Genomic DNA, 477,551 nt, shown 5'->3' on the forward strand with positions numbered 1-477,551 from the left:
CAGCTGTGGACTGCATGCTAAACTGCTTCGCTCCATCAGGATTTTAGTATTAATTATTGAGATTTCCAAAAAGGTTTTTGACAACGTCCTGTAGGAGAGCTGCTAAAGAAGTTACGTTGGCTTGGGGAGAAATGCAAAGTATTGTCATGGATCCAGGGGCCAGGAGACAGGAAGCAAAGCATAGGATTAAAAGATCAGTTTTCTTCCTGGCAAAAGCTTAATAGCAGGTGCCTAAGGGATCATACCAGGTGGTGTTTAATATATACATTTATTTATGAATAATCTGGAGAGGGGACGGGGTGAATAGTGAGGTAGAAAAATTTGCAGATGACACAGTTATTTAAGTTAGTCCGGACCATAGTAGATGAATGCAAAGTAATGCAAATTTGAAAGGAAAAACTGAAACAACTCATATACTTTACAGAGTTCTACGTTAACTTTATCAACTCAGGAAAGGGACCTGCGAGTCATTGTAGACAGCTGAATGGAGACCACTGTTCAATGGGCAGCTGTGGTCAGAAAATCAAAATGAGATGCTAGACTGTATAAGGAACGGAGAATATTATAATGCCTTTATTTAAATCAATGGCGCTGCCTCATCTGTATACCATGTGCACCACTGGTTACCCCATGTCCAAAAGGATATTGTAGACCTGGAAGGGATTCAGAGAAGGGCAACAAAAATGAAGAGAGATTGAAAAGGTTGGGATTGTTACCTTAGAAAGAAGAAGAATAAGAGGGGACATGATAAAATTATGTGAATGATCTAGATAAGGGAGGTCAGGCTCTTCAATTCTCCCTCATAGCACAAGAACTCTAAGTGGATATTCAATGAAATTAAAAGGTGGAAAAACCAAACTTAGTTAAAGGTAATACTTCAATACAATGTGTAATTAGACTGTGGAACTCACTGCCACGGGAAGTCTGTCAGACCTAGAATTTAATGGGATTCAAAAAAGGATTAGATATTTATATGAATATCAAGAATATCCAGAGTTATCTGGATATTTTTTTCTATCTCCAGAGATAGAAAAAAAATTGTGGCGGGGATATTAAATCTTGCTCTTTAGGATTTATGCCAGTCTCTAACTATTAAAGATTAAGATAAAACCTAATGAGGAGGACAGATTATCCCATAACTGCTTACTAGGGGGCGGTTCTCAAACCTTCCTGGTTCCGACCATTGTCAGAGACAGGTTATTGACTAGATGGACCTTGGTCTAACCAAGTTTGGCAGTTCCTGTGTTCCTAATTTATTAATGCATATGGCTGATGTCGTCATACAGATATCTTTAGAAAAAATAATATTTAATTATCGCTTCACTTCCCTGTCCCTCGGTTCCCTCTCTGAAAAATGGGATTTAGTACTTGCATAACTGAGTAATGTGCTTTGAAATCCATAGATGAAAAGGACCTATATTTATGCAAAATACTGTTATAGCACTGCAATATTTAACAAAGCACAAGCACTGCAGGAATTGGGATAATGGTATGTATAAAAGGCTGGTCATGTTTACCTAGATCGCTCCCTCCTTGATAATGCTGACAAATGTTAAGTGGGTTCTGCTGGCTCATTTCCCCACCTGGATTTAAGGGAGGTGGGAGAAGCCCTTTAAAGATCGAGGATTCAGGGAGTGGGCTGAGTAATCCTAAGAGAGGAACCCTAGGAGAAGCCAACCCTGGGGAAAAGGTCTGAACTGCAGTTTATGTTGTATCCGTTTTCATTTCTTTGTTCATAAAGCTAAGTGCCTGAAAGGGTGTGATTATAGATTCTGCACAGTTCATGTGGACTGTGTTTGGAAGCAGATTAGGAGCGACACCTGCTCAGAGCATGCTAATCATATTTAGCATTCAGGACTTTCCACTTTCAAATTGTGGCTGAAGGCACACTTCAAAAGCTGTTTCACATCCGTAACATCTGCGAGGAAAAGGTATCTTCTAGCTGCAGTTGTGCTAATATTCAGAAGTCTGGGCAATACTGTATTCCCTACTGTGCCTGGAGATCCACTGACATGGCTCCCAGGGTGTATAAAGAACTGCCCCAAGACAAACTTTTTTTTTTAACAGGAGTTGAACCCATGCAGAATCGGACCCACTCTACCGGGTTTGTTTTTCCCACAGTTAATGAGCCGCATGTGAACAAGCAGGTACCAGGCCTTCAGGTGCAGAGAACAGCTACTGGGATGATCAGGGGAATGGAAAGCCGCTCTTACAAGAGGCAACTAAAAGTGCTTGGCTTTTTTAGCCTAGCAAAACAAAGGCTGGGACCGGATTTGATTGCTCGCTATAAACACATGGAGGGTAAACACCAGGGAGGGAAAAGAACCATTTAAACTAAAGGACAATGTTTGCAGGAGAACAAATGGGGCTAAACTGTGAGTAAATTTAGGCTGGAAATTAGAAGAAGTTTTCTTACCATCAGAGGAGGGAGGTTCTGGAACAGCCTCCTAGTAGGAGGAGTGGGGGCAAACAATCTAACTAGTTTTATGATTGCTCTTGATAAGTTTATGAACAGGTTTATATGATGACTGCCTGTGATACCAGGGCCTGACCTAGGGGCTCCCTTCCAGTCCTACGGTCTTATATTCAATGACAGGAGATGTGCTTGCTGCTTCTGCCTTGTCGCATGGCATATGTTTGTTTCTTTACCCAGTAACAAATCATGAATGTATCTATTTTTGCTCGGTTGTGCTCATTTCCAATGGTGAAAGAGCAGCAATGATTTTGAGGAAGTGGCTGTCACCTTGCTAAACTTTCTCCAAAGACCAAAGTCTCCTAGTGCCGGGGTTCTCTGATTTTTTTTTTTCACTGCTGGTGACCCCAAAACTGGAGGCAGGGCCTGGTCCTCTACTCACTGACTCTGGTGTAAATCGGGAGTTAACTCCACCAGAGCCATGCTGGGGGAAAGCCCTTATAAGTGAAGGAAGATTTAGGCCTGCAATAGCCGGGGATCCAGCCAGAAGTAAGAGGCTTCTTATTGACCAAGTCAGAATCATTCCCCCTGGTCCTTACTGTTTCCCAACCAACCCCTGAAAGATCTGGGTTCCAGTGATTGTGGCAGCAACAGAGGTATGCCTTCATGAGCACAGCCCTACACGTGCACATGCTTGTAGGAAGTGCTTGAGCCTCTACAAACAACCACTCCTGGCGTGAAACTCAGGCTGCTTCCATCCCAAGATGCACCTTGACGTCAGATCCCCCAGGGCTGAGAAACGATGCTCTAGCTCCTCACGTGTGGAAAGTACATTAATACAAAGGAACTGGGGGTGGGGGGGATTTTCAACTGAGAGGCAATGAATGGGCCTTTTGCCACGTGCTTTTGAAAATCCCACCCACTATCTTTTTCCCACTAATAGCTGAGAGTTGGACTTTCCAAAGCACTCAACATTAATCTGACTGTGTTCCCATTGAAGACAACCACGGAAGGCCAACCCTGGGCACTTTGGAAGACCCTATGTAGCAAGAGAGCTGTCCTTTTCCATTCCAACTGAACGAGCTTTGATTGCCAAGTATTTCACTAGCTGTGGATTGTGTTAGATCTACTGTGTATTACTGTTATTGTTGTTGTTGTTTCCTATGCTACAATTCCTTATTGTTTCTGCCAAGATGTTTTCTTTCATAACATTCCCACAAACCGTTACAAAGTATTTTAAGCTCAAAGTTTCAATAACTGTATAACTTTTTTTTTAATTCATCCTTCCTTTTTGCAAAATGTATAGCAGTTTTGTACACACAGAAAAAGGGGGAAGGGGGGAAATCCATTGACAGTGTCTCATTTAAACTCTGATTAGGACATTTTTCTATGTCATCTAATACAGAATGCAACAGACGAAAAAGACATGAACAAGAAATGATTTATTCTTGTTTTAGCTCTCATTAAGAGTTATACAGATTGAGATGTCGGGGACATGTTGCATTCTTTTTACGCCAGCGTCTATGGAGCATGGGTAGAGGTTAGAAAAATTGCAGTTATAAAAAGATCATTTTCTTTGCTATCTGAAGGATCAATTGTATTAGTCAGTGCTTCTCACCCTTGTGATCATACACCTAACTTAAGCTGTGAAGGTGTTTTCTGGGGATTTCGAGATGTTTTACAGAATATAAGATTCCTTGCTTCTTAAAAAAATGTTTTTAGCCCTTGACTTGCAAAGGAATAGTGCTGGATGTAAACAGATGAAGTAATTCAGTGTAGTGAATGCAAAGCCATGGATAATGTACACGAAAGGAAAAGTATTTAAAGAAGCATACTGAGAACTGTCCATATTCCTCAATGGTTTGTGCGAACAGGCAAAGCCCCATCCCCTTTGTGATTGGTGGACTTGCTCTTGTATCCAGAGGCACTTGGCCTATACAGAAGTTTAATTATACCTGTTTCGGTGTGGCTGATCTAACGGGTTTAGCAGACCTTGTTAGGGTTTTTTATTACTTCATTAAAAAATATGTATTTAAAGATACGACCTTACTGCACAGGTACTCCCGCAGTGAAATTAATTAACAGACAGCCTTTTGTTGTGACTTGTTTGGACACAAAATTACACTGCGTATCAAACAGCACACAAGTCAATCTTTATGGAGACAAGAGTACAGTATATAGAGATAATATGACAAATAAAGTCCAGCGCCAGTGCTTGGCAGACTTGCTGAAGCTGTGCATCGCAACGCAACCAAGCGCTCTAGAACGTGCTGAATTTTAAGCATGTGAGATGTCCAAGTGGAAGACGATGAAGTGATTGGGAGTAACTGAGGGGTAACGTACATGGGGAGGTTTTTTGTGGTATATGTTTGTGCACAGAAGCTTTTGTAAAATAGCTAATCTAAAGTGCATCCACAGTCTGGCTTTAACCTACTTCCTTCTGGAACGTTGCATCCACACGGCACTGAGGGATTTTTTTAAATAAGCCAAGTGCTCAGCGTTCTTGGTCAGTAGCCCATGGTGCATTGTCCTGCTACTGGGTTCTATGCATGCTGGGGGTTTTCTCACAGTGCATTGTGGGATACCTTCCAGCAGCCACTGGAATTCTGGGACTTGGGGTCAGCTAGCATCTTCCCACGTTCCAAGCTTCTTTCAGCCGGCATGCTGGTAGCACTGCTGTACACTGTGATTAATACGCAGAGGCTGCTGCACTTCTATTTGCAGTCATATAGCCAGATGGCTTTAGGCCAGTGTTCTTCATTGCAAGGCCTGGGAGCCAGTGGCAGCTCCCATCGATCCTAAGAGTGGGTCCCTGACTGGTTGTTTATATTCCAGTTTATTTTATTTTTAATATTACCGAGGCTATCAAACTCCGCCTTCTTTACACGTCACGTTGGCCACATGGTACGATGTGTGCCAATAAGTACATCTAAATATAGCCGTTGTATAATAACAGTAATATTACCATAGCTGTGCCTCCCAGCTGTTTTGGGCTGAGGAGGAGGAAATTGAACAGCTAGTGATGGATGAACTTTTCCTGGAGCAGCTTCACCCAATGGAAGCATCACCCAATGGAGCATCACTCAATGGAGCATCATTTCTGGGCTTGGGAAAATGGTGGGATGGAACCATGACCATGAGCAAGGGTAGTGATGTAGAAATGGGTGGTAGAATTTCAGGGCCACTTTCCTAGAGATCTGTGCAGAGCTGTGATAGCCGGGACGGAACACCCGCATGAGATTTCCCCTTAGCGTAGAGAAGCATGTGGCCATTGCCATCAGGAAGCTGGGCCACCCGCTGGTAGATCAACTGTCAGAGCCGCTGTCAAGGCGGTGTGTGCCACTATAAAGAGGGTGCTGATTCCTTAGATCATAAAGCTTAGCAATGCACAGGAGGGTAAGGATGGAGCCCGTGTTCCTAGTCTTTGTCCCACACCCCAGGCCTCAGATTTCATCAACGAGTATTTCTCCATGGTGCACCAAAGCCTGCTTGATCGCCTTGGCAGTTTCACTAATATTGATGGGAGTGGTCTGGAAACGCCATGATGCCAGGATCTCTAGAAACTTAGATGTGTTTTCTGCAATGAGAGAGGAAACATTTGCTCGCAGAACTAATATGGACATTAACAGCATTGTGATTCCCTGTCTCTCTGGGAGACCCAGCTTGGGCATCCCTGGAACCTTTTGCTGGATACTGGTATAGGAGAAAGAACCAGTTAAACTCTACCCTGAGTAGCTGCAGAGTGGCAACAGTATGTGTGTCTGAAGAGGCTGAAATGTGTCATGTCAGGACCAGAGTACCCAATATCTGCCTCGTGTTATAACTGCTTGCTATATTTTGCAAGGCCGAACATAAAGAGCTTGCGATTTGCCGCTTAAATTGCCTGCATCTCACACTGGAGGAACCAATTGTTGATGCTTTTGTTTATAATTATTATTAAAGCAGCCCCAAATACCACAGAAATGGGCACTAGGTGGAAATATAGAATAATAGAGATGTAGGACAGGAAGGGACCTCAAAAGTCATCTAGTCCAGCCCCCTGTGCTGACAGGTACTTCCTAAAAACCAACACGGAAAGGGATTCCACAACCTACCTTGGTAACCTGTGTGACACTGGCAGACCAGGTGCCAGCTCATGCCAAGGCCCCTAGATCTCACTGACAAATGCACAGCTGGAAACCAACCTGACTCACCGGTGTGTTAGTATTGTTAAAACAGGGGTTAGAGTTATAGAGATGTGTTTAGGGTTCGGACTCTGTGAAACGCTTGTGAGTTGCTGCATGTGTTAATCTCACCTATAATATCTGTATCCCATGTTACAAGGTCATTTTTAAGTCTTTGCTCTGTACCTATCAAAGTGTTTGATGTGAAACTGGAAACCCTCCAGTCAGGAGAGAAGCATTGCCAAGTGTGAGATACTAGTTTACCACAAGAGGTACAACAGGCCCCTAGACATCAGACAAACCACAGTGGAACATCAGGGACAAAAGATTGTGTTGATTGTTCTCCCCCACACACACACACACCTGTGAAGAGGTGATGTGCACAACGCCTTGTCCCATCACAGTTTGAACTCTGGGGGAAGAAAATAAAAATTCCTGACCAGAAGGATCATGGAGCACTTGCTTACTGCAGCAGCTTCTATTACCTTTTGAAACCACAACGGTAGCTGATTTGTGTGTGTAAATTTACCTGCTTTAACCTTGTAAATAACTTTCATTTCTTTTTTCTTAGTGAATACATCTTGAGTTGGTTTATTACAGGATTGGCTACAAGCGTTGTCTTTGGTAAGAGATCTCGGGTACAACTGACCTGGGGTAAGTGACTGGTCCTTTGGGACTAGGAGTGAGCTCAATAAGGTTGTGATTTTTGGTGTAAGGGACCATCTATCACAAAGGCAGGCTTGTCTGGGTGACAGGCCAGACCAGAGTACCAAGGGGACTGTCTGTCACTCTGTGTTAAGGCTGTTATAGTGCTTGAGGAGTTGATACTTGGTTGGTGAAATCGAATTATAGAGCACACCACAAGGTTGGGGTTTGTGCCTGGTTTGTAACAGTCTGACCTGAGCTCGGCGTACTCATTCATCAGCCCCTCCAGCCAGCCGGACAACATGTTCCAGTGCTTAACTCCCCTTAGCGTTAGAAAGTTTTTCCTGACATCTAAACTAATTCTCTCTTGCAGCAGATTGAGATCATTACCTCTTGTCCTCCCTTCGGTGGAGATGGAAAGCCATTGATCACCATCCTCTTTATAGGAGCCCTTAAAATATCTGATAATAGACTTGTGATCAGGTCTCCCCTCAGACTTCTTTCCTTGAGGCTAAACATGCCCTTTTTAACCTTTCCTCATAGATCAGATTTTCTAAAGGTTTCATCCTTTTTGTTACTCTCCTCTGGACTCTCACCGGTTTGGCCACGTCCTTCCTAAAGCCTAGCACCCACTTTATATGGAAAAATAAATCGGCATTTCAGATCACCAGTGCTTTATGCTGAATCCCACCCTCCCCGCCGTGTATCATAACAGGCCTGCTGAACAGATAATATAGCAGAGAAAGACCCTTTAATACGTGAGGTGCCGCGCCCCAATCGAGAAGCCGATGAGAACGTGAAAATTAAGTAATCTAGCCAGCAAAAATACTGCAGATGAGTTTATATTTTAGGTGATCTCTCCGATCAAGCAGAACTAATCCTGGGCTGTCCCCACCTTTGAGCTGCACATATTGTTATCTTGCACTTCTCTAGCGTGCTTCCTGTCTTCACCTTGTTTAAGTGGTATTGTCAAAGACAGCCCACAAATGTTCCCCAAGAGGGTAATGTTTTTTCTCTCACTGCCATGGCATTATAAAGAATTGAAACATATTTCTAGAATGTTTCCTTGCTCCTTGGGCGCTAACTTTAACAGCTACAATTAAAGGCCAGACATTCTAGCAACACTTAATCGTGTCAACTAACACCTTAGTCCCAGTAACCCTCACTGAAGTTCATTCTGAGTAAGCATAAGGGTATCAGAATGGGGCGCTAAGTGAAACTGAGTTAATTAGTCTGCACGGTAGGAGGTGGTTTTGGTTTTTTAGCTAAAAAGCATTTCTGTTTAAATGCAGTTTCTTCTGCATCACGTCATGGTTGAAAGGTCCAAAATAGACCATGACGAATGTACCAAAATGCCTCCAATTGCTGCCTGAGAGCTTTGATTTGTACCAGAGGGGCAGCCGTGTTAGTCTGTATACAGCAAAAACAACGAGAGTTCTGTAGCACTCTAAAGACTAACCAATTCAATAGGCATAAGCTTTCGTGAGCTTCAGCTCACTTCCTCAGATGCAGTGATTTGTACCAGTGGCTTTAGAAAGGCGGGGGGGGGGGAGGCTGTCAAATGGTCTGAAAGCACACCCCGAAAATGGAAAACCGCCTTTAAATTCCATTTTGAAAGGGTCATTTCTTGTTTTGTACTCCCCTCGTGACTGGGTGGGAGGCTGGGGGAGGTTTTCAGAGAGGAACATTTTCATTAAGGAACAAAAATGCTCTTTTCACACAGCCCTTTTCTCACTGACAAAACCTGAGGGAAGAGACACACAGAGAACAGGGAGGGTGTGAGAAAGGGCTGTTTCTGAATAACATGTTTTCCTTGCGATGCCAGTGCCTATTTCTGATGACCGTCAGCGGTCAATTCTGACTCCATTGACAAAACTCACATTGACTTCAGTGAGGTCAAGATTTCGCCCGTTTCTCACGTGGCCCAGGGATTTCCTGTTGCGTGGTCAGCGGCGTTGTAGGAGACCACGGCATCCACTATTTGCCTTGAATTACTCAAATGGCTGATTCTTTGAAGCAAATGTGACTGCAGCATGGTGGTACTACACTAGACGAGTCTTTGCAGATGTACTGGCTTCTAGATACTGCTGAGAAATACACAATGGATGCCTTTCACAGCCAATTGGAAGCCCAGAATTCAAATGTGGGTGTCTAAAATTAGATCCCGCACCTCCATTTGAGCCTTCAAAGACGGGCACTTTAACACCTAAAGTGGGCTTTAATGCACCTAAATTAGCAGTTAGGGGAGTGATTTTAAAATGCACCTAGTCAAGGGCAGCACCCAATTCTCACTGAAAGCCAATGGCAGTCGAGGGCCTAAATCCCTTAAGTGCTTTTTAAAAAAATCACACCCTGGAATGGGCGGTCCGACCTTTTCAGCGCCGTGGGCGGGATGCTAGCTTCGGGGCACGCCACATACAGAAATACGGGCAGTAAAAAATGGCACCCTCTGTGTGGCGTGACCTCGCACAATACAAAATGGAACCCTCCATGCAGAGCGAGCTTGCATGGAGGACGCCATTTTGTAGAGTAGTTCTGCTGGGGGCGGAGGGGAGCAGATGCATTCGGGGGCTGGTGGAATTCTTCCGTGGCCGGCATCCCGCCTGCAGGGTGCCCGTTGCACCAATAGTGCACAGAAATGAAGTGATTTGCCCAAAGTCACACAGCAAGTCTGCAGAGCTGGGAATAGTTTCCCGGTCTTCCGAGTCAACACAGAGTACCCTAGCCACTAGATCACACTGCCTCCCCAATAGCTTCTGTTATCTGCTTTGCAATTCATTGAATTTAACTAACTCTGTGTCTTCATCTTTGAGCTGGCTCCAAAGCCTTCTAAAGTCAATGGGAATCTTTCCATTGCCTTCACTTGGCTTTAGATCAGGCTTTCTTTTTAGATCAGAGCTAGTTCTTGAAGTCAATGGGAGTTTTGATTGATTGAGGACTGACTTCAAGGATGTAATGCCTAGTATCCAGGCTTATTCAGAGAAAACAGGCATCGGATCATTTCATGCAGCCTTTGCAATAGAGTTCTTCACATTTCATAATTGCATTTTTGCAAAGCTTATTCTTGAGTAACTCTACTTTGTTGAAAAATTGCACCATAAACAGTCAATGAGGAAGGAAATAAATAATTGTTAATAAATGTCTAAACTGCTGGGTTTCTGCAAAGATCTGATTTAATGAAAACAATTCAAATGCATGGTAGCAGGATTAATTAATACTTTGTCATTTCTTAGGACTGTTGTCCAGTTTCTTCACTGTGCAAGGCTAAGCAGAGCTCCCATCAGTCATTCTGAGGGGAACCTGGAAAATATGCTCCTCAGAGAGGTAAAGAATGAGAAACTAGAAAATGATGGTGTCTAAAGTTTACTAGAAGCTCATAAAGTAGAGTGATAAACTCAGGAGGGCGTGTTGCCAACTCGTGATTTTTATCTCAAGTCTCACAGAAGCTGGTGTCTTTCCTAAATCCCCAGATCTCAGGCCTGGTCTACATTTAGGGGGGTAATTGGCTTCTATAAAAGAAAAAGCCCCGAATATCTGAATTCTCAAAATTTGTCATGAAACTGAAATCTTGTTTTCTGGCCAGCCTCACTTGAAACTCACCTGATTTCTGGACTTTGTGACATCTGAAGTTCATCTGAAAGTTTGTCAAAGTTTGAAACAGTTTAGAGTCAATCTAGGCTGGGTTTCGAGCAACCCTCCTTCCTCTCGTCAGGACAAGATTTACAGTATTGCTTGAAATCACATGAAATGAGGTTGGTCTGAACTGAAACCAGGCACAATCACACTCTTTCAACTGATGAGTTTTTGGACCCCAAACTCTAGGTAGAACTTGGGAATCAACCATTTTAGTAGCTTTCATGTGTGTGCATCTCCCACCTCGTGTGTTGGAAGCACTGAGGTTTGTGCAGATCTAGACATAAGTGGAAAGGCACTCGGACAAGTAGGACAGGTTGGGGTAAACTTGAATACCAGCAGTGATCTGGTCACTTAAAGCTCTAACAGTCAGGTACATTTTTCTCTTAATCCATTTCTGGTTTATTAGCCTATTACCCACCACCTCCAGTCCTGATTTTTCACACTTGCTGTCTGGTCACCCTATCTACACTACAGCTTTTGTCGACAAAACAGTGGAGGTGTGCGCACTGAAATCCCACCGATGCAACTCCCTTGCAATGCCGACATCATAAAACCACCTCGGCAAGAGGCTTATGTCCATGCAGGTAGGGTGACACAGTGTCAGTGTAGACTCTGTTGGCAGAGCCATGAAATTGACAAGAAAGCGGGGCAGCTAAAGCCCAGCTGCGCCCCGCTCCCCTGGAGGGCTGGGTGACTGGACCCCGCTACCAGTGGGGAAAGGGGAGGCCTAGGAACCTGTGGGGCAGCCGGGCTCCCAGAAGGGACTAAGGAGCTGCCAGCGGAGCTGAGAGACCAGGCTCCAGGTTCCCCACACTGCCACTCTTAGGTCAGTGGAAGCGTTGAGGATGCGCACCACTGGCCAAGGAGGGCAGTGTGGATGTCAGCCAATGCGGTAATTAATGCAGTGGCTGCAAGTCAACCTAACATAGGTCAACTTATCTTTGTAGTGTAGACGTAGCCTCAGTCACGTGAGTCCATGAGAATTTCAGCTTCCATTTAACAGTGAGTATATTTCTTTTTAGCCATCCTGGTTGCAGAAAAAAGCTGGAAAACATGAACCCTACAGGCTTAAAGCCTACACAGGCTCCAAGTTTATTATTTCTTTTTAAATCTCATGATTTTTAAGCCAATCTTGTGTTTGGGTGGTCTGACTATAAATTTTGGCTGCCTAGGGTGGCCAATGCAGTCAGATCTCTTGTGGCTTTGCTTGAGACTTTTCTATACTGTATCAAATGTACGTATATTTGTACTGAATCCAACCATATGTAGAGGTGGACAAACAAGTAAAGTTCCTGTGCTAATACTTGTTGTGACTACTTCTTTCGTGCAGTGATTGACCAATGCCTAGCCATATGCGGCAGCTTCCCAACCTGTGGACAGTAGATTAACAGATAAAGGTGATAAGACTAATGAATGGAAAAGCTAAAATGGAAAGACAGCCGTTAAATTCTGCTCTCAGTTCCACCAGTGCAAAACCCCTTTACCTAGAGTGTAACCTTTGCTGAGAGAGAACCGGTTTCTCTAGTTCTCGGGCTGACCTTTGTTTCCAAAGTTCAGAAGTTTTTTCTTCAACTCGTGTTTATTATGCAAAGAAACCAACAAACACAAGCTTGCATCAGCATAAATAAAGGGCTTTTTTTTTTTTTTTTAATTATTATTGCGCAGCTCAGCAGAAAACCTTATTGCTTTGCTCCTTGCCTGAAGAAATAAAAAACCTCAAGGGTATAAAGAATACAGAAGAAAAACAGATAACCCTTGTTTTATAGTTGTTGTTTTTCTATTATGGCAGCTGTTTTAACTGATTTGGGCCATTTGGTGCGTCTTTGTGCCTTGCAATTTTCACTAATGAGATAAATCACAAATCACTTTCAAATATCAGGTCTAATTTCTAGAGTTTAACTCCATTGAAGGAAACAGAGTTAAATGGTTAGGAAAGTGGTGTAATGAGATGGCAAACCAGTCCCAATGTCAGGATTAAATCTGAATTTATAGGGCCCAATTCACTGGTAGATTCAGGTGATGCGAAAGCAGCTATAAATCAGGGTAAGCCTCATTTATGGTACATCCCAGTGAATCTGGCCCCAACCATATGGGCTGATGGGAGAAGAACTCACACAATCAAACCAGACACACCCAGAACCTCTGACATCCTGAGTGCCATCATAATACAGTAGGATTCTTCTGGAGGTCCATCTAGCTAGGGTGCACCTTCCTGAAGGTGATGCCATGGGGTTTGCCTCTTCTGTGACATCTTTCAGACTTTGTGCTTTCAGGGATCAACAACAGGGTTACTGTACAAATGAGCAGCCAGCCAGGATGGGGTCATTTTAATGTTCCTCTTTTCCTAAGCCAAACTTGTTTCATCCTCCTCACTTTCTAAATTCCATTTATACAAGGTTGGTGTGTAAAATCAGCACCTACTGTACTTATCGTTGAAACCAAATTCTCAGTGAGCTGTTGGCTGAGGGACCAGGAATCTATTGGGCTATTTGGGGACCCAGAACTAGGGATAAAGGGAAAGATTTAGAGAAAGGGAAAGTGCATCAAATTAAGGTTTTTGTGAGAGGTCCCAGCTCAGTCAGTCAAATGTAAGAGGCTCTTGTAAGCATCCGAACTTCTGAGTGCTTGTCCAAACTGCAAGCACATTTTGAGAGGTTTGCCCGTTGCTATTAGATAGCATCCTAAAGCTCTCCATTGAGTGGTACAGTTCCCGTTTCTCTGACTGTGAAGAGAGCTGTGCATTTAAGCTGTTTGAATATGAGTTTTGTCAGTCTCAAATGCTTTCTTTCTTTCTCACGGCCAGTGAATTAACTGAGCATGAGAAAATGGGAGACAGCAGAACCCTAATCACTGTGGACCTGATCCTGTGAAATGCTGAGTACCTGCGAGAGAGGCTTTGAAATCAGTCAGAACTGAAAGTGCATGGGTCCTGACAAGAAGCTCCTTGCACAATTGTCCCCTAAGCCCTGAAGAAGAGAATACATCCCAACAAATGTTTTACATTGATATTTCATCTTCTCCTCTCCAAAGATCCCACACTGCTTCCCCAACTATCGACCCCCAGTGACACTGAAATGCAGCTACTTCTGGGGTGGAGGGTGGCAACCAACCAGTGCGTAGCACACTGGATACAAGTGGAGGGAAAGGAAATTTCAATCAAAGCTATCAAGGAACCAATTCTTTATATAAAGGCCTGTGGGATTTGTAATGGTAAAGCAGAACCTTTGCTTAACTGGTCATTGTCACATGTACATCCATTTTTTGAGTTGTCAGGCACGATCCTCCAGTCTGCTAAGGCCACATTGCTTCATATACACTGAGGGACCAGTGGAATAAGTTAGAGCTGCCTCCGTGCAACCCTGGCTTGCACCAGGGCCCCTCAGCTTTGAGTCGGGGATCCACAATAGCTAGGTGGTTCAAGACGACATTCTGTGTTTTTGAGTTATGCTCATGTGCTGAGGTCTGTGCCCTACCCTTGGCAGTTTTCAGTGTGTCGTGCATGTTCCTGGTTCTCTTCCTGCATTCTAAAGGGCATCCTGTTTTGGAGGGAAGTCCTACAGCTTGAGTTATACAGGAGGTCAGGTTACCTCACCCCAGTGGTCCCTTCTGGCCTGGGAATCTCTCAGTCACAACCAGTTCCCTGCAGCCGTCTCTCTGCATTCCATCCCAGGGAGCCCAGATGAAGAGGGGAGCAAAGCTTGTTGTGCCTAGTTGTACAAACAGGCAATTATTTGGGGGGGTGAGAAATTAGCGAGGAATTTTATTGCAAGCTGATTTTTCAGGACTTGGGAGGCTTCACTGCAAGCAATAAATTCCACTGAGGCCACTGTAGATTTATGCTTCATTAATGGACCCGAGTGTCTCAGCGTTGTGGACACTACAGGAGACGAATAATAAATAACAACAAAGTGAAAGTGGCCTGGTGCACATGGTAAATGGATTAGCTAGTCAGAGCAGATATAAATCTGAACTCGTTTTTCCAGGTGTCCCTTTAAAATTGATTCTGGATATTTATCGTATATGTATATTTGGAGCCTTTAAATCAGAAACTCGGAGTATTGCAAATAGGACAAAGCCTTCTTGGAGATCTTGAATAATACTCCCAATAACCATGAGGCAAGATTCTTGACTTCAAAGAAACTAGGCCGGTTAATACCAGGCGGGGATCTGGCCCAGTGGAATTTTAACCCTTAAAATGCTGGGATTTTCCTCCTTACCAGCTAAACAACTGTTTTGGATGTCATGAGTATGTAAGCATCATATCTGACATCTCCAAAGGGTCAACGTTCTGTTGAAAGATGTTGGCTTATGTGTTATATTTGAAGTCTGATACCACTCCTAAAGCCCGGCCTTGCGTGCAATGGGAATTTTGTCTGCACGGGGACCACAGGGTCTGTTCCCAAGTCCCTATAATTTGGATTAAATTTCTCCTTGTGCTTGGAGCTCTTTTGAAACATGAATAGTTTCCCTGTTTTTAACCACTCTCCATGTTACCAGCTGCTCTCAGCACAGGAGACCCTCCTTAACCAAATGGAAACTGGTTTCACACAGAGTGCGGTGGGGAATTATTTTTACCAAAGTCCATCTGCAAAAGGGACAGGGTGGCCAATGGTGGGACAACTCCCATGTGGTTTATACAGCTGCGTTGAGCGTAGCAACACAGCAGGGAGGCATTCAGATGTTGCCTGGGCTTTCATATCGCAGGGAGTGGAAATGTGGAAGTGACTATTAAATATTGGGGTTGGGGACGCTTAAATAAAGAAAGGAGGGGACATCCAGAATGTCACTTTGGTTCACAGCTGGGAACCTGGTGTCCTCAGCCAAAAGCGGCCTACTCGAAGCTACCACACGAGGTGGAGCCTGTGAAACTATTAAGCAACAGTTTCCATTCATGTGCACAGCCCCATCTGGGCAGGCTGCTGAACAGATCGGAGTTGGCGGGGGTTCTCCGTGAGGACGTCGATGCTGTAGCACATGTGCATCCTTCCCCACAGCACCTGTGCCGGTTTCTGACCAGCGGTGCCACAGAAACCTCAGTATTGGTGTTGCAATGACTTGGCCCCAGCCACACTGCAGAGCAGGCAGGAGAAGATGCAAGCACCCGAAGTCAGTGGAGTCAGAGGCCTGTCCAGGCTCCAGCAAGGGTCAGGGATGCGGAGGTAGCGCTAGTCCCGGGCTCCACCAATCGTTCGCTCATTCAGCTTTGGATGGTGGAGGAGTGGGCGCTTTTTGACACAACACTGAAGCAAATACGCTCCTGCACGCTTCCTCTTTCTCTGAATAAATGTTTTTTTAAACACCAGGACTTTTACTTTTTAATGCCTTTTTAGGTGCCTCTTGTTACTTTTGGATGGGATTTGGGAAGTGGCCACAGGTTTGCAGCTTTCAACTTCATTTTTTCACTTTTTAAACTATTGCGAGATGACTAATTCCCTAACCAGCCCAATCACATTATCTTGCCACTGGAAATACCCACTATCAGATTAGATGATTATTTATCATACAGTCACCCCTGGCAGCCCCAGCTCAGACCCATCAGGCTAGGTGCAAACTGTGAGAGACAGTCCAAGCCCCAAAAATTTTACCTTCTAAATCGACAAGGGTTGCAAGAGGGCAACAGGCACAGAGAGGGGACGTCTACCCTAATTGTAATCCCAGTCATGGGAAAGTCGATAACAATTTTATGAAATGGTCCAATAACCTCTAATAATAAATGTGCATGGAAAAGGTGCAAAAGGGAGACAGAAAGGATTGAATTTTTCCAAACCGAAAGGCCTCCTGATAGAACTGTGTTAAGATCATGCTCGGTAAACAAAGGAAGTGTGGGACCAGCAATCAATGGACCAACGCTGGCATGTTGGAAATCAGAGCTAAGCAGAGAACAAAATAATAAGCAGATGGGCCATTCCACCTCTCGCTCCATTTGGGTCCTCAGAATGAGACGTGGGAGCAGACTAGGTGCTGACTGAAAACCTCTGCCGGCTGGGAGATGGGTGGACCAAAAGAAGCAAGCTTCACCCCCATGGCTGCCAGGCCCATGGTCTCCTGGGACTCCAGGATCCACCATAGCACCATCGGGCCTTCATTGTGATCATGAGAGATGTCCTGACCAGAGCAGGCCAGCTGACATTGCAAACTCCACTGGCCTTACCTAAATCCAGAATAGCATTTGGGATCTGAGACTGTCACACACACAAGCGCGCCCCTTGTGTCTTTTTTCTTCTCCACCTTATTTCTTCTCTACCCAATCCCTCTCCTTTTTCCCTCTGTTTAGTAACAGTTTGGTTTAACAATCCAAGACTATATATTCAGCAACACTGCTGTCAGCCTGTGACCAAAGAGGCTGCTAAAAGCAATGCCCTGGTACAACACTGCCAAGTCTCAGAGGGGCTAAAAAGACCAAGTGCTAGGGCTGTATCTTTCCAGCAGTGAGACTCTGAGTGAGAATCAGCACCAGAGACAGAAGCTGCATTTTCTATCTTTGCTGTTCTCTCCTTTCACCTTTGAGTGTGTTTGTCCTGGTCATCTCGGAAACGGAATCAGCCTTTAACAACAGCTTCATCCCGTCTCAACTAACCTCTCCTCCTTTCACCAAAAGGACAGTTATTACCATCTCCAATATCATCTAAAAGACTGCTAAATAAGGGGGGTTTCTTTATAAAATACTCTGGCCAGTAAAAGAGAGAGAGAGCACTGGGTGTTCTTGAAATGAAAGCCTGATCAAATACTTTACATTGCAAATGTTTTAACTGTTTTTACTTCTTTTCTGGGCCTTTAATAAAAGGGTTAAAAGAGATTTTAAATGGTGCATTTGCCACTGCACTAAGCGGGTGAGGTTTCTGTACACTAATCCCCGACCCTTGTTTAAAACTGTGTAACGTTAGACAGTTATATTAACACCTTGAATGCATTTATTCCACCTAAATTAGCACATCAGAAGTGACTTGCCGCGGGTGAGACTAGAAATGAGGCCTCCTGACTATCAGTCTAGCATCCTGCCTCTGGGACCCCACCGTTTCTCCGTTATGAGTCATGATATTTTATATATATGTGTGTGTTTGCACTGTCCTAAAGCCACAGACTCCTTTCCCATCTTCATTCCAACCCCACTTCTTCTGTGAGGTGCACAGACACTAATCCAGGACAGCTTTGTCGTCACCATCCCCGAGCAGTCAGCAGCCTCTGGGCGATTTTGTCTATTGGATTGTCAGTTCTTTGGGGAATGGCCCATGCCTTTATTTGTGCCTTGTGCAGAACCAGTTTCAACCAGTGTTCCTTTTAAATGTTTCTCTTTTCAATCTCTGAATTTTGAGCTAGCTGGTGAGTGGTCATAGCGATATAGCTTGGGGCGAAGGGATGGCGTATAGCACGGCGTATAGCACAGCATACAGCAAATCAAGGCAAGGACAGAGGCTACTGACATTAAGCAGGCTTGACGGATGTTTTTCTGTCTGGTTGTTAACCATAAACAGAAACCTACTCAAAGTAACAGCCCATGAGGAAGTGCGCAGCAGAAGGAGACAACAAGTCCAAAAACCTAATGCAGAGCCCAGCAACGTGAGCAGCACCTCAAAATGTCACCCTAGATCACTGGCCTGGGTCTCAAGCATCTTGGGGTCTAGCCTGGTTTCTGTTTTGTGCACTTGGGCAAGTCACTTCACTTCTCTGGGTCCCTTTTCTCTTCCCACCATTTGTCTTGGCTATTTAGACCAGTGGCTCTCAATATTTCCAGACCACTGTACGCCTTTCAGGCGTCTGATTTGTCTTGTGTACCCCAAGTTTCACCCTCACTTAACCACTTGCTCACAAAATCAGACATAAAAACACAAAAGTGTCCCCGCACGCTAGCACTGAATACTTGCTGACTTTCTCATTTTTAACCACATAACTATAAAATAAATCGATTGGGATATAACTATTGCACTGACATTTCAGTGCATAACATATAGAGCAGCATAAACAAGTCATTGTCCATGTGAAATTTGAGTTTGTAGTGACTTCGCTAGTGCTTTTTACGCAGCCTGTTGTAAAACTAGGCAAATATCTAGATGAGTTGATGCACCCTCTGGAAGACCTCTGCATATCCCCAGGGGACGTGTACCCTTGGTTGAGAACCACTGACTTAGACAATAAGCTCTTCGAAGCAGAGTCTGCCTCTCACTATGTGTTTGTACCACACCCAGCACAGTGGGCCTTTGAACTCAACTTGGACCTTTAGGTGCTTTCCAACTACAAATACCCAGTGATGGTAAACTGGTGACCTCCCCGAACATGGGCAGAAGAAAGAAAGCACCGCCACCCCCTTTCATCTAAGCCCCATTCCCACAATGTCAAAATGGAAGTGTGGACCCTGTAGGTATTTAAAGAGAAACTCGGTGACAACACTCCAGGGTTCTCTGAGCGAGACCCTGTGTCTGGCTCCATCCAGCACGTTAACGTTGTTATTATTAAATAAGAACATTTCTTTGAAATCTGAGCCCTCTTGCTTCCTCAAAAAGAAAACTCAAGAAGACAGAATTAACCGTTAGCAGACTATCGAATGAGAGTATCCAGAGTAGCTAGCAAGCAAAACAACTCTACTTATTGAATCAGTCTCCAAAAAAGTTAGTGCCTGCGACACAAATGTCTCTTGCCCATTGCATCCCACCCATTGGGAATATGGACACAATAGACCAGTGATACTCAGATCTCAGGGGTTCAGGAGTGAAATTCGTCATCAACATTACCCAAAAGAGTCACACTCGTGTGAATTCCTTGTTTCATTTGCTGTTTATATATTTAATTATTCTCACAGCAAAATGACTGGCCACCTATACTACAACTGATTAATAACATGGTCAAAGCATCCTGATTGGTTAGTAACTTGGACTGGTTAATAATTAAATCACACATTCTTTTCATATCATGTGCTGCAAAGAGGAGACACATTAAAGCGCCACCTGCAGCTCCCGATCCTCGGTCTGAGTATCGCTGCAATAGACTCTCCACTGGTGACACAGGCCTCCTCACCCTACCCCGCCCTTTGTGATATATCATAAGAGGACAGCTTCTCCTGCTTCACTCAGCTGCACCATTGCGTTGGGGGAGCTAGGGCCAGAGTGTGCCACCAAGACGCAGACCTTAGTGGGGGCGTAGGGGAGCTGCACCTTCCGAGAGGGAGTTCCACCCTTTAGGAGGGGGCCGCCCTGCAGCTGACCAGTTCTGGTGGCTGGTCTGCAGGTTGATGGGCCATTTCCCAGCCCTTTTAGAGAGACTAGAGCCCAGGACACCACTAGCCCGGCACAGATTACAAGGTTAGGGCTACAAGAGGAGCCAGTCCCAGCCCAGGGAGCACCAGGGGTATGGCCTTCGACCATCCTCCTCTTGTGCAACCATCTAGGGATGGCCACAATCTGGTTGTTATTGTGTAATAACATGTTGTGATATATCACGAGGCGTATAAAACAATATCCCTGCAATAACACACACTCCTGGGCCATGATTTTTGTTCCCCTTGTGCCCTGGTACATCCAGAGTTTCAGGAGATAATGTATGTGCCTCCCAATTGAAAGGGTCTGGATTATAAATAAATGAAACGAACATGGTTCTGTTCAAAATTAGCACAAGAGAGACAATGTGTACAGAGTGTAAGACTTGGTTTCCTGTCTGTTTGTCAGAGCTCCTCACAAGCTTCCTCTGCACAACAAACAAAGACCCTGAGGCGGAAAGGGTAAGAACCAAAATCGAATGTGCACGTCTGGGTTGCATAATCTAGCACTGCTGCACCAGCATCTAGGGTGTAAGGAGCCAGCCATGCGCGTGTGCTTTTTTACCCCGTCTAAGTTACATTACATTAAAACACAAGAACCGGGGGCTCTGGTTTAAATCAGAGATTTGTCTTTTTCTCTGCACTGATGATCTTCATGAACTAGTTCTTTTGATCCATGAACAGGTCGTTGATTTCTCAGCCAAAACCTTCCCACGCTGGCTCATCTGTGTTAACAGCAAAAGCTTCTAGAACATAGTTTAGTTTAAATTGGAAAGTTAAATCCTGCCCAGTACTGCCTTCTTTATGAGCTGGAAATTCCAGCTGGCCCCAGCCAGTCCATAGCCAAGTCCACATTCCAGCCAGACCTGTGGGAAGAGTAGAGCTAAAGCTGAGAATGATGATGCAGCATTGTTCTTGTGGTATTTCTGGCCCAGGCAGAAGTAGGAAGTACCAGAAATCTCATGAGAGATCCTGTCCTTGTGAGATTTCCAGCTGTTTTGCAAACCCCAGAGGTTTGGATACGTGTCTGAACTTTTCAGTACTTATCCATATCAAAGATGCTTATGGCTGGAGAGTCACTCATCTCTAACCCCAGTTCTGCTTCATATCACCCAGTACTATTCTAGATGCAGGATCCTTAGCAGGGAATAGGACAAGATTTGAACTTTGAAAGTGTTTGAGAAGTAAAAAGCCAATGCATCTGCATCACCCTGGTCACTTTCCTCCAACTGAAAGTTAATGAAACATGAAGTCTCACAGAACACCTACGTGTCTAGCATTATAATGACATGACACAAATAAGTAATAATAAGATCTCTTTTGTGGGCAAATTCTGTATGGCAGTGAAGCCAGAACCACCTACAATCCTTGTCACTTGTCCAGTGTTGAAGTGCTCTCTAGGGAACTAATACCGGTCCTTGAAGGGTTGAATGCCTATGTTAGTTGTAGATCAAGAGTATTCCTATTGGATAGAAAGTTCTGCAGAGGATTTCTGATCACTGAACAGGGAGAACTACGTAACCGACTATAAACGTGGATTACAGCCGGCTGGAAAGTGACCATTCTTATTCATGGGAAATTTCAAAAAACTGAAATTGAAAATGTTTGGGGTTTTGAAAACCAAAAGTGTCTGTTTTATTTTTGAAAACCAAAACCCAACAAATTTTCAGCTTTTGATTAAAAAAAAAAAAAAAAAAGGTTTTCGAAAACTGCAAAAAAAAATGTACCATAATAATTAATCTGTTTAAAAATGTAGTTTAAAAAAAATGAAATGTTTTCAGTTTATTTTTCATTCAAATATTTGAATGAAGTAAAAATCTGCCCCATAAAAATTGTTTAAATATATGGCAATTTACATTAAAAATAAAAGGTTATGTCACAGAATTTTCAACCTGCTCTAGTGAGTATTAAGAAAACATCACTGTAATACAAGACACTAGGGATCTGTCTTTTTCATAATACAATACAGCACAACTGTATCCATGATCCCAAAATGCTGACTAGTCAGCTGACGGGCCTATACATCCTCATGGCACTTTAAAGTCTCCCTTTTAGCTCTCATTTGCTTCCAGCTCTCTCATCAATGCAAACCAGAATATTTTGCATTTTGATTGATTTATGGGCTTTGAAAATAAATTATTTCCTCTCAGTCCTATTTTGTGCCGATTGCTTCTAAGCCCTCCAACAGAGAAAAGATTTAAAGAATACACACAGTTAGACACTAAGCACTTTCGCCCTGATTCACCAAAGCACTTAAGCACATGCTTAACTTTAAGCCCATGTGCTGTCCCTCTGACTTCAGTGGGACCATTCTTGTGGGCAAAGTTGAGCGCATGCTTAAGTGCTTTGCTGAATAGGGGACAGAGTACTCCAGATTGTGCAGGGTGGACTCCCGATTGCTTCTATCTAATTCCACTGATGTAGGTGCAGGCTACAACTTGCTTTGTGTGAACTCTTTGGCAATCAGCCACCTCCAGGGGGAAACATAATACATCTTCTAATTCCTTCCCTGTTTGATTTCACGTAACCAGCCAGCAACAGCCTGCTGTTTCTGACTGCTTCAGAGAAGAGGAGTGCCTCGGCCAAATGGAGTCTTCATTGTTGACTATTCTACGGCTGCTAAGAGAGAGACAGATTCTGTCTCGCCTGTACTCAGGTGTGCAGTGGAGGCATATAGAGCCTCTGCGTGCGCGCACACACATCCACACGCCCCATTGCAGGGCTCACATAAAGGTCAGGCAGAACTACAACCCATTCTGTTAGGTGAACAGAGGAACTGCCCCATCCCTGATCCTCTGAAAACTCCAGAAGGGATGGGTGGAAGTGAGACGGTGAATCTGCCCACCCCTATGGACTGGCTAGCAGAGTTTTCCAGCTGCGTGCCGAGGAATGCCCAATCTCTGGGCTGCGCTGAACCTTTCTGCCTGCCGTGGCCAGCTGCCCAGTGCTGTCACCAGTTGTGTGTGGAGAAAATGAGCCAGACAAGTGGCAGCCCCGACAATACCGGAAAATCCCATCTTGCTGCACCGTTTAAAGCGCACACACAACACAGTGCTAAGAGAATTGGTTAGCAAAGGATTCAGAGAGACGAGTTGACTTCCTGAGCTAAAAGCTCACAGCTGTTTCCTTGTCCTCACGTGACTTAGCCTTTAGCACCTGTACATGCAAGTTAAAGTAAACATATACACAGTAATGCCTCAGTGGAGATAATCTGGTTGTATAAGTGTGCCACAATATGAAATAACAGGGGAATGTATGTCTGAAGAGTCGTGGTCTACTGTTTAGACTCCTTTGTTTGAATAAAGGTAACCACAGAGGAGTTACCTCATTTTCTTCAGGCACTTAGTGTGGAGGAATGCTTTATGCTACAAGGCCCCATGTACACGACAAGCTTCAAGCAACGCGCAGCAAACATGAGCTTTGGATCACCCTGAGACCTGACATGAAAACAGCTCACACCCTACAGCTCAATCTATGAAAACTGAAATGTGGCCAGAGGGGAGTTTTCAGTAGGATGGAATGAACATCCTGAAAGTAATTCACATTGTCCGATGCCTCAGTTTCACTTCTGATGCAGCTAATTTACAATAATGAAAGGGAGAGGAAATATCAGGTTTCTGCAAGGAAATTCGGGGCTCAAACTAAAGGACATCACTACCCCCCAAATGAGAAAATTAAGGGATAGGTGTTAGTTCAGGCTGTATTCAATAGTGAATTCAAATTACACTAAGCGTCACATTGCAGAAGCATCCAAAACATCTAGTAATCATTCTATTTTATTTGTCAATTGGCTTTCACCATAATACATAATGAAACAAGCAATTAAATAGTAGAACTTAGGAGAAGACAGCAGTGGCAATGCACATTACTTCATTCCTCACATATTGCAAATTCCAAGTTTAAAGTAAAGTCTTGCTTCTCCTCAACAAGAACTGTGGACTTTGTGAAAGAGTTGTGTATCCTTCAGGCCTGATGAATTTCAGAAGGAAGAAGCATTCATGGAGCAGAACAGTAATTCAATTAGTCATAAATAGAGCTGAATGAATAAGTTATTCAGTGAATTCTCCTCTTTTTCTGTTTGCAGAATATCTACAAATAGCTATCAGTTTTCTGGAATGTATTAATTATTCAATGGAATTTGTTTTACTCTATGGCTGTGTATTTTAAATTCCAAATCTGAAATTCAGCTGTCCCTTAAAACTGATTAGTCAGACAAATCACATGCTGCTGTTTCTGCTTCCTGATTCGATAAGTAAGAAACCAAGTTTCTAGGGTGAATGCCCCAGGAAAGCAAACTTGAAATTCACTTTCCACAAACTGTGCTACTACAATTCAAATGCACAAGGGCTGACACAAACATGTGTAAACACAGCCTTAGTGATTTCATTTTAGAATTCAAGTGAAAAATTGCAGAAATGCTTTCCTAGGTAGGCTCAACTTTTGTCATAAATAATCCATCCCAACTTGGCTTTCTGCTGTGCAACAGCACGTCTTCCTGTCTCTCACAGATGGAGAAACAGCATGTGCAACTGCTTTCACAGGTGGGCTAGACAAGCACAGTATGGTGAGATTTCAGAGCTAACACCTGCAGGTTTGAGAATTTAACTCTGCAAATTGGGGCAGGCGTCCAGGGGCATTGAGATGCAATCATGCTTTTAAAAAGCTCACAAAGGAGCTTGATACCAAAAATCAAAGGGCAAAACTGATCTCATTGTAGTCAATAGCTTAGATTAGCAAAATGCAGAGGCATTAGGTGCTAATTCAAAAATGACAGGACAAATTTTACACAGGTTTACTTACAAGATCAGATCATATTTGGGATGGGTCAATGCATCTGGTATTTCAGCACAAAAGGAAAATTCTCAAAGCATTTTGAGGAAGTGCATCAGGGTTTCAGCATGAAAAATATCTTCTCAGAATCTTAGCAGTGGCTTCTGATGTCTTACTCCCTGAAATTGATGAGATGCGTGTCAGTTTCAATGAGACCACTCACCAAATAAGGTACTACTGAATATGACTAAAAGTGGCAAAATCAGACCCTAAACAATGGGCTTGACATATCAGTTTGAATATGATAGGCTGCAGGAATAAGCAGCTGGAGAGAAGACCCAGGTTATAGAAAGAAGATGATGCAGTGACTCAGTTCATTTCATTAAAACTTGATTGACATCACAAGCTCTACAAGAGATTCAGACTCTTCAGGTATCTCAGACACTTCTGACGTTGTGGGGGGATGGGATTATCTGTTGCTATGTTGCTTTTTGACATCTAACTGCCCTCTTTTTTTAATGCAGTGCCACACGAATTATTTGAAATAGCCAAACCTGGCGATTGGGGTCAGATCCAAATGCCCTTAAGGTCAATAGAAAGGCTGTCATTGACTTCAGTGGGAATTAGATCCATAACTAATAGATTTTTGCAAGAGTCTCACATGTATGGACAACAGCAATCAGGCAGCTGAGTAGAGAGCCATGAGATTTTCAATATCAAATGAGCAATTGCATAGCCTGGTTCTCCATTACTCTTCACTTCATGTACCAATTTGTAACAATGCAAAGTAGGTGAAGAATGCTTCCATTCTGATTTTGTTGCATTTTACACTCACGTTGCACTGCTGTAAATAACTCAAGGAAGGGCGCAGCAAGGGGGAACAAGCCCACAATTCAATATATTGGTATAACAGATTAGAACGGTCAAAGGCTAATGTTGCAGAAAATAAAGTAATACACAGGAGATTAGATTTCCTTGTAAATACTGATATACAGTCTCAGGAGAAAATCATGTCTAGCCACCATAGTCTTTGGCTCAGAAAGGAGATATCAATCTTCTTATCTCAGATTATGGGATGGGCTAACCTTTAACAAATAAGGCTATCGTCTATGATGGGTTCACATACATACCATCATATGCAATCAGACTGTACATCCACGTCGGCATGATTTACAACAAACTTCAGTTGGCGTGTCCTTTCCTACGTGATGTTCGATAAGGCTTTAAATTAAAAGTTACAGAAACACACTCAAGAGTCATAAAAGAGAAAACAAACATAACTATTAATTACAATCCTGATCCTTTAATACTTGGTCTTGTCCTGAAAGGAGAGTCTGTTTGACAGAAACTCAGTGTTAGTCAATGGAATTAACTCTGAAGGGAACAAGGAATTTTAAGGGCCAGGCGGTAACTCTTTTATTACCAGCACCTTCAACTTTTTAGATTTAATAAGGAAAGTATGATGTTGGTATGTTAAATAGCAAGAGAAAGACTGTTATATGCTTGCTCATGTTGAATTCAATTATTATTATTACTAATCATCATCATCATTAGAACCCCACAACATTTTGATTAAAAATTTTGAACAATAGGAAATTAACAGACCCACATTAAATGGATTAAAAACTGGCTAATAGATCTCAAAATGTAATTGTGAACAGTGAATCATCATCAAGCAGGTCTGTTTCCAGTAGGGTCCCGCAGGGGTCAGTTCTTGCCTCTGTGCTGATGTTTTTATCAATTTAATGTATTTAATGTCTTTATCAATGACTTGGAAGAAAACATAAAATCATCACTGATAAAGATGACACAAAAATTGGGGGAGTGATAAATAATGAAGAGGACAGGTTACTGATTCAGAGCAATCTAGATTGCTTGTGCTAAACTGGGTGCAAGAAAATGTGCGTTTTAATATGGCTACATCTAGGAACAAAGAATACAGGTCATACTAATAGGATGGGGGGACAGTAACCTGGCAAGGAGTGATTCTGAAAAAAAAATTGTGGGTTGTGGTGGACATGAGCTCCCAGTGTGATGCTGTGGCCAATAGGGCTCATGCAATCCTGGGATGATTATGAGATCATTGCTGGAATACTGTGTCCAGTTCTGGTGCCCACAATTCAAGAAGGATGTTGATAAATTGGAAAGGGTTCAGAGCAGAGCCACGTGAATGATTAAAGGATCAGAAGAGATTTCTTATAGTTACGGTTTTAGACTCAAAGAGTTCAAACTATTTATTTTAACAATGAGAAGGTTAAGGGGTGTCTCGGTTACAGTCTATAAGTATCTACATGGGGAAAAAATATTTAATAATGGGTTCTTCAGCCTAGTAGAGAAAGGTATGACACAATCCAATGGCTGGAAATTAAAGATAGACAAATTCAGACTGCAAATAAAGTGTAAATTTTTAACAGTGAGAGTAATTACCCATTAGAACAACTTACCAAGGGTTGTGGGGGATTCTCCATCGCTGACAATTTTTAAATCAGGACTGGATGTTTTTCTGAAAGATCTGACCTAGGAATTATTTTGGGGATGGTGCTATATGTTGTTTCATGCAGGAGGTCAGATTAGATGATCGCAATGGTCCCTTCTGGCCTTGGGATCTTTGAATCACCTTGATCATAGCATCTAGGAGCCACAGTCATGGATCTGGACTCCATTGCGCTTGGTGCTGGACAAACACAGATCAAGAAGACCCTTCCCAAGGAGTTTACACTCTACCAGCCAGCTCCACAAACAGTCCTATTGAACTCAGTGGCACCATTTGGAAGGCATGGCGACACCCAACATGAATACATGGTGAGAATCTGGTTTTTAAACTTCAGCGTGTTTAAACACACTTCATCCTTATAAGCATCATTTTCAATAAACAGTTACTGTATCAAGGTTTGCACTTGCTTTCATTGTTGCCAATGGCCAGACCCTTTTTGACCCCCTCCCCCCCCACCCTTAATATGCAGAAATTCTCACTGTTAACCTATATTTAAAATAAGCTTTTGAAAATAATTAGACTGAATAAAACTCAGAGTAATCACAGCACATTTGAACGTATTCATCGCAAAACGTTAGCCAGGGTTTCATTCCACCTCCTTACAGGTCTTAGCCCTCCAGACCCAGATCCTCAAAGCTATTTTAGGTGCCTTACTTTCATTGATTTCAATGGGATTTAGGCACCTTTGAGGATCTGGGCATCATCGTCATCAAACACATATTGTCTATTAAGGACTGTTGCACCAGCCAGAGTGACCACAGTTGGTGGCGTTGCATCAGGCATCGTGGAGTGAAGTTCCCGGTGACTCCACTGATCACTGGGGCAGCCCATGGGCAGCACTAGGTAGAGTCAGGGCATTTACCCTTTCATGTGTCAATGGAGAGTTTGAGAGCAAGGCGTGCTAGGATGTTTTTCCCCATCCTGGTAACACGGCCGAAGGGTATGCAACATCGGAGGCCAAATGTGAGCGCAAGACCCAGAACCTGGGACTGAAGAAAAACATTGCAACAAAGCCCAGAGCTACTAATAAAAAGAATTTGTTTCCTGATTTGGTATTTCTGAGTGATTTACCATAAAGGTGAGATGATTTCAGGGCTGGGCAAGGTAGAAGCCTGCAAATCAGCTGTGCAAAGGACACGTCCTGAAGTCAGTGGGCGTTCCATGTGCTGAAGGCTTGCAGAGTGAGGCCCATTGCCTGAAATTCACCCCTGTGCAAAGATCCAACACAAGGTCTAGGCAGCATTTACATTCTCAAAACAGAATTGAAGTGGAACGTGAGCGGCACCTCGGCCTTGTGGCTGGCCCTCTGCAAAGGGGTGAATTTTACCTATGGAGGTGAAAATGAAGGACAGCTGAGAACTATGTTCCTTGTCATACTTTAATCAGAGCAACTGGAGATGAAAAATCCTCCTCAAATCCCTTACAGCCCACGTAAGGTCTTCCCCCCCAACACATTTTCGAGTGCTTCGTCTAGTCTTGTTTTAAATGTCCCAAGCAATGGACCTGCCACCACTTCTGCTCTGTTTGCTTCTCAGACACCTATTTCCCCATAACGATTGTTCTGACACGCATTTCATCGCAAGGAGGTTACAGACGGAGCCACTGCATTACAGTAACGCCTAGCAATGGGAAGTTGTTTTCTGAATTGTTTCTGATAACTTTGCAAGTCTAAGGCCACGTCTACACTGCAGACCTTACCGCGGCACCGCAGTAAAATCTCCTGCGTAGCTGCTCTATGCCGACAGGAGAGAGCTCTTTTGTCGGCATAAATAAAAACCTCCAACGAGCAACGGTAGCTATGTTGGTGAAAGCGCCTCCAGCCGACATAGCGCTGTCCACACTGGCGCTTTTGTCAATGAAACTATCGGTCAAGGGGGGTGTTTTTTTTCACATCAATGACCAACAAAAACTTTGCTGCCACAAGTGCTAGTGTAGACTTGTCTTAAGACTCTAAGAACATAGGTTAAGCTTCTCCAAAGGGCCATGCGGTCTAGATTGCGGTTTATTTTCTGAGCAACAGCACTCTAATCCGGGCCAATGTTCAGATGTTTCTCCTGTGGGAGCTGCAAACCGTGACTTTAACTGCCCAGCGTGGCAACCTGTAAAGCCCCTTCTTTTCTCACAACCCACGGCGAGGTTATAATTATATCAGAATTTCCAGTCTCTTGTAGAGACTGAGAATTTCCCACATCCACCCTGAATAGTGTGTGTCTCCGACCAGGCACAAAGGGTTTATTTTCCCCTTCTCTTTGGTATTCTACTAGCCTGCAGTTTTCACGTCTCACCTTCACAAAGAGGATGAGATTCGGTATCGCAGTTTGCGGCGGCTGAAAAAGAGGAACTGAGATAGAACTGCACGTATAGGTCTTTTTTTAAAAATGCACAGGAGTTTGTGAGATTCCTCCCCTCCCCGCACAACCAGTGCCATGACCTTCTCGCCGTCCCATCCGTTATCACTTGTCACAGTCATCCTCTCCCCACACCTGTCTTTTCTTCCCATATCCTCATTCTCCTCCTTCGCCCTCCAGTACCACCTTCCCCCCACGCCCATCGCCTTTGCTTCACCATACTCACCACTATTTCACCCCATCTCCCAGTCCTTCCCATCACCTCTTTTTCTCCCTATCATCAGCATCTCCTGCTTTTGCCCCAAGTATCACCATCAGCCTCCTCTCCCGTGACATCCCTTCTGGGGTTTCCTCCATCATTTATAGGAGGCAGGGTGAATTGTTTAAAAAAAAAACAACCTTTTTTTGGAAATCAAAATGGAATTGAACCAGATGCATCATTATGTCCTTCCTTCTTCACCCTAAAAATGACCACATTAGTGATGCCTTTACAAAATTATACAGACCCCTAAGTGCACTAGGCCTTTCTCAACTCTAGCTTCTCTGATGCTTTGTTTTCCTTGGGAAGCAGAGATAGAATAACCTGGAGGCCTTCTCTGCAAGCTGCATAAACATTCATGAGCCAGATCTATCTTGAGAGAAGTGGTTATTTCTAAAGAGAAATACAGAACAGAAAGGCCCCAAGGATGGAATCACGTCGTGTTTCAGAACCTCTGTGCGGCTTCCACATGCACCCCAGGAGCTCTCCAGTTTCCTGTAGTAAATCAGTGAAATGTCAAGTTTGATTTGGGATTGATTGTGCCATAGAAGCAATACTGTGCAAAAATGGGGAAGATTTGCTTTGCTAGGAGCATTACCATGGCCTGCAAACGACTCCTGGAGCCACGTGTTCACTGGGGCAATCTAGGCTACGGCTCTGATCCAAAGCCCAGTGAAATCAGCAGGAAGACTCCCGGTGCCTGCAGGGGGCTCTGAATCAGGCCCCAAATGAAATGTGTGCAGCAAGACACGTCTGCTGGACTCGGGCCGCCTGAAGCTCTGCCAGAGACTTCCTTCACCTCTCTCTGCAGCCCCAGGGGCATTCTGAATGAAACCCCCGTCTGTGCGAGGGTTCTCAAGTGTCCCTTTCCCATGTCTCCACCCAAGGTGCTCCTTCTTGTCAACAGGCCTTTTCAGATCCATCCTCCTGCTCGAGAGATTTAATCAGAGGAGCACCTGACCCCTCAGGGGCCTAGGAGGGAAAGATTACAAAGGGCTTTGGAGAGCGCACGAGACGTGTAAAGAGAAGTGACGTCGGGTCATAGCGTAAGGGCATCAGGACCCTCTATCAAAATCCTTCTGCGCACCTCAGTTTAACAAGCCGAGAAGGCTGACTCGGTGACGCTTTGGATTATGCCAACGTGTAAATATTAGTGAGTTGGCCGCTCCTTTTTAGCCACAGAAAGTGCAAGTGTTTCCTCTGATCTCAGCTGCACGGTCTGGCATAGGGGGAGAGGCAGGAGCTCGCTCTAGGAGGCAAGGTCCAGGCCAGTTCAGGGCATTACAGGTCAAAACAGTGTTGGTTTCCTGTACAGCTCCAAGATACGAACTCATAGATCATTAACAACCTACATCCGTGGCCCCTTGTTTGGCCCCTTGTTTAATCTAAAAGCCAGATACAATTGCTAATTACAGGGAGCCAGTTAGTTACAGTATTTGAGTCCATGGGGTGCTGTTTAGTGAGTGACGTTTAAAGGAAAACAGAGCTACGCTCTCCAGCTGGGATACTGGAACTGCCCGGCCTGCCTCTCTCCCTTTCCAAACAAAAACAGGACCCTGAGGGCATCTGCTTGGCAGAGAGAGCCGCCATCTCTCGTGTCACTAGACTCTGAGTTTGGTGTAAACAGGAAAGGTCCCTTCTAGAGTTATACATCTATATCATTAGCTGATATAATGCAACCTGGCCTCACCATCTGCCACGCTTCAGTATCTAGCTACATTATATGCATGGTAAAGCTGCCGGGCTCACAGTTTAGCTAGGCAATGTTTAAAGCTGCAGTTCAAACCAACAGTTGAATGAGCCCCAGGGTTTGTGTCATTGCATCAGTGGCTTCCCCCCTCTTTTACTGGTTTTATTTCAATAAAAAAGGGATTAAGGCCTGGCAGGCAAATCTCTCAGTCCTCACTCAGACAAAACTCCCATCCATGTCCGTGGATCAGCAGCAAAATCAAAAGTCATACTACACCACCAAGCAAAAGTTCTCATTGAAAGGAATGAGGCAATCTGCTTGCAAATCAAAGCCGTAGTACAGCCTTCAGTTATTAGGCTGTTCCTCTCAATCCTGAAATCATTTGCTTTTGTCATCAGCCCTTACATGGTTCATGTGCGTTACATTCACAGTGAGGATCTTCCAAACTCTTTTGAATTTCTATTTGTGTTGGTATAATCTATTTTCAGGCAGCAAGAAAGAATATTAAGTTATGAAGTTGTTCCCTTTTTTCATGCCATTTATTCCATGTTCTTTAAGGATCTCTCCTTATGTTGGCCTTAAACACACTATTTTTCCTTGTTACCTGTCATTGGTCCAGCCATTTGACTCAGCCAAGGAAGTTCTTGCTAACTATAAACCAGACCCAGACTACCAATATCCTAAAGTGTAGCGGGTTCCCATTGTAACTGACATAGAAAGGCTACTCCTGTATAAATTGACATGTTGTGTCCTTTTCACCTTGATGCATCAGTTTATTTATGTCATTACAAATAGCTTATAAAAAAAAACAACCAAAGATTCAAATCAGGACACCCTGTCTGGACAACCACAATATGTGGAGAAAATTCAGATCTGGACCGTAAGTTCACAGACTTTCCCATCCCAAATAAAAGTGAAGTCTAATGAAGCAAAATAATAATTAAAGCTGTATTTCCTTTCATTCATGTGTATCTTCGCATCTGTGGTTTGGGCGGGGTCTATTTTCATGTTAGGGGTTAAACAGGGTGAAAATGTCGTAAACCAGAAATGGATTAAGAGAAAAAATGTACCTGGCATTATTGTCAGAGATTTAAATGATCAGCTCGCTGATGGTATTCAAGTTTACTCCAACCTGTCCTACTTGTCCGAGTGCCTTTCCTCTTACGTCTAGATCTGAGTTTGTGGCCTGAAAACTCATCAATAATCAGTAGAAAGAGTGTGATTGTGTCTAGTTTCAGCTCAGAAAATGTGATTTCATGCAATAACTACACATTTTGTTTTAACGAGAGGAAGGAGGGTTGCTTGAATCCCAGCCCAGATTGACACTGTACTGTTTCAAACGTTGACAAACTTTCAGATGAACCTCAGGTTTGAGATGTCAGGTGAGTTTTAAGGAGGGCTGGCCGGAAAACAAGAATTCTGCTTCGCAACAAACTTTGAAGTTTCAAAATTAGTTTTCGATCTGATGGCAGGGGGGAAGAGGGGAGGAATGAGACCTTTTGTGCATGACAGAGAGAGCCCTACACAGAGTAGCCAATAGCCTGGTGTTTAGAGCACTCACTCACTGTCTGATGGGGGAAATCCGTGTTCAAGTCCATGACACAAATGCGGCAGCGAAAGTACTTAAAATACAGTTTTAAGTGGCTTCATGTCCCACGACGAAGGATTTTCAGAGTTCTGATTGCCACCTGCTACATTCTGGCAGGTGGTCGTGTGCCAGGTGAGGTGAGCATTCAGGAAACCTTTTCTAAAAATCCCCTCCCAAAAATGTCAGGGCTCTAAGCTGTCCAGGAAGGAGCAAGAAATCACCTTACAGCCCCATTGTCTAACACTATATCGGACCAACCTAAGATAGCTAACCGACCAAACTAGCAGGCCACACCAGAACACCCCAGAACTCTGAGAAAGTTCAGATCTGGACCCAAACCTTAGGTCTTGGACCCTTTTCTGTTTTGAACTACCTCCCATTCAGGTCTCCCTGACTCATTGACGTTTCCTTGACTTTTCAATCTTTACAATCTTTAAATAAGACATGGAACAGCCAGGATTCCTGAGCAAACAGGCTCCTCCATCCCTCCCTCAGTTGCTCTCTTTTTCATTTTCAGACAGACAGGGAGGAGAAAATCTCTGAGGTCTCCTGCAGTGGTTGGACATGAGGAAGAGGGGGCATCCACAGTGAGCTTCCCATATTACAACACCAGGACAGGAAGAAACCAGAGATTCTCTTCATGGACAGGCTGTCACACTGAAATGGTGCATTGAGCAATCAAACCAGTTGGAAACCCTGTATCTAGAAATAAAAAGTGACTGTTTGTTTTATAATGCAGAGGGGCTGCAGGAGGCCAAACCAAAGGCAAGAGGTTTAGAGGAAGCAGATGTAGCTGGTTTATTTCATACTCCTGAGCAGTTCAACTGCAAGTTTGGGTTGGGCTATTTATTCGTACAAGGTGATGGCTAGCCATCTCTCGCTATACAATCCTCTGCAGCCGAGGCAAAGATACTGGTCTTCAGAGCGTTGTCGAACTTTACACAGCTACAGACAATAGAGGTGGGTCCACACCAAACACCCTTAAATGTTGAAGGCTTTTCTTGGTTGGACCCCTTTCTCCATAACAAGAGGAACCAAATCCCAGGATCTGAATGTTCCCAAAATTTGGGGCAGCCTGGATCTGGATCTAAGCTTTGCTGCTTAGCCCTGACTTACAAGTCCTCCCTACATCCACCCGCCCACACCCACGCTATTCAAATGAGCCCATTTCCTCTTCCTCAGACGGATTAATTATCTCGGGACAGCTCCTCGTGCAGCGTCATGTCACTAAAGCATCAGGGAGGTGCAGCGTTTGGGATGCTGGTGGCCATTTCAGAAGCTGGCTTCTAGCCCGAAAGCAGTACGGGACAGCCCATTTGGGCCTTACCATAGGCCAGGTCATTGGAAACGTTGGAGCAATACATAAAGCTAATTAAATAGTGGGCCTGGAATGATACTGACGGGCCAATCCCGCTCCTTTCCTTCCAAAACACATGCCTCTCGAGGGCTTTGGGATCCTAGCCCTTACATATATCAGTCCTAGAGTCCCTTAAGAACCCCAATCACACGCCGAGTCTGAGCGGGCTGGGTGGTGTGGTTGCAGTGTTATATCGGGTACAAGGTCCCCTCTGTTTCATGCCCAAACCCGCCCTTTCATTGTGAGGCTCTTAAGAAAGGGTTGACAGGCAGCTCATCCTGCCAACAGGGTGTACTGGCAAACCCACGGCTCCCCTAGCCCTCAGGGAGACTCAAACAGCCCTCCCAGGGAAAAGATCAAGCCCAACTCCAGGAAAGCCCAGGTTCTTCTCCTTTCAGTAGACGGAGCCTTTCTGGCTCTTAGCTATTGCCTGCTCTGCTGGGAGACGTAACAGCTCCTTATGTAGCCCCTTCCCTCCATGCTAGGACATCTAAAGGATGTGAGTCTGTTCCCTCCCTTCACTTCAGGGGATTTTAACCCCCTTTCTGCCAGGATTATTGCAGGGGCCCCAGACCATGAAGCTCTACGAAGAGAATGTCCTTTGTTCACACGGGCAGGGATGGTCCCAGGAGAGTCAGGGAGAAGCGGTTCTTTGGCTGGGTCTCCCCCAGACCTGATGTTTTCAGACCTATCTGGTGTTCAGCTGCACAGCGGCTCTGGCTAGAGGCACCGGCGGTGAGCAGCTAATTCCCAGGTGACGCTGATTGCTTCATACGAACAAGTTTAAACTTGGGGGATGGGGGGGGGGGCAGATATTTGTGGAGTGACAAGCTCGTGGGTCTCAAGTAGCATCAACAGCTAAATTCTGAACTCAGGGCCATTTGCACTGCCGCTGAGTGGAGGCAGCAGAACGAATGCCGCCTGCATTGCCGAGACCGACTGGAGCATTGTGTTCTGCTTACAACCCCTCGGCTGGTGCAGGGTGAGGGTCCGTCCTGGGATGTGTCAACGGAGGAGAAGAATAAATGCAGGGCATCAAAGCTTTCGCTTCAGTGGGCCCCGAGGGACGAACCCACGTGAGCAGAAACCAACAAAAGTGTTTGACTAGCTACCTGCAGCCCCAGACCACTGTTTCGAGCAGCTGTGCTGTGTCTGTCCTTATGCTTAAGTGAACCACTGCGGGTTGGTTAAAGTGCAAAACATGGAGGCAGGTGGCTCTGGCAATGACATTTTGCATTTGGGCAAGTCACTTATCTTCGCTGGGCCCTGCTTTTCTCAGCTGTAGAATGGAAATACCACTGAGCGCCCCCCCCCCAGGACTGCTGCGTGGCTTAATAAGCATTTGTGATGCCTTGTGCGATCGTCAGAGGGCAAGTGCTAAGGGATTCTTTAGTGTTATGTGCATGTCTAGCTTTCATTATGGGAAGGCAGTGTTGCCTAGTGGATAGAACACTGGACTGGGACTTGGGAGATTTGAGGGCTAATCACAGCTCTGCCACTGGCATGTTTGGTGACTTTTGGCAACTCATGTCACCGCCTGCTGTGGCAAGAGGAAGCCCTTGGAAGATACAAAAAGGGGTTTCAAACAAGCACACAACAGTGGTTTCTGCAGAAGGATTTGTTCCAGGCCATCTGTGACAACCACAAGTGATGGTTGCACCTGTGACCCATCATTCGTTTCACAAGTGCACATGTATTGCTCCATTTCACACAGCTAACCCAGACCTGGTGCCACATGGCCTCCTTCCCACCTCCTTGCTGCATGGAAGCACGGGGGGAAAGGCAAACAGGGGCCAAGGCAATGTGAAAACTGAATGACTCTTCTTTAAAGTCGAAAGAAGCATGAGTGAGCATCAGCCCTCTTTGATGGAACACTACCGTTCACTGGGGCATTAGCTCTTTGCAACACATTTATTTTGGATACAACGCCAAGAGAGAGGATGAAGATTATTCTTGGCTTCTTTCATCCCCTAGCAGCCTGATTTAGAAGGCAGCTAAATCACGCTGTGTGCAAGCACACCGATCTGGTCCACCAAACAAACCCGATTAAGTTTGGTGGAATCTCCGCTGGCTTCGGATTGTGCCCCAGAGCAGAAACTGAACAAAGTCCTTAAGGAGGAGCGGGGCAACTGAGGAAAGCTGGGCTGACAGCTGGCTTTGGAAATCACCGTACCAAATACACCAGCTTGACTTTCTCATCACCTTCCCAACCAAGTAGAATACACACACACACCCCTTAACCAGAGACCAGACAGCCGAGACCAGTCGCTCATGGGACTGGAACCAGCGAGAACACATTAGTGGTGTTGGGAGGTGCAGAGTCTCAGGCAGGCCTTGTGACAGAGGGCCATTTCCTCCACTATCCTGGATAAACCTCATGGAATTAAGACAAACCTTATCAAATTAAGTGTAATACCTTTGGGGGGTCCATTATATTAAAAAGACGATTGGTTATGGGCTAGTGTAGGATTATATGTAATTCCTCTAGAAGCTGTGACTCATACAAACCTTGGGGAAACGGTAGGGTTGTCAAAGAACTGTTTGGGACAATACATGTGACGTGAATTTCCTAGACGGTGGGGAGGCCTTTTGAACCTAAGCCCTGGGGAGAAAACCCCCTTGTCTTCTGCTGACAGAAACACCAGATCAAAACCCACCTGAACTGTATGACGGCTGGACTAAACTTGTTATGGGTGAGGCTGGTATGAACCTGTGATCACCCCTTTGCGGGTTTGAAGGGTTGATCACCTGCGTGTAGGTTCTCTTACTGTTTTTAACTGGTCTGCCCCTGTAGAAAGCCGCACTTCCCTTCACAAACATGTGCACACTGTGTTTGTACAGCGCCTAGTGCAATTGCATCCTGCTTCATGGCTAGGACTCGAAGGCACGGACTGTAACACAAATAAGAATTGACTTGTGCACATTAAGAAAAGTGTGCATGTACCAATCAAGGGCAAAACTCAGGGGCTGCCTTTGAACTGGTTGGTCCTTAAACTAGAATCCCTGCCACGAAATGTAGTCTTAATGACTCTCCTGTATCACAGCAGGAAACTGCAACTGGAAATGGATATCTCCTCTGACTCGCATGGGCTGAGAGGAGAAAGTGAGGCTGAAATCACTTCAATGCGAGCTGCCAGGGCCCAGCTCACAAGGTCAGTTCCTTAGAATGATGGGTGTCAGAGCACCCACGCGATTGGCTGAGAGAGCAAATCCCTCTCCGTGCTTAACCCCACAAGAATGCAAGAGTCAGCATCCGAAGGGAAAACGAATCCCAGTAACTTGTTGGTACCACATTCTTTCTGACATTGAAGAATGGAGATAAAGAGAGACAAAATATAGCACTTTATTTGCAAGATACAAAATTAAAAACAGGCATCAAATAAATACTCAGCCTAGCAGACAGAGACACAGTACTGGTTGGGGCTTTCCGTTAATCTGTTGTAAGGCACACAAGCCCCCGTCCTTAAAAATTCACATTCCTTAGTTGCATATGCACAGAAAGCATGATGATACGTGTTAGTCTGGATCTAGGGCTGCCAATCTGGGTTGGACGTATTCCTGGAGGTCTCATCACATGATACCATCTTTAATTAAAGATTAATCTTTAATTTCTGGAGATTCCAGGGCAATCCTGGAGGGCTGGCAACTCTAACACACACTTTAGCAGGCATCCACAACTTGCACACATGTTGGATGTCAGGCACATGAATTTTGGAGGTTAAAGTCAACTAAACATTAATATTTTACTACAAACTTAAACATACTTTCCATTTACATATATAAAAACTCATCTCTTTGGCAGAAAATTAAAATGATAGTTTCCTATATTCAATATTTACAAACATGTGGAAGTTTATTTCCAAACTGCAAAATACTTCAATATACAAAAAAAACCCAACACTTAGTCGCTAAAGCAAATAAGAAGTTACTTTAGGAGTCCATCATTTGGAAGCTAAAGGATATTTGCTCTAAAAAGTTTATGTTGTCTTTTTACCATCAATGGTATCGCAAATTCTGTTTGGAAGTCAGTGGGACAACCTGATCACTGGAGACATTCCAGTTTGAGCATTTAAAAAAAAACAAAAAAAACCAAAAAAAAACTTTCACAACATTTAGTTCTTTCCAAAATGATGTTTTCAGGAAAGAGGATGAAACGCCAACGACAAATTCTCAGCAGCTATAAATCATCATAGCTCCATTGACTACGACTGAGCTGAGGATCTGCTCCTCAGTGTTTTCACTGCCAGATGGGTCACAGACACTTAGAAAAGCTGATCTGTGACAGCCTCAATATATTATACTAGCATTATTGGTCTGTCTAGTCACTCTCCCTAACATTCAAGAATCTTTCCTCATCTACTTGCTGTCGGTACGAGATGAAGACAAGGAATAGTACAAACGGCTTGCCCCCTCCCCTGTACAAAAGCCATCGAGATCAGTAAATGTTCCTTTTCTCAAAAATGAAAAATTTAATTGCTGTGTTTATTTGAAACAATAAAAAAGATGCTCATGGCTGTTCTAGATTGTAAATCAGAATGTTTTCCACAGGGGAATTCAGCGTGCTGGGCCCCAAAAGGGTCTAATTTAACCCTACCATTAGTTGTTTTAAAAAGCACTCAGACCGTGATCTGCTGATTTTCTCTAAACAGAGGTCTTTGGTGTGTCCCGCAGATATCTTGGAAGATCCTGAACATTTGGTCATGCTGGGTCTCATCAGCAACTGGAAGCATCGGGCCACTGCTGTATGTCTTTCTTGAATCTTCCACCATCTGTCTAACCCACAGCTGCTCAACCTATGATAGCAGGAAAGACCACCAAGATGGTTAAATAAGCTGAGAACACTTATAATATACATCTTTCTCCAACTCCCCATAACCACCACCACCTAAACTTCACTGAACGCTCGAGTGGGGGGATACCAGATCCTGTCAGTACAGAACATCAGCTATTGCAAGGAAGAGAAAGGTCTAAATGCACAAAAAGATGTTGATTGGGTAGGAAAAACCTCCTTCAAGACAGGAATTGGGACAAGAGGGGAAGGGATGGTTTTGTGGTTAAGGCACTGGTCTTGGATTCAGTTTCTATGTGATTTTGAAGAAGTCACTAACTCTCTCTTTGCCTGATTTGTCCTCTTTTGTCTAGTTAGACTGTAAATTCTTCAGGGCAGGGAATGTCTCTATACGTACAGTGCCGAGCACAATGGGGCCCTAATTTCAATTGGAAGGGGCTGCAGAGAGCCGTTTAAAATGCGTGGGGGTCGGGGCCACAGATTTGCACCCCCCACCTGGCCCTCCTCTTCCCTTCTCAGATGCCCTACCTCACAAGCAGCCTGCTCCATGAGCCCCTACACCCCCCTCCAAATCTATGTGAGTGGTGCACAGGATCAGTTTGGCCTGGCAGCCCCTCCATCATGACAGAGGGGTGACCGAGCCAAATTTGAGTGAGTGGTGTTGCAAACTAGCACGTGGGGTCACAGCACCACTCAGGCTTGGCCCAGCTAAAAACTGGTCAGGCCGTGGCCCAAATGGCCCCCTCCTGCTTCATGACTGATGTCGACTGGAGATTCTAGGCTATGCTATAAATAAAATGGTGAGTATATTTGGATGTCATCAACAAAAGGAAGCAAAGATGCTTCTAACTTAAAGACTTCGTGATCCTGCGTTTTTTTTTTTTCTGTTTGTTTTTTTTTTACAGTCTTTGAACAAAGCCATTCTGGGTATAATAAACTAGTCTTCCTATTGGTTTCTAATTTAGCAGAGCTTTTTCCCATTCACTTCTTCCATATTTCTTTTTAAATGCAAACTATCTATTACTCTCAAGTTCATTCACCCCTTATGCTTGCTTCCCCTAATCCTGCTGGTGACAACACAACTAGTTGCAGTGAATTATTTGTCAGTTTCCTAGAAGGGAGAGGTAGGAGACCAGAAGGAGATTACATAGCGGAGGAGGAGGGTACATAGCTAAAGTATTTAGCAAATGACAATGCAAAGCACAGGGAAAAAAACAGAGAAGGGAAGGGGAGAAAATATATTTCTTCCTAATTTAGGGCCAGATTTTTAAAACAGAGCCTGTGTACAATTTTGTGCTTAATTTGCTCATATAATTAATGTGCTTACATGGGCCAGTTGGGGATTTGTGCGTGCAAAGGAATAAAATGAAGTGGCAGCCTGGGCAAATACCTGTTTTACACATGCAATGGAGGTACCTATGTATACAAGCTAGGTATGCAAATTGCAGGCAGAGCTGTGCTTCTGAGGTTGGAAACATCTGGCTCTGAATGTTAAGAGACAGAAACCACAGTCTGAGGGCTGCATTTCTGAGTTGTAGGAGAGTGAAAGGGAAGCTAAAGCAACGGTTGTATCTCATGAATGTGCTTTACCTGTACAAGGATTAATTTACAGCGTGAAATGTCCATGTCTGGAAACTCTTCGCCAAAGCACAGCAGAGTTCTGCTCTCAGGGAAACGGCCTTGGCTACAGTAGTATTGTTGCAGCTCTAAGAGGAGAAAACCAGATGGTTGGAAAGGATGGAGACAACCCACTGCAGTGAGAGATTTGCTCACACAGCTGCAGCAGGTGGCTTATTCACCTGCAGTGAGACTTGTGTACCCACACACATCAGCAATGAGTGTTGTAACAGACAAGTGCCTGCAGACAGCACTGCATACACACTCAGCAAAAGGTATTTAGGTTTTACAGAGAGAGAAAATTCAAGGTTTGGGGGCTTTTTAAATCCCCATGCAGCGGATCCTTGTTAAAGACCTGCACACGTCACACTGTGCTGAGACGCAGACTAAATTAATCTCTGATTAAATAGCTGAGGCACCCGGCCAGTCTAGGCACCAGCTGCACTGGTTTTGTAGCCATTTAGACTCAGAAGAGTCAAGCGACTGAGTTCAGAGCCCTCCGCCTCTTTGAGTTTGGCAATGAGCTCATCCCATCCCTCTAAAGCGACCCCCTCAGGAGACCGATGGAGCTGCAAGTTCTCCCCTCTGGCTGGAAAGAAGGTTGGTTTGATCTAGAGATTTCACGAGAGGACTAAGGAGGAATGACTAAAGGTCCTATCTTCCCACCTCCAGGAACTCAACAGGTGCTCCTTGTAGCCTGAGGAGGGAGAGTCAGGCCCTGCATTGAAAGGCATTAACTCAGATTCAGCATCACATGCAGTGCAGTCAGGAATGTTATTTGAGGGCTCTTTAGATTTATTTTTTTGGTAATCTATCCATCATGCCCACGCTTGATGTAAAACCCTGCAGTGTGGTTTTTATAGAATATCTCCAAACACCACAGCTCACAAGAGAGAAACCACAGTATTTGGTAGGAAGGATACTGCAGTAGGTATCTGTATACGTGTCGGTAAGGACGTACAGATTACGTGAGCGCTTTGGGGGTCAACTCGAGATATTCTGGGCCAGATCCTCAGCTGGCTCAAATCAGCACAGATTCATTGACTTCAAGAATAGAAAGGATGGCCCAGAGGCAGGCCACTCCTGTGGGACTTGAGAGCTGGGCTGACTTCCCTGCTCTGCCACAGGTTTCTGGTACGACCTTGGGCAAGTCACTTAGCCTCTCTGTGCCTCAATTCCCCACTGCCCCACCTCACATGGGCGCGACGAGGATAAATATGCTAAAGATTGCAAAGAGCTCAATGTTAACAGAAGACCATGGAAGTACCTTAAAAACAATGGACCTTCACTGGAGCCGATATACCCCAGCTAAGGATCTAACCCTACCAGTACAGGAAGATGTAGACCCATCCTAAATCAACATGGCTCTATCCCCGTGCCAGTGCCCAGAGGAAAATAAGGGGGGCAGAAAAGAGGGTGGCTCGACAGAGGTGGATATGTTCTACAAACCTCGGATAAACTGGTTGCTGTCGAATATTTTGACCACCTCATCCCGGTCCAGCTTGTTGGGCCTGTCCTTGTACAGGGTATTGTTGCCGCTCCAGAAGACTCTCCCCTGGCACAGCCTCTTGATGAAGATACCATGTTTGTTGCTGTGCAGCAGAACCCCCCGTTCTAGGTGCCCAAAGAGCTTCTTGGTGATCTGCTTCTGGCGGTCATTCTGGATGGCGTCAGCAGAAGGAAATTGCACGTGCTCCAGGCTGTCCGGGCTATACGACTTGTCACAGTGGGTGGGAGGGCGGCTTAGGGAAATTCGACAGCCTTCGTGGTAAGAGGTAGTGGTTTGGCCAACCAGCTTCCCTCCGTAATAGAAACTGATCACCATCTGGGAGTACGCTGCAGAGAGACAAGGCCCAATCAGAGGGTGCAGCGTTGCCCATCGCGGCAGGGAAAACCATTCAGTTGCACAAGGGAGCAAAGCTGTGCGTCTGGCTCGCTAGCAGTGAATGCAAAGCGTCAGTCTCACAGCTCTCTGGGGCCAGACCCAGCGGGATATTTACGGGCCGCGCTGCAGTCCTCGCTCACGTGAGCAGACCTCGCTCAGCGAGCCGTGTCTGTAATGGGACTGGTCCTAGGAGGAAGGACTCCAGTCGTTTCCTCCCTTACCCACTCAGACTTTCCATTGGCGACGTTTATTTTTGGCAGGATATTTCTGAATTCAGCAAGTTCTCTGGCACGCAACGTTTTACCCTCCCAGTCCTCCGGAGTCCCACGGACCTATCTGAAGCTGACAAGCCTAACCAGTTAGATTTAGGGCAGAACATGCCAGCGGGATGGTTTGCAAACGGGCTTACACAGATCAGCTGGGCGTGTCCTGATCGCACACACCAGGGTCCTTCTACCGTCTCACTGGGAACGGGAGGATCAGGCAGCTGCATAATTCACACAGTAGCTGCCCTGGGGCAGATTCCAATACCCTTGAATACTCCCTACTCCATCAAAATGCCCATTGAAGCCAACAGCATGACTCGGGTAAATGCTCACCCGTGAGAGCGACGGGTTTAATGACTGGCCCTTTGAAACTTCCCCCCACCCCACCCCCAACTACAGATTTCATTACCTAGGGAACAATCTTCCTACAGAAGCCTTCGTCCAGGCAGATTGCATTGCTCCTGCCCGTATCGAAGCAAATGTAAAAGAGCCGGCTCCCGCGACAGCCATTTTATGCTGCCACGCAGAGGGGCGGGGAGGGCAGCCCCTGCAGGCCTGGGATCCTTCCACCAACAAACTTTCTGCCCTTAAAGTGCCTTTTAGACTTTGCCCCTCGTTAGCTAACCGTATTGCCCTACGTGTTTGCATCTGCTACCTCTGCTGAGAGAGGCCCTTTCACCCGGGCTCCTGTTTGTTAGCTAAACATCCTGCTAGGTCTCCGTCACACACCTGCACCCGTGCAGGGCAGATTTGCTGTGGGTAAGCCATCTGCATGCTGGATTTGCAACCAAGAGCCACGTGCACAGGTGTGCCTGACAGGGACGGCACAGGAGGCTTAATGCCACCTTTATATTCCCTTTCCCAATCTGGCTACGATCCGGCCAGCTTTTGGAATATCTTCAACACCCCAAGAGGGCTGGAAGGACTGGCACAGAGCCGGTTATGCCAGCCTCATGCCATTTGGGGACTTCTCTATGTCCAGGGAATCCCCAGTTGGCCCCTTAAGCCAATGTTACATGTTCCTGCAGCCGTGCAAGTGCATCATCTTACTGGGCAAGATCTAGCCGCCTCCCGGACGCACGAATCTCTGCTACTCTAACTGTGCTTAGAAACTTCAATCCCTTTGACTGGGTGCTGAGAATGGAACAGTGGCTTACGTGGCAGAGTGTTTCCAAGCAATTAAGCCCTAAGCTGCCATTTATGGTGGCTCTGCCATTTTTAATGATCATGTTACGTGTGTGTGTGTGTGTGGGTGTGTGGGTGTGTGGGGCAGGGAAGCTGGGCACCGCCCGGGAGCGCCACATGGCAGGCGTCTTACAAAATACTGACTGAAGGCCCGGCATGTAACAGAGCAAGGGAGCACGCAGTGGAATGGGATTTACTGTACCTGAATGAAGCGGTTCATAGCCGGGGTACCCATTCATCAGGGTCAGAGCTGCCAGGGGAGAAGTAGTAAAGTTATATATTTGTTTGTACAGTTTTGACACAAGCCCCTAGTAAAATCCGACAACATTCTTAATTAACTTGTTCCTCAAAAAAAAAAATCCTCCCCAAACCTCAAACATATAGGCAGCTATTCAGAGATCACCAATATTTAGTCTTTGCTATCTTGCATGTGTCCTCAAGGGATTACTAGACACTCTGTTCTATAAGTACTGGCCATGGGGTTAGTTTCTTACCGGGGCTAGATTGCTGCATCCACCACTCTGGTATCGGAGGGTTTCTACAACTCTCCTGAGGAGGGGAAGGGCTTCTCTTTATTATACCAAGGTAATCATCCACACCGGGGGACTGAGGAAGACAAAAAAGCCTAATGATCATCCAGGCGACAAAACTGAGCCAAGCAGATTTCAGGCAGGCAATCAACATCATGTCAAGGGCAACAAACGTCCTATTGCAACAAGTCGTTTTCTATATTGCTCACCAGCCCCTAAACTGAATAGCAAAAACAAACATGATCGGGCAGCAGGGACACTTTGATGTTGGGTGGGCCTTGGATTTCAGGGGCACGCTGAGAGCAGAATTTGGCCTTCTCCTCGAATGCCACCATTGTGGAAGTGCCTGGAAGCAACTGAGCAGAATTTGGCCCAACAATTTTACATCACAAGAAAGGGAAACAAGAGCTGCAAAACTCTGACCCTCTGGTGAACCTCTTATTGAACTGTATGCAAACCCGAGATGCATTGATATGATCAGCAACTGCCGCTGCAGGTCCCTGCAGTGGGTCACATGAACGAATGTAACTAACATAGCTGTAAAACATGCGGATTTGGGTTTTTTTTGCAACAGTGATATCAAAATCTACTTCCCCCAGCCATAGGATTCTATCATTACAAAAATGCAATATACAATTTCATGGAGAAACATCACCATCAACAGCCCTTCTAACCAAAGAGAGAGCTCTTTGCTGCAGCATTTAGTTACCTCTTTTATTAGATCATCTATTGCAGAAGGACTGCAGTCCATGTCAGTGGCTTCATTCAAGCTGCCTCCATTTGTAGCAACCGCTTTGCCTGGAGAAAAAAAAAAATACAAGGATTCAATGCCCAACCATACATAGCTTCAAACCATGTGCAATGATCTAACAAGGAACCAGACCACACAGAATACAAGAGAGGGCCATGGGATGTGGGTGACTTGCTTCTGGGAAATTTTTCCCTTTGTTAAAATAAAGAACCTTAGAATCCTTCATAGATCTTACCTTTCATTGCCATGTATGGGGAATTCACTTGGCAATGTACCACTCTAAAGCCAACCTGTCCCTTCACAACTGTGCAACCCCTTTGGGCCTGCCGCTAGTCCTGGCTAAGGCACCATTCCCAGTGAAATCAGTGGGCGTTTTGCCAGAGCAAAGACTGCAGGATAAAGGCCAGGAGGTTGCATGGGTGTGAAGAAGATTAAATTCAGAAGAGAGCCACGCTTCTGCTGCAGCTGGGAACAATTTTTCTAACCTGGCTAAAGGAAATGGAGATTTTGTTTTTCTCTTCCAAAGCACAGCTCTACATTATTGAGGGGAACATGTAAAGCAATTTGCATGATGCTTATAACAAGGGTACAGAAATATAAAGCCTTCTGGGTGAATGAAGTTTACAGAGACCAAGATGCTAAAGGCAGATTTCCTGACAACCAGATTTTGCATGCTTAAAAAAAAAAAAAAAAAAAAAGGCAGCACAAACAAAACCACAAATAAAAATAAACTTAGCACAGCTCACACCAGACCGGACATCAGAGCAACAAATGTTCTCTGCCAAGCCCCTGTTACTACAATTCCTGCTTTTACAAGAGGGTTTGTTCTGTTGCCAGAGCATCTGTACAGACTAAAGCAGCTGTACCTTTAGGGTTGGAGGGGGCACCAGGACTGAAAGTAAGGCCAAACCCTCAACTAAAACCGTCAGCAGGACAGACTTTGGGGCTGATTCTGATCACACTGCAGTCCTATCCTGGAAGAACTCCAGTGACTTCAGTGGGGTCAGTTTAGGTTTATACTATTGTAAGTGGGAGCAGGATCAGACCCTCTGACAGAGAAGTATGCCATGGAGTATTATCAGCTAATGTTAGAGTTGTGTGGGTTTTTATTCGCTGGGAATCACCTCTCCCACTCAGACAGCTGTGGGATTGGGCCCTGGTGTGGAGAGTGAATTCCAAACTTTCCCAAGCAGAGTTTTCCCCAGATCCTTCCAGCAGGGGGAAGGGTGTTTGCTCTCTTTCTTCCAGGGAAAAGGGACAAGATCTTGAGATGCATTGGAAGCCCGTGCCAGCCAGGTGGAGGTCCTGTGCCTCTGAAATGGTTTTGGACCATCTCCCCAGCCCATTGCCTCCTGCCAGGCTTTCCTTTGCTAAGAGGCTGCCTCAGAATCCTCCCTGGAAGGGATTCCACAGTTCACCTGGCTACAGAAAAGTGAATGCAGCTTAAAGCTACATCAATTTTCTCATGGATTCCCTAAGTGGCTTTCAGGATGAAAGGATGCACGATCCCCGGGCCTCTCCTCTCCCAACCCCCAGATCTCCCATATCGGCTTTCTGCCTGCCTCTCCCCCACCATGGATCCCTGCCCCACAACTCTGGGGAAGTGTGGGACAGTGCCATGGCAGTGGCGGTCTTCCCCACCAGATCAAGACAGCTCTCCAGGCACAGATCTAGGGGGTACAGTCTGACCCAGTGGAATCACCTGGATGCACAAGTCAAAGTGGGATGGGTCCCAGGAAATGCAATTCGGTATCTGAATACATGTCAAAGCTGGCATAAGTCCCCTTCCATTTTTTCCTTTGCTTTAATAACCAGACACAATCTCTCTTCCGCTATAAACCCCTCCGACACCCGATGCCCAGGAGGTAGGTGGCCGTGGAACGAATCACTTAATTTATCAGGACCCTTACATTTCTGCTCTTCCTCGGGGACAATCCTGTAAACTTTGTACGGCTCAGAGATGTCCAGCTGGGACCTGTCCGTCACCTCCTCGAAGTCTGGGCTCTTGTTCAGAGCACAGCGTAGCCTCGTCTTCCAAGTGGCTGGCTCAGCCTTGTCGCCTTCTTTAAATTTCCCTTTGAAAACTGCCCAAGCCTAAAACAAAACAGAAAAGCTCCACTGAGCTGCAGAACCTGCTTTATAATTAGGGCTTTTGCTTCTCAGGGTTTATAAATTTCATTTTTTGGGGTTTATTTTTTAGCAATTTTTGAATTTTTATGTAGATGGCAAAAAAAATCGAGGGGATTTGGGGCTCTCTGTGTGCGCCGTAACGAGTGATCTCTTGGTAATGTTCCCAAGTGGGGCTGGAACGTAGTGTCATAGCAAACAGCACTACATTAAAGCGCACGAGGGAACCTTTAGTGAGCACCCGCAGGGTCTCCACAGACCAATCAACGCCCAGTGTGTTAGTGCGCTTTGGAAATCATGGCCCCCTAGTCCGTCCTGCTGCTCTGTGGAGACAAGCCCTTAGATCCAAGTAACCACTTCCGGTGATTATTGGAGAAATGCCAATTTCATTGTCTTTTTATCGGTTAAAAGCTAAAATCGGCAGCCCCATTTATAATGTCAGGGCCAAATCTCACATTTGCTCCTCAAGGTCATTTCCTGATGTCCTTACTCACGGAAACTCCCAGTGACACCACGGATCTAAACACCTACCAGAGGTGCTTACCTGGCCCCGTCACTGTGGTGTCTGAGCTCCTCACAATCTTTACTGGATTTATTCAAAGTTGTGACACTGCTGGTAGGTACAGAAGGGCTATTATCCCCTTTTCACCAATGGGAAACTGAGGCACAAAGCTACTTGGCCAAGGTCATTCAAACTGTATGTCAGAGATAGGAATTTAACCTTCATCTCCCAGGTCAGTGTCCTAACTACTGTACCAGCCTTCACACTGAAACACAAAGTGCCTGATTCTCCAGGGCATTGCAGCTTCTGCAGTCATCATTTAAACCCATGTAAAATGCTTTCAGATCGGAGCTCTCCATTCATTTATCCCAGTAGTGTTTTACAGTTTCTTTGCCCAGGTGGAAATGACTTCTGAAGGCGCAGGGCACGGGAGAACCTGGCCCGTAAGATCAGTGCACTTGTGAGTTAGATCCTACAAAGAGGAAGCTGCAAGAGGTTTCGATCAAGTTTGCAAAAAAAAAAACAAAAAAAAAAAAACACAACAAACCTCTTGCATCAAAACCTGACAACAAGCCTAGATGGGAGACTACTGCATGCAAATACCCTGCATGGGGTCATCATGTCCATGACATGAAATTCTTTTCTTTGGAGAATTTTGCACGAATTGTGACTTACACTATTCGCCACAGTCCAAAATTAGCTTTATAAGTACCCTCATCATGATGCGAAGGTGAGTGAGGGATGTGGCGAGAGCCTTCCAGCTCTGCACTTTCTTCTTTTTGTTGGTGTGTCCCAACCCTATACTATTCTAAACAACCTTCTGTGTACTCAACAATTCTCTTGTTCGTAGCAGGCTGGATTTCCAAAAAATACATTTACGATTAACACAACTGTGCTCAGCTCAGGCATAATAGCAGGCATGGAGTGTTTTTAATATTGCTTTTGCATAGCAGATACTCAGTGGTGCTTTCATTCTTGGAAATCATGTCCCCAATATTAAGTTCTTTGAAAAAGCTCTCTCTCAAGGCAGCATTTGAGTGCTGGCATGATTGCTTCAGTGTCCTTGCAGGGGAGGCAGCATTGCCTAGTTGATATAGCACAGACCTGACACTCTGGAGACCTGGATTCTATTCTCTGCTTGGCCACCAGCCTGCTGAGTGACCTTGGACATGTCACAAACCTGCTCTGTGCCTCAGTTTCCCCACCTGTAAAATGGGGGAAATTATACTGACTTCCTTTGTAAAGCACCTCGAGATTGACTGACGAAAAGCACTACATAAGAGCTAGGTATTTTTATTATGATTACAGTCTAGTGAAAATTCATATATAGGGACATTTGAAAAATGGTGTCCCGCAATACAATGTGCACATATTGATTTGGGAAGCAATATTAAATTAGCAGGCTTGATCCCTTTGGAGCACTTTTAGTGGACCATGAAAATCCTTCTTTAGCCCCTGAGAGACTGGACTGAAATCAATGGGACCTTTCACAGTGAGTAAAGCTATGCATGGGCATAAGCGTTTGCAGCATGGGGGCGGTAGCCTTGTTTATAAATAAATGTCTGTGGTAACTACTCATAAAAAAAAAAAAACCAGGAAAAGACCAGTTAATACCACCAATATAATCCAAATTCAATATCTCAGCCTTCTGGAGTGAAACACGTTTTAAACTCAGAGCTATAAACGCCTGAAAAGTTGGAGACGCTAACTCACTGGATCAAATTCCACACCCGATACCTCTGCAGCCTCAATGCAGTCAACAGGGCTACACCGGTATGTCTGAGCCAGATCTGACCAACAGCCCATAGTACAGTAGTTTTAGCGGGAGCCCAGAGAGTTGTGGGTGACTTCATCTCTATACAGAAGCGGATCTTCATCAACCCCCAATTTTCCAAATTGTTTTTGGAAGGAAAATATTAGACCAGCCCTATCAACAAGGGCTGTTGGGGCTCAGCATCTTTTAGGAACAGGATGTTGAGTAGGAGAGGTGTTATTAATGCCCAATTTGCTTTAATTTAAAAGGAGGATGGCAGGTCAGGGCAATTCACCAGCAAAAAATAAGTAAATAAATCATGCAAGGAGGGAAATCTGTTATACAGCTGAAAAGAAGGGCAGGCTAAGCACTTTCTGCAAAGTCAGTGGGAATCAAGGGTACTCGGCAATTTACCAGAAGCAATCAGCAGCGTAGAGAATCAGAGCCAGGGCAATGTTGCTCAAGCAGGAAGGGGATGTGCATTGTTTGCAATGACAGACAGTCACACTGCCTGGGCAGTGTCAAGAAAAGAAATTTACCGTCTTTTCTACCTTAAATATAGAAGCGTCTACCTCCTGGTTGTAATCCTGCTTCCCAGCATGTTTCCAGGGGATGCGGAACATGCTTTTCTCTTCGTTTTCCCAGATCAGGCCTGGGTACATCCCGCTATCAATCTGTTCGATCAGCCACTGCCGGAGCCGTCTGCCCCCGTTCCTGTCACACATCCTGTAAGTGAAATTTGCAGTGGATCTGTTAAATCCCTCCAAGCAGTCACACTCCTGCCACATACGGAAATCAAGGGTTCCAATTCAAAGAGCTCTTCGGTACAGTGCATAGAAATCAGGAGCCGGCAGCAACCAAAGGGGGGTTGGACTGTATGCACCATTGGCCAGGGATGCCTTTATTTTCTGTGTCTTTTACATGGTCAGCACTTAACAGATAATATACAGAGATGGCAAAATGTCCTAATCATGGTGTACATATAACCAATGTCAAAATATTAAAATGCGCTCAATACTCCGTGACAGAGAGCCCATTGTAAATTACTATTGATGGCAGTAATTTGCACTGTTATAGTAATTACCATTCAAGGATCTCAAAGCACACTATTATTATCTCCATTTTATAGATCAAGAAACTGAGACACAGAGAAAGATTAAGTGACTTGCCCCAGGAGGAGGAGTCAGTCAGGACTAAAACCAAGAACGCCCCAGCTCTCACCGCTAGAGCGTGCTGCCCACTATTCACACTGTGGATTGAAACCGGATTTCAAGGCTCTTTGGGGCAAGGACTATCTTTTTGTTCTGTGTTTGTCCAGCGCCTAGCACAATAGGGTTTTGGTCCAGGACAGAGCTCCTAAACGCTACCATAATACACCTAATAAATAAGGAAAAGAGCACAATTTAGATGTAAAGAACCAAAATTCTGCTTTCAGTTACACTGTATAAATGCACAGTAACTCCACTGATTTCAGTGGAGAGAAAGTTTTGTAGCCAAGAGCAGAATCCGGCCTAAAGTAGCTTGAACTGCAGTCTGCAGGGCCCATACGCATCTGTTGGTAAAAGGAGAGGGAGGAGGAGGACCCGAAGAAATGAATAAAATAGACTTTTCATAGAATTAACATGTTTAGGTAAAGCCTCTGACGTGTTCAATACTCCCATAGCACTGATCCCCTTGGCAAATAGCTTCCTTTATCGCCTGTCTAGAGCATTCCTCCGCAACTCCTCTGTACCCGCTCACAATCACTTCTTCACGTAATATGCATATTGCGGCAGATCTTGCCAAATGCAACAAAAAGGCTGCTTTGGACAAAACCCATCTTCTTTGTAATTCAGCTGCGAGTCACAAGAACAACAACAGCTGGAAATCCCCCTGATAGCTGGACAGATGTGCCTCCGCTCTCAGCTAAACATTTGTCTTGCCAACATTTCAGTGCTATAGACTATTTCCCTGTGTTAATTTTTATGTGAAAAATTCCTCACCCAGTGCGGGATGCCTGTCTGACAGCAGGCTAATAAAGATGATGAAAGCGATCTGATTAACTGATTGAAACTCCCAGGAGCACTATTGGAAAAAACCCTCATTTGAATAAGTATAGTTGTAGTAACAAGAAACAAAAAACGCACGGTAGTACCTGGTTCCCTTTGATTATTACAATTTCACCTCTCAACCTTTTACAGCGAAGGCCAGAACCTAAGCTGGTGTAAACTGATGCAACTCCATTGACTTAAATGGAGCGATGTCTGAAGATCTTACAATTTATCTGATGTATTCATCACGTCCGGAACTAGGGACTATGGGCCAGATACTGCCATCACTTATACCAGTGAAGTTCCAGGGATGTTAATGGAGTCATTCCTGATTTTCACTGGTGGGAGAGGAGAAGAAAGTCCGCCGGATTTGTATTTAGTGAATTGATACGCTCTAATGGTTAGCATTTCTTGGAATATGTGTCCCTATCCTTGCTCCTCACCCAAACACCATTACCTGTCACTGGCACTTAGACTGAGCAAAGAATGCAAGGACTGGGCCATTAGCACATCTACAAATGAACTAAAGTAAAATGAAGTTAGCATGTCAGAGAATCATCTAATTATAGTGCATTCAGCATCACTATAGTTAGAAACCAAGAATTTCCCCTAGTCACTGGGCCTCTCATTATAGTTCAGCAGTTTTAATATACATCATGTTGAAAGAGACCGAGTTCTCCATCTCAATGTAATTTTATTTCATTTTGGTTTTAAGTCCGTTTGGCTATATTTTAGGGCCCCATCGTCACTCAGACAATTAGCCCCATTGATTTCAATGAGCTAACTCATGTGAGCAAGTCCTGCAGGATCAGTGTCTTTGTTGCAAGAGAATACGTGGGTAAATTATTTGAATTTCCACAGCTGTTTTTGCAGAACACAAAATAGAAAAAAAAAAAGGATAATTTTAAATAATGACGCAAGCCGGTCATTGGCATGACCTGCCATTTGCAAAGCACCTTTATGCACACAGCCAATTAAGTTTAACAAGAACTGTGTTCCATAGTACCCACCACGGAAGTCAACAGAAATTGTGCATGCCCATCCCAGGGAAAATCTGTCCCCACATCATGCATGGATAACCTACATTCCAAACATGGATTTCAACTGGGTTTTATGGACCAGGCCCAAGCGGTTCCTCTGAGTGATAAGTTATTCCACTGGCCAATTTCTCACTCTCAGGACACCACGCAGAAATTCAGGTAACAGATTCAGAACCATGACTCTGTCAACAGCAGAGTGGTCATAATTTTACAACTGCCTGCAATTGACCACGAAGGACCAACATACTTAAGGAATCACAATATTCCAACCCGTGTTAGAAAGTAGGTTCAAAGGACCTGAGTCTGCAGAAGAATGCGTTAGGGAATGGATTATCCAAACCAACATTTGCATTGCCTGACTGGTTCTTTTTGGCGATGTCATTTTGTGCAACATCTCCCAGAGTGGGAGGTCCCTGGGGCTTCAATACTAGAAATAAATATGTAAAGCGAATAATCCCAAACCTTAGTCTAATTTCCCCCACCCACCAGGCTTCCTGATTTTGACTGCTCGTTTTTTCCAGTTGTTTAAAGGTGTTTTTATCCTGTGACATAAATTAGCATCCCATTTTCTTTTTCAAGAGGAGCTGTAAATCATGATTTAGAGATTTCCGGGATGCTACCAGCATTTTCCTCCCTGGCCTTCATGCCAGAGATGGAAGCAGCCTTAAGAGAAGCACAGGGGCCCAAGCGACTGGTCAGTTTTCAACATTTCTTCCTTCCCCTTTTAGAAGTAATGTCATTTTCCAAAAAAAAAATGGCATTTTTTCGTTCCCCTCCCATCTCCTATTCTGCAGCAGGCCCTAAATGGTTTAATCGTTACAAAGCCCATGGCAAAGCCCAAGACCACCTAAATTATGGTTTGTGGGCTCAGTCCTCTGAAAAAGGATCCATGGTAACATTAAAGACAAGCAATGTAAACAGTCAGCAAGATCACATGTACACACACACACACACACACACACACACCTCTTCTGTCTCTGAACTACTTTCACTGGTACTGGGATATTTAGGCAAATTCGTCTATTTGAAAATAAACTGTTAATGCTTCAAACTGTCTTTTGTCACTTTTTAACAGAGACCCATGCAGCAAGGTGCATTTTGGGGCCACTGGTGAACTCACACCAATTGACTTTTTGCCTAATTAAACTAATGCTAAAGGTCCAATTTAGTCAACACCCTCAGGGTGATATTCTGCCACAGGGAACACCTCTTCTCTCATTCATCCCATTGTTCATAAGTGTTGTCTTTCGTGTTATTGCAGATTCCCTGCCACCTTGGCTTGACTTCCCCACCACGCAATGTCACACAAACCCTGAATGGCGGATATTTTGGGCTTACATGATGCAACAGTTAGATGGAATTTAACAGAACGGGGCTGGTGGCTTGCAAGTCACATGCTGACTGGAGATCCCTTGCAAAATGTAGAGGCAATGAAGCTAGTTGAAGACAGAGTGCACCCCTGACACAGGAATGGCTTTCCTTTTTGTACATTCAGCCCAAACCTTTAACATTACTCTGTCTTTATTACCCCAGAGCCCCGGCCACCAGACCTATTACCTCTCTGAGGGCTCATTCTTTAATATGGCTTTGGGGCATGCAATAACAACAGGGCTCTGTCAGCACTGCTTGCTCACTATTTATTCAGTCCAGATTTCTATTAAAGTTAGCCAGAGCTCTGTCTAATTAAAGGGTTGACAAGAAGTGCTGAATAGACCCTATAATCTGTGTCTAGCCTAAACGTTCCTCTTCCTATTTTGTGCTCAGGTGGGATTCTTAATAGTACAGTTAGAACAAGAAGACTTTATTGTACCGTTTAGGCAACAAGAGACAATAGGATCAAAAGACCATAAGAACGGCCACACTGGGTGAGACCAATGGTCCATCCAGCCCAGTATCCTGTCTTCTGACAATGGCCAGTGCCAAGTGCTTCAGAGGGAATGAACAGCACAGGGCAATTGTCAAGGTATCCATCCCCTGTCCTCCAGTCCCAGCTTCTGGAAGTCAGAGGTTTAGGGACACCCAGAGCCTGGGGTTGCACCCCTGATCATTTTGCCTCATAGCCACTGATGGATCCCTTCACTAGGCAATATCGTAGGACTGCACACATCCCTCCAAAGCAGTTACAAAGTATCAGGTACCTTCACAGCTTGTGTGTATTGTGCCCAACACGCTTTTTTTTTTCCCCCTAAACAAAGCCTTAAGGTGGGAGCTTGGAATTTTGGAAGAGGGGGAAAACTTTCCAAGATCCCCGCTGCGCCATTGTTTCATGAAACCACACAAGCGGTAGTACTGCTGGTATTAATGCAGGAGGATGTGGTGTGTCATTTTTGTCAGGTTCTTGTTTTACTTTAATAGAGAGCTTTAGGTATGTTGCTTTTCCTCCAGCCCCTACTTTAGTACGCCGGCTATGGGCAAAGCCTCTTAACTTGCCACTCAAACTAGCAAAATGCTTCCCCAGACACGAGTTTGAGTGTGTTTCAGCCAGGGGTAGTGCAGATTACCTTATTTAAACATAAAAGAGAACATATATGGAAAATCTCTGCGACTATCCCTGGCCACAGCATCACTGAGGAATCATTGGTTTGTTTCTTGGCAGCACGGGGGCGATTGTTTTTGGTGAATTACGGTACCAGGACAGGCATTGCACTCCACATTCCGGGTCATTTCTGATTCCTGGCTGGAGTGAACTCCATGCTTTCATTTCAGGTTAGGTCAAACTGCAGTGGCACGAGGCAGGGGGGAGTCCAGCGCGAGGCAGAAACGTGCCACCTCCAAAGTTCAAATCTCACCTGCAAAAAGGAAGCTGTGGTTGCAAAGAAATAAAAAGCTCCTCAAATCAATGCCGCAGCGGGCCCAGTTACATTTGCAAAAGCAAACGTTCGCCAATGGCTTTAAAAGGAAGAGAGGCAAGGAAGGCTCGTGCTAACGCACCTGCTCGGGGTCTGCCTTCCAACCACCCTGCCAGCTGCGGAACACTCTGCTCGGAGAAGGAAGGGGTGAGATGCAAATACCTGTCAGCGGTCTGCAGAATCGGCGGGCGCCCCAGGAGCTGTTCACGGCTGGCTGCTGTTGCTGGCTGGCTGGCTGGCTGGCTGGCTCGCTCGCTCTGCGCCCCGCGCCGCTCGCAGGTCCGAGAAGGTGAAAACAGACGCACTGCCCCCGCCCCTTCCCTGCATTTATTAAACAGCAGGGGGAGGGTCTGCGCCATCCCGCCTCCGCCAGGGCTGGCAGCCAATGGACAGCGGCGGAAAGCCTTCAGCTAGTCAATGGGAAAAGGACAGAATCGAGCGCTTTCTGCTAAGCGCTTTCTTTTCCGAGAAATCACCGGGGGCAGCGCGCTGCGCTAGGCGCGTGCCCGGCGCTGCCGCTTGTCCTGGCCTGGATCGACGTTCCATTCCCGGGTCAACGTTCTGTCCCCGGGTCAACGTTCCATCCCCCTTGGAACTCGCACGGGTCAACGTTCCATCCCCCCCCCGGGAGCCCGCCCGGGTCAACGTTCCATCCTCCCCGAGAGCTCGCTCGGGTCAACGTTCCATCCTCCCCGGGAGCTCGCCCCTGCCCCGCCCCACGGAGCGCAGGGTGCCGATGCCGAGCTGCAGCCAGCATGGTCCTACCCTCCCCTTCCCATCAGGATCCTTCCCCTCTCCCCCTGGCCGCTAGGGATCCCAGCCTGCCCGTCGTTCCCAGTCCTTTTCCCGGAGGTGTCACGCTGATCCCTCCCTTTGCAAGGCTGCCTGAGAACAGGAAGGGTGAGGGGGGCAGCGGCTGGGGCGGTTGGTTTCTGATTCTGCAACGCTGCTCAGTCTCCTGCAGCCGAGTGAGGGGGCTGGAGCTCGGGAGGGGATTTCTCGTCGAAACCCAAGCTTTGCTGGAATCTGCCCCCGCTTTGCATTATGACTGGGGATTTCCTGGAGCGGGTCCAGACCCAGTGTGTCTCTGTGGCGCCCTGGACAGCAGGTTGGCTCTCCGGCGCTCTCTCTGTCCCCCTTTGAATTACAGCTCAGCTGCACCGTTAACTTAGCACCTCAAATTTGCTGACTCCAGTTCAAACAATGAGATGGGAAAGATAGGACACCCAGAGCCATCAGCGAGGCAGGTTAACATGGCGGAAGGGAAATTAGACTGTAAATTGGCTGATTTAAAACACAGACGTTTCTTCTGGTTAGCTCCAGCAGCAGCACTGGGACAATTTTTTCTCCAGAATGCAACAACAGCTCAAGAGAAAAGATCCGAAGCTCCACTATGTGAATCCTTTGAAATTGAAGCCAGACAAATCCCACAGGGATATTCTGTAGCAAGTGATCCTGCACTGACTGGAGAATGGACTGCACATGAACCAATACATCCCTAATTTCCAGGATTTATAGGCACTATTAAAATGCTACATTTGTACAGCATGTCCCAGGGAATTCCAAAGATGTACAACCTCCAGAGCATTGATTATAATCAGTGGACTATAAGGCCTCAATCTTGGATATCTTTTCACCAGCTTTATTGTCTTTCCTGTAGGTACTGCACCACTGGCACATATAAATAAAATATAATTCTAAGAGATCATCAGCAAGTAAAATAAATATATGCAGTATGCGTAAAATAGCCTTATACGCAGGTGGGTGGATAATGTAGATAGCTAAATCTGGAAGTGTAGCTTGCTATTGGTGGATACTTTGGAAACACTAGAATTGCTTGCTGGTTATAAAGTATATTTGGAAAGAAAGAAAGTATTGATCTTGTAAAACCAAGATTCACTAGATCCAGTTTCTTTTAGATAATCTGAAGAGTTTAATAACAGTGATACTCAGACCACAGTGATTCAGGAGCCAAATTAGTGATCAACATTACCCGAAAGCATCACGGTCATGTGAATTCATTGTTTCATTTACTATAGTACTATTCATATTTTAACAATATGAGAAGGGAAATATTTTGTTTTATATAGATAGATATAATGCAAGTTGATAACTTAATAGGTTAATAACATAGCAAAAGCATTCTGATTGGTTAATAACTTAGATTGGTTAATAGTGTTTTAATATCATGTGCAGCAAAGAGCCCCAGGAGAGACACATTAAAGAGCCACTTGGACTGGTCTATATAACATTTAGGGATTAAGGATCCAATTCTATGAAGTCACTAGAAACTGAGGGTACTCAGCACTGCACAGGACGCCATCACCCTATATCTGAAAAGGATTCTCAGGAATTAGATGACCTGAAATCCAAACTTGTGATTTCTGATTTGGAAAAATAAATTAAGCCTGGAAAATGTCATTTTGTGAATGACTGTTTTGCCAGTGTCTCTCCTTTTGGTCTCCATTCCACGTGTAGAGCTGAACAGAAAATTCTTTATCAAAGTGAACAGCCTTTCCATGTTTTATCTGGAATAAAAATGTGCCAGGATGTTTTGCATGTAGATTAGTTGTGGTAACAGAGACAAGAGGACTTCTGCTTCCTGATTTTAGACATTTGTTTTTTGGGCTGCCAAATTAAATATAGAGACATAAGGTGGATGAGGTAATATCTTTTTGATCAATTTCTGTTGGTGAGAGGAGAGCTTTCAAGCCACACAGAGCTCTTCTTCAGGTCTGGGAAAGAAACTCCCAGCATCACAGCACAATGCATGGTGGGACAGATTTTTTAGCATAGGTCGTGAGCACGTTATAAGGGAACATTCAAGATAGAGTGGCTGGTTAACTCCTCTGCAGTCATAGGACAAAAAGAGGAGGCTGATACACTGCATACAGATTATATGCATGCTTTTTGGAAGAAGAAATATGTGTACATCTCATTGTGGCTAACCCTTAGAGATGACATCGCCACCCACAAGGGGAGTGTATGGAGCTACCCACATAAACAATATAATAAAAATTAGGACTTACGTTCCAGAACCACGGTTGTAATTTATGACTTAAATCACAACCTTACTCTTTAAAGTGTCTTTAAATACCCACACATGAAGGATGATCCATGTCCTCTGGGAAATTTGGGGAGTAACTATAAAAAAAAATCTTAGGGGTCAGATTCAGCTATGTGGATTATTATTAATTTAGTGGGAAAGTATTTGTTCACTTGGGGCCTGATCCTGGAAACACACTCACAAGTAGTCCCTTTGCCTTCCTTGGGAGATGAGATGTTCAACAACTCGTACAAAAGGCAAACCACCATCACTCAGGTCTGTACGTACTTTGCAAACATAAAAAAGTATAAATAGACTTTTCTTTTTCCAAAACAGCGACAACCTTTTGTTACCTTGTAAAATGAGCTTTATTTTACCAAATCTACCTGTCTGTCTTTCCCACGTCCAACACAGCAAGACGCTGAGCCTCTGGAATCATGACGAAATCCAATCCTGCTGTATGCTGAAGGAATTCCATTGAAGCCAGTGACCTGTTTCTGCTGTCGTGATCTCATGTACTCCCATGGAAATCAGCAATAACTCCTCTGAAGTCAGTGGGGTTGCATATATAACAAAGCCATGTAAGTGAGATCAGAAACGGGCCCGAAGGAGTTGCATTGGTGCATGTCAAGACTGAATTTGGGCGCAAAGCATTAGTGAGCTTTTCAGCTTGCCATATGAACAATTCACCATTCAAATCATCCCTAAGCAATAGAGAACTTCCATAGATCACTGTAAATTTTTCTTACTAATAACAGAACTTTATTATTATTTATATGACAGTGGCATCTAGGAGTCCCAGTCCCATTGTGCTAGCTGGTGTACAAACAGACTAGAAGACAGTCCTCTCCCCAAAGAACTTACAATCTAAAACACAAGACAAACAGAAATAGACCCACAATTCAATTCTGTTCCCCACAATTCAATTCTGTTCCCACCCTGGTGTAAATCAGGAGTAACCCCACTGAACTCAATGGAATTACATAAGCACAAAACCCGGGATAGGCCAGATCAGAATCAGGCACTTTATACTGTTGTGGGGACCTAACTGAGGCAGTAATAAGTGAACGGTGAGTCTAGGAAGAAGTTACAGAGCTACTGACTATCAAACAATAACCGCCCTGAAAGTTCTTTGGAGATTTTTCAAAATCTCATTCCGCATATTTCCTTTCCGGTAACACTTGCTCAGATCGCCCGATTACATATTAACATTCTGAAGCTTATTATGTCTGAAACCAAAATGCATTTACTCAGGAAATACTCCACGGCATTCCCATCAGTAGTTGGCAACGGCCATACAAAACTAGCTAAACAAGTTTCTGTGCAAACGGAACTGCCATATATTTCTTTTAAGGGAGCTCTTTCCGCATGTGAAAATAACCTACCAGTGCTGGACCTTTATTTTTATATTGTGTGACTTCCAAATGTGCAACAGACACCACACAAAGAATACAGTTAATAAATGTACAGAAATAAAATACAGGGGTGGCAATTTGGGGAATCTGACGATGGACAATTTGTGAATTCTGGCTGATGTTATGAAAATTGCTAAATGGTGGAATACCTCGGCGGATGTGGAGTCAACCTGTTGCTGCTAGGACTGTGTGTCATATGCAACATAATGACCCCGAAACATGGTGAGCACCCTCGATGCCCATTGAAGTAAATGGAAGTACACAAGCACCTCACTGGATCAGTCCCACAGATTTTGATTTTCAGAAGTGCTGAAGCATCCACAGCTACCGTAAACTTCAACAGAGCTGTGGATGCTCAGCGCTTCTGAAATTCAGGCACATAATCTTCATTCTGAAAATTGCCAGGCCACAGCCTGCATCCAATGCTCCTTGTATATATAGTAACACCTCTGACTGCACCCAGATTAGCGAGAGATGGGGTGGGCAAGGTAATCTCTTTTACTGGACCCGAGCTCCGTGTAGCATGAAAGCGTGTCTCTTCCCACCAACAGAAGTGGGTCCAACAAAAGAGATTGCCTCACCCACTTTTCCTCTCTCATATCCCGGGATCAACACTGCTACAACAACACTGCACACATCAGTGTAGAGAGGTACTCCAGGCTGCTTTGCTTTGGAAAATCTTTGCTAGAAAGAACTATTAGATCCAGTAACTATATTGGGTAAAACACCCCCCCATCTCCTGAGCGTGCGCACACAAGCATATTTCCCTACTCATAGGTGGTAAAATTCTGATTCATGACCCGTTCAGCATACTGGACCCTGACAGATGAGTAGATAAGGCTTGGACTGACTTAGTTAGTGTCCTTCTACCTAGGCAAAAAAGCAATGTGTATACATGAGAAATTGTGCAGGATATTGTTTGTTGTTGGACACAGTGCAATCTGAGAACCTGGGTTTCTGCGGGGTTAGAAGTACTCCCCTCGACTCTTTGCATGTGACAGTGGTTTTTTTTAAATGTGAGACAGTCGTTTCATTACATGATAACCGCTTGGATATCCTTTGTAACTTGTGACATTGACCCCATAAGTCAAATCGGTAAGTCTAGGGAGAAGGTAAGTCTCACGGTAAGTCTAGGGAGAAGGAAGTGTATTCTGAATCACACAACCTGCAACTCGCAATAGTTTGGAACTTCTGACCATTCCTTTATCAAAAGAGTTCAGTGATACAGACGCATACAAATGTCTAAAATGGCAATGGTTCAGCAGTTTGCTTCAGGCTTGCCCGTGGGAGTTTGTAACACCTATTGCACATGTAATCTCTGCTTATCACATATCTACTATAACTTCCTATTAATACCAGAGAAACCGACTCTCTTCTCTTTTCCTATACACAAGCTCCATTGTCCGCTTCCTAAAATGTTAACCAAGTTACTAGATGCAATGCCTATGAGATTGTTTGACTTCCTCTCAATCCATTTAATTAAGAGCATTTAGGATGGTTAATTGTTAAGGGTGCTTTCCCAGCTACAGCATGCTGCAGGTTTTGTTTTTGGTGTTTTCAGCTTGCATTCAGGCTCCCATTTTGAATACTAGAAAGACAAGAAGAAGATAAAGGGTCTTTTTCCTGCTTTAAGGGGAAGAAAAACTCCACCAATTTCTTCTCCAAAATCTTAATTTGTATGAGAAAAAATGATATGGCTCTTTTGAAATAATTTGATTTTGATTGTGGGTCTCTGAAAGGATACGCACAGCGTGACATCAGGCAATAAAGCCTATGTCCCCCATTCATCCCCAGACTCCGTTGACATCGGTGAAGTTATGCCAGGAATTAATTAGGCCATAGCAAAGGTGAAGAACAGGAATCCCCAATGCATAATGACTCTCATTTTTATTCTAATGTTGATCTATGAAGTCATCTACCATTTTGTCACACTCGGAACATTCCAGCGCCCAAAACCAACAATAAACTGAACTATTAGAAATATTTTGAACAACTTTGTGCCTAAAAATAGATTGCAGATAACAGATCATTCTGAGAAGCCAAGCAGGCTATTTACAGTACTTTTTTTAGTCAAAGACAAAAGTCAATCTTATAGATTTTAAATATTTTGGATGCTATGACAGTGAGGGTCCTATAAATTCTTGGGCAGATGGATGGATGGAAATTATCTCTGGGTTTTAAATCAATACATAAAACAAGTAGTTTGTCTTTATCGGTGAAACAGAACAACTAATAAACAAGGGCCGATTATATTTTAGAGCAAGGTTTCTATAAAATATCCCAAGCCATTTTTCCCTTAATCTTATTTAGGATCATAATCATTGAGGGACATTTCATGCTTGCTCCTGCAGCTCTTACTCAGAAAAACTCTGAGGCTGCAATTCAGGAAAGGTCTTTGCCCATGCCAAATTTCAAACACACGAGTTAGTCCATTTAAGTCACTGGGAGTGCTCGACTGCTTAAAGCTAGTCACTTCCTTAAGTATCTTGCTGAATGATTGACTGGAGGGTCAGGTCCCCTCAGGCTGAATACAATCACTGTTCTCTACCGGATTTTTAAAAGTTTTTAATAACATTGGGCCTGATTCTCATTTCCACTAAACCCACTTCACACCACCCTGGCAGTGTAAAAGGAACCTTTCAAGTGGCTGAGAACCAACTAAAATCGCACCCCCTTTACTACTTTTAATGTCATTTTAAAGCCCCTTTGCACTGCCAGAGCTGTGCAAAGGGGTCTTGGTGCACATGAGAACCTGGCCCTACCTGTGTGTAAAAAAACAAACAAACAAATCAGTGAACTGAGTTGCTGGCACTGGGCTGACAACTTCTGCCAGCTACACACTCTGTTTAGCCACACACCAAAAGCCGCACAGCCAGCGACACTGCAATCTTCTCCGACTCTACCCCCAGAAATGTCGCTTTATCTTTCTCTTGCTCAGCAACTTCTTGTTTGCGTGAACTGGCTGCTTTGAGACCAATCTTGTTTAACTGTCAGACAAGACAGGCAAATGATAACGCCTCGATCTCTTCCTAGGCTCCACCCGGTTAAAAGCACAGACATCCCACGCTGTTACTTTTTACACTGTCATCGTTATACAACTGCGGTCAAAACATTCAACAACCTCCATACAAATATATCAGCGGTGGGGGGAGATGGGGCAAGAAGCTGATGGAGCTACGCCAAGATATGCCAGTTGAGAATGTGCTGTTAAGCCTTCATCGTAGACTGGATTTGATGTTGGCCTATGTGATCAAATTCTCAGCATTACAGTTATTAAAAAAATTTAAAAAAGCACAGTTCAGAAAGGATTTTGCACAGTTCATGTATCGGGCACAAGTGAAAGACCCATGACGAGGAATTTTTAGAGTGGGTCTGAGCCACAGGTCTGAAGGGGGGAAAACCCAGGAGAGAAAGGACTTCTTTGGGGTGGTCCAGTGAGGAGAGATACGAGGGAACTGATCATCACAAGAAAATGTAGTCTGGACAAGAGGAAAAGACTCCTACCATAAACTCCACCAGTAGTCACATCCCCCAGGGCAATGAGTTATGCAACCCTTACATATGCTGGTTAGCATTTACTCACGGGAGCAAACTCATTGGAGCCAAGCAATTGTGCAATCCAGCCCTAAGTAAGCAGTGGAAGCCCGTTGCTTGAGTCGTTTAAAACAGGGCTGCACCAAGCAACAGGGAATGTGCATTCGCAAAGGCAGGGTGAGTGGAAAAGATGGGCTAATGGGCCTTTTCTAGCTCCAGTTTCTGTGACTCTGGGGCATATGTGTGAGAGGCATGGGACTGATTACTGAAGAAAGCAACAGCAGTGTGTTTGCAACTATCCTGCCATTGCAGGAGGTGGATTTTAGAGAGCTTTCTTTCCCTAACACCAAACTGGCTCTCTGCACTCCAAGCTTCCTTCTTGTGAGATGGGCAGATGCCTCATCAGGCTCTGATCGGCACCTCTGTAGTGTAAGGTCAATCTTAGAAGAGAAGTGACCATGACTAGAACAGGGAGTGAAGTCTGTCTATCTGCTGTGCTGTGCGTGGCATAAAATGGAGAGCAGCACTGAACAGGAGCTGTGTCTGATTTGAGAGATCCTGGCCCAAAATTCAGTCGACTCCAAGGTTGTATTGGCCCTCCATGTCCAACAACTGAAAAGATAATGGTATTTATCACACCTGTAATAACAGGAAAACCAGAGGCCAAGGTGATGAAGTCCCAGCAGGCAGAAAGACCTCTTAGGAAGGAGTTTCAAAAGTTATCACACATCCTCTTACTGAAACATGATGGCTGGTTGTTTTCTAACACCCTGATGGCAAGCTGTGGGCCAAATCTACTGGGGGAGTAAATAGCTGCAACTCTTGACTTCAGTGGATTGATGCCTGATTACCCCAGCAGTGAATTTGGCTCTGTCTGTAGCTGACAGCATGCCTTTCATTCCAGTGCAGCCCTACAACAAAGCAAAGTTGGATCATAAAGCTAAAGATCTGCCGAGCAGAGAACTCACCCTTCGTGTGCGCAACAGTGCTAGAAGTTTCACGGTAAAAGGTTTAGTCCAGCTCAGTAACGTTAATAAATTCGCTTCCATAGGCTCTTCCATCAGAGGGTATCAAAGCACCTTCACAGACATTAATTAGTGAAGCTACTTGACACTCGGGTACACGCGAGGTTTAACAGATGGTTACACTGAGGCACAGAGAGATCAAGTGATTTGCCTGGATTCACATTTTGAGTCAGTAGCAAAGCTGGGGTAGAACCCAGGAGTCCTGATTGCAATCCAGCTCTAACCACTAGATAACATTGCTTGACATAGCATATTTTAGAAGTTAGCATTCAATTTGCTTTCCACCCTAGCCATAAACATCAAAGTTATTCTTCATCAAAAGATGAGCGCAGTGCAGAATCTATCCTCATTGTGGAGTTAGCTGTCCTTTTTTTAATCAGTTCATCCATCTGTTGCTCCTGGTACCATAGGCATTGTAGGGAAGGGGGTAATTCGGTGGTGGGGAGTTGATCCAGCGATTCTCCCTTCTTCCAAGCTGCTGTTCTCTCTGTTTCCCCTCCTGCTCAGTGATTAAGCGCTGCAGCTCTTCTTGGTCATGAAACGGGTTCTTGCCATACTCTCGTCGAACCCAAGCCCGGTACTGCCAAGAGAAAATTAAAATGAGCTGTGAAGGCCATTGATAAGGTGCAAAATGCCTCTGCTTAACTTTAGCCCTACACCAGAAACCTACACCAGATAAAGATCCAGATACAACAGGCAATCAGAATGATTGGGCAGCAGAAGGAAACCATGACTTGTTCCAATGCACGCTGCAAGTGCAATTATAATGAATCTTTGCTTTCCATGACATTCTGGGGGGAAAAAGATTATAGGAGGACTTCACACTATGGTGGCTGGATGTCCATCATCCTACAGCATTTAAAGGGCCCAATGTGCAGAATTTTGCACATACCATTGTGCACCTAATTTGTGTCTGCAACTGCTGAATTTACTTGTGCAAGCTACTAACTGCACACACAAATAGCTAGACACAAAACTGGACATAGGCACCTGCAGTTATCCAGTGTGTGCACACAGCAATGGTGATGGCACTTGCTCGTTAGGTGTGCAATTACATATGCACTTTTGGACATGCACAACTGTGGAAATCAGGCCCACCGTGATTAGATACTAAACGTGTAATTAAGTTAATGAGGGAAGCCATAACCCTTTTTCTTTTCTTCTGTAGCATCCTTCATACAAACTGGTGTAAAACTAAAAGCAAAAACTTGCTTTTTACTGCAAGGTGCCCAAAATACTTTAAGTACTTTAAGCAATAATGAACAATGGACAGCCTGTGATATAAATTGTAGAGAACAATGGTGCAAAACCTTTGCTTGGGGAATAAATTAAAGCCTTCATTCCCAAGGCCATATGCAGCAGGAAACATAAAGAAGAAGAGAGATGTTGTCAGATGAGAGGTGAAAAAAGATTATGAGTAGACAAGGTGGTAAGGATACAGGGAGGCTACAACAAGCTGTTGGAGCTGCAGGGGAGAAGGTTCTTAAGCCAACAGTGGTTCCATTAAGAGCAGATTGGATTTTTCCACCTCTCAGAGGCTGTTTCCTGTATTTGCAAGCCCGTTAAGAGAAATTCCACCTCTAAAGAGAAGCGACACCCTCTTTTACTAGCACCGTATGCTGGACAAAGAGTGGCAAGAGAAATGCTTCCAAGTTCCAGTGAATCGTGTGACATACAGCTTGGTAAACAGAATGGTGCCACTGTTGGAAAATGTAACACTCGCTCGCATGCTTGCTGCCTCTTTGTCATGAATGACAGTGCAACGGGGTTATTTACTCCTTGTTGCCTAGACGTTATCCTTGTTCCTAGTGCAGCTGAATTACGATAAACAAACACTTCACATTTTTATTTGACGATGACTCCCGGAATAACGGGCGTCACTGCAGTACGTCACCAACACAAGTCAGTTCTTGCCCATCCTTCTATCAGATTTTGTAGCACATTCTTCCGTCTGATTTCTCATCAGTGTCTCCAGGCCCTGCTAATGTCTAGCTGGGTTTAAGGTCAGTGGGGTGTGGGCTGAGATTGTGGGGTTGTCTGAAAGTGAAACAGTGCTAATATGAATCTTCATGAGACACACACACACACCATCTCCCTTCCCAGCGTGCTGCCGCATGAAGCAGGAAGAGCCTTATCCTCTGGGAGTTATCCCTGGGGGTACAGATAGAAGGAGGAGGCCAGCTGCACGGTCAGCAAACTTATGGTCAACTGTCCATTAAGGGGGTTTCTTGCCCCTTCCTCTGAAATAGCTGGTGCTGGCCACTGCCATAGACAGGATAATGGACTAGATGGAGCATTTTGGTCTGACAAGTATGGCTATTCCTATGTTCCCCACATACTCTCTGAAACGCCTCATGCTAACTTGATTGTAACCTGTTCGGGGTAGGTACTGTCTCTTTGCACAGGGCCCTAGCCTCTAGATGTTACCATGGTACAAATAATCATCCTACATCAAGCCTTTTAGTTGATGCCGCAAAAAACGTGGGGTCACGACTGGGAGCGCCTGGGAAGGGACGTGGCCGTGACTGGGTCTTGGTCTCAAGTGTGGGGCACAATAAGAAAAAATGTGAGAGCCACTCCTTTGCAGCCTTTCTCAGCCTGTGACTAGGGGAATCCCTTGCTAGGTGTCCCCTCTCTTCTCTGTAGCAGCAGACGTTGTCCCACGCTGAGCCATGCCTGGTAGCACTAGCGTTTCAGTGGGTGGTGACTTCCACTGAAATCCGGGGGCTTTCCAGTGGGGATTTCTGCCATTCCAGTTTTAATCACTTACCAGGCCCAAAGGCGACAGAACTCACTGTATCGAACGTGCACTCGGTGCCTTGAATCAGGAAGACATTCAACATTTTGTGAAGGGTGGAGACATGACTATATTGGCCATCGGCCAAAAGGCCAGGCCTGATTTCCTTGCTAGAAAACAACTGGGGGGGAACTGGCATCTCAAAATGCAGCCGAGCAGGATATCCTGCATGCTTATTCAGTGCAAAGAGAACACTGCCCTGAAACAGTATGGACCTCAGTCCCCTCTTTGCACTGGTAGAACCCCGTTGGCTGCCCTTCAGTTACTCCTGATTTACCCCACTCTGAGGGTAGAATCAGGCTTGGTGTCCTTGTCACAAGCTTTTCTGCACAGAGGTTTCCATGGGTCCTGGTGAAACTAGATCTTGGAAAGAGTCTGCTATGCATCCCGTTCAGATCAGGTCACCAAGGGTTTGCACTCCACGTGACTCATCCCACAGCGGCAATCTGCGCTGCTCACTAAAAGACGGGTTGCTGGATGGGCCACTGACGGACTGGAGAGGGCGCTAGGACAGTGCATTGCAAGGCGACTTGCATTATCGGCTTGCACAGTTGCTTCCTGCCAAGAGGAAATGCCCAGAAAGAAATTCACTTGCCATCCCTGCCTTAAACTGAGCTCTGAAAGAATGTCGGGATTAACCCTTTGATGGCCTAATCCTGTGAGATGCTGAGCCCCCGTTGCTCCCATTGGCTAGGACTGGAGAGGGAGGGGGCTCAGCACCGCCCAGGCCGGTGCCTGGGTTTGCAGAGCAGGTCGCTGCTGGGCGTACCCAGCTGTTCTTGGCACCGAGGCGTTGTGCATGTTACAGTCCCTGGTCTCTCAATGTACAGAGCGGCTCATTGTCCCGAGGAACCTTTCCAGTCACTGCTCCTGGGAAGATAATCCAGGACGGGGAGAGGGTGCACCACCAGCCTGCTGCAGCCAGACAGCCCCACATTTCCACTCCCTGCCTAGCCCCTCGGCTGTCTCTGATCTCCCGAAAGGGGCAAGTGAGAACCAGCTATCAAGAGCCAGCCTGCATAGCTGACAATTGTATGGGCTGCCAAGTGTTTGTTTAACCTGGCACAGGGGTGGACCTCCTGAGGTCCCTTCCAAGTCTAATATCCCATGATGAAGTGCAATTCTTCCAGCATGGGCCAAGCTGCCCTTCACATCTCACAGCTGGCCCTTGATTCAGGACCACATTTATCCCATCACTTGAGGCAGCTGGGTCTGTCCCACTGAACACGGGATGAGAGGCATGACCCAGGGCATCTGCCAGAATAAAAGACTCCTATCCAGGGGTATTCTCGGGTCTGGGGTTCCCGGGGCCAGTGGGAGCTCAGCTGTATCATGCAGCTTTGTGGCAGGGAAGGGAAATCAATGGATTTACAAATACTTCCTGTGCACGCTGGTGCATAGATCAACATCAGTACCTGTCTGGGAACAGGCCACTCCTCTGTTATTGCAGTCAGAAGATAAGGCAGCATGTGTCTAAAGGATATGGGGGCCCACAGGATGAGAGGCAGCATGGTGCAGTGAGTAGGACGTTAGACCAGGAGTAGTTCTACATCACAAAATCAAGGTGTGATTGCAGCATGGGTGGTCATACGCATGTCAGCTCTTACCTAGCTGGTACGAGGAACAGTAACAGCAAAGATCCAGCAGCACGGGCTCCACACTTGCCATTGTCAATGAGTCAACAGTGTGCCCTTATTGACAAGAAGGCGAACGGCTTATTGGGCTGCATTAGTAGGAGCATTGCCGGCAGATCGAGCGCGGTGATTATTCCCCTCTATTCGGCTCTGGTGAGGCCACATCTGGAGTAGTCTGCCCAGTTTGGGGTCTTCCACTACAGAAAGGATGTGAACAAACTGGAAAGAGTCCAGTGGAGGGCAACAAAAATGACTGGGGTTTGCACACATGGCTTGTTGAGCAGAGATTGAGGGAACTGGGCTTGTTTAGTCGGCAGAACAGAAGAGTGAAAAGGGATTTGATTGTAGTCTTTAACTACCTGAAAGGGGGTTCCAGGGAGGACGGAGCTAGGCTGTTCTCAGTGGTGGCAGATGACAGAACTAGGAGCAATGGTCTCAGGTTGCAGTGGGGGAGGTCTAGGTTGGATATTAGGAAAAACTTTGTCACTAGGAGGGTGGTGAAGCACTGGAATGGGTTACCTAGGGAGGTGGGGGAATCTCCATCCTTAGAGGTTTTTAAGGTGCAGCTTGACAAAGCCCTGGCTGGGATGATTTAGTTGGGGTTGGTCCTGCTTTGAGCAGGGGGTTGGACTAGATGACTTCCTGAGGTCCCTTCCAACCCTAAATTCTATGATTCTATGATCTTCTTACAGGCATGTGATTCACTGAGATTCTCACCATTCTTTTTTAAAACACTTCTAGCCAAAATGTGACCCGAGTGTGAGCAAAGGACTCAGAAAGCCAGAGGCAAAGAACAAGCATGCAAAATGGATTTTTTTTTTTTTTTTTTTTAAATCCCATGATTTTTGGGGTGGGGCTGCCCCATGATTTTTTAACACTGGGGATTTAGTTCAGTGGAACCTGCCTGACAGCAGTGTCCAAACGGCCCTCTCTGCTGCGCTGCCTGCCTGATGTCCGGGCCAGCGCTGTTCACAGAGGGGGAAGCCCCACAGGGAATCTCCAGGGCATGGTATATTTTGTAATTTGTTTGACATTTTTCTGGAGAAGTTTCTGCAGGCTGGTGACTGTCAGGCTGCTGCTTATCATGTGACACAGCAGCCCCTTCCAGCTGGAGTTTGCTCAGAAAGCCTGACCTCGCCCATAAGAACAACAGGCCCGGAAAGGAAATAACAAGGCACCAGTCCACACATAGCCCAGGACTCAATGAGACATTCTGAGCTGTGTCACACACTGGCTCCTTTGGATGAGAGAAAAAAATCCCCTCCAGAGACCCTGGGGCTCGGAATGGAACAGATGATGCCTGAGTTACAACCTGTCACAAAACTAAGGACCGCTCCGTGGAGCATCTTGGTGATGCTGGCATGGGACGTTTTGCCTATGTGGGTGGGGAGGCGGGTGGAATAGCTCCGGGGGCACTGAGGGGGGCAGGGTTGGAAGAGACGTTTATTAAACACTCCAAGAGGTGCCCCATGCACTGCTGCCTGCAGGTGCTAGCAGGTGTCCAAGGAGGGGCAACACTGGTTACCCGATCCCCACCCTTTTCTGCCCTGTCCTGACTCCTTTGGGGGTAAAGCACCACTGCCAGCATTGGCCAACTTCGCCCTTCTTTGCACCGAGCTGGCTGCATATCCTCACCCTCTGCTTCTCAGGAGCTCAAAGGGGTTCCAGAAGCAGAAGAACTATGCAGATGTCATCGTCTTTACCCAGGACATCCCATGTTCTGACTTCTAGGATTTGTTTAGCTTAATCTTAGCCTAGCCCCAAAAGACCCTTCTCTTTAACTGGACACATCCGGGCTCAGCCGGTGATTGTGCTTTCCTTATGCCTGATCCTCTGCTTTGTTCACTGGCGGTCAGGTTTCTTAATTAAAATTTGTGTGTGTCCTTTTGGTGCTTCCGAAAATGGGAGACTTGCTTGCAAATGAAGCCATGCGTAGATCTACACATGATCCAAGCTTCCAAAGCAGCACACTTCTGCCTTGCAGTAACCTGCTCAAGCACTCACCAGCAATTTGTTGCTCTCCAGAAGGTTTAGTGTCTTCCCTGGGATTATCACTCATCATCCATCCTGGAATACCCACCAGTGTCTCGTGTTTCACCGGCCAGTCTCACAAACAATTACAGAACCAAATTTTCACCCAGTCTTTAATGCACCTGCAAAATTTGCAGACACTTTTTTTTTTTGCATGCATGCATGCATAAAACAAACAAAATCCTCAGGCAACAAGCAGCAGGTTCAACCCTCAACCTGCGCAAGCATTTGGCATTTGCATGATCAGTTACCTATTTTATGCATGCAAAACAGATGTGCCTGCAAATGTTGCTGACACAGACAAAGGGCCCTCTGAAAATTTGGCCCCAATGGTTCCTGATTTATTTTGGATGCCGAGACATAATGACATTGCAGCTTAATATCACCACACAACATGCAACCACCAGCGCACCACACCAGTAAAATGGGAACGTCTGAGTGTCATGGGCTACGATCGCTTTGTCCCATGGGTAAGTGCAAGCCCACGAGCAAGGAGAGGAAGGACGTACCTCCCTGAGCAGAGTCATCTCGTACTCCTGCAGCTGCTGCTGGAAGCCAAAGTTGGGGCTAACGTAGGAGCGGACGACCTTGGTGGCAGCCAGACACTCCTCCCAGCTGAGGTCAGTCACAGTCATGAGGTAAGCCACCAGGATGGTGGTGCTGCGGGACACGCCAGCCAGGCTGTCATAGCAGGAGGATTGGAAAAAAAAGAAAAGCGCGTGGAGCCATGGTGCACTCAGATGGGAGAGCCCCAGGCACGCCCACGGGAGGAGCAGCCCCAATTCAGCGGCCTGGCTAGAAGAACGTGGGGTGCATAAATCCACTCTGTGAAAGAGACGAAGTGCGTGCAGAAATCTGGTCCCCCTGCTTCAGGGGAGCCTCTTTCGAGCGTGTTTTTCCTATCGAGAGCCCTCCTTAGTCCAGTGGATAGGAAACTGCACGCGACCTGGTTCCCAGCTCTACTACTGACCTGCTGGGGGACCTTGGGCAAGATGCTTCCATCCTCTGAGCATCTCTTTCCCCTCCCACCACTAAACTGTCTTGTCTATTTAGATTGCAAGCTCTTCAAGGCAGGGCCTGTCTCTCCCCTGTGTGAGTGTGCAGCACCTGGCACAAGGGGGCCCTGATCTCATTGGGGCCTTTGGGTGCCACCGTAGCATTAACGGACCTTTTGATAACAAAGAAAAACACAGGGACCACAAGCAAATGGGGCAATTTCCAACAACACTGACCAATGAATGAGGCAGCCTCCCCCACGGAGCCGGCATTCATGAATGAACTTGATGCTGTCCTTAAAATGCTGTATCCTAGGCGAGAAAGCAAACAGCGAGATTAGGCAGGGGTCACCCAAGTTTATCAAGCATGTCGTTCCGGCTCAGACCGTTTCCAGAGAAACTGCACCGTCCTGACTCTCCGGACAAGTCACTGAGCGATTCTTAGGGCAGGAGACATTTCACCAGTAGCAATTTCTTTATCTTGTCGAGGGAGGGGTCACAATACCCTCACAGAGACTAGGAACGTAAGTGGGAAGATCTAGGTGGCGACTGGCAGGGGACCAAGAGCCTCATTAGTAGATCTGCAGAGTGAAAAATATAGGGAAAGAGCTGATCTCCATGTGGACGGAAGGAAGTGACCTGTGTCAAGATCTCTTGGGATTTCCTCCTTGGCATGCTGCAAAGAGATGCAGAGCCATGCCCTACATAGAACCTGCACGGCCTCTTTGGGGAGGAGGTTGAGGCCAGGGTGTGTCAGCCAGGCGACCTCTCAGACGTCCACGCTGCTGTGTCTGCTACAGAAACCTGCTCCACAAAACACGTGCCGGTTCCAGCAGCAGAGAGGGGAGTTCGTCTCAAAGGAGAGAGCCGTACGAGGCCAGCTTCCTCCTCGGTGTAACTTCATGGCCTTTGGAGGAGTTACACTATTGATCGGTTGCTCCAGGGAGGAATTTGGCCCCGTAACGCCATCTGAATGCCAACTCCATCTAGGTCCCCATAGATCCAAAAGTGACAGAGGGGTCCAAGGGAGCGAAGAAGGGGGCCCATTCAGGAACAGGGCTTTGTCACGGGATCATGCTGCTCCCCTGTAGTTTCCTCATACCTGTGGGTCGCTGAGCCCTCCCTATGTCCAGGTGCCTGCTTTAGATGTTTCCCTTCCTTCTCCCAGGCACCAGAAAGGGAACGGGATTCCCCCATGGGACCCAGGGCCGGCTCCTTTCTACAGGGAGGTGCAATAAAGAGAGCTGCCACGTGGCGTGCTGGGGCATGGAAGATGCTGCTTTTACCGATTCGTTTTGAAGCACGGCCCTGCTTGACCTGGCGAGTTAGCACAGGCCAGGGGAGCGCTGCTGCCAGCAATAATAAAAAGACTGCATCTGGATAGCCGGTTCGGTACCCAAAGCGATGCTGGAGACTCCCCACAACACTGCCTGGGAGAGGTGTCAAATTAACGCCTTTGTGCCATTGGGAAACGGAGACATAGAGGGCTCCACATTAGTTAGCCCCCCAGCACATCAGGGTTAGAACCCGGACTCTCTGGCTCAATACACTGGCCCATAGTCCTCCCCTAAGGAAGGATGGTTTTGGGGACGAGACACTGGATTGGAACTCCAGTCCCCAGCTCAACCAAGGCCTTCCTGAGTGACCTCAGCCAAGTTGCTTCACCTCTCTGTACCTCAGTTTCCCCATCTGTAAAATGGGAGATAACGATACTGACCTTCTCCATAAAGCGCTTTGAGATGCGCTGATGACAGGTGCTAGAGAAGAGCTAGGTATTATTATTATTATGAGGAAAGATTAAAAAACGGAGCATGTTTAGTCTTGAGAAAAGAAGACGGAGGAGGGGGACCTGATAACAGTCTTCAGATATGTTAAAGGCTGTTATAGAGAAGACGGGGATCACTTGTTCTCCACGTCCACTGAAGGTAGGACAAGAAGTCATTGGCTTAACCTGCAGCAAGTGGAACTGAACTAAGATATTAGGAACAGCTTTCTAATGATCAGGGGTGGGTAACGCTCTGGAACAGGCTTCCTAGGGAGGTTGTGGAATCTCCGTCGTTGGAGGTTTTTAAGAACAGGTTGGACAAACCCCTGTCAGGGGTGGTCTAGGTTTACTTGGTCCTGCCTCCGCTCAGGGGGTTGGACTTGATGACCTCTCAAGGTCCCTTCCAGCCCGACATTTCTAGGATTCTATGACTTCTCTGATTGTCTGTACGATGGGGATAATCCTGGTTCCTTCCTCCCACCTCGTCTATTTCGACTGGCAGGGACCGTTCCTTACAGAGCTCAGCTCTCAGTTGGAGAATACAGGGGTTTCCCTAATACACGTGATAACAACAACTCCATGCAAGCCAGTGATCTGTTACAAGATGTAAAGGAGGGGTGTTACGTTGATGCAGATAATAAACATCCCTCCATGCCCTTCGTCATGGTCAGTAGGTGCCGATATAAATGTCGCTCTGCTAAATCCCATCAAAGACAAAGGGCATTTCAAGAATAATGACAGGGCACAAACCTTTGTGCTCCTCCTCCTAAATCAGTGTTTACAGTCTCTGTTTCCTCGTTATTAGCTGGCCCAGATGCTGCCGCTTAGCCAAGGAAGTGATGGCTGAATTCTGAAGACATTTTTTCCCCATTAAAAGAACAAAGCAGCCATTTTCAATCCAAAAGGGGGGCGATAACTTTGGGGTGATGATAGGTCAGGGGAGAAACAGCAGAGAAAGCTCACGCCAGGGTGAGCAGGTGTGCAGAGGTGAAGGGGTCCAGATTAGCTGTTCATTTCTATACCCCTTGCTCTCCCTGCCGAATTCTTTGGGATCAGTTCAGATCTGGTGTGGGTGGGTGCAACTCTGAAGGCAGGGAGGCACCTTTGGGTGACTTGGATGGACGCTGGAAAGGCGTTTGGTCCAGGCTTGCTTGGAAGCCATAGGGCTGGGCCAGGACAACAGCCAGGGGAAGATGTTGGGGAGATCCTGGAGGATTCCTGCCCTCTGCACAGATACACTGGGCCAGATTCTGGCTTCAGTTATACCTGGACTAACGCTATGAATGTCAATAGAGTTACCCCAGACTTACGCCAGCGTGTGCCAGAGATCAGAATCCGATCTCTTCTCTGTGCTGTACCATCTCAGCCCTCCTTGGCTCTGCAGAGCTCCTTGCTACATGTGAACCATTAACAAAAGATCTAAGAAAAACAAAGCAAGCCTAGGTTTGGCAACCAGCCAGTCTGGCATGAGGCCACTTCCAGCCAAGGAGACATTAACCCTTTGCGTGTGTGGCAGCAGAATGCTTCCTTTGTCACCACCCAAGTGAATTAGTGATCTATTAAATAAGTCCAACATTTCTCCTGGAACAGGACCCTTGGAGCATAGATAAGGGCTATTGTTATTGTGGGAACAAAGTTAAGCCATCAGGACCGCCTTTCCTTCTTTCCCTCCCTTCTCTCACCACACTTGCTTTCTCAGACACCATCCTGACTTCCTCAGCCTTCTCATAATAAGGGTGGGGATGTTCTCCCACAGCCTTCCTGATTTCTCAGAAATTAAGACAAGATTAGATGGATTGCCCGAAGACACAGCGGAGCAGTTCCCCAGCAATCAGGAGGGTGGCTTTTCTCTGCAGAACGCCCGACTCATTCTACACTGGTACTGGAGAGCTTCCTGTGTGACGGCAGGCGTGGGCGTCCGGACTGCTGGGTTCTAATCCTGGCTCGGGGGATGTGACCAATCTTTTCCAGCTCTAACTTCTCTGCTAAGAAGGGATGCTGCTGCCCACCTGCTGGGAGAACGCAGTTCAGACACCGTGTAAGACACCAGCCGAAGACAATGTTTGAAATGACAGCAGATGCTTTAGTTGCACAAAGCTGAGAGAGAGACTGCTCTCTGCTAAAGGTTTTTATACCACGCTCATCACCGTGGTACCTGAGCGTCTTCCAGCAGTGCATTAAGCAACGTGTCTACACACCTGTCCCATGTTACTTTTTCTCTCATCTTCTCCCCAGAGGGAGAAGTGTGTGCTGTGAAGTGTCTTGTTTTGGTTGGGTTTGTTTTAATACAAATATACCTATTTCTGTGTGTTTACATTAGAGAAGGCTGCTCAAAGAAATGTGCCTGGCATTTGAATGGAAAGTGGTGAGATTTGGGATGGTCCTGGAAGAGTTCATTCCAGTCTCGGGCCGCCCCCGGAGAAAGGACATCTCTGCACAGAGGAGCTTTCCCCCTATTGCTGAGAGCTCCATTGTGCTTGAGGAGCATAGGCGTGCGCAGCACATTTCATTAGGGTGTGCACCCAGGGAATTTTCATTAGGGTGTGCACCCAGCGGTGTCAAACTCAATTCCACCGGCGGGCCACATTTGAATTACACGCCGGCGGAATTCTCTCCGCGTCCTCATCTCCGCCGCGAAATATCGCGAGGAACGATATTCCGGCAGCAGATCACGGCGTGTTCCCATCCGCCACAAAATCTCGCCGCTCCTTCTTCCTCCTGTCTTGCCGTCCGCCGGAAAATCTCTCACGCCCTCCACTCTTTCAGCGGAAGATGGAGCCGCGGGACGCATCAAAAAGGGCCGTATGTTTGACACCCCTGCATTAGGGTGTGCCTGGGCCATAGCAGTCAAACATGGTCTTGGAGCATGTCCTAGAGCTTTAGATGGTCTTGTTAGACACCCTGGGTGCAGGCCATGGAGCACTTTGAAGATAAGGACCAGGACTTTGCAATTGGTTTGAAATGGGAAGAGAAACCAATGCAGAGAAAGGAGAGTTGGCTTTGATGTGCTCAAAGCCCTAATCCTATGGGGTTTATAACAGGCTCTTCCAGCCTCTCTCGCAGCGAAGGCAGTCAGCTCTTTAGCACACTTTCTTTCTTTCTTTCTCTGGACTGAGATGCAGATGCAGGCTGGTTAAAAGTGAGCTGCAAACGTCCCGAGTCCCACTGGGCTTGTAACAAAAGCTTATCCCCATGCAGATTTCCAGTCCCCTTCTTGACTCGTGGCAGGTAGAGTCTTTCTGCTTTTCGGAACATAGGAGTAGCCGCATCAGATCAAACTGCTGGTCCATCTGCTGTGGCATCCTCCTGCCAGGAATGGCCAATTCTTGATGCATCAGGCGTGGGGGAGAAAAAAACCCCAACATCCTATAATGCATCTGGCCAGTTGGGCAGTGCTATATTTTGTAGAGAATACCCATAATGCATCTGGCCAGTGCTATATTTTGTAAAGAATACCCATAATGCATCTAGCTAGTTGGGCAAGACTGTACGTGAGAGACAAGTGTCCTTAACACCCGCACCGACAAATAGCGAGTAATCTGCAGCATGAGGTTTATCAGCTTTACAATAATAAGGCTTTGCATTTTATAACACTAAGGAGATATAGTGGGTAAGAAAAAACATGGCAGTGGCTTGGTGTTTAACTATGTCCCATGAACCAGCTGGTAGAGCATTCCTTGGAATTTAACCCCTTGTTCACTAGAGCTAACCCTTGTAGCTAAATCTCCCAATCCCCATTCAGCAGCTGGGTAAACTAAAAGGCAAAAAGTTTAAGTGTGTTTTCCTTTAGAGTCGGCAACAAGGTCTAGGAATAGGAATAGGTCTCCTGACTCCAGTCCCTTGCTCTAGTCACTGGACCCTGGCACAGATAGATATGTTAAAATGCCTCCAGGGACCGTGAATTTCTTAGACTGATGAAACACAGTGAGCCAAATCCAGAAATTCTCAATCAGTTTTTACATAGGCAGGCCTCTCCTCCGCTGTCTTACAATCCTATCCAACATCAGACGGAAGAGGCAATGAAGGAGAAGAGAGAAGGATACAGCTTGCAAGAAAAGGCATTCAACAACTTCCAAAAGACTTCTGGATGGTCGAGGGTTGAAACAACGCAGCTGCACTAGATTGCTGAAGTGCTGCATGTGGTCAGCCCACCAGCAGGAATGTGGGAACTGGACACTTAAGGAGGACCGTGAGAGATGACCCAGAGGGTTTGAGTTTGAGCGTTACAGAAGAACATTCAAAATTAGCTGGATCACCAAAGCTAGGAATGATGAGGTGAGGAGAAGTATGAATTTTTAAAGAGCCCAATTACTTGAGACCCTAGGAAGTCAATCACATCTTTCTGTAGACTCGCTGATTGCAGAGTGACCTGACTGCACCACTCAGGCTGAGGCAAGGCAAACCAGGAAGAGGGAGAAAGAGAGCCAGCTACGTTGGAAACATCACCAGACAGACTGGTATCCAAAGGAGAGTGGAAGTTTTATAACTCTGCTGCAACTGCGAAAGATGGATTGTGGTGGTGGACAACGTCCATACTGGATGTGTCACTTGAAGAAGAACAATCCCATCCAGGGACCCATTGCTTTCATGTTATGGGAAAGAGACAAACGGAGAGACATGTCCATTTTCACTCTGTCCTTCACCATTCTGAAGTCCTCAATCAGTTCCTCTCTAGCGCCTCTTGACTTGCTATGTAGTTCTCCCCTTGCTTTCTCTCATATAGAAATGAATTGACGGCTTTGTAAATTATCATCAACTGTCAGATCTTCTCTTTCATTTCCATCCCAGACACCTTTGTGTTCCTGACACAACCCTTAGATAACCCCCCATTTTCTCCACATCCCCCTAAACATCCCACCTGTCACAGCCATTCACCACCATCCTTCCAGCCAAAGGCGACTCAGAAAGTTTCCCTTTGGAGCTGACATTTTAATCAGCCATGAGAGGGAACTGAGGGCTTGTCTACACTTACCTTGGAGATTCAGTGGCAGTAGACAGGAGTTAAGCAAACTACACAAAAAAACTTGCAAAACTCCCGTTGACTTCTGTGCTTCTGTTCTGCGCGCCGTCTTCACTGCACTGCGCCGATGGGAACCGCGTTCCTGTTGATACAGTGCTACGACACTTGTGAAGGTGGTCTTAATATGTCAATTTCTGGATTGATTGAGTGGGTCTTCACTGACCACTCAGTCGATCCAGAGAAGTCGATCTGACGGCGGCTATGGCAACTTTCAAGTCATTTACAGAGTGTCCTGGGAGATTGAAGTGCTCTCCAACTGGTTTATGGATGTTTCTATTTTTTATGTCTGATTTGTGTCCATTTACTCTTTTGCGTAGTGACAGTCCGGTTTGGCCAATGTACAAGGCAGAGGGGCATTGCTGGCACATGATGGCATATATTACATTAGTAGATGTGCAGGTGAATGAGCTCTTTATGGCGTGGCTGATGTGGTTAGGACCTGTGATGCTGTCACTAGAGTTGATGTGTGAGCAGAACTGGCAACGAGGTTTGTTGTAGGGGTATGTTCCTGGGTTAGTGTTCTTCTTGTCTGGTGTACGGTTGCTGGTGAATATTTGCTTCAGGTTGGGTGGCTGTCTATAAGCAAGGAGAGAGAACTAAGCTTGTTTAGTCTGCAGAAGAGAAGAATGAGGTGGGATTTGATAGCAGCCTTTAACTACCTGAAAGGGGGTTCCAGGGAGGATGGAGCTGGGCTGTTCTCAGTGGTAGTAGATGACAGATCTAGAAGCAATGGTCTCAAGGTGCAGTGGGGGAGGTCTAGGTGGGATATTAGGAAAAGCTTTTTCCCTAGGAGGGTGGTGAAGCACTGGAATGGGTTACCTAGGGAGGGGGTGGAATCTCCATCTTAGAGGTTTTTAAGGTGTGGCTTGACAAAGCCCTGGTTGGGTTGATTTAGTTGGGGTTGGTCCTGCTTTGAACAGGAGGCTGGACTAGATGACCTCCTGAGGTCCCTTCCAACCCTAATCTTCTATGATTCTATGAATCATGGCCATCCCATGGAGCACAGATTCCTTCTTGACATGCAGGTCATTATGAGATGCCACAGTCTCCTCTCTTAGAAATCCTTTGTAAGTTCACCCGCATTGTGAAATCTATGGTATAAAGCAATGGACTGAAAATAGTTCCTTGAACAACTCTTCCTTCCTGTAGTCATTTTGTGTAGACGTCACAAATGCAAAAAAAAAAAAAAATGAGAAAAAAAATTCTGATCTTGCTGAGGAAGGGTTTTCTTGTAAAGTTGCTCTTTCCATTCAGTGGGAATATGAGCAAGCAGAATTACTAGGCTGGGTCATGGCTCTTTCTCCGAAAGAAGCACTTTCCAATGAAATACTAGCACCTCTCCAAATACCCAGGGACAAAGCTTCCAAAGCGGCCTCTGAACGTGCGCACACACACTTCTGGGCACTCAGAGCTTCAGGTGTGCACGTGCAAGTGGCATTTCTACATGGGAAATGGGCTAGTGAGATGATGTCGGACTGGTGTCAGGGGGCAACTCGATACTATTTGTACATGGAAATCTGAGCGTTGGAGCACCCAAAGGTAGGGGTGTCCCAGAACAGAAGGGTTGCAATTTAGATGTTGTGGAGAGGCCACTTTGATGGTACCACACCAAAGGTTGACCAATGTGCTCAGGAGGCCTAGGGAAGAGAAGTCACAACCCCCATCTCCAAACACACAGCCCTCTGGCCGCAGCTGGGTTTTGTGGCCCGTGAAATCCACAAGTGAGGGGTCACCATCATGGATGGCCCTGAATTTAACAAGGATCCAGTAGGCTCTGGCGTGCACTGATGGACCCGGGAGAGAGAAAATCCACTGCACCCCCCACAAGACACAAACACACACACACTCCATCCCGGCCATGGGGGCGGGAGGAGCGGAAGAAAGCAGGATGAGAAGGAGCGAAGCAAGATAGAAGGGATTTGTGGGTGGGGAGAGGATGAGGAAAGGAGAGAGTCCCCCTCCTAAAGACGGGCCTGCACGGTGGCGGAGAGAATTAAACAGAGACCCGTGACCTGGTCTCATGGAGTCCAACCCACTACAGGGCAGCAGCAGCCACAACCTACAACCCCCAGCCACACCGCAAGGCAGCAAAGGCAGCCGCGGCAAGGTACACGGGCTTCTTTGTCGCCTGCAGAAAATCACTCCTCCGCTCCGTCCCCCAGGGGTTATAACGCCACAGCAATTCCTAGAAGCCGGGCTCCAGAGTGGCTGGAGGTCCCCTAGGCTCCCTCCCTTCAGGGGACGCCGCACAAGAGCATTCCCAGCGTTGCAGCACAAGGGAGGAGCTGTAACCAGCTCTGCCCCCAGCCCCGTATGTTACGTGGGAAGAGGGATCTGCAGTGTGGAAGCAGCTGCATGAACCGCAGGCCATGGGGGAAGTCTGCTAAATCTGCCAGGCCGGCTGAGGACAATCATGCTGCGTACAGAAGCAGTAGCACCTCAGCAAAACTTAATATTGCAGAGTACAGCACAGTGTGCCAAGGTGACAGGATTCTTGAAAGAGCCCCAACTGTACATGCAAATATACATAGACGCAGAGATCACCATGCCTAGCTCTACCATTTCTTCAGTAGATCTCAGAGCACTTTGCAAAAGAGGTCAGTATCATCATTCCCATTTTACAGATGGGGAAACTGAGGCACGGAGAGGGGCAATGTCTTGCCCAAAGTCATGTGCCGGAGCCAGGAATGGAAGCCAGTCCAGTGGTCTACCCCCTCCACCACTGCCTCTCATTGTAGCTATCTGTGTATATACACACACACAAATAGACCTGGTCAACATGTATGTGTACAACAATGGTTGTATGAAGAGTCCAATAAAAGATATTACTTTATCCACTTTGTCTCTCAGGTGTCCAAGGGGGTATTTTCTTTTTCTAAAATGACCTTTTTTCAGAAACAACATTTTTGACAAAAAGATTGTCTACTTGGTCAGAATTTGCGGGAGGGGAGGAATTGTGTAAAATGTTGTGAATGTTGTGCCTTTTTTCAATGTTTCTTTTAGAGTTGATATTGAAAACGTCATCAAAATGCTCATAGACACTTTTATGTTCAAAGTTTTGACAAGCATTTCAATAATGTTTCCAGGGAAAGTTTGGAGGGGGAAATGGGGGAGAAATGGCAATTAAAAATATAAGCAAATGAAAAATGGATCCATTTAAAATCCTTTGAAACAAAATCAACTTTGAAATCTTGAGGGAAACGAGTTGGCCCTTTTTTTTAACTAGTTCTGCACACACTCATATATACATATACATCTGTATGTATGAATATATGCGTACATGTGTGTCAAATCTAGAAATGTTATTAACAGCCAGGCTGTCTTTAAGTTCAGCAGCGATCTGAAGATTGTCCAAGCAAGGAATGCATGATCATTAGAATTTGAACTGTCATTCATTGGAAATTGACAAGTTGCTGCCTATGTGGGTTAAAACCTTGGAAAGAACTTACAGGTTTTGACTGTATGAATCTGAGGCTGATATACAGAGATAGGTCATGTCCTGAAACAGAAGGAAAGAGACAACATTAAAATGACTTCCACAAGCTTATAACCAGAAATCTCCGCCCTCTCTCCCCCTCACTGACTGTTCCTGCAGCCTCTGTGTGACGTTGGTAAACCAGGTACCAACTCAGTAGGCATCAGCTGAGCACTGACCAATTCATAGCTGAAAACAGACTAGCTCACCTGAATGTTAATATTGTTCAAGATAGGTGTTAGACTTGTAAGGATGTGTTTAGACTCTATAAAATGCTTGTACATTGCTGCATGCATTAATCCTACTTATCATGGCTATATTCCATGCTACAAAGTAAAATATAAGTTTGTTTTATAATGGTAAAAATGCCAGACTCAGATGGGATGAGGGGCTCCCCCCTCCCATCCAGAAGGACGATCAAAATTAAGTGGGCCATCGTAGGTCAAAAGCTTTGCTGATTGCCCCATCCAGCCACGGGGAATTACCAGCAGAAGGCCTCATCCCATTCGTTTGAATGCTGGAAGAGGGAAATAAAGATAGCTGGCACAAAGCTTTGTCATCGCTTTGCTATTTGGACTCTTACAAGGGCTGGAGCTAAGAAACAAAAAGCAGAGATCCGCAGGGTCAACCTGGGTTAGCCCTGAGAAGGCATTCAGTGCTGTCAGATTACTACATCTCTGTCTTCTTTTGGGACCATCCACTGCAACTCATTTGTGCCTATATGTTGCCTGCTTTAACCTGTGAATAACTCTTATATCTTTTTCCTAGTTAATAAACTCTTACCTAGTTTACTATTGGATTGGCTACCAGTGTTGTCTCTGGGGTGAGATCTAAGGTACAAATTGAGCTGGGGTGAATGACTGGTCTCTTGAGACTGGGAGCAACCTGAATATCTTGTTGGGTTTTGGTGTCAGTGACCGTTTATCACTAAGTCCAGCTTGCCTGGGTGGCAAGATAGAACGGCAAGCCCAAAGGGACTGTCTGTAGCGCCATGGTAAGACTGTTACAGTGAGCCAGGAGAGCACATTCGTTAGCAGGTGGGTGAAACCTAATTACAGAACATACCGCCAGTTTGGGGTGTCCTCTCTGAGGCTGGCACTCACGGTCATGAGTATGAGCGGCGGGTGTAAGAGGCTTCGGGAGGCTTAGCCTCCCCAAATAGCTGCCAGAAGAAGCGCCCTCCCGCTTCTCCCCCCCTCCCCCCATTCCGACTCTCCCCGCCCCCCACTTCCTGCAGGAGCAAGCAATGTTGATTTTCCTGGCACCATCAAGTTTGTGGATCCTGGATGATTGTATAACATGCTTTGCAGACAACACCAGAGCGGTGAAAGGAGTTATTATTTATTTAGGGTAGTTCCCACTGTGTGCCAGGCACTCTCCAAGCACTTAGTAAGAGCTGTCCTTGGCCAAGTGGTTCCCACCCAGCTAACAGCATCTGTGTTTAAAACATAGGGTGGAATCCTGGCCCCAGGGAATCAAATGGGAATTTTGCCATTAACATCGACGTGCCCAGGATTTCAGCCATTGTACCTGCTTAACAAAGAATCATTCTAGCTAGCCCAGTTCTGCTCCCAGAGAGAAGGGGCTTGTTCTTCTTACCTTGATCAAGTTTCCTGTGGAGAGTACTGAAAATAAAGCGAAACAGGCATGTTGCAGCCGGTGTACGAGCTCCGGCACGCTCTGATTCCCATGGTAAAGCTACTGGAAGCATATGGGACTCTCAGAATCCCATATTGAGAAATTACCTGCGGGCCCTGGTTACAACACAGTTTTCCTTGACCCAGTTGCAACATGGTTCTGTCTTGACTTGCAGACAGGACTTTACCCGAGTGCTGAGACCACGCAGAAACTGAGATTTTGGCACAATTCAGAAACGTGGTTAGAACACAGACAGCTCCCACCTCTTCCTCAACATGGAATCATGTTGCATTAAAGCTGGGCGAGAAAGTGTTGTAATTAGTTCACCTACCATGGAGCTAGTTGTCATGGAAATGGGGCCTCACCTGGCTTAGGGAGATGGCGTGTAAACATGCACACAGGAAATCGCTCTCGTCAGGGCATTATTCCTTTTTCTAGGTATCTGTATATATGCAACAACCAGGCCTGCTGCACTGTGTGTGTGGAAGGGAGGGGGGAAGAAGTTTAAATTTACTTCTTTTCTTTAAAACAATGCTTCCTAGATCCTCCCGGTGCTGCACTAAAATTAGAAAGTGGAGTTTTTATAAGGCCACACAGCGAAGTGGATGGGAACCCTGCCAGCCAGAATTTGAGTATCTAAACAGCAGCTTGCTGCATAACCCAAGCGCTTCTCAAGTCTCCTTCAATCTTCTTGCTGTGTGTCTGATCAACTGCGCCGGGCCTTTAAATAAAAACAAGAAGAGCTAGATCCAAAGTCAAACTGACGTCAGTGGAAAGGTTTGCACGGGCTTCAAGTGCGCTTTGGATGTGGCCCTAGGGGAACATATTGTTAGGTAGCAGCTCGGAGCCGTAGGCATGGAGCGGGACGCCCCAGTGTGCTACAAACACTCCAGGATGGAACAGCTGGAACAGGGATTCCCAGAACTTAAGGGGCCACTGTGCTCATCTAGTCAGACCTCCTGTGCAACAGGGGCCACAGCGCCGCCCCAGCATCTGCCAGAGACGGTGCGCACACGGCCCCTCTAGTCACGGGGACCTCGTCTTACTACATGGGACGAGACCATCTTCGCGTGTCAGGTTTTTAAACGGCACGAGCCAAGCGGAGGTGCACCGCCCAGCCCTCCACCTGCGGCCCTCAGCGCCCAGCCAGGATGACCTCCGTCTCTTGGGCAGCCCTGCGTGTGTCTCAAGCTACGCTGCAGAGAGACAGGGCTGGTCGTCAGAGCCGGCGCCCGGGACTGTAGGTCATTCTCCGCCTTTTCCTGAGACTCTCCTCGCTTCCTAGCGGGTGTGAGTCCGGCCGGCCCCGGGACTCAGCTCAGAGAGGATTTGGGGACTTGTGGAAGAAACTCAAGCCTTGAGCCTCCTGTTCTGCCTCTCCTGGCTGTGGTGGTGAAATAGTTCACACGCCGGCAGCCAAGCTCTGCAGGGACGGGAATCCCCTGCCTGGCACGGTTCCCACACTGAGTCCAGGTCCATGGGATTTCCAACAAACCAGCGGTTAAGCCTGCCCACAGGAACCCATGTCCCGTGGTGGCGCCTGCTAGAAGCCAGAATTCCCACTGCCCTGTCACACAGAGTCCCTGGGAGCCGACGGGCCGGAAGCGCTGGCAGCCCTTAGGTTGCAAGGGGGCAGGCGGGGCTGGTTGAGAAGGTAGACGGTTCATTGCCCCAGCTCCACTCACAGCCCCATGCAAACCCCAGCTGGGGGATGGACACTCCCCAAGGTTTGGTGCCTCTCCAGGGCCATGACTCAGACAGGCCACGGGGATCTGAGACCCACGTCTCCCATTGACAAAGAGCAGGGCAGAGCCCCCGCCCCGCACGCTACTGAAAGCAGGGTAGGAAATAGGGTCCAGGCTCAAGGACAGGCCGGGGCTGAGTGGCCGGCTACCAGGAGCTGCTGAAGGGCCAGGGAGCCGTTCTGCCTGGGCAGTTATGGAGAGGTTTCCCCTGGGACCCACCGCGCATCTCACCCTGCCCCCCAGCAGCCTGCATGGCTTTCTCAGCCTTCTCTCTCATATGTAGGCTGGCCAAGGGGCTGCGCGGCATCTGAGCATGTGCCGTGACTGGGGCAAGCACCTGGCCCTTACTCTCACCCCTCCTGCTCTCCCAGCGGCCTGGCGAGAGCTTCAGTGCGTCACTGCAGCGTGGGGCTTTAAACGGGCTGGCCAGGACTGTCCCCATCACCTGGGACGCATAGGATCTCCTGACCACAGCAAGCAGCGCTGCCGCGGGGAGCTCCCCTCCACTGGTGTCGTTCCGACTAGGAAAGGGTGGGTCTGTCTTAGTCGTCCTGAAGGGCTAATCCACAGACGAGGATAAAAGTCTACTACTGCTGCCAGCTAATAGACTCCGAGATCTTCGGCAAGGATGCGCATCTCCTCCACGTGAGCTCATCTCACCTGTGCTTCTAATACCCTGGGGAAGACCCTCTCCCTGCGTGATGGCTGGAAAGACCCAGCCTGTGGTTTGAGGAATCAGGTGGATCGGTGAAAATGGGGGGCTAGAGCATCGGGCTAGAGCAAGGCCTGATGGGGGGGAATTGCTGCGCAGTCTCCCACTGACACGGACCCTCAAGTAGGCCACTTTTGTGTGGTGAGCCCGGCCAACGCCGAGCTCGCTGTGTCCTCCTGTCTCCAGGCGTCCACTGAATCCGAACGGAGAGCTCTTCGCTGCGGCAACCTCGGCTTTGGCCCAACAAACTTGTCAGTCGGGAGGAGGTGCAGGGGCCTCTGGGTGGGAAACAGAGCTTTTCACCATCAGGTCGTCAGCAGAGACCTGGCCCAGGCGCTAGGTGAAAGGAATTTAGTGGTTCTCCCACCCTCACGGGCGTTCTTCACTGAGCAGCCACGGATCAAACGAGTTACAGGCTGAACTACTCACCTCGTACCGGCCAAGATGGCCCCTGCAGCGCTAGGGAAGCTTGCTGTGTCCTGACCTGTGCTGCTACAGGTGGGGATTATGAAAGCCGTGTCTTTGGCCAGGATCCATTGGTGGATTCAGGCCAAAGAACCACGAGACAGTCCTGCCCTGGGGAGTCTCTCTCTCTCTCTGCCTGAGCATCCGTCAGGAACTCTGCTCAGCTTGGCCTTGTTATGGGAAATACCATGTTCCGGATCCACCTCGCAGATTGTAAGATGCGGGAAGCTGCTCAGGGATCTCCTTGCCACCTCCTCTACCGGCCCCCTGGGGTGAAATAGGTCTGTTTCTCCTCTCTAAATAGTTATGCTGTGTCCAGCACCTTGGTATCTGGGTGTCATCAGAGCTATTGCTTCCCCAGGCTGGCTGACGCCTTTCAAAGCTTCTCAGTTTCCCTGCGCACCCGCAGTAAAATCCCATTTTTGGAAGAACTCGCAGAGCAACCGGAAAGAGGAGGCTGGGTGTGATGCATGCTGATGCAGCAGCCTGGAGCCCTGCCCTTCCATAAACCCTCTGCATAGCGTGAGAATTCGCCTCCCGCACCTTCTAGAGACTCCAAATGACTTTGGGGAAAGGGGGTCTGGTGGTTTCCTCATCTGTGCACCCCACCAAACCACGGCCTGCTCTGACACGGACTGGCAGCCTCTGCCGAAGGAAACTGAGGTGCATTGGCACAGCGGGTCATGGGGAGAAGCCCAGGCTTCACCTAGGAGGGGGGCTGTGAGCGAGAAGTGGCCTAGCAGAATAGCAGGGGACGCAGGAGGAGAGTAGAGGGGGATAGCGTCGCACAGCTGGGCTGGGAGCAACCCTGGAATAACACACGGTGCTGCAGCTTGCCCGACACCTGCCAGCCTCACGCCCGAGCACCCCGTCCTGCAACAAACTAAGCAGTCAAAGATGCATTGGCTAAGACATGCTGCTTTCCAGCAGCCAGAGAAGCCGCACAGCAAACAGCCGCGACCCAGCACGGCCCAGCTCCTCCGTGAGCTCTTGCCAGCAGGTCTCCGCTTCCCACGCACACACACCCCGGGATTAACTGCTGCTCCGCTAGCCGTTTCCTCTTCCCTGCTGGAGACGGGTCCCCCCAGCCCGAGGAGGGAAGAAGACAGCGCCTGCTGCCTGCATGGGAACAGCTCTGGGGTTTGCGGTTCCCTGCCTCGCTCTGTGATTGACACATTGCTCAACCCACCATGTCTTTCCGGTTCCCCTTTTCCTCCGGCCCCACGTGCTAGAACGTGTCGTAAGCCCTCGCTGTGGCTTGCCACCCATCTGGCGCGGCCAGGCTGCAGCAGGGACGGCTCCCAAGCAGTGGCTGTTTCCCCTGCCGTTTCCACATCTTTGATTTTACCCCGCAAATTACTCAATGGCCCTTAACGAGGAAAATGCCCCTGCTGTTATTTCTCTTTGTCATTCTCCAGTGCTGCTGCGACAGTCCCAGGCTCCACAGTTACCACACACTGGCCACCCAGAACGTCACAGCCCGCAGCAAGGATCAAACCGAGAAGCTGGTGCTTCCAAAGCACAGGCCTCTGCCACGGGAGCTGCTCTCACGGCCATCAAACCGCCCCCAGCAGGATGCCCTCAGAGCCTTCGCCCTCCCTGGAAGAGTTTCCCCATTAACAGAAGATGTCATTTCACTAGCGATGCGGATGGCCAGAATAGCGGCTGAACTCCGCAGGTTACTGTCCACGCCCACGGGGTTAGCAGAAGGTCCTGCCCCCAGGGTGTGCTATGGACTGAGCCCACCCTTTGCCCCAGAGGAGTTGGAAGATGAACAGTATCATGGCCCAGCAGAGACGCAGCACGGTCCAGTGGGTAGCACACTGGACTGGGCCTCCAGAGACCTGGAGTCTCTTAGCTCTGCTACTAACCTGCTGGGTGACCTTGGGCAAGTCGCTGCCCATCTCCGTGCCTCAGTTTCCCCTCCCACCCTTCATCCGGCTTGTCTGTTTTGCCCTGCAAGCTCTTCTTGGCAGCGACTGTCTCTGGCTAAGCGTGTGTACCGCACCTAGCACCAGGGGGCCCTGATCTCGCTCCAGGGAGCGACTCTAATAGAAATCATTACTAATCATAACAGCAGCAGGTGCGGAGGGCGTGACCAGCAGACAGGGGAGTGGGGAGCACAATCACAGAGGGCCAGGAAGCTGCGGAAATCGAGAGGCACAAGAGATGTATGGATTTATCTAGTCAGCTAAATGCATCCCCAACCAGCAGAACCATTGTCCCCCTGAAGCTGCACTCACGGGTACAAATTTCACACATGTGCTTTCCTCTCCTAGGGGGCAGTAGTGCGCTTACACAATAGCTGACCCTGCAGACAGGCCTGAGGCTATGGGGCTGGCCAAGTGGGATCTGGTTTTCCCCCGGGGGGTTATTTTTCCACTGTGCAATTCCACCCTCACCTTGCTCACACCAGGAGTCACATCACTCCCTTAGCCCGGGAAAGGAGGGCGAGCAACCTTTCTATTCCCACAGGTCCCTGAGATTTCGCCCCACGCCCAGCACCAGGCCCCACAGCTGAATCCCATGAATACCGAGGGGAGTTCTGGGGTCTGGAATGTGAGTTTGCACATGCAGGTGTGTGCACACAAACACACACAGCGCTGCAGGTAAAACCTAGGGGCTTGATTAGAGAGGCCAGGCTTGGCCTTCCACGGGGCGGAGGATGGAGAATTCCTGGTGTCCTTCACACCTTTGTTAGAACGAGCCCAAGCGGCTGCTTCTGAGCACCCCCCGTGCTCACTTGGAGCTGGGCCTTTCTGTTCTGGCTCACCGGGGAAAGAGCTCCACTCCCAGGGACAACAATTCCCGCGTGCTGCACTGGGTGGAGCAGGAAATGAGATCCTTCTGTTCCCCCTGCTCTAACGAAGCAAATTGTGTAACTGTCTGGAAAGTGACTCCGATCGCTGCCTCACCCTCCCACTTCATCCCCGAAGCTGGAACCGCTCCAGCCGCTCCTCCGCGATTCCGACTGCAGGAGCGGCTCTGGCACTTGGCAGAGAAATTTACCGAGCGGGAGAAAACCGGGGTGAAGGAACCTCAAGCAGACGGGCTACCCCGAATCCACAGGCCAACAGAACTGGACACGTCACTCGCAGAACCAGGCGCGTCGGCGTGCCCATCTTCCCATTTGGGCCAGGCGCAGCTGAGTGTCGCTTCCTTCCTTCTTCCTCCTCCTGCTACGCTGCGGCTCGTAAGAACGCTGGTTGCGTCTAGTTATAGGCCCGTCGGCCGCCAGGTGAACTACAGGAAAACTCCCCTGAAACGGGAGCAGGCGGCACATCCTCCCAGCGGGCCGGCCACCTGTCACCCAAAGGACCTGATCCCATCCAAGCGAACGGCAAACGCCCAATGGGGCAGGATCGAGCCTGTGTCTGTGAAATCTCCGAGGAAGATGCTAAGAGGGGAGGTGACAGGATAATGAAGGGACGGGCCAGGAAGGTTTGGCTGTTCCTAGGGAAGTCCCTTCGTACTAGGTACGCGGGACTCTGCCCAGAGGGACGCCCGTCATGCGGGTGCTCAGAACACCCTGGACTTTATGGCCGCAGGCAGGTAGTTTGCAGACTGGCCTGGAAAACCCAGCACTGGCCTTCTCGAGGGCACCGCCAGGAGTTCGCCCTTCCTGGGGGGAGGCGGGAAGGGGGTTGGAAGCAGGGCTGTTAGAATCGGGCCCGATCCTGAAGGTTCGCTTCAGTTCGATTGCTCTCCCGACACACGCTCCCTGGTGCGCACTGATTCTCACGGGTGAGTTCACTGCTGGTGCGAGCGTGCACCATGTGCACTATGGGAGGAGGGCCCAGCCCAGCCCTCAGTGTTTGCTGGGGGAAGGGGACGGGGAGGGTGAGGCTGGCCGCCCCTCTCCCAGCTCCCCTCCCCTGTTCGTGGCTGCCAGGTGAGCCACGCACCCGGCACCTGCTCCCACCCATCCCCCTCTCTGTTACGAACCTGAGCCCAATGCGGCTGCCAGCACAGAAGTGCCCCAGGTGGTCCCGGGCCGCACCAATCTGACCCCACTTGGAGCAAGTGGCAGAAACACAAGGCCGGAGCTGACAAAGGCCGGGATGCAAGAGGGCGAGGAGCTTCTGTGTGTGTGTGACAAGCTATTTGCACACACGCTGGGACCTCAAAGGAGGAACGTTCAAGTCCCCCACCAAGGGCTGCAGTGGCGCCCTCCTGCGTGTCTGGCTCCTTCAAGCCCGCAAGGATCCGTGTGACACTGCACAGGGCTGGGGTTCCCTCTAGCGGCCCAGACTATGCCTGGCACCTCTGCTTTGTCCAACAATCCTGGGCATCCTGCAGCGGCCGAGCCTTTCCTCCAGGGACCCCCAGGCACGTCAGGGATATTAGCGAACTGAGCTGCACAGCCCCTGCTCCAGGAAGCATTGCCATCCCCATCTGAGAGCAGCAATGCTCACATTTCCCTCCCATCTCCCCAGGCTGCAGCTGCGGACGCGCTCACCTCCAGCACCGGCCTCGCGTTGTTGTGCACAGACAAGATGTGGGTGACCCCGTGCTTTGTCAAATTGTCTCCGTCCTCAGAATCTGCAATTAGAAAGAGCCTCATAAGCACCCAACCCTCCCGTTCAAAGCAAGCAGCAGTATTCGTTTGCAGCAGCAACCACATCGTGGGCTTTCGGAGTACCGGTTTAGTATACGCTAGGTCCTTCGGATTACAGTGACTGCATTCTGCGCTAGGAGGGGCAGGAAGTTAACAATCCCATAGGTCTGCCCATCTCTAATAGCTCTGATCTTAGCAGAAATGAGAGCAGGTCATAAACTGGGTTCTCTCCCTTGCCCCCGGCCCCCATGGCAAATTTTAAAAAAATAATGACATCTGGTTGGGTTGGGTTTTCATGGAACTTTTCAGTGGAAAATGTTGACGTCGTCAAAAAAAAAAATAATTTGGCCAAAAATGGTCCAAACTCCAAAATTGCGCCGTTTTCAGCTAGATTTCCCCCCCACCCATTTGGGGCTTTTGATTTTCCAACAAAAAAACCTGAAACGTTTCTGAAGAGAAGAGACGCTTGCAGGAAAATTTTACCACAGCCAAAAATCCAATTTTCCATCCAGAGAAAAGTTTGGGTGGAAAAAATTGCATCAGCCCGATGAGAAACAAACCGGTTTACTAGCGCCGGTGTGGGCTCCCGGATATTTTGGGAATGGGCTCGTTCAATCCGATCCCGGAATCTCTACGGCCTTACCAGCGGGCAAGGTTTCCAAACAGCGCTCGTGGCTTTGTGCGCTCTCATAGTTAAGCAGAAGCAGCGTTTGAGACGGGCCGAATCCGACGGTTAGCCTTTCCCAGCCCTTTGAAGGCTGCGGGTGTAGATGCATCTCCTCCTCCAGCCTTATGTGGCTTAGTTTCACTCCGGACCATGCCAGGCGTCTCAGCCTTGAGATCATACCTCCACCCGCAGCACTGGTGAAGCTGAGGAAGGGGGACATCTTGTGGCCAGCTGGAAAACTGAAAAGTCTGGAGTGCTCTTACGATTTCGATTCTCCTCCGGGGCTGGGCCCCCCACGGCATGGTACAAAGACGCGCAGAGGTGTGCGCAGCCTATAGGGATGACAGCCCGTTCTCCTCTTTAAAGGCAGTCACTAATTCAGCATCAGGGACCCTATGCTTAGCCTGTACGGAGACAAAGTGCTCCCTCTAGTGGCTACACCATGCGTCCCAGATCCTGCACGGCCTCAGACAGCGTCACCTGCATCTGGGGTGTTCTGCATAACCACCACACACTTTCCAAACCCCGTCACCGTCTGCTCTTCGGTTCCTTCTGCCTGTCTCCTTCAGGCGTTCCTCGCGCTGGCTAAGGGCTAAACCCGCCAGCAGCACTGCAGGGCGATGGCTCCAAGCTCAGGAGGGCGCAGGGCTAGGAGAACAGCTCCAAAGCCTTTCTAGTCTATAGGGTTACGTCTATACTGCATCTGGGAGCAGGCCTCCCAGCCTGGCTCCACAGACGTGCGGGCGGCAGGGCTCAGAGGAGCACGCTAAAAATAGCTGGGGAGCTGCCGCCGCAGCTGGGGCACTCAGACCTGGTGGGGATGGCTGGCCTTGAGAGTTTCCGTTAGCAGCCTGGGGCAAGTCATGTGATCTCACTGTGCCTCAGTTCTCCAGCTGTACGATGGGGTTACCAACACTGCCCTCCCTCCCAGGATAAATACATTAATGGTTGTGAGGTGCCCAGACACTGGACTATTGGGCGCCGTGGAAGTAGAATAAATAGGCCCCATAGAGGGCATGTGATCCTCTGCACAGCAATGTTTCATGGCAGAGCTAATGGCAGTTCTGAAAGGTTCATCTAGTAATTAACTATCCCTGCTCACCCGACCCTCCTGAGGGACACACTAAAATCAGGTCAGATCCATCATCTGGAAAAGTGTCCTGGTGCACCTCAGCCCCTTCCCACAGCACAGCTGGAAGGACAGGCTGGGCGACGATACGCAAATGAAAACGTCAGGCAGCCTGCCTCTCTGCTAGAATCCCACCGGTCTGACGCCAGGAGCTGGTAACCCGGAGGGTGGGTTTCCTTAGGTCAGATCTGCAATCACGGGCACATTCTCCACGATGCCAGTTCTCATCTGCTCAGGGTGCCAGCCCGGTAAATTCCACTTGGCTCCCGTCTCCACGCCAAACGCACAGACGTACGGCAGCGCTAGCGTCGTCCGAAGAGCCTCAGCTCTGAAGTTCATTTTCTTCTTTACTTTTCTCCCTCCTCCTGCCTCTTCCCTTTACTCCCTGCCCCCTGAAAGCCAGGCGGGAAAAACATCCTGGCCCAGCAGAAGGAGAATGATGGGCAGAACATCCTGGCACCACCGCCTAGAGAGCAGCTAACAGGCCAGCTTTAAAAGGACAGCAGCTTCCACACTGCACGGACGCTGCCCAGAGCCGGCTCCCAGCTTACAGAGGGCAAAAGCTCCCAGCCGGTTGGAAAGCACTGCTAAGACGGTCTAGCCGTTGGCCCAGCCGGGATTTCCCAGTAAATACAACCATGTGGGCTCCAACTGGCCATCTCCGGAGCCAGCCACGCGCCAGTCTCCTCAGCGCAGCGAATGGGTCCCTCCCCTTAGCGCCAGAACCGCTCGCCGCTTCTCCCACGCGGGCCTGGGGCAAGGGACCGTGCGGTGTCTAGCCCGGCATGAGGCCGTGGGTCCTCCAGGGAGCAGATTCTCTGCGGCACAACCACAGGGACCCTGCCTGCAGGTCCCTTGTCGACCATCAGGTGTGTTTGCGTGTGTGTGGTGGGGGGGATACAGCCTCTGGCTTCTAAGGGCCCAGTCCTGTGTAGGCGCTAAGACGCTTCAGCTCACAATGAAATCAGTGGGAGCTGAGGGTGCTCAGCACCATGCAGGAGGCACTCCGTACCCGACAGGATCAGACCCTGGGACTCTTTCCTCAGTGGGGGCAGGGATCGCGCCGTCAGTACAACGCTGAGTGCACGGACAGTGCTCGCTCAGCAGCACGTGGTGAGCAATCCACCGTGCGTGGGAGAGGGAATGAGCCAAAAGACACTTACCCCGGATGTTTCCCAGGTAGAGGCCCTCAACAACCTGAGAAGAGACAGAGAAAGGAGAGGCTTCAGAGGGGTCTCAGTGTAAGGAATCCTGCTGCTGGAGCAGCTGAATTGCAGGGTTATAATAAACAGAACGATGATGACATTAAACCTCGTGGCCCCGATGTCACTCAGCCTGACACCAGTCCTGGGGCGGGACTTTAAAAAGTGGACCCCACCCCTTGCTACCGTCCTCCCTTCTTAGCCGTGCAGCCAAACCTCATGCTTGGGGGGAGACGCATGACTGTCTGCCGTGGGCCCCAGCAACAGCACTGGGTCATTCTGTCCAAGATGCAAAGTCAAATACGCTCCTGGCCCCAAACGGTTTAACAGCCTGACAGAGGCTGAGGTTACGGCAGTGGCCAAGATGTGATGGGGTGCTCACCCCCACGCTAGCCTGGAAAAGGTTCGTGTGGCTCAGAAGGGGTTACATTAGGCTTGCTCAACAATCCCTGATTGAGGATGGAGCCTGGCTGGGAGGGAGCCGGGCGGGAAATGGTATAGGAGACTGAAGCGTGGAAGCCTGCAGTCACTCTCTGGGCTTAAGGAGGAAGGAAGGAGAAACCCCGGGGGAGAGCAGAAGCCCTGGGATGCTGGCCCTAAGGTAGGGCGCACCCAGAAGAGCTGTGGATAAGGACGTGTGATAGAGACGAAGTAGGAAGCAGTCTAGGGAAATAGCAGCAAGGTCTGGCACGGAGCCGACTTTGGCTGCTGATTGTAGGGTCCCTGGGCTGGAACCGGGAGTAGTGGGCAGGCCCGGGTTCCCCTACTAACCACAGCTGAAGTGGCATAGCCTGGAAGTGGAAGACTGCTGGGATCAATACCCGGCGAGCCAGTCCTGTGAGGTTTCTATGCCCAGGAAGGGGAACACTATAATGACCTGGCCATAGGGCCAAGTCCCGAACAGGGAGCATCCTGATTCTCAGAGAGGAAGCACTGCAACGCCTAGAGCGTGAGGGTCTCAGCGCGCAGGAGGGAAGGGAGAGCTGGTCCCCAGATGCAGCCCCAAGGAGGTGCCGCAGCTGTGAGAAGTGGACCCCCTGACATAGAGAAGAGGGAATAATTGATTTTTTTGTTTGTTTCATTCCCTCCTTTCCCAGCACATGCTTCCTTCTCTCTTAAGCCCTGATCCAGCAAACACGCACGTGCTTAACTTTAAGTCTGAGATTTGTCCCCTGGCAAGAATTCAGTGGGAATGATCAGGATTCGAGTTAAGCACATGCATAAGTGCTCGTAGGATCAGGCCCTTGGGTTGCGAACTCTCTGGAGAAATTATAAAAGAATTAAGAACTCTCTTAATTAATAAACAACCAACCTGCTTTAGGCGGTAGGACTTTCTAGAGGTATCAGACTGGGTGTCTTGCCAGCAATGGAGAAAGGCAGAGCTCGGTTAAACTCAGGCCTTTGAAGTGAACACATTTAGTTTGCCGGCTTACATTTGAACACGTGGGTGTTGCACTAAGCGGAACGTTAGTGCGGGGCAAGAGCCTTGGCGCCGGACAGTCTCCGTTTGTCCGCAGAACAGGTAGGCTATGGTCTACGGCAGGACCAGCTCCCCCCTGCTGCCAAATCAATGCGGCTCCACCTTTAGGGCTTCAAAGGCAGACCCGCAGTAATGCCTTTCAGCCATCAACAACCAGGCAACTAGGGCAGAAGTGAAAGGTTCCCGTACCCAGTGACCAGGACTGTCCGGTCCCCTAACATCCTCCCCCTATGACGCCACCGGAAGAGGGCAACACAGCTCATCCGACCAGCCCGGGTCTCCAATGGGGAATGTGGCCCGAAGGCCAAACCAGATCACCCGACCCGCTGCCGAGCTCCAGGCGCACGTCAAGTTGCCCAGCAGCCAAAACACAAGCAGCACCTGCTGTGAACTTTCAATAGATGCGGCTTGACTTTAAACAACGATGAGCCAGGGCTGTGCCAAGAGGCGTTGGGACTTTGTTTTCTGTGTCCATAGCAACAACCGCTTGCAAACAGCTTTAAGCGCCGGCTCCGGGGATGTGTCTGGGCTTGGGAAGAGATGGAAAGGCACAGGACTATTTTTAATACTTTCTAATTCAAAGCAAACAGCTTCTGTTGCTGCTGCTCTGCTGTTGGTTACAAAGAGGAGAGGAGATTGCTACGACTGTTTGCCGAGCACAATAACCTTCCATGGCACTTGTCAGAGGTTAGACAAACCATCTGGTCCCCAAGAAGGTTGCTTTGCACCATGCTCCGTGATGCTGGAACTCTTCAAGCTGGTTCGACAGGCTGCAAAAGGCTTCTCCTGGTGGAGAGAAATCCCCAGATGGCTGAGAGGGAACGTAACTGATCCTATGTCACCCCCACCCCCCAGCATGGATTAGGGCAGCAGTTTCCAAGTGGTGGGTCGTGACCACAAGTAGGGTCGCACAACGGTGGCCTCCTTGCGGCGTGACCTTGCACGTACAGGGCGTGTGAGGTCACATGGCAGGGAGGACACCATTTTTAAATGGCAATTTCCACGCTGTCTGGGGTAGTGGGAAACAACACATCTGAAAATGGGGTCACGCAGGGACAATGTTTGGGAACCGCTGGTTTAGGGGCGGGCATGCCAGGAAGGAAGCGGCTGGGTCAGAGTGCTCCTGCACTCCAGTGATGTCCAGCTCTGGAACAGCCCATTGTAGGAATTTAGGGCAACCCTGGACCCCATCAGCCTAGGGACCAGGAAGGCACAAAGCTGCCTTTGCCCCCACCTCTCTTCGGCCGTGGTGAGTGGCACACTGCTACTAGCACTCCGACATTAGGGTGACTGGGGGGAATCCATCAGAAGAGGAAGACAAATGGATAGGGGCCAGCGCACAGCCCCTGGCCCCAGGAGCATACAGTCTGAATGAGACAAACAGAGACCATGGGAATGGACAGAGAGAGGTGTCTGCGGTGGGCGGCTGAGGCAGGGCAGGAGAGGAAGAGCAGAAGTCTAGTGGCGGAAAGGAAGGTAAACGGAGCAGGTTTGGAGGGCGGCACTGCAGTAGGAGAGCATGGCCTCACGGTGCACAGGTTTGTGGAGCAGCGTGCAAAGCCCAGAGGTGGAAGTGGCAGGCGGAGAGTGCACAGGGCAGGAGAGGGGACACGATAGGAGATGGGACAGAGGCAGCTCTGCTCCTCTAGCATATCACCCGAAAGGCAAAGGACGGAGGAGCAGTTACCAAGGACCACTTGGCGCAGAGGATTGGAGCTGGGCTACCAGCCCGATGGTGTATGATCAGTGACTGACCCTGTCTAGAGTCAGTCTGGGAATGATTTTGGCTATGCGGCTGCTGCAGCTCGCAGGCCATCCGAGGACTGAACTCTGTGCCCTTCTAAGGAGCTAAGAGAGAGGAGGGAAGAAAAGAAACCAGGCATCGAGGGCTGCGTTGCTCCTGGTAGAATAGCCAAGCCAGCAGCCGTGCATCAGCAGGGGCCGGCCCTTTTGCCTGCTGACTAGCCCCTGGGACTCTTGCATGACTGAGCACTGGAGGGAGCTACAGAGGAAAGCTCTAGTTACCAAGCTCTGCTTATGCATCCCACAGCCTGAGAAAGCACTGAGAATGCCCTTGGATTGTGCTCACGCCAGGACTGGGCCCCAGAGGCATGCGACCCTCCTTACGGGGCTTAGGGTGCTTGTTTGGTAACCACTGTGCTGGGTCTGCGAGTTCCCTTAGGACGCGCAGGTCACCCCGTCTGCTGCAGGGCTCCTCACATACAGCCTCTTCAGGATCTGGCCTTCGTGGGTAAACATTTCCCTGCGGTCCTTGCAAAGGGCTGCTCTGAAGCCTGTACTATCTAGGCTCACGACCTTCAAAGGAAACAGCAGGGGGCTCGCCCTCTCACCATTTTCTCCCAAGTCTTGCGAAGTTTAGCGCTCCTCGTAAAACTCCAATGCCCGGGAGAAGAATCTCTCTGTCTTCACTTTAAAAACAAACAATAAGTTGCTCCCCCACCCTGTGGGTGCAGAGAAAAGCAGGAAGCCAGTGCGCCTGAACAGCTCAAAAGCCAGAAGCAAATGAAAAGGAACCCTACTTTTTTTTTTAAATCTCAGGTTTTAAGCCAATCATCATGATTTTGCGGGGGGCTGGACTCACGGTATTTGACCATTTGGGTCTGGCAAGACTGGCTCCCTTTCCCTACCTCAGATAAGTGTCCTACAGCGGCCTCACCTCAGACACCCAGAATGCCCTGAAAGCTCTTGCTTTGATTCCAGTCGCCCCCACCCTGACCCCTTGAAGCACCATGAAATCTGGCCCTGGCTTTGATGGGTGGTGGGAACAGCTGCAAAGGGCCAGGAGGCAGGGCTGTAGTAGAGAAATAAGGAGTTAGTATATAGTATTTGCAGAGTCCTTTAAGATCCTATGAAGAGCTGGCTGAAATTGTTTGTCTCGAGCAAAGCATAAAAGGATTGGTATTTATATCACACCAGCTTGCAGAACTTCTTGGGTGTGTGAATGTGTGCGAGAATGTGACTGCCCTTTGATATTCTGACATTTACAATAAACATAGCGTATTGCCTTGTCTCCCTGAATAAGATCCTGCTAGTCTTTTCTTCTACAAGTATAACAATGTCCTATGGATAACGCATACCTACTCTCCTTTCTGGGAGACAAAGGAGTGTGTTAGCAGAGCACTGGATCTGCCCTGGTAGCAAAGCCCCAAATACTCAACTCTGAACATCCCCAAAGTTTGGAAGTTTTCAGTTCTGGCGCCATAAGACATAGGCCCCAGTCATGAAAGGGTGCCCCCTGCAGAGCTCTTACTGCAGGAGCAGGTCCATAGTTTGTCAGACCCAGGGCAATTTTGAAATCCAGGCTGTCTTTGGAGAAGTTCTCATAAAACAGTGTCCCAGCCTTTCTTGCAGGGGAGCCAGCCATCCTGTTTGTGAAATTGCTATTCTACCACAATGCAGCAGCATGAGGACAGCCTGACAAGAGTCTGCTGATCTGGCGTCTGGTTTAGTTCCAGAATCTAATTTTAAATTAGAAAAGTCATGCCTCTCCTGGTTATTTAGGGACAGGAACAGTAATCGATCCTTCCACTGCCTGCACTAGAGTCCAGCTGCCTAACACACACACCATCAAAATCTTTTTTACTCCAGCAACAAGAAATGAGTGTCCAGACCCAGTCTAACATTAATATTTTTTTCCCAACAGCTTTATCATTCCTTTCCAGAAAATTATTTATTTGTATTGTAGTAACACCTAGGAGCTCCAGTCATGGATCAAGACTCCATCATGCAAGGTGCTGTACAAACACAGAGCAAAAAGACAGTCCTTACCCCAAGGAACTTACTGTTTAAGTATAAGCAACCCAAAGATCATTGCTTGTTTAAAAAATGATATTTTAAAACCTCTTTTCTTTTCTCAGGAAAAGCTACTGTAAGCCTCTAAGCTGTGAGAATCAGAGAGGACATAGAAGGAAAAGACTTATTAGATCACTTCTAGGGCATCCCCTCTTTCCTGCTGGCCAGTGCAGGGCTCCTCTGGGCTGGACAGGAGTAAGAGATTCTTAATAAGCCTCAAATGTAACAGCTGCAGCTTTGATATGCATGTACCTTGCTCATTCCAGTCCCCATGACAGCTCTTTCACAAGGTAAAGGGCGCAGGTTCCCTCTCAGTAACCAGGATGAGCTGCAAAACAAAACAGGACAGTGAGATCTGCCTCCTCCGTAAGCTGTGTGCAGCTGCCAAGAGGAGGGAACGGGAAGCATGCACGAAGCAGGAGTTTGCAGAGCCCTAGCAAATTCAGCTCACCTACCAACCGCAGCAGCTCTGTGTAGGTCTCGGCTTCTCAGTGGGACGAGGGAGCACTGAGCACTACAGCTGGTGCAGGGCAGAGTGGGACTAAGGAAGGTTCCCAGGATGTGTGGCTCAGGTTTCTCTTCCGGATTCCCTGTCCCTTTGGGGACTCTCCCACGCACACAGGCTCTGAGGAAGCTTTTGGAGTTGTAATTTGCTCATCTCCCTGCAACTCCCACTGGGCCCCTTTCCCCCTACTTTGCAAGTCCAGTCCTTGATCTCACCCGAGTGTGTGCACAAGCAGCTGCTGCTGCAAAGGAAGGTGTTCAAAAGCTCTCCGTGGTGGTGCAGAAACGTAGCCCAGGCAGAGGATTTTAGTGAGCTGCTGTCTGTGCTCGCGCAGGGCCAAAGCAGCAGCAGCAAACACTTCCTTTGCTGATGCAGATTTCCAGGACATTCAGCCAGACATCTAGTGCCCTCCTGCAGTTGGCTATTTATCCCCCCTGCTGCTGCAGCCTGTCCCTATCGCCTGACAGTCTTGTCTCCCTCCCTTCCCTTTATTTTCTCTTCACCATCTGCTCCGATCATCTATCTGTTCGCAGCTCTCTCCCAAGTGCTTCACAGCACAGCAGAGCTCGCTCACCTGGTGGGCAGTATTCTGCTGGGGTGCTGTCTGGAGTAGAAACTCTACAGAACTTCTTCATTTCTCTCTCTTTGGAGGGCATTATCACTTCTGCTACTGTCAGACACATCTTCACAGCTACAAAGATCAACATACTTTTCAAGATCCATGGCTCCTCCTATGCATGCCTATTGCAACATGTGGTGTACCCCTCCAGTGCACTAAATGCCCCAAGAGTAACTAGGTTTTGGATGAAACCAGACAACCACCACATGCTCAAATAAACTCTCACAGTAAAATAAGACAAAAAACACCACATTCCCGTGGGTGAACGCTTTTCACAAAGCGATCACTGTGTCTGACCTATCAGTCCTCATCTTCAAAGGAAAGCTCATAACATCATCAAAAGATGAGCCTGGGAGCTTAAATTCATAACTTTGTTAGACATGGATTTGAGAGAGACACTGGATTTATGGCTTATTACAACAATTAGGGTTAGAACCAGAGACTTAACCGTAACCCTGGGTTATTAATTATTATAACAGCCCTCCCTGTCTTCCTTTTCTCCCTATGACTGGAGGTTTATTTAGGAACCACTTCACCTTGAATGGTCCCTTGAAATACCTGTTAACTGCTTCTGCTAAACAATTGGTTCCACATTGTATTTAGCTGCAACACTTTGATTAAGATTCCCAGACCTGAAGAGCTCTGTGTAAGATGGAAAGCTGGTTTTTCTCAGCAACAGAAGTTGGTCTAATAAAAGATATTACCTCACCCACCTTGTTTCTCTAAGGTCAGTAGAGTTACCCCTGATTATACTGGTCTGAGAGCAGAACGAGAGCAAAATTCTGCCATTTGCATCATGTAAATTCAGAATCACTTCATTAAATCAGTGGAATTACTCCAGATTTACAGAGAAATGCGATTAGAATTTGGCCCACGGTATTTAAATGACTTTTTTGCAGTGGAGGGAGATGTTCAAGTAATTGAGCATTTAGTGGGGACAAGGGGGAAAGAAGGTGTTAAACCAATCTAACATTCCCTCCAAGGAGACTGAAATAAACACTCTTCTGGAGAGGCGCAAGATTACTTTTTACTTCGAAAGAATCAGCTTTAAAAACGGCTATGTACAGTAGCCACCAAAGATCAGCTTTAATAGCACACCCTAGAGGCCCTTTGCACTAGGAAAAGCAAAACAATTGCAGTTCAGCATAGTAGTTAAAACCTTGCGATCTAATACCTACCCTCCAGCATTTGATGGAATTTCTGCATTATCCCTAAATCCCCATCTTCAAAAACTAACTGCATTATCTGGAAGCAATAAAATGGTAGAGGAGAGACCTAATTCTAGTTCCCAAAACAGATGGGGAAATTTAGACTGAAAAAAAAAATATTGAACTAACATGACCCACAAAAGGTAGCAACATTGGTTCACAGGATGATACTTACAAGTGCTTTGAACTTCATGGTCATCTTTCTCTTCCAAGCTTAGAGACAGAGGCAACAGAATTTTGCGGTCAGTTTTACTGCTAACATGTTGAATATGCTAAACAGACCATACTGCGCTCACCTTTTAACATAAATTCCATTGGTCTGAGGCAGCCCAGTGTACATAGATGGAGATATTTCAACGTGCACAAGAGTTTGATACACAACTTCCCTTGAATGTCAATGGGAGACAGGCATCTGCCTGCCTTGGAAAATCTCCCCCTCAGTGTTATTCTAAATGCATGCTGACAGGTTCATTTCCTGAAGCAAAGATTGACCGCTTGACCTTTGGTAGGTTAGATACTGGATACTGGCATAAAGGACGAGAAATGTAGGTTTTTTTCCTGGCCATCCTCACCACAGCATTGGAGTGCCAAACATGTGACTGGCTTTAGACTCAGGACAGGCACCTGCGAGGGAGGAGTAGCATTGTCTCCTATTTTGAAGGCAGGGAAACTGACACAGGAAGTTAAAACCTACACTTCAACGCCATCTGATTTGGGGTCAGAGTGCCCAGCTTTAGACACACAGGGCCTCATTTTCAGAATTGTTGAACTGCTGCTCACTAGGAACTGTGAGCACTCAGCACCTCTGGGGAACAAGCCTAATTTTTGAGTACCATGCTTGAATATGCACAAACTGAGAGACCGCTTTTAAACATTTTGGCCTAATGACTTGTCCACAGAAAGTCTATGGCACAGGTCACTGTTCGGACAGGTGTCGCCCTAGGAAAAATCCAGCAGCTACAGGATGTAGGAAATGACCCCAAAGGGTGGCACACTCCACAACACCATCAGTACTGACCAAATATTGTGACATTATGAGGCACTGGTCAGGCACCTGTCATCATCCCCCGTGCAGCTGGATGTGCCGTCTTTATGTCTAAATTACATCACACGATGCCATTGCTGCAGGAGAAAGGGTGTTCAGATGGAAGGTGTTCAGACCAAGTTTAGGTAAATACAAGGGGATTTTAGGTAAACAAAACATCATTCCTATTGTTGGAGGCCCAGTGCAATTTGAGTTGCCAGACTACTGTCCTACAGGTATAGCTTCAGTTGCTTGCTTGGCTATTCTGACGCTTGTAGCATGACATCTTCTGGTTGGCAAAAATAAATAGGACTACTACGTAACCTTGCAGATGTCTCAGTTTCTGCACACCACGGCACATAAGACGAAACACACAACATGTATGCTTGCAGCTGCACATAGATAACAGTGATGGGAACAAGAAGTTATGCTTGAACATCAGGGGGTACAATTTTTATTGCCAAGGGGTATATTTTTATACCGCCCCTCCTATTACCAAATATTGTTTTGACGACCCCATTTATCATGGTAAAAATAAAATGTAGTCAAGGGTAAAAACCCAATGTAGGTAATTAGCATATATAAGAAGTAAAAAGGTAATTAAGTAAAAGCTGTTAAAGTATGAAATGTCACTACTTAGACAAAGGGGCACGCTCCATCAACACCTGACTCTGCAGGAGGTCCTGCTGGTCGGACTGACTCCCTGGCGGGGCCACTAAAGAAAGCCGATCCCGTATGCAGCCTTCTGAGTAACTGCTTGGCTCCCCAAGCTTAGTAAGTATAATATTGTAGTTAATTTTAGGCTTTGTATATCTATAGAAAACCTTGCACATTAAACCTTATTGATCTGCAAATAGGGCATACCGTGTCTCACTGGTATTCACACTAATCACTAAGCATCCAGTATCAACACCTATTAGGCAAGCTATTACTCATTTCTAAAAACTGTAGTGCTGCTGACGTTCCTCCGGCGATGAAGTGATCCATCTATATAGTCTCTCATCCAAGAGGGTGACAAACTGTAAATAGTAAATGTGTACCTTGAAATATAGTCATTGCCACATGCTGGATGTTTCTCTCCTCCCTCCAGTACATTTTGTTCATTTGCATTTAAAAAAAATAGACTAGTCAGGCTCAATCACAGATGAACTAGTGGCCTCTCCTCCTCCTACTTTATTATAAACCTCCCAGGCCCTCCAGTATAGGTGTGGAACTGACCCTAGGTCAGAATGAAAATGGAGGTCAGAAGCCAGATTGTGAAAATTCTCAGCCAAGGTTTCTTTTAAAAGAGGTGAGGAATGAAGTTAGATTGAAATCTGTCAAACTACTTTGTTCTGCACACTGAAATTCTGGCTGTGGGATGAAGATATATTCCACAGCAGCTTTCCTGGAAGCTGTGCTCTGCTTGTACTGCATGCAGTTCAGATCTTTATGTAGCCATACTGACTTCTGGCTGTGCAGCAGGAACACTTTAGATACATATTCTTCGGACTGTTTCTGCTAAAGCCTTGGCACAAGAATTCCAAATGCTACGTGCTAATGAAAGATAAATCACCACTTAGTAGGACTTCCAGCTCCAATGGCTCAGATAAAAGCACTTGGTACACAGCAGCATGAAACGTCACTATTTCAGTAAAATGCAACTCATTAGAAGTGACTGACTGTGAGATCATGTACTGGAGCTTTTCTGAACTGCATTTTTAATTTTGGTGTTATTCTCCGATAAAATAAGACTCCCTAAATTAAAAGTAATGGAAACAGGTGTTTCATTCCCTTTTACTGAACCTGTAGTGCTGTACTATCAATCCACGAAATACAGTAGTACTTAGAAAGACTTTGCCCCTTAGTAAATTGCACTAATCATTACAGCCTACATAACTGAAAGCATTGAAGATCAATACAACTTTCAAGTAAACCATTTATTAGCATTTATATTTGAGTGGAGAGTTTTTTTCCAGTACATAAGCAGTGAGTTCACATGTACGTGATGGAATCATTTAAAATTCAAGTGGACAGCAGGTCCAGCGATCCCAGGAGTGATTTCACTTCTTCCATTCGTTCTTCTCGTAGTCCCATTTGGACGAGATGCCCTCGATTGGGTTAACTCTCATATCCAGCATTCTCTTGGTCTGCATAGCCACCCATTCGTCAGATAAAGTGTGAGGAACAGGACCAAGAACTGCAATTCAGAATTCAGTAGGGATCTTATTGTGATACAAGGATGTCCGATACAAGCACTTTTATCAAATAAATTGTTTCATGAAATCAACTCAAAGCTGATGATGCACATTAAAACACCCACCCAGTTAGTAATTCCCAACAAATCTAGTTAGTTTGCTGCATGAATCCTAAATGTCCTGTCACTGATTTGTTGATTGGCAGGGATGCTGTGAGAAGAGGCAGCCTTCTCCTCTAACTCACCTGGTTAGCAGTTGTTAGTGCAGAAGGAGATGCTAGAGGAATCCTGCTGACTCTCTGTTACAGGTAGCTCATTTAACTGCGCCCTGTGACAGAGGGGAGAATGGCTGTCTTTGAGAGAAAGGGTCTGGACTGCACAGTCCTAAATGAGAGGAACCCTAGGAGCTGCCAAACATGTTGAGAAGGTTCTTATTTTCCTTGTAAATGAAGCCAGATGCTCAGAAGGGGGTGAGAGTTTTGATTCTATAGGGTTGTGACTCTGTTTTGGAGCAGGAAGGGAAAGTTATGTGATCACTGCTACACAAATATGGATTCCCCAAGCACATCTGATTAAGATTCCTGGATGATTAAGCTATTTACCTGCTTAAAACGCGTGGGAAAGAACCTTGCAGAAACTAGCATGGCTTAAGGTTTCAGCTGTCCTGAATCTTCACAGGGTGACACAGTGGCTATCAATATCATGCAAGATTTGCAGTTCTCGGCAGTTTATGGTAGGGAAATCTTTTTTATATTGAAAGCTGAGACAAGCTAGCGTTTAAGAATTAAGGTCATCCTTACATGTTGCTCACTTACCATATGTCTTCTGCCAAAGGATCATTAAGCCAGCAATGCCAACGAAGAAGCACGCACCACCAATAATAGTCTTCCACTCGTTTGATCGCCTGTTCATTTCAGCAAAAGTCTTGTTGAATTTGATGTGATACACTGAAAAGGAGAAAGCGTCAATCTTTTTTTACTGCATTATTTGTGAGCTACACGAAAGACTGCTTCACTGAGGTTTAACAACATAGCAAATGGCTCCCGAGATTGCACAGAAACTACAGTACATTTGTTTTGAGTCTATTATGTTCTGGGATTTTTTGTAATCACTTAATTTCTCCACAAGTTTATAGCTAGTGGAACTCAACTGTGCCATATCTATTTTAATCCCGCTTTTCAAACAGTTCATAAAACTGTGTGAATCACTCAGGTTGGCACAGCAGTGGCCGAAATCCTTGTGCACACGTGCTGGGGAACATACAGAGAGACACTAATTTGCAGAGCTAGTTCTAAATTGCATGGATGTTATAACAGCTTTTCAGTTCCGTACCATCTTCCACACAAAGATCTCAAGGTTCTTTACAAACATTAAGCTTTTCATTACACCTTTGAGTTAAGATACTCTTTTTAGCCCCACTTTTTAAATGGGAAAACCAAGGCACTAAAGTGATTGTATCACCTTGCCCAAGGTTTCTCAGTGTCTGACAGAAGCAGGAATAAAACCCAAATCTCCTGACTCCCTGCATGGTTCTTTTGTTTGAATAGGAATGGCCTTGTAGCTAATCTGGTGGCTGAATTATATTTGAGGTTTTTTAAAAGGCTATTTCTACTCTGTTTTGTCAGTGTTTAAGGTAGCTTAAAAAATATAATTTAAAATGCTTACTGAATATGTAGAGAAGCTTCAGAAAGACAAACACATTACCCCTTACAATGCTGAAGCGACTAAGACACAAGACATTGGCAAAGAGCATTGGGAACCCTCACTAGATAGTTCAGTACAGCAGACTGGTATAAAGATGCAGTTTTACCAGAAACTCTAGATGCATCTGTGTCCAAGTCCGAGTTTTAGCCAATAATGTTAAGGTTCATTTAATACTTTATTGATCAACTAAAAGTATGCAAATATTTCAGTTCTGTGCAGTATACCTTGCAATTAATATGATCAGCTGCTGTTAGCAACAAGTAAAAACAAACCATTCTTATACTTACAGCAGTTCCCCATCACAGAATAAAGAATCATAGAATCTAATTGAGCTTTTCTTATGACATAAGCGGGGGAGCTGGGAGGTGCTAATGTACTCCATTATCCAGTGTGAAACTTGAGTTTCACCAGTTTCCCTCTCCTTCAGCCAACAACTTAACTCTGCAAAATGGGTGTAAAGTAAAAGCTTGCGGAGAAGGGGGGGTGAGGAGGAGGAGAGGAGAGAAGCAGGAGGTTCTAAAGCTCTAACAAGAGCAAGAGGATTCTCAGAAAGCCAGAGTAAGCAGTAGGTCAATGTACACAGCCTGATGTTCTTGACTACAGTACAGACCCTAAGCGCATTACAACTTAAGTTGGGAATCATAAATGAGCAATTATTTCAGAGGTCTTAAGAACAGCTCTCAGTTGGCTGAAGCAGCTGGACACCCAGAAGTGAAGGAGAGAACTTGCAGGGTGATTCTGAGGTAACCCCCAAGACACGGAATCCATACCTTTTGCTAACATAATTACCTTTATACAAACTTTATCATGAGGTCTTTATCAATGAGTTTAGGCATCAATGTGTATCACAGTGGGTAAAAAAAAAAAAAAAAAAAAAGCAAGCCTTTGAGAGTAGGACACGGAGGGCTTTTGCACAGAGGAGTTCCAATGACTTCAACAGGGCTCCACACTGACCCAAGAGACTCTACCCACATAGACTCATTTGCAGGATCAAGACTTAAGACTAGAGAGAGTTGGAGATTCTCTTCTTGGCTCATCTGTTTCCCTGAGAGATGTCCATCAATACTGCATGCATAACAGACCTGGAAGATGTCCATCAGTACTGAATGCATAACAGATCAAATTACAATCATACAGCTGTGGATAATGTGTTTTATTTTTTCAATGCCCTGAATACCTACATCCAACCTTCTCATCAATGGAGAGGGCACTCCATGATGCCTTTTCCTTTTCTTTCAGGGTTTTCTGCTCAGCAGAGAGATTCTTTACATACTCCTTTTCAGGCAGGGGAATGTCACGACGATCAAAGTAACCTCCAATAGTGAACTCTTCCACTTTTGCAACACCTGCTTATGAGATTTTAAAAAAAAAGTAAAATGTACATATGTGCAGAAGCCAAAAATACCAGGAGATCAAAACTGAACTTTTAAGGTTAAAAAATGCCAAGTAAGAAGTTTTAATGGGGAAAAAAATGCTTGTCTGATTTTTAAAATTACTGTTACAAGAAAACATCTAAAATTACTAGAACTGAACGATTAAAAACAGTAATTCTTTACTCACTTTGTGTACTTTGTGTGTGTATCACAGCAATAAAGGAGAGACTTTTTTAATTCCCATCAGTAAACATTTTCAGACTACAAAAATTGGCAGTCTCAGAGGAACTTGTAATACCTGAAACTACTTTCAACTATTTTTTCCCCTCCCAAAATTTTATTCTATTTCAAGTTGACAATCTTCCTTTAAAATATTTAGAAAGCCCTCAAGTTATATTTTCCTACGCAATTTTGTCCAATTATCCTATCTAGGTTCTTATTAATCCAATATCCCTATAGGACTACTGTAGTTCTAGGATGCCATCTACTGGTGATGACACAGATGACCAACTAAACGTTCTTGCTACCGGACTAGTCAAGCCTGGTCTACACTAGCAAATCAGGTCAGTTTAACTGTAAGTCAGGGGTGTGAAAAATCCACATCCCTGAGTGGCGTTGTTAAGACTACCCAAGTCCCTGTGTACAGCGTGCTAGGTTGACAGAAGAATTGTGGTGCAGCTGTGTCGCTGTAGTGTTTTAAGTATAGATATGCCTTAAAGCAGTGTCTCTCACTACTCCTTGATTCGGTTTTCACTACGTTGTTTCCAGTCACAGCTTGATATTTGCATAATATCCCATCCTTTCCAAACACACTTAAGTTTGAAATGCCCAGCCTATGCTGGGTCAAGAAATAATATACTTATAGTACCAAATTACTGAAAAAAATTATTCCCAAATAAGCGTGCTGCTAACAAACCACGTTTGGCTCTTATAGAAATTGCTGTTATAGCAGAGACAGGTCTGAGCTTAGAACAATTGCAGACTTCAGTGTACTTTTATCTGTCTTTTAGAGAAATTTCATATTGCTCGGCTCTTAAGAACATTGATAGAGGATAAACTGTATTTTTAATGATCATTGTTACAAAAATTCTTTAAATGCAATTTTGGGATCCTCTTGTGTAGTATTTCCAAATATTTTGTTTAAACAAACAAACAAACAAACAAAAACAGTTTCTTCTGTTAAGAGGACTTCCCAGTCTTTGCTATTTGTACAAGTGATTAGCTTGGGTTTTATACAAGCTTGTTTTTTGAAGATTTAAAGCTACTCATACTTGGTGATATAAGAAGAGGTGGATAAAATGTTGTTACTTTTGCTTTCATACCTGAAATTAAACAATACCTACCATGTTCTCTCATGCAGATGGAGGTGGAAATGGCTCGCTTGCCAATTTGGCTCAATGCCCTAGAAGCCAACATTCTAAAGAGGAGAAACCAGATGTCAAATTTACAGATACAATTGGAAGAATGCTATCCTTCATCAACTAGAATATAACGATGCACTTGAAGACTGATGCGGTTTTTTCCAGGCTTCTTCTCCTAAGAAATCACATCACTGCCAAAACCTCATCAACTTTTCCATGACCTTTCAACAAACCGGAGCTCAGGGCAGAAGGGGTGGTAATAAGGAAACAGATTTCAGATGCAATCTTGGAATGGGAAATTACAAATAATTAAGATTATTTCAATAGTAGTGAAAGATCCTGCACCAAGGGTTAAGGTGAGTCATTACAAGGTCTACTAGAAACAGAGAAACTAGATTTTGATTGACACTAAAACATGCATAAGAAAAAAGTACAATGTTCTCATTGTGAAGATGAGTATTTAATATATTTTGCTCGTGTTACTAAAACCACTTTAAGTTACTAAAGCTAAAATAATTTTTTTAGTTTATTTTTCTCTCTACTTTTCATTCCTCAGCTTAAGTAATGACACGAGAACTGTTAGTGCAAAGTAAAAATCCCCTGTAAGCAAGGCTGAAACTATCAAGATGCTGCTGTTTGGGATGTTTCGACTCTTTTGGCAAATTTATGTTTTCTTGAAAATTTTGAGGAGAACTGACAAGTCAACAAGATCAATACATTTAGAAAAATCCTAGACTCCTTATTCAGTGCTTCCCAAGGAGTCCCAAATAATATATAGTTAAAGGCATTGGTCCAGGCCAGATTTCTCAGTCTCTTCACATAGCGAGCCCTTATCAAAAGTTAATTTTCACAACCCCTTACGTTTACTATAAAAGAGTAAACTACACAGCCATTATAATATGCCTGTATAATTTGTGTGTGTTACAAGAGGTTGACGGAATACTCGACCTTGAAAAGTAAGAGTGTGTGGGGAGCGGAAGAGCGAGACTGTCTTTGTATTAAACGGTTATAACATTTTCAGTGCCTTCCAACACCTGCCCCGCTTTCCCCCCCCAGACACACGTGCCAGGGGTCTGCAACCCACTGATCTGGGATGAAGCAAACATGCTCTGCCTGACGGTGACTTTAATCAATTACCATCTCCCTGCCCGGCAGGGACATTGCCAGCAAAAACCCAGGCTTCCCAAATGGGCCGAGACGATGGTGCTGGCAGCGCCGACAGGCCGAGGAGCCAGCAGAACCGCTCCGGCCCAGCCCAGCCCGGCTCTCTCGGCAGCAGGGGCGGTTTGCATGTTGTAGCCGGCCTTCAGTTAGTCAATCCCCGCTCCGCCGCCGGGGCCTCGACGAGGGCGGGCTTCCCGGCTCCATCTCCCACCGCCTCCCTGCAGCCCGCACAGCCGGGCCGAGCCCGGGCTGTGACCGACCGACCGACCGACCGACGGGGCTGGGCGGAGACGCCCGCGAGGGAAGCAGCGGGAAGCGGAGGCCGCAGGGGCCTGTGAGGCGGCGCCAGGCGGGTGCAGCGCAGCCAAGGACACAGACACGGGGGGGGGGGGGTCACGGGGCACCTGGGATGAGAAGGGGGGCCCGTCTGCCCCCTACATGGCCCACAGCCCCCCAACAACCGCAGCGAGCCCCCCGGCGGACAGCGCTCCCCCCTACCCGCTATGTCCCTCCCCCACCGGCATAGCCCCGGGCCGGGCCCCCGCCCCCTCTTCACGGAGCCTGAGCCGCCCCCGGGCCGCTCTCACCCGCCACCGCCAGTGACCTGCCGACCGTCCTCTACGCTTCTACTCGTCTGCGCTGCGAGGGGGGAGGGGGTGGGAGGACGACGGAGAGAGAGAGAGAGAGAGAGAGAGAGAGAGAGGCGACGAGGCGGAACCGGAAACGCTCCCGCGCACGGCCCGGCGGGATACAGGCGGTCGGCGAGAAATAGAGAGCCGAGACAGCCCGCCCCGCGGTGCAGGCTGGGACGTCGGCGGACTCCTCCCCCCCTCCCTCTTCACACCGCCCCGGCGGTGCTTGACGGCTGCGTGGGGGACGCTTTACGGCAGCCTGTGGCCGGAGGTGAGGTGGTGAGGGACGAGGCTGAGTGACTGAGGCGTCGCGTGCGGACGGACGGACGGACGGACTGAGGCGGGAGCCGGCGTCTCAGGGGCCGCCCGGAGGCGCCTCACGCGGCCCGGCGGGGAATCCCCAGCGTCCCCCGCCCCCGCCTATGGTGCCCCCCCGCGCGCCGTGAGGCGAGGCGGCTCAGGCGGGCGGAGCAGGGGGCCGGCCCCCGCGGCGGAGCAGGGCGCCCCAGGATGAAGCTGACCACGCAGGCCTACTGCAAGATGGTGCTGCACGGAGCCAAGTACCCGCACTGCGCCGTCAACGGGCTGCTGGTGGCCGAGAAGCAGCCCACCCCGCCCCGCAAGGACCAGCAGCCCCACGCCCTCTTCGTGGACTGCATCCCCCTCTTCCACGGCACCCTGGCCCTGGCCCCCATGCTGGAGGTGGCGCTGACGCTGGTAAGGCGCGAGAGGAGCACTGGGCCCCGTCGTCAGCGCCTTCCGGGAGCGCTAGGCAGGTGGGGAAACTGAGGCACCGGCTTCAGTGATGTCCCCCCCCACCCCGCCCCGAGGTTGCACGTCTCAGACCAGGGAGGAGGGCTAGGGAGAGAGCCCAGCCGTGGAGAGACTCCCAGGGACGAAGCTGAAAGGGGAAAGAGTCGCAGGTGCACACACACACACAGGCTGGTAGAGAAAGAAACAACTTTACTTCAGAGGCTCACGGAGGGGCCCAAAAAAAAAGGGGGGGGGAATCCTGAGAGGCGCATAATGGTGGAGAGAGAGATGCAGACTTTCCCTCCCAGACGAGCTTGTAGATGGTGCCGTGGAGAAGCCGGGGTTCATGCAGACACAGGCTCTGACATAAGACACTTCTTTCCACTCCGCTGAAGTTCAGACCTTCCATCCTCAACTGGTGGTAGCGAGAATAGAAGCAATAGTGCCAACAGGGTTTGGGTGTTTTTTAATGTGCTCAGAATAGCATTAGATGCATGGTGGTAAAAACATCTGAACCTTGTCCCCACTACAGCTTTTCACTGATGAAAGATGCACCAGCAGAAAAATAAAGCACCTGTTTTGCCGGTGTAGACTTAATGCTTGTCTGTAAGAGGAAGTTGACATTTATAGCAGTATAATTATACCAGTATAACTCCCCAGTTTCCTCCTTCCAGAAAGTGATATGAAGTAAACTGAAAAAGGCATTCTTATACTAGAATAAGAGTGCCCACAGAACAGGTTATCCAAGTATAACTAGATTGGTTTAAATCAGGGGTGGGGAACCTTTTTTCTGCGAAGGGTCTGATGGTGGTACGCGGAAGACAGCTGAGTGTCCGCCGCCGAAAAGGGGCAAACGGCGGCAGGGTTTCAGTGGCGGACACTGCCCCCCTCTCCCCCCCACCGCCACGGCCGAACCAAATGATTTCGGCCCGCGGGCCGGACGTTCCCCACCCCGGTTTAAATGAATACCTTTGCTTTTACTGGTATAACTTTCCCATGTAGACAAGACTTTAGCAACAGGGCTGCCTCCTAGATGAGAGAAAAATCTAGGCATTTTAAAATTGTGTTAGCTAACGTGACTTCAAACACCCCTTAGCATCTAGGTAACACCTTTTAAATTGTTTTAGTTAGTCATGTTGTAAACAGATGTTAAACTGTTTACACTACATGCTACAAATGGTATTTTAGGTCAAGTTAGGTAACTTCTAGGGAAACAAGGTGAGTGAGGTAATATCTTTTATTGGACCAAGCTCTGTTGGTGAGAGAGACATGCTTTCAAGCTTACACAAAGCTCTTCTTTAGGTCTGGGAAATGTACACAGAGGGTATGTCTACACAGCATGGAAAAACCTGTGTCTGGTCCCAAGCTCTTGAATCCTTTCACCCGGCAGGGCCTACAGCCCAGGCTCCACCCCGAGCCCAGAAGTCTACATAGCAATGAAACAGCCCCGCAGCTGTTTTTCTTTGCTGTGTGGACATACACAGACTGTCACAGCTAAATACGAGGCGGAACAGATTATTTAACAGAAGTAGTTAACACATTGCAAGGGACCATTCATGGTAGTGGCCAGTTAACCTCTCCAGTCATGTGAGGGGCAGGTGCAGGGGGGGGCGGATGAGTGAGTTATAGATTGTTGTAATTAGCCTCCTTAAATCCAGTGTCTTATTCAGTCATGATTTTTAGTGTCTAGCAAAGTTATGAATTTGAGCTCCCAGACTTGTCTTTTGAAGATGTTGTGTAGATTTCCTTTGAGGATGGGGAATGAGAGGTCAGATATAGAGTGCTCATTTTGTGAAATGTGTTCAGGCACAAGTGATAAGGGGTTTTTATCTTTTATCATTTTTCTATGTGAGTTCATTTGGAAGTGCAGTGATTATCATATTTCACCCACATAGTATTATCGGGACATTTAGTGCAATGGATGAGGTACCCCACATGTTGTCATAGGCATATGTGGGACCCATGGATCTTGAAAGATGTGTTGGGAGTGTGTGTGTTGATCATCATAGTAGTGGAGATAAGTCTGTGGGTTTTGCTTCTGTTGTTCTGTCAGGATCTGGTGCTGCTTTGAGTTGATGTGTCCTGGACTGTCGAGAGATTGCTTCTGGTTGTGACACGTAGCTCATAGGAATTGCCCTCTAGTCCAGTGTCCTGTTTGACTGTGGCCAGTACCAGATGCTACAGAGGAAGGAATAAGAAACCCACAGTAGGCATATTTGGGATAATCTGCCCCTCACATTAGGTGTTATCCTGGTCTCTAACAGAAATTTTCTTAAACCCTGAAGCACAAGTTCTAATGTTGCTTCCAAAATTTGTCATTAATTATAACTTTGGCTATTCTTAATATCCATATAAATATCCAGTTCCTTTTTGGGGCCTTTTAAGTTCTTGACCTTAATGACTTCCAATTTAATCATGTTGCATTAAAAAAGGTGTTTTTTCCTCTAAAAATGCACCAGTTTTTCCTAGTCAAGACAGAGCCACAGAGACTAAACAAATAGACATTTACATAAAGCCTGATGTGATTAGCGCACAGGACATGGACACAAAATCAGAGTCCTCTTCCTATGTCTGCCACATATTTGCTGTGATACCCAGGGTAACTCAAAACTTTTCTACATTAAGGAAACTTCCTAGTGTAATGCTATTGGTATAGTTACACCAAAACAAACCCCTAAGTTAGATGTGCTGCACTGGTGCAAAATAGGGATTATTCCGCTGCAGTGTACCGTGATTTAACCCAGTAACATACCATGTAGTTACATTTGTGTGAATTTCTTTAATGTAAACAGGGCTTGGTTTAACTCTTCTGTGAACTTCAAATGAGTGTTTAAATTGATTCATGTTTTTAAAGGATCCTAAGCTTCTTGAACTACGGGTGCTATTGAAGTATAAAATATTATACTGTATATTTTTTAGTATGTGTGGTGTTCATAATGACTTTAAATCAAGATTGGATGTCTTTTTAAAAGATACAGACTAGCTCAACCGCAAGTTACTTGATACAGGAATTACTGTGTGAAATTCTCTGGCCTCCATTATGTAGGAGGTCAGGCTGAATGATCATAACAATCTTTTGTAGCCTTCAGATTTATAAATAATGTGGTTGCAAGCAGACAGACACCCACCTTGACTTGCTTTAAGGAACTTTTGCGCAGGCGCCATAAGTCTAAAACAAACTGAAATTGTGGCTTCCCAAATTGCCTGCTACGTTGATGTGTGTATGTCCTACATTATATTGTTTGTGTTGCAGTGGAATATACAGAGCCAAGATTTTAGGACTGATGTATCCCTAGGGCTTTTGTTATGTTAAATGTGTACCTCTTGAAGTTATATTAGTCATCATAAGCAAAAGATGTGACCATGCTTAAGAAACCAAATAAGGCTCAGCTTTCAAATATGGGTGCCCAGACATGGATTTTCAGATACCTAAATACAGATTTTGGCCCAGTCCTGCAAGCTGATCTATGATCACAGATTCTTGTATCTGTGTAGAACCCGACTGACTTCAGTGGAGCTCCATGTGGGCATACGGGTCCACCCACTCAGTGCACCAGTACTGGGGCCTTAGAAGCTTAACTCCAAGCAGACACATTTGAAAACTGAGCCTTTGGTAAGAAATGATGATGTCTCTTAGTTTTTAAAATGACTGGACACACTTGTAGACTTTTCAATTACTGGAGTCAGAAACAGCAACATTTAGACATAATGAAGGGCAGTAGCCTTTGGAGAAACACCAACTCTGACTAGATGAACTGAACTAGGCAACAGTTTGTATATTTGTATGTTTCCAGTGATTGATTGGTTTAAAATATGGGTAAGCACTCAATTCATAGAGATTGCTCTATGTTAGTGCTTGTCTTCATGTACTTCATTGCAGTGCTTGAAGACGTTACTATGCCGATGGGAGAGCTCCTTCCATCGGCGTAGCTAATCCACCTCGAGAAGCAGTAGCTATGTTGGCAGGAGACGCTCTCCTGTCGACGTAGTGCTGTCTACACAGGGGGTTAGGTTGTTATAATTATGTCGCTCTGGGCTGTGGATTCTTCACACCCTTGAGCAATGTAGGCCTGGTTTACGCTTACCGGCAAATTCGGCGGCAGTCGACCGGAGCTACCCTACAAAGCTTGCGTAATTTACGTCGACTTCCTAAATTCTATTCTGCACACCCTCTCCACTACACTGCGCTGATGGGAAATGCATACCTGTCGACACAGCGCTACTCTTTTTTCGGAGGTGGTTTTATTAGATCAACTTCCAGATTGATTGAGCAGGTCTTCACTTCTGCTCAATCGAACCAAATAAATGGATCTGATGGTGGCGAATTTGCCGCCGTCAGTGTAGACATAGCCCCAGTTATGCCGATATAGGTCTGTAATGTAGACCTGGTGTTAGAATGTATAAGTCTCCAAAGTGTAGTGGCGTGTGTTTCAGTGTGCATCCTATGTCCGAAGCATTGTTTTCCTAGCGTAATGATTGTAAGTTGTTAGAAAGGGGGCCCTTGTTTTCTTAGTTCTCGATCCAACGATGTGTAGTATGCAGAGGGACTGCTGCAGCCCCATCGAACACAGTTGACTTCAGTGAGGGCCCTGTGTGGACAAGTAGTTTCCAAGCTTTTTTTTTTTTTTTTTTTTTTTTTTTTTTAAAAAGCTAGGAGCTTTTTGGATTAAAGCCCCAATCCTGCAACCATGCTGTGCACTGGGGAACTGCTGTGCCAGACATTTTTACTGTTTGTTTGTTGTTTGTAGAGCTGGGCAAAATTGGAACACAGTGCATTTATTCAACTATATAAAAAGATACCTTGGTCATGGAAGAAATCTTTTAAAATCCAGAATTGGACCCTGATCCTTTACAGGCTGACATGTGAAGTTCATTACAAGATCTGGGTCTTAATATGTATATCCTGTTTCTTATACAGCTGAAAAATTGAAATAGTAGTACATTTTGTAACTTAAGAACCTTCAGATCCGCAATTTATTGGCTTTTCATTGCTTTTTATTTGTACTCAGTGATTGATTTTAAAAGGAAAAGACATGGAATCCCTGACTTTCCCGCAATTAATCAATTTTTGCACGCCCTAATTATAAAGCTCATGAAGATGGGTTGCAAATTACAGTACTTGTCAATTTTAAGACTTATCAAGCTCAAAGCCTTTTGCTTTATTTGTACAAAGGCTAAGTATCTATGTAATAGCTCATAGAGTTAAACTACATTTTTGTGGCTTTTAAAATGGAGACTGTTTTGCAGTTTACAGCTAATGTAGTGATATGAATCCAAAGAAAAACTTGAGTTAAGGAGTCATCTTAAGCAAACAAGTCAATGAAATTCATGCAGTTAAAGGTGATGTACTTTTCCAGAAACACCTTGCTATCTAAAAGGTCTCGAATCATTGGCTGAATTTAATGAGGGGATATATTTTTTCAGAGCCTGTTATAAACTCTTTCTTGGGTGAGTAATCTTTACCTTTGAAGTGAAATGAACTGCTTATGTGAATGAGATTTTTAGGATCAGGCCTTCAGTGAACAAAAACTGCTATTGATTTCTGAATTATGCATGAACATGAAATTGAGTTAATATTTTCCAAATCTAATTCTAAATTTCTTAGTTTAGAATGTACATTTTCAATGCCAGACTTGTCCATTTTTAAAAAGTTCCACAATGAGTATTAAAGGAATATCAAAAAAAAATGCTATTTATATCAAATGGCACTTGAAATGATGTCATAGCTCAATTTCAAAGTACACATGGGGAAAGGAACATGTATTGAGCCAGTTGCTCCTGTGGGCACAACAGCTTTAATAGAAATATTTACAGTGTGTTGTTAGGCTTTTTCAGCAAAGAGGGAAAAGAAATTGAAAAAAGATTGCAAGGAATACATGTGCACAATTCTTAATTTGAAAAAGTGAGTTACGAAAAATTTCAGGTTCTGCCTCTGTCTCCCTCAGCCAGTTGTAGTTTTGCAATGATATTTTTCTTTTTTTTAAAACTCTCTTTTCTGATGCAATGCAGTTGCTCTCCATACATGAGCAACAGTGAAAGTGCCTCTATACTTAGGCCTTGTCTATACTCGCAAATCTTTCAAAATCCTCCGTGGTTGCATTACCATGGGTGCAGCTCCACTTGTGGTAGCAATGGTAGAAGTTTGGGGACATTCTCCACTAGAGTACGCTGACTTCAGTGGAACTATAACAGTTTACACAAGCTGAGGGTCTGCCCCTCAGGTATACTGTATAAAAGCTATGTATTGTGATTTTTATCATCTGTCTCATGTTGACCTGCGCTAATCAGGATTAGACAACAATGTGATAGAAACATCAGTGGCCAGTTGATGCTGGGGTTACCATTGGTGGTATTGCAACAGTGTGAAATTTCATGAAAAAGCGCCAGTGTAAACCTAGCCAAATTGTTGTTAAATTCAAAAAGTTAACAGTCTTTGTTTACAGAAAAACTTTTTCACAGGCTGCAAGTTTACTTTAAAAAGGAAACTGTCAACTTAAAAGTTACACTTGTTTGAAATTGTTTTTAGTAACATACACAATAAAAATGTGAGAAAAATGTAATTTTTAAATTGACAGTTTCCTTTTTAAAGTAAATTTGTGTCGGGGTTGCTGGCTTTAGTGCCAAGGTTTCAGCCCACTAGCAATTAAAACTGAAGTCATAAACCCTTGAAATGGGTGTATAATTGCTCCAATTGCTGTTTCAATGCCAGAAGATGACATTTTAATAAAACACACAAATCCGTGTCATCTCCTGTGGATGAGGGATTATTTACATGGCTTTCTTCTGCTTAGACAGTTTAATACTGTAATTATTCTACTAAATGTGAAATTGTTTTGATTTACATGATGCCAAAGTTCAACATCAAATACATTTGGAATCCATTTTAATCAATCTATTTCAGTTTTTAAAATGCATAGTAACTGGAGAGGGAAGCACTAGCTGTTTTCTCCACCTCCCAAATTTCTGGATTATCCTGGCCTGATACTCTTAATTGTGAGCAACAGCAATGGTAGATATGTATTTTCAAAACAACAGAGACAGTGGACCAAATTCAGAGCTGGTGTAATCCATTGTTTCCCAGTTATTTTTTTCCTGCGTTACACCAGGTCTGAACTCAAAAAAAACAAAACAAAACAACTATATAAACTTTCATAGATTTAAAAAAAAAAATCATTTGCATATGTGAAATCTTATTCATAGAACAAGGGACCATTATGATCATTTAGTCTAGTGGTTCCCAACCCGTGGCCCATGAGCCACTGGGGGCTTTCAAAGTGGCCCACTGCTCCCCTGCCACTGGCTGCGGAAGGCATCCACTGCCTAAGGACCCGGGCGGAGCGCATTGCCGAGGGGCTACAAGACTGGTGCAAGCTCCTTGCTGCAGCCAAGGGGACAGGAGATCAGCACTTCCCTCCCTCTGGCTGTAGCAGGGAGCACAGCAAAGTGCTCTGCCTGGGTCCCTAGGTATTGAGGTCCCTGCTGGAGCCAGAGGGAAGGAGGGGAGCACTGATTTCCTATCCCCCTGGCTGGAAAAGGGAGCTACTACCTGGGAACCCAGGAGCTACAGGGCACATGCAGTTTCCCTGCTGCAGGCAGGGGGAAGAGAGATGGCGAAGAGGGAGGCAGCCTCCTCGCTGAACTCCTTCCATCTCACTGCAGTGGGGGAGGCAGAGGCTGCTGGTGGAGACTGGTGGCCCTTCAGGGTTGTAAAAATGAAATCTGTGGCCCTCGAGCCGAAAAGGTTGGGAACCACTGACATAGTCTGACCTGTATAACCCAGGACGTGAATTTAACCTAATAATTCCTGCATCCAGGTCGTGTTCTCTGGTTGAGCAACAGCGTATTGTTAAAAAGGCATTCAAAGACTCCAAGTAATGGGAAATCCACCCAACATCCCTTGGTAAATTGTTTGTGTTTAATTACCCTCACAGATGAACTTTTAAGAAAAAAAGAACCTTGTATTAATGCAGATCCCCTTAGCAACTGGCGTGGGTTGGAAGAATGAGATGATGGTCAGAATTTTATGTCATATCTTTCAGTTCTTAAATGTAAAGCGTTAGTTGCTTTTTAAAGTAAACATTATACAATATAAAAATGTATACATTGTAGCATCATGTGCATTTCTACTATTCTGAGCAAAACGGATGCAACTGTCTTATGAAATAGGGTTAGTCTCTCATCCTGTACACTGCCCTGCTTCCCACTGCCAACTAAACACTAACAGAAAATAGCCAGTAAGACCTAAAATTCTATGCCAGTGGTTACTCAAGCGCTTCTGAACAAAATCTGTTGTTTGAATTTCAGGTTGTACATCACAATTCAAATATCTTCTTGTTCTTTCACTTTAGTTAATTCATGTTTTGTATATCTTTTCCCTGATACTTATTTTTCTTCCTGTGTTGTAGTTAACAATATTAGCATTTGGCTAACTTCTTTAGCAATTAGGTAAAATGTTATAACGTTTCAGTTGCCAGCTTATTCTCAGGAAAGATGTATACTTTTTGGTAGTTTTGTGTGTTTTTTCTGGACTCACAATTGTTTTAATTACTCTTTCAGATTGATTCTTGGTGCAAAGAGAATAGTTACGTGATAGCTGGATATTATCAGGCTAACGAGCGCGTGAAAGATGCCAGGTGTGTTGATGCAATATCTCCTCCTGTTTACTCTCTCATGCTGCTCTTTGTACTCTGCCAACAAAAATCATTGCATGAATAATCTGTGAATGTTGATTAACTTTGACAACTGTCATGGGTTTCACCTTGTTTCCTTAATACTATTCTGTGAAATGTCTTTTGTGCAGTCTCAGAAACCTCCATTTTTCCAGAATTATTCATATAGAGTTGCTGGATGTTTCAAAGCATGCTAACCAATTTAATTGGCAGATATCAGGGAAATTACTAGAATTCACAGATGTTTTAACGTGAATCTGTTCATGAATCTGTAGATCTTTCAGGAACTCATTTTGAAGTAATTTAATCTTTATCAGATTATTTAATTGCCTTTAATTTTTTATGAAGCTCTTTGCTACTGAGTCATGGAATTGTCTTGCAGTGAAACACCATATAAGTAGAGCACAGACCTCACTTCTTACTCATCACTTGCCCCAAGAATACTCTTTATTAACAGGTTGTAAAATTTTCAAAATCAACAAAGTTATTTAGGAATCTGAATCTCATTGAAAGTCAGTGAGACTTAATGCATTTTTGAAAAGGGGACTTAGGTTTCTAATTCACTTATGCTGTTTTGTAAATTTTACCCAAGATGCATTCACCATAAATTAGCTATAGAATTTTAATTGTCATGTCAATCCTATTTTAAAAGTAAAGTCCACTGTAAATATTTTATAACTAAGACACATTTAGGGCTCATCTAGACTAAGGAAACTTGCATCAGTATAACTGCCTTGATATGTGGTCATACTGATGGAAACTCCTAATGTTGTAGACACACTTTGCCAGTGTCAGAGGGACTTGAATTATGTGATTTGTAACCTGTACATTAGTGCAGTACATCTGTACGTCAGGGGTTTGTGCTAGTGTAACTATACTAATGCAAAAATGAAAAACACTTTAGACAGCAAATTTTATTTGAGGTCCCGTCAGAAACACTGCTTTTTGAGATAGGGCAGTGACACAGTGGATTTGTTTCCTACTTTGTGTGACTTCTGTAAACTAATACAAAGTTACTTAAGCTCTTTATTTCAGCAAATAGTATTTTGGGGGAAATCTTCAAAATCACACTCACTCAAATGTATCTGCAACTGTAAGTCTTATCTTAAAACTGAATAATTCTATATTTTCCCTCTAATTAATTCAGCTCATTAAATAACCAATCAGAGATATCCTAAGGGACAGTATTTTAAGTTTACACATGTATATTGAATATTTTTCTTCCCATGTATAAATCATTAAGCATCCAGTATTAAGACTAATTAGATGACATAAATGCTTTCATTTTAAATCAATATTAACATCTTGTTCTAAGTAAAACATTTTAATATATTCAAGCCATTTTGTTGGAGCAAAATCTCTTCTGGTCTTGAGGGATATCTCCAAATAAAAATTCTCATGTCTCGAGCTATCACAAGAGTTAAGAAGGTTTACCATTTGCTCAGTAAAGAGTTGGGTGCAAGCAGATTTTCTTTGGAATCTTCTAATTATAACATAATCGCAGGGGGACTATTTCCACAACACTTTAATTAATACCACGTGTACTTCAGCGTGTGGCTTGCTAGTTACGCTACTAATTTTTTGAGGTGTTGCTGTTGATCTTCACATTGCCACAGAAAGTATAAGATAAGGTATTTAAGAGGCTTTCAGCAGAGACTCTCTGTATATGTATGATGACTAGATCAGAGAGGTCTTGATCTCAGTTGGGATCTCCAGGCACTCCGGTAATATTAATAAATAAGAAGGGGCTAAGTCCTTCTTACAACAAATGGGTAACTTGTCCCCTGTGCCCTTTAAAGATTCTAAAATCATAATAAAGACTGAATCTGCTTGAAAATACCATACTTCATCTATCTGTTTGTCTATATATACTCTCTCTCTCTCTCTCACTCTCTCTCTCACTCTCTCACTCACACACACACACACACACAACAGTCTGTGGATTTTCAGGTGGTCTGAAGAACTGTTTGCTTTTCTCATGTGGTGATGCATCTGTCACTTTTCAAGTTGTGATGCATTCTTCTGGTAATAGCACAGTTTGGGACATCTTAATTCTTCCAGAGGTATTTTGGACCAACTAAACTGAAACAAACACACACTTGTCTGCACCCTGCACAGCTTTATTTTGGGTAAATTCAGCTGTGATCACATTTTTTCCACCAAACCTGAAGGAGTGGCAAACACAGGAAGGCAGAATTGAATTACAAAGTGACCCGGGGAGAGTAAAGCAGCAATTGCTTTAGGCAATGAGGAGAGAGATGGGACTATTACATGTACATCTCTAAATGCAGGGAGAAGAAATAAATAGCAAATCTACAAAATGGTTACATTTCTCCACACCCTAAATAGCCACAATTATCCCATTAAAGTGAACTTTTCATCTCAACCCTATAGTAATGCTACTTATTCCATGTAGCCAAGCACTAAAGTTAGTGCAGAGAAATCGTGCATTTGGAACGTTGGGAAGGAAGGGAAGGTGGTATGCAAGAAGATGTGTAATAGAAGTTTCCCACATAATGGAAGTTTAGGGATCACTGCTCTTGACTTACTATTTAGAGCAAAGTAAATCCTTTAAAGACTTCTATAAACAGAAGAGGAGCACATAACTTAGACCTTCCAAAGGAATGTGTTTTACATCAACTATTTGTGCATGTAATTTAGAGGAATATAATGCCCGTATTCACTTTGAATTTATGAATTTGTTTGCCAAGATTATACCCTTGCATTACACAGTGACCGTCACCTTTTACTATCTTTTTAAAGAAATATAAATATATTGGCTTAATAGTGGAACTGGGTATTGAGTGAGTTTTAGATGTAGATTGAGGAGCAAACTTAGAAATCTCCTTTTCCTGGAGATGGAGCCAAAGATAGCCATGATATTCTTGATCTGGTGGAAGGTTTGGAGGCTGCAAACTATTGGATCCACACATCAAGCCTGTAGTAAGCATTTACTTCAGAAAAATAATGGAAATGTAGGTCTGGAAAGGACTTTGGGAAGCCAAGTCCAACCCTCTGTTCTGAGGCAGGGCCAAGTAAACTTAGACCATCCCTGACAGATTTTTGTCTAACTGGTTCTTAAAAACCTCCAGTGATATGGATTCCATAGTCTCCCTTGGAAGACTATTCCAGAGCTTAACTACCCTTATCATTAGAAAGTTTTTCCTAATTAGCCTAAAGCTCTCTTGCTGCAGATTAAGCCCATTACTTCATGTTGTACCTTAAGTGGAAATGGAGAACCATTGATCACTGACTTCTTTATAACAGTCCTTAACATATTTGAAGAGTTATCCTATTATCAGGTCCCACCTCATTCTTTTTTTTCAAGTCTAAATATGCCCAGTTTTTTAATCTTTCCTCCTAGGTCTAACTCTTTTGTCACTTTTGTTGCTCTCCTCTGGATGTTCTCCAGTTTGTCCACATCTTTCGTAAAGTGTGACACCCAAAACTGGACACACTACTCCAACTGAGGCCTCACCAGTGCAGAACAGAGTGGGGCAATTACCTCCCTCATCTTACATACAACACGCCGTTAATGCATCCCAGAATATTAGCCTTTTTCACAACTACATCCCATTGCTGACTCTCATTCAATTTGTGATCCACTGTAACCCCAGATCCCATTCAGCAGTACTACTACCTGGCCAGTTATTCCCCATTTTGTAGTTGTCCATTTGATTTTTCCTTCCTAAGTGAAGTACTCTGCACTTACCTTCATTGAATTTAACCTTGTTGAATTAAGACCAATTTTCCAATTTATAAAGGTAATTTTGAGTTCTAATTCTCCTCCATGGTGCTTGAAATCCCTCCAAGCTTGGTGTCATCTGCAAACATTATGTAAGCATACGCTGTACTCCAGTATCCAAATCATTAATGAAGATACTAGTACCAGACCCAGGACTGAGCTGTGTGGGACCCCACTAGATACACCCTCCCAGTGTGACAGCAAACCTTTGATAAACTACTCTTATGAATACAGTCTTTCAAGTAGTTGTGCCACCCACTTTATAGTAATTTAATCTAGACTGCATTTTCCTGGTTTGCTTATGAGAATGGCATATGGGACTGTAGTAAAAGCCTTACCAAAATCAATATGTATTATGTCTGCTGCTGGAACACAGTTAAAATATAGATTATGTGCTAAAGAGAGATGAGTTAGTGTTTTCTTAGATCAAGTGTAGCATCAGATTAATATCTTATTCCTGTTTGCTGCTACTGTGTTTTTCCCATGTCTTGTCTCAGCTCTTATTTCCTACTCATTTCAACAGAAATATATAGTACAATTAACTTGACCTTCCTTCTGTAGTCCAAACCAGGTCGCTGAAAAAGTAGCCTCCAGGATTGCAGAGGGCTTTAATGACCCAGCACTCATCATGGTATGTAATTTCATTTCTCTCTCTTCTGATTTATAACCATAGTATTGGAATGAGCATTTAATCCCATTTTTTGGATCTGTTAATAGATTAATGTGATGACTCACTTGCTGAGCCTCTGAGTGCCTTGGGGAGTCCCTTGCAGTGTTTTCAAGCAACCCTTTTGGCCAAAAGAGCAGTTACTGTGCTCTAAAGAGAGCCTACTTCTGGCCTTCCTTGGTCATGGAAAGAGTTGCTGCATTCTGGGTATGTGGTGTGGGAGTAAAGGAGGTATATTCTTCCGTGCCCTTTCACACCCTTACCCTCTCAATAGGCAAAAACAGCGGTGGGTGTTTGCAATACATAAGATATGTCCAGTGGAATGTTGGTGTATTAAAAGAAACCGCTTTAGACCATTTAAAAATTGACATTTGGGAAGCAGCAATAAAATGCAACAGTTAATTGGTTAGTGGAGGAGAATGGAAGAAATTATGTTCAAAACCACTGTCACTTTTACACCATCTCTTTATTTGAGATCTTGAAGGAAAGAACATGATTTTTTTTCTGTTGCACATTAGGTGGATAACACTAGATTTACGATGGAGTGCATAGAACCTGCCATTCATGTGTATGAACATCACGAAAACAAATGGAGATGCAAAGACCCACATTTGTGAGTAATATGTTATCTAGGTTGTGATAAAGAGGGGCTTTCTTTGTGTACATAGCTATAAAGAGCAACATTGTCTTATTACACTTGAACAACACAATATAGAATGACCTTGTAAGTAGAAAACCAGCAATTATTGGCCATGCTTTGAAAGCTTCTCTTTTTCATAATGTTGAGAGAGAATATCTATTTTATAAAAACAAAATTCTGTCAGTATTCTGCCTCCTCAGCTATAGCCACATTGCATAGTGCTATGGCTTATTTTTTAATTGAAAGAGCTGATGGAGATCGTTTTACTTGTGGAGACTATTAATTCCTGTTTATTTTACATTCTAGTGATTATTGTGAAGACTGGTCTGAAGCCCAGAGGATCTCCGCATCTCTTTTGGACAGCAAGTCCTACGAAACCCTTGTGGATTTCGATAATCACCTAGATGACATCCGGAATGACTGGACAAACCCAGAGATCAACAAAGCTGTCCTACACCTATGTTAGGGAGGCTTCCACTGACTGATTTATGGGCATTTCCACTATGCTGAAGATACTTAAAAATATTTTTGAATGTAAATAGAGTTATATTCAGTACCTTCTGGGAAACGCCAACAGATTAAAAAAGAGCGGCATGTCATCTGGAAAAGGTAACATGCCCATAAGCAGTCAAATCTTTTTAATGAGAATCATTAAAAGGAATACAAATTGTCAGGTATAGCCATCCTTGTGGATTCCTTCCCATTTGTAGTAATTGTTGCTATAACCTTTAAAACCAGAATTACTTCTGCTTGTCCAAATTGTTCATATTAAAAAGTTTTGACTAACCTTTTATATCTTTAGAGAGTAATTTTTAAAGTTTTTATGAAATATCTTTCAAAAAAGAATGTTGTCCTTAGATGAGATGTTTTTAAACTCTTCTAAGCCACAAATGTGTAAACAAAATCCAGTGGTAACTGGTCTTTTGACCTGGTTCTTAACTGGCATTATACTGATGCAGTAAAGTACTGCTAACTGCTTAAAATTCTACTCTGTGCACATATTGCATTTGTTTTGCTGCAGTTTAACGTATCATAACTACAGAATAACTCATTCAAAGCAATATTCCCAAATGCTACAGAGATTCCCAAGCACGCTGGCACTACAATCCCAATTGTTGCCTGAGATATAGTTATAACCAAGGTCAAAACAAATCTTAACTTTATGGTTTGTGAAAAGGACTTAGAGCACACGAATGGGTTTGAATCAACTGCAATGCTCTGTTAGAATTGAGGAAACAAAGAGAAGAGTAAAATGTTCTCTTGATTATATGCAGTTTTTCTATCTGGATTTTAAACAGATACTCTTAATTCTGAGCTGATTCGCGCACACAGGTCTGAAATATATCTATCTGTAAATTAAAGGCAACTGATCTGTCTTTAGTATATGGATCAAAGGAACCTAGATACACTCCAGTTCATCTTAAATCTATCTTTCTAATTAATATCTGTTTCTAACAAGTTTACCATTTGATGAGGAAGCTTTATAGCAGAATTTCCTTTGTCATTATTTTTAATATATTCTTTTGTACCAGGTACACCAAAGGCATTGTACCCTACCTTCTGTCTTTCCTTTAATTATGTTGTTATAGAACTTGTAACAACGTCACCTGGTGAACCTAATGAACTTGAAAGGATTAATTTTATATCATTCAACACTTTTTAATAGTAACACCACATGAAAGGAAAATGCTTTAGCTGACTAACTGCTATTGTAGTTTTTCCCTCACCACCTGAAAATAAACTTGAAGACATGGGGAATGTCAATCAGATACTTTGTGCCATCTTTGGTGGGGTTGTGTGAGGAGAAGAGGGAGTAGGGAGGAAAGGGGATAGCAAGATAAGTAGACTCAGTAATTGGCTGCATAGTGCAGTTAATGCACTAATTTGTCTTTTGACCTTGAAAAACCTGAGTTCAATTCTTAATTGGGGCAGAAGTGAAAAATATTTAGTCTCTTGCTCATAATAGACACATACAAATTGCAGCATAGTTCGCTCAAAGTCTTTTCCTCAGTTCCCTATGAAAACAAACAAACAAACCCCCTTCATGATGAAAATCCAGGAGCAGTATTTATCCCTCTTTTAACTATTCTTGAGGTGACGTAGTGTGCTCCTATTGAAGTCAATGGGAGTTTTACCATTGATTTCAATGGGAACAGAGTTAAGGCCAAAATCCCACTCTAAAGTGATCATTGTTATGAATGAGGATTACAGAAACTAGTGCTTCCTTTTTTTCAGAGTAAAAATAAACTGGTTTGTAGAAGAATGAAGCAGACATCTTTTGGCGAAGTAAAATGCTGAATAGTGATCACTGAACAAGAGAAACTGAAATCCAGTTGACAACCAGCAAGAGAAACATATTTCTAGGGCTACTATACCACAGATCTAAATCTATCTAATATAGCTACTGGAGTGTTCCTAACAGTATGTGTACAGAAGAAACATTACAAATTATGCACATTATATAAACAGAACTTTTCAAGATGTTTGCAAAACATAATGCAAAGTCTTAGCCCACTCTTTCCTGGGACAGATGTTATTGTTTGTCCCTTTTTGACCTGAGTGGGTAGTCCAAGTTGGTGGACTTGTGGTTCGATCCAGTTGGGAGCAGAACTTGGTGATCGCTAAGCACTTCTTTGATGCAGTTTTGTGTATTTACAAAGAATGTACAAAGTTGTGTATCGCTGAATGCAGAAGGGATCAAATATCATGAAACAGCTTATTTTGTTCGCCGCACCAAGAGCAGACTTTTCAGCTTGCACCCTGACCTCAAAAAAAAATTCTCCAGGTTTCTTCCCAGGTCAGCCACACACTTTCAGCTGGTCCTTCAATCCATCTCAGTCTCTTCTCAGTTTGTGTGTTCTCTCCCACCAGTGTGCACATGGTCACAATACCCAGTTGAACCCTCTGCCCATCTGGTGCTAGTTTCTGAGCAGACTCTGCTAGGCTTTGCTTTAGGTGTGACCCCTTAACTGTCTCCTACAACTGGCTTAAATGGGGGAGTCATTCAGAGATGAGTTTAGAGGTTTTAACTGAACCCATAACAAGGTTTCACGTAGCTGATAACATTATCTTAACAAGGCACTGGGAATTGAACTGATTACATGAAGAGTCATTAAACAGCACTGAAATACAAGCTAGTATATCTTTTAAGCTACAGGAAATGCATTTCTCATTCTTCCCAACTCGATGGCCTGTAATCAAGTTTTTGGCCATATATGCATTCACACGCTCTAATTTGTTCTGGCATATACTCTGCCCTTATCCTGTTAAGGCTTCCCAATATGCTAAATGTTTTGTAAAGATCCATTTTTTTTAGTTGTAAAATATAATTAACTCAAAGCAAAATATGTATCATTGGGGGCTCTAATCTGATAGAAATGATAATGCTCTTACTGACTGAGAAGCAGCGGTGTATTGTTAAACATTAAGAGACTTTGCTGGAAGGGATGGGAGAGAAGCATCATATGATGTCCTCCCCCTCTCTCCCTCTTTTGTTTGCTTGTAGATTTCTAGTAATGTCCAATGGACATTTGCCCACCAATAAAGCCAGAGGCTGGTTTTAAACAAACAAACACAGCAGGTGCAGCAGGGCACCAGTGAGACCTGCCCTGTCAACTGAACAATTTTCTCCCATCCCTCTTATTTGCATTGAAGGCTGGACAAGAAGCAGCACTGGTATAAAGGCAACGCTTGTACTTGCTTTGATTCATGTTGGTTACATGTGAAAGGAAGAAATAGGGAAGCAGGTAATCTCTGAGGGCATAGTTCTGCCTGCATGTTGATCTTGCTCCAGATCTAGAGCAGCTGTATATTTCTTGACGTGGGCATCAACTGGAATAGTTAAAGAAATGCAAGGTAACTCCTTTTTTAACTTTCAGGGAAGAAAGAGCTGGTGGGAGGGAAAAGTCTTCATTCCTAATGATCTTTTTTTACTGTATTACCTCTTCTTCAGGGTCACAGCCACCATTCTTCTGTGCCTAGGAAGATTGCTTTCAGACCATATCCCTCTCCTATAATCAGCCCAGTGGGCCATCAATGAATGCCATGCAGAGTTCTCTTTCCTCCACCTATTGACATGTCTTAAGTTTCTGCTTCTACAGCTTTTCAGGCCTGGCCCGCCCAAGTTCCTGTGATCAGAAATCAAATACTGGCCCTTCTGCATTGTGTGTCTGCATTAGGGTTCTCCATAACGCCCATCACCACTGTATCTGAGCACTTAGAAATGCAGAGGGGCCCCCTGGGTTTGTTTTTGGGGGTGGGTTTTTTTTTTTTTTTTGGTATAACAAAGATATTTTCCCTCTATATTAATGTTTGAAAGATTTGTGATGAACAGTTCTAACCAATAAATGAATGTATAGAAAACTGGCACAAAAGGCAACGGGGAAGCCCAACTCAGTCTGATATTTAAAGCACCGCTCTAGAGTAAATATAAGCAATCAGCACCAAAAAATGATGGAATTCTGAATGACTTTGAAGGTCAGGTGAGTGAATTTTCTTAAGGTGCTATTTACCCCCTTTGCAGACACCAACTTTATGGCAGGAGCAATAAAAGGCACTAATTCAGGAGTCTTTTATGGTAAAGCAAGAAGAGGAGGTGGGCTTGCTGCAGCATATGGTTTTTGAATGAAATCCTGTTTTCTTCCCAAGCAGCTCTCTGAGTTGACTTGAGACCCAAGGAGGCTCTGTGACATGCTAAAGGGCATGCAGCGTGCACCTCCCCTTCCCCTGCCCCGTGGTTCTAACCATTAGACACCATGGCTAAGATTTTCAAAAGTGACTCGTGATTTTAGGTGCCCACCGTGAGACACTTCAAAGAGACCTCTCTTTCAGGAAGGGTTGAGGTTCTGCCCTTCAGACCTCTTGAAAAGTACTTCCAGTTAGACACCGAAAAACCAAAGTACTAGAATCACTGGACCCTTTGGAATTGCTTGGCTGATATAGCAGTGCTATGCTAAGTACTGTTTGGGAAGGGGTCACCCTCACTATAGGATCAAAAGGGGCTGGTAATTAGTAGTATGTGTGACTGCAAATATTGGGGGACAGTGGGATGGCTGTGCTCAGTGGAAAGGCATCTCAAATAGCTGGTGACTAGGAGATGGTGGTGAGCCTGCATGTGGCATGCTGTACTGTAAATAAGCTTTTTTCCTTTCCCGCTACCATGCAATTGAAGTGGGAGGTTGAGGACTTTGCCAGTTTTCTGTTAGCCTAAGCAAATTGCTACATTTGTCTCTTCATAATTCCAGATACCAAGGCCACCTTGTGCCATATTTAATCAGGGTACTCTTTGTAACAGCAAATGTTTATATAAGGAGAAGCACTGATGCAGAGTGGATAATGCACTGGACTTGGCTTTCAGATATCATAGGGCCCACCAGCATGAAAAGAACTTAGATAAATAGAGCAGGATGCCAGAAACTGGGTTTTATTCCCAGTTCTGCCACAAACCTGCAGTGAGATCTTCAGCAAATCGCTGAGGTTCAGATCCTCAAAGGTGTTTAGATATCTAACTCCCCTTGATTTCAGTAGGAGACAGGCACCTAAATATCTTTGAGAATCTGGGTCTGAGCCTATTTTCAAAGCTGCTGTGCCCCTGCAGCTCCCAGGGGTTTCAGTGGATCTGTGGTTGCTCTGCTCTTCTGAAAACCAGGCTACAAACTTCCTTCTGTTTTCCAGCTATAGAGTGGGGACTGTGCTACTTACCAGCCACGCTAGCGGGGTGAGGCTTAACTCAATATTTTATTTGCATTAGAGTAGTTCATAGAGGCAGGTCCCAGTGAGGCTGGGTGCTGTACAAACCCATATTGAAAGAGAGTCTCTGCCCTAATCAGCTTACAATCTAAATGGGGAAGACACAAACACACAGAGTGGAAGGGGAAAGAAAAACGTGGGCAGCCTCTAGCTGTAAAAGTGCTTGAGAGTCTCAGCTGGGCAGAGCTATCCATGGAGAAAGAGTAAGCAAAATGTTAAATGTAGGAAGCTTTTAATAGGTGGTAACTTAAATTTTATCGGAACTTGGAAAATGTTCCTGAGATGAAATCTGCTTGCCCTGCATTTGTGAGCAGCGCTTCTGGTGTGCATTTTAATGTAGCTGCTGGAGGGAAGCCTAATGGGCATAAGCCACTGAGAGTGGGGGGATGTGGGGGCGGGAACTAGTGCACCGGCCACGTATTGAACAACAGCTGTGCAAGTTGCTTCTCCTTGCTCTACCCGTGCTCTGTTAAAATCCCATTCTTCTGATTTTAGGCCCCCACTCTGCTCTTCCAATGCATCTTAATTCCATGCTGCAAGATTGCTTGCCATTCTCGCCGCGCCTGAGCCACTCGTTCCATAACAGGCAGCACTTGCACAAGGGACTTGATTGTGACCGTTGCCTTTATCACTTCCAGACCAGATTTTAACCCTGCTTAACTCTCTCATCAGAAAGGCTTCTGCACTGGCAGTTTTATCCCTGATTTCATTTTTGACTCTGCGAAAGGTTGCAGACATAAAACCACAATGGACTGAGGCAGAATACCAGCTCTAGGCTGGTGTTTCCTATAATAGGGTTGCATGAAAGGTGAAATCGTTCTATCTTTCCATGGGGCTGTGCAGCAATTGCTCAAAATGGCCTTTGTCTCTTAGAAATTCTAGTGATAGGAGAGGCCTTTCACAAACCTTGTCAGGCTGTGGATGAAGGCCAGGCAACAGGCTGAAGGAGTATAATTGCAGAGTAATATAAAGCTATTAGAAGATTCCAGGTGGCAGGCACAAGCTATTTCATCTTTAAAACTGGTTTGTGAAAGCTGCAATCAGCCGGTGGATAATTGATCAGAGCATGCCTAGACAAGATCCCTCCAACTGAAATGATTCTTCAGCCCTTTGATTACCAGGGGGACAGGGATGTGTTAAAGTTCTTTTGGAAGCATAGCAACTGCCTTTAGATTTTTGGAGCTGACAGACAAGACATGAAATGTTTAATCAGTGCCCTAATGCCCTGATTGTATCTTCTTACCAGTGCCTTGGAGATCTGAAACACAGTGTGACATGGGCCAGAAGTATTTTACAGTCACAACTCCTTGAAATCAGCACTGGCTTGGGCTATTTGCAATATTAGGGAGTGAAAACCTAATGATACACACTGGCTTCTGTACCCAGTGTTTCTCCAAGACATTAGTATCCTAGAGATTCCACAAAACTCACGAGGCACAATCCTGTCTTGGCTTCCCAAACCTCTGTACTGGAGTTTGGCGGTCTTCAAGAAGATACACATTCCCCCCCCCCCCCTGAATTACATGCCTGACGCTTTAACGGTGCAACATCTCAAATGGTCCACTGAAGCAACTAGGCCAAGACAAAAAACGAGGATCTGCCAAAGTCCAGCTAAAAAGTTGTCCTCTGAACCTACTGATCCAAAGTGTTTAATTTGCCCTTGGACCAAAATTCTGATCCCCACCTGATGTATGTGACCACTGGGGTTAAAGGACAGGACTAGGAGTCAATCTGATTTCTAATCCCAGTTCTCAACAACCTTCCTACCTATATGTGGTCTCTTCCACTAAGGCTTGAGGCACATTGGCTGGACAGTGTGGGGGAGCTTCTGCTGCTGGGTCCCAGGGGGCTGATGTACACAAGACTTCATGAGGTCAATACAGCATCCCTCCCCAGCACTACATTCAGCTAGTTTTAATTAACATACAGCCCAGGGACGATTGTGAGAGGTATTGAATGTACCAGGTCATTTGAACTGGCCAGCAGAAAAGCCCAACCCTCCTCCCTTGTAGTTACCCCTCCAAAAAAAAAAAATAAAATAAAATAAAAACACATGCTATAGGGCAGACCTTTAACCAGGATGCTCTTGGACAACAACCTCCTGCAGCAGTAGTTACTGCATGTCAATAGTGAGGTCAAAGCAAGCTGTTCATAGGGTGGAGGAACCTAAACAGTCGGTTGGCAGGGAAAGGAGCAGGAAGACAAAGAACCTAGTTCCTTGGCTATCTGATGGGTGAAGTTCTGCTCATAATGCTGTTTGAAACGTCTCAGGATGCTTGAGTTATAGTGATTGCTTGCATGGGTTACAGGCAGCACAGTGGGGAGGATGGGCAGGTGCCGTTATTTTGTGCTTATCTGAATTCATAATTCATACTAATGTACTTATGGAGTTCAGTTCAGTCTTTCCTTAGTGGTTAATAGGTGAGGAGCTTCTACTACCCCTTGGAGCAGGGCCAGACCTTCTTAGCCTCCCACCGGAAACCAATCCACTGCTCCCACCCTGGAATGAGACTATCAGGGTCTGCCCCGGTAGCAGCCAGGGACAATGTGTATTTGAGCTGGCACACTGAAAAAAACCTAACTGCTTTTGCTCACTGCTCCAGAGGTCATTCAGCTTCTCACCTGGAGATAGACATCTGGAGTTGTTGGGAATTAGGCTGTCTATTGTCAGCCTCATCCAGAGGATGGCATCCAGGGAGTCACGCTGCTGTCTGCCTCTGCCCTGAAGGTGGCTGGTACTAGATAAATGGGCACAAATAAATAAGAGTTACTAAACAATGAGCCTGCCTGCCTTCCTTCCTTCCAGCCATTCTCATGGCACTTGAGCTGGTTGTGCCAGGCAGCCCCAAAAAGCACCTTCAGACCCTGTATTTCAACTTGCAATCCCCATCTTGAGACCTCCCGTGGTAGCTACAGCTGCAGGCAGTAAATGAAACGGTGTCACAGCTGAGATAGAGCAAGCCTGGTGTATATCCTGTTTAAAGCACTGAAATAGGAGATGAGTTGCCAGTCTTGCCTCTGCCACAGATTCCTTGTGTGATCATCCAGTGCCTATGCCTCCGTTTACCCGTATTTAACCTAGGAATAATGAAACATTCCTCTGAAGGGGACAGTAAGGCGTTAGTGAATTCACACGTTAAGTGCTTTGAGATCATCAGATGGAAAGGACAGTAGACACTGCTCCTGTTGTCATAAATAAAATAATCTGATCAAATTAGGTTGTGTTGCAGCCCACAAACAAGACTGCAGTTACTCTAGCACACAGTTTATCCACTAACATTTTTGTCTCCATCCTGACCATGACTGGCCCTTTCCCCCTGTTCACACACAGACCTCCCGCCAGCATCAAGCAGTCTAGACTCTAGACTGCTCTTCCCAGCCAGGCTGGCTCTAGGACTCTTTTTCCAGTGGCAGTAGGCAAACAGTCCACATGTAATTTACCTCAAAGAGTAGTGAAACAGCTACTGGTTGGTTTCTAGCTGCTCAAACAGGATTTGTGGCTAGAATACAGCCATGTAATAACTATTTATATAAGAACCTTTTCTGCCTATGGTCCAGACCAGAACCTCATGGTTGTTAGACCTTCCAATAGAGCTGGTTGGAAAAATTGTCCTGGTTTTTCATTGAAAAAGTTCAAAATTTGAGAATTTTTTTTTAACATTCTCCCCATTTTCTGAGCAGCTCTACTCTACAATAATTCTGGGAAAGCCACAACTATGTACCCAGTTCACGTAAGACACTCAGCTCAGCCACGGCGTCCTCCATGCTGGTCAGCTGAACAAGGTAAATTCTATCATCCCTCTCTCGGCTTTGTTATAACCCACCTGACGGTGAGGTTGTTGGCCGAGCACAGTGAAGCCCTACATTTAACTCAACGTCAATTATTTGTTTGTCTGGCCAGCGCCTCCCTCCCCAGTTCCAAGCCTCTGTCAGCCAGCACTCAGCCCAAAAGCTCTCTCTCTCTAAACTTTTCTCAGGGTCTTGCTCAGGGGTGCTGGCTCCAGGGGTTCTCGTTCCAGTTGTGGCTGGAGCCTTGCTGTGTTAAGTTCTCTCTCAGACAGCTCCTCTCTGCTTCCTTTATCTCTTTTCCTCTCATTCACATCATGCCCCCCCCCCCCCAATACCTAGCAAGCCCCTCCCTTACATAGTTCAAATTCCTGAGTGGTCTCACATGCCCCTTGGTTTTGGGCCTTGACAAATACCTGCCCCTGGGATGAAAAATGCTATTGTGTCAATGCTTCCCTACAGCTATTTTAAATGGTGATTGCTCCACTCATCAGCTGCAATGATGTTTCCCCCAACCCCCAACAATACTTAAAATGCGGCTGGAAAAGCCACCCTTTGAGACATTGCCCATTCTTTCTCCACAGAGCATTCTGGAACAAAGTGCTAGCAAAAAAAAAATCTGTTTTAAAAAGATCCGTTTTTGCTGCTTTTAAGGACTCCAGTCCCAGCACAGCTGGAGCTGGCCGTGAACTGGAATCTGGGCTTGCCCAGTGCATCCGTAAGGTGATTAACTCAGTTCCAGTCACAGGGCCAAACTCTACCCTCAATTTCACCTGGGAGCAAAAACAGTAAAGCTGGCAGGGGTGTGTTGCTGATGGGGGGCTACAGAAAGAACTGTTTGAAGGCTCAGCTCCCCGGCTCAGCTTTGCCAGGCTGGCAGGTTTGGGGAGGAAAAAAGCCTGTAATACAGCAAGTGGAGGGGCTGGAAGTCACTGAGAGAGACAAGACAAAAGACCAAACTCTCTAGCGCGTCCTTTGTGAAGTTAGGGCTCAGAGAGGAGCTTCATCTGAAAAGATGGGGGGACCTTTGGGGCTCAAAAGTCACATGGCTCTAGGCATGGCACCAACCAGGGATAGCCCCTGGGGGCTGGGTCAGTCTCAGCTAACAGGATAAAAGTCAGGCTTAAGTGTGAACCCCTTCCTGGGCCCATCCCTCTCCGCCTCTACCCTGCCTGCAGGGAATGCAGCACCGGCCAGCCAGCCAGCCAGCCCACAGGGGCGGGGAGACGCCTTATCTGTAAGCAAGGCTCTCTGCCGGACAGCGGCGTGTGTAGCTCCCAGCCGCCCTTGGATGCGTTCGTGGGAGCCAGGAGAGACGTTTTCCCAGCCGGGGAAATATGGGCAGCCCCCGGGCTCCGAGCCTGCAGAGCGGGGCTGGGCGGGGGTGGGGCCGGAGGCGGAGCGGGCGGGGGTCTGAACTTGACCAGCGCTGGAGGGATTGATTCAATCACAGGAGGGCTAGGGAAGCTGCTGGTCTTTGCCCCTTGGCAGCCTTAACTGCCCCCCTCCCTGCCTGCCGGCTCTGACGGGGCGTCCCCTCCTCCCCCGTTTGCTGGGCTGCGGGTGGGTGTCTTGGATTGCAAGAGTTACACCCCCTCGCCCCCCCCCAGCCCAGGGACCAGACCGCCGGAGAAGCCAGATGTGACCGGGGCCGGGGGGGCAGCCGCAAAGTCGGGGGTGCCGACTCCAAAGCAAGGACGCCCCGGGCGCGGCTGCGTTCCTCGGGGGCTCGCTGGGGCCAGGAGCGGGGCCGGGGCTGCGGACGGCGGCGGTGGCCGGGCGGAGACCGAGCGCCGGGGTAAGTTTCTCCTTTCCCCGGTCCCCGCCCCGTGTAGCACCCCCCGGCCGCGGTCACTGTCTCCTGCCAGCCCCTCACCGCCGCCTCTGGCTCCCCCGGGCAGGGCTGGGTGCGCGGAGCCAGGACCCAGGCGATCGAGGCAGAGCCGCCTCCCCCCAGCGGCTGGGAGAAGCTGGCCCGGCTCGTGTTTGGACGCGCAGCTGACCCGGCTGGCGCCCGGAGCCCGGGCCTGGCCTCTGCAGGTGCCTCCCCCGGGAGGAGTTGCCCTTTTTCCAGCCCTGGCCGGGCCGGGGTAACAAGCCGTTCTGCTTCCCACGGCCGGGCTGGGCGAGGAACTTCCCATTGGACCGAGTCCCTGCCTGCCGCAGGCTGGCCGCCTCCACGTGGGTCCTTTTTCAGTCACTCCCCGGCTGCCACTGGGGGGTGGGGGTTGTTTGTTTTTAAATCCACTCACACTGTCTGGTCCCCCCCGACTAGGGCAAGAAGTGTCTGAAGGTTTCTGGGGCATGAGCTCATGTCAGGCGGGGGCTGACACAAGGGACCAGGTTGAAAAGAAAATCCCAGCCCTCCCAGGAAGGCACTGCTCTGTCTTGTACCACAGGGCTGCAGGAACATGGGCATCCAGGCATCCAACCATCTCCTCCCGCTCCCCGGGTAAATGAAGATGGTGCCCCAAGTTAAGAGTGTCTGTTCTGCACTTCCTAAAGCAGCAGCATTGTTGTTCTGCTGGGGGCTGAGCTGGGCCCCATTGTGCTCGGTGCTGTACAAACGCTGTCCCAACCGAGGGTCACTGCCCCGGAAAGCTTCCAGGCTAAGTACAGGACACCAGACAGACGGGGGGGAGCCCTAGGGAACAGCGAGATTGTCTCTTGCAGTAGGGGAGGCAGGCATTTATACGCTTAGGAAAGCGCCTCTGCCTGTGAAACGCACATTCCTGCCAAAGCATGATGTTTCGAGTCACCTTAATGTTAAGGTGGGTGGGGTAATATCTTTGATTGGACCAACTTTTAGTGGTGAGAGGGACACGCTCTCGAGTCACGCAGAGCTCTTTTTTTTGCAGCTATTACCTCACCCACCTTGTGTCTCTAATATCCTGGGACCCACGCAGCTGCAACATGCTGCCCCGGTTGCAGGCAGGAAAGGCGCCCGAGCTGGTGTCCCGCTGGGATGGGGTGGGGGTGGCTGGCAGACAGGCTCCGTTAGGTCCCCAGACCTTTGGAACCTTTGGAGCTTCTCCCATCGGCACGGCTAATCCACTTCCCCGAGAGGGAGTAGCTATGTGGAGGGGAGAAACCCTCGCATCGACATAGCGCCGTCGACACCAGTTCAGTCGGTGTAACTGCCACGCAGTCATACCGGCGTCAGTTTGTAGTGTAGACGAGGGCTAAGTCCTTCCGTAAGTACCGTTAGCTGCCTAGCCTGAGGTAACCTCCATCGCCCCGCTTGCCTGTGAGGAGATGGGTGATGGATAGCGGTAGCTCTTCATGGAGGAGCTGAGATCAGATCTTACGTGGATTGCGTTATATCTGGTTACTGGCCTCTTTGATTTGATCTGGGGTAACAGACAGGGTGACTGATGTATTTTTAAGAGAGTCCAGGGCAGGCAAGGTGTTGGCTGGGGGTGTCTCTGTTGAAGGGGAGTAGAAATCCAGTGACATACATATGCAGCGTAGGTATCTGGCATTCGGGTAACCCAACTGCTTCCTGTGCTGTGGGAAGAAAGGTTTCGCTAGAACTCCCATGGCGAGGGCAGGGCAGACTCACAACTGACTCAATACTTTCCATGGTTTATCAGTGGAGTGAGTCCTAACCAGAGTAGGACAAAGCGTGGCCTGGGTAGGTGGAATGTCTGATAGGCTTTGAAAGGTTAGCGGGAAAGAGTGATGCACAGAGGGAGATGGAGGACAAAATGGTGTAAATGGGAATAACCCCATTGAGGTTACTTCTGTTTACATCAGCTGAGTCTTTCTCCCCGCGTCACTTCCAGTCTTATCCTATGATCACTAAGGCTCGGTTTACACTTTAAGCTTATTCCGACAGCTATGGTGGTTAGGGTTGTGATTGCTTTTTACAGATATAGCTGGGCCAATATAAGCCCTAGAGTAGACACACTTCTACCTGCATATGGGGGCAGTATAGCTTATGTCCCTTGGGGAATACTATGCCAGTATAAACTGCATCTCCACCGGGAGGGTTTGCCGGCATAGCTATGCCAGCAACACTTTGCTAGTGTAGACAAAGCCAAAGAAAACAGCAAACAAATATTTCGCTAATATGCAGTTTTGGAATATCCCTTGCAAATATAAAATGGAATGCGTCTCAACCTAGTGTCAGCCCACGCAAAGCAATACACCTTCTAGCATTTCTTGCCACCTTTAGTCCTAATTCGTTGTGTTGTGCTACTCTGCACTCGGAAACAGCTGCCATATTCCACCCCAGAGCTGGCTGCATTTCAGTGGTGAATAATTCCTGTTTGTTAAGTGCTTTGACAGCTTTTATGATGAAAGGCTTTATAGAAAAACATAGATTTAAACTAAGTCAATGCATCACCCCATCACATAATGCCAATAAAAACACACAAAAGCTTTTTAGACGGGGCCAGTGCCATGTCTTCGCAAGAACATCTGTCTCCTGGCAAGAAAAAATCCAGGCTTTCTTCTTTTTATCAAGATATTACTGAAGGGTCACACATTTCATTGCTTCTGTAGGGGGAGAGCATTGCACACACCAGGGGCTTTTTGTCTCCTTTAATTTCTCTTCCCCCTCCTCCCCCCTCCAACTTTCTATGTGACACTTTCACTTCCCCCTGTGTTTCAGGGACTCCCTGAAATCCTCCTACTGACTTCCTCATTCCTGGGGCGCTGCATGCCCCCCCCCCGTCCCATTCCTCACCGCACCCCATAGTAGGGGCCCCTTGTGTCTCCTATTCCTCTTGGTCTGCCCCTGTTTTAACCTAAGAGGCTCGCGCACTTCATTGCTTGCCTTAGCCAAGCCTGAGTCCCTCCATGCCTGCCCCGCCACACCCAAACACAAATTGCAATTTGAGTTGTTTCTTTTCTGCCTGTCTCGGAGATAACATGGGGACACCCTGAATGATTTAAATGCCACTGGGAGGAAGGGCAGAGCCAAGACTGGGTGTTGCCATGCTGGAAGGTGCCAGTAGCTGCTGTCAAAGAGTTCTTTGATCTCTAGATAATTACCGCTGATGGGTGTCCAAACCAGATGCCCGGGGCTCTGTGTGAGCCCCTCTCCCCCCCCTTCTGGTTTTCCAATTTTCCCCAAAATCAATAGAATTCTGCCCACTGACACCTAGAACAGTCTTTGCATTTTTGGAATTGATTGGGTGCGGCGTTCATAAGTTACCATGTTACAGACAGAGAAATGCCATCAGGTTGAGCGTAGGGCCTCACTTCACTAAGGTGTGGTCTACACTTAAATATCAGATCCACCTAACTACGTCTCTCAGGGCTGGGAAAATGTCTTTTTTCCCTGAGCATTGTAGTTTCAATGAAGACACACGTAGGTCAATGGAAGAATTCTTACACTGGTCTAGACCTGACCCATTGGAGAGGTGAATTAGCTAGATTGATGGAAAAAACCCTTTCCCTCGACGTAGGAAGCGTCTACACTATGGCGCTACTACAGCGGCCTAGGTACAGCACCATAGCAGCTGCTTTGTGGACATGGCTTCCAACAACTCCAAAGATGGTTTGCGGGTATTTTTTGTTCTTGTGCTTGTCTGCTTGGAAGCAGCTGAGCACATGGGTTTTGGTAAAGTATTAAGAAAGTGAAATCAGTGGCATCTCAGTAGTGGAACGTGAGAGCTGTCCGTCATACCAGTTTTCCCATGTGTTCCCTTAGCATTGACTTGTCCAAGATACTTCTGTAGGTGCCTTCCAAACTATGCCACATGCCAGCCAGAGTGCCACTTGCATTCTCTGAGGCAGGGCACACAGCAATTTTTACAGCAAAGAAAAACATCTTTGTGAATAAATGGGCCCCTGGCTTTGCAAGTTGATTTCTGTTCTGCATGCATTTACATTTTGCTCTCTGCACAGGGGGGATGAAATCCAGCACTGTCTAGAAAGGTGGAAAGGGGGCATAGCTAATGCACAGGGGTGAACACTGGCCAGGAATTTTTAAGAGCTGGATGCCCGTAACAGTTTCCATGTGGCCATCTCGAAGGCCAGAAAATCTGGCTGCATGTAAAGTGGAATTAATATTTTACTACCTGTTGTTACGGAATAGCATCCCTGAAGTTAATGATTAAATGCAGCGCTGTGCCGGCTGATCGTACAATTAACATGGCTATTGACAAGTCTTGGTTCCTTTATATAGAGAGTCCTTTACACCAGTTCAAGCTTGCTGACTTCAGCAGAGCTGATCCTGATTTACAGGGATCAGAATCAGGCTCCTTTGATATATGTGATCGTAGACAACAAAGTTCCTGCTAGATCGCTGAGTCAATGCACTGCAAAGACCGGATGTCATCCCGTGGTAGGATGGACAGGATATTAGACTAGGTAGTAGCCAGGAAGGATTTCCCACTGGGGTACAGCTGGACCAGGGAACATTTATACACAAAGAAATGGGCACGGCCAGCGTGTCCTGAGTTCCCTTTGCTGCTGATAAAGAGATCTATTTTTTGGCAAGCATTTTCCACCCCTCCCAGCCCAACTACTTCTGTCACCTGATGTCAAAGGAACCCGATTCTGAGCTCCGTGAATCGGGAGTAGCTCTGCGGAAGTCAGTGAACTTCAGCTGGTGTAAATCTGGTGCAGCTGAGATCAGAAGTAGGCCTAGGACCTGTGCCTCCAACTGCTCTGTCTCTCCTTCTCCCATGCTCTGCTGTGTGTGTCTTCCATGCTTCCCACTGCGCTCTGAACTGCTTCCCACCTTGTAGGCCCCAACTCCTCCTCCCTCCTTAAAAATCATGCTTTGCTCATATCCTGCTTCCCAGGATGATACCCCAGCACGGCCTGCCCCCACACTCACCGCTCAGCCTTCGTTCTTTGCATTGCACCTGTCTAAGGCCCCGATCCTGCACTGAGTTCAGGTCAAGCAATTCCCCATGGGGTTCCATGTCGTTCTGGGGTGTATTAACAGCAGTGTCGTATGTAAGACCCCAGAGGTAATGGTTCAGCTCTCCTCGGCACTGGCGAGGCCTCAGCCGGAGTGCTGTGTCCAGTTTTGGGCGCCACTCTTTACGAAAGGTGTCACACAAATTGGAGAGAGTCCAGAGGCGAGCACCCAAAAAACCCACGACCTATGAGGAAAGGCTGAAAGAACTGTGTACGTTTAGTCTAGAGAAGAGACGGCTGACAGGGGATCGGATAACGGTCTTAAAATATGTGAAAGGTGTTCTAGAGAAGACGGGGATCGATTGTTCTCCATGTCCACGGAGTGTCCGACAAGAAGTAATGGGCTGAATTTGCAGCGGGGGAGAGTTGGGATAGATAGTAGGAAAAACCTTCGAACCCTCAGGGCAGCTAAGCTCTGGAATAGGCTTCCAAGCGAGGTCGTGGCGTCCCCGTCACTGGAGATTTTTAAGCACAGGTTGGACAAACCCCTGTCAGGGCTGGTCTAGGTTTACTTGGTCCTGCCTCAGCTCAGGAGGCTGGACTTTGTCACTTCTTAAGGCCCCTTCTAGTCCTACATTTCTGTGGTTCTATGGGCACGAGAGTCTGCCCAAATTAGCTCCAAGGGAGGCACTTGTCTTGCGATCGGTCAGTGGAGGTGTGCGCCCATACCCCGGGGCAGAATATGGTTCTTTAGACTGTGAACTCCTTGGGGCTAAGTCTTCCTCTTCAAGGAGAGTCTGAACCAAAAACCCAGATCCAAACGTTCGTGGAGTTAGGAGACCCTCGGCTTTTGCGCTGAACTTTGTAGCTGCGGGCCTGTCTTTATTTCCTGTGTGTTATATAAATAACAGTCCGATTCCTCTGATGATGGGCTCATCATCTGTTGCCCTGGAAGCAATTGTGACACCATAATGCAGTGCTGGGCTCTGCTGGATCTAATAACAGGAGGAGGGGCCTGGGGAAGAAAACAGTCCCCTCTAACCATGATTCGTTGATGAGGCGAAAGCATAGGTACAAACGGAGTCACATTCAAAGAGCCTGTCTGAAAGTTTCCCCAAGTTCAAAAGTTCTTCTTTAAACTAAACAACCAAGATTGAGTCATCAGGTGCCATGACGTCAGCTAGTGGTTTTTCTGTCATGAATACCACTGCTTCCTGTTGTTCCCCAGTTCAATACTGTACATATCTGTGTGTATACACACAGCTAGACAGAGCCACTTCAGAGAACCTTTCACATGCAAAACAAGAGAAACCTACCACTGCTGCTTCCCGTCTCTGCACTTTCTGAAATGTCTGTCTCTTTGCAGCAGTAGCAAAGCAGAGGAGCAGATCCAGAGCTCTGTGTGTTTAATTTATGAGGCGCTCCATGCCAAAAGGATGAAAATATGGGACTTCAGTTATCCTGCCTGAAAGGTAAGACTGCACTTCTGCCCTTGCATATCTGTGCGTCCTGCAGCCAGCTCAACACTTACCGTCTCAGGCAGAGTGAGGGTGCGGTGTAACTTTCTTGCTTCCCCAAGGTTTTTTTCCATGGGGCTGGAATAATCTCCAAAATATTTAGCAGGGTGTAATTTACCTGGGAACCGCCCTGGCTCAGAATCCACAATCAGGAATGTGCTGGGGACATCCCCTTTAAGTTGGATGGGGCAGTAGGTAGCAATGTGCAATTTGTAGCCATGCCAAACAGTCCATGACCCCTCTTGAGTTCCACAACGTTGCCAAGGCAGAACACCCATTACACAGAACCTGATCCTACGTCCTTGCCATCTGTCCCTTCAGAGATGGTGTGGTCATGTGCTTGAGGCGCTGAACTGAGATGCAGGAGATCTGGATGCTTTCCAGCTCAGCAACAGACTCAGCCAAGTCAAGCTGTGTCTCAGTTTCCTGTCTGTAAAATGGGAATAATGATCCTACTCTTGTCTGTTTCGATCGTCAGGTCTTTGAGGCAGGGTATGTCTCTAATTAAGTTTCAGTTCAGCACCCAGAACAATGAGACACCAATATCAGATGGAGCTTCCAGGTGCTACTGTAACATCTATAATAAGATCAGCTCGTGCCACCTTCAAAAGGGGGTGGGGTAGTTCTGTACAGATAACAGGCCATGGGAAGAACAAGAAAATACCTTGCTAGTCTCCTTCCCACAAGGAGATCGAAGTTTGGGGTGGGTACAGCATAGAACAACTGCACCCCTACATCCTTGTAAACATGGTCCCCATAATTCAAGAGTCCGTTACAACCAAAACCTCTGGGTGTATCTCCTCTGTAATTGCCCCATGCCTCAGTTTCCTGCCCAGCACAAGAGTATCCTAAATCAATAGCCCCAGCCCTGCCTCTTTCACACAGAGCCATGCAATGCCTGGCTACAAACTGAGCAGCAAGAGGGTTTACCCAGAGCTGCTTCTGGATGGAGCCACTTCCCTGCAGAGCTGTATCTGCCCCTTTCTGAGGTGAGCAGTGATCATCATACTCCACATTTTCCCAGTGTGAGGGAGGGCCCCCCCCCCGGTGAAATGGGCGAGGATCGTTCTCATTTTAGAGGCGGGGGAAACTGAGGCAGAAAAGTTCACGACTTGCTCGGGGGTCACAGCAGGAGTCGGTGGTCAAGTGGGCACTAGAACCCGGAATTTTCCAGCACCCAGCCCTCTGCTCAGACCACCCTGGCAGTGATAAATCCCGCACGTGCAGGTCTGTTTGGGAGGGGAAGAAACAAGCCCTGCACCTCTGTTCAGTACAAGTGGGTCGTGCTGGCGGGTCTCGGGATTTGATCACACGTCTCGCCCTTTTTGTTTGGTTTTTAAAAGCCCCAGCTCCCGGAGTCCTGTGATTAGGGAAGGGTCTCCGCTTTCAATTTAGAAAAACTAGTAAGTGTAAGCTCTTGGGGGACAGGGACCGTCTTTTTGTCTGTGTCTGTACAGCACCTAGCGCAATGGGGTCCTGGTCCATGACTGGGGTTCCTAGGAGCTACCGCAACACAAATAATAACTAACGATTTGTAGCCTCCTGGCTTGAAATTGTGACTCAGAAATGTTCAAAACCCAGTTCCCCTCCTCTCCTCCTGCCAGATTAAAATCTCATGATTTTTAAGGCAGTCTCATCATTTCAGGGGGCTGGCTGGTGATTTTTGGCTGCTCCAGGCTGGCGATGCTGGAAGTGGCCAGCTGTGACCCTGGGCAGAGGAGCGAGCGGGCTGTCGCTGCAGGCAGCAGAGTTTTACGGCTGCAGTAACCCAGGGCCTTGGAAGTTGCAAGAAAGCTGCAGGCGGTCAGGAATTTATGTTTCCATCTTGCTAAAACCACAGCTGGCAAGAGTTCGCGGTGCTTGTCGCACGTCCTGGGGAACTGGCAGCCGGGCTGAGAGGCTAGTGGTTGATGCATGAACTGGCTCGGAGCCACTTTTTGCCAGCCAACAGGACAGTGGGTTTAATGGGGATGGGCTGGAGAGTTCCCGCAGCCGCCATGGGATGCCTGCCATGGGCACAGGCTGGTCGCTGGCAGGGCTTCTGCTTTTGCATACAAACCAACCCAGGAGGATAGGCTCAGCCGTCAGGCTGCGGACGGCCCCTCCCCATGGCTTCCCACGACAGCTGGCGACTGGGTCAGCCCCTGCCAGCTCCACACTGCAGCCTAGGCAGGATTTTTCCTATCGGGAACGCTTGAATGTTGCCAAGTGATTCGTGGAGGGGGCTTCCACCCCTTTCCCCTGGGAGATTGTTCCCCGTCTGACTGATCTCACTGCCAAGGCATCTGCCCTCTTGTGCGACTTCCTGCTGATCCTCCCCAGACCCCCCGGCACAGCCCCTGCCCCGGCTGGGCTTCCTGCCCCCTGAGCGGCTGTCAAAATGAGGGCAAGACAGAGGGCTCCTGCAGTGGGTCTCGTCCAGAGTTTGAACCCAGGGCCTGAGGCACCGACCCAGCTGCATCCCTCGCTTGGGGACAACACGGGGAGGAAGGGAGCCGATGCCCGCACTTCGTCCACCAGGCAGCCGAGTCTGCCAGCTTCCGGCGCCCACGGAGAACATGGCGCTGAGTGTGTGTTCGGACAACTCCTCGGAGACGGCAGCCGTTAGCTGGACCCCGGGCCAGCGGGAAGAAGCATCTCGGGAGCCCCAGCAAGGCAGGCAGCTCAGCTCCTCGGAAGGGAGCAGCGTACTTCTTGGGGGACTGCGCCGGCGGCCCTTGGCAGAGGACGTCTCTCAACAGCGGCCCCATCTGGCTAGTGGTTAGAGCAGCAGGGACAGAGAGAGGGTCACCAAGATGCAGGACCTGCCTCTCTCCCCACTATTTCTGAATGAGCCAGCTGTGTAGGGCGCTGCTCCGGAGAAGGGCTGAGCCCCTTCCCCCTGGGGAAGCGTGTTTGCAAAGCAGCAGCAAGCGCGCTAATGCACTCCGCTGTCTCACTGGGGTTGTGCTGAATATTGCAACACCCATTAGCTTTTATTGCTGCCTGGCAAGGGGTCTAGCCCAGTGCCAAGGAATGCAGTCAGCGCTAATGCAGATCCGGAGGGCTGAGGCCTGGAAAGCGGCTGCATCGCGGTCCCCCAGAGGGGTCCTGGCACAGCTGCTGCGTGCTGATTCCCTCAGGCCGCAGCGCCAGGGAACGTGAAAACTCCCAGGAAGAAGTAGGGAAAGGCAGCCCCGCTCCGCACTGAACAACTGGCTGACTTACCCTGTCCTCGGCACCAGCGTCAGGTAAACAAGGTGTTTTGTCAAGCTGCCGGGGCCAACCACAGGGCCTGATTCAGCTCCCTGCAGCCAGCCACGTACCTGCAGCCCTGCAACTGCGGAAATCAGAGCCGGAGCTAAACTTTCCCAGAGTTTGAGGAGGTCCCTGACAGTTTTCTAGGCCAGGCTGGGTGTGGAGGTGGACCCAGCTTACACCGTTTGGATCTGGAGTCAGACTTCCCCATTCTTTGGGGGTGTTTGGGCCCTGGCCTGTCTGGCTGATAGCCGCGCAGGGAGGGAAGCTTTAAAGTACAGTCGCATCTCAACCTAATTCCCTGCCCAGAAACTCCAGGAGGACCGCAGCAAGATGGGCTTCAGCATGGCCTGTACCAGCCCCTTGGACCCCGGGTGGGTAGGATATGGAGCCCATGCTGTGTTAGCTTCATCACTACAGTTACTCAGGCTAGCCAGCTTGGGGAGGTCTACACGTGATCCAAGGTAAACCACTGCTTCAGGCTGTCCTTTCCACGCTGGGACAGATGGGAACCCGGAGCAGGGTGGCCATGGTTCTCGAAGTGAAAACGGGACACCGTGGGGGGCTGGCGTCACCACTCGCCTCCCACCACCGCCCCCTTACCCGAGCCTCACTGTGCAGGGCTGGCGGTCGCTGCTCGCCCCACCAGTGTTCCTCCGGGGCACGCCCCACTTTTGGCCAGAGCTGACAGGACAAAAGCCCAGTTTTGCCCACCCCCCCCCCCCCAAAAAAAAAAAAAAAGTCAGTACGTCCGGGACAGGGCTTAAAAAAGGGGATGGTCCCAGCCAAAACGGGCTGTTTGGTCACCCTGCCCTTGTGCCTGCAAGATAAAGATGGGAGTAGAGAAGGCGGCCTCATACAGAGGGACACCGAGATGGAAGAGACACGTCATCCTCGCCCTTATGGGCGGTGCGGATACAGGGGGGCGGAGGGGGCCCAGCACGATGGTGAGTCAGTGACACAGGAAGCTGATTTCAGAGGGGGCTGACTGGGGAAGATGAGACCCCTCCCGGGGGTCAGGTAGCAGGAATCCATACAGGGGCTGGCGGAGGAAGATCAGGGAACATGGGTGCATTGGGAATGAATCTTCGAGGGGCAAGGTTTGCTGGGGGGGGGAAGCCACGTTTAGTTTCTCTCTCCCCCGGCCCCCGTTGTGGAGGGCAGAGAAGAGGCTGAGATTTGAGGGGCAGCAGAGAAAGCAGGCGATCAGTGGTTGGGGCCTTTTGTTAAAGTCAAGCAGACCGTCAAGGGGTGGGGCGCACCCAGCTCCCACTGGCTTTAACCGGAGGCGAGAGCGCGGTGCTGGTCAGGATGTGGCCCAGGCTGGAACCCCCATGGGTATGTGTGTGGGAGGGGGCCCGTGTTACAAGTTTGTACGGGGCCCGAAAAAATTATGCGTGGGCCCTGCTGACTGGTCCCTACCCTAGCGCTGGCCGCAGCCTGGAGCTACATTTGTGAAGTGGCTGCATGTGTTTGGCTTACGCCCCCCCTGCAGTAATACACATCCATTCGCTATGGGACCCCAGCATTCGCTCATCAGTCACAACTCACGAGACGAGCTGCTTTAAACATGCTGCTCCACCTCCAGGCCGTCCAACGCAAAGCGGCAGGCCTGGCCTGCAGGGCAGGTCCACTTCGCTTTGTGGGAAACCCCCTGCGATTCACTCATGAAACGAGAACCCTGAAGGGAACCCCAACTCACCCATCGCCCCAGCAGCTCGGACCCAAAGCCCGTGGTCCCTGGGAAGCTGGGATCCAGGTCTGGAGTGGAATTTTGCAGTCGGGGTGAGAGATGAGCTGAACCAAATTCCCAGATCCAAACCCCTCCCTCCCCCCAGCTTAGGATCTCTCTCTTTCTTACCCCCCTTCGCCGTAGTATCTGAGCACCGCGCAGTCCTTGCTGTATTTATCCTCACCACTCCCCTGCAAGGCAGGGCTTAGCTATCATCCCCAGCGTCCGCAGGGAGAATGAGGCACAAAGAGGCTATGGGACATGCCCAAGGTCGTGTGGGAAGTGTGTGTCTCAGCAGGGACTGGAACCTGGGTCTCCCAAGATCTGGATCCGAACTCAGGCACTTCCTCTAGTTTAAATGGGCGGGCGTCAGTCTCCGGGAGCATGAGATGCTTTTAGGGACAGAAGGGAACCCGTGGAGCCCCCCGAAGCCCAGTGCTTTCTAAACATATCTTAATCTCGCCTCCAGGCTTCTCCACCCAGCCCCTCCACTGCTGCCTCCCTCTTCGGAGGCCAGTCTGGGCGTGCGTGTGCTCAGCTCCATTCATCTCCCCCAGCAGCTCGGTCGGAGCGTTCCTGCTCTGAGCTGTGCCAGGCCAGTTCGCCGTTGGCGCTTCTAGTTTAGCTTTTGCCTTGAGCGGGTTTTGGTTTTGGCTCGGCTGGGAGGTGCTGCCCTGACGGCCCCGGAGGCGGACGCCCTCCTCTCCTTCACCGAGGCCCTGATCCAAAGCCAGCGGAAAGACTCCCGTGGGCTTCAGAAGGCTTCAGATCAGGCCTACGATGGGACCGACGACATCAGAAGCTCCTCCATGCTGCATACTCCCCCGTGCCCTGAAGGGATGACGTGTAGGGGGTGGGACAGGAACTCGCTGGCTCCCCCAGTTCTGACTCTTGCTGCTGAGACACCCAGTGAAATAGTCCCTTGTGCCCATGGCTGTTGCAGTGTGAACGCTTGCCCCCCCGCTCCGAGCACCGGGCTGGAGACATCCTGACCTCAGTCCACGTAAGCCAAAGAGCCAGCGGATGGTAGCTACGTCTGGTGACCACCACCCACTGCGACTCCAGCACGGGCAGCCTTACCTCCTGGCCAGCTCCATGAGCCCCAGCGCCCCACAGCTGGCCTCTCGCGCTCTGTATGGCGAGCCCCACAAGGTTTCGAAGCCCTGGACCAGAGTCCTTTTGCCTCTAGGTCGTCCTTGGAGGGTGTCTCGGTTTCCTTCTTGCTTCCAACGTGCATGTATTGGGAGCAGAATAAGGGCTCCTTTAAAGCCAGGCCCCATGTGCTGTTGGAAGCAAACTAAGCTGTGCGTGACAGCCCCTACGACGGCGCACACTCCCACAGAGCCCACGCCCCGGGCTGGCGCGCCCACGGCTCAGTTTTAATGTCCCTCGGGACACACCTACTAAACCAAAGGCTCAGGCTGGGGATTTCCATGGGCATCATGTGACCAGGGAAGGCGCAGCAACCGCTCAGCGAATACCCCGGTCCAGCCGCACCTCCATATAACTAGGTCCTGCGCCGCATCCTGGCCGGGGGGCCCTGCAGCCTCCGTGTCATGGTTAGCCCCCCGCTGCCCTGTCGGCTTTGACAGCCGGCTCTCGAAAGGCTGGAGCTGCTCGGTGCGCACGCCGCTCCGTGCATGGGTTTCTCTCCGGTCAGCCCAGCCGTGCATCGTGCTGTGAACTGGAAAAAGCTGAAGCGAAAGCAGCTCCCGTCCCTGAAAGACGCTTCCTGTGGCTGCTGTCGCATGCTGGGGTGTGAGTGGCCGAGTTAGAAGAGCCCATTGCACCTGCCAAGGCTGTGCAGTGACTGGGGGCGGGGTGGGCATTTGTATTGATCTCAAAAGCTGCTGGGTCAGGGTTTGGCTCCGGGCACCAGGTTCTGGTCTCCCTGATACCCTGGATTGACAGTGGATTGATAACTTGCCCGAAGGCTGGAGTGGCTCTGAGTTTACATGGGTGTAACTAGAATTGGAAGCTCCAAGCTCCCGTGGGATCTCGGGCAGAGAGGTGGTAGGGTGACCGTTGGGCGTGAACGAGCCAAGGGCGCCACGGAGTCGTTCAGCGTGATCCCAAAGGGTATTCGAGCCAGTCGTGCCAGGGGCTGAGTACCTGACCACCCACTGGCTTCCCTGGCAGGTGAGGGTGCTCAGCAGTTCACAGGATCGGGGCCTTACATAGATGCTACGGGATTAAACCAATGTCGGTGGAAGCCAGAAGAAGACGTTAGCTGAGCTTGACATGGCCATGGGCCATTCACTGCCAGGAAGGGGTGGAAGCGCCATTGTGTGAGTCGTTTGAGACCGGACAGAGCGCTGGGGAATGTTCTGTAGCGGGCAGGACCGATCCTCCCTGGGCAGGGCCGGGCGTGGTGCCTGGTAGATCTTCCATCTCTGGGCTGAATCCTACAGTGACATCCCGCCCTCCGCGATGGCGCCCTCTGAGTTCTCGGGCTCTCATTCGCTGGCTGTGGCCGTTCGTGTTTCCTGGATGTTTTGCCGCTCCGGTGCAGGCACAGGAAGTGGGTGCCCCGAGCCAAGCAACCCCAGTGGTAAATACTCGGCGTGCAGGTCAGCCCCTCCGCCTGGCACGCAGCCAGAGCTGCCTTTAACGCAGCTTCTCTGCGCTCAAGGGGAGAGGGGAGAAGTGACTAAAGAGGGCATTTCTGGTCCGAAAAGCCTGGGTGAAACAGTGCTGGATCCAGAGCAGCCCGCGCTTCCTTGATTCCCATCGGAAGCCGGGCCTGGCAGACTTTCCAGCTGCCCTTTGCAGACCCTGGGAGAACGTTCCTGCCCCAACGTTCAGAGAACCCTAGACACCGAAGAGACCCATTGGACCATCTAGCCCACCTACTCCAGTTCAGGATTTGCCCCCCGTGAGCATCTTCTAGTGCATTGACCAGTCTAGATGGAAATGTCTCCGCTGGTGGGACTTCCGCCATCTCCCTGGGAGACTCTTCTAGTCTAATAGAGCGCCCGGGAAGTTGTTTTCCCGGTCACACTAATCTCTTTCACCCAGCCTGCTGGGGATAGCTCCTGCAGCTCCTAGTACAAATGCTCTGCTCCCTCTTTCTACTGGGAAGCGGGTTCTGACGTGGGCGACAAAACGACCCTTGACTTCAGCGGGACCAGGAGCAGGGCTTTACTGCTCTCAGCAATTCCACCAGCGTACCTGATTCCAAGCGTGTCTGCAGTCGCGCCGGTCGTAGACCGAACCTCCCGTGCTCTCACGCTCCCGCACCTAGAGACAATCCGCGGAGGCAGCAGAGATTTCTCTCTCCTGATAACTGTGCAGTCTGCGGTTATCTCCACCCACCAAGTTGCAGTGTCTCACTTTCTAGATAAACCCTCAGTCACAGCGATCTCCATGACGTGGTGGAGAGGCCTTAGCAGCTGTTTCCCACTGACACCCGGGTGCATGATGGTCTTGCTGTGTGAATCCGGCTTTGATGTGTTTGTTGTGACTCAGGAAGTGAGATGTGTGGTGCGGGCTGTGGAAATGCTTGAGCTTGCTTGCTTTTTGTACCACTGCTAGGCCAGTTACTGTGTGTCTAATAAGGCAGGAACTGTGAGGAATGGGGTGGGGGGAACTGTTTTGTGCTGCTAGAAAGACATGGGCATAACCCAGCCAACCTGTACAGTGAGGCTAGGAGTATTTAGTAACCACTGGGGTCTGGCCTTGAAAAAGCCATCGCTGGGCTGAGAATTCACCCATCCCCATCAACCTCAGCAACAGCAGCAGATCCTTTTGGGGCTTAAACCCCAAAAATGAAACGTGTCTCTAAGAAGGCACAATCCATCTGAATCTGAGAACAAACCCACCCACAGACGTGCAAAACCACAGGCGCAGACACACCTGAACAAAGACCCACACAAGGTACAAATGAATGAGCGTGTACAAAAAACGTGCGAGCTCCGCATGCAAACGTGTAAGCGCGCTTGTGATCATCACTGGTGGTGTGGCTGTATTTAAAGGCCACAAGCAGGGCTCGGAGGCGGTGCCAGGTGCTGTACGTGCATGAAGACGTGCACACTGCAAACACATACATGACCAACCAAAAACAACTGCTTAGATACTGGAATAAAAATAACCCGGGGCTTTGCTTTTCTTACTGAGTTTGCGGTGAGGATTTAGCAAAATGCTCTAGAAGTTATGTTTTGCCAAATCCATCCCAGACCTGTAACCACAACTGTTCCTTCGATGAGCTTGGCCTGTGTATTTAGCTATGGGCAGCAGTAAATACCGGATCATCAATTATGTGAAATGCAGAGCATCTCTGCAAGGTTTTCAGCTACTTAGCAGAAAACGTCCCTTTCCCTGGACATGGCTAATGTAAGAGCTTTCCCTGGTCCTTGGAGAAAAGTTTTCCAAATATGTCTTTAATATTTATGATGGCAAAAGAGCTGCTTTCGCTGCTGGTAGTTTAATAGCCCCTCAGTGTGCGCTTGACTTAGGATTTATTTTCTGGTCCATTTAACCCTCTCTTGCGGGGCAGATGCTCCGCCCCCACTTCCCCTACATAGGTTTCCTCTGCCTTTACTGAATGTGGACTTTGTTGTGGATTTCACCCGCTGTCTGTCTATGTATATAGCTCTCATGGCTGTAGTATCTGAGCAAGCTCTTCATTGTTGTTAGTAGCGGTAAATATTTATAGAACCTCATTGTGCTGGGTGCTGTACAGACAAGACAGATGGTCCTGGCCCTTAAGCGTTCACCTTCTAAAGACACAAGCAGGCTCAGAATAGGGGTTGGGGGGATAATATATAAGCAAATGAACCTGGTGTTGATAGATCTTAGCCACGCCACACCTCTGTGAGGTGGGCAGTGCTATCCCCATTGTGTGACTGGGAAGTCAGTGGCCTTGTTGAGAGCAGAACTCAGATCTCCTGGGCCCCAGGCTAGTGCTCAATCCACTAGATCATCCTCTTCTGTGCCCGGGGAGATCCCCTGGTCCCAGAAGACACTAGCTGATCCTTTTTATGCTGTTAGCCGCCTCTCTCCATAAGGACGGCCTAGCCACGTAAATCAATCCAGCAAGGGTCTCCGTGCCACCTCTGTTGATGACACCATCCCACTTGATATTTCCGTCTAGAGGCCAGTCCTGTGCGCTCCTTCTGCCTAGAACAGCAGGCGCACTCGCCATGGGACCCTCCTCAAGGAAATGGCGGTGGGGGGGCCTCTAACATTAACGCGTCCCCTTCCCCAAGCCCAGCCACCGCTCCCTCCCTGGTCCCACGTAAGACCAAGAGCAAATAACATGGTAGCTATTAAACACAGCCCTCGCCCTCTCCCTTTGACAGCCCCCCACCCCCCCTCTCATTTCTCGCCAGCCGAGCTTTCAGTCTATAAAAAAACAAAACAAAACCCTGTCTCTTACGTAAAGCAGGGCTTTATCCTTAATTAAAAAGAGATTTAAAATATCAGTGTCTGCCTCTGCTGGGCTATTCCTGCTGCGGGGGGGTTGAAGCCAGTTTGTCGTGCTTTTTCTCGCCTCACCCCGCCCGCAAAGCAGTGCTTTTCCCTTGATTAAAAAAAAAGATTAAACATATCTGGACTCGGAAGGCGGGCCTCCAGCGTCTCGGATGTTACTGCCATAGGGTGAGTTGGCCCTTTAAGAGCGTGGGGGCGAGGACTCGCCTGTGCCAGGCTTAGCCCACCTCCCCAAGTAGGGGAAGGACAGCTAGGGATCAAGTGACAAGGACGAGCATGTGACTGGACCAGAATATAAGGGCAGAGAGGGTCTAACTCCCAGGCAGAGGCCTGGGCATGCAGCCTGCAGGCCCCAGCAAAGACAGCAGCTGGCGTTTGAGGCAGGAGTGAGAATTCCCTGGGTGGGAAGCCCTGATAAAGGACTGTGAGCCAAGAGGGAGAGATGCCAGGGGAAACTGAGGCAGCAGCCGGGCCCAAAGCCTGCTGCAGTTACTATTCTTGTACTATTATCTTCCCGCCTGGGGATGAGGCAGCCCGTGAGGGGTCACCGGGATGCGTTGCTTCCTCGGGATGATTGTTAGCGAAGGGCTGGGCTGGCAGCCCGGAAGTGGCGGAAGGCGAGTTCTGCTGGCTGAGGCGGAGGGCTGCTCCCCAGCCTTCCCGCCAGCAGGAGGGGCTCGGCTCAGGCCTGATCCTGCCCCCCTGGCAGGCCATGGGAGGAAGGATGCAGGCCATGGAGAGGGGCTGTCTTTGCTTTCCTTCTGCACCATGCCACGATTGCTGAGCTCTGCCCTGCAATGCCGGACCGGGGGTCCCAGCCCTCCCCCGGGACCTCACCTGCTCCCCTTAGCACTAACGGGTGCATGGCATTGACTCCAGCGGGGCCAGCCTGGATCCGGACACGAACCCTTTGCAGGGCGGCCGCACTAGTCAAATTTCCAGTCACTAGCGTCTCTCTCCGGTCCCCTCTCGCCCCCTGACCTGTGTAGGAGTGTGCCCTACAGCTTCCTGCCCCAGCTGGGTTTACAAGATCCCAGAGGCTCAGCCTGAGACCACAGAGATGTTTCAGTTTGTGTGGGGTGGTTGCTGCGCTCCACCCCAGGCGGGACTGCATTTCAGAGGTGGGTGAAGGAATCCCTGGCATCCTTTGCCCATGCACACTCAGTGGGAACCCTGCCTGGGCCCATGCTTTGTGGTGAAGCATCGCAGGGGCCTGCTGGCTGACACGCTAATGAAACAGCAGGTGCTAGGACAGAGGAGACAATTATGGAGCAAGAGCATCCCACAGAAGCCCGGCCTCACAAATGGTGACCCAGCAGCATTCCCGGCAGCAATGCATCACTGCTTTCCTTCTGTCCTTTTTCCTCTCCTGGGCTGCTTGCTCTCCATCCGGCCCTGGAAAGAGCTGCACGGAAACCTGCAGCTAGTCGGCGCTACAGGTGGGATTCCCAGGAGAGCAGGGCCGGGTCCACGCTGTGTGTCTCGGTTTTGCCTTCCGGCTAGGATGTGCTATGGCCTTGTCTGTGTTAGAAACCTGCCCCGCGTAACTCCGCCTGGAGTTCGTTTCAGTCACACTAATGTAGCTATGGCAGGGCTTTGCACAGGCATAATGAGTTTGGTTTTTAGTTGTCCTGGGGAAGGCTTCTGCTACAGACCTCTGTCAGCTCATTTCCCTCTGCCTGCTCTCTGAACCGCGCCCCAGCTGGCCTACCTCTCTGCCCCCAGCCCCTTTGCTCACAGCCGCTCCTAAGCAGAAACTGACCCCAGAATGGCTGGGTTCACTTTGGACAGTTGAAGCGCCGCTTCTCCAGGAGAGATTGAAGGGACGTGAAATGAGTCTGCTCTGCACCCTGCAATTCAGTGCTCCTCTGTCCTGCCCCATGGGAAGCTGGTTCAGGGAACCCACCCGGGACTCATCTACCCGCAAAGCCTTTGCTGGTAATTCTTACCCCCCCACAGTCCTCCAGAGTGTCCCCAGCCCAGACACCTGTGCAGAGTGACCGTTTTGATCCATCTAATGCGGCGCTGCAGCCTGCCTCTTATCCCCGGGTCGCATCTAGCCCCTGCAGCCGATGGCTGGCTCTTTGCTGAAGCCACGCGTGCCCCTTCCAGCTCGGTGAGGTGACAGAGACGCTTTTAGTGACGAGTGAACCTCGAAAGATGTGGCCCCTCGCTGTGGGAGGTCTGAGCTCTCTGCCATCCTCCTGGGCTTTGTTTAACCGCAGGGGGAGACTAGGCGCTGTGGAATGAACGCAGAGCTCCTGAAAGCAAAGACGGAGAGTGTTGGCAGAGCATGGGCAGAGCCTCACCCCCGGCTCTTCACTCCTGCTACTCCAGACCTGGGCTCTTCCCAGCTCGACCCTTGCCCTGCAGAACCCGCTGCTGTCCAGTCCTGTGCACTCCTGAGTCACTGCGCTTTGTGATCTGGGCAGATGTTCACTTGGGGCGAGACTCAGATCGTCCAACTTATTTGCACTGGTGTCCCAAGCAAGACTAGAACCTGGGGTCCCAGAAACGAAAGGCTAATGGAAACCTCAGGACCACAGCAAACATGTCCCATGGGGGGAATACACACAGCTCCCAGCCAGTCCTGCTAAACACCGGCCTGGTTATCGCTGGGATGGAGACCAGCATCTCAGCATCCTCTGGTCGCAGGCGCCCTCTGTTAAAAACATCCCTAGAAACTAGGGTCAGTCACTGATCAGACGCTTGTACCGGAAAAAGGTATCGTCACCCCTCCGCCAGCTGCTGGCAGATGTCAAGGCCCTGCAGGCGAGTTTCCTGTTGGAGGAGAAATCCCGTAACAGTCGGTATGGGTATTTTCCTAGCGTAGCCTGTTTGTTTACACTGTATATACCAGCCCTGGAACAGCGCTGGTCACAAACGGCAATGCCATCTGTCCGAACTCTGGGTCCAAACCCCAAAGTCCCGTTTGCAGGAAACAATTCTGCTCTACGAATTGACCCCTAAGGCAGAGAACGAACTTCCTCAGCCTCCCTAAAGAATCTGCCCCACAAACAAGACCGTCTTTCTTCAGAAACCATGCCCTGCTTGCCCCAGGAGAAAAAAAATATTCGTAGGCTGCTGTCACAGCACCATCTGCTGACTCCCATCATAACAACACATCACAAACAGCTCAGCCACCGAGCCCAGTGACCTAGCGCAGGGCTAACGATCTTCTCTTTTCTCTGAACCGCCCTGGAGACTGGAACTTATTGGCCACTCTACGTACAAAAGCAGCCAGTGTGTGTCCTCTTTCACAGCGCCCACCTCTGGCTGGGTAAGGAGCGACGTGGACGTGCTCTGATAAGAATTCTGTCCGATTGTCTTTTGGCTGGCGTTTAGAGCGGTGCAAATCCACTTTGCCCTTTGGGTAGGGCTGAGTTAAAGTTTGGGGAGCAGGGGAACTAATGGAAGGAGGAGCTTTAGTTACTGACGATCCCCCTGCTCCGCACCCCCCTAAAGACAATTTACAATATACCATTTTTAAGTTGTTTCCATCAGATGCTGCCCCCTTTCCCAGCTCTCAGACTCCTGGGCCCCTTACTTATTCTCAGCCTCACTCTGACTTCGTCTCCTTGACGTAACGGCCTGCAACATGCAGCTTTTTAATTGCTCTGGGTGGGCCAGTCCAGCAAGCAAACCGGTTGGGGAAAGCCTTAATGACGCCTTTCCTTCTGATCATGAGCCTGTGTAAACTGAATCGCCATCCGCCCGTGCAGGGGTGTGGGCACAACCCACTTCTGCCCAGTAGAGGGCATTCTTGAGACATCTATCGCTGCAAATCCGGTTGCAATGCCCACCGCTGACATGGCCTGTGTAAATCACTTGGCTTCTGCTCCATCCTCTCCATGCTGTGTTACCTGAAGCGCGGCTTTTATCCGGGGTCGTGGACCTACCAGCGTCTAATCAGAGGTTGCTGTTATGGTGGCGGAGGAGTTGCACCGGGAGGAGCGGTTGGGGTGGGGCTCAGTGCACAGCAGAGCCCGGGTGTCCACACGGCCCAGGGGCTGAAGGACTCATGCAGAGATCAATCTTGTAGCCATCAGGCCTGCTGGCATCCCAGGGAGTGCAGCGTGTGTTGCCTGGCACAGCACGGCCCCTGGGTACTGGGGGACAGGCACAAAGGACTGATCTTCAATGCCGTCAGGAAACTACAGGTTCACAGTGCTCCACTGATAGCCCAGAGCAGGGCAATGGAAATGATCAGGGGCTTCCATATGAGAGAGACTGAAAGACCAACGGGCTGCTTAGTTTAGAGAGGAGGCGGATTAGAGGGGATATAACTGGGATATATAAAATATTGGCTTATCCTGGCACAGTCATTCGAGTGCTCCTATGTACCCTCCTTTCTAATACAAGGACAAGGCGGGCAGCCAGGTAAAGTAATACACAACCTGTGGAACTCACTGCTGCAGGATAACACCGAAGCCAAGAGTTCAAGGGGATTTAAGAAAGGATTGGGCATTTATCTCAACAATAAGATGATCTGAAGTGATAAGAGCTGGACTCCAGAAGCCCGTCCCAGCTTTAAGAGGTCTGGCTGGCGTTTAGCTCCAGTGAGCGGGACTACAGCTGCCAATGGCCAGTTCTTAATGTTGTTCTGTGTCCGCACAGACAGCTAAATAGTAATAAAAATATTTTGCACTTTCCTGGCCCCTTTGACTGGAGGATTTCAAAGGGCTTTTCAGACACTATGAATAATGATTAGAGAAAAGGCCAGATAACGTTACACCTGTGCAAGCTCATTGATTGTCAGGTGTTGCAGAGAAGGGGCACAGCACCTGCTCTGGGGTGGCGTGCAGCTGGGCCATTCTGGGTAGGTTTCACTAAATTGAGAAGCCACATGGAACTGCTGAGTTCTGCACTGAAAACCAAACTCACCTTCCTGAGGGTCTTGTTCCATTATTTCCTGGCAAAGTGTGTCTGGGCTTCGGTGAGGGTTTTCCACCTGTGCCCTCAGGTCACTTTAGAAGCTGGGCATCTGGATCTAATGGAGAGTGCACTGGACTGGGAGTCAGGGGATCTGGGTTTTATTCCCAGCTCTGTCACTGCCTTGCTGGGTGGCCTTGGGTCTTTGGTTCCCGTCCCACCCTTTGTCTGTCTCAGGTACGTAAAGTGTGAAGGGCAGGGCGGATGGGGCTCGGGGGGGCATCCCAAATCAATTAAGGCAGGAGTTACTCTGAAAGAAGAATCTGCGTTGGGAGCGTGGGGCAGGCTTCCGCATCGAACGGTGCATGGCTGCCGTGCCTTGGTCTCAAAAACGTCTTGGGCAAACCGGTCATTTGAATGACGAGATGGTAGTGGGGAGAGGGGCGAAGTGTTTCCTCAAACTCTCCCGCGTATCTGCCCTGCCCCCTCGCACGCGGTTTAATGAAACAAGAGGCGTACGAAAGCCTGGTCTACACGTGGCTTTGGTACCAGTATAATGGTCCGGATTAGGGGTGTGACTTTCTGTGACCGATATGGTTAGACAGGCACAGCCCCTAATGTGGACGCGGTATAAAGGTGCCTTCCTAGACAGGAATAGCTGTCCCATGACAAGCACTGCTGTGACTGCCCGCATTTCGGAGAGGGTTATACTGCTCGAATTTGGCTGGTGTAGTGGACGAAACTTAGCTGAGAAGCTCCTCCGGGCAGGGACTGTCCTTTTGTTCTGTGGTTTGTACAGCTCCTAGCGCAGCTGGGGGAGGAGGGACTGTCTGTGATGGAGGCCCCTATGCGTCACTGCAATGCAGATAAATAACGTTAATTGGCGTTCCTGTGAGGAAGGGCCCCAGAAATGCACAAAGGCCCAGGAAATGATCCAGCGTGTCCTGTCCCTGGCCAGCCACCTCCCTCCGCCCCCACAGCTCATATCCCCAAGAGCTGGGCTCCCCCAGCTGGCACTGACTCTCTCCCTCTTTCCTGTCTCGCTCTCTCAGGCTTTAAATCGTGTGTGAGCAGCGGGAGCGGCCCGGCGCCCGTGGTGAATGACAAACACCTGAAAGTCCCGGCCATTATCATCACCCCGCCGACTCCCACGGGTATGACGCTGTCCAGAGACGCCAGGCGGCCAAGCGAAGATTCGCCGGGCAACAACTGCTGAGCCAGATGCTGTGAGAATATGAGCAGCGCAGAGCGGTGGCGGGGGGCTGGAGAGTGCTGGAAAGAGCCGGCGCTGTTTCGCAGGCACCGTGAACAGCTTGCACGGGAGCCCATCTGTGCCATGTGTTCCCCCCTCCCCCGCCCCCTTTTCCTTGCCTTTAACTGGGTTTATTAAAGATTTATTAATGGATCTGCATACACCTCATTGCTGGGCCCGTCACACCGTTCCAGACCCCAGCAAGCTGTGGCATGTGAAGTAATTAGCCAGGCAGCTCGTCTCGGAGAGCGATGGAGCGGATTGATGGCTGGGGCGGGGGAGATGGCCACGCTGCTGCGTCGCGGTGATTTGCAGGTGGCTTTCCCAGACTGCCCCTTCCAGCCTTCCCGTGGCCATTTAAATCACCGCAAAAGGACTTGGCTCGGGGCTGAACCGAAATCAAGCGGCAGGCGGAAGGAGCGTTCTCTGCCCTCGTCACCGAAATCCTTTCCGCGTCTCCGTAGTGGATTGCGTAGTTCATGTGGGGCCTCCGGGCCGTCAGCGAGGCTACGGGACATGTGGAAGCAAGTGACCTGGCCGCCCCACGTTTTGGCGGGGCTGGCTGTCCCGCGGGCTGGCCGGCGGCATGGAATGGTTCCCCTCCGAGCCCCAGATCACAAGGGAAGGCGTGGAACGTCTTAGCGGCTGGCGAGCTGCATTGCGAGCTTGTGGCTTCCCATCTCGGAGCGGCGAGTGAGCCGGAAGGGAAGGGATATACACCACTGCCAACGGGTCGGAGAGGCCGGGTGCCAGCCCTCTGCCAGCCCGCTACGGTGCTGGGCATGGCAACCTCTCACCAGAGCCCCTTGGCCACTGGAAGCACCAGGAAAACCCGCGTCTGCCCTCGGCCCGGGCCATCACCTGAATGCGGGTCGTCATCGCACGAGCCCAGAGACCACGTGAGAGTCACAAACAATGTTTTCTGTAACCAGTTCATGCTCCCGCATTTCTGATGTACCCAAACCAAGCGGCCAAAGGTGGGGGGATGCCCAGATTGGTTCCGGGGGCGGGGGGGAGGGTCCTCTATTTGAAGAGGAGCAGATACAAGCCTTCGGTGGGAATACAAGCCTGCAGTCACTTTCTCTGTGTGGCAACGTTGGGCCCTCTTTCCGCATGACCTGAGCATATGCCCTGCTGCTCTGTAGCCCAGAGAAGAGCCCGTCGGAGCTTCGCAGAGTGTGTGTGTGTGTGTGTGGTGGGGGGGGGGGGGAATCGCTTGTATCAAGGTTGCCTAGAGGATTTGGGTGACTGGGACACCTTCCCCTCTGGATCTGCTGCCCCAGGCAGCCCTTTCTTTGCTGCTGGAAGTGTCTAGAGTTGATGCCGCCAGCCGCGATCCGTGCCTGGTGACATTTACCGCTGGCAGGCCAGCCTGATCCGGGGAGGGGGGGAGGGGGGGCGCAAGGAATCCCCTTCTCTCCCACCAGAACGAGCGAGGCACGGAGAGCCAGGGTGCAGCTGGGCAGCCCTTTGTGGTTGGCTTGGGCGCTGATGAAGCCTGCGTGTCCTTAGCCGAAGACGCGTAGAACCCTGAGATCCCGGGGCAGAGTCGCCGTGAGACACAGCGGGAGAATGCCCCATCTTGGCAAAGGAACCGAATTCACCAAGGGGCAGCGTCTGCTTCCACCGGGGGTGTGAACCATCTACATCCCAGTCTCGCCAGCACACGGTCAAGCGGTGCGGGGAGGGGCGAAGACGCGTAGAACGTCCTCTGTCAGCTTGTCTGTGTGTGAGACCCCGCCACGGCCCCTTGCGCCGGCTCCTTGGAATCTTGTACCCTTGCCTCATCAAAGCGGTGGCACAGGCTCAGGTCGAGAGCTGGTCCCAAATCTGAAACCTTTGCGTGAGGTGACCACAGAGGTTTGTGCTAGAAAATGGGTGCGCTGCTCCGCTCCCTCCCCCCGGCTCTGGCTGATGGCAAGGCGTGTGGCGATAGGCCCATGGGTCAGCGTGTCTCCTCGGGGTCTAGTACAGCTCCCAGCTTGCCAGCCTGGGTCTTTAGCGTAGCAGCTCATGCTCTGGGGGTTCCTTTGTTCAATCCAGGACAGCAGCCATCACCAACCTGGCTCTGGCTTGCCTTCACAGGCGGAGCCGAAACTAATTTGGCTGATGACGACAGGAACACCTGTTTTGTTGCTAAGGGTTGCCCAGGGCAGAGCTGCAGAGACTCCAGGAAGGAGCGAGGCCGCCGAACTGTCTGTGCCGAGACCGAGGCCTTCCTTTTCGAGCGTGCTGGCAGCTCCCGGTGCATTTCCCCTCACCCTGGGGAACGTTCCCAATGGAGCGGGTCTTGCCCGTTCTGCTCTTCCGCTGTGTGCCGAACTCCCCGCTCTTGTCAGCTGGAAACGAGCCCCCGGAGCGCGAGCGGGGTATCAGAGGCAGACTGTGGAACCTCAGTGGCCTCCGCTCTGCTCAGAGTTCAGCGGGCCCCTGCCACCGAAATCACCCTTCTGAGGAGTTCCTGGCCTCCTCCTCAGTAGCGTGGATTTGCTTTCCCGCAGCGTCCTTGCAGTCTCAAAACCCTGCGGTGTGCATGTGTTGCTGTTGGCAGGCAGTACCCACCGTGCACCACCGGCATGCCCTGGGAAGAGGGTGGGACGGCCGTTACCACCAGGACGAAGCAAAGCGGTCTCCTACATTGTAAAATAACCATCTCCGGGCCTGGTTACGGCGTGGCTGGGTCTTGCAGTGGAGATGGGAACCTAACCCTGTTTTAACCTTGTCACCAAATCGTGCTACCACCTTGCTTTGTCCAACTGGCTGAAGAAGATGTTGTGTCCAGCTATGCTACAAAACAGAACCATAAAGCTGGGAGGTGGGAGGGTAACTGTGTTGTAAATGGATCCCCTAGGTTTTTTACTGTGCGGCTGGGCCATGACATGGCACCAGATCCGCACTGATCTCTGCCCAAAGAAGGAGCTCTGCGCTGTGCGAAGTTCTACAAGCTGAGTGTGTGAAGCTGCACAGCTGCACCTGTGCATGTCACCGCTGATGTCCAGGCCCAAGGGAGCGCGCCTCGTCACGTGACAAGGGACGGAGCTCCACAATAGACAGGGAGACGGACGCTTCCACCTTCCCTGAGCCGTCGCCTCAGCCAGGGGAAAAAAAGGTGCCGGCTTCGTCAAACAGCAAGGCCGTAGCTGGGCCGGGGAGCTGCCAAACAGTAAAAGTTCAAACACCTGCGCAAGGGAGTGTGGGTGGCATTATGTACATTTCCTAGCGGCTGAAACCACTGTGCTACAGTGATAGAAGAGGCTCCTTAAAGCAGCGGTTCCCAAACTGGCACATGTACCACCAGCGGTACGTAGGTCACCTCCCAATGGTACACGTCCACCAACTAATTAAGGCCTGGTCTACACTTACTGTGAAATTCGACAGCCATCGACGGCAGATACGCAAGCTGCATAGCGTATCTCCCATCGACTTCCTAAATTCTAATGAGCGCGGCGTCCTCGCTACGCAGCGCTGATGGGAAACACCCTCCCAGTAACGGGGCGTTGCTCTTTTTTTTTCCGGGAGTGGATTTATTAAGTCGATTTCCGGGTCGATGGAGCGGGTCTCTACTTCCGCTCAGTCGACCCTGAAGAATCGATTGGACGGCGGCGAATTTGCCACCCTCAGTGAAGACTCTAAGACTGCAGAATTGGCGGTGGGACTACAGGTGGTGGCGTTTTATCTTGGTGGTGTGCAATGTGGTAGAGTTTGGGAACCGCGACCTTAAAGGATGGGAGAACATGCAGGGGTCCGCGTGGCTTGCATGGATATGAATCACATGCAGTTCCTGAGTTCAAACAACAGGTTCACAAAGGTCTTGTAAGGGATGAGCTGTGGTAGGGGGCAAGGTGTCAGTGGAAGGGGGCAAGGTAACGTCAGCATTGCTGAAGGGGTCCCCATCTGATGCAGAAAAACACATAGCATCTTAACGTCAGGCGTCTGTAGTGGAAAGCCTTCCAGACCCTCCTGAAAGCTCTCCTTTGTGTCCTGCCGGTGGGTGGCAGAACCCTGAAGGACCCTGCTGTCTGTCAGGAAGCCAGCCGTCACTTCCTTGAGTGCAATTCAAACCTGCTTGCTGTCTGCATTTGTTGGCTAGTCGTAGCTGCTGGCTGCTGCCCGGGTTGAGGGTTCAGTGCCAGGGAACGGCATGTGTCTGGTAAGGTCTTTGACTCGGGGAGGTTCTGGGAGCTGGGCTGCAGACAGAAAAGCACCTGTGAAGAGCATCAGAGTAAATAAAAAGGATGCTGCATTGTCGGCGTAGCTGATCCAGTCTCTGTTTGATGGCCAATCTCAGCATGAACCCGATGCAGAGTTCCTAAGGTTGCAATGCTTCTTGCTGTCAGCTGCTACTCTGCTCATATCTTCCTCTGATCTCCATTCACCTTTCCTCCTCTCTTTTCTCTTCAAAGCTTTTAGTGCCCATAGCAACGGCCAGTCATGAGCAGTGGTGAAATGAGGGGAGAAAGCAAAGACCTGGGCTGCCCTCCCCGCCGTCACCTTCTTAGGAGCCTCATCATGCCAGGCTCAGCACTGAATCTTGGCACAAGGCCTGGAGGAAACAACCCTGCCAGACTGACCTTCGCTTCCCAGGTGCATCCCTTGAAATTTGCTGATGTTCACAGTCTGACTCAACGGAAATTGCGAGTGTTTCTCAGCAGCCCTGCTGATTCCTCGGCCCACCTTGGGCTGTGTTCTTGTCAGCTCTTGCAGGCTAAGTAGGGTCAGGCTGACAAGTAATCCAAGAGGGGCAATGGGGTGCAATGTTGATGATTCAGCAGATGGCACGCTTTCCTCTGAATTAATGATGATCCAGTGCCCCAGGGTCATCTTAGGGGGTGCCGTGCTGCCGGGGGTTCTGTCCTTTCACAGAGATACAAAACCAATCCCTGACATGGCAGATCCAGTGGTACTTGTGGCAGGAGGAAGCGGTGTTAGTCCTGCATGGGTGTTGCCATGCTGTCTCTCTAAATTCCCCCGTAGTGTCAATGAGATACATAATTCCATTCCACTTGCTGTCCAAACTTGTTAGCATAGTTTTGCTCTGCCCTGTTAAACCACACCCAGTGGCGGGTGCATTTCAGCAGTAGATGAAGTAATTCCCATGTATAGATTTTAGCAGGTGTAATAGATAAAGTGCTTCGAGATCCGAGCTACTCTCGAAATACGAGACACTATGTATTCTGATCAAACCACCGTGCATTTCCCCTCACCCACGTTTTATGATCAGGGATGCTTGCATGGGAACAAGAGCATTGTGTCTTAAATGTCTGAGGGCTCATGTGATTTCATAACCCTTGATGGTGCCAGGAATGTGAGTGTTGTGATGTTCCATAGGATGGTCGAGACTACACTCGGGAGTCAGATGCCGTCACTGACAAATTCTGAAGGCACTAAGAATTGTTTTCCTGCACGTGTGTTAGCTGGAAAGAACAAGGGGGGGAGAGGGGAAACACAGGAAATAGACTCCGCTGTAAATACAAAGTTTATCCTTGTTTTCTTTGGCTTGGCAGCTGTCACGCACCAATCCATGGACACCCGGAATTTCAGGCTCCTACCATTAATGGTGCTTATCTTAAGAAATCTACACAAAGTGGATGCTGCTGAGACCTCTTCCCACCTTCTCATTTTATAGCACCTAACAACTTCCATGTTGGTTTACAGCTGCTTTGTCATAAACGCCTGGTTTTTTTTAACGGGAGGCGGGGGGGGGGGGGGTGTTCTTTGGAGCAAGGGCTGCTCTCGCTTGGTGTTTCTCCAGAGCCAGGCACAGTGTGGGCGCTGCTAGAGCCGAAGAGAGGAAGGATGGTGCCGTGATCAGAACAGGAAGCTTGTGGGTTGGGAGACCGGGATTCAATTCTCCGCTCAGTCACAGACCATCTGTGTGACATAGTCTTTTTGTGCCTCAGCCTCACAGGGGTGTTGTGAGAATACATCCACTATAGACTGTGTGGTGCCCAGACCTGATGGCAACGGAGGCCATGGAAGCACCTTCGCTAGCAGTAATAAATAATGACTCATACTTGGAACCAGGCAGCATCATATAAACACTAGCTAAGCCCAGTTTCAACACAGTGTGGCTTTATTATCCCCAATTCTCAGGTGGGTAAATCAGAGGCAGAGAAGTTAAGTGACTGGCTACAGAGGGAGAGACTGGGATTAAGACACGTTCCTAGCTCTGAGACCACTACCCCAACCTTCTTTTTTTAAATAAAGGATGTGGCTTGTAACTCTTTACTAATCCTTTGTTTCGGGTCTAGTTGCAGGGCCATGGATCTCTGGAGATCTGACTGCTCCTTCCAGTGGAGGGAAATGTATAGGTGAATGGTTCTTGTTCTAAAAGGACAGCTGTAGCTAAAGGAATAGGTTCCTGCTGTGTTTTTAATCATTAGACCCGAATGGCATTTGATTCAACCCTGCCAAAGATGCTATATAACCATCCACTCTACTTCTCTCAGGGAGTCCTCAGTTTAGTTCCCTCACTATGGCAGGATTATCTGCTACTTCTGCTTGGTTGTCTCATTAAAAAGAGTTCTTCATTATTTGTATAGCAGTAGCGTCTAGGAACCCCAGTCCTGGGCTAGTGCCTGGTGCTGTACTAAATAAGTGGATGTGACAAACTGATGGGGGGGGATCACCAAACAACTCTACAGGATAGTACACAAAGAACTCAAAATAAGACAATTGTAGGTGCAAAATGCTCTGACAGGATCACTCCATATAAAAGTGTTCAAATATAGATGAGTTAAAACTCCTTATCTGTGTTTTAATATCTTTGACTAAAACCTGAAAGCATTTTTTTAAATCTAGGGATTTTCAACAGTGTTGATCAAACTCTGCGTTCCACTGTAAAGCTATGGTTGACTGCAGTTGCAGCAGAGTTAGGCCAGAGCTGTCTGCTTCTGAAAATCATGCCCCATTTCCTTTACCATTTATTTAGAAAATGTTAGTAGTCCAACACAAAAGACTCAGTCCTCTTCCCCAGCAAAAATAAATCCTTCCTGTGACCACTCAGCTCAAAACCCACTTCATTCCTCTATCATTCAACTCACCCTTGATCAAATACCTGCAAAAAGAAAGGAGTCTTTTGCCCTGCATTTGTGCCCTATTTGACCAACCAAGAAATCAGATTCCAGAGTCATGGATCTTCTGCTGTGTCTGTTCACTTTCTATGCCTCCTTGTTCAATCTGAAGGAAGATAAACTGGTCAGTTTCACATTCTGGTTTGAATTGGTTTCACTTTCAGATTTTTATCCATGATCCTGGTGGTGCATGAGCAAACAGAAAGCAAATCCTGCGTGCACCACCGCTTAATAAAAAATATTCAGACATGGAGGTCAAAGCAGTTTGAGTGTGTCCCACTAAAATGTGTTTTGGGGAGGATATTGTTTGTTTTTAAAATAAAGAGCTAAATGAACTGATTCCAAATGGCACTAACAAGGAAACTAAATAAGTGGCATGACAGATCATCCTGTGAACATTAACATCTTAGACATAATCACAGGCTGGGGCTTTCCACCCTGACCCTAGCATTACACATAAAGATCATCCACGTCCCATGATGAAAGATGGAGGGTTTGCTACCAAGAAACAGAATTAATCAGAAACCTACAGGAAAAGTGGGGGGGAGAGTGTGAAAACAGATGGAAATTTAATTTTTTAATGACAGCAGCAGATGGCAAAAGACACAAAAGTGTATTCACACCATGTCAGAGCCATTTATAGACTGCCTGGCACCGCCGTAATGCATTCCAATAGGGTTTAGATTATTGCTCCCCTGAGACATGCAGGCAATTGGCTTTCGAGTGGAATTGTATTATTTTTCTTGCTGCAAAGTCTGAAAATAAAAGTTTCACTGCAGTTACCGAGGCGCCCTTAAATTCACGGATAGGTGAACTAACGGAGTAAATATACTGAATGAAATTTACTGTGCATCTCCTCCCAATGCCTAAGGAGAGACTAGTCTGACCTTAGGGCTTCACTCTCTTCCCACAGCAGCGTTGGTTTCAGTGGTGTGACTCCTGATCTAGAGCATCCTGACTGGAGAATCAGACCTGCAGGGATTTCAGTGAGAGATCTAAAGGCACAAACTCTGGGCTTTTTGCAATCTGACTCTCCATCTGCATTTTGCAAATTGACCTGACATTTAAAATAGGCTAAATTAATCCACCCAGATTTGGACACCCCTGAACGCTGCTGGAAAGCCAAAGCGGGATTGTGGAGTTTATGGCCACCTCTTGTGTTTAAAACCAAGAGAGAACTGAGTTATGGAGATCGGATCTGGAAACGCACTGGAATCTGACACCCCCCCCCGGAACCCTGCGCACATGCCACGGTACATGAGGCACTGCCGACCCTACGGCCCCTCAGTCCCTTCTTTCTGCCAACTCCGGCGGTGGGGCCGGGGGGTGGGTTGTGGAATGGACATGAGCAACACATCTCGAAGGACATGCATTACTGGTAAGTAACCTTGTTTTCCTCTTCGAGTGCTTGCTCATGTCCATTCCACGATAGGTGACTAACAAGCAATACCTTGGAGATGGGTAGGACCCCTTGGCGATGACCACCTCGACTACCAGGTTCGTTGTGGGTGCCACAGCCAGAGCAGGTGTACGGACAACGCTCCGGTGAGCTGGGTGACCCAAGCATCATCCCTACACCGAGGACTTTTTGTGCTCTGCATGCGTCTTGGCGCTGAGTCAAGTTCCAGCAACCAGCTCTGCCCGGCCTCGGCGCAGGGCGAACTCCTCGGTGCCGAGTCTGAATCCAGCCACCGAGTTTGGCGCAGCCTCGGTATGGGGGTGAAACCTCGGTGCCGAGGCTGACTCCGGCATCTGGGCTTGCCTCGGTGCCGGGCGAACTTCTCGGTGCCGAGTCTGTCTCCTGCTACCAGGTTCTGCACCTCCCAGCGAACACCTCGGTGCCGAGTCCGTCTCCGGCATCCGGATTCTGAACTGCCTGGCTTCTCGGTACTGAGGCTGTCTCCGGTGACCGGGATCAGTGCCGTGTATTTGCTGGCAAACTCTTCAGTGCCGGAGCGGTGGGATGGACCTCACCTGGTGCCGGGGGGGTCGAGACCGGTGTTGGGCAGGCGACTTCGCTCTCCGCCTCGATGCAGGTCGGTCCGGCGATCGTGACCTGGGATGACTTCTAGGGGAGCGTTCCTGCTCTACCCTAGGAAACCGGTCTGCAGGAGATCTTCCTCCCCGTACTGGGGATCTCCTGAGCCATTCAGGGGGTCCCAATGCGGGCTTCGCCTTAATGCCAGCCCGTTCTCTCTCGCGGAGGTATGGGGGGTGACAGTGTATGCAAGGCCAACAAGGCTGTTGCTGCCCTTCGGCCACTGAAGCCGGTAGGTGCCGGGGGGCTCCCCCATTCCTCGAGTCTCCCTGGCTGGAGATGCTGGCTCCGGCAGTGGGTCTCTGCAATCTGACCTTGGTGCAGATTGGTGCTCCGCCCTGCCTGCTCCGACGGTGCGGGGGAGTCCGAGTGCTTCCGTCTGTGCGGTGCTGAGTCGGGTCAGTGCCGACGGTACTCTCTGCACCGGCGGTGCGCTGGATACTGCAGCAAAGCGGTTGGCTCGGAGTCGGCTCGGGGTTCAGTGAGCTGGGCTTTCAGGTGGATTTTCCGGAGGTCTGAAGGCCTTACGATCCGTTCTCTTACTTACAAGGAGCTTCCCCCCACGCTTTAGGCAGTGGGGATCAGTTAGCGGGAAAGCCTTCCCACTGGAACGCACGGCTTGAAGCCATGACACTGGATCATACCTGCTCCCGGTAAGAAACTCAGCTAGACTATCTTCAAGCATCAACGACCACTACAGCAGTTACTCATCTAACTAACTAATTAACACAAAAACCCCTAGTTTTAAGGTTTAAACATGGGGAATAAAGCGCTTGCAATGGAAGCGCAGGCAGTTCCAGTAACCACCACGGGTGGAAAGAAGGAACTGAGGGGGCGTAGGGCCGGCAGTGCCTCATATACCACGGCATGCGCGCTGGACTCCTGGGGGCACCAGAGCCGGCCCTACGGGATCTACTAAGGGGAAAAAAGTTCCGGTAGCCATGCACGGAGGCGTGCACTCACCTATAGTGGAATGGGCATGAGCAATCACTCGAAGAACTCCCTTTAAAACAAGACATAATTGCTGTGGAGGAGAGCAGGAAAATGTGATGTCGAGAAGCTCAGAAACCAGGAAGTGAATCAAAAGGACCCTACATGTATTAGTGTTAAACATCCCATGATTTTGAAACCAATCTCACCTTTTGGGGCGTGACTCCTTATTTTTTTGGATGCTGGGGGTTGGCAATGTTGCTGACTGTAAATGCAATTGGCACTAATTGGGCCCTGCTTGTTGGCAGGCACAGCAAGGAAGCCATGGGTTGACCGAATGATGGAGACTAAACCGCTTTCACACCCCAACAGACACCTCACCGGGGGTGGGGTGGGAGGGGCAGTAAGCAGGGGCACTTGCCCTACCAGTATTATAGATGGTGACTTTGGCCAGGGCCAAGAGGAGGTTGACGAGGAGGTCCCGCGACTTTGTGGGGCCACGGACGGGGTGTGCGTAAATAAACAAGTGCGGGGAGAAGTGCAGCCAGAACCTCAGCAGGAGGTTCTGGAGGAGCCGGAAGAGGGGCTGCAGCCTGGCGCACTCCAAGTACGCGTGCGCCAGGGTCTCCCTCGTGCCGCAAAAGGGGCAGGTGTCGGGGCGGGGGGTGAACCGCGCCAAGTACACGCCCGTGCTCACGGCTCCATGCAGGAGCCGCCAACTGATGTCCCCGGTGGACCGTGGGGTCAAGGTGGAATACAGGCTGGCCCACCGGGGGTCCCCGCCCTCCATAGGTGGCAGCAGGTCCCGCCATTTGGTGTCGGGGCGGGACGCGAGGCGGGGGAGTGAAGGGTGTGGAGCACGAGCGTGTAAAGGTGGTCTCTCGGCGCGGTTCGGAAAAGGACCGGCTGCAAATCGCGCAGCCGGCTCAGTGCGTAGGGGAGGGGGGGCCGAGTGGGCTCGCGGGGCCGGGGCCCGATGGAGAGTGCCGGAGGGCCAGGGCTGAGGGGCGGGCGGGGAGCACCCTCTCCCAGGACCCGCTTGAGGTAGACGTGAGCAGCGGGGGGCAAGGCTGCCCAATGCTGTCCCTCTTACACTGATAAACAGAGGCCTCTGGAGCTGCCTGTCTGGCACTTTCCATACACACACAACTCACTTAATTAAAAAAAAAAAAAAGAGAGAAAAAAAAAAAAGCCCTCAGGGAGTCATAAAATATCAATCAATAAAAATCAATCGATAGGAACCATTGGCAGCTGCTGCGAGCAAGATGGCGCTTCGATTTGTTTTTTATGGGGAGGGGGTGAAAGCAGAGCGAAGGGAAATCAAATCCAGACATAACAAGGCCTGTGAGCGACAGCCGCAAAATGGGATTATCATCATCCTGCGACTACGGTGCTATCATTTTTCATTTTTATTCATGCAATGTAGAGTGGCTCAGCTCTCAAGTCTAAGCATCCTGGTTTGGGGGAGGGAGAGATTAGCAGAGTAGCTGATGAGGGGTAAGAGGAGGAAAATGGACACCCCGGGAAAGACTTTTTGCGGAGAAACACAGTAGACCTGACACGGGGTCCTTTTTATTCATCCCATTGCATCAAGGTTGCTGCTGTCGCTGGGACATGCTGGAAGCAAGACAGAGGAGAAATAGGTGGTGTTTTGAACAGGATCGCAAGAACACACCATTAAATAGACCTGTCACCACTAATATTGTTTGAAGGCTTTCTGTTTCCATGACGACCTGACAACCTAACAGCCTAGCTGACAGTGCTCTAAATCACTCTGGGATAAAAGCTTTTCATTTTTTTTTTCTCTTTCCCCTGCATAACTTTGGACATTAATGTCTTCAGTGTGTCTCTACGGTTTTGTTTGTTTATTTTCTTAGACACATCCTGATTGCTGGGTGTTTGGGGACGGTTTTTCTTTTTAATTAACAAGTGAAGGGCAGAAGGATCGAGGTCAGAGGTGAGGAATAGTTGAAAAACCCTTCCTCAAAACACTTCTCTGCCGTGAGGCTCCCACCCCACCCGACAGTGATTTGCCGGGACTGTTGTTTTTCCCGCTGATCAATGCCACCTCCTTCTTTCCTTGCGCTCTGCCCGGTTTTCTGTTGTACCCATCGGTGGGCTGTGATTTTCACACTCCGGCTTCCAGGCCGGGGACTGTCTCTGTTAGGCTTTTGCGCAGGGCCCAGCGCCAGAGGACCTTGGCCTCTGGGTGCTATCGTCCTGACGTGAACCAATTAAAGCCCCGTCGCTGCCCAGGAGAGCGTTGGGCAAAGAGGAGGCGCCGGTTCCCTGAACCCGCCGTTGAAGAAAGACGGAGCGAAGGGCCAAATGGCCAAGCCCCAGCGGGCAGCAGAGGTTGCCCGGCTGTGAGAGGCTCAGCCGCAGGAGGGTGACAGGGGCCCTGTAAGACCCACAGTGGGGCGCAAGGCAGCCCATCCTCCCGCTCTCGGGGCTTTGGGCGTCCCCGTGAAGCTCTGGTGTGGCTGGGGGCCAGCCGGGCCCCGAAACCCCCAGGGAAAGCTCAGGACGGGGGCCAGGTGGGCCAAGGTGCAGGGCGCTGTACCAGCTGCCAACGTGGGGGACGAGGAAGGGGGGGAATTTCCCCTCCCTTGACATGTGGGGCGCTGGCTGTTCCCCTCCCAGGGGGCAGGGCGGGTCACTGGGGCAGCTCCCTTCCCCGGGGGGCGGCTCTGTCCCCGTGGGGGGGGGGGCGAGGGAGGGGAATCCCCGCCGGGCCCACGCGGCGCGGGGTCTATGACACACACACGGCAGGGCGGGCTCAGCCCGGACCGAAGGGCTGCCGCGAACCACTTGTGGCCCCGCCCCCTGGGGGGGGGGAGCGGCCTCCCGCGGGCGTCGCTGATTGGTGGGGAACGTTCCTCCCTCAAAGGGGCTGTTCTCCCGCCCAGCCCGAGGAGGGCCCTGCTGAAGAGCGTTCTGATTGGCTGGAAAAGCATTCAAAGCCGCTCAGCCAATCACGCCGCACGGGGGTAGGCGACTAAAGCCAATCAGAGCCCCGCCCCTAATTTGAGACGGGCGAAGCGCAGCCACCGCCTCTCTCGCGCTGCTAAGAGACGAGGCAGCGGCGGGCGGACGGGCGGGGCTACATTGCGGGGGCGGGGTTTCCCTCCCTTCCAGCCAATGGCAAAGGCCGTAGGGGTTGGCGCGCGCGCGTGGGCATCGTTTCCGTCCGCGCCGTGGCGGGCTGTCGGCGGCCTCCTTCCTCCCCTCAGGGCCATGGACCCCGCCGAGGCCGAGTTCCTGGCCGAGAAGGAGCTGGTCACCGTCATCCCCAACTTCAGCCTGGACCGGATCTACCTCATCGGGGTGCGGCGCCGGGCCGGGCCGTGGCGGGGGAGGGGCGCGAGCGCTGAGGGGCGGGCGGGACTGGCGCGCTTGTGAGGGGGGGAAAGAGGGAGCCGCGGGGGGCGAGGCCCTGACGGAGGCAGCCGGCGAGGACAGGGCCTGCGGGGAGCTGGGCCGGAGGGGCCGTGGCGATGGGGGGGGGCTCGGAGGTGAGGGGGGGTAGCGGCCTAGTCCTAGTCCCAATCCCAATCCCAGGCGCTGCTGTCATCCGATAAACCGCCCAGGTGTCGCTGCCCCAGGGCTCTGTCCTGCGCCCGTCACCGCGGGGCCTGGCCTGCCGGTAAAATCCACAGCGAGCGCAAAGCCCCGAGCGGGGCGACGGCAAAATGCCCCCTCACGACGGTTAGACGTAGCCCCCTTCACCCCCTGGCTCTGGGCCACCTGCCGGTTAGCCCAGGTTGCCCGATCCCCCTGCATCCTCAGTGGCTGCGAGAATCACCTGCACTTCCTGTCCTGAAGTAACTTGGCTGCTGCTAAAACACCTGCTGTATTCCGAGGGGGCTGCAGTTCAGGTGTGGAAGAAGTCATTTCCATGTGCAGCGTATAAAACCTTTTCGGGTAGAAAGTGCCACTGAGACGTAAGTCGTGACTGTTGAGGGAAGGAAGGAAGGAAGGAAGGAGAACTGTGCTGGGATCTAGGACCGAGAGAAGGGGTGATTTTAGGTTGGTGTGGGGTGGCTTCCCTAAATCCACAGGGAATTGTGTGAAGCTGATGATGGAAAACTAGTTTTTGCAGAGAGGTGTCTCAATTTTCCATGCCCTGTTCCATCTACTTATTTTCATACTGAATTTCATTTTCCAGGGGGATTTGGGTCCCTTTAACCCTGGATTGCCGGTGGAAGTGCCTCTTTGGCTGGCTATTAACCTAAAACAGAGACAGAAGTGTCGACTAATACCTCCTGAATGGATGGATGCTGGTAAGGAGAACAGTAGCCTATTGTAATTTTTAATCTGTGTAGTTAGAATGGATTCTTATTCTTATACATAAATTGGTTTAAAATACTGCATCCCAGCTCTGCCACCGCTTTTTGTGTGATTTTCAGCTGACCACTTCAGTGTTCTCTGCCTTATTTGGCCACTTATAAAATGAGTCATACTTGCCTACTTCAGTGGTGAGATTGGTTTGTAAAGAGATTTGATGTCCTTGGATGAAGGGTTCTATAAAATGTGAAGTATTGCGATTTGCGCCTCTTCTTTTCTAGCTGTATCTCTAGGTGAGAGAGTGTCTTTGGAGAGCATACAGAAGTTCTAATCTGCTCATTCTTCTTTATTCCATGATGTAGTGTCCTTTGAGGGCAGTCAGGAATGGAAGTTTTTACCACCATGTGACCCATCCGTACCTAGGGTACACCATCTGAAAATGCCAAGATCAGGGCAGGCTGCAAAAGGAGAGCAGATTCTCCCAACACTGGCGGGTGACACTGAAGTCAGACTTCCCAACCAGCCACAAACAGTGCTTCTGATTCTCCACACTGGTTATCAAGAAGCTAAAACAAAATATACACAGCCCCCTTTACTGCATTTCAGTCTCTGGCTCCCAATCAGCCACTAGGTCCAGTTATTTAAAACTCTATGCTCTTTACCAAAAAGGTTCTCCTGACCCCAAAGGGTCAACTATATTACCAAATCATAAATTTGGATCTTACCAAAATACCACACTGCCAGCCAATCCTTTAGTAACTAAAACTAAAGGTTTATTATAAAAAGAAAGAAACAAACTATAAGAGATGTTAAAGCAATCAGATACATACAAATGATTTGAAAGTCCATATACATCAGGTTTCCAGTAGAACTGTGGAGTTTGCAGGCTTGTATAGTTCCTCTGGTGTACATCCAGTACCTGGATGGGTCTCAGTCCTTTGTTTCACAGCTTCAGTTGATCCAGTTGAGTTGATCCAGAGGTAGATGAAAACTGACTGACTTGAAGACTAAATGGCTGTGGTGTGGGGTGCAGCTACTGTGTCTTTTATATCCCTTGGCCTTTGCCATGCTGCTTGTGGAAATTTACGGAAATAAGATGGAGTCCAGGGTCACATGAGTAAGTCCTGGTGTCTATTCAGGTATATCCTTGGCTTCTCCCTCTGGGCCCATTGTACCCGTGAGTTTCCTTAATGGGCCATTAAGCAGGCTAGTGCTGCAGCCATCCTGTCTGGGGTGTCGCCCAGAAACACAGCACAAGTTAAAATACAGATATATCAAGCATATCTGTAACTTTCAATACAAATATGACACATACATATAAACAGTATCATCATACATAGCAAATTATAACCTTTCTAGCGGTACCTGACATGGCATCCCATATAAATTATTGTAATTATGAAATATTGATGTTAAATAATATCGTAAATGGTCCCCCTAATCCAGCCAGCATCATACACTATGTGAAATACATTATTAGTAAGAATCCTAGCTCTCTCCTTTCTGCCATCGTGGGGAAAATGTGTAGTTAAAAGTGGGAAGTACTTAATGATAGAATCTCAGGAAGAGTGAAGAGGCTTGTCTCTAAACATTCTCCCTCTTCCACATTTTCCTCATTCAAGAGGGTGCAAATCAGTGAGCCAAAAAGGTACTTGGCAGAAAGGTTCCTTTTTTGGAGGAGTCCCCTCTCCAGGCATGTGACTCCTTCTGTCATGTCCCTAGTGGTGATGGTGATCCATTCTTCTAGCCACGTAGGATTGACTGTTGCTCCTCAGCTCCTGTCATCACATTCCTGGGTTGGTGGGTGTCCCTTTCTCTCCTGTGAGTTGAGGTCCACTGTGTCAGTGTTGTTCCTAGACATGAGATCAGAGCAACCTATGGGCATTAGAATTGTTTCTCCTGCAACAGGAGCTGTCTCCACCTAAGTGCTGATTCTACCTGATGTAAATACTGAGTGGATAGTTCATCCTACCAGGTTGGTTGAGGGGTGCAGCTTCTGCTAGGAGGACCTGACTCCAGAGCATTGAAGCATCTGGCAAAGTATGACTCTTCCGAATTGTGTTTCAGAAAAACTGGAGGAAATCCGGGATCAGGAACGCAAGGAGGCCACTTTCACTCCAATGCCCAGTCCCTACTACATGGAACTAACCAAGCTACTGTTAAACTAGTAAGTAGGTCTCCTACTGTAACCAGTCAAAAGCACTATCCTCCCTTCCCAGTGGGGTTTGAATTGGGTAAATGCTCAGGATTGTGAGTCGTGACATAGAAAAGCTTTTAGGATTTTATTGGGTTTAGCTTTGGAAGCCTTTAGGAAAGTGTTAACAGGAGGCTTATCCCAGAGTACATTAAAATTTTGCTAGGGCACTTATCTAGTGGTGGGCTTTGTATTTATTAACTTGGTTTCACTTGTTCTTTGGTGTGATAACTGGATTCCAATGCTGCATACAGCAGTAACTAAGTGTAGTGGTCCTGGATGTGTATAGCAAATTTTACCTTCATTTATACAGAGGCAGTTCTCTTAAGCACCCTGAGAAATCAAGCAGCATAATCCTTCCAGATTTCTTCCCCCTCTGCTGCTGTTAGGCTCCCTCTGGAGATAGGCAATTCTTCCCTTCTCAACCTGTAGAGCAGGGATTGGGGATGTCCTGACTCTGAATTATCATGTCTGCTAAGAAATTTCACTACAATAAAATGGGCTTGCTGGCTAGTATTTTTTTCTAAGCGCACACCTTTCTGACTTGAAGTTCTTGGATACAGAGGGCTTGCCATTTGAAGCCCTAGCTTTTTCTTCTGAAGCTTTCAACCTCTTAGCATGCAGGCCCTTTCCTTACACTAGTATAATTATGACGCTTTTGTCCAGGAGAATTGATCTGATCTTTTGAGGTTCTTGTGGAAGTATTGAATTGTCTACCCAGGAGGATGTTATGTGGCACAACCTGTTTGGTCCTTTCAACTGAACGTTATGTGATTGAGAATTAATAGTACTGGGCTGAACTTGAGCTCGAATCACAGTTGAGCCATTGAGTCGCTGTTCAATGTGTGACTTTAGCCAGGTTATTGGACCTCCTGGTATTCCAGACTAGCAGGACGATTAAAGAGCAGAAGGATTGTATTGAAAACTGAGCTTTTCTGGGTAAATAAAGGTATCCAGAAAACCCCAGCAGCAGCAGAAGCAGCAGCAGCCTGGATTTCAGTTTTCCCTCTTTGTGTAAAGCAAACTAGTCTGTTCATGCTTCAGAGATTTGAGAAGCTGCCAACGCTACTTGTGCCAGAGACTTAACTATTAGTCCCTTGCAGCCTGTTCTGACTTACCACATCCTCTTCCAGTGCCACAGATAACATCCCGAAAGCAGATGAGATCCGAACACTGGTTAAGGATACCTGGGATACGCGGATAGCTAAGCTGCGGCTATCTGCAGACAGCTTTGTCAAACAGCAGGAGGCCCATGCCAAGGTATGGTAAAGGGAAACGTGGGGTGTGCTGATAAGTCTGCTAGCTTTGTGCTGGGAATATTCAAGATGCTGTGTGATCACATGGCTTGTGGATGATTAAAACTGCTAGTGAAAGTGCCAATTGTGGCTTTCTTTCTGTGGTTCGGTTACCTGTCTATTGAGAACTATACCCATGTGGATTTTTTTAAACCTTTCTTATGGGCTGGTTGCAGCTCCGCATGTATTATGCTGTTCGAAATGCTTCTTCCAAAGTTCCTTGTCATAGACTGGCCTTCCTTTTGCTTTTGTGGCAGATTGTAATGCTGCGTCCCCAAAGACTGCTGTAATGTCGCCCTCCTTGTCTTTTAGCTGGATAATCTGACCTTGATGGAGATCAACACCACTGGGACTTTTCTTACTCAAGCCTTAGATCACATGTACAAGCTACGCACAAACCTTCAGCCCGGTGAGAGTGCCCAGTCCCAGGATTTCTAAGATGCCTTCTGACACAGCCTAAAACCCTCCTGGGATGGTACAATAACAATAGGAGGGCTCTGCCCCCTGGACACCATTAACGAGTCCTAGTGCAACTTGCCTTATGCTGTTTTCATGCCTCAAATGCCCTGTCCAGATCTCTGCTGAAAACATGGAAATCTCATACCTTTCCTGTCAATTGTATATAACTTGGTTCTCTGTGGTGTTTGTGTGAAGGCTGCAGTTCCCCTCAGTTTGCAGGCAATAGAAAGAAGGCAGCCTTGTGGCTGACTATTAATCCGTTGGGGGGTGCTGATGGCACAGAGGGCATTTCCTGCTGAGCAGCTATCGTGAACAGCTTCTGCTCTACACTGAGCATCCTTGGCAAAACAAATGATTCTGCCTGGCAGAACTCTCCAAGACCCGGTGCAGCTGTCTTTGAGATGAATCCGCTGCAGCAGTTGGATGCTGTTGAGAGGTTTTTCTTGTTAACCCCTTCATGCCTTATTGGTTGGGTTTTTTATATCTGACTTAAATTGTATGTAGCAGCAATAAATATGCTCTCAGTTTAGTGTCTTGCTTCTTCTCCTTTCCCTGGGCTATCTAACACCCAGGAGGCCCTACTGCCTGGCTAAGGAAGATTAGACTGTTTTAAACAGCTGGATGCACAGCAGTCCTCTGGCTTCCCTGGGCTATGGCATGATATGTGGATTTTAACCCAACTCTACTGCATGATGTAGGGGCTGGTTCTTCCACTCGGCCATCACTTACAACGGTATATTCATCTCTGAGCATAGTTGACAGATGAGCTCAGGGGGCAGGCTTGCAAGACCATTTAAATGCACTGTTCTCGCTCTGAGTAATCTTGTACCTTTGTATTTCTCCCCCAGTGGGAGGGTAGAGCTTTAAAGAGAACATGCACTACCACATTTGGTTCAGGTACTGCTTCTAGCAGGCCACTGAGATCTCCTGGTTGGATGCACCTGTGGCAGGGGTGGCTTGCCCACAGCATTTCTCTCTCATGTACACTAAGAAAAATAAATAACTTTGTTGGTTTGCCTGAATATGAATGTCATCATAAACATAATCTCTGCAATAGCGAGAATATTAGGGGGAGTTCATACCACAGGGTCCTGAGCACAGGAGGGGCCATTTTATAGTTTGAAATCAAAAGATTATGATACATTTTAACCCCCACTGCACTGAATCTAATCTCTGACAGCTTGCCAGTTGCTGTAGTAGGTGCTATATAGACAGTAGTAAAGGGAGAAGCCTGGCCATGCTGCTATCTGTTGGCTATTTGGGAGACTCAGAAGTGGGTCCAAGAATTAGTTGGAGGTGCAGAAAGAAATGCTCATTGTGGCTGGAAGACATATTGTGACATGCATTTGATCTTTTGACTGATGTTACTATTTGTTTAAAGAAAAATATCACACACGAAGAGGAATGAACTGTCTGTGTCAGAAGAATAAGATACTCCTTTTGTTTTAACACACACTAACTGTGAAGATCAGGATGGTATTATGTGAAAACGCCTCTTCTAATGCTCTCTGCAGCTAAAGTTAGGGTCCTTGTCTATCTTGGCATCTATAAGTGGCCTTACTGTCTGCTATAGGCTCCGTTATAGCAATTACATCTCATCAGAAGCAATCAAGTGTAGCTGAATGTGTACATGGACTGCCCTTCACTCAAGGCTCTTGTCCATAGTTCTCATTTGGCAGCAGTATTTAATAACCATGACCTTCCCAGGTGTGCAGGCAAACATTTCCCTACTACCCTTACTCTCAAATGACTGAACGATCTTCCAAATATCTCTCACCACCTGCTTCCTTTTAAACTTCCCCTACGCTGTTTTTGATATCCCACGGTCTCCTACGTAGTCCCTGGTTAACGTGTATGTATCCTATGATGTGGTGGTGGTTGTGAGTGACGTGGTCTATGTATCTGATGGTGTAACGTATGAGGTAGGCTATTCCAGACTGATGTGAACCTTCTGAAATAACGAATTACTTAACCTATGTGTAAACTGCCCAAATGCTTCACCCCTATATTTAAACAACTTGTTGCACCTGACCTGCAAGCGGAGCTGGGTGCTGGCTAGGTGCCATGATGTGCTGTCAAGCACACACTGCCTTTTTGCAGGAATCGTGTAAATAATGGTAGTGCACTGCACGTTGTCTTTCACCCTAGATCAGTGTAACTTTTCCATCCACTAGTGGGAGGGAAAAACAATCCTTTGCCATGATTTAGGACAATTTTATTTTTTGGATGTTGTCAGAAATTACAGCAATATATTCATAAATACCTAATTACTACATTCAACAAATAATATATTACATTACAATTAATTCAAACAAGTACACTTAGAACAGGTTTAATTTTTCTTTCACAGCATCTAAACTGCCCCCAGCAGGCCTGGGGCGTCCTTCCCCCTTTCTCTCCCTCCCATGCTCTGGTTTTACTGCTCTAGCAATTCTGCACAGGGTACATACAAATAAACACAACCAGTCAACATGACCCTTGGGGCAAGAGAGAGTGAGGGGAGTAGTACTGAGAATTTGTAAGCACTGGGTCAAGAAGTTGCTGATTAGCTCCTGCCTTTATTGGGGGGAGAAGGGAAGAATCAACAGTCTCAAGTACAGGAATTGTTGCTAAGCAAAGTTACATGTTTCAGACAGGTGTGCTGGGGAATTCCCACGCTGAAGGGCACTGAAGTTGATGGATACCCTGACAATGAACTTTTTTCTCATGGGCTGGGAGAGGAAACAGTGATTTAAGCATAAAGTGTATTTTTCCTGTGTTAAAATTATCATGAGGGCTGTGAAGTGGCAGCAAGTACGCCAAAGGCTTACTGTGCAATCTGGCTTAAAGAAACAAAGCTGTCCGCTATGAGTGCATTTTGCTTCTTAAACGTTTAAGTGGGAATGCTTGTACCTTTTTAATTTAAAACCATTCTTTTTGCACATACATCATACCTTAAACACAAAGCAGTGGTAACCGCCTTTCTTTAAACTGCGCCCTGCTCATTTCAAAAAGCCCCCCCCATATTGAAAATGCAATTATGATTTGAAATGTGACTCTAAAAATGGCATTATGCTGCTGGTTGCTATATACTGAGTCAGAGCTGCCTCATCTACTAATAACCATGGCTATTTTTTCTGTCGTCAGTGGTGTAGCGTTTACATGACTGATCAGCAGAAGCTAAATTCTAGTCTACGTCAGCAGCAGCATTGTCAACTAAATTCTGATTCTAGACTCTAGGATTGCTGACAATATCTGAAGCAGACCAGCTATGGCTTTAGTTTCATGTTAGCAGTAACTTGCTTTGGAATTAAGAATGGGCTCACTTTAAATTGTAAAAATATGCCAATCTGATATCAAAAGCCTTAACAAAGAGTAAATATTTAAAACCACAGTGTTCTAGTCACTTGCCTGCCCATAATTGCATTTTAAAAAAAGTCTCTGCCCTCGTGAGTGAAAAGAAAACTGCAGGCCTATTGCTGTGAAGCCATTGCTGGTCATGGTCCTTGTAAATATTGTGAAACCAGAGTCACATAAATCAGCTCTGAAGCCAATTGTGCTGTATTTGCTGTGCTTTCTATTGTATATTCTGATGTAGTTTTGTCTGCTCTTCAGTCTCCCAGATAGGAAATAGACAGTGTCAGCCCAGCAGAAAAGAAGAATCCCACATGAGCAGTCATACAATTCATCAGTTCAGCTTTTTGGGTAAAGCTAAATTGAAATTAGTCAATGACTGCTTTATTTTCTTCCATTTGCAGAAAGGCATGGTCTGAATATAGGCTGGAGGTTGGCTGTTTGCATTGCCCTAAATACCAATGAGAAAGGGTGGGTGGGGGGAAATGTCAAATTGCATGGCTTAAAATGGGTATTAGGTTCAGCTTTCCTTTCTGGTCTGTTCCTTATTTATTGTTCATGCTGTGTTAAAGGCTTAGATTTATGTAATCTGATTGTCTTGGTACTCCTGGGGGGAGGTGGGGGGGAGCCTTCAGATTCTAACGATGTGGAAACTGTAGCAGGGTTGCGATTAGGTGTTTGTGGGAGCTATGGCTAAAGGGAAAGAGGAAGTCATAGCCTCTACTTGCAGCATCTACCAACGGACTGCCATTACTTAGAGTGGCGCATGGATTTTGCTTTTCCCTGTTCTGACATCATAGTCATTGTTTCACTCCATCTAGCTCCTCATCAGCTACACAAGAGCGTGGAGTACCTGCCTCTGCCATCTGCAAACAGGTGGGTGCAACATCTTCTAGGAATGCAATATGCTAACCCTTGCCCTGCCTCAGGTTTAGTGGGGCAGAGTGGACATTTCTTCTGAAGGCCAGCACTGGACTAAGTTGCTTGCCTTTTAAGTGTCAGCTGTTAGAAACCTAAAGCAAATAACAGGGAGAACCAATGCTGTCAACCTTGTCTAGAGGGTGTTGTGATTCCTAGGGGATGTTTTTCCAGTCCAAATGCTTACTGTTCTGACAGAACAGAACAAGCAGCGCTGGCTGTCTTTCTCCCTCTTCCAAAATCATCTGTTGAATGAGGTGGGTGAATTTGGGGGTGGGGGTGTGTGTGAAGGAGACATCTTCAACCAATCCTAGAGACAAAACAACTAGTATGTAGATTTTGATCCGAGAAGTTTGTGATCCTTTTGCCCTCATCAATTATTCCCCATCCCTCCCTCAGCTACAGCACAGTTATAGAAGATGTTGAATAGGGAAATGGGGTACGTACAGCCTATGGCCTTTCCTGTCCAGTTTTGTAGCTGGAAAATGAAGCTCCTGTTGAGTGCTGTTCCTCCTGGTGCCACTTCATCTTACTTTTAAGATGAAATATTCCAGACAAACATGCACAGCAAATGGTATATGAGGAAATAGCTAATGCAATATTACTGCCAGCTGTTAGGAAGTAGTAGGAAGCAGAATCCTATTATCCACAGGGTCCCTCACCCATCTAAGACATTAATATTAAAAAACAGTGAGTTCCTGTACGCTACCCAGAAAAGATGGAATTTTGCCAGCACCTGACCTTGACTGCTTACCAGGAATAGAGCTCATCTAGGTTAAGAATGACCCAACTGAAAACTTCAAGCCAGCTCTTTGCAAAAGAGGTCCTCCTAGGTCACAGAAATGTTATTCAGAGGAATAACTGGAAGAGAAAGGAAGGGCAAGCAGGGAAAATTTTTCACTTTCTCCTCATCCCTATAACTGCTGGTGTTTCTCATGTGAGTAAACAAGGGAAGCTCAGTTCAGACTGCACTGATTTGCCTCCTGTGGGTTCTGAAAACATTTCCTCGTTAAAATGTTTTCTACGTTACACCTCTTCAGAGTGCTGAAAGACAGCAGCAAAGCTAATCAGAGACACAAACAGTTCCTTTAGTTCCTGAACTCTTGTTCCCAATGCAGACTTTTCCCCTCCCTCCCCCATTTAGTAGCAGCTAGTCATATTTGTAATGTAACTTTCCAAGTGATTGAAGGGAAGAAGAAAAAATCAGAGGGAGGTAAGGAATAATTAATTCCTGGCTTTCTAGTAACAGAGTTTTCCGTACCAGGAACTGATGCTACACAAAGCAAAAACCAGAAGTGATAGCACATGCCCCAGTGGAAAGCTTTTTTTTTTTTTTTTTTTTTTTTAAATTCTTTTAAAACACTTCAATGTTTTTCATGTCCTGACCAGCAGCAGTACAAACACTAAAAGCAAGTTATTTTGCCAAAAAAAAAAAAAAAAAAAAAAGCAGAAACATATTAAAAATGGCAAGCTCTTTATAACAATAATTAAAGTAATAAAAACATACAAAACTTTTTAAAATATATACACAGTACAAGGCTGAAGCACCTTTGACTTTTTTTTAAATTGCAAAATCGTTTGCATTTCTGTGAAAATTTCACTCACTAGGGTATGTAATTTGTGTCTCTCTCTAGGTGTATGTGTGAGTTATCATTCTGTACATTCTGCTCCCTACCCGCACCCCAAGTAATAAAAAGGTACCTTCGGTTTGTTTATTCATTTTATTTTTTATAGCGAAGTGCATGTCCAGTGGAAAGCCTGTCGATTTAGAGAAAGGCTCATGTTCTGAGGCTGTGTTTTGCTCTTTCCAGGGCTTGTTACTCTGCAGATCACTACCACAGCTTTCTGTATCAGAGATACACAGTTCATTTGCTTTCAAAAGTGTACCCAACTTCCTCTGAACGTGAGAGACACCATCTTCCCAGTGAAGAACAGGCAAACCCCATGGTACAGCAGTTGGACTAATATGGCAACGAAAGAATGACTGTGTGTGTGTGAACAGCACCCCCTCTACTGGGAGATGGCTATTAGTGTTGTTGGTGAAGTCTTTATCAGATTTAAAAAAAAATTAAAGTGGAGGGGAAGAAGAAAAAAAACCCCTCACTAAAATGAAACAAAATCTAGCTTTCGTAGGTGGGTGGGTGGGTTGCTTGCAGAATTACAAAGATTCAGTTGCATTGAAGTCAAGATAGAGGTGGGTATTTTTTCTGGATCCCATAATCCTTTACTCCATGCATGGCACATTCTCCATTTATTTTTTTTTAGCTTCAAACCTCCCAGTGAAAAATATTAAATATTCAAGGTAATAAAATAGATTATTATTTCTATACTATATGTTCAGCCTAGTGCAAGGGAGCGTCACCTGGGATATCCCTTGAAATAACCCCTAGACCACTGCATTGCAGGCAACGCAAGGCACTTTCTCAAGTGATCTAGTTCGGCCTGAAGTCGCTCCCTTTCTGAGACAATCTTCTGCTTCTGGTTCCTTAGTTCCTGTAAGCGGTTAGGAAAAAAACAAAGTTAAAAAGGGGAAACTGACATGCTTCTATGTGCAGATAGTGCCTCTCCTAGGGTGTGCATGTAGGGGGTATACTTTGCTCTGGTTTTGCAGGGGGAGGCCACTGGGTTTGTTGAAGTCAACATTTTGGGTGGTTTGGTGAGTTAGGTGGAAATTTATAGCAAAGTTGGATAAAATCAGAAGAGCTGATTCTTTGTGGTCCCTATCTGGATTCCATACCTGGGTGTGCCTGCATCGGAGCTGGAACTGTTAGAGTAGTCGCCGGTGACCCACATGTGTGTTGGCCATGTGGTGTATCCAAGGTCTTAGGAAACCACGCATGTGGACGCTCCCTCAGTTCCCTCTTACCAACAGATGCTGAGCCCATAGCAGAGAGGATGGGCTGGTGGGATTGGAATCCAGCTAAGGACCACGCCTCTTGAAGACCCATCAGTTACAGTAAGTAATTCTTCTGAGGGCGGGTTCCTCTGTGGATGCCATACATGGTGTAGCACATCAAGCAGTATTCAGTTTGAAGGTGGGCGTGAGGGCTCTGCCGAAGTAAGAAGTGGTAGGACTGCACAGCCAGCTGCCACATCCGCTGCTGCTGCATGGGCTCTGGTGGAGTGAGCAGTGAACGTGCGAATGGAAGATCACGTTGCTGGTTCACAAATGTCCTGCAATGGGACATCCGCAAGGTGGGCCAACGTGGTGGCTTGTGCTCTTGTGGAGTGAGGGAGGACCCACCATTTACTGTGTTCTATGGGGACAATGTCTCCCTCCTACTCCATCTCAAGTTTCTCCCTCAGGTGGCCTCACTGTTCCATCTCAATGAAGTCATCCACCCCCCCTAAGTTGCACATCTCCACCAGGGAGTGCACACTACATTCCCTCAACATTCGGTGTGCTCTGGCCTTTTAGCTCCAGCACACCTGCACTTTCTGAGCCTCATCCGCACTCTTTCTCACTATAGCAGAACACTGCTGAGGCTGTGCCCTCTTTTCCCAACACCTCATAATGGCTCTCCTGGTGCATCACAGAGCGTGACTCCTTTTACCCAGTCTCTCCACTGCTTGGCATTACTGTCATCACTGCCAGTTCGCTGCGTTGTTGGGCAGTGGTGATGGCCACGAAAAGATCACCTTCATGGGTCGATGGGTAAGGGAACAAGTGGCCAGGGGCTCAAAGGGGGGTCTAGCGAGAGTTGAAAGGATGAGATTAAGGTCCCTGGGGGGAGTAAGTTTCCTGACCAACGGGAAGGTGTTGAGACCACAGAGGAATCGAGCAGTGGTTGGCCAGCTATAGGCAGGAGGAAGGCGCGGAGCGCTGTCAGTTGAACTCAAATGGAGGAGTGGAAGCAACGGCCATATTAGTGACGTGGGACCCGTTCTATGACACTTCTTTGGCAGAGGGTGCGTTCCTCTTTCTGGAGAAGGTCTTGTGATGGCGCTGCATGAGTACCCTGGGGAGGGTGATGAGGGGGAAAGGTGAGGAACTCTATGCGGTGGTATATGATGTCTAATGCCCACTGATGGGTGGTAATCTTGCTGGTGGTGCGTTGTGGATAGGGAGTGTCATGTGTGAGGGCCCGCCAGTTGCAGGGCCAGGCATGTGGGTCTGATTGCGCTTGTGGTCTGTGGGGCATTGGAACCACTGCTGCAAGGACAGTATGTATGCTGGTAAGTAGGTAAGATGTTGTGGCTATGGACTCTGTGAGCACCCCACTAAAAATGCTGGACCTGGTTCCGAGGATCATTCTGAGTTTGAAGGCTGCTCCAGGAAGTGTGGTACCATTGGGGCTGGTGGAGCCGGTAGTGCAGGTGGAACCTGTGATGACGTTCCAAGTTGTAGGCTCAACCGTTGGTATAGAAGTAGCTGGTGATAATCCCAGGCGATCCGTGCTGCGTTGGAGGGACCACCGGGGGCAGAAGCAGTTCTGCTGATGGCGTGAGTGAGGGGAGATTATCGGCCAGATGTGCCTGGGACCGTACATTGTACCAGGCGTGAGAGATCAGACGGAGGTGGAGTGGGCGGAGCCAGGTGTTCAAGTAGTACCCTGGTGGCTGAGGCAGAAGATGATTCCAGTCAATCCCGATAATGCTTGGACTTACTCTCCACTTTGGATTTCTTCGATGGTGGAGCTGCCTGGTCTGCATGCGACTTCTCATCTGGCCTCTCATGGCGTGAGGAAATAGTTCTACGCTTGGAGGTGGTCCCGCCTTGTGCCCATGGCTATGCTGCTTATGAGCACGATGGGTTTTTACCAGTGCCGTCGGTGCCCCCTGGCTGGTGACGGTGGTACTGGGCACTCCGGTGGGGTCGTTGGTGCCAGTTCCGAGTGTGCATGTGGATGCATTCTGCAGGGACTGCTTGTGTAATCTAAGTTCTGTGGCCTCATGGGTTCGCAACAGGAAGGACCAGCAGATGGAGCAGTGGGGGAGGATGTAGCTCTCACGGAGGCAATGAAGGCAGCATTGGTGTTCATCGTTCACTGAAAAGGATCTCGTGCACGACGCGCAGTTCCTAAATCCAGTTTGTCAGAGCACAGCCCACAGCCCCTCGTGACGGATAGGATGTCTCAGATGGGTAGAATGACGGTGAGGCCAATTATACAAAGAACACTAACTATAATTACTATTAAGAGAAACTATATACAACTTTTTTTTTTTTTTTTTGCACTACCCAGATCGAAAAATGAAAAGAAAAGGTGTTCTGACTCTGGCCAGGCAGCGGTAAGAGGGAACTGAGGGAGTGTCAGCCCGCATGGGCTCATAAAACCTCAGATGCACCACATGGCCAACAAATGATGAATACATGGGTTGATGGAAACTACTCTAACCAGCTCTAGCTCCAGCGCATGGCACGCATGTATGGAATCGGCATGTGGACCAGCATTCGAAGAACCAAAGGTTTTTCTCAAACTTTGTGGCATCTGTATTTCTTTTCCCAATACTGCTCGTATATTTGATCATCTTACTGCCTCATAGCTCTTGCCCTAAGAAAGGAGACCCTGCCATCTAGCCTTGTCTGGAGCCAGCCCCCGTCTTTTTGCTGTGGTGCAGGGGTGGGGAACCCCGCAGCCAGTTTTCAGTGGGCCCAGGCAGTCAGGAAACTAAAAGAGATGGCAAAACCTGTACTGCTGGATTTAAATAATCCACTGCTCTGCACATGCTGAATTCCTACTGATAAAGGGGTGGGGATGGCAACACTGAACATGCACAGAGAATCACAGGGCAGCGGTTCTATTCTACAAGTCACTTATAGGTCTGCACAGACTCTGGCTTGGTCTCCTTCCCTTGCTTCCAGTGATCCTGTCTGCATGATACTTGCTAGTGCAGTTTTATTCCTGAAGATGCTGTATACAAATGAGCACTAAGTCATCTGAGAAGCATTCTGTTCCATGTAGGTTTTTATACCACACTCATCACTGTGGTGTCTAAGCGCCTTCCAGTCATGTAGTAAGCAACATGACTACGTGTGCTGTGTTTGTTCTCGCGTCATCACCTACATGTTCCCAAGGGCAGCCTCTACAGGGGTTCCAGTAGGTGTCCTGTCCCCATGCCCTGGAGCATGTCGAGGTGTCCATTACTCACCGCCATGCTGTGTGACAGCTGCTCTGCAGTCAGACTGAGACTGTAGTGCTGGGCCTCCAGCCGTCGGCACTGTGTCTGCAACACTTGGCGTTCCAGGTTTTGTTCTGCAACCAAATGAGAAATAATCAGCCTTGCATGGTATCATCAAAATGTTTGGCTAGTAGCATCTCTGTTCCAGCTAGTCTGTCCCCACACCAGTCTTCTGAATTCTCACCCTTGATGTTGGCCTTCTTCTGAAACATCAGAAGGTCACTGCCAGAGGTAAGATGTCAGATTCAACAGTCTGGACCGATCAGCCTTCATCCACCATTATTGATTTGATATAATTGAAATGTTTTCACTATACTATGTCATGGAGATCAAGGCCACTACCACTTGCCAGTTATAAACTGTGTGCATCAAACTCTATATAACCTCATGGATGGAAGAGTCCTTCATATCTTGGGCTAGTTCCTAAAACTTGTGTGCCATGCTGGAATGTTCCTAAGTTGTTCATTTGTGTGTTCGCCACAAAGGGCCACTGGCATTCTTTAAACCAAGCATTGAAACACTGGACAGAGCTGTAAAAAGTTACGGCAGGACGCTCGTTGCCAGATTCTCTCCCATTTCACCAGGCTTGCTTAATTCTGCCCTTCCCAAGTAGATGAGATAAGTTCCAGGTAGCTTACAATGCCTCTAAAATGCAACATGGTGCTGGTTCCAGGTTTACTGCCTCTAGATCCAGATCTTTAAAGGTGTTTAGGCTCCTATCTTCCAGTTATTTCAATGGAAGTTAGGAGCCTAAATACATTTGGGGAGCTAGCCTGTCCTGAACAAATGTGCTTAATTTGTACAAAGAAAGGATTTTTTTAACTGCCAGTCATGCAAACTCAGCCTAGGATCTGAGAGAGAAGCTGGCTTCTTCATCATCAACTAGATGCCTAGATACCATAGGGATGGAGAACAGGCCCTGCAGCTGGAACAAAGATTCCATGGATGGGTGAGCCAGACTAGCATTTAGCTTCCTCTCCCACAGCTGTGTTGCCTTTGCAAGACTAACAGGAGTAACAACTGCTTATAGCATCAGCTAGGACTCTGACTAGATACAGGGAGCAGAGCTCCTGAGAGAGGTCCAGTATTCCCTGTCATTTTTCTGACTCCTCACTTTAAACAGAGGCCCTCTCTGCTCTGTGTGGAGGCTAACCATCTGGTACCACTTTTCTTAAGTGTAAGGGCAGGACTGTACTCCTTCCATGCACAGCTTGCTTTGAGCCAGATGGCTGCCACCATCCACAGCAAAGGTAGCTGCATTATAGTGGTGCTGTTGGTGAAATACTTTGGAATCCTCCAAGATGAAAGGCTCTCAGGGATGCAAACTAGTATAATCATTTTCTAAAGGAAAGTAAGAATTGATTTGCAAAGACAGCCTGATGTCAAATAAAGGGTACACAGCTTATGGAAAAACACTGCAGAAGCTCCTTTGACAAAGCTAACGGTGCCTTTCAGTTTTCTAAAAGACAATTTAAACTGTATTCATAAGGATCTGAGTAAGTGAGATGTAATTAACTTCTAGGGTATCAGAAACATTATTGGGTCTTGCACACTAACAAAGGATTTATTGCTGTGATAAAACGAGAGGGGAAGCTAAAGCAGCTGATGCACTGGAGGCTGTTCAATATTTCTATCGTCTTATCAAAAACACAAAGAATAATCAGAACGCCGGAAAATAAAACAGCATGTAGCAAAATCTGTGCAGCACTGCATGTGTGGAGCTTTCCTAGGTGTTCGTAAGTTAGCCAGCTGTATTGACGCTGAAAGGTGGTTGTGTATTTTTGATAACCATCTAATCATGGAGGACTAATTACAGTGGCATGAACAAACACCTGAGTCTGAAGAGCTGGAGAATTAGGTGGATACCACAGAGATGGGTGCTGTGTAAAACAGATTAGATTAGATTCAATGATAGTGGTAAAAGACACCCCACTCCCATTTCAGACTCTGGAGCTGCAGTCTATATTTACATAACTGCAATAAATTAGGGAAAGACTCGGTGATCAATCTGCATTTGTGTTTTCCAGAGCCTTGGCTCCGGCTCTCCATTTGGTAATTAGCCATGTTGTAATTCCTAAAGTGTCTCTCCACAGATGAGACTGACAGCCCTTACGTGAAGTGTTGTTCAAAAGAAAATGACTCACAGCCCCTTGGGTGCAGTGCGTGCCAGCAGCTGAGTGATCTGATTGTTTTAGGGCACAGTGGAGGGTACACTGGGTCACCGTTTGACACCTGTATTGCATCTCCATTGCTGGCTTGAGGTGGTGAATCAAGGAGGTTATTTTTAGACACATTTCAAGAATATGAAGCAGGAGACTAAGGAGAAAAACATCAAGGGGTTTTGTGCTCTTGAATCCAGACTCCATTTCCCTGTGCAGCCTTACAGAGTCTGCTCTATGGCGCTGGGTTGTATTAATGAATTTTCATACGCACCTGTCGCCTTTATGTCTATCCTCTACTAATTAACAGCATTCTGCTTTTCCATAGCCCCTTCCGTTGGAGGATCTTAAAGGGCTTGACAGATGTGAATAAATTTGCCTCACCTGTGAGACTGATCTATTTTTAATCCCCATGGTACGGATCAGGAAACACAGGCACAGAGTAACATGCCCAAGGTCCCAATGGGTTGATGACAGAGCCAAGACTAGCACGTAGCACGCTGGGAAACTAATGGGCACAGAGCAGCTCTATTATGATTAGAGGGACAACCCTTCAGCATTGACAGAAGACAGTCAAGCAAGCACCTGCAGTAACAGGGACGGCAGTAGCCCTGCTATTCCTTCCCCACTCCAGCTGACGTTGAAGATGGAAGTTTCACCAAAATTCCCCTTTCCTCTCTAACGTTACAGCAAATGTAATGATGCGAGCACCCTCTGCAGCGCTAGCAGAAATACCGTACTGTCATTTACAGGACTGAGACCACCAGGTGACAGGAGGACTTGAAATTGCCTTGATGTCCTATTTGTACTTCCTTCTCCCTACCTTCTATATGTTCCTGATAAGCTTCAAAGATTGCCTCGATCCCCTGCCATTTAGGTCTGGGGTACTCCTCCTCCTCCTCGTCTTCCTCTTCCTCCTCCCCCTCTGAGTCAGAGTCCTTGTCTTGTTCGGGTGAGATGAGCCCCTTTCGTGCCAGCGGGGTGTCTTGCTGGCCATTCTGCTGGCCCCTGCTTGAGGTCTGGAGCTCAGGAATGTTGTAATGGATGGAGGTGTCGATTTTGTGGTTCTGCTCTGCAGTAAGCACCGCTGCACTTCCTGGACGCAAGACAGGAACAGAAAACAATCAGCAAGAACTAAAGAGAAAAGAGGCAGCCTTATGTCCTCATAAGCCATTTCAACCTAGGCTGGGCACAGTCCTAGAGAACATCTCCAAGGCCCCGGCCAGCGCGGCTAGCCTACATGAGCAAATGCCACAGCTACTGTCTGCGATCAGCCTCATTTCTGTGTGTCACGGCATGTCCTGCAATGAAATATATTAGGACTGATTTTCCAACTCTTGCTTCCATCTGTGCAACCATGCCCCTGCTCTGCACTAACGCCTACGCACACAGGTGGGCATGTGCAAGGGAGGGCCTGGCTGATGCTTCCCTGACAAGCTGGCTTGTGGCAGTGATTGGTTACTGGACCAAGCATCCACAAAGGCTAAGAAGCTTGACTCCTCATTTGCCGGAGACGAGAGGAGAGTGGGAGCTGGGGCGTGGATCAGCTGGCCACTAGTCGGATTAGAATTCTCTGTCTCCCTGCTCGTGAGGAACAGTCTGACCCTGACTGTCTGGACGGCCCACGTGGAATCATGCTGGTTGATAAATCTAACCAGGGTGTGTGATGGAACTCCATGCACTTAACATCATTATGAAGTGAATGCCAAACACAAGGCTGCAAATTCCCCTTCACACCCTCTGTAGCAGAAGGTACAGGAAAACTCTCTTCACAATCCTATTCTAATCCTCACTCCCTCCCCACTGTACCAGATGCAGTACAATACCTACCTAAAGAGCTTCGGACCCTAACTGACAGGATAGAGCAGGCAGAATAACAGAGGTGCAAAGAAATGATGTGACTTGCCATAGGTCATACAGTAGGTCAGTGGCAGAGTTGGGGCTCAAGTGCCAGTCTCTTGCCTGTCAATCAAGTGACCTTCTCATTGAAACATGCCCTTAAAAGAGGTTTCTTCTTTAAAAACATTTTGATCATGTTGCATTAACAAATATGCTTCCCTCGAGACATTAATTTGTCTATAAGATTAACTTTTCGTACTCAGTATTAAAGATGTCTTCCGTGGGTTTTAATGGCTCTCTGAGTCAGTCATTGCATACATTTATGGCCCTGCATTGTTTACTTTTTTGTATGCTGCTCCTCTCTGCTTTTTTTTTTTTTTTTTTAATTTTCCGTTAACAGCTGCTCCCTACGCACTGTAGTAATTTTATTTTCTTTACTTCTTCCCATTGAAATTAATGAGGTTTTCAGTAAGTGAGCCATATTTTCAGTGCCTCTCACAAAGTTCCCATATCTTTACCTCCTACTGTAATTGTTTAGGCTGTTTAAGTGATGGGAAAGCACAGATGTATTGATAATTTCCTGATATCTTCCAGAAACAGGTTGTGCTTCATGCTTACATTGAATACCTACATGACTGGCAGTCAGATGCTTTTTACCCTTCCCAGAATGGTCATTTCTAAAACTCTTTCTCTAGAATACGTAAGAGACAAAAGCAGGGCTGGGCTGGGGAGTTATTGTCATTCTATCTGTTCCAATAGCCATATTTTATAAACTAACCCTCACAATTCTACATGCACAAGTTTTCCATGCACCTTTATTTCAGGTCTAGGTTTTTGTGCTCATGAACTCCCATGTATGTGTGCAGATGTGTACACAAACAATTTTGTTTTGATGTCCACATACGTGACATTATACATGCAAATAAAATGTGGCCTCTAGTCAGGATTTGCACCTGCCAAAACACAGGTGAGGAAAAAAGTGTGTGTGGAGAATCCTACATGTGCAAAAGTGCGGACCCTTGGTTTAGAGCTCTGGATTGAAGCCTTGTTGAGAATTTGGTGCAGTGCTCTTATTTGTACACACATACTGGTGTGGGTTGCCGTCTCCCCCTCCATTTCCCCTGTGGGTCTGGCCCCTTACCTTTGTGCTTCTGCAATGCTTTCTGTGTGGACTGGAGCACAGATTCGTGAAACTGATGTGCGAATTCTTCCGCTATGAAGGGTTCCCAGGGCTTATTTTTCCCATTCATGCTGTGAGACAGCGGCACTGGGATATCCTTAGGTAAAGGGCCCCTGACATAATTGAATATGCTCAGGCTTTTCTTCCCGGTGTGCCCATCGTTCAGCTTGGGCTTCTCAGCAGAGACAGGAGCTGGTTCCTTGGCCCTCTGGAGCTCATGGGGTCTCAGCTGTTCTAATCTGCTGGGCTCTGCTATCTTTTGAGTGTCTGGCAAGGAGGCAGAGATACCGACAGGCTTATCTGAATCCACAGGAAGTTGCTGCACGGGGGGCTCTTTGGGAAATAAAACATAACAGAGTTACTGGTGGTGCTTGAGCCTGATATGGAGGAGATGCTTGATTCAAAGGTCCCTGTGCTGTTACTGAATGGTCTGACACAGCACTGCTCTGCAAGGCTCTCGTGCTGGCACACGCTGATTTGCTCGCTTCTAGAAGAAGGTGCTTTCGTGTAGCATGGGCTAGATCTACCTCCAGTTGGCCGGGGCTGGAAGAGAAATCCTGTGCTGATAGTCAGGTGGGTCTAGAATTTTAAAGGGCCTCTAAAAATCCCCCTGCAGACGTTGCAGTTGCAGATCGGTTCACTGCACCTGGGACTGTCTGGCCCATGATTGTGCAGAGCACACCTCTCCCCCAGTGCACCCCAGATGGGCTCTGCACATGCAGACACTGTAGAGGCCCTTTAAAAATCAGACCCCAGAAGTGTTTAATTCCATTCCCCATAAAAGGCCTGACTCTCCCCCCTCGGTCACTTCGACAGGCTCGGCGTTAGCTCGTTCCAATGAAACCCACCTGTCTGTCTTTGGAGGAGTGGGGAATGGGCAGAATGATAGGCTAATGTTGCCCATTATCCAGTTCAGTTCAGTGCTGAAGAGGTTACTGGTTGGACCCAGCTCTCCTCTCCCTCATGCTGCTGTAATTTCATTGACATCAATGTCAAAGTGAGAGGATCAGCAGGCCCGGTGGGTGCACCTGTCGGTTCCTCTGATCCAATTCTCAGGAGCACCAGGAAGGTCTGTCTATGCCCCTCTCTCCTCCTCCCACAAGTTCCTCTGCCCTGCCTCTTACCAGTTGGGGCAAGACTGGGACTGTCCCGCGGGGAGCTTTTCACCACCACTGCTGCCGTCACACTTTTCTGCTTCATGGCATGGAGCATTTCCACCAGTTTCTCTTTATCTACGGGATGGGAAGCTGAGATTTAGTGCAGTCTTTGCTCATCAGAGCACAGATGGGCAGGAAGATGCCACGCGCACACAGCACAGGGCAACTTTCGGCTTTGCAAATGCATACATGGGAAATTAGTCTCGCTGGGGTTATAGCACACAGACGTGAATATGGTGCCCAGCCAGCACTGAGCATAAAGACAGCCTAGGAACAACACCTGACCCTGCAGTGGCTACAAAAATCCGAACCTGCAAGGGGCACTTTGCTTAACTGGTAAGAAGTCACTGCTTGTGCCCACTCAACTCAGCAGCAGACAGCACGACGCAGAATCGGTCGTGCTGGTGAGCACGGGGTTAGGGATGCTTCCCGCAGCAGCTTAGCTGATCTACCCAAACCTGGTGCACCACGGGACACAACCAGCCCTGTGTGTGTTGGCTCCAGGCAGGTGGTGGTTGCCCGGCCAGTGGAGCGGTGTTACTCTTTCGCAGCACGCTGCAGACTCCCACCAGGCTGCCGATGGGTTGCATGCCGTGTCACGGGCGAGATGGCACTACGGTGGTTAGGCTCATGACTGGATTGCAAATTGCACAGTCCTTTGAGGGCCCATTTTTATCACATGAACTAGGGGACGCCCCAGCACCAAAGGGTTTCGCTTCTGGGCAGCGGAAAATGCCCTCATTTTGCTCAGCATGACTAACGCACAGATAAGCCACAGGCAGGCTGGATTTACTGGAGAAGCAAAGCAGATCCAACCAGCCTGCAGCAGAATGAAAACCTTGAAATCAAGAGTTAAGTGGGCATCTTCAACTCAGCCTAGAGACACTTGTCCCAGAAGTTCAGGGCCTGCCTGGCTTCCTCTGACTAATGGAACTGTGGGTGCTCAGTCCCTAGGGGTGCGGTGCATGCTTGGGGGTGGGGGGGGAGTTACAGCACCATGAGATGATGCAACGTCACAGGGCAAAAGGCCCTCATCATGTTGTGACACAGAAATTCATGGAGTTGAGACATTTCTCCTAATGGTGCTCTAGCGCCCAGGGCCGCCAGCCTTTGTGAGCTCCCCCTCGTTTCGCTCAGACTAGAGCGATGGGGCCATATAAGTACCTAGAGCGATTGCCTGACCTGCAGAATCCAACACACCATATTCCTCCCTACTGGCTCACAGGGATCAAGCCATACCTTTCCTTTTCTCTGCGCTGATGTGAGTCAGGTTGAAGATTGTCAGGAACCTCCTCTTCTCCTCGAAGTTGGGGCTGTTGTTCATTTCGTCGGGGCTGTAGCGTGTGGAGAGCGGGAGCCGCGGTGAGGGCGTCCGACGTTTGGTCTGGATTGTTGGAGGGGATGGACTCCTTTCCCTCAGCATTCTCCGCCTCTTCCTTCTCTTCTGAGTCAGCAGCTCCTCCTTCTGCTGCTGCGTGGTCAGGCCAAAAAGCTGCAGGAACTCCAATTTCTGGAATTTGGCAATGGGAAAAGCCACATAAATGTGTAGTTTCAAAGCTTAGTGGGAATTTTTCTTCCCCTGAACAGGGAAGACCTGCTGCTGTCACATGTCTCTGGTGTGTATTTCCCTCTATTGGTTTAGGTTTATGCGGGTATAATTCCATGTACACCACACTGCTTCCCTGGGGATACTTACGCAGACTGGAAAAGAATCCATAATACTAAAATCAATAGCATGGGAAACCCAGCGTCTTTTAAACGGAGAATTAGCTGTTCAATTCCTCCCAAAGCACAGATGTAATAAGCCATCCGGAAAGGGGGAAAGGATTGGTGGCCAACACAAATGCTGGAGACAATTCAGCTTGAATCAGCCTGTAAACAGGGAGCGTGGCAAGTGCATTGCTGTGCTGGTTAGGTCAGATCAGAGAGCTGCAGGCTAATGGGCCAGCTGTGGGACTGGAAGGCAGTGACTCCTGAGCACGCCTCCTGTTGTTGTTATTAAATATTTACATTATGGGAGCACCCAAGGCCCCCAGTCAGGACTGCGGCCCCATTGTGTTAGGTGCTGTACAGACACAGGAAAGAGACAGTCCCTGCCCTGAAGAGCTTCCAATCTAAAGACAAACAGACTAAGGGAAGCAGATGGCTCAGACACTGATGCGCTCTGTGGCCCCGAGCAAGTCCCTTCACCTCTCTGCCTCAATTTCCCCATCTGCCTGATGGGGGTAATAAATCCTCACTCCCGTATCTCACACAGATTGGTGAAATGCTGTGAACATGAACAGTGCTATGGGGTACGGATTAGTAGCGGCTCTCTTCCGAAGGCTGGCAGTGAGCTACGCAAGCCGTGGCTAAGCCTCAGTACAATGAGGCGGAGAGCGGAAGATGATCCTACAGAGCCTTTTCCTAGCCCAGTCTCTCCTCAACATCAACTCTCTGAAATACCCTCCCTGTATCTTTCCACTCACCCAGTCTCCTCCTCTTCTCTGCTCCAGTCTTGGCTGAAAACACCCCATCCAGCCTTTCACTGAGCCCCTTAAGTTTTGCCTGACTCCTGCTGCTGCTGCTACTTGTTGCTCTCGGCAGTGGAAAATGTTTGAGGATCTATCCAGAGCAAAGGCGCAGTATTCTCAATGAGCCTCCTGGGCCAGAAGCCTCTGCCACACCTTCGCTGTATCCTAGGCTGTTCTGCCCCATAATGCCCAGTGGCCATAGAGCGTCTGAGCTGGATCAGGCCACCTCACCCATAGGCTCCAGCGTAACCTCAGCAGGCTCAACCAGCTGGCATACCTCAGAGGAAGCGTCCAGCTTCAGCGGGGGCTGCTCGGCCACGCACCGGAGATGGGCTCGCACTTCCTCCTCATCACTCTCATCGTAGGAGTCATCCAGGTCATAGTAGTAGCCTGTGCGTGAGAGACAGAGAAGTGGGCCGGTGAGGCCAGGCGGCGGGACAGACAGCGCCCTCCCTCCCATGTGACAGAACCCGTCAGAGCTCCAGCAACTCCACGCTGGGTGGCCTGCACTGAATCCCAACCGTGACACGCTGGGAGGGCTCAGCACACAGGGCCCAGAATCCAAGGCCTTGGGCCTAGACGAAGGTCTCCCTGCAGGAACTGTCTTTGCCTGCTGTGTAACTCGCAGACGCAGTTGCCCATCGTGGCTGTGCGCTCGCAAGGGGCTCCAGGCCATGCCGTGCAATGTGCCTACAAGTGCATTTTCATCCATTCCCCCCCTTGTCCATTATACAGGGAAAAGAACAGGCTGATGCATGTGCGCCTGTACCTGCGTGTTGCTGCCTGAACCACATGGGGAGCAGCGCTGACTGGCAGCAGTTTGGGATGCATCTGTGATGAGCGGGGAATATATTCTCTCTGTGCCAACCGTTTCACAGAAAATCTGCTTTCGAAATGTTTGAGAGAGGGTTTAACACTAGGCCTTTGTTCATAACCCTCCCCTGGGAAGCACAGCTGCTTTCAGTACCAGGAGGGCAAATGTCCAGGATTCCGAGGAAAAAGGGGGCAATTATCACTAATAAACCTCTACAAGTTCCCCCAAAATGGCTTTTCTTTACAGAATAATAGCACATAAATGGGACTTTTCACAGGCTAGCAGAATGTGCTGTGGGTCCCAATGGGAAGCTGGGACATCCCCTTCCCAATGGGATAAAGCTCCAATTTCTAGTCCTGATGAGTGGAGAATTGGCGCGTTCTCCAGCCTCCATTGGTTCAGGAATTGGCGTCAATCCTGGGGGCTCGGTCCTTTTGATTTTGGGGTGGGGGGAGAAGAAAGAAGAAATGATTTCTCTGACAGCTTGTTGATGGCTTTGTTTTTCATATAACTGCAGCTGACTGAGGCTGCTCAGTAGTTTTGACAGGTTACAAATGATCCCATTGGAGAGAGATCATGATTAGAGGCACAATTTATTACAGGCAATTGCACATGCAACTACAATGGCTTGTGCACTGGATGTACAGGCATGGTAACTGAATATGCAAAATAGGCAGGTCTGTCTGTGTGCTCAGACAGGCTTGCTCTGTGTGTGTGTAATCCTCATCATTCTATATCTGTTTTAAAAACCAATGAACAGAGACTGGATACACTGATATTAGTCCATGCTGATAAAGGAACTCAAACTAAACTTGACACCCCACACTTGACCAATATGCTGGGCACCGATTCTGCAGACAAGATCCGAATCCCTGCACAGTAGGAGATCTCCCGAAGCCAATGGCCTTCCCCAGCATGAGAGGAGATTCAAAGTTCTGCAGCTGCCAGCACCCCCCGTGTGCCTGATGGCCCATGTCCCTCCCTCAAGCATTCGGAGTCCCGTGTCGAATCTGGAACACAATGGGGCTGCGGCAGCGGTTCTTCAGATTCACATCTGCAACCTGCCAAATGTGTAGCAGCTCCCTGCCTGTCACAAGGAAGCAGCCGCCCTGGTGTGCCCAACCAGGCCAAGGGGGAGTTCAGGTCCCCCTGGGTACATGGAAGCCACGAATGACGAGGCAGCTTTCTGCCAGGGGGTCTCGTTTTTATGGCAGGAGCATCTGTGCACCGCAGGAGTGACCGACCGGGGTGCCACCCTGGCACAGTACCCAACGCTGCAGGAGACAAGGTTCACAGGCAGTGCGGCGTAGCAGCCGACTGTGCTGTGAGCTGCTTCCCCTGGCTCCAAAGGGTTAACAGGGCCAGAGGCAGGAGGTGGGCCATGCGCAAAGCAGAAACAACCGAACGTTTGGTGCCAAAAGGGAATAGAACTGCAGCGTGCGGGCGAGCCAAGAGCCAGCCATCCGAGACAGCATGTGTCAGCAGCAGAGAGATCAGCAGCCTGGAGCCTCAGCTGATAATGACTGTAGCGCCATGCCCGAACTCCGGTTCTCCCCACCCACGGAGCAGTCTCCTCCCCTCTGTTGTTCCTATCTCTGCTTGTAAAGGCCTATTAATATTTAAAGCCATCTTATTAGCCTCAGTTCATCGTTTATTAATTGGGCACGTCTGCAGCGGAGGCTTTCCAGAGCTGCTCTGATTTGGCTTTCAGTGCGATTTGCATAGACAGTGGGGACAGCCATGCGCTCACAGCCTGTCTGCTCACCGAGGTGTCATTAGCTCCCTGGGAGACATGCGACCCCACTACAAGGGCTTGTTCAAACTCAAAGGGGTTATTGTCCTTATTAATTGTCTTGGACTATATATACACACACACACACAGAGAAACACAGACACACACACACAGAGACACACACATTCCAGCCACGTGTGCAGTGCCAGGCAGTGACAATGCTGGCTGCTGCTGTGTGTGTGTTTGGAGCAGGATTCACAGACCTGGAAATTCCTGTCCCCTCCTCATTCTCAGAGCAGGGGAAATGGCAGGGCTGTCTCAGAGGAGCCCCCTCTAATGAACACAGCCCGTCAATCTTTGTCTTTTACATGGACACAGACAGGGTGCCAATGAGAGCCACCCTGACTAGTGGATGAGAGGGAATTGGACTAAGACATCCCTGCTCCAATTCATTTCACACAGGCACTGAGCAGCTGTCAGATGGTCACACCCTTCCCCCCCGCTGAGCCCGGCTGGGTTTCAGCCTTTGCCCTGCAGTTCATTTCCAATCCAGGCAGTTGCCCCTGCTCAAAGCTATAGCCCTTCAGCACGGCTTCAGTCTGTTTCTATTCTCAGGCTTGTCTACATGGGCCATTACTGTGCAGCAAGCCAGGGTGTGACTCTACCGTCCAGGAGTGCGCTTTGGCTCCTACTGCTTGTAAAGTGTAACAAGTCAAAGCGCTCTCCAGGCCTGTGAGTGTGCTGTAGCATCCCATGCACGGCTCACTGTGCAGTAGCATCCCATGTAGACAAGATAAGATGTCATGTTCAGTACCACTGTGGCACCAGGTCTGGAACGGACCCCTCGATGCAGACACTCACCTTTCTCCCTGGCTTCTCTCCGCCTCCGCTCCTCCAGATCCAGTTTGCTGACTAGTTTACGGTGTTGCTGCAGGAACTCGTCGTAAACATACATGGGGTCATGGGCCCTGGGTAGCGGGGGCCGGTAAGGTGAGCTAGGCTTGCTGGTCAGGCTGACTTCCGCAAACTGCCCCGACTGGGAGAGCGATGCCCTCTGTTGGTTAAGGATGGTCTGCGTGGACTTTTCCAGTTCTGCCAGGAAGGGCCCATGGGAGAACCCGCCATGTTCTGATGGCCCAGGCTCCCTGACAGGCTGGTACTTGTCCAGTGCGTCTCTCTTCCTGGCCCCTTCATCCAGCTTCTCGGGGCAGTATACGCGTTCCACCTTCACCAAGGGGATGGCTTGTCGGCTGGACTCGTACTGGGCTGGGTGGGCATGGAGAGAGTGATTCTCCTGGATCCTGCGCGGCTCCATGTTGTTGTCCAGCAAGGACACGGGGTTCCAGAGGGAGGTGGGCACCGAATGATGCTGAGGTTTGGGAGAGATGAGCGGAGGGGGCCCTCCAAAGTGCTGTGGCTGGTCTCGGCCGCTTGACTCATGGCGGTTTGGTCCCAATCTGCGGAAAAAAGAGACCCACACAATACGTGAGGGAGAAGCATCAGCCGAATCACAGAAGCAACAATTTTGCTGCCACTGAGGGGCACCTGAACAGATGGCAGCTCAGAGGAGTGTATAGCAATCATTCCCTGCCACTGTCACCGACAGCAGACCTCGGTAAAGGACGCTGGCCCCATGCTGCTCATCAGAGCCCCTTCAGATTGCTCCTGGGTGGGGGAGAGGCTCACATTCAATAAAGGGGCTGCACGAGGAAGTGAATTTCACACCAGTACCAGGGAGCTTCACGCGCGTTTCCTTTACCACAACCATTCAACTTTTGTTTTGCTTTTAAGGGCCAGATCATCAACCAAGAGAGGTGCAAAAATGCACGCACAATTCCTTACTCAACTGCTTGGCAAAGGCAGCCTTACGAGCGCTTTAGAGTGGTCTGATTTCTCCTGGTGAAAAAACCGTACCACGTGACCGTTAAGAACTAAGATATCTTGGGCCTCCTAGAGGAATAGCCAAGAGATGTCAACAGGACAGTAGGTATTCAGCTTATGAAGGCATTTAACTCTGGGATGGAAGAACACTTCCCTGGCCCCTTTATCCCTGACAGAAATCTGCTTAAATTGCAGCTTCAAGGCTCGATAACCAGATAAAGGGCCTTTAGACTGCCTCTGAATTCGACTGGCACGACATCTAGTGGTCATTTGATTAATTGCAGTGGCTAATAAACTGGAAGGCATTCATGTTACGCATAGACCAACCTATTCCATTATCTACTGTTGCAGGCTGTGATTACAGAATTAAAGCCTGCGTGGCAATGCATAACTGAACATGGGCAGACCGGAGGTGGCAGTCACCCTTAATGCTCACTATCCCTGACATAACTGGGGAGTATTTAACCTGTCACCAGTTTGTCAGTAATCAAGTTAGTCTCTTTCTGCTGCATGCGCTTTGATATGAATATAGCCCCTTTTGGGGCTAATTAATAATTTGCAAACCGATCTGGATTCTCCCTCCATGGCTTTGTTCTTTAAGAAGTGTTTGATAAGCAGCTGGGCTAAAAACATGTTGTGACTATAGGCTGTTTGCAAATGGCTCACACGTCGTTATCGGTCATATGATCATGTATTTTCCTTGCCCTGATGGGAGAGGCTTCCCAGTTCTTAAACACTCGGTTAAAACCGGGGAACCTCCGGGGATTCACAAACATTTTCCCAAATACCTGCTGGTCATATTAACTAATACAAGCCCATGGATCTTAACCACCTGAGCTCAGCACTTTTATTCATCAATTGCTTCTTTAGCTATTTGACCCACCCTCGCTGTCAGTTCCCCTATAGATATCTCACTTCCAGCCCAAAGCTCTGATCATGCAGGCGGACTGCTGTGTTTGCATGCAGCTGTGTTCAAGGGGGCTCCACGCAGAAGCAGCAATCTGCCCACGCGAGTCACAACGCAGGACCCAAGGGGATAACCACCTTTTAGCCAGCTACCAACGACCAGACACAGCCTATGCCCATATTCTGCTGAACAAAGGCGGAGGTGTAGGGGCATTGCACTCAGTGCTCTAGAAGCACAAAGGGAACGACACTGTGAAACCCTTCTTAAGTAACCGGTAAAGGAATAAAACGGTTAGCAGAATAAATATTTCATGCGCTGAAGCTGTGCATTTAACAGTTTTCCACTTCAGAGCCCCAGACCTCCGTGCACTGAAGCATCAAGTTCAGATCAGCGCTACAATTTATATTGCAGCTGCCATGGAGCTATGGAAAGCTGAGACGCACGCACCCACAGTGAGCAGGAGCCGAGCCTCTTCCACGTCCTACCTAGAGCACCCCCCCACCGCAAACATGCCTGAGCTCCATTGGCCTGCCTAGTACTGATCGATCCTGTGCTAGCTACAGAGATCTGGAGAAACTGGCCCATGTCACAGCGGCCTGCTTGTTTAAGGAGGCAGGGAAGCAACGCATATTCAATTCGACATGGCAAGGAAGCAAGGCTTCTTATTCAGCCATGATGGACGTTAACCAGCTCGACTGACAGCTCAATTGTCCCGCGTGAGCGAGTCCTCTTCCAGGGAGACGCAGTACCTCTGCTGAGCAAGGCAGATTAGCGCCAGCGTCCTCGTGTCCGCTCACAGTGCAAGCATCCACACCCAGCTGGCCTGCGCGTGGGAAGGGGCGGAGAGAGGTGTCAGTGGGCTTGCTGTCAGAAACCCCCCCACCTTCCCCATGCTCCGGTGCATGTATTAGAGGTGACCTTGCTCTACGTTGCTGGGGTCTGGGAGGGATGAGAACGTGGACCTGGAGAGTGAAGTGAGACGGTGCCGTTGTGCGGCCCTGCAATCCGCTCCCTATTATACCTGATTAGTTTGGCTAATCCCCTTGATACCCAAAAATGACAATGGAATCCAGTGGCTGAGATGACTGGATGAGCCAGCAGCGCTTAAGCGCTCAGCCCCAGAGCAAGAAAGCCAGTGTCAATCAGCCCCAAGGTAGCAGGGAGATGGGGAGGGCTCAAGGGAGGGGGTGGCCACAGCAGGAGGCGTTGAAGGAGGCCGCGTGTTTTCTTGCTGTTCTTGCACTCCCATCGCCCAGGGCTGCCATGGCACTGCGAGGCAGAGACGGGCGCCGTGCTGCAGGGCTGGTTGGCAGGAGGCTGTTAACATGCGGCGTGCAGGGGGCTGGCCCGGGATTCTTGTCAGTTCGGGAAGGCAGGCTACCATATTGAAATCCCCACTGCAGCCGGGGGTCAGCTGGGCCTGACGCAGACGGAAGCGCCGATGGAGCACACTGGAAAAAATCTGGACTCTTCCTCTCTCATGAAACAGCAACAAGATTTTGCCCCTTCAATTACTGGAACTAAATGTAATGCTGGTGAATGGGGCCAGACTGACAGCCCTGGAGCCCCCAATACTCCGTTTAGTCCCTGAAGAGCAGCAGCACACGCTTCTTCCGCCTGCCCTGCCAGGGGGCTTGAATCCTGAGCCTGGAGAACTGCCTTGAAGGGGTGCCATGGCTCACTTCCCCTGCAGTCTGTGTTGATACTGCCAACCAGGAGAGCAATTAGCAACACCCAGGCTCTAGCAAGTGGCCTGAGGTCATCAGACTTATCTCACGCAGGCCACTGAGCAGCTGTCAGGCGGTATTAAATTGCTGCCACTGCCAGCACAGGCCAGATCAGAACCAGTGACCTAAAGGGAAAAGACTCTAGCTCATCGCCCACCCCTCTGAGTCAGCCGGTCCCCAAGAGAAAGGGGCTCTCCCCCAGCCTTGCATGGTAGCCCAGCTGCTTGGACATGGCACACAGCCCTTTTAGATGGACTTAAGAAAAGCCGAGCCAAGTCAGTGGTTGCCTCCTCCCGTTCCAGAACTCCCCGACAGTCCTCGTCCGTTGCACTAGGAAGTGAAAGCATTGGGGCGGCGCTGGAGTGAGCCCTTACCTGGGGTTCTCTGGCCGGTGCTCAGCTTCCGGCTGATTCGGTGGCCGCCCAATCTCCAGGTGCTGCTCCAGCACTTGCTGCCGGAACTCCGACACCTGGGACTGGCGGTCCTCCTTCTCCTGCCGCAGCCGCCGCTGGCGCGCCAGCCACTTCTCCTCCTCGTTGGTGCGCTGGATGAGAAGAGCCGTGGCCGCGCTGCTCCCGGGGAGGGGAAAGACGTTGTGGTTGGAAATGAGGCTGGGCACGGGGTGGTGGGAGGCAGGTGGCTGGTGCAAGGGGTGCTGGATGGGCTTAGGAGTCGGGATGGTCGTGTCCTTGGGTTTCTCTGCAGGAGGAAGAGGACGCACTGCAGTCAGGGAGAACAGCAGTTCTCTCAGTAGCTGGCCAAGGGAAACTGTCCTTTACGCCCAGCCCAGACAACAGGCGGGCAACCAGGTGCAGTGTTCATTGTCTGCATGAGTCAGAGCTACGGGAACGGTTCCCAGAACTCACCCCCGCCAGAAACCAGCAGCCCCAACACAGACACTAACGAGACCCCAACTAACACGCAATAACAGCCAGTCGAGTGGGCAAAACAGGACTGGGGGCCACAAGATCTAGACTCAAGCCCTGACGTCGCCACAGGCTTCCCATAGGACCTTGGACATATCCCTGAATGCTCTTAGCTTCACCATCAGTGGCAGGGGTCAATGCTCCTCCCTGCCTCACCCAGGGGCTGGCTAAATTAGCTGGGAGGCTAAATTCGCTGATGCCTGTGGCATTTAAGGGATGGAGGGGACTAGAGAAGGACAAAGCTTCGTTACATCATTAGGTGTTGGGAACTTGCAAGTCTGCCCCATCCCGTCGTCAAGGGCAGCCCCTGCATGCCCAGCAATGCGAGGAGCTGAGAGGACAGCAACAGTCGTTGAGGTTGGGGGCTCTGCTCGGGTTGGCGGAAGATCCCCAAACCGGAGCTGATTTGTGACTCCCAACTGGCTGGGCTGAGTCTCGCTGTGAGCTTTCGGGGGATCTCAAAGCGAAATCCCAGGGCAGCGAGCCTCGCAGAAGGCCCAGGCAAAGGAAAGGTCCCTGGGAAGTTACTGGTGGGGCCTGGCTCAGCTGTGCCTGGAGACCAGCCAGCCTGAAGTACTCCAGGCCAGGGCTGGGAGGCGCGTGGGGGGAATTACCTGGTCTGTTTGGCGTCAGCTGCTCGGCTGGTTTAGCACGCTCCTCCGCCGGGTGGCTCCTCAGTCCGTGCAGCTCTGCCACCGGCAGAAACGGGCCCTCCATGGCTTTGGCCAAGTTCAGCTCCTTCTCCCGGGCCCTTTCTCGTTGTCTTTCCAGCTCCCTCTCCTTCTCGCGCTCCCGCTCCAGCTCCTTCTCCCGCTCTCTCTCCCGCTCCTTCTCCCGCTCCCGATCGGCTTCCCGCTCCCGCTCCTTCTCGCGCTCCCGCTCCCGTTCCCTCTCCCGCTCCCTCTCGCGCTGCCGCAGCTCCTCATCCATCTGCAGCCTGGAACCACCAATGGAAGAGCACAGTTAGCATCTCCCCGGGCTTCCCCAACGCCTCTGGTGGGGCCTGCCCATCCTCCCGCCCGCCCCCTGGGGCTGCGTACAGCCCAGCTGAGGACATGGAGCCTTTTACCTCTCCGCGGTCAGGCTGGACATCCGCTCAGACTGAAGGGCAGAGAGCGACGAGTGGGGCAGCTCGGTGGGGTACCTCACCCCCGACAGATGGAGGTGCATGGCTGAAGGATGAAGAGGTGGGAGCGACCCAGGGGTTGGGATCGGGTAGAAGGGGGACCGCAGGGCCGAAAGGCAGTAGGAGTCATCCATCCTGGAGAGGGAGAACGGGTCAGGTTTAAAAGCCACACAGCTCCCGACTCCCGCTGGCGCTAGGGGCCAGGAGCGTGTCTACCGAAGGAGAAGCACCTCCTGTGGGAGAGGTGGCATCACGTGGATGGCGGTCCCGTCAATCCCTAGGGATGGGAGTCCTGGCCTGAATCTACCCCTGCTTGCCATCTGGCAGCTCCTCGGAGGCTGAAATCAGTGAGAGGCTCTCTCCACTCCTCGTTAGGGTTCAGGCCAGCTCCCCGCAGTGCCCCACTCCTGACCTCGCACAAGCCTGCCCATGGAAAGCCATGGCTGCGTCCCAAAGACACTGCACGGTGCAGGTATACGACAGGGCCTCTGGCTCCAGGGAGAAGCTTACAGGCTCCCCACAGCCACTTAGCAAGAGATTTCCTTTGTCCTTTGCCGGCGAGGGGGATCTGGGCTGATCCTTCCTCTCTCTCTGGTGAGCGGATAATGAAAGGGGTTTTGGCAGTGCTACTAGCAGCAGAGCAGACACAAGCCTGACGTGAGGGGTTCACACTCAAGGAGGTAGTTATCAGCCCAGCCGCAGGAATTCCTGCTGCTGTGGTAAATGACCTCCCTGCAACGCCTTATTAGCACTGCACTGAAACACCCGGGGAACCATCAATTGTGGCTAAAGTGTACTTATTTCTGTGCGGCTTCCAAAGCCGCCGCTCGGGTAATTGATTGCACTGCTCTGACTCAATCCACGGCCCCCGCGAGCTTAGGTGAGCAGCTGCTGTCGCTGGACGTGGAGAAAAACAATTGCTGCTCAGCCCCTAGCAGTCCCTCTGTCCCTGGATGCTTACCTGAAGGCTGGGTGAGGGAAGGGGTGGTGGGCCAGGTAGCCGGGGTGGTAGTAGGCAGCGGCGGTGGCCGGATCCAAGCTGATGGGCGGCAGGGAGGACATGCGGAGGTCCTCAGCGGTGTGGTAGGGCCGGAAGCTCCGTAGATAATCTTCAGTGACCGCGCTGGGAGGCACCACATGGTGTACAGGCCGCTGCAGGCTGCTGGGAGGGAGGGATGGAGCCGGAGAAAGAGAGACAGTGACCTTCCCAGACCAGGAGACTGGGAAGCTCTGTATGTCCTCCTTAGTTTTGATCTGGGGAGGGGACTGGGCTACCAATGCAGAGTGCTGAGAAGGGGCAACTCCTACTGAGATGCTGGCGGCTGAGCGTAGGAATTCATGGCAAAGGCAGAGCCACAACCCGCCCCCAGTCCCTGTGGGCCAGCCCTGCCCTACCAGGCTTGCTGCCTGCCAGCACCTGCTTCCCCGTCGGGGCACTTCACCTCCGGGTGCGTGGCCACCTCCAAGAGGAGCTGCCTGGAGTTAACCCAGCAGAGTGCGACCCAGCCACCCTCCGCTCTATGGAGAGTTGGCTGGAGGCAGAGGGAAGAAAACAGGCAACTGCCCGACCCTAGCATCTGCCTGAGAATGGTGGGGCAGTTAGTGGGGTGCTGGGCCCTGCTGGTGAGAGCAGTCAGCGCAGCGCCTCTGCCTGGCAAGGCCATTCCAGGGTGCAGGGTATCACCCAGCCACCATCCCCGTGGGGTTTAGCTCTCCCCAGATGCTATACTGTCCTTCAAGGAAACGCACAAGGAGAGTCTTAGGGGGAAGGAGCACTGGTGACTCCCACACCCAGCATTTGGTGTTTGGGATGCCTGTTTCCAAACAGGTTCTTTTAATTACATGTGGTCCTGCCCCAAGCCCCCCAGTCCTCGGAGGCGCTTGGAGCCGGTCCCGGCCTTCAGCTCTGCCGCCCAGGCCCATCTTTGGTTTGAACTTGTCGCCTGCGCTTGGCTGGGTTGGTCTGGGGGTTTTTAAACAGACGTCGAGAAAGATGCATTCAGAGTTGTGGTTTGTGCTGAAAGAGCCTGGCTGGGAGCGTCACACACAAACCGCCGGGCTCAAGGCAGCGTCGGCGAAGAGATTCCAAGCCACAGAACACGCCGTGGAACTCGGTGGGAGGGGGACGGGCAAATAGGACGATAAGTGAGCCACTCAAGGGAGCAGCAAAAGCCAGGTGCCCGGTGGAGGTGATCTTCAGGCAAGACTGCTGACCGGCCTGTGGCTGCAGATCTTGCTGTGTTAGTCAGTTACTGCTAGCTGCACTATTTCAGGAGCTAAAGAAACCAAGCAGCCTCCTATGGGAAAGCCCGGCTCTCCAGGGGTGTCGAATTGTTTGGGTGCGAGAGAAAACAGCCCCAAGAGAACTCAGCGTGTTAAAGGGCAGGCAGACACCAGGCACCGAGGTGCAATAATAGGCCACCCCGCTGGGGGATTCTCAGGGGGGACGTGTCAGAGGCTGGCAGCGCAGGAGTGAACCCGACGCTGCGGGAGGTTCATAGCCCGGAGAGGCAGCACCCTGGGAGCCCCGTTCCCAGCTCGCTCCCGGGGTCGTGACTCACTTTAAAGGCGGGAAGCGGGAATCCTGGACGACGGAGGTGGGGGGGATCCCAAAGGAGTAAGGCGTCCCGAGGAGGTGAGACGGGACAGAGGGGCCCCCGGCTTTCTCCTGGGGCAGCGGAGGCTCCGCCATCAGGCGCTCCCGGCTGCTGCTGCTGCTGCCTCTAGATCCCGCTTCTTGCTACAAGAAAACAAACAACGGCCCCCCCTGAGGGTCAGGGAAAACAGTCCTGGGGGGATGGACAGGCACAAAGGAAGCAGCTGCACCTGGCCAGGAGCTAGCTCAGTGCTCCCTGCCAGTCTGGGAGTCTCAGGATGTCCTGCTGAAGAACAGCTGCGATTCCCCTCAGCCCCCCAAAAACAGGCCTCCCGGCGGAGGCTGCCCGCTCCTGCCCTGCAGTCAGATCCACTGGAGGCTTCCCAGTCTGTATCCAGGGAGCTGCTGGGCCAAGCAGCCTTTGGGATGGGGCAGGATGAGGGTGGAGGGGACTGTGCAGGGCTGGGTCCCTCTGGCTATTAGTTGGGCCAGCTTGTGCTGTGTGTTAGTGCAGCTCTCCGTTCGGGCTAGCCGTGGCAGCGCCTCGACCCCGGGAGAACTGCTTCTGACTCGGTCTACATCACTAAGGCCGGGAGTGCTGAGCGCACGCCGATCCCACTGGCTTACGGGTGGCGCTGGGAGCGCGCCTCAGCTCGGAAAATCAGGCGTGGGGAAAAGAAAATGATGGGGCTTCAGGGTCTGAGCCAATGGGAATTTTGCCAGAGGGGAAATGGAGTAAGGATTTCAGGACTGTGTGCGCGCACACACACTATTCACACGCACACACGCTCATCACACAGACACACTATTCACACGCACACACGCTCGTCACACAGACACGCACACACGCTATTCACATACACACACGCTGGGCACACAGACACGCACACACGCTATTCACATGCACACACGCTCATCACACAGACACGCGCACTTTTCCAAACACTTCCAAAGTTTTAAATAACTTCCGAAAAATAAAACTGGGGGGCTTTGGAAATGGCAGGAGGTAACCCCACCCTGGCAGGCTGGGAACGCAAGTTCTAGCAAAGACACACCGAGCTGAGCTTCAGCCTCCCCATGCACTGGCCATGCTGACAGGACGGTAGGTTGGAGCTGCGGGAGCAGGGGGTGATGCGATACACACCGACCAGCAGATCATTCCTGGAGCAAGGCTGGCCTCGTCTGGGATGACAGCTGCTCACTTGCCATCCCAGCTATCCTGGCACCACTGACACACACATGAAGAGAGACGGAGGGCATTCAGAAGCTGGCGTTCCTGCCGGGACAGGGCAGGCTGGTCTGTAACCAGCCGTTCCACTAAGCGGCCCTGGCATCAGCTGCGAAGGCAGCTGCTTGCCTGTGCAGTCACAGCTATTCTGGCAGCAGTGACGCACACGTGAAAATAAGGGAAGGAGGCATCGGGACTGCAGCCTTTACTCCCTTTCCCAGGAGGGCTGGCATGGCCCAGGGAGCGCCCACGTGCTGCCCGCTCTCTGCAGTCCTGGGGGGCAGCCAAGAGGGTGTGACGAGGGAGAAGCCAATGGCAGGGAAACGGTGCTTTGTGAAGGGCAGGCGAGCACTGAACCCACTTCTGTAAAAGAGCTAAGCTCCCCCAGCCCGGGGGACGAGACTGCCTCCAGAGCTGCAGAACCCCTTGGGCAGAGGCAATCTTGCCCTCTCTGCTGCTAAGACAAAGGTCAGCCCCCGATACCTGCGGCCTGGGAAGGGGACTGGCAGAGCTGCTCCCAGGGCCGTGGCAGGAGCCCAGGCAGGCTGTCAGAAGAGCTGAGGAAAGGACATGGGGCGAGGGAAGGAAACAGGAGGAAGAGAGATGAAAGGCGGGGGGAGGAGGGACAGAGAACACAGCCAGGGCATTTGGAAGGTGCCAGATATCACCAAGCTCTCCGGGCTCCCATGGGGGGGGGGAACGTTTACACCAAGACCAAGTAGCAACGTTGCTTTCACTGAAATCATCCAAAATGAAGAAAATAAAATGAGGCTCTGCTGCGCTGGACACGGCACAAGAACATCCTAAACCCCCCGGGACAGGGAGTGTCTGTCTGTGGTGTGTGTACAGCGCCTAGCTCTCTGAGGGCGTGGGCCATGACTGGGGCTCCAGGCAACTCTAAAACCCTGCCGCGAAGAGCTCACAATCCAAACAGCTCGAGTGTGGGAGGAGAAACAGAGGTACAAAGAGGGACCGGCCCAAGCGGCAGAGCTGGGAATTCAGCCCAGGTCTCCTGAGCGTCCACCCAGCTACCACACCGCACTGTGTCCCCATGCCAAAGGACGGGCCCAGTCGCTTTCACAGAGCCTGCTTTCTCCTAGGCCCACCTCTCCGTACCATGGAACGAGCTGCCTACCAGCGGGATGGACAATGCAGGAGGCCCAGGGACACGCCACATGTATAACACCCGATGGCGCGCTGCATGGTGTATCGGATGATCAAATATTATCCACCTGACGGGCCTTTCTGGCTGACAGCCCTGCGTGATGGGTTAGTCCTTGTCTGGATTTGGAAGGAAGTCCCATTCTGCGAACCATTTCCCCTCCCGAGGGGCTGCCACCGAGAACTGGCCCAGCGCAGCTCCCGGCCGAGAACGTGGAATATGAAATGTCAGCGGTGTTATTTTTGCCGAGCCCGCAGGTTGCTCAGGTCCGTTTAACGTGCGTCGCCCCCGGCGGGGAGCCGAGCAGTGTTCTCCGGCTCTCCCCGGCCCCTGGAAAAGGATAAAAACCTTCTAATGGCTCTGCGGGAGCGGGCGGCGCTCAGCGGTACCCTGGCTGTGTGCTGAGGCGGAAAAGCAGTTCAGAGATGTCAAAGGAAGTCAAACTCAGAGCTCAGGCTCCACACTCAGCCGCCTCTCGTGCCCCTCCCGCCGTTGGGTCTTTTAAGCATTTCGGAAGCCACTTTATAAAGAAACCTGGGTCAAGCACCCTCCCTTCCACTGGGGGCTCAGACAACTGCCCCAACACCGCCATCAAAGCCTTAACCCGCTCCTTTCCAGAGTCCTTCCCCCAGGGGCTCAGGAAGACACTGATAACCGATGTCCTGCGCGGCCACTCCAGGGCTCTCAGGAATTCATCCTGTTAACCCCTTCCTGTCCAGTCTGCTTTGGAAAACAAGGAGTACATTTTGAACAATGAGGATAACGCACCAATTTCCCAAGGGTCCTGGGGGCCTCTCCATCATGGGCAATGTTAAAACCAAGATGGAATGTGTTTCCTAAAAGCTCTGCTCTAGGAGTTCTTAGGGGCAGTTCTCTGCCCTGTGTCACACAGGAGGTCAGACGAGATGAGCATGAGGATCCTTCTGGCCTTGCAGTCTAGGACTACGAGACAGCGAAATCCTTCCACTGCAGCGCGAGACCTGGAAGTCCCCAACTACCTCCCATCCAGCTACTCTAAGGATTTCACCCCGATTCCTGCCCCTGCAGTTGGAGGGGGTGCGGGAGGGGGTTTGCAATGGCTTACTGCAGCTGTGGATAACTTTCTATTAGGAACGGAGGAACCCCTCACTCTACAGCCCCATGGGCTACCCACGGACAGGACACGGTAGCCCACATGCATTGGGTAGTGGGATTCACAGCGGGACTAGAACAGGTTTTTTACACCATTGGGTGGGGTTGCCCTGCCGTCTCTGGGACCCGGCCATGTGGATCTCAGGCTACGCTTGGCTACCGGACTTCTAATTCCTTTGGTGGCCCTTTGGCCATCACCATGTTCCTCTCCCTTGCCCTGCTCCACTTAAAGAAGGCTGATGTTTCGGGGTATCCCGTGCAGTCGGCCCTTTGTTGCACTGCAGATTCCCCCCTCCAAACATGGTTCTCCCCCAGCACTTACATGGGATGCCAGCGAGACCCTGAGGAAGCCCCTTTGCTCGGGGCCTTCGGCTCTGACAACACATCCTTCAGGCACTGCAGAGAGCTGGCGCCTGGGACTGGCAGCCGGACGGACGGACAGCAGTCGGGGACTTTCAGAGCTCCAGCAAACCTGTCGCGGAGGTGGACGCTGGCTACTCATTTCCTAAACCATGATGAGGGAAAAAAAGGGACAGCAGCATTCGTCGAGCAGGAGAGGGGGAAAGAAAGAAAGAAACCGCGTGGGGGAACAGCGCGAATGGTCTGTGAGAGGCAGGGCTCCTGACTGGCAATTCCACGCCATGAGACACAGCCGGCAAGGCGAAGAGCGCCTCCTGCAGGCTGCGCTTGGCTCCTTTTGAAGTCCACGGGAATGGAGGGTGCTCAGCACTGAGCTTTACGTGGGTACCGGCCCCTCGCCCGTTCCCATGGGCCTGGTGCCTTGCAACGCGTCGGAAGTCCATGCGTCCAGCAGACCCTGCCTGTATACAACGGCACGGCCTGCAGCGCTGGAGGGGCTCTAGACCAATGTCTTCAACCTTCCAGGTGCGCCCTGGGGGGCGGCAGACTCCGGCTAAGATTTCCAAAGGGGTCCAGACCGGCATTCGACATGTTCTAGGGGTCCGCAGTGTGAAAGAAGGTGGAAAACCACTGCTCGTACCTCTCTCAAGTTCGCCTGCCCCACTCCACTGCACAGCTTCCTTCAGGAGATCGCGGTTTGATCCCGGAGCCTGTCTGAAGCTTGTCTCCCAGCCAGGCAGAGGGAGCATTGTTTTGCATAGTCTGCCCTTCTTACGGTGGGCCATCCATCTTCATATCCCCAGACAGTGACATCTTGGAGCACACAGCGGGTAAGATTTAAACAGCACCGGGCCAGCCTGCACCGCACCACTGGGAGAACTGCCTTCATCAGTCAAGTGTATTTACTAACCACCACCACAAACACTCGGCAAGCAGCTGAGAGCTCCTCAAGACTCCATAATCTCTCCAGAAGACACATTGGCCATAATTAATTGAAAGCGATGGGACCCGTCGATGGGAATTTTGAATGCGCAGGAACATCTGTTCACTCTCTGCGCCTTGCAGGCGCCCGGCCCGCCACACTCGGCCACTTTCACCCCCGGCGGGCTACCTCTGACCTTCTCCAGAAGGCGTGTTCACGGGATAATGATCTGACTGGATGGGAGGGGTCAGGGCAACTCGACTGGAACAGCACACGTCCGCCGGGGGGCTGGGAGGACGGGCCGTAGGGAATAGCCACCCGTGCCTCTCGCGGGCAGGAGGCGAGGCCATCGGTGAGATGAGTACGATCCACAGGGCGGCCTCAATGCAACGCCACCGATGCCCCAGCAACTCTTGGCCTCTGTGTTTAAGAAAGGAGCAGATCTGGCTAAGCAGGAAGGGGGGTGGGTCTCCCTTTACATCAAGCCCTGAGCTGAGCTAAGGCGGACGAGGAGGAGGGAGGGAGGAGAGCTAACAGCAGGCCCACATTTTACCTGCCTTTAGATTTACAGGCAGCTTTGTTCTCTGGCGCCATTAATCATCCAGAGAGGATGTAGACGCCTGTGGAGCTTGAAACAGCGCAGCAAGTATAAATCCAGCAGGCCTCTGATAACGGCCGTAAAACAAACAGGTTAGTCAGGCATTTCGGGGAGGGGCCCAGGAAAGCCAGCCCTGCGGACAGGCTCCCGTCACACGCCTCGCCCAGGCAGCCGGCATGCCTGGCTCAGCCATTTTTAATACGATGATTTCTGTCCCTAAAACCGGGCTAAGGTCACCAGCTCCTTACATCAAAACCCAGCCAGCTGAAGGAGGGGGCTACGGTGGGGATCCAGAGAGCAGAGCAGGTCAGGTCAGGGCGAGGGAAAAGGAACATTTCTGTGTCACAAGGCGGTGCTGATCCGAGAGGAAAGACACAGATTTACACTCTGGCACCGGGACCGGGCTCAGCCAGGCGGAGCACAGCGAGGAAGCGGGGGATATCCCAGGGGATAGGAGGGATGCCAGCTGTCAGAAGGCAGGAAGGTGTCCGTCCGTCTGGAGAGATGATTGATTGACAGGGTTCGCAACCTGCAGGTCAGCCCCGCAAAGGAGACACAAACAGGTGTCGGGGGTGGTAACATCCTGCCCTTCTCATCTGGCTCCGAGGGAGCAGGGCGCTGGGTAGATGGTGCTTCGGTGGGAGGTACGCCCTGGCCCGAAGGGGCTGACCGTTGCTGGGTAGGAAGGATGGGTGAGAGGTAACCCCTCTGTAGCCATTACCAAGGCCCGAGCCCAGAGTGGGGCAGAGAGAGGAAAGCGAAGGCAAATGAGAAGGTCCCAGAGACATGCTGCCCCAGGGCAAGCAGGGGAAACCCTTCCTCACTCCCCAGGGGCTGGCCCAGCATGGCAGTGCAGCAGGATGCAGCTCCCCAGCTCAGAGCCGCACCGAGGGCCCGCATTTGATTTGCTGTCTCCGCGCGAGCGGCGGCTGGAAGCGCAGCTGTGACGATGAAAGGGGAGAAGAGGAGGAGAAAGGGGGGAAGAAATCGGTCATTCCCTGCAGCTTAGCGAGTGATCTCCGCCAGTGAGAATGCAGGACATGCCCTATTAGGTTGAAAATAGACTATTCTTCATTTAATCTGTGCTTTCAAAGGCTCCCCATTACCGGCGAAACACCAGCAACCCTGGAGAAGCAGCTGCTGATGGATCGGCTGCTCAGCTCCCCATTTTGCTTTCTGCATTGCTGACGCGAGTGCCGCCCCCCTCTAACTTTAGGAAGTTATCTCCCTCGCTGCCCCGCCCCCCAAAGAGAGGATGAAACCCTCAATTGACTCTTTGTGCGGGGACTGACGGGCCATGCATCATCTGCTAATCCGGTCCCGGCTCTCTCTCCCAGGGCATTAGCGTTTCATTAAGGGCTGCGGCGGTGAATCGCTGGAGCGGATCTGGCCCGGCCCTGTCGTGGGGGGCTCTTGGCAATGCAGGGAGCTCGGTGTGGCGGGGCAGGCACGAGTGCTCCCTCTGCTGTGAGGACGTGGGCACAAAAGGGCACTCGGTGCCCGAGCCCCGGGGGTGGCACAGGGGAGGCCAAGGGGCTGACCCAGCCCTGCATTGGTGGCAATGTGGAGAGGGGTCCAGGGAGGGATTGCGTCTGCTGGCATGGCAGTGTCTGCCCCGTTCCCTTTGGAGTGATGTGCAATGAAGGGAGGCAAGGCTCTCCTCCGGCAGCCCCCCCCCGGGGGCAGGAGATGCTGCTCTCCCCCTAGTGACTCTGCCCTCTCCCCCGCGGGAGGCCAGAGCTGAATAAGGACCGTTCTCGGGAGCAACGGGGAGCGGCAGAAAAGGGGGAGCCGCGCCGGGGGCTCACAGCACAGGGGTGGGGCACTGATCCCAGTGGGATTTGTGCGGGGGGGCGGTACCTCCCCCAAAGCCAGGCCTGGCAGAGAGGAAGGGCTCAGGATCTGGGACTGGACCGACAGGGGCAGTGTGGGGAGGGATACGTGAGCCACGGAGCTAGGGAGAGGCAGGAACACGGTGCCAAGGTGGGGCAGTATTCTTGGGGCAGAGCCAAGCTGATCTCGAGGGGCAGGTCCCAGCACGAGGGCCGGGTCATGCCCCCTCCCTCCTGGCTCCCTGCAGTGGGACCTTTTTCCTGTTCCCCTTGTCCTGTGAAGAACACCTGTCCCCTACGGCTCCGTCTGAAACCAGCTCCCTTTGCATCGGAGGCCACAGGAGGGATCAAGGCAGATGGGGGGGTTCGTTTCCTGACTCACTGCATGACCCCGGAGGAAAATCACTTCGCTGAGCTTGTTTCCCCATCCGAGAAGCGGGTGCCCTCCCTTGTAAAGCGCGTTGAGCGTTCCAGACCAGACATGCTACGTATCATTACTCCCCTCTCCCCCGCTGGACAGGAAGGCTGGCCCACTAGGCAGGGTCTTGTGCATACCTGGGTCCAAGTCCCAGCTCCAGCACAGACTGCCCTGGGTGATCTTGGGCAAGTCACTCAGCCTCTCTGGCCTTCAGCTCCCCGTCTGTTTGTCCGCCAGTGACGGAGGCTGCATGAGCCCGGGCGATCGGTGCTGCGGCGGGGAGCCCACAAAGGGCAGAAGCAGCTCTGCGTGGGCGTGAGATGAGACAGTCGGCCAGGCACGTGCGGTACCGGGCGCGAGACGCCAGACGGACCTGGCGGAGTGGACGGAGCCGAGAGCTCCAGTGGTGGTCCGCTGACCGAGGCGGAAGACGCCGCCGGTTGGTCCTGGCGATGCTTAGTCTTGCGTGCCGCTTTAGATTTCTTCGGCGGTGGTGTTGCCGGATCGGCGCGTGACTTCTCGTCTGGCCGGGGGGGGAGGGTAACGCTGCATTTGGAGGCGGTCCCATTTGGGGATCCCTTATGCCCATGGCTGTGCTGCTTCTGAGCACGATCTGCTGGTGCCGCCCTGGCGGGGGAAGCGCTCACCAACGTGCCACTCTCATCGCCTCCCCCAGGAGTGCTCACGCAGCCTGAGCTCTCGGGTCTCGTGGGTTCACGACAGGTGCCGACGCGGGTCTCGCCGAGGCAGGGAAGGCAGCGTCAGTCGGTGCTTGTTGCTCACTGAGGAGCGCGGGCACGAAACTCGGGTCTTAAAAGCGGCTCGTCGGGGCACAGTCCCCCACGGCGGGTAGGACGCCGAGACGCTAACTACGCCCCGATGGCTAACCAACCACCTACCACTGAAATAGCTCCACACAACAGAAACGGTCGTTAAACTCCGTGGTTCAAAGGAGGAAAAGCTGGTCCGATTCGGGCCGTGCAGTGTACAAGGGAACTGGGGGGGCCTTGACCCGCGCCGTCTCATGAGGCCTCGGACCGACAGATGCCACTTCAAACCGTTCCGGCTCCGGCGCATGTGCACCCACGCAGGGAATCCACGCTACAAGAATCGATGCCGTCCTGCAACACTAACAGCACTGACACGGCACTTTATCTACCATCCTCCGCCAGCCCCCTGTGGGGCAGGATTACCACCACGCTACAGCTGGGGAAACTGAGGCATGCAGCCCAGGGCCCAAGCCGCAGCAGCACAAAGCCCCACTGGAGCCGGCAGTGTCCCGCCCACGGGCCGGGGCCCTAAGGGATTTGCACAAGGTCACCCTCCCGCGAGCTGGCTCAGATGGAGAGGGCAATGGCTTCCTCTGTCCTTTACAATCCTAGCGCATTAAAGTCTATTGTGCACACGGCAATTACCTCCCGGCTCCAGGCTGGGATGCCGGCTGCGCCAGACAAGAAACCAGACCTGGTTAACCTATGTTTTAAAAAGGTCACTTCTTAAGAGGCAGCCAACTAGGGGGAAAAAAATCAAGCCAGCAGCCAGCTGGGGGAGGGCTGGAAGAGCCGCACCAGCAGCGCCCTGCCCCTCCCCAAGCGTTGGCAAAAGGTTCTGCTTTGTGGGATCTCAGCTGGGACTGGCACCTGTGCTCCGTGAAGCACCAAGAGTTTTGCTTTTCCCCTCCCTTCTCTTCTCGTCTTTGTGCTTTAATGAGTATTTCCAAGGGGTGTAATCCTGCCGGGAACCTGCTGTAAAACACAGGCGAGGAGAACCGCTAACAATGACTCGTAATTAGCAAGCGCTTCCAACCCTGATTGCAGCGTGGGCATGTGGGGGGATGGGCGGGAGAGGAGACAGGAAGGGAAGCGTGGGACAAACAAAGTCGGGCTGGGGTGCCGGGAGCCACAGGGCGAGGGCCGCTGGCATGTGTACATTTGCTGCAGGCTGCATGGAGATTAGAGACAAAGGCTGCCCCCGGCTCCCAGCACCTTTTATCACTCTTGGCATTGGAACCAAAACCATTTGGCTTGAGAGCAAAGTTCCCACCAGTCTCCTTCTGTGCACGGTATCAGCTACATGCATAAAGCAAACAGCGCTGGGCACACATGTGCCGTTGTCTGCTGAGCGTGAGACACACAGCACACACCCCTCCAGAGAGTCCACACATTCTTATGACGCTGGATAAAGAAAGGCCGGGCACGGTCGGATCTGTGGCCAATCTACTCTGGCATCTGCTTCAGGGGAAGGTGTAAGATCCCTGCCCTGGTGGGATAACCTGCCAGCAGGAGAATTTCCTCCTGACCCCAAAAGTTAAAGGCCAGTGTATGCCCTGAAGCAGAAGAGTTTCTATCCTGCATAAGGGTCAAGCGTGTGTACACACTCACGCACGCACGCACACACACACACACACACCCCTTACCTGTCTGCCTTCGCTTCTCCAGACCCCGTTCACTGTTTTCGTTGGGGCGATGGTCACCACCGGGGGTGTGCTAGGCACGCTGTGCCCCCCAGGGGGGACGATGATGGGGCCCATGGGTCCTCGCTTGGGCGTGCTGGCAGGGGAGCTGTGGTTGGTGGCCGGCGAGGAGACGGGGGAAGACTCGCTGCTTATCGAAGACCCTTTAAAGAAACCGAGAGGAAACCTTTAACCAGCCCTTCTTAGCAGCGATCAGCATGCATCACCCATTAAACCCCACTGCCCCCAACCACCAGGCTGTGGATTTGGAGGCGCTGGGCTTCTGGGTTGCTGGTCCTGAACTGGGCACCATTAGCCAGGTCAGAGACCATGAACGGGGCTAGCAGATCACGTCTTTCTGTGCAACGCCCCTTCAGAGCCACTGGTCTCTAAACAGAAGCACATCACCAAGGCCCACAGCCTAGGCAGTGCCGAGGGATCCCGGGAGCTGCTTAGCACCCACCAGAGCCATGGACTGTCGTAGGTATTGAGAGATCGGGCCTGTGGCATCAGAGCCACCCTCTATCCTCAATGCCAACAGGCCGTCCCAGCTAGCCCAGTACCACGGGCCATCCCTAGAGCACTTCCTGGTGGCCCAGAGAATATAATCTGCAAAGCTGGGAAGGGAGATGGGCACCGAGGGGATCTGTCTCTTACCCAAACGCTGGGGGAGCAGCCGGGTTGGTAGAACCCAGGCACCCCAGCGGCCATCGCGAGGCGCCCACCCACCGCAACGCCACGGTGTGGTTCAGACGCCCGGGGGCGGCAGTTCTGCACCAACTAGGCAGCGAATGGCCGTGCTGGGCTGAGCTGATCTGTGCCATCCGGAGGCGAGGGACAGTGGGAGATAGATGAAGGCAACCCCCCGGCTTTGTCTATATAGGGAAATTCCCTGGCATAACTATGATGTCCCATGCCAGTCTGGAAGTGGGACAAACTATAGTGGAACAAGAGCGCCCGAGTGGGGAGGTACAGCAGCAAGATGGGGATTAAAGAAGGGATCTGTGTGATTGATTTAGTGGGCATGTCTGAGGACCTCTTCACCTCCTTTCCCTGACCCCTCGCTAGAAGACCCAGCAGTGAGAGAACACAGAAGCCACGTTTGTTTTCAGATGGAAGCTTCTTTGCCTTGCTGACCGCGCAGCATTGCTCTGGGCTGCCTGAACGGCTGGTGTGCTGCACCCCAGAGGCGGTCGCATTCCAGTGGCACTCCGCTACTGACAAGGTGAAAAGTACGTTGCGGCAAAGCTCCTCGATGTCTGGTGTTATTAATAAGAGATCATTACTCCTGCCCGGCCGACCAGAGCCGGCTCCCTGCCCGTGGCTAGAGAGGCTCCGGTGGGAGCGGGACGACAGCATGCAGGAGATACGCTCCTGCTGAAAGGGTTCAGAGGCATCAAAAGCCATTAGTTGTTTATTTATAATTCAATACCCTTTATTCAGCACGCGGCACTGGCTGGGAGTGTGTGTGCTGGGAAGCCATTTGGTTCTCATTACGGCGCATCCTCTCAGCGTTAAAAGGCTTTGCTACACACTGTTTAAATGGCCTGGAATTGATCCTCTCCTGTCTGTCCCGTCGGGATCGCTCTGCAACACCCCCCTCCCGGGCCTTTTCCCTCTGTAATTGCTCCCACTCCTCGGGGCCGGCGCAGGAAAGCACAGCCTGGCCCCTGCAGCTCCACTGGGAGGAAGTTACTCTCCAAGGCCGTCTTTGTACAAATGGGGCAGCTGGCCAGTTTATTTTCAATGGTGCCAGATGCTGGCAGAGGGCTGGGCTTGTTGCATGAGGATCTTGCCCCTTGTCCTCTCCGCCAGGGCCTGGCACGTTTGGAAGCCAGGTCTGTTTCGGGGGGGAAGGAAGGGCTGGAGTTCCTGACATATTGCATCCAAATGACCCTGGTTTTTTCCACCCCGAAGGAATTTCAAGGCAGTCTGTCCAACCGTGTGGGCACTTGGAAAAATCGGTTGTCAACCAGATAGCTCTGCTCAGCCTTAAGATGGGGGGTCACTAGGGCTGCTCCATGGCGCGGCTGTGTCTCTGCAGCCTCACGGCACTGATCTCCCCAGGTAGCAGCCAGCGGCGCTGGCTCTAGTGTCAGGAACAGCCATCTGGGGTGGTGCCAGCAATAGCTCCCCAGGCAGCCTTTGCTCCCCACCGTGGTCTCATTTTCCAGAGCCCCTGCAAACGCCCTGCCCCCACACCCCACTCAAGACAGTTCTCTTGGACTGCCATCAGGGAGACTAAAATGTACCGCAAATTCTCCCCGGGGACCCCTGAGCCCTCTGGTGCCATGTCTAATACGACCCAGTGCAACGGGATCCCCCTCTGGCCGAGGCACTAGTGCTACCCTCACGAGCCGGTCACAAAGTGTCTCCTGTAGTTTGGGAGTCACAGACGCTCCTTTCAGCTACAAAGACCCATGGGTCGAATCTCAGCACAGATCCCGGAGCGGTCTCCCATTCCCTCCCAGCTAAACTACAGGAGTTACCAGCAGGCTGCAGTCACTTTACAATATGCTGTGGCAGTCATTTAAGATCTGGCTCTCCAAGTCAGCCCCGCAGTCTAGCAGTTCCTCGACCGACCCTCTCGCAGGGGACTAGGACTGTGGCTTTAGAGGAGGACAAAAAACGTCACACAATAAACCTAGCTAGCAGTGCCATGCTAGAAACACACTCCTTCCTGACCTCTGCAGTGATAATCCCACGCCCTGCAGCATGGAGATTAGAATTCCACACGCAGAACCACAAGCTTTATCGCTGCTCAGAAAATGTTCCAGTCCTTTTAAAACCCTGCTCTGCTATTTAAATCAACAACTCCCTGTGGCTGACAACATGCTGTATGTGAGTACGTGCTTCCTTTCCAGGGACATCAGGTCTCTCTCTGGGTTTTGTACTGCACCAAGCACACCACGAGCACTCAAGGAATAATGGGCCTGATCCTGGTGGGCGCTGAGGGCCTTCAACGCCCAGTGACACACCTCTCAGAATCAGTCCAAAGTTTTCAATGCACCTGGCCTCCCACTATGTTCAAGCACGCCTTTGTTCTCATCTAACAGGGGCTGCGTAATTCTTAGGGGCAGCTAAACAGGACGTTAAGCTGTAACGAGACAGGGAGGAGGCGGGAGATACAAGGGTGCTTAGCTCTCCAGTACGCCACCCGCCAGGCAGGCAAAGGCAGGGCAGCTACACACGCTTACTGCAAAGTCCTGATATTCCGGCTCTGATCCCACAGAATTGTTCCAGCCCTCACCTTGGCTGCCAGAGTGGCACGGACATTCAGCTCCGGCACTGGAGACGGGAAAGGGGGATCAGGGATGCCAAGCACACGCAAAAGGGTGCCACCTGCCTGGCGCCAGCACCCGCCCCGGAGGACGCCTGCCACTGCATGCAAGCTGGGGCCCGGTGACCTGAGCTGGTGACCGCTTTCTTTCAAGAGACATTAGCCAACTATTGCAGTCGAGGCTGCAGAAGTTCCTCTGAGTGAGCAGCGGCGCTTGTAGACGGATACATCGAGTCGCTCTCTGTAACCCTTGGCCAAAGCTCCGGCATTATTTGCATAATACATCTGTATTTTAAATTACACCCACCCCGGGGATGGCGGTGATATTTGCAAGGGAAAAATAAAACCTCTGAAATGGAATGAAAGCGCCGAGTGCAATGCATATCGAAGGCACCGAAATACAAATGGGATGCTAACTAGGGCACGCAGAGCTCATCATGTGCTTCACTGCAAATTGCTAGCATGTAAAAACGAGCAAGGCCGGGCCAAGCTCCGGGATGTGTGAATTTCGCGCTCCTGAAAGGTGCCCGCTTTATAGCCTGGCAGACAGAAGTCCTCCGCTGGCCCACGGAGCAGGGTACGTGGGCAGCCGCAGCATCCGCCCCCCGTCTCTCTGCCAACGTGCTTTAACATTTACCTGTGGGGACCGCTTCTAGAGGCCACTCTGCCCGTTCAGATCCTTGGCTCCTCTGCTCAGCTTGTCAACAAGGGGCCAAATTCTCTCCTGGCGGAAACGGGCAAAAGGCCAGCGAAGTCAATGGCGTTGCATCCATTTACACCACAGGGAATTTAGTCCAAGTTTGCTACTTAGCATCAACTCCACCAGCGAGCACAGTGAGACGTCTGCTTCCCCAGCGGGGATGGGACCCGGGCCGCCCTCAGCCCTCACGGGTCCCGACTGACCTGGGCTGGATGCAAAGCACTGACCGAGAGGGGGAAGACACTGCAGCTCAGTCCTGCTTCCCCCAGCCAGCCAGTCGCAACTGGCGTCCCCGTTGAGCGCGGGGCTCGTCAGCTGAGGCTGGCACAGGGCTGGGTGGAATCTCAGCCTTGTATGACACCAGGGCTTCTGGCTCGGAAACGGAGCCTGCAGACCTTGCAGCCCCTTGGCAGGACAAAGAAAACGCCCTGTCACGAGTTCAGTGGGAGTTCTGCACCTAAATACCTTCGAGGGCCTGGGCCTGACAGACGCCACGACGTCACTATCGCTGCCAATTTGATGTGGAAGGTACCCAGAGGTCACGGTGATGGGTGGCGGGAGAAAGGCCTAAGTGAAGATGATAAAAAGCAGTGCTTTGTTCCCCTAAGTCACTCGCTAACACTATTACTCCCCGGTTGCAGTGGCAATGCAGGACCCAGGGACTCTCTCAGAGACGAACCGTCTAGGTCCACTCCCCACCTCGGTGCGGAGAAGCAAGGGAAGTGGAAAAGCACCAGCTCACACGCGTGGCTATCGGAGCAGGCTCAGGGATGGGGGAAAGGAAGGGGCAAGTCGCGGAGGAATCCTTCCCACTGGCGGGGTGGAGAGGGACGTGGATAGATGCCGTGCCTTATTCATTATTCCTGAGATGCTTGGCGGGGAGAGTCACGGAGAGAAAGCCTGCCCAGGACAAAGGAAGGGGCCGATCCGGATTTGACACCCTCTGAGGTCTATCTTGTCAGCGCAAGGCCAACAACAATTAGCACCTAATCCCCTCTGAGCTGGGAAGCCATTACTCACCACGCAACAGCCTTAACAATCAATACCATCACAATGAGCCGGGCAATTAATGAAGCTAAAGTCTTACTTCAGAACCTTAATTCTCGCTGTGTGGCTTTAAACGGGAGGGTTTGTGATCGTTATAATTAACTGGGGCTATTCAGCCAGGAGTTAGTCAATGAAACTAATCTGGATTGGAGATGACAAGAGCCTCAGTGTGATGGTGTCACCTTTGTTGTCTGACCTCCTGCTTTCCGCTCAGTGATAGCAGATTAGCAGGCGAGGCTGACAGGCAAATGTAATTAACAGCTGAGACCCTGAAGAAGAAGAAAAAACAGAGATCTGAACCAGTGAAGCCCACAATCGGCTGAGGAGCTTTGGGGATTTCTTTGTGCCTCCCTTTCGGAATAAATTTACTCCTTGATTAGGCAGGGAAAGATGCAGATTTCAGCCCAGCCAAGAAAGGCATCGGGAACCCTGAATCTCGGACCCTGCGAAGGTCTGAGTTATGAATGACTCCCCTGGCAAAGCAACCTCACAGGCCAGCCACAGTGCCTCTCTTGTCTCTCCTCTCCCTTCCATAAAAGCCATCCACAGCTGGGATGCTTTTACATTAACAGCAAAACTAGCCAGTAGCCACCATCTGCCGGCAAGTAACGTGGTGCTCGGAAGATACGTTCATTTCCCAGCTTCTTACGCCTGCCCAGTGGTTACGCAAGGGCCTGGGAGTCAGGATATCTGAGTTCCTGCCCAGCTCTGCGGCCAATCCCCAGCGCCGCCTTGGGCAAGCCCCTTAACTTCCCCACGCTTCAGCTGAACTCTGCGTAAAACAGACCCTAAAGGTCTGTCTTGGAGGCAGGGTTAAGGCCGGCGATCGGCACCCAGGTCTGAGCCCTTGGGTGAGCCTCGCCTGGGTGCGAACAGCTGTCTGCAAAGCCCTATCTGAGCGACAGACGGGATCCTTGCTGGTGCTGCGCTCACCTGTGCGTGTTGCCAGGGCTGCTGAGGACGCAGCCGCCAGTTCCCAGCACGGCAGCGAGCTGAGCTGCTCTGTGAGTTGAGGGAGAACGCGTCTCTCTGGGCACATGGGGCAAAGGCATTGGAGGGTTATCAGCACTCAAGTGCGATTTTAGCTCGTGTCCTCTCTGAAAAGTGGGGGGGCTTACCAGCCTGAGTGAAAGCAGCCCCTGGGCTCTAGCCTGTATCCTCAGCCGGGCTGGCTAGCTGGGGCTGAAAGCACCCCAAACTCGGCCGAGAGGGTTGTGTGTGTGGACAGGAGGGTGCTAAGGGCTAACTCTGCAGTAAAGACAGACCCTAAGGGATGGCTTCGGGGGGGGGAGGGAATGGGCCTGATCCAAAGCCCACTGAGTCAGCTCCTAACGCATCATGTCTGACATGTGACAGGCTCAGCTCCCAGGGACGGCAAAAGGCTACGCTAAAGACCCCTGTGGTTTGCTCTGGCTGGGCCACTCCACCCTGCGCTGCTGTTTGCCGGCCTGGCCGTACACAAGGACCTTGGGGCTCTGGCTGCTCTTCTTGCATCCTGCGATCCTGGGATCCTGCAGGAGGAAGGGTGCAGGCTGAAGGCGAGGAGGGTCAGACTGCTCTGCCCTGAGGGGCCGGGGAGGGAAGCTATGGCGAGTCTGTGCTTGGAGAGGACGCTGAGCCAACGGGGCTGTGCGGGCAAGGCCTCCCTGGGAAGACGTTCCCCTACAGCACGCCTAGCCAGCCCAAGTTACTCCACGAGTAGGAGCACGCCTACGGCAGCGCCTGCCCTGGAGCACACACACCGCAGCCTCCCTGGGAAAAAATAACTGGCCTTTCCAAGTCCTTCCCCCAGGACTAAATTGCTGTGGCCATTGCACAGCACTCACAATGCTCCTGGAGCACGCGGCAGCGGATCCCAGGGAGGCGTGGGTGCTCAGCACCTGGCAGGAGCAGGCCCTAAGAGGTGGCAGAACCGGTGACGGGCAAGCAGGCCCCTGCAAGGACCCAGCAGCATTTAAGCAGGGCTCGGAGAGGCTGGAAATCAGACTGGCCTGGACGCCCTCTGGGTTCACAGCCAGGAGATGGAGATCACAACCGGTCCCGCCTTAAGCCAGCTCCATTCTGGGGAGCAGGCCAGAGACAAACCTCCAGGCTGCCTGCTCTTTACCCGGCCTCCCCAGGCTTGGGTCCCTGGACCGTTTTCCTCTCGGAGGACGGAGCAATCCGGCTGAGCCGGCATCGCAAGGGATGTGCCCGGCACTCGCTATCCTGGAGTACAGCTGCATTGTGTGGGGCTGGCTCTGTGGCTCAGATCTGATTATTGTCCGTGTGACAGTACAACCTCGAGGCTCCAGCCGAGACCAGGCCCCCAGGGCACTAGGTGCTGTACAAACTCATAGTAAGAGAGTCCCTGCCCATCCACTTTACAGTCCAAGCAGACAAGGAGTGCGAGGGCAGACAGAGGGGAGGGACTTGCCCAGGTCCCCCAGCAGAACCCAGAGCTCCGGAGTCGCTGGCCAAAGCCGTCCTACCCACCAGATCCCAGTGTAGCTCTCTGTCATGGCCAAATACCGATGTTAGGGCAGCTCAGAAGAGCCGATCCGCATCAAAAGGGGCCTGTCTGCTCTGACACGTCCCTTCAGTTCACACAAACCCAAGGAGTCTCCAGCACTGCCACACGACAGACCCTTCCTTCCTGGAGGTTAATATCCCTTTAACAGATCCACGCAACACCAACAAAGGGGGAAAACATCCCTTTGAACTCTGGGATGAATCTCCGAGCTCCCGGAACTCAATTAACAGCCATTTGATATCAATAACCATGTTAAGCAGCTCCCTGTTTCTGGATGCGGCTGGCTCCCGGAGTGGATGGCTCACTCACAAGCCTTTCCCACAGCTTCTGAGCCTGCCTGGCCTCTTCCTTTGAGATGAGAGAGAAAGAAATGGCAAGAGAAACCATGTCGCTGTAATCCCCACCGGGCACGGCGCCCCTGGTTATCTCTTGTTTTCTCCTCAAAGTCGTGTTTCAGATCGAGCGGAGCCATTGACTAGGGGAGAGAAAATCCTAGTCAAAAGGCGCAGGCAGGCTTTCCAGAGGAGTTTGTGGGGGGATTGCTAGACTTGGCATACAGAGCTCTTTGTACTGGGGCCGCAGGGGCGCTTCCGGGAAACTTTATGGGTGAATTCGGTGCTCATGAAAGTGAAGAACGATCCCTTTCCTCTCTCCGGCAAAGCCTCACAACACAGATAATCCCATATATTAAACATCTAGGAGATGATCCATCTCAAAAACCCGGGCAGGCGGGGAAATCTGAAGATGAGGAAGGATTCTACAATCAAATTATACAGTCGTTAAATCTAAACCCACAGAGAAAATGTGTGGCTTTTTATTAGGAACCGGATTTGCTGGAGCAGCTATTTGTATATAGCTGGAAAGGAAAATGACTGCATTGGTGAGGATAACCGGCGCTGGAGAGGAAAATTCAAGCATCAGGAAATCAATGTCAGAATCCACTAATGTCATTTTTGATGGGCTAAGCAGCGAGAGGTAGCTGAGACAGAAGAGGGAAATGGGACGGTGGAATCCACGGCCTTTTATAAATGGATTCTCCGGTTTGTGTGCGGGTGTGGGGCGCTCACCCACAAATTAGCTCCCATTATGCCAGGTCGGATCCACGTCTGATTAACGTTTTCCTCCAGGACGATGGGCCATTTCCACCTTACTTATTAATTAATCCTCTGCCACGGAGACCCTCCACGTTTCTGTGGCCGATCAGCCGCTTGATGAAATCCTGCCGCCCCACCCCGCGTCCCCTCTCGCCCGCCGTGCTGGCGGCAGCGTCCCTCGGGAGAGTTGGCTCTTGGCACCGGCCAGCCAGTGGAAAAATTTTACAGTGCATCGAACAGAGATGAATGGCCGGGCACAGAGATCCTCTCCCGCTCCCCAGCAGCCCACGGCTCCCTCCCTTCCCCCCCCGTCACAAGACACAGCCCCGAGGAGCCAGATTGAAGCTGGTCTGCATTTTTCACTTCCTTCCCCGTGAGAAATTCTGCTGGCAGCAGCAAACGATGCGCAATTACTGAACCTCCCCCCGCCCCCCGACAATAAAACAGATGGGCTGCCAAACGGGCGGCAGGGAAGGAGGGGGCCTGGCGATTGACACACAGCAATCCACGCACCGCTGAGTACTGGCATGTCGCTCTTTAAAGGTGCCTGGCCCAGGCAGATGAGCCCCAAACACGTCCCCCTTGCATTGCGGAGGGGCTGCCCCCTGGGGGCGTGTGAAAGAGATGGGATCTCCCAGCCCGTAGGCTCTGCAGTGCCCAGCTCGTCTCTGCGCAGCATGGGGCCAAGAGGCTTCTGGTGCGAACGGAAGGGCAGTGGCCACACGAACAGGACTGATGCTCCAACCCCACCACCTGGCTACGCTTATCCCAGATTAGCGGGCGGAGAAAGAAAGGCAGGACGGGGAATGGGGCTTCTCCGGCTCAGCAGCCCTGCCCTGCGCACTGGGGGCACCAGTGGCTAGCACCATTAGCAGGAGGAAGTGGTGAATGCACTTAATGCCGTCATGCCGGGGATAGTCACAGAACTCAGCTAGTCCCGACCACAGGGCCAGGAGAGAAGCCAGCAGGGACCACGCTCAGCAGAAAGGAGAGGGAGACGGCGGGGAGCAGATGGCGGGCATGGTGGCTGCGTGGGAAAGGCTGGGAGTCAGTTTCCAGGGGGCAGGGGTGGGCCGAGACGTCAAGCTGCAGCTCTGTTCCCGCTAGCCACGTCCATTAACGCTGCGGGGAGATTTCTACTAGCAGGGGGGCAACCTGCTTGGAAATTTGAAGATCCCGTGGCTCCCGTCCTGCTGGGAAGAGATGAGGAGAAAAGGGCAAAGAGGGAAATTTCACTGAGAAAAGAGGGCGAAAAATGGCCCGGTGGAAGGCGAGAGAAAATCGGATGGAGGAAAGAATACAGTCTGTGTACAGCGGACCCGCTAGGGCCCGCCTGCCACTGCGTGCGTCTGTCTGTCTGTCTGTCAGTCCGTCCGTCCTGCTGCTCCCGGCTGGGTAGGACGAGCCACGCTCTGTGTGCGCCTGATCGCTGTTCTGCGTGCCCCACACATGCTGCCCTTCACGGAGAGAATCACTAGCTTGTTCGCTTGTTGCCAAGTCTCCCTTTAAGGCACATGGGTTTGAACAAGGCCTTTAAAGAAGTTTTGTGAATGCACAGAAGAGTTGAAGCGCGTCCCAACCCTCCGGCTCCTCTGCACTCCCCCGCCCACGCCTGCCACGGCAGCTTCACGCCCGGATCAGGGGCTTCCAGTGGAAACACTGGTCAGATTTTTGACGCTTCCCAGAGCGGCGCCGCAGGGCGACAACGGTGTCTGCGGGTGCTGCTGCCGGGGGCAGGAGGGCGAGACCCACCGACGTGCACCTTGGCCGCGCTGCGCCTGGACCTTCTGACCACGCTACGCTGCGAAAGGCCTAGCCAGATGCAGGCCAGACTCAGACGCGCTGGGAGTATCCAAGAAACACTGCCCTGGGTGGCATCGGATCACGACCCCCACCCTGGGATCTGCAACACACGGGCCCACCAACGGGATTTCCTGCCCCCTCGTCTCTAGCGCTCCCCCCCAAGAGTGAATTCCAACCCCCAGCGTGGCTACGCCCACCCCGACACACCCTGTGGGATGACGTGCAGCCAGCCTCAACAGTCGCTCTCCTACAGGGGAACCCCGGGGAGCCCGTGAAAGGAACGAACTGGCTGGAATAACCAAGTGACTGCCGGGACGGCTCAGCTGTGCACAGCTCCCCGGAGCTCAGCCTTGGGGGATCACAGAACGGGGCACAGCTGAGCACCCCCAGGAGGCCCCTCTCAAGGCAGCACACGTCATGGCATGGGGCCCTCGCCTGTGTGAAACAAGCTGGGGGGCAGGTGTGAAAGGCAAGGAAGTCTGTGGCTCCAACCCTGGCATCGCGTTACGTGAGTGAGAATCCAGAGCGTGGCAGGTTTTGCTGCTCCGGGGGGGGGCTGGGAAGCGCTGCCACTCCGCACTACCCCCTTCCTCTCATTCCTACCTGCGCTGCCCCCCGCCGGCGCCCGCGCGCTGCCTTCGGCGGGGCTCCCGTTAAATAGCCCATGAAAGAGAAATCCATTCAGCTGTGCACTGCTCCGTGCCGGCACCCGGCAGTCGCCGGCTCTGCTATTAGCAGGGCAGCGCGGCTGGTGAGCGGACGCACGGAGCCGCCTTAGGAAAAATAAAACTTCACTGAAGCATGGCAGCCGAGGCGGGGGGGAGCCACGCTTCCTCCCGGGGTACGGCAAATGAGATGGCATTTGGATCACTCCATCTGAACTGGATTGTTAAACTGCCCCCTCCAGACACTGCGCTGAGGAAAGACATTAGCCCGGGAGCTGGCGGCTCAAAACACGAGGGAGTCTCTCCAAGGCAGGGGCGGGGGGCAGAGGCGGAGAGGAGCGCGACTGAGCTGCAGCCCCCGGTTAGGAAACGCAAGGCCAGGGGCCTGGTGCCCGGCCGGCTCTGCAGACTGGGAAGCAGGTGACTGGAGGGGACAGGCCGCTCCATGCCAGGGCTCAGCTGGCACCGCAAAGAACCGGAGCGGCCAGAGCCACCGGGGAGAATCAAAACAGTGGCTCCGGGGTATCAGAACAAGAGGAGGAAAAGCATGGCCGTGTAACCGGCCTGCAGTGACTGAGATGGGGTGTGCGCGCACCAGGCTCCCCCTGAGCCCTGCGACCGAGTCCACCAGTGGGTATGGGCGGCGAGATCTCCCCTGCCCCTGCCCGCACGCTCACTGCCATCCCCCGTGCCTGCCTGCCTGCCTCCTGCAGCACCCTGCCTCCTGCACCTCCCACCACACACATGCCTCCATCCTGCCCCCGCTGCTAACCCCTCGCTGGGCCGGCTCTCTCCTCAGCTCCCCGGAGCCACTGTCACCTCCTTCCCCAACTCGGCCTGGCTGCTCCAGCCGCTCCAGCCTCCCTGGGCAGCCAGCCCCATCAGAGCCTCTGGCAGGGCTGTGGTGCATTTCCCAGGCCATGGTCCCCCCGAGGGGTCGGCGATGGCACAGACCCCGAGCCAGCTGCAGCCCCCCACCCATGGAGAACATGCCTAGCGGGCACTGTGCTCCGTCCGCAGGCACGGGGCTGGGCACTGCAGAGAAGAGAGGGCAGCACAAGAAGGGAACGGTCTTCGGCCAAATCAGTGTCGTTTCCTGGCCTGGCGGGGCCGGTAAGCGCTCTCAGCTTGGCGCTACTTCGCTAAAGGGCTGAGATCCTTGGAGGAGGGTCCTTCCGCCTGCCAGCCCCGACTCTAGACCGTGGCTAAGCCCGCCGAGAAGCCCTGTCTCACCAGCTCCCTGGGAAGCAGCCGTCCATGGCCATCCAGAGCGATCAGAGCCCGGGCAGCTTGCTCGGGGCATTTGGTCTCCCGTGCTGGGGGTGCAGCCTGAAGCAAAGCCAGGAGGCTTCTCCCCGCCCCCGTCCCTGGCCTCGGCTCCAAACCGCTCGGTGCATGGACTGAATGGGGAAGCCACAGCAGATCTGCACACGGGAGCCCGACCTGGGGTTTGGTGCCCGTTGGACCTGGGACACATAAGGATTCCCAGGATCCTGACCCTGTCACGTAGGGCGGGATCTGGCACCAGCTACAGGAACTGCTCCCCTTTGGGCCCCCACCCCCGTGCCCTACAAACTGCCCGTGTGATCACGTACCCGCCCCACAGCCCCACCACCCACAGCATGAACACGGCTCCCAGGTGCCCCAGCGTCCCAGCCTCTCTCACCCAGCCTGGCACTCATCAGGGTGTATACACACATGCTGTGGGCCACGGGCGCAGTCTGGGGGTGCTGCCACTGGGCCCGAGCCATCCCCCAGCATTTCATGGGCAAAATGAGGAACAGGACCTACAGATGCACCTGGGGGGGACGGAGGCACCTGCGAAGGGGGCAGCTCCTGGCCCGTTCGATCTGCAGCTCCGTTATATGAAGACAGACACTTTCCGTGACCCACAATCCCCAGCCGCCGCGCCTGGGTTTTGTTCGGGTTGCCTCCCCCGCTGCTCCCCCTGAGCTGGAGCCACCAGGCCCGGGACTGGGTGGGGAGTTAGCAATGGGCAGCTCTAACTCTGCTCCGTGCATGCAGCACCCGGGCCATGGGGGCCAGGCCCAGAGGGACAGGGGAAGAGATGCCCCCCTTGCGGAGCGGCCCCGGGGCAGATTCTGCATGGGGGATGGCTGGACGGTTCGTGTTCATTCTACCCAGCTCCAGTGAGAGAAAAAACCCGCTCAGGATTCAAGGAGGGAACGGCTCTGCTCCCACCGCAGATCCGCCCCCCAATAGCCAGAGCAGGAAGAGAAGGCCCTCGCAGCTGCCCTCTGGGCACAGGCACTCAGGGGTGAGTGCTGATCTCATGCCAGGCACTTGGCAGACAGGCACGTGGCCCTGCAATCCAGGCAGGCCCCAGGCAAACGCGGCCCAGGGGAGGCGGAGTGCTTCTCGGAGGCACTGCGGGAGGGGACAGCAGAGGCACGGGGAAGCCTCTGCAATGGTGCTGCTTCCTCTACAGCCTGGGGACAGTGGCAGTGAATGTCCCCGTCCCCGGGTCTGCGCTGCTGCTTACGGAGACCCCCCAGATAGACCAGCCCTGGCCCCCTGGACCCAAACGTTCACTAGCTCTGAAACCCACAGCGGGTCCCCCTCTGGAACGGGCTGCACTGAGCGCCAGACCCCAGCAGGAAGGCCGGAAGCAGCTCCTGATCCAAACCTGGGGCCCATCGGTGCCGTGATGGAACGAGCCGGCAGAAGGCACGGCCCTTGGCGAGGCTCGGCCTGGGAAGAGTTAACAACAGGAGCTTCGCTGGGGGGATGGAGGCTGATCCGTGGGCCCCAGCCCTCACTGAAAGCTCGGTGACACAGGCTGCGTTGCCCTCCCCAGTGCTTCCCCTGTGAACCCTGCGCGTCGCAGCGAGGGGAGAGCCCGTCCTGCCAACCCCAGCCAGCGAGCGCCTGCTGAGCACCACCCCCTGATGGTGGCACGGCGACTCCTTCAGGGACAGCTGAATGAGGGCAGGAAAAAAAACCCCGACACGCAGCTGCCAGCTCCCTCGCCTCCCAGAGCGAGAAGCGCCTGCCAGGAGCGCCCAGGGCCCAGACAGTTTGTGTGACAGGTTAAGGGCTGGCGGGGATTGATGGAAACCTCAGGCTGCGGGAGAAACACGCTGGCCCGGAGACAAGCAAACAGGCCCCCAGCCTCGAGCTGGGCCGGTGCGACAGGCGGGGCCCTGGGAGGGACGGAGGCAGAGGCACAGGGCGGCACCCGGGGCTTGGCCGACATGGCACGGTGAGTCCAGCGTAGCTCGGCCGGGAGGAGCACTGAAAAGCTGCACCCCCGTGCAGAGGGGGGGACCTGGCCCTAAAGCCCATTTGCTGGGTTCGCTTCTTCTGTCCCGGGAAGTGGCAGCAAAACAACCCCCTGGCCAGCAGGAGCTGTACTGCCAGGAGGGGAACAGCTGTGCCAGCAAAGCCTTGAGAGTCGGCAGGGCAGGGCCCTGCTGGGGCAGCCCCCCCCCGAGGGTGGTGACGTTCGCATGGGCAACGGGGCGCCATGGGCCTGGCAAAGGTCAGTCGCACCTGCAGCAGCCTCCTGCAGCCCTTCAACAGCTTCCTGGCCCGGCGACAGCCCCAGCCGGCGGGGTCGTGCAGGGAGCTGGCAGGACAGGGCCGGCCGGGCCAGGTGCACCCCTGCTCCCCCCGCGGTGCGGTACCACACCAGGGCTGTGCGGCGCGGGACTGTCTGCCCGGCTTGCCTGAGGCCCCTGCTCTGCCCCCCGGGGGCTGGGCGCTGCGCGGGGGCTCTGGCCACGGCCAGGGAAAGCCACCCGGAGGCACAGGCAGTGAGTCCCCCCGCGCAGCCAGAAGAGAGGGGCCGGGGGGGGAGGGAACAGCGGGGGGGAGGGCTCTGGTTTACGCTGGCTGCTCTGTACGGCAGCTGCTGCTTTCAGAGCTGAGCTTCCCGCAGAGCAGAGTCAGCTGTGTGCGGAGCAGTAACAGCACCTTGTCCTCACGGCCCCCGCCAGGCCTGAGCTCGGAGGCCTTCCCCCGCCAGCACCTGAGGCCACAGACCAGGGCTCTGCAGCCACCCCAGCTCACGCTGGACCTGGCTTCATTTCAGGAAGGGCTTTAAAGTGACGGGTGGGGGCAGGTAACAGGGTGTCCGGCTGCTGCCGCCCCGAGTGGGCCTCGGCTTGACTCTGAATGATGGGGACGCGCCCAGAGGCGAGGGTGATGGGCAATAACGCCTTGCTCTACAACTGCCTGGCAGGATCTGCAGGTCCCTTTGCACCGGCCTCTTGTGCTCGGAGCATTGTGTCCTCGCCCTGCAGTGCTGAGGGGGGAGCTGCTGGCTCCCGCTCCAAGTCAGTCACACCGCTGATCTGCCCCAGAGTTACCAAGCAGCCCATCCAGACCTGTCCCTGAGCCCCTGACAGATCACCCAGCGTCCTGCCCCGTCTCTGGTAAGGAACATTCTGCCCATCCAGAATCCCCCTCCATCTTCAGTTAGACAAAGGCTTCTTCCTTCCTTGCCCCAAACCACTGTACTGTTAAACAGCTGCAGCATCCCACCCGAGAGCTGGCTGCATCTCAGCACTGGGTGGATGACCCCTGTATAAAAACCTTCTGTATTCCACCCAAAAGGGAGGTGAGGGGATTCTTGTGCAACAGCAGCTGTGTTGCACCCCAGAGGTGGCTGCATTTCAGTGCTGGGTAAGTGACCCCTGTATGAACAGCTGTTTCACTCCACCCCAGAGATGGCTGCATTTCAGCATAGGGTGACACGATCCCTATATATCCCTTAACCTAGCCTCACTGGGCGCACTGGGTGTCTTAAATCAGGTTTGTAAAGTGCTGATTTAAAGATCCAGGGCTGACAGGTGCTGGAGAAGAGCAGTGTTAATGCCATCATCATCACCGCACGCCACGCCATGTCTGTGCCTGGCGCTGGAGAGGGAAATCCCTTCCTGACCCCCCGTCAATCACTCGGCTTTGTCCTGAAGCCTGGGGTCTCCTGGATTAAGCTGTCGAGAGTGCCTGGGGGTGAGCTGCTGCCGAGCCGTGCTGCGCTGCGGCCCTAGGTGCGCTCTGAGCGGGGCTGGGCGAGGGATCTAGGTCAGGTGCACACACACACACACTCCCGGGCGTCATTTCAAGGGCCCCTCTTCCAGCTCCTCTCTTACCTCTTGGCTCCTCCGCCTGCTTGGCCAGTTTGCGCAGGGCGGCGGCGAAGCTGGAGGAGGGCGCGGACTGGACTGACAAAGAGCTGCTGGCTGCCGGGCTGCCATTGGGCACCAGGGAACCGTTGAGAGGAGACGGGGTCAGGGGGCTGACGGTGGCCGTGGTCCGGGTCGCTGTGGAGAGCATTCCTAGGGATGGTGACTTTGGCTCATGGCTCATACCTGAAACAACGAAAAGAAGAGTCCACGTCATCGGGAGAGCAGGCGGCAGCGTCACCCGAGCGTCGCGACTGCGTGCGGGGACAGAGGCCGGGGCAGACGGCTGGCACAGACAGAGGCAGCCCACCGCGACGCCGGCCCCAGAGCGTCCGTCCGCCCCCCGGCACCCACGCGGGCTTTCCAGGCGCGGATCTCAAAGCAGAGCCCCCGTTTTCCCGGGGGACGGGGAAAGGGCAGTGACTGCCCCCAAGTTGCCAGGAATTGAAGCCACGTCTCCCAGTCCAGCGCCTGGGTCGTTAGCCCCCACCGCCAAGTCCCCAGCCAGGCCCGTCCCCGCAGCCAGTGGGGGAAGGGCTGCGTCTCTTCCGGGAGCTGCCCGGCCTTACGTGCATCGCGTGACGGGAGGCCCCTTTTTTCAGTGACGTTTAAGGCTGAGCTGCCCAGCACGGCTGGGAGCCACCCTGCTCTCTGCCCTCGGCAGCATCGGAAGCTGTCGCCGGGGAGCCGCGGATGCCCCTGCCTACGCCCCCAAACCGGGATCAGTCGAAGGGGGCAGCCACGTACGAACGCCACGGCTCACTGTCCTATGGGCCACCTGCCAGCCAGTGGGGTGCCGTGGCTCTCGGGTGCCCGGGGGCCAATGTTTGCATGTGCGCCCCCCGCGCAGGACAGGAGGGCTCCCCAGCTCCCACCAGACGGTGCCGTCCCCCAGCTGCCCCGGGGTGGGGAGTCTGCATCTGCAGGAGTGGGGGCGGGGGGGGAGACACGACGAACACGCAACTTTCCACCTCCTCTGCCAGGGACTTTCTGGCGCTGATGGTGGCAGCTCCCCCGCAGTTACACGCCTGCGGCACCTGCCTGACCCCCAGCCAGGAGGCTATGGGGGGAGTTCCTTCTCTTGGTCACCCATAGCGCCCTGTCCCCTGCCTGCCATCCAGCTGCCCCTCAAAGCCTCCTGTGCCCTCCACCCCCTGCACATCATGAAGGGCCCAGCCAGTGCCCCCCACTCACAGGCCGGTGCCCGGAGGCCTGGCCCCCTCCCGCCCGTACGCCACTGCTGTCTCCACCATCTCTCTGGGCACTACACGGGGCTCCCCACTCCAGCATCTGAGTGTCTCACTTGTTGAGAGAGCTCCTCTCCCAACACCCCACCTGACAGAGGAGCACACGGACCCCTTGGGCAGAGACGACGGCCCCGATCCCCAGAGCTCGTTAGACTCCTAACTTTCATGGAAACCAACAGAAAGTGACTCACCCAAGGAATCTGCGGCAGAGCCAGAAATCAAAGCCAGACTGCCCCAAGTCCTCGCTCAGTGCTCTACCCATTGGACCGCTCTCTCCACTCACACACAGCCCCATCGAAAGTCACCGGAGTCCCAGCTCCAAAAGGAGCCCTCCAGCCGCAGCAGTATCGATAAAAGCTCAACTGACAATGTGCATCACGAGTCCCCGACCCTCCCTTTAGCCCTGTGCACTCCCAGGAAACCACCTGCCCAAATGCCTCCATCTGGGGGATGTGGCGGGCAGCCGGGAAGGGGAAAGAGGCAGGAACTGATTCCAGCCAGGATCCAAAGAAAGCAAGAGGAGATTGAAAGGCAGCCCTGCCCAAAGGGGAGAGGCAGCGGCAGGCGGATGATTGGGACCATTAACGATCCCACAGGGACATCTCTGAAGACAGTCTGGGGTAGGTGGTGCCAGCCTGCTTTTGAGAACAGGAGCCCTTGGACTTTCAGTCCTTTTCCCAAGATCCGGGGGGGAATAGGAGGAAATCAGGGATGAGAAAAAAAATGAATCTAAAATGCTGCGCCTCTGAATTCGCCATCCCATCAGGACTGGTGAGATCGGACACAGAGCAAGCGACCGTGCTTCCCCTTCCGCTCCAGGAGAAACAGGGAAAGAAACAGACGAGAATTTCAGCCTCAGGCGAGAAAGGCTTTGAGACCCTCCCGCCTGACAAGCTCAGACACCCCGTGGCCTGGGGGAGCCGTGTGGTGCCAGGCGCACAAAGTGCGGCCTCTGCTCCAGCCCCTTCCTCTGAAACACAGCCCCATTGAAAGAGGCAGGCCCCGTACAACAAATCAAACGCCCCGTGCCCAGGTCAGCTGGGCCCCTTCCCTGCAAAGGCGAGAGTAGAGAATCAATGAGCTTACAGAGCGACGGCGGGTGACTCCCGGCTTCTGGGGGTGGCGGGGCAGGGAGGCGTTGGGTTTAATTTCTGCAGCCCGCGACGGATTGTAAAAGAGAGCGGCGCTCAGGGAAACCCCATTCTTCCCAGCGAGCGCTTGGCGCTTATCTAACAAAGCAACAGCACAGGCACTATTCCCCACAGAAAACAAGCTGACACTCTCGGCCCAGCAGCTGCCACGAAGTCACATGGCCCCAGCTGATCTGTACTATCCAGGCCTGCTGGCAGATAACAGTGGTGTTTTGTCAGCCCGGGCACAGCGAGGCAGCATTGATCCAGGTGTTTGACCCCTCCGTGTCCTCAGCTCTGTCACCAAAGGCAGAAGAGGGAGCGAGAGACAGCAGACAGCCGCGGCTGCTCGCCCGCCCGCCCATGTGTCTGCGAGGGCCCAGCGCAGAGAGACTCAGGGACTGGGGGCGCTCAGCCGCGGCCTTGCAGCAATTCCTCTGCGGTGCTGGGGGCCGGCTCTCCGCCCTGCCCTGGCACCCTGAGAGCCCATCGCCCGTCCCTCATCACCCTGCTCCGGGCTTCTCACTCAGCTGGGAATGAACAGACTCCAGCACAGCTTGGGAGAGAGGGAGAGCCACGCCGGCCAGGCAGTTCTGCCGCTGCCCCTCCGTCCCGACCCACTGCCCCTTTACCCTCCCAGGCCGCAGCAGAAATTGCCCATCAGGCTTCACATGGTCTAAGAATTGTTTTGGGGCAGAACAAACACCCACTAGCCCCTCAGACTCATTGCCCCGGATCCCAAGCCAGGCAGGAATCCAGAGTTACGGGTCTGAAGGGCTGGTGACCATTGCAGAGGGGACGGGCGCGCTGACAGCCACAGAAGCGCTGCCCCAATGGGCCCTTCCAGCCCTGCCCCAGCCGGGTGATCGCAAGCTGCCCCTTTCAGCGAGCACCCTCCCAGCGCCCCGTGCTGGGTCCCCCTGCACCTCGGTGCCAGCCGCGCAGCCCCAGGAACAGGAGCTCTGGCCACAACCACCTGCATCCCGTGGGCCAGCAACTCAACCGAGCTGGCATTACCTCTCCTTCCCGTATCCCCGCCACCTGCACCCACGGTGGACGGGCTCCTCTTCCCCCAGCTCCCAGCCTCTGGCATCGCTCACCTCCCCAAAGCACTGACGTCAAGCTGCAGGCCGCAGGCCTGCAACGGTGCCTCTTGAACCCTGGTCATGACGGCACTGTGCCCTCACCCACTCCCTGCCCGGTGCCCCCGCGCTGGGACAGCCCACGCCCAGCCGCACGGGCAGTGCCTAGCCTGGCGCTAGGAGAGGAACGGGAGCCCCTCCATCTCCCCTGGGCAGAGCTGCCGCTGGCCACCCCAGCTCCCAGCGACGCGGGGGACCTGCAGCCGGGATGTCTCTGGGCGCCACCTCACCTGCCGCCAGCGCCCCCCCTCCCCTGCTGCCTGGAGAACTTCCCTCGCCCGTGGTGCCCCGCTTGCCGCATGTCTGCCCTTCCTCGCACTGGGCACAAGGCAGCCTGAGCAGATGGGGGGCCAGTCCTTCACACGCGCTTCTCGCCTCCAAAATCTCAGGCGTGTGGAATCTGGCGGCCCTTCGTTTTTGCTAGAGCGCGTCCCGCGTGCCCCAGAGCATGTGGGCTGACACTAGCGGGTGCGGCAGCGAGCCCTCCCGCACAAAGATGCCCCTTTTCCCCCACGCTCACCGACCACTGCAGGAAGACGTGTGTCCACAACACGCTCAGGCCGTGTTCAACAGCCGGGCTAGAAACCCCCTCCATCGCCCCACGCCTGCGGTGTCACCGTGTCACGAGCTCGCCAGTCACCACACACTCTCTCCAGGGACAGGAGGTGAATTTCTAATGTGACCCCCCTCCAAGAAACCCCTTTCCAGCTTCCTCTACTCCCCACCCCCGTGCCCTCTGCAGGTCATCTCTGAGCCAGGGTGACTGCCCCGTGTGACGCGGCATCTGCAGTGAGCTAACAACTGCGGCGCGAGCGGGTCCCCCGGCACGGTGCCATCTGGAGCGCAGAGGGAGCCTACGTGTGCGCTGAGTAGGCTGATGCTTGAGGAGGCAAGAACTAGTGCAGGAGCAGCTGCTGCATGTCTGCGGGGAGACGGGGGAAAGCCAGGCGGAAAGCAAAGCGCCTGAGCAGCCCTGTTCCCGGGCAAGACGGAAGGGGAGGGTGGCGGTTCTGGAGTGTCACTCAGCATTCGTTAATCTTTGGCCCCGGTGGCCTCCAGAGACACCCAACGAGCCCCAGCTCTCTGCCTCTCCCCTCGCCTCTGCCCTCATTATACCGGCATTTATTAACTTCTGCGCTCTCCGCCATTGACTGCAGTCTTGTCTACATGATCGGCTCATGTAAATTCATTATACTAACAGCTGGGAATAAAACCCTGCGCGGGAAGGGATCTGATGGAGGAGGGCTGCGGGGGCGGCGAGGGCCAGGGAAGGGTCTTCTGCTGTTTCCTGCCTATGCTTGAGCCGGGGGGAGCCGGGCGGGGGCCACAGGCCTGAGACGTCTGTTCTAAACCAGCACGCAGCCCGTCACGCTGCAGCTCCTTGGCATTGTAGGAACCACAAGGCCTCCCGGGCTGGCGCCGTCCCTTCCCCAGAGCAGCCGGATACCGCCTATCACCGCAGCCCACCGTCGCGCTTCTAAGGAAGTTGCCCGTCTCCGGGGCTGTCAGCTCTCTGCAGCGGGCGCCCCCTTGACACCAGGCCCCGTCCGGGCCAGGCCACGTTCACACGCGTGCTGACGGGGGAGGCGCGAATCAGGACTCCTGGGTCCTCACGCTACCCCAGCCCAGTCTCCGGGCCTCCTCAGGCCTGGCGGGGCGAACGCTGCAGACTCACCTCAGCAGGGCGCTTTGAGATCCGCGAGCCTTACGGCTCCTGCCTGCCACACCCCTCCTGCCCGCAAGGCAGCAGGCGATAAGGAGCCCAGCCGGGTTAATCAGTAACTCGCCCCATTCGCATGGGGCTGCCAGTTCCCCACAGGCCTGGCAGCACACGGGGAGCCGGACCAGCTGGCCGAGGGCATCAGCCGATAGCAAGCAAAACGCCTCTCCTCCATTAAGGGCGGCATCTGTATCCCGCCGCACCCCCCTGCCCAATAAATGGTGCAAGAAGCATTACTAATCAGCACTCTGCCTGCCTCCTGCCGGTTCCATAATTACTCCTTCCTTTCATCCCGGCTCTTCGCAGACACCAGACCTCAGGCCTGCTACCTCGCTGCTCTGTAATTACAAGCTAAGAGCCGAGATGAATTTTCTGCTGGGGCCCAGCTCAAGCATCGATCCCGCCCCTTCCCCCTTGACAGCCCCCGTTGGGGTAATTACACCCAGGAATGCTGGGCACAGCAGGCCTCTGCATTTCCTCACAGGAGCTCCCTGGCGGCCTGGATTTCCTAATCACCCCTCTCGGTAATTCTTCATTACCGGAGAAAGCAATGTTTGCGCACAAACAGAGGATGCCCCAGAGCTGGGTGCATTGGGCCTTCCCCTCCCCTGGGAGCTGAGCCTCTGTGACCTCCCCACCCCACGCCTCTGGAGGGGGAGAAACGGGGAGTGAGGGGGACACACACACAGCAGGGATCATCCCCTCCAGCAGGGAGAGCAGGACAGACAGACAGACACACACACACACAGCTGGGGGCTGCAGGACAGACAGACAGACACACACACACACAGCTGGGGGCTGCAGGACAGACAGACAGACACACACACACACAGCTGGGGGCTGCAGGACAGACAGACAGACACACACACACACAGCTGGGGGCTGCAGGACAGACAGACAGACACACACACACAGCTGGGGGCTGCAGGACAGACAGACATACACACACAGAGCTGGGGGCTGCAGGACAGACAGACAGACAGACACACACACAGCTGGGGGTTGCAAGACAGACAGACAGACACACAGCTGGGGGCTGCAGGACAGACACACACACACACACAGAGCTGGGGGCTGCAGGACAGACACACACACACACACAGAGCTGGGGGCTGCAGGACAGACAGACATACACACACACAGCTGGGGGCTGCAGGACAGACAGACAGACAGACAGACACAGCTGGGGGCTGCAGGACAGACAGACAGACACACAGCTGGGGGCTGCAGGACAGACACACACACACACACAGAGCTGGGGGCTGCAGGACAGACAGACAGACACAGAGCTGGGGGCTGCAGGACAGACAGACAGACAGCTGGGGGCTGCAGGACAGACACATGCAGCATGTGACGCTCAGCTGATCGGGCCGCCACAGAATACATTCATGATTGCAGTTGCCTTCAGCATGTTCCCCGCTCCCTGTCACAGCAGCAATTTCCCCAGAGTGCTGGGCTGGGGGGATCCCCCGCCGGGCTGGGGGAGCGGAGGGGCTGGAACGCACACGCTTGTGTCCCACAAAGACCTGGGAGTGTAGGGAGGGGAGGAAGGAGAGAACCCGGGGGCTGGAGGAGGGGGCACCAACCCCGACCGACTACCGCAGTTAAAAGTCTCAGTCGGAGGCATGGCCCTGGTGGCCTGGCCCAGGTTACGCCAGGCACAGAGAGGGCCAACTGCCACGGTTAAGTGGGGGCGTGAGGCAGCGTAACTGGCCCCCAGGAGATGGAGGAGACAGGCTGGGGAAAAAGCAGCCAACAGAAGGGGTGAGAGAAGGCAGAGCCCCTGCTCGATGCCACCCAGCACGCGTCGCGCTCGTTCTGCACGTGCACCGAAGGCCACGCTACGCTCCCTTGCCACTTACGCCCACTTGCACCGGGGGCTGAGCTCGTGTCAGGGCTGAGCTGGGCCTGGTCTCCCCAGGGAGCCGCACCTGCTCAGGCCTGCTCTGAATCTGGCCTGGGTCGGGTCTCCCCGCCGCTCCGCGGACGCAGACGCGGCTCCTGGGCGACACCGGTGCAGGTGGGAGCAGAAGGAGGCCCTGCTGTGCCCCGGGCCTGACGGAGAGGGAAGCCGAGGGGCTGTCGTTAGCTACGGCCAGCCCCGCTCAACTCCTTCTCTCGGCAGCCAGCACGAAGGTGTGCCAGGCCACGCAGCTGCGGGGCTCTGCCCGCTCCACCTCACCCATCTGCTCCCGTCCCAAAGCTCAGCAGAGCACAGGAAACGCCCAGGCCATCCCTGGAAGCTGAGCGGTTCCGCACAGGCCCCTGCCCCCCGCTGGAGAGTCGTTCTGGGCGGTGGTTTGCACCTCGCTCCATGTATTTCCGTGGGGAGCCCAGCGCTGGGGCTGGAAATGCTTCATCTGACGCCAGCTGTGCAGCACCGGCGCTAGCCTGCACACAGCCCTGTTCAACGGCTGGTGGGAGATCCCAGGAACCGCCAGCCGCTCGCCAACTGGCCTGGAGAGCGGCTGCACCCCCTAACCCACTACGCCGCACAGCCACAGCTCCCCAATACCGGGTGGGGGCAGGGGGCTCTCCAGAGGTGTTCTCGCTGCAAAGGATGCTCTGATCCTTTCAGGAGATGCCATCCTCAAGTCCTGTGCTCCCCCAAGACATGCAGCACGTCCCCTGAGGGGCGCCGGCCTGAGCCCCAGATAAACAGGAGGCGGCTCTGGCAAAGTCTTTTCTGCAAAGGGTCCTTGCCTCTGCAGTTCATTCCCCCCCCCCGCCCCTGCCTTGGTCTAGCAGAGTCCGGATTTGGTGCCATCCCAAGCCCTTTCAATCACCCCGGGTTTTCCTCCACACACACACACGACTCCGAACCCCCTGGAAAAGGTCAGGAAAACAAGGCTGCATAACAGCTTCCCCATTGGCATCACACGGGACTCCGCAGAGAGCCCCTAACCACTGCTCCCCCAGCCCCTTGCTCCTCAGCCCTCCGCGCGGCCCTCGCGGCGACAAGAAGAGAGAAAGGGCGGCCCGTGCACAGCAAGCATCACTACAGGACAGGCAGGTAAGGAGATCAATCCCTTTCCGCGCCACCCTCAGCACCTACAGGGGAAAACCGGGCTCCCTTTAGGGGAACTTGCAATGACAAAGGGGAGGCGGGTGGCTGGAGCCTGTCTAAAGGTCCCTCCTTCGCCACCAACCTCCCTCGGAATCACGAGAGCCTATCACGTAGAGTCTTTAGGCAGGAAAAGTTTCTCTCTGGGTTCCCCTGCCCCTTAATTAAGGATCAAGAGGGACAATTTGGTGGTAAGAAATCAGGGCGGAACAGGGCATGGAGAGAATGGGCCCACCTGACCCAAGGGGACAGGAGAATTCAGCTCTGCTTAGCTTTCCCCCTTCCGCCTCTATTATCTCATCCGCAGAGGTCAGCAAGATGGTAAGGCACAAGAGCAGCACATCTGAGCCCGCCCAAATGATCTTAGCAGAAGGCTGGAGCAGGGGTGGGGGAGCTGGAAGGGAAGTTGGATCCTGCAGATTCTCTCTGCCCAGCACTGTGCAGATCAGCAGGACATGGGGCCACGTGGTTTCCCTACCACCCGCTGCCTGTGCTTGGGGGTGTCCCGTTCCCTGGAGTACCTGTGCACAAGTGCACGCACACCCCCTCCACCAGATATGGAGCACAGCTTCCAGATGGCCGGGACTTAGCCTGAGCTACACTTAAAAATGAGACTGTCCTACCTGCACTGCCTAGATGTATGAACAATTCACACCCGAGTAGCCTAGTTAAGCCGACCAAACCCCCCGTGTAGACGTGGCTCGGTCGACAGAAGAATTCTTCCATCCACCTAGCTCAGGGAGGCTCATTGCCTAAATGGATGGAAAAAATCCCTTCCGTTGGTGTAGGAAGTGACCACGTTACGGTGTTACTGCAGCAGTGCTGGTGTACCGCCCTGTAGACAGGGGCTCAGTCAAAACTGGGGCTCTAGCCCGATAGATTAGTGGCCAGTTTTAAACAGGTCTAGACCCACAGATTCCCAGGCCAGCAGGGAGCACCGTGATCATCTAGTTTGCTCTCCTGCATCATGCGGACCAGCGCATGTCCCTGAATCAATTTGAATCAGAACAGATCTTTTAGGGAAAAAAACATCCAGTCTTGGTTTAAACATTGCCTGGGTGGAAGAATCGGCCAGGAGCCCGTGCCAGCTGTTCCACTGCTTAATTACCCTCCCGGTTACAAATCAGCACCTTGTTCCTGGTCTGAATTTGTCTCCTTTCAACTTCCAGCCCCTAGATCTCGTTAGACCGTGTCTAGTTGAAGAGGCCATTATCAAATACCGGTAGGCACTTGCACAGACTGTGATCAAGTCACCCCTTCACCTTCTCTTTGTTAAACTAAATGGATTGAGCTGCAGAAGTCTATCGCCAGGAGGCAGGTTTTCCCATCCTTTAATCGTTCTCATAGCTCTTCTCTGAACCTCCTCCACCTTCTCACCATCTTCCCTGAACTGTGAACACCAAAGCTGCAGACAGTATTCCTGCAGCGGCTGGCCCGGTGCCAAACACAGAGGGAACATCATCTTCCTGCTTCTCCCTGAGATTCCCGTTTACACATCCGAGGATCACAACTGTGAGTCTACCCGATACAATCAGTGTTTACAGCAGCTGAGCTGAAACTGTGTTGTAACCAAGCTCTGAACCAGTTCTGCTGCTTGGTCCCCAGCCGTGCAGAGACACAGACTAAAGATCTCAAGGTCAAAGGCCAAACTCCAACTCGGGCAATGACATCCTGCCTACCTAAATTCCTTCCTGGCAGTTTCAACTGGAGGCCGTATCCTTCTGCACTTGGTGCCCTGGACTGCTACGTAATGTTGCAGTGCTCTATGCTACAGCTGCCGTTTCCCACACCAGAGGCGGCTGCTTTTCAGCAGTGAGACAACCTGACCTGGGATGACAGGTGCTGAGTACACCTAAGCTATGTAGTTTGGACCAGCTCTTGGCTCCTGCTTTAGTCAGCTGGGGCTCTTCATCCAATCAGACTTATCTTGAGTCCTCTGGGTGCAGAAACTGTGCAGCAGAATGGATCTGGTGTTCCCTCCCCAGGCAGGAGGTGACATGCTCTCAGGTGTCCCCCCGTATCTTAGGGTATAGACACAGCAGAGGCAGAGAATGCTCCAGGGTCGAGTATAGGGGCAAATTGTGAGCAACAGGGTGAAATGAAGGAAGGGGGAATTTAAGGTGAAGATCAGGAAAATCCTGACTGATGCCTCAGGCAATATGAGGGAAGAGGTGGCAGGTCCGGTGCTTCAGACTTTTAAACCTACACTAAGAGCTGGGTTATACGCTGTAGGCAAATTCTGCCCCAGCTGAACTGAAAGGAACTCAGTAATTCTTTTCCAGCCTCACCTACTCATTTCTGTACCATTATGATGGAGCTGGATTTCCCTGGGCTCACTGGGCTGGATTCTGATCTCCCACTGGCATAAATCTGGACTAACTCTGGATTCACCACCCTGCCAGCGAGATCAGAATGTGGCCCAGTAATTTTAACCAGCTTTTGCATCCTGTTCTTCAGGATCCAGCCATCAGCCTGCCTGCTCACCTGGTACCCACCCACCTGTGCCGTGTCACTCTGTGCAAGATGGCAGAGTAGCTCTTCTAGACCAGTCAACGCTTTTGGTGGGAACAGAAGTGCCAGGGAGTCAAAGCTGCTGTAGCTGGAGAGATCTGGACAATGGCAGCTGCTGGAGATAAAGGATCCTGAGATAAATAGCAGCGGGCGGCCTACAGACCCCCCGCAGCTGCGTCAGGGCTGGGCAGCAGTTCTACCGGGACCCTAACCATTAACACCTCGACTTGACAGGGTGTTGTTCACCACGCCTCCCGAAGCACTTCACCGGGGGGGGGGCAGTATGATTTGAGGGGGCGAGAACAGCAGAGAGGTGAAGGCTCCCATTCTCAGAGGCACACAGACTCTGAACTCGGTGGGAAATTAATGCCAGTGAAGGACCTAAATACCTTGGAGGATCTGGGCGGCACCGCAAGTCAGCGGCCGAGCTGAGAACAGACTGCCCAGCACCCGACCTGTGCTCTGCCCCGGGACCTCACCCGTCATGCGCCCTCTTGACTGACTGCCACGCTCTGTACTTTCTGGCCCTGGGGCGGGGGCTCTCCCTATGGAAACGAGCCAGATCGGTGCCCTTCCTGCAGGGCCTGCCGTCAGTGGTGGCTCCCACCATGCCCCGTCAAGCCCTCACGCCCAGCCAACCCAGTGCGCCCGAGATGGCATGTGCTGTGGCACCACCGCTCAGCGAGGCGACGGGGCCACAGAGCAGCCCGGGAGCACAAAGGGACCAATCCTCATGGAGGACAGGTCCATCAACGGCTACTAGCCAAGACGGTTAGGGACGCAAACCCACACTACGCGTGTCCTAAGCCTCTGGGAGTGGGCGACGGGACGTATCACTTGCTAATTGCTCTGTTCTGTTCATTCCCTCTGAAGCACCCGGTATGGTGGGAAGACAGGATTCTGGACTAGATGGACCATTGGTCTGACCCAGTGTGGCCGTTCTCACGTTTTAGCTCTGGGCCTAAACCCAGCCGGCCCCTGCATCCCTGGGGAGCAGCTTAACCCCCATCTGAGTGCCTGGCGCTTGCCCGACACTTTGGCCCTGCTCACACAACGGGACCTGCCCCAGCTCACTGGCGCACGCTTTGTTTGCCCCTGCCCCGTGTGGCCTGGCGGAGGTAACGAGGGCGGGCTGGCTGACAGGAGCCGCATTTGCCCGGGGCAGCACAAGCCCCCTGGATCCAGCCAGCTCCGTTCGTAGCCATCTGGGCAGGGGGCAGGTGCTGCTACTTGCACAAACAGCTCCCCTTCCCCCCCTGCCACAGCCACCGGTTCTAAGCCCAGAGCTGCCTCCTCCTCGCCCCCAGCGCGCTAGATGACAGCCTGCCACAGGGCAGAGGCACCCTCGGCTGAAGCGACCTACAGCAGAAAGCGCAGGAGGGGCGTGAGCTGCGCGGGCTGAGCGCCTGGCTGCATAACCCGGGCCCACAGAGGAGCAGCTCGGTCAAGTTCAGCCCAGCTGCTGACGCGTCCACGGGACAGGGATTTGCTCGCCTGCCACTGATACCCCGCCAGAACGGAGGTGCCTAAACCAGAGCGGCTGCTCCCAGAGCACCAGCCTCGGCTACCTTCAACTCTGGCCGTGCGGCCTGTGTGCTCAGGACAGGGCCTGGGAGCCAGGACTCCTGGGTCCTGACACCGATGCGCTCTGTGTCCTCAGCCTGAGCTAGCCCGCAAGGCCAGGGTTCCGTTTCAGCATCCGTGATGCTGGGGGCTGCGCAGGTCCTCAGCGCCTGGGTCACACTACGGTACAGGAATGAGGGAATGGGTCAGCCGGGACCCTGGCAGGGTTTCAAATGCTAAGTCTGGGTTTGCAATCTCCAGCCGCCAGTATGATCCTTCCCCACAATTCCACTGAACTCATAAACCCTCGAGAGCAAACACGGGAGCCCGGCAGCCTTCATCAAAGGGGCACCGTCTGCTCAGGCCACGCTCGACATCTGCTAGCTGGGAGCCCATCCCCTAACCAGCCCCGCCCTGACCCCGAGGCAGCGTTTCGGGCTTTTAAGCTCTGCTCCCAGGAAGCAAAGGGAAAACCTCTGTCATCCCCCCAACGCTGGGCACATGCCAGTCCCCCGGATGGGAACAGGGAGCACCGCCGCACGCCGGGCATCACAGAGCCCCAGCAAACGTCACAGAAGAATCGGGAGTATCTGACTTGCTTGGGGCCCTGAACACTTCCGGACAGGCAGCATGGAGACACATCTGCCCATCGCTGGAGAGGGAGGCGCAGGGAAAGGAACCAATGACTGGTGGGATTCAAAGGTTTAGTTTTTAACGTGCCCATCACCGCTGCATCTGGGCGCATGACACACATCAGCAATGCCACCAGGGCTGATCCATCTGGGGGGGTAACTGCAGCAGTTCTGGTTACACCAGGCAGGAATCTGACCTTTCACATCTGTCTGCCCTGCTCTGCAGAGACCCCACAATACATCCCCCCCCAAGGGTTTCGCAGGGAGGGAGGAGGCGATCTGTAACCGGAGCTGCCCCAGCCTCTCTTTGCTCTAGGGCAGCAGGCACAAATCCACTGAGGCTGCCGGCAGCAGGCAATGCAAATAGCCACTCTGCTTGTAAACCCCTTTCCCATCCCCCTCCACACACACCACAAAACAAACACACAAGATACCTTTCTACACAAGGCTCGCACAATCCAAACAGCCTCTTTGTTCAGGGCCTGGCTGTTTCTCCAAACTTCCAGAGAACAGGCTCCCTCGGCGCTGGTTTCATTTATCGGTAAAGAACCATGCTGCTCTCTAACACCTGGTGTGGGTAGCCCACCCGCTCCCCACAGATCGGCACCCCTGAAGTCCGCAGCCAAACCTCCCAGCTGTCCTCTAGCACTATTCTGGGTGGAACCAAACCACTGCAGAGCCAAACCTCCCCAGAACTTTGCGAACCTTTCAGACCCAGATCTGCACCACACCTGCCTCCAGGCAACCCCAAGTCACGGCGCATGAAAAGCTACAGGACAGATCCAAGGCGGCATTGCTCAGGAATTAGAGAGCTCTCCAGCACTGTCATCAGTGGAAGTGTAGAGCACACACACACGCCTCTCTCTTTCAGGGTCCTGTCTTCCATCAGGTTTTGGATCCCTGCGAGAAGCTCCCCCGTGAGCTAAGCACTTCCATCACGGGCAGGCCGAGAGAAAACATCCCTCATGAGTTTTGGGCACCTCGTTTTGCCCAGCGGCCGCGGCACACACTAGGGTTTGCAGCACAAGGAGAAGCCCTGGATGCCCAAGGAAGGGGTGAATTGGAGCTAGCCAAACGGAGAGAGAAGCCCCCCGCTCACCTTTCATGGCAGGGCAGCGTCCCAGAGCGGGCAGGTTCTCCTGCCGTGGCCCCACTTATCTGCTCTGACTGCAGCTCCGGGGAGAGATCCCGGGTCCTGTCCCTCATGGGGAGGTGGAGTTTCCTGTTTGGAGACACCTGCTGTGGCAAGCCACACCCAGGCCAAATGGTTTCACTTCTCCCGCCCACTCCAGCGGGTGCCTGGGGCTCATTCTTCCCTGTGGGCTGGCTGGCCTGTGCTGACGAACAGGGCAGGTTGGTTCTGATCCCAGCTACGCCCTTGGAAGCCAGGAGCGTCACCTCTGGCTCCTGGGGCTTTGCACTGGTGGAGGCGGGCGAGGCAGGACCGGAGTTGGAGAATGTTAACATCACAGGAACGTCAGGCTGGAAGGGATCACGACACGTGTCCTGCGCTGAGGCAGGACCGAGTAAACCTCGGCTGATATCCATGCGTAGGGAGGGACAATGGGGAAATAAACAGGACCCTGCTTGTGACAGGACTTTGGGGGGCAGACGCATCTTTCCCCATTGTTCTCAAACTGGCCATACAAGCGCAGGCTACTGATTCTGCTTGTCCAGCTCTCCAAGCCGATGGCTCTGGCCTCATGCCACTAAAGAGCCCCTCCCCATCCCCATAATGCACCTGGCTTTACTTACTATGCAAAGCTGTGCATGGGGTGAGTGGGGCTAGAGGGATTCCTTCCTGACCCCCAATGCATGCCGCTCCTGCCCTGAAGCTTAAGGGTGGACCTCTTGTATCTGCCTCTTGCTGTGAGCTGAACACTGACAGCTTCGTGAGCTAGCTAGCAGAGCTGCAAGCACGCCTCAGCCTTGAAAGCACATTTCAGTTGCTTTGATGGGCAGCCACGCTTTGCCCAAGAGCCCCAGGGGAGGGGATACCGCGTGGTCTAGTAGCTAGACTCCAGTCAGCACTCCTCCCTTTGCTTCTGGCCTCCTGGGAGACTTAAGGAGCAGCCTGGTCTGTAAGCGCGCTGAGCCCCCCGATGAAAGGGTACCAGCCACAGGATGGGACGCTCGCTCCGGCACGTTGCTAGGATCCAGGACGGGAAGCCAGCGCCAGACGGACACTCTCAGTCCAGCAGGCAACCAGAGACAAGGCCTGAACTGAAGCGCCCCTCCCCTCCCTCGGTAGGGAAGTTGGGGTCCAGCCTGCTGAGCGGCCACCTGGCCCGGCACCCCACCCCGGCATTTGCAGGGAGTGTCTGACATTCTCCAGCACTGACCGCCCAGCTCCCCGGCCCGGAGCCGGGGCTGTGGAACAGCCGGTGGGTCACAGAGGGCTAGGGGAAGGTGGGGCTTCACGAGCACAGGCGGCGGGGGGGGGAGGGGATGAGATGGCGCTCCCCCCCTCGGGAAGCAGCAGATTTGGCAGTGACTCCACTCCCTGCTGCCCTGGTACAGTCCTACGCTCCTGGCACGGAGAGCAAACAGGATTGTCGAAGGCGCGAAAGACAGCACGGAGGCCAGATGAGTGATTAAAACCCCGTCCCTGGGCTGGGGATGAATCTGACGGGGGGAACCCCTTGGTGGCGGTGATTTACTCTTCCCAAAGCCCCCTTTGCCAGCTCCGCAGCACCCCAGCTGGGGCAGGCGATCTGGTTCCGCGCCCTCCCGGGTGCCCCCAGACAGCTTCCCAAAGCCCACAGGGCATTGCTAAAGCGGGTGCCAGGCTCCCTTCAGCCCTGACGTGGGGCTGGGAGCTGGGAACTCGCCATCCTCCCTCCATCTGTTGCTGAAGACGACAGTGGAGTTTTTGGCACGGACAGCCTCCTTCGCCAGCGAGAGCTCAACCAGCCTGTCTGCCTGGTGGGGTTAGAGACAAACATGCCGGCAACAGTCGTGGGGCGGAGGGAGCGGGATTGGGGCTGGCATCGCAGGGCGATGACAAGAGGCGGGGATGGTTACGTGGGGAGGAGGATGTCAGGAAGAGACTGGCATTGCAAGAGGCTGGCACGGATGCAGAGGGGGAACAGAGACTGGGCCTGAAAGGGCAGGATGGAGATCTTTGTCTGTTCACCCCAGAAACGCAGCTCGGGGCCCCAGTGTAGGAAGATCACCAAGCCACAGCCCAGCTGGCAGCAGGGCAGGGCTGGGGAGACCAGCAGAGGACGGGGTCCCACAAAGGCGGGCACTGCACATACTAGAGCCCTGGATAACGGCGGCCCAGCGGGCGGTGTCAGGCCACTGGCTCTTCCCCCTGGAGCTCAGCAAAGGCCAGCGGCCAAGGTTTCCACCGAGACGCATGGGTCTGATACAGCCGCGGGGACCGGCCTTCACGCCAGAGCTGAGCTCGTCCCACTGCCCACCAGGGGCCAGGGAGATTTGAGCTTAAAACCCTGAAAGCCAGGCTGGGGGCAGGGGGTGTGGTGCGTCCGGGAGCCAGGTGAGGCTGGGGCAGCGCGGAGGTGAGGGGGGCGCTGCTCGGGCACACTGGGTCTTTACAGTACCCGAGGGGGTCAGAGTCCAGGGGTCCCGCTCTGAACGCCCTGGCGAGGTGTCGAGGCAGGCGGGAAGGAGTGGGGCGCTGGTAGGCATGGCACGCACCCTGGCAGCCACTGGGAGGCAGCAGCCAGCCAGCTGTGTCTGCTCGGTGGAGAAGCCCAAGGCCAGGCTGCTGGCAAGGGGGAGATGGATGCCGCTGGCTGGCACTCGGCTCTGTCCCGGGAGAGCTTCCTTACACCCCAAGGAATCAGTCACCTGGGAGCAGAGCCTCCGCGGCAGGAGCTGTACGGGCAGGAGTGGGTCCGTGCCATGTGTGTGCACGGGCCCATCTCTGTGAGTCGTGAGCACGGGCCGGGGCACCTCTCCGTGAGTTGTGTCTGTGGCAGACATGCACATGCCTCTGTGAGTCATGCACGTGCGTGTGTGCACCCGAGTGCCTGCGGGAGTGACGCGCCTCTGTGGGAAGGCTAGACGTGTGGAGGCCCGACAACGAGGGCCTGCAGCTCTCAAGGGAGACGCGGAGCATGTGTAAAAATACCACCACACCATCGCCCTCGGAGGACCTCGCAACCTGCTCATCACTGGTGCGGCCCCAGCCTCCCATTATAACCAAGCCGCGAGCGGAGAGAGCCAGTGGGCGGAGCACAGGCCTGGGAGCCAGGGACTCCTGAATGCGAGATCCTGGCCTGCATGCTGACCTTCTCGCTGGTCTCGGGTAGGTCATTTCACCTCCGGGCCTCGGTCTCCCCAGCTGCGCCACGGGGTGCACAACCGAGCCCTTTCTCCAGGGCACCGGCTGGACCTGGAGCAGCACTTTGGAGACACAAACCGCCGCGCTAAGTGAGAGGGATGCCACTGTGTGAAACGCAGCCCTGATCTCACCGCCTTTCTCACGCCCCCCTGCCCCCACCTCCTCCAACCAGGACCCAGGGAGGGAGGACTGCACCAGATACCCCCAGCCCTCCCGCTGGGCTAGGCCGCCTGTCTCTCGCCGGCGCTGGGAGCTAATGTTGTCAAGAATTAAAATTCTCCCGGCTGAGCGCTGGCTCTTTTTTTGGGACCGACTGGCATGGCCCCTCGATATATCACGGGAGCCTGGGACATGGAGACGTGGGAGCTGTCATCATTAATGGCCCCGTCTCTCCTGACACACCTGACCATTAGCGACATCCCTCATGCATCTGTTTGCTTTCAGCCTCATTAGCGCTTTGCTCCTTGTCACGGGGTGGAGGGAGACAAGGTGCAAAGGGGGGGCGATAAATAACAAGGGACTTTGCGCATGCCTGCGCCCCCACCTCTCACCTGCTGCTTGCTTGCTCTGGGGCTGGGGGAAGGGAAGGGCCCCCCCGTCACATTCTGCTTAGCAGCTCCCATGTCTTATGAAATATGGAGCGAGGGGCCTGGGGAGCGGCTGGCTCTGAAGGATGCAGCAATTACTGGGAAGCTGCAGCAGGTGGCTAAGATTTATAGGCACTTCCAAGGAGCAGCAAGTGTAAGAAGTGGGGGGGGGGGGACATAAATCAGGCTGGGGGCATTTGAAAGGGTGGCCTGTCTTCCCTGACAATCTGGCCTGCTGGCTGCCTCCCCAGGCTGGCAGTGGGATCTCAGCTGACATGCTGATCTGCTTGCCCAGCCTCCCTCCCTCTTCATCAGAGGGGGCTGCCAGGAAAGGAGCGCTCCCCCTCGGTAATGCACCGCGGCCTATAACAAGAGTGAAGTACCCTTCAGAGCAGATTGCCATTGAACTCAACCTGCGCCAGCCGCCTGCTTAAAAGCAGCTATTTTGAGATGATGGGAGCAGAAGCAGTGGAACTAATAATTTATTACCAAATACGACCAGGCAATATCTCCAGCTCCTGGCAAATGGCGCATAAAAAATCTCAGTGCAGCGAGAGTCTGTGTGAGTGAGACACCGAAGGCTAGTCACACACACAGGGGCAGACACAGACAAGGACCTGATCTACACACAAACTTGCCCCGGTTTCATTAAACCGGTTTAGCTGACTCAGTGCAAAACCTCTGTGGAGGCCAGGTGGCCTTTTTCAGACCAGTTTAACTCTGCTCCTGATCATTTTAAATGAAGCTGACCCCCCCCCCCCCCCCCCGGTTTAAACCAAAATGCACGCCCCCATTGTCTTTGGAACCAGTGTGACGTCACGCTTTCAGATGGCGAGGAGACGGGGCCGCAGGACGGGGGCCGTGGCTGCACCAGAACGGTGCCCATTTAACGGAACGGGTCTGTCTGACAGGGGCCAGGCCAGAGACCCAGACCCAGAGAGGGTGTGAGGGGCGCAGAGGGATGGACAAACAGTGCCGCTGGCATGAGCGAATGACCCGTAACTGACAGACACGGGCCCAGCACCAAAGAGGGAGCAGGGCAGATTTCATCATCTCAACTCTGGCATTAGGGGACTTCTCGCCTTGCCCCACAACCCCGCCGAAGGGGGAATGCTGTCGGCTCCCCTCAATCAATCCCTGCTGGAACAGAGCCTTCCTAACCGAACCCAGGGCGAGCAGCTGGGCACAAGGTGGCTGGAGAAGAAGGCGCGTCTGCCCACGCTGGGCAGGGTCGTTCCGAGCTGGGATCACAGGCGCATGCCCCTCCTGGATCCGCGATACAGAGAGAGAGAAAGAAAGATGTGGCGTATTGGCCAGTCCTGCAAGGGGCAGGCCGGGAAGGGGATAAGAGCTGCTCTATCCCCTTTGGCTTTTGTTCCACTGCTTTGCCTCTTAACCCTCGGTGGCAGTGACACTTCCTCTCCTTTCACTGCCTCTGTCCTCAGCCTGGAGCCAGCACACAGCTGCACTCCTTTACAATCAGTTAACAGCTGGTTTGCATAGATTTTCAATTCTAATTGCCTGGCATTGTCAGAGCTGGAGCACTGGTGAATGAGGCAGCCGGAGCCCGGTGAAAGCATGTGTGAACGCGGGGGCGGGGGCGCAGGAGGCACACATGGGGGCATGTGATGTGTACGCTTCGCTATCAAGGAGGATCGAAGCTTTCTTTTCCTGTTCTCGCCTCAGAAGCAGGAGGAGACCTCCTGGATTTTCCAGCGGGGAATAGGCCCCAGGAAGGAAAAGGAGGAGGGAAAAGCCTGCCTGGGAGCCTTGCCACGGCAGTGTTTGTTTACTCTGGGACCTAGCCGCAGGGCACGCGGCCTGGCACACGGGGCGTCTGCAGCAACGACACCATCTCCCTGGCGCTTAGGATCCGGGAGGCTCATTGGATAGCAAGCCTGGAGAGTGCTGGGTTCCCAGCCGGAGGGAGATCTGCCCTGGGGGCTGACAGGGGCGCTTTACACAGCAGAGATGACCAAGGGCATTAGACACATGCCTCTCTGGCATTCCCATAATGGCAGAAACTGGGTGTCTAGTTCCCCTCTGTAAACCTCACCCCCAGGCCTGTGCTCATGGCTTACCTTTCAAAGAGGCGGCCTGGCCTCCCTTGTGGCACAAGCCAGCTGCAGCTCAAATCCCAGCGGCCTTGGCTCTTGCTACTCCGGGGCAGTGGCTGAACTGAGCCTGGCTTGCCCGGGCAGGGGCATCAAAACCAAAGCCAAGGTGCAGACGCTCCAGCTGCAGAACTGGCAGGTGCATTTCACACCCAGCGGGAAAGGAGAAGACGGGCCTGCCCCAAGCTTGTGTAAGCCCCAGGCTGCACTTGCTTACAAGCAAACAGAAGATCCGGTTCCGTCCCTAGCGCCACACACGAGTCGCAAACACCTGCAGAATGAGCAGAGACGTCTCCTCGGCAAGCCCAGGAAAAAGACGCTTGAGAGACTCACGGCAGAGAGTAAACCAGCACCAACCTGGCCCCCCAATGTCCCACCCACGTGTCGTCAGCAGGGACGAGCCCAGACCTTCAGCCCCAAAGCACAGCCCTCTTCCACTGGAGCAAAAGCTGTAAGTTCATTCGCTTGTAGTAGGCTGTTACCCTCTACAGCAGTGGTCCCCAAACTTTTTACCCCACCCCCCTCCTTACTCCTGTTCACACCCTCTGCGCCCTCCCGGCTGGGACTGGGAGCGGAGCCACGGTCAGGGGGCCGTGGTCAGGGTTGGGAGTGGGGCTGTGGGGCCAGGCACCGTGGCCGAGCCGGGTGCCAAGGGCCAGCAGCTGTGGCTGGCAGGGCTGCAGCAGAGCTGGGTGACACTCCCTCCCCACCCTCCATGGGGGCTGGCCCAGACCCTGCCGTGCCCCCCCAAGTTCCTCCACACCCCCCTAATAGGGCTTGTCCCACAGTTTGGGGTCCTTTGCTCCGCAGGGACCAGCCACTAGCAGAGGACAAAGCAGAGCCAGCACATGCCACTTGCCAACCATCTGAGATCCACTGACCGACCCCCACTTCCTAACAACTCCCCCCACCGACTCGACCCAGCCACCCAGCACCACAAACCCGGCCCTTCCCACTCCAGCCCAGGAGGAACTCTGACGCTGCCCTGGCTGGCTGCCAGGGAGAAACCGGCCACCACCTCCTCTCCCCCAGCCCTTGCATCTCCACAGCCTATAGCGGGTGCCCAGTCCCAGCGCCCACCGCCAGGTCCTGCCCGGTCACTGCCACAGCTCCGCCCCTGGCGCCGTAAGCCAAAACGGGCTCTGCCGGGCCCGACCTGTTCCCCCACCTCCTAGGCGAAAGGCCTGGAAAGGGTTAACAGCGCTGGCACGTGACGGCTGGTGCATTTCGGCAGCCCGTGGTGCTGGTCACCCACGTGGAATGCTGATTTTCTAACCCGGCGGCCAGTCGCTGCCCTGCCAGGGGAGTCGGGGGCTGCCTGATTTCCCTGTGACAATTAGCAAGGACAGCTGCTGAGCTGTCGCCCGTTCCCCACCCCTCGTTAGCACAGCTCCAGCACACCTACACGCCGCTTCATTAATCCATTCGCCAACCGACCGGCGCCCGTGCACCCATCTCCCCAGCCCACACTGCCGCCCGCTCGCCGGGTCCGGAGCAGAGCCGCAACGAACGGGTCCCCCGCGCGCGCACATCACTGCCAAGCACGAGGGACGGGCAGCCGCTCTGCAACCTTGGAGAGGAGGCGGCACCGCTCCCTGGTTGCCGGATCTCTCGGCTCTCCCCCAAAGGGGAATGCGTTTCACTGCTGGCGGACCCCCGCCTTCCCCATGCTGAATGCCAGTGTCAATGGGGATCCGGTGAGCAGGAATGCCATGCTCTTTGAAATCCAGCCACAGCTGGGATCCTGTGGAATAGCCCTAGGTGCCAACCCGGCTTAAGTTACCACGCTCCTTAGGAGACCTGCCCCTGCCCGAGTCCAAGCACACACACGCCCTGAGTGGCCTCCATTGGAATCACAGCTTCGCTGCCCGTCACACAACAGGGCCTTTCCAGTGCCCGACTGCCCAGCGCGCGCCCGGGGGAAGGTCCCCCGAAGGGTCCCTTGGGGGCGAACGCGGCTAGATATGAACCACCTGGCCTGACTCCAGGACAGGGCGCGGTGCAGAGGGGGGTTGGTGGTGCAGCTCAATGATGAGGCTGACAGCTGGAAGGAGCGGCAGGTCTGAGCTGAGACGTGCGATGCTCCCAGCAATCGGGGGGCCCCAGGAGACACCTGTCTCCTGGCTGGGGTGTGATGGCAGAGGGAGGCAGCGATCCTCCCCAGGACGGGCTAGAGACCTCCCTTGCCCCTCAGCACCGTGAACTGCTCCCTGAAGTTCCTCCTGTGCCTGGACAGATTTTATTCTGGCGGCCCTAGAACAAGACAGAAGAGAAAGGAGCCTGGAATTCCCTCTCTTGGGAAGCCATTTCAACGAGCCAGGCGCTCGGTGAGAAGCCTCCTCTGCCCAGTTTAACCCTGGACCTCAGCTCAGCCAGGCGCACCTAGGTGAGTGATCCCCTGTGCAGTCACACCAGCCGCCGGGCACCTCTTCCCCAACCTCCTGCTGCCTGGAGAGTTACCATGTGCCCGGCAGACACGCTCTTGGGCTCCGCCAGAGCTCCCTAGCCCCTGAACTGCAAACTGCGCTGAGCTCAGGACACAGCTTTCCTGCAGCTCCCTTCAAAGTCACCCTGACCTTTCCGACGTGCGCAGAAGCCACGGAGGGCCGGGAAGAGGCTGGACCTGAACAGGATTTCCCCAGCCGCCCGCAGCTTCGGCTCAGCCTCGCAGTCTGAGCATGGGAGACCGGCGCTTCCCGAGCATTTCGATGCATTTGGGGGCTGCGCTGTAGCAGCGACGTCTTTTGTTTCGAGTCGTCCCAGGGTGACTGGGTCACAGCCAGCACTGAGGGCCAGGAAACAGGTGATCGGGTCAGAAGACAAGCTCCCTAGGCCGGCAAAGGCGACTGAGCTGGGGGTCTTGCCAGGGGGCTCGGGGAGCACGTTTGTGTTTGCACGGCTTTCTGTGCTTTCCCCAGTTCTGAGCCCCAGGCAGCACCTGGGGGGAGAGACACCGTTGAATCACGGGAAGTGGGGCTGGGGGCTCTCCAGTGACATCCTGATGCTGGGAGAGAAATGACCCATCGCAGCCAGACTCTCCCCACGCACACAGGGGAAGCGGAGGTCGCATCCATTCATGCAGGAATGGCCGGGATGGAAAAGGAAGGCAAAGTATCCACAGAGGCTACGAGAGATCTGCAGTCTGTTCTAATGAGCATCTCTCCTCTGCACGCAGGCGCAGGAGGGCTCCTTTCCCATCACTGCGTGTGCCTGGATTTATTGCTACGAGCTATGGGAGTTATGGCCTCAGGCCTCCCTTCCCCGCGATCCTGTAACCCGCGCTCAAAGGAGGTGAAGCCCTCCTGTGAAGCTATGCAAGAGCCATCTGCATTTGCAGTGAACTGGAACTCCAGGCTGGGCGACGGACGGGCACGGTGCATAGCCGACACGCTCTCTAGTGACGGCTGCGGGACTCCAGCCAGGATCTTCAAGACAGACACTGAAGGGAGAGAGCCAAAGAGCTCAGCAAATTGTCTGTGTGAGCCTCCCGGCTGATAACAGCTGGGAGGTTTCTACCGCTGCGGAGGCAGTGACTGCCCTATTAGCCCGTTCAGTTTTCATAGGCTCCTTCATCGATCACTCCGCCATGGATCATTGATCTGGCAAATGACAACAAGCGAACTAATCAGAGCTCATTTCGAGAGCGCAGGCACCGGAGAGAGGAAGCTGGCACTGGTGCCACTCACAGGCGTGCGTACACAGCAGCGTTCCACTGCTGCGCCATGCCCCTGTGCCCACACGCTGCGGCCTTCGACAGAGCGGGGATCTGACGTCCCGGGCAGGGAAAGATGGTGCATTCCCACTCTGCTGCTCCCCATGAGGAACAGAAATTCAGCCCGCTGGGCACAGGGCATGCACCGGGGTGGGCCTGAATGCCTGGGAAGGAGCCCAGAGAGCACCAGCAACCCGAATGGCCATCAAGGGCTCCGAAAGCATTTTCCTCGTCAGTTCCACACCAGGGACGCAAAAAGCTGGAGCCCAGGGAGCAGCAGACGGCTGCCAGAGGCAGGTCTCAGTCGGCGAAGCCCCCTCACTTTGGTCAGCGCAAAGCACTGGGGAATATCCCCTAGGGCTCCACCCTGCACTGGCCAGAGGGGACTGTCTGAAGGGGGCCTGGTCCGGCTCCTCTGACATAGGGGATTGAAAGCCACCTCCCGCTGGCTGTAAGGGGAGAGGCGAGCACTCACTTTGCATCTTAAAGAAACTCTGAGACCCGCCAGGGCAAAGTTGGAACTGGGCATGCTCCTCGGAGCTGCCACGGCCTGGCTGCCACGCCCAGGGCTTTATTGGGTTTGTTTTTTCTCCGGGGGCCTTTGTGGGAAGAGGAGACCTTCGTGTATCTACACCAGAGCTCGGTGCTCCCAAATCCCAAAGCTGGATTCCCCCACACGCTTTGGGGTAGTAGCTCCAAACTGCCCAGCTGGCCCCATCTTATAATGGGCCAAACCACCCTGACCTTCGGGGTCATGGCAATCAATGGCCCCGTAAACCTGGACAGAGCATCTAGGGCACCATCCTGCTTCCAGCATTGGCCGGTCCCAGCGCCTTCCAAAGGAAGGCACAAACTCCCACAAAGGACACCTATGCAATCAGATGCTTAACGGGGAAGCTTGAAGGTTTGGCTCCCTTCTCCACTGTTATCCTAGCTACGGAACCGTGGGACGTTGGCATCTGTGGGTTCCCGCCCTCCAGTTCTGCCATCACTGTGCGTGACGTCACCGCAGGAGGCCAAAGACGAGCCAGGCAGGGCTGATGCAGCAGGAGCAGATGGACTTAAAACAAAGATCCTGGTTGGTGCAAGCATCCGCAGTAATAACATTTGAAAAAGAAAGGGGGGGAGAAGCCCCCACAACGCAGGGGAAGAGAAATCCAGGGCAAGGGAACGCGTCTGCAGAGCCGCCGCTGCTTCAAACACCCCTCGCTGCCCGTTTATTAAAGGAGATCCCGGCTTCTCTCCGCTACTGATGTTCCAACCTGCAGCGAATCAGACGACCCTCTCCATGATTGCTTGTGCTGCGCTGCGCTCTCAGCCCTTGATCCGCACTCCCACTTCACTCCTCCGGCGCTTTCAGGCCTCCAAGGAGTCTTGAACTCGCAGCTCCGATCCGTTCCCCTCCCGGACGCCTGGGGCGGCTCAGCTTGGACAAAGAGCCGATGAAGGCCACAGGGCGCAGGAGCAGTTACTCGGAAATAAGGAAGGGGGAGGTTCGAGTGGCTTTGCCAGCCCTCCCTCTGCCTGTGGAAACACGATGCTGAGCAGAGGAGCCAGATGTCCTAGGACCAAGAAGCACGATCTGTAAATAACCCTGCAGGAGGAGGCTCTGGGCAGTAGCTGGGCCTCTCATGCCCCAGCCACAGCAAGGTGGAATTGGGGCCACTCCCGGTGATTTGGGTTGAGTTCCTGCCCCGTTGTTTGAACGGGTGGGGAGCCTCTGTCTGAGCAAGTTTCCACAGGAGGAGCGCGAGCAAACCCCAGCACTCCCAAGCCCACGGTAGTCCTGGGGACTGGCCGCCCTCACGCCCCGAGAAGGCAGCACGTCGCGATTAGCGACTCCTCTCCCGCTCCGCAGTCAGTGCGCTGGGCTCAAGCACCTTGCTGGGGCAGCCGGGGCACCCCCCAACAGAAAGGCTCAGTCAATAGCAGCCTCCATCTTTGCTCCGCACGGCCCTGCATCCTTGCAATGAGGAGCCGTGACTCCCCTCCCCCCAGAACAAACCAGCTGGGACGCCTCCATAGGGCCGTGTCTTTTTCATGGTCTGCCCCCACCGCTGCCACCAGCGCCCGGCCGTCCTGTTGTGCCCTGCGTTCCCCTCCCTGGCACAGAGCTAGCAGCCCAGGGGCTGCCCGCCCCATCCAGCCACACCGACCCCTTTGTGCTCAAGGAGGCAGGTTTGCCATTCTGATGCATTAAGCAGGCCGGGTAATGAATGGCTAATGTGCCCATGAGGGGAAGGTGCGGTGTGGAAATCACGCAATGCACACAGCTCCTGGGCAGGATTCCAGGGTTAGCTGCTGACCCTCCCCCCAGCCTTACCCCTCTATCCCATGCAGATCTGCCCCCCCAGGCCGATCAGCAAGGCAGCCGCATGCATGCCCTGCCAGCAGAAAAGCATTGTTCTACGCAGAAGAAAAAACTTGCCCAGCAGATGGCAGGTATAACAAAGCAGCTTGCTGTGGCCAAGCCAATTATTTATCTAATTATGATTTACCACTTAACCACATGATCTTTCTGCAGAGTTGTGGGCAATTAAAACCAGGGTGATTATGTGGATTATGCAAATAGGCTGGAGCTGAGCGAATAAAATGGGAGATTAGACATTCACACAGGCTGGAGCTGGCACAGACAGGCCTTGGGAGGAGCTGGGGGGAGGGGACGGGGACGCAGAGGGCAAGGGGGTTAAGCGGGTGCAGGGAGCAGAATTGGGAGGAGATGGGGCCCAGGCGCTGGGAGGAGGCGCTAGCAGCCAAATCCACAGGCCAGTCCATCAGGTCAGCCCCTGTGGCTGGGTCACACGTTAGGGCCTGATCCTGCAAGGTGCTGAGTGCACAGGGCGTGGGGAAGGCACTCGGCAGCGCCTAGGATCAGATCCCTAATGCTATGGCAGGGGGGACGAGGGAAGGGGCTCAACTCTGCTCTGGGGATCTCAGAGGGCACTACAGTCACTGATGATCTGCGTGTCTCGCCCCCTCCCGTGAGGTGGGTGCCAGCACCCCAGTCCCCAGAGGAAGGACTCGCCCAGGAGGGCCGAGGCATAGTCGGGAACTGAACCCAGCAATCCTGCGCTGTCCTTCGGCCTTACCAAAGGCACGGGCCTGTCTCTAAAATAACCCGCGGGGACTGGCTTCTCTTCCCTGGCCAAGCGCGGGGGATGATCGCCTGAGTTGCACTGGGAGCGCCCAGGCCAGGTGGCCAAAGGGCCTCCAGAAACGCTGTGCTTGAGCGTGCAAATGGATACTTTGCACATGCAATTGCCAGGGAAAGACAACGGGTGTGTGGCGGGCCAGGCCGGGAGGGGAAGAGACATGGATATAAGCCAGGGGGATGCAGGCCCACATTTCTCACGGAGGCTGGCAGGATCTTCTCATTCTCCCGTCAGGGCTTTTATCGATATGTGGCTATCCTGGCCGATCGCCTTGCTAACTGCACAGGCTTTGCTTGGTCTGGGTGAAGACCTGGCTGCCGTGGGCCAGCGACAGGATCAGGGACGGGTCAGCTAGAGTGCCCGGGTCTCAAACAGCTGGAGAGGGGTGGGCAGCATGTGTGTGAGGTGGCAGCAGTGCTACGGACACTTCCCTGCACCCCCGTTAACATTTAATCCCTAGGCAGCCGATGGAGATCATCCCCCATGTGCCCAGCTGGCCATCGCTCCATCCTTCCTTCCAGAGGTGGAAGCAGGATGCCGGGCAAGGCCTAGTTCCCCAGGGGGGCTGGCACCAGCTGTCCTACTGCTCCAGGCGGCTCCGAGGGGTGGAGAGAGCCGCTGGCCCGGCTCCCGGAAACGCCATGTCTCCACTGACTAATGGAGTTTGAGAGCGGCACAAGCCCAGGCCGGGACATTTGCATGGAGCTGGCTCCCCGCAGAGAGGAACAAACAAGGGGCACAAGAGGGGAAACAACCGAACAGCCCCCAACACCGCCCCTGACCGTTTGCAATAGAAACAAGACCCGAGAAGGAAAATGGTCGCATCCAAATCAAAAGGCAGCTAGAACAGTGACCCCCCCACGCGTGCACGTCCCCGGCCACCGAATGCACAGCAACACACAGATCTCTTCGCTGGCCGTCAGCGCGGCTGTAGCCCGTCCCAGGGCTGTGCGCCAGGGGAGCCAGAACCAGCCCCCACCTGGGAGGGGAGCTTGCTGTTCCACCTTCCGCTCCGCTCCGGGATGGTGTCAGTGCCCGGGGCAAGCAGTGATTTCCTCCACTCCGCGGGCGCCTGGAAAGGGGCAGCTGAATGCCACATGCAACACGCCCTGCACTGCGTGGCGCTGGGGCCAGCCTGACACCCCCTTCAAATCTCATGCAGCCTACGGGCCCCAACGTCCACCGGGATCCTAACCAATGACATCTAGGGGGAGATTTCCAAAAGCCTGAAGAGGCTCGAAGCTGCCAAGTCCCATTGGCTGTTGGTGGAAAGCGAAACAACCCTGGTGAAATCCATGGGGCCCCCGGGGATACCTTAGACGGGGCCTGATTCCCAGACAGTGCCACACACCCGCCCCCTGAGAACCAGGCTCCTTCCAGGTCCCCCAAAACACTAGCTACTTGTGAACATCTTGACACTAACGCCCTGTTTATGGACAGCGCCACCTCCAGGTGACACAGGGGATTCGCTCCCCATGGCTGGCCCACGTCTACATCAGGCCAAGTAATGTGTACGGTCCCTCCCCACCCGGGCACGCGACACCCCTGCCCCCACTGTACTGAGCTCCTTTGCTAGGCACCGATGGGGTTGGGGAACACTGCCTGGCCTGGCGGGCGCTCTCCGGCACTGAAAGCCCACTGCCATCTCCCTGTGACCCGCCTCGCCGCAACTCAGCCGAGCCACTCATCCTCCCCCTCCTCTCCAGCAGGGGACGCACACACATCTCACAAATGGTGGGGATACCGGATGGAGAGGACCTGGTATATCCTCCCGTCCCTGCAGGCCATTTCCCAGTGCCCTGCAACCAAGATCTGCTCTAGTCCAAGCACGCTTGGTGCCAGGGATGTGCCTGGGGATCCCTTCTGGCCTGGGAGTCTCTGAACAGCAAACAGCGCTGGCCTGCTGGCAGCACCAAAGGCAGGGGAAGCTCAAGGAGACCCACCTAGTATCGTGGCCCAGAGAGTCCGGTCCACAGAACATCTCTGCACGTGGTGGGGCGGGATCAGCTAACACCCACAGAGATCAAACGGGCCTGATGCAACACCCCAGCATGGCAACACAAACAGGACACAACAGCGGGAGCCAGAGGCCCGCGTGGACACAGCCAACGGTTTTGGCACGCGCCCACGCAGATACAAAAAAGGACCCTGCGGATAGAGGGGTGGTGCTTGGTCGCCGGACAGTGCCAGCCGGTTTGGGGCGGAAGCAGCTGAGGATGCAGATTTCGGTGCATCCCCTGGAATACCTGGCGATACTAGCCTTTTGCGGGAGACAGTATAACAAAGAGCTTATGCGGCGAGGGCGGCGCGTATTAATAACCCAGCCTGGCAGATTACTTTGCCTGCCTGAGTTGATATGAGATTTATGCATCGCATGAACCCAGGAAATACAGAAGTATTAATGATAATACTTCTTGTCCTAGCAAAGGTCACCGGCAATCTCTATCAATCCAGCTGCACGGAGAAGGTCCCTGTGTTCGCAGGCAGAGAGAAGGAACTGCCTTTTAATCGCCTCATTTGGTGAGGCAGCTGAGGTTGTATGTCATGAGAATTACAGATTCAGCATTAATTAGCCAGATATGGGGGCTATTGCAGCCCCTCCGGGTGTCATAAAGTGAACTCCCACGCTGGTGATCAGCCCACGAGCAGGGCATTCCCTGGCCACCGGGAAGGAGAGGCAATGCCTGCGAGGGGGGAGAAAGGGAGGGGTAGAATGAACTGTGCGTGCACCTGCCTTGTGTGTGTCCGTTTGCACGTGGCTCAGGGTGACTGCGTGTGCAGCGTGCACCTCTGTGCACGAGCATGGCTCTGCGTGTGTGCGAGGTCTGCATCTGCATGTGCGCTCGGGTGTGTGCGCGCGCGCGCACGGGTCTGCGTCACTCTGTGCACACGTGCTGGTTCAAAGATCCCGGGCACTAACGCTCAACTGCTTCCCACTCACCTCCCCCACTCTCCTGCCTTTCTGCGAAGGGGAGGGCCCCACATGCTCACAGACACTCGATCAGTTCTGCTGGAACGTGTTTTATGCACACGCAGATGGTATGGCCTGGGCCAGCGGGAAGGTTTTACCTTGGGATAAGAAATTAACACTGGCAAATAGCAAATTTACTGCATGTATTTTCATTTTCCTAATACCAGCACCATCTGTTAGCAATTGGTGCCCCATATCACGGGCTTTTTCTCCTCCTCTTTTTTTTATGCACATGCAGAGCAAGACGCTGCCGAGGTCTTGGCAGGATTTATTTAGGACCCGGGATCCAGCTGTCACCCGGAAGCAGTTGGGCAGGAAGTGCTGGCCCCGGCAGGGCTGTGGGAGTTGGTATGGACTTGGCTTTACACACCCAAACCCAGGGCTGGTTCGGGTCCAGATCGCATTTCAAACAAGGCCCAGATCCCACTGCGCTGGGGGGTTCCAATAAATGGTTCTGGTTTAGGCCCCTCTCGACCAGAAAACCCCTCTCCCTCCTATGGCTTGAGTCCAACCCTCAGCAGGGCCAGGCTGATTTGTACAAGTCAAGGATGCGGCTCTCTTGCCTTCCTCACCGCCCGCTCCCCAGGATTTCTCTCCTGCTCCTTCAAACTGGCCCCGACACAGATGTCAGCCCCACCGATAAGGCAGGAAGCGATTTAGCCACCGGCAAAACCCGCTGTCACAAAACATTAGCTCAAAGCGTCCCAGGGCTGCAGTGAATGATCCCGTTCTGCTCTCAGCACAGGCCCGCGGGGGGAGCTGCTCCTGCCCTGTCGGCACCCGGCCTGGATCGCACAGGGAGACCAATCAGCCCGTCTCGCTGCAGCCAAAGAAAGCAGCCTGCCTCTGCAAGCCTTGCTCTCCATCCTGATGCACTCTGCCGCTGGATCTCCAGCTGCTGCAAATCGGGGAGGCTCCACTGAGGTTATTCCAATTTCCACTACCTGAAGATCTGCCTCATTATTACTGAGAACAAGCCATTTGCATTCTGAGTTCAGGCGAAAGAGCAGCCTCAGTCTGAAGCCTCCAGCTGGTGGCCCTGCCGGCCAGCGGCTGGCCCCTGGTATCAGCCAAGCAGCCGCACATGGTCAAGCTCTGACTTGGGTGTTGATTTCTTCAGGAGTGGGGAAGGACGAGGGGCTGCGTTGGGAGGGGAGGGTCGGCTTTACCTACAGAGCACATGAGAGCAGCACGAATGCTTAGCAGTTCCAAGCACCAGGAACAAGCTGTGCATGCGTACGCCTGTGAGCGCGTGCTGTGTTCAGAGCCCCTGGCCATCCTTCAGAGCAGCTGTGACTCTTGGCCGAGGAGCTGGGGGCCAGGGCAGCTGGCGGGGGCCCTTTCCTGGACAGCGCCCAGCAAATATATTGAAGGGAACCAATTCTTCCAGGGCTGTAAAAGCAAATGCCGGCTTGATTGTGATTAACCGTATTACACGCATGCATGTGTGCACGCATACAGAGGGTGATGAGCATATAAGGGCCCAGAGAAATCACTGAGATCTCCGAGATAACCGCGCTGGCTGTCAAACCAACGCACCCACCGGGACAGCACACACGCTGGGAGTGGGTGAGCGAGCCTGTGTGCGGCCCAGCAGGCAGGGGTGTGCTCCCAGCCGGCTAAAAGCACAGACAAGTTGTCAGCAGGCACTTTTCACCAGTGATCCCCTCCCGGAGGAAAGCATGCCAGATCCTCCCCTCGCACGGGAATGGCGGCGAAGACTGGCTGCCCCGGAGACGCCTGATCCAAGGGATCACAGTGCAGATTCCCTCTAGCTTGGGGTCTGGACTGAGGCTGGTTTGGATGAGAAGAGCAGCTGCTAATGGTGAGCTTTGCTTTAGGGGGGAACCAAGGGGGCTGATTTCTGTTTATGACACTGAAGAGGCCCCCCAGCCTTTCCTGTCCCCAGGGCAGCACTGTCCAGAACAGAGCCGGTTACGGATAGGCAGATCTGGGATCTCAGCAGCACTCCCAGCCCCAGCGGATGGCAATGCTCTGGCACCGGCCCCCTTTGGAAGCCTGCGCCGTCACTTACAAGATAGCTGGCCGCACAGCCTGGATGGCTACAGCTCCAGTGCATTTATTACCGGCACTGGACCTGCCAGCTCCCTCAGACAACAGCAGGTGCAGGCTAGCGCTGCTTTCAACAAAAAAAAACGAGCAGTGCATCATCCAGATTCCCTGTGTTATAAAACACCTCAGGATGACTTTTCTTCAGAACGGTAAAAGAACAAAAGCAAGTCCCATATAATCAGATTGTGGCCGGGCACTGAGAATCTGATCCAAACAGCCGTCTGCCTCGGCCTAATTCCCCATCTCACAGGCACCGATGTTTCCACTGGGAGGTAGATTTTTACGTGGAAGGCTGGTTGACTGTTCCCCTTGACAGCTTGGGCACAGCCAAGGGAAAAGGCAAACCAGATGGAAGGCAAACCTCGCAGCAGAGATCGGTCATAAGGCTCTGTGACAATGAACCAGAAAGCACTGCAGTGTTTGCCCGTGTGTTGTCTCTGCATTGTATGCTCTTTGGGGCAGGCATCTGTGTCCCTCTGTGTCTGGGAAGCCCCTAGCGATGTCTGATTCCCCCAGGGAAAGGGGGAAATCTGCATTGCTTATTGCTAACCCCAAAGTCCTGAGCAGACTGGACTTTGGGGGGAGTGAGGGGGAGGGGGGGCTAAGCACGAGACCGTGGACATGGCTTTGATTTGATACGTTTTGATCGCTACGTGTGACAACAGTTTTAAATATTAATGAGGTATCCAAAACAAAGGTGGGAGAAGCAAATGACGACAAAAAACAGAGATGCACACCGAACACCGGGCTGGCAGGACGTTTGCCAAAGAGGCTGGCGTCTGAGCAGATGTGAGTTACAAAGAGAAAAGGCTGCAGGCGGATGTCTCACTGGATTTTTTGGGGAGGAGCGGGGGGTGCTTGCTGTTTTGCAGACCTTTTCAAAGCAGCCTCCTAAATCTCCCACCTCTTGTGTCGAGACAGGTAACACATTCATTATTGATGGATCAGTAGCTGGAGAGTGTAAATTACGGAAACAAACATGGAATAATTAGGGCGCTAGAGAGAGCGTGGAGGGAGAAGAGGGTATGTTACATTTGGCGCCGGCTTTCATCTTTGCAGGTGCTCCCCCCCGGTGGCAGCCAGCTTCACATATGCCCCTCTCTGCTAGCCAGTTCTCAGCTGGGAGGCTGATTGGGAAGCTCTCCCTTATCCAAATGAAGGAGAGAGGGGAAGGAAATAGCATTTCTTTGGCAAGAGGACTGGAGTGCCTCTTCCAAAAAAACCCCAAAATGTTTTTGTGTTTGGAAGTGGCCAGTGTGTGGGCAATACAGCTGGTGAGGCTGGTACCAGACTATGCCACGGTGCCTTGCAGGCATGCCTCGAGGATTTCATGACAAGCACAAGACTGATCAGTCAGACTGCAGCGCCGTAATTAGGGCCAATTGAAAGAGAGAGTGGAATCTATGAAGATCACAGTGGGAAGTAGCTGTGATGAATGCTGGCTTTGAAACAGCATTTTGTAGTCAGTGGACTACCCTCATCTTTACATGAAAGCCATCTTCCTATCTCCTTTGCCCGGATCACGCATGCACACACAGAGGTTTATATTCTCTCTTGCTTTTTTAGGTCAGGGCTGATCTCTGGAGACAAAACAAAAGAATAGGTGTAAGCTGGTTATTTGTCATTCCGCGAGGGGATCTTCCTCCAAGCTGAAGGGTTTTTAAAACTGATGGAAAAATCGTTGCTCTGGGCAATGATTGTGGTTTCTGGTATTAAGTGAACGGAGAAAGTGGGAGAAAAGGCCAACAGCACTTCCGTACACAGAGCGCAAGGCCCTGGATTTTCATATGGCTTCCCGGGCCAGATCCCTGACAAAGCACTGTCCATTTCCATGGAGCTACATTTGTTCACACCAGCTGGTCGGCTTCCTGCAATGCTGGCTTCCATCTGCAATGGGACGTTACATCCTACCATCCTAAACAGACACTAAGGACAGGAAACAATTTCACGGACTCACTGCTTCCAGGGTCACCCCTTGCGAGAGCTTCTCCGTCGGGATAAACTCAGGCTGCCCCAGCGTCTTGACAGCATGTCAGAATAGCATGACGCAAAGGGCTTGCATCTGTCAAAATGTAACCAGGGGAGAGGGCGCAATACTGCAGTGACTGGTGATTAGATAGACAGACAGACAAATGCAACTGGGCTCTTTGATCTCATGCTGATTCCCAGGTATCTGGGTCAACTGCATACCTGGCTTTGCATCATGGCTGATTTATACCACACTGCTTGCCGGGTTATAATTGTCTGCGAACGGGGGAGGGAGGGGATAAGCGTAAAGTGCATCCACTGCTGTGCATTTCACTCATGATCCCAACTGACTAGAAGGCGGGTCCTCGGGGGGCCTGCAGCCTGTATTTCAGGCATCACAGTGTCTGAGAAAGTGGTGAGAAGAGGAAAGGACTAAGGCTTGACGGCTGAAGTCACAGTGCTCCGGTGCCTCTCCGTGTCCCTTCCCTAGCCAATGCCGGGAATTAATGAGATTAATTATATTCGGCCAGCGATCCCGCATGTTTGTGCCAAAAATACTATCTGGTGTGTGTGTAATTTCCTTCCCTTCGCCTACAGTAATCCTCAGCCGTTAGAGGAAATTATTAAAATTCACTTATATTTAATCTGCCTTCTGGAATTAATTGATTTTTTACGCTCGGCAAATGTCACTCTTCGCACTACCTCTGACTGCTGGCTCCGATCGGTTCAGTGACAGGCTTGAAGCCCAACCGCAGCCTCAGAAAAAGGGATCAGCATGCCCAAGTGGCATTACCCAGTGCCAGGGAAGAAAGTGGCTCCTGAGCCTTGGTGAGAGTCTGTCCTAGGCACGGGTCCCTGGGCCCGAAAAAGAAAGCTCCCGGGAGCAGTGGGAATTGCACCTCAGAGGAGGTCAGCCAAAGGAGGCGTAGGCTGGGAAAGGCACCCAAGGCGCTCAGCCAGCTCTGGCATGCTGCAACGGATGCAAGCGCAGCTCTAAGATCTGCGGGGCGCTAGGACTGGGCAAGAGATACACTGATGCCAATTGTTGCAGACACCAAGGCTGGCTGATCTGGAGAGCTGGCGACTCACTGGCATGCAACCACCACACAGCTGGGGCGCATGCCGCTCCGGGTGCCTGCCCCAGCCTGATTTCAAATTGGCCGGGCTCTTATTTCGACAAGGACCCAGCGTCCCGGCACTGTTCCAGCCAGGGGGCGCATGGCGGGAGCTTAGCTCCTTCTGGCTCATTCTGCCAACTGGGACTAAGACAAGCCGTGATACTGGGGGGCTGATCTGGCAACCACGCACTAGCTCCACCGCCATTGCCAAACCGGGCTAGCGTCCTGGAAGCCGACTGGTTTTGTCTCTCCTAGAACCAAGCATCCTCTGAACCGAACCTCGGTGCCCCTTTCCAACACACACAGGCCCGTTGCAGGGAATAGTGGATACAGGAAGAGCACACTGACTCTTATGTGCCCATTACAATGCGACACTTAGGGGCCACTGAATCGCTAGGGTTTCACGCCCCATAGCCCCTACGGGCCTACTCCACATCCAATGGGAATCTTTCCACTGACGGCCACCGGAAGTGGATCTGGTCCTGTTCATGATCAAGGGCTATCGCTAGGTTCCTTATGTGGTTCTGAGGATTCACACACACATTCCTCGTTCACTCCTGCCAACCAGCATCCTGGCAGCTGAAAAAGGACTAGAAGCAGCTGTGCTAGGAGCTCTTCATTCGTGCCTTAGATCAGTCGAAGCGTTCATTCTCCCCAAACAGCCCCCAGCTCCGGGGTCAGATCAGGTCAGCTCACGGAAGTGCGGCCCAGCGGTGCTTTCTGGATGGGCTCCGCAATCCGAGCTCTCATGAAAGACAAATAGGGTAAGCCTCCAGCTTGCTCCGGTAACTGTCGGAACGTGTCACCGGCACCGTGACGTCCGCCTGAGTCTGCAGAGAGCCTGAAACAATTGCTGCCCTCCATCTGGTTAAACACGGCATTGGGTCTGAACCCCAGTGATGACGGCAAACGTCAACGCTGCTAACTAGCTCACAGCCACCAGAGAGGAGGAGGGTCAAATGATGAAGCTCAGCATGAGCCCTTGGGGAGGAGCACGTCAAGTGGGTGGAGCTTGGATCATGGAGGGAGCTTGGCAGGGTTCTCTCCCCCACACTTGCAATTCGACCCCTGGGCAGAGGGTGCTGGAGAAGGGGAACCCAGCCGAGGAAAGTGACCAAGTTCTAATCTCCTGCGTGGCAGTGCCTGGCACCACTGCTAAACCACTCTCTCTCCACGACTGAGGACCCACTAGGGCTGCAGCCAGCTCTGGTGGGGAGCCAGAGGGCCTGTGTGAACGCCTCTGGAGAAGGGCTGGATTTCTCAGATGTGGCACCTCCTGGCAGGCTGAAAAAGTTCACAGCTGCAGCCCGGCAGCAGAGCCCTCCCATTTCCAAGGGGGGACGGAGACACATCAGACAGACACACCAGGGCTAGTAACACCCTCTGAACTTGGCCTGGAAAAGCCCCCACAGTGCCTGGGTGCTCCTGGACTTGAGACCCGCTCCATCTATTCCAGGGCCGTAGGCTCATTCTGCGGGGAAGCCTGCCATTAAGTCAACAGACAGAGCCTCAGCAAATGCAACCTGCTGGCTGGATGCTGAAAGATAAAAGGCTCCTCCCCCCCCCAACTTCTTGAAATTGCCCAAGTGTCTAATTTGCCTGCCTGGAAGGGAGAGAAAAAGAGCCTCAATTTTCCTGGGTAATAAACCCTGCAGACAAAGACGGGAGCAGGCGTTCAGCAAGCACTGTCGCTGCCGCAAAGCAAGTGCAGCTATCACCCCGGCACGGCGTGTTCCCTCGCGAAATGACAGGCTGTGTCCCGCGCTCAGGTATTGTTTATCCACCTGGAATTTCAGAGGGAGAGGAGGGGGGGAGGGATTAGCCGATGGCCCCATCATCGCCCCTTCTGCCTGGGAAAACAACATGCCAAGGAGAGACTGGGGCCAAGACACCGCTCCAGGCAGCAGGCACTCTGCAGAGCTCAGGAACCGGACTGTGCCGGTCCTCCACGGTAATGCTGAGCCTTGCCCATCTCCATTGGCCATTTAACAGAGTACAGAGCGGTCAGAGCTACAATGCTGCACTGCCATCCCAGAACTACCCGGGCTGCAGGATCCCCCCTCCTGCCTTGAGATTGCCAGAGAGCAGCAAGGGGTCAGACCCACTGTCCTCACCCACCCTGTGCGGACACCCAGTGCTAGCGGATCCCTCCATCTGCACCCATCTCTGCCGGGGGGGCTGTGGCAGAGCGGCCCAACAACTCCACTGCAGCACTCGGGGCAGCAAGTGGGTGGGAGGGAGGGCAGAGCCCGGGTAGAATTCAGAGAGATCCCAGGACACTTTAGACCTGGGATCAGGGAGCGCTGGGGGCAGCTTGGAGTGACAGTCCCGCCTGGCTCAGACAGTGACTCCAAACCTTCTCCCAGTCCTCTCCGGCTGCAGTCCCTCCCCCTGACACCTCCCCTGGTGCTCTTCTGACTGGGCTGGCCCAAAACCAGCCATTCTGTTTCACTGGCAACGCTGAGTTGGGGATGAGTTTTCACTCCGATGCATGAACAATCATACAGCAGAGAGAGAGAGACAGACGGACCCAGCACCCAACAGACAATCAGGGTGCTCAGCTGGGACGTGAGGGACTCAGGTTTGAATCGCTGCTTTGTCCGGTTTGGACACGGACTTGAATTTTGGGTCTCCCACACTGCAGGCAAGTGCCCTGATCGGGGTTAGTCTGCTCCGCCTCTCGCTTTCCTCCTGCCCCTCCCGAAAGTCCACCCAGGACCTGAGAAACCCGCTCAGCAAATTGGTGTTTTTCCAACAGAAAAAAGTTTTGCCTATAGTTTTCCAACCAGCTCGAGTTCTGCCTCATCCCTGCCCCGCAGCGCCGGGGAGACCCCAGCCCCTGGCCGGCAGCTTACACACTCTGCTCCATCTCGCCCTGCTCTACAACGCGCCTGGGATCATCAGCAACGAAGACATCCCCCCCCCATGGAAACACACATCACAGAGATCCCGGTGCTAACAAGTGCGCTTCGCAGAGATGGGAGAGATACAAAGAGCTATTATTGTGTGGCAGGCCCAGAAACCCGCTCTCCGCTGACAGCGCCACAGCCAGCGCTCGCTGGGTGAGCTGCCCGCGAAGGACCTGATGCAATGCAGCACTGGGTGTCTGCCTTCTGTCGCAGGGGTGCCTGCCTGGGCGCTGGCTACCCTGGGAGCTTGCCTTGATCCCAGCCATTGGCATAGCTGCATCATCAGTGCAACCCCCCTGCTGGACAATGGGATTAGCTGTACCAGTGCAAATGTATCCTGTCTACACTAGGGGATTGCTCCAGTGCATTCGTTACTGGTGGTTGAAATCCCTGCTCTCTGGGTGCCTACGAAAACACACACACACACACACACACACACACACACTCTCTCGACCTGGGATAAAATGTAACACACTTCTCGGAAGGAAATCTACAGCTTCCAGCAGATGCTAACAAAGGCCCCGGCCTGGCGCTGCTTGCCTGCGCGCTGGGGTCCAGTGGCATATGCTGACAATGTTATCAGTGTCGCTGCACTGCATTAAGGTGGAGAAATTGATTAGAAGGTTATTTATCCTCCCGCTCAGCGGGGACTGTAAAACCTGGGCAGGGAGGTGCAGCCAGCAGCTGTTCAAGGGCTTGCTCTGCTTCCTGGGTGTCAAACACGCACTGCCCGAGGCGGTCCCTGGGGCTGGCAGGAGCCGCTGTTTGCATGCTGATCACCTGTGCAGCCTCCGCCCCGGCTCTGCCAGCGGTGCCTCGCAGGGCTGTTTGGGAGACAGGTTCTAATCCAGCCAGGGGCTCCGCCTGCTGACCCCCTCCATCTCCCTTGTCAGCTCAGCCAGCCACAGGGCGTCCAGGAGAGCTTGCCCCCTTGAGTCAGACACACTCCACAGCCAGGCAAGCTGCACGGGGAGGCTCGGCGACCACCTCCCACCCTCTCCCCTTGCAATCCAGCCAGCCTCCTTGTTCCCATTTGTGGCCCGGGGCATGCTAGGATGTAGAGAGGTGCTGGGGAGATGGCACGATGATAGAGCGGCAGAAGGTAACTCAAGGGGGAGGGCCCGTTTTAGCTCATGTAGGGGTCTGGAGGCCCCATGCCCACAAGCCAGGAAGCTGGCCACATGAAGACAGAGCTATGCCAGGAGACTGCTGCCAGGGGCTGCAGCAACGGGTCCCCTCGAACGGGGGCTGAAGAGTGTCGAGACAGCTAGGCGGGGCATCGTACGGCGCTGTGACCGGCAGACCCCTGGACCCCGCTGAGAACGGGGCTGCCCCACTTGCTGGCCGGGAAGCTAGCTGCTCCCACGGCGGAGCAGTTCCAAGGCAACGTCCCCTAACCAGTCCGTCCAGGAACAGGTCCGTTTCCTCGCAGGGATGGGGGCTCCATGCCTTGCAAATGACAGGCAGGGCAAAGGAGGCCGGCGTGTGGTGGCTGGCCCCTCGTCCCGGGGAAAGGCCTGCTGAGTGCGGAGTGGCAGGAAGGAACAGGGAAAGCTGGCGGGGCACTGGGCCCAGCTCCCATCCTCCCGGCTCTCTGCTTTTTCAAGCAGTTCAAGGAACGATTTCCTTAACAAAGGCTGTGAAGTGGCAGGATGTCGCCTTTATTCTCTGTTCAAGCGAGACAGGCACGTTCGCTCGCACCGCTTTCATCTTGTCACACAGGATGCCTCCGCGTTCAACCACTCTGGACTTTTTAAGTCAGGGGACAGCCGTGCTTGACACTCGCCAATGGGCTCCGATTGACTGGCTTTTAAGCTCCAGCTTTCATCTCCCTTCCAAGGGGGATGCGCCGCGTTCCGCTGAAGTGGGTGCTTAGGAGAAGAAAGCGCTGCGCGGCGGCCAGCAGAGCCGCAGTTTGCTGCGCAGGGCTCGGGGAAGCTGGGGTGTCAGCATGTACTGTGGAGAGCGGGACTGAAAAGGGGTCAAGCCCTTGGCTTCCAAAACTACTCCACAGAGTCAATCCTTTCTGCTTCTGGGGTATCTCCAGCGGATCCTAACCAACCCCTCAAACTAGGGGACAGGTCAGATGAGCCAAATCTCACAGGGGCATCTCTACTATCTACTGCCAGCCCTTCCCCTGTCCCTGGCTCCCCCGACCTCTCTGATCTCCCACCCTCCTTCCACTCTTGGCAGCTGCCTTCCGCCCTCTAAGGCTCCTGTCTACACCAGAGAAATTCACGCCAGACCCGCGGCACGGACACAAAGCCCAGCCAATGTCAGCACCTCCCGCTGGGGTACGCCCCACGTCCCATCAGAGTGGCGCGCGCACCCCCGAGGCTGGGGTCAGTGTAACGACAACGGAGTCATTACCCTCCTGCAAAGCCCAGAAAGGCAGGCAAAGCTTCGGGAGAGGAGGAGGAGGATGGGCTGTCTGCAATTCCCCACTGCCTTGTGCCCTGCGTTGCTATTTACAACCTGCAAACTGAGATCAGAACGGGAGCCTTCTACACCGGCCTTGTAGGGGCGGAGTGCTGGATACTGAGTCCCTCATGTGACATCATTATTAACCTTCGGTAAGCCGTGACCCTTGTCAAGTGCTGCGGCTTTGTACGACGGAGCGTGACTTTGTTGCCTACGTGCAGACAGGAGGGCCAGTGAAGAAGCAGGTTCATTGCTTAGGAAGGATGCCCTGTAATTTTTATTTCTTTAAACCCAAGATAAATGAGCCATTCCTCCCCTTACCCAGACTACTTCTTATACGGGTCAAAGGCTGCCTGCTCTTTCAGGCAAAACCCTGGCATGCCATGGGACCAGCACACACGGGGTTAAACAGATTCTTTATCTGGGTGTCCCTTCCTTCTCCCATCTCTGCATTAATACCAGTGGGTGCACCAGTGCTGACTGTCAGACACATACAGCTGTCACATGCATTAAAAAATAATAATCAATGTAGCAAACAACAAAACCGAGCGAAAATTCAGGCGGCTAAAACAAATACAGCCATAAAGAGACGGGAACCCTAGAAATGCTATCTGTGCAATTAAGCAGTTTTCTGCTGTATGGTGATAATCACCTAATTATACTATTAATGACAGTTCAACCTGCTCTGAAATAAAAGGACATTCTTCCGTAACAGGATGCCAGCTGTTTGTTACAGATGTCAAACATCTTTAAAGCATTATTATTAAAAAAAGGGGGAAAAACCCATAAAACCAACACACAACCTTATTTCCCTCCCGTGCTGCGTGTGTAAAAGTAACACGTCGCAGAAATGGTCGCTGGCTAAAAGAAAGAGCAAACCAGGGTCCAATTAAACCCTGAAAAGGGAAAGGAATGGTGGTGCAGGGGGAGGAGGCAACATTTTTATTTTAACTGTGTCTTTAATTCTTTCCAATTAAATAATTCATTGAGGAAGAGGAATGTGCATCCAGTATAATAGATCTCCCAGTGACTCAGACTGAACTCCCCATGTAAACAGAAACTGTAAATACGTTGTCATCCCAAGAAGTTAGCCGGAGCCAAATTTAGAGAGCTGCAGGCTATTTGTGGCAGACCCAGCCTGCCATTCGCGCCTGCCCTGAACTCAGCAGACATATGCTGGGGTTTGTATTCCCTGCCAGTATTTCTTCGGAGCATGTGTGCCTTTGACATTTGGTAGCACGAAAGTGTAATAAATATCAAACTTCGGCTTTTGACAATAGGCAGCCGTGTTTAATTAACCAGAGTGTGAAAAGGGGGAGGGGGAAAGAAAGAAAGAAATGTAACCCTTGAGAAATATAACCAAGGGCAGAAGAATGTGGCAAGTGCTGGGAGTGGATCATGAGGGTTCTGATGGCCTCCTGAAAAGTGCTGAGAACGCACGGCACTTAAATCCCTGGTTTCACATCCACCGCCCAGGACTGGGGTGACTCTGCCCTTTCCCAGTTGGCTTGAGCCCACCGCCAGGTGAGCAGACTTGCTCAGGCTGGCCCTGGCTCTGTCATTAACCCACAAGCTGCTTTCTCTGCATTTCTGGCCGACGCTGCAGACGGCACCCCGCTAACTTGGCCATCTGCACACGCCAGCGGAGCAGGGCAGCCCGCACGAGTCCGGTGCCAGGGAGAAATGGTATCCAGCGGGTGCTCCAATCCAGAGCCAAGCCCAGCTCTGAGGCAGGGCGCAGGGGAAGGTGGGATTGTTTATTTCCCTTTCAAAGGGTGAGGCCTCCAGAAGCCAAATGGATCCATTTGGAAAGACCGCTGGAGCGGAGCATGCCGGCTCATTGGAAGCCAGGATCCAGAAACGTGCAGGAGACACCGGCAGTTAGCTTTTTAAGGTAACATCTGCTAAGTGCTAATCTGCTTGTTGGCGCTTCATCAATTCATTCATAGGCCTCTCCACCCTCATTACAGAGCAAGCCTTCCTTGCAAGGGGGAGATCAGATGTGGGTAATGGAATTAAGGGTTTCTGGGACTTTTATGAGGGGTTTTGAGTGGGACAGGAGGCGGGGTGGGTGTGTGGATGGCAGCAGCTGAGCATGCTTCCAGCCTCGGTGATTCATCAACTCCGCTGATGGAGTGGCAGGAATTGCATGTGATCTCTGCACCGTGCTGCAATGTGAAATGACAGATCAGGGTCTCCTGCCAAAGCCCGAGGGGGAACATTTGCTTTCCAAACAGCAGACCGTGACAAACCTGTCTTCCAGGCAACTTGACTGAACCCTAGTCCAGCCATTTTAGCTCCTTGAGCCAACGACCGCAGCAAAGAGGAGATTTTCAGCAGCACTGCGTGTCTGCTGCAGTGCCCCCCGGGGCTGCATTGGACCTGCTGGGCTCCCGCTAGCGCTCCCACGCTGATGTCTCACGCCTAGGGGGCTTGGTTGGGAGATATCCCTGAGAAGGCCCAGTGCAGCATGAAATGCATGTTGGAGTAGTCTGGGAGTGCTCCTCCCTCTGAGTCCATTCTGAACCAACACCAGGGGGCGCTGTGCTGCCGGAGGTACCATCCTTCAGATCAGATTAGCAGGGCTTGTTCAAAATTCCTTAACGCTGTTGCAAAAGCCAGGGTGTCAGGCCCAGTGTCCTAGGCAAACTTCTGTCCGGCTACCTTCTGACTCCCTAAATTCCCCCATCACTTCCAGCATTCTTCTGCTAACCTGCTAAAGAGAAGTGAGCAGCTGCTGCGTTCCACCCCAGCAGTGGCTGCATCTCATTGATGGGTAAACTGATACCTGTATATACAGTCTGCAAAGCACTTTGGGATCCTTTGGAACAAGAGGGGCCATAGAAATGTCAGATGCTATTACTCTTGTACTGGGATTACAAGTGCACACACACTAGCCAGTCATTACCACTATGTTCGATATGGCTATGGGCAAATCAGCCTTTAAAACCACTGGAAACCAGGCTTAGCCCAGGAATAAAGAGACTGGGGCGGGAGCAAGAAGATTATCTTAGTATTAACTAAATTCTCCTCTCCCCGAACTTTTCACGTACAAACCATGACACAACAGGGCACATAACACCCAAATCACACCCAGATAACACCCAGATCACATGGACTAGTGAAGTACAGGATGGGTAGTCAGGAATCCATAGTGTGTGGCCTTGGAGAAATCCAGCCCTCCCCAGTGCCTCAGTTTCCCCAGCCATAAACTGGGGCAAATGTTACTGAGCTTCCTTTGTAAAGTGCTTTGAGATTGCTGGCTGACAGGAGCGCTCTGTCAGTGCCGAGTGGTGCCATTGATACAGTTCTCGGGGGGGGAGTCCCCCCCGGCTGTAGGATCCCGCTCTCACAAGCGCGGATGGCTAACATCCCTTCCAGCCCCTCCTCCAGAGCTACCAGGCAACACACCCAGGCACAAAAGCCATGTCCTGTTGACAGCCAGCAGAGCCACTGGCTGCTCCTCTGGTGCGAATCCGCCCGGGGCTATCCCCAGTCATGGGGAGAGCGGAGAGGAGGAGTAACAGGATGCCCACCGTGGGTGTCTGCGGGGGGGCGCCCACGGACAGGGAGCGGATGCTGGAGCAGAGGGCAGGGCCTTACTCACCCCGCCCACAAAGCTGGGCACTGCGCGGATTCCCAAACGGGCCCCAGACCTAGTGGCACCTGCTCTGCTGCAATGAGCTCGCTCTCCCTCGACTGCCCTACAGCACGTGCCACCCCGGGTAACAGGGCTGCGGCAGCTTGCTGGCGGAACGCACCGGAATGGGTTAAAATCTCTCTGGTGCCGGCTGCTGCGGGGCAGGGCTGCGAAAGCGGCCCCTCTTGCTTCCCCTTCACACCGGAGCTGGGGCGGGCTGGCTGAAAGCCGCTCTGCTAATCACCGCGCAAGCTCTTGACACTTGTCCTGGGCATCCCGGTGCCAAGCAGGGGAACAAAAGGAGCCAAGGCCCTCGGCATCCTCTCCTGCACACAAAGGAAAGCCAAGGTGACAAAAATCTTTGGCTTTCCAGCCGCCTCCCTCCCTCGCAATGTTATTGATTTCCACTGCCTGCTCCTCGGGTCACGGTTCCCCTCCGCGCCAGCCATGAAAGCACCACTTAGCCCCTGCCTCCCCTCCCACAGCTGCCTCTGCAGTAATTAGTCCATGGACGCCCAGACAGCAGGCCTAGTGCAGCGGGGTTTGGGGTTTTTTTCACTCCCTCCTTTTATATCTTCCCTCTTTCTTTTCTCTCTCTCTCTCTCGCTTTCTTTCTTCCCCTTGTCAAATAATCACAGGGAAACTAGCAAGTGGTTGACATTGTTGCCATGACGACCGAATTTAGGACTGGCGGTGGGGGGCGGGCGGGGGGGGGGGGGGGGGGGGGGCTGGAACTAATCCTGTGTGAATTACATTACAAAAGTGGGAGTCTGAACACCTCGGGCCTGAGCCATGCCGGGGAGCTGCAGGGAGACAGGCCAGAGAGGGACGCAGCATCGCCAGGCTCTGGGCACCCGCGTCACCCACCGACTCAGCGCTCCTGAAAGGAGGCCACGCAATTGTCCAGGTGACTCTCTTCTAGGGATCTAGGCAACTATCGCCAAGCAGAGCCCAACTTTTATGGATTCGTTGATTTGATGGCCAGGAGGGGCAATTAGATCATCCCATCCAAGTTTCTGCATAACACAGGCCAAAGAATTTCACCCACTTACCCCTGAATTGAGGCCAATAACTTGTGTGTGACTAAAGCACGTCTGACCTCTGGGGTGCGCTGCCAAGTTATCGAGGCTGTTGGGATTGTTCCCAGGGATGCTGGTAGGCAAACAGAGAGGGTGGGAAGGATTGAAAGTCCTGATCCCACACGCTGCTCTTACCCTGCAAAGGTTGGGGGGGGGGGACACCCGTGGGGCCGGCGAGGTTTGAACTGTGGACACCAGTCTGATCTGTGCTTGCGCAGTGCTTTAAATCAACGGTGTGTGTGCAACCGGCCTGACGGAGGAAACACCTTCGAAACAACCCAGAAGAACACATGCCGGGATTTGAACCAATGCAAACCAGTGGATCAGCTTCGCAACAAACCACAGCCATTGTGGACACGCGCGGGGGGGAGGTATTAAGACAAAATGGCTTTGGGCACCAGGAAGGATACAGCCAGGTGAGGAGTCTGGGCGGGGCTTTTAGCTGAAGCATTCTGATTGGCTGGTCACACAGTGACCCACCTGTCTTTGTTTGCAAGATTCCTACCGCCGCCAAGGGAGGAAGGCGAATGGCCCCCAAGGCTCAGCCAGGGAACCCCATACGAGCTGGGGATGCGGATAAGGAGTGGGGCGAGTGATCAGGGCATGGGCTCTGCCACAGACTCACTCCACAGCCTGGGAAAGTTGCATCAGCTCCTTGTGCCTGGCTTGCTCCTCCACAGGGACTAGCTGCCAAGAGGCGCTTTGTAAGCATCCGTCTGAGTCTGATCGGTGAAGGGAGGAAAAGCCAGCCCCGCCAGCCCCTCGCCTTCTCCATCATTCACAGGGCACTTTGCTCAGGGGAGAAATTGAGTCGCTGGGTTACCCTGCCAACAGTACTATTTCATTGCCAGCAGCAGAGCCACCCCAGCGGGGCTCACAGCATCGCATTCGCTGCTGTCAGAGCCTAGGCACTCATTTGCAATTTGCAAAGTGAGAGAGAGAGAGAGAAGTGGGGGGTGAGGGAGAAGCAGGAAACTTCCCTCCTCTGAGTCCCCCTTCACAGGGCATTTATCAATCTCCCACAGGACTGCCCTCATCTATTCATCAGCTCTGGTTATGGCAGGACTTGGTAGAGAAGGCAATGTGGCCTAGCGGATACTGCACTAGACTGAGACTCTGGGTTCAATTCCTCCCTTGGACAACTCCTCTCTCCATGCCTCAGTTTCCCCTTCTGTAAAATGGGGATAATGAGCCTTACCCTCCTTTGTAGATCCCTGGATTAAGGACACTGCGTAAGGAGCCTGGTATTATGAGGTTCATCTCTTTAAAGCCAGGATTGGAGAGAGGGTAACAGGTGCCGCTTTCAATGTGACCGAGGTATCACCTCTTTTAATGTCACCCAGCTAGTGCAGTCACCCATGAATTACCACTTCCGCACAGAAATCAAGGCTTCTGAGTGCAGAGTTCCTGGTGCCCTTCACGGGGGGAGCCCTGAAGGCAGATACACACTGCGAGGCACGTGATTCAGCTAACCACGGCCTTTTACTACAGCAGGGTACAATGCTCCTTTGCGCTTCTAACATCTAAGGATATGAAAGCACTTAGCAAACTATTCACCCAGCATCACATCAGCCCTGCTGTTGGGTGCAGCAGGGCAGCTCAGCATCCATTTCACAGCCCGGGACATCGAGCCACGTACGCCAGTCACACAGCAGGTTGGTAGCAGAGTCAGGCCCAGACCGCTGGAGTCCCAACTTGCTAACCCACATTTTAACTGCTAGGCCACACGCCCTCTGAGTGGGAAAGGGAGCCCGAGCCACGCCACGTTTTTCTCCAGCGAGGTGCCTAGAAGATGAATTATGGCCATGGCCCAGCCCTGAGGCAACTTCAGAATGAACAGGACCTTTCCCACGTAGGTGCATAGCCAGATGCAGGATGCACAGAAGGGATCTGAATGTCCTTGCTGGGGCTGGAGAACCCTGCCCACACACTTTCCCCAGGGGGAGGCTGTGCTCTGAGAGTAGAGCAGGACAGCAGAGAACACAGCTTGCTTGGGTGATTCATCCCTAACACGACGCAACCTCTACAAGCAGGGCAGCATTTACATGGCAGGCCCCTGATCCCACAATCTGCTTTGATCCACTGGCTAATAGTCCCATCCTGGTCTTCAATCAGGGACCCTTCAGCAGCTGATTCAGCTGCTATCCCTCATCAGCAAATCACCGAAGCATGCACTAAAGACTTTCCCAGAGCTCCAGCGTGTGCTGAATTGGGATCACCCAGAGAACTCCAGTCTGATAGCAGCATCTCCTAGCTAATCGCCGGGGAATTTGTGTGTACAAATGAACAAGAATCAAGGTGCCCAGAGAGTCTTCTCTGGGGCCCCAAGTAATCTCCCCAAAGGAGCCCCAAGAAATCTCAATCAAACCAAGGGCTTGATCCAAAGCAATCCGGAGTTCAGGGAAATACTCACAGGAACTCCAGTGGGCTTTGCAGTAGGACCACATGGGAAACATGGTTACAGTGGCTACATGGGAAAGGCTGAGAGCAGGCAAAGAGAGCGTGTGGTCACCACGACCTCCCGCCGACCGCTGAAACGGAAAGCAGAACTCGAGCGAGGCCAAGCCGATTCTTCACGGAAAGCATGTGAGTTGTTAACCAGCAGTTTCCCAAGCCCAGCTCAAAGAGCAATGTCTTGTGGGATTGTTACAGGGCCTGATCCGGAAGTCAAGGGTGCTGATGTCCGTGGGCCGGCCAGGCCTCTACCTTCCTGCCCCTACCACATCAAAAGCATCCCATCCTGGCCCACAAGTTTGGCTTGGGTGAAAAGCAAATTACTTTCTACCACAAGTAAAGTTTGGAAATCAATTTCTCTGCCACGGGCAGCACTGTCCCCACTGCACATCCAGCGTCAGCGCAGACAGCTGGATAGCTTAGAGGCCTGCACTAAGGCCTCCGTTTCAGCCATGCACCCAGGGACACAGCCTCCCCTACATTCAGTGCCCATGTCTCTGGGGCTGAGCTGAGAAGATCTGCCCTGGTGCTCCAGCCAAAGGCTGAGCAGGAAGGCATGAATCAAACCAACCTGTACAGCACGTCTCATCTCGGAGCCAGCAAAAGCCTTCACCTCATTGATCTTCAGTCCTCACCTTTCACGAGTGCAAAACAATCCAGCCATACGAAAAGAACCACCAATAAAGAGGCAACACCAACGATGGGTTACTCTGCAAGGAGAAAAGCTGCCTGGCAATCATCCCTTGCTGGCAAACAGAACCTGTAATGGACAGAGGACCTAACACCAGCTCCCTCCAGCTCGCATGGAATGAGCATCAATCTACGCATCCCTCCCCTTGACGGCATTGCAGCAGAGAGGAAGCGTCCCAGGAGAAAGCCTCACAACTGGTGACTGTGATAAATGGCAGAGAAGGGATTTTAGTTTTCTCTTCCCCCCTGGTTTCTTCCTAGTCTTTAAAAAAAAAAGTGTCTGGCTCCTTTGATGAGAGCCCTGATGATGCTGTCAAAACTGCCCTGCCCCACTTTGCCAGCAGCAGCAGATTGCTCTGATTGTCACGTCTAGCTGAGCAACCCCAACCAGAGGGGCTGGAAAGATCATTCCAGCTCAGCTCCCTAGTGCAAGGCAATGAGGGAGATGCTAAGAATGGCTCAGAGCTGCACCCTTCACTAACAGCAGCGCAGGAGGAGTGGTGGTGCGGGTCAAGGGGGAGCGAGAACTTCCCTCTGATGAGTCAGTTCCTCAGCCCGGACAACCCGCATTGAGATGGAGAAATCAGATCCCCAAAGGGCCTCATGTGTTGTTGTTCCACCTAGGCAGCCAGCAACTAGAAAGAGCTCCTATCTACAAAAAAGGGATGGGTGAACTAGGGTTTCTAACAGACAGCTGGGCCCTGTCCGCTTCCAGCTCAGAAGCAGTCATCGAAAGATGAGCTGGCCAATGGTTTCAGCCTTCATGGCTCTGTTCCCGTTCTGGGCCGGCCAGTGTTTGCTTTCTGAAGATCATTATTATAAGTGACCTCAGCAGATTGGGAATGGAGTATGGAGCCGTCTGCTACCGGGCTACTGCTCCCCAGACATCTCACCTTAGAATCCTAGAAGATGAGGGTTGGAAAGAACCTCAGGAGGTCACCTAATCCAATCCCCTGCTCAAAGCAGGACCAACCGCACTAACTCATCCCAGCCAGGACTTTGTCAAAAACCTCTAAAGATGGAGATTCCACCACCTCCCTAGGTAACCCCTTCCAGTGCTTCACCACCCTCCTAGTGACAAAGCTTTTCCTAATATCCAACCTAGACCTTCCCCACTGCAACTTGAGACCATTGCTCCTTGTTCTGTCATCTACCACCACTGAGAACAGCCTAGCTCCATCCTCCCTGGAGCCCCCTTTCAGGTAGGTAAAGGTTGCTAACCTTGACAGTGACCATCTTTCTCATTCATTTCTAATGCGTCTGTTAGCACACAGCCCGGTGTGCATCAACAACGGTCAGGTGGTCTGCGCGATGAGCAACCAAGCCCATGCAGAACTGGCCTGAGATCCCCAGTTCACTTCCACCTGCCGGTCTGAGAGTTTTGCATAAGACCAGGAGCCCTGCATTCAAACCCTGGCTCTGCCACTGCCTGGCTGGGTGGCCTTGGGGAAGTTACTTCTCCCCCGTGTTGCGGTCTCCCAATCTGTGATGTGGGGGTGAGGAGCATACCTTGCCTGACAGGGAGGTTCTGAGACATAACATTCATAAAAGTAAAGCACTCCGGGGATCTGGGGTGCTACAGAAGTGCAGTATGTCGTTACTGGTCTATGTTCCACATGGACACCCACCCCCCATCACCACGGGTGCTCCTGTAGGCAAGGTGTAAGAAAAAGCACTGCCTCCAGGAATACAGTCAGGTCCTAAATGAACAGGTGGCACCTGGGCTGATGGGGGAGCATGGGAGAAGCTTGCATTGTAGCTGTCCCTGCTCCACCTGTTCCTCAGACAACAGGCAGTCAGCCCCCAGGGTGGTCACGCGAGCGCCTTTCGGCTGTGCTTTCCATTGAAAATAAGTCATCTAGGGTGCAAGGTACCCACCTGGCTGTTCTATCTCCCCACTCCCACTCACTCCTGTTATGAGAAGATGCTGGTCTGACATTACACTCCCATCCCCACCTCTCTGAGCTGGGGGTTTACATGGGTCGCTGTGCATGACACAAGACAGAATGGGGACAGGTCCAGTGATGGAGCAGAGACAATTGCAATGCTCCACGGGGCTTCTGCAGCTGAGTCACCGCCATGATTGTAAAATCACTCAGCAAACCCTTGAAAGCCTAACTTAGAAGGTTGAAATTTACATCTGCTCTGACCCTACCTGTGCCATCAGCATTTCCTAATGCCTTTGGTAGCTGCGAATGACTGTGTGCAATGATTTCTCTGTTTGACGGCACCTTGAATAATCCACACATAATTTTCCTTAATTGCTTTAAATCTCAAAGGCTGACACTTCAATGCACGTTCATTGGAAAGAAAATAGACCACCTGATGGATGCTCAGAGAAGAGAAATACAGTGGCATGTGAAGGGGAGGGAGAGGAGTATCTTTGGAATATCACTCTAGTGGCAGTAGATCATACTTTTCTCTCACTTCCTGGAACAATCTCTTTTCTCCCGTCTGCAGTCTGTCTGTTTAGATATTAAATGCCGGTTGGTTTTACAGGCTGTAGGAATTAGTGCAGTAGCAATTACAGTAAAAAAGAGAAGTTTCACGCAACAGGGGGCACCATAAGTAAATACCGCTTGATTGGAACATGTTAAAAAATATTCTCGTGGCATCTATTTAGAGACTTTTCACCGTCCCCTGCGTGATTTTACAGGACAAAAAAACGGGGGGAGTTTGTGCAGACATTATTGATTTCCATTTTAGGCAGTGAAAAAACCAGAGCAAGCAAGAAACGGAAACCAGTGAAGGTGAGTCCCAAAGGATCATAAAGACCTCATAAAAACATGAAAACCTGGGAGGGAGGTTAGGGCTCTGCACCCATCGCAAAAACAAAACCAAAAAAACCCAGGCACTGAATGTAAATAAAATAAAAATAATTCTCTTTGCCTCTCAGTTTTTATCTTTTGGGACACGTTTCCTGGTGGCCAGCACTGTGCAAGTGCATGGTGCTATCTAAATAACTGCTCAGCTCACGATGACTCCCTCACCCTGCTTTGTACAGGTTTCTTTTTTATATAACCTCTGTGCTAAGTTAAACAAGTCTTGAATACAACAATAAGCACAGTTACCCAGAGCTTACAGCCGCTGGGCCCCTGAGATGTGAGACACGGGACACACTCCATTTGAGCATCTTGACTGCTACTAGCACAAAAGGGTTTGCCACAGGTAGCTGAGTACTTAGGATCTGTCTGGTTAATTATAAAGCTATAGGATCTGAAGGCCTCCAAGCATTAGTGAATTTATCCTCTCTATGCCTCTGTGAAGTCAGGGTCCTAAGGCCCCGTTTTAAGGGTAACAGGTACTGAAATAACTAAACTGGTTGCAATTCATACCTTCAGTTCTTCTGGTGCAAATCTGTGTGTGGACACTCTGATTATCTCATAGACAAATCCATTTTGGTGGAATGACTCCAGAGTTACACTGCAGCCACCATGAACTGAGTACAGCTTACCATAAGTAAGAAAGCAGCTGGGAGACCCACAAAAGCCTTTCTGAACACAGAACGAATTGACCAAAACAACGATATTTAACAAGCCAAAATGTCAGACAGGTTGCTATCATGCATACATTTCCATTTGTGGGACAAACCGAATTCTCTTCTCTGCGCAGCCAGCAGACTTTAAAGAACACTGTAGCTGGTTTAAAACAAGGCTGTTTTGAAAGACTCACTCACCACCAACCTTTCCAGTACAGGGAACTTCACATCATCTTAAAGACCTTTGGGGTTCTTTTTTTTTTAATAACAGTTCATTCCTGTAACTAACTGCCACATGCAAAACCCATTTCCTGAACCAAATAACCATCCCAATCATGCACTGCTAAGAAACCACCAAAGGAGTCACAACGGCAAAGGTAACTGGAGAGCTAATCCTCCTACCAAAACCACATGCTTGGTGCACGCAAGCAAGCAAGAGAGAAAAAGCCACCACAAACTCAACATGCCTAGCTCTGTGGTTTCATTCTGGCGAGGATTTTAATAGTTTTTTAAATAAAAGTGGAGGACAACCATCTTTTTCTAAGCTGCTTTTGAATTATCTGTCTCCTTAAAAGAATATGGTCTTCTCGATTACGGGCAGATCCACACAAAAAGCTGTCAACTAGTTTTCCCCCAAACTTGCACTGGAAAAAAAAAAGTTGATGTACAAACTGTTGCTCCACTGTGAAAGGTTAATGCATAGGAAAAAAACCAGAGCATCACTCTTCCACTGCCATATATATATATATATATATCTGTATCTGTATGGCTTACCTCCTTTCCCCACCCTGACTGAGTAGTGATAGCAAGGCTAGCGTCAGGAAAGCACATGTCAGAACAGTGACACGCACCTCCTACTGGCACCTCGGGGGAAAATGACCTCAGCAACTTGGGGCAGAAAGGGGAAAAAAGCAGTGGAGAGAGAAAGGAGGGGGAGAAAAGAGGAGAGACTCGGAGTCGCCACTTTGGTGCTGTCTGCTACAGGATCAGAGCTCACTGAGGCATGAAACAATATTAGGCACCACTAGAAAGTAACTTCACACCACACTTCTTAATTCACCTTAGATTACTTAAGTGCTTCTGCCGTTTGCTGTTAAATAAAACAAGGCTCACCACTTAGGAAGCCAAGCAGGGCAGACAAAAGGAGCGAGATATGCTATACACCCCAAGGGCTGGGTGAAAACTACAGAGCTCACGTTGCACATGGATTTCAAAGGAGAGGGGAGGGAAGACGAAAAGGAATACACAAGGGGCCTGATTCTCTTTTCACTTATGCCTTTCTAATAGCAATGTAATTCTAGCAACACCAGTGCAGTTATTCCCAGTTTACACCACAATACCATCACCCATTTTAGTGGGATTACTCCTGATTTACACTGATACAATTCCACTGACTCCCACGGAGTTAACCCTGATTTACACCAACATAACTTCAGTGGAAATACTCCTGCTCTGCATTAGTGTGGTGTATCAAAGAACCAGCCCCCAGCCCATCTGTTATCATCAACCGTACACCGAAGAAGAGAGGGGAAGGTGGCGGGGGAGGAGAAAAAAAGAAACAATCAAACACATCATGCATCTCCTTACCTGGTAAGTAATACAGAGGTGGTTTCAGTCCAAACATGATTTGTGTTACAGTTCCATTGCGACCAGAAAAACCAAGAGTGAAAAGGATGAAAGGTGTTGTTGGGGGGAAAAAAACCCCCACACAGAGTGGTTTAAAAAAAAACAAAAAACAACCCAGAGGCAAAAATAATCTGAATAATAAAAACAGAAAATTTTCAAAGGGGGGGGGCAGGGCTGGCAGGGAAGTCTCTCGTCAGTTTCAGCAGCAGCCTGTCACCTGCAGATCCACACTGAGGTAATTGACTAACAACACAACAGCACTTCTTTAAACAGCTGCCATGCCTTGATGCCTTCCCCTGTTTTTCCTGCCTTTTTAGACTAGAGATGCAAATTACACACACACAAGAGAGAGAGAGAGAGCGAGAAACTGAAGAGTGAGGGGGAGAAAGAAGGTCCCGGGCTGTAAAATCTTCTTTAGGGATTACTCATTTGGAGAGAGCCAGAGGGGGGGAAAAGCCCCCAAAACCTGCGAGATGCAATTTTTTCTCCATTCAGTTATTTGAATGTCAAGGGCGGGGGAAAGAGGGGAGGTCAGTGGATTTGCTTCCAACAGAGCTTCATGTTCAGAATCAAAGGGGGGGGGGAGGAAAGACAGACAGATTGAGAGAAAGAAATGGGGAGGTTGGGGGGGGGGGGGGTGAGAGGAAATCTCTCTTGTTGCCAAGGAGAAGTCGGCTTTGTTTTCTTTCCCCCTTAGCTACCGGTTTACAAAAGGGAAGGTGGGAGGGGGAGAAATTAATACTCCAAAGAAGTGAAGCTGAGGTTTCTTCTTAGGGGAAAAGAGCCCAAGATCAGAGCATCCCAAGCAGACAGGAGGGGGCTGCCGAGGCAGGAGCTGCTGGCTTGTTGTTGTTGTGGGTTCTTATCTCCTTTTCCTCGGTGTCCCACCACTGACTCAGAAAGGAGCGAACGGGCTAAAGGGAGGAAGGAAGAAAGAAAAGAGACAGAGAGAGAGAGAGAGAAATCCAAACCTCCCTGAGGATACAGCAAGCCAGGCGGAGAGAGAAGAGAGCCCAGCATCAGAGAGCCCCCTCGATCAATTTTCATGCAAGAATCATTATCGGTAAATTGGAAATCTGGCTACTTGACAGCAGATTTGTCTCCTCTAATGAAAGAGAGAGGGTAGGAAACCATCAGGCATCTGTTCATTGCAGGCAGTCTCCAGCGCTTAATGCCGTGTTTGTTCCTCCGCGCCTCAACATTCATCTTCTGCTTTCACCCATTGCTTTTATTTTTTTTTTCTTGGGGGAGGGGGAAGGGAAGCGAGGGGGGGGGGGCACAGACGAATTTGTAACAGTTTTCACTTCCGATCTTCCGGGGTGCAGGAAGCCAGGCGCCAAAGAAGCAGATCCATGAAAAATTGGGATGCAGGAGTCTTTCTTTTCCCTTCCACTCCCCCCTGCGCTCCCCCAGATAACAGCTACCCCTTCTCCTCCAGCTCTCAGCCCCCTCCTCCTCGCAGACTTCTCCTGGATGTGTGTTGTGTTTTCAAGCAGCTGCTGATCAAAAATAACCAAAACGATAAGAAATACAAAAGACCTCCCAGCCGCTTAAAAAAAATTGCCTTCCCCGCACGCCCTGAGTTTTCTCTTCCCTCTCTCTGCCTTGCACATAAAAGACTGGCAGGAGCAGCAGGGGCCAGGAGTTAACTATCTTGACTGAGGAGCAGAGAGAGAGTGAAAAAGAAAGAGGAGGATCCAAAAATACTACCTGCCCCAGAGGCTGTCTGCAAGCAGCCCTTTGTGAAAAGGACGCTGCTCACAACCAACACACACACACACACCTTGCCAGGGCCAGACTATTAACACATGTCATTTCCTCCCACCCCCTCAAATTCCCCCTTTCCTCCCAGCCCAAAAATCTCCCTGTTGTGACTGTAATCAAGTGCCTGGTACAATCTCACACATTCCCTCTCCACCGATGCATTATCAGATCCGGGAAGACATGCTCGCAGGCAAATAGGGCTAATAAATGCTATTACAGAGAGTGAGTGCAGGCTAAGGCTGCGCCATAGGAACAAAGGCCCAGATTTAATTCGGTTTAGATCAACTGACACAATGTGCTGTGTGTGTTCAGTCCCCTTTCCCCCACACGCCCTGAGTCCCCCTCCAAAAGCTGCCGGCTGTTGTCACCACCAAAGTTCAAGAAGGCAAACGTGTGATATCTTCATGCTGCAAGAGAAACCCACATCCTGTATGATAATTGACCAGCCCATCAAACAGCTTAAAGATACAGTCTGTTTTCAGACGCTGCACAGCCCTGTGGCTTCACCTTTGGAGTCAGACTCACCAGGGGTCCTGAACCGCATGGCTAGTTGTACTGCCGCGGTCCCTGGAAGGACCATCTGATTGAAGGTACATCACCTGCTGTCCAGTTTGAAAACTGGGGTCCCTCGGGCACACCTGTCAGGGACACGTGGCTCCTCACTGCACAGCTACTCCCAGACAGGCAACTCGAGACTATTTTAAACCAGTTGTGGCTTCTATATCACACCCCGTGGGCCTGATCCAAAGCCCCCCGTTTTCCATGGGATCTGGATCAGGCCCTGTAGGACAGAGAAATACACGAAGGAAGAACTGTGCTACTTTCAGATGATGCCAGAGCCCCCTTGAAACTAATTTGGTGAATAAGATTTTGTGCAGGACAAATTATCATAGCTGCGGTATTTTCTGGTTTAAAACCACTTTTAAATACAAAACCAAAGAACAAACCTACATCTGCCAATATTGGAGCTGAAAGTATTTCTGGAAAAGCAAGAGGGGCATAAATTCAAGGCTCTCTCATGTACCCAAGTATTTTAGATGTCCTTTTTTAAAGCTACTCTGGAAGAAAATACACTGGAGCCAGAGGGAGTTCCCTCCCCATCCCCCAAGCAAAAGTAAAACCACTTACAAACTGAAATGACTTTGCCTTGTCCTCGGCCTGTCCCCTAACGGTTCAGTGGGTGTAGACAGAACAGGCTCCTATCAGCCCAGCCAGCCTGGGCAGGAGATAAGCAAAAGCTTAATCCTCCCCGCCCCCAGTCCTCCCTGTGCTGCTCCTGACTGCTGGGGTGGCCGCAGAGCAGTCAGTGCTGTGTGTTTCCTCCCTCCCCTCTCCAGAGCAGAAGGGGCTGGGAGGGGTGTGTCAGGGGGGTGTTGACACAGTGGAAATGATCAGTTCTGGGACCCTGACAACACAAACGCTGAGCATCTGGCCCTGCTTTTTTTGCTGGGTGACCTCCTGCTCAGCTGCTGCCCGTTGCTGGGCTCATTGTGTCTCTCTGGCTCCAAGGCCCTGCTACACGAGCTGCCCTTGCTCCGGGCCCTACACCGGGCTGCTGGGGCACTGGCTAGCTCCCTTTGTCCCTTCCCTTCGGTTCCCACTTCCCCTCAGCACCCACCCTCTCTGCCCACCCCCACACACACTCCATTTTCAGTGCCCAGAGCCTGCCTTCCCTGGCTCTCCCATTGGTTACACAGCAGTGCGGCCCTATCAGCGCCAGTGGAGTCACTCCAGATCCGTGCCCGTGAGTGTGCGCAAGGAGATTAAGCCACCAGGCGCCGGCCACAACCAACCAGGTTAAACCAGGCTCCCTCCAAGCCAGTGGCTAAGGAATCCTTGGTCAACATAACCTCTTCCTTCTGTCGTGACCCCAGCTCTCCCGCTAGTGCTGGGCTCCAATCTGTGACACAGGCTCTGCCCCCATAACCGTTCCTCCCCCTCTCCCCGGCGCTCCGTTTTCAGCTGCCACGCTTTTACAGGTTTTTAATTCACCAGGATTACACTCACGTCGGAGGTAATTAATACTACCCCCTCCTCTACTGTCTATGCTAATGGCGTGAGCCATAAAAATTAATTTGCAAACATGTCATTACACAATAGATGTACAGGCAATAAACCTGTAATTACAGGCCAATCACAGAGCGGGTACAGAGGGAGGGGTGCCTGCCAATCCATTTTTTTTTTTAATTATATGAAGCTCTACAGAAGAACGACTTCACTCATGTAAGTTGGACTCCACTTCAAAAGCAAGCTGCGCCTCTGAGGCAGAGAGCATCTCTTGGCAGGCTTACGCAAGTATAAATTAATAAACACTAAATAACACCTCATGCTTTTCATCAGCAGATCTCACAGCGCTCCACAACTCGGGTCAGTATCATTATCCCCACAGAGGCGAAGCAACTTGGCCAAGGTCACCCAGCGCGCCAGTGGCAGAGCCAGGAATAGAACTCAGGTCTCCCGCAGCCCCAATGCAGTGCTTTCACCAGTAGGCCACACTGCCTCTAACCAGCAGGGGAGGAAGAGAGAAACCAGGGATGATGGACGCATCAAAGGCTGAGCCTTTGCAAGATGAACCTTGTAAGCACAGGCCAGAAGTGCTAAGTCTCCTGAGCAGACAGACAGATGTCAAAGCCCCACCATGTCTGGGCTTTGCTCTGGCACAGCAAAGACAGGGCCGTCCCGGAAATTCAAACCTCAGCTGAGTTTGAAGGAACCCAGGGTTCGGACCTGCCTGTACCCAGGGAAATCTTTGAGCACAGGGCAGGACGAGCTGCGGGCCCCGCTCCTGTAAGGAGCTCAGCGTGGTGGATCCTTGGGGCAGAGGGTCCATCTGTGGAATGTCCGTAAATTCATCTCAGCCACACTGTCCCTTCTGTTTGTACAGCAGCCAGCACAGAGCGGGGCCTCTGGACAGTGTAGACGTGACAGGAGAAGAATGGCATGGACAGCGGTGCTAGAGAGGGGGCGGCAAAGCCGAGGTACTGCCAGCGAGCCTGCAGTCACGACATGGGCTGCATGCCCCGCAGCGCAGCCCTGAGACGCCGGATTGAGAAACGGGCCTGCCTGCAGGAGATCTGCCCCTTGCAACATCTGAAAGCCAACCGAAGTAACTGACGCCCGGACTCCTCGCGCCCCAGCCCCCATCCAACATTGTGTGACTCAGGGAGAAGGAAATGGCTGAGCCCGGTCACGTCCGAATTAAACAGATTCTTGCTTCACTTGAACGAGGTTTTTAAAAATGGTGCAGAGTGTGAAAGATCCCAGTAGAAGACTGGGACACACTAGAGCCCCCGAGTGTCCCTGGCGGCATGGGCGTAGTCTGTGAGCAGGCCTCTAATCCTGGCTCTGCTGCTGGCTTGCAATGTGGCTTGCAATGTCAATCACTTCTCCCTCTGTGCCTCAGTTTCCAAATCTGTAATCTGAGGCTGCCAATCCGGACCCATTTCCCAGCGGGCGAGAGGACTGCCTGGCCACTGTTTGCGCAGCACGCCCAGCTGCAGAACGCTAGGCACGGGCCAGGTGACATCAGCAAGGCATGACAGAGCAGTTCGGGGGGCTCCCTTGACTCGCTGGCCCTGCATCCCCCTACCCCCTGCCCGTTGTCCCAGCCCCAGCTCAGCACTACACTGTAGGAGCACAGCCCACGCATGCTCTCGCTCACCTTGCCAGGGTTCAGAAATGGGGAAGGAAAATGATAGCAGGCAGCAGGCGGGGTGAATGGAATTGGCCACGTGGAAACAAGCCGTCAATTGCTTTTGTGTACTGAGCGCAAGAGGGCGGGCGGAATAACCCAGCTCAGGGAGCCCTGCAAGGGTTTCAGGCGTTTGCGATGGAATATTTCCCCTTCATCTGCTGGCCGCCCGTTAGACTCTTACCGCAGTGTGCTCAACGTCCAGTGCCAACCTTGGTGTTTGTTCATCTCTCAGGAGCACCCAGAGGGAACAAACGCAAAACCACCGAGCAGCCAGCCGAGGTCCTGGCCAGGCTGGAAAAAAGAAAAGCAAACCCAACCACGTCTCTCTTCATGGGACGCTGGATATTTTCCCCCTCCAGGATCCTGTGAGCTAAGTACTGCATCTGAACCTGCGCTGGCCCTGCTACGGCTGTGCTGGAACGGAGGGACCTCGTCTGCCCTCTAGCGGAGGAGACGATGCCATAGCAGAAAGACAAGCAAGGCAAGACATGTCCAAAGGGGGGAAAATAGCCCCTCTCCCCACTTCGTAACGCGCTGAGAACGCTGATGTGGTCAAGCCAGAGCTGCCGAGCGCTGCCAAAGCAGGATGGCTTGGATCTCACCAGCACATGGCGTCTGCCCTTCTCCTTTACAAACCCCCCAGAGCAGCGAGGGCTGCTTCCCCTAGGCCCTGCCACTCCCTCCCCACATCCTGACCCCCACGCCCATGCCGTGGGCTCGTGCCAGCCACAGCGAATAATGCTCAGATGCCTCGGCAGCCCAGTTGCTCCAGCACCTGTGTGAGGTTAAAAGAACCTGAGCTCACGGCTGGATGTAGCAGCCGTCACATAAAAAGCAGGTAATTCACCCCACGTCTACGAACACCTAGGCCCAACAGGAGCGGGGTATAGCGTAGCACACTGCACGTGTATAGCGCTGCGATGAGCCTGCCCCTTCCCAGCACGTACAATTTGAGGATCTCAAAACCCATCACAAATGTAATCAAAATGACCCCTGTGAGGTAGGTCAGTCTAATCCCATTTTGCTGATGGGGAAACTGAGGCCCAGGGCCATTAAGACCAAGGTCTCCCAGGTGGTCAATGGCAGAGCTCCTGAGGCCCTGTAAAGTTTACACCAACTTTAAATCCTTGGGCCAGCATCTGCCGTGCCCCTTGGCAAATGGCTCCTGGTTTCCCAGTGTTATTTATGACTTTGTAATTGACACAGCTTGTTCCTGACACCGAGTGTAAACAGGTAACATTTCAGCCTGCCAAACCCTGAGCCGTACGTGCTGAGATCCTTTCCTCGCTGGCTGCGCTCTGACAGGTGGGGAAACCTGTTCACAGGCGCCTCTGAACAGGAGGGTTCTCTCGCTCTTTGTTTTCTTTGCAAACTGCAGTGCCGGGGAGACGAGTGGCTGAGCGTCTGCTGCTCCAGCCAGCTGCAGGGCAGGCGGCTGACACACAAACTCCATTCTGACAACCTGCCACTTTCCTGCAGGTCCACTCCTTGGCAGGCTGCGCCAAGGGGACCATCAGGAAGCGGGAGGAGGGAAAGCAGTGCTATGCTGAGAATGCTCCGACTCCTTTCACGTTGACTCAGATCCTGTCTGGGTGTCGGGCATTAACCCGGCCTCGGCGCTGACCCAGTGCAGCAGGGTTGGAGCACTTCATTCTCACTGCGGCAGATGTGCATAGACTGAGCATTCAGATTAGATCTCAGCACTGAGTAAAAGCGAAAGGCTCTCTGACAGGAAAAAAAATAAGGCCTGTCTCTCCCATGAGTTATACAAGTTCTTATGAGCTACGTGCATGGCCCTAACCTATTTGAGTACGTAGAGTGATATACGGATGCTGAACGCTACCCAGATTCCCTCGGCGCCTCTTGGCGCCCTGCCTCTCCCGTTGTGTTTGCCTGGGGCAAGCCTCGTTACCAAGCAGTTAAGAGAACGAAACAGGCCAGCAAAACCTGCGACTGGTGCGCACAGCTCTCCACCTTCCTCTCTCCGGGTGGGTGGAGCCTCCCCCCCCAGCGTGCCCAGGACTTACCCAGAGAGGGGCACGCGGCCCTGTGCTTGAAACCACCAGGCTTCCTGTGGGGGGGGGGGGGGGGAGATCACGCGCAGCACGACTGACTGAGGGGAAGCCAGGGCCCAGCCTTTGCTGTCATTTGATGGGAACATTTTTTGACCGGCAAAGGCTCCAGGCAGAAAAATGGGTCTCATTCAAATAAATGCGTCTCTTCCGAGCTAGCAAACCCTCAGCAGCCCAGGATGGATTTTATGAGCGCTTTTGGTTGAAGCCCTTCCTGCAGATCACCCCAGGGCATGAGGGGAGTAGGGACAGCAGGAGTTTTCCAGCGGCTTGTTTTGCAAGTCATGGGATGACATTCAGGGAGGGTCACTGTGGCTCCTTCTCAGGAATGTTTCGGGAAACGGAGGTCTATCAAACGGCGGGGCAATCTCCCAAGGGAAGGGCTGGATAGCCCAACCCACACAAGCAGAACCAATGGAAACATGTCTGAAGCCACCGAAAAATGAAACTGCCCAGCTCGGCCAATGTCCCCATACAATGACAATGCATTGGGTTGGGCCTGACCTTCTGGCAACCTGTGCTAATGGGAAGGGGTGTGTCCCTTCTTCTGACTGCCGTAAACTCCTGCCTCCTGGAGGATCCCTGCTCAGTACAGGGCCAGAACTGGCCTGGGCTCCCCACTTTCTTCAGATCACTTTAAACACAGAGTACGGGACAGGTGTGAGGACATGTGCAGTAGTACCGCAGAGCAGGAGCAAAGGACTCCCCATCAAGTGGCTGGCACCTGTTGGACCCACAATCAGAGTGTGGTGAGTCAGAGGCACAATGGGTGCTAGAAACCTGTGTGTATGTGTGTGTGCGTGTGTGCATGTGTGCGAGAGAGAGAGAGAGATGGGTGCCTGAAACCTGAGTGTGTGTGTAAAGAGAAATAAAAAAACCAAACTCATCAAAGCAGCACTGGCGGCTGCCTTACATTAAATAAGAAGCTCAGCAATGATTTCCTGTTCTCATTGACCTTTGACAATGCAGAATAAAGATATACATCCATATTTTTAAACCAATCTGAGTCCCTGCCAGACCCACAAAACCATTTATAGCCTCTGATTTGGATGGGGAACGAGCAGGAAGGCAGTGGTTTCTTTAGGCAACATTCCCCAGGGGGAAAATGAAGTGGGGTGTGTGTGTGTGTATTATATATATACACATATATAAAATCAGTATTGTTCCTCGGATACATTCCCCCTAACTCATGAATAAAACATATGCTGTGTAGCTGGCTAATTACGACGTGATGGCAAACCCGCTAGTCGCTGGGAAAAGAAATCAGCTTTTTAATCATCCAAGTTTCCTCTGCCTCAAACGTACGTAGAATAGTGTATTTCAGTCTCACACACACACCCGTCTCCTTGGCAGACGGTCCCCTTTCCTGGCTGTCATTTTGGGTGACATGTTCCAAAGAGCCTAGGAAAATGATGCCCCAACCCCCCTGGAATCTAGGCTCCTTGGGAAATCCCAGTCCATACTCGTGTGCCCCCGCCTTGGTGGCAAGGGGCGCGCGGACTGGACTGGGAGAGGGTCTCCGAGGCATCCCTGCCGCCCCTTCCATTGGCCTAATGTGGATAAGCAGGGCAGGGCTCAACGCAAACCGTGCAAGGCTTGAAGGTGACATTCCTGAAGCCATACACTGGAACTGAGGGCTGCCCTTGTTCCTCTGGCTCTCTGCACGGGGTGGGGGGACTTCCCCCAGAATACACGGGGAGTCCTCTCTGGGGTGCACATCGCCAGGGGCTCCAACGCCTCCCCTGAGCCCACTGCACGGTCTCTTGGCTCTGGCTCCTAGGAACCTTTCCCTACCACTCAGACTGAGCGTCCTTTGCCGGCTTTTCGGCCACACTCCTCGTGCCGCTTCCTGGGACAGCTCAGCATAGGCCTGACGGTCACTCCCCACATTCGCCACTAACCCCACAGGGTGCCTGTTAAAAGTGGGAGGACAAACGCTGCTGTTGGGGACAGTGGTGGAAATCTGGAGTGATCCCCCTGTCTTCACAGGTAATCCAGATTGACACCAGCCTAACCGGGAGCAGAGTTTAGACCATCAAACCCTCAGGACCAGATTCTCAGTCGGTGTAAATCAGCCTAGCTTTATTGGTTTCCACAGCCCTATGCCAGTCTACACCGAGGATCTGGCCTCAACCACTGATTTTTGCAATGGATCCATCCCGCTCTGAACAAGTAAAAACAATGTGCCAACACTTTGTCTAGGTCCTACACATAAACAAAGCTGCACAGCTGCCTCAGCTGCTCTCACGGGCATTGCTTTGAAGAGGGGGAGGGCTGGGAGAAATCAAGCACTGTTGCTGCCCTGGTCAAACGGGGGCTGATCTTCAATCCGCAAGGCGTTCGGGGTAGAGCCTCAATACTTCCACCCATCATTCTGCCCCCACACCGCAGCCGCGGGGTACTCATGTAGGAGAGGAGGCAGCCTGCCGGGCCCTGAGCACAGCCTGCCTCTCACAGCTCAGCCGCTGGCTGGGGAATATAAAGAGTGAGTAGAGACAAACATTTAAAGCACATGGCACTTTTCCCAGCAAGGCTCTTCAGCCCATCACTGGCACCCCGCTGCGACCCCCTGCTCTGCAGACAGACTGATCCCCTGCAGCGTGTCCAAACTCACTGGTGTGTTCGCAGCAGCCAAGGGAGTGCGGGGGGGTCGTCCCCAGGCACTTCAATGCTGCCCTGCATCAAGGAGAGGCAGGAATTGCTCAGGATTTCTCCCGAGGGGTGTCACGGGGCAGGAGGGGATGAAAAATGGGCAGATGGACGGACAGACAGATGTGGATGGGTGTTTTTGTCCCACAGTGAGATCTATTAGGCTGCCTGCCCAGGGAGTCGCTGGGGGCCCTGTTACTTGGGTCGGTGTGCTGGGGCCGTTCTGTCAGGTGCAATCTGCCCTGGCCAAGGAGGGCAAAGGGACCAGCTGACCCAGTCGCCCTTCTCTTCTAGCTCTGGCAAGGAGGAGGTGGAAGCAGCGAGACTGGAGAGCACGCTGCCTCTGATCAATGACAGAAGTGGGGTCCTCTCTCCTTTTACCTGCCGGCAAGCTGCAGGCAAGGCAGGCGTGGGCAGAGGAGAGAGATGGCACCAACCAGACAGTGCACGAAGCTGGCGCCACGGCTCAGCAGGTCTGCGCTTGTCACAGGCTCCATACCCCTGAGAGCAATCTCAGTGCCTTCCGCAGAGAGGTGAGCCACCTGCTCCCGGCTCTGGCTGGCTCCGGCTCCCCAGTCAGCACGTGGAGGAACCTTGGTGATGCCATCCATGCAGCCAAGTATCTTCCTAGCTAAGCTGCACTTCCCTTTCAGAGAGACAGGCCCTGCCTGCTCAGGTCGGGTGAGTGTCTCGCCCCAGCACCCCGGGAATACTGATGGGCTGCCCAGGCTGCCGGCCTATGCCCAGTCCTACTAGCGTGGGATCGCTCTCTTTCCCAGGATGCTCACACACACGCTGCCAGGCCCGGGGCTGCGTCCTGGAATGGGGAAGTGGCTCTTGCTGGCCAAGCCTTCGTCCCGCTCTCAAACACGTTCCTGCCCTCTCCGTGCACAGCTCCTGCCCGGTACACCGCACTCAGGCACCGAATGAGAGCAGAGCCCGCGGCCAAGAGAAGAGATGCTCCAGCGTCTCAGAGATTCAGTGGCAGCCCACACGGGGGTAGGAGCTCCTCACTGTCCATGCTGTGGGACAGAAATAACCGAACGGGCGTTGGGAATGGATCCCCCTCGTGCTGACGGAGAAGCAGAGCCCAGGGAGGCAGTGAGCAGTGTGCTGGAGCCATCCTAGAGAGCAGAGATGCCCCTCTCACAGGAATGGTAACTGGGTGAGACGCCCTCCTCAGCTTCCTGCCCCCCCAGCTCCTATCGTTTTGGGCAGCTGCCCAGTGTGTTTCTGCCCTAGCCAAGGAGATAGCAACACCACCGACACTACCAGCAGCACGTAGCCCATGGCACCTCCACATTCCTGCACATGCCCCTGGAGGCACCCCAATGAGGCAGGGCAGCAGAGTTACCCACAGAGAGGTTCAGCGATCTGCCCGAGGCTACGCCCCGCCGGCACTGAAGAGCCCCTGGTGCCCAGTCCAGTGTGAATGCCCGTGGCCAGGCTGCCTGCTTTCCCTGGGGGCTGCCACACACGCGGCAGGAGGTGCGTCGGACAGCAGGTCCTTGGAAATGGCCCTGCCTGCGCAGCAGCATGGAGCAGACAGGACGGCTCCGTCCAGCAGGAGGCTTCATGACAAGCTGGGAACTTGCCTGCGCTGGGTTTTCTGGCGCTGGATTCCCCAGTTCACCGTGACCGGCCCTCACCAAAGCGTGAGAAGCGGCTGCAGTTTCAGACACTGTCTCCAAATCACCCTGGAGCCAGGGAAGGCAGTTCTTGTTTCTGTGGCGTCACCCAAAGCCACATTCGAAGGAGCTTCCTCTTCCTCGCCACAGAGTTAGCCGGGCCGGGGCTTTTCCTCCTCCTCCTCCTCTCCTGACCCTACAGCCACCGCAACCTTTGCCCCCTGCGCACCTGGGTTTAGAGGGGAGCGCGTGGAAGTTTGGCACTAGTTTCCATGCTGGAACCATCAGCATTTCCCTGCCGGTACCCGCCTCGCAAGCAAAGCTGGCCCCAGCATTCAAAGCAAGCAGCATTTTCTGGGTTCCTACAAACGTTCCCAGCTCTGCCTACAGGGCTTTATTGTCAAGCTAATTAGTGTTAAAAATATACCCACGCTGGCTGGGCTGAGCGCTGATTGCTCTTCGGAGGCTGGGGGCGGGAAGGAGCTTAGAGGAATTGCAACTGGGATATGAAACCTTTCACATCTCTAGGTCACTGCTTTGAAACAGGTCCCAGTGCGGCTGGTGACCAAAGAGGCTGTAACCCCTTCCTGACCTCCGTGCAATGGTTCTCGGCCCAGTCCAGTCGTTGGCACGTGAAGCAGGGCAGTGGCACTGCTGGGATGGAGGGAACCGCTCCGTGGATAAGCAGAGCATTTTGCTGCCAGCATGGGGAGAGGATTCTGTCCTGGGAGGGATGCGGTGAGGCTTTGATCTAGCAGGGCAGAAAGCCACGGTTAACACTTTATCTGCCGAGCCTCTGCTCTATGCAGGTTCGGGGATGGCACCAGACCCCTCACACGGTCTGTGCTCCAGGCCGAGGGGCTAACAGTCTAACAGCTCAGGCCCCGCACCGTGCAGGGGCGTATCCAAGTCACGGGCGGTCTGGGGGCCCAGCGATCAGGCTCGGTGCCACCCCAAGGAATCCCAGCCACTCGGTGTCTGTGAGCCCTGCAGAGAGAGTGCGCTCAGGGCAGCTGGGGATGGAAGCCCCCTTTGCTTGTCAGCCTCATTGAGCCTGGATGTCTCCCACACACCGCCCAGGCCTCTTCTCCGCCCACTGGGGCAGGCGCTGCTGTCCTTCTTTGAGGAATGGCAGGCTGAAGGCACAAGCCCAGAGCCACAGAAAGAATCAGAACGAAGGTGCTCTCTGCTCCCAGTCCTGTGCTCGGGACACTAGGGCAAGCCTCTGCCATGGGCTCTAAAGGAAACCTTCTTCGGGCCAAGGGATGGCGACAGGTGAAATCGACCCCTGAGCAGAAGGTCAGCAAAAGGCCCAGGCATCACTGCAATGCCACCTATGCCCGCAGGCCCACGGGCTACCAATTCTTAAATGGCGCTCTGGACCCGTGTGCAGGGTGAATTACAGCTGGGGAGAGGAGTGCCTGGCTAAGAGGGGTATATCACAGCATGTGGGGGGGGAAGTGGGGCTAGAGGGGGACGTGAAGCACAAGCACAGGGAAGCTTTATTCGCACAGCTGCAGCCTTTCCAGAGGACGGTTATTTTGTGGAGGGAGCCCTGACGCTGTGGAAAGGGATCACTCTGGAGGCTGTAACAGTTTCTTACATATTAGATCCATTAATGAGGACTCTGATCAACCGGCCGGCGGTTGGGCAAGGAGGCTTCAAGTAGCAATTTTCCATTTGCGTTTCAAATGTTAATGAGTGTTCCTGTCTCAGGCTGAGCTGCATTGCGATAATCTGTACTGCTCAGGTCAGCCGCATAGCAAAGGCTGTGGCTCGGGAGGGATTTTACAAGAGTTTGATTTCTTTAGGGAATAGTTTATACAAAAAATGGTAATCGCGTAAGACAGCCCTGGTTTCCCACTGGCTGCTGGGGCCGGGAAGCTACAAATCAGAGGGTTATTATTTCTTTTGGCTGTCCCTGAAGTACCCTATATCTGTGGCAGGAGAGGAAAGTTCAGCTCTGATAAGATTGCATCACTGGGTAGGATACATTCACTCGCTTCTTTCCCTTTCCCCCCACTTTCCCCTTTTTCTTTCCTTTTTTCCCCAATAATTCACATGTGCTCCTAACCAGGGCGGCCAATGTGGCTTGAAGGAAAGTGCTCCCGGAGCTGTCCCAGAGTTGTCTGATGTCATTACCAGCACAGGAAATGCCTGGCTCAGGCCGGCACAGGGTGCAGCAGGAGCTGAGTGCCTGGATCATAGTCTGAGGGCACTGCTGGTAATTGCTGGTCACCCTCGGGCCCTGGAACAGCCCAGGATGAGTGAGGCCGGCGGAATCAGCCCCTTGCATTTTCCCTTCAGAGAGCTGCCAAAGCCTGATCTCCCCTCAGAGTCACGGGAGCCTGCTGTGCGCTGCGGAATGGGATTGCCATGTGTCTGGGCTCTAACAGACTTGTTCGTCACGGTGGGTCACAAAGGGTCCCCAACGGATCCAGACCACATGAAAAAGCTGGTCAAGTCCCCAAAGAGTCCACACTTCGACCAGACTTCTCAAGTGAAATCTCCCTGTTCTCCAAAGGGGGTGACTCCAAAAGGCTCCCGGATCCACCATCTGGCTCTGGTAGAGACTCAGATGGGCCCACATGTGTCTCCGGGTCCCTAAAGAGAACATGGGTACAGCGGGGTTTTAATGAGGGAGCGCTGAGGTCCAATTGAAGCTCTGCAAAGAGCCAGAGAACTGGAGCCCCATGTGTGCTGGACTTCCTAGCAAAGAGAACGGACAGGCTGCTCTGTGCCTCCCCGTGGGTTGCTGCAAAGTGGACTGGAAAGGGCCGGTGATGGGGAAAGAAGACGTACCCCCGAGAGCAGCTTTCACTCGCAGAGGCAGCGGGCGCCCCAGGCGGCTGGCGTGCAAAGGGGAAGGGAAGGAAGCCTCCTATGAGGAGGGCAGTCTCCTCCTGTCTGCCCATGTCCCCGGCGCAAAGACAGTAATGAAGGAATCGGAGCCGCAGGCATGTTCGGAGGACAGCGCTGGCAGAAACGAGCGCTCCCCCTCTGGCAGGCCAGCCCCGTGAGGGGAAGGGAACGCTCAGAATGCGCAGCCTGCAATCCGGCACAGACTGGCACTTCCTAGGGGGTCCGTGAGTGCGTGCCTAACTCCCATTCCCCTCAATGAGAGCTGTGCCGGGCCAGAGCTGGGAGAGAACAGACCCGACGCTTAGCCCGGCTACCAGGAGCGCTCCATCGGCCCTCAGTTCACACCAAATTTGCTTCCACCCCAGACAAACCGGGAAGCTCTCTCGCTCCGCTGCTGCAGGCACAATCCAGGAACAGAGGCTAGAGACAGCGCGGCTCATGCTAAAGCAGGGAACAGGGCTGGGCCTGCACAGCTAGGTCAGTGGGTGGGAGGGGAAGCCCTTCTCCCAGAGATTTGACACTTTGCAGAGTGGGACGCCAAACGCGAGCTCCTTTGGGTCCACAGCTCGGACAGCCTTAACCTGAAGCCTAACGTGTGGATCTGGCTGGCTCAGGATGGGCCCCCTGAATCTGTCCCTCATCTGAAGATGGCTGCTGGGGGGTCGCTGTGAAATGAGCTGGTCCATCCGATCCGCCCAGCGACCCCCTCACCCAAAGGCCCCAGGAGCGCCCTCTCCCTGGCAGGCTCTGGGCAGAGGCAGAGAAGGTGGATGCGGAAACTGTCTGCGTCCTCTCTTTCCTACAGGGCGCGCTGAGCGCATTGGCAGGCAGGGGATGGCAGCCAAAGGCTCCAGCATCCCTGCCTGCTCTGTGCCCTGACTCTCCAGCGCCATTATCCGGACATGAGACAACTCCTCCCGCCTCCTCCTCGGCCGGGGGTCTTTGGCAGCACCTCTGGCATCACCCTGCACTCCCGTCCCGTCCCGTCCCCTCCCTGCCATCCCTTGTGCAAACAGCAGGGAAATCCCCGCTCGGGCCCACAGAGGGGAAGTGACTCACCCAAGGTCAGGCAGCGAGTCAGCGCCAGAGCTGGGAACAGGCGGCGGGAGTCCTGATTCTCACCCCGCGCCTGAGCCCCCAGCCCCTTGCAGATGCCCTGTGGTTTGTGCCTGAGCCCCCCCCCAAATCACTTTACCACGGGGCAGAGCAGTGCCCCAGGGCAGGTCTCACCCCACTGCAGAAGGCGAGATGGCTGCCAAGCCAGCGGCCATTTAAAGCAGCCGATTAATAATTCAGCACATTGAACAGCAGCAGGGAGGAGCGGGGGCCACTGGAGCTGCTGGATCCGCCATCCATCCATCCAACGCACCCACCTGGGTGCTACAAGTGGGGGCTGGGGGGGGAGTCAAGGCTGAGAGCAGCTGAAGTACCAGACAGATCCAGAAATCACTCCTAAGAGGACATTATTTTTACAACCCTGTTTTGGCACGTCCACCGTTAACTTAATTTACCATCCATATTGCTGCTACTTAATTAAATAGATGAACTCATTTTACATTTGCAAGTCTTAATTCATCCTGAACAAAATTGGCCATGTTTAGTCCTTTCTACACCACCAGCTCCCCGGAAAAAATGATTGCCTTTTGTAGTTAACTGCTAGTTCAGGTTAAAAGCTAATTATCAGCTCGGGCTGGGTGAAAACTTCTTTATTTATCACCAGGGGCTGTGCGATTTCTGAGGGAGCAGGGCCTCGCGCTCCCTTCCTCCAGCTGGGAGTACGTTGCCTGAATGCCAGGGCTGCCGTGCCGAGGGATTACGCACACGAAGAATACCCAGGCACCGCTGCTGAGCCGAGCCAAGCACTCTGGCTGAGAATACCCTACCTGAATACGCTGAGAATACCCGCATACCACTGCTCGTGTACCATTACTCTCCCGGCCTGGGGAGGAATGAGGGCGATTCCCCTGGAGTCACACGGGGGACGGGCGGCAGAAGTTGTTATCCCATGACCAATCTGCAGAGCTGCGCACTCCCCTTCCTGACTCAAAGAGAGACCCCTTAGCTTTCCCCGCAGCGCACAGATGCCTCCGGCCCTGGGATCCAGCCAGGAAACCCCTTTCCCCCGGGGGCCAGCGTCCACCCCAGGACATGGGCAGCACTCTGGATCTGAGTCTGACCCCGGCATTCAGCATTCGGGAGCCTCGCCCACCCAGCCCAGCAGGAAGCCGCCCTCATCTGGTTTGACTAACAAATTGCTAACTGCTTCCCCAGGGGCAGGTGGTGAAGGTGCGGAAAGGAAACAAAAGCTCCACCGATGTAAACAACCCTCCCTGCACCCACTCTTCCTCGCCAAGGGCAATGTGGCTTCCCTGCACCGGGAGACCGACCCCCCAGCCCCCAAGGGGAAGGCATGCAATTGCAGACTCAGACGGGAAAGCTCTTGTGAAAACCCCCATCTGTAAGCATGGTGATGCAATCCTGCTGGGCTGTGACTGAGGCCGTAGCTGGGCCAGGGAATCAGAACCCCTTCAGGAGCTTGGGGGAGAGGAAGTGTGCTAGAAAGCTCAGGGGAATTTGTTGTGAGGCACTTTCCCACCCACATGCTTACTCATTGCGAGCAGGAATTGATAGCCTGCTCCTCCACAGCCAGCTGCCTGCAATGTATCATCCACCATCCCTTTTCTTTCCCGAGACCTCTCTGCCAGAGCCCTGAGCACTGCCCTCACCTATGCCACGGCCCAGCCACCTTCTGGCAGCGCCGTTCCTCATCTAACCATAGGTGCATGGGCGGCTTCCTCCTGAACTGGAGCCCGGAGCCAGACCTGGCTGTCCCCGCAACTATCCCACCCCCGCTGGCCTGGAAGGCGAGATGGAGACTCCAGAGAGTTCTCGCCTCCCGCACGGCACCAAGGCAGGAACCACCAGCTCTCATGGCCAGCACTAGAAACGTGCCCTCCCCACCTACGAACCAAACCCAGCCGTGCCATCTAGCCGTGCCATCACCGCAGCCTTCTGAGAGGACCGTGGTTCCAGGAAGAGAACACAGGGCAATGAGCACACAGCCATGTCCGCAAAAGCATATGTGAGATCTGCATGTGCAAATCCCCAGTTCCACCTCCACCTCGCCATCTGCCACAACTCCCCACAAGACTGCATGCACCAGTAAGGCATGTTTATACACACACCCCGTGCCGAAAACCCGGCCCACATCATCTCCTCCTAGGTGCTGAAACGCAACAGGAAACTCCCTGTTCCCTGCGACACACCCAGACGGATGGGGTTAGTCCGGTGTTTCTAAAAGCATCCCCATTTATTTCGAGACCAGACATCGCCTCCTGGAGTTCTCTGGGCAGGGGCGTGATCTCGTCATGCCAAGTCACTGGGCCAAAGTGTGGCAAAGATTGCCACATCCTCACTCTCCCACAAAATGCCCCCTTCTCATACCACATCCCTGACACATCAGCCTGCTCTGCGTGCACTTGACCCCAGGCCTGGCAGCAAAGGGCTTTACGCTGAGGACCGGGACTGTAGCGTTCCTTCGGCCTCACGATGCCCCCTGCCCAAGGGTGAATTTCATCCTCTACTGACAAAACCAAGTGTCATTGCTGCAGAGCTAGCACAGCTAATGGGAGCTCTCCTCACTCACACATCAACCAGAAAACTCAACTCCGGCCAGGTAGCAGATTTTATCCTCAGCAACAGGGCAGCTAGAACCCGGCTGGCTTTGCCAGGGCTCTGCCTATCGCCAGGGGAATAGTCACATAACAGGCACTGAGGTGACCCTGACAGGAACGGACACCACGGCTCCTGGGGCGCATGCTGCACCCCAAAAAGGGACTGTACCCTGAGATGCCGCCCTCCATGGTGAGGAGGAACTTCCCCATCCCGACCAAACGTGATTTGTAAATCAGATGCATGGCGCTCTGAACGTCCAAAGTGGCCTGGACACAGCAGGGCCAAATCCTGCCCTGGGTCCAGCCGTTGTGAGATCAGTGCAAGCCCCCGAGGCAGACACATGGCACTGGTGCAACTCAGTGCAGTATCCCCGAGGCGAGTCCCATCTCACCCCCCAGGGTGGGGAAAACCCCAGTCTATGGGGATGGCTTGAATCTCCCAGTATCAAGAAAGCTGCAGCAGTTTCCCCCAGTGTCACGCCGCACACGTCTCCACTGCAGCTGTAAGGGGTGATTTCCAGGCCAGGCAGACATACCCACGCTAGCTTGTGTCATGGCAGCAGCACGAGTGGCTCCATTCCGGGATGTGACAAAACCAACAGCGTCTGTCTAGCTGGCAGCTCTTGGCTGCAGCTGGCAAGGTGAAGACAAGGTGGGACAAACCTCAGCCAGGCTCCTGGCCCGCAGAAGGCATCTTGGCCCCGGAAGGGGCTTGCCCTGGGGAGCGTCTGAGCCGTCTGGAGGCAAAGGATCACAGAGGTGCTGCTCTGTCCCGAGCTTTGTCTGCACACACTATCTACACAATCTCTGCAGATTGGGCCACGCCTGCCCGCTACCTGTGCTGTTATTTCACATCTGGGCACGCCCCGCAGCCAGGCTGGCAGATAAGGATCTGTCCAGCCTGGTAAGACAATACAAGACGCCTGCTGAGGAAGGTGACCTGCAATTCTCTTGTTACTCTGCACTGTCCTGAGAGCAAGCGCTCCAGGCAGCGCCAGGTGTGCCTGGTGCTTGGCCTGGGGCCAGGTTGAAGGCAGGCCAATTCCAAACACACACAACGCGAGCAATAACCTGCCGGTTCTTGCCAACAGCTCCCCGTTCCCCCCACCGGTATTGCATCAACCTGATCCCTGCAGCACCGGCCTGGGAGAAGCAGCTGGGAGCAAACCGGGGCTACACACAGGGGAGCGGGGCCGCTCCTTAGTGAGCGCTGCACCCCAGGGACATGCCCCCTGCCTGCTCTTTCTGGCCCACGGATGGCTGGACCCTGGCCCTCCCCGAAGCAGCTGCCCTTGGCACCCCCCAGTGCCAGCTGAAACCTCGGGTCTCCTCCTTCAGCTGCCCCAGGGCACATGGCAGGTCTGGGACTAGACCTGCGCTCCTGGTCACGGGCGGGGGTGGGAAAGGCATCTGGGGAGAGCGGTGCTGGAGCTCGGGGAGGGAGGATGGGGGGGAGGGAAAGGAGAGGAGTGCAGCAGCGAGGACAGAGGGAGGGAAGTGCAGGGGGTAAGACAGAAGAGGGATGGGGCCTGGGAAGGGAATGGGGGAGTGCAGTGGGGAGGACAGGAGAGGGGAAGGGCAGAGAAGGGTGGGGGATAGGGAAGGGAGGGCGGGGGGAGGGGAAGGGCAGAGAAGGGTGGGGGATGAGGGAGGGGGAGGGGAAGGGCAGAGAAGGGTGGGGGATGAGGGAGGGGGAGGGGAAGGGCAGAGAAGGGTGGTGGGTAGGGAAGGGAGGGTGGGGGGTTCTCATATTTCTCAGTTTCTAAATGGCAAAGAGCAGCTGTCAGGCTCCGGCAGGTGACAGCTGATTCCAGGAGCGCTGGGTGCTCCCTGCCGCACAGCTGGCAGTTAGTAGGTGGGCTGCGGATGGGGGACGCGGAAAGCTTCCGGCTGGCACAAAGGGACAGGCCATCCCTGTGCCACTAGCCAAAGGCCACCCAAGCTCCCCTCGCTGTGTCCCTGTCCAGTGACCCCCAGGTCCCAGCGGACAGAGCCGGAGGAGGAGGCGTCGCCTCCCTGCGCCAGGCCTTGCTTTCTACTCACCACCAGAATCCCTCAGGAGAGGCCTGCTCCGTGCTGGAGCAAATGCCTCACACCGGGGCTCAGCTACCCCCAGAGCTGCCACCTAGCACCTCCGTGCCCGTGGGGAATGTTTCAAGCCCTCCGCTATTCCTGTGAGTCCAGGGTCTTCCTTCTTTCCCCCAGACCCATCCCACCGCAGGCAAGACCCTCGGAAACAGAAGATGCAGGAAAGCTGCCCCAAGACAGAGCACGACCCACCTGAGGCATGGGGGTCTGTGTGTGTTGGAAAGCTGCACACCCCGCCACAAGGCACTTCGCACCCACCCCAAGGCTAGAGCTCAGATCCCAGCAACTGAGCTAAAAGTGAATCTCCCTGCCCAATAAGAGCCCTATGACACACGGCTGTGGCGCGCCAGTGCCTTCCAGCAGAGGGCAGTGGAGTCCAAACTGGCTAGCCTGGACATTGCTCCCGAGGATCGGGCTGAAACCCCCCGCCATCTCGGCTGACACACCGGGACCTCCAGGGGGAAAAGCATGAGCTAAGAGCTTCTAATAACCCCAATCCTCTGTGGATCAGCACAGCGGGACCTGTAACACCCTCACCAGTGGGTTGCACTGTTAGTACTGTTCTAGGACAGCATGTCCATCCGCAGAGACCACTGACAGGTGCCTCACAGCTATGACAGACAGGTCCCCTTCCTTCCTCTGCAAATCCGGCGTGTAATGCTCACCACGAACTTTCTCCCTCGCAGTTCTCTGATCTCTTCTCTCTCCCCCCTCCCACTTCCCATGCTCTGCTCCTCCAGCACTGCTCATAGGTGACCCCTGCTCTGCCCCATCCTCCCTCCCTTCCAGCCAGATTTCCCAAAGAGCTCAGCTCCCATGCAGGCCCCCCCGAGGAAAGGGCCGTGTTTTCGAGTGTGCCCCCTCGCAGCGCCTGGTGGTGAGGGTCGAGCTCTGTTGTCATTCTGGCCCTACCGCTTAAACAAAGCCACACAGCCGTGTTAGAAGTCAGATCCTCAGCCGGCGTAAGTCAGCACTGACAGGAAAGGCCCCGGTTTCGACCACCCAGAATAAAGGATGTAAATTAATTCTCTGTCTACGTTACAAGTGCAGGTCCACAGGGAAGGGATTTTAACAACCTCCTTTCCCCTGTTCTGGCGGCTGAGCTGCTTTAGGTTCTGCTCTCAGCTGGAGGATGAAAGGAGGCTGGTCAGTTTCACATGAGCAGCTAGTCAGATTTCAGGCTCTGTGTGGGTTGGGATCAAGACACTGGGGTGGGAAAGGGGAGATGTCGGTCCTTTTTCTGTCTCTCTTCCCAGTCTGCCTCTGCTCCTTCCCTCCAACTGGCTCCCCCTGTGAGCTGCTTTGTGTGGCTGTGCGTTCATTAAGGATGCTCTGCAAAAGCTGGCTGCACCATGCCAGCAAGGCGCGTCCCCTTCTCAGGATGGGTGTGTGCTCGCTGCCTCTCAGCCCTGCATTGCTGCGACTCCCACTGAAGGAAGCGGGGCTTCAAAGGCAGGGCCAGGAAATGGCAAGGTCACTGCTCAGAGCATAGGGCTTGATGCACTAACTCACCTCGGCAGGCTCGGTCGGCCCTTGGAGGCAGGACTCGGTCGTGCCAGCTCCCCCCAGGCACCATGGCATGAACAACAAGCTCAGCTCAAGAGACACCCTAGAGGCACGGGGCTGGCTTGAGGGTCAAGATTTAGATGGCAAGGCCGAAGGGCACTGGCACAGCCTGGGGATGGAATGGAGGAAAGAACACGCCACGCCCAGCCCAGCCCAGCCCCACTTCACCTGCGCACCATGTCCTGAGACCAGCATTACAAAGCAATGCAGTCACCGCCATTTAACCACACCGTGCCCAGCTCTCCTCTCCCTCTCACCGGTGTAAATCAGGAGTGACGCCGCAGCAGTCAGCGCGGTTATACCAGAGTCAGGCCATAATGAGCCAGATCAGTCCCAGACAGCTAATGTAAACCCCTTAATACTGGAATATTTTTGCTACTGTCACACAAAACAGGATGTGTCACGTATGTGGCTCTCAGGCTAGAGGGTTGGCCGGGAGTAGAGACCTGCACGTGCCCCCTGCGTGTTAGCGCGGCTTGTCTCAGTGGCTTCCTTGGTGGGTGGTTGTTCCTTTTAGCACCTGCTTCTCCTATTTCCTAAGTTCCATCTCCTGTTCCTGCAAGCGGCTGGAGAGATTCCAAAAAGCACCCGGGGCTCTGACAGAAACCACATCTTCCCAGGCAAGCCCCCGTTTCTCCCCTTTCCCCTCCGCACAGTTACTTGGTCGGGGCCCTACCCAAAATCACAAAGATCAGCAGAAGTAAACGACAGGGGCTGTAACAAGCAGGCGGGCAACATGATAACAGCTCTCTGCAAGGGAGAGATAAATAGCCCCAGCAGCGAGAAGATGTATTCGGCTAGAAGCTAATAGTGTCTGTCACTGCGTTTTAGGCACAGAGCATCATTCCTGGCGCGTGAATAGGGGGGTGCCAACAGGAAGTGACAGGGAAACTGAGCAGAAAGCGACAGGCAGCGCACAAAGAGCATGTCCTCTGTAAGTGGCGATAAACCTTGAAAAAAAGAAGAGCTAAATCAGTTGTTTAGCCGATGTACCACATGCTGACAGGGCAAATGTGAAGGCTTTTATGGCCACATGGGTTTTCATTTGCAGTTATTCATAGAGGAGCTGTGCGCTTTATCTCACTTACATTATGTGCGGCCGCAAAGCAGACACTTGCATCGCAGCACACACTCTCCCCTCGAAAATATTAATATGTAAAAGTCAGTCTCAGAAGGCCAGAAATGGAAGGACGGGCAGGCAGATCCGCGCAGGGAGATAAAACCTACCCTGGAAAGGGGCAGAGAAATGAACGGGCCGGAGGGGCCCAGTAACTTTCCACCAGCTCCCAGCACCCACCCATACCTGGACACTCAGAGGACCGGCACTTGTTCACAGGTGAGAGCACCTTCACAGACAGAGCCTGTGCATGCACAAAGGCTGGGCCAGATGAGCGTGCACACACACACCCCCCCCACGGGCTGGGAGCACATATGGCCATGCAGACGTACTTGCACAGATGAGGGATACATGTTCACAGGAGCTGAGCACACATGCTGAAGCACAAGCTCTGCACACTTGCACGCTGGAGCTCACTCCCTCACATCGATGGTCTGCCGGAATGCATGCACAGCCATTTGCACACTCAGACAGCACACTTATACACACAAGCACACACTTTGAGCTGGGAGCTGCAGAACCTCCGAAGTAGCTACTGAGAGAGCAGGGCACTGCTGTCTGGAGGAAGATCTGCCTGGGAGAACGGAGCTGACGCTGGCTGCTGCCAAGTCTCAGCAGGCAGAGATCCCAGCATCGCCTCCTGCTCCCGTGAATCCTGCACTGCTGGGGGCTGATCTGTATTCACGTGTCCTGGGGGGCAAACCACACTGACAGCCCGCCAGGCTATTTATTCATGGGCAGAGGAGCGCAAGCTCCTGGCCGATGCAGCCACGCTTGCCCTGGAAGGGAGCAAGGCCTCCGTAGCCCAGGCAGCCTGTGGCCTCTCTGCTGAGTGTGACAGCAATGAAGTCAACTGGTGTGAGTTGTGCTGTGTCAGGGATACGCCGAGGCCAGCCCCTGATTTCACACTGCCCCCAAGCGCCGGTGGTGACCGGGAGCTGTTCCTGTCCAACGACCTGGGCTGCGTGTAAACCAGTGACCTGCCCATTAACTGCTCCCGGAGACGCTGCTGGTCCCGACCTTCTGGCCCACTTGCCTGCTCCCTGGGAACGGCTGCTGTGGCTGGCAGCTGACGGGAGGGCACCTCCCGCTGGCACCCTTGGCAGCTGAGTGCATGCCTGTCTCCATAAGCCCCAAGCTCCGCCCCAAGGGCAGAGAGTCAGCGCTGGCCCTGCCGGGGTGCTGTACAGATCCCCTTGCTCACAGACCCAGGCAGGAGACTGTGGTCTCTCTGCAGCGCTCGGTCGTCTGCCTCCGTTGACAAGTCCCGAGCTCTGCAGAGAACGTGACCACTTAGCTGACACGGGTGCAGAGCAGCTTGTCATGTCATCTAGTCCTCAAGTATCCCAGCTCTGCTCTGAGACCCGGTTTTCCCCGGGCTCCATCGCCTGGTTGGCTACCTCTGGTGCCAAGCCTGCCCCACATACCCCTGCACAGCCTCGGGGCGTGCGCGTGTGTGATCTAAGAGGTCTGGCACACACAGAGCCCTGCAGGCTGAGGAAAAGTGGAGCTGGACCCCTGAAAGGGCTCAGCTGGGTGGGAGTGGGGAGCTGGGCCCCTTCCCACACTGTGGGCTGCTGGCTGTCCCCACTCCTCTGAGCTTCCCCGCAGCACCAGGATCTAGGTCTTTGCGTCCCAAGATAGGCTGCGATGAGGAGCTCCCTTCCCTTGGATTTGCAGCAGGCTATTCCCCGAGCAGCCCAGCCCTGCTGCCCCCCACCACTCCCGGAGTTCACATTTAACCCCGCCACGCAGGCTACAGCAGCTCAATTAGCCTATTGGATGTGCTGCTCCCCGGCCAGCCCCGCATGGCTAAGGCTGAGCGCAGAACGTGGGAGACCGGCAGGACCCAGCCATGCCAAAGCAGGGCTATTGCCCCTGCCCAGCTTCTCAGAACATCGCCGCCAGGGGGCGCCAGCTGACCAGCAGGCTCTGATGAGAAGTTTGCACAGGACAGCATCTGAGAGCAGTGTGACCTGGAGGATGTTGAGTTCTGCTGCCTGTTGGGAGTGAAACCTGCCCCTGAGGAGGGGGCGTCTCAGGGCAGATTCAATCCATGGTGAGAACACAGGAGGTCCAGGCCGAGCCACTTTACGTTTCCTGTCTGGGGCCAGCTGCAGGTTTTGGCTTCCAAAAAGATACCAGAACCCCGAGAAAAGTCCCTGGGTCGAGGGAGAAGGGAAGAAGAAAGATGACAAGGAGGCATCCAGTAGAGGAGGAGACCGTCACCTGGGTCTTTGGGCTGGACAGGACTAAGCAGGGGTTGAGAAATACCTCAGTAGACAGGACAGCCGCTTGTGAACAGTACAGGCTGCGTCTTACGTGGTTCTGTTACCTGTCACCCAATGCTTGCAAACCCCTGAACTTGCTTTTCTTTGAATCTCTCGCTCCAGCTCTGTTAAACAAACTTCACTCTGGTTTTACTACACGTCCGTCTAAGTGCCTTGTGCCACGGCAAGTGTGGAACTGGGGGGCACGGCTGGGTGTGCGCTGCGGGTGGCCAGAAGACAAAGGACTGGGCACCTAAGTGCACCAAAGTGGGGTGCCCAAATTGCAGCCGGCAGCGGGGCTGGGGTTCCTGGGTGGGCACTGACAAGATCTCGTGGGGTACGCGGGTGATGGCGATTCACCTTGGGTAGCTTTGCACACAATGTGTCGCAGCAGGACTGTGGGATCTGTGCCCAGTGATCGCAGGGGATCCCTCTGGTGGCTGGACTGACTGCTCGTATCTCTTGGTCCCCGGCCAGCGGCTTTCCCAAGGACAGCCCGAAGCAGAGCCCTGCTCTCCAGCCGCCCCGCGTGGTGCCTTAGCCGCTAGACCCTGCTGCCTCTCAACCCTTGGGGGCTGCTGCAAAGAGCTCTGAAAGGAAGGCAGCCAGAGCAGGGACACAACAAGCAACCGTGGGGACCCCTGCCCAGGGCTCCTCTAGACGGGCTTGTTTCATGGTGTTCTTAGCAGCCCCAATGCTGTGGGAGAGGGGATCCCCCACGCGGCTTCAGTCAACAGCTTCCCCACGCCCCGTGTATTGCCCCAAGCCGACCACAGCCCTGGCAGAGTCCCTGGAGCGAGGCTGGGGGGACCCGTACTCTGGGGAAAGGAAAAATTCCCAGGCAGTTTCTTTTTTTTTTTTTTTTGACGTTCACTCCCATCTCCGGGCCCCAAACGCTCCTGTGCGGAGATACAATTAACTCAGCGCTCTGCTAACAATCTCCCGGCTAATAAGACGTTTTCTCCTCCCCCGCCACTCCACCCCGATCCTTGTGTGATGGGAGTGCTTTGATATCAGAGTGGACCCTAATGGGTTCAGTGTAAGAGAGCCTTAATTTATTACGTGCCTGTAATTGATGTTTATATAAAGTAGCTCTTACAGCTCCTCAGAGCGGGAGATGAAAAGCAATCAGTCAGCCATTTGCCTCCAAAGGAAGAGGGAGAAAGAGAGAGAGAGAGAGAGAGACAGCCTAACACATATCAAAAAGCTACTTCCTGCAAACCAGGAGGGAGAGTGTTGGATTAGCACACCCCGGGCTTTGAAGCTGAGCCATTGAGCCACACAGAGACGCTGCTCATTCCTGTCACAACAGGGACTAGACAGCACCACAGCAGGCAATTCGCAGGCATGGGGAAGCCCCGGCTGCAATCGCCCCAGCAGCCAGGCTCCAGTGACACTGCCAGCCCACTCCCTGGCCTTTCAAAGCCCAAGGCCCCACGCTGCACGGTGCTGACTGCCTCAGTCCCAGTCAGGCCCACCACAGATCAGGCTGAATGCGTGGTAACCAACTACGGATGCGGCACACAAACATGGCCATCAGCAAAGAGCGAACCCATGACCATCAGCATTCAAAGTACAACGCTGCAGCTGTGAGTGCGCCTCCTTCAGTGAGGAGCAAGTAGTAGGCTGTTACCCCACAACTAGAGGAAACCATGGTCTCGCACACACACGTATAGGGCCTAGACACTACAGTGACTGGTGGACTAGGAACACAATACCTAGGCAGGTAGGTAGGCCTCCAACGACAAGCAAATAGCTTGAGCTTTCCCTGCGTATCCTGGAAAACCATTTACCAGTCGCTCTAGGTAGATAGTTACGAACAGGGCTGGTCAAAAGATGAAGCAGGAGTTAATTTCTCTCTGGGAAGCAAAAAGCAAAATCATTGGAGGCGGCATTGCCGGAAGATGCATAAGCAGAACACAGACCCCCCCCCAAAAGCAATGTGTGGGGGCCCTTGGAGCCATGCCACGTTCCTGCCACACTGACAGGGAGCCAGGGAAATCACCTAGCAACCGGCCTGTGAACACCACCGCAAGGGCTGAGGTTTCTACAGCGGCTAGTGAGCCTTGGGAAGGGAGCCTGGTTTCAGAGGGCGGGTGCTCGGCGCTGTCCAAGAATTAGGCCCTATTAGGGTGACTAGCTGGGCCCCCAAAATTGAGAGACCCAAAATCATCAGTGATGTTGGAAAGTCTTCTCCAGGAGTAGCCAGAGAGAAGCCAAAGTCAGCCTGCTGTACCAGTTTTACCAACCCACTGGAACGAGGCCCTCCCGTCCTGTAATTTCAGGAATGGGAAGATGTGACTCCCTGCTACGTAGCTCCTGGCTGCTCTCTTTCCTAATAAGGCTGCTACTACTTAGCAAAAGAACAAAGCTTTAGCTTAGCCAAAGAACAAGGCCTGATTACTGTCCTAAGCGCCCCTACCACCACCAGATAAAGAAACAGATCGTCAGAGGTTTAAAGAACACTTTGTTTGATAGCATTCTGTCTGGCAAAGAATCACTGATCAACAGTCCCACAGGGAGCCCTGTCCTGGCAGGGACTGTTACCAAGGGAAGATGTTTCTCTCCTCCTCCCATGTCATCTAGGGCTTCTGCTGGGGTATCTAGATGCATTCAGCTGAGATCTGGAAGGCCAGGGGGAGCCAGAGACATGGAAGGATGCTGGGAAGCTGCTCCAGGTGGCTGGGGCTGCCATGGCAAAGGCCCTGGCACCCACAGGGGCAAGCAGTGGGACAAGAGAGAGGGGGAGGTCTGGAGGGAGCAGGGAGAGGATGAAGCCATTGCGGTTGGCTGGCATCTGAGGGTAAGGGATTCTAGGCACTCCGTGTGTGCCTGGTGCGTGGCGGGGGTAGCCAGGTCACTGCATCTGCTGCCTGTAATTGCAATCGGCATTAAGAATTCATTGGCCTGGAGGCGCGAGGTCTTGAGCAGAGATTCTCCCCTGAGCCAGGGCCTGGAGGTGGAGAACTGGCTGCTGTGGAAGGAGACTGAAATTCAGACCTTGGAATGTGATGGGCAGCTGCCTCCTCCAGGGCCCGCTGCTCTCAGCAGCACCATCTGGGCCATCCAGGATCTGCGGGGTGTGTGTGTGTGTGTGAGAAGTACAGCAATGGTACCAGGAGAGGCAAGATTCCCCCTGCAACGCGTCTCAGGTCTAGCAAAGCTGCTTAGCTGGAGCTGCTGCCCCCGCCCACATGGTGTGGGTCTAACAAAGGCCCAGCACTCGGGAGTCACACTGTGCGCAGCTCTGGCTGGAGAGCCGTACGTCACCAAACCCAGCAAAAACACTGGTGCTAAATTGAATCAATCCATCTTGGAAATGGCTCTTGTCAGCCTGTGTCAGGGAAAGCGGCTGCAGCAGAGAGAGGGATCGGGTGGGGAGTTGGGGGGGAAGGAACCCGGTCAGCAAGGCTGGGAGAGCCATGCAAACTGCATCCACAACTGAGGGGAGGGGAGAGGCATGGGCTCATCCTCCCCCTCCCATAGCACCGCTCTAATCAGGGCTGTCCACAGGCTGGGGCTGTGAAGGCAGAGCCAAGGAGGCCCCGCTCAGGTTTCCCATTGCTCAGTGGGACGGAGCTGGGCAGCGGGATGGGTCTAACCGGCAGCCATGGCCAGCCCTGGGGAGTGGAGGAGGATGTGTGTTCATCACTAGGGACACAAAGAAGCCCCAGTCTGTCTCATTCCTCCGTTACCTGCACACCCTAGGGCATCCCATCTATACCCCCATCCACAGGGCTCAAGCACAACCTGGTTAAGGCACTCCCGACCCTTTCCCAGGCCATAGGGCTCCGGGGGAAAGGCACACACCTTTTCCCAAGCCACACTCTAGGCTCAGGTCACCCATTCCCAGGCCGTAGGGCTCTGGGTGTAACCTGGTTAATGGAAGTACCCAGCCTTCTCCAATTCGTAGGGCTCTTCTGTGGGTTGCAGGGCCTTTTACCAGTGCAGGAGCCTTACACAGTAATATCCATAGTCTCTATTAACAGTGACCCACACAGAATACACCCGCTGAGCACACAGAGCTCACACCCCCACTAAGGCAGACAAACGTCTCCTGGTGGCCGGACAGGATTAGATCATCTGGGGACTCCAGCGGCACGATACGGTTGGCAGGGTGTTGAGGGCTGGCACCTCTGACTTGGGCTGTGTCCTGGAGTCAGGTTCTAAAGAACTTCCTTTCGGACCTCCGTGATACAGCTACAACTGGGGTCCCACCTCCCTATGCGTTAACCAATCATTTGAAATTAAAGTACTACAAAATACCAACCCTAGCTCCTGAACCGAGCATACCCCGCCACCTTAGCTGATTTAAACATTGCACAATGAATTATACAACAGACAGACACAATCAAAGAACTAGACAGAAACCATTCAGCTAACAACAGAGAAGTGGCACCATAAGACAAAACAATAAGTGTAGATTTTACAACCACAACTGCTGATAAGTGATTCCTTGCCGGACAGAATGCTAGCAAACAAAGTTTCCTTTGAAGATCTTGAGATCTGCTTCTTGATCTGGTGGTGGTAGGTACCATTAGGAAAGAAGCAGCTTCGTAACAGCCGGATATTACACTGTCTGATGTAACGTCAGGAATGTAGGATGTGACTCCCTGCTACCTAGCTCATGACTGCTGTCTCTCCTAATTATTAGTCAAAGAACAAGGCCTCAGACCTTACGCCTCTGGGCATGCAGGAGTGAGAGGCGGTGCTGGGAGAAGATAAGAGGCCTCATGCTTAGTGCAGAAGGCGAGTCACAGAAGCTCTGTGCCTCAGTTTCCCCACTTGCTGCTGATGCTTACAACACAGGGCATGTACTGGGCATTTGGGAGACACCAAGAGACATGGCTACAAATGCTCCCCGTACTGCTCTCCCTCCGCCACCAGAAGTCCTTCACTTGCCGGGCACCAGCTGGCATCAGTGCCCATCTGCTAGCTCAGAGGAAGCCGGGACCAGGGTCTGTTCACCCTGGCAGCTTGGCTGGTTCCAGAACATGACATTTCAGGAAATAGGTGCTGCAGCTGGGCCTACGACTGCCCTGTGTGGAACAGACTGACAACTGGGAGGGTACAAGGAGAGCCCCAGCAAAGATCTTGCCCCCCAGGGGCTACGGCCTTGGATGGGCAGGTCACAGGCAGAGCGGCCATCGCTTCGCTGCCTCTGCCCTGAGTTATGTTCAATGGGCATGTGCCAGAGTCCCGGATGCAACCCACCGCATAGCGACATGTTCTCCTGGGGCCCCAGCAGTTCGCCCCCAAACCTCCCCCCCCACCTCAAACAGCCTGTCCCCTGCCCCGCGAATCAGGCCATTTGCTCCCTAGTCTCGTTTGCCATCCTGGACCACCACACCAGAGCCTGCTCCACCCGGGTCCTAGATCCCCAGGCGACATGGGCAGCTGTCCCACTGCAGCTATACTTGGTGGGGCCGTGATCCGGTTCGAGCCCCCCAGCTATGTGGGGCAGGGGCTGGCCAGTGTTTGGCAAGGAGAACTTTTTGGAGAACACAGGATGGGGCACGCAATAGATGGCCCCGAGCCAGGTCCCCAGCAGAGCATTACAGGGTGCTCTGTGCTGCAGGGGGGACCTCAGCCGGGAAATAGAGAGGAAAGATATCCCAGTGGTTACAGTGCTAGCCTCAGATGCAGGAGACCCAGGGTCAACCCCTATTCTGCCACCAACTTCCTTCCGAGCCACTTAGCCTATAGCACTGCCCTATCTATTAGGATAACTACGGCCATGTTGCGAGGGGCTCAGCTACTGCAGCAATGGTGGCCAGATCCTACCACCTTGGCTAGAAGACATGTCAAATCAGAGCCCTGTCCCTTGGGGCCATCCCAGCACCTGCCGCAAGAAGGGGGTGGGGGTAGCCCCAGCCAGCAGCTCCATGGGGATGGCTGCCTTCTGCCTCCATACATTCCCCCTGCAGGTCCAAACTGGCAAGTTACTCCCCACTCCCACCCTAAACACCCCGCCCCAGAAGTGGCTGCACAGAGAGAGGCGACCTCCGTTCTCAGACAGAGCACATGGGCTCCATGAGGGGCTCTGGGAATGCAAGGTGCTCCCCATCGCCCAAAGAAACTAAACCTCCAGCGGGCTCCTTGGGACGAGGACCGACGGGATCCTGCTACAGGATTCGAGGAAAACCAGCGCTCACGGGGAACCTGAGGGAGAATCAGCCCTACACAGAGGCCCTGTGCCAGCCCTCTGCCCAGGGCCCAGTTTCACCTAGTGAATGCAGCATCACTGCCATGCCGCTGTGCCCAGAGACAGTACCACACCTTCACAGGAGGGCGTGAGCCCCCGCCTGCCCAGAGATCGTCTCGAAGCTGGGTGAAGGGGCAGCCACCTGTGTGAGGGAGGAAGGGTGGGGAAATACCTGCTGGCCCAGCTAATGCCTGTAAAATGCCCTTCCCCCAGTCATTGATTTCCCAAGCTGCGCCCTAGAACGGAGGCCGCTGAATAAAGATCTGTGGGGTGAGCTCCAGGAGCCGGCGTGGGGAAGACAAAGGCAATCTGGCCTGACACAAATATAGATGAACACTTGTGTACCGAAACCACAGCCTGGCACATTAAAATGTAGCATGAAAGGGGGCGGCAGGAGTGGATAGAGCCTGGTGATTGATTTTCCAACCAGACGTTCAGACCAACCAAATACGTCGCCCAGACAAGCACTTTAAAAGCCGTGGCAGGCGCAGATCGATACCCTGCCCAGACTTGAGACCATCAATCGTTCCCACAGATGCTGGCGCGAAAGGAAGCCGCCAGGAATGGGGACTTTACCTATATGGATTTCAAGCATGTGGCTTCATGAAACTTGGCATGACCTCCATGTGACGGGCGGCGTGGGGCCAGGATGACTAACGGAAGCTGGCATGCCTGGGTGCGAGTGTGTTGGAAGAGCGCGTGGACAGATCTGTGTCGGGGTGGGCAGCGTGTCACAGCAGTCCCGCAGGGGGCCTTGGATCACGACTGCAAACAATAAACTGAATGGTGGGGTGTGCGCCAGCATTGGGCATGAGTGGGCACCTGCATGCCGGGGGTGCTTCCGCACTCACAGGGGATACACGCATGCAACACGCAGTAGTTGTGCACGCATGGTGTGGTGCAAAGACGCGCATGCATCTGTACACTGTTCTGCAGATGGTGCCGCTGGCCGGGGCGGCTCTGACGCCTATCAGCCGCTGACACACAATCCCACAGATTAGCCCCTGCTGGCCGGCGCCAGCGGGAGTGGAAGGCAACGGCTCCATGCAGCTGCGCTCACAGAAGGGGAGAGCGGGGGGACGGCAGCTCTGCGCAGGGGGAGCTGAGCACTGACACAGGGCAGATGTGCGGGGCAATCCGGGCACCACCTTTCTTCCGCAGACAGCCACGCTCAGCCATGCAACTGCTCCTGCGGGGACAGGCTACAAGACGGGGCGTGGGAGATGGGGTGCAAGATCAGTGAGGGGCTGGCCTACCCAGGGATTACGGGATTGTGGGGGAGGGGAGTGCTTTAAAGCAGGTTCCCTGTGCTGGGCTCCCCCAGGCCTGGCTGGGTGGCAGATGTGCCCGTTTCTACCCCAAGCAGGACGGGCATCCTACGGCTGTGACGATGGCCAATGTCTGGGCGGGTGGCCTGGGACTGGCACTGCAAACACGACAGGAGGCCGGCTTCCCTCGGTGTCAAAGGTGAGACCTATCAGGCAGATCTCCCCCCAAGTGCCCACATTCACCGGCACAGCTGCGGGGGGGGGGGGGGGGGGGGAATTTGCCCAGCCCCTTTGTGGGCACCCACCCAGCCTCCTCAGCCTCTCATTGTCCAAACTGCACCGAATTCACACCAGCATATCCAAAAGAAATCTCGCCCTGACCACATCCCCCGCCCACCAGCTGCTGGCAGCAGGACCCCCCCCCTTCCGCATCAATAGCGCTATAAACAAGGAACAGGAGGAAGGTCCCCGGAGGCGAGCGGGCGGGCAGGGGTGGAATCTGCTAGCTCAGCACGCAGGTAAGACCCCTGAAACTTGGCTCTCATGAAGGAAATTAGAAGGGTAAACCATCCATCTTTTGCACTGCCGGTCCTAATTAAGAGCCAGCCAATTCCCCTGCCTGCCTGCTTTCTCTCCTTAGTACAATATGTTATTTACCTGCAGCTAATAGGTTCAGTGCAGTAATGACAGTCTTGTATCAAATGACTGGATCTTGGCTTCTGGCAGCTTTAAAGACCCGTCGCCGGGGCACTAGGGTTTCTAATTACAGGTTTTGTCATCCACAAGGTTTCAGTTCAACACCAATCATTCTCCGCGGGCGACACGTCCGCCCAGATTTGAAATCCAGACACAGCCCAGACGGTTCAGGTGAAAAACACGGCACTACACAAGGCGAGGGATGGCAGCTTGGGCCCCTGCCGTGTTTAATTCATTGGAAGGGAGCAATCAAGGTGACGCACGCAGTAATTACAGGCCAGATTGGAGCAGTTTCCCAACGCTTCCCCTCGGTGGTTTACAGATGTGACCGGGGGAGACGCCTGCCTTTGTTAACTGGGCAGCCCCAACTGCGTGGGGCACCTTTGCTGAGCCAGCAGCCTGCCAGCAATGCAGAGCACCATCGGGAAGAGTCTCCACAGGGAGATGGGATCCTCGCCAGGCCGGACACCGCTCCCCGGGGCCACGAGTCAGCTGATCCAATGGGGAAATGCCACAGGGCCCCACGGATCCGCCCCCTCACACTGGCACAGTCAGCAGTGCCAGCGGGGAGCAGGGGCGGGGAGTCCTTGCTTTTCAGCAATTTCACCTCTGAGCCAAAATCCCTCCCTGGGGAGATGCCCCGGCTCAGCGGCAGATTCCAACAGGAGCCAACGTGTCTACGCCCCACAGCCTCCTGCCCTAGCCCGCGAGCAGCAGTGGCAATAGCTGGCCAGCCCTAAAGGGACAGCAAACTTCCCGAGGAGGAGTAAGGGGAAGGGCATGAGGGAGCGAAAAGCAAAGCAAACGAGCCAGCAGCTTGAGATCGCGTCATGGCCAAGGTCCTGCTGGCGGGTGCGGAGGGCCAGCATTAATCACTGCCACGCAATGCATGGCTTGTCCTTCCTACCCTAGGGCCTGGTTCCCATGGTGCCCACAGCTGCAGCGCGCAAGAGAGCAAGCGAGGTAACAAACCCCACTGGCGTGTTTGTTAAGAATCCAGGCTCCTTGGCCTGACGGCTCAGCCAGGACTGCATGGGAAATGCCAAGTGATTTATTTTAGCCAATTATTGGTGCACTTTTCCCTTCCCAGGGACCACACTTCATTGATTGAAACCTATTGAAAACAAATTAACCAGCTCTGGGATGCAAAGATCTGTTTATCGCTCCTCCGGAGGCTTGCGGGGAAGCCATGTGAACAGCGGCGCATGCACGTTTCCTCTCCGGTACGTCTGGGATGCAAGGAGGGGAGCAGAGACCCTGCCCTCCTTTTGGGCTTTGCAGACTATCTCCCAGTGCCTGCCTGCGAACAACGCCTCGGCCCCTCACAGCTTTGTCCTGCCTACTGGATCCTGGATCCACCACTGGCGAGGGCCACTCAAGCCTTCCTCCCAAGAAGTGTCATTTCACGCCTCTCCTTCCCCTTCTGCAATGGAGCTTATAAAGGGATCCGGAGACTCCATGACAAGCAGGAGGGGCTGGGCCACCTTGGCCATGATGTGGATGTGCGTGAGCTGAGCACAGCCCTGTCCCCGAAAGAGAGCCAGTCTGGGAGGGATGCAGGGCACCCTCGCCAGGGCTGGCCAGGGATCAGCTGTTAAAGGCCGGTCCACAGAACACGCGTTACCACACTGGGGGAACGTGTTATCACGTGGGTCAGTTGGGACTGTGTCGACAGGATCAGACAGAGCGATAAAAACTCTCTCACCGCCGGGGCTGTCCAGGGCTCCCACGCAGCTCAGCGTCATGGCACCAACAGACCTGCCCTGCAATCATCACAGACGACTGTCTTCACGATCTCCCCCCACTGCCTCAAGATACTATAGGTGCCCTGGGAGAGGGATGCCCTCCAGCCCCCAGGCTGTCAGCAGCAATCAGCACGAGCGGGTGCAAATCTGCCCATCCTTTTCCGCCCTCCTCTGAAGCCTCTGTAACAACCGCCGTCCCCTTCCCTGCACAGCTTCCTTCGAACCACCGCAAAGCATTCTGGGGCCGCATGGCCGCGAGCGACAGGCCAAGAGGCAGCGTGGCTCCCATTCCCCCAGCCCCAGTGCCCCATGCTACAGACACGGCAGGGGAGAACCCCGGGTGCGTGTGTTGAGGGCTGGCCTTCATGGAGGTGTGAACCAGCCCCGGCAGTAGACTCTCCTCCCTGACGGTCCTGCTAGCTTCCCGTCCCCGGAGCGTGGCTGCCCTGGCCTCCGGCTCTGCAACAGCAAGCTCCTTGGCTCCGTAGGCTCCTTGCCGGGGCAGGCGGCCAGCCCCCCATTAGGCCTCTGCTGCCCGCGAACGCTCCCCTAGGCTGGCCCGCACTAGGCTCTATTCCTGCCGCTAATGCAACCGCCCACAAGGTAGGAAGCAATCCGGAGAATTCCCTTCCCCCGTGCTCAGTTCCAGGCAGATTGCCCATCTCTGGAGAGGTGGGGGCAGCACGGGACTGATGAAGGCTCTGAAAGCCAGGCTGCACATGGGCCCAGGTGGGGAAGTTACTCGCAGCTGTTCCCTGCTGATGGCAGTCCGGGGCTGAATAAATCAAGGAGGGGTTCAGTCTAGGTTCGAGCACACCCATCAGCACCACGCTCGCACCCACAGCTTGGGCTTGCACCCAGTCTATGCCGGGCCGAGCTGGGAAAAGAGCTGTGTCAGATACTGGCAGGCAGCAGCGGGTCCAGCAGGAATCGGGGACCCCCATGCCAGCCCTGAATTGGGGCAGAGAGGACATTAAGGTACAGGTGGTGAGTGAGAGAAGAAAGAGAAGGTGTCTGCGGCACTGACAGCTCCCTCAGCACCCCCCGAATCTTTACCCAGGCCCACTTAACAACTCCCCCCCCGCTGCCCCTCCCTGCCCCGCATACTCACTACCACGCATGGTGCTGCTGGGAGTGCCAGAGCACGCGGGCCGTCACAGGCCTCCCAGGAGAGCGCGGCAGGTCCTGCCAGCGGCAGGCCTGGGCATTCCTGCTGCTGCTGCCCGGTGAGGCTCCAGGGAGGCGTGGTGCGTGTGACTGCTCTCCAAGCTTTTCCTCTCTCCTCCCCTCCCTCTGCTCCCCTTAATGGGATAGGACCCAGCAGTCTAGATTGCCAGAGCTATAATTATAAATAATTGAGTGTGTGAAAGGGATGGAGGATGCAATATAGAGCATGGGCGGATAGAAAACGCAGCCGGCTACCTGCCTGACCTACAAAAAAAAGGCCCTTGGCCTCACGGCAGGCCAGCATGCCGCCTGCCTCGCCGGGGCCTCCCCCACCCCAAGAAGGTACCCAGAGCTGGCGCCGGGAGCTGGCCGCAATGCCGCCTCTGCAGTCTCAGCCAAACTTCCCTGGGGCGACGTGAGGGCAGAGCCAGGGGCTCGGGGCTCCCAAGTGACCGGTGCACGCGTGGTGGAGGAGCTCGACAGAATTCTCTCCAAGGAGATGGAGGAGCAGTGGGGGACCGGTTCAATCCAGCACCAGGGTTCAGGCCTAGTCACTGGCTAGGCTACTAATGTACACAGGAGAGGCACAGGTAACAGTATTCACCGGTTATTACCTCCAACTTTTATAGGGAAGCAGACAGCTGTTAGCTGGAGAACAGTCAGAATTCTTAGCACTGTAGGAAGCTGCATAAAGTATCTGTGTCCCCATTTTACGGGTAGGGAAACTGAGGCACAGAATGGCATAGCAACTTGCTCAAGGTCACCTGGCAGAGCCCCAAATAGCTCCCAGGTCTATGACTGCCAGTCCAGTGCCCTCCCTCCTGCCCTGCTTCCTCTCTAGCAGCACACATGGGTGCGTTCTGCCCAGAGACTCTGCAAAGCGCTGGGAGATACCGGGTGCTGGGTGGAATACGAAGTCCTCTGGGGCTGTTCTCCCACCCACCCCCAGGCCAGTCACGTGCCCGATGCGCAGTGACTGAGCGATGCTGCCTCACAGACAGAGCAGAGTGATTAGAAACAGAGCAGACCAGCCAGGCCAGCAGGCACGCGTCCCGCGAGTGCCAGAGACAGCCCCGGCCCCCAGACATCAAAGGGAGCCTCTGCTGGAACTTGGCCACCTCCCTGCTGAGGGGCAGCCCCTGTCCCACGAACGGGAGGCTCTGCATGTCATGTCTCTGTCTACCCCAGCCCTGGAAGGCACGCTGAGTGCTCCAGCCCTCGGGAAGGAGCTAGGAAGAGGGGCTGGATGGGGAGGAGGGGAGCCCGGCTGATGCCCCGGGTGCGGCGTATCTCCACGCGTGACTCTCTTTTGACACTAGCGCTTGCGAGGCTTACCCAGACACTAATGGCAGCGACCCCATGAAGTGAACCTGGCGAGCATTAATTTGACCATATACATACACACTAATCAGCTGTAACCGTGGCACCCCGCTCAATCCAAATTGATTTACCCAGGCTGGAAATGGATACAAATGTGATTAAAGGCTTTTTATTTTACATAGGTTCTCTAGAAAATGATTTAAATCAATTGCCAGGTAGGCCTCGTGCTGTAGCTGCACCAGGGCGCCGCTCCGGCTGGCAGAGACGGTGCCCGGGGCGAGAGCTGTCCCCCAAGAGAGCCATCCCCTGGCCTCCCAAGCAAAGGGCAGGACGTGCGCCCCACTTGCTAACCATCTGTTGCCCTATGCCCAGAGCGTTCCTGGCCAGAGTGGGGACGAGCATCCAGGGGCCTGGACAGAGTCCCAGCGACGTGCTGGGCGGTGGGGAGTCGGGATCAGCGCTGCCCTGGGGGCAAGGCACAGCTGGTGCCAAGGAGATTAACACGCCCACAGCCAGCGCTAGCTCATATGCAGACCCAGCTGCATGGAGGGAGGGGCTGGGTTTAGGACTCCACCCACGCCCCGCTGGAGGCTTCTACCTGCTGGCCTCACGTGACCCCATAAAAACAAAGCGAAGCCTGTCAGATCGCTGCAGTCTGCTGGCTAGAATCTGAGCCTCCCGAGGAATTCACTTTGCCTGGGTCTCACCCACGGCTCACAGCACTCACCCACCACACAGCCTGGCATGACCAACAAGGCATGACCACCAGCATTAGCAGGGGAGCTGCAGGCTGGGACTGGCACAGCTGGGGGCGCTGCGGGTCGGAGCTGGGACAGTTTGGGGGGGGGAAGCTGTGGGCCAGGCATAGCCGGGGAGAGCAGCAGACCGGGCCGGGCCAGGCACAGCCAAGGGATGCTGTGGCTCCACTTTCACACACAGGCACACATACACCTGCTGGCTGTGGAAGCCCCTCCAGAAGGCAGGAGCAGTGTCTCTCGGGCAGCTCGACAGCTCCTGGTACTCAGCAGCGCCAGGGCCCCTGCAGGCCGGGGCTGAGGCTTTGTGCACTCAGTGGTCAGGGCCTGGGACTCACAGAAAGTACTCCAGGGCCAGATTCCTTCCTTCCCCGCCAGGTTCACTGCCAGTGTGTCCACTAGGCCTCAGACATTCGGGGGCAGGACAGATGGGGCCAGGGGAATAACGGGAACAGCTGATTCTGTTCCCTAGCATTCCAGCTGCAACAGACACAGCTGGCTCTGCACTTCCCCACCTCTCGACACACAGGTTGGGCTCCTTCCATTCAGATCCCTGGGAACTGGACCACGACATAGTCAGGCTGATCTAGCCGCCCCGCACCAGCTACCCAAACGAGGGGCAAACAGAGGGCCCGCTCCATCGCCATCCCACACGTGCACAGCCCCTGCTGCAGATGCTAACTGCCGCACAGCCACCAGCAGTGAAGGCAGAGGGCTGGCACCTGCCAGCACCGCTCCCGGATTGGGTGCACCCCTAGCCCCCAACAGAGACACACTGGGAAGGGACACAGCTCCAGGAATCCTCAGGGGAGCATGTGTCAGACGGAGAGCCCAGAACACAGAGGGAGGCGCTCAGAGGTATGGGGGCGGGGGAAGGAATTAGATTTTGCCCCCAACCTTCTCTTGCCCACTTGTCACCCACGGTCCCCAGAGGGAAGCCTGCCTGGTAAACAGGCAGCTCCGCTCTGCGCTGGCCCAGCCCTGCAGGAGATAGGCCCCAGTCCCCAACGGGGACTCTGCCTCTGCCCTCAGCCCCTGCAAGCCCAAGAGCCACACCCTGGCAACGGATCAAAGCCAGTTCTGCCAAGCGCTGATGCCTGCCCATTGTTCTTCAATTATTCAAACAATAATTGCAGCCTTATTTAAAGTCTAGTCTTGCATCCGCTGTGCGGCTGGCTGCCAAGCCCCACGCTATGCTGGTAGATTTACACCGGTCTCTCACATAGCCAATTAATTAAGTAAACACATTCATCAGCATGTTCTCAGGTGTGCAGCCGGAGAGGCAGCGTGTCTCCTTCCCCACTGCCTCAGCCCAGTCTCATTTCAGTCCTGCCGGAGCCGGCCACGCACATGTGAGCGGGGAAATGGAAAGGGCACATGCCAGTGCCACGCTGCCATACGGCCACTCTGCCATGGCCGCACCTGGCACGGCAGTGCCCTTCTGTGCACAGAAGTCAGGGGAAGCCACCAAGAGCCAAGTGGGACATAGCAAAACTCCACTGGGAGCATTCCCGTTTCCTTCCTGGCTCAGGCCCGCAGAAAGGTAGCATGCCAGCCGTGAATCGGCCCGATGCACCTGAACAGGTTTGACGTGACCCCCGTGAGAGCAAACCTCTGCTAGAAAAGGTGCTGGCAGACCCAGCTTTGGCTAGCGCAGTGCCCCTCACGGGCTGATCACTCTGTCATCTGAGCAGCTAGTTTTAACACTGGGCTACAGACTGTTGCAGGGAATAGTTTACTGCATCCTTCGGCTACCATGACTCTCGGACACACAGCCCTGTCAGGAGAACTGGTCTGGGAAACTGAGCTAACGTGGTTCAATCATGGCTGATCAGGGGAGAAAAGGACCCCTGAGGACCCCTCCAGCGCCAGTGCAGGATTGTCCTGTCCTATACCCCTTGGGTGTTGCCCAGCCCACCCTGTTGTGGTTAGTGCAGTTTCCCTTGCAATGCAGACAGGGCTTCAGATCAAGAGGGAGCTTGGTCTAGGGAAAGCAGCATGTCTTTGGCTGCCAGGAATTCCTGACGTCTACTCACGCTTTGAGATAGGACAAGTCACTTCTCCTCTCTGCCTTGATTTCCCCAACTGCACAGCAATATTTACCTCTCTACATGCCAGGGGTCTGTGAGTTTAGTCCAGTGAATGTTTGGGAAGTACAGAGCACTGTACTGAAGGCTGAGTAGTATTATTACAACATCCCAGTTTTTCCAGTAAGAAAAACCAATAAAACCTCTAAGTCTAATCTGGTTCCACTGAATACAGTTGCAAAAGCTCCCCATCAAGCAAGCAGCTGCTATCTATCGACTGCTGTTCAACAGATCATTGACTAACTTCATGTTACTGTTACCATAGCTTCACGTTGACAAGGACTGGCACACTGCCCGTTCCCAAATTGCCACAGGGTCCCAGGACATAGCAGGAGAGCAGGACCAGGGCAGGAGAGGGGTGAAGAAGAAGAGTTCCGGGGGGGACAAACAGGCAGCACAGCTTACTTCCCCCTCGGAGCCCCGGGCGAAGTACGCTGGTTTATGTCCTATTCCTCCTCGCAGGCATTATAGCCTCGTGCTACATGGCTGCTTATCTTTGATCACACGTGAGAGAGAGGAGCCTCGCAGGCCAGCACGGAGCACTCCGGCCTTCGCGAGAGACCGCACAATCCTAGCGGGGCAGCAATGGACTCTAATCCCCACGCAGTGCCTAGCACGGCCCATGGTAACGCACGTCACGTCATTGCAAACTCTGCTGCCCCTTTGGAGGTCTGGGCTCTCAGTGATGTCACCTTCTACTGCACTGCCGCTCTCGTGGAGGGACTGAGCCGGGCTGCCCTGGGAACTCTGCCCTTTAAATCCGCACACGCAGATTCCACCCTAGCACAACTCAGTGGGAGCTGCCGGTTGCCCGACCCCTGTGAAATGTGGCCACTTTATTTAGGTGCCTAAATATGGAATCAGGTTCCCCTTCTCTGAAAACATTTGCTCAATTGTCAAGTCAATGGACGTCATCATTTCCCCAGCAGGCTGCTTCCCCAAACGGCCCTAGCGTCTTCCCATCTCCACCTGTGCCAGGGATCCTGCCACGGGGCCTGGGCTAGCCGCCGTGCCTATGACGAGTGAACAGCAGCTGAAGGCAGCTCGTCTCCCAGAGCTCTCAGGGCTGGCAGGAGTGAAAATGGGTCCTGGCTAAGGCCTTGTCTGCAGGGGGAGCTGCTCCAGCAAGCTAAGGGGTGGATTTAAACCAAGCTAGCTATTCCGGTATATCAGACATGCTGGGACAAGAGTGGCCTATCTAACTATAGCACTGCGACCAGTAAAACCTTCCCATGTGGACAAGGCCAGGAGCAGTGACCCCACATGCTCACAGGGCCCAGCTCCGCTCCCATTTACACCTGGGCTATGCCCCCGATTTCCATGGGGCTGCACCAAGGGCAGAATTCAGAGGCAGGATGAGATCTGTTGGGTGTTTGAGAAGATCACTTTTTCCTGACTGTTACTGCATTTTAATATAACCACCACAGGCTGGACTGGAGAGCAACAGCAGTTAATTATCACCCTTCACTTCAAACAGACTTCTGCTTCTCTGTCCAAATACACATGCTGACGCATACACAATGCAATATAAGCCTACTGCTTCTGCGTCCAATACACACCCTCTATCAATATAAAACACACAAAAAGCTATGTTAAAACAACATTAAGATCACAAAGTGGAGCGCTCAAAAATTAGGAAATGCCAAAAATAGAGCTGCTTGTGTAACATTAATTGGGCCTCCTTGTGTGTCTTCATTATGATACCCCGCTTTCATTACATGATCACATGCTATTTTTTCCACTCTCAGGTCTGGTACCTGCTCCCAGCCCAGTCTGAAGCAGCCTGGAGGCACAGTTACAGGGGAAGTCCAGCTACACCCCAGTAGCTCTGGGTTGGAGCATGCTCAGTGAGGATGGATTCTTTGGAGATTTTAGATGCTAAAATCAAAGCAAACTCTGAATATGTGCAAACTGTCAGGGCTTAAATTCTCATAGAATATTTCCTGGAGAGCCCCCCTCCCACCCCCCCCAAAAAAAACTCCGGGGGGGGGGGGAGGTTGAAAATGACCAGAGCTCTGTCTGAATGTAAGCCCTGCAAACTGTGATTTTTCAAAGGCTTATCTCTTGGTCAGACGTGGATAGATTTCTGTGAAGATGACAAAGGCCTCCACACTGCCAAATTTCAAGCCCCTGCTCCATACCATGGGGGCATTAGAGCTGATCAAAGAGAAGGTCGCCAGAATTTTTTTTAACGTTGCAAAACAACATATTTTTCTCTCGCCTCAGTCTCAGAAACACCTCAACCGTTTTAGCTGAAACTTTTGGAAAAGAAAAATAAAATCAGCCTGAGGAAGACACCCTGCATGGAACATTTCAGCCCAAACAGTTTAAGTTTAGCCAAGTTGTAAGCAACTAACCATAATAATAGGTGGCCTTACCAGCCCTGTCCATAATATTACGGCTTCGAGCACAGAGGACTGCCTGAGGTCTAATCCCCATGCTGCCTGCCACTGCTTTGCTGTGTGACCCTGCCCCGAGTCACTTTCCATGTCTGGGTGCCAATTTTGCTATTTGCAATGCAGGGGGGAGCAGACTGCCCTTCTTGCCAGGGTTAATTAGTGGTCATGCAGGACATGCCAACTGTGCCATCAGTGCTTGGTATTATTCTGCGCACATGTGCCCACGTGCCTCCTACTCCGTCCATACTCTGTCCATTTCTTTCCCTGCAAGGGACTTGCACATGATATGCTTAGAGGCATATTTAGTAAAATGGTTGTGTGCCGTTGGTTTATCACCTAGTAAAACTCCCTGGAGTATCAGTGGCCACAGAAAGCCCATGAAAGGCTGGGGGGCATCATAAATTGAAAGCACTTTACACCTGTCTCCATTTTTATGTTGACTTTTCCCAAGGGCTGATTGTGACAAGAGACCTGTTGTGATCGGAGATCTGGGCGGGGCAAAGGTAATTCCCAAAGCAGCAAGACTGAGTGGTTAATATGGGGAAAGAGGGTGGGAGGCGTTGGCGACTGGCTGGGGCTCAAGCTTACAACCAAAGCTCAGACAGGTTGGCCCCACCACGTGATTCAGTCCGTCACCGAATCATTCCCCTCGGCTTTCCTTCCCAAAATACTAGGTTATGATCAAGAGGAGGAGGGACCTTGTGGGGTTTGGCTCTACAAACCTCTCCACTGGGGCTCCCCAAACCAGAGGAAATTCACAAGCTTCTCTTGCGATTCATTCCAGAGGGGCAGCCGTGTTAGTCTGTATACGGCAAAACCAACGAGAGTTCTGTAGCACTTTAAAGACTAACCAATTTAATTTCTGCAGGCATAAGCTTTCGTGGGCTGCCACCCACTTCGTCAGACTGCGATTCAGTTTTACAACAAACCTGTTCTTCCAGCTCAGCGCAGCCAGTGCTATGGAATGGGAGAGACCAGCCGCCTCCACAACAGCTCAGGGCCTTATTGATGGACCCATGCTGGAGTTCCCCTTTCGTTTCTCTCTGTCTGCTCCCCTTTCCTATCTGCTTTTCCCATTGGATTTCCCCATCTCTGTCCTTTTTGGAAGTCTCTAAATCACGTCTGAGTCTGACTTTCAACCTGGAGCGTCCAAGAGTTCAGTCGCCTCCTTGTGTGTGCTCCGAAGTGCCCGCCCTGGTGTCGGAGAATCATGCCAAGATTCGAAGCCACACATGCTCTGTACTGCTGCTTTTCTGCCAGCCACAGGATGCATCCTTAGGAGACAGCCTCTGGGTGTGACTACCTATGGAAAGCGGCAGGAAGGACTTTCTACAGAGCAGGCCTTCACTGATACTTCCACCAGGAAATCAATCAGCAGATCCTGGTCAATAAACCCACTCCTTTCCCTTTTCTAGAGGGCAGCAACCGCCGCCCACATCCATCTGACCTAAGCCAGTTGCTGCATTTATATCTCTAGACCGTGCAGCTGTTATTAAACAACCGGAAAGCCTTAGACCAAGGGAGTTCAGAGCTAAGTGTCACCTTGTTACTACAGGAAGGGGCCAGGGATGATCAAGGGAAGGATTTGCTGCCGGTGAATTCAAACTACCAGCCATTCCTGCCATCTCTCAGAGGAGGTACAAACCCCAGCCAGTGCTCCGCGTGCTGACCCATGCTAGGTTTGATGGCTAGCCAAAGCAGGTCTAGAAGGCAGCACTTTAAACAGGACTAGCCATTATATATCTCCATGGAAAAGCCATACCTCTGACTGTCCTCATCCGGAGAGCCGCTCCTGGCACACTGCAGGGCCCAGGCTCCTAGGGCCGCATCAAAAACCCACCAGAGCCAACTTTCCATTGATATCAATGGGCTTCAGACGACGCCTCTTAGGCAGATGGTACCATCTCCCGCCCAGGAGAGCTAGATTTCTATCCTCTCTCGAGTGATGCAGCAGCTCTGACTCCAAAACGGTGGCACACAGGGACACAACGCACGCCGGGTGACGGGAAGGGGATGGTAATCACGAGAGGATTACGAGAGGCCCTGTGAGCCACTGGGATCTGAAGGTAACTGGCTCCCTCTCTCTTTGCCCCCCATCAGCCTTCTCCTTCCATGTGGGCGAGGTGAACAGGCGGCCTGGTGAAGAGCACTGAGCCCCAGCCCCTCCCAGCACAGCACACGGGGCAGTTATTACGCCATAACGCAGACGCTACTGCACCGTTCCCAGAGAGAGGAAATGGCTGGAAGACCGGTCTGTGTCTGGAAATGCTTTGGTGATTACTCGCCACCTTGGGGGGGAGGGACTCGGGGAGGCTGCTCCTGACGAGCTCTCCAAAACTGATTAAAGATTAAGCAATAGCCTTGTCTACACCTCCCAACAACCGTCCCCTGCTTGGTCTCTTGCACACAGGGGGAGGGGAGAGGGCAGAGGAAGGCTGGGAGCTGCCACGGATTCCATTTATTAGGGTCCATCCCTGCAATCACCTAAAAGGGAGGCGGGTCAGGAGTGCCAGGCACAAAGAGGTCAATTAATTCAGCTGGAAATGTTATTACAAGTCAAAATGTATTGTCGCTGGGCCACATTAGCACTGGCCCAGAGGACATTAGGCTGCACCCCTACTGAATAAGCAGATAAATTAAAGACATCTGCAGAGCAGAATGAAGGGAGCGATTATTAATGCTGAAATTTAGAAGCCAAGGTCTGAGCCACGAATCCATCAGCGCCACTAGTTATGTCCAATAAATTAGGGGAGATAAGGACTGAAGGATGGTGTATTAAAGACAACGTTCATTTCAGAGCGGACACATGGGCTTTGCAGCACACTTCCCCTTGGGCATTTAACCCCATCTGTACCCAAGCCACACTACACCAGCCCCTGGGTTAGAGCTACAGCACACAGGCAAGGCGGATGCGCGGGCAGATTTCCCAGCGGCTGTACGGATGGGGAACGCACGCTGCCATGCAGCTTGACACACAGGCTATTATTCTCCAAAGGAGTGTGCAACATCGCTGGCTACTCCAGCCCTGATCGATCTCCAGCCCCGCTCTCTGAATGCACTTCAGTGCCCTGGCTACGCAAGGTCTCACCCCACCCTGCACCATGAGCTCTGCTGTCATCCTTCAGACCACCGAGGAAGCCCTCTCTGCTAATTCACCGCACTCTGCTGATGTCCTCCCCTGGCAGCAGCCCCCAATTATTCCCGTCCTGCTCGTGCCCCCAGCCCAGCCACTGCTAACCAAGCCTGGCCTGCCAAGCCCCGTTATCGTGCTGAAAGCCAGGCCTGGTCACTGGGGGAGGACACGCTGTGATGTACAAACATCAGCCAAGAACTAGCCGGACACCACCAATCTCACGTTCCCCCGTGATTTCAGGCCGGTGGAACAGAAAGGTGAATGCTTTAAATAGTAGCACCAGCACCCAATAGAGAGTGCTGCAGAGATGGGGAACGGTGTAATTTGGATGACTTAGGGCCCAGCACCGGCAGGGAGAACGTGCAGGCTCCCGTTCCCCATCCACACTATCTCCACCCACCCTCCCCACGGCCAGCCATGCCAGAACCACAGCCCTGCTCAGGCCAGCAGCGCCACTGGGCCAGCCAGGAGGCCCTTGAAATGGCAGTTACAATCAGGCCTGATACTGGGACTCTGCCCCGATAGCTGACTTCCTGAGCCGGCTCCCCTCAGCAGCCCACCAGAGTCACCTTTTAGGATGTGCTGCAAGCTGCATCCCTGCAGCTGGGGAAAGTGCAGCCCCGGTGGAGGGAGTGACGAGCCAGAGGCCGTGCAATGAGTCAGTGGCACAGCACGGAATAGAAACCAGTCCTGACTCCCAGCCCATTGCCTGCTTCGGTGGAACTGTTGCTGCCCGGGTGTTTATTGCCCGTGGGCAGGGCCATGCCAGCTCTCCATGGTGGCCAGTGAGATTACAGCTTCTGCAGCAGCTCCCAGTTGCACCAAGTGAAGTCCAGGCGACGCCCACGAAACCCCTCCTTCTGTGCACACCAGGAGCGGCTCCAGAGCACGTCCCCTCCTCGCTACGGGACGTCCAGCCGCCCATTTACTTTCCCCAATTAAGGCTGTGGATCAGCTCATGGGCCTTCCAGACTCCGCGAGGACAGAGCGTCTGCGCCCTTTGCCCCCACCCTCCCGGTTCCAGCCTCCTTAACTCATTACCGGCCTGGGGTTAAGTTGGCTGAGTAGGTCACTGGGGGACTCATAAACATGCCAAGAACATCCATAATGATCGGCCTGGACAGCGCCCATGTGGGCTCTGACCTCTGCTCCCTTGCAGTCATGGAAACATGCAGGCCACATAACAGGGGCTTGGCCGGCTGCTTTCAAAAGGATTATTCTCTTCTTCCTTGGCTGGGATTGGCTGGGGGAAGGGGGGGACGTTGTGCCTTTATTTAGAGACACGAAGGGGAAAAGCGACAGCCGTGTGCTGGGTCTGGCATGCCCTGCTGTTGCCCATCCCGCCATCACATGTGCCAGCTCAGTATTGATTTAACAGGAGGCAGGTGCTACAAAAGAAGAAGGCCGGAGCTAATGGTCTAGCAGGCAGTGGGAGGAAGGCAAGTCAGAGCCCCTAGAGCAGAAGGGTGTCTGCTAGCCACAGCTCAGGATCGGGGTAGGCTGTAGGGCGGTCCTTGCAAAAGGGGTGAATTAGCTGAACCTCCCGCCCCCCACATGCATTCCTTGACATCAGGAGACGCCCCCACCATCTGCATCAGCATCCGCACCGCTCTGGATGCCACAAACCAAACCACCCAGCACACGACTCACGCTATCACTAATCCAAAGAGCTGGATTACCAGGGCTCCTTCGCCCCATGAATTACGATGGGGCCCCGCTCGTGCTCCCAGTCACACAACAGCCCAGCCCGGGGCAGTGGGAAGGAAGTGGGGGGAGTCGAGACAGGGGCCGGGAGTCAGGATGGCTGGGTCTCCAGGCCCCGTGGGCAGAATGTGACTTCCAGAGCCGCAGAGGCCTCCCGGCTCCAGCTGAAGTTAGCAGGAGGTGGGGGCGCTCAGGAAATCTGGGAGCAAGGCCCTGCGGCTTGCTCTGTGCCTTGGTTTCCCCATTTGTAAAATGGAGCTACTTATGCTCAGTTCTCTCGTGGGGGGCAGGCTAAATTGATAAACGTCTGGGAAGTGTTTTAAACTGAGCTGGAAGGTGCCAGGGTGAAAGTAGCTCGAAGCAGAAAGGGAGGGGACACACCCCCTAGTCTGGCCTTATGGGAGCACTGCGTTTGCTCGTCCCCCCCAGCCCGAACTCAGCTCATCAGTGTCAGGAGCTGTGAGCTCTCATCTGGCCTTTAAAAGACGCTCGAAGGCCTGGGTCTTGGGGGAGGCAGCAGCAGGTCCAATCCTGCGCAGCAGCTCACAGCCTGTAGCAGGGCAGGTGCAGAAAGCTCTGTGATTCCAGCTGGCTTCACCCCTGCTTATCCTCTACCTCTGCAAAGTGTTTGAGACCATCCCAATACATGCCTCTGGCCTCCATGAGCCAGCAGCCCGGGGGCCAGTCCAGAACAGGCCCCGGAGGCAGAAGCACCAGGCGCCTTTACAGTTAGGAGAGCGACCGCGAATCACCAGCGGGGGCCAGTGAAATCACCAAGCAGAGGGCGAGGTCCCGGTTGTGTCTGAGACCAAGCATGTCTGCTCCGCTTCTGAGCTGTGTGTAGGGATTGGAGTAGGGACTGAAACCAGAGTGGGAAGGTAGGGGAGGAGAGAGAGACTGGCACAGGGCCTGGTGCGGGCTGGGACTATGATGAGCCATTACTCAGCCCAGCTCCTTTCTGCCTGCTTCTGCAAATCTCCCCTGGATACAGAGCTGGGCGCTGCCTGGCTGGCTCACAACACGGCGGTGGTGTCTGGCAGGAGAGGGGAAGACAGCAGCAGCTTGTGCCTGTGATGAAGAGATTCCCACCCCCAGGTGGCTGAGGGGAACGAACGCCAAATGAATGCGCCATGCCGCACCACGCCCCTGAGAGATCTGAGCCCCCACGCTGGTTGCTCTTGCGAAGTCGGTGAGGCCCCTCTGCCAGGGGCAGCACACACCCATCCGGTGGCAGCGGTGGGCTGGATGCACCCCCACTAGTGCAGGGTTTGCTCCAGTGGCTGGGCATACCCTGATCGTCAGAGCCCTGGGCGCTTGGGATCCCCGCAAGGAGTGTGTGCTGCAGGCCTGTGGTGTCGGTCGGCGCTACGCCCGGCTGATGCGGTGCCTCATGGTGTCTGACACCATCCGGTGGTCGAGAGACATTTACATTGAACACATCACCGGGCACTGACAGTACAGGGAGCGCCACCGCGAGGAACTTATAGATTAAAGGACTGTCTACACCACATCACTGACTCAATGAGGGACAATCCACTATTATGGACATATCTACTTCCCATTAACCACATCCTATGTAACCCCTGCAGTAAGTGATGGTCCCGAATTACTGATCGCGTGTACTGTTAACCGTCAAACCTATTACTCCCCATCCAGGATACCACAGATTCTGCTTTCATTGTTCTCCCTGACTCCCAACCAAACTCTGTGCCCGCTGATAATCTGTACATTATGCCTGGATGCCCAGGAACTCTGCCGTTTACACTCTGTACCTGACCATTTTTTAAACATTATCTTTAATCAAATTTTTAAATCTGGGCAGGCAGGACTTGAGCCTGGCTAGAAAATAAATATGCCCCTTGGAGTTTCACCAGAGGCAAAACACAGAGCTCTCTCTGTGCTGAAGCACTCGGGGCTGGCGCTTTTCTCCGGAAGTGAGGGCCAGTCCAATGCCAAGGGGCAATGAGCACAAAGCCTGGCAAGGACCTCTGGGGACGGCATGGGGGAAGCTGGCATGGCTGGGCTGCACCCTTCTGGGTGTAAACAGGACCAGGCGTGCTCATATAGGACTTCCTAGGGCGAGGGCAACAATCCCTGTCCCCTTAGATACATACATGAAGCATGTGGGGACAATCCTGCTTTGGTCTGTTTTGTCCCCCTCCCCCTGCTAGTTTCGGGGGCCAACTCCTCCGCCCACCTGGCTGCCATTTCCATGCCCCTAAGAACCAACCCATCAAGGTGGACTCAAGGTTTCCAACGCCCCAGCAGGGGAGGGAGAGGGTCTGGGCAGGACAAGCCCCGAGGGGACTCCAGTCATAGGCACTGTGGGACACGCAAGGAGCCTCTCGCTCAGGGCACGTGAGCTGGAACCGATTGGCAAGGGGCAGCAGGAACACACGCTTGCGGCTGCGCCTCAAACCAGGGGCCAGGCCCATAGACTGCCAGGTCATGTCCCTGCGCCCCTCTGTTCCAGCCAGACACCCATTCCCCTGCCAGCCTCCGTGGATCGCTGCCCACCCCAGCTAAGTCTGTCTCAGCTCCCCTCTATCTGAACAGCCTACTCCAGCAGCCAGCCGCAGCTCCCACGTCCGCTCATCCTCTCCAAGAGAGGCAATGTCGTGGCAGAGGAGCTTAATCAGTGCCTTCTGCCCTGCTCCACGGTAGAGGGCAGAGGTTCCTCTTGGCCTGCCGTGCCTCTGTCTGTCAGCCGACGGCAGGCGTAGCAAGGGGCCAGCTATGCTCATTTCAGTTGTCACAGGGCGATAATCGGGTTCTGTTCACGGGGATGAGCGCGCTCGGCTGTTCCTTTCTCCCTGGATTCCCCAGTGGGGCTTGCTCTCTGCTCCTCTCTAATCTGACAGAGAAGCAACTGTATGTGCAGAGGCAGTGGAGCTGCCTGGCACCCATACGGATCCCTCTCCTTCCCCTGACCCCTCTGTACTGACCCCTTTCGAGCTGAACAATTCGCTGTCCCGTCCCGTCCCACCCGCCCTCGCTCTCAGCTACCTGAAGCCACCACGGAGTGCAGAACTCTGCCTCCGAACCCGCAGGCCCCGGGGATTGGGGACACTGCCCGCGCAGCTAGGCAACCTCTCCCAGGAGACCCCATTCTCTGCCGCAGGATACAAATTATGCTCATGGGGGGGTCACCCAGCCACCGGCCTGGGAGAACAGGGCTCTGGAGGCAGATGAGCACATCTGGCACGACCCCTCCCGAACCAGGCAACGACGGGGCCGTGGAGACATGCGTGAGGCCGCTAAGACAGCTCTTGCCCCAGTCCCAATCCTGGCTTTACAACACACACGCAGAGCGGGGCTCATCCCCTGCAGCAGGGGCGGTGGGAGGAGCGCACGTATCACTGCCTGACGCAACGAGGCACAGGAGACCCCCGACACAAAGGTGATGCCCAGTGGGGACATGCACAATCCATGTCTAGCTTCCTACTCCTGTGAGGAGGCCTAGTGCAGGTGGAGATGGGAGGCCGGGGGGGCAGCGGAGCCCAGTGCTAGCTCAGCGACATTTCTGGGGGCTGGCTGAGGAACAGGTGTGCAGTCACCTTGCTCCATGGGCTTAACAAGCACTGCAGTAGCATGGCCTTCCCCGACGGCATTTCTGCAGCATGGTTGCAGCACCCCGACGCACAGGGGACCGGGCGATGGGCCAGGCCGCTGGACCTCTCCTCCAGCAAGCAGCTCCCTTCTTTCCACCAGCCGGTCTGCTGCCACGCAAACAACGGCTCCAAACACCAACCACCAGCAAGGCAAAGCCGACGCCTTGGACAGCAGCAACAGGTTGGCCGGGCGGCCCTTTGGAAGCAGTTGGGAAGGCAAGGCCCCCGAGCGGCTTCAAGAAAACTCAGTGTTAAATGGGCTCCTTGCTCCGAGGGGACTGCTCAGAAATCACATACGCTCGTGTTATTCATTAGCCTGCTGGGGACAAAGGCAGCCGGGAATCGGGGGAGCCGGGCTTGGGGTCAGAGGGAACGGGCAGGAGAGGGCCGCCGGCTCCCCACAGCACCGTATCACAGGGGTGTGGGTGGGACATCCCAACAGGCCGAACGCAAGGGGGAAAGAGAAGCAAGCAGCATCTCCTGGCCCCTCAGGGGCCCTAACCGCAGCCTTTGACATCACCGTGCTGGACGAGGGGCGGCTGGTTTCCCTGCCACAAAGACGCACAATGTTGGGTCTCCACCTGCCAGGCTGGCACCCCGCTGGGGGTGGGGCGGGGGCACGGTAGTGCTGCCAGCTGGTCCAGTGCACTGACTTCAATCCACAAGTCAAGATCTCTCCACCCACCATCCAAGACCCCTGCCCTAGTGGCAGAAGGGGTATGGGGAGAGGGGTCCCAGTGGGCAGCTTGACACAATAGAAAATCCAGGGGTCCCCACATTCCCAGGGAGCTCGGATCCGGGTGCGAGTTGCACTGGGTATGGACAGCACGTCTAGGAGGTGCTCGTCTTACCTGAGCCTTTCCCACCCGGGCTCCCCAGACAGAGTGGCTGGGGGGCCTAGCACCCTTTTGGATGCCCTAGTCCCTGGCTTGCTTGCGCTGGTTTATGTACCATCAGCTCTGGGTGCCCCACTGCTCTCTCAGGCTTCCTGGGAGGTTGTGTGCGGGCTGGCACGTGGGACAGGGCCACTCCAGGCACAGGCCGACACAGTCTGTGAAAGGCTGGGCGACGGGTGCCACACAGCGTCCCCCAAGAGCCAGTGGGTCCCAAGCCACCAGCTCACAGGGGGGCAGAAGAAACCTGCCCTGCCCTGCGGGTTCCAGTCTTTGCTTTCGCCAGGCCACACTGAAACATCTCGGCACCTCCCACTGCCAGAAAACAGAGCGAAGAGCAGCAAGGGGGCTGCATCCGAGCCGGATGACTGGAGACGGGCGCCAGGGATGAGGAAGTCAAAGGGTCAGTGCTAAAATTGCAAGTGGGGGCTGAAAATCTGGGCCAGTACAAGATAGTGCCTTGCCGAACGCCAGCATGGACCAGACCCCGGGTCCCACGGCCATCAGGGGACCTAACCTCGGCTTATGCAGCGCTGCCCACCCTTGGGTCACGATTTGCAAGCTGTAGCCTGAATGCCCTGAAATGATTAGCAACCTAGTTGCACGTGGCTACCAGCGATTCTCCATCCACCCCAGGCCTGCTCCAGGCTTCGAAGAGCATGTTGTTTCCTGATTTCTAATGGCCATTGTGCGGATGCCAGGCAACATCAGCCCAAGCTGGGCTGTGGGTGCGGGGAGCTCCCCTCCTTCCACATTGATGGGACCCTTGTCCAGCCACTCAGGGCTCGGGGAACTCCAAGATCATCTCCTTGGGCGGCAAGCACCCATCTGCTGAGCCATGTTGTGTCTGCCCACGAGTCCCCCCCCTACCCCCCAGCTCCGGGCCCATTGAATTCCTGATCTAACAGCTGACGGCCAGTCTCGGGAGCGTCTCCTCAACACGACACGCTGCCTTTAACCATTACTTGCACAGGTATCAGGGACAGGCAGGGGGGGAGAGAAGCAAACCAGTCGCTCCCACAGGAGGAGAGTTTTACAGGGCTGCGTGCTGGGGATGCGTCTCTCGCCCGGAGCCACCTCCCAGCAAATTTGAAGCAGCCTAATCTGCCAGCCGACGGATTTGGGATTTGTTTAAGCGCTTTTCACCCACTGGACTTTAATCATCCCATTTTCGTGCCCTCCGCAAAGCACCTCCCCCCAAGCTTCCCCCAGTCAAACAGCATTCATGCCGCAAGCGAGGTTCAGGGGGACATGACGGGAGCTCCCCCAAACAAGTACACGCACGTGTGAACGCAAAACACCAGCCCTGCTTCCCACGCAGAGGAGTTGTCCTGCCGCTGATGGTGCAGTGTGGCAGGGGGAGGGGAAAACCCTCTGTCAGGCCTGGTATGATTGTCTTCAAAAGTCAGCACAACCCACAAGCAATTGAGTCAGTCTTTCTGCTCCATCACTGCCCCACCTCAGGGCAGGGCCCAGGGCTCTGGCGGCTGGGAGCAGCTATCAAATCACTCTGCACTGAAACCCTTTCTAAGAGGGTCAAAGGTCAGGTGGGGAAGGCCAGAGGCTAAGCCCGGGGCGGGGCAGGGCAGTTGCAATGCAGGTAGCGTCAATCAGACTGCAGCGGGCGAGGGGAGGGCGCCGGGGCGCCGCTCCTCCCCATTATGGGATGGCAAAGAGCAGCACTCGTGGCCACCTTAGCTGAGTTTAATCGTCATCCATTGCAGTGGCTGCCCCCTAAAAATACCTTTGCCCTCTTTTCATCCGTCCTGAGGCACCCCCACACCCTGCCGGGAGCTCTCCGGGGCGCGCCGCTGGGCGCTACAATCCCATCTCATCACTTTCTGAGCGAGGCTCTAACACTGGCTTAACGGCACATCCCCACACCGGGGCCAGGCCAAGGGTTCGCAGTGAGAGGGGAAACCGGTCTCAGACTGGGTGGAAAGCACATGGGGCAGCCAGCTCTCCGCAAACGCAGGGCTTGAAACGTGCTTCTTGTTCATCATCAAACAAGCCTGACACTGCAGAGCCCTCTGGCCTTCCCTCACCCCCCCGCCAGAAATCTTCACTTCCCAGCACTGCCCCAGCCCACCCCGGCCTGACTCCAGAAGAGAAAGCAGCTGCAAGGTTTGGATGCGCAAATTTTTCACAGGGGCTTTTTCCAGACTGGGATTCTCCTATCCTCAGGCGGAGGAGGGACCATGGCCAAGCGAGCCGAGGGGAAGGGCTCCTTGGCCTCTCATCAGATCCAGCGCATGGCTCCCTCACTGGCGTGACAGAGCGAACCTGTGAGTCCCGGAGTGTGTAAGGGGGAGTGAGAGTGCTCTGGGGGAAGGGGGAGCCACTCTGAGCCTATCCTGCTCTCCAGTACACAGGTGTAAATCCAGAGTAACCCTGCTGAGCCCACAGGAGCAGCCTGGGCTGGGAGCCAGGGCGCCTCGACCTTGTGTTTCCAGCTCCTCCTGCCAGGCACTCAAGGGAAGTAAATATTTGCACTTACTCAGACCCTGGAGCAAGGATGACCAGGTCTTCATCTCCGGCCCAGCGTCCCAGCCCCGGGCAGCAGGAATGCAGCGGATCTAGGAGGCAATCCTCAGCATGGCAGAGCCTGGCTCCCCCTTCACCCTTTAAACAGGGTCACTCGCAGCCGCCTACGTCCTCACCTTCCTGCAGATTTCAACTTCCCAGGGTGTGGGAGGGAGGCAGCCCCGGTGTCTGCTCCCCACTCCCGGGGCAGGAGGCGCACAGAGCCCGGGGGCGGGGGGCCTCAGGATGTCTGTGTGAACTGGGAGCAGCTGCTCTCTAGTGCTGCGGGACCCGCATGGCAGACGCGGGCGCGCCAGCCCAGGGAGATAGCAACCATTTTATTCCCTTGCAAATCTGCCTGCCTCACTCCTGCTCTCCCTCTCCCCGTCGCCCTCTGTTCCAGGGCTGGTCCGGAGCTAAAGGAGCTTTCCTCCCCCCACGCCTCCTCCTCCCACTCCCTTGCACTTGATAGCAGGCTTGTCAAGACCGCTGAGTTGCTGCTGACCTCTCACCCGCAGCTGCTAATTAAGGCTCCACAGTGACAGTTCAAGTGCCTCGCCTCAAGTTTGCAGCACCAAAGCTTCTAATTGGAGGCGCTTTTTAGTTCTCAATAGCAGCCGCTCGGGATTTTTTTTTTTTTCCAGACCCGAGCAACAGTGCTTCTCCCTTTTGTGCTCACCCTTCGGGGAGGAGAACAGGAACGAGAGGGGAGAGAGAAAGAGGAAAGGCAGACCCCCCCCCATTTCCCCTCCGCCGCCACCCCAAACATCCTGCCAACTGCAGCCCTCCTCCTCTGTCCCCTCTCCTGCGTGCCGGCTGGGCCCCGGCTATCTGCTCCTGACCCCTTGCTCTCTGACGTCTAGATGAAACCACCACGGTTCCTGCTCCGCCACTCGCCACGGGCCTGGCCCCTGTTGCTGCCCACCGAGCCGGGCAAAGGGGCTGGTATGTTGAGGCCACCCTGCGTGCTGTGTCCCGCGGGTGGCAAGCAGAGTCTGCGGTTGCATCAGAAGCGTGATGGGCTGTGGCGAGCGCTCTGCGCAGCAGGGAGCGGGTCCCTGCGGTAGCACCTTCCCAGGCATCGCCCCCACTTTATTTACGTGCAGTGCTAGGTGCCGACTAGATCCAGGCAAGCCCCGGTGGAGGGCTGGTTGAGGGAGGGAGGGAGGGAGGGAGTCTTAAAGTCCAGCTCGTTCAGATAGCCACACACACCTAAACCCTGGGTACAAATACACGGCTGGTGGACTCGCAAGGTCATGACCGGCCTCGCCAGATGAAACCCGACAGCCCCTTTGCTCCCATCAGAGATGCAAAACTACTCGTCTTGCAAAAAAAAATCCTTGCAGTGTGACAAGCTAAGTCCTAAGTAACCTAGCTCAGCACCTTGGCTTTGCTTAAGTGTTTGCTGTGCAGCCTGACAGCAAAGCCCTACAGGCTTTTCCTCAAGTCCCCTCCATCTCCACCGCAGCTCCTAATGGAGCGGGACTTGAGCGGGACTCTGCTTGGCAGAGTTAAGAGCCTGAAATGCCAGGTAACGCTGGGAGGGCAGCGGATGGGACAGGATGGCTCTTGGGGCTGGCAATGTGATACTGGAGCCAGGCCAGCGTCCAGAAGCGGTTCCCCACTGACCCGCTAGAGCAGCCTCTGGGACAGGAGCCGATGCTTCTCAAATCACCTGCTTAGTGGGCATCCCCAAAGGAAGAAGAATGGTGCTGGCTCGCACCTCTGCTGGCAAACTGGACAGGGAGAGCAGGCTCTGAACGAAGCCACTTGCCAGGAGAAAGCTCCCACTGGCAGTGATTCCTGTCCCCAGGAACACACAGCTGTGTTCCACACTGGTTCCCCCCGGGACAGGCCAGTTCAAGGGCTCTGTCCTGTTATCCCGACCCTCCATCAGACCGGCCGCTGCTACCTGAGAGCCCACCTCTCCCTGCGCACCCAGGACCCTGACCAACAGAACAAAGCAAGTGACAACCAGCAGGGGCAGGCTGGTGAGCCTGGGAGGCAGAACTTCTATCCCCCATGGAGCTCTCCATGGCAGGAGACACGAGACAGTGGAGCTCAGCAGGCCCAGAACTAGATACAGACTTGTCTCCTCCACTTGGCTTTCCCTCAGTGTGATCTTCACACACCTATAGACCCACGGCACAACTGCCCACAGGAAAACAGCTGGGAAGGAGGAGAGAGCAATTGTTATTGCAATTTCTCTGGGTAAGGATTTTGGAGGTGGCCAGATACCACCTGGGAGGAGAGAGAGGAGAATGGGCCCGAGAGGTTGAACGCCTCCTCCCTGCAGTCAGAGCTAAGTCACATGGGCACGGCTTGCCCCACCACTGCCAGCACTGCCCCTGGTCTGGCAGACACACGGCAGGCTTCGGTCTCCAGGGCTGTCAATCTGGTGCCTTTCGCTAGCACTAAATTCCCTCTAACAAAGACAAATCCATCCGGGTTAATATCCGCGGGAACCTGGTTTGGCAAAACTCCTGCTGCCCATTGATCAGCCCTAGCGGCCCCTTTGGTGAAATCGACAGCTCCATCACTTCTAGGATTCGATACTGTTAATTTCCCAGACAGCAGGATCTGAGCAGAGCTGGATACAACATGTGAACAAAAATCATTGGAAGCTCTGAACAGATAATGCAACAATTCATGAAAAGGCCGGCAAGTCAGCAATAAAGAGCCCTTCCTATTAGCCAGGGTGACTAGCATAGGGAAGGGGAGCTGCAGTGTCATTATCCAACTGAGAAGGCAGTGTCTGGCCCTGGTTTCTAGTGGGTGTTTTTAGGACTTGGAAGAAAAACCATGCCGATCTGTGTATCGCAAAAAGGCATGACGAGAACACACCTCCCCATGCTGCAGCGTGGCAGGAGACTCTCAGAGCCATCTCTCCGGGAAGGTCTATGATGGCAGGGCATTGAATGGGGAGCCCGGACACCTGGGTCCTCTTCCCAGCTCTGCCTGTGACCTTGGGGAAGTCACTTCCCCTCCCCTCCTTTGTCTGCTCATCTCTTTAGACTGCAGGCTCTTAAGGGCAGTGATCCTCTCTCACTGTGTACGTGCAGACCTGGCACCACAGGGCCTGCGGGCGCTACAACACCAGAAATACACACTGCTACCTCTGGTCTTTCAGCTCTTGCTAACCTATGTGAGAGCCCATCAACTCCAACAGGGTCATCAGTGTGGGCAAGACAGGAGTTGGCACCGTACTCCCTGGGAGATGGCAACCTTACAGCAACCAGGGAGTGGTGGTAGGGCAGGCAGCCTTTCCCCTCTAGATCCACGAGAGTGCTCATGTCGCCTCTGGACTGCAGCCTTTGCCACCAGCTGGCTGTCTGGGGGCCTGTGAGAAGCATGCTGGGAGTTGTCCATGCCAGAGACAGCTGCTGCTAGCATCAACAAAAGGCCCAGATGAGAACAGCTCAGAGCAGGAAGTCCGCTCGCCCTGCTAGAGCGTGCCACGTGGGCTCGACCCCACTCTACGGACAGGGTAAACTAAAGCATCCTGGGAAGTTGGGGGTCTAGTCATCCCACACCAGTTCTCCCTGGGATCATAACCTTTCCTTCCTTCATAGGGCACTTATTCAGGATAATGCTTCACCCAGCCACACGCCAGAGTAAAGCCAGCAGCCGCCCAGCACTGGCCCGGGTGCTTTATTCACATGGGTGGCTGAAGCATGGCCCAAAACAAGCACCACATGAAGCAGAGCGGTACTTGCAGGCTGGCCTGAGACTGCCACAGCTTCTGTCCCTCCTGTGTCTCCAGGCAAGTTGCAGAGAGAAGGGCAGGTCAGAGCAGAGGTGCTGTCAGACGTCTGGAGGGGAGGTCTGCCCTTTTGCCAGAGTCCGGAGGGGGACAGCTAGCCTCTGCTAGGTCTGCTGCAGGGCAGGACAAGAGGGGACCAGGACTTCAGGACTAAACAGCTGATTGTTCTGGGCCTTGGGGAGGCCGGGCCTGCAGCCCACCTTCAAGGGGGCTGGTCCCCTGAGGACACGCTGAGGAAAGGTATCTCAATCACCACACAGGCTGCAGGCGCCATGGCAACCTACCCACGGGGTTTGCACACACGCCACACCCTCGTCTGATGCCAGGGCCAAGGGATAGAGACAGAGCTGCAACACGGAGCAGCCCACACAAGGGGAGGGGCCATGTCTGTAGCTAGAGAAAGACTTGACCAGCCCCATTGACTCACTCTGAGGCCCTAGGTGAGTCATGGCCCTTGTGTGCCTCAGTTTCCCCATCTGCAAAGCAAGGAGGCTCCTGGGAAGGCAGCTCAGCGTGTGCCCTTTGAGATCCTTGGGTGGGAGGGGCTACAGAAGTGCTGAGTGCTATGGGGAGGGGAAGGGGGGGAGGGACGGAGGACCTGCTCTAGCCTTGCTGCTGCAGGCACGGACTAGCCCCGGCCAGACTCTCCTAGGTGCACACCCCAGCGCTCTGGCTTGGAGCTCCCAGCAGGCGCAGGTTAAACGGGAGCAGCCGGCGAGGCCGGAGACAGGGCCCCCACTTTCTCCCCCTCGCCTCCTTTCGCTTGTGCCAGGAGCTTGACAGATCTATTGTGTCATGAGAACCCGAGATGTTTTATCACCGCGAGTGAGACCGGGAGAGCTGTTGTCCTGACCCCAGACTCAGTCTGAAGAGAAACAGAAGACTGCTTGTATCATCCTCCCAGGTCAGAGGCCTGGAGGAGTCAGCCATTACCCTCCAGAACTGCCAAATTCCTGGGATTCACGCCCAGGCAGGCAGCTGCTGTCACAGGCACGGCTGTGCCTTTTCCTCTCCCCCTAGGTCTGTCGGAGACAATAGAGCAGGTGCTGAGCACGGGGCGGGGAGGGGGACTGGATTCAGCTGAGGAGGAACAGTTGGGAGAGGCTGCTCCGAAGCCCACAGAGCAGGTGCCTGACAGGGCCGTGGGCTGGCACTGCGGCCCGGCCTGGAGCCTCCTGGCAGTCACCAGCTCTCCCAAGCGCCTCCTCGGCATCTGCCCTTTGCAGGGTTTGACTGACCCAGTTTGGACTCTAGATGGAGTTTTAGTTTTCGATCCTTCGATCCCCCTCCTTCGATCCCCCCAAAGGCCTCTCCTTGCCCGTTGAGAGCAGGGAATCAAGAGCCAACATCAGAGGGAGCCACCAGCCCACCCACTTCCACATGGCTAGCAGGGCTTGGTTGTGCTGATCCTTCAGCCTGGAACCTTTCCTTCTCCCTTTGGCGACACACAGACAGGGGCAAGGTGTGGGATGCGATGCCCCTGCCAAGAACTGGTGGCTCTGATACACACTCCCCTTCACTGTCTTCCACCTCCCACCCCCTCTCCCAAGCCGGATCAATGTTTTTTCCACCTGAAGTCATCTGCGTACAATCTGACCCTGTCCAGGCTGCGCTCCCCATTCGCACCACGACCGCCCAGCCGTCGGGAGTGCAGACCGGCTAATCTCACATCAGGCATCAATTCTTTATGTCCCTGACACACGAGAGACAGAGAGAAAAGAGAGTTCATTCAATTAGCAGGCTGGAGACGATCCCAACGCCCAGTGCCTGAACAGAGCCAGAGCTGGGCACTAGCTGGAACCGCCTCACCCGACACCCCCGTGGTCCAAAGTGGAGTTACGTCCCTCACCCAACCTGCAGTCTCTGCCCTGAAGAGTGTCCATCTATCTGAGTGATCCCACGACCCCGATTTCCACCAAGAAGGCAGAGTCCTCCTAGGTTTAGCTGCGGCTGAAATCCAACGACCCCCTTTGCAAACAAGTGAATGGGAAAAACCAGAGATGGCTCGAGTCTGGCCAAGCCAGACAGTCAGGCCTCCGAGCTGTGCAAGAAAACCCACAGCTGGGAAGGGGCAATCTAGCAATCACAACAGGGGCCGGGAGTTGGGAGACCCATGCTCTGGTCAGCTCTGCCTTGGCTCACTGTGTGACCATTGGACAGTTGCTTAATGATTTTCTGGGGTCAGTGAGAGCTGTGGGGTAGCCCATCTCCTCTGGCAATCAGGCCACTCTGTGCCTCAGTTTCCCTCTCTATGCAATGGGGCTAAGAATTCCCACCCCCATGGGGGTGCTGGGTGGATAAATGGTGCTGGTGCCTGCGAAGTGCTTGGAGATCCTCAGAGAGCGTTCAGAGTGCAGAGGGCAGACACTGGTTAACAAACAACGGGCTCCCCCATTTCCAAACGAGGGGCGAAGCTGCAGAGCTCACGACAGCTGAGGCAGCCTGGAATTTACGAAGGGGAAAGAATGCATCTCAGAGCCCACGTCAGGCACAGCCACCTCCTCGGGGAGCGGGGCTGACTCCTGCTGCTGACCTGGATTCAGGAGCGTGTTCTGAAGCTGAAGCAGCCCTCAGCAGATAACAGGCCCAGCCGATGCTGCGCTGAACGGACGCAGCCTTAACTGCTTCCCACATAAAAAGTAATTGGTTTAAATGGCTTCCCTATGCCCCCTGCGAATGCTCCCCTCCCTCTGCTACAGCACTGAAAGGCAGCTCAGAGATGTTTCTCTTCTTTCCCTTAATCAGAAACACACCAGGATCCCTGCCTGCTCTGTGGCGGGCGTTTGTGTCTCTCTCCCTAGAGGGATGAGGCCCAGTGCTAATTCTGGCACTTAGCAACGCTCTGAGAAATGGAATGCAAACTTCGCCTCTCCGCAGCCACAGCAGCGGGCCAGCAGCTCTCCTCTCTGGCAGAGGCTTAGTGCCAGCTTCCTCCAAGGGGATCTGAGTGGGCGTGGGGTGAAAGCAGACACTAGGCATTGCACAGGAGTGGCTGCCCAACCGCATGGGGTCCTGCCCCTCTGCCTTCATTCACAAGTCCCAAGGCCCAGAGAACATCCCAGTGACATACCTGGAGCCAATGCAGCAGGAGTGAATCAGCACGCATGCATACACATGTGCACTGAGCACAAGGCAGAGGATGGGTGGGACATCCAGGCCTCCAGAATCTCTAGGGACTTGAAGTCTTTTTGCTTGTGCCCTGACCCCTCAGTGATAGCCACATCAGGGAGACAGACTGACCCACATTCACCTCTGCTGGAGCTCCACTGATTTCAGTGGTGTCTCCCCAGAGAGGCAGCATTTGGGGGGCATGCGGGCATCGGGGGGGGAGGGGAGGTCTCGTTTCCTTTCAGCCCCACTACAAAGCACAGCGACCCACCAAGGCTGAGAACGAACTGCCCTGGCTAACACAGAGCAAAGCAAGCCCGGGATAGAGGTGCAGTGTAATTAATTCCCTTCATTCAGCTCGCGCGGCCACAGATCGGCTCCTGAGCATTAATTATCCCAGCCTTTATTCCGCGTTTTCCAGCACATGAAAAAATAAGTAAATAAGGAAGCGGAAGCTATCAAGCCCCATCACATTATGTATGCGAGGAGTCAAACAGCTTGACTCTCAAGACCTAATCGTTTTAATTGCAAACCCGCGCAAAGGCCAGAGTTGCAAACTGTTCCTGCTCCCTGCTCGCTGTATTAAAATCCAATTACTCTCTCCTGCTATGGGTCGCTTTACCAGGAACAAAGATCTCTCTTAATCTGGATCCAAACTGACTTCAAGAGACACATTAGCATCCAGCAGTGAAACCTCTGTGTGCCAGCAAACTGCCAGGGTCCCTAAAGGGGTGGGGAGGAGAGGGGGTGGCGATGGGACAATAGCGAGATGAGACAGGCAGGTAGTTAGGCCTGGACCAAACTGCCACAGCCAAAGGATGCCCCCGCCTTGGACACTTCACTGCTGTTATAACAGGACAAACAAAAGCCCCTGATCTGAACTGAATCCCCTGGCTTCAGGGCTGTTTGGATCTGGACGGGGCCCATCCCAGCGGCACTCCCCCACAGCTAACACCCCCCCGGCGGCAGCAGGCTGGAGCAACAAACCCACCTACATCATGTGAAAGGCAACAGGCCTGGCTCTCTTCCTGCCTCCACGCAGGTGAGCACTCTGGCCCCGATACAGCAACGTGCCTTGCATTTGAATAGCTCCAGTGATTTAATCATTTCACTGGACAGCAGCCAGATTGCCCAGCACTTTGTCCTACATCAGCAGGAACCACACCGAAGTCAATGGAATCCCCTGGGGGCGAGCGACCAGGGCTTGGCTCAGTGTCCCACATGGAACTCCTCCGGATCTACCCCGCTGTGTCTGAAACTGGAATTCACCCAAGAGCTGTAAACGCTAGCTTGGAGAAAGATAGCCTCCAGAGGCTTCGGTGATTTCACAACCGCAGTAACTTTTGGATCCAAGGGCCAGCATTTTACTCAGCCCGAATACTTGTTTTATTACATAGCTTTATTTGCTGTAAATAAAAGCACTGGCTCAGCTAGAATCCCCTTGGCCATGCTTCCAGATATTGGAACCACGAGAGTAGAGGAAAAGGCTAAATTCTGCTCTCAGTTAACTCCATCCCCGTTAGCCGACGAACACTGGGGCACAGAGAGCAGACTCTGGCCTCAGTAGACAGGCCCCGAGCGATGATATGGAAAGGAATGTGGCCATTACCATGGGAGTGCACAGAAAGGAAACCAAGAACTCCTCTTTCCAAGCAGCACTCAGCAAGGTGGACAGCTACCCAGCAGCAGATCCTCCATCCCCAACCTCTCCCCCTTCCCTGGTCCTCACCTCCGCCAGCACTGAAACAGTCAGCCTTAACTCAGACTGTCTCAAACCTCCTCATTCCATAAGCATGAAAGGGAAGGAGGGGCAGGGGGAGGAAAAATCCCAGCTACTGAATTTTCTACTCAATTGCTGTGAAAGGAGATGAGAAATTGCCTTCCTGACCCAAAACCGAAGTTCACAGCTGCACTTCATTACAGATTCCTCTATGAAGCCCAGGGAGAACGCTGCTCAGTAAGATATCACCTGTTAGTAGCAGCAACAGCCCCTGGCCTGCCCGGAAAACGCTTTGTGGTTTTCCTGCCCCAAAACCAGTGTCATGCCGGGCTAATAGACAGAGGAGGCCAGGGATGGCGCCTCGCTCGTTCTGGGGGCTCCGAAGGTTTCCCCACAACATACAGAATGGCTGGGAGGAAGAGAAGAAAAGAAAAGAAGGGCCAGCACTGGGGTGATTGGCCTGGGAACTCCAGCCCACGCCACTGAACCCATCCTTTGCTGGAGAGCTTTAAAAAAAATGCCCGGCAAGGATTCGCCCAGACCTGTGTCTGGTTTCGAGGCAGTGCTGTTCAATGTTGCACGGGGATCCTCGGCTCAGCATCTCCCTCCTTTTGCCTTATCCTTCCCTGGCCTGCTGGGGTTCTTTAAAAGTGAAAGAGACCCAACTGTAGGCAACAGCAGCTGGATGCTCCAGCGAGCTCCGGGCCAGGTTTCCAGGTGCTCAGCACCCACGATTTGGGCCAGATGTTCTGGGCAGCTCACATCCCATTCAGCGACTGAAATAAGGACCAAGTGCTCGGCACCCACCGGGCACCCAGTGTGCTGAGCACATTCCAAAATCTAGCCCTAAGGACACAGGAGGTCTCTTCAATAACCACGTTTGGCCGTGCACTCGCTGGCAATGCCAGTTTACTCCCAGCAGTGCGTTTTCCAGGGCCAGGGTCAACTCCTGAGCTTGTTGGGGCAGGGCCGGCCTTTTTGTTCTGTGTTTGTACAGCACCTGGCACAGCGGGTCTTGGTGGTAAAAACAATAATCAATAATAAGCGATCCTTTGAGGGGACCATGGGATGATCTCGCCAACAGGAAAAGTGTCCTGATCCTTAGCTCTGTGCTCAGTTTCACCCTATTCCTCTGACACCATCTCTACCCCCGTACCACAGGGCCTCCCACCTTGGCTTGGGCTGAGCTTTCATTACAGAAAAGACAGGGGCCAGAGCCAGCAGCCCTCCCGCAGGCAGGATGGGGGAGCTGATCCTGCTAGCCCTCGGAGCACCACACTGTGCACAGAGAGGCTGGAAGGCGGGACCCTGGGGGTGAGGTTCTGCGACTAGAACACGGCTGCCCAGCCACACGCTTGCCTCCCTGCCTCCGCCTCTCTCTGTGCTGAGTCTGAAGAGGCGCCGGGAGGGGTGAACGCATTAAGGAGATGCAAAGCAAATCAAACCCATCTCCACTGCAATTTTCTCTATTCCATTATTGACAAACAAGCTGTTTCTTGCAGGTGACAGCAGGGTCGTCGCGCCAACCCAGCGCAGCTGAAGCATTGGCTGAGATAGGGGCCTGTGCATCTCCAATCACCCCTCCACCCCCCTGTTCTCTGCTACAGCAATGGCATTGGGGGAGGCGCAAGCATCTTCCCCACTGCAGCCTGCACCCAGCACCAGAGAGCTGGTGCAATACAGCAGACAGCATGCTGGGAAATGCACACCCTCTGCATTTATCAGAGGTTTATCAGAGCTCTGGGTGATGGGAAACAGTATCTTTAGGGGGCCCAGCAGCTCCTTCCACTGGAGGATCTCAATGCAAATTCACGCACATTAATGGGTTTAGCTTCCCAACCTCCCCCTCCTTCTGCAGTGAGGCGGAGGAGTCTCTCTCTCTCCACTGTACAGACAGGGAAACTGAGGCAAACTCTGAGGCCTGACATCCTGCACAAAATCTAGAGCAAGTCAGCATTAGACTTAGCATCTCCCATATCTGAGCCGTAACCACTGCACTACACTGCCTCTCTTTCTCTAGGTAATGGAGGAGAAACAGCCCCCAGAGACGGCTCGTCCCCCCGCAGCAAACCCCTTCCCAGCAAGAATCGAGGTCACATCGCCACAATCAAATCACTCTGCCAAGGGGCCGAGGAGCCAGGTCCTACGGCCAGGGAAGCACCCGTGGAGTCTGTCATTAGCACCGTGCCAAACCTAAAGTGGCTGCTTCTAAACTGCAATCCAATAAAAGCGCTCCTTGTCTATTTATCATCCTCAGGGCTTTTTATCGCCGTGCAGATGGCTGCTACCTTTGGAAGGCACAGCAGTGTGCTGGCACACGCCGGCCTCGCAGAAGCGACGCTCAACAGAATCTGTGCCGGCACCTGTGCCGAGCAGCCGCGACTGACTGCTTCATCTCCTTGGGTGATGAAACCCTAGAGGAGAGCTACCTGCTAAGCAATAATTCAAAGGGTTCAACAATACACGTTTATAGGCCAAGCCCCCAACCAGTCGGGGTTTTTTCTTCTGTGGCTTGCTTAACACCGAGCTGCTCTCGCTGCTCTTTACAGTGTAAGCAAACGATGAAACCCAGCTAGGCAGCAACACTAACCCCCCCGCTGATCTGCCAGTAGCAGCAGCCACAGCACCTGCCTTCTGGCCTGTAATTACCCCAGACGCAGGCTTCCTCTGCAGAGGAAACATGCAGCAGCAAAGCCTCCTGCACGGCTAGGAAGAGGGGCAGAGGGTGGGATCCAGCGAGGCGGGGGGGGAGGTGTGTGTGTGAGCGAGAGAGATGGTGATTAAAGCCGTATTAAGTGTCTCTCTAAAGGCAGTAGAACACCACACCTAATTATCCAGCTACAGTTAGATGCAGGGGAGGCTAGGAAGAAGCACCCCAGATAGCGATCACATAATGAAGTATAATGGGCGGTGAGACCCGGCGCAGGGAGCACATCGAGGGCTTTAATTAAGAGAAGGGAAAGCCAGAATTACAGCTGCAAATCCTGTGTGCAAGCCCAGAATAGCCATGCAGGGGCCAGGTTCAAGGTAGCTCAGACCCGCACGCACGCACGCACGCACGCACGCACGCACGCACACACACACACACACACACACACACACACAGAGTGGGGTATTTTCCACACACAGACCCCACTACAGACACACCCAAATATTTGTCACTGCACCACCTACACACACACCCTCCCTCCACACCCCAGCAGCACAGAATAAAACACACACAGCACGCCCCACACTCACATCACACCCCTGGACAGTCATCCATTCAGACTTCAATACCATTCTCATACTGTAAACACACACACACACACACACAGTTTACTGAACACTCACATCAAACCCTTCTCCAGACACTTACACAAGTGACCTCTAGCTGTGCGCACATCCACATCACACCCTCCCCCACTAGAACACACAAACATACACCACACTGCTCACAACACAATGTGGTCCAGAAACATTCCCAGCTGCTGTATCTGCAAACGGTGCTAGAATAACACCCATCCACTGACACACAAAACAGAAACGGCCATACATAAACACACACCAGACACCCAAATACACACCACAACGTCCACCTCACTCTCATGTTTGCACACCACATGCACTTGCCCACAAGAGCATATGACTTTCAGGGGGTTCAGGACCCCAGCGCTTCCGGCCCACGGCAATGGACCTGATGGGGTCTCTATGCTACGGAAGGCCAGGGAGGCCCATCCCCATGGGACGGGAATGCTGTGTCCCTAGAACCTGGGCTGACTGTGGGCTACAAAGGAACAGGCTGACTTGCAGATGCTCAGGGTCAAATTAAATGAGCCGTGAGCTGCATCAACAAAGCCCAAAGCGCAGCCCCAGCACTCGGGCTCATTCCCGCCCATGGTAAAACAGCCACGCTGCTGAGCGCGCGCTAACATTCTGAACGGGGTGTGAGTCCAGGGTAGCAGAGAGGACATGGGATGCTTGAGTGGCAGCGGCCTAGCCCCCAGGTGCTCCAGGCTCTGCACACCTATCCATCCACACAGCCAGCTGCGGTGTCACCGTGGGACTAGGGTGCCTCTCTAGGATTTGAGCCCTTGTTCTTGACCAGGTGGGAGCGGGGACAACAATCAGCCTGCACCCGTCAGCCAGGCCCAGCTGATCGCTTGTGCTGCCAAGATGGCTTGGCTCGTGATTTGGGGCAAGTCCTGTTTTCATGCTGTATTCACAGCGATCCAATGGAACAGCAGCCTGTGGCACCACCACACCGGAGGGGGGGGAACCAAACCCACTTGCAAAGCACAGTGCCTGGTGACAGACAGTGCAGCCCTTCCTCACCTCCAATGCCCCCCCACGTTCCTCATTTAATCCCAGTTTGCCCGGTGTAGCATTAAGAAACTCTTCAGGGCAGGGCTTGCCTCCGTTTTGCATTTGTGCAGCACCTAGTGCAATGGGGCCGGGGCCAGGACTGGGGTTCCAAAGCCCAATGACAATACAAATAATCAATAGTGAGTGTCCCAAGCCATGGCGCCTCTCCACCACCTCCCTGGGAGACGAGTCCTCAAGCAAAGCCATCTCCCCGTCGGGAGGCTGGTTATTGCTGCTACCGGCCTAAACCAGGGCTGAGGAGATTTCGGTTTTATGTGTTTAGAATTTCAACGGATACACCAGTGTTGATTTTTAAGCATTCTTTCCCATTTTAATCGATTTAAATCTTTCTGGGAAATTATGGGGGGGTGTCAGACAATGGGGGAGGGGTCAGGCAATAATTATTTAATGACAGACACCAAGATTCTGAAAGCTTAATAGCCGTTAGAACACAAACTGTCAACATCTCACGTCAAACTATCCAAGGGAGCTCCTTTGGGGAAAGTTCTCCGGCACTGTTTTTCTGCCTTTGCCCATCCGTACACTTCAATGACCATCCCTGGAAACACCAGGGAAATTGACGTCTACCAACACGATAGAAATCGAATCCCTCCCAACCCATGTAAGCCCTGCCCCCGGCCAGTCAGCCCCAGCCAGCCCCAGGGGCCATTTGTGTCGCTCCTCCCTGGCCCCCATCCAATCTGTCCATATTGCTCCAGCAATGAGGGCCCAGAGGTGCACACAGCGTTCCAGGAGCGGCCACCCCAGAGCCCCCGAGAGACAGAAACCGTCTCTTGCCTCCCAGCACCCATCATATACATGCTGGGCTATTGCAGAGACCGCTGAAGGGCCAAACCCTCTGCACTGCACTGCACTGCCATCACTGGAGCTGAGCTGTTATCTGTATTGCAGTGGGGTCCCAATGGCTAGGCACTGCCCCATGCCCACCCTGGGTTCCTGCCCTACAAAGCTTGCAGTCGAGTCACTGTCTGAGTAACGGTAAGAAAACTCTGGCCCACTGTATTCTCGGCTGGGCCTGGCAGGGGGCAGCAGACGGCTGGGCAGGATTCCCCACTAGGGCAGTCTAGCTGGAACGGCCCCACCAGGAGCCAGCGTCCCCCACGGCTGGGGTATGATACAGACCAGTCGAGCAATGACTGCTCAGCAAGCAGCATCCGCCTGACCTAACCGCAGTCCCCAGAACCAGAGCGCACCGGCTCCGCGGGCGGAGCGAAGGCTGCAGCCTGGTGGGTAGCTTTTGGCTTGTGCTCTGCCTGGCGCTTGCCTGAGGCGGCCACAGGCTGCTGCACATTGCCGGGGGTGGATGCACAGTTCTGCCCCTCTGCCTGCCCTGCCTCGAGCTCTGCCCAACGACTGGGACACTGAGCCCCTTTGGGACGAGGGGAACAAACCCACAGCCTTCTAGCTCAGCCATCAGTGTTCCCAGAGGGAGCACGGCAGCACCGTGTCCCCCCAAAGAACGCCATCCTCTCTGCCCTGGGGGAGGCACTGGTAGGATGGCTGGGGTCTGACTGAGGGTCCCGCTCTAAGCACAGCTGTCCACAGGGACGTCTCCGGGCCAGCCCAAGGCCGCAAGGGTCCCCAGCAAGAGGCCTCAGGGAGGCCTGCCCAGGCTGGCACCTTTGAAACACACGGCAGGTGCCAGGCGGGAGGGGGCAGCGTTTGAAGTCCCGTTCCTGGCGTGGTGACAACTCCGGGCTCCCAGCTACAAAGCACAGCCGGAGGAGAGGGGCGGGGTGACCCTCCCTTCTTCACACACTGTCTTTTTTCAAAGCTCTTCGGAACAAAGTACACCCTCTCCCTCTTCAAACCCACCATCTGCTGCACGGCTGAGCGCCGCACAGGCAGCCAGAGACGCAGCCCCGCTGCCGGAGCGAGCGGGCAGGGCCCCTCGCCCTGCCCAGGCAGATGGTGTCAGAGGAAGGCTAAGCCCCTGACTTTAATGCCCTTCAGTGACGCAGGTCACCTGGGGTCTATCTTCCCTGACCCCCATTCTACTAGTCACATTAATTATCCACCCTGCCGAACAAACAGGTTTTCCTGGGTAATTGTCCAGGACACCACCAAAGCCTCCATGACTTCTGAACCGCACTGACCCCTGCCACCCCTGCCCTCTGACCCCCAACCTCAAGTGGCTTTTTTGCAGTAGCCGCTTCCTCCCCCCAAACAAAAAAAAAAAGCAATAAATCAAATGGATGTGACAGGACAAGGGGGAGGGAACTCTCTCCCTCCATCGAGCCTCGGGCAGAACCGTTCCCCTTTCCAACGCCCCAACGCATGCTTAAGGGACTGCATCGCAGAGGGACCTGGCCCCCAGGAATCTGCATTTGGCACAGGAATTTTCATACCTGCAGGTTTGCATGTGCAGTTCTCACACCTACATTTTTGCACACACAACACTCAGATATGCAGATTGACTGGGGGGGGGGGAGGACAGAGAGGGACGGGGGGGGGGGGGGGGAGGAGAACAGACAGGGACGGGAGGGAGGAGGAGAACAGACAGGGACAGGACGCTGCCAAAATACTGCTCCGAACGTTTGGTCCATAAAGCAACCAAGTCAGGCCAACACCCAGAAAAGAAAGCGAACAAATGTGCATTGCTGGGCTGACTGGGTTTGTGATGTTGTTGTGTGGTACGAAAAAAAGGGGAAACAAGCAATGAGAAAAACAATGCAAGTTAGAACATGAGCCCCAGCCAGCCAGCACCACTCTCCCCAGCGTGTGCGTCTCTGGGCTGCTGCGCTCCATATAGTTACGTCTGCGCCTACGAGTCTGCAATGCACGGGGCGGATGGAGGGTGTCTCTGGATCCCCCTCACTCTCCCACAATGGCTCCGGCCTCCTGGCTGATGCAGGCCAGACAGGGCTTGCTCGCCTCTTGTTTTAGCCAGGGTGGGAGGCAGGGAAATGGACACCAACCCAGACCTCTGCAGCTGGCCACAACCCCCCAGTTCTCAGCCTCAATCAGGGCGGCGACAGAGATGGCGAGATATAGCTCTGCGCTCCCTCAGCCGCAGGCAGAGCCACCCGCCCCCCCTACACACCAGCCTGCACTGCTCTCCTCCGTGCCAGGGGGTCGGATCAGAGGGGAACCCCAGAACCGGCTGGGGATTAGGGATGAGAACCATGAGCCTGCCCTAATGCTGCACGTGGCCAACACACCTACCAGCCCCCATCCATGCAGTACTGAGCCCCACGGACCTGCCGGGTATCTAGGTTTTGCTTCCTCCCCTCCTCTCATGGAGTGGGAGTGGGCAGCAGGGTTACCAGGGGAGGACCCAACGCCCGCTCTGACCCACCTGGTTCCCCGCACATCCCGGTGCCCTCGGAGTCAGGGGGAAAGGCTGCAGCTGTACAAACTGCCTAAGCCTGGCTGTAGGGAGGGAGGGGACAGACAGACAGGGCTTTATTGTCCTCATTAATGCGCGAGGCCCCTCACTGCCCGGTACTCTGCAAGGCCGGGGGACAGACCTGGCTGCGGCAGCATTGAACTCTAACTGCTTTTCTTCAACTCCCTCTTTAGGGGTTGGGGGGGAAGGGGGGGGCGCTCTCCAGCCTCCCACTGTTCCTGCAATTGGATTTTTCCCTTTTGGAGACCTCTGGTCCATGCTGCCCCTGAGGGCCAAGGCACTTGGATCGGGCAACCCATGGGGCCATCCAGCTCAGCTCAGACAGCAGCCAGGGGTGGGAAGAGATCGGTTTTTCCCAGTCGTGGCCTGTTAATGGGAAATTTCATGGGCGTGGTAACCCGTGAACCCAGCTGGATGAAGTGTGCCCCGCAGCCATCTGTTCACAGGCCAGAAGTCGCTGCAGACAGCCGGGGCCCAGGTTGCTGGAGGTTTCAGCTGCGCTGACCTCATCATTAAAAGCAGTTTGCAAAAGCAGATGTCACGCCCTCACTCCCCCAGCCGAGCGGTCGCGGTCTGGGTGGTTTCCTCTCCCCGCCAGCTGGCACTGCTAGGTCGTCAGAAAGTCAGGAGCCTGGTCAAGGGGGAACTGAAACCCCAGATCTTCCCGGTTAGCCAGTGTCTGGGGTATACCCTGCCTGGGTCTGGGAGAGGAGGAGGTGGGGATTGGGAAAGCGTTCTTCACATGGAAGGGGAGGAGCTGGAGTGCTTAGGGCATTGCATCCAGACGTTGGAAATACACAGTGGGGCCCTGCCTGGTACCAACCAGGAGCTGGATGAAGTGGGGCCCAATAGCAGATCTTTCCTTCCCCAGCTCCGATCCAGAGCAGGCTCCCAGACACGTGTGCCTGCTGTCCCTGGGTGCCCAACAGAGCTCCCCGGTGGAGCTATTGCTTTCATGCAAGCTGAGGCAGTGGTATTTAGAGAGCTTAATGTGACTCAGACACAGCCTGCAGAGCTAATTCCCTGAAAACCAGCGGCATGGCAAGTGCTTTACAAACTCACACACACACACACACACACACGCACGCTTCAGGCAGAGATATGTCCCCCATCCTTAGAACAATTGATCATCCACTGCCTCTTCTCCCACAGCGAAGAGCAGTGCCTTAGGGTCAATGCAAGACCCTGCTGTAAAATGCCTTTGTTTTAGTGACACAAATATTTAGGTACTTCCCATCCATACCTCCCAAAGTGCTTTACCCAGGCAGACGAGTATCATTATCCCTCTTTTACAGAGAGGGAACTCAGGCACAGACGCAGCATCTACTACAAGATTCTGTCTTGCTGACAACAGGTGCAGAACGTGATTTAGTAGCAAGCACTGTTCAGAACAAAGTGCGATTAGCGGCTTTTGCAAAGGGTGCTGATCAGATGTTGTCCTGGCTGCACTTGCAGTTAAGCTCTATTCAACACTGCACCTGTTGTCAGCAATGAGTACTTCTCCCAGAGCAGGCAAGAGTAGAGTGGGAAAGAGACTTGCCCAAGGTGACAGAGGGAGTCAGTAGCAGAGTGAAGGATAGACTCCAGGTCTGCATCTGGCTATGGCTGCAGAGTGGGATGAGCCATTCACATCCTCTGCACGTCCAATTCTGTGCTCTGCTCAGCTCAGTGAGTGCTCTACTCTTCCATTCTGGTGATTGCCTGGTACAGGATCATTCTCACATCCCTTCTCAAAAAGGAAAGGCACTACAGGAGCAGGAGACACTATTAACTCTATAGCTAAGGAGGAGGCCAAGCTGTAAACCCAGGCCCCAACTCCCCTGAGCTCTGGGGATGTGAAATTCAGAGCTGGCCCGTTTCTGTGAGACAGGGCAGAACCGAAACCACGGCTCCACATCCCTCCCCTTCTGGACGACTCAGAACCGCGGCACTTAACCCTCTCCCATTGTCATCTGGATCTCGGCCACGCAGCATAGGCCTGTCTCTCTTCATAACACAGAGCCCGGAAGAACCTATGCTAGAACCTACAGTTGCCATGCCAGGAGGGCGAGACTGCCTGGTGCTGAGTAGGAGGCTGGGATGTTGGCAGCACGGCCTCCTTGCCTGATGCTGCATTCAATGGACGCCATTCACAGCCCATGACTTCCATCTCAGGGTTCAAATCCACTGGCTGGCAGAAGGCCAGTGCGGCACAACAGAGTAACAGCTACCTCCAGCGTTAGAGTTCTGCCATCAAACACCAGAATAGCCTCAACCTGCTATTTCTAAACCAAGGGAGCGCTCGTTACTCTTAGGATTTATTAACATCTTGGCTCTAGCCCTCTGGGTCCCTAGGAAGGCTGCGCAGGGGACAGACCTATTTAGCTGCCTTGCACTTTGACATAGGCTATCACCTATTTTTCTCTGGGACTACAGTGGCTAATGACAGTGTATTTTGGACTCATTAAAATTCATTCTGCATGATTTAGGACCTAATCTTGGTCAAACTCCACAGTGCTTTATTAATAGCACATTAGCAGATATTTCATGCATTGGGATGAAAAATCATCCTGTGTTATTTTTATAAAGGGGGGAGAGCAGCAGGCATGGGGGGGGACCTTGGCTCCTATTCCCCAGCTCTTGCCAAGCCTCCTGCACCTCCACTTCACCGCACCATCAAGGAAATGCAGCAGCCCTTCTGACAACTGCCACCACTCATTAATCTTGACGAGTTTTCTGCTGAATATTCTTCCACGGGCTTTCAAACCGTTCACTAATTGCAATTAATCACTTACCGAAACAGATGTCAGGAACAATGGAATTTGGAAGTCTGGAGGGTTGATAAAGCTGTCAGAGGAGAGCGCCTGTGTGGTTACTGGTGCCAAGAGGCGCCTGCAACACCTTCCCTGTTCCATTTGTTCAGGGGACCAGCCTGACCCCTGCGCTGCCTGCGATAGCATCTGTCAAACTCCGCTCTGCCTGACAGCCAAGCAAAAAACAAGCCGGTATCTGAGCCTTCGAACAATCTGCGCCCTCCGAGCACTGGCAGGCTGGGGAGGGCCAGGGGGGTGCAGGAACTGCACTACAGCCCATTGCCCTGTCCTCCCCAGGGCAACCCGGGCTAGCGCCCCAACAGGAAGCTAGTTCTTCCTCCTCCAGGCAGCAGAGGAAACTGCTTTTAACCTAGCGCTTTGCGCCCCTTTGCATGGCAAGGGGTCAGCTCCAGTGTGAGCATGACAGCAAAGAATGATCCTACAGATGCTCCAACTGGAGGACAGGGCTTGGTAGCCTGCCAACAGCTCCCTATTACTATGATTTGTATGATGGTAGCGCCCTGCAGCCCTAGTCATAAACCAGGTCCCATTGTATCAGGCGCTGTACAGACAGACAGCAAAAAGGCACTCCCTGCCCCGAACCACTTACAAGGCTAAGAGATCTGCGCTGACCTTTAAGTCACGCTCAAAGCCAAGGGAAAGATGCCCTGTTTCAGGTGCTTCCAGGACCTTCCACTAGTTCACGAGCCTCTCGATGCATGGCGCAGGCAACTGTCTGACTCTGCTTTAAAACTAGAGCTGGGTCCCATCCAGATCCAAACCCTGCCTAAACATGGGGGCGATTGGAGCTAGCGCTTGGGGGCAGGCCCATCTTCAGTACCAGAAGTCCAACCTCAATCGCACCTTGCATGGCTCTGAGTACAAAACCCAGTGAAAAGACGGCAGCTTTGGCGGAGTCTGGCTTTGTGTTCTGGGGTTCGCTCCATGAGAAATTGAAATCCCCCACAGCCACCCCACAGGGTATCTCCACGCCGCAGCACCAGGCCCTAAGCCAAGCACCTCGCTTGTGCTGAACAGTTCAGTCTGGGGTAGGTGCTGCCTCCCTTTCCCCTCCTCTAGAAGGATTCTGAGATGGCTTTTGTAACCCCCCACGCAGAACGCTTGCTGGGGAAACGTCTTCCATCCCGGCAAACCCTTCTGTCCCGCCTAGTTTGCAGCCTCTCCGGCTGCTACATGCAGCTACAGGGCCCCCTCCTCTGATCTTCAGGAGAGTGTGGCATTTCTATATTGATCAAAAAACCCACAACTCCTTCCACAGGAGCATCAGGTACACAAGGCTCATGCAACGACCACACACATTCCCTCCCAATGGCTGCCAGATGCTGGATTAGCACCAGCAGGAATCCAGCGCTCCTCTGGAATGGCCTCTTCAACGTCCTTTACCCATCAAAGATGAAAGGTGCTGGATTGACAGCTCTGGAGACTGAAGACTTTTCTCTACCTCCACAGCAGGTACAGCATAGGCAGCAGCAGCACGAGCTGCCCCAGGGCGCCCTCTGCCTGGGAGCATCATCCAGATTGGAAAAGATCCCCATCACTCGGGGCGAGAAGGGAGTTCAGTGTCCAGGGTCCAGTGAATCTGCTGAGGCTGCCCCAGCAGCAAGGGATTCCAATTAGTGATAGCCGGGGGAGGGGGGGTGTTTCAGGACCCCCAGGGGCAAAAATCAGTCTGTCAAAATAACCCCCCTGCATCCGAGTCTGACCTCTCCTGCCCCCCAGGAGAAACTTCAGCAGCCACAGTGGTATCGGCCAGTATAGAAACATCTCTGATGTTCAGGATGGGGTCCATCAGGCTGGAACGCAGCTGGTTCTGGTGAGCTGGGACGGGGGCGAGGCTTGGATTTCCAGGTCCAGACCTAATCTCAAGCCTTGTACCCAATGCTCCTCATTTGCTGTGCTAATTCATTCTACAAGCCAGCATCTGAACGGACCTGACGGCCCAGCAGCAAAGGAGGAAACATTAAAAACAGGACCCTATCAATTCTTACAGCTAATGTCTTTGCATTTGCTCCCAGGACCCTGAGCTAGTGGCAATGCACATACAGGCACGTGCCGGCTTACCAGGCCAGCAGATTGACATTCGAGAGACTTTACAGGGAATCTAGAAGCAATCTCACCTGTCACAGGATTCAATCTCTCACTGAAATCTTCTAGCTGCAGGGGCTCCAAATTGCCCCCATGCTCCCTCAAGCCTTCCCCAAGCAGTGTTTCTTAGAGGTTCTCGTCCTTTTGTGCTGCTCTCTCTGCGCTCCCGTTTCAGAATGGGCATTCATTCCCAGTAAAACTGCTGCCCTACTACAAGCTAAGGGAACTTTGGGGAGCCAGCATCCAACAGACAGGGAGGACAGGATGTATTGTCTGCGAGACACCTGTGGCATGCAGTCTGCAGGCAGAATTTATGAGTGCTGCTGCCGGCTGCTGCGGGACTGCCCCATGCATTCACTCGTCAAGACGGAGAGCAACTGAGCAGTGCGACAGAGTTCAGAGATGGCAATGGCTATCCTTAGGACCACCAGGGAACAGTCTATTAAGCAATGATTAGTAGCACCGTCCAAAATTTGGGGAACCAATTTAGGTAGGCACAGATTTTCAGGGCAACTGTTACCAGGTTTCATTCTATAGCCCTTGGTCCAAAGTTGACAGCCCTCGGTCAGCAGCTTCATTCTGCTAACATACTATTAATTTCTCAGCTTTTTCAGAAGGGCTAGATAGATCAGACATATCCCTTGGGAAACAGTCAGGGCTCATCCATTCCTACAGACCCTTTCACAAGCTTCAAAGTGCCAGCTCCAGAGAGCACCACCAAAAGGCAGCTAACTTTGGGGCGAGAGACAACAGCTATTTCACACCGTTTAGGAAAGGAAGGAAGCAATGCTGTCTCCAGTTAAAGGAACAGGGGGATGCAATTAGCCAAACTGGAATCTGCCCCGGCTAGTTAGACTCTTACAAAATGGATCTTTAATGAGCACAAGTGATCAGGGCTTTGGGTTTTACATCTGATGGAAAATTACCTGTTCCCCGCCAGCAGCACCGAGTCCCCTAGCAAACAGACCTCAGATGATGACAGTGTCTTTCCAGCCTTGTTGCTAGAGTGAACAGGGCCTCGGTTTGCAACCAGCGCAGCCGGGACACATGTTAAAAGAAATATTCTGCAAATCTAACGTTCCCTATGTATGATTTGGTGGGGGGGATGATTTTTCTACTGATCACTGGAAGTGACAGCTGTGTGAAGAGCACTAGAAACAAAGACACCGACTGCTCTCCCCGTTACACTCTGCTAGAGAAACGATAGCCTGACATGGAGCAGCAGCATCTGGTGGCTGTGGGATGCCCGTGGAAGCAGAATGCCTGTTACCGCTCAGGAAGAAAACATTAGAGATTCTAAGGGACATATGAAGCAGGTGTTCGCAAATAGCCTGTTCATAATAATTACTTTTAGATTGTTTTAAAGTATTTCAAGCAGGATCCTGCATGTGGTGGGGGAGAAAGGAAAAATAAAAATTAAGAGCTTGTCAATAGGGTCCCACCCTAGTTAAACAAGAGAGCAGGCAGCTGGCTCTAACCCCGGATTTCTATCGGTCTAGTCCCCTTCCTTGCATCCAGATGGGATGGCTGCTCTGGAGGCCAGCCTGATTCACACACATGGTAACCTGGATGTCAGGTTGTTTCCCAAAGCTGCCTTCTACGCTGCCTCGCTGAATAAGGCAGATTTGGGAGGGTGGGGGCGAAGGAAGAGGGGTGGTCGAAGATCTCAGCTCATCCATGAATCTCATTCATGTTGCTGATCATTTTCCTCCAAATCACCATACTACATTCTGTAAGTGTGACACTCAGCACCACTGCCTTTTGCCTTTCCCTGCTGCTGTACATCCCCTGTCCGCACAGAAACCAGCCTTCTGGAGGTAGTGCATCTAATGGTTATGGGGGAGGGGGACTGAGAGCCAGGAGAGCTGGGTTCTATTCCCATCTCTGCCACTGACTCTCTGACTCTGTGTGACCTTGGCTAAGTTACCTAAATGCTCTGTGCCTCAGTTTCCCCCCTGTGAAGCAGAGAGAATGATACTGACCAACCGTTGTATAACAACTTGGAGAGCTGGGCATGAAGAATGCAAGCACAGTGCCAGATGCTGTTAATTTTTAAGGTAGGGCATTTACAAATAGCAGGTATAGCCAACAAGGGCTAAGTGACTCAGGTAAGCGTCACTTGGGGCAACCAAAGCGCCTGGGGATAGAAGCCAATGCTTCTTTCTTGTGATTCGGTGGCAGTCTTGGAACCTCCCTGCTCTGCAGGGGAGTGCCTGGGGACCTTGGCCCAGACCTACGCCAGCACCTGCTGGCTGACACGGATGGGGTAGGAGCCACAGTTCCGAGGCCCAGATGGCGAGAGACCAGCCAAAGGGTACTGAAAACCCCAGGCATGTTCAATATTTGCATTTGATTTACAAGCCTTCCCTCACCCAGAGAAAGCAGGGCTGCAGCACGTACTGGAGGGAGGAGTGTCGGGCTCCGTTAATAATTAGTGAGCATGCAAATCCCCCTGCCCGAGAGAACAATAAACACCCTGATTTCAGAGAGATAAACAGGGCTTTACATTCCCAGCAGCCTTTACTGGTGTAAAAATAAGTGTCCCTTATTTATTTAGCTCCTTTGAGAATCCACATCAGTCCCCAAACACAGTCTTTTACTGTCAAGCTACAGGAGAACCCTTTCTACCCGGAGAAGATACTGACAGCTACCCCAGCACAATCATCTTTTATTCATGCACATAACAAACTGTATTGCCTCAGAAACAAAAGGATTTAACCCTTTGCTGGCTGGGATGGTCTGATCACAGCAAAAGGCTGGATCGGGCAGGAGCAGCGAGGCGGCCTGGGCAAAGTGTGCAACCAGACCTGGCAGCAGCCATCAGCACTCGGGATGGATGTATAGGCTGCCTGGGCAGCAAAGTTGCTGTGCACTTTCTCCTACTGGCTTGTGACAGGGTGAGGGGGACAGGGCCCCTGGCGTCAGGGGAGGGAGGAAGTGCTTCACACCAAAATCCAACGCACAGCCAGGAGTCAGGCCCCCAGTAATTCTACCATCCCCCACGCCAGACATGGTGAGTCACAGAGCCTAGCCGGGCCCTGACCAGGCTTGATCTGCCCCTGTGCACAGCATGCTGTCACCAACGGGCAGCCTAGCAAACTGAGCCACAAGGGAAGCCACATTGCTAAGTTCCAACCCAGAGCCCGGTCAGGCTCCAAGGGCCGACTGGACACAGCAGTCAAGTAACACGAACAGCAGGGATGAACGCGATGCAGCAAGGAGCTCTGCGGGCAACAGCAGTGCTACCTACAGCGTGACGGGGGGGCCCAAAGCAGAAACCCCCAGGCCAGCAACTCCATCTCCAGTTTGCAGGTGGCTCCTTTCTCTGCAATGGGTTGAACCAAAACCCCAGGTCCAAACATCTCTCCCCAACCCTGGGTGGAGTCTGGATCCAGGGCTGAGCGGTGGGATGTGGCAGGAATCTTGTGAATGTTCCTAAATCACTAGTTGAAATAAATGGCAGGGCCACCACCAGGTCAGGAAGCCATTCTAACCAGTCGCCATGGCTGCATCCATCACCACAGCCTCTGGGACTTGCACTGACTGCTGGCTTGAAGGGCCTCGTCTACACCAGGAAGTTGCACCGTGTTAACTAAGTTGGTTTAGAAACAAACCGATTGAGAGCACGCCCGCACTATGGAGACTACACCGGCGTAGCGATGTCAACTTAGCTACGTCAGCGTAACGAGCAAAGCCAGCCTGTGCCAAGGGAACAGGTTTCTCCGTCAGCCTAGGAACGCTACCTCCCCGAATGGCTGTAGCTACGGCAGTGGAAGCATTCTTCCATTGACACGGCTGCGTCTACACTGGGGGTAAGGTCAGCACAGCTGTATCGGTCAGGTGTCGTTTTTTCACATCCCTGATCAACGTAGAGATGCCGACCCAACTTTCAAGTGTAGACCAAGCCTTAGTTAAATGGGGGCAGCCCCTTTGTGTGGACACCTATTTGGGGGTCAGAGCTAGTCCAGTCAGTTCCACTTCCTCATGTAGACAACGCTGCAGCGCCAGCTCCAAACTGTCCAGCCCCGCATTGTCTAAATGCCTGGGACCTGGGCTCCTTCCCAGCCATCTGCACTTCCTCTCAATTGTCTGCATCTAGCCAGGAAGGCCCCATTGGTGTTACCACGAAGAGTTCCCCTAGGGATATAAATTCAGTGGGTTTTGCCTCACAGCACCTGGGGCAAATAGCACCAGCTACAGGCAGGAAGGGGTTGTGCTGGCTTCTCCCCACAGTTTTTTCCAGGCACCTGACTCCTACCCCGCACTACATTTTCTGATCCCCCCCCGGCTCAGAGCTCCGCCAATACTCCCCAGTCCTGGTATGCCAGCCTCCCTACACTACTCCTCCCACTCCCAGCTCTATCCTGCAACACCCCGAGTTGCCAACGGTTCTGGGTCCGGCAGCATGGACCATGCTAAACTCTCTAGTCTCATTTTCACTTGTGTCCTCTGCCAAGATTTGAACTCATATCTCCAGAGGAGAAAGGGTAGTGCATGAACACTGCCTGCCACCTGGAGCCCCGCATGGCTTGGATGGCTACTCTCACACTGTTGCGTCAGGAGACACAGACACATGAGAGCAGAAGGCAGGGACAGGACAGCCTGGGGAAGGCGAAGCTGGGTAGCGAGGAAGAGTTCCGGGAGATTCCAAAGGCCAGGCAGATTCTCCTGGAGACATGGGTGTTTAGGTCGATGTCTGGAAATTCATTGCCTGGTGGGAAGAATGAACAGACCATTACCACCCCTCCCATCCCAGTAACTCAGTGCGTAGGGGGTGTCCCGCGGCCCCACAGAGCAGCTGCTGAGTGCTCTGATCCAGGGACTTCACACATGGTAGCCCCCAAACTATGACCCGCTCAACTTGGCTCGGGCATCCAGACGCTCCCATCCCCAGAGTCCTCCCCAGCCATGCACCATTTCTAACGGCAGCGGGCTGCGCAGCGGGGAGGAAAGCAGCTGCCGCCTCATTCCCGGGCTGCGCACTGTGCCATCAGTGACCGAGCACAAGTCAAATAAAACGGAGAGTAATGGCTGAATCCGAGGCGTCATTATGTAACATTATCCTGGAGAGGCGATACCGTGGCACTGAGGAGCGGCAGGTGCACTCCCGGGCCAGCAGCTCATTTGCTGTTTCATTTCCTCCTCTCCTTTCCCCCTCCCTCCACCTCTGTAATCTAAAAGTCGCCACCATCACACATCCAATTGCATACTAAGTGCAAACCCGATGCCCTCCGAGAAAGTCTGCGGCGCCGCCAAGCCGGCAAGCGAATACTAATGAGGCCTCAATGCTGGCGGGCGCCTGGCTGCAGAGAGACAACATGATCCTGCCCTGGGTCTTGCCATCCAATCACCCTCTGGCGCAGGCCAGGGACAAGCGGAAGTAATGCCCAGCCTGGGTGACCGGCTGTCGGGCAAGACAGAGCAAAGGTCAAGGGGAGGGATGCTCGAGGGAGGAGCACCTACTCTCTGAAAATTTCCAGCCTGACATCTTAAGAGCCTCTCATCTGGCCTCCCTCCTTCAACTTCATTGTCTGCTGGGCTAACCCCACCACTTTTCATCCCTGCACGGGAGTGACACATGGGAGGGCCGCTGGGTGAGGTTGAGATGCCATCTCTGAAGGCAGGCGGGCTCCTGCGGGAAGGGAAGGGTGAAGACGTGTGGGGCGGCACAGAGGAGAAAGCAAGGTCAATGAGAAACCAGTGCCACACAGGAGCCGAACAGCAGCTGAGGATCCTGCAGCCCAACCGAGTGGAAAGAAATGACTGCAGAACCCCAGCATCACAGCCGTGCCGGCACACCCCGTGTGGGGTGGAGTGGGGGTGGGGTCTACACCCCCGTGGGATGCGGCTGTCTCAGTTCTCAGAGCAGGAAGGATCGGATTCGCTTTCCTCCCCAAACCAGGAATCAGGTCAGGCTCCTGGAAACGTGGTTTTGGGCTCCCAGACCCAGCGCTAGGCTCAGATTTGCAATGAAGTGGGAATATCTCCTGGCAGACCACTGGAAGGATTAGAGTCATATTCCAGCCTGTACCCCAGCAAAGTCCACCCTGGGATAGTCCTGGCGTGGCTGAGAAGAATTTGGCCCTAAGAAGGTTGCTGCCTTCCCCCAGCCCCTCCGTATATCTAGGTCTGATGCAAGCTACCCCAGGTGCGAGGGAGTGCCCCACTAGAAATCACAGAGCTCTGCTGTGGGAAGGTTCCTGCCTGTGCGAAGGGCCAGGTTATGAAGGAACTGTCTGATGTGTAGGTTAATCAACCAAGTATGTAATCTTGGCCTGCTCCCACAAGACGTCTTTGGGATGGAGAGGAAGAATGGGAGTGCAGTTGAAGTGCTGGATGAGATTCAGGAGGCCTGAGTTAAATTCTTGACTCTGCCACAGACTGCAGCCTTGTGCAAATCACTGGATCTCCTGGGGGCTTCGGGTCTCCATCTGTAGCATGGGGCTGATAACCCGTCGTTTCCCCCACCTGGGTCTGCCTTGTCTATGGAGAGCGCAAGCTCTCTGGAACAGGGACTGCCTAACACTATGTGTACAGCCCTTAACACCCAGATTCCAGATCCTGGCACTACTGTCTCAGTAATGGGATTAGCTTGGTTGCCCCCTCCCCAATTCAGAGCTCCCTCAGGGGTGGTTTATAATCCCCATCAAGGGAAAAAGACAGCCCTAACAATCTCTTCCTGTTTAGCTTGACTATGGCAGCTGCTAACCCTTGTCGAGCACGGCTGGTTTTCCATAGATTTCACATCCTTATATGGCTAAACTGCTCTTTTTCTCCCTTGGCTTATCCCACATGCGAGATGCTTTGGATACAATAGTTTTATGACAGCTGCATTTTAATAGCACTGCTCCACAGCGACCAAAGAGGTGTGAATCCCACATCCGCCGTTTCAAATGAGACCGGAAGGATTTGTCAGGCAAATCGCCTCACAGCGGACTCCAGAATCTAAAACCCAGCCAAAGGCAAGCGCCATTCACAGGCCACATGGGTTCGCTCCCCTGCAGCCACAAGATAACGCCAATCCCTGACCCCAACAGATCCAACAGGACTTGCCTGGGCCCAATGCTCTTCCTGCACTCTCTTCATTCAGACTGGGCCTCCTGGCTTCGCTAAGCGGTTCTTGCCCTCCCCTCGCACTTAACCCTTTGCTGCCCACTCCGCCAGAGCCCTGTCGGTTGCCTGGATCATCTGAGGGACCATTCGGCATCCCTGGCCCACCGCCACAGGAGCCGGAGTGCTGTCAGGGCAGCCTCCTGCCAGCAGGCCTTCTCTGCAACTTAGCAGGTTCAGAAGGCCCTGGAGGTATCATCTGCGTTAGGGCAAGAGCGCCCAATGGGTTGGAGCAGCAGAGAGAGCCACACATGCAGCAGGTGGCTGGGCCCCTGCATAGGCCTTGGGGACAGCACAGACAGTCACTGATGTCTCTGACAAGAGACCATCACAGCTGCTTCCCCTTCTGAGACATGACTCCCTCTCCCTACCCCAGTCCTCAGGCCAAAACTAAGGGACAGAGTGAAACCAGAAAATCCCAGGGCTTTTGATGCAAGATCCACTCTGTCCCACTGCCTCTAAATAGTTCTCCAGTCCCGCTCTGCACACCCACTTTCTCTGTTTCCTTCAGCCGCCCACACTGGGCCAAATTCTGCTCTCCGATACACTGGGGCAAATCTGGGGGTAGCTCCATGTACGTAAGCGATTCCATGGGTTCCACCAGACAGCTGCATCTGGCCTGGGGCACGAGATGCGACAAGTTCCAGTCCATGGACAGTGTGATTCCTGTTGATGTACATGGGCTTTTCACGGCTGGACCACGAGTAGTGCACAAACCCAAAGACCATTGCACGCCCGCAGAACAGGGGTCACGTCAGGTGAGAGCAGCTGCATTCCAAGCACATGGCTCAGTCACTCGTGTGGGGGGCTCTTGACTCAGAGCGACAGTGGAAAGATGCTCTTCACTGTCTCACTGCCTTCCCGAAATGTCACCTATGTGGCAGCGTTCCTTCTTCCAGGGTCTGCAGGAGTGGGTTACGCTTTTACCTCTGACCCCTATGAGAAGCAACGTTTTACTAGCGAGGGCGACTAACCACTGGAGCTACTTCCCCAGGGCTGGGATAGCATCTCCAGTACCGGCCATCTTTAAATCAAGACTCGATGCTGTCCCAAGGGATCCGCCCTAGCTCAATCACAGCCATTGGACGTGTGAGGCAGAGATGAATTCAGGGAAGTCCAACGGGCTGTGTTATGCCGGAGGCCAGATTCGGTGATCCCAGTGGTCCCTCCTGGCCTTAAAAATCTAAACCTCATTCCCTGTTCACAGATGGCCAGATAACTAACTAACACCGTCTCCAAGCCACAAGGATCACAAGGACTACAAGAGGCCCACTCGGGACTTCACTGCTGCCCCTTTTGTTTTTCATGGGCAATGCGGCCAGTACGGAGATGGGCAGCAATAAAAAACCCAAAGGCAAATGGAAAACAGAACAGAGCTTGCCACACAGTACAAAGGGGATGCCACCTCTCTCTCCAAGTTCCATGCAACGCCAGCCCTTCCTCGCTATTATGCCACCCTGGGCACCAGGCAGTAGATCTCATTGTACTCTGGGCGGGCCTGAGCTTCCTTTAAAGTTACACATGCCCACGGCCCATCTGTGTTACACTAGGCTCCCAGGATGAAAGAGCTCTGCTATATGCCAACGGGCACTGAGCCTGCCCAGTTTAAATGCATCCAGCGATGGAAGGGAGGAAAACCATCCCTTCAACCTTGAGAGATTAGGCAAGCCCTCAGTGCTCCGTGGCTTTCCTATCCTGCAAATCAGCAGGCAAAGCAGTGTTACAAGAATAGTTCATATTTAATAATGCAATTTATATTCCACTCTCAGCATAAACTATTGTAAAGGCACACTAATGTAAAAATACATCTGGCTTGTCAATAGTTTATCTTCTGGATCTGCATCTAAATCCCTGGGCATTCTTGACTTATGGCTGCACCAATGTCTAATGAATAAAAAGGTGCAAATTATAGGCCTGGCTTTAATGCTCATCATAAAATTAGATGATAGTTGCAAAAGCTGCATTCTCCTGCCCACAGAGCAGCAATAGTAAGCTATAAATAAAGTGTATTTAATGTATCCCAGTGCTGTGCAAAGCCAGGAAACAGTATGTTATTGCACAGCTTTCAATGGATCCGCCACCGATTCAATGAAGTGATAACTGATCCATCATGTGAATTTATGTTAACTGTCGGCTCACAAAGTCATGGCCTCAACACTGTAAATAGCCTACAATCCTTCTAGCACGGCCTGCCTGCCAATAAAACTGTCACTGACAGGCTTGTAGCAAGCACCTTAAGGACAGTGGAAACAAACCATTAAGTTCTTGGGTTTCGACTTGGGTTTCTCATCTCAGTGGGCTCCCAGCTTCTCTGCTATTTGTCAGCCTGGTTAATCTGCAAGTGAAAACACAAACCACTCCCTGCTCCGGGGCCCCAATTTAGAACTGACACGGCGGATTCGTATTACAGGGATCAACGGAAGCCCCTCTTGCCCAGACGTTGGGCTGACCAGCGTGGCGGGGTCGCTGCAGAAGGCTGGGTCTGCATTCAGAGAATGATGTGGATGAATGGGCAGGGTCAGCCAGGCAACGAGCTCTACACAAGCTTCAGAGAACAAAACAGGAGAGGCACAGTCGTCAGCGGGCTCTAGACAACCTTAGGGGAGAAGAGGGAGAGCCTGTGAGCATCCAAGTACCCACAATGCCCCACTGCAGGCCATTTATCATCAAGGACAATGGGGCGTCTGGCTGCAGCCGGAACCTCTCAGCGAGGGGCTGATCCCTCACTTGGGAAATCCGACCCGCCCCAATGACAAAGGCAAAACAAAGCGCTTGGCTCCAGTGCCAAGAAAGGGCACGGTCCTGCTGAAGAGCCCCACTCCCCTGCAGCGCTTCCCTACCCGAGGGGGGCTGAGGATGTGGCGAGTTCGAATCCAGTTCAGGGTTAGGCTACGAGGGTGGGGGAAGGAGAAGGGTTCGACGGCACCAAACCCCTTGCCCTTTTTTTCTGGTGGAAATCCCACACAGCTAGTCAACCTCACAAGATTTCCACCCTCTTAAGTGGAGGAAATCTCACACGATGAGCTGTTTTCACCAGATGGCTGCAGCCGGGGGTAGGCGAATCCCATGAAAACCTCAGCGGCAGTTACACCAGCACTGGAAAGTGAGCCCCTGGAGTGTTGGTCACCCAGATCTAAAGGCAGAGGGGGTGGTTCGAGCCAGGGAATCACACCCAATCCACATCTTGCTCTGAATCTCAGCAAGTTCCAGTTTGGCCCATCTTTTTTTCTGTAGTTCAGAATGGGTTAGTCCAGTCCTTCTGGGGGAGAGGAACAAGAACAGGGCCCCTCTATCTATCCAGGCCCCTCTACAGCCCCATCAGCATGGGATCAGAGCACTGCACCAACACTAGGGAATAGCCTCACAACACCCTGGGAAGCCGGGAAGGTTCTGACCCCCGTTCTGCATGTGGGGAATGCAGTGACGTGCCCAGCGTCACACAGTACGTCTCTGGCAGAGCCAGGAACTGTCTTTACTACACAATTATTCTTCCTCCCTCCAGTATGCCACTTTGCTTTTCCCAAGAGCTGGGCCTGATTTTTATTTCTGTGATGAGCTCTGCTTTCCATCCCTCCGAGACCTGTCACATCAGGGATTCATTAAACACAGCTCCAAATCCAGAGTCTCACCCCAGGAAACCCTGGGGCTGCGAGCTCACAAACTGAACAAGACTGGGCCAGGATAGCACTCAGAGAGGAGGCATGCAAGAAAACCCCAGTGGGCTGCAGGCCGCAGCACTGGCATTCCAAAAGATCCTACTGGGTCAGAATGGAACCAGAACCCTCGGGTTCACTAGGAGGCACTGCCAATGGTGCCTGCGTTTGGGGCAAGTTGTAAAACCATTCCAAGTCACTGACGATCACATGGCACCTTTTGCAAGAGATGAGGTTAACTCCTATGTCCCGGCCCAATTCCAGTTACATTCCAAAACCATGCCTGGTCCTCAGTTTCAGTCAGATGCAGCATTCTTCTTTTCTTCATGCCCAAAACTGCATTTTGCTGTGCACTGTTAAACACCTGTTTCCTTCCACTCCACAGCCAGCTGCATTTTAGCGCTGGTACCCCTACGTATATGTCTATAAATAGAGTCCTACTCTGCAGCTTTTAACCAGGCAAAGCTCCCAGTGATGCAGGATATGGCCATAGTTCATAAATCAATGTGGGATCGTTCCAGGAGAGAGGTTACACACAACAGATTGTGACTAAACCCCCTGGTTTTCTGGCCACTTGAGGCTGGGGCAGCCAAATTCAGTCGTGGCATAAGAAGACTCCCACAAGAAACTAGAACCAATATTGACCTACTGAGTCATCCAGTCTCTGTTCCGCTTTCTCAGCTCTGTGCCTCTGGTCCCCCAGAGCACCCCTTCCCCGCAATCCAAGTGAAACCGCAGCCCAACCACACGGCCACATTGGACATGAAGAAAGAACCATTAATGCATCTTATTATTTAAAGAGCATTAAGGGGGCTCCAAGGCGCTGGATCGCTTCCCCATCAGTGGGCTAACCACAAACAACACAGCTCTCAGGCACTCCAGAAACAACCCCCTCACCGGGGCGCAGAAGTGAGCTCTTCCTCCCAGGTCTCATAAAGACCGAAAGGCTGGATCCTTTGTTTTTTTCCTACAATAATGGTCTTCAATATTAAGATAGATATTTTCATCTTAAAAGGATCCCAAATAACTTTGCAAACTACAATCCCACACTGCTGGCATGAGAAATTAAAAAGGTCGTAGAGGAATTTTTAAACTAAGGGGCTAGGGGTAAAGCCAAAAGGTGCAGAGGAGCACACGGTTTAGACGGAGACATCTCTTAGTGGAGGCTTTATTAATGGGGATACTCTATATCTAGTGAAGAGGAGAGGCTAGAAGTTGATAAAGTACAAGTTAGAAGTGAAGAGAAACAGTCAAACAAAAAAGAGTCCCATTCAATTACATCACCTGAAGGCAGACAACTAAATATTGACAAATTTGTAGGTGCTTGTATGCAAATGCAAGAAGTCTACAGTCTAAGATGGCTGAACTTGAGTGCCTGTATTAAATGAGGATATTCACAGAATAGGCATCACAGAAACTTTTTGGAATGTGGATAATCAATGGGACACAGTAATACCAGGGTACAAAATATAGGAACGACAGAGTAGGCCATGCTGGTAGGGGAGTGGCACTATCTGTAAAGACAGCATAGAGTCAAATATAGTAAAAATCTTAAATGAACCAAACTGCACCACTGAATCCCTCTAGAAATTCCAAGAGCATAGCAGTAGGAATACCCGACCACCTGACCAGGATAGTGACGGTGACTGCAAAATGCTCAGGGAGATTAGAGAAGTTACAAAACCAGAAAACCCAATAATAATGGAGGATTTCAACTAACCCCATACTGACTGGCTACATGTCACAAAATTTCTAGACACCATTAATGATGGCTTCTTGGAGCATCTAGTCCTGGAACCGACAAGGGGACAGATCATTCTTGATTTAGTCCAAAGAAGTGCACAGGATCTGGTCCAAGAGGTGAATACAGCTGAACTGCTCGGTAATAGCGACCAAAATGTAATTAAATTTAACTTCCTTGTAGGGTAGAAAATACCAAAGAAACCCACCACAGTCGCATTTAACTTCAAAAAGGGGAACTACACAAAAATGAGGAAGCTAGTTAAAAGGAAATTAAAAGGACTAGTCAAAAGAGGGAAATGCCTGCAAGCTGCATGGGAACCTTTTAAAAATACCACAACAGAGGCGCACATTGAGCGGATGCTTTCAGAGAAATATCCACAATGACTCCACAATCTCTTTCGGGAGCAGTAATGGCTAATTTAGGCTATGTCTTCACTGACGGCGGCAAATTCGCCGCTGTCAGATCGACTTTTCTGGATCGACTGAGCAGTCAGTGAAGACCCACTCAGTCGATCCAGAAATCGACATATTAAGACCACCTCCTCAAGCAGCGTAGCGCTGCGTCGATGGGAACGCTGTTTGCGTTGGCGCAGTGCAGTGAAGATGGTGCACAGAAGAGAAGCAGAGAAGTCGACGGGAGTTACGCAAGTTTTTTGCGTGGCTTGAGTAACTCCTGTCAACTGCCGCTGAATCTCAGAGGTAAGTGAAGACAAGCCCTTAGACTCCATCCTTTGGTATGTACAGTTGGAATTACGTTTTCCAATGTGCATCACTTTGCATTTATCAACACTGAATTTCATCTGCCATTTTGTTGCCCAGTCACCCAGTTTTGTAAGGTCCCTTTGTAACTCTTTGCAGTCTGCTTTGGACTTAACTATCTTGAGTAATTTTGTATTGTCTGCAGATTTTGTCACCTCACTGTTTACCCCTTTCTCCAGGTCATTTACAAATATGTTGAACAGCACTGGCCCAATACAGATCCTTGGGGGACCCTTTTATTTATCTCTCATCACTGTAAAAACTGAACTGGAAAAAGTACAGAGAAGGGCCACAAAAATGATTAGGGGTATGGAACAGCTCCCCTATGAGGAGAGATGAAAAAGACTGGAACTGTTCATCTTAGAAAAAAGATGACTAAGGGGAAGATATGAAAGAGGTCTATACAATCCTAAATGGTGTGGAGAAAGTGAATAAGGAAGTGTTTTTTACCCTTTTACATAACACACAAACAAGGGGTCACCCAATAAAGTTAATAGGCAGCAGGTTTAAAACAAACATAAAGAAGTACTTTTTCACCCAATGCACAGTCAACCTGTGAAACTCATTGTCAAATGATGTTGTGAAAGCCAAAAGCAGAACTGGGTTCAAAAAAAGAATCAGATCAGTTCATGGAGGATAGGTCTATCCATGATTATCAACCAGGCTGAGCAGGAACACAACTGCATGCTCGGGGTGTCCCTAAACCTCTGACTGCCAGAAGCAGAAACTGGAAGGAAGAGGGATGGATCACTGGATTATTTGCCTGTTCTGTTCATTCCCTCTGAAGCATCAGGCACGGGCCACTGTTGGAAGACAGGATACTGGGCTAGATGAACCATTGGTCTGACCCAATATGGTCGTTCTTATGGTCTTATGTTCACTGAATGGGAGCAGAATCTATAGTAATTAACACAGCACAGGTAAAAGATCAGCAGGTCAGATCCAAGAGGGAGTGTGGTCACGTATGCACACTCTCATACACATGCCTTGCTCACCCAGCCACTGAAATGCAGCCACCTTTGGGGTGGAACATGGCAGCTGCTTAGCAGAGCATAGCAATCTTGCAGAACACTTCAAAGGACAGGAAATGGAAACAGTATTCAACTGATATGGCTCATATACAGCTAGACTGTCTGGAGCACTTCCCCCACACACCCTGCAATGCTCCAGCAACCCTCCCTCTGGCTCAGGGCAGCTGGCTGCAACTGCCCCCAATCCTATTACCATCACTGAATGCAGGGGTCATCCAGGCCATTCCCACCCCTCTATGCTACTCCCGCCGCTCACCCAGTTTATGCAATTTCACACCCTGGCGTGGCAGTAGGCAACTGGGCTGTAACTCATTCAGCACTTTCTCCTCCCTTCAGAAGCCACAGGCATAATTTTATTCTTCTGGACCATGTAATAACTGCAGCAGCATCTGGAAACAGTGCAGCCAATGAAAGATGGGATTCCCCAGCACATCACAAAAACACCGTGGCAGGACAAAACGTGAGACTGGGCTTTGTTTAGCCTTAATGAGAACATTCTCACAATAGCCCTCCTTCATCAAGATGGCTATTTCCAAGCAGTCATGGGGTTCCCTCTCCCTCGCCCCCCCAGTGCGCCAACTGGTGGCTGAAGGTGCAAGGAGAACAGAATAAGCTGGGGGAGGAGGTTGCAGGAGAGAGAGGGGGCAAAAATATGTTGTAAAAGAAAAAAAAATGAGGTTCAGAAAACCCTTTTAGAAGCCAGCTATTCCCACTGCTTGTCTCTCATTAACACAGTGCTGATAGCCCTATTAATAGCACCAGTAAATCCTCCTAACCAATTCGGGTCCATTTCTATAAATAATGTAGAATCTTTTTATTTACTGACAGGTTGTAAAAGTATCAGGGAGAATAATGTGAAATCAGGGGCTGCTGAATAATTCATGCTAGCAGCTTAACCCTCCCCCCCCCTCCCTCGGTCTGCCTGTTTACTGGAGAGCACCTTATGCCCAGTAATCTAATAAAATCAGGACTAACGACCTGGTACTAATTCTTTATCAATTGGGACTTCTATTGCTTAAAAAAAAAGGAGGAGGAAGAAACAGAGAAAGAAAACCCCAAAGCCATGAAAAGAATATACACCCTATGAAAAATGCATGGGCGTTTTGCATGAGTGGGGACATGATGCATTCCCTCTCTGCCCCAGCATCTTTATCCTCCTGGTGTGGAAGGGCCCATCCTGAGCTCTATGGAGGTATCATTTTCTACACCTTAGATGGCTCTAATTTCGTATATTTCCTAGGCTTTTCAAGAATTAGTATTAATTACTAAAGCCTGCAGCCCAATCAGGGTTTTCACAGGCAGAGAGCAGGGCTGTCACAACAAAACTCCCTCCCTGAAGGCAATTCTCTGTCATCTGTGTGATTCTCTATCCAGGTTTGTTCTCCCAGCAGGTGGCTTCCTTTAGCATACAGGGGAAGTTCAATTCCCCATGGGCACTGATGAAAGTGAAACACATTCATTCCATGGTATAGGCCATCAGCACACAGGGCATTGCGGGCCCGCTGCTTCCCTCACAAGGGTGCATGCAACAGCCGTGACGGCGCAGGGCACTAGATTGTGGGACGGGGCGGTGGAAGGACCCGCAGTGCCAAGGATTGGGGATCTGTCCTCCCTCAGCTTTCCAGTATTAAAAAGTCTCTCACATGGGCCCCCCGATAGGCGTGCACACACATCTGCACCCCCAGACAGAATACAAACACTCAGATATGGCAAGCACGTGCAGACGCACGCACCCTGACAGCCCGTAGGCAGGCACAAACTCCTCCTTGTGCTCTGCTTTCCACGCAGCCCCAGGGTTGGGCTGAGGAATAGAATTAAATGGTGTGCGCCCCCTGCTTTAGCGTTGGCTCCCCCCGCTCTGCAGTTCAGAAGCAGGCAGGTTCCCCGCTCACTTTCCAATACAGGCTGCTTATTAAGAGCAAAATGGCAGCTCCCAGAAAGAAGGCTGGGGGTGCGATGCCAGGTGGCTCGTTCACTGGGCCCATCTCACGCTCTCAGGTATTCCCAAGGGGGGTCTCGCTCACCCTGCGTCTCTGGACCGGTGACTACCGGAAGGACAGAGGCTCTGGCTTTTGGCCTGACCGCGCTCAGACACATCACAGCTGGCGTCAGGAGGGCAGTTTGCTCCACGGGAGCCTCCCAGGGGCTGGTTCCCAGGGTGGCAGCCGCACCTCTTGGAAGCTGAGCTCCGAGGCAGGATATGGAGAGGCCTTCGAGACCATCCCCAGCTCTCCACAGCCTTCCCCGAAACAATGACTCAGCAGCAGAATGCTGTCTGCGTCTCGGCATTAGCCATATCGCCAGAGACCCTGAGCCCTGAGGGGGGCAGGGAGTCCCCCTTCTCCACACCAGGTCCCAAAGGTTCCCTGTGCCAATCGGAAGGCACCACTCTCGTGTCAGAAATGCCGGTGCGACGTCAGGTCAAGCCCAGGGTAACACTATCCCTAAAGAGCCAAGGGGAAATGGGCAATCTCCAGTCAGGAGTCCCCTCTGTGCTCCAACCTGCAGCCTGCATGGCCTAAAGCCTTCCAGATGTGGTGGCCTTCTGCCCTCCCACCCCCACCCCCAGAAGACGCTCCAAGTTAGCGTCAGGTGCCTGGAACAGCTGGGGTCAATTTGTTCAGCCCCCAAGGCCCGAGAAAGGAAAAGAAAGGTTCAAACCCACTGAACTGACATAAGATGGCCCTAGATCCCACAGACAGGAAAGGAGGACCGGGTTTTCAGGACTCCAGGCCTAACCCACCAGCGTGTACAGCCTGGCCGCACTGGCATGTAGCTTGTGCCACATGGCTAGCAAACCCGTTGGGGCTGGCTGTCACCCCTCCCCCCCACGCCAACACCCCCAGTGGCTCTGCTCCCTTTGCAAGAAGAAATGCTTTCAAATGACATCCAGGAGGGCCTGGGTTTGTCTACGAATCGGACCTACAGCAAGCGCTGCGTGTGTCTGGGTTGTGACCGATCGCTGCAAGCCACCCGCAGAGGGGAAGGTGGGACAGGGGAGCTCTGCTCTCACACACAGCTCAGTCCCACGGGCAGGGAAGTGCCGGGGACTTCTCAGCCCAGCTCCCACATCACAAAAGCCACCAGCACCACCTAACAGCAGGGCTGGGACCTCAGCAGAGCAGCCAAGGACTCAGCAGGCCCTTTGGAGCCATGCTCTGGCCCACGGGCCAAGCACAGGGGCAGTTAGTATTGCTGCCAACCGCTCCGCTCCCGCTCTGTGAAGCTTTAGGATTATATTTACGAGATTGTGGTAGCGCTTATGGGCCTCACTCACAGCGCAGGGCCCCACTGTGTGGGCGCAGACCCCCCCCAGAGCGAACCATAGGTCCCTGCCTGAAAAAGCAGGTGCTACCACGGGACACGTCAATAATGAAGCATATGCCTTCGGTCTCCAGGGTTGGCAAGCCAGCAGCTCCCACCGGCACTGCTTTTACACAAGCGCAAGCGCACACACCCACACACACACACTGTGGGCCCACACGATCTCCTGCCTAGGAGTTCGCAGCCATGCACAATCTCATGCACAGAGCCCCACATGAGTGTGTGTCTGCAGCCAGGGGCATGTGTGCCCAGTCACATGTACACACCATCTCCCGCCTGCACGCACACAAGCGGACACCCACAAAACCTCTTCTTCCCCAAGCCCATGTCACCACAGAAAGGAGAGCTGGCCTGTGAGGTTCCCCCAGCCGCGCTGCCTGACCACATGGTGGGGGTCCCCTCATTTCCTGTGCTGGGCTCCCTCCGCGTTTGTTTGCTTTAGCAAGTACTCCCAGTTCCAGCCCTGGCCTTGGCCTCTGCCTCTGCCTGCCCCCTCCCAGAGGCTGGGAATGCTGCGGAGGCGACAAGCTTGGCTCTGCCAGGGGAGAGGGCGTGAGCTGATTTAGGAGCAGCACTGATGGACTGGGTCCTCGTGAAGAGGAGGCGGAGAGAGGCTGAAGGGCACGTCCTGTTTCCTCCCCCTCTCACTGACTCACAGATGACCTGGCAGTCCCGGGGGCTCTGAATTAGGGGATTTCTTCCACCCATTAAGGACCACAACGTAATAATCACTAGTGCAGAGAACCAAGGCATGCCCGGGGCTTTCCCATGGGCAGGGCCATGTCCCGGCTGGTACCCTGGGGCACAAGCCGCCCACACAGGGGTGAGTGGGAGGAGATGGAGTCCGGGCCCTGGCCGCTCCCAGCAGAGGGGCAAGCACTGCACCTTCCCAAGGGTGCTCTGGGAGGTGCTGTTGCTCCCATCTGGCCCTACAGGAATTGGGGCTGGGCACGAGGAGGATCCCGGAGCAGAGTTTGCTGTGGGCCAGCTCTCGGCCCTGCTGCTCACTTACAGTCTGCACTGCTAAGCTGCCAGTCAGATGCCCTGCTCCCCTGAGCGCCCAGCCCAGTGCCACACTGGCAGCTTCGTGACAGGAACCTAGGGAGATGGGCACTAAGGCCAGAGACAGATTCAGTCCCAGGAGAAAGGCGGCTGCTCGGATGGAAGGAGATGTGGAGAGAAAGCCGAGGACCCTGCCTGTATGAGGCAAGCAGGGAGACAGACACCACCACTGAAACCGTAAACAGCTCATCCAAGCCAGGAGATCCCAGCTGCATAACTCCAATCCCAGCCAAGGAAAAGCTCATCCCCCAAAGGGTTAACGGTAGAAAACAGACCCAGATAAGCAGGGTGGCTAATCCCTGGGCCCCCTGACAAGCTGATAGCCAGCTCCCAGCCCGCATTAGGACTCCTGATTGTCCCAAAGGAAGCGGGGCGTGCTGGAGGGGCCAGTGGGCAGCTCCTCCTGAAGCTGGCTCCCCCTTAGAACAACACCTAGCCTCTGTGGTTTGGATGTGCAGCACAAAGCCGAGAGAGCTTTCCATGTAACATGATAAAAGCAAGTCCCCAGCCTGCACAATTATTTGATAATTCTCCCTTAACACCCATCAAATTAAAGCAATGTCCAAGGGCTGCCTGAAGTGGCACTGATAGGTATTAAACTTTAATGAGATTTAATGGCGCTGGCCTACTTTTTAAGCACTTGGGCCTACACTTATGAACATTTAATTTCCCAGGCCCTGACCTCTTTTCTTCTTTCTTGGTTTCTCTTCCCCCCTCCTTTGGCTGCTCCCCCCCCCCTCCCCACACAGCTGGTTTATGTTAGTGTTACCAGCCTTCTGCAGACCAGGCCAGTCCACAGCATGTCACAGGCAATTGGGCGTGAGTCTCAGCAGGCTGCCTGATATTAATCTCCCTGCACTTAGTGACTGAATGTTGATTCTATCAGGGAGCTGGGGGGGGCGGAGGGAGGAAGGGGAGATACAAAAAATGTGATTCAATAGCAGCAAAAGCAACCAAATTTACAGAATGATTTTAATTAATTTGCTCCCAGAATGATATTACGCTGCAGGTCAGATCAGCGCGAGTCCCTGCCGCAAGGGTGTGCCCAGAGTGCCCTGCGGTTTGATTCCATTTCAGATCTCGTTTATTTTTAAGTTCTTCTTAAGAAAAACCCACCAGCACCCCGACACACACACTGTCCTTCTTCCCCTCCGCCTCACACACAATTCAGCCAGCAGAATTCAACAGCCCCCCAGGTGCAACTCCAAAGCAAACACGCTCCCTGCGGCATCCTGGCTGTTGTGCCTTATGGCAGGCATACAGGTTAAACCCCTGTCCATTACTGGAAATGCCACCAGATCTGGCAAATTCAGAAGGTTAAATCCTAAATATCCCAGTGATTGAATGTAATTTAGTCTTGTCTGTGGGCTAGGGACCTGCCAGCTCAGCTCGCTGCTGCCCTCTAGTGTGCAAAGGACAAGAGGCCCCTTGTCTTAACGTCCCTCCAGATCTTGAAGGGATGATGAGATTACACAGGACGGTATTAAAATCTGCCACAGGGGACAGGCTGCAGCCACAGCTCCTGGGTAGAGGGAGGCCAAGATCTTCCATCTGCGCCAGCACGGAGCGGGGGTGAAGCTCAGCCTTTGCCCAGCTTTTCTCAGAGCAGCAGGAGGTGAAGAAACTGTCCCTGGATGATCTCCAACTGGGGATCCATAGTTCCCCTGCGATGTACAGCCCTCCCGAGTGCAGTCAGGGTCAGAAACATGACTGTCCAAACGGCCCAGCTCTGCTGCGGGTGACTCGCAGTTACATGCCCTTAGGGATCCAGCTGGCCAGTGCTGTGGAGATACCCCAGACAGACCGACCGCCCAAGACAAAATACCATGGGGTTTTTACTTCTGCTAGCCACGTGGCGCTACAGTGCAAGGAATCAGGGTCTGCCTCCCCAGACCCCCTCAGCCATGTCATCTGTTGAAGGGGGCAGGGTGATCATGATTTGTGAGCATCTGACACCCACTTCGCACAGTGTACGTGATGATTGATGTGGGGCAAAGCCAAAAAGCCAGGACAGTCTGATGGCTAAAGTGAGTGCCTGGGAACTGAGGGTGCTGGGTCAGTGACTCTGACACAGACTTGCTGCATGACCTCTACCAAATCTCTTTGCCATTCTGTTCCTCAGTTTCCCCACTTGTAAATTGGGAATAACAATGTTTCCCTCCCTCCTGAGGAAAGGGAGGCTGGGGGCCCAATTCACTGATATTTGCCAAGTGCCTTGAGATCCTCAAATGGAAGGAGCTCAAAGTGCCTATTATTAGTAGTTGGAAATGATTCTGCCGGATGGTTTTCTGTATTGTCCCTCCCACCGTTTATTTTTTATTTTGCAGGGGAGGGCGTGGTTGGCACTAAAATCTGCTCCTTGGCTCCCTCGCTGAGGTCAGATGCTTCTGCAAGGTGACAGCACAATCACCTCAAAAGCCCCCAAGCACAGGGTTTGCAGGAGTCTGACAACTCTTTCAAGGGCAGAGGCTCCGCATCCACATATCAGTCTCTAGCGATAAGGTCAGAGACATGCCGAGATGGGGCCACGTGCAGAGTGCAGTGCAGAGTGATGGTAAGCGAGGGAAGAGGTTGGCCTGCAGATTGCTCGGAGCTCCTTTCAAAATTTCCCACAAGGCATCAGTGTCTGAGCCAGTCCCTGATGCCAAGCGCCTGCAGAAGAGTCCCACGGAGGAACCGGAGGGTTCTGTTACGCTCGCCCCCACTTACCTGCAGCGGCTCAGGCCTGCGCTCCCACGGGCGAGGACGGGGGGACACGAGCTGATGCAAATCAAGGCTATTACCAGTCCCATCACCTAGGATTCCACACGGGGCTCTCTCTAACCAGGGGGCAGTAACGAATGCGCTCTCCATCCTGCTGAGAGCTCCACATTCAAAGATCAACGGGGTTATTTTATAAAAACTCACAGCGGCCCTCTCCCTTGGAGAAGCAGCAGGCCTGTGTGTTTCCCAGAACATTTCTAGAACCAACAGCAGCGATAATACACAGCACTCACACTTCACATTAACGCATTAATCCTCAGGGCACCAGGGGAGGGGAGCAAGGTATTAGCATCAGATGGAGAAACTGAGGCACAGAGAGGGGCAATGACTTGCCCAAGGCTGACCGGCGAGTCAGTGGCAAAGCCAGAAACAGAAGGCACAGCCTGTAGATTTTTAGGCCTCTTTGTTTATCCCCCTTGGCCAAACCACCACCTCCTCCTGAAACCCTTCCAGCGAGCCCAGCTCCACCACAAATGCAGGGGACCAGTTGCTGAGATGCACAGGCATGGTAATAAAGAGGAATGTTATCAATTCCCTGCAGAGCCAAGAGCATGCAATGAGCAGGGGAGGAGGAAGGAAGGAAGAAAGAAAAAAAAAAGCTAACCCAACCTTAACCCAGAGATCACTTATCATTCAGGCTGCATCACGCATCTTGAAAGTGCAGACACAAAAATGTAATGTCATAACATTCGCAGTTCAATAACCTTTGCTTCACGAGACGGCGTGAACTGTCAGAGGAGCTAGGAGGTAAATATTTCAACGCACAGATGCTGACTGCAAAGGCACTGGGGGGCTGGCAATACCGGGGAGAGAGGGAAGGAAGGCAGAGGAGGTTTCTGATTTTCTACCCAGCCTCAACACATTAACATACCCCCACTGTAAATCCAGGCTGGAGCCGGGGAGAGGCTGCCGTGCGGATAAAAAACGAGCAGATATAAAACCAGACACCTTTATTGTTCTGAAAAGTCTTCCAACAAGTTATGAATCCACAGTGTGACCCAAGCCCATCATGCTGTTCTATGGCAGACTCAAAGCCCGATCTTGGGATAAGGCTCAGACAGGAGCATCCTCCCCATCACCTCACCCTTCCCAGCCACAGTCTGGTGCCATCCTACTCAGTGGGTGATAATCTGGCTGGTTTGGAGGCTATAAAGCAAGTCAGTGGCTCATGGATCCTGGACTTGCAGCCATTAACCCCTTCAGCACTGCAGGGGCTAAGATAGGTCCCAGCCTCCCAACGGCTAGCGGCCTGCTAGATACTCAGTGAGCAGCGTGAATTGACACTGCACCCTCGGCGCGGGGTGGGGTGGTGTGCAGATCAACACCAGAGGCAAGTTATGCTTCTGGTGCCTGCAGCGACCACAAGCACATCTTGGGCCCTGGGGTCTCTGTTTAACTCATCACTTTCAAAAGCTCTGCATGCCCGTGGGCACGGACCCAGATCCACCTGAAGCACCTCCAGGGTCACCCAAGGGGGTAGCTCAAGGGCAACACGAGAAGTGCTTCCTGCCCCCCCAGGAGCCAGCTGCCCATGTGCCCCAGGCCCAGGGGAGGGAGGAGGATCTGAAAGCCACATTTACCCAGGGCCAGGCTGCCAATCTGCAGGGCCCACCCTGATTTTACAGATCCCACACCCCACTGACATCATGTCAGGACGTAGCACCACAACACAGCCTGATGGGCTAGTTACCCTGTGCTGCGGCAAGGGAACGTTCCTCTAGGACGCAGCGCCTGGGATCCCTGCTCCAGCCCGCCCCAGGTTGATCATGGGCCCCCCACTTCTTCCCCAGCACAGGCTCCTATCAGTAAGGTTTCACAGACCCACATGGAAGCAGCAGAGAATTCAGTTTTAATTCTTCACAAATCAGTTCTCTGTGGCAGGAGCCTGGAAGCCCCCCTCCCCCTGTCAGAAAGCAGCTGGAGTGAGGCACTGGCTTTATCTGATCCCTGCTATGCTTTTAGCTGCCTAGCAGCTACTGAAATAAACGGGCTTGTCAGCCCCCAGGAGACTCCGGGAGAAGAAACTAGGTTAGCTTCTTCCAATTAGCCTTCCTGAGAGGTTACTGTGGCGGTGCCGTGTGAATTCCCCACAGCAAAGGGTTAACGGATCCCAGGGCCCTCTCAGACACCACAGCACCATTACTGTCCCCCAGCCCACGGCACATCGCTTCGGGGTTAATGCAGGGGCCAGGTCTCTTCTCCGGTCAGGAAGAAAAACCCTGCGTGTCCAATCAGCCGGAGCTGGAACCGGTCAGCACAAACCGGCTGGGCCCGGCCTCAAACCAGCTGAGGCATCAGGCTCCCAAAGGGCCTTTGGGTTCATTCAGAGACAAGCCCAGCAGGCGGTTTCCCGACAAGGAATGAGGTGGGCGAGCCGGAGGAGCTCTGGGCGTGGCAGGGCGGCCCCAGCTGCACTGCGCAGCACAGGGAACGCTGGGAGACGCGTGCCCCTGAACTCGGCTCCAGGACGTGAGTGCCCACAGCGGTGGGGGTGCCGCGTGGCTAATCCGAAGGGTAGGTGCTTTGAATGACTCAGCGTGTGAGCTGGGGAGGGGGCGGAGGAGCAGCCCTGTTATCCACTCGCCTCCAGCAAGGATCCAGCACAAGAGCGTGACCAGGAACAGGGCAGGTCTTACAGCCCCGAGGATGGGGTGGGCTACAGGGGACCTCAAACGGAGGAGGGATCAGACAGTAAATAGCGCAGGGGCAGGGGGAACAGCGACCGCCTGCATCAAGCCTCTTTGCCCGGTGGGGGTTCCAGGGGTTACTAAGGGCAGCAGGGAGGGCAGAGAGATATCCCCACTCGCCTCAGAACTGTCATGCCCCCTTGTTCAATCATTTCCTGAGACCTGATTCCCCCCTCTCCCAAGCTTTGGCAGCCCCCCAACCCTAAGCCCCTGCTGCCTGCCGGTCAACTCGACCCAGCTCACAGCGGGGCTGAGAGGGGCCACCCCAGGGCACAGCTGTCAGACAATAACTCCAGGACCGTCTCGGAGGTTCCGGCACAGTAGGACGCAGGGGCTCATCTATGATCTACCCATCACAAGGTCACTCTGGGGAGAGCCATTGTCACCCCCTGGATCCCTGAACTCCCCAGCAGTGGGATTTACTGACCCCAGCCACTTCCCTGAGGGCAGGGGGGAATGCCACTGGACAATGGGATTTACCATTGTTTCAGTCTAGTTCACGCCCCATGGCAGCAATTCCTGGAGAGGCCCAGCCTATGTGTGGTACGGGCCCCATCTGTTACCCACCAGAGTGCAAATGGCATCTGCACTCATCTCTAGCAGCTTCCACCGGAGGGTCTCACAGCATGTTAAAGTCTCTCCTGGACTGCCCCGGGGAGGTGGGTCAATATCACTGTCCTCATTTCACAGGTGGGCAAACTGAGGCAGAGAGAAGTGACAGGACTTGCCCAAGGCCACACACAGGAGCGGTGGCTGAGCTGGGCATGGACCCCAGGAGCACTCCTCTCCCACCAGCAGGATACAAGTAATCGGGGGCTGCCAACGGGGTCCTTGCTGGCAGGCCTGTGCTCTCACCACTAGACCTTCCCTCGCAACACCCCCCAGGATCCCCATGTGGTACGTTGCACATAGGAGCTTCTGTGATAAGGAGACAGCCTAGACTTCCCCAGCTGACGGGCCCCGGGAACGGCGCCCGCCGACACAAGAAACAGTTAAACGGCCTCCTCCCACGCCCGACGTGCAGCTACAGGCTTCCTCGCACCCTCCCCGAAACACCTGCTAAGGTCGCATTGCCACAGGGCAACTGTTCAAACCTGCGCAGGGGGGAAGGCTCAGCAAAGGGCCCTGTGAACAAGAGGCTGCATGTCGGCCGCTTGGCAGCACAACAGAGAAGCAGCAGCCCAGAGCAGGTGACAGGCAAGCCGGGAGTTTAATTTATTACAGGAAGCCAGTATATAAGCATCTGACTCTGCTGTAACCAAGGAGGGAGGGAGGAGCTGGCCAGGGTTAACCCCGTCCTGCCTGCACTGTGTACAGACTGTGCAGTGGCTAGGGTCGTTTGGGACGCCAAGTCCCTTCATGGCCCTTTATCAAAGTATTCAGCACCCCCACTGCTGCACATTGTCCCCAGTAAAGAGAGGGGGATTATGTCAGGCCCCTCCTTAGATGGAGCTGCTGGATTCTCAGCACCCCGATAAGCAGGCTCTTTCCATATCTCCAGCCGGACACCCTAAGTCTGGCAGAAGCCAGCTGACCCCCAGCTCCAGAGGAAGGAGCCGTGCTGGGCCAGCAGTGCCAGAGAGCCCAGGCTGACGTGGCACTATGGCGCTGCTGTGCACAAAGCATCTCTGAGCAACTCCATTCACCCAGCTTTATGGTGGGCCGGGCGGACATTACATTTTACTAACTCCATAAACACAGCACAGGGCACTCGTAAAGGGGCCCCCGGACGCTGGCAACCGCCAGATACGTTGCTCTTGGCCTCACCAGGCATCCCCACGAGGCTGCCCGCCGCCGCTGTTCCAGAGCAGGGGGTTCCCGGAGGGAGGTCAGCCCATCGAACTCAACGGGCCCCAACTTCTGCTCTCTTGGGTAACTATCCCCTCGGGGCCATCACGCACAGGCTCGGCATTAGCCACAGGCCCAGAATGCTCTCTGCTCTGCTGTGACCCCACAGTCCCTCCAGGGGAGAACAGGGGCACCGGCCCCACAGCGTCACAGTGAGATGCCTACAATCCCCAGCTCTCAGTTCCTTCAGCGCCCGCCCACCCCCCTGCATGTTTCCCAGACCCGACCCGATGGAAGGGGAGACACCCAGCCTGCTCACTGGGAAAGGGGAGGGTGCTGGGATTCCCCCCGGATGCTGTCCTTGGACACTGTTCAAGAGCTCCATCGCGGATAAGCCCCTGGCTGGAGGGTACATGATAGATTTAAAGCCCGACCCTCCACCCCCTCTGGCTGCTGGAAGGGAGGAGGGTCTACCTTTCTGTATTCCCCACTCCCACGGCTCCTGGCTGACGATGGAGGTCTCCATTATTCTCCCTCCACCCCCCCACCTCCTGGCTCCCTCTCAGAAGCTGTTCTGAGGCCGTCCACCCCCACGGATTGCTCCAGCACCTAAGGCTGCAGCTGACGTGGCCCTGGATACTTCCCACTGCTGCCCACAGGGTGCTGAACAGCAGCAAGGACCCTGAGCAGCATCTTGTTAATTTCTTGTTGGGTGTAGCAAGGAGCAGCAGAGAAGGCGCTGGAGCTCCCTGCAGACTCACTTTTTTATCAAGGAAGCGTAAAGTGCTCCGAGATCAACGGCTCAGAACCCCACCTCACAGCACGTGGGCTAGGAAGGCTTCCTTCTCACTTCTAGCAAAAAGGGTTCTTCAAGCCGTACACAAGTATTTAAAGGACCAGACATTCTGAGGGCGTTAATCAATCTCACTCTATTGTATTCGGCGGGGCTATCCTATGTATACCAGCCAGGAGATCTGGTTTGTAAACTCCCCTTGAACAACATAAATAATACCCCACCCTTCTCTAATCACTCTCTCTGCTTTAACACTGCATCCCCTCACCTCACCCTCTGGCTAGATTTGACCTGGGTTGATTGTAAACTCACTGGGGCAGGGACCTGCCTTGTGTACATAATGCACCCAGCCAGCTACACACGGTATAAGAGACATTCATGCAAGTCTCCAAATTGGAGACCACACCCCTTTCTTGATGGACACAGAGCCATCCATAGATCTTGTCCATACAGAGATCCCTTGATGATATGCCTCCCCCCCCTTTCCTTTCCTCAGGGTCAAGCAAATCGTACTGAAAAAATACAAACATTTCTCCTTGGCAAACACTGAGAAAAGAAAACCAGCCGGCGCTCCCTCTCCTACCCCCGCTCACAACACAGGCCCACTCTTCTGACACAGCAATTAGAGGGAGACATTAATATTTAAATATTGCCAGCTCCAGAGAAGGCAAATCAAATAGAAATGCAGGCGTGTCGGGAACGCTCGTCTCCCCCTTGCAGCCCAATTAAATCTTCAAGCAGGAGTAGCCACAGGAGCCAGGATAAATGCTAAGTGCTGCAGAATTGCACCACTGCCCACCCATCCACCCCTCGGCCACAAAAACCACACAAACTGGCTGATCAGTCACTCACACCCAGCACCTGGTGCTCCAGGGCTGCATCTCGGGGACGGGGCACCATGAGGTCCGGCTAACGCTGCTCCTTGGGCAGAGCCACTTCGAGGCCCACTGAGGGGCTGAATAGCCAATTGGTGAACTGAGACTGCTGCCGAGGGGAAGGCAAGTGGGGGGAGGAGAGGTGAGCCTGCATGTGTGTACGCACAGGGTCCCAGAGCAGGATCATGCAGTAGGGGGGACAAACAGAGAGATCCGTGTGTGGTCACAGTGTCCAAGGGGACAGTGCCCACAGTATAGGCAGTATAGGCAGGCAGCACCCTCTCCTCTCCTCTCCCATAGGACCAGGCACATCTCCTGAACTCAGGCCAGATTAAAGCAGCACCGGGCACCCAGCCGAGGCTCTGAATGGAGTCCTGCCTCAGCAGCCAGACAGAGAGCAGCGGGAGACTGTGAAGGCCGTGGCCGGCTCCCTGAGCGGGATGGAAAGATCTCGGGGTTTGGGAAGAGAAGGCAAGAGTCAGAGCTGAGAGGGAGCAGAGGGAGGCTGCCCACAGAGCAGGCAGTTTTGTTGGATCCAGGCCAGTGCATTAAACGGGAAGGCTGCTGCTCACCTTGCTCTGCTGCAGCTAGCTGGCCTCAGCATCGCCAATGCTGTCGGGGAGTCACCATGACCCAGCAGCGTCACACAGGATACCACAGCACCGCCAGGCACAGAACACAGCCAGCCCAGTGGTTAGGGCACTAGCCTAGGTTCAATTCCCTGCTCTGCCACAGATCTCCTGAGTGACCCTGGCAAGTCTCTCCAGCCCAGAGCCTCAACGCCCCAGCTGTTCAATGGGGATAACAGTCCCGCCTCGGCTCCCTTGCCCAGTGAGGACCCCCCACAGGAGCTGCCTTAGCCAAGCCAGGTTTACATATCCCCTCCTCCGTCACACTGCACAGCAGAGGCGGATGGACCATTGGCCTGGCCCAGTGTGGCAGGGAGGGTGACCTAAATCCAGATGGGCCCACGGGCCTGCTGGGAACTGGTAGGAGACCAGTGCCCAGACCAGCTGACTCACTGGCTTGCCAGGGCAATTCCCACTTCCCTAACCTTGTGGTTGCTGGGTTTACGCATCAAGCAGGCGGCACGCGTGCCCTGACTCAGCTCATGGCTGCAGAGGGAAGATGGCATGGAGCCGGTGTGCCAGGCTGGCCTGGTGTCTCCAACCGGAGATCAGGCAGGGCAATTTCTGGACTTGAAAAGAAGGGGGCAGAGGGAAGGGTGCAAATTTCCAGACTTGCTCTGTTCCTTGTGCTCCGCCAACCAGGCCAGAAAGGAAGGAGAAACCCAGCCCTCTGCCCCCTCCAGAGGGCAGGTGACACCCCTTTTCGCAGCCTGCAGGAAGTGGCAGCCTCACATACTGCATGGTCAGGGAGAATGAACAGGCGACAACACTCCCTGCAGGGCCCCTCCTCACCCACCATTGCCTGGGGAGCTGTCCTCTAGCTCTCTTAACTCCAGAGAGATCTGTCTCCTTCCCCTGGGTAACAGGCACCTCCCAGCAGCATGAAAATCAGCCAGGCTACCGCCAACTACCACAGTGGCAAGGCAACAAAACGCCGGCATATGTTCCCTCCTCTGGAGGCTGGTGCCACGGGGCAAACTGCTCTAGCAAGACCCTGATCCTGTGCAGCTCAGCCACATATCACAAATCCCTGGGTGCTGGGAACGGAGAAACAGGAAGCTCCCCCTGCGGGCACCTGACAGACAACAAGCAGAGACACCGCTGCTCTAGGCCCTGCCCTGCAATACCCGCAGCACGCTTCCTTGGGCTCCCTCCTTCCCCCCACCCAAAATGAGATAGGTGCCCATATTCATCCAGTGTCGGCAGGCGGCTCTCCTGAGACTTGGCCCCAGTTCTGCTCACAGGGGCTAGGTGGGCTCAGCCCACAAGGGAAGGGAAAGCTCAGGTGAGATCCCCTGCCCTTAATACACATCCACACCCTCAGGGTTGAAGAGTGGGAGGAAGCACCCCAGAATCCCACCCCTCCCACCCAGTGCATGGGCCAGGAGCCAAGGCCATTGGGGTTCAAACCAAACCAGCAGGATGGGGGGCCTGGAGATACATCCGGGGCCTGGATCTCCTGCATCCGGACACTGCTCTGCAATGGGAGCCTGGGGAGATAAACCCCCAAACGCACACCCCTTCTCTGCCCCCAAGATCCCCTGGGAGGAACATAGCTCTGTCAATACTCCTACCTCACCTTCCCCCTCCCCCGCTTTCCCAGGGCAGGACGCCCCTCTGGTGCTAAGAGGCTGTGTCAGAGCAGTAAAGAGGATTTACTGTTAAATGCAAGGGGCTTTAGAGGCAGTAACTTTCCCTCCTCTTGACTTAAATGGATTTTAAACTTCAAAAAGGATAGAGAGGGCAGGCTGCCAAGTGCCAGGAGCGCAGCTTGCTAACTGAATGCCGGGTCAGCGGCAATCTCCGAAGGGATGACCCTGTGGGATGGAAGCACTAAGCACGGCAAAGCAGGAAGGATTGTGGGTAACAGGGAAAACCGCTAACAGCACGGATCCTCCCAGGGGCCTAACCCAGTCATGGGTGTGTGGGGAGCTGGTCTGGGGAGGGGTTCGGCTGGGCCCTGGCATTTTTACCTGTGGCCAGTGGCTAAGAAGCCCCATGTTACAGGGCTGGCAATGGTGCGAAGTGAGCGAACGGGGGAGCTGGAAAGACTCCCTAATGGGGTGGGGGGTCTCTGAAGCTGGGGAAGAGGTGGGAGCGCCACTGCCTGGGACACTAGCACTGTCTGAGCCCTGGAGAACAGGCAGCAGGGCCCAATCCTGCACTGGTCCCTGGTGTGCAAGGGGTGGGACATGGGGCCTACCAGGCCTCCTCCACCTCTAGTGACGTGAGAGATCAGAGTGGATCTCAGCCCTAAGCAAACGGTGCCTCCCACCCATTGCTTTCTCCTAGTAGCGACTTGGCCGCCCGTCACCATCAGGGGGTGCAAGGGAGGGGCTGGCCAGGTTCAGGGGGTCGGCCTCGCGCTGATTGCCTGGCCTGGCCACCTCAGTTAGCCTGCCCAGCCCCACAGGCCTCAACTCTCGAGTGAAACTCCAGACACCACCTCCAAGGAAACAAGGGATGGAGACAATGGCTAAGGCAGATGATGGCAGCCAGATAAGGCCTGGCAGGAGCCCTGTCCGGACAGAACGGAGGGGACCATGCCACGCTCTTCTCAGAAGTCCCCTGAGATAAGGCAGCTGCTGTTATCAGCAACAAAGCAATGGGGCACATTTCCTCTTCACGCAATAGTGCAACTACCGACAAACGGGTCAGGGGAGGGGGTGGGGAAGCAGCAGTGCTCATGTCCCTCCCCCTCCCCAGCTCCCCCCAGCTTGACAGGCAGCCTGCCCTATTCAACAGGGCAAGGGAAACCATCACACAGGAAGTACTGCTTCGAGGAGGGCAATCCCCTTGGCAGCTGTCCCAGAGCCTGTGAGGGTGCATACAAACACACCCAAGTATATGACCCACAGACACACATGCAAATGTTCACACAGCTGCATTCAAAGGTACACATGCAAATATCTACACACATGCACTTCCCACCAAGACAGAGTTACACAAACAGGAGCTCACGTGCACACACAAGCTTTGTTCGAGAGAGAGAGACTGCTGCTGTTCCCCGCCCCTGTAACATGGCACAGAAATGCAGCACCCCTGCTTTTCTCCCTGGGATTTCCAATCCTGTCCCCCTGCTCGCCCCACTCCACCCTCTCCCTAATCATCCATCCCCTGCAGGCTCCAGGCTTCTCCGCCATCCATGTAGTGCTGCCCAGCGGGGGCTCCCATTCAAACCTCCTCAAAGGGGGCCACCTGTGGCTCAGTAAAACTTCTGGCCCATTGAGTGATTAGAGCTCACAGACACCTCCCCCCTCCTTTCCTTCCCCTCCGGTTTCTGGGCTACCATCCAGTTTCCTGGCCAGAAACAGAGAGCAGACTGGAGTTAGAGACAGCTCGCCTCCCACAGCTCCGAGAACAGATCTGGGGTTGTGTTCACGTGTCCCACCAGCACAGACCGCACGGCACAGTAAGGACAAGGGCTGCCGGCTTTCAGTCTGCGCCGGGACCTAGCGTTAGGGCGGCCAGACCGCTGGCTCAGATCTGCCGAGAGGGGAAAAAAAACCCCAAGACCCAAACAACTAAATCATAGCCCTGAAGTGATGTGGAGGAAGAGTGGGGCAGGGCCCTGGCTGCTCGCCAAACCCAGCTGTTTAACCTGGGAAAGGAGCCGCTGCAGCCAAGTAAGGACACCTTGGACACCTACCAAGCTGTTGGGACACCAAGCCCAATTCCCCGCTCTGAGATCCATGCACACATAGCAAGATGGCTGTGCATCGACACACGCGTGTGTAAGCAAGGCTCTGCTTCCACGCAGAGGCAACTGTGCGCCATGGCCAAGGGGCAGGCCCTGAACCTCTCTGTTAGAGAAGGATATTTACTGCCCCTCCCACATGGATGGCGTGAGGCTAAATGAATGAATAATACCCAGCCTTTATGTACCGGTAATACTTGCCCTCCGCACAGAGGCTCCCCAGATAACCCTTCCAGCATGGGCATGCTTGCAGGTGGAGAAACTGAGGTGCAGAGAGATGAAGTGATCAACCCGAGACTGTGCAGCAAGCTGGAACTGGGACCCAGGAGCTCTGACTCCACGTCTCCTCCTTAGCCCACTAGACCAGGAGGCCTGCCACAACACAGAGTTAATGTCTGCAAAAGGCTCTGGAGATGGAAAGTGCTATCTAAGCTTTCAGCAGAATCGCCTCCGCATGGTCCAGCGGCCAGCGCTCTGTTGCTACGCTCCCAGACCAGAGGCAAGGGTCAGCTAGCTGGTGTCTTGCTCTTTGGGTTGGTCAGGGACAGAGACAGAGTTGCCATCAGTTTAGGATTCCTATGACACTGCATCATGACCCGGTTATTCCATCCCACCAAGAGGTGGGGCCCAGCCAGAGTGCAGAGCCTGGGTGCGTGGAGAGAGGGAGGCGGGCGGGAACGCAGAAACAGCTCTGAACACTGACAGGGAATCCCCCCGTCTCAGCCGAATCTCTCAAACTCTCCTCTCCACCTGGGACACAGAGGGACACTTGGCCCTGCTCAATCCCACTTGTTCATTACACAACTCTCAGGAGGAAACTACTTCCCCCACGGTGCAGAGATCAGAGCCCCACCAGGTGTTTCATGGAGTGAGCCAGGGTTCTGGGCCCCAGCAAGGAGCAGAAAGAACTGAGATTAAAAATAGCCCCCACCGCACCCTCCTTCCTCCTGAAACCTGCAGCCCGTCCATGGCCCTAGCATGTCAGGAAGCGATAAAATGTTCTGCTTCTCCAGAGCTGCATGTCACATCCCAGCCTCCTTCACACCCCCACCAGAGACAGCAGGAATCCTGGCCTCCTGCCAAAGCCACTGTCTCCACTGTAATTCTCCTTGCCCTGGAGCCAACACACACACACACACACACACACTTAGATACAGACACACACACCCCCCAACAAAGACACAGGCCCCACACAATCACACATCCCCCACACACCCCTCCAGGCACGTTCCCGCACATAAGTTATCCCCCCTCCCCCCGATACATATGCTCACAGATACACAAAGACCTCGATTTTGCACAATGCTGAGCACCGGCACCCCATGGGAGCCTGGGGACATGTGACAACACACAGAGCCCAGGCTACAGGACAAGGGGAAAGGAAAAAAGCTTCAGGAAACCCACTTGACTTGTCTGAAGTGACACTCCACATGGGGAGGAGTGCATGGAGAATCTCTGCTACACATAGATGGCTCAGCCAGGCCAGCCCCATCTCCAGCATTACAGGCCTGTGATCACACGGAATCACACACAGTCCATCCGTCCCCCTGTCGTCCCCCTCCCCCCATCCCCACGCACACAACTGCAAACACACACAGGCTCTCTGAAGCACATCCAGACACTCCCAGTCACACCCACTTCCAGACACTCCCAGGTACAGCCATACCCCCTCCCACTCACACACCAAACCACTCCCAGGGGCACCAGCACAGATTCCCTCACAGGAGGAGATGCTGGATGCGCTAATTAGCTTCTCCATCCCTAGCGCCTATCAGACTGATTCACACCTATCGGGACACCCCTCCCGCCCCCCATTCCTATCCTCTCAACTGTTCACGCTTCCAAACACCCACCGCGCACACCCATTCTCACACTCACATCCAGGCATGTGCATGCACACACGAGCTCTGACAGCCAGGCTGCCCCCATGGAATTCCCCTCCTCCCAACACATGCCAACGAGCCCCAAGCCCTTCCCCATTTCAGCTGCCTCCGTCCCCCTCCACTCCGGCTCCAGGATTAATGTCATGTCAAACTAAACCAATGGACCCAAGCAGCCTCCTGCTGCAGCTCTTGCCATGAGCTTGCCAGTGCCCGACCTGTCAACCTTCCCCCACTGCTGCTGCCACCCCTCGCCCCTCTTTCCCACAGCCCTTAGGTGCTGCTCTGGGCCATCAGGGCAGCGAGGGTTACAGAAGCCAGTGGAGGCAGGGGCGGAGGCGGAGGAGGGATGAATGCCAAAGCCAAGGACGCAAAGTGTTTCCAGTTGACTCACAGAGGGCACTTTCTAATGGGTTCTAATGAGATTCAGGGACAGAGAAACAGGAGCCTGGTGTTGGCACCGTCCTTATCACAAACGCACGCTGGGGAGAGAGTGGAACAGAGTGGGATTCATGGTGCCAACATCCAGCAGCCATTAAAACATGCTGCAGCTGCCCTTGAAGGGCCAGGCTCACAGTCACGCCCATGAGCCAGTGGCACAGTGACTCTCGTGCCCCCCCGGTGAGGGGCAAGGCCAGCTGGAGAATGCTGGGGTGGGTGAGCACAACATGAGAGGAGAGCCAGGCAAGAAGTAGGACTGGCACCCAAGGGCAATGAGCTCACACCATGCAAACACGGACACACCATGCACCGTCACGACGGCCCAAACACATCGGGCTTCCTGGATGAGATTGGATAGAACAGCTCATCAGAATAATCCTCAGATCCGCCTAGCCTGGGCATTTACAGCCATTAATAAAATGAACAGCTCACAACTCCCCGTCAAAATTAACATTGTACATGGGTAAACCGAGGCACAGGGATTCGCCCAAGGTCAACACAGCGCATCAACAGGAGAGCTGGGAACAGAAACCAGGAGTGCTGACTCACAGCCCCCTGCTGCTACCACCAGGCCCCATGCCCACCCAGATAATATCTAGTGCATTTCATCAGACCATCAAAGCACTTCACCAAGCAGGTCACTATCATTATCATTCACAATTATCAGTTCACAGGGAGCAAAGTGACTTGCCTAAGGCTGCCCAGCAGCCCAGTGGCAGAGCCTGGAACAGAATCCAGGTTCCCAAGTCCAGTGCTCTCAGGAGTCCTGTCACCAACCCCCTTGTATTCACTGCATTCCCTCCCAGAGCCACAAGTAGAACCCAAGAATCCTGATGCCCAGCTCCTTGCTCTCCGTACCACACCACACTGCCTGGGTGACAGAGGCTGTAACACAGAAAACACAACTGCAAGCAGCAAAACAGCAAGTCCTGGCCCCTTCAAGGACCCAGTTCAGAGGCTGGAGGCAGCTGAAAATGGCAACAGAAAATGGAGACGACACACTCCAGAGCAGGTGCTGGCAACCAGAGCCAAACCACAGCCAGAGAGCCAATCACTCCATCTCCACAGGTCCCAGGAGAGGGAGAGAGGCAAAACTACAGCGACCCCAGGCCACCCCCAAAAGCTGAGGCTGCTGGCAGAGCCATGGCCGGCTGCAGGCCCACACTACATGGTCCAGTGATATTTGGAAAACCAGCTGTGGGCAACCTGCCATCCTCCAGTGGCCCCACAGGGGGCAGCAAGAGCAGTTTCACCCATTTCAGGTCATATAAAGCTTTCCCTCCCCGGTTATGCTCCCCACCCCCTTTAGTCACAGTGTGTTTGGGGGAAATGGTTTCTGCAGGAGAAGTGGGGGGTACAGAGGCATTACTATCCCAGATCAGTCCAGTGACCCATCTCTGACACTGGGCAGCATCAGCTGCTTCAGAGGAAGATGCAAGCAAGAAAACCTGCAGCGGATGGTTATGGGGTACCCAGCCCCTAACTTCCCCTGGGGCAGGCTTATGCCCTGAAGCTGGAGAGCTCATCGGGCTCAGATCCCTTCTCCCTTTTAAGGTACCTGGCAGATGTTCTCACCCAACAAATGCCCATTCCTGCTAGCTTTGTCTTCAGGGACACCTAATGGCAGAGAGTTCCACAGGTTAACCAGTGTCATAACTAGGCCAGGGTAGGCAGGAAGCTGGGCCGGCGCAGGAGGACTGGGGAAGCACAGGGGTCCTGGATGGGCACAGCAGGTGCAGAGGGGTGTCGGGGGGTGGAGACAGGCTGCCTTAGCAGTACACCCCCTCCTTTCCCAGGCACCCCAGACACACTCTCCCCGCCAGAGGGGCTGGCCAAGCAGAGTCTGTCAGGGCCCCACCCGCACCGAGGCCGGGCCCGACGCCACGGGGATGGGGGCCGCAGGAGTACCGCCGCCCCCTGGCCCCGGCCACTCACCCAACGGGCGCACCTTCCAGCGGGGGCTGCTCTCTTCCATGGGGAGGCGAGTCCGGGCTGCGGGGCGGGCTGCGCTCCGGCCGGGGACCGGAGAGAAACTTTCCCCCGCCGCCGCCGGCGCCTGCTCCGTCCTCGCGGGGGCTGCGCCCGCCTCCCTGCCGAGTCCCAGCCGGCCGGGGCCCTCCCCGCAGCAGCAGGAGCAACGCGCGGGCCGGGCGGAGCGGAGCGGAGCGGCTCCCCCGCCACTTCCTGCTTCCCTCCCGCCGCGCCGCGCCGCGCCTGCCCCGACTCCGACTCCGCGCCGCGCGGCGGAGTGACTCCGGAGTCCGGCCCCGGCCCCGCCGCGCGGCCACCCGCTGGGGGGGCCGCGCACCTGGGGGAGGGGTCACAGTGCTGGGGGGCGGGGAGGTCGTAATTAGAAGAGAAGCACGCGGGGTTATCACCCAACGGGGAGGGATCGCATGGCTGGGGGGGCAGAAGTGGAGGGGCGCACCTCCGCGGGGCAGTGGGGGGGGGCACAGACAGACAGACAGACACCCCGGAGCAGGGATGGGGGAGGGGAATCACATGCTCATGGAGGGCGGCAGGCAGTAGCTAGTGAGAGGGGTCACACGGGCTCCTTGGCAGGGAAGATCGGGGGTGGGGGGGTCACGCCCCCAGGGCAGCAGCCAGCCGGGCTGTACTGGGGGGCAGGGTTGCAGCAGACGCTGCGGTATAGAAGTGGGTCAGGAACAGGAGTCGGCGGGGGGGAGGGGTTGGCTCTCTACTACCACGGGGGGGGGCTGGGCTTTGCCAGGGGGTCTTATGGGGGGGGGGGCAGCACTGCTCCAAAAACCCCATTTATCTCACGTAAAAGGCCTACAGGCCTCCCTATCGTACAGACCCCCCCACCCTTGCTGGAGACAGCCCCCAAACACCCAACAATCCCCCAGGGACCTGGCAGAGACCTCCCCACACTCTGCCAGAGAACCCCACTCCCCATAGAGAGCACCCAGCCCCAGCAGCCACCTGCCTGCCTCCCCTAAACCCCTCAGCAACCCCTGACACTGCTCAGCCAGCTGTCAGACCCACCCCACCTCCCAAGATCCCTGCCAGACACCCCCCAACCAGGTCATGCCCAGGGAGATGCCAAGCGAGGCCTTTTGGCACCAGGCTGGGAGGAAGTGTGGGCTGCACTCCTGCCAGCCCAGGGCAGGGCCGCTATGAAGCCATCTCCCCAGGAGACCTGGCAGGCACCAAGGGAGTGGGCACAGAGGTGCCAGTCCACCCTGTCGCAGGCTGATCGGCCTGGCTACTCCAGGAGCTGAGCTGCACTTGCCTGGGTTGCCAGGAGCCTGCCTCTCCACCCCCAGATAAGGGTGTCTGGGTTTGTTTGCTGCCCCTAGGGAGCGAGGTAGGTGGGGGGCTGTTGGGGATGATTTCTCAGGGCACTGGCACACCACCTACTGGACAAATGGAAGACGACAGCATGGGCTGGGACCACCCTCCCGGCACTGCAAGGAAGCTGGGGGCCAGAGCCCCCCAGCACTCAGGAATGAATGGGAACGGCTGATGAACACCACACAGAACATATCCAAAGGGGGCTAGAGAACCCCAGGGGCCCTGCGAGGTATTGCTCTGAACCCAGCAGTGACCAAATGCCACTAATACTCTGCACTGTGCCTTCAGAGCATGTCCCCCCCCACACACACACCCCCACGCTGCCCTAACATCACGGAGCAAGAACCAACCAGTTTGGTGAAATGAGTCGGGGGGGTCTCAGCCCAGTTCTTAAAAAGACAAGAGAGCTGCCAGGGCTGATGGGAAGGGAAAAGGGGAGACAATTGTACCTGGGCCCCGCAATCAGAGGAGTGACCCCAAAACATCTGTAATGTCTGTCTAAATAAAGTGAAATGGGAAGGGTTGTGGCCCTTCAGACCAGGGCCCCCAATTTCTCTTGCCAGGTCTGAGTTCCGATCACTAACCCAGCCATCACAACAGCACTGGCCTGGCCCCCTAGCTAGGCAGTCGCAAACTGAATGGCTGAACCCTACCCTGCATCCCTAGAGCCTCCGGGCCCATCCCTTCCCAAAGGTTTCCCTGCCCCGCCAATTCCAATCTCAATGCTGCCCACCGCAAAGTCGCCTGGCACTGGGAAGAGGTGCCAGGAGGTACCCCGTGGGCTGTGCTTGCAGCAGGCTGGGTTGCCCCATACACAGTGAAATGGGGGCAGCCCGTGGAACTGGCGGTACTGCCGGGATCCTGCCTTATCAATCCAGTGGCTTCCACAGGCTGGGGATGAGTGACTGACTGACAGCCTTGGACGAGCCCCTTCCTGGGACGGGTCTGGCACCAGAGCGCATGGAATGCCACACAGAACATATCCAAAGGGGGGCTGGAGAAGCCCGGGGCAGGACTTTTGCCATCTGGCTGCCAGACCCCCTCCCAATGGAGGACTCCCCCTTACTCCTGTCATTCTGCCAACGAGGTCCTTTTCCCCACCTCACACTGGAAATGAGCTGCCACTCAGCATCGGTCCAGGGTGATCCTTCATCAGAGGCAGCTGTCTGCTGCTGGCCAGAGGCGAGGATAATGATGCAGCTCAGCTTGGGATCAGGGGACCAGGAGGCAGCCTCATCTTTGACAAGCCCCAAGGGGGCCTCTAGCCTGGAGCCTCTATCCCCTTTAATAGCTCTCAAATCCCTGTCAGTGGGATTACTGCAAAGGACTCAGGCACCGTGTGCCTCTGATCCGTCCCCACTGATTCCAGAGAAATGAACGTCAGTAGGAAGAGCAAAGGAATGAATCCTCCGGCCAAACCTCACCTGCGTTCGTAAATCTGGAGCACTCTGATCTCCACTTATTTCACCTACCTTGGTCTGTGCTGCCACCAGTCTGCCTCAGGTCATAGGTGAGATAAGTCTGGTGGATTCTCAGCCCAGGCCCAAGGGAAGATTTGTTCAGCATCAGCAAAGCACTGCACTGTTCTATCCAACAGCTGTGCCTGGGATAACCGGCTGATACAGGACAGGATGGGAGTGTGGGGGGGATATTGTGGGCTTGTCCAGACACTGGCTTCAAAAACAACATTGCTCAGAAATTCCAGTATCCCAGCAATAGATGCATTAGAAGTCAGCCATGCTAGATATCCTCCTTCAAACCCTGCGCCCCTTCTTAATCCCCTCGAGTCCTTTGCCCCCCCATTCAGCACCCTTTCTTCAAACCTCTTCTCTCCCCCTTAGCTTCCACTGACTTTCCTCCCCCCCCCCCCAGTTCCTCTTCCTCCAAAGGGGTTTGCTGCCCCCATGTCAGCTGCATTGAGCCTGCTGCGCCAGGCATCCCCCACAATCCTTAGTGCTGGTTGTGCCAGCGCTCTCCTTCCCCCAGCTCCCTCTTTCTTTTCTATTTTAATTTTCATTGCAGTTTTTTTTTTAAGAATACAGAGGAACAAATGCCCTTATCAGCAATTCTCACAAGGTATAAAGAGATGCTTTTATCTCACTGCCTTTACTCATCTAGTGCGAGCCAATGCCTGTTAATTTTTTAATTTTCCTAGTGAATGCATTGGTGGCTTCGTCAGCATATATTATATACGCACACACACAGGGAGTCACAGAGTACGTCTACACCCTCATTAGAGGCAGAGTTGACAGTGACACCCACTGTTAAGGCAGCTAAACCCTTCCCATTATAAGGCCCTGTTTCCAGTTGCTCAGAACTATAATCAGACTTTAACCATTCGGGTGAAATTTTCCATGCAGGGTGGCTGCCGCAGACTGAATTTAAAAAAAAAAAAAATGTTTCAGCTAAAACAGTTCTGTCTTGTCCAAGAATGAAATGAGGGGAAAACACATTGTTAGAAAAATCTTCACCACTGTTTCACGGAAAAGCTCTAGCACTCCAGTGCTTGAAATTTGTCCTTTACTCTTCCTATGAAAATCCACCCAAATTGGGCTGAAGGAGGATCCTCTGGAAATTGCCATTGCCCATGCTCAGTAAAGGCTTGTTAGAGTCTGGCAGCTAAATTCTCTGAAGATGTGGTCAGCACAGTGCATGCTCCATCCCAGGGCTGCAGAAGCTGAGCAGCCCTTTTCCTGCAATTGATTCCCTGCATTGCTGGAGCTGAGGTGGTGCCAGGCACCAGAACTGAGAGCAGGGAGACTTTCTTGTGCTCCAAAGCTCCCCCTGCTGGCACCCAGGCAGTGTGGAGGAAAAAGGAAGGAGCGGCTCAACTCAAATGCAGACGGGTGAAGACAGATGGAGCAAAGACAGGAACAAGCTGGGGGAGGAGGGTCAAGAAACAGGAGGGACAGGACCAGAAGGGTCTGTACGCTCTAGAACATACTCCCCTCCAGAACCGAGAATAGAATCCAGGATTCCTGAGTCCCAAAATTCCTCTAGTCTAGTGACTGGGCGACGGAGAGGATAACAGCCTACTTCCACTACTGGTTGCTCAAGTGGTAGAGGTCTATGCTGTGGATCTACAGGTCCCAGCCCTGCTGATGACCCACGTTTGGGGTCAGTGTGGTTCCACACAAAAGTACTCCTGATTTTGCAGGGGTTTTTTTAAACATAGGAAATCACAGCTAAAAAACTACTAAAAGAACATTATAGTTGTAGAGTCAAGCACTCAAAAGTGAGAAAATGCCAGGATGCATGTGCAACCTTAATTTGGCCCCCTTGTTCATATGCATGATGATTACAGACTTCAATCCCAAAATCACCTATTTGTTTCCACAGGACCCCTGCCTCTTTCAATGCACAGGCTGGACCTGCTCTGATGACTCAGGGTTGTGGTGTGAATGAGACAGGGTACTGCAGGAAGAGAAAGGACAGCTTTGTAGGGGAATCAGCTGAATGCGGCCCTGGAGAACCCTGCCTCTACCAGAGTTCCCATGTGACACTAGGCAAGTCACTATGGTGATAAGTGCCATAGAAAAGCCTATGGGGAAATTAATCCCTCTGTATTTCATTTAGTGCATGGTTTGGGCAGGAAATAAGGCCTGGGACCACATGCTGAATGACGAGGATGAAAGGAAATAATGAGCAGCTACCCATTCCACGGGCACTATCCATCCTCTTGTGCATGGAACGGGGAAGCAGTCCCGTGTGATTGTGTAATTAAAGACTGGCATAAAGCACACTCCCTTGTATACACCGAGCATGAGTTACACTGGGGTGTTTCCGGCCTGAGACCCAGCAGGATAAGGCACGAAGCTGCAGTGAACCAGCAGCAGAAACCAGTGACAGCAGGCTCTGGTGCCGATGCACAATGTGTCTCCATGTCTCTTCAAAGCCAGCCAGCTTGCAGGGAAATGGGGCCCTGGGCTTCTGGTTGGGTAGCACTCTAGGCACTCAAAGGGGGGTAGCCCCAGGATTCTGAATGCCCCCTGTGTCTCTGCCATTTAGCAGCTCAGAGGTGAGGCCTGGATTTCCCTGGGCTGTGGCTCTCCTTGGAAGTAGCCAGCACATTTGCAGCCATCCAGCAGCTCCTTCTCCTACCATGGCAAGTCCCTCATTGCACATATGGCCTCGCTAGTCTGCAGAGTGACTCCTGGGGACACAGCCCAACGTTAAAGCCCTCCTCGCTCCGTGCCAGCCCCGTCTCCCATGGAGCCCACTTGCACCAGGAGCCTCACTGCACTCTGTGCTAGCCATCGGTGTGACAATCAATCGCGGCTCCTCTAGCTGCCAAGGGCTTAATCATCCTCACAGCTAGGCTGTTTCAGCTAGGACTGCTGCCCGAGAGGCTGCACGCAGAGCCCAGGAGAAGCTGTGTGCCAAGCAAGGAAGCAACCCAGACAAGAGGCAGCACGTGCGTACGCACGCCGTGTCGAAGAGGCTATCAGCCAAATGGCCTGTGACATCAAGACATCTCGTGGACAGGACTCTGGGGATGGCTGATAAGGAGCCTTTCCCCGGAGGTCACAGATTCAAAGCCAGGCTGCTCAGTGACCAAATAACACTGCTATCAGATGGCACAGCCTTCTGGGCAGATGCCTTGATTCACTATGGTCTCAAATTGCCCTCTTGCCTCCTGCCGGGGCAGGGTCGTGGGCACATTGGCTGGGGGGGTCCCTCCACTTCTGAGCTCTCCCTCGTCCTTCAGCCTGCAGTGCAACCGTCCTTCTCCACTCATCAGAGGTCTGGGGAAGGGGGAGGAGATCCCCACATACCAGTATCTGGAGTGGGAATGTGAGTGCTCTGGGATGGGGGGCTGCAGATGAAATGTGGCAGGTGTATAATGAGCCATTAGTCAATGTCACCTTTGCCCGGCACCCGATGGCAGGGTAATAAATGTGGGGATGCCTCTTCCAGCTCCCATCTCACCCTGCTTGGCTGTGAACAGCTTGCAAATGGTGAGGGCCTGTGGATCCGCAGCCCAGAGGGATTGCCATGGAAGCACTAGGGGGCTGCAGGAGGGGTAGTGAGAGCTCCGCAACACACACTAGCTGTGAGTGAAAGAACAATGCAGCTCCTTTCGTTAGGGTCTGATCCTAACCCGCTCTCATCTGAGCTACCCTCTACATGGGCCTGTGGAGCTGGGTTAGGAATCGGGGCAGACAAGCTTTCCCTGGGGTCATTCAGGAGTTCTGCTTCCAGCCAGAACGAGACACCCACAACAGACAAAGTTATCTAGGCTCGATTCGAGACGGGGTGAAGGTTCAGGGGTGGGTCTGGAATCATCCAAACCAGCTGGCCCATGCCTAGTCAGCTCCCAGTAATGTCACCAGCTGCCATCATACTGAATAATGGGCTGGGTTCCCAGGGTCCGATTCAGTCCTTACTCAGGCAGCACGGTCCAGAGAGCTCTGGCCCAGGAACTAGACCCTGCACTTTGTCTACAGCCCCTTCCACTGAAGATCACACAGTGTCCCTGCATGGCTAGGCCTGGGGAAAATCAGGGAGCGAAGTCAGTGGAAGAGCCAAGAACAGGACCCAGATCCGCCAGTCCCTCAGCTTGACCACCCTCCCAGCAGAGAGGAGCCCCCCCACGCTTGCTAAAGGTGTCAGCACAAAACAGGCCCACACAGGGCTTCCCTCCCTGCCTGCCCGGTGCACTCCATTGCCTGCTGCACCTGCTCTTTCCCTGCACGCTGGCGCGTCTCTCTCCTGTTCCCGTGCCAAGAGCTGGAGCAGGCGGCAGGCTCCACATCAAAGCAGCCGGCATGCAGCAAGCCTTCAAGGGCTACCGGGAAGGCTGCTAACAAACAAGCCAAGCCTGGGAGGGTGCGTGACACCTCCCCAAGGAATGCCGCTGCTCCTGCCTGACCAGGCTCTTACCTCCCGGGAGATGGGGCCCAACCCAAGCCAGGTACAGCCCCAGCTCCGCAGCATCCTGGCTTGCAGGCGCGGCTGGCATTGCCCCACAGCTGTCCTCCCCACCCAGAATGAGGCACTGGTGTACCACTGGGGAGGCAGGGCCTGGCCTCAAGGGACTGGCCATGGGAAAAAGAGCCTTTCACATCCCGGTCACCCCAGGGATCCGGCTTTGGGTCACTTCGTCCCCAGGCATGGCCAGTGGGGAGGGGCCCATGCTCTGGGCACAACCATCGGGTGGCCTACACACAAGGATTCGCAGCTGGCTTGTTCACATCGCAAAGCTGCCCCCCTACCCACACCCCTGGTGGCAGTCTTGGCAGAGGCACTACATGAGCCAAAGAGACTGAACGTCCATGCAGGCCAAGGGAAGGCACATGAGTGGGACACTCAGGGCTTGGCAGAGATTCCTCTTCCATCAGGGCTGCTTGTTCCACAGTCACCCTGCCCCTCGCCCTGGCACCAGACCCTGGGCACTATTCTCCTGCTCACAGCAATAAGTTTCACCTATGCTCTGTCCTCTCACACAGCCCTCAGACCCAGTCCATAGAGACAAAACGGCCAACAGGAAATCCACTCAGCAGGCGTTCTCACCAGAGCATCCAACAGGCTACGGCATGTACCCTGGGCTGCCCATGGGAAGACAATGCTCTATTGGCTAAATGACAGGACATCCACTTTTCCAACCGCCCCATCCCGCACAGCTCCTCCCTGCATCCTGGCTCTCAGGGTGCAGCTAGCTGGGGCTCACCCGGAAAGGCACCAACACCGTCGTGCAATGGCTGCACTGGAGGGGTGGGGCAAGAAATCCCACCCACCGAGTGCACCGATTGCCATCCAGCCCACAAACAGTGAAGGCCCAGCCCCACAGTCCTCGCACGGGCAAAAGGTTTCCAGCGGAGTCAATGGGAGCTCTGCCCAGGCAAGAACAGCAGGACGGGCCCAACGTCTTGATCGAAAGCTGCCTCCTTTGCGAGAGGAGGCAGGCCGGAGTGAAGAGTCCAGGTAATGACTCTGATCTGCCCCCAACCTGCCTTGGCTCGAGGGTGGGAAGGGCTAATGTGCTACTGTCACTTTCTGGGGTGCCCCGGATATCCCCTTCTCTGATTAAAGCGCCACGGCCCAGCTGTTCCTAGTGCAATGCTGGAGCACACACTGTGGCAACTGTGTGTCCACTGTGTGTGCAGGGGATTGGCTGGCCAATCTCTCGCAAGCAACGTCACTGCATGCAGTCAGAGCAACCTGGAGACGGTGGGTCACTGGTGTCACACCCTAGAACTCCAACCTCTGCTACCGCAGGCTCCCCCCAGACCCAGACAGCACATCTGGCACCTACTTGTAGCTCCCTGGTCTGCGCCTTCCACATCCACACCCAGCCGCTGGCCACGCTCAGAGCCAATCTCCTGGGCCACTCCGTTCCTTGCACCTGGGCTTTCCCCAGAACCTGCCAGTCGCTGTCTGGGCTCGCTGGAGGTAGGCTTCACGGCAGGTGTCTCGAGAGAAGAGGACAACGCCTGGAACAAAAGCAGAAAAACAGGGACTCAGAACCTTTCCTCCCTGGAAATTCAATAGCTGACAGCCAGCATCAGATTCAGCACTAGGCAGCAGACCTCCTGGCTCCCCCCACTCCCAAGACCTGATGTTTGCTACCAGCCTGGAGAAAGCAGGGTCCTCCTGCCACAATGTGTCCCCCTAGCTCGGCTGGGGGGCCTGAGTGGGGAGACACAAGATGCTTTTGTTTTCTTTCAGGCAGATTGCACGTGGCTGAGTAGCAGAGATGCCTGCTGCTCACCAGCCAGCCAGCCAGCTCCATGTCTCACAGGGGCTACAGATGGATCTGAGCGAGCAGTCCAAGTGCTTCCAGTCAGGACGAGACAAGAAAGGCTTTGGGGAGGTGGGGGAGGGAGGGAGGGCAGGAATCAAAGCAACATCCCTCTCTCTGCCAGTGGCTGCTGGTTGATTATTCTGCTGCTGATTACTCAATGGGCCAGTATTTACTTAGGATCAACAACTTCCCTCCCCTCTGCGTAGTCACAGCACATGAGGCTCCTGCTAAGGGGACACAGGAAGGGTAAGCGTCCTAGATTCCAAGATGATTTTGAGGCTAGAAGGGATTGTTACGATTATCTAGTCTGAGCTCCTACCGCACACAGGCCAGAGATTCCTGCATTGGGCCCTGTATCCTGTGCTCAAGGCACAGCACCTTTTTTAGAAAGATGTCCAGGATCAGATCCTCAGCTGGTGTAAAATCGCTGTAACCTCAGTGACCTCCCTGGATCCCTGCTCCTTTATACCAGTGAAGGATCGGCCCCCAATCTTGATTTAAAGACTCCAGGTGATGGAGACTTGGTCACACTGCTTGGCAATCTGATCCAACGGTCAATTATCCTCTCCGTTCAAAAAGTAGGTCTGAATTCCAGTTTGAACTTGGCTGACTTCATCTTCCAGCCACTGGATCTCATTATACCTTTGTCTGCCAAGTAAAAGAGCCCTCTAGTAACAAACTTCTTCTCCCTGCGTAGGTACGTATCGATGGTGATCAAGTTGCCTCTGAATCTTCTCTGCATTATAATACCTTACACTTGTGCTACTGATAGGACCTAAGATTACTTCAAAGCTCTAATTTATTTTACACAGCTGATGCTCTTGGTTTACATTTTGCACTTCACAGGGCTTGAAGAAGGAAACTACACTGCTCTGCTTCTAGTCACTTTCACGGTCTGTTCCTCACTTATTCCACTTTCCCAGACAGATCCCTGGCTGGTGTGAAGCAGCACAGAACACACTGGCGCTCCTTCAGCTGAGAATCCAGCTCTGTTTCTAGACCTTTGTAACTTTCTTTTCTCACGCACCAGCTCCACACTGTTGTGCTGCAGGTCCCAGAGCTGCCAGGGAGGATATTAACAGCCTTACAAATCTATCCACTGCTTCTTTATTTTGACATTTAAATGAAAACATTCCTATCTGCACTCTGTTTTGCAGTACCATTTCCCCGTCCCTAAAACCTAAATGCTAAGCCTACCATGTTTGTCATGCCTACTGCAACTCATAATCTCTCTTGTCTCAGCTCTGTGGTGTGCCCTTATTTGTTGAATCTGTCATCCTCGTTTAATGTGCATCTGAGAAAATAGCTGTACTGTCCTCAGTTCTTTGTATCTTTAATAAGTGGCAATGAACTATAGTCATCTGCACTCTAGCTCCACAACTGCATAAACTTGTGCTGGGATGGATTTTTTCCATCTTTGGGACAGAAATGCAATAAAACGGTGTTTTAATTTTATTTAACATAAGGGCCCTCATTGCCAATGTCTGGATACACATAAACCTATATACCAAACTCAGCAACTTTCCAAAGCAACAGACTTTATGGACCTGCGCAGAGTATTCTACAGACTCTCTCTGACAGTCTGACCAGATGTGTCTCATTAGATTCAAAAAGCCAAGCTAGAAGGAGGCAGAAGAGACCAGCAGAGAGAAGAATCCTATGATCATCCAGACAATGGTTTAAATTTATAAACTCAGTCATGCCTGTGTCAGAAATCCTAGGAAGTTGGTGAATGTGGCCCATAACCCACCGTGCATGCGTATGCATGGAGAGGGTGTGACAGATTGACAAATACGATCCAACCGAGCGCAGCCAACTGCACCAGCCAATCAGAACTGAGCCATCCCACTAAAGCCTGAGGAAAGAGGAGAAAGTTGCACCATGGGCTGTTGGTCAGCAAACTCTGGCCCTGCCAGACCAGCTGCAGAGGAACTCCCCAGCTGAAGGACTATGCCTCTCTCAGCAGATCCCCAGGCAAAGCAGTAAATCCCCACGTGAGACTTGAACCCAGACCTTCCCGACACATGCAGTGAACCAAACCCCACCCAGCCTTGATTGTTACCAGCGCCTTCCTGCAGTGGGATTCCAGAAAGGATGCAGCTGGGCTTTGTATGCTCCAGGCCTTGGCAAGAGGAGAAAGGGGCTGTGATCAGACAGACCAGAGAGGTAGTCAAACAGGAGACTTTAGATCAGGGAAGGTGCCAGACGGGCCTGCAGTAGGGACCGGCAGGGTGGGTGCAGGGAGTTCCCACTCCAATTTACAAGCACTAAGGCCAGGGCTGTTGTGCAGAAAGGATTTTATGTTGATCCAATTTTTCGACAGATTAGTCCTATAAAACTGGGAACGTCTAAGTAAGATGAATGGTACATGAATTTTGCTGGGAAGCTCTTAGAATCAATGAGCCACACATGTGAGCAGACATATAAATTTCCCATTCGTTTCCTGGAAAGGTTTAATTTATGGAATCCATATGGTAACACTGCACAACCGCGAGCGCTCGACAAATCCCACAAGCCCTCAAGTGGCAACACTTACTGACTCCAACTGGCAACTTTCCACCCAATTGCCTGGTCGCTCGGAGCGAGGCCAGGGACGGGAGAGGCTGGCACCTTTGCCACCGCACAAGATCTGTTAGGCAGCCAAGCGGGCATGTCCGGTCTAATCTCTGCTAGGGCAGCCTCCAGGCCCCCAGGGCTTGTTAAGGGAAACATGGGTGTAACTTTGTGCTTCTTCTCCTCTTTTGCAATTATTAATAGAAAGTGACTCTTTCCGCATGGTGGGGCCGACTGTAGTGTGTTGGGTTTTTTACTGCATGGCTTCTGGTTTAACTGGGCACCAAGCAGCAGCATTAGCAAGCAGAGCCTTACAAGGAAGGCTGCGCACCGGAGAAAGGGTGTGTCAGGACCTATCCCCTACAAAGCGAGTCTGGAGGCTACTTCAAACAGATGGTAACAGAGCCCCCTCCTCTAAGCAAAGTCTCCCTCCATTCCTGCGGGGCAGGGGCCTTGTCTGCAGTGGGCATTCCAGCCAACACGGTAGCTGCACCCATGCCAACCCTTGGTGTAGCCAGGCAAAGCCATGGTTTGCACCATTTCGCCTTTGCCCTGCATGAAGTCAGGGTAGACTGCACCAATGCAAATGATGACTATGCATTAGGGGTTTGCACCGGCAAAGCTAACCTGGTGACGGGCCACGGATGGCTGCTATTAGGGCAAACCTGCAGTGCAGACAAGCCCTTGGAATATGGTCTGTGCAGCAGGGCCACGGCCCCAATACATCGCGCAATGGCCCCAGCTGCGGGGCAAAGACAGAGTTCCTCTAGCCAGGGCTGCCATTGCCTCTGAGACAGGCTGGCGCGTCACAGTGTTTAACTGCATCGCAGGGCTGTGGCACACGCCAGACTCATCTGCTCAGGGCAAAACCTCATGTCAAAGACAACACGATGCAGTGCCAAAATGCCCTCCCGTCCCTTTGAAAGGGTGGGACCTGGGTGTGAGGGCAACACGCTACAGCAGATCTACCCCATGCAACACAAACACCATCACTGTCACATCCCAGAGCAATTCCAACTGGGGTGCAACCCAGCCAAGAGAAGACGCTGCAAGCCCCCTGCCAGACATGCCTGAGGACACGGGCTGGCCCAGATCAAACCAGCAGGGCTGAGTCCTCCCCTGGCAACAGTGCATATGCTTTGCAAACCTGCCCTAGGCCCCTTATGCAACAACACGGGACACACAGGGAGAAGGATTAAAGCAAATCAATGCGCCAAGCTACAGGCCTGCAGATCCCAGAGACAAAGGAGGTCTCATGCACTCCGCTCAGCTGATTTCTGATCGTGGCTTTGATCCAGCCAGGTGCTGAGCACTCTCGTCTTGCCCCGATCCAGCAAAAGCACTTGAAGTCCAGGAGGCTACTCATGTGCTCCAATTTCAGCAGGGTACTCAGCACCACACAGGTTCAAAAGGAAGAAAGCTCAGAGGTACTGGTGTGTGTTAAATCTCTTTGGACTGATAAGAACACAAGAATGGCCTCACTGGGTCAGACCAACGGTCCCTCTAGCCCAGTATCCTGGCTTCCGACACAGGCCAGTGCCAGAAGGAAAGAACAGAACAGGGCAATTATCGAGTGATCCAGCCCTTCGTCCACTCCCAGCTTCTGGTAAAGAGAGGTATAGGGATACCCAGAGGATGGGCTGCATTCCTGACCATCTTGGCTCCTAGCCATTGATGGACCTATCCTCCAGGAACTTATCTAATTCTTTTTTGAACTCACTTATACTTTTGGCCTTCATAGCATCCCCTGGCAATGAGTTCCACAGGTTGATTGTGCATTATTGTGTGAAGCAGTACTTCCTTCTGTTTAAAACTGCTGCCTACTAATTTCATTGGGTGACCCATGGTTCTTGTGTTATGTAAAAGGATAAAGAACACTTCCTTATTCACTTTCTCCACACCATTCATGATTTTATAGACCTCTGTCATATCCTCCCCCTATATGTTTCTTTTCTAAGCTGAACAGTCCCAGTCTTTTTAATGTCTCCTCATAGAGGAGCTGTTCCATACTCCTAATCATTTTTGTGGCCCTTCTCTGAACTTTTTCCAATTCGAAGAGGTTATTTGAGATGGGGTGACCAAGCATGCAGTATTCAAGGTGTGGGCATACCATGGATTTATATAGTGGCATTATGATATTTTCTGTCTTATTATCTATCTCTTTACTATAGATTCCTAACAGACTGTTCGCTTTTTTTTTTTTTTTTTGACTGCCACTGCACGTTTAGTGGATGCTTTCAGAGAGCTATTCATGCTGGCTCCAAGGTCTCTTTTTTGAGTAGTACCAGCTAATTTAGACCCCATCATTTTGCATGTATAGTTGGGATTATGTTTTCCAATGTGCATTACTTTGCATTTATCAACATTGAATTTCATCTGCCGTTTTCTTGTCCAGTCACCCAGTTTTGTGAGGTCCCTTTGTAACTCTTTGCAATCTGCTTTGGAATTAACTATCTTAAGTAGTTATGTATCATCTGCAAACTTTGCAACCTCACTGTTTACCCCTTTTGCCAGATCATTTATGAATATGTTGAACAGCACTGGTCCCAGTACAGTTCCCTGTGGGACGCCACTATTTATCTTTTTCCATTATGAAAACTGACTATTTATTCCTCCCCTTTGCTCCCTGTCTTTTTACCAGTCACTGATCCAGGAGAGGACCTTCCCTCTTATCCCATCACTGCTTACTTTGCTTAAGAGCCTTTGGTGATGGACATTGTCAAATGCTTCCTGAAAGTCCAAGTACAGCATATCCATCACATCAGCCTGCTGCCACAACAGGCAATTGCAAAATCCCAGCCCACGACTGGAGTTTTTTTGGGAGGCTCCAAAATTTTGCCCCCCCCCCCCTCCTCCTCCTCCTCCCCCCTCACCCAGCACAAACTGGCAGGGCTCTGAGGGGAGGCAGACGGGGAGTTTAAACACAAACGTGGCAAAAGGTCGGGCTCCCCCACATACTCCATGTGGCTGGAAGCTGACCTTTGCCAGGCTGAAATCTGGATTTCAAACGTTTCAGATTCAGAGGACTGGGAAGGGCTTTTGCTCCAAATTAGCAGCATCTCCGAGGGGAAACGGTCTCATTTGGAGCACCCTGGAAAGACGTCACTGGGTTCTTTGCAAAATTCACCCGCTTCAGGCAATTCAAGTGAAATGGAAAATGCCTCCCATTCTGACGGAGTCTTTCATGCTGCCACAAAATCCTGCCCAGCTCCCTTTGGGACTCTCTCTCTCAGGAGCCATCAGCTCTCCTTGAGGGCACATCAGTAACACCAGCCAGAAGCACCTCGGCTTCAAAAGAAACATCAGCCATATCTGGGATCCTTTCCTGGCATGTGCTCTGAACTCCCTCCTTTTATATCAAGGGAATTCAGGCCTGGTGCAACGTGCCAGGGGATAGACCTGGAGGCTGAAATCCTGCCTTTCTATAAACAATAGCAGCCCATGCGATTCCCCTGCCAATGCTTCTCCAACCCTGCCAGGGGAGGCACCGCGTCTGGGGCGAGAGGGGAGACCAGTCTCTGTGAACCACTCACTCCTGTCACTGAAGGGGCCCGCTGCAACTGGCAGCAATGGGGACACCTACCTGCCCATTAGGAACTAGATGGAGAACCATCCAACTCATTTTGTGCCCGGGGGGGGCGGGCCCTGAGCCCAGGTTGGATGATAGGGCCTGCTCATCACTGCAGCTGTGTCTGAAACACAGCCCACGAGACAAAGGGCCCATGACCAGGCCCCCAAACTCCCCTTCAAAAGAGAGATGTCTAGGGCCAAACCTCCAGGCCGACTCCATCTGCTGCCTCCCCCAAACCTTTCCACTTCCATCTTGGGGGAAAGAGCGCAGCACCAGCCCAACAGCTGCTTTGATTCAGCCAATCCAACCATCCAAGTCAAGGCTGCTTGGCCACTGCAAGCAAAGCAGAGACCACATGAATACCAACAGCTCCCTCGCGAGTGGCTGGGTGCGAGGGTAGGGGCGAGGGTGTGAGCTGGCAGGATGGACAGACAACTGCTGCTGTCCGGTCTCCTCCAGAGAAGTAGGGGACCCTGGTGTTTACTGGTGAGGAGGCGCCTACCCAGCGTTCTCAGCTCTGTGCACGCCCCCAGCAGGAAACGTGGCGTCCCAGCTAGCAGCCCCTCTGACACGCCATCCTTGCATCACCCTGTGACGCTGAAAGAGACGGGAAACAAGGCCCCACGAGGTGAGACCAGGCCAGAGCGAGGGCGGGTTTAAACCAGACTCTTTGTGTTCCTGGGACCCCCTTCCTCGACCTGCTGAATGGCTGGTTGTCGAGGGTTTGTTCGTCCGCTCAGGGTCTCCCGGGAGATGGCAGACACTTTTCCCCAGGCTGGGCCCCCCAGGGGTCAGGGATAAGTACGCTGAGAATCTCACATCTCCTTCCCTGCCCACGCCGGTTGCAGGGCGAGGGGCCCTGCCGGATCACAGCCAGAAGGGCAAGCTTTGGCACGGCCCAGCTGGGAAACTAACACACCAGTCTGTGTGTGGCTGAGGTTCTTTACCTTCTTGCTGCAGTGCTTTAATCACTCCCTTCCCAAGCTGCCTTCAATTACCACCCCCTTTGCACACCCCACACAATGCCAGGGTCTGTCGCCTCTGTGCCCCCTCTTCCCCCTCCCTGGGGCTGCCAATTGCCTGAAAGTGGACAAGGAAGAAAGGAAGCCCTAGCCCTGACCCCCGCTGCACCGGCCCATGGAGCTGGTGGGCTGTTGCGAGGGGAGCTGTGTGTTCCCCTGGTGGGCCTGGGAGCCGAAGGGGGAGACCGAAGGGGGCTCTGCAGGACAGGGCAGCCTCTGAATGGCAAAATCTGGCCCTGCGTGAATACTGATTTGTGATACTACAAGGGAGTGTAAGACACAGAGTCTGGCACACTGGTAATCAGGGCAGTATTCCATGGGCCAGGCTGCACCAGCACCAGGAGCCTCCCTTTGACTGAGGTGTTACTGGCCATGCCACGTGCCCGGAGCAGGGGGTTATAAGGGCTCCCCTCAGGCAGCCAGTCTGAGTAGGTAATGCTTCCCGGAGCGAACCAATACCAAGTCAGTATTGGTCCGGCTGCTGTGCTGCTGCTGGCACCCTCTCTTGGAGGAGATGGGAAAGCACCTGTAATGGTTAGACGTCCGATCCTGCTCCCGCTGAATTCAATGGAAGTTCTGCTATTGATACCGTAGGGGAGCAGGACTGGGTCCTAACATTCCCATAGCACATCCCCCTGAGAGTAAGGGTGTTATGCCTGGTATCCCGGCCAAATTTCAACTCTGATCATCACATTCTGCCTCCCGAAATCCAACCTCACCCCCAGTTGCAACTAGGCACAGGGCTCTGCATCATTTCTTGTCGTAAAGTGGCTGGGCAACATTAATGTGTGCTGTTAATCAGCTGCCATGTTCCACCCCAGAGGTGGTTGCACATTGATGCCAGGCAAATGATTACCTATCTGTTGGGAAGCGTAATTAATTAGGGTTCGGGGAACTGCTTTGAGATTCTTAGATGAATAAGTGTTAAAAAGTAGTGCAAATAATTACTAATTATTATTATTACTGGCTAGGTAATCTGTGCAGCAATAGGCAATATGCAATCAGGCAGTAATTCAAGGTATATTAGATACCAGATCAAGTGTTAATTAAATGTGATGCTTGACATGATTGGCAACAGCTCCTCCAACTCTATCAGATGAAGGTGCCCTTCGCTAATTATTCATTGGTGGATTATCAGCATGCCAGGCCAGCGCTGCGGCTTGGGAAAAGGGACAGGGTCCCAAAGAGAAGCAGCCTGATTTGCAGAGGGGCTGAGCATGCAGCACTTTGAACACACATGGCATGTGGCACTCCTTGCAATCCCAGCCCGAGGCCTCTCTCAAGCAGACAGCGTCCCTATTGGGCCAAACTGTGTAATAGGGACCAACAGAGACACCATCTGACTCCATCTTCCCTGGCAACCTAAGGCAGGAATTAAATCTAGATACTTAATAGTGAGAGACCAATGATGAACTAGACACCCCAATCCCTTCTCAAGGTTCCAGTGTAAAAACCCAACCCAGCTTTTACCTTCTACCTTCCACTGGGAAGGCTGCCAACCAATTAACGAAGAGCTCTCCAAAGCCCCAGACAACTATAAGGCTATCTGCTTCCATCCTGGTTCTGGCACCATGGGGAAAGTGGGCCGGATTTCTAAGTCTGGACCTAGCAGCCCGCTGGCAATCCTGAGCACATTCTCCTGCGAGGGAACCAGCATTGCCCTTTGATTAGATTTCTTCCCATTAACAGACAAGCATGGGAGTTGGCCTGCACTTCCCAGGAGAGGCACGAGCCTTTTGCTTATCTGGCGTGTAATGTTCTGCAGGAGCAGCCCAGCTCCCTCTAGACGCAGTGATTATCTTGATGGACCTGCCAGAGCCGGCTGCGCTGCCAAGCAAACAAACAACAACTAGGCTCCCTGTTCTGTTTCTCTCCAACGTTTAGAGCTGTAGCCCCGCAGCAGGCACCAAGCCAGCGACCTGAGCTCAAAGGGAGGAAGGCAAAGCACAGTGGGGCAGTTGCCATGGTGTGGGGGAGCTGTGGCGGCTCCAACTTCTTCTCCAGCTGAAAAGGGTGCCTTGGAAAACAGGAAGGGGCCCAGAAATGGAGGTGAACGTTCAGAGAGTGGCATACAATATAAACCCAGGAGCGAACCCCAGATCATCTAGTCTGCCCTCCTGCACATCACCAGCCACTGACACCATCCGGCCATCCCCACACCGAACCAACGACTGGGACTGGGCCAAAGTATTACAGCCCCTCAGGAGACTAATCTACTGTGTGCCGGAGAACAGGCGGGACCGCGGGAACCGATTAAGTGAGATGCACCCAGATGATCCCAGCATGCAACCCGTACCCTACGCTGCAGAGGAAGGTGAAAACCTCCCAAGATCACTGCCAATCTGAGCTTGGGGGGGACCCCCTCACATAGGGCAATCAGATAGACCCTGAGCATGTGAGCAAGACCCAGCCAGTTGAGCACCTGGGAGCGAATTCTCCGTGCCACCTCAGATCACCGGCCCAGGGGCCCAGCTCCAGCCCGATGCTTCAGAGGAAGGAGGGGAAGGGGACCCTCAAAAAGTCTCCCCAACGAGCAGACTCTCCAAGGCAACCCTGAATACATGGGGAATTTCAGTCTCTGACACCTCCTGGCTCCAGTTTAGCTTCTCAGGGCAGCCTCTTGGCCTACGATTTTTCAAGGGAGGGACAGGAAAAGATACTCTGGAAATAGTGTCCCAGGCAGAAGAGCTACGGCCCTTCCAGGGGGCAGATCTACACTGAGCACCTGTCTGGGGTCTCATTAGATTGTAGCTTACAAAGCTCTGGTTGGGGGACCAGAACATCATTATGCGGGCAAGAGGCGTCAAAGTCTCTGGGTGGGAGGTTCCCAGAATGGACGCAGGAAGGAAGATGCTGATATTGGCTCTGGGGAAGCTCCAGGTGGGAGCCCCAGACCATGGACAGACAGACTGACAGGGGCGGGAAAGTGCCGAAAAAAGAACAGACTGAAATACAGGATCAAGCACCTTCTGGTCCCAGTGGAAACACGCCAGAGCCTCCTCTCTCCCTCAATGATCTTCCCTCTTCTCCCCTCCCCATGCCCACAAAGCGGCATCCCACCACCTTTTGTTAATGTGATTGCCCAGAGCCAGTGGGACCCGACCCGCCAGGCACAGGGAAACTTGCCCCGCTAACACCTGATGTGTGGCAGTGGATGCAGAACTCTGCCTCTTCCAAGGGAAGCGATGCTGCCCATTGCTGAACTGGGCATGGCACCAGAGGGGACAATCCCGCCCTGATGGGCTAGACGGCACCGGTGGCAGGAAGCCCTTTCTGTCTGCAGTTACAGATCTGACATGAAGTGGGCCACATGCCAGCCGGTCTCTTACGCAGCCCCCTCAGAGGCCTGGAGGGATGTGTTGTTCATTCCCCGGCTAGCTCAGCTGGGAAACGAGCTCTTTGTACCACAGGGTCTCCTGGGCTTTGCTCGGCCTGTTTGCAGCCTTGTGCCTGCTGGCACAGCGCACACAGAAACTAGACACACTGGGACACACTCATCCCTGCTGCCACGCCAAGGAGAGGAGCTGTTAGGCTTCCTACATGTCTGGTCCCCTGTCGGGACCAGAGCTGAGCAGGACTGGCGCATCTGCAGCAAGGACAAGGCTTCAGCGCAACTGGAATCCTGAGCCACAAAACAACCAGGGGCAGGTGTGGACCAGTGAGTTACCAGCAAGCCTCGTGAGAAACATCATCAGCCCCGCCATTGTGTGTGGTTTGGAAAGTGCCCGTCAGTGCCAGACTGTGGCAACGAGTGTGTGTCTGTGCCTCCTCCTCCTTTAACTTCCCCCGTGCTATCTGTCAGAAAATCATTCCCGGTTACACAGATAAGAAATAATTGATGCAAAGAAGCCATCTGTTTGTGAACATGGAGTATCTGCTCAATTAGGGGGGATCTGTCCAGCCAGATAAACCATCTCTCCATCCCCACTCAAGGGGAGGGCTTTGCGCTCTGACCATGTCCTCAAAGACTCACAACCAATTAGCAGCAAACAGAGTGATTTGGGCACTAACTTGTTAACTAGCACCCTGAGGCTCTTTCTCAGGGGAGGAGGGAGAGCAGGGGAAGCCGCTGGGAGTACAGAGGCCTCAGACATGCCACCTTTTCTGCTTAGGCACAAGAAAGCATTGACGCTCAACAGATGTTGCAGGAGCTTGTCAGGGAGGCCGGTTGTGAAGGGCTAACAGCAAACAAGCCCTGACCAGAAACTGAGCCTGACCAGCTGCTTCCGAGCCTGCTGCTGGGGCGAGACAAGCCAAGCAAAACCTTGGAAGCACGAGGGGGCAGAGCTCGGCATTCCCGCCTCCAGGGAAGATGGCACTTCCAGCAACGCAGTGCCCTGGCCCCATGAAATGAGAACTGGCAGGCTCGTTCCAGAGACAAATCTCTCTAGACAGTCACACACGGAGACCGGGCACCTCTGCCTAGCTGGTGCATCACACACAACAGGTGTTGGGATCAGAAACAAGAAGCTAGCCCAGAGCAAGCAGAGGCAGCCCCAGATGGGAGCCTGCCTTCTCCTCTACAGGATAGCTTTCAGTTTGCTGTCTTTCTGCTTTGCCAGGTGCATCTCTAGCTTACTGTGTTTATTGGACCCAAAGGTGCATCGTCTCTGAGCTGTGCCTAGCTACAGCAGGCCCGACCCAGCCCTGGCTGCAACTCCCCTGACTTTGCAGGAGTCACACCAGGGTCAAGTTTGACCACCAAAAGGAAGGAGGGTCTGGTGACTAACACAGAGCAGCACCAGAAGACAGGAGAGCTGGGTTCCGTGGCTGGCTCACCATGGCAGGTCACTTTGCCTCTCTGTGCCTCAGTTTCCCCACAAGCAAAATGGAGATAAAAATTCTTCTCTCTCAGGATTCATTCCAACTACCCCCCGCCCACTTCTCTGCGACCCTGCCACGAAGGGCCACAACTGCCGCTGAAGCCTTGTGGTTCAAGGCAGAGGGTTAGGATGCTAGGACCCCTTCCACTCCCGACAGAGGGTCTGGCTGCTCGGTTACGTGGCTATATGGTGTCAGAAGGGGAATGTTAACAGTCATGTATTATTAGAAGCCAAGACATGGGGGAAGTGATACAGTGGGCTATTCCAACAGGAGAGTTCCCTGCTCAGCAGCCAACCAGGATAACATCTACCCCTCTCAACAGCCACTCAGGCTTTTTAGCATTTCTGGAGCTATGACAATGTTGGGCAATCCCCAGTGTTGATCGGCTAGTGAGAAGTCACTGATTTATCTCTTCCTTCGAGAGCCCCCAGGGGCCAGCACAGCGGTTCCACCTGGCCTTTGCCCCACGCCCCTGCCCTGTGCAGAGGGGCGGCAATGGGCTGGCATGGGAGACTGGGATGTTATTATTAATGTGGAAAGAAGTGCGCTGTCAGCTGGCTGGCTCAGTTTATCACATCCTGACAGTGCATTAGACGAGCAATCACTGTCGTATTTGTATTTTTCAGTTCCTGCCTGGGGGATTACAGTGAAAAACATCAGCTCAACTGCAGGGAGATTCTTCAAGGTGACAGAAGTTTTTGGGGAAAAAAGGCTCTAACTGGAGCCGATGCCAATTATACCTTTAAAAATACAGAGAGCAAGAGACACTGCATACATGTGAGTTCATTTCAGGGCTGGGTTCCCATCAGAGGATAACAGAAACATAGTGATAGCAACAAGCAAACTTCTCCTGCTGTCCAAGTCAGTGGACTCAACACTGCCACTTAGCACGGTGGGGTATTTTGAGAAGTCCCTCCTAGGCAGTGCAGCTGGTGCTAGCCATACTTTGTCTATTTAGAGTCAGTAGGGCCCAGTGGTTTGAGCAGGGGACTGGGTTCCACTCACACTCTGGGCCAATCCCTTAGCAGCAGTTTAGCTCAGCAGCTCTGTTTCCCCATCCATAGAATGGGGCTAATCATTCTCCCCCATCTTTGTAAAGCTCTTCAGATGAAAGGGGCTGCCTCAGCACAAAGGATTATATAAACAGTTACACAGGGATCTGACTGATAGCTGGGGGAGGCCAGCCAACCCAGGTACAACAGGAAACAGCCAGCCTTCCCCACTTTCCCAGCAAGCCTATGCCTTTCTTGGCTTCACCCAGGAGCCAAAGAACCAGTGTAATTTGACAGAGGAAGTGCCAGAGATGTCTTACAAGGATGCCAGATCCCTCTTCTACACCCATCTTCCTCCCCCTCTGTGTGGAGCATCAGCTCTTCGCCCAGAACAGCTTAACCCATCTATCCATGGCCTGCTTAGCTCCCGAGGGCAGATTGCTTCATGCACAGCACTCATAGCACCTCCTTCCTATTCCTAGTCTGCACCGTGTCCTGCATTCTCCACCCTGGGCACCTCCCATGCAGCCTGCCGACAGGGAAAACGCCTTCTGTGGTTTTGGGCTGGGAGACAAACCCCTGCTGTGCACAGAGGAGATTAAAGCCACCAAAGATATTGACTTCCAGGATGGGGTTGAGTTTAGAAAAACAACAGAGATTAGCCTTGGAAAACTGAGAGCCCTGGGTCCCAGTGGGTATGTGTGAGAGAAACTCCCAGACCAATCTCCCCTACAGCCAACCCCTCCCTCCCCCCTCCACACTCTGGGGTGTCCCACAACTTGGGTCCCAATCTCTTTATAATAGGCTGAACCAAACCTGGCTCCAAACAGACACAAGGCTGAGCGGGAGGGTCAGCCTCCAGAGCTGAACTTTGAAGCCCCTCACCCAGTGCTGGTGCGTGAGCCCCTGGGGAAAGTAGCTTTATTCTAGTGCCAAGACTGGCTCGTCTGAGCCAACTGACTGAGGAGCAAAAGGAGGCCACCCAGCGCTCTGAGGATACATCCGCCCAGGCTGCAGCAGCAAGCCGAGGGGCTGACGCCGCGGCGCTAAACGTAGCTGTGGAGACATTCCGGCTCGCGCTGGAGCTCGGGTTCTGGAGCCCAGAGCAGGGGTAAGTGTCAGCGCCGGAGCTTCAGCACGCTGTCTACACGGCTATTTTAGAGCTCTAACACAAACCCTGCAAGCCCATGTGTCCACCCGGGCCTGGAGGCTCACTTCTGCAGGCAGTCCACATGCTGGGTAGATGTACCCTCGGTGGCATTAGCCAAACGCTGGGGCCTCTCCCACCAGCCAGCCAAGCTCTTCATCAGCAGAGGGCGGCGCGTTTTGCTGCCTACAAAGTTGTTTATTTGGCACCTTCACCCCGCTGCGGAGAGCCCCAACCTTTATCGGCTGTTCCCTTCCAGCGGGCCAATAAGGGACCGTATGCTGCTCCTCATCAACTTACGCCCGCTCCAATGAAGCGAGGAAGCAGTGAGGTAATCGGCTTTTGAATAACTCTCTGCCCCAGGGGAGACGGACTAAGCTGGGCCTGCCTTGGAAAGAGCTACCTATTGATATGCAAAAAGGGCGCCGACCTCGCAGGGTCTGCAGCTCACAGCAGCTGGCTTCCCTTTGCCCACCATGTTATTCTCAGGCCAGACAATCCCAGAGTGGTTTGTAAAGAAAGGCTGTATGCAGAGTTACAGGCCAGGAGGGGAGACACACCAGCCAAAGCACCAAGCCTTGGCACGCGTGTGACTCCGAGAGTCCCCCGACTGTGGATGGTCAACTCAAGATGCACGCACATGCACATACAAATATGCAATTGCAGTGTACAACCTACATTAGAAACCGGCCAGAACCAAACCCCCAGGCCCAAGCTCCGATCCAAATTGCGTCTCTGCAGCGTAGGCAGAACCAAAACTCTGCATCCAGAAACTCCCAAACTTTGGGGATAAAATGTAAATGCGAACTGCCCCTACACCTGCAAGTGTGACTGCGATCCAGGTCTGGGGTGAACGATGCCATACAGTGCTCAGAGCTGCCCCAAGCTGTGTCCATTTCTCCACGGTAGGGAGTGGCACTGATTTCTCTCTCAGTGGGAGCTTCCATTTTACTGATCCTTCCCAGTAGGAAATGCAACTCAGTGATGCAATCTGAGCCACCAGAAGAGCAGCTCAGCATAGGAAAGCTGGCCAAAAGCTGGGGACATCTTCCAAAGCTGTTGCAAGGCAAGTTCTGATCTTTACAGTTAATTTCAGTATGTCACAAGCCTGATCCCAATGACATCAGTGGGCTTTGGATCAGGACTGTATCTACTCTGGGAGTTATGCTATGCCATTGGGTACACATCCTGACTGCGACAGGAGCTGTGCTCAGCTCAGCAGAATGGTGCTTCTATGTTTTCTACATGAACATTACAACAGCTGTGCAAGCTTCTTCCTGCTATGCTAAGGTGCTTCTCCTGTGTCACAAACGACGCCATCCGACTGCCATAAAGGCAGCTTCCCACTTCCCTGTTCCTTTCCCCATTTTCTTTACCTATGCAATGCTTAAAAAACGAAACAAAAAGAGCATTCTGGGAATGATTTTTACAATCGCACTCACGTGGAATCTGCATGCCCAGATTACCACAGCTGCACGCGCAAGCCATCCTGTCGGACTGTTGGACATCCTGACCAATGAGATATTTAACTGGCCATTATGGGCGGCCCTGGATTGCACTGCAGGCGCACCAGCAGGAGCAAATTGTGCGGCTGCACGCAGCGTGCTCAGGTCTGAAATGCTGGGCCTCGCACTGCTTTGTGACGAGAAAAGCTCAGAGGTCAGACTGCAGTTTGCCTTCAACCTTCTTTCCCCCTCCTCCACCCTGTGCCTTTTAAAATCTAATCAAATGCCACTCCACTGCGCTGACTGCAGGCCGTTCCATGCTCCTCAATGACCTAAATCAACCAACTGCAAACTGGCACTGCCTGCCAACTGCTTCCAAGAATGGGTTCACCTGTGCCTGCGGGATGTGTGCCTGGATTCGCTGGAGGGGGACAGAAAGGATAGGGGCGGGGGCCCCGGCTGTGTGGTCAGCACTGCTGGTGCCAGCGTTCAGCTCAGCTTGTCTGTCAAGCGCTCCCCAACCCTGTAAATGAGAAACAAGCGCTCGGGAAGTTCACAGTTTGACTGCAGGGCAGGATCGGGAAAGAGCAGCTGTGCCTGGGGGAAAGCGAGACCTCCTGATTGACTCGGATAAGTGCACAGGCAGGTGGTGCTCCGGGCATCCTACACAGCCGGGGCTAGGCGGGGACTCCTGGGAGATTTTTCCCCAAGTGTGGCCTAGCCCAGAGGCAGCTCTCAGGTCTAGGAGGGCAGGGCAACCTGCTGGAGCAGCTCTGGGAGATCCAGATGCAATTGTTCAGTAAGGGGACACTGAAAAGCCCTTCAGTACTGGACGTATCACTGCAGTGAAGGTGCCTTCCCTGCCACCCAGAACTGCTGCTGCCGTGGAGGCCTCCAGAGACACCTGTGTTAGCAGCCGCCCTGGCCCAGAGCTCACAGCAAAGAGAAGGATGTGCTACTGTCTTAGGGGCACTGGGATGCGGAGTGGGAAGCAGAGTGAAGCCCAAGGGACAGGTACTGAATGTGCCGATTAGCCAGGCTGTGCATTTCAGCACCAGAAGCGCTGGTGGCCTGGTCAAGCAGGGGTGTTTGGAACACCTTGGGGTCAACTCTATTTATTATACACTTATCTGCTCTGCAACTTCACTTTTCAATTAAGAGCTGTACCCGGTGCATGGAATCGGGGTGAAGGTGCATGTAACAGGCTGGGTGTATGTGCACCACTGCCCTCTACTGGATGGAATCATAACCACCTAACTGTGTGTCATGCACCCTATATGGTAACAGCTGGTGGACAGTCTCCTTTAGTGATCCCGCAGATCACTTTGGGAACTGGCAGATCTGAGCTCCAGCTGGTGTGCAGCACACTGACAAGCACCAAGGTGGCCAGGGGCTTACTGCAGTCCATATATTCTTGCATTCATTTCTTAATTTCCCAGGGTGAGATAGTCACCTGCATGTCCCAAATGCAGCATTGCCACTGGCTGATACATACTAAATTCTCCACTTCCCTGTGGAAGCCAGCTCCATGCAGGGTGTGGGCTCACCACCTCCCGTCATACATTGGGCGTTGGGACATTCTCCCTGCACCACTGACCCAGAGGAGTCATACCACCTCTAACCTGGAACGCAGAGAGATTCCCCCCGTCACAGAGCATGCTGAAGGAAATCTGCCCTCCTTCCAGCACTGCTGGCCTCCTGCCGTTCTCTGCCCTTTAATAACAGCACTTGGCACTTAATGCTCTTCCAGCACTCTGCAGATATTAGCTCGTTAACCCTCACAACCCCTGTGTGAAGCTGCCAGAATTATTATCCCCATTTTACACAGGGGTGAAACACACACGCACACAGGTTAAGTGACTCATCCAAGGCCACATGCCAAGTTAAAGGAAGAACTGGGATTGGGGTTCTGGACTTCCTGGCTCTCGGCCCTGTGCTCAGTCCACTAGATCACACTGTCTCTTGTTCACATTCAGACATGGCCAGGAACCCACTGCCAACTGCTAGAAACAAAGCTCGAGTCCCAGGGCGCCATATCAACGATAGAAGATGGGAACCAATCCCCACAACAAAGGATCCAGAATTCCCCCTACCTGCTTCACATGCACATTGGGGGCTCGGAGCCAACTCTGGGGTGCAGGCTGGCCCTTCTCTACTGGACAGCATCCTTAACAAGCCTCTACCAACCCCTCTTTGGGCTCCAGGCCCTTCTCCCCTCCCAGCAGGGCTAAGAAAGCACAACCCCCTTGCCTCACCTCCAGGCATCCAGAACTAAAGGGAAATCTCCAGTGAGGAAAAAGAAGCTCTCAAATGGGGCTGCAAAGGTGAGAGATCCTGCCCCAACTCCCTGCTCCTCATGCTAAGCACTTCTGCAAGGGCCAATCAAATGGATTTTAGCAGCCAAGGTCTCATGAGCTGCGCAAACTGAAAACGAGGACCTTCTATGGCTTGGCCAGGATTCCCAGGCTCTCCAATGGAGTAAGCCATTCCTGGCTGGCATCAGCAGTTCCCAAGGTAGCAGTCTCTAAATTCAGGTCAAAATAAAAGTAGCAGGGAATAAGGAAGAGGGTAATCAGAACCACAGGATTTTGAAATCCAAATATCTTGCACCCCGCCCCAGTGCATTAGGCCGTCAGCAAGCTGCGATTCCTGGCTGTGCAGTGGTATGTGCCCGTTGGCTTGGCATCAGTATGGGGAATATCAGACCTTTGAGCTGTCTATGGCGGCTCAGCCTAGCACTGTCTTTCTGGCTCTCAGACCATTGCACATGAGGCTGACCTGAATCCGATGGGAAGGGATGGGGACCGGGGCGGTCAGAAAATGTGAGATTAGCAGCACAACCAAGTCCCACAACACTAAGGCTCGATGTGGGGGCTTGTGGCTAGGTGGGTTTTGTAACCAGTTCCAGATTTGGGGGAGGGGGAGGACAGTCTAAGGGAATAAAATACCCAGGAGCGTTTGCTCTTCCTCTTAGCACAAATCAAGACGTTTCCCCCCAAAAAACAGGCGCGTGAGCCTGCACTGAAAATAAACGGCACTTGCCATTTGGAGTGTTTACGTCTGCAGTGAAAGGCTCCCTCCAGCTCCTTTTGTGGGGAAAACCGCCGCGGCCTCCAGCTCACGCTGGGGCTTTATCGCAGCTCTCCACCATCCTGCCACCGACAATTACGGCCGTGGGGAATGTGCTGGAGTCACTTGTTAGGCCTGATGTTTTCAGCTACTCTGCACTCCAGGACCCCTCAATCGCCTCCCACACAGGAGCCCCCAACAGAGAGAGCACCAGCTTCCCGGGATAATGGGTCTGACTGAAGGGCATCTGCTCAAGCTGCTGATCTATCCTGTCCAGTTAAAACAGGGCTTCCCTTACCTGCCCCTGAGAGCACAGGTCTTGATATGGGCTTCTTGGTTTCTGCAGATAGGAAGGGCCAGTTTAGGACAGAATCAGGGGCCCTGTGTGTAACACCAGCTCGAGCAAACATTGTTCTAGCATTTTTGTCCCAGAGCACAGGCCATATCCTGCAGTCCTTGCTCAGGTAAAACTCCCCCGGGACTCAGAGTCTGGCACTCAGCACTGCAGGAAGTCAAAGTGAACCACAGGCCTATCGTAGGAGCAGAGAGAAGAGCCCAAGGTTCTCCTGTCCCCTGCACAAGATCCACGAAGTCGCTTCACCCACCATTGCAATGCAACCACTTCTGGAATAGAGCCCAGCAGCTGTTCCACTGCGTAGCAATGCTCTGCAAGCGTCAGAGACGGAAGTGAAGGGAAATGTTCCAGTCAGTCCAAACTGCAAGGGAGAGATAATTACCTAAGTCGGGGTTTGGCCGGGACAGCCTGGTCAGCACTGCAGCTCTGCATGACACCTCAGCTCCAAGACGTGCCAGCCCCCCGGAGAGGCTCACACAGCATTACCAGGAACAATTCTGCACCCAGTCAGGGCACTGTCCGTCCTGCTTAGCATTTCTAAGTGCTTTGCAAACAATCATGGAACATGCCTTCAACCTCCCACCCCCATGGCTGCTGTAAACCGCACCTTCCAGAGGGGAAACTGAGGCACAGAGCTGGGACTAGACTCCAGACCATCTACTAGTGAGAATCAAGGTGGCTCCACTAACTTCAGTACCAACTTACACCTGCTCGAACCACCACCAATCCAGCCTTCCTCCCAGCATCTAGCCAGCACTGGGGCACCCGGCTCCCAGCTCCACTGCCCTAAAGATGTGCAAGCTGTTCCCCTAGTTTGGGATCAGACCGCCTCCTGCTGGGCTGAACTCCTGACCTCCCACACCACCAGGCCACTCTCAGCACAGATGCATCCACAGGTGCTGTCCTGTTCTTGCCCGTCAGGGCTGAGCTGCCATGGAGGGGAGTGCTGCCCGTGCTCCGGCAGGGGCCCCCTCCCTCCCTGGCACCCCACGGGCTCGCTTGGCAAACCTGCAATAGCTGCCAGCAGCTATCTGCTCCCTTTGCGCCAGAGCCGATTCCAGCGGGCAGCCGGAGCTGCGGCGACTCCACAAGGTGAGTCCCGAGCCCCCGTCCCGCTGGCACTGTCCACGGCGGGCTCTGTCCAAGCCACCTTGGCAACGCTGCCTCAGGAGAAACCCATCAGCCCCAGCATAAGCAAACGCAGCCTCCCTCTGCCTCCAGCATGGACGGCGGAGCCTCCTCACCAGCTGCCTAGGGACACCAGACGTTAGCTAGGCATGCCCCACTGCCCAGAGAGCTAGAGCGATGGCATGCCAGCCCTGTCCATGTCACAGCCAGGGCTATAGCCAGGGGTCCTCGGAGCACAGCTGTGCCCATAGGGCTAGTGCCATGAGGGCTCTGCACAGCAGCCCTGCACCCACTGGTGAATCGTTGGCAATCCTGTCCTCCCAGGGGGCTGTGCTACAGTGAGGGTAACATCGGGAGGGAGCGGGGGGCTTCGAGGGCCCTGCACAGGAAGGGCCGTGAGCTCAGTGTTATTGCGGGATGCGGGTGGGCTTAGTGAAAGGCTGTGGGAGGCAGAGGCGGTCTCCCTGGCAGTGCGCTGATCGCGCCTGGCTGTGGGACTGTAAGCTGTTCAGGCGTGTTTGCTTTGCAGAAGACCGGACCCTGTAATTAAAGCTCTCCTAACCTGCCATTAAAAGCCAGAAAAGCGCCAGTGGGACAGAGCACATTAACCCTTCGGAGGAGGGGGACACACACTGTGCACCCCATCGGCTGGCAAGAGACGCCATACTGCAGGGTTAGCAGAGAAACCCGGGCCAGCCTGCCAAATGCAACAGCGAGGATCCCAAGGGACTGGCTGACAGCTCTCCCGTGCAATGCACCGAGCCCTGCTTCAGGGCCTCTTATGCTGGGAAGAAAGGGGGGCCGGCTGAAGCCCTGCTGGAGATGCAGCCTCTGGTTTTCAAGGCAGATCCCCCAGACCTAATGGATGCAGCATATGGCCAGGTACAGTGGGTGACACTGCTGATGACCTGTGCCCAGGGCTAGGACCCAGAACGACTCCCTGCCGGGGAGTCTATATCCCCAGAGCTCAGGTCAAGCATGCTGGGCAGGTCAGTACCACCCTTCAACTCCCTGAGAGCACTGGTTCTCAACCAGGATCCATGCACCCCTGGGAGGTACACAGAGGTATTCCAGGGGGTGTCAGTTCATCTAGATATTTGCCTAGTTTTACAACAGGCTACATAAAAAGCCCCAGCGAAGACAGGACAAACTTGAATTTCATCCAGACAATGACTCGTTTATACTGCTCTACATGCTACACACTGAAATGTCAGCACAAGAGTTACATTCCAATCCATTTATTTTATAATTATAGGGTAAAAATGAGAATGTCAGCAATTTGTCAGTACTAGCGCTCTGGGACACTTCTGTGTTTTTACGTCTGATTTTGTAAGCAAGTGGTTAAGTGAGGTCAAACTTGGGGTACGCAAGACAAATCAGACTCCTGAAAGGGGTACAGCAGTCCGGAAAGGTTGAGAGTTCCTGCCCTAAATGGTGCCCTGTCCCTGGCAAGGGGCATTCCCCCCACGCCCAGCCAGCACTGCATTGCAGACCATCTAGTGCCTCCACCTCCCCCCACGGGATTGTTCTCGATGGGCTATTCTCCAGCCCAGTGTGAAATGACAGGGGCACCGGGGCTCCCAACCCATCCCTCGGAGACTGTCCCTCTGCCAGACAGCTCTTCATGCTCAGAAACACAGACGTCCACCTAACAATTTCCTTTCCTCCGGATCCCCCATTTCTCCTACTCAATCCCACCTGCAGCCACCCCAACTGACCAGCCCCTGGCTCAGATCAACTCCATACACCCCAGCTAGACCAGGCCTTTCCCTTACCGGCACCCCTCGCTGGGAACTGACGTACTATTTAACAGTGCCCAGGCGTGGCGGCTCCCAGCATGGTGCTGAGCGGGCACCCCACCTCCCTGCCCGCGTCTGGCTTGCAGGTTGCCGCAGGGCAGGGATGCAGAGGAGAGCCCTGGTGTTCAACTCACAGCTAGGCTGAAGGGCTTCGTGCTTCATTGGAAGTGGCAGCCCGCTCCAACTCCCCTTCCTCCCCACCTCCAGCAATTCCTGGCCCGTAGGCCCCCTGTGCCAGCCAAGAAGGGCTCATTTCTTGCAGCTCACATTGGGGGGTGGGCCCCCAAGGCAGTGATGGTAACAGGAGGGTGGGGATGGCCTGGGGTTTTGACCAGAGATCACACTGATGGGCCCCACTGCCCTGTGCCAGGAGTGGGAAGCAGGGGCATGGGGGCGCCAGGGACTGCTCGGGTCCGAGGGGTGCAGTTGCCAGCGCCAGAGAGAACCGTACACGCCAAGGCAGTGCAAGCCGGTGACGACAGGGAATCAGAGCAACAGCAGGGCCATTAGGTGCCATTCTCCATGAACCAGACAGCCAGCCCTCGCCCCCCGGCAGCAGGCTCCAGGGAGCAAAGGGGAGGCTGTACAGAGCGGGGGAGATACCTCCTGCACGGCAATCACGGCTGCCCAGAGTGTCACCACATGCCCACCAGGCTCATGGGGATCCTCAGCCACAACGCGACCTGATCTTGCAGAGCATCTGCGGTGGGAGCCCCCGAGAGCTCTGACAGGAGCTTGTCTCCCAGCCCCTCACCATCCCCGCTGGCCTGCAGTTCACCCAGGCCTCCCGGCAGCCCCTCCTCGGAGCTCACACTGCACAAACCTTCCCCAGCCTTTCTCAAAAACCAAGGCTGCCCACCTCACCGTCCCTGCCCAGGCCCCCATGGTCGGGGACACTACCTCAGAGCCCCTATTCCCCTCAGCCCCCAAGGCACTTCCTCCTCCGCTGCCCCCAGCCTGCCCACGGGGGCCCCAAGAGCCTCCCATCACAGCCTGCTCCCAACCAGCGCATCCCTGCCTCCCAATCCTCCCCACAGCCCTCCTTGGCGCCCCTGGCCTGGCTCCTCAGCCAGGGACAGGGCATGAGGTACAATCACCCGCTGCTGCAATCAGACACACGCACGAAGCAAATGGCCTCTGGCACCAAGCGACTTCGTTCCCGGCCTGGCAAGGAGCAGGTGGCACTATAGATCTGACAGCCAGCAGCATGCCAAGGACTTGGCACCATAGAACGAGGCTCTATCTCACTGCCAAGCCCTACGACGGAGCTGCAGACGCCACTCTACTGTTTGTGTTAAATCAGTGAACTGCTCGCTCATCAGTCCCTGCCCACTGCCATAGAGGCCCCGGGGTCCCGTGTGCGAGCCTGCGTGCACACCCGTCTGCACGTGTGCTGCTGGGCACGCACGACTGTGTGGACGCGCATGTCTGCACGTGTGCGTGACTGTGCATGCATGTCTGCGTGTGTTGGCCTGTCTGTGTGTACGCGCAGGAGCCGTGTGTCACCGGGCATGGCTGCGGTGATTACTCATTCTCGAATAGCTCAGGATTTATGCTGGCTGCACGATCCCACACAATATGTTGGCACTTATCGCACAGCTGCCCCCAGAGAGCCGGAGGTTACACGCCCTCCTCCCTGCCACTCAGGAGCCTGCTCTCAAGGAGCTGGGTTTTTAACGAGAGACACACATGGCTTCCCACTTAGGTTCTAACCCAGCACAGGTGCCGAGCACTGGGGCAGAGGCAGGGGCAGTGGGAGTGCTAGGGGGTGAAGACAAGGCCCCTCATAGCTCTAGGTCTCAATGTCCCCCTCCTCAGTGCCCAGCTCCCCCCACCCAGTAATGAACCCCTGCTCTAACCACTAGACAGCTTGAGATGCACATTGCCACACCATGGCTGTGAGTGTATCTGTGCCCACGTTAATGGCACTGCAGCATCTGGTCAGCGTGCAGTTGGTATCTGCTTTAACGCAGCCACGCAGGTCACCGGTGCAAAAGGCAAACAGCTGATTAAACAGCAACCCGATTTCTTTTCACTGAATCATTTCACTCCAGGCAGCTGTTCGCCCAAACCAGGACTAGAATCGGCACCTGCAGTGGGCTCCCTCAGCACGGGCTGGCCTGTCTACACACGAGCACTGTGACATCCATTCACAATCGTGCTGATCATGGAGCACACTATGAAGCCACACAAGAACGCATGCGATGCCATGACATAATGGAGAGCCATACCTGTGCATATACACGTATGTGAGCACATGCATGCAGCACGTGCGTGTCTATGTGGAGAAAGTGCCTGACTACAGAAAGGACGCGCTGTTAGGGTTTCAAATGTCCGACACTGGGAAGTACCAGCTCTGCGGGTTACATTGGTTCCTGGTGCGGAGGAATGGGGTGGGTGATTAGCACTAGGACTATCTGCGTGCAGAATTCCCTCCCCGCCCCATGACAGTTTGTCTGTTGCAATGGGGAGCTCTGGGTACAGCATTGAACTCAGTGGGGCCCCAACCCCAAAAAAGGTTAAATGGGAGCAGCCAAACTCTCCAGGATTCCCTCTCCCGGGCTCAGGGCACTTCCGCTCCCCCCCCGTCTCAGCCTGTGCAACCTCCCAGCAGCGCCTGCCTAGCAACAGCCATTTGAAGAGTACATGGGTATGAACCCCCCACCCCCAACTGCAATCCTACCACGTTCTCCCAAAGCCCCATTGGTGTCCCTTCACACTCTCACAGCTGCACCACCTCCCCACACGCACGCCCATGCACATGCAGCCACACCTCCTTCGCAGGCACACACACTTCGCTACCTCCCACCCTAGCCTAGTCCTTGAAGTTTCCGTTGCTCCTGTCTCGGCCTGACCGGGCGCTGAAGAACATGCCATGTCTGGGTTCCCGTCGGCGCAACGCCAAGGCCACTGCAGACGGCCCTGCACATTCCTGCTGGCTCCAAGGAGCACAGAGAGTGCAGAGTCAAACGCCGGCGAAGCCTGTCATTAGCGACCGGGCCTCCCCCCGCCAAGACCGAGAGCAGCCCACAAGGAGCCCACAGCTTCACTTCCCCAGGATAGTTTGCAAATGATGCTGGCCTGCCCCCTCACGCCCTCCCCCAGCAGGGAGCCCGAGTCTGCAGTAACCAACATGGGAAACCTCTTCTGATTTATGCAGCGAGCGGAGCAGCCCTCCCCCGCCCCAGGGCTGGCAGCAGAAGGGAGGGCTGGGTGGAAAAGGCTCTGTCAGTGTGTGCTATTTGTCCTGCAGTCTCATGCTGAAAGGAGCCCTGTTATCCGAGCTGTGGTCTCACAGCGCTGGCAGATTCCTGGGCAAGAGATCACTCCCTGTGAGCTGCGATGAGTGGAACCCATGCCCCAGAGACAGCTCACATGAGGGCGCCCTGCCCAGCAGGTGTCCATAATGACAGCCTGGGGCACCCTTCACAAACCACCTGACAGGCAACTGCCACTAGAGTAACACACAATCCCTGGGACAGGGGGGGACAGGATCGCTTGACTGCCCACCTCTGGGATGGAGCCCAATGGCAGAACATCCCCAGTCCACAGCCTGGGCCATGAAGGCTGGGGCTTGTGCCTAACTAACCTTTGCGGGCTGGCCCTCACTGTCGCACTAGCTGGCCTGGGTACAGGCACCTGTGACCAATCCACACTGGCACTCCTAGCCTGGCTGCCTCCAATGCAGCTGCACCAGTGATGGTGCAATGGAGCGGACATTGCCCCCTGAGGCTCCAGAACGCCACGCCAAGGGAACCCCCTGAGCTAGGGGCAGCTAGGCTAACACCCTGCTCCTGTGAAAAGGCACAAGTGGCCAGGGCTTTGGGTTCATGTGGCATCCGAAACAGACATTGGTAGAAACTCCCAGTGCCACAGGGGGCTCCAGGTTCAGGGAAAAGTGCCCTGCTGAACTGCTCGACCTGCTGCCTGCAGCACAGTGCCCCCTAGTGCCACACAGGGCCAGCGCTGACCCACAGGAAGTGCACCTCCTACAGGAGCTGTTCACCACTCCCTACAGCACAGCGCCCCCCAGTGCCACATGGGGCTCAGCGCTGACCCACAGGGAGTGCGCCTCCTACAGGAACAGTTCACCACTCCCTGCAGCACAGCGCCCCCTAGTGCCACACGGGCTGCATTGACAAAAGGAAGAACACCCTCCACTGAATTACCAGCACTTCCAGCAGCTCTCAGGGATCCCTTAGAGGTCTCTGGTACCCAAGCTCTGAACTAGTCGGGTGAACTAGTCCGATGTGACAGACTCACAGCAGGCAGTGGCTTTGGTTATAGGGCCTTATAGAATCATAGGACAGGAAGGGATCTCGTGAGGTCATCTAGTCCAGTCCCCTGCACTTATGGCAGGACCAAGCATTATCTAGACCAGTGGTTCTTAACCTTTCCAAACTACTGTACCCCTGAAGCCTGAGTCCCACCCCCACGGGGCTGAGGCATGTAACTTAGTTTCATGGCGCCCCTGTGGCTCCAGGCAATTGCCTTTCTTGCCACCCCCAATACCAGCTCTGCACTTGCGACCCCTCTAAACCCCCAGGTTAAGAAACACTGATCTAGACCATCCCTGACAGGTGTTTGTCTAAAGTGCTCTTAAAAATCTCCAATGATGGAAATTCCACAATCTCCCTGGGCAATTTATTCCAGTGCTTAACTATCCTGACAGTTAGGAAGTTTTTCCTAATGTCCAAACTAAACTGCCCTCGCTGCAATTTAAGCCCACTGCTTCTCTTCCTATCCACAGAGGTCAAGGAGAACAATTTTTCTCCCTCCTCCTTGTAACAACCTTTTATGTACTTGAAAACCATTATGTGCCCCCTCAGTCTTTTCTTCTCCAGACTAAACAAACCCAGATTTTTCTATCTTCCTTCATAGGTCATGTTGTCTAGAACTTTAATCATTTTTGTTGCTCTTCTCTGGACTTTCTCCAATTTGTCCACCTCTTTCCTGAAATGTGGTGCCCAGAACTGAACACTATGCTTCAAATGAGGCTGTATCAGCACAAAGTGGAGAGGAAGAATTACTACTCATGTCTTGCTTACAACACTCCTCCTAATACCTCTCTCAATGATGTTTGCTTTTTTTGCAACAGTGTGACACTGTTGACTCATATTTAGCTTGTGATCCATGACCCCCGAATCCCTTTCTGCAGTACTCCTTCCTAGGCAATCATTTCCCATATTGTACATGCGCAACTGATTGTTCCATCCTAAGTGGAGTACTTTGCATTTGTTCTTATTGAATTTCATCCTGTTTACTTCAGATCATTTCTCCAGTTTATCCAGATCATTTTGAATTTTAATCCTATCCTCCAAAGCACTTGCAACCCCTCCCAGCTTGGTATCGTCCACAAACTTTATAAGTTATCACCTTATGGCTCCCTCTTGCTCCAGCTAGCTGCACACCTCTCCCAGAGGCCTCCCTTTCTCAGGAGGGCATCAGCGCTATCCCTAGAGACAAGCTGCAGAGGCTTCTCCTTGAGCTCAAGCGGCAAAACAGCAGCTCTGGGAGCTACAGGTCAGGCAGGCCTATCTTCCCTTCCTCCCCCCAGCTCTGACTCCTGCTCCCACAAGGAGCACAGGGGCCTTTGCCGCCATGCACACGTTTGCTCTGGGACAGGCGAGGGGCAGGGCTGGCAATCAGACCTACCTGCCTAGGGTTTGGGGCACGTCCGCTGCAAGGAGATGCTCTCCTGCCAAACGAGAGCAGGGCCACACAGCCGTGCCATCCGCCGTCATCAAGCGCCCATGCTCTCAGCAGCGACGGGATCTCACACGACACAGCCACAGCGATTTGTGACAGCTAGCTAATGAGCCGCAGGCTGCAATTTGGGTTATTTATAGCGCCCAAGTGACTGCCTCTAATTGCTGCTGCACGCTGGCTGCGGAGGGGCCTGGACAGGCAGGGGGGAGTGTGAGCGAGGGAGCAGGAGGGAACCCTCACGCCCTAGCCAGAGTCACCCAGCTCTGGCAATGCACCTTGCAGTGCTCCAGGCCGCCTCCTGACACCCAGGAGCAGGGCTTTCGCCCCAGTGAAAGAGCCCCTTAGGGTTACAACACTGAACCCTGTTCAGAATGGGGCTGCCCGCGACCTGCCTCCTGAAAGCCCTCATTGGCTTCGCTCCAGCTGGCCTTGCAGCTAGGTCTCCGCTCCACATCCCTCTGCCAACCCCACGCTTGTCCGCACCCACCCCGCCAGCCACAGGTGCAAAAGCCTCCTCCTCTGATGCTCCAGCAACTGGCACGACCTTCCTCTGCCCCCGCTTCTCAGCTGGAAGTGCCTTCACCTCAGCCATCCCCACAGGGACTCGGGGAGGTGGTTGGGTGGGGACGGTTTGCAGCACAGGCGCCATCCTGGATCACGCTGGGGCTAACCAGTGGCTGCAGGGCCAGGAGCTGTGTGGAGCATCTTGGAGCGGCACAAAAGGAAGCGATATTCACCCCTTGCCTTTGCGCACAGCCCTGTAATCTGCTTTGGCTAAAGCCTGAATGCAGCCTGCTCCAGCCAGAGCCAGTAAGGAGCTTTTCTCTCCCTCATTAAGGGGTTTTGGCCTGGGTGGCTGAGAGCTCCCTCTTCACCTACCTTCCCCTCCCAGGCCAGCCTGTGAATCTATCTTGCCTCTCCATGCCACAGGAAGGTCCCCACTTTCTATCTCGCTTCCCCCCACAATCCAGATCCAACCGAGCAGAGGCCCACTCGCTGCCTGCCTCCTGGGGGCTGGGAGCAAGATCACCTGATTTTCCTGGGGCAGGACACAGGTTCCAGATCAGTCAGCTGCCTCAGCTTGTGGCTGGCTGGCAGGAGAAAACCAGGCAGTGGGAGAGGGCTCTGCCAGGAGCCCAGGGGAGCGGGTGGACGGGTGGGGTGTGGCAGGGAGGGGAGGGGGTGCCGTGTGGCCCATTTTTCAATTTAAGCAGTAAAGTAAATGAATCCGTCTGCTCCGGTGACCTGGGGAGGCAGTGTGGCCCCAGCCTTTTGTTCTGATCCCTTTCAGCTCTGCTCCTCTCTCAACAGCTGGAAGGCGAGGGCTTGGTGGCACAGACACACACACATACACACACCCATCTCCCCCTGGCCAAGCAGGCAGGGATCAGAACCGCCCTGGGGAGGGGAAGGAGCCCAAATCGCTTGCCAGCTTCCTCGGCACGGCACAATGGGGGCGGCGCAGGCGGAGCCGGGGGTCAGGGGTGAGAACAGCAATAAGTGGCTTATGCCTTTGGTGAAGAGGCTGAACTGACAGCCCAGAGGATTAACAAAGACGTCCTCTGTTCTCGGGCAGGTCATGTGGAAAACGCTCAGCCGACCCCTGGCACTTTTTTTTTTCCCCCCAAGAACAGACATTTGTTCCAAAGCGAGTCGGGGGGGCAGAGGGGTGAGGAGAGGCTGGGGGAAGCCGCTGCTTAGCCTGCTATAACTAAATCAGGTCTGCCAAGGACCATTCCCCGGGCTGGAGAATGAGTGAGAGCAGCAGCAAAGAGAGAAACGAAACAAGGCAAAGGCAGCTTTCGATCAGCAATCAGAGCTACACTGCCAATGGGTGATCTGCACTCGGCGGGTCAACAGGGCAGGCCCAGGAACTAGGAGACGCGGGTTCTGCCACTCACTCGTCCCCAGAAAAATCACAGCCACCACATAGCTAACTACTCACTGCAAGAGTGCTGTCCAGAGACAGCCCCACTGGGGCAAAGCAGTCGCAGCCCAGCAATGGGCTCTGCAGGGCGTGAGCACCAGGTGGTTTTCATGGGCAGCTGGACATGGCAAGGCCGATTCAGCCAGCCCAGGGTCCGTCATTCCGCGTACTACGCACCAGCCACTATCGTCCAGGCACCAGCCGCCGGGACGGCACTGCCTGCCAGAAACTGGGGAGGAGCCCCCAATGTGAGCGGACGAGAAGAAAGTCTCCCAATAACAGAGCTGCCCTGCAAACCTCCGGATGGCACAGCCTCCGCCACCAACCACATGTGCCAGAAAGACAGCCATCTGTGCAGGCCAAAAACTGGCAGATGCCCACGGTCATGTCTTGCCCTAGCTTCCACCCAGCGCAAGTCCCCTGCTAGCAGTGGGTTTGCATGAGGTATACAATCCAGGCAGAACATGCCCATGGGCCCATAAGGCAGGGGCCCAGCCCAGCATGGCCTGGGGCTCCTGACAAATCAGGCCCTCATAGTGCATCCACTCTGCTCTCACCTGACAGACACCCACAGAAGCCTGCCTGGAGCTCACCTCCTCATCCTTGAGGATGGCAGGGTTTGAACCCAGGCTCCGAACCAGATTCCTTGTCACCTTCAGCTGAGAGAAACTGCCCAGTCACCTTTCATTGCTAAATGCTACAAGCAAATGTTGATCAGCATCTGGGGCAAAACCCAAACATCCCTGAAGGTGGATTTGCAGCCTCCATGGGCTAACATGATAGACGTGTGCAAAACTGCAGAGCAGGGCCAAAGTTAGTCACACCCTCCTGCTAAGCACACAGTGCCAGCCACTGAAAAAGACAGGACACCAGGCTTGAGGGATGCCAGCTCTGTGCTCTTAGGCCAAATCAATGCATTGCTCTCAGGCTTTATGTTGTCCCCAGAAACCCCCAACAGGATCACAGCCTCCTATTGCACAGCTGCTTTGGACTGTGTTATATTTAGCACTGCAATACATGGTGTGTGTGTGTGTGTGTGTTTGTGTGCGCACGCACATACCAGCCTGCTTGCTTCTGTCACAGTCAGTGGGCTGCACGGAGCAGGCTCGCTGAGTATTTCATTGCAGCAGCTGGCTTGTGCTACTGGGACACACACACAGGGTTGTGCAATACTCAATCTAATGGCAATGGGGTATATGTGGGTGTTGGTAGGAGAGGATCTGGGAAAGAGGAACGCATAGTCCCAGACATCTGGATACGGGCATGTTCAAGTCGAAGAGACCCCTGGAGGGCTGTGGCCCAGGAGGCTGGCACATCCCAGACTAGAGTCCTATTGAGAAGAAAGAGATGAGGGAGTGAGATTCCCCACCTGGTGTAAAGCACCATGTCCTCATTCACTTCACTGATGAGACGCTGACTGGAGGACTAGCCCCATAGCCTCCAATGGTTTGCAAATCCTGACCTGCACTGGCCTCTGCTCCGCTGGAGCCTCCTGCTTACACCAGGGATGGGTTTAACCCTACCCCTTCCGAAGCCTGCATCTCCTGCTCCTTGACGCGACCCAAACATATGGGCACGCTTGGCTGTGCCAGCAAAGGGCACCAAAGCGCAGTGTTAACAGCCGAGGGCAAATCAAACCAGAAAAACTCTGTGCCCTCCAACAGCGCCTCCCTAGCGGGCTTCTCCGAGCCCTCCACAGACCCGAACGGCTGTGTGAGCTGGCGCCAGAACCAGCCAGCCCTGTCCAGTGCGGCTGCCATCTCAGGTGTGAAATACTCCAAAAAGCTGATTGATAGTGTATCTGTGGACAGCCCAGCAGCACCCCCTACAGGCTGCTATCTGCACCAGCAGGGGCTCTGGAGGGACCAAGAATTGCCACTCTCTGTGGCTGACCAAGGATGGGTGAGGGGCAAGCAGCAGACACCCCGAGGCGGCCCAGGCAGCAAGAGGCACTGATAACCACTCCAGCCACCCACGTAAAAGCTGGAGCCAAATACCAGGCTCCCCTCAGATGCGAGGTTGCATGAAAGGAAGCTGCTTTGCGAGGGCGCTTCACCCCCAACATCCCAGCTCACACCAGCCGGCAGCTCCCAATTATCTCCGCAGGATTTTCCTGAGCAGTGCTTTGTAAAGGGAAAAAGCCCTGAGCTGGGCAGAGAAATCCAGCTGCCACGCCACTCACAGCACTGCAGCAGCCAAGCCCTGCCCTGGCTCCCACAAGGCGTAGGTCGCTGCAGGACTGGGGGCTGTGCCAGGATTCACGGAGGAGAACCAGCCTTTGCAAACATTAGCTAAGCTTCACCCCTCCCATGAGGCAGAGAAGCACTGACCCTGCCCAGCCCGGAGACCCTTAAGCGCCTTGCTCAAAGTGACCGAGGGGACCTGTGTCAGCCCTGGGATCGGGACTCCCTATGTTCCGGGGCCATGCTTGTCTCTGGGAGGGAGGTAGCCCCGCTGAGCACTCAGCCTGCGGCACGAGGACCCCACTGGAGCTCTGAGCCCAACGGGCCCCGCTGCAGCTGGCAGTGGAAACTCCCTGCTGCTGGGAGCCAGCTGTGCCTTAAGCTCAGCTCAGCACCACCTGGCCGGGCAGGATGGCAGGGAGACAGAAACCTGGCTCCCTGGTTGCACCCCGCCCGCCAGCCACACAACACCGGGAACTCCCCACAGCCGCAGGTAACGCGGCCCTTTTTCCTGGCAGCACCAGGCCCACTGCTGCCTTAGGGGCCTGCTCTGTAGACAGCAGCTCCAGGGACTTTCAGAGAACTAGTCCATTGCGCTGGGCGCACCCCACCACAGACACCACCTCCACCGACCTTCAGCCGCCCCAGAGGCCAGGGACGGCGCCACAAACAGACTAAGCCCAGACATGGATGTTCTTGCCCAGTAACAAGCTTGCTGGGCCCCACTGCCTTGGCCTGGCCTACACAACAGCACCCCAGCAGCAGCTGCATTGCAGCACCCCACACACAATGCTCACACTGCGGCGCCCATAAGGGTGTTCATGTCTTCTCAATGGAGGCATGCACCCAGGGCCCAGCTGCACCCGCTCCCAGGCAGGTACAGAGGAGGAAAACTAGGAGGCTGCAGAAGCTGGGGAGAGTTAATACAGAGCAGGGCTGCACCAAAGCCCCAGGACGGCCGGGACGAGGGGCAAGGCAGGGGGTTTCCTGGGAAGCAGTCCCAGTTTGCAGGGAGAGAGCTATTTGGACACGTGCCAGATCCACTCCCCACGGCGTCTCTCCAGTCAGCATTTTGGGCTCAGGCGGCTTGCTGCAGATTGAATAGTCTGGCGTGGGCTCAAGCAAAGGTACCACCCAAACTCCACCACAGTCACCACAGGGCAGGGCGCTGATGCCACCTGTGTGGGCTCCCCCCCCCAGACATGCCGCACTGAAACCAGCTGGTCGTGTTCTCAGCGCAGTGGGTGCTGCCCCGGAGCTTCTGCAGGGTGGAGGAGGAACGGGGGTTTGCCAGCAAGATCCCCAGCTGCTGCTAGCAGAGGCTATGCCAGACCCACAGCCTCAGCACTGGGAGGTGGCCACTCCCACACAGCCGCAGGTGGGAACAGCCCATCGGGTGATGCTGCCCCCTGGAGGGCAGGGCATGGCTGGCTTGGAGAACCCTGCTTTGCTGCTATCGTGCCAGCGGAAGGGCTGGTGAAGAGCAGGGCTCTGGACATTCCCAAGATCCGGGTCCACGGTCCCCAAGGAAGCCCAGAGGCTCTGACTCTTTCCCATTCCACCCAGAAGCCCACAGGGCTCAGCTCCAAAGGCTTAGCATGCTGCCTCGGTCTCCCCGTTCCCCCTTCCAGAAGCCCAGGCATTCACAGCCAGCTCTGGCAGAGACCTCGCTCCGTTCACCCCACCCATTTCCCTCTGCCCAAGGCCCAGATGCCATGTCCCACAAGGGGGTGCTGTTGAGTGACTGACCACACCTGCCAGGAGCAGGGTCCAAGGCAGGGCGCAGAGCTAGCAGCTAGGGGCCTGAGCCAGCACGAAGGGAAGCATTCAGCTCACGTAACCGAAGGGAACGCACCGATCTCAGATATGAACTGGTCGATAACACTGCCCATTGGGGCTGCCCCCTGCTGGCACCTGGCAGGCATACTGGCCATCCAGGCTCTGAACCCCACCACTGCCTTCTTCTGATCTCAAGGGATCTCCCTCCCTCTCCTTCATTATGGGAGTGATCACCAAAGGGGAGATGCCAAGGAGAAGGACTAAGCCTGCATTCCTCCGACAACACATCACAGTCCCCCTCGCCCTGCAGCGTTCCCTCTTCCATTTCACATCCTGGCACACCCACTGCCAGCCTCTGCTGCTGCTCTACTCAAACTCTGGAACCCCCCCCCACATGCCATCCACAAACCCCACAGAATCAACACTTCTGCCAAAAAGTAATTGACAGTGAAAGAGTTAACTCCACCAGCCGACTGGCTTGCCATCAGTAGGTTTCAGAGTCAACAGTGCCTTGAAGATAAACGGGTCCGTTTAACGCCACTGAGCTGAATGGCACTCAGAGCCAGTGTTTCCACCAAGGGCAGGCTCTCTTCCCAGTCAGATATATCACCCTCCTTGCCAGCTCTGAATACCCTTTTGTGCCTGTCTCTCCTGCCCACTCTCCTGTGTCTCTAGCCCTCCCCCGTTGCTGCTGGTTGCTCGTCAACAAACAACATCAGACATATGAGGAAGGATCCCTCTGCAACTAGAGGAGCTAGTCCCTGGCATGTGCCAGCACTGGGACTTTGGGTTCTCCCTACCTTGACGATGGACTTCTGTGCCATCCCATTCAGTTGTGCACACGCTCTAACTTGGCGCAGAGCTGGAGGAGTGAAAGGTAGGGAGTGCAGGCTGGCACAGCCGAGGTCTTAGCTGGGTAAATTGGCACAGCTACCGCTGACCAGGAGAGCCTGGCTGCCAGAATGCAACCTACACGAGGATCTCTGGCAAAGCCACCCAGAGGAGGGCTGGTCTCCTCGTCGCATTTAATACCCCAGACGCCTGCCCAACCGACAGCCTGATAGGCTGGCTGAGAGCAGGGCTGGCACTGGGGGACGGTCAGAGGGCGAGACCGCCCGTCACGCACATGCCCTTGAAGCCAAGCAGCGTGTCCAGCGTGCAAGCCGACAGCTGAGGCAAGACTGGGTGTGTGGGTGGGGCAGGTTTGGAGACGCTGCTCCAAGTTCTGATCCAAGGGGGTTTTTTATGCTGGAAAATCCCATGTTCGCGCAGCGCTCCCTCCCTTGGCTCCGAGATACACACCTGCTGCCCCCAACCTGAACCCCCCTGCCTCTTGAGTGCATTGCCTGATGCAAGGGGTCTGCACAGTAGCACTGACTGCACAGCTGACCTGTGGGCAGGACAGAATGCCAGGCGGTAAACTGAGGCACATGAATGGCAGCCCATAGTCAGCCTGGCCTGCTGGGCTGTGCTCTATCAGGATAAATCCCTCCCTTGGGGGCAAGGCGCCAGCAGCTAAAATCCTGGTTCAGCCACCCACACTGCACCAGGACACATCATGGCCCAGGGCCTTACGAGAGCAGGGCTCTTTCTCCCATCCTGCCCACTGGGCATGGACATGCCTATCCTGGAATTAATCCAAGCCACTTCTTTCCATCCCCTCTTCAAGACCTACTGCCAGGGACCAGCCTGACAGTGCTGCCTGGGCTGGAGCAGGTTTCACGTTTTCTTGTGGTTCAAAACCATCCTGCTGGGTAATGGGGCCTGTAAACCCACGCGATCCCACCACCACACACCTTAGCCTCCCGCCCCACTTCCTCCTTCCACTCCTCACCCCCTGCCTGCTGCGCCTACACTCCAAGTCAGACGGCAAGGACTGCATTTCTGGGCATGTTCACCCAGCATCAAGCACCACAGGGCCCCGATCCCAACCGCTAAAATGCCAACAAGGCTCCCGGCTCTGCTGCCAGGTTCACTGCAGGTCCTTGAGCACATCACCGAACAGCCCCGGGCCTCAGTTTCCCCATCAGCAAAATGGATAAAAGGCCAAAGGCTTGGAGATCTCCAGGTGAAGGGCCCAGCCAGATACACCCTCAGCTGGAAGCCTGGCAAAGCTTGGCAGTCGTGATGTAATTCCAGGTGCAACTGAGGTCTAGGACTTGGACTCCAACTCCAACCTGCAAACCCACACACAGAGCTGATGGGAAAGTCCATTTGCCCCCCTCATCCCAAACCACTGCGACTGCATCCCCCCAGCACGCACGCATGCTAGTATGGCTCTTCTCAGCCACTGCAGCAGGATCCCTGAAAGCGACGTGCTCAGCGATGATGGCTGCTCAGCAAATTGGACAGACAGGAAATTCATTAGGGCCCAGGCGCACGTACTGATGAATCCAGCAACTCCTGATAAGGTTGCCCCCGAGTAGGTGGTAGAGACGGCAGCTCATCTTGTCAGAACACTTGCGAGTCATGCTGGATTAAATTAATAATGATTAATTGGGGCTTCTGAAAGGCGGAACGCTGAGCGCTGCGCGGGGATTAGAGCTGGGGCGCTCCAATTCCCCAGGCTGCCGATTCTTCCCGGCTCGGCAGGGCACCAGCAGTGGGATGTGCAAGGAGGGATCAAGGTTACACGTGTAGGATGCCAGATTGGCACTGGAGGACTGCTCCATAGCTCAGGGCTGTGCACACTGCTCAGCTCTGCGCTGGTAAGTGCCAGGGGACACCCACCCCCAGGCTGAGGCAGAGCCCCTAGAAGAGGTGTTTGGACCTGGGAGAGGGGATTATCTGACCAAGATGGGAAGAAGTCAGAGGGCTACTTTACAGGCTGAAAGAGCTCAGCTGAAAGGAAGGCTGCAGGAAGCAGGGGGGGTCCAGGGTCAGGTCCTGAAGCAGTGGGGGAGACACAAGCGGAAAGGCCCCGGGCCCTGGCAGCCTGCTCCGGTCAGGGGACAGCTCACTGTGACATTACTAGAGCTTTTTGTTTGAAGAATCAACTGTGCCTGAAAGAAGAGGCCAGAACAGATTCTGCGAAGGGCATGGAGAGGCCCTGCTGGGGTTGGCCTGCAATTCCCAGCGCACCTCCCTTTCGCCATGGGAACAATCATGGCTCAATCCCATGCCAGCAACAATACCCCCCACTCCCCACTGGGGGCATTGGCAGAGGGTCAGAGGGACCCCCCACTCCATGTCCCATATCCCTTAGCAGTCGGTAATCAGAGCTCTTCCCAAACAAATGCAGGCAGAAATGCAGGCAGAACCAAAACAAATGCAGGCAGAAGGCATGCAGCCAGCTGGGGAGGGGGCTCTGGCTCTGCAGGCCAGCGCTAGATGGAGAGGTGTCTGTGCTACTAAGGCACCCAGCCCCAGCACCCAAGGGGCCAGTCCACTCGAACCAAAGGCCACAACGTGGCCCAAGGGTCAGGATGCAAAGCCAGCAGGGAAGCCTCCCAGGCTCAGCTGGGGGTGACCAAAGGCTCGTGCTCTTGGCTAATAGCCCCTCTCTCACTAAGGCCCCATCAGCACCGCTGGCCAAGCGGGGACAGAGCAGGGAAGAAACCCGAGCAGCAGGATTCGGATCCAGACCCCGAAACAGCCCCACTCTCTCCCATACAGTGCCAGGTGGAGCCAGCAGTCAGAGGGTCGCCCAGCACAATGGTACAATCCCTCTTCAGTGGAGCGCCAGCTTAGTACCTGAGGCTGAACTGGGCAGGACAGTCCCGAGGCCACCTCCTCCCCAAACGAGGTGGGAGATGGCATGAGGTGAGCCCCATGGATTGCCTGCTCTGGGCCCTGGCTGAGACCATACAAGCATCGTCGAATGGCTCAGCCCCCTTCTCTGTGCCTTCTGCCCCCGCTGACCCTACCATCACACAGCACATCATGGTCCACCTCTCTCACAGCCACTGCTCTTCCCTCACCCCACCTTCCCCCAGCCCCCAACACTGCCCCTCACAAGCAGGAGCCTCTGCCTCAACACACTCACCAAGCTGACACCTTCAAGAGTACCTGGGGGCGTGGGTGCCTGACGTGGGCCATTTCGGCCCTGTACAGGTGCAGCTCCTCCTGAAGCCAATACTCTACCCAGCGGGCAGCACGGGCCCTGGGGGTTTGGGTTTCAGGCCTCCCAGCTGGGAAGTATTCAGATCTGGGGATCCAGACAGCCCAGCCACATCTCCCCAGCCCTTTCCCTGAACACACACCAGCCTCGACACTGTCAAGATCACCTATGTAACCTTTGTCCCCAGCTTGGGTGGCAACCAGCAGCACTTTGCTGCAGGGATCCCCCTAGGCTGGACCCATCCCATTGGGAGCCTCTGCAGGCCACGAGGCTGCATGTAGAAGCACGCACTTCCTTCAGAAATGAAAGAGCAAGACAGGGTCTGTACACATGGAAATGCCTGCCCATGCGGTGTGTTACACTGCCACCCTCCTACCCCCCCCCCCATACGCTTCTGCACACACACGGCAAGCCGAGATTTCAATGTTAAGGCATTAAAGACACAATCTCCCCCTTCACGCAGCAGTGGCAGCTTAATGGGCTTGTTCTCAGCTCCCGCCTGCCATTGAAAGACAGACTGACAGCGAGGGACACAGCTCTATTAATCCGCAGATTAAACTCACACCATCTGCACGGGGAGCGACTAATGCAGGCTAATACCTGCTGCACACACTCCTGTATTATTGAGTGCGTTAGGCACACTGTGAAGCCCCTCAGTCGGAGGCGCTTGTATGTGACCGCCTGGTGGCAGAGTTTAGGGAAGAGCCCCCCACGCTCCATCAAATACAGCTGCCTGGCCATGGCTCTGGAGGGGCACAGATGCATGCCATTGTGTGTTTGTTAGTCACTCCAGCCGTTCTTCAGCAGGTTCCTCTGGAAGCCAGGGTAGAAGCAGAGGTTATATGCTGCAGTCCCTGCTGCTTCCACAAACACCAGAGCAGGGGGTTCACGTACGAGCCAGGACACACAGGCCATAAAGATCCAGCCATGATGTAAGACCAGAGGGATGTGCCCAGGTACCTCCCCTGGGTATGTGGCAGGAGATCTCTCCAAAGCCCTTTGGGTCTTGCTCCCCAGGCCTGGGGATGGGGCAGAGGCAGCGTGCTCTGCCGGGAGCGTGGAGGAGGCAGTGCCTGGGCGTTGGGGGAACTCCAGGCTGTATGTAAACATGGCTGCACCTGGTTAATTACTTTAAGAGATTACAAGCCTCTTTGTCAGGGTCAGAGATTAGATGCTGCTGCTGCCACCAGAGTTTGGAGCCCTGCCCCCATCCCACGGCTGCAGGGGGCTTTGGGAATTAAACCCCAGCCAGGGACTAGGCTGGGGAGCTAGACATTGAACTGGAGCCAGACTGGCAGCTCCCATTGTTGTCAGTGGGGCAGTGGGGGAGGGGAGAATGTATCCATTGTTCCCAACAGGAGGTGCAGGATGCTAAGCCTGTCTGGAAATTCGAGCCTGCGGGCCTGCTGGGTGGGCTTTGCATCAGGCCACTGGTCTTGGAGAACCTGCGTATCCGAAAGGCCGCAGTGCCCCACCACCTCTACACCGGACAAGGGCTCCTTCCCCTCTTCACCATGCCCAAGAGCACAGCAGCCCGCAACTCAGCCCCAGGCACCAATCACGGACCACTGACTAAGACAGCAAACCTGGGCCCTGTGCACAGGCCAGGGCCACCACAGCAGGGGAAGGGAAATGACTCAGCATTGGGCATATCTCTGCTCAATCCGCCCCCACCCCGGAGACCCAGAGCCTGTGACTCAGAACCCAGCGCTAGTCTTCACGGTTGTGACGGAAACCTTGAAAAGGTGAAGTGAGCATAATAAATGTGGCATCCGCCTGTCTGAGTGTGGCCAGACAGCAACAGCCCCACTCAGCTTAGAGGGCTGTTAACTCTGAAGCCTAACTATGGCATTTCAATGCCCAACATTGTTAACTATTTAACTACTGATCATTTTAGCAGAAACATCCAACAATCCCACACCTCCCTAGTACCAAAAGCCCCAGCTCCCTCCACAACATCCACAGCATAGTTACACATGCAAATCCAGGTGCCTTCGTGCAGAATTTGTGCCCAGGGTGCTGTGAGCATGGGGAAGGAAGGTAGTGCAATCAGCTGGAGAGCTCCTGTGCATGACAGAGAAGAGTAACCATGGGGAAAGCTCCCATGCAGGGTGCAGAGTGCGTTCCTATTTCTGGCAGGCCTGGGGGAAGCCCACAGGGGAGGGGATGAGCAACTCTGAACAAGAGGCCAATCAGGGGAGCACAGGAGCCTTTCACTGGAGGCCAGGAAGTGGCTGAAATCTTGAAACCTAAGTGGGTGGCCTCTGTCATGTTATTGTTGCCATGGGTGAGGGAACCAGTTCGAGGAGGTGCTGCTAGAGGGCCGGTGATGGAGTGGAGCAGGTGCCCCTGGGCCAAAAGGTGCCTATGGAGCCAGTGAGGGGGCAGGAGAGGTGCCCAAACGACAGATGAGAGAAGAGAGGTGCTAATGGAGCAGGCAAAGGGGGTGCCCCTGGGACAGGAAAGGTGCAGGGTGCCCTTGGGATGGGTGAGAAGGGGTAGGTGGCCATGGGGCAGGTGGCTATAGGGGGCTGGAGACACAACCACCTCTGGAGTTTCTTCCCTAGATAGGACCCACAGCTGTCCCCCAAGGCCAAGCCCTCCCCTTCAGTGGCTTGCTCAGTTCAGGGTGCCTGCATGGGGGCAGGATTCCATCCTTGTTTGCTGAGTCAGCACACTGATGACTTACACCCAATTACGGCTCCTTGGTCAGATCGCCAAGGAAACAAGTGGAGGAGGCTGTCTGCCTCCCAGCCAATCTACTGCTGGGACTTCATGTGCTGCTGCATAATTAGTGCCTGGGTGGACATGGCTGAATCAAATGGAGGAAATGGTGGGAAGAGCAAGGAAGAGGGGGTTCAGGAAGCTGTCCACACGGCAGCAGTGAGTAGTGTCTAGTGAACAGCACACCGGACTGAGGCTCAGGAGACCTGGGTTCTATTCCTGGTTCAATCAGAGCTCGATACCCCAGTTTCCCCATCAGTAATCTTGGGGGAAGGGGAGTAATGCCTCAAACAGTAGTTATTGATTTTGGCAGCTTCCACTTTCAAGTGCCTGGAAATGAAAGCAGACAAAAATCAGTGCCCTTTTAAGGGACTTATCTGCATCATAGCAGCTCAACATCAGAGTTACACTCTGTACCCAAGCCTCTCAAATCCCCACCTTCTCACCACTCGAACCACTGGCCCAGCACTGCCTCCTGCAGAGGACTAAAAAGCTCCTAAGATATTACAGGCAGAAGCCACAGCAGCGGTTTTGCAGGCAACACAGGGATAAATCCATGCTGGGTTTAATTGTGGTGGCTCCGTACCTTGAACAAACTTCTTACTCTCTATTTTTAAACATCAAAAAAGTTGGGATGGTTGGGAGGGGTTTTCAGCTGTGTTTTCTAACACGATGCAAGCAGGTGCTCAAATCTCCCTGAATTTCATCAATTTTACAGGCCAGAAGGGGCCATCATTTAGTCTGACCTCCTGCATAACCCAGGTCAGGGAAACTCACTCAACCATTCCTGCATCAAGCCCAGAACTTGTTTGAGCTAGAGCATTTCTCTTGGAAAGACACCCAAGTCTTGATTTAAAACTTAATATACAAATAATCCACCACATCTCTTGGCAAATTGTACCAACGGTTAATTATCCTCAATGTTAAAAATTCACACCTTATTTCTAATCTGAATTTGTCTAGCTTCAGCATCCAACCATTGGCTCGTTAGACCTATGTCTGCTGACTGAAGAGCCTGCTACTATAAGAAATCTCTTCCCCTTGTAGGTACTTGGAGACTACTATCAAGTCACCTCAATCTTCTGTTCGATAAGCTAGGCACATTAACGTTCGAATTGTTCTGGTAGCTCTTTCAGTCACCCGCTCCAATTTTTCAACATTGGTTTTGAAGTGTGGACACCAGAACTGCACTCAGAATCCAGTAACACCCAGAGTGAGGTAATATCACCTCCTATTCCACATTTAAACATCCAGGGATCCTATTCACCCTCTTAGCTACAGCACTGCACGGGGAGCTCATGTGCAACTGGTTAACCTGCCATGTATCTCAAACCCTTCCAAAGCCACGTCCCTCATCTTACAAACATGGCCCAACTTCAAGGATAGTTGGGAGTCAACCTTATCATTAGGAACACAGGGACTGCAAAATTGGATCAGTGCCATCATGGTCCATCTAGCCCACTGTCCTGTCTCTGGCAGCAGCCAACACCAGATGTTCCTGGGAAAGGTGCAAGCAGGCCCGTAGTAGGCAGATGTGGGATAATCTGCCCCACATGAAGGTCTCATCCTGATCCCTGATAGTTAAAAGTTGGTTTAAGCCCTGAAGCCGAAGGATTTATATCCTTTGCCAAACCTATTTTGTAGTGCTTTTCATTACAACTCTGCCATGCAGTTATAACTCTTTATAGCCATGCAGTATTGGCAGCCCAAAGTGGTCAGAAACCACAAATCTGTCCTCCAAAATCATGAGATTTAGGAAGTAAATGCAGGGTCTCTATTCGCCTTCTGGCTTTGAGCCATTGGGGCCATGTTTTCAAGTTTTTCTCTGTAACCGGGACTAGGAACTTTCATTTTATTTATTTTTTTCAAAGGAAGTTGAGGGTCTCAGGTGATCATCTGACTCCAGGAGCTTGGGCTTTCTGACCACCACCAAATATCACAAATCTCATGATAAACCTGCAAGAGTTGTAAATGTCCAATCCCTCTTTAAATCCTGAAGAAACATCGCTTTGAATCTAGGCTGGCTATCAACTTTATATGGAAGGTGTCCAGATTCTACAATAGCTGGGCAGCACAAGAAGAAATGCACCGGGAGCTGCATACAGCATTAAGGACTTTAAAAAAATGGGAATAAGATGCACCATTAGGTGCTAAGTGATCCAGTCAAAGAAAAGCTCAGCAGAAGTGTCGTGCAGGGAAGGAAGCGGAGCTGTCCCCAGAAAGCAGGAGAATTCTCCGGACAGGTGCTAGAGCAGCAGAGTTTCCTTCAGGACCCACCCAATGTCCCCCTAGAATGAGCCCAGCCAGCTATGGGAGTCAGGCCAGAGCAAGCGGTGAAATGCATGGCCTCTCTGCTAGAGGGCAGCACTGAGGGTTTTGCCCTGCTCTCATGCTGACTTGCATGGCACTAGCAGCAGCTTTCACATCTAGTGTGTGTGTGTGTGTGTGTGTGTGTGTGTGGGGGGGGGGGGGGGGGGGGAAGGAGAACCAGAGCAAAGGGCTGCTGCTGATTGGGGAAACCCAACCCCAGCCTGAAGGGGGGGGGGGCCCAGGAGGCAGGGAACCCATGCATAGGGGCACTCCATGTGCCAGCACCTTGCACCAGGTTCTTAGCATGTCCTCAGAATCTTCAAGGAAGAGGGGGCCAGAGATTAGCACTGCTGTAGAGCTGGGGAAAGTGAGGCACAGAGAGAGGTAGTGACTTGGACAAAGTCCCCAGCCAGCAGAGCCCGGTACAGAGCCCAGGTCCTCCAGCTCAATGTCCTCTGTCAATCCACTAGATCCCACTGCCACTTCCCCTATCTGAACAGATTAAAATCCCAGCTCCTACATGCAAAGAGCCCAGGGCGAAGGATTTGGCACAGGTGGGGCTGTGCCAAGTTTGCATGCACAGCATAGCTCTTCTCCCTCCCCCTCCCCCCACCAATCAGGGGCTGGAAAAATGGGGGCTTTCAGGAGTGTAACTCAAGCTGACGGGTAGCTGTGATCGGAGCGCAGCGGCCGCAGGGCTCCTCTCCAACGCAGCTTGCAGAGAGGGGAAGCTTATCAAGTGGACAGGCCTGCGTTTATCACATTACAGGGCGGCTGCCCGCAGGTGGCCCCACGCCTTCTGTGCTGGCTCACGCTCTGTGCGGGCGGGGCGCCAGTCACAGGGAGGGATCAGCAGGGCTGGCAGGAGCCAGGCACTACCTGGGCAGAAGCGGGGCAAGCTGCCCCTGTCCCACCCGCTGCTGTGCCAGCACAGGCAGCACCTCCCAAGTTCACCACAGCCCTGCAGGTAACCCTCACTCCTCACCTGCAGCCCCTGATATTCCAGTCCTGGCCCCAGCCCCTTCCCCACAGCTCTGCCAGTGAACCCCTAGTTCTGCCAGTGCACCCCCCACCTCTCCCTACAGCTCTGCCAGTGCACTCCCACCTGCCCTCCCAGCTCAGCCGGTGCACCCCCCCCCCCCAGCTCCCTGACACACACAGCTCTGCCAACGTGCACCTCCACATGCACAACTCCACCAGTGCACTCCCCACCCCCTCAGTTTTGTCAATTCATCCCCCCCAGGCCCACATACACAGCTCTGCCAATACACCTCACTCCTGACCTGTAGTTCCCAGCTGTTCTAGTCCTGGGTCCCTTTGAAGCCGTAGGTCTATCAGCCAGAATCACACAAAATCCTGCAGTGCTTTTGTGAGGTGGGAAATGTCCAGCGTGGAGCTTGGCTGTGACCTGCCAATTCCTATCAGTTGTATCTTAGGCAGCTCAGTGTCTGGACGCTGTCTTGTGCACAGAACTGTCACATGGCCCTTTGGGAACAGCAGCACCAGCCCTAGTTAAGGGCCTTTGGTTGCTGGGGACGGTCCCAGGAATGCTGCCATCCTGCACCCAGAGCCAGATGCCCCTGGAACAGGGCAAGGCTCTGGGAACCGGCCCAAGCAATCCCGCTCCCTCTGTCTCAGCAGCCAGCACTGAGCAGGGCCACACATGGTGCTAGACGCCTCCAGCCCAGCTCCGACCTAGCCTGCAGCAAACAATCAGCTCCATTCACAGGCCAGTGGCAGAACCAGAGAGCAGCACTCCAGAAAAAGACAGTAGAGCTTCCCCTGTCTAGAGTGAGGGGTGTCAGGCCAGGCTCTTCCGGCGGCTGTGAGTGTCTGCAGGGGGACAGGGGTTGGAGCCCCCACTGCCCTCCTGGCTCTCCACGGCGCTGGGGTAGTAAGCAGCTGGCTTGGCACTAGAGAACAAGAGCTTGCTGAGAGAGTGCGCGAGTGAGTGACATGGGCCGCCCTACCACTAAATTAACTAAAGGGGTGAACGTAAACTGGGGTGGTTCAACTGCATTAGATCCCTGTGTGGATGCTTTCCAGTGGAACAGAAGTATCCTTAATTCAGTTTAGTTTAATTCTCTTCCAAAGTGAGTCCAATTAAGGCCACTTCTGTTCCACAGGAGAGCATCCATACAGGGGCTCAATATGGTTAACTAACCTGGTATCACTATTGCAGCTCAGCAACGCCTGTAAGTACAGACAGACCCACACGGTAGCCATGGCATCTCAAGTTCAGCTCTGCTCCCCACCCACCCCTGGAGTCGATGGTGCAGGACTGCCTCATCCCACTGGGGTGCCCAGGGCCTGACCTTCGCTGCAAAGCCAAGGGGCTTTGGGCGCTTTGCAGCAGCCTCTCTGCATGGCCCAGCGAGTTCTGGCTGTCCTTGGGACGTGGGAGTCTCCAATCTGGCTCCAGGCTCTGCAGGGGTGACGTAGCACAGAGTGGAGCATGCTGCTGCCACGGGGACCGGCAGGGCAGTGTCCAGCCAAGTGGAATCAACTGCTGCTCAGGGATGGCCCTGTGGATGATTCAGAGTGACCTGATTAACTCAGCTGAGGCTGGGGCCTCCTCATGGTGCTCTGCCTGCCTCCTGGTGCGAAGGGAGCAAGATGGAGGCCTACAGGCCAGAACACCTTTCTGCAGGCCCATGGGTCTCAGCCTGCGTCCCCAGCACCCGAGAGCCATCTCTTGTCCCTCGTCACCTGCTGCCCCCCAGGGCATCACCTCAACCATGGGGCAAAAGGAACCCCCTCTGGAGTGTCATGGGCAATAGGGCACAGGATTCTAGGTGCGAGCAGAACAGGATGAGAATGGCAGAGGGAAGCTGCAGGGCAGGACAGAGGGACAACAGCAGAGCTAGGTGTGGGGGGAGCCCAGGACTGAAATAGCAGGGGGGCTGGGTGTTGGGACAGCACTCTGTATGTGCGGGGAGACCCAGGAAAAAAAGGGAGAAACTAAATCCCACAGAGCACCAGGCAGCATAAAGAGGGAGCAGGATCAAGATGCTGGGTGGACAGAGGACCCCAACCACCAGCCACACCAGGATAGCCCAGGAAGATACACCTGCAGGGCGAGCTGCAGTGACTACAAAGCATGCTCCTGAGGCAGCTGCTCTCCAATGACTCGTGCCTCCGCAGACAGCAGGCAGGACACTACATGGTAAGACTTACTCCAGCCCCAGTGCTTGCCCTGCATCTTCCTCTAGCCAGAGGGCTGCATACAGGGCTGAGGAAGGGGGCTGCAACGGACATAGGGACTCTGCAATGAGCTGATTGGCAGAGGCAAAGAGCTCAGGTCGCATTCCAAGGCCAGGACGAACTGAGGATCCAGCTCTCTGTCAGGACATTCCATCCCACTGGTCCCTGTGGTATCCAAGGAGGGACGGACAGAGCAGACCAGGGCGAGAACAATCCCCTCCCCCCGGCAGGAAGGACTAGGATCCCTGTACATTATTTGTTATATAGGAGCTCCTGTGAGTCAAGTTATGGTCAAGACCCCGTTGTGCTAGGTGCTGTACAAACACAGAACGGTCCCTACATCAAAGAGCTTGTGATGTAAGTAAGAGGTCTTTTCCTTCTCTAGAGTCTAGGCTTCCCAGTGGGGAGAGAGTGCTAGGTTTCAGGGCCTCCCCAACCGCCAACAGTCTGAACACCATGCTACTGCACTGCACCCTATCAAGGCTGGGGCTCCTATCCCCTGGCATGGCTGCTTTTCCCACGGATGCATGCAGTCCCTCCATGCAAAGCAGCCCCCTTGGAAATGCAAATGCAGCTAAGAATAGGGGGGAACTGACTGACTGCACCTGAGCTTCTGACAAATGCAAATCCCACTCTGAGCGGGCATCACGTCCTGATGTGGGGGCCGCACCCAGGGATAGGACCTACGGTTTCAGCTGGCAGCAACTCCACCTCTCTTGCCACTTTAGCACAAGGGAACGAGCAGCCCTGCCCCTCTGGCACACAAACAGAACCTAAAGGAAGGAGCCAGGAAACCTGGTTCTGCCCTGGCTCATTTGGGCAAGCCACTTCCCTTCTTTGTGCCTCAGTTTCCACATTTGTAAAATGGAGGATTCATTGCCAGAAAGGACAGGGGCAGGAAGGGGCAGTGATTGGCCCAACGTCACCCTGCAGGTCAACGGCAGCACCACAATCATAATCCCGGTCATGACTCCCAGTCCAGTGCTCTAGACCACATCCTATTCACCACCCTCATGAGGGCTGGTGAAGCTTCAATCTCTCCAGCCCAGCCTCCGTTCCCAGAGCACTCACTCCTGCAACCGTGAGGTGGGGCATGGGGAACATACAGGAATGGGCCACGCGGAGCTCCGGGGAGGGTGGGTGCGAGAGGTGCTCTCTCTCAGGAACTGCGACTGTGCAACCTGCATTTCTGCCTCAGGCATTCCAGAAACCGAAAGCCAGACTCAAACTGTTTCCTTGCGAGGCCTGTTGCAAACCCATGCAGCCTTGGAGGGCTATGTTTGAAACCTGCCTCAGGGAACTAGAATCTCCCTCCCCCTAGCAGGCCTCCATGGGGGGGCCTTGAGTGCAGAGAGGACTCAGCAGAGTCAATGGAAAAGCCCAGTCACAGCAGGACTCAGCTGCTTTAAGTGCTCTACACATACCCAGATGCAGAAAAATGACCCTGTGAATGGCAACAGCGCTTCAAAAAAACCTCGCTGTGGCATCTACCATCCTGCAAATGCAGCCAGGACCTGGAGCTGCTGCCCGCCTTCCCCCTCCTCTATGGTGGCCTACACCACTCTCGGCCTTCACCCCTTCACCACTATAGCAGTCCCCTTCCATGCCCATCTTCCCCCCCCCAAAGAGGTGCCCAGGGCCCCCCCAAAGAGGTGCCCAGGGCCAAGAGATGCTATGGTTCTGCCATAGTCGCGTCTGCCCCCCCAATCCTCTGTGTCCAGTTGGAGAAGATCCACTTGGAAAAGCTAGTGACAGACTTTGGAAAGGAAGGTGGGGGTGAAGTCAGGCCACCCGAGAGACAGGGCAGTCCAGAGGAGCAGCGGAGAACATGGATACACTTATGTCCTGGCCATACTATGGCAAGTCAAGCATCCTTGGCAACAGGGTAAGGAAGGGTTGATGGAGCAGGCTCAGCGCACGTATCCAGTGTAAGACTGTCAGCTCGACACCACCCAGCCTGTCAGTTTTACACCATGAATGGGGTCTGCATCGCAGGACCACCAGCATCCCAGTCCAGACTGGGGACCCGCTGTGCTAGGTGCTGCACACACACACTTATCCAAGTGCACATACAGCCGCTATTACCAGGATTTCTGGGGACCGCACAGTCATTTATGTATGTATCCTCACAGCATCCCTACTGTAGCAATGGGGAACTGAGGCACAGAGAGGTCACACAGGGAGCCTGTGGCAGACAACAGTGTTGAACCTCATTGGACCCATCAGGAAACTACCCTACCCACCATCCTTTCTACTGGGAAAAAGACAATCTCTGCCCCAAGGAGCAGCCAAACAGGCTGTCTTCATGGGCTGGGGAGACATTTGCTCTGTTACCATCTAGGGAAAATCCATCCATGCTCTAGGCCATCACTGTGCAAACGAAACAGGTGCAAACTAATAAGCAACCACAGGGTCCCGCTTCAGCTGCAGTGTTAGTAGAGAAGGGGGATGGAGAGAAACGACCCCGTGCAAGTGACTGACCCTGACACTCGGCTGTGCCCTCCCAACCGAGGATCTCAAAGCACAGGGCAAACAACAGGGTGTAGTCTGTGAGGCAGCGGTGTACTATGATCCCCACTTTACAAGGGGTACTGCAGGAACATGATTTGCCCAAGGTCACACAGTGAATCAGACCTCCTGACTGAGTCCTGGGCCTGACTCACCAGAGCACCTCCCCCCTCCCCTTGAGTGTGTTGGGGCATTCGGATCCACCTAGTGAACATGTGGTATCACAAATTCCCCCACCCCGACAGAGGATGTGCACAGAAAAGACAGACTTCTCCGGCAGCATCCAGCATGTGCATGAAAGGGGTTTTGTTCCCATTTCCATTTTATCCAGACCACATCCTCCACAAAGGCCAGCAAGCCAAGCAGGCCTGGCTCGGAGCCGAGAAACTGCCTCTGCAACAGGCCAAGCCACCGAGGAGCACGGGCAGTAAGAACACCCTGGCAAGTGCCCCCCCCCCCCCCCACCTAGTGGTCAGAGTGACCTTATATATCACAGCAGCGTGTTTGTGTGTGCGGACAGCCCCATCAGCTTGGATTGGGTTTTGGTCCTGAGAGCCAGTCCAAACACTCGGTTTGGCACATCCTCCCTCTGCCTTTAAACACACTGGCTAGCACAGAGCTGGGAATGCAGGGGCAGAATGGAGGGGGAATCAGATTCCTCCCAACTGTCCATCCTCCGGCAGCTTGGAAGGGCAGATGGAGCCGATCCAAGATCCAGCATCCATCCCATCCTGTAAGCTGTGGGAGAGTCCACACCAGAGCCAAACTCTGAAGCCTAAGACCTCCCTTATTGGGGTGGGGGGAATCTAAGACAGAAGGGTGGCTTGCAGAGACTATAAGCCCAAGCATTCAATATGGCCAGACTGCTTGCCTCAAGCATGATGGGACACATAGTCTCCATTGGCCATACCACTGTAACAAAGATGAGGGCTGCGGCTACTGGCTCCGTTGTACACACATCAGGTGCAGGTCACAGACTCCTGTGAGGTGGGCAACATGGCCTCAAGGCAGGCAAAGCCAAGGCAGGCCTTGGTCTGAGGAAGGTTCCCAGTGAAGTAGGATTCCTCCCAGTCCAGCGAACAGAGCTTTCTAGGATATCAGCAATGCCTGAACCATTCCACAGATTAGCCCAGGAGCAGAACCTTTTAGCCAGCTGCACCATCTGGGATGCATGAAGCCAGCACATGGAAGCCACTGCAAAGGCCACATGCCACCAGGAAAAAGAGTTCCCAAAAATTCTGGGGTAACAACACTATGGAAAAGGAGGCAGGGAACAGGTGGGCTTGAGAAACAAAGGCCCTGATGATTCTGAAGGCAGCAGCATCTTTAATGGTGATGTGTGCACACACACCCCAGGTACACCTCTGCACTCATAGTGCACATCATGCCAGGATCTCCCATGAGGGAAGTATCATTCTCCCCCTATTAAAAGTGGGGAAACCAAGGCCAGAAGAGTTATACTGCACCAGGAGTCAATGGAACCTGAGATTAGAACCCATGTCAATTGGCTGCAGTCCATGTTGCTCTCCTTTAACCTCAATGGCTCATACAAGGGATGTGATGCTGGAGTCAGATTCCAGCCTTGCTCTGAGCACAGATGTCATGTGAGGAATCACAGAAATGGCAGGTAGGCAGGGAACTCGAGAGTCACCAAGTCCAGACCCCTGCACTGAGGCAGGACTTAGTAAATCTAGACCATCCCTGACAGGTGCTTGTCCAACCTCTTCTTAAAAACCTGCAGTGATGAGGAGTCCACAGCCTCCCTTGGAAGCCCATTCCAGGGCTTAACTACCCTTACAGCTAGAAAATTTTTCCTGATATCCAACCTAAATCTCCCCTGCTGCAGATTAAGCCCATTACTTTTTGTCCTATCTTTAATGGACATGGAGAATAACGGATCCCTGTCCTCTTTATAACAGGAGCAGAGACCAGTCAGACTTTGAACTACTTCTCCAGGACAGACAGCCACTCTCTCCTGGGCCCTGAATGTTTGGGATGCAGGTAAAGCGGGATCTGAATCCCAACGACCCATGATTTCCCTGTCGTCAGTTCCAAACCTGGCTAACCCAGACCCAGGCTGCGTTTGCTCATCCAAGCAGAGGGCACAAGGCCCGGGCATCCCGATGCAGCAGGTCGACAGGCTTCTCTTGGAGCAGCAGGACTGGCTGACGATGGCGAGTTTCCATCGGTCCGCCCAGCAAGTTTAAAATCTCATCCTTTCCAGGAACCCGAGAGGCCATTTCAGCCAGGTCCATCCGTCCTTCCGCCACACGAAACGGACAAAGGTTCAGCAGCCCTGCCGCCCACCCCAGCGCAACAGCAACCCAGTCTCCACCTCTCTCACACCAGCTCCGGAAAGGGCAGGCTGAGGTTGTTGGGTTGCCTCCAGCAGGTAAGGGGAGGATAAAAGACACAGGGCACCAGAATGACAGCCGCCTGCCTAGGCTGGGTTGCCCATCTGGACCTGCCCCCCAGCCACGGGCAGCTGGGGAATAAGCCCCCAAGCAGTGGCCTGACCCTCGGGCTGGACGGGACCTCAAGGAGTCACCCAGCCCCGGGGCGAGGCAGCACCGAGTAAACCCCGACCCGCCACTGGTCCTTATAAACTCCAGGAGCCGGGATCCCGCCGGGGCAGCCTGCCCCCAGCCCGACCCCGCTTCTCCGCCGGCCCCCCTGCCCCGCCTGTCGGGGAAGGACCGTACCCGGGGGTCCGCCCCACGGCCCCCACCGGCGAGGCGAGGCCGCCCGGCGGAGGGCAAAGTTCCAGCCCTGAGCCGCCGAGGCGGGAGCGCCCGGACACCTCAGCCCCGTCCCCGCCTTCCCCGGCCGCCCGCCGCCCACGTACCTTGGAGCCAGGGAGCCCGCCACAGCACTAGCCGCGGGGGCCGGCGCTGGCCCGGCTCGGGCGGGGGGAGGGAGGGGGAGAAACACCCGCTCTCCACAGCCGCTAACGAATCCGGGGCCGGGCGGAGGGGGGGGGGTTAATCCACAAGCCGCTCACCCCCCCCCCCCCGGGGGGAGGGGAACTGGCGGCGGGCCGGGCCCCACAACGGCAGCATCTGGCCGCGCGCGGGGGCCAGGCTGAGGTGATTAACGAACGCTCGGCGCGTGCAGGGGGCCGGCCCTACCACTGCGGGCCGCGGGGGGGGCAGCCCCGGGGCACCTTCCCCTCCCCCCCCACCCCACACACACACACCCACGTGCTGCCCGCGGCGCCCGGCTCCCAGGTCCGAGCGCGGAATAGGATTTAGGCGCCGCCGAGTGGGGGGGGGCGGCTCCTGGCCCGAACCAGCTCCCCCCCCCCCCCCCCGGGGGCCCGGCCACGAGAGCCCCCGGGCCAGCAAAGGCAGAAGGGCCAGCTCTGCTCCGCTCCGCGCGAGGCGAGCCCCGGGCTCGGATGCAAAGGCTCGCTCCGCCCCGGCCGGGAAACAATCGGGGCTGGGCTCGATGGGGCGGGCTGGCGCAGCGGGCTGGGAGAGGGGCCCGCTGGAGACGGTGCGAGGCGGGAGTCGGGGACCAAGGGGCACGAATGGATCTGAGCCGAGCAAAGGTGGGGAGAGGGGGAGACACCGGCCGGGCAGCGCTTCCCCTCCCCGCCCCGCCCCAAGGGAATCAAAAGCCCTGCCGGGGTCTGTGGGGGGGGGCCGCCCCCAGCCACTGTCACTGCATTGCAGGAGCGCCAGCGCTGAGGCATGGCCCGGGGGGGGCCTTCAGCTGGGATTTGGGGGGGGGAGCTGCGGCCCCCTTTCAGTGCATGATGGTGCGTGGATGGGAGGGGATCCAGGGCACCAGCGCACACACGCACACCCCCACCTCTGTCATTGTAAGGGCAGATCCACAGCACCAACCTGGGATCTTCACTGCCTGGGCAGCAACTCCCCTGCGTGCGGGAGGGAATGGATATCCGCCCAGCTCTAGTTAGAGACTGGGCTCCTGGGGGTTGCCTAAATGGCCACCTGCTTCTCCAGGAGTGGAGTGGAGCGGAGCTTGTTCTCATATGCATTAATATGCTGCACTGCTCCAGCCCCTCCCAACCCAGCATCCCAAAGCTTGGGGTAGTGTTAAGTCCCTTTTCTACAGGTGGAGAAACTGAGGCAGGCAGGCCTCTGGGCTGGATTTGCAGAGGTGCTGAGCCCCTGGCGCGCCCCCTGAGTTCAGATGGAGTCGGAGGCTGCACTCAGCATGCCTGGAAATCACCTTTAGGTGTCTCACTTGGTGTCACATGGCAGGTCAGTGGCAGAGCCACCATGTAAGGAGCCTGGCCCTCCCACCTCACGGTCTGGTGCTCTCACCTCTAAGCCACGGTGTGTCCCCAAGAGGCAGCACAAGGACCCCACTGTAAAGAAAGTGTCACCATCCTCTAGCACTACCACCTCCATGGTCTCCTCTCCCTCCGCTTGCTAGGGCCCAGCCCTTACTAAATTACTGTAACGGGGCTGGAGGAGGACTCAGAGGTGCATGGCACAGTCTGACAGAAAGAGCCTTGTACCCTCCTCCTCCTCTCCCCAGCATCCTCTGGCCAGGCAGGGCAGGAAATCCCCCCAGCCAGACACCTTGCTAAGGATCCCAGGAAGCTTGGCTACGAATCCAGCTCCACTGGCAGAGATTAGCTCAGGCAATGACTGAAATCACTCAGCACAGCAGCATCCCCAGGGGAACTCCAGGTGTGTCAGCAGCAGATCAATGGGAAACAGCTGAACCAAGGTGCTTGCTCCTCTTGGTGGTTAGTCAGCCCTAAAGGGGGAGCCTGGTCTTTCTCCACAACACTTCACCAGCCAACTTGTAGTCTTGTCCTTCTTTTGTAGTGCCTGAAAGCCTCCCAATCAACAGGAGAGTAGTGGGTTTTAGTCCAGTTTCTATCTCCCTGGCCCTGTGGCAGCTGAATGCCCTGCAGTAAAGCTCAGTTGCTGGCAGTAAAAGGGCAAGGCCTAGGCCCTGCACCCCCTTCCTCTGCGTCAGATCAGCGGTCGGCATGGCCCTGTGCACTCCTGCCTTTACCAGCCAGATTTTCAAAAGGAGGCATTAGAGCTGGGCTTACAAAAACACACGCACTGTGCCACCCCCCTACTTTGTGTGGCAAGCCAGGAGCTAGGGCAGGTGCCCACGTCCCTGCCTTGTCGGTGTCAATGCATGTGTCTGCAGGTGCATGCATGTTTCCGTGGGTCAGCCCACGGCATCCTCCTTTGTTTAAAAAAAGCAAACAATAAAGCCCCTTTGTCCTTCTGTGTTCAGCTGCAAACCCTTATCACAGGGGATCAGAAATAAATACAGCCTCAGACACAAGCAGGGAGTGGGGCTCAGACGCAGAGCAGCTGGGCTGTAGGATGCTTAGGCCATGCCCCACTAGGTTACTCACAGGTTCGGTTAGTGCCCTTACCGTGCATGCTTATCCCGGTTAACTGCTTTGGCAGAGTCCCTGTTACCAGTCTCTGTACTACACAACCCTGCAGGACCCTTGCACTAGCATCATTTCTGTGCCCCCTTTCCTGACAGTGCTTCCAGATCCCTTAGAGAAGCTATCAACCTCCTGTGGGGCAGGCCCAGCAGCAGTGAATGTTGAAAGCTAGACGGCGCAGGCTGTTTTGTTCAAAGAAGCCTCAGAGTCGCAAATCCATGATTTGCATGTTGGGGTGATAATTGGACATGCAGCTTCTGAAGGGAAAGTGTCAATATTAATATATGACTAGCGATGCCGCATTATTTATTATGTTCCGTGCTGCAGAAACTAAGGTGTTTGTCCTCACAGAAGGTTCAAAGGAGAAGGAAGCCAAACGCTAGGGATTCAAAAAGTCAGATCCTTGTCTGACCCTCAGTAGCACCCCTGACAACCCCTGCCTCTTGCAGGAATACATGATGCTTCTGGGAGGTAGAGCTTTCCATTGGAGGCTCTCAAAGCACTCTACAAACAACGATTAATTAAACCTCACAGCCCACCTTGGGGTATTCATGGACCCCATTAGACACAGGGAAATTGAGGCACATTCAACATCACACAGCGAGTCAGTCCCATTGCTAGGAAAAGAACCCTGCAGTCCAAGCAAACCCCATCCTCCCACAACCATCTTGTCCTACCTTCAGCGGACACTGAGAACAATTGATCCCTATACTCTTTACAACAACCCTGACTGTATTTGAAGTCTTAACAGCTCTTCTTGACTCTGATTTCTCTTAAGACTAAATATCTCCAGGTTTTTGGGTGGTTTTTTTTTTTTTGGGGGGGGGGGTGTTTTAAACAGCCAGTTGGGGGTCAGACGACGTCTAGACATGTTTCCACCATCTAAATAACGCAAGACTTCTTAAGAGGAACAATCCTCATGCTTCAGAGCCAGGCTGAAGAAAGTGGGGAGGTCAGGATGTAACACCTTCATCCAAATGCAGCACTGCCCAATTAACTAAGTCTGCTATGGAAGGTCAAAGAGCCAAACACCATCTTAGACAGGCTAGTGCTCTGCTCCAGGCTGACAATTCCTACATGTCATTTAGCAGAAGCTGTCTGCAGTCACACAGCTAGTCTGCCCCAAGCCGTCTGGGCGGCTGGGGAGGGGGCGGGGGGAAATTTCCGCATGACCTTTGTCCCAGCCCTGTTTGTCCTCACGCTTAGCAGCTCCATGACTCACCCAGGAACCCTTAACCTTGTTCCCCATCACTTTGTGATGTCCCACAGACAGAGGGGTTTCTCCAGAGCCTGGATTGTATTGGAAAGGCTTCCCCCCCTTCAGACCTTTCGTGTCAGAACTGACAGCGTTTGGTTTCGTTTCCACAGGACCCTGGCACAGCAGCTGCTTGATGTCCCCGACGGCTTGTCACGGTCTGGATGTTACAAGTCAATTCTGCAATCACCCTTCAGGGCACAATTACCATGGGGGGTGTAGGGGGTGGGTATCTGACGCTAACAGAGCAGCACTGCTTCCCCTGCGTTCCTTCTGGAAGGCCGCGCTCAGCTACTGACGCTCATGCTCCGAGCCCAGGCACAGCAACCGCCCTTCCAAAGCCGACAGTCCCAGAAACCGGGGGCAACAGAGGGGTAAATACCCAAAGGGCATTACCACCCGATAGCTGCTCAGTGGCTTAGGTGAAGCAAGTTGGTGAGTGCTCAGGGCAACTCCTTGTGGATGGGTGTAGGTTGGCACTTAGACCCTACAGCCACAATTGATAAGAGCCGGCCTTGTGTCTAAGGCTGTATTTATTTCTGATCCCCTGTGAGATCCGTGGAAGGCCTGGCGCTGTGAAAGGGGAAAACACCCCCTGGAGTAGGGAGGTTTCATTCAGGCACAGTCCCTCTGCAGAGGCGCGCCACAGGGTCTCTCAAAGCTGTACCGTAGCTATCAAAGGCTAGCATGGCTCAGTCTGCAGGGCTTCTGTGGTTCCCTGGGAATTGGAAGCCAAGGCCCACCAAAGGCCATGTCTGCAACTGGTCCCTTAGCAGTGCTGAGCAGTAATTATTTATAGCACGGTGGTGCCGAGGCCCACATCAAATCTCACAGCCCCATTGAGTTAGGCACTATAAACACACACCCACACACCTCCCTCCCTCTTTGGGGCAGGGACTCCAACTATAAAGACAAGAGGCAACAGGTGGATACAGCCACCAGCTGGGGAAGCACAAGGTGGCCCGGGAAATGATTATGAGCCATGTGACAGGCCCTGGTCCCAGCACACCAGCTGCCTAACCCTGGTCACTTTTTCTGTAAGTATCACAGCGAAGGAGAGGCTCAAGGAGGGATGGGAAGGAGAACAATAAACTGGCTCTGTGGCTGGTTACTGGAGCTCCGCCCATGCGTGAGGGCAGCCCGGCAGGAAGCACAAAGATGCTTGCTGGAGAGTTTGGACAAGAGTTGGTAATGAACATACAGAAATGGGCTTCTGGTTGTGGAGGATCACTTAGAAACTGCCTCCTGACTTTTAAAACCCTCCATGGACTTTGCCCCAGCCAATCTCACCAACCTAGAACTTCTCTTCTGACCTCTTTGATCCCTCGGCCCTGCGCCCTTCTGTCCCCCTGCAGAAGTCACAGTCCGTGGAGACCAAGGTCCTTCTGCTCTGCAGTTCCTGTCCTCTGCTTTAGTATATCTTCTCTCCCCTCTCAGCTGGGAGACACTTTTCTCCCCTGCCCTGTCTTGTTTCCACTTAGTTTGTCTTTCTCTCAGCTCACATGACTCTGAAGGGTGCTTGGGATAGGGTTTAAGGCCCCATATAAAATCGCACCATGCTACCGAGGACAACAGGATAGCTACATGGGTCTGTCATTCTTAACTTTGAATGTACAGTGTGCCAGCAGCTGGCCTTGTAGACAGCTGTGCCCTCTCTGCTCCTAGGGGCATTCCTCGGGGTAGGCGATAAGAGGATGCTGGAGAACTCAACAACATATTAACCTGCGGGTCAGGACTGCCGGGACTGCCGGGCACCAGACTGTGGCCCAGGGAAGAAGGAAGAGCCTGCTTCGCAGTCACACGGTTGCATTTCCATTTGGTTCTGACTCTGCTGCTTCTCTCTGGCCAATCAATGTTTTGGTTCACCTAGAAGCTGTGTCTAATCGGGTCCCCAGATGCTCTCTGCTCCCAGGAACATCCTGTGCAGCACAGCGCCTGTCTGAGGTCCCGCCTGCCTACTTCATTAGGCCCTGACTCTCTAAGGCAAACGGAGGGCGGGTGGGGGAGGTGGGGATGGGGGTGTTTCTTGCTTCCTATCCCTTTGATGGAACTGGAGGCGGCTGCAGGCAATGTTTTTAGATTCAGTCCAAGGCGACGGAAAGGGTTAATCCATTAGTGGCAAGTTCCCAGCTGGTGACTGGACTGAATGCCCCTGTTTAACACAGATTTAACAGAGAACATGGGGGGGGGGGGGAAGGAAGACGGTGGTGCACACACAAACAGAGCAGGGTATAAATGAGGGCAAGCGAGAATGTGACCCAGAGACACTGGAGCTGTAGAAGTCCCATCAGATCATCCAGTCCATGCAAGTCCCGGGCTCCCACCCTTCAGAAACCAGGCCCAGTGTGTCCCATTTGACCCCGCTACTCTGCTCCCTCCTGTATGATTTACCAGTGCTCCTGTCCAGACAGCTTTAGCCACCTCCAGGCCTCCCTGCACGGCGGCATCTTACAGACCCACCTCGGCCCCTGCCCTGCCTTCCCACCGGGAGCTGAAGCGCGTCCTGGGCAGATGCCAGGAGGCTGGGGAAGGCGCTGAGCTAGCAGGAGGCGGGCGGGGAGGGGGCAGGCGAAAGCAGTGCACAGCCTGTTTGTCCTGCCCGGATCCATTCAGCTCCTGCACTGAAAGGAGAGAGACAGACAAAGGGGGAGCGCGGAGGCTCCTAGACAAACACGTTCCACCCGGGGCCCAGAGCCTGGCCTGCGTATTGTCCTCAGGCTGAACAAATAGGTCCATTAATCTCTGTCCCAAGCGCAGGCAGGCGGCTGCGGGGCTGGCACGGCCGGCTGCGGGTGGGTTTTAATTGTCTCCCGAGCAACCAATGACAGTGGGGGTGAGTCACGGAGCAGATGTTGAACGCAGGAGTTGGAGGGAGAGGAGAAAAGGCCCCATGAAACGCAGGCAATTGCTCAGCGTGTCAGCCTGGCTGTTAGGTCAGCACAGAGGTTCTGTTTACCGAACTGGGGATATTTAAGCAGCTGCTCCCTGCACATTTTAGGTGGCATCAGCAGCCCCAGGATTAGGGAGCGTCTGAAAAGGCTGGAAGCCGGCCAGCGACGTAGAGGGATTTCCAGTAGTCACACAGGAGCCGCGAGGATCTGGCAGCTGCAGGGGGTCATGCCCTGCTAGGAGTGAGATGGAAGTGGGGGAAGGAGACTTGGGGGAGGGAATGTGCCCTTAGAAATCAGGGCTGGCTGGCACCTCCCTCCCCATTACAACTTGTATCGCAGTAGCACCAACCGGAATCAGGGCCCCCGCGCTAGGTGCTGCGTGGCCATGCGACAAGACAGAGGTCCTGCCCCAGCGAGGTTACACTCTAAAGAGACAAGACAAGGAAAGAATCATGATCTCCACTGTACAGAGGGGGCACCGAGACGCAGGGTAGGTTACGGGACTTGCCCCAGGTCAGACAGGGTGCTTTTGGCAAAGCCGGGAATTGACCCATGTCACCAGAGTCCCGCTCCAGGGCCAGAGCCACAAGAGTGTCCTGCTTCTCTGCAGCCCAGCCACTTAGTGGAGAAAGCTGGCAGGTTCCTACCCCACCCTCTGGCCTCACTGTCCGGCGGGGAGAGGGGGGGAGGAAGGGGCAGAAAGGTGTCTGTGGAGCAAGGCTTGGGCTGCTGAAGATCATAGCCCGGGCCAGCAGAAAGCCTAGAGTCCCTGAAATCCCACTGAATCCTTGCCCCCGATTGCAGCGTCCTGGAGGCAGTGCTCCCTATGCCGGCGAGGCTGAGCTCATGGAGTGACTCTGCGGCCACACCAGGGGCGCGCCGGACGTGGCAGTCACCAGCAGCGTGCTCGGCCCAGTGGCACCTGCTCCCCTCTGGGAATAACTCAGCTAGCTGCCAGGAAGGAGTGAGCTGTTATCCTCACCACAGGGAGACACGGCCACTCAGCAGGCGGCTCCAGCCGGCACCACGTCCTTCCAATGCCAGGGCGGAGAAATCCAGCTACCTGGCAGGGCACCCACTAATCTTGGGGAGGAGCCTTCAGCAGAGTTCGGGGCGGCTTTACCACGTGCATTGCCAGGCCTGGATGAGGAATAACATCCGGCCAGTTCCAGCTCTCAAACCCAGGGATTTTTTTGAGAGGACAACTGCCAAGTCCATCCAGATGCCCCCCCTGGACTCAGGACAGCAGCTCCAGGGAGATGAGTTCACTCCCTGCTCCCCATCGATTCACCGCCACCCCACCTCGCCACACAGGCAGTGCCCGGGGACCCCAGCTCCGCCCCAGAGGAGGGGGGTGGTCTCCAGGGCCCAGCGCTGCCTGAGCCTCTCCACTGAGGCTGCTCCAAAAGGCCACGCATGCAGGTGGCTTTGGTGAGGTGGGTATTTGCCCACAAGCAGCTGGGCTGAGACCCACCAACGTCATTTCATGTAATAAGCAGCACACGTTCCCCCTCCTCCACCCGCACACATTTCTTTTCAACCAGCAGCACATCTCTGCATAAGAACGCACGCGCCAACAGCAGCACTGCTAGAGACACAGCAGTAATTTGCTAGGTTGACACAACCCCTCTGCCTCCATCCACACACACCCCGGAGCTGGAGCCCTCTGCTGCCTCTTTCGGGCTGGCTGCACCACAAAAGAGACCGGCAACAGTCTGAAGTGGATGTTTGAAACGGGAGGGAGGGGTAGGCAGACGACATCAGGCAGACGGCAGCCTGTGGCCTCAGTTGTCTGGGTGTAAATCCGGAATGACTCCACTACCACTGAGGCAGTCCCGCCCTGTTTACATCCCTGCCGCTGAGGCCAGAATTGGGCCCAAGGAATTTTCTCCTTTTTGACAGGTCCCTGGGTCTATTTTATAGCAGCCTGTACAAGCCCTGCATGTCGAGACCCTGAGAAAGGCAGACGGCTGAGGAGCAGGATTCATGTCTGTGTCTTAGCCAGCCGGCTGGCGGGACCCAAAGGACAGCGCAACCCAACGCAAACCTCGTCAGTCTAATTTGAAGACTCGCAAACGCTGCGCCTTTGATTCCAGGCTGAAGGCTCCGGAAAGCCAGGGACTGACAGCAGCGGCTTGTGCCAGGCACTGCCTGGACGGGCGCTCTGCAAGCTTCCCACACACAAGCTCTGCCTATGCACCGCAGGTCTGATGTGCAGCACCGCCTGGTACCCCAGTCCTGTGCTTCCCAGCCTGCCCTGACAGCGATACGGCTCCAGAAAGAAGTGCTTGGAGTTCCCCCCATGGGGAACCTTAACCTCGACCCGCAGCTCCCGCGGTTATTCTCGTCCTGGGACCTCAGACTGCTCTGCCAATCCACCTCAGTCCGGGCCTGCTGCAGCCAGCCCAGGGACCCCTGCTCAGCTCTGCCCATGCCCTTGAGGGGACACCCCCAGACACCTGACCCGCTTGGCACCCCCAAGCAACAGAGCACCAGGCTTTGCAGATTCAACCCCCTCTGAGGTGCAAGAGGCAGCGTGGCCTGTCATGGTACGGAAGCGCAGCTGTGCCCGTGCCGCAACACCATTCTCCAGGGACACCCCCGAGCATCGAGCCGCGCAGGCCAGGACCCAGAGCAGAGGCCGGGCTCTCCCCCGTAGGAAGACAGAGGGCACAGGCGAGACGATCCCTTTGCCTGCCTCATGCCCACCCACACACCCCCCCACCTCCCCACACACACACAGAGCGAACACAGCCCTTCCCACCCACGCTGGCTCTGCTGTGTCCAGCCAAATTTCAGGTGTCCTCCCACCCGGGCGCACACCGGCCAAAGAGCAGCCGGTTCTGACGCAGCCGGCCACGCGCTGGGAGATGGACAGCCCCACTTTTCAGACGCCTCCTGCCGGCTCAGCCCCCCTCCCATCACCGGCGGAGCCAAGGTTTGCCGGGGCGGTCAGAACCAAGGGGCATCCGGCCCCACCCGGCACCGCTCACAGAAACGGCCTTTCCAGCAATCTGCAGCACTTCGATTTCAGAGCGCTTGGCGGGGGGGAGGCGTTTAGCCACCTCTCCAAACCAGTGTTGCCATGAGAGAGAGGGGAAACTTCCTGGCCCTGCCTCAGTGGGGCTCCGATCCTGAATGGGGCAGCTAACTAATCAACTGCCCTGCTCTCCTCAAGGCCAGGGATATCCGGGGTTTGGCACGGCTAGAGACTTTAAGCACTGAACCACCACGCCCTGCTTCGACGGTGCTGCATTGTGCACGGAGTTAATCAGCAACCCCAGGGCTCGGGAGCCAGAGCAAGAGGCAGACAGACGCCATCAGGTTCCAGGCACCAGCCGGCCTTTGGAAGAGAAACACCCAGTGTCGCACACCAAACAATGAGGGAAGTTAACTGCTGTACGTTCCCCTGGGGGGCACCTGCTCTGAGCCCTCCGTACCAGGCTGCCCCTGACAGAGGGCGAGTGTACCAGGCAGACCGAACGCCCGCCCAGAGTCAATACTGCTCTGATAACACTGGCGCCCTTCGGGCAGGGCCTGGCCCCAGAGTGACGCCTTTAAAGCGGGTGCAACAAGGCAACAGATTCAAACCCTGCCTCTGGAGCAGCTCAGAGCCGGAGCCGGGCCCTGGCTGCTACATTTATGAGGTGTTTTACTCCCTGGCTGTGCAGTTCAGGGCTGCTTTGGGCTTCTTAGGGAGCTCGGCCAGCCAGTGTGCGGCTTGCAGGAGGTGTATGCATGGACGGGTGTGAGCAAACGAACGGTGATGCTAAAGACGCACACCGCTCAGTGTGGGTCCAAATTGTTGATCCAGTTAAAAAAAAAAGCTGGGTTTTTTTGGTTTTGTTTTAAACAAAACTCGACCCCAAGAGAGGCGGCGCACACACGCCCGCACGCACGTCTCCCTGCCCCGCACAGCAGCTGGGCGCACCCTCCCAGGCTGCGGGATATCATGGGCTCTGAAAGGCACCTGGCTTTGGCTTTGCACCCTCCTTCCCGATGGGCACGGGCTCCACACAGCTGGTCTCAGTGCCACCCAGAGGTGACCCAGAAAGCAGCAGCTCCTCCCTTCTGCTTCAGCAGCCTGACTGCTGCCTTCCACCCATGCCAGAGTCCCAGCCTTTCCTCTCACCCAGCCCAGTGGTGAAAGCCCAGACGCCTCCAAGAGCCAGGAGACCTGGCAGTCTATCCACAGCTCTGCTACCAACTCCCTGTGTGACCTAAAGCAAGTCACCGCCCCTCCCTCAGCCTCAGTTTCCCCCATCTGCCCTCCATTAATACAGACAGGTTTGCGAGGTTACATTAATTGAGTACCTTGAGACCCAGGGATTGAAGGAGCTAGAAATGAGCCATGGATTGGCGGAGTTACTGGTTCTGATCCATTCCCCAGCTCGCTGGTCGATGTGCAGATTTAGGTGGAGCCTTCCACTCCCCGTGTGATCCCCCTGGCTGCACGGTCTTGCCCCCAGCCCAACGCCTCCACACGTCTCACTGCCAAGACAGGACTCAGACCCTGCCCTCCCAAGCAGACTCAGCTCTGCAAACACCTGCCCGCTAAGGTGTCTAACCAGGGAGGTAGTGTTGCCTAGTGGAAGAGCACACTGGCCTCACAGGAGACCTGGGTTCTTGCCCCGCCTCTGCCATTGGTTTGCTGGGTCACTTTGAGCAAACTGAGTCACTTCCAACCAGGTGCCTCAGTTTCCCCATCTGTAAAATGGGGAGGCCGATGCTGTCCCCTTTTGTGAAGCGCTTTGAGACGCACAGCTGAAAAGCACGACACAAGAGCTGAGCATTCATATGATGCCATCTTCCCTCCACTCTTTTCAGCCCCCAGCCGGAGAACGCAGATCATGCACTTAGCTAGCAGAAGCCACCTAGACTCACTCTTCCACCGCAGTGGCCACAGTGAGCAGCAGGCCAGGGCAGCCCAGCCCGAGACACCTGCCCGTCAACACGAAGCCATGGCGAGAGGGGCTGTGCGCAGAAACCTTGGATCTGTGCACATGCCCCAGTGGCTGGATGCAGAACTAGGCGGGACGGACGGCGGACGGGAAACCATGCGCTGAATTCAGAATCAATCCCTGCTGCAAGCAAGATCCCTGTCACGTCTCACTCACCCAGGAGCAGAGGGTGCCCGGCGGCAGCGCGGGGATGCCAGGCTGCAGACCACACACCACCTTAATGCAGCACGGGCACAGGTGGGGCGGCCCAGAACCTGGCTGCACCAGGCCTCTCCCTCGACAAACCACCACACCTCCTGGACTCCGTTTCCCCCAGCGGCAGCCCAGGGCTGGGATGCCTGCTACCATCCCATCAAGGGGTCACTGGGAAGGGGGGGCGGGGCAGAAGTCCTTGGAGAGCCTCGCCTCCCAGCTGCAAGCGGCTGGATCACAGCTCCCACCCACACCAACCGTCTGGGGGGGGGGTCCATGGGGCTGTGCTCCAAGGGGGGCCGCAGACAAAAGAACCTGCTGCCAGCATCCCCTCTGTGGGGTGAGTGGGGGAAAGGGCCCGTGCGTGGCTACTGTATACACCCACACCTGCCCTGCCCCGGCCTGCCCCTGTGTGGAGGAGCTGTGCACTGCGGGGCTCTAATCTCTGTCCATGTGGAACCTGGACAAAGGCCTAGAAAACCCACCCCGGGGAACGATCCTGCGGCAGGAGGAACGGGCTGGGCGAGCCATTTCTTTCTCCGCCCCAGCCGCCTTGTAACGGCCCTGGCGGATGCAGCTGGCACGAAACACCCACGGCCAGTCGTCCCGTTCAAGCTGAGTCCTATCCAGCATCCGCTCCCAAAAGCAGCAGAGCTGGGAGCAGCTTGGAGCCTCTGAAAATCCTGCAGCCAAGGAGAGCACCGTGCCCTTCCAGAGCCCCGGGAACACGCCGGCGCACTCCTGGCGAGAGGGACGCTTGCCCCTGCCAGCGCTTGTCATGGCTGGTCAGCCTTCTGCCGCTTGGTGCGGGTGGACGCCAGCCCCTGTACGGACCGCAGGTGGCACAGATGGGCATGGGGGGGCACGCATCACTGATGGCGCTGTGCGTATTTGCAGGGTGCTTGCTGCAAAGCGCCGGGTGAGTCACCCCGCTGGCTCCTGCGCTCAGGCAGTCTCCTAGCTATGTCCACACCTTCGCGGGTGACTGGAGTGTGGGTATACGAGCACCAGCTGGGCCCGCATCAGAGAGGCAGGGAGGGCATATGCATGGGGAAGGTATATGCACACTGGCTGCAGCCATCCCATAGTAATACACCCGATAAGCCACGCCCACACAGCCTCGGTTTCCCCCTGTGGGCAGGCGGCCACGTCACAGAAGTGCTGTCACGAGAGGGAGCAACTCCACTGCTCCTTTGCTGGCAGTTTCAGAGGCCAAGGACTAGCTGAGCCGTGGAGCCCGAAGTCAGACTGGGGGAGGATGGGGGGCACATGGATCCAGCACTGCAAGAACACTAGCACTGCTGGGGGGCACACACAGCCCTCTGCAATGGGGGGCAGAGGACAGGGCCATGGGGAGGCTGGCACAGCTCTGGGGGGCAGCACCTGCGCCAGCACAGAGGGGACGGAAAGACGTGAGAAGAGCATTCTAGCTCAGAGCTGCAAGCTCCCTCTTCCCCCCCACACTAGCAGTGGGAAGGCCAGGCCCCACTCCTCCCACAGCTGGGCGCACTGCGATTTCCATCCATTACAGCTCTTCCAGTCCATCAGGCTGGAGCAGACAGGTTGAGGCGTGGAGCTGCGTCTCCCCGGACCGTTCCAGCTAAGACAGCACTCCCCGGGGACTAATGCTGGCATGTAAATATTAGATACTTTTGTCTCCTCCGAGACCAATTACACAAATCATGGCAGCTCCCGCAGGACTCCGGCTTCCACTTACTGTGTCATCATTAACAGCTTATTAGGGAACAGCTGCTCAAAAAAAAAAAAAAAAAGCCATGCAGAGATATGACAGCCCCCAGCCCCGTCCTCACCCCAGCCCCCAGCTGCACTTTTCACCCCGCAGACTCCCTGGATCAAAGCGGAGGGGGCAGCAGCCCGAAGAGGCGGTTGTTTAGACCCCCTCCCATTACCCCAACCAGGACTTGGATGGGAGGGAAAAGCCCACGTGAAATGCATCTCGGGGTTCACAGCATGTCCCCAGGGGGGCGCAGGAGGGGCTGAGCTGTAGGGCAATGCCAGGTAGGTGCCCGGGATGCATTTGACTTTGCAGAGAAGGAACTGGGGTCTCTGGCGACTCGGCTCCCTGGGATCATGACAAAAGTCTCAGAAGCAGACGGAGCTGCTCAGTGCGGCCTGGGGCTCTCCCAAGGATAGGGCGGCGTGCGCGTGGGCAGCAGGAGGGGAGGCAGAAAAGGCCCTTCTTTGGCCTCTCTCCACCTCCCACGTCAGACTCACCCACAGCCCAAGGGTGGATTCTTAACACAGCAAATCCTACCTGCTGTCCATCAGCCGGCAACCACATCGGGGCTGCGGATGGCACCGGGTGGGAAGGACAGCCCCCTTTCCCTGCATGTTGCATGGAGGCTGCTTATATCGGGGAGAAACCAAGGGCAGTGCCCTCACATACGCAGCCTCACAAGGAAAACAGACAGCATCCAGGCAGGCCCTACACACGTATAGCAGCATGGCCGAATCAGAGGAGGGATGGCCGGGGCTCCCTACGCCCAGGCAGCCCTGGCTGCTGTCGGGCAGCCCGCGTAACCCCTCAGGCAGGCCAGGGGGATCAGACTGGCCCACAGCTGGCATAGGATGAGGAGAGTGCAGGCCAGTTTGCACACACGTGTGGGCACACGCCCAGAGCTGCGCATAACTCAACCACAGCAGAGGGTCTGAGCCATTGTGCGCGTACAACGGCTTTCCACACCGACAGCGTGTTGCTTGTTTCAGAGAGAATTCCCGCCCCCACCTGTTACAGTCACCCGGTGCCGCGTGCTGCCTCACGATGCAGGAGATCCGGCTAAGCCGATTATTTCGGCATTAAAGGTGAACCTAATTTGGAGCTGGAGCCCTTGTTTGGTCCTCCTCCCCTATCGCCAACCCCAGCGGGCAGGCAAGTTCTGAAGGCAGTGCAGGGAACCCAGCCCCCGGCCAGGAGAGGAAGAGATCTCTCGGCTTTCAGACCTGCAAGGCGCCGTATTTCATCTCCTCCAGGCTCCTACAAGGGATGAAGCACTGGGAGCAATTTGGCAGCATGGCAACATAAATCACTGACCAAACAGCTGCTAGGCAATGCCCAGGGTCTCAGCCCTAGAACCTATAGGAAAGGGTGACAGGAGAACTTCCATTCTCCCCAGGGAAAGATCAGTGGATGTCTCCACCTCTCCCTGATGGGGGATCACATCCATGGTGTTGGGGAATCTTAGTGTCAGGAAGAAAACAACATAAAACAGATGGAGCGGTCGGGGGAGAGGGGGGGATCTCTTGGATGCTGTTTGTATTCCCAAGGACACAGCAGGGTTCTGGTGCTCTCTAGTGTCAGGTCCCCGGCACTGCACTAGTGCGCTGGCTTGCAAGGAACTCTTAGCAACCCTATAATAACTGCTCTGACCCAGAGAAATCAGGGCGCTTGAGTGTGCTGGGGGAGCGAAGGAAAGCTGCTCTCATCCCAAATGCTGTAGCTTTTGGAGAGAGAATCTGTGAAGCTGGGCAGGCAGCGACTCGAGATGTGAACTGATGGCCCAGGCAGCCAGTCAAGAATGAAGAGAAACGCTTTGCTGGACACCCAGGGGGTCTGTGA

General features: G+C 52.8%; 6 protein-coding genes and 1 long non-coding RNA gene across 13 annotated transcripts; 3 read left to right on the plus strand and 4 right to left on the minus strand.

The window, feature by feature from the left end:
* Positions 1 to 37,935: 37,935 nt before the first annotated feature.
* IRF8 (interferon regulatory factor 8) lies at positions 37,936 to 56,214 on the minus strand. Of its 3 annotated transcripts, none has more exons than XM_067539967.1 (9): positions 56,097 to 56,214; positions 50,588 to 50,741; positions 47,544 to 47,727; positions 45,592 to 45,680; positions 44,847 to 44,958; positions 44,555 to 44,602; positions 42,466 to 42,852; positions 40,990 to 41,105; positions 37,936 to 39,403 (listed from the first exon to the last, which is right to left on the minus strand). In XM_067539967.1, the coding sequence occupies exons 2-9, from the start codon at positions 50,738 to 50,740 to the stop codon at positions 39,227 to 39,229; spliced, it is 1,266 nt and encodes a 421-aa protein (XP_067396068.1). In that variant the 5' UTR covers position 50,741; positions 56,097 to 56,214; the 3' UTR covers positions 37,936 to 39,226. The 3 variants fall into 3 exon arrangements, with proteins under 3 accessions (XP_067396068.1, XP_067396067.1, XP_067396069.1); XM_067539966.1 differs by having other exon boundaries at positions 50,567 to 50,741; XM_067539968.1 differs by lacking the exons at positions 47,544 to 47,727; positions 56,097 to 56,214 and having other exon boundaries at positions 50,567 to 50,703.
* Positions 56,215 to 59,336: 3,122 nt separating this feature from the next.
* LOC137147810 (dual specificity protein phosphatase 22-A-like) lies at positions 59,337 to 100,688 on the minus strand. 3 transcript variants are annotated; one of them, XM_067540199.1, is made up of 8 exons: positions 100,536 to 100,688; positions 100,333 to 100,408; positions 94,749 to 94,782; positions 91,691 to 91,773; positions 82,646 to 82,695; positions 72,649 to 72,723; positions 71,926 to 72,097; positions 59,337 to 65,534 (listed from the first exon to the last, which is right to left on the minus strand). In XM_067540199.1, the coding sequence occupies exons 2-8, from the start codon at positions 100,351 to 100,353 to the stop codon at positions 65,331 to 65,333; spliced, it is 639 nt and encodes a 212-aa protein (XP_067396300.1). In that variant the 5' UTR covers positions 100,354 to 100,408; positions 100,536 to 100,688; the 3' UTR covers positions 59,337 to 65,330. The 3 variants fall into 3 exon arrangements, with proteins under 3 accessions (XP_067396300.1, XP_067396299.1, XP_067396298.1); XM_067540198.1 differs by having other exon boundaries at positions 100,532 to 100,688; XM_067540197.1 differs by lacking the exons at positions 94,749 to 94,782; positions 100,333 to 100,408; positions 100,536 to 100,688 and adding an exon at positions 92,433 to 92,674.
* Positions 100,689 to 105,340: 4,652 nt separating this feature from the next.
* On the minus strand, positions 105,341 to 111,886 carry COX4I1 (cytochrome c oxidase subunit 4I1). Of its 2 annotated transcripts, none has more exons than XM_067540200.1 (5): positions 111,802 to 111,886; positions 110,033 to 110,106; positions 108,498 to 108,665; positions 106,428 to 106,559; positions 105,341 to 105,615 (listed from the first exon to the last, which is right to left on the minus strand). In XM_067540200.1, the coding sequence occupies exons 2-5, from the start codon at positions 110,103 to 110,105 to the stop codon at positions 105,479 to 105,481; spliced, it is 510 nt and encodes a 169-aa protein (XP_067396301.1). In that variant the 5' UTR covers position 110,106; positions 111,802 to 111,886; the 3' UTR covers positions 105,341 to 105,478. The 2 variants fall into 2 exon arrangements, with proteins under 2 accessions (XP_067396301.1, XP_067396302.1); XM_067540201.1 differs by having other exon boundaries at positions 108,498 to 108,662; positions 111,802 to 111,884.
* Positions 111,887 to 112,079: 193 nt separating this feature from the next.
* Positions 112,080 to 127,111, plus strand: EMC8 (ER membrane protein complex subunit 8). The gene is made up of 5 exons (XM_067540202.1): positions 112,080 to 112,563; positions 121,156 to 121,232; positions 125,575 to 125,644; positions 126,199 to 126,293; positions 126,627 to 127,111. The coding sequence occupies exons 1-5, from the start codon at positions 112,357 to 112,359 to the stop codon at positions 126,784 to 126,786; spliced, it is 609 nt and encodes a 202-aa protein (XP_067396303.1). The 5' UTR covers positions 112,080 to 112,356; the 3' UTR covers positions 126,787 to 127,111.
* A 46,681-nt stretch (positions 127,112 to 173,792) lies between these two features.
* On the plus strand, positions 173,793 to 179,519 carry GINS2 (GINS complex subunit 2). Of its 2 annotated transcripts, none has more exons than XM_067540206.1 (5): positions 173,793 to 174,081; positions 174,923 to 175,037; positions 177,109 to 177,208; positions 178,369 to 178,495; positions 178,788 to 178,923. In XM_067540206.1, exons 1-5 carry the CDS (start codon positions 173,896 to 173,898, stop codon positions 178,818 to 178,820), a joined length of 561 nt encoding a protein of 186 aa, XP_067396307.1. In that variant the 5' UTR covers positions 173,793 to 173,895; the 3' UTR covers positions 178,821 to 178,923. The 2 variants fall into 2 exon arrangements, with proteins under 2 accessions (XP_067396307.1, XP_067396306.1); XM_067540205.1 differs by having other exon boundaries at positions 173,813 to 174,081; positions 178,843 to 179,519.
* A 3,404-nt stretch (positions 179,520 to 182,923) lies between these two features.
* LOC137147816 (uncharacterized) lies at positions 182,924 to 185,187 on the plus strand. The gene is made up of 3 exons (XR_010918358.1): positions 182,924 to 183,198; positions 184,875 to 184,937; positions 185,052 to 185,187. It is a non-coding gene; the product is annotated as an uncharacterized lncRNA (long non-coding RNA).
* GSE1 (Gse1 coiled-coil protein) lies at positions 184,698 to 465,004 on the minus strand. The gene is made up of 17 exons (XM_067540204.1): positions 463,573 to 465,004; positions 410,483 to 410,660; positions 236,239 to 236,457; positions 219,985 to 220,184; positions 209,883 to 210,061; positions 208,283 to 208,483; positions 207,265 to 207,456; positions 206,810 to 207,132; positions 205,644 to 205,968; positions 201,616 to 202,211; positions 198,486 to 198,598; positions 196,935 to 197,205; positions 195,663 to 195,770; positions 194,500 to 194,871; positions 192,343 to 192,615; positions 189,331 to 189,434; positions 184,698 to 185,733 (listed from the first exon to the last, which is right to left on the minus strand). The coding sequence occupies exons 1-17, from the start codon at positions 463,657 to 463,659 to the stop codon at positions 185,599 to 185,601; spliced, it is 3,876 nt and encodes a 1,291-aa protein (XP_067396305.1). The 5' UTR covers positions 463,660 to 465,004; the 3' UTR covers positions 184,698 to 185,598.
* Positions 465,005 to 477,551: the final 12,547 nt, after the last annotated feature.

Source organism: Emydura macquarii, unplaced genomic scaffold, assembly GCF_026122565.2.
Source record: "Emydura macquarii macquarii isolate MOO-44397 ecotype Brisbane River unplaced genomic scaffold, CSIRO-AGI_Emac_v2 contig_561, whole genome shotgun sequence".
Lineage (NCBI taxonomy): Eukaryota > Metazoa > Chordata > Testudines > Chelidae > Emydura > Emydura macquarii.

Bases quoted from the DNA above. Each gene is read 5' to 3' on its own strand.
- COX4I1 (XM_067540200.1), bottom strand. From the start codon at position 110,105: ATGTTGGCTTCTAGGGCATTGAGCCAAATTGGCAAGCGAGCCATTTCC. The intron at 106,560-108,497 runs GTAGGTATTCAG...TCTCCTTTTCAG, and splicing joins CATTGATGAGAAGGTTGGAT to TGTATCACATCAAATTCAAC. The intron at 105,616-106,427 runs GTAAGTGAGCAA...TCTGAATTGCAG, and splicing joins CCTTTGGCAGAAGACATATG to TTCTTGGTCCTGTTCCTCAC.
- LOC137147810 (XM_067540197.1), bottom strand. From the start codon at position 92,634: ATGATCTCAAGGCTGAGACGCCTGGCATGGTCCGGAGTGAAACTAAGC. The intron at 72,724-82,645 runs GTAAGTTCTTTC...TTTCTCGCCTAG, and splicing joins GATTCATACAGTCAAAACCT to GATACAGCATTTTAAGGACA. The intron at 65,535-71,925 runs GTACGTCCTTCC...TTCTCTTGGCAG, and splicing joins AGATGACTCTGCTCAGGGAG to TACCGGGCTTGGGTTCGACG.
- GINS2 (XM_067540205.1), top strand. From the start codon at position 173,896: ATGGCAAAGGCCGTAGGGGTTGGCGCGCGCGCGTGGGCATCGTTTCCG. The intron at 174,082-174,922 runs GTGCGGCGCCGG...TTCATTTTCCAG, and splicing joins ACCGGATCTACCTCATCGGG to GGGGATTTGGGTCCCTTTAA. The intron at 175,038-177,108 runs GTAAGGAGAACA...ATTGTGTTTCAG, and splicing joins TCCTGAATGGATGGATGCTG to AAAAACTGGAGGAAATCCGG.
- GSE1 (XM_067540204.1), bottom strand. From the start codon at position 463,659: ATGGAGGTGGTAGTGCTAGAGGATGGTGACACTTTCTTTACAGTGGGG. The intron at 236,458-410,482 runs GTAGGTGCCAGA...TCGTTGTTTCAG, and splicing joins CGCAGACCAGGGAGCTACAA to GTATGAGCCATGAGCCAAAG. The intron at 195,771-196,934 runs GTATGGCTTGAT...CCCATCCCGTAG, and splicing joins CAGCGCAGAGAAAAGGAAAG to ATAAAGAGAAACTGGTGGAA.
- EMC8 (XM_067540202.1), top strand. From the start codon at position 112,357: ATGAAGCTGACCACGCAGGCCTACTGCAAGATGGTGCTGCACGGAGCC. The intron at 112,564-121,155 runs GTAAGGCGCGAG...TTACTCTTTCAG, and splicing joins TGGAGGTGGCGCTGACGCTG to ATTGATTCTTGGTGCAAAGA. The intron at 126,294-126,626 runs GTGAGTAATATG...TTTACATTCTAG, and splicing joins AGATGCAAAGACCCACATTT to TGATTATTGTGAAGACTGGT.
- IRF8 (XM_067539966.1), bottom strand. From the start codon at position 50,740: ATGTGTGACAGGAACGGGGGCAGACGGCTCCGGCAGTGGCTGATCGAA. The intron at 47,728-50,566 runs GTAGAAAAGACG...GTTTTGTTTTAG, and splicing joins TAGACGCTTCTATATTTAAG to GCTTGGGCAGTTTTCAAAGG. The intron at 45,681-47,543 runs GTAAGGGTCCTG...TTTTTTCTCCAG, and splicing joins CCCCGAGGAAGAGCAGAAAT to GCAAAGCGGTTGCTACAAAT.